Below are 576,716 nucleotides of genomic sequence, written 5' to 3'. Positions count from 1 at the left end.
CAGAGCATGAGACTGAACCCTACAACTGATGCAATTAAAAATCAAAAGCAAAGTTAAAATCTTGGAAATAATTATCAATTAAGAGATAGTAAAAGAGATGGGTTTTTGCTATCTTCCTCAATACTGAGAGTTGGAGCCAAATATATTAGGGAGCACATATCATAACCTGGGATACACCCAGGAGAAAGTTATCTCCTGCATATCCAAGAACCAAGCTTCTAGCCTCAAGAGCATCTTTGGAAGAACTCATACCAATATAAATAACCAGGCAATTTCTTAGAGATGAAATGATAAATGGAGAATAAGCAAACTAATATCTGCAAACAAGACATCTTCCAATCCAGCAAATACTGTAAACTGATCTCTGTTTATCCTTTAGTCACATAAACCATAAATATCAGCCTTTAAGTTGCTTTAGGGCTTTAAAGGTCAACATTAAGACCTCAGGTTTTATCCAAATATTTCAGTAAAGCATCCTATGATCCCTATTTCTTGCATTGGTTGGCAGCATTCCGACTACCATAATTTGCATTAATGGTACTTTCCAAATGATTTTCAAGGACAGCCCTCATAAAGCACATTGCCATAGTTGAGATGAGTTGTTGGTGCACTCACCTTAATTGTGCAACATCTAACCGTAGATCTAAACTAAGGGTCAACTTTACTGAATAATGAACCTGATTTACTCAGGGTGTACAATTCCATCTAGGGCAGATTTCACCTCAATCCCATAGTTTTCTCCACACCAACTATCTTCTCTAGATTTAATTTCAATTTATTCTCCCTCATCCAGACCATCACTAAGATTAGGAAATGTTCAAGGATATTGATTGCTGCTCTGGAGACAGAAGGAACAGCATACTAATGGGATTTCAATCTAAAACTCCAAGTGACCTTCTCAAGCAATTTCATGATGATGATAAACAGCACAAAAGACAACATAAAACAAGTGACACAACAACAGACAATGACCTAACTGTTGAACAGTAGTTCCCCGTAATGTAGATCTGACCCAACAATAATTCCAAAACCACAGCAAATCCTAAGGTTCACCCTTGCTGATGACACAGAAAGGTTATACTGGTGAATATATTGAAAGCCTTTGAGAGATTCAAAACAGTTGGCAATACGCCATACTTCCTCTACCTAGGTCATTCACTAAGGCAACCAAAGCAGTTTCAGATCCAAATGCTGAAGGAAACCTACCTTGAGGTAAATTCAGAAAATACATCTGGAGCTATAACACTACCCAAGAGTGGAATAAATCTTATGTTCTATGATTACAAAGGTCTTTACAGCCCATGTAGGTAGGATATTTTCAATAGAAGCTCCCATTTTCAGTTGAGATCCATTTTCTAGGAAGTATTAAGTACCTCCTTTATAAGCATGGGGCCAATCCTTATCTGGCTGATTCAAAGGTGGAAGGGTTTATCCAAGCAAGCAATAGTTTTTATTTCTTCACATACTTGGTCCATGTCTTTGAGATCAACAAGATTACCATATAAACAAGACAAACATTTGTCTTTGTTATATCACCCAATATTGGAGTCCAAAGCAAGGCACATATAATCAAAGAATAATAAAAAATCTCATAGCAAACCTCCAACTGTTTCAGTCATCACTTCAACATCTTCAAGAAGAAGATGCTACAGAGTACTCAGGGACACATAACACGGACTTTGTAATACCAACAATATGGACTTAGCAAGCATTATACTTGCTAAGTAGCATGATTTTTCTTGTATCTTAATGTGACTTATTTTTCCTTTCTTTTAAATGTAATGTTAACAGTTTATCAAAACCTTGCAGGATGGAATGTGAAAAGCCTTTTACCTCGGCAATTGGATCCTGTTAGGGCCAATTGATTGATATGTTGTAACATTCCCAAGCTGCAAGAGAGAACTCTTCAGTGTCAATTGACATCTGATTTGTCTCTTCATGGACTCTGAGTGGATTCTAAGTAAGCTTATGATGTTTTTTTTTTCTCATGAAGATTTCAAATTCTCTGCTCATGTGTATTTGGAAGTACATTTAAATGTTCATGCTAGGAATATTATGGATTATTATGATACATAGTTACTGAGCATGCTCTCTAGATGTCATATGACTCAAATTATGCTAGCCAATGAAAGAAAACATTCCAAAACCAATATGTTTGAACTTATATAAAGTTATTTCACTGCCTAAGGGTCTTTCCACCTTGTATCTGTTCACTTATGCATAAATAAAAGATATGTATCTACCTTTCTGGCTTGGATGCTATTTTGGCCAGAGGAACACAGAAGTAAAAAAAAACTAGCCATGATTTCTGGCCAACAGAACATGCTTAGTATTATGTGGTGTAAATATGTAACATGTTTAACTTCATACAAGTGACATCCTATGAACAGAGGCAAGGCATTTTTGTCCTACTTAATAAACTTTTCTTTTGTATATGCCTTTGATGTACTAACCATAAAAGAGAATGCAGGTTAATTCCTAGAGTTCCTTCTTTGCATGAGAGCATCTCTTCTTTTTTTTTATTTATCAGAATGTTCTGAATAAACTGTAATTAAATTATCTTTCTATCCCGGTTTGCTTATTTGGAGCCAGATTTTGCTCTCAGTATTATAAAGCATGCCCATTCTGTTCTGTGTAAACTCAAAGGAGGCAAAGAAATAGATCCTATTTACTGTCCCCACTGCCAAAGAGTAAGATTTCAAAGGAGCCTCGAAAAGAGGCCCATTCCACGATCAATCCTTTTGTCCCAAGAGTTGCTCCATTTATATTCCATCCTTCCATCTTTTTGTTTCATTGTTGTCAGCTCTCTGGAGCACCAAATATCTACTGAGTTTTGCTATAGGGAAGGAGAATTATAGCATCAACCACTCAGGCTATTTCCTTGTTCCGTAGATCAATCATGGCTTCCATAGTAACATCGAGAGACAAAGCAGGGACTTCTCCAAGGAAATTAAGGAAAATCATTTGGATCCAGGCAAGTGACTATAAGTGACCAATCCTACTTTCCGTACTTGCTTCCTGACCAAATGTGATTTCCTCCCTCTCCCATCCTCTCCCTCACATATTCCACAGCACCAATGAGCAATGAAGAAAAGGCAGCAAAAAAGAAGTGGTTTTGCTACAAGCCGTTCAAGCAAGCCTGGTATTTTGTTGACCTTGTTCATGCTTTTAATATGCATGAGCCTTAAACAATAGACGTGCGCCTTCCATCTGACAACAAGACGCTCTGGAACAGGAAAAGGCACAGGTGTCTTTTTAGCGGGTACCCAGCAGCAAGTCTAGGCAGCATTTGTAGATCACCTTCATTAATTTTTCCTCTCTGCGTGCTTTTGAATGTTATTGCTGGAAGGGCTCTGGCCTTTTTGAAGTGTATGCTTTGGTTCTGGGAACCAATTTTAAGCACTAAAAATATTAGTAGGCATGGAGCGTAAGTGCATGTAAGAGGAGGGGAAAAGAAGACCAGAGAAAAGCACAATTTACTGGAATTTCCTCTCCTCTGAAAGAAGTAGGTGTGATATTTTCCAGGAACTGCAAGGTGTCTCACTATTGATGGGGAATGGGAGGGAGAGCTGGCTCAAGACATCTTAATACCTATTGTGAAGAATCAAAGGTACTTTTTCTCACTCCATATACAAAAGCTTAATAGGTTGACAGTTGAATGGGGATAATTGTGGAGTGTGGTTTTCCACTGCATCAGAAAATGGATACTTTGAGAACTCCAGGCAGTCCTGGACTTACAATCATTCATTTAGTGACCATCCAAAGTTACAGCAGCCACTGGAAAAAGTCACTTACAACCAGTCTTCATGCTTACAATCAACGCAGCATCTCCATGGTCATGTGATCAAATTTTGGTTGCTTGGCATCCCGCATATATTTAACAATGGCTGCAACATCCTGGGGTCATGTACAGGGGTGGGATTCAAATTCCTTAACAACCGTTCTGTGGGTGTGGCCTAATTTGTGCGTGTGGCTTGGTGGCCATCTGACTGGATGGGTGTAGCTTGCTGACTGGGTGTGGCTTGGTGGTCACATAACTGGCTGGGTGTGGCTTGTATGTAAATATTGTAAATACTTATGTAAGTGTTGATTTTTTTATTTAAAAAAGAGCAACTTTTACCCAAAATCAGGCAAAGCAGGCAGGCAGATTGAGTTGCTCCCAGAATCAAAGATTCACTCAGAGATCTACCATTCTGCAATCTGCTACCTGAATCTCCATTGAAAAGTAGACATTAGGAAGGTTCAGCTCTGCTTTTAGATTAGCTAGAAAGCAAGTAATCAAACGATTTCCTGCTTTCTAGCTAATCTAAATTTCCTAGCACAGCTAATAGTCAGAACAGCTGATGCTCAGAGTAAAAAAGGAAAAATAGCAACTTAGCAGGCAAATTGGATGCTGCACATGCCAGGTAAGGAGTGACTGGTCTGGGAGGGGTGGGGAGAGGCCAGCCAATGGTGCAATTTGCCAGTTCTCTGAACTGTGCATATCGTAACAACCAGTTCTATAGAACAAGTGCAACCATGTAGAATCCCACCCCTGGTCATGTAGTTGTCATTTACAACCTTCCGAGATGGCTTCTGGCAAGCAAAGTCAATGGTTAGCATTAGGGTGGATTCACTGAACAAATTGGAGTGATTCACTTAACAATCATGACAAAATAGGTCATAAAATTGGGTGTGACTCACTTAACAACCACCTTGCTTAACAATGTATATTCTAGTCTCGTTGTGGTCCTAAGTTGAAGACTACCTTTACAATAACACTAGCACTCATCGCCAAACCCTACTGCCCCTTGAGTCGTCTGCTTCAGTGGGACCTAAGAATAGGGCCAGCTCAGAAATTCTAGTGAAGGACAGTAGAAGGAATGAGCAAGAAGGGAAGCAGGGATCCCCAGTCTTATCCACCATTTTAACAACAGCTGTAAAATAGCAATATCTAATTGTTGTGACTCGGAGGTTTGAGCCTGCTCTGTCAGAAGACATAGGCTCGAGTGATGAGGAAGATCTGGCATTGAGGTTTGAGCCTGCTTTGTTGGGAGACACAGACGGGAGTCAGGAGGAAGAGGAGGACTTGGCTCTGAGGTTTGAGCCTGCTTTGCTGGAAGTTTCGGAATCATCTTCCTCCCTGATTGTGCCTCAGGTGTCGGCAGATAATCAGGAGAGCGTGCCGGAGTCATTGGCTGAAGATCAAGCCGAGAAATGCTGGTCTGATGCGAGGCAAAGACGCAAGCAGAAATGTGAAATACAATGTAAAAGGAAATGTCAAATCAGGGACTGAGAAGAGACTGACACGCCCCTCAGGGAATATAAGGGGGCGTGTTAGCTCTGAATCCCTGTTCGGGTCAACTTGTTTATTTGAGTTAGCAGTTTGGACAAATTATCTGAGTGGTGTTCGCCTCTGATTTATGGTTCTGCTCGTTATCGGACTTGGCAGGCAGCTTCTGGAAAACTGCCAAGGAAGGCTTCAGCCAAAGGAAGTTAACTCTGTCGTTCCTGTTCCTGTCTGTTTGTGTATTTTCCTTTGGAAATTTGGACTCTCACCTTGTGGCCACAGGTGAGACAGAACATCTAATGTTTCGGCTAAGCCAAAAAATATGCAACTTCCTCTTATTTCAAGGACTACACCAAACTTTATATAACATTTGTGGACCAAAGTGGGTGAAACCAGGTCCCATTTGAGGAAATTTGAATGATGAAATAGGTGCCTTAACAATCTTCATTGCTCAGACATTGATTTTACCCCTTAAACAAGAGGTCTCAATATTGGACTCCATCAACTTCAGGGGGACAGAGAAAGATGTTACTGGAGTTATGTTTTTTTGCATCCTGGGCTGAAAACAACTAAGCCATAGCACTGGAAAATCCAAGGATAATTAACAAATTTGGAGATGGCACCTGGCAATTGTACACAAAACACAAAACATGGGTCAGCTAATAGAAGTGCACTTTCTTCTTTCATTTAGCCTTTCTGTTTTTCTTTCAGCTTGATTATATAGGTGCAAAATGTATGGCTTTCCACACGGTGCCTGAATTATAACTCTATCAGCATCCCAGCCAACATACCCAAGAGTTCCTCTTCTTCATGTTTGTAAACATGCTGCCACTGATATTGCTGACAATTAATAGCTTATCTTGACTGTGGAGTTTTGATATCAAGTAAGCAATACCCCAATCAAGAAACCATCATTAAACAGTCCAAGTAAAGAATCTCTAAAACTGCCCCACCCACACAGACAGGCAAGACACCAGAATTTAAACTGACAGCAAACAGCACTTCTTATTAACACTGATGATGTTACCTAGTTAGGGTAATGAAACATCTGCAAGAAAACAAACAAGCTCAGAGAGGATCCTTCATTTCAATTCTGAGCTGCAAATATTCTCCTTTATTGACATCCTTATTCTCCACGATCTTGTAGAAGTCCCTTTTAATACTGCCCAAATTGGACTCTATTCCTGCATCCTATGTTAGCAAATTTCCCCAGTTTGACTGTGAGTGCTATGAAGAAGTGATTCACTTTGTCTATCCTGAGTTTCCCACTGTTTGTAAAGCCATCCTGTCAAGGGGAGGCTAATTCACATGGATCAGTTTTTCATTACACCTAGAACAGGGCTGTCAAACTCTTAGCCTACAGGCCGGATGCCTCACAGTTTAGCAAAGGGAGCGGGGGAGTTCCAATACATCATGTGACTCTGCCAGAATGACATGAGTTTGACACCCCTGACCTAGAATGTCTCACAACTTCCTCTCAAGATCTTAGCATGGATATTGATGAGGGCTATTTAGGGGGATTAAAATAGAAACCTAGATGCATGGAAGGATGGCCTTTAGGGAACCTCTAACGTGGAAAGTAGGCAGAATTGCCTGTTAGTCTATCCCAGGGCATTGCTATCATGTTCAAAAATGCTGGAGTATCTGAACAAATAGTTCTGATGTGAGGCAGTTTCTTATGCAGGAAATGTTGATAGGATTTTACTCACAAAGTCAAGGGTCAAATGAAAATATTTGCATCCTTGTTAACACTTGGTATGGCTTTCTGCTGCATGTATGGTCGGTGAATGAAGATGCATTCTAATCTCGAAGGAGTCCTGCCCCTGGTGGCTGATAATTTCATAGCCATAAAGTATTGCACCATATGATCTGCATATCTTATGTAAATGAAGCGATTTTATTTTAAATAGTGGAAGATGAACTACATTCAATTTCTATTGATCATGCAGTGGGGGGAAAAAAGAGTACACAGATCTCTAGGTCAGTTGTCTCAATCCAGCAAGGTTGCAAAACCACATCTATTTATCTGGAGAAAGATGCCAATGGAATCAATAGGACTTATCACCGATCAGACAAGTTGACGGTGGAATGCATAAGAAACCTTGGTTTCTGAGACCTCATTACTGGAGTTGCCCACCCAATAGAAGAGAAATCGATTGGTTTTGCAAAAGATGCTTGGATTTTCAAAATGTGTCCCATCAAAAACTTTTGAATAAACCACCCTTGGGATAAGAGGACTCGTCTGTTCTTTTATGGATTGCTAACAGGTTCAAAAACAGAAAGCAAAGAGTAGGAGTAAATGAGTTTTTTAACTGGAGGAAAAGAAGTGCAATTTTTCAAAGATCTGTGTGGAAACCAATCCCCCTTCACTTATTCAGACATTATTTTGGCTTAGAGAAAGTTTGCAAAGGATACTATTCAGAATGATATAAAAAAAGAAGTTGTGAACATTTCAGAAAGCTCCCTTTTAAATGATGAATGGTCAATCCAGTGGGAAATATGGTTCAGTTGAACAATGATAGAACAACTAGTCAGTCATCATTTCATCACTGAAGCTGAATTGCTCCCCTTCTCAGCAGCTGCCTTACAACCCCACAAACAACCCCCCCCACTTGCTTATTTCCATATAAGAGTGTGTGTGCAGTCCACTGTTGATGTGCATTTGTCATCCTTTTCAGGATATTTTATTGTGTGATGCTGTTGGGTTTTCCTCCTTTGCAAGTGGTGCCGTTTCTCCACTTGTTCTGTACATCCTCTCTCCCATTTCTCAGGCTTCATAAAGCATCTCTGCACCAGCATCAAGGCTTGCAAAGATTTCCTTTCCGGGTATTGTATGTTTGGTGCTATCCTCTTGGGTCACTTTACACCAGAGCAAAAATGCTTCAAATGTGCCTGTGCAAAGCCTCAGCTTGCAGGCAAGAGGTATTTATGACTTGTCCCTCTCCACTATCAGGGAAAACCATTGTATATAAATAGAGAGCAAAGCCCATTTCTTTGTGTCATTGATGATGTTACCTAGTTGGGTAATGAAACATCTGCAAGAAAACATCCAAGCCCAGAAAGCACTAAGGACTCCACCAATCCTCCTCAACTTGGCTTTCGTTATTTGAAGAACAGTCACTGAGGCTCAAAATGGCCCACTAGGTTAGGCTGAATGCTACTGGTGACAGTAGGGTGAGCCAACAGACATTGGCTTTCTCTGAAGGAAAGCATTTCTAAACATAGAACCAAGCAATCCAGATAGTTCTCCTGCCTTAAGTATGGGATATTTTTTTTAAATAGGAAAGAGACAGAAAAGTGGAGCAAAAGGCTTACAAAAAGAAAAGATGCCTTCATTTCAGCATAGTTTTGTTTACATGGACTGTCCGAACAAAGAGTTAGAAACAATCTTTTGGCAGGAACGTAAAAAAACCCCCAAAAGCATAGGAACAAATTTATATTACCATAAACAAGAACTTTGAAAGGCAGCTATATCCCGATAGGGACATTAGCAAGAAGTAGAAAATATGCCACTTCTATTACTCTTTCTTTGCCTTTTTCTCCTTAAGATAATATTCCCCACTTAATGCTGACAACAAGCCCTGAACCATTATCCCCATAGTCTGACTAATATGGAAGTTCTAGCAAACACTTCTGGACGGCACTACACAGCCAATGCTTGTCACCATTTCCACAAGGCTGGAAAGGCTATCATTGCCATGTTTCATTAAGAGTTGGATAGTCCTGGACTGACCTGAGATCACTCCTAATAAGATCATCATTGCCCTCCTCAACAATTTGGAACATGAAGTCCGACATGACACGGGAATTAAACATGGACTCATCAATGAAGCATCAACTTCTTGTCCAGCCTATTGGTCTTCCCAAATGTATCTTGTATATTTCACATGGTTTATTTTATTTTTTTAAAAAGAAAGGTAGCTGTGGAAAAATGATTTAAAAAGTGGTAAGCCACAGGAATAGAAACTTAATTCTCCAAATATAAATGGGGGATAGGATAAAATATATAAAAAAGTTCACCAGGACATGCTTTTGTTTCTCCCATCTATTGGCGCTCAGGTATAAGAAGCCCAGAAGGCATCTATAGGTGACATTGTCTGCCACTTGTTAATTGCTTTCTCATTTTCCCAATGAATTAGCAGCCTCTGAATATTTGGGGTGCTGCGGGCTAAGCAAGATGCGGTGGCTGTGTGACCAGAAGGCTCAGAGATCATCAGCATGCAAGAAGCTGCTTGCTGCTGTTTTCAGCTTTTGAATACAAATCGGGACTTGGCCCTCAGTTTTGTGAGGCATGTTAATAGCCCTTTCTGTTGCGTGTTCGCTCTCTCCACTCACAGATAGTGATGCTGACAAAAGAGAGGATGGGAAGGGATGGTAGAGGATTGTGAATATTCAATATTACTGCAGCGAACATTGTCAGAAGACGATTCCTCTGTGAACTGGCAGAGGGTTGGGGAAAATGTGCAGAGCTGGCAATTTCTTTTCTGATAACACAAAAAACTAGAAGGGTACAGCTGAAAGATTTATGAAGGTTATGGTGGATCTGTTGTCCCCCAGAAGGCAAGCCTCCGTTTCTTGCTGTGGCTAGAAACAGGAGACAAACCTTGATTAGTGCCTTCAGGGAGGTTTCTAAAATGTCTCAGATGATAAGTCAATCACCTTTAGGAAAGCCCAAGATTAAAAAAAAAAAAACCACCACCATCTCAGGGGCAACTTACCAGCTCTAAAGGCAGATCATCCTAGGTACAGACCCCAGTGTCCCCAATTAAAAGATTTGAGGAGCAAGTAAGAAGCCTGAAGCTTTTAAGAATTATGGTTATTAGACAGGAGAGATCACAGTTCCATCTGTTCTACCCATTTAATATGAATGTTTCCTGTGTTCAAAAACAGGTTATTTTTTAAATGCTCCCTTGAGTTGAGTTTCATTCCAACAAATACACCTCTATGCAATTTTTCGGCAACAATATAGAAGTGATTTGTCACTACTTTCCTGTAGGATAGTTTCCATGGCCTGGGATGTCTGGATAAAGTCTTCTTCAAGCACCAAACAGCTCAAACCTTGCCAGGTGATTTTTTAAAAATAATAATAATAAAGGCAACTATGTAATCAAAGCCCAAATCCTTTTTGCAGAACTCCCATCTACAGGTTCTGGTTAGGGTTTTTTTTTTTTTTAATTAGATAGCTAAGTTGTATCACCAATATAAAAACAAATCCTATAGTTATGCTTTATTGCTCAGCACGCAATCTAATCAAATTAGTTAGCATTCCAAACTAATCAAAATCGGTTTGAACGATTGTGATCCCTTGAAGCTGATGCACTCTTTGGATCCATTTATTTAAGAGTTAGGGTAGGTCATGCAGAACTCTTCAGTACATCATCTGCAATCATTTGTCTTTGCTATGTATGGAAATTGTAATCCAAAACATCTATTTATAACTTAATTCATAAAATTCAGTGTCTTTCTCTCAATGTGTGGTTTCCAGAGATGTTAGGTCACAGCTCATATAATGACAGTCACAATTATCTTTGGAGAGCATTCTTATATAAGGAAAGCACAAGATGGTTTGGTGCCCTCCAATGTTTTTAGGTCACATCCTTTAATTTAGAGTGAACCAGAGAATGGCAGGATACACAAGTGTTAAATAAAATCTAAATATATTCAGCAGTTTTATGGGAACCCTAAACCCTAAGTCACAAGGGAAAGTGGCATCGCTGGATAATTTGTTCCTCTTATATGCTGAGTATGATTGGGATCATTGCTACTTCTAAATATATAGACAAGTACTTCCCTAATAGTTTTGTGGTTGTCTAAGTCTGTAATGGGAAGTCAGTTGGATAGGTATTCTGGTGCCAACTGGGTTTGTGTGCCTTTATATATCATAATTGAAAATTGGTAGGTAGGTATTGCTTCAGTCGAAGTGTAATATGTGCAGAGCCAAATGCCCTACTCAGACAACTGATAATCTTTGCAATTTCAGCACCAAGGACAAGGATAATAAGCCACCCAGAATTGCCTTATTGGGAAGATGGGTGGCATAAAAATTGAATAAACAAACAAATAATAAATAAATAAATAAATAAATGATAATTTCAACGTTAAGCTCACTACAGTCTTTTAAATGGGAAGTTCCCAGCATGCCAACAATTTTAATAGATGAGAATCAAAGTCAAACAATAGAGTTCCTGATGCTCTCTGAGCTTCGTCATTTCACTGCAGACACTTTGTTACCCAACAAGTTAACATTCTCATGTCCAATAGCAAAATAACCTGGCTAACTGTAGGCTCCTGAATGAATCCGTGTTGAACTGATAATGCTTCTCTGGCCTATGTGCATTCTATCCTTTTGATGTTTCAGTTAAAATAATGTGGCCAAATAATATATTCCAGCCACGTTACCAGCCTGCTTAATCTGAAGAGTATTCACTTTTCTCCAATCCTGTTTTCTCCTGTTGCTTCATCTGATACTGCTTTGATGCCATAAAGCTGGCTGATGAAATTGTAATTGCACTGTGCTGTCTCCTTTTCAGGGCATACTTGTGACTGGTCATGTTGTTTTTTTAATGCTGTGGGTGTATAAATCTGGTTTGACAGATGTTAGATTCACTGGGACCCAATTTCTGTTTTCTCTAAGCCACATGAGGATGAGGATGGAGTTGCAACATTATAGTTTCTCATCATTGAAACACTACAGTAGTTAGGGTTAGGGTTAGGGTGTTCCACAGCACAGACCCTTCCAAGTGTGAAGTCTCAACCCTATAATATCAGCTACAGTTCAATCAACTGAGAGCATTGGGTTGATGAAGCCTGATTTAGTGTTGGATTCAGATTGGGGAAAGATTTTCTTTGGATTTCTCCTCCATTCTGGGTACTCACTTGAGTAATTTCTTTCTAGCTTAACAATACCTTGTAGAATTGTTATAAGAATGCACTTCCCCGAGTTCCTTCAGATGATGAAGGGAAAAAGGAATCAGGCAAGTTTTAGAGTGGCAGCTCCATATACAAAAAAAACAGCTTTGAGGATTTTTCCTTCTTATTTTATGTCCTTGTTTGCTGTATGTCTAATCACACCAGACACGTGCAATTTAAAATGCCCACACACAGTTTTAGGTCTCTCTTTTTTTTTTCAAACAACATGTACTGCTGCAAGCCAAGCTTTCTAAGGAAAGAAAAAGGCTATTTTTTGAAAAGATCTCTTGAAAAAGCAATCTCGGGCTTCAATCATCTTCAATATGTGTCTGGGGCCATTTTTGTGCCTGTGAATTACCTGAGTGATCCCATGCTTAGAGCAATCAAATGCTTAAAACCATTTAACAGCATCCAACATCATTCTTTCCTATATGGAGAAGCAGATTTAGCACCCCCAGTTTCTGACCACTGAGGCCTTTTTTACCAGCTGCTTTAGGTATGTTGATCAGTGAATTGTTCCTACAGACATAATGAGCAATTGCTCTCTTGAGTTAATCATTGATCTGAACAAGATGGAATTAAGGAGCCACTGCTTAGAGTCATCACAAAACAGGACTTCGATGGAACTTTTTTTTTTTTTAAATACAGAGTTTACTACTGTTCTGCACTTCAACCCCGCAAACCTGATTCAGTTGTCTCAGCTACAATTTTTCGGAGTTTCAGTCACAAATTGACTTCCATGGACTTTACTTCATACTTAAGTGGTCAGTAGAGGGGGGGTGCATGAGTGCGCTAACGTGCTTATCATCCCATCATTGTATTTTTATTCTCTTATTCTTGTTCTCATTTTTGATTGACAAATTCCAATTTTAAAAAATGTAATACGGTCTTCTAAATCTGGGGATGGGGTAACTAAGAATCATTGCGATATAGGGTTAGCTTCGGTCCAGAAAAGTTCCAGTTCAAATCTCTGCTCAGTCACAGGGGGTGTAGATAACATTGAGGGTAGTCACTTTCTGGGGAGAAAACTAAGAGAGATAATGTGAGATTTAGGTATGACTTAAGTATTGACAATATTGCTGCTCGTGTGGGAATCACTGCTAGGAGAAGGAGGCTCAGTTGCATCTTTGTGACAACTTGTACAGTCTGCAGAAACCAATCCAACTTCACATTAGAAAGTTACCCATTTGAAAACTCTCTCAAATGTAATGAAACTGGCCCAATTCCTGTCTTCCAGATGAGGTAAGTTTTGAGATGCATTGTGGCAAGTCACCCACAGACCTCCAGCCGTCATGAGTTAGGATGAACTATTCTTTGAGCTCTGATGTACTATAAATTACATGGCTCTAGAACAGGAATGGGTATGTAGCTGGAAACAATTTACATAATGAGGACCATATTCCATAATCTAGATATGTTCTCCCGATTCTTCCCCTTATTTTTATCACACATACACGAAAGCCACTTTCAACGGCCATTCTGAAGGCAGAGGGAAATTGAGGAGCAGGCAGTTTTCATTACAGTGCCAGAAAAAAGCATTTCTAAGATAACAGAGACTGAAGGAAGCCTTCAGATATGTTTCATCGCCATCCCAGTCCTTACAGCCTCTATAAGGATGATAAGAGATTATAATCTAATGCAAATAGGGGTACCATACTGGGGAGGGCAATTACAAAACAAAAAAGTCTGTTTGCCTATTGAAGGCTCATTTCCAACAAATCTATTTTCCCTTCTAGGGCTGAAGTATCTGGCCTGACACACATATCAAAAACACAAATACTCTGCTTTGACTAGAACTGACAGGGAAGAAGATATGGTAGCTTGCTCAACCCTACCACCTAGTTATCTCTGTTGAAAATTCCTGGGAAATGAAAAGCTTGCTTTATATTTTGTGATTTTGGGGAGGGGGGCTGCTCCTAATAGAATTTTTAAAGGGGTTGCTTTAAGTCTACCCTTTCCATAGCCACACATTAATAGAGCTAAATTGGGAATGAGTAACCTTTATTTTCATTGAAGACATTTGAGAATTAAGGGGGAGGGAGCAATAGTGTTACTGGAGCACTGCCTCCTTCCCATGAGGATTAACTATGAGATCTGTGGGAATATTTGCAGCTGGAAAACTGCTTGGCTATGTTTTAACTTGAATGTTTAAATAAACCTTGTTTAATTGTAGTGGGTATAAATAGATAATGTATATATGTGTGATTGTATATACACATGTACAAATACAGTAAATACTGTATATAGGTTTCATTGATCTCCTTTTCCTTCTGTTTCCTTCTTACTTAACCATTTCTCAAAACACCCCTTAGTGTCATGATTAAATAAGATTACAAGAGCTAATCTGCCTGTGTTGTTTTGAATTGTATTAATTCTGGCTGCCATTTTATAAAGCAGTTTTGACCAAAACTTGGCCAGACACTGTCTATGAATATAAACACTAGCTGTTGTCCTTGCTCTGGAATCAGATAGTGCTTAAAGTCCTTGTAGTCAAAATTACATTTTCTTTGAAGGGTGTGTGTATGAAAATCTTTTTTTGGTATAACTCATCATGCAAATGGGATGTGTTGTTACTTTGAAAAGGACAGGTACTCTGCCGATGATGATGGAACTGTCCTCTTCTTTTCCTCCACCTGGTCCCTTTTAAAATATTACTGTGTAAGGTCAGCCTCTTGTATTAATAAGGAAATGGTCTCTAGCAAATCCCTGATAATTAAGTCCCAAGAATAAATAAAATGAACTGCTCAAAAAACTATGGCACGAGACAGATAATAATTTGAATTTAAGAGTCCATTAGTCCATTAGTAGCAAATGGACTGCTAAAGACAATATCCATCTATAAAAACACATTCTCATTTTGCTGTGAAAGTTACTGTAGGAGAAAGGAACTCTTCCCATTTAGACTTTCCCATACACACATCCTGAACCTTTATTAAAATCAGTATATGTACACAGGCTCTGATGAAAGTATATCACTCTTTCTTGAACTTGACTTTAAAAAAAACTCTGCAATCCTAGCCAATTAGAAAACTTAATATAATATGATGTCACAGTGCCATCTACATAGCCACAGGGTTGTCAAACTCAAGGCTCACAGGCCAGATGCATCATGCACCGGCCACACCCAGTTTAGTGAAAAGGGGAAAAGTCCTGATACATCACATGATGCTGCCGTGACGACACGAGTTTGACACCCCTGACATAGTACCATATGGTTGCGTTGAGATCACAGAGGAATGCTTAAGCTCTCACTGATTGGAGAGGAAAAATAGGATATAATATTTTTATGCCAGGTAGTTTGTAATATCTACTGATTGTCACACCCACAAATATGTACTACTATTTCATGCCAGGACCTTTTAGTTTTAGACAGGAATAAGAGCACAGTTGGTATAAACATCATGAGCTTCTCACATAAACATTGTAAATGGGGAATCTGGGATTCTATGAACCCATGAAAGGACACATTTGTGGGTGTGACAATATTCCTTAAATGTATTATTTCACGTTTCAACTCAGCACTGGTCCCTGAAACACAGTTTTCAATATAGAATTAAATCTCTGTCTGTTGCCAAGAGAGATGCTGTTGGTGAATAGCACACACTGGGAGTGAAAGTCCAAAAGATATTCTCCTCACTGAAGCAAAATAACAAAATATGTCCCTTTCCTGTCAAATACGCAAGGCATTAGTGATAGAAAAATTCATATGTCATTCTCTCCAATCTCAGCTGTGAAAATGCAATAACTATCAAGTTGATGGCTTCCCACAGTTAGGCTTCACTTTGCTTAAGGCTACCTCTGCTTCAGCAGGAAAAAAATACTGGTGTCTAACAATCAGGCAGAATTCTGATTATACTCAAAAGAACAAAGAGGAATCCTATCCTGCACACATGACATCTAGGTATGGGACTCCAAATTCTGAACAGCCAAAACCCAACCCAGCAGTTCTCCTGTTAGACCCTGGCCCTAAAATCCTGGGTTAGGGAGTCTTTCCAATCAAGCTGATACAGAAATGGTGGGCAGTCACGTTTTGTGGTTTAATGAGGGTTGTTAGGTGAATACAGTAACCATCATACATGTGTGGACACATACATACCCAGTTTGTGCCACAGCCTGAGATACATGGAAGCATAAAAATAGGGGCACTTAGCACCAGAGTGTGAAGAAAATTCAGTGATAAATGATGAACATGGCACAGTGCAGAAGGCAAAACACAAGGTACAAGCTTCATCTCTGAATAGGCTGTTGGGCTTCAAGGAATCTGTTAAGTGTCTTGCTAGAATCAAGTTTTACTGTACTCTTTCTTCCATAAAGAGAAAACATGTCAGAATCACCTTACAAAAGTCTTCCCCAACCTAGTGCCCTACAGCTGTATTCAGTCTATAGCTCTCAAAATTTCCAATCAAATTTTCGCTCCCAAAACTAATGGTGGTTGCTAAGTTGGGGAAGAGTGCCTTATAGGAATCTGCTGAGCATGGATAGAATGATAGATAAGAATGATGAGAGGCTAGTGAGTATGGCTTGTGGTTACTCTTTCCAACATGAAAATAATGATGGTGGGCTTATAGGGTTATGGTGAAGTTCTTGTAGTAAATAAATATAAAGAATAGGAGACAGGCTCAGCATTCTAACAGTAAGGCTTTGGATGTCTTGCTACACAAGCACCATTTGATCTTAAGATAGGAAACGAAGATAGTGATTACTTTTCCCAAGAGGATGCAGACTCTAAGTGTAGTATCTGGATAGCTTTTGGTTGTTGTAGAGAAGTATAGGTCAATTAATCTTCATGGTAATTGGAAGGAAGAGATGGAAGAGTCCTATACAGACGATCCCAAATTGCATTACACTGTCATGCCAAAACACTTATCAATTGAGTTGAATTCAATACAATACAGTTTTCAAAAATAAGGATATCTTATGCTTATTCCTTAAATCTTATCTCAGTACAGTATCTTGTTTTTTCGGTGGTTGCCCATTAGTTCCAAAACTATTGCTCTATGTCTCCATCCTTTCCCATTGCTAATGCATCGGAGTACATGGCTGTGCCAATGGATTGGTCCTGAATTTCCAGTTCCCAACGTGCTTCAGGCATAATCTTGACATCTCCTATTCCTTTTGGGGATGAAATTCAACTATGGAGAATGTGGCCTTCATTATCCCCATCGCCAGAGGTGGCCAGATCTGACCAGTCAGTCCAGTGCTTCACTAAGACGGCATAATAGCACCAATAATGGAGCTGCAACAAGAGAGGGCCCTGGCTCAGTCTGAACCCTGTGCAACTCCCTAAGAGTCACACCCTGAGGGACCGTGGCCGCATAAATAGGAGGCTGTCATCAGGTTAAATACAACGGCAGGTCTTTGCAAGGCTGACTCTATTCCTGCATCCCTCCACCCACCCACCCACCCACCAGTGCAGAGAGAAAGGGTTTTTAGTTCTCCCTTTTCTAGAGGTGGTCCAACATGGTCTAGAGGGAGTGTCCATCTTTGGAGGGCTCAGCCACTGAAGCAGACCGGGCCGAGCTCAAAGCCAAACTTTTGATTGGTTTCTCCAAAATCTTGAACAGCCACATCAACCAATGGTAGATGCTCCACATGTTGCGTCACTACTTGTAGAACTGTCCGCTCCTGTCCTTTACGTACCTGAAAGTTAGAGAAAATAACTTCAAAAGCAAAATCTTGAAGATGTGAAATAATGGCTGCATCAGGGTTTGAAAATGTTTCATCAGGGGATTCAGAAAAACAGTAGATCAAACATGATTGAGAAAGCATAACATCCCTTAATTTGGCAAGTATGGACCAAGGAGGCAATGGCTCTAAATTCAGAAAATTATGAGTACTTTTCTCAGAGTGAAACAGAGAGGAATATTTTATCCTGGTCTTTTAACATGTCTCATCTATTATGGCTCATATGAGAGTTGGAAAATGCTGAAAAGAAAGATGAATGAAAGGGAAGAAGTTATTGAACGGGTTTTTGGAGCAGAATTATTTTCCTCCATGATAATTTTGCAATACTCAAAGTTCCATCATGTGATGGTGATCTCACAGGTCAATACCTTCACCTTAAGGTCCAGGTGTAATCACTGACCTGCAATTCACAGAATCACTTCATGTTGTGGGGATGAAGACCAAGCAATACTGAAATGGTCAAGAGATACAAAAGTTAGAAGAATGCTCTCTCACCTGGCAGCCATCATACAAGGCATGGATGGGAGTTTCTGTGCTGTTGTGCATCAACTCCACATCATTGAAAGCCCGAAAATGCAGTGCCTTCATGTGGTTGCTGGTGTCAGCTTCATACCAAGCAGCCATATTTTGGCAGAGGAGGGTGAAGTTCTGCCGGGCAACAGCACTCAGCAGGCGCAGGAATGTGAGTTGAGTGACCAGCACAGGGTTGCCATCTGCATCCACATAGGAGAACTGGGAAGGAGAAGAAGAAGGGGAAGAGAAATAAATGGTGAGTTAACAGAAAGCCACTATGTTCCTTCCAGTCTACACTGCAACCTCCTCACAAATAAAGACACTGAGTGGCTATAATTACACTACACACAAAGCCTTTTATGATCCATTTGGCTTTGAATCCAGCAATTATACTTTGTAAGCAATGATTTGGGTGCATTGGCGGAACCCAGCAGCTGCCAAAAGAACCAACGTGGTCCTAGGTTGCTTTAACAGAGGGATAGAATCAGGTTCACGTGAAGTGTTAATACCACTTTATAATGCCTTGGTAAGGACACACTTGGAATTCTGCATCCACTTTTGGTCGCCACATTATAAAAAAGTTTTTTCAGACAGTAGAAAGAGTGCAGAGAAGAGCAACAAAGATGATCAGGGGATTGAGGGCTAAAACAATTGTTGCAGGAATTGGGGGGAGCAGGGGCCGTGGCCAGGGTGGGTGGGTGTGGCCAGCATGACATCACTTGTGTTAGTGGGGTGCCAGCAGCAGTCCAAGGCTCTGTCAGTAAAAACGGGCTCCTGCGTTCCATTTTCGGCTGCAACAGCCTCCTGTAACCCTCTGCCAGTGAAAACGGAGCTTGGGAGGGCCACATGCAGCCCTTGCAAGTTCCATTTTCCACTGGAAGAGGCACCGTGGGCCAGTCCTTCATTATTTCCAAGGCGGCTCAACAGGGCAGATCTAAGCACCTGTGGGCTGTATCCGGCCCCCGAGCCTTGAGTTTGACACCCCTGGTATAGGGTTTTCTGCTTGAGCAGTGGGGTTGGACTAGAAGACCCCCAAAGTCCTTTCCATCTCTGTTATTCTGTTATTCAATCAGTTATAAATCATATCTGAAGAAAGATGGCTTGGCTTTGCATATGGATTTGATACTGCATTGGGCCATGACTTTGATTAACAGAAAATGGGAAATAGTACTGTGTTCCTTTTCCAGATTTCCTCTAGGTACAAAGCATGGAATGGAATGGAAAACGGTTACCTTTTTGCCTCTTTTGAAAGTGCTGAACCAACTTCCTGGTTGCTCCTTGCTCCAGGCGGCAAGTCGTACCTAAAGGTATAGATTTCATATTGTTCCTCATCTTAGGGTTTTAAATTCACATTCCTAAGCCAAGTGACCTGTTTGAGGTGCTAGGGCAATTTACATAGTTTCTGATCTTTCTCCTGATCACCTCTTTGGTGGTCAAGTGAGCTACTTACAGCCTCAAATTTCTTGTCAGGGAATAAGCAGGTTTCTCCACCAGCTGTGAAATTACAGTAAACTTTGAAGGCATCTCGGCTGCATCCCTGGTTTGGATCAATCCAGTATTCACCTAAAGAATATTACGTGGATCAGTGCAGAAAGGGTTAGGGAAACCATGAGGAAGTAGGCTCCTCACAATCAGAAAGTTATGAGTTTTGCGGACTCTCCCTCTTCCCCGGTTACCAAAGGCAACACGCAGATCCCTTTGGTTCTCAAAATTAGGGTAGATGGCACATTCTGTTCTGAATCCACTGTTTGGTGTTACATCTTCAAACTCACCATCTTTGAGATGAGCATGACAAAACTGAAGCTCCTTGCAGACCCTGGCTGGACTCTCCAGGGTGCCGAGTGGGCATCGCATTTGCTCCACCTCATCGCGTAGAGAGCTCAGGGCTGCCAGGACTTCTGCCAGCCCATCAGCATCAGGATCAATATCCCCTTCCACTGGTGCATCCCCCTGTTCTTCAATCTCCCAGTCTTGGCGGCTTGTGCGCCTACTTCCCATGGGCATTGGATTCTGCAGTTCAGCAGGACGGCCCTAGAAGTAGGAAAATGAAAAACAGAAAAAAGACTCAAAAGTTTGTGTACATACATGACATAAAGGTAGACCTGATTGAGTAACTTGAGTGGGAGATCACCAGAGAATTCCGAGGCTTCAGCCAGGCAGAAAATGTTTAAAACTAAAAAAGGGGAGAAAGGAATCATAAACCACTTTGAACTGTTGTCATGTACACATCCAGAAGATATCAGGAATCGAACGTGAATCAAAGGAGACCTTTTCAATTTATGTTGCCTACACTCAAAGCAAACCCTTCATTTTTAACACTTCTTTGAATTTTGTAATGTGTAAAAAATGTGGACACATGCAGTATTTTACATTGCTAGAAATTTACACAAAGATGTATGCATTTGAATATCCATCTCTCCCAGTATATGAATTTCAGTATGCTTTTATAACCATAACATGTATTATTAAGACAAAAAGCAGTAAACATGCATGCAATGGGAGAAGATGGCTAGAAAAATGCATGCAGATACAGTAGACATACCATATCATAGACAAAGTTATATAGAACATAGATGAATTTTGTGTAGACCTTGTAGTAAACCTTCACTTACTGGTGGTCCTGGTGCCCCTCGTGGTCCTGGATCACCTTTTGGTCCAATAGGTCCCTGCAGGAAGATGGATCAAGAATTTGGTACCATTGCACATATACCTTTTTACCATGGCTCATATCTGGCGGTTCTAGTAATAGCAGTTTAGCAATATCTGCAAAGCCCAACTCTGCTTGAGTGTCACGACCTAAGCATCATAAGCACTATTCAAAGCCTCCCTTAAATGCATGCCATGATTAGAATAATAACAGATTATATATCAACCAAATGTACAATGTGTGGTACATTAGTTGCCTCTAGATTACAGCTATCATTTCATTGACCCAGAATTTAAGTTCCTTTGTTAGAGACTTTCAAAATTAAAGCCCTTAGAATAACAGCTCCTATGTAGACAACTCTGGTTTAATCTCTTCCTCTTCATGAGCCCCGCAGTATTGGTTGGGACTTACCAAAGACCCTTTGTTGCCTTTTTGTCCCAGAGGGCCCTATGGAAAGACAGAAAGGGTCAACAGGCGAAATGAGCTCCTGGATGTAAGAAGAAGATGGCAAAATAGTGTAAGAGATAATATCCTTTTGCAAGGAAACTAAGGAAATAACGACAATGTCAGAAAATATGGATAGGCGACAATGAAATAGTGATAATGATGAAATATGGTCAGAATAAAAGGTTTTAGATAACTGGGGAAGAACAGATGAGAGAGGCACAGCCACATAAAAAGAAAAATAACTTGGGTGTGGATGAGGGAGACAAAAGTTGCAGAGTTCCAGAGAAGTTCTCATGCCAACAAGCCCATATCCTGGGCATTACTGAGTGGGAGCTTTTGAGAAATTATTTTGGAAGCTACTTAGAATCTTGCAGGAAATACTTACTAAGAGGCCAGGAGATCCAGGTGGGCCTGGAGGACCATGAGGTCCAGTATTACCCTTTAGAGGAGGAAAAAGAGTATCAGTATTGTGTGCCTGATTGGGGAGTCCCAACTCAACCAGCCTCCATCTACTCACAGGGTCGCCTTTAGCGCCTGGTGTTCCCTGGTTCCCTGGCAGCCCCTGGTCACCTTTTTCACCCATCTCACCTGGAGGACCAATCAACCCAATGAGTCCTGCATGACCCTAGAAGGAAAAGGGAACTGCTTAGCAAAAAAATAAAAATTAAAATAAAATAACACTCTGACAAAGAGGAGAACTTTGAAACCGGTGTATAATAAAAGGTGTGTGAAATAGGTATATGAGGTACTTCACATCATGGAGGCAAGAGGTTCTGCACTGTCATTTTGACCAGAATTATTATGGAATGCTGATCTATCTTAATTTTCTGCTGCCTCACTTCAGGAAAAGTGGCTTTCCAGCAAAGTAGCCACTCCATTGCTGAGAAGCCACTTCTCTTCACTGGAGTTCTTCAGTCAAACCTTTTGAAAGCAAAAGGCCATTTTAAAGTACTATATGCCCCAACCCCATCCCTATACGTAACATATATACACATATTCCTGGATCTTGCTAGAAAAGAGAATTTCTCCAAAGTGAAATACAGGTTATGTTCATACAATGAATGTGACCATGGTTGCTGCTACTGCTGGATCGTGATGTAAACTGATAAACCAATGGCAGCTGTGCCTTCATCAGAGAGCAAGAAGCCATTTTGGCTGAAGTTATCAAGAAGCTGCTTTATTTGTTTATTTGGGGAAAACGTTGCTTTGGGTAAAGGAAGAATAAGACAGACAAGATAATCCAGAGCAGTCCTGTATTTGCAGGATCTTCTAGGGATTTCCTTTTAAGGCGAGAGGCAAGAAGAGCAGGTTAGCACTCTTAAAATGTTATGCTGTTCAGTGTAGTTAGCTGCAGGATGTTTAGCTTAATCCAAAGCAACTATGTTTCATATTAAAATTGTGGCATAATGCACAATTGTTAATGTCTCAGTTGACCTAGGTGGAAACCTAGTTGGGTTTCTATCAACTATCTTACCTTTTTTGAGCAATACTGCTGAACAAGAGGAATTTAGGTTGTTTGTGTCTAAAACTGACCTCTACAAATCCATCCCTACTGTGTTCATACAATTGTATACACAACACTTTGCTCCAGTTAAGCATGACATGAGAGCAGAACCAACTATTATTCATTAGATAGAAGGAAGCCCATCACTTTTGCTTAATAGCGAGAGCAAGAGCATTTAGACTTACAGTACATACCACTTCACAGTGCTTTACAGCCCTCTCTAAGTAGTTTACAGAGTCAGCCTATTGACCCCAACAATCTGGGTCCTCATTTTACCCACCCTGGAAGGATGGAAGGCTGAGTCAACCTTGAGCCTGGTGAGATTTGAACTGCCAAATTGCAGGCCTCGGCAGTCAGCAAAAATAGCCTGTGATACTGCACTCTAACCACTGCGCCACCATGGCTCTTAATACAGGTAGTTTTCTGGTCACAACCCTAACTGGAATTGGAATTTCCATTGCTAAGCAAAGTAGCAAAACATCATGTTACCATACCACTTAGTGACAGTGGTTCCACTAGTCCTGGCTGCAATGGTTAAGTAAGGACTGCATGGTCATTTAGAAAGGACCTCATACTCATCTACTGCTGCTTGATACTATCTTGTTCTCTTTTCTTATGATCCATTCAACATCCATTCATTTTAAAAAAAACTTCAGCTGAGATTTCCAATAGTGCATTGTTCTGTTGGTCTTATATGAGTTAATAACATTCTAAAGCAATCCCGTTTGATAGTTGGTGAGCTCCCCCTCAAGTACATGTAGCACTGAATACCTCCAGATGTGCTTAACAATCACCTCTTTAACCTAGCTGAATTATAGCAGTTCTGGGCAGGGGGGCAAATATACAATTCTTGTTGAGCTACTATCTAAGGCTCATCAGCTTCCTGGGTCATAAATTATGCAAGACCCCATCTAACAGTTACAACAATTGAAAAGGAAGGCTCAAGATTTAACAGGGTAGCTGCAGAAAGAAGAAGCCTTTCTAGGACAAGAGATGATTCAATTGAAGATTGTAAGGTCTTTCATTTTCTACCCAGGCAGGAATAGTCTATTTATGTTTACCTTCTCTCCCTTGTAGCCAGAATCACCTTTGAGACCAGGGAGCCCCGTAGGACCCTATGAAGAGGAGAACAGCTGCATTAAGAATGGAACTCAAGAAGCACTGCCTGGAAGCTTCATGATAACAGAATAACAGGGTTGGAAGGGACCTTGGGGGTCTTATAGTCCTACCCTCTGCTTAGGCAGGAAACCCTATACCATTTCAGACAAATGGTTGTCCAATCTCTTCTTTAAAACCTCTAATGATGGATCCCCACAACTTCTGGAGTCATTCCATTGATTAATTGTTCTAACTGTCAGGGCATTTCTTCTTAGCTCCAGTTTGGTTCTCTCCTTGATTAGTTTTCATCCACTGCTTCTTATCCTGCCTTCAGGTGCTTTGGAAAATAAGTTGACCCCCCCCCCCCTTCTTTCTGGCACTTCCTTAGATATTGGAACACTGCTATCGTGTCACCTCTAGTTCTTATTTTCATTAAACTAGGCATGCACAATTCCTGCAACCATTCACATTTTAGCCTTCAGTCCCCTAATAATCTTCATTGCTCTTCTCTGCACTCTTTCTAGAGTCCAAATGTCTTTTTTATATCATGATGATCAAGCGCGGTATTACTAGTGTGATGAGCCAGTGAGGCCCTCCAGCGTAGTGTATACACCCAACATTTTCAGCTTTTGGATCTTTTTCTTGGTTTTGAAGTTTGTGAAAGTTTAAAGGGCTACATTATTCTTTGCAGAAACTTAAACCAGGGATGTCAAACTGGCGGCTGTGGGCCAGATGTGTCATGTACAGGCCACGCCCACCACAGTTCCATGAAGGGAAACAATATAGCGATACATCATGTGATGACAACATGACACAGTGAGTTTGACACCCATGGCTTAGACATTCATTTCAGTCTTCCCTGCTCCAGATAAGTAATGGTCTCACCCACTTTGGGTGTATTGCTTACAATATGCTATGCAAGGCTGAATATGGCCTTGGGGCCAACAGGAATCGAGCACTCTTGCAATAAATGGCCATTTACAGCTGGAGTCAATAGCAAACCATAATCCAAGAAGAGTAGGACTGTTACTCATTTGTCCTCCCCTATTCTGACAACTGTTTCCTTCATATAGGTTCATTCACATCTATTCTTTGGTATGGCATCAGTTTATAATTTAATCTTGGGTAATTCATTTAAATCATAACTAGTAATTCCCTCTGGGAATTGAGCCTTAATCAACCATGAACTTTGATGTAATAACTGCTCAATGAATCAGAATAAGCAGCTGCTTCCCTCACTTTTTTTTGAAAAATAATTTGAAAAGCCTACTTCATTTCACTGCTGGATTCTTTTGCTTGTTGTTGTTAGAAGGCCCTCCTAACATTGCCCCCAACAATAAATACCCATGTAAGGCCAACCCTAAGTAGGGGGAAACTCATTGTGGAAGAGTCTCAGCATTGTTCACTGACAGTCTCAGGACAAGACCAGCTGTTGCGCAGAGGCCATTTCTTTTTTGCTTACCATGGGACCTGGGGGCCCTGCCTGTCCTGGAGCTCCCAGTAGACCAGGTTCACCCTAGAGAAGAAAGAACTTGCAACATTAGCAACCAGAATCAAAAGGCTTTTGGCACTAAAAAGTACATCTGGGCGAACTCTCCCATTCTCTACATCATCTCCTTCCTGTGAAAAAGGCTTTGATCTGTACCCATAGAAAGCTTTGAGGAGGTAACCTTGAAGTGGTTTGCCAAAATCTTTTTTGTTGTTGTTTTAGTTGCTAAGTCATGACTCTTTGCAACCCCATGGATCATAGCACACCAGCCATCCCATCCTCCGTTGTCTCCCTGAGTCTGCCCAAACTCAAAGTCATTTTCCCTACCTGTAACAGCCAAACAGCCATATTGTTTCATTCTACCTGCCTCTCCAGCGGTTCCAAGAGGAGAGTAGCATGTGCAAAAGTTTATTAGAATTAATGGAATTGATAAAAAGAAAAAAAGCTTTGAGGCCACACAGCAAATCAGTAAGAGGAGCTGCAGCACCAGTTGTTTTGAAATATCTTATCAAAAGAAAACCTGACTGCCTTGCATATTAAACTTTTGCATTCACTTTCACAATAATGGATTTAAAAAGAAATTATCCTTTAGAGATACTTTTTATGTGTCTTTCTTTTTTTAAAAAAAGTCTCGACAAGGCTATGGATACATGTGGAGTAAAAGCAAGTTTATTTGGTAAGGTATATGTGGAGTAAAAGCAAGTTTTCAATCATCTTGTAATTTTCTTTTGACAAATAATACTCTGCAATGTTATGTGGTCATTTACCATTATGTGTTCAGTTAATCTCTCAAAATATATTATGGAGAGCTATTTTCCTCTGCCCTTATTGTGGAAGAAGGGAGAAAGAAAGAAAGAAAGAAAGAAAGAAGGAAGGAAGGAAGGAAGGAAGGAAGGAAGGAAGGAAGGAAGGAAGGAAGGAAGGAAAGAAAGAATGAATTCTTTGCAAAATAGCTGTTCTTTTCCTTCTCCTGTGAACTCCATCAAGTGACAACACAGTTGAGAACTGTCCAGTAAAAATTTCACTGCGTAGTTCTGATCCAAACTGAGAGTTGGTTTTAGAAAATGGCTTAGGCAAAGCATAACTATCAGGTTCACATAAATTCATTAAATCTAGCATTTTGTCCAATCCTGTTTCTAGTTCTTGTTATTAGAACAGAAATCAACATGTGAATTTTTTTACAGCTGTGAACATTCCCCCGCAATGTTTAGAAACATGCTCTTGAAACAATTTTTTCCCTTAATATACTCCTTTTTAAATATATATATATACCTGATAACAGCATGAGGCATTGAGGAAGCATGGAATTTAAGAGACATATATTTGGTGCAAATGTCATAAAATTCAACTCAGCTGGAAGATGATTGTTATAGAATGAAACATATCCTGCATGCTAACTTTCCTTTTCTACCAATTATTGAGCTGTTTTTTTATACAGTATATTTGTCACAAGGATATTTTATGCCTTTTACTGGAAATCACATTTAATTCCTTTAAAAATGACAGTTTATATTCTGGGAGAATGTGACATAGTCTAAAGTACACTGTATTTGAAAAAAAAAGTCAGATGTTAGTTTCAGTTTAACTTAGAAACTCTTTATGGAGTACAATTCTGTACATGCCCTGCCATTACATCTGAGCTTTGGGTCTCTTAAAATACAGTTTCTAAACTCTTTTCATTATTTTTATAACATAGGTTTCTTGTCTAGTCTAAATTTTGATTTTAATAATAGTTAAATACAAGTTTTGAAAGTACTAGAATAGTAAAATGGTCATGAGACTTCATATTTGTTTTAATCCAAGTTAATAAATCAAGATAAAAGTAAGATGTTTCTTCCAGTTGAATAGTTTGTGTTGTGTTTTAATTTTTATCTTTAAGTTACTCGGCAAACTTTTCCATGTAACACCTGTACTTTATGATTTTTGTCTTTGTCCTCTCTTTTAAAATAAAGAAATAAGTAAACAATTAATAAATTAAAGTTTTCTTAACTAAGAGGTGCAGAGTATGATGTACTGTAAAGCTGGATCAGAATTTGCTAAGAAGAAATTCTTCAATCACTACTCATTAAGCCCTATAAAATAGATGGCCTATAAACTAAAGGAACAGTATGTGTGCATCTAAGGGAACTCCATGCTCAGCTGGAGCTTTCTTTGATGTCTTCACCGCTTCATTTCCCGCAGCTGACAATGTGAACAACTTTAAAATGCTGTGTGCCTCCTTTCTGATGCACCAAAAGCTCTTTTGAACTACAGTCACTCATTTGAAAGGGATCAAATAAATGACCCTGGAGTTAGTCCATTTATTCCTTAAAGCGGAGTTTGTTCCAAAGAATAGAATATTTTTCCACCACCTTTCCAACCTTATTATTCCTTGCCCAAGTCTTCTAGCATTAGAAAGACCTTTTCTAATTTTTCAACTAAATCCACCTGCTAGCAGTTCAAAGTTCATTGATTCTATTTCTCTATTTTTAGACTGAAGAACAGAGACTCACTTTCTCCTCAATCTCTTTTCACATTATTAAAGAAACCTGATTTTCTGCCTTGGAACTTTATTGCTAATGTTTGCATTTTTCTCCATGCAACACGATATTGCATTCATTTGCAGCCTATTCTCCTTCATCCCTCTGTCAACCGTTTGCCAAGAACTGAAGATACTTACTGCTGCGCCAGGAATTCCACGCAGACCTTCTGAACCAGGTTGCCCTGGAGGCCCTTGTGGGCCCACAGGCCCCATTTTCCCCGAGGGACCTTCTACACCAGATTCACCCTATGGACAGAGAGAAAGAGAGAGGGAAAACCCATCCATTTATCATAACAATAGTCTATTATTTCAAGATTGTCCAATTATTATTCACTATTTTCATGGAGCAGAGCATTTTGAAGAATACTAAGTTAATTTGATTCATTTTGCTTTTTGAACTGAAGGATAGAGGTGGCTATTGTAGAATGATTTCTTGTATGATATGTTTTGCTGTCAAGAATTACATGAATAACTTCTCCTATGCATACATATGGACACAAATTAATTAGATTGACAGTTGAATGTTACTTCCTCCAATATACTTTGTGGCAGAGGCTGTAACGTGGTGTTTCCTCAATCTTAGTGATTTTAAGATGTACGGAGTTCCACTTCCAGATTTGGGAGTTGACAAAGTCCACACATCTTAAAGTTGTTAAGATTGAGAAACAAGATATGTGTCTTCCAACACAGAGAAGCCATTGCTACTTTTCAGAAGCTTCTGTCTGAGATATTTGCCTCGCTTCAGTCCAACCCTGCGGGGAAACACTGATAGCAGAATAGGTGGAAGAAAAACAAACAAAACAAAAGAGAAACTAGCATTCCTTTACTGGATACCAGAATAAAATTAGCTTGGTTTCTATCACCTTGGTCCCTTTCTCACCCTGTCGACCTTCACGTCCAGCTGGCCCAAAAGGTCCCTGGAACAGAAAAATGAAGTCCCTGCATAAATCACTTGGATTAAGATCTCGTGGTTTAACATTTCTGTCCTTCTAGAGAATGCTTAGTTCTATTCATACTCTCAATTTTATTAAATAAACGTGCAAAGTTTTGTTTTAACCATAAACTTATGCAAAAATTAAACAACTTGCTATCAGTTTGAAAAAAAATCAGGCAAATCACACATGAAATGGACAGCGTATTAGAGAGGAGCCATCCCTGTAAATAATTCACGATACAGAAATAAAATACCTCTAAATAGTACACATGGATTGTTATGAATATTATTCAGACAATTAAAGATAACTTGAGAATTCATATAGGTTTGCTTAATTTTAAGCAAAACCACTAAAAGAATTATGATTTTCCAAGTCAACCTCGACCTTCTTTGTAAGCAGGATATCTGTATGCCTTTTTTCATAGGATTTTTTTCATTTAAACAGTTCAGAAATGCAATCTTTATTTTATATCAGGACCAGGAAAGGAAAGTTACATTATTTCAATTTCATCTAACATGGCATGTATATAATTGCAAATTAAATGCCATATTCTGAAATCTAAATGAAGCTAACCTAAAATTATAAAACCAGCCTGCACAGAGCCAATGTTTTTTATCAGAAGGACCAGTATCAGAAGAAGTTAAATTGGAGAGCATGTCGCTCATTCTGGAATTTCTGCCAAAGGAGAGAAGATAACATTTATTTCAGGGGAAGGGCCGTGCACTGAAAAAAGCACGCCCTGTTCTATGTGCCAGGCTCGGCAAGTCCCAGCAGTCAGCGCATAGAACAGTCCGGCGCCAGACTGTTGGAGAAGTGGAGCAAAGCCGGAGATCTGTAGCCGCCTCTTTTGCAGTGCAGAAATTCTCCCTGAATTGGCTGGTTGGTTTCCTCTTTCTCTGCCTGTTTGTTTTGTATGGCCGAGGAGGAGACCAGCCGGCCAAAGGGGCTGCTGCTGGAGGCGACTCTTTTTTAGTCTCCATCCACCTCTTTTGGACAGAAATCCTCCCCCAACTGGCCAGCTAGTCTCCTCCTCCTTGGCCATACAGAACAAATAAGCAAAGAAGAGCAGCTGGCCAATTCGGGGAGGATTTCTGTACTGCAAAAGAGGCGGCTACTGATCTCCGGCTTTGCTCCACTTCTCTAACAGTCCATTGCTGCCCTGTTCTATGCACCAGCTGCTTGGACTTGCCGGGCCCGGCACATAGAACAGGGTGTGCTTTTTTTGGTGTGGCTGCTGGACTGCAGGCATCTTGTGACAAGGGGGGCAAGAAGCCCTGGGACATCTGCCCACCCACCTGCTGGCTGGCCGGGCTGGGCCAGGCTAGAAGAGGTGCGTCCGCTGGGAGGAGGAAGAAAACGTGCTCTGGGAGGGCGGGCAGGCAGGCGGATGTCCCGGGGCTGTTGCACATGCGCACTGCATGTGTAGCGACTGCACACACAGTGCACAGGTGCAGCAGCCCTGGGACATACGCCTGAGCTGCGCCACAGTCACCCTGTAGTAGGGAAAGCTAGGAGAGCAACCGCGGCAAGTGAGCGATCAGGTGACCTGGTTGGGGGCGTGGCCAGCTGGGGTTGCCACCGGTTCGGCGACCCATGCCAAATCATCACTACCGGTTTGCCTGAACCAATGCAAACCGGTTGAGTACCAACTCTGATCATAGGGCTATATTTGTGTACATCATTTTATTCTGGCAGATTTTTTAAAAAAATCTTTTAAAAAAACATTGTGCAAATGTTTTCTTTCATGACTTTTTTAATATAAGGAGTCTTTGTATATAGCTTCTCATAAAGTGGGTTTTCAATATAATTTCCCCAAGAACTTCATTTTATTTTAGCAAATTACCCTGATGTTTTTCTTTATTGCATAATTATCCAGATGCAGGCTTTCTTGAAAGGATGTTTCCCCATTTTTTTTAAACAAATCAAATTACTACCTTTGGCTAAGAGGGCTCTTGTTCCAGAAATATCACATCTTTAATCTATGCCCAATTTTCTTTTAGCTGCTTTATAGCCTATCAAGAAAGTAGTTAATAAGACTTTCAAGCAATGTATAAACATAGAATTTCCCTGTGCTTTGTTACTGTGGATTGTTCTTTAGAGTCCTTTGCTTTGAATCATGAGAGGGGTGATTCCATGGGTGTTCCTCTGATATTTTGGTATATTTGTCATCAAACTGAAAGTAGATAGTGAGGCAAAGATAGATGAGGTGCATGATTATGGGTATTTAGTGTATTTGGTTAGGTCGAGTATGTTGTGTAGTATTGCTGCCATCAATTTTTTCACTAGCTTCAGATTTATGGATATAAAGAGTGCTGTGACATTAAATGAAACCATACTTCCTTTTTCTTCTATTTTTAGGCCTTTGGTTTTTTTGGGAGGTACCGTAATGGGACGTTGATAGAATATTCCCTCCCCTCTGTGAGATGTCCAAGCTTTTTTGTTCTTTAGCTTTGCTGCATGTTGGAGTCCCTGATAATGACACAACTAGATGAAAATTTGGCACCCACCACTGTTCTTCTTTTGTGAATTTCCCCCCCCCCCTTTTTTTTTGGTTAGGTCCTTAAGGGTTCTCTTGACTGGGTCATCTAGTTTCTCTATTGGGTTGGTGCTGTCTGGAAGATAGATTTCTTTGTCTTCCAAGTCTTTGGGTTTTTGTATATATTGGATGCTGTCCATGATAACTGTAGTTCAAAGTTTATTTGTCTTCTGGGAATATGGTGATGGTTTGGTCCTTCTTTAGAGTTTTGAGGTCTGCTCAGTCCTCTGCTTTGAATTGCTTCTGATTCTGTGTTCTGGTCTGTGGATATTACTGTCTGTTTTATGTTTTCCTCAAACAGACAGATAATCAGAGTTGGAAGGGACCTTGTAGGTCATCTATTCCAACCCCCACCCAAGCGGGAGACCCTACACCATTTCTGACAAATGGCAGTCCAATCTCTTCTTGAAAGTCTCAAGTGATGGAGCTCTCACAACTTCCGAGAGCAAGCTGTTCTATTAATTGATTGTTCTCACTGTCAGAAAGTTTCTCCTTGTTTCCAGGTTAAATCTCTCCTTGTTCAGTTTCCATCCATTATTCCTTGTCTGGCCTACAGGCGCTTTAGAAAATATTCTTGAGTCTCTGTGGCAGGTCCTGTGTTTTTAAATCCTGTTTCTAAGATTGTAAAGAGTTAACTGATTAGCATTGTTTCTGCTGTGTCTATAACTATCACTGGAGGTGAGAACTGCCTCCTCCCTTTTGGCCTTCTGGAAAGTTATCAAAATCTGGTTTTTCCAGCTGCCTGGAGTATTGAGGGGGGCACTCATTGCTGGATGTGGCTGATGGGGTAAAAAGACCTCATCCATGTCCTTTCTGGCCTTTAACAATCTTAGTTTGGCTTTTGTATATTTAATTCGTAATAATAATTTAACTTTGTATTGTTTTAATCTTTTAACTGTTTTTCACTTGTTTTATAACCTGTAGGATGCCTAGAATCACTTTAAAGGGGAGATGGGTAGCATAAAAAAGTAAATAAATAAACAAACAAACAAAACCAAACAAACAAGTTAGTTAGTTAATTAGTTAGTTAGATTTTTGCAGGATATTGTTCTGCAGTGGATTGGGAGGGGTGGACATATTGATTACGCATTTAAGTTCAGATATCTCTTTGTTTCCAGGGGATTAGCTTGAGCAATTTATTTTTTAGCTTTGTTTTCCTTTTTTTTCAGCTTGTCTTAAGAGATGCAGTCTTGATGGCGGTTGTCAGCATTTTTGTGTGTTCTGGGGTCATAGTATGATTCAGTTATTCTTGAAGTTGTTTGTGGAGTGCTGGTATTTGTTTAGTCTGGGGTGAACATCTATGATCCTTAGTTGCATCACTTTTGGGGCACTTTGTTGAACTACTTTCCATCCAGTTGTGCTGTTTATTGGAGATTTGTATCTGATACTGGTGGGCAGAGCATGCTGTCATAGGCATTCATACAGAAAGAGAAGAAAGAACAGTTGTTCCTTGGAGGTTTGCCAATATAAGTCCCGACTTACCCTCTTCCCTGGTGGCCCAGGAGGACCTCGTTCCCCCAAAGCTCCAGGTGGACCCTAAACAAAAATAAGAAAAATAAAACAAAAAGTATTATTTCTAAGGACATCTTTTGGGAAGGCATGTGTTGTAGTGTACAGAGAAATTTTCCTGATCCCATAACATGGTCTGATGTAGATCAACCACACACCCCCAAAAATGTCCCTAGGTGCAATGAAACTTAATTATCCTTGATTGGATTGATATAAGATTCCTGCTATATATAAATATGCCACTACACATGAATGCAGTGTTTCTACTTGTGACAACTGTTATTTGGATCAGTGGGTGTAGCTTTTAAGTATACATCAATATCAATATTTTAAGAGACAACTGTATAGTATGCAACATTCTGACATCAAAATGCTTTTAACATTTTGATGGATTTCAACTGTTTTCATTTTAGGTTCCCCATATTACAATACAATAATAACAATAAAATACACACACTGGCAATATTGATTTATCATGGTTTCCCCTGGTTTGCCTCCAAATCTTGGAAATTTCAGTTAACATAATATTGAAAATATATTCAGACTTCCTTATTGTCCCCTTTAGAGAACTTCAATTATCAGGCTTCATTAATTTATTTTATTAAATTTAGACATATCCCTGACTCCCAAATCCCACTTTACAAATTTAAAAAACTGAATCCAGGAAACAAATTAGTCAACTCCATTTGCATATACAGTGAACATGTAGATTCACATCCCATACATAAGGCGGGATCTGAGCTGTCTGTAACTAACCAGGAAAAAAAAATTGAGAATTGGTGAAGATTCCACTAATGAGTGCCAACTGTGAAAAAAACAAGTTCATACCAGGCAACCTTTAAAAGGGAATGGAAAATAAAACTGCCAATACTGTAATGTCTTTATGTATTATATCCCAATCTAGAAAAATGTATCATTCTGGTAACCAATTTTGAAACATTGTAATAGAGATGGAAAAACTATAGAAGAAAGCAATCAAAATATGTGTGAGAGAGACCGGGTGAATACTTTTCACATGTGAAAACATTATAATTTGAGATTATTTTGTTTGGCAAAGAAGGATAATGAGGAAAATATGGTCAGGATATATAAAATCTTGCATGCTATGAAGAAAATGGACTTCCATATATATGAGCCTGTGGTGGCATTCAAATTTTTTTACTACCAGTTCTGTGGATATGGTTTGGTGGGCGTGGCAGGGGAAGGATACTGTAAAATCTCCAGTCAGATGTGGTATTTGCTGGTTCTCCAAACTACTCAACATTTCTGCTACTGATTCTCCAGAACTGGTCAGAGCCTGTTGAATACCACTTCTGATATGAACCTAACCCATTATTCATTTTCAAGATGACCAGAAATATATGAAGCACAGAAAAAATATAAGAAATAGAATGGAAAAGAAATTTAAGGATTTATAAAATAAGAACAAAACAAAGAAAATAAAGATAAATTTAATTCACTTCATACACTCTTTACACTCTTCTGTTCTTGGAAACTGTTCTTGTTTTAACCATATCCGCAGTCACTAGATACTTTCATTCTTTAGACCTCATCTCTCTATTTTTGAGGATTTTGTCAACTCCATTCGACAGTATATATTCATTTTGCAATTCAATCCTCACTGATTGTGTGATCAAACTGACTGAGTGAGCTTCTCTCGTATCAATCACCCTCTTTTATATTCAAATCACGTTCATTGAGCACTCATTTCTTCTTGACCCTCTCCCTTTTTGCCTTCTTCCCCTCAGCATTCTACCTAGTTTTGTGTTTTTTCTGACATTCCGAACTCTTTCTTCCATAGATCAAAGTGGATATAGAAGCAGTCTCTTAAAAACATTTCCACTTCTTTTGACAAAGAAATATTCCTCACAACAGATCACACGCTATCCATTACTTTTCTTAATATCGGAACACTTCTCCATCCATTTTGCCATGTTTAATGAATACCTCAACTTACAAGACACACAAATTCATCTCTCTTCACTGTTTTTCCACAATTTATGAAAAACGTGCAATGTTTTGCTTCAGTTTATCTACCAAATACAGCCATCTTGGCTTGAAAATCTTTACAGGCGTAAGTAAATCACATCAATATTTTAACATTTTTCATAGTAACGTTCAAATCATTTTTTGACTTATTACTTTCATTTCTTTACAAACCGTTAACATCCTCTTTCCCATTTTCCCTTACTTCATTTTCATTCCAAATAATTTCAGTTTGAATAAATAGTTTTATTCTTAATTCTACTTACTCCTCTGGAGACTCCTTTTTTAGCTCTTTTCACCACTTTCATTTCTTTCAAAATTGCTTTGTGTTTTTTTCCAATTTTTCCTAACAATCATACCTCTATGAAAAACTCATCACATAGCTTGCTCACTCATGCCCTGGCCATCTCCTGTTTGGGCTATTACAATGCACTCTACACATGGCTACTCTTGAAAAGTATCCAGAAGTTTCAGCCAGTGCAGAATGATGCAGTTACATGAGCAGTTTGGGTGCCCAAAGTTGGGCACATGTAACAACTGGGTGCCAGTTTGCTTCCAGATCTAATTCAAGGTATTGGCTGTGACCTATAAATCCTTACATGGACGGGGCCAGGCTACCTTCAGAACAATCTTCACCCAATTACATGGATTTTTTCCCCCACCCAGACAGGCAGGGAAGGTATGTTGTTGACCCCTTCAGGGAAGAAACTCTGACTAGCAGAGACTAGGAAGAGAGCCTTCTCTGCCATTCCTCCCACCCCCACCTGGTGGAATATACTCCCCACCCTGGAAGTAAGGCAGGCCCTCACTCTCCTGGCCTTCTGTACATGAATTAAAACATTGCTCTGTGGCTTCACATGGAAAGCTCAGAGGAGCACATAGCCAGTGCCCTGAAAGCCTTTCTTCGTCTTCTAATTAATTTTAAAAACCAGAAGTTTTTAACTTTTGTACTGTTTTTATATGTTAACATTTTATTGTACATTGCCCAAAGTCCTCCTTCAAGGGAGATAAGCAGTTGAAAAATATGAAAAACAAGAATACGTATCTATGGAGATTCTCAGTCATCCAGGCCATGGTTGTCCCAAAGGTGCCTTTTCAAGAGGCAACTGGACTTTCTGGTTTTTCTTTGTAGACGTTTCACTTCTCATCCGAGAAGCTTTTTTCGATGAGAAACGAAATGTTTTCAAAGAAAAACCAGAAAGTCCAGTTGCTTCTTGAAAAGGCACCTTTGGGACAAGTAAATATATAAGTAGATAAATAATAAATAAAGCCTCAATATGTATATTGTTGCTATTGAGGTATGATATGGACTTTTTTTTTTTTTTTTTGCAAAAGTGAACAAGAATATTACTACAGAGTAGAATGTATAGTTTCTCCACCAGGAATGTCTTCTATACTTACCGGAAGTCCTGGATCACCCACATCACCTTTCTCACCAGGAATTCCATCTAGGCCCTGCACAGAAGGAGATAGGAGCAAAGCAAATCAGATTCTAAACACAAATGAGGCCTGCAACAAAATGTAACATGGAGGGCTATGATTCAGAGCTTCACCATTTATTTTGTCATACCTTCTTCCTTCAATGCACCACATTGTGTTTTCCCCTTCCAACTTGAAACAAGCTTCTCTAGTCACTGAATATGCTCAGACCTCATCAGAATATTTAGGGAGCTTCACCCATAGAACCTTTTCCTAAACTATTCATTAATTTCAATCCCAACCCAGGTGAAGTTCTAGCTCCAAAACCCTTATACATATATATCAGAAATATAATTAAAACCTCTTTATTATTCACAACAAGAAACCTTTGCAGATTTTGCTGAATTATAATTTCCAGGAAAATTAATCACCAGACCTGCCAGATTCAGATACTGTTAGCATTAGTTTAGTGACACCTGGAAGGCCACAGGTTCTGCATCCCTCTTCTATGAGATTATTTCCCCCAACATAAAAAAGAGCCAAGCTCTTGTCTCTCCTTGCATCCAACGAAAGCTATGATTGATTATAAATCTAAAAACAGCAGCTCCTAGGAGTTGGAAAGTTAAACAAACAATTCCTAGACGCAGAACTGAGTACCCGAACTCTCTTTTTATTAATCTGTTCCATTTAATTTATGTAATTCATGTAAAAAATTGTAAACTTTCATGTAATTAAAATTATGAAGGAGAAGGTTTGAGTAGGATCCCAGTATAAGATTCCCCTTTTCCCTAAAAATAAAACAAAACAAAAGCTGTAGCTTTCAAACTTTTTTCCTACTTCTTACCCCACTAAATTCTTTTCCAAAGCCGGAAATGAAATGTGACAATGTTGTGACTCAGTTCAAAGCTGATACTTACAGGAGGACCAGGATCTCCAGTTGGACCTGGGTCACCAGGGAATCCTATCGGACCCTGTGATGGAGAAATGCAATAAGCCATAAATATCAGAAAATATCAGTTTCTCCAGAGGTGAAAGGAAACTATTCCCTCACAAGCCTAAGTGAAAATAGTATCAATTGCAGATTGTGTCAGTTTATGGATTTTTAGATCTCCTGAATTTAAAATCTGAATTGAGAGAACAACATCTTGAATCATGTCAACTATGTTAGAGGATTGCAACTGACAGCCAAGTGGTCCCTTCCAGTTTTATCAATTAATTGATATTAATTGATTACTATTTTTTTTGAACAAATTTTATTGATTTTCCAAAACAATACACAGACAAACAAAACATAAAATATAATGACATAGGAATTTTTTTTTCTTAAAAAGCCAATACAACAACTTATTTAAAGACAGAATTATTCCAAGTTATCACATTTCCAAACAAGCACAATTTGATATATATATTTACCTTATCTGTTCATCTTCATATCTTATCCCAAACTTCTCTTTATTACTTCTTTTCCTTCTATTTATTCAAATTATATCTCTTTAACTTTAATTAATTAATTGATTACTATTAATTGATATCAATTGATACTAACTGCATTTTGAAAAGATGGAATTAACTTTACTTCACTACAAAATGAGAGTGCTCACTCAGCTATCCATTCAAAGCAGCTGCAAAATCTTTCCTGGAAGTTGCTACAGAAGTGGATAGTCAATTCGGCCATAAAAATAATTTTCGGTGTCATTTTAGATGAATTTGACATATTTTTCCATAAAAGAGGTAGGATCACATAGCTGTTGCCACTTTGACATTCAGAAATCATTAGCTCACCATGTTCCCTTTGGACCCATCTTCTCCCAGGGGGCCTTTTTTTCCAGGTGGCCCTGCTGCTCCAGACTGGCCAGAATCTCCTTTTTCACCAAGATCACCTTTCACTCCCTGTGAATGCACAGATAGATATAACTCTGAGTCCCTCTACCACTGTAGTGGGAGATTCCCACCAGAGTGGATCTTTATTAAATCATCCTTAGCATTAAGCTGCTCACTTAATCGAAGACAGGGAAGGATCAATTAATCAAGTGACCCTACACTTCAGAGAGTAATGTAGTATCGCGAGACATTGAGTTCCAAGTAGCATGCCCTACAAAGAAGAGGGAAGGAGTACCACATGTGAAGTCTTCTCAAAACTTAGAAACTCACTTGTGGGCCTGGCTCCCCTGGTGGTCCAGGATCCCCTGCTTCACCTGGCTCACCCTAGAAGATAGAGAAAAAATAAAGAATGAACCTTTAACCTAACCAATGTTGTATTTCCAGTTCTTATTTGAGACCAGTTTTCAGATATGCACATTGACACATACTAAAATTATGTATCCATCCATTTTTAAAAACTAGACTTCCTCAATGTACCTATGAAGCACTTCATTGGTCTCTGCCATGCTGTCTGCCATTTTAATTTAAAAAAAAATATTTGGAAAAAATAACTTCAGCATGATCTTTATTTCCAATAACACTGTTGGTTCTTATAACACTTGGTTCTTACAAGCACTTTTAGAATAAAGATAGCAGCTGAAAGCAGCCCAGAGTTTTGCTTGCAAGAATATCATCTGTCCAGAAGTAGAGGTGGGGGGATAGTAGCATTTTTTTATTAGCCATACGCACTATTAAATTTTTTATGTAAAAGCTTGTAATATACTCTCAATATACTCCAAATCACAGAATGAGGATGAAAGTTAGAAACTGTCCGCTGAGACAAGATTCAGCTTCTGATATATCCAGAAACTTCAGGACTGTTCAGAAGCCATTGGATCTAGATTTCCTAGGGCAAATGTATATTATGCAGAATTTTGTTATCCTTCCACCTATAGACATGCTCTGCAAGCTAAAATGTTCTTTATAATTCTTCTTCTACCTGTTGATAGCACATGTCAACAATGGACATATACTAATTTCTCAATATTTCCAGCTTCCATATACTCTCTTCCCTTCCTATTTGTTACCACATTGAATTTGTTTCCTCTTGAATAACTGAAAGCTCCATGTATCTGCTGCTAGCTAAAATCTAAACTGCCAGAGAAAAGAGTCTGTATGCAAATTTTACAGGGAAATTACAACCTTCTGTTCCCTTGCAGAGATGTGGATGTACTGAGGAAAATGCTGAGGCCCATGGTGTTGGTTCCAATACCATCACATACTGACAGACCATTAATTCATTGGCTTTGTATTTTTATGCAAACTTATCTCATTTGCATTTTCCAAGCCAGCACAAGAATTAAAACATAAATATCCCTCATGGCACATTCTTTTTCAAATATTGCTATGCCATTTCCAAATAAAAGATAATATATTGAAACAAAATAGGATAGAATGGAAGTAGTATTTCAAAATGCACCGGAATAAATGCTTTACCCGCATGCATCTGTTACGAGAAAGGCTGCACATTTCATGCATATTTTGGAAGGTGGGGGTGAAAAGAGATCAGAAATGAATATAGAAATGGGATAGAAAGAATTAGAAACACAATCTACCTTCACAGATTCCCTCTTTCTGCACTACAATTGCTTCCCCTCAGGAAAAATCCCAATTTCCCCCAATGTTGGCACCAAATACTTCACATCCCTTACACCCTCTTGGGTGAAGTCATCTGCATATCACAGGGGTTATTTCTCCACCTGAAATATCCTCTCAAGCCTCACCTTTTCACCAACAGCTCCAGGCTGGCCTACCCCACCACGCTGACCTGGTGGGCCCTGAAATAAAACGATACACAACAACTAGTTCAGAGAAATCACTCAGTCCTGAGTATTAACTCCTAAACCGATTACTTAATCACATCAGAGCATTCCTTCCAACTAATATTACATTCCTTTAATATCTGAAGCCTTGTTGTTTTTAAACTCATCCCCTTTTGCCTTATGCCTCATCTCCAGACCGAATAACTCACTGACATTTATCATCTGTGGACTCTGTGCAATTTAATACCCAGCGCATTTCCTGACACGAAACTATGTTTCTCTTTTCACATGGAGGGAGCTTCATGCCTATCACGAGGCCCTTCAAATTAATGGATACTGCTGAGCCCAGGCACTTACTTAAATTGATTTTCAAGGGTCCTCATATGATTACTTGACATGCTGCATTACCTAAGCATCTATCTACCTGCTCAATAGCTACAGCTATTGAGGTCTCTTGGGGATGCTTTCCTGGTGGGACTATTTATCCATCAAATCAGCACATCATGGAGACAGCTATAGTTAGCCATTGTTCTATATCCATAGACCTGCTTTTGAGCTTCTATTGATAAAGGGAAGGCTGAATTTGTTTTATGACTATATTAATTTTTTCTGTCTCTATCAGTTTAATCTATATGCTAGGTTTATTTCAATAGCCATTAGCCTGTTTAATTTACTTCTTAATTTTCTATACTGTCTTTCGATCTGCAAGGATCCCCAGGAGCATCCATGCTTTATGGTTCTGATTATATTGCATCTAAAACTATTAGAATGAGTAATGGCATAAAACCCAATCAATAAATGAAAAAAAATATGGTCACCGTAACCCTAATTGTTTTGAAACTGTTGTTACAAAGTCAACAGATACAGATCATTTCCATTTAGAAGATTGCTCAATGTGCACTGTACTGTATATATTATACATCAACTTTTAAATAAAATGAACATGTGAGCTCAGCACTAAGAATAAATGTGCTGCTCTATGGCTATCTGGAATATGGTTCAGTGTGGTAAATCGGAGCTATATAGAAATTTGGAGTTTTCTTTTGTGCGCCATGTTTTCATATTCAACCAGCCACACTTCACAGCATGTCTTCTCAATAGCCCAACTACACTTGCACTCATTCATATAACGTGTCGCAACTCCATGCAACTCATCTTCAAAGATTACCCAAAACTATCAGTCTAATACTTCTACACCAATTGATGTCTCCATCTTCCCCAGGAGGAAGATGGGAATATAGTTTTGAATTATCAGGAATACTTAAATGTCTGAAATCCCTTTGCTTTACATGAGGAAAAAAAATGTTGCTCACATCTCCACCAGGGGGACCTTGGGGGCCTCGGGCCCCTGGAGCTCCAGGTGGGCCCTAGAGAAAATGGAAAGGGAATGATTTATAAGTGGTAATAAAATCAAGCCCAGGGTCAAAGGTGAAGCCAGAGGGGAAACAAATGGCTCTTACCATTAGCCCAGTTACACCACTTTCGCCCTTCTCACCTGGGAGTCCTGGCATTCCCTGTGATGGAAACAAACACGTATATAACAGACTACAGTTGAGCAGTAGAAAGCATTCGATTTATTCTCTGATTCTGGACAATGATCACATTTAAAAGAACATATTTGAAATTTAGGTAAGGGTCCTCCCCCTCTTTTCTTTGTTTTAAATATTTGTGAATGAACTTCAGATTTAGTAGGGAGATCGATGTAGACATAGCCAAGAGAATGACGTGATTGTGTAACTGCACCAAAATCTGGAATAATCAAATGAAACATTTTAATTTTTATTGTGACATGTTTTCAGCTTCAAGACTTCAATAGACTATGATAAATGCCAATTCCCTTTCAATTAATATTCAGAAAAACAAGGTATATTCCCAAAATATCAAATTTTAGCATAGCCATATTCAGCCAAAGATTGGTTTCAACTAGAATCATAAACCAAAGGTTTTTTATATTTGAACTTCCTGTGTTTTGGTTGTTTGGCTTTTAATTCCACAGTTAATTTGTACAATGAACAGCTAAAGATAACTGTGACTGTATAACACTAAACCAAAACAAAGCTACCCAAGTTGTAAATCATTGAAGTTTAATGTTTTGTGTGAATGTAGCTATTATATCTTTAGCAGATTTGCTTAAACATGTTGTGCAAACTTAGTCACTAAATAATGGATTAAGGAATTAGTCTGGGATTGGAGGAACCAGGTCCAAGTCTCTACTCAAATACTGAGTTCACTGTGTGAATCAATAGGCACTATCTCTTAGCCAACCTTACTTCACAATGCTAGTGTTATGGGGATAAAATGGGTGATCCTTATATGAACTGTTTTGAATTCCCAAAGGACAGGATTTAACTGGATAGAGAAATAAAATTAATTGAAACCCATGTTTTTTAAATGCTGCCTTCATTCAAATTAGTGTAGCCTTCTAAAGATTGTTTGTTGGTCTCATACTCACCTGTAACCCAGGTGGGCCATTGACACTTGGAAAACCGCGGGGACCTTCATCTCCTTTTTGGCCAGGCATGCCCTGCTGCCCTCGGCGCCCAGGTTCCCCATCAGCTCCCTAATAGCAAAATATTATGTTAGGGATCAACGATTCTTCACTTGCCTTAAGCAGTCCAAAAGTCTGGGATTTATGTGACACAATGGTAAGTATTTTAACCAAGCAGGATCTTAAACATTACTGTGGGAAGGAACTTCTTAATAGTTAAAGAAAATAGGGATAAGGGAAAGGAGCGGAATTGTGCATCGAGGAGACAAGCAGTTTGAAGGGAAATGATGTAGATATTTACTTGAAAGAAAGACAAACATTTCAGGGGGGGGGGGAAATCTTAGGGCATTTTGGATTTACTGAAAATACAGTAAGAGGAAGGGGTTTTTTTCTCCACTAAACTTCTTAAATTCATATTGTTTCAGCAAAAAGTGTTGGGATAAAGTAAGACTCACAGGAGGTCCTGGAGGCCCAATAGGACCCTGGATCCCGGTTGGTCCTGGGGGACCCTGTTGAAAAAGAAAGTATGTGAAACAGTGACACTTAGTTCTCTGTTCCTGGTGCTGAATTCCTGGTTTTCCAATCTTTTAAAGGAATCTCAATAGTCCAACCTTAAAGAAATGGTAAGCAAATGTGGGAGTAGTCTTAAAGGGCAACTGTTAGAAGTTTCATCAAAGCCTTTGAACAATCTCCTTCTAACTCACCGCATCTCCTTTGTCGCCCTTGCTTCCCTTCTGTCCTGGGCTACCCATTTCTCCCTATGCACACATACATTAAGAGACAGAGGACGGAAAACAATAGAGAAAACATCACTGCAGCAATTATTATCAGGAACATTTCTCCTACTGACTTAAAGTCTTGGCTAAGGAAAACAGCTATAGAATAATTGCTAGGAAAATCTCAATAAAGTTGTTGCCAAGCCATGTGTTGCCAAGGAAACAAAAACAGGTCTATGTAATCGAATGGATCCACTACACCTCCTATTTCCTCCAAAATGCAGTTCCCTTACTTTGTCACCATCTTCTCCAGCAGGTCCTGGAGGCCCAGCTGGGCCTGGAAGCCCCACTGGACCTGGGATTCCATCATGACCAGATGGACCCATTGGTCCTCGATCACCCTGGGAAAAAGAAAACAAAAACATGGTCAAATAAAGATGTCTGTTATGGAAAAAGAATTTTCATTATGCATAGAAAAGTGGATGCTGCAGTTTAATGGATACCTTAATTAGACACACTTTGGAGATAAACTTTCTGTAGAATTCTCAGTTCTAAATTTTCAAACCAACTAGATACTGGCAATCAAAGATCCATTGCAATTCACAGGTTATATACAAAGTATAGACATACAAATTTACATCTGAGTTATGTCACAACAGAGGATGCTGATACAAAACTCTCAAAGTGGCCACAAAGCTACATAAAAATTAGGTTGCTGGCAACCAGTCAATTAATAATCCTAATTTATGTTAGGAATAAAAGGTAAATAATCAGGACAGGACAGTAATGGCAAGTTTTCTTCCTTTCATTTTTACTTGTAGTAAGTTTTACAAATCAGCCTGTGACCTAATGTGCACATCTGAGTCTAACAAATCTTGAGATTTGACTTTGACATTGTTTATACCAGTCAATTACAGGCAAAATCTTGTATAAGTGCCACTGTTTCATGTGTCGTCCTGTTCTGATGGACAGTTTGCTTCTTAAAGTGCTGCAATTGGCAATTTATAAAGCAAATATTAACATAATGGTACTACTCAATAATAGTGAGTGAGCATCTGGAAAACTTTTTAATACTATTATTCATTCTTCCTATTTGGCTTCCCTAAATCCATTTTTATCTGGAACACTTTTTTTCCTATTAGTATTTTAATCTGATAGTGACACTCTTTTAGATTTTAATTAAAACTTGGCTAAGTGAAAATTTTTGCATATTGCATTTAGAAATGCAAAGTCTTGTTCCACATCAAAAAGATTAAAATATAAAGTGATGAAATAAGAGGGGAGGCATGGTTTTATGCACAATGTCCAAAGCAGTTGCTAGGCTGAATTTTTATCCTCTTATAATGGATAGAACTAGACCCAGGATGGAGCAAGTGATGCCACCTATGGATCTGAGCAAAGAACCTCTTTGCATTGAAAGTAAAAGAATCAGACCTTAAGGATTTTTTATTACTCAACTCCTGGATCCAATAGTTTCATCTTAAAATTCTCTCTAAGCCATGATTCTGATGTTCTCCAACAAACTGAGATACATTCCCATCACAGAGAAGGAATTGTAGTCTAACACATCAGGAAGTTGGAATAGGCTATAATAAGCATTCATTAGATGACTTTCCTTTATTTAAGTTCTAGTTAGGGTAAGATCTGTGTTGAACTGTAATGCCTATTTCAAAAATTGATCATTAATGGCAAAACAGTGCCTTCTACATACCGGTGCTCCTTTCTCCCCTGCAGGTCCAGGTGGTCCAGGATTACCCCCTCTTCCTGGAAGTCCAATGCCTCCAGCTGCTCCAGAGGGACCTCGCTCCCCAGGAGGACCCTATCAGGAGGGAATAAATCTATGAATCCCATTTCTCCGATCTGAAGTTATCTGTAATGCAAACCTCTCCTTTGATTAATATTTGCTATTAATTAATTTAGGCTGCAACATCACTACCAAGAATTTGACTCCAAGACTATCTTGCTGCAGTAAGGGTGTCTTCACTTCACTGATGATGAGTATTATTTGCACACCCCCACTCTCCATTGTGCAACGAAAGTCTGATCTTCCTTTTGATGTTAGGGGGAAATACTAGCTTACTTACCATGGAGCCTGCTGGACCAAGTGGCCCTTCTGCTCCTTTCAGCCCAATTGGTCCCTATGATAGAAAGTAAAACAGAAGATGATTTTCCATGGAGATGCGATCATTTCATGTTCCCTTCTTTTCTTTTTCTCGGTTTCTATTGGATCTTTTAGATCGCAAACATGAAGGCAGGAACAGACCAAAGGCTCATTTATCCTAGCATAATATGTCCAATAAAAATAAGGAAATTGATCCATGGAATCTTTTACCCAAGACATAGCAACACAATACCTGTGATGACCCGGGGCATGGCACAAAAATAACAAAGTCACCAAAGTAGATAAATTCCCTTTAATGCCTCCAACTTGGCCCCCAATGTTGAGTTATCCTTGGCTGGAGATCAAACTCTTCTAAAAACAGTCTACGAAGAGAAGAAATGTAGTCCGAACCCAAAGTAAAGATAATTAGAAATTAAAAAAACAACAAACCATGCTGAAGTAATTAACACAACAGGCCAGGATGATAAATTGCAGACTTCCAAAGGATAACACAGCACCCACCGTTGGGAGGACGCCAAAACCCAGGTGAGCCCCAACCAAGATAATGCATGCTTTGCTTCCAGCAACTTTGCCATGCACAGTTTGTCCTTTTAAACAGTCTTCCCAGCTGCAGCCCATGAAGGGTATCAAGGCCCTTTCCTTTCCCATAAGCCATGTTGCTTCCTTCTCCGTTCCTCCCTGCGTGCCCTAGGATGAAGAGGGGATGGCCCTGGGTCTTCCCCTGAATGCCCAGTTGGACTGTGCCCTTCCCCCATTTCTTCCACAACCACCAGATCCACACTCCCACTCCCTATCAGCTGCTCAATCTCCCCCCCAGAATTGGACTCCAACAAAGGCATGACAGTACCCTTGCTACTCATTTCAAGTAAGTTGCAATTAGAGGTCCATGGTGGTTGCAGCCAAATAACCCAGTTAAATTAAATTAGCCTGGTACAGCATAGACCTTTTTTCTATTTTATACCTGTCACGCCCCTGTCAGAGTCTGAATCTGAGGAGGAAGATGAACAGCTGACAGGGAGTGGGAGTGTGGCTCCGTTGGCTGTGGAGGAAACTGGGGAAGGGCAAAGTCGGCTGGGCAGAGCAGGGAAGAGGTAGGACAAGGGAGAGAAAGTTCAGAGAAAGACCCAGGCCCACCCCCTCATCATCCTAGGGCACGCAGGGAGGAATGGAGAAGAGAGCAACATGGGTTGTATGGCTTACGGGGGAGGAAAGGACCCTAATTCCCTTCATTAGCCACACCTACTGGGAGCAAATGTGAGTTTATCTTGTTTGCTTATAACTTTGCTTATAAATAACTTATAAATAACTTTGCTTATTTGTGTTCCTTGGTGTCTTTCCAACCATGTTGAGTTTTGCCGTGTCTTTACATCTGGAATTCTTGCTCTTGCCCTGTCAAACTAATGACCTCATTTTACCTTGATTGGACTTACAGTTACAGTTTTTGTTGATCACATTTTGGACTTGATTCTCTGCAGACAAAGGCTGTTCCTGGGAGAGTTCTTCTCCAGCCAGAAGGTAACCAGGACATTGGGGGCAAAGTTGGAGAGGAACTCTTATTGATTAATTGACTGCGTTGCCTTTGTGTCGTGCCCCAAGTCATCACAACCCATTATAACTATTAAGTTCCACATTATTTCCCATCCATCTTCATGAACACTTACTTTCTCTCCAACAGGACCACGGGCTCCTGTGAAGCCTCTAATTCCAGTAGGCCCTGGAATGCCTGGGATGCCACTAGGTCCAGGATCACCCTAGAAGTAAAGATCTAGTTTTACTGTAGTTACTTCTAATAATTTTGATGTGAGCTGATTTCATTAGACAAATCAGTTGTTTTCTATAGTTACTGGACCCAGATGTATGGATCAGCATGTGCTTTGCTATGGTCCCATTGCAAAGGATTTTGTGGAATGAAGGTTGCATAAACAAGCTCTTAATCCTTGTATTGAACATGACAAAAATACAGAATGGTTATTGCCTTAGGACTGAAATGCAGCTCTTCTGAGATGTATATGTGGCAATCCATTTAAGACAATGCTGATATTGGTTTAGGGACACTTGGCAGCATTTAGAAAAATACTTTCCTTTTCACCTACCCTCAATCCCTGTTTATGACTATGGTACCTGCTAGTGCTCACCTTGGCACCTTCCCTACCAGCAATACCAGGCAGGCCTTGTTCTCCAGAAGGACCAGGGGAACCTGGGTGGCCTCTCTCCCCCATAGGACCAGTTTCCCCCGTGTTTCCCTGTAGAGAAGATACAATGTTTTTGAGAGGAGGTTAAAGACATAACTATAGAAGTATTGCACTGGGTCATCTTTCAGATCATTCATCCTGCATTTGAAGGACTTCAACTGATATTTCCATTGCATCTTCTTATTGATCCAAGAAGACCATAATAAGGATAATCTCTTCTTCTTCTTTGTTCGGGTATTTTCCCACGTCATTATAGTTGTGCTTTTAAAGTTGTAGCAACGTTTCAGCAGAATCTCATCTGCCATCATCAGGCTTCTGCATTGTGCTCGTCTGTGAGTCAAACTTTCACAACCGTTTCTGTTTTAAATTTGGTGCTAGCCTACTGCTGTGCCAGAATGTTTTTTTCTGGTTATTTGGCCCCATGGAAAAGAAAACCTAAACAATTTCCTAACACACCTAAACAGCACACACCCAAAAATCAAATTCACCATGGAAATGGAAACAAACAAACAACTACCATTCCTAGATGTACTAATCCACAAAAACCAGATGGCGCACTAGGACACACCATATACCAGAAGAAAACACACACCAACTGCTACCTCAACACCCAATCCGCCCCCCAGCACAGATAAACTCCGTGGCCAAAACACTAATCGCCAGAACCAAATGCCTGGCAGACAAGACACACATAAAGACTGAACTATGCACCCTGACTAAAGTACTGACAGCCAATGGTTTCCACAAAAGCAAAATCACTGGCCTGATCCACAAAAACACACTGAGACATAATGGAGACCTAGAAGATGAACAGACCTATGGAACAGCTGTCCTGCCCTACATAAGAGGTACTACAGACAAAATCAGTAAGTTACTACACAGGCATCACATCAAGACTGCCTTCAAAACAGACAGAAAAATAGCAGCCATCCTAAGAAATCCCAAAGATAAAATTGACCTGGAAAACCAAGGCTTATATGAAGTCCCCTGTGCATCATGCCCTGCCACATACATTGGACAGACCAATAGAAGAATAAATACCCGCCTGGATGAAGCCAAGCCACACTAAAAGCCTCCAATGCAGGAAACACAATGTTGCCAGCCAATCAAGACCAAAAAAAAAAGCTACAAAACAGACAGAAGATATTAGAACACCAATCAAGCAGAACACAGCAAACTCCAAGAACAATAAACACAGAGCAATCAACAATAAACTCCCAACCAATCAGGATGAAGAAAAAAACATTCTGGCACAGCAGTAGGCTAGCACCAAATTTAAAACAGAAATGGCTGTGAAAGTCTGACTCACAGACGAACACAATACAGAAGCCTGATGATGGCAGATAAGATTCTGCCGAAACGTTGCTACAACTTTAAAAGCACAACTATAATGACGTGGGAAAATACCTGAACAAAGCTGAATACCATACATGTAAGTACCCGCAAAAAGTTAAGAGAATATATATATATATATATATATATATATATATATATATATATATATATTTATATTTATATTTATATATATATATAAAACTTCTTCAACACTACTGAATTGAAGGCTTGACACATGCACACGAAGCTATCTGTTGGTTTTATATATAACACATATCTATTATATCCATTTATTAACTAACTTGTAAGAGTTGAAGGAAAACTTAACATCATTGAAGCTAATAAAAAATCTCAGTGGAGGATGTTTTTTTGCAGTATCCTTGATAGAAAGCCAACCAGATAAACAGATTCAATGAAAAAAAACGTTATCTGCCAAAGCAGCCTATTTCATTGCTGCTATCTCTGTTTGCTATCAAGTACTAACTAATGTTTAGCTAATACTTCTTTATGTTTACTACTTCCCAAATTCTAGTTCAGTACTTATTTTAATTCTCAGAATTGGAAAGGATAGAATGAGCGCATGACTATTGTATCCCCAGTAGTTTTTAATGTGAGAGAAATGGGGATATTAAATAATATTAAATATATAAGAAATGATCATTATACTTAACTTTAATTTTGCAACATCTGTAACAAATGATGTCAACAAGACAACAAGTGTACAATAACATAATCATGCAGTTTTCATAGTGGGTTCCCACTCAGAGATCAAATATGGCCCTTTGATTAAGAAATGTTGCATGTCTAACTGTGGTAGCTAGAAACTCTGGAATATTTTTCATGCATCTACTAAATTCAAACAGATATTATTAATTTTCTACATCAGATTTGCACATGTCATCAGGTCTTACTGCTACTTTAGCAACATGGATGGTATCTCAATGAAGATTGCCTAGTTTTAATTATGAATACATATTTTAATTATGAATACGTAAACTAAAGGACCTCTTTACCTGTGGCCCCACAACTCCTGTTGGCCCTGGTGGGCCAGTTTTGCCATGAAATCCCTATTGAAAAGAGAAAGGAAGACTATTATCTAAAATGAAGACATTTTAGTCCAATGGAGATCTCCCTCATGGTTCACTCATCCAGGAGCCTAACAATTCCCAACAATGATTAAGTTGAGGATTCCAGTGGGACCCTGAACCAAATTCATTGGGGAAGTTCAAGTGTTAGTCCAATGTATCTGAAGAGTTGTATCAGATAAGGCAAGTAAAAATGCAATGCTCAGCATTAGGGATGCTCAAAATGCAATGCTCAACACCTGAAACCCAGTTGACTATTTTAGTTTTTAGGACTGATCACCTTAGAATGTGTAGAGAAAATGATGTGACTGACATTTTTTCCTTCATCTCATTGAGAAACGAAAATCATTCTGGAGAGTCAACAACAGAATGCTGAGCCCATTAAGGAAATATAAGAGAAAACAGCCAGACAAATTACCAAGGCAAGAAATCAGCAAAGGAGAACAAGACAAAAAAGGAAGCAGTTATCCACGGACCACATAGCAACAATCAACCTTGAGAGAAATTTACATTAATACTTACTGGCTCACCACGCTGGCCTGGATGTCCTGGTAGACCATCTTTTCCTACAGGACCCTTCCAAACAGAAATAATCATATTGGGTTTTTTTACAGATTGTGGTAGGTGTTCAAGCACTAAATATGGTGCCTGCTGGGATCCTTCCTTCACTTAACTTAAGTATTTATTTATTTGTAACTCTTCTACTTCTAAACCAATCAATTAATGGGAAAACTGGCATACTATAAAGGATTTTATAAGGAAATTATAAGGAAATATCTAATAGGTCCTGGAACACAGAAAAGGAAGCAGAGCAAACATATTAAAAGGGGGACTTGGGCCATTATAGAAAAGATTTCTTGACCCAAGGAGGGGAGGACAGGAGAAAGAGGCTCAAAGTAACTAACATTTTCCTAGACTTTAGTCAATCTAGAGAACTGTTCTGACAGGCTTTCATGAATTTCTCTTTCCAGAAATACAAGAAATTCTTGTTTTCTGAGTTTGCCTGCTTCCAATATCATCTTTATTTACAAGAATAGAATTGAGTTCCAAGCATAGTTCTAGAAGATGTAAATAGTGGATCATTGCAGCTCAGCAGTACATTTAGAGGTTCACCAGTTGCCTTAAAAAAAGGAGAGACAAAGATAAGCTTGGATGGCAGGAAGTGTTGCAGGAGAATGAGGGTGTGATGGGAAACAGTCCCATCTTATTACCTTGACAATAATTTTTGACAAGAATCCTCCTGTTAGCAATGATTTGTTGGAAGAATCCATGTTGTTAATACTTCAAATGGAACCATGATCCAAAGTGTTTCCTGTCCAATCAATGGGCATATCATTGCCACAGAAATTTCCCTAAAGCAGTTTGTTTGTTTATCAAAATTTGAACACAACCTATCTCTCTCACCTTTCCTATCCTAATTCCCTACTTTCTCCAGCAATGTAAATTATCCATGCTAGTACGGATGATGAGAATTCTCCTTTAATGTATATGGAGAACACAAGGCTTAAGAAGGCTTCCTTTGTGGTCTATGCAAAAATATTTTATACATGTACACATACTGGACCCTTCGAAGAAAAATCTGTATTGGGTTTATGGATGAAGACTTGGTCTGTTTTACAATTGCAACTGCTCTGTATAATCTATTATGCTACTATTTTAAATAAATGTATTTCACAATGCAGTATAGATAAATAGCCATGCTGAGCCAGACCTAATAAAATTGTTTTAAGATTGCAGTATATATATATATATATAATAAAAAAGGTTGGGAAATTTGGGGCTTGTGAAATCTATATCGCATCAAGAAGCAAACAAGGATTACATTTTTTGAAGTGTTCTGATCATGAACATGGGAGAAGAGATTGAAATATGAGGACTGTCCTCCAGAGCTCCCCTACCGGGACTGAGATGGGAATAAGATAGCTCTGAAAAGTAGAGAAGATTAAAGAAGATCTAATAATAAATTCTGCCACCTGGTCCCCTCCAGGCAGCTTTAAAAGAATATGTCAAGCTATTAAACTGTTATGATAGAAATATGCCCCACATTTTTATGCTATTTCATCTTCTTTATGCAATTAACATGTTTTAGGTAAAACTAATTTGATCAAAATGAATGCCTATGGCAAGAAAAAATAAATAAAGGAACAGGATTCAAACATGCTTCCTTAACTCAAATGCCATTCTTTGGATTCTGCAAAATTTGACACTGGTGGTAATCTTTTAGATATCTGAAGTTTTACGTATCCTGTATACCTTACAAAAGGAATTATAGTCCTAGGCAGGCAGACATCCAACTTTATAATCCCAATTGTGTCAACAACCAATTGTCCAAACCACCATTTTGCAGCAAATGGTGGGATTCTACCAGTTCGCACCTATTCATTAGAACCGGTTGTTAACTTTCTAAGCAGTTCAGAGAACTGGTTGTTAGAAGAAATTACTGGTCCTAATCCTGTAAGGAAGGCAGGAAGGAAACATTCTGGTGTTGCTTACAGAAACTGCCTCTCCGTTAACCCTTATTATGTTCTTGGCAGGACTAGACTTCCTGTCTCAGGAATTTCTCTGGAGTTGTTTTCCCTCCTTTGCTGGTACTTTGCTTGTGTGGAGTGACCATTGAAAGTTACAATGGCACTGAAAAAAGTGACTTATAACCATTTTTTCACACTCACGACTGTTGCAGCATCCCCACAGTCATGAGAGGCCAGGCGAGGAGATGCGTGCCTCGATGTGAGTGATATTGAGTTGGACACGCCCAGACAATAACATGACCACCAAGCCACGCCATTAGCCCTAAGCCATGCCCACAGAACACGTTGTTAAAAATTTTGAATCCCACCCCTGAAGTAGACCCAAGCTCCTTCATTTTGCAAGTAAAAATATAATACCACCAAAACTGAAATTCTGCACCTACCAGTTTACTCACTTATAGGTAGCCTGTAATGAACAGTATGTCTATTGATTACTTAAGTCTTTGAATACACAATGTATTTTTAACTTGGGTTTTGCATTCTCCCCATGCATAATTCAAACAGTAAATTTTTATTAGCTAGTTTGTAACAATAAAAAATACAATCCACTCTGTCATACACAACTATTTTATGGGATATTGATCCTTACCTCTTCCTACATCTAGTTAAATAGAAATTTTTGCAAAAGGAACAGTGGGTTACTTACTGGCGGTCCCTTTGATCCTGGGAATCCATTGGATCCCTGTGGCCCATTGGGCCCCTGTGGAAAAAGAAAAAAAATACTTTGATATATTTTAGCTTCCTATTCTGCTTTCCCCACTCTCACATTTATCACATTGTAAATATCTAAATTTCTGCAGTTCTTCTTCCCATACACTATAAAGGAACTGTTTATGTGGAGGTTTTTGCTTTGGCAAAAGTGTATCTCAGGAAGAGAACCAGTGACATCATAAAGGTTAAGCTATTTTTGAGACTGTTGGATTCATGAAGACATTCCCATGGTTTCAACAGCCTCAGAGATATCATGGCCTTTATGATGTCATAACTTCTCTTCCTGAGACACACTTTTACCAGAGGAAGAACAAAGATTGCTGACCAAAGATGACCTTCATTTGCAGGGATTTGATCATTCATCTTATTCTTACCTTTTCTCCTACATTTCCTGGGGAGCCATCATGGCCAGAGTCACCCTGGAGGAAGAAATATTAGTTAAAGAACAAAAAAAAAAACCCATTCCAGATTTTAAATACATTTAACAGCAAGGGTTAACAACAGCAGGAGGAACAAAAAACAGCAAATAGCAAAGATCACTAGAGCCTAGGAGTTTTGCTATTCATCTACAAAGTCAGGTATATCACATAATGCAGAGTTTCTAAAATACCATTTCAGACAGTATCAGGTAAAGTTACACTGCAAATTTTCTATTTGTAAGAAAATTGGCATCTTAGGAAGTAGATGATAGATTTTATAAATAAGACACATATATCAGCCTCTCCCATACATGCTAACATTCCAACAAACAAAGAAATTAGTGTTTTATTCTGTTTCTGGGGGGCTTTTGGATGGTTTTGCCAATAGTGTTAGTCTTAATGTGTGGGACCAGTTAAAAATGAAATCATGCAACTCTGGATAAAAAATGCACGATATGAGCAATCTATACAATGTTTGTATGTAGCGGATTAAAAGATGGCGGTGTATAACTAGCAAGGTGAGGCTCTTGCTACGATGGTTATTTGATCGCGAGTGGGTCCCTACCGTTTCCCTTCCTGATTAAAATAAATAGTTGATCGTGGGAAGATTTGCTGTTCATCCCTGATCAAAAGAGATTCTGTTAAGTCGCCACCTGCATCAGTTATCGGCAAAAATCACCCAATCCTGTGACTGAGGACCGGTTTCGGGAGCGCTTGCCATCCTTGTGGCCACCCTGAAGGATCGCTTGTGTCAGGAATCCCAGAGCACTGGAGCTACCGTTTCCTTCAAAACGCTGTAGCCCAGAGCCCATTGGAGCCTTTCCCACCTATAAAAACCTATAAAACCATCACCTGCACCGGAGATCCTGAGGAGCTGAAGCTCCTAATTTCTAAGGGAGCGCTGTAGCCCTAAATCCGTTGGAGCCTCGATCAACAGCAGAGCTCCAACCACCAAACTTCCAATGGCTGAGGGCCTGATCCTGGAGCACTAACCTTCCAGTAAAACTGCTGCCCAAACTGCCGCCTTCATCATCAATCATCTGCGATCGTCAAATCCCACAGGTCCTGATCTCAGAGCGCAACCCTGCTAATTCACGCAGTAGCCTAATTTCTAAGATCTCTGACCAAAGACAAGGGGATCCGTGAGAAGACAGACCTAATCCCTAAGATTGCTAGCTGATGATCTGAAGTAACGAGTGAAGATTAACCTTCTGCCAAAAGACTTTCATCTTTATCTTCGGCCTAATATATGCCCGAAGACAAGAAGATCCATGTGAAGACAGATCTGGTTCCCAAAAATCACTAACTGAAGATCTGAAGAAACAAGTAAAGAGTAACCTTCTGCCAAAAGACTTTCATCTGTACTTCCAACCTAATATATGCCCTCTTCCTATACTCCCCAGGACCATCCAAATCAAATCTTCTCCTCTTCCTCCCATTATTCTCTTCCTGCCCTAATTTTTCCCAATATATGTTTAATTAACTGATCTTACTAAATGATTAATTAATTTTTACAATTATTTATCATTAATGAGTAATATATTATTATAGATTATCATAGACTAGTGGTTATTGATTAGTTTGGTTAACTATTTTGAATATTAGTATGATTAGTATGTTTAGTGCAAATTAATGATTTGGACAATTAATTGACTAGTGTATTTATTGATTAGTGTAATTAATTATTAGAGTGATTATTGATTATTTAAATTAATTGACTAGTGTGATTAGTATAATAGACCGTTTGGCACGATATTACTTTATTGATTACCATAATACCTTCTTTGATTGAACAACCTAATCAACAAACCATCTCAACAAACCCATCATGCCAGGAAAACAATCCAATGTCAAACTTCAACCTAAAAAGAAAGAAACCCCTACTAAAGAACCACAAGACTCTTGCTATTACCTTATTTGTAAGGAAACTTTAAAGGAGAATGAAGATTACATCAAATGTTCTCATTGTAACAACTACACTCACCATAATTGCTTAGGATTACCCAAGCAAATGGCTCTATTCCGAAAAACATCCGCCAATGCTTTTCCATATTTCTGTCCGCCATGCAGACCCAAACTAGAAAAATACATTACCCTGTTTGAAAGAGTCGATACCATTGAAACACAGATAACATCCCTTGACACCATTGTAGCATCTCTGGACACTATACAAACTAGATTGGCAAACCTTGAAAAAAAAGAGACAGTACTAAAAAACAAACATCAAACATCTACAAACCATATCTCTACTCATCAACTGCAACCAAAACCCAATCCACAAAAAACAACAAATCCTACAAATATTGATATCCCCATCCTCATCAAAGAAGCTGTTGAGCATGAACGGAAGCGACCAAATGCCATCTTATTTGATCTAGAGGTCAATGACAATTATGACATCTCTAATGTTCAAAACATCATCAGAGAAAATCAAGCATCAAGCATCTCCCCTGAAGAAATACTTGATATTTCCTGTGTCAGTCCTGAGCTTAAAAACAAAGATGGCTTGATGATCCCACGCCTCTGCAGGGTTGTTTGCAAAAACAAAACAAGCAAACTCAAATTCATTTTCTCAATAAATTCACTCGCAAAGAGCAACAACCATGAGAACCTTCGTTCTCACCCTGATCTAACTTTACAGCAACATGTACGATCCTGGGAGCTACATTCTGAGCTCAAAAGATTACATGAATTAGGTAATACAAATCTATATATTGACTACCGTGCTGACTGTATCAAAAGCAAGAGTCTCAACCCACGTCACAATATCCATCACCCAAACATCCAACGTTAGGGATGCACGCCCCTTACTTCCTCTAGACCCACTACTTCATATCTTAAATGCAAACTATTTAATGCAAGAAGCCTCACAAATAAAATGCATGAATTCCTCATCCTTCTAAGCTCAGCCACATTTGACATTATATTTGTCTGTGAGATGTGGTTAAATGCATCTTTCCCAGACTCCATTACCACTACAAGAGAATATCAAGTTTTTTGGTCAGATCGCGAAATCCGTAGAGGTGGTGGAGTTGCTATATTCTATAAAAAGTCTCTAAATCTAAAAAAGATCCAAATTATACAAGAGCTTGCTTTTCCCGAGATCATCATCTGTGAACTGTCCTTAAACATCTCAATCCGCTTCTTACTTTGCTATTGTGCCCCTGACTATGATATAATTCATGCAAACAAGCTAACTTCACTACTGACATGGGCTGCCTCCTGCCCACACCCTCTAATTTTTCATGGTGACCTCAACTTACCTCTTATAAATTGGACACTAAATGAATGTACATCTGAACCCATTCATACAATCCTGTACAATGCCGTTACCACACTAGGACTGGAACAACTAGCAACCAACAATACTAGACTTAACAACTGCCTCAATCTCATCTTCTGCAACAGTTTGAATTCAATTTATGGAATACAAATTAATGAACCCTTTTCCAACAGTGACCACAGCATGATTGACTTTTGTCTCAACATATGTCCTCACAAAAATCACCATAATGACAGGATCCCCAATTATAACTTCAAAAAAGGCAACTATGATCTTATAGACAATGATCTCTCATCTCTTGATTGGCAAATTCTATTCACTGGATGCAATACTGTTGAAGACCATTACAACATATTTTTACTTGAAGTCAAAAGAGTTATCAAACTATATGTACCATTAACAACTCCCAAAACCAGAAAAAACAAATTACCCAAAACAATAAGGAAGCTCCAATCCAAAAAGAAATCCCTTTGGCGGAAAAACAAATCTGGTCACGTTGCCAACTTTAAAAGCCAATACAAAAATTTATGCCACCAGATAAAGACTGAATGTACCAATTATCACACTAAACAAGAGGAAATCAGCGCAAAGCAATTGATGCAATTTACATAGACTTCTGTAAAGCCTTTGATTCAGTGGTACATGACAAACTACTCCTTAAAACTAAGGTCTTATGGTATCTCTGGATATCTGCAAAACTGGATAGAAGCATTCTTGTCAAACAGGCAACAAATGGTCAAAATTGGGAGCATCCTATCAAATCCTGTACCTGTCAACAGTGGTGTCCCCCAAGGCAGTCTTCTAGGACCAACTCTCTTCATACTCTACATAAATGACCTCTGTGATCAAATTAAGAGCAATTGCGTTCTTTTCGCTGATGATGTAAAGCTGTTCAACGCCACTGACAATGCTGCTACCCTTCAAAAAGACCTCGACTATGCACCAGAATGGTCAAACAAATGGCAACTTCAAATCTCAACAAATAAATGTTCTGTCTTACATATTGGCAAAAAAAAAATCAAAAAATGAAATACAAGCTGAATAGTCAAGATCTTGTTGATGACACAAACTCTGTCAAGGACCTTGGAGTACTCATCTCAAATGATCTAAGTGCAAGAGCCCACTGTAACTACATAGCCAAAAAAGGCATTAAGAGTTGTGAACCTAATCCTGCATAGCTTTTTCTTCGGAAATATCACTCTACTAACTAGAGCATATAAAACATTTGCTAGACCAATACTTGAATACAGCTCATCAGTCTGGAACCCACATTACATATCTGATATTAATACAATTGAGAAAGTCCAGAAATATTTTACAAGAAGAGTCCTCCATTCCTCTACTCGTAGCAGAATACCTTATGCCACCAGACTTGAAATTTTAGACCTAGACAACCTAGAACTATGCCGCCTTTGGTTCGATCTAAGTATAGTACATAAAATTATATATTGCAATGTCCTACCTATCAATGAATACTTCAGCTTCAACCAAAACAATACAAGAGCACAAAATAGATACAAACTAAAGATAAACTGCACCAAAGTTGATTGCAGGAAATATGACTTCAGCAACAGAGTAGTCAATGTCTGGAATACTCTACCTGACTCTGTGGTTTCTTCCCCAAACCCCAAAATCTTCAACACTAGACTGTCTACTATTGACCTCACCCCTTTCCTAAGAGGTCTGTAGGGGGCATGCATAAGCGCACCAAAACTTGCCTACCATCCCTGTCCTATTGTTTTTATTTTTCTTATATGTATCCATTTCATGTATTTGTAACCATGTTTATACTTATACCTGTTATCTAATAATTGTTTGACAAAATAAATACATAAAATAAAATGTAATTTAGTTACCTATAGCTGCCTATGTAGATTGATTTAATGCATAATGACAATTTCCGTTCTAATGGAGTGATATAATTTTGCAAAATGTGGTAAGTAGGTAAGGATCAAAACAGCCAGGCCCACATCCATTTGACATAATACAAGAAAAATTAATTTTTACAAATCTTTCTTTGAAAGAGCAAATGATGAATAGGGCTGTGCACTGGCCACAACTGATTACACACAAATCCTGCACTATGCATGGAGAAATGTAAAAGGCCATACACATCGTACAGAAAAGACATACCTTTGATCCTGGTTTCCCTGTAGGTCCTGGCAAACCACGTTCACCAGGAATACCCTAAAATGGGAAAGGAGATTAGTTTCAGATTGGTGTTTATAAACTGAAGTCTGGAGCTGAACTAGGCTTCCTAGATCCCAGAACAGAAATGGATTAGCATTAGGATATGGGTAAAGCCAGCACTCAGCAAAGCCCTGAGTGCTTCCCAGAATTCAGCATCCCTCACTCTTATTTCAACAATTGTGTACCAAGTAGAAGTAGAGTAGAGGGACATAACACTATAAGTAACATCTCTGTTTTATGCAATGATTCAGCCTCATGCACATGTCATCTACCTATAGATTGAACCAATAAGGAAAAAGAAGTGAATTCAAGGCAGGAGAAATTATCTATGGACCAAAGACAAATGACCCAGATTAAAGGCAAAATTTCACTTTTTCACAACTGCCATCTGGTTCATTTCATTCCAGTGAAACATGCAATGCAAAAAGGAGTAAAATTAAGGGTTTTAATCCCAAATTTAATTGGGGGAGGGATGTGTGTGATATTTCAATGACTTTTATATCTATGAACTTTTCTGTTGCTGCTTTCTGGCTTGAGCCACCCATTGGAACAGTCCATTTAATCTTAACACATGCCTGTGCTTTCTCCCCTCTCCCTGATTTTTCCATCTATAGAAATATTATTAATATAATTAGAACCCTGAGTGAGGGCATACAAATCAGAATATACATTCAAATCTTTGCAAGCAAATTCAAATTTGGAAGATCTGAATTAAGTTTTCTTTGAATTAATTTGAGTTTTATAATGGATATGCCCCAAATGGCTACTACATTTATTGGTATATTATGGGAGAAAGGGAAGAGATAAGAAATATTAATGAAAATTCAGCTTAATCATGTTTTTGCAAAGGGCAGGGGAATTGCAACGAAAAGCACTCTCCAAATATGTGAAATTCAAAGAGATACTTCTCCTATCCTTCAGACACATAAATATGGGCAATTCAACAAGTATGATTTTTAATTGTGTCGGTCCCATATTACTTTACAAAATTTAGGTGATGCCCCTTCTCCTTGTCCATTCTTAAGCCATTAGTATCTTGCTACTATCAGACGTATTTTTTAAAATAACCAAATTCACAGGGAGCAGTGTCCTTAGAATGGGTTCCCAGAAAATATAAGACCTCTTTTACTCCATTCAGAGCGAAGAACAACATTACAAATACTTGATATGACCTGTGAAAGACAGAAAAGATGCTGCAGTTCCCCAGGGCTACTCACTACATCATATAAGGAATATGATGAGCTGAGAGTGCTGCACTTTCATTATATCCCTTTTTCACTGTCTCAATATTCTCATCAGGATGTTTGCATCCTTGTAATTTGTTCTTCAGTTATGGGAAGTGGAGAGAGATAATGTGAAATGTTAACACAGAGCCACTTCGCGCCAGTATACATATTGGTTGATAAGTATTAAATAAAGTCTCTTTGTAGAAACTTTGGTACTTTATAAACATCTATTCTATGAAAGCTCACCGGAGGCCCACGCTGTCCAGTCTGCCCTGCCTGGCCAGCTTTTCCCTTGAAAAGAAGGAAAACAGAAAAGGAGGGTAAAATGGAGTTCAGTGAGTCCAAACACAGAAAGTTACCAGCTTAAATGGGACATTACAGAGAGATGTTCAGATGTCCCCTTATCTCACATTACCTCTAGTTTGGACTTTAATGACACCATTGTCCATTAACAGAAGAACCAAAATGTATATCTAAAGTTAAAATGTACAATAAAATGCTAAGCACTGTTATAAACGTATCTGCCAAATACTAAACATTTGGACACTTAAACTATAAAGTTCAATTAAATTTGTCTAAAATTAATGCAAGTGTCTATTTTATATCCCTTGGTTATGGTTGCTAACATGTTTCCTAACAAGTGAGATTTAAAAAAAAAAACCATGCAAAACTGGATTATTCTTTTAAATCTAAAGTAGAAAGTCACGTTCGACAGGAATATTTGAAAGCAGACAACCATTTCTCTCTCAGATTCATTTCAGTGAAAACAGCTGGTAATTGGGTAATCCTGCTTCTCAGACTGTGCTTCCTTGCTGTGATCCATGCTGAAGTGCGAGCATTAGCAAATAAAAGCACTGCGGTAGCAAATGAAATGAATCAATAAAATGTGTCAAGGGATAGAGGACAAACAGTCCTCCAAATCCTGATGCAGTTACATTTTGTAAGTGGAAACAAGATCCAGGCTGCAATGCAGTCCCATTTGTTGCTTTCTGGACAAGGAGAGAACCCAAGTTTGCCCACAAGTGCTCCTGACAATTGCTCCTCCAGAAGAGACTGCAAAATCATTTCTGAGAGATGAGGGAATAATCATTTTGCTTACACTGCAGTTGGCACCTTCAAAAAAAAGGTTTGCATACTTCCTTTTCCACTGCAGTCCCTTTCGTTGAATTTTCTCTCTTCCCATATCCTCTCCCATCTTTGTAACGTGCAAGAAACCTCTCATGGTTTCTTTCAAAGGATATTTCCTGTTTCTCTCCCAGTTTCACTCACTCGTTTGCCTTTTTCTCCAACGAGGCCTAGGGGCCCTGGGAATCCAGTCGAACCCTGTGGAAAAATAATCCGATCTGAGGACAGGGCAGGATAGGTTGGAACAAGGTTTCTTCTTTTCCTCCAGCTCTTCCCACCTGCTTACCTTGGGTCCTTGGCGGCCAGGATATCCTGGCAACCCTGGCACACCCAATTTGCCCTGCAGAAAAAAAGGAGATGATGAGAACCTACATGTGCCCAGGGATGAAATTAAACAATCCCTGGTGAGTAGAGAAAGAATTAAACAAATTCCTGCTGCAATTAATCTGTGGGACTGCAACGTAGTATTACAGCAAAGGCCCTAAAGTATCCCAAGTTTGATTTATTTCTTCTTTTATGATCATAATGAGGACAGTCATAATGAGGAAGAACTTCTGCCTGATACCTGGAGAGCTATTTAATGCCAGGGTGATCAATATGGGAACAGACAAATAGCTTCCTATGTTCCAAAGCTCACCTTCTCACCAGGTAGGCCAGAAGGACCTGCTTCCCCAGTAGGTCCCACCTGTCCTTTCAGCCCCTCGGGGCCATCTTCACCCCGTATGCCCAGTGGGCCAGCATCACCCTGTTGAAAGAATGAAAAGAATTGTGCTAATCACAGCTATAAAATTCTCAGTACTTCAGACTGCCGTCATTTCTGAGAATGTTACAATGGAGTGTATACACTAGCTATTGACACTAAAATAAACTATACTCACCATAAATCATAATTTCATTCATCATTTCAGATGGGGGAGAGAGGGAAATGAATCCTAGGCAGCCTGGAATTTTACTGTGTGTGTGTGTGTGTGTGTGTGTGTGTGTGTGTGTGTAGTGCAGTGCAGTGCAGTGCAGTGCAGTATAGCGTTATGTACAGGGGTCTCAGAGAAAAAAAGAGGAAAGTAAGGAAAGTTCTGCCAATTCATGGGAGTGAACATGAAAAGACTATATAGAAAGAATTCAGTCACACAAGGCCATTTGCAAGGAAGCATCAATTAATGGGAATATTGTAGGATGACCTTTCACCCACCCATCTTTTTTCCTTTCTTTGTTATGCAGCAATTTTATTAAGAATTACAATTATAAAGAATAAAGCTAATACAGATTAAGAAAACTAAAAGGACAAAATGGAAAGAAAAAAATAGGAAAGTAAGCAGAAACAGAATATAATAAAGACAAAGACAAATATATAAACAACTGCCACATTCATCCCAACAAGTATGAACAATTTTAGTAACTTAATGCTGTCTCTGTAAATACAAAGAAAGATCTCTTTCCCATATCTCATCTCATTTATAATAACATATCCTTAAGGCCTCATTGTTCAATTCTGATTAGCAAAGGTCCATTCAGGGTTACAGAGACAATGTTAAAGCAAGAAAAAGAACAAGAAAAAGTGACTCTGCAGATGATTATGCAAGGAATTCAAAATATTCAAGCAAGATCAGGGAATATTGAAAAGAGAATAGAGAACATTGAACAAAGAACAGAGAACATTGAACAAAGAACAGGGAAAACTGATGAAAAAGTGGAGAACATCCAACAAATGATGTTGAAGTATGATGAGAGATTCCAAAAAATTGAAGAAGATAAACAAAGAGACAAGAAGATTGGAGATATTGATAATAGATTAACGGTGGTTGAACAAGATAAAAGTGGTATGTTGAGATGGGAGATGGATAGATCAGAATTCTATCTTAGATTCCAAAACGTAGAGGAAGAAAAAGAACAAAACTTAGCTGAGATAATGATAGAAATACTGGCTGAAGCTTTGGAAATAACTCAAGAGAAGATGATGGATGGAATAGATGAGGTTCATCGAGTTTTCACAAGATATGCGATGAGAAATAGCTTACCAAGAGAAGTTCACATTAGATTTACAAAGAAAGCCATTAAAACGCAAATATTGCAAGTGGCAAAAGAGAAAACATTGAAATATAAAGACAAGGAGATTGTGGTCTTGAAACAAATACCCAGAAGAGTTAGAGAGATGAGAAGAGAAGAGAATACCGATTCCTGACTAAAATGCTACTTAAAAAAGAGGTGAATTATAAATGGCTGATTCCAGAAGGTTTAATGTTCACATGGCAAGAACAGAGACATAGAATTGACTCAATTGAGAAAGCGGAATTATTTTATACAGAATTTTTTGGAAGGAAAGAGGAAGAGGCAGAAAAAGAAATCTCACTAACTGAATTCACTAACTGAATGGAAGAGAAAAACTGATTACAATTAATATAAATGGACTTAACTCAGCCGTTAAAAGAAGGAAAACCTTTCATAAATTAGAGAAATTAAAATTTGATATAATTTGTCTACAAGAAGTACATATTAAAAATCAATATGAACAATTGTTGATACAGCCAAAACTAGGGAAAATATTTACTTCCTTGACACAATGTAAGAAAAGAGGAGTGGTTTTATATATTAAAGAGACCATCCCAGCAAAATTGATTTATACCGATGATGATGGAAGAATACTAATGGTGGAAATAATGGACAATAATACGAAAACACTCCTGATTGCAATCTATGCCCTGAATGACAAACAAGAAGAATTCTACAAAAAAAATTACATATGAAAATAATTGAACTGGACTATGCTAACATAGTTATGATGGGAGATTTTAATGGAATTGTAGACAATAAATTGGACTATATAGCACAGAAAACAATAAAGCAAAACAGAAAGACTCTCCCTAAATCTTTTTTTTAAATGGTAGATGAAATAAACTTAAAAGATACATGGAGAGAAAGAAATACTAAAACTAAACAATACACCTTCTATTCAAATAGACACTCATCATGGTCCAGAATAGATATGATATGGATATCAACAGAATTAATAACTAATATTCAAGAAATAAATATTGAAACAAGTACTTGGGCAGATCACAATCCAATGACAATTAAATGGAAAGGACGAAAAAGAAGATCTAGATGGACGTTAAATAATACTATTCTAAAGGAAAAAGACTTCAGTGGATGGAGAAAGAATTGGCTTTTTTCTAGAGAAAACAAAAAAGAAGATACATCAATTCAGAGTGTATGGGATACAGTGAAGGCATATGTTAGAGGCTTGATAATAGACTATACAAGGAAAAGAAATACTATGAAAAGATTAGCCTCTGAGGCCCTAGAGGATGAGTATAAAAGATTTGAAAAAGAGCTACAGAAAATGCCACAGAAAAAGGACATCAAGCTAAAAATGGATATAGTTAAACATAAAATGGGTCAAACAGAAAAAGAAGAATTAGCACAGAAAATTAGAGGTGCTAAACAGAACTACTGTGAAGACGCAAACAAACCAGGTAGAGGGTTAGCATACAAATTGAGAAAGGAGAAAGAATCAAGGAAAATATTGCAATTAACAGATGACTAAGGCCAAGTTTGCTATGATAGTAAAGAGAAGAAGGAAATCATTCGAGACTTCTACAGGAAACTATATATGCAAGAGAATATTGATGAGGAAAGAGTTAAACAGTACTTACAGAATGCTAATTTACCTCAGATACCTAAAGAGATTGAAACAATGTTAGAAAGCAATATAACGATGATGGAGTTAACTGAAGCACTCAAGAAGCAAAATAATGGAAAGGTACCAGGCCCAGATGGACTTCCGGCAGAATTTTACAAAACATTACAAGAATGCTACCTAAATCATGGTCAAAAGCCTATATTACACTTATTCCAAAAGAGGAGGCCAATCTATTACAAATTAAGAACTATAGACCTATTTCTCTACTAAATGCAGATTATAAAATCTTTGCTTCAATATTGGCAGAAAGACTTCAAAAATATCTAAATAATTTTATTCATCCTGATCAAAATGGATTTCTGTCAAAGAGACAAATTAAAGATAATATGAGAGTAATCTTGGACACTTTGGAATACTACGAGGCACATCCTGAAAAACAAATGGCTCTGATATTTCTAGATGCACAGAAGACATTTGATAACGTGAATTGGTGATTCATGTTATTACTGCTGGAACAGATGGGCTTTGCTAGAAAATTTATTCAAGCAATAGAAGCTATATACTATAAGCAAACAGCAAATGTAATGATAGAGGGAGAACTGACAGACTCTATCAATATAAGAAAAGGAACAAGACAAGGGTGCCCACTATCACCTTTGTTGTTTGTGTTAACTTTGGAAGTGCTAAACAGAAATATTAGAGATGAAAAGAATATAAAAGGAATGAAAATCAAAAAGGAAGAATTTAAGCTGCAAGCATTTGCAGATGATCTGGTTTTCATCTTAGAAGACCCTCTAGAAACAGCACCAACATTGATAGAAAAGATAGAGACATATGGAAAGGTGGCTCGTTTGAAAATAAATAAAGATAAGACAAAGATCTTGACAAAGAATATCCTATTAAGACAAAAGGAAGAACTGGCAGACCTATTGAAAATTTCGGTCACAAATAAGATCAAGTACTTGGGGATATATTTGACAGCAAGATGTAGTACAGTAAAAGAGAATAATTATATCAAACTTAAACAGCAGATAGCGCTAGATCTGGTGAAATGGGAAAATTTACAACTGTCACTAATAGGGAGAATTTCAACAATCAAGATGAATATATTACCCAGAATTTTATATTTGTTTCAAACAATTCCAATTAGGCTTGGAAAAGATTACTTTGAAGATTTAAATAAAATTGTGTTGAAATATATATGGCAAGGTAAGAAAGCGAGAATAAAGTTAAAACTTTTGCAAGATGCTAGAATTAGAGGAGGATTTGGTTTGCCCAATTGGGAGTTGTATTATCAAGCTTCAAATCTGATGTGGATTAAGGAATGGATAACACTAAGAAATACTAGATTGTTGATATTAGAAGGACATGATTTGTGGTTGGGGTGGCATGCTTTTTTATGGTATAAAGGAACTAAAACACAGGGGTATTTTAGAAGACATTATATACGGGAGTCTCTGTGGTTAAACTGGGAGAAGATTAAAAGACAATGTTATTTGAAAATTCCAGTCTGGCTATCGACTATTGAAGCATTTTCTTATCCTATAATATACAAAAAGGAACAAACAGATATGGTGAAATATTGAATGAAAAGGGTGAACTTAAATCTATACAAAAACTAGAGGAACAAGGTATAAAGATGAATTGGTTTTCATATGTGCAAATACATTCAAGGTATGATAAAGATTCTAAAATGGAAGGTTTCTATGATAAATTGATTGATTTAGATAAGATTTTGACAGGTACTGATGAAAAGGTGATTAAAAATTGTATGGATATTTATTAGAAATTAAATTAGAAGAACAAGTTAAAGAAACTATGATTGCTTGGGGGAAGAATTTTGGATATGGGATTGATTTAGAGAAATGGCAAAAGCTATGGTCGCAAAATTATAAAATGACAATGTCAACAGCATATAAAGAAAATTTGTATAAGATGTTTTACAGGTGGCATTTTCCCCCGACAAGAATAGCAAGAATGTTCAAGAACAAATCCGAAAAATGTTGGAAATGTCATCAGACACATGGCTCATATTACCATATGTGGTGGACTTGTGCGGATGCTAAAAAATACTGGACTAAAATCCACATGTGGTTGGAAAAAATGACAAAAAAACATATAGACTTGAAACCAGAGTTTATTGGAATTTTACCTGAAATATATAGTAAAAAGATGAAATATCTGATTGTAAATATATTAACACTGGCTAGGATTGTATTTACCAAAAACTGGAAAAATGAGAAAACACCATCACAGGAGGAAATCATTAAGAAAATATTGGAATGTGCTGAAATGAGTAGATTGGCATTTGAAATTAGAGAACAAGAGGATAAACAATTTTATAAAATTTGGGATCTATTTTTTCAATGGTTAGACAATAAAATACAGTAATGAAATATGTAGACTTTTAGAAAATAATAAATATATAAAGATGTACTTCTTTCTTATTATATTTACAAAATGATTTTAGGATAGATTTGGGATGATAATATGAACTGTTATAAAACAAACTAAGTAAATTATGATTATCTTGTAAAACATGAATGAATAAAAGTATAGTCAAATGATTGATTAATAATGATACTAAGGTATTTAATTTTTGATTGAAAATATGAGATTATATGCAATGTAATTGTAACTGAAGACTACGAAATGGAAGCACAAAACTATTTCTATACCAACTGGCACACTGTATGTATATATATGGAAGATGGCTTGATGTTTTTATGTTTTGTTTGTTTATGTTTGTTTTTAAAAACCAATAAAAACTGAAATAAATAAAAAAAGACAAAGACAAATATATAAACAACTGCCACTTTCATCCCAACAAGTATGAACAATTTTAGTAACTTAATGCTGTCTCTGTAAATACAAAGAAAGATCTCTTTTTCTCATTTATAACAACATATCCTTAAAGCCTCATTGTTCAATTCTGATTAGCAAAGGTCCATTCAGGGTTACAGAGATAATGGCATATCGATTTTGATCAAAGAAATAGTTGATATTCCTGCCTTTTACTTTTAACAATCTTAATATTTAATCACTTAATAATATCCTCAAGGTTTGGTTTCTTGTCACTTTTTTCTTTGTCTCTACACACAAAATTTTTCAAAACTTTAACAAACCTCCTTTGTGAATTCAATATGGGAAAGTTATTCAAGTCATTCTTTTGGTTTGTTCTTTGTATATGCCTCTTAATTATTAAGACATCAACCAATTGCATTTGTATGTCCTATGCAGCATCTTTTTCCATATCATTCTTGTAGCCTGTCATTTTAAATCCAGCTTCAGATCAGTCTTGGTCTTGTCCGGTTAAATAGGTTCATCTTCCACATAATCTTTTAAACACAAACTAACTATATTTATAATTGGCAGGGCCTCTTAAAATTATATTTTTGGTCCATTGTTCACAGATATCCTCTAATATTAAAGTATTGCTCCATGCTGCATTAGTAAGTCAAATTTAAATGTTTTTCTGCTTTAATCGTACTATAATCTTCAGTTCCCTTTGGCTCTCTTTGGTGTCTAACCTTCAAAGTCCCATCCTGTGATATTTTAAAAGAATTCAAAACAAAAGCAGTTTCCCATGGGAAGGATTTTTATAATTAATTCCAAAATTTTATTTCAGATCCATCTGGATCCCAATCCATTTCTAACTTTACAGAATCAAAGTTCTAAGCACTATTTTGCTTTTTATTTCAAAAGAAAAAAACTTTAAGATCCTTAAACTTGTATTTAAAGTGAGTGAGGAGTACCATAATGGACAGAGCAACAAGTCTGAGTTGAAGCTAATAAAAATGTATCAGACTTGACATCCTATGATGGCAACATCCCAATGTATCCCAGGCAAAACATTTAAAATATAATCTAGATACACACCATGGATAACCCCTCTCCTAAGAGGTCTGTAGGGGGCGTGTATAAGCGCACCAACGTGCCTACTGTCCCTGTCCTATTGTTTCTTTTATTTTTCTCATATGTACCCATTTCATGTATTCATAACTATGTACAGTATATACTTATACCTATTATCTTGTAAGCGACAAATCAAAATAAATAAAAAATAAAATAAAAAATGGCACCCACAGAGATCATAGTATCTAACTCAGAGATGGAGAATCCCTGTCCTGATTTACAAAAACTTTCTCCAAAGAAAAATCCTTTCTGGATTTCTAAAATTTGAATGAAAGATTCTTCTCTGAATCTTAACCTCCTCACCCCAAAGTACCTATGGCAAGTCTTCTGTGCACTGAAAACCATGACATGAAGTGGCCTAATCCCTTTGTGCCTCTCACTACTTGGAAAGTTGACAGTGGGATTTGTTATTTCATCATTTTATCACATAACATTTATTTTATCACATGACATAATTTGTTATGTTATCACATGATCTCAGAAAGGCAACCCTCCTACTATTTGAATATAGAAACCCTGTCCTTATTCTAAAAATGGCATGGACAACTTTTTAAAATAGGTACAGGCTTCATTTTTTTCCTTTTAGAAAAATGTTTAGCCTCAAGACCAAGAGGGTTATGGACATATGACCCATTGTATTTTGAGGCTGCCAAATAAGCATTAAAAAGTAAAATTGGTACCCTAATGCTTGCATGATTAATGCACTTACTTTTCCACAAAAAAATTATGCTACTGAAAATAGGGGTTTTTACTGCCATTAATACAAAGGGGGGGGGGTTATGCTGGGATTGAAATTAAACTCTGTTCTAATCTGAAAGAGGATTTTTATAAAATAATGGATCAGTATGATACAGTATTTGTCACCCAAGAAGTTGTCTAGAATGTGTAAAGCTACTTTGAATTGTTGTTGGAAATGGGAATATCATGAAGGAACATTTTATGGTAGACATGTAGAGATAGTAAAAAAAGTGTATACATATTACATATATTAATTCAGAAGATTTTAAAAATTAAAGTAACATTTAAACCAGAGGGTTGTCTTTGGGATTAATGGACAGGCAATTAGAAAAAAGTCATGGAAATTTGGTTTTTATACATGACAAATGCAATAACACTATTATATGCTCAAAAGTGGAAAGATCAGACACTACCCACAACATAGGAATGGTTGATAAAGATGGTGGAATCTGCAGAGATACCTAAATTAACTTTTTTGATTAGAGAAAAGAAAACATCTACATTTATGGGTGACTGGAAACCCCTTACAGACATTTTGCATGATACAGAAAAAATGATTTATATTTTTTATGATTAGAAAATAACTAGACGATATTAAAAAGATAACTTTTCTTTTTGTAAATGTAGAGTAAGGGATAATTATGTAATCATACTTGTATTTGCTACAAAGGAACTGGGAGGTTTCTATCTTTTTTTGTACTTTTGTCTTTTTCCTTTTTCTTTATAATGTTTTATCTTCTATTTGAAATTGTTAATAAAATCTACTACCAATGCTAACAGTAAGGAACAAATTTCTAAAGCCTCAGTAGTGGTTCATGCCTTCTTTTCAAAGCTCCCATACATATTTCATGCTGGGAATACTGGGAAGAGTATTGCTCACCCAATCGCCTTTGGGCCCCATATCACCTTTGAAGCCGGGGAATCCATCTTCACCCTAGGAACCCATAAAAGGTCAAAACATGAGAATAATAAAAATGTCAACCTTATTTTAATGCTGAAATACAAAGAAAGAACCATACATGCAAAATTCATTTTACTTCAAATCTACAGTTGTAATTTTTGTTCTTATTCCACCCCTCAAAAAAAGAACATATATATTTCTAAAGACAGAAACACTTGGCTAGTAGATTTGCTTGTTAAAATGTCTCTGCCTGAACCTGAAATTATATTCTCCAACTGACTATCAACCTGTCTGTTATTGCTTACTATCTGAACACAAGGATTTTAAACTATGAAGAAATAATTTGTTAGTCAGAACTTCAAAGATAATACTGAAAAGAAAATTTTCAAAAATCAAATATGAACCTATTGAATTATATTAAGAAATGATATTCTAAAATTTGGATCCATTTCAAATATGGACAATATTTTAACTCTGCTATAAAATACTTTCCAGGTTACCTCTAAATGTCAGCCAAAACATTTTCCTGCTCCTTTGAAAGATTTTTGTTCTTTGGGTGTGTGGGTGAATTGATCCTAACAAAGTTACTACATTCCCAAAGGTATCTTCTAATTTGTTGCAATCTAGAAACTAACATGAAAATACAAAATAACTACTTTTCAAGGGTTTACAACCAGATGGAACCTCAACACTGATATCAAGCATACAGCAAATAATTACTGTATTGGAAGAAGGTCAAAAATGTAATACATATTCCACTTACTCCATTTAAATGTTCATGATCTGTTCTAGAATAGCACATGTTAATGTAATCTTGTGAAGCTTTTTCTTGGTAATATTGTACTACTAACTAGAGCATAGAAAACATTTGCTAGACCAATTCTTGAATACAGCTCATCTGTCTGGGATCTGCACTGCATATTGGACATTAATACAATCGAGGGAGTCCATAAATATTTCATGAGAAGAGTCCTCCACTTGCAACAGAATACCCTAGGCTTCCAGACTTGAAATTTTAGGCTTAGATAACTTAGAACTATGCCACCTTCGGTCTGACCTAAGCGTAGTACATAAAATTATCCATTACAATGTCCTACCTGTCAATGACTACTTCATCTTCAACTTCAACAATACACGAGCAGAATAGATACAAACTCAGGGTAAACCACACAAAACTCAATTGCAGGAAATACGACTTCAGCAACAGAGTGGTCAATGTCTGGGATACTCTACCTGACTCTGTGGTTTCTTCCACTAACCCCAAAAACTTAAACCTTAGACTGTCTACTGTTAACTTCACCTCATTCCTAAGAGGGGCATGCATAAGCGCACCAACGTGCCTACCCTCTCTGTCTTAATGTTCTCTTTTATTCATATCTATTTCATGTATTAATAATCATGTTTATGCTTATATATATATATTATAATGCATGCTTGACAAAATAAATAAATAAAATAAATAAAACATTAGTAACACAGAGAAAGCAGAAGCAGTGAAATGCTCTCTTAAATTTGATGAAATCTGTGGAACTCTTTCTCTGATGTTGCCTTGTACTCTCTTCAGAGACTTACCTTCTCACCTTTGCTGCCTTTTAGGCCCCTTATTCCAAATGCCCCCTATGGAAAAGGAAAACAACGGTAGAATATTTTTTTATATATAAAAACCAACTTTAAACATTCACTTTGATACAGAAGCCATGATTACAGGCAGAAAGCTACAGGCAGTGAATGACATCACACAGAAAGATACCAAGGTAAATCCGAGCAGCGACTACTGAATTCTGAAGGTTGGCGGTCCAGTTCTTTGCCCTGGACAAAAGCATTCAACCTTCAGGGCAGGGCAAGTTTTGATTGCATGGCTTCAGCCATCATCTGACTTTTAGGACACCTCCTGTTGACCTTCCTGCCTCTGCTTAGCCTCTACCTGAGGTTGTTCACTGAAATCATCCATTGGGTTGAATTCTCAACCCTTGGCTGGCCAAGCAATGTCACTGAGATTCTGTCTCAATTTCTGGAGGCTGAAGAGGTCTGGATGGAGGAGAACAGGCTCAAACCAAACCTTAGCCAGCTCAAGTGACTGTGGATTTTACTTTAATCATGAGAGTTTCTATCTTTGGTTCTGGATGGGATTGCATTAACTCAAACAGGGTTCATGCTCAGTTTGGGGGATCCTCCTAGACTCATGGCTGGTATGTTAGGAACATTCCAAAGGTGCTTTTTTTTTCAAAAGACAACTGGACTTTGTTTTTCCTTGAAGACATTTCGTTTCTCATCCAAGAAGCTTCTTCAGTTCAAGATTCTTGGATGAAAGGAAAAACGTATTCGGAACAAAGTACTTTGGGAACAACTACAACCTGGATGGTGAAGAATCTCCCTAGACATTTATGTTAAGAGCAGGAAGCAACTGGGGGGGTCTTTGCATAAATTCATCTTGTGCAGCAATTATCTCCATTTCTGAATCAGGAAGCTCTATTCACAGTGTTTTATGCTTTGATCGTCTCATGTACGAATTATTGCAGTAAATCTACATGCAGCTGCCCTTGAAGATGACTCAAAGAATGCAAATGCAGGGATAGTTGTGGGCACATTTCAGTGCATCCATTAACAGCGCAAGTACAGGTAGTCCTCGACTTACAACAGTTCATTTGGTGACTATTCAAGGTTACAAGGGTACTCAAAAAAAGGGACTTACAACCGTTTTTCAGTTACAACCTTTCTAGCATCCCCTCGGTCATGTGATCAAAATTCAGATGCTTGGCAGCTAGTTCATATTTATGACTGTTGCTTTGTCCCAAGATCATGTGACCCCTTTTACAACCTTCTGATAAGCAAAATCAATGGGGAGGCCAGATTCACTCAACAACCACATTACTAACTTATCAACTGCAAATGATTCATTTAACAACTGAGGCAAGGAAAGTCATAAAATGGGGTAAAATTCACTTAAGAAATGCTTTACTTAACAACAGAACCTTTGGGGTCAATTGTAGTTAAAAGTCAAAGACTATTTGTATAGAATTTGCAAGTTATGTTGCTGACCAGTAGGCTTCCAGGTACAATTTCAAAATGCTAGTTGTTATTTATAAATTCTCAGTGAAACAGAGTGTGATTGTGCAACTGTCTGTCTCCAATTACTTTGTCTTGTCATAATATCTAACAGAATGGAGTATGTGTTGGGGCTCTAGGTCCCATAGAGCTCTAGGTCCCCTTACCTAACTAATTTCTTCTAGCAGGACCCAGGAGACACCATTTCTCTGTCACTATGCCCATGGAACACCATCTCCTTGAGGCCCACGTGGCCCTGACCCTATCCTCCTTTCAGATACATTACAAATACCTGGAATTTTTTCCCCTGGGACAGATTTTGTACCCATCTTGATTGTTTTTGTCTTTGTTTCACATAGTCTCTGGTGCAACATATCTTACTACATTTTAGTTTATTTTATGTATCAGTTGAGTAGCTTTCTATATTGCTTTCATAAATATATAAATAATAAAAAATAGACTGTCAATAAAAGGAAGCTCGAGAGAGAGAGAGAGAGAGAGAGAAGGGGGGTTCGAAGGGGAGGAAAATTCAGTCAAAATGTTCATTCTTGCAAAATGATGAAAGTTGTATCTCTTTACCTTGACTCCTCGTGGACCTGGGTAACCAACTGGTCCTGCTGCACCAGATGGACCCTGAAGGAGAAAAACATTTAAAACAAGTCTGTCAGGAAGACTCCCTCCCTACCATTGCTGCAATCTTGAAAGACCCTAAATGCACCTGTTTCTGAGGTTTGGATTATTATTATTTTTTTGCATTGGGAAGAAGATAGTGGACTGGGGAAAAAGAAAACCCTTTTCTAAATTATGCACTTTAGATGCCTCTATAGCAAGCTTTACTTCTGCCTTTCAGAATCAGGCTTCTTTCTTCTTTTTACCTGAGTTCCTTTCTCTCCAGCTGGCCCTTCTCTTCCAGGATGACCCTGAAAAACAATAGAAGAGACAGTCTTGTGAAGTAACTGTATTATAAATGCTTGCTTAAAGGTATTTCACCACAAGGAAACAGTTGCACTGGGAAAGTGTATTCGGTCAATAGAAAAGGAAGAGAAAGCATAATGGGCATAATGTACACTGCTCAAAAAAATAAAGTGAACACAAAAATAAGACATCCTAGATCTGAATGAATGAAATGTTCTTATTAAATACGTTGTTCATTACATAGTTGAATGTGCTGACAACAAAATCACACAAAAATTATCAATGGAAATCAAATTTAGCAACCCATGGAGGTCTGGATTTGGAGTTACACTCAAAATTAAAGTGGAAAAAAACACTACAGGCTGATCCAACTTTGATGTAATGTCCTTAAAACAAGTCAAAATGAGGCTCAGTAGTGTGTGTGGCCTCCACGTGCCTGTATGACCTCCCTACAATGCCTGGGCATGCTCCTGATGAGGTGGCGGATGGTCTCCTGAGGGATCTCCTCCCACACCTGGACTAAGGCATTCCCAACTCCTGGACAGTCTGTGGTTCAACGTGGCATTGGTGGATGGAGTGAGACATGATGTCCCAGATGTGCTCAATTGGATTCAGGTCTGGGGAATGGGAGGGCCAGTCCATAGCATCAATGCCTTCATCTTGCAGGAACTGCTGACACACTCCAGCCACATGAGGTCTAGCATTGTCTTGCATTAGAAGGAACACAGGGCCAACCGCACCAGCATATGGTCTCACAAGGGGTCTGAGGATCTCATCTTGGTACCTAATGGCAGGCAGGCTACCTCTGGTGAGCACATGGAGGGCTGTGCGGCCCCCTAAAGAAAGGCCACCCCACACCATTACTGGCCCACTGCCAAATCGGTCATGCTGGAGGATGTTGCAGGCAGCAGAACGTTCCCCACAGCATCTCCAGACCCTGTCACATCTGTCACATGTGCTCAGCATGAACCTGCTTTCATCTGTGAAGAGCAAAGGGCGCCAGTGGCGAATTTGCCAATCTTGGTGTTCTCTGGCAAATGCAAAACATCCTGCATGGTGTTGGGCTGTAAGCACAACCCCCACCTGTGGATGTCGGGCCCTCATACCACCCTCATGGAGTCTGTTTCTGACCATTTGAGCAGCCACATGCACATCTGTGGCCCACTGGAGGTCATTTTGCAGGGCTCTGGCAGTGCTCCTCCTGTCCCGCCTTGCACAAAGGCGGAGGTAGCGGTCCTGATGCTGGGTTGTTGCCCTCCTACAGCCTCCTCCATGTCTCCTGATGTACTGGCCTGTCTCCTGGTAGCGCCTCTATGCTCTGGACACTATGCTGACAGACACACAGCAAACCTTCTTTCCACAGCTCGCATTGATGTGCCATCCTGGATGAGCTGCACTACCTAAGCCACTTGTTTGGGTTGTAGACTCTGTCTCGTGCTACCACAAGAGTGAAAGCACTGTCAACATTCAAAAGTGACCAAACCATCAGCCAGAAAGCATAGGAACTGAGAAGTGGTCTGTGGTCACCACCTGCAGAACCATTCCTTTATTGGGGATGTCTTGCTAACTGCCTCTGCTTTCCACCTGTTGTCTATTCCAGTTGCACAATAGCATGTGAAATTGATTGTCAGTCAGTGTTGCTACTTAAGTGGACAGTTTGATTTCACAGAAGTGTGATTGACTTGGAGTTACATTGTGTTGTTTAAGTGTTCCCTTTATTTTTTTGAGCAGTGTAGTATGCCAAATGTAGATCTCTATATATTTACATCATTCACCTCTCCTCAGATATTATTACTATGCAAAAGAAGAAAAGTGTCCTAGTTTTATCTTTGAGTAGCATGTTCATGAAGATTTTAATAATGTTGTCATTTACCGGAGGTCCATCCATCCCAGCCAGTCCTGGTATTCCTGGTTTTCCTGGTGGACCCTTTGAGAAGAAAGTGTGGGGAGATATTCAGAAAGCTGGGTCAAAAAATCTTCACTGTGGCAATGGATTAAGTGACACAGTCCTATCAGTTCTCATATCTCTTCTATCAAATACATGACTGCGTATATGCTGACATAACGGGAACACAGCTGCACATTTTCTTCTAAACTACAGAAACAAAATCAGCAACAAAATGTAATCCTCTCCTACCATACAGCTGAAATAAAGAAATCTTGGAGAATTATTAGGTGGAAATGCTGCAAAATCAGATTGATCTTGGTGCTTAAAACAAAATTCTGTGCACATTAGATCCCAGTGATAGAAATCTGATGCCTGCTGCTACAGCGACCCTGAAAATTGGGATTTTCAGCCTAGTTCTGATTCTACGCCTTAGCTGGACACTCCTTAATTCTAACTCACCTTTTCTCCTGGAAGCCCAATGGGGCCCTGAGGACCAGGCAAGCCCTAGGGGAGAAAAACCAAAGACAGTGGAGAAATGAGTTTTTATTATTATTATTATTATTATTATTATTATTATTATTATTATTATTATTATTATTATTATTATTATTATTATTATTATTATTATTATTATTATTATTATTATTATTATTATTACTATTTTGTAGGGGTAAGGCATACTTAATGTTTTCAGAGCTCTGGGACTATCCAGGAAATGTCATTTCAGTTCAAATATATCTATACCCTGCAAGGACAAATTCTTCATGGAACACCCCCCCACAATATTTGGTACAGAAATTTGCAGAGCATTGATTAATTTCTTTCTCTGATGAAATAGTTTTCACTGCAGAGGCAATGTAGTTCATTTTGCTATAGCAATTTGGGTGTCTTGAATCAGTTTATATGAGAAAAAAGAGAAAGTTACTTTCAGCCATCCCTCCCAGGGTTGCCTGAAGATTTTCGGGGTTGGATGGCTTCTCGACTGTCTTTTTTTAAAAAAAAAAAAATCTGGGCATGGGAAGTGAACTCAATTGCCTACTTCTGGTATGTGATGTAAAACTGGAAGATTTGTACTACGCAAATTTTCACTAAGCATTCTAAGAACCGAAATCAGGGGTGTCACATTGGCAACCCACAACCCGGATGCGTTACGTGCAGGCCATGCCCACCTCAGCTCCGTGAAGGGGAAAAACATCATGAAACATCACATGACGGCAACGTGACACCCGTGACCTAAATGATGCCTGCTACATATCATTTACCAAAAGAGGAGGCAAGTGATGCCTCCCCCCAAATTATTTCTCTCCTCTGATGAGTGCTTCCTGCTTCCTCTAAACCACTAACCAGTTTTTTTGCAAGTGACCCGGAGTAAATGCTTTCGGATTGCCTGAAATTCTCTCAAACCTAGCCAATCCAGAAGTCCTTTTGCATACAAGGAGTCCTCATTCAGTGACTGTTCAAAGTTCTGATGGCACTGAATGAGGAGTCTTACAATGGTTCCTTATAATTGTAACTGACACAGTGTCTCCTTGGTCACATCAGGTACTTGGTACCTGGCTCAGAGTTATGATGTTGCAGTATCCTGTGGTCTAACGATCACCACTGACAAACAAAATCTATGAGGAAGCTGGCAGGAAATGGCAAAAGGTAACAAGTGACACTGTGTCTAATAAACACAGGGTATTTTTTCTAGTGATGGAACTGCTGTTGTTAAGTTGGTGCAGTCATGTAATGTTCATGCTTTACAAACATCTTGCTTAGTGATGGAGTTGCTGGTCCTAATTATTAAATGCCATCATTAAGTGAGGACTATCTGTACACCAAGGACATTCCAAGCTAGTCATCTTCAGTCCTTGGTGCAGGCAATCCTATAACATTTGTTGAAGGTATGTAGCTCAAAAGCACTTAGTCCAGGACAGCAGGAGAAAGCTCCTTAGCTTTTCAGGTTTTTTTTTGAAGAAGACTTATTTTAGTCTTCTCCCATTGGATGAGTTCTGGAGAGATGGCAGAAATGGGTTCTTGAAGGGCAGCAAGAGAAGACAACATGGTTTCCTCATTGGTTCTTAGATGCAAGTGAATGATATTGTTTCTTTTGGCAATTCTGAGGGAGTGTTTCACTTCCATGATCAAAAAAGTGAAGCACTCTTCAAAGAACTGCACAGCACTAGCCTCTCTCTTAATGCTCCATTTTTTTAAAAAGCTTTCCATGCTAAGTTTCATGATCAAACACAGAAATATGGATCTATTTGGATGGCATAATTAAAATTAACTAGGTGCATTTTACCCTGCATTTATATAGATGAAACAAGTAACATGAATATTCAATGTGCTGATCTGCATCCCTCTCACAGTCAGATGAAGTTAGCACTTTGATATTTTCCGAACTGTTTTTATATTATACCTGTCCTCACTTTATGAAACCAGATGCTAATAAACTTCACAGTCAGAATCAAATTAGATACCAGTGGGAACTGTCCTCCTGGGGTTAATAATAGCCCACATGGAGATTGGAGAATATTAACAATATAATACTGATTGAAAAAAAGATTAACCCACACATTTCACAAAAGTAACAAAAATCTTTCTAATGCATGTAATACTCTCCTCCCTTGGGTTTTTTTAACAGACTCACCAGCAAATGACCTGCTCATGTTTATCCCACCCGCTACATCCCAGCCTTCCACATGTACATACAAACAAAATACACACGTGAGATCCTGGGTTTCCTTGTTGCCCAGGTGGGCCTGGTTCACCTGGAATACCCTGAAGATAGAGAACCCTGGAGTCAGTCAACATTCAGTGCATATACATACTTACTTATGTCATAATGGAAGTGACAACAACAGCTGTGACACAATGACTAAAATTACTAAGGTGGAAAGGGCAGAGACTTGAAGAATGAAACAGGATCCAGTTTCTAAAGCTTTTGGGAAACCAGTACTGTGATGCTAAGGTATTGTGTCTTACTCCTTAATTCTTCATTGGGGTATAGGGTTTGTTTGCAGTACATTTCCTAGGATTAAAAGTTTGGCTGTGAATCATTAGAAGTAGGATGGTATAAACAAAAACCAAACTCTATTTTCTATGTGAATATAGACTGCACATATATATTTGTTGTGGAAACTAACGTTCATGATTCATTATGGAAGAGTATAATTGAAAAAGCATTAATATTTATTTTCATTTTATTCCACGGTAATTATTAAACCTTCCCATCAGGCTTAGAATGGGGTTGGCCAAGCTGTCGGCCAACTGCCCCTCCCATAAGGATATATTAGAGATTCCTCCCATCTAATCCATTGTTCAATTCAAATTTTCTTTGATTGGTTCTCCCACACACAAAATTTAGTCCTGTTTGATTTTGTTCTGGGTCTTAATAATGGAGAGATGGACAAACATACTGACAGAATCTTGAAACCCGTTACATAATTTCTTCCCTGTATTTTTTGTTGCACTGAAAAAATAAATATGAGAAAACATAAAGCCAGATGTGCTTATCACAGGTCTAAAGTTTAGAAGTATATTGTTTTTAGGATATTTCAAAAACATGTATGCTTATTACAATCTACTGCATTTTTTATTTTTCTTCACCATATCCTTTTGTTTCTCCTTTGATTAAAATAAAAGGGAAGAAAAATCAGTTTTAACATTTCAAATATTCTGGTCACTTGGCAAATCCAGCAAAAGATTTAAATTGCTGAAGGAACAAACATAACTTCATCTTCAGAACAAATGACAGTACTTAAAATGTCCTTTCAAGGACACCGAAAACAAAAGAGAAACCCATCATTATAAAATTGATTGTCTTGATTTTAAGTAGAATAGCTTTGTACTGGAAAAGAATTGGATGATATGAGCAAAACATGGCTGTAGGAAGATTCTATTTAATTGAAAACTAATTTATGCTAATTGTTATAGCAACCAGTTAATATCTAGTAGTATTTAAAACATATAATTTTCCATTATAACTTGGAATATTTAAATTATATCTTTTTTCTTCGTGAATTAAAGTGCCATGCTTTTTTTTAAAATCCACCCTATATATGCCATAATTGTCACATCACATTTCCACTGTGTTATGAATACAGCCACTTCCCTCATATTTCTACAAGATGCACATATATACAGTAAAAGAAGATAAGATGAGCTACATTCTTCAATTAAAGCAATTTATTAAAAAAATTAACATTGGATTAGGACAGTAACATTCTTGCCAAACTGGAACTCCATCTGTGTTATATCTTGTCACCTTTAAATGAAAATTTAGTCCTTCCCCCTACTTAATCAAACTTTAATGGCTGGTTTGAAGATTGATATCTTCTCAGGTTCTGCTCTAGAAGAAACTTCTCACAAGATTCTTAGATTGAACTAGGCAATCCATGACCTGTCATGTCATCATTTCAGACGTATTTCTTTACATAAACAGAGAAACAGAATGACCAAGGACAAAAAAGTAGTGGGAGTAGGAGCAACTTCTTACTTCTTATAGGATTGACCATGGCTCATTATGCTCCAGTCTACTTGGCCTCTGGAGGACTACAGCAGGATCAGTTTACTTAATATGTGGTGTGGTGATGTGGCAGTGTTGCCACCTCTAATTTGCCAATTTTCATTCTCACAGAAGCCAGGAGTCACGAGTTTTGGATTCATCCTGCATGTTGGCCCATTTGAGGCATCTTGGTTCAAAAATGATTGCCCCTATGATGCATGGCATGCCTCACCCAGTTAAAGGTTACACGCATGAGAGATTTAGTAGTCTATAGATTAGATCAACACATAGTATTACAGCAGGAAATCAAAGTAGATACTATTTTGGTGTTTAACATTCATATATTATAAATGCACTGATGATGTTGCCTAGTTGGGTAATAAAACATCTGCAAGCAAACTATGCTCAGAGAGCACCAAGGACTCTACAATTCAACTCTGAGCAACATATATTCTCTTCTATTGTGAATACATCATCCTCGCTTGCTAGACAGGCTTAATTGCTCACTCCATATTTTTGAAAAAGATATGCTCTTTATTAAATGTTTTAAAAATTTAGGTAGGCCAGATGAAAAAGCTGTGAACCAAGGCAGAGAGTAGAAATTGCTAATATCTTCACCCACCAGTCTCAGATTCAAACTTGGCAGACTACATAAAAGGGATTTGGTTAGAAATGACCAAGAAATTCTACAGAAATGGCCATTTGTTGACCATTTCAGTAGAAATAAATTCATTCAATTGTTTGCTTCATTTTTGTATTAAATTATTCTTTTCTTTTTCTCAGTGTACTATTACATCAAATGTAATGATTTTGCTTCTCTGTACAAGCTATACAATTGTGTGCAATTCAGCCTTCATTCATAGTTTAGCCACTATTTAAATTTGCTTCTTTGAAATTTTTATTTCACAGGAGTTCTGGGATCAATAACTTTCTGACAAAAAATATTTGTAGAAAACCAACACCATCTTATTGCTTGCCTGGAATACTATGTTGTCTTTCATACTCTATTTTCTAACAAAGCAGTATATATTTCCTATAAAATAGAGTGGAGTGAAGTGGAATGGAGTGGAGTGGAATTTTACTTTATGTTTTATTTTAATTCTTTTAAATCCTATGAGATATATAACTCTACTATGAAATGGGTAAAGGGAAGGATAAAACCTCTATTTTTTTGTACTTTTTATCTTTTAGACATTAGAAAGACAGTGTAGGATATGAGGACCCCATATCTCTTATATCAGGGGTGTCAAACTTGATTTCCTTGAGGGCCGCATCAGGGTTGTATTTGACCTCGGGGGTGGGGGTGGGGGGTAGAGGGCATGGCCACCTCAATGTCACTCTTGTCAGGGGCGCCAGTGATGAGCTGAGAGCTCTGCCAACGAAAACAGGCTCTTGAGCTCCGCTTTTTGTTGCGATGATTTCCTGCAATCCCCTGCCAGCGAAAATGGAGCTCAGGAGGGCCGCAGGCAGCCCTCCCCAGCTCCATTTTCGTTGCCAGAGGCACTGCAGGCCAATCCTTTGCTGTTTCCAGGGAAGCCCCATGGGCCAAATCTAAGCACCTCAAGGGCCAGATCTAGCCCCCAGGCCTTGAAATTGACACTCCTGTCTTATACACTAGGTTGAAAGAAAGGATGTCAGATGAGGCACACCTCAGAAGATAGATAGTGACAGCAGACAATACCAAAACTTTGACCCCAAACAGAGGCAAGGTCTGAAGATATAGAAGGTTGCAAAGAATTGAGGTGTGGAGACCTTCAGCCTTCTACCACATGTACTCGGCCATTTCTAGCCTTATAACTTAACAATGTTCCTCACTTCCCTAAATCTCATTTGTTATTCATATCTCTCTACTATACACAAACAACCCTTTTACCATATACTAAGGAAAGTCTCCATTCCTTATGTTTACCTACCATGTTGCCCTTATGTCCAGGAACACCATCAATACCAGTAATACCCTATGAGAGATAAACAACAAGATCAGGAAAAGCAAAGGGAGATATTTTTTTTTGTACAGAACAATATCAAATGGAACTATTTTCTAAGTCCAAATTGGAAAACTAAAATTTTAACCCTAATTATTCTGTCTCTATTTTGGAAAATATGAAGGGATAGATAGAACTGCATGACATCTACTTTGGCAAATTGAGTTCTGACTCTTAGTTCCTTCACAGTTATTAATGTTGTCTATTTCCAAATCTAGCTCTGGCTTTACGAACATTTCTTCATAATTTCCCCCTCTCTTCCATGCTTTACCTTAATGATATATATTATGACAGTACTGAAATTATATATAAAAGTAAAGCTTGAAAACTAAACGAATAGGTAAATTGTGTCTGATACTTATTCAGATACATTTTTTTACATCATGGTTAAAAGTTGTCATATGAAAGAGTGGAAAATAAGGATGAGGAGGTGTCTGCCATATACTCTTAATATACTATTATTAAAAGATCAGACATGTAGGTTCACAATTTACACTAGTCTATATTAGCTAGATTCAGGTCTTGAGTTAAATGAAATGTGTGTCCTTTGGTATTAGCTTTGAATACTATGCAAATTCAGGAATTTGTCATTTATTCAATAAATAAACTAGAATGTTAACACAAAAATGAAATGAAGTATAGTTTAATGTGATGGATAATTCTAAATCATATGATTTGTTTAGGGTTTTTTGTATGCTATGCAAACCCATCTACATGCATTACTACTTTACCAATGTATATGAATCAGACCAACAATGGTTCAATGAAAATATATCTTAGTGTAACATATGGACCCAGACAATATATGTACTCAGAGCTTTCACCATTACATACTGCAATATTATAAACAGAACTCAAAACCTAATTGCAAATTCAAAAACTAAGAGATCAAAAGTTAAACATTATGTTCAGATTAAATCCCAAAACTTTAAGAGAACTTAGACTTATAAACATTTTTCCTGTTAAAATTTGTCCCATTCCTTGAACCTATTGCCTGCTCAATCCCTGCTCAAACCTTCTCATGAACAAAAGGGAACATGGAAGGAAATTCATACCGTCTGTCCGAAAGAACCAGGATTACCTCGCGAGCCTGGCAAACCACGTACACCCTAGGAGAAAAGATGGTTATATTAGAAGACTTTGAGGAACATTATTCAATGAAACACACTTTCCAGAAACTTGGTTCCATTGAAGAAGAAAGCATGAGAGCCGTACACCTGTTACTACCCCATTAAAATGGCTTAGAGTGATGGATCTCAGAAAGCCCAATGTATTTATTCCTAGTAGGTAGACAGATACTCACAGCTTCCCCAGGCTGTCCTCTGGGCCCTTGAACACCTTCAGAGCCCTTTGAAAACAAGGAGGAAATGAGAAACTGAGGTATTAGATTAGAATCTTTCCACCCACCTACCCCTCCAGGTATGGTACATTCATACTGGATACCAAATGAGTAAACACCTAAGGCTGCTTTGAGAAATCCATCAGAGAAAATTCAGTTGTAAGTGGGAAATATAATCACTACTTTTTAATCCAGAATGCCTAGCATTCTTTCTATATTTCTAGGAAGATATTTTGAGTGCTTTATGATTACTGCAATATCTGTACCTAACTCAAAGATAAAGGTTGGCATTACATTTCCAAAGGGCCACTGCTAGTTAAAATATTGTATGGTTGTAGTTCTTGTTTAATTTTTATCCTGCCTTTAATATTTTTTATCAATAACTCAAGGCAGCAAACGTATCTAATACTCTTTCTCCCAGGGGTAGGATTCTACTGGTTCGGACTGGTTTGGGCAAACCAGATGTTAAGATTTCATCTGGTCCACTGAACTGGTATTTCAACTGACCGGCTGTCCCTGTCCACCCTGCCACTCCCCTCCCAGGAGTCTCCACATGGCCGATTTTCAATTAAGTTAAGCGCAGGGTCTGCCTGGAGGCTCTGGGAAGTCAAAAAACAGGCCTTCAGGAAGTCCAGAAATGGGCATATTTCCGTCTTCTGGAGGGCTTCCAAAGCCTATGGGAGGCTCTTTTCGCCCTTCCTGAGGCCTGCGGGAAGCCTCCAAACCCTTGGGAGGGTGAAAAATGGCCCTCCCAGAGGTTCTGGGAGGCCACACCCCCATGGCCATGCCCACCCAGCAACAGGGCAGCGAACTGGTTGCTGGGATTTTTGAATCCCACCCCTGCTTTTTCTTCATATTTTCCCCACAACAGCAACCCTTTCAGGTGCATTATGCTGAGAGAGTGTGTGACTGGCCTAAAGTCACCCAGCTGGATTTCATGCCTAAGGCAGGACTATCAACAATTCTCCAGTTTTAGTGAGGATTGAATATAGCTATCTTAAAATACACTTAAGTGCATTCGTCTGAAACATTTACATCTGTCTGTATGTTTCTTTTTATAAATTGAAGAAATACAAAAAACTATAGAATCAGGAGAAAAAAAGATTTAAAAAGGTAAGCTTATTATAATGATTAAAATAAACTACAGTAACTGTTCCCAAAAACTAACAAAAGATCCATATAACTATAGATAGCAATATTATCATTTTCAGAATACAAAGCAAAAATAGATAGGAAACATGTATCCTTGATCCATTCCTTAAAACCAGAAATTTTAAATATTTTTAAGTTATATAAAGGTATCATCTAGATGGGACCAACATTCTTCATAAGAATTCTTCAGATATATTGTTAATATTTTCAACTTACTATTTAATTACTTATTAAAATGACTTGTTAGTTTCCAAGCTGTGCATCACTTAAGAATCTCATATTTGCAGACACTTCATTAATACATATTTCAATTATATACATTCCAACAAATGTTAGTGGTGAGCCATATACAACATGCTATCCTATCTCTCAAATCTTTAAAAACGTTAGAAGCAATCTGATTTAGTGTTGATTCTTTGTTTGGCCCAAGCATTACAACAGAGTATTTCTCCCTTTATTTTTGAATGTGGTTTATTCCATAACATCAATTTATCAAGTGAGTTGGAATAAGAACTTAACTATTTACTTATTAATGACCAAATGCACCTAATAGCTTTCAATGCTGAACACCAATATACAGTACTTATTAACAATACCTGGACTCCAAAACATGCCAAGATTTCAATAATGTTATATGCTTGTCCTCAAAGTAGGCCCAAAGAGATGAATAATCATAAAAACCCTCATTCCAAAAAAAATATTTAAACTAAAGCTGATTGATACAGTATAGTTGAAAATCTGGAGTTTGAAGCTGCTTTTATGGTAACCTCAGTTTGGCCAAGGATAGTCATGAAGCTTTAGCCATCCATAGAAAAATGTTCTTATTATCTTCTCTGTATAAAATAGTAATTAACATTGGAGTCTTTCTTAAAATATGTATTAATTTCAATGTAATATTCGTTTTAGGACAATCTTGCCTCAAAGACTTAATGCACTGGTTTTAACCATCAACAGAAACTATCTACATATTTAGATATATTCAGCTCAAGATACTAGGATGTACTTCAAAAAAAGATATAAACCTAAGTATTTGGAGTTGGTATGAATTGCAAAATTTTAATCTATTACAATCATCTAGAGGCATAGTAGTTCCCAAATAAGTTATCCTCCAATTAATAGTGTAACCAGTAAAAACATATTGTTTATGAGTTCAATAAACATAACAACATCACATAATTATCAAGAATAGTCATAATAACATCAGCATATATAAACAATTTATATTCTATTTCAAGTGCCATTACATCCTTAATATTTTCAGACTACTTAATAAAAGAAGAATTTAAGTATAAACATTTATTTGTTTTCAACACTTCTTTCATTGTAATGTAGACTATTGTCCCAAGGACCTGTCCGCTAATGACTGTCTACTTTCAAAATCAGAAGTCTGATAGCACTTTTCCAGAATGATAAATTCCTAAGAACAGTCCTTTTCATCACATACATCCTGGTTAAATTGTTTGTAGGATTGAAATTATGATGAGGTGGAAAAGGGGAAAGGAAGGGGAAGAAAGAATGATTATGCAGTCAGATGGGAATACTTCAATTATCAACTATAATTTATTTTAAAACATAGTGTTTGTTGAGACTTTTTCGATGTACAACAAAACAATAGCCATATCTCTAAAAGTTTTACAAGAAAAAGGTTCTACACTATTCTACAAGACAATGTTCCCCTTACCTAAAAGTTCACCCCCACTTTCAATCTATGGTTACTGAGCTTGGCTGTTTTATTGCTGATGTCTCATTAACAAACTACTTAACATCATCAGTGTTAGTAAGACAATCACACTGACGCAATCCTGAATATCAGAAAAGGGAAACAGAGCAGCTATACAATGTCTTGCAACAAAATAGATACCCATGCAAACTTCATCAAAAAGTGACTGACCCCTTAACCCAATACAGCACAGCTAACACAAGCCATGAAAAATACAACACTGCCATACATCAAAAACATCTTAGAAACCACCAACCGACTATTGCAACCACATGCAATAATCATACAGTAGTTCAGAAACCATCCCAAACCCTCCAAAATATCCTAAGTAAATCAAAAGACCCAGAAACCCCAGGCAAACAGAAGTTATCTACAACATAATATTGTAAGGACCAAAGGGACCAAATTAGCAATCAGAAGACATGATGAAAACTCCTTAATTTCGCAACACATCAACAGTCTTAACCATAGTTTTAACTGGGAACCTGTGAGCATTCTAGATCAAGACAAGTTTAAAAGTGCTAGAGAATTCCTGGAAGCCTGGTACTCAAGACAAATAAGCCACCAAGAGGCACACAGAGATCCATATCTACATACTCTTCAAAAGAGACAATCAAAAAGCCAAAAAGGAAACCAAAAGACCTAACTTACCATGTTACAGAGCCCCTGATTATGACATTGAACATGTAAACAAGTTAAATTCACTACTAACATAGGCAACATCCTGCCCACAGGCTTTTATCTTTCTTGGTGACCTCAATCTACCTTATATTAACTGGACCCTAAACGAATGTAAAACTGAACCCATACATGCAACCTTCTACAATGCTGTAAAAAATCTGGGACTAGAACAACTAGTAACCAACAACACTAGACTTAACAACTGCCTCGATCTCATCTTCTGCAATAGTTTGAATTCAATTTACAGAATACAAATTAAAGAACCCTTTTCCAACAGTGACCACAACATGATTGACTTTTGTCTCAACATACGTCCACACAAAAATCATCATAACAATGGGATCCCCAATTATAACTTATAATTTAATTTATAATAATTTTTATAAATTAAAAAGGCAATTATGATCTTATAGACAACAATCTCTCATCCCTTGATTGGCAACCTCTATTCACTGGATGCAATACTGCTGAAGACCATTACAATATATTTTTACTTGAGTCATCAAAATATATATACCAATAAAAACTCCCAAAATCAGAAAAAACAGATTACCCATAACAATAAGGAAACTTCAATCCAAAAAAAGATCACTTTGGTGGAAAAACAAATCTGGTCACGTTGCCAACTTCAAAAGCCGATACAAAAATTTATGCCACCAGATAAAGACTGAATGCACCAATTATCACATTAAACAAGAGGAAAACCTTCTACGCACCAATTCTACCCACGCTTTTTACAATTTTGTAAACAACAAACTAAAAGACTCAAGGTACATCCCACTCCTGATAGGACCTAATGGCAAAGACTGCAACAACGACACCATTAAAGCCAACCTCTTTAACACATTCTTTGGCTCAGTATTTGTAAACAGCAATGGATCATGCCCAATATTTCCTAGTCGAACCACAGACAACTACAATGATCTAATACATAGTGATTTTACAGAAGACAATGTTGAAAAAGCACTACGCAATCTAAAACTATCTCTATCTATTGGACCGGACGGAATATGTGCCTACTTCTTAAAAAAGCTATCCACTGCCACAGCCAAACCTCTAAGCATAATCTTTGAAAAATCTTTCAGGACCAGCTCCTTGCCAAACCTATGGTGACAATTAATGGTCATCTCCATCTTCAAAAAGGGAGACCCCAGCCTAGTTGAAAAATACAGACCAATCTCTTTATGCTGCATCACCTATAAAGTCATGGAATCAATTATTAACCAATCCATTATCCTCCACTTAGAGACAAACAACCTACTCTCTAATAAACAATTTGGTTTCAGAAAAAAACTATCCTGTAATCTGCAACTCTTACACTGCAAAAACATATGGACTACATAATTTGATCAGGGAAAAGCAACAGACACAATCTACATAGACTTCTGTAAAGCCTTTGATTCAGTGGTACATGACAAACTACTCCTGAAACTAAAATCTTATGGTATCTCTGGACACCTGCATAACTGGATAGAAGCATTCCTGTCAAACAGACAACAAATGGTCAAAATTGGGAGCATCCTTATCAAATTCTGTACCTGTCAACAGTGGTGTCCCCCAAGGCAGTGTTCTAGGACCAACTCTCTTCATACTCTACATAAATGACCTCTGTGATCAAATTAAGAGCAACTGCATTCTCTTCGCTGATGATGTAAAGCTATTCAACTCCACAGACAATACTGCTACCCTTCAAAAAGACCTCGACTATGTATCAGAATGGTCAAACAAATGGCAACTTCAAATTTTTTTTTTTATTTTTATTTGTCACTTACAAGATAATAGGTATAAGTAAAAATATAGTTATGAATACATGGATACATATAAGAAAAATTAAAAATATATGAAAGAAACAATAGGACAGGGACGGTGGCACATTGGTGCTCTTATGCATGCCCCCTACAGACCTCTTAGGAAAGGGGTGAGGTCAATAGTAGACAGTCTAAGGTTAAAGTTTTTGGGGTTTGGGGAAAAAAACCACAGTCAGGTAGAGTATTCCAGACATTGACCACTCTGTTGCTGAAGTCGTATTTCCTGTAATCAAGTTTGGTGCAATTAACCTTGAGTTTGTATCTATTGTTTGCTCTTGTGTTGTTATGGTTGAAGCTGAAGTATTCATTGACTGGTAGGACATTGCAATGTATGATTTTATTTACTATACTTAGATCGGACCGAAGGCAGTGTAGTTCTAGGTTTTCTAGGGCTAGAATTTCAAGTCTGGTGGCATAAGGTATTCTGCAATGAGTAGAGGAGTGTACAACTCTTCTTGTGAAATATTTCTGGACTTTCTCAACTGTGTTGATATCAGATACCTAATGTGAGTTCCAGACTGATGAGCTGTATTCGAGTATTGGTCTAGAAAATGTTTTGTATGCTCTAGTTATTAGTGTAATATTACCAGAGAAAAAGCTATGTAAGATTAGGTTAACAACTCTTAACGCCTTTTTGGCTATGTAGTTACAGTGGGCTCTAGCACTCAATCTCAACAAAAAAATCAATCAAACCTCAACAAAAAATGCTCTGTCTTACATATTGGCAAAAAAAAATCAGAAAATAAAATATAATCTGAATAGTCAAGTCCTTGTTGATGATCCAAACTCTGTAAAGGACCTTGGAGTGCTCATCTCTAATGATCTAAGTGCTAGAGTCCATTGTAACTACATAGCCAAAAAGGCATTAAGAGTTGTTAACCTAATCCTACATAGCTTTTTCTCTGGTAATATCACACTACTAATTAGAGCATACAAAACATTTGCTGGACCAATACTTGAATACAGCTCATCAGTCTGGAACCCGCATTATGTATCTGATATTAATACACAGTTGAGAAAGTCCAGAAATATTTTACAAGTAGAGTTCTCCATTCCTCTACTCGTTGCAGACTACCTTATGCCACCAGACTTGAAATTCTAGACCTAGAAAACTTAGAACTACGCTGCTTTTGGTCCGATCTAAGTATAGTATATAAAATTATACATTGAAATGTCCTATCTATCAACGAATACTTCAGCTTCAACCATAACAATACAACAGCACACGATACAAACTCAAGGTAAACCACACCAAACTTGACTGCAGGAAATACGACTTTAGCAACAAAGTGGTCAATGTCTGGAATACTCTACCTGATTCTGTGGTTTCTTCCCCAAACCCCAAAAAGTTTAGCCTTAGACTGTCTACTATTGACCTCACCCCTTTCCTAAGAGGTCTGTAGGGGGCGTGCATAAGTGCACCAACGTGCCTCCTGTCCCTGTCCTATTGTTTCTTTTTATTTTTCTTATATGTATCCATTTCATGTATTCATAACTATGTTTATACTTACACCTATTATCTTATAATCACTTGACAAAATAAATAAATAAAATAAATAAATAAACACCTCTTCACCAGCAGTCAACACTCAGATGAACAGAAATTAACACCAAGATTAACGCTGGATCAAGAATCAAGAAGCAAACAATACCCCAATCAAGAAACTACTAATGCAGCCAAGCTAACAGCAAACAACAGCCCAATCAAGGAACTACTAAGTCCATTCCCACCAACACTGCCAGGGCGAGCAACTAGTATATAAAATGAAAGTAAACTCTACTCCTTTACTACAACTAATAATGTTAACTAGTTTGTTCATGAAACATCTGCAAGAAAACAATAAAGCTCAGATAGTACTAAGATCCACAGTCCAACCTTGCACTATAAATATTCTATCAGAATTAATGTGTACCTTAGAACCATCATTTCCAGGAGGTCCAGGTAGGCCTGGCTTCCCTATATCTCCCTGCAAAGCAATAAAGTGAAGAGTGAATGTTGGTGGTAACTTAAATAGAGGACAGTAGTATAGATATTAGGGTAATCTTACTCTGTTTCCCTTTTCTCCAGGGAGTCCTGGGAGACCATCAAAGCCCCTGTCACCCTATAAGAAAGGGGGAGAAAAAGCAGATAAGTACTGAATTGACAAGAATAGACCAGTTTTTTGGCTAGGAGATAGGTAGTTTGGCATGCCTAATTTTACTGCAACAATGCTCTTTGTCCTTAGTGTAATCCTACAAAATAAACACATTTTTAAAGAACATACATTTTAAATTATACCCCCAAAATAGGTGCACAGAATGATGGGTCACGGGAAGGGGAGGAAAATATTGTCTTGATGATCAATTTGCCATGTTTTGATAGGCAACATTGGCGCTTCAGAATTTAGACGGAAGCAAAACTTGAAAATTCAAAAAGAGGTATAAATTTGTTGGATTGTAAACCAGAGGCGAGGATTTGCTATTTTTGTGACTATGTATGTCTTGGAGGCTAACAGCTGAGACAAATAAGATTCAGGAATTCTGTGGTTTGCCTTTCAATTCAGATGAACTACATTAGCTTCACTCCCATTTCCCTTTTTTACAATATGCAGGAAATTAAATGTAGTATTGATTTACTTTCTCAGCAGTAAGACTCTGCAGATGTTGTTGAACTACAACTTCCACTGACCCCATTCTATAGGGACAATCATAAAGGATGCTCAGTTGTAGCATTTATGGAATACTACAGAGTTCTAATCCCTGTCATTGTAAAGATTATAATCGATCTGTTTTTACAAGATCTGATGGGAGAAGGGAAGAATAGGTCTCTGCATTTTTCCTTTTGAGCAATGAAAATTGAAAGCATTATGGGTATGAAAGGGACAAAAGTTTGAAGTCGTCTTATTCCACATATTAGAGTATTCATGTGTGTGTATCTCTCTCTCTCTTTCCCTCCCTCCCTCTCTGTTTTTCTTTCTGTGTGTGTGTATGTGTGTCACTATATATGGGCGGTACATGTCGCCTTCAGAAATAGGTTATGGTTATGTGCAATTTGGCCTCACGACTTCTATATGAAATTTCAAGTTGATAAATACTAAAAACATTTATATTTTCCAAAGCTTTTGATTCTTTTATCCAGGTGCTTAATAATTGCTCAGAGGAAGTTGTGCACACAAAACTCACACACAATGAATTCTCTACATTGACTACTTTATGTTGAAGGCTACACAGGAGAATTTGATGACTTAATGATAAATCACACACTAATATGCAAAAAGCTCCAGTTTTAGCCTCCTGTATCCTGAGACCAAAGTCCAGGACAGCTGCTGACAAATTGAAAGTTAGGTTGGCAAATTGTGCAATTTTCTATATTCTTAACCTTTGAAGGCTTTGGCAGTGAAGGAGATGTGTTGCCGATGAGCTAGTTCAAACATTATTTGTGTTTGGGGAGGAATTATATATTTGAATACCAGATCCTAGGAACCAACAACGGGGAAAGATTATGGTTTCCTACCCTGTTTGTGCACCTGTGGAATGCCTGGCTGGCCAAATATCGGAAACTAGATGGCTTAGATGGGCCTGCTTCGGATTCAGTGGGACTCCTCTTAATTCCCCGCATGAGTTCCTCTGAGTTCTGAATGGGTTCCAAGACCACAGTCACAAAATATGAGTGGGGAAAAGTTGGATTTTCACGTGGCATGCATGCCACATGGATTAAAATTTCTCCTGAATGTGCCAAATTCAACATGAAAGCGGAAACAACATTTGATTCAGCTCTATTTGCACCCCACTATTGTGTTGCTATTGCAGGGAAGACCAAACCACCGTGGGAGTGAGAATCTCAAAGCTCTCTTCCCCTCCTTTGTGTGAATTCTACCCTACAATTAAGGTTTAGATAACCTTGGGTCCTGTTTCTCCTGGGAGTCCTCTGCCGCCATCAGCTCCTGAACGACCCTTAAAAAAATGAAAAGGAGAAAAAGAGTGAGAAAAGGGGGCATTCCTACAGATTGGTACCCATCCGTGTATCTTATGCTTACCCTCTTGCCAATTTTCCCTGGGGGTCCAATTGGTCCCTGTATCCCAGGGGAACCCTGTAATGAGAATTGAAAAAAATGAGACCAACCGTTGCTCTATGTATTTGTTTTTAGATGAAAATTTACCTCCATTGGGAAAATGGTCTTCCTTGACTTAAATCTCATCTGGAAGTTTTGGCCATTACTGGCAATATATATTTTACATTAACATCAATATAAGATTTATCAGAAAGGACATCTTACATATGTCCTAGCCTACTGATAAGAAGAGAGTTGTAAGGAGCTTTGGTGGTGGAGTGGTTAGAATGCAGCATTGTAGGCTAACCCTGCCCACAGATTGGAGTTCAATCCTGATGGACTTGAGGTTGACTCAGCCTTATATCCTTCCAAAATCAGTAAAAGGAAGACCCAGATTGTTGGGGGAAATATTCTGACACTGTAAGAGATTGCTGTTAAGAGTGATATATATAAAGAGTGGCTGCTATATGGAGTGGTATATAAGTCTAAGTGCTATTGTTACTGCTATGTTAAGATCCAAGAACAGTTACTGATCCAGAATGCAGCATCTTTTTTTAACTATAAATTTTAACTTTATTTCCAAAGTTAAAATACAAATTTCAAAGAAACCAAAAACATACAAAGCAAAAACTAAATAAGACCAAAAATGTTCATAAAAAACATACACATATATTGCCCCCCTAATTTAATATTGATAAATGTATTTCAACAATAGTTTGCAAAACAGGACTACAATCTATAAACTTCTATAGCAATAGTTGCCCAACTAATTTGACCATCTATTTACTTGGGGGAGGGGGTGTTGGAATCAGTCAAAGTCCTCCGTTAACAATCTATTACTGTATTTCTCATGCAGAAAGTCCACTATGGCTTCTAAACTTCCATAGACCACTGCAATCATCATCTCTAATCTCTAACATGCCTCCATCTTTGACTGATTCTTAATAATAAATGTTTTTTTCCCTTAAATTATAACTGGGATATTTACCAACAATTCCATCACATTCCCCAAAGTCATAGTTTTCTGTTGTATTTCCTCAGCACTTGTTGTTCAGAAGTTTTTTTAGGCAGTTGAGCCACAACATCTCTTTAACTGTTGTCTTCTGACTGAATATACTAAGTCTATTCCATGGTCTCCAACAGTTTTCCGAAGAAAGTCCAGTTCATCGCTGATCCATATTGCCATCTCTAACCCTTTTAAATCCATACCCCTTTCAGCCTTCTCCACCAGACCTGCAATTCTCAAACAAAGCTCTTTCTCTTTCAGTTCTGTCAAAACAAATTGACTTCTAATCCATTCAATTGGAAGTCTGATTTAGCTGGTATTAGTTGTATCTGAGTATCATCCTTAGGTTGATTTATGACTGTTGTTAAATCATTAAACATTTTATCTATATTTTCACTCAGAGCTTGTAAATTGAAAAGCATTTTTTTCAAAAGCTTCCAAGAAGGCTTGGAGATTAAGTTGATATGGTTTTATTGTTGCTTCCATTTTTAATATCATCTAAATTTCTTTTATACTGTAGCTGGACTTTCACAACAAAACATAGGCAATTCCTATGGACAAAAGAAGTTGATAACAAAATGTCCACAGGAAAAATTAAGATAATATTTCCCATGATAGAGAATAAGTAGAAACAAAAGAGAAAATTTCCATCTAATCAGAGAGAAAAATAGATAAGACCAGAAATATATGCAAAAGCAAATTTTAAAAAAAGGAAAGTTCTTTTTAAAATTAGTAAAATACAAAAGGCTTGCAATAGTCTTGTGTACATGAAAATCAAATCACATCATTTTCACTACCAAAGAGAAAATCTTTAAGCCATTGGTTTCAATGCGGTAAAAACAAAAGTGTGTCTTATATCCAAAGCAAAGAAACAAAAAAAATGTAAAAAGTTCACAGTACAGCAAAGGCGTATAAAAATAAATCAGCATTCAACCATATACTTTGTTAAAGATGTAAGTCAAAAGCAAATAAATAAATTCAGAACATGATGTTTAAAACCTAGGCCTAAAAAAAAATGCTGACAGGAAAAGATGCAGACCCAACCTTCCAATTACTCTTATCAAGAATCACAATCATCTAGATTCCTCTTCCTATTCAAGTAAATGATCATCAGAGCATCGATGTGAGTCGTCCTGATTGCTCCCATTCAAATCTGGGAAGTGTTCTGCCAAAGAACCAGCTTTGGCAGCAAAGTCAGCTGTTTGTTGACAGGAGAAAAATTCATCCTGCCACTCAGGATGCCATTTTCTGGAGGACTCCAGAATGCAACATCTAAAGTATCAACTTATATCATCAATTACATTACATTTGTTATTACATAATAAAATTATTCCAGAAAAAGAAGATTTTAAAGCCTATTCTTCTAAATACTTATCTCTTTAGACCCATGTCTGAAGACTTCATCAGTCTTTTGATTCTGGAAAGTGGAGCCTTCCTCATTGAGAATTCCTGAGAAAGACTACACTAATTAATCCCCCCTCTGATGTTAGATCAGAAGAAGAAAACTTGGAGAACTTATAGACATTGTCCTCTTCATTAATTCTCAATTTTCATTTATGTCCATGGATTATGAATCCTAAGAACTGTTTGGGAGAGCTACGGATTACTTATCTTGGGACATGATGGTCAAAGGTTTGAAATTACTGTATCTTTAACCTTATTTCTTTTTTCTCTGAATGCATTTTATGATACTTCTTTGAATGTATTGAAGGGGAGGATGGGGCTGAAATAGGGTACAAATATAAATAAATATATCACAAATAAGTTTCTATCAGTCAGTGGTAGGATTAGGGTATAATAGATAAACTACCAGAAAAATCTTGCAAAAGACCTATATTTCTTCAATAATTTTGTACCCTAGGAATGTATTTTTATTCCATGAATGGTAAATGTTAGGAATATAAGTCACCCAACAGGTATTTGGGTTGGAAATAAACATTTTAAAACTGTATCTTTAAGAAATTGTAATTAGGTGTGGTTTCTCAAACGGCCCTAAGATGGAGCCAGAAACCTGGGTTGTTTAGTCTTAGTCTTAGAAGAGAGTGTATCTCAGTGAATCTCTGTTTTTCCTTCTGTTGGAGAGTATTGCCGTTTTTCCTAATTGACTGATATTCATGGATTTGATGTAAGTCTGATACTGAACTGTTTTTGACGCTGGACTTTGTTATTGGATTATTCTTGGATGAAAACTGATTGATTTAACCTGTGGATGACTTTGGACTGCTTATTTTGAACTTTGCTTAAACCTTTATTGAAAGTAAAAAACCTTCATTTACTGTATAGTGTATCTGTGTGCTGTGTGTGTATTATTCAAACACTACTCTCTATACGTCTCCCCGTATGCGCTCATTCTCCTAGCGGGGAATTACCTCAACACTGGTTTTGGGCCCAGGCCATACTAGGCTCAGATAACTGAGAGTTAGTGTGAATACACATTACTGTATACAGACAGCTGTTTACTGTTTAATTATGGTTTACTATCCTGATAAAGATGGCACAAGACACTTCAACAAGTCTATCACTGATAACCCGGTTGGATGGAACAAACTATGTTTCCTGGTCTATGAAGTGCAGTCTACTTCTGTGTAGAAAAGGTTTATGGAATGTAGTTCAAGACCCACCGGATATAAATGCATGGGATCCAAATAATGAGGATGATGCCAAGAAGCCTGCTGACTTTAAACAGAAAAACGAACAAACTCTTTGTATAATTGGACTAACACTGAGTGACCAGCAGCTAGTCCATATTCATGGAGAAGAGTCTGCTGCTAGGTGTTGGGAGAATTTGAAGAGGATTTATGTTCATGACAGTGTAGGTGCACACATACATCTTACACGTAAACTGTTTAGAGCACGTCTTCTGAAAGGTGGAGATATGTTAGCTCATTTGAATTTCATGGAAAGAACTTTTCAAGAGCTACATGAAAAAGAACTGATATTTTCAGAGCTTCATCAAGTTTACATCATTCTTTCCTCATTGGATGAAAGTTATGATGATTATGTATCTTCACTGGAAGTCCTGCCCAGAAATAAACTGACATTGACTGACATAACCGGAAGGTTGTTAGAAGAAGCAAGAAGACGGCTGAATAGGAACCAACTGAGAAAGGAACAACCACAAGAAGAGGATTTGACTTAAATTGCCTATACTGTTAGGAAATGTTTTTCTTGTGGGGCTAGGGGACATATAGCTAGATTCCGTAAGAAGGGAAAAAGACAGAATACTAGTAAACACCAGAAGGCCAAGAAGAATGTTAGTTTAGCTATGTCTAGCAATTTAACTGTAAACCATGATTTGTGGGTTGTTGATAGTGGAGCATTGCAATGCATTACTAAAGATAGAAAAAGGTTTATAAAGATGTCCATGAGTAAGCAACATGTATCATTGGCAAATGGATGGAAGATGAACGCATCAGCTGAAGGTATTGCATATTGTTCTTGTATAAATGAACAATTAACTATGTTATACATACCTAAACTGAAATTTAATTTATTATCAGTAAGGGCTTTAGTTAATATTGGTTATGTAGTAACCTTTAGAGGAGATAACTGTATAATAGAGAAAGGGGGTAAAAGTGTTACTGTTACTTTAGAGAATGATTTATATGTGATAGATGATGATCAGTTGAAGATGGCTAACTCAGTTTGTAACAACGTTAAGCCACATGATGAATGTATACATTTACTACATAGACATCTAGGGCACTTCAATTTCAAAATGCTCAAACAACTGTTGAATTGTCAGAGGGGGTAAAATTGAAACCTTGTAGCAAGTATTTAAACTGTAATGCTTATAGCCAAGAGAAGAGTAAGGTTACTCCAGCAAACAGACTTAATGGGTTTAAGACCAAAGAACCTTTAGAGGTTGTTTTTGCTGACATAATTGGTCCTAAGAAACCAAGTTTAGGAGGTGCCTGCTATATTTTGAGTATAATGGACCATTACTCATGATACTGTTTCTGCTATCTTATGAAAAACAAAACAGAAACATTCCAACATTTCTTTAACTGGCTAAGGTTTGCTGAGAGAAAAATGAAAAGTAAAGTAATTACTTTAGTTACTGATAATGGGACTGAGTTTGTTAACAAAAAATTCCAAACTAGATTGAAATTGGCTGGTGTTGAGCATAAACGTTCTTCACCTTACAGACCACAACATAACTCATTTGTAGGGGAGGGCAAACATTAGAAGAGGGCAAACATTAGAAGCCATGGCTCGTACTATGTTATCTGACTCAGGTTTACCTGAAACACTGTGGGGTGAAGCCATAATGTGTAGTAATCATGTGTTAAACAATGTAGTTAACACAACAACTGGTGAATTGCCATTCACTTGTTGGCATGGCAGAAAGCCAAATTTAAGTTATTTACACACATTTGGAGCTCCAGCATGGGTGCATATTCCCTCACAAGTAAGACTGAAAGGGCAACATAGAGCTAAGAAGTTATTTTTTGTGGGTTATGAAGCCAACCATAGATAGTTTAGATTTTGGGATCAAGGCACAGCTCATGTTTATTGTAGTGCTAGTGCAAAATTTCTTGAGCACGTTGGGTGGAATAAACTGGAACAGGAATCCAGTAATGATATTATTATTGACACCCAAATAGTTCCTAAAGATAAAATCAGTAAACCACGAACAGCCATTAAAAAGGAAGAAGAGGAGGAAGTAGGAGAACAGGCACAGGAGGAGATAGAAGAACAGGAGCAGGTGGCACAGGTGAGTCCACCAGTTAGCCTTGTATTACCAAGATGTTCAACCCGAGTAACATGACCACCTGATAGATATCAGGCTAGTGTTGTATGCCAAGTGAATACAGTTCCAAGTAACTATAGTGAACTAAAACTGTATCCTGCTAAAGATCAGGCTGCTTGGCAGAAAGCAATAGATAAGGAACTGGAATCATTACAAAGACTGGAAGTATACGAAAATGTTAAGTTACCACCAGGTAAACGTGCCATAGGATGTAAATGGATTTATAAACTGAAGACAGGTGTGGATGGGACTGTTACCCATAAAGCCAGGTTAGTAGCACAAGGGTTCAATCAGACAGCAAATGACTATGATGAGGTGATTGCACTAGTCTGAAGGCTACTACATTAAGGGCAGCATTAGTGTGGGCAGCTAAGGAGAAATACATTGTAAATCATTTGGATGTAGAGTCAGCTTATCTGCATGCACCTTTGCAACACACTATATATTTAAAGAAACCTTTAGGTCTAAAAATGATAATACAACTGATTGTTGGAGATTGAAAAAGAGTCTTTATGGTTTGAAGCAAATGCTTATGATGAGGGGAGGGAAGAAAAAAAGAAATCAGTGGAAAAAAGACTCATTAACTTATTTTGCTACCAATTCCAGAATTCTGTCTGCTAAGGATAACCTAAAAGCCTTCTCATTTGAGCATGCCAGGAGAAAAGATCAGCATGCTTAAAATGGCTACAGTGCACCTTCCAAATTTGGGGGAAGGGATGAATTATCTGTATTGCAAAACTGCTTATTTCATATTCAGATTGAATTTTTATGCAGTTCAATAAGGAACAGTACAATATAATAAGGCAAAGTAAATCTATCAGGCTGGAGAAATTATAATGTGAAAGATATATATATGGTACAAAACTGTAAAATGGGCAAGAGATAAACAAGTGCAAGAATAATGAAGGAGAGCCACTTTGATGTAATGCGAGGGTGGGACACTATGGCCCTTTTATGACTTGTGGACTTCAACACCCAAAATTCCTGAGCTCAGGAATTCTGGGAATTGAAGTCCACAAGTCATAAAAGGGCCATAGTTCCCCGCCTCTGGTGTAATGGTTAAATACCAGGCTAGAAACAGGAGATTGAGTTCTTGTCCCACCTTGGGCACAAAGTCAGCTTGTTGACCTTGAATCATTCACTGAAGAAGAAAGCAATGGCGAGCCATTGATAATATTTTGGCAAGAAAACTGCAGGGATTAATCCAGGCAGTCAATAGCAGTCAAAACTGACTCGAAAGCACAAAGAGAGAAAAGAATAAGAAAACCTGAATGGAAAAGAGACTGGACATCAGCCTGGCATTTTTATACTTCACACTTTACCAACCTTGTGTCCTCCAGAGGTGTTAGATTTCCACTCCCAGAATTCCCTACCAGCACAGCCCAAGCCCCTCCTGTCCATCTTCAGCAACCAACCTGGGGTCCGGAATCACCCGAATCCCCTTTTTGTCCTGATTTTCCTGGTAGACCCTAAAGAAATCATATTAAAAACAGATTAATTTCTTCCAGAATATTCCAAAGATGAACAATCCAACCACAGTGAATACATCCAGGATTTGATGGAACAGAAGAACTATTCTATCTGTTAATTCTAAAAATAATATCAGCAAAGTAATACATGTGAGGGAAAATTCGGGCATTCTTCTCCTGAAAATATTAGTTTCTCTTCTAACAGAAACTGATGCATGTTGTGATATTGTTTGCACACTCTTCTACACTTATTCATCAGTAAAATGTGGGGAGTTATGGTTTCACAGCCTAAAGTAAATTTGGGGGAATAGTCTGGAGCAGGAAATAAAAACTAAAGATGAGATCAACTCTTATCAATGGTAGCTTCACATTTGCCCAAGCTAATTTATTTTCTGTATAAATATAGAAAGCAGATAAATGCTATCATCTGATATCAGTAGCAATGTAGTATAGAGGGAAATTATACCCCAGTATGATTTTCTTCCCACTTCTGTGTGTGTGGGAAAAATCCCATACCTCAGGGCAATATAGAAATACACAACATGTAGCAATTTAGGAACGATATGTTTCAGAAAACTCAATAATTTCTCCTTCCAGACATACAAATTCTTCCCTGGGACATGCTATTTTAGGAAGGTATAGCATGATCCAAAGGGGGCCAGAATTTCTGGAAATTGCCAAACTCTCCCCAGAATGTCACGATCCTGAGACTTCAGTCTGGAGAGGAAATAAAATATTTTGGAGTTTTCTGAAACATTCCATTCTTCAGTCCCTGAATTTTTGTACAATCACAGATATGATATTGATAAGATTGTTTGTAGCTTGGCCCACAAATAAGTTTAGACAATTTCAAGAAATTAAAGTTCTTTTAAATGTCTATGAAAGAAAAATGCTCGTGGGTCACATTGTGTTTTTGAACATTTACTCACTAGTGGTCCTGGCCTTCCCGTGAGTCCCATTGGGCCAGGAGGCCCTTTCATGGAAAGCTGAGTAGAAAAAGAAAATGATGAGTTGTAGTATATCAAAAGGAACTGGGAAGAAGTCCATTGAGTAATTGTAAGCAAGAAGGTGAAAGAAGATGCTGTCTGGGTGAGGTATGGGTGAAAATGGGAGAAAAAGTAATGTTTGGGTGGCAGTGATTTCATTCATCATTTTTCTTCTCTTTGTACCACTATATACAGAGAAGTGGACAAACTGGGCTCTGAAATTATTTTGGTTTTGCTTGGCTTTGACTAAGCCAATTTCTATCTATCTGATTCAAATCAATGAGAAAAGGCATGCTATTCCTCTTATTGTAGGGCATGATTACATCATTAACCTAAATTATTGGAAAGATCTTCTGCTCTTCAAATGATCTCTCAACCCAGGTGCAGATTTAATTTAGGACCATTTAGGACCATTAAAAAAAAAAAATCTTAAATCAATCAAATCACTTCTCCATTGGGATGGGTGAATATTTTGTTTCTGTTCTGTACAGTATCTGTTTAAGTCTGACTTACTAAGCTATTCCTTTAAACAGAATGTGAATAATCTATATAATCTATATGGGAAACCTTTAGTTAGAATGGGTTTACATGACACACAGGTAAGATAATTGTTGTATCCTGAGGTAAACATAGACTGTCATGAATGACAACTGGCAACATAGATATCATGATCAAATGGAGAAGGACTATTACCACTTTAAAGTTGGCTGGACTCACTTCCTGAAGTTTTATATCTTCTAAGGGAGGGGAGGACTGTTCAAAAGTGTCAAATGATCAGAAAACAGGAGTTCCTAGAGAGACTCATTTTTTTGTGGGTGCTGTTTTAGGCTCTTGCTTTATATAGAGGATGCTAACCCTCTATGACAGGGGTCACCAACCTTTTGGACCTCAGGGACCAAACTCATAATTTTAAATCCCACAGACCAGAGACCCTGGGAAAATCCCAAAAAGAGTCTGCAGGAAAATTGTCCACCCCGTTTTCCTACCAATCAATCATTCTTTATTTGGATACCATCTCCAGCTCTACTACAGGATACCATCTCCAGCTCTGTTCTCGGGGCGGTGGAGAGAGAGAGACTTTTGGCTTCGTGCAAGGAAAGCAGCAGAAGCAGCAGAAGTCTTTCTTTCTCTCCCCCAAACTCTGCCAGAAATGAGTCTTTGTGAGACTTGTTGTGCCAATGCAGCCTCTTGGAGCAGGATTCCTTGCAAAAAACTAATTTCTGGCGGAGTTTGGGGGTGAGAAAGAAAGTCTTTTTCTGCTTTCCTTGTGTGCAGCCAAAAGCAGAAGAAGAAAGAAATGAAAGAAGCAGCCCGGTGGCCAGGCCAGGCACGTGGGGCGAGTGCAGCAAATTCCCCCCCTTTCCCCACTCCCCTCACTACCTCGTATTGTTCTCAATGAAAGGGATGCAAGCCTTATGTTCCCACAGGCCATGTGGGCAGCACAGCCTTGTGTTCCCATGCAGCCTTGACTAATTGCTTTGGGGGGGGTGCTTTGGGGGTGGCATTTCTCTGCGGACCACCAAAATCTTCTCATGGACCACCAGTGGTCTCTGCCCCACTGGTTGGTGACCACTGCTCTATGATTCCTCTCTTCCAAGTTTGTTTGCTCTCTTCTAAGACTGCTTAAAATGAATAATCAGAATAATTTAAGTGCAAAGAAATGCAGAATCTTTGGGAACTCTGCTAAACCCACAGTTAACTAAGTTTAATTGTTTATTGTTTGTTTGTTTTAAGCCAGTTTGGACATGTTCCTGCTGTTTTCATGGCAAGATTTCAGAAGTGGTTTGTCATTGCCTCCTTCCTGCGAGAGTATCCAAAGTTACTCAGCTGGCTTTGTGCCTAAGCTGGAAGTAAAATTCATAGTCTCCCAGTTTCTAGCCTGGTGTCTCAAGCAGAAAGCCAAGCTGGCACTGTTTTATGACCATGACTTGCTGAAGCAAACATAACCTCACTGAGGGAATTGGGAGACTGTGATTTAATGGTAGATGAATAGTGATTTGAGTAATTTGATTAGCTGACATTCTATGATGAGCGACATGATTTAGAAATCACTTGAAACCTGCAATATTATTATTTCAATTTATTCACCCATAATTCACATTTCCAAGGTCAAATATCTCAATACTCTGGATGGCATTAAGGATTTGAAAAAAAAAATATAGAACATTAACCAGAACAGAAATAAAAAATGAGAGAAAGGGAGAGAGAGGAAGAAGAAGGAGAGAGAGGCAGAAGCGTTAAATGCTGGAGCAAAAACAAGTTAACTACTTAGAGAAATCAAGATTTAAGATAAAGAAGCTTAACATATGCACATATATTCATACATTTACCCACAATGCTTACCTTGGCTTGCTGTAAAATAGCCTGAGCCTGGGCCTCCTGGAAAGATACTGAAGGTCCTTTAAGTAAATCACCACGAAACTGGAACTGGAAATAGATCGGTAACACAAATTCAAGAAAGAGAGCAATGGAATTGAGGTTATTGCTAGATAAACCAGATGGCAATATGCCATCACTATGACACTCCTACCAAAAAAAGCAAATCTTCATATCTAGCATCTTTAAGTGAAAGCATCACCCACGTTTAGTAACTGAAATATCGATGTTTATTTGGTGCCAGGAGGGTAGAAAATGGGTTCAACTGTAGAAAACTCAAAACATTCTGGTTTTAAAGGTTATCAACTTTCCTGTTCTTAGAGAGGGATGAGTTGTATATATGAACTTAACTTCTCAGTCCTTAAACTTTCCATATCAAAATCCTTTCCATGTTAAAAAAAAAAAAGCTTCCCTCCTGGATACTCGTTCACATAAAGGTGAGTTCTTCTTGACCCGTTTCTTACCTAACCTATCATCTGGGATCTTATTTTATAATCAATGTCAACACATTTTTGCAGCTGGAATAGACTCAAAATAATGCCCCTGGAAACTCAGAAAGGATTCTTGTTTTACATCAAAAATTCGCTAAAACTGAAAATCACTCAATCTGCTTCTCAAAGGGACAGGATGACGTTATTTCCTGCCAGTATATCTCGTATTCTTAAACTGATCCATTTCCCTGCATCACCTACTGGCAACATGATCATTGTCCCAGGAGGTCCACGTAGCCCATCAGCTCCTGGAAGGCCTGGGAGGCCTGGTGGTCCCTGTGCAAAAGTGAGTTAAGATGCTTCTGTCAGTCATTTTTGAGAATCGTTGGACTAAAAGAAAGCAATATCAAGCTGAGGCTTGTCAAAGAGATACACAGAAAGGGCGCATGCCGGCAATTCCTTACTCCCCACACCCACCATTTTCAGAGACGATGAAAAATCGCCAGGGGGAAATATCGAAGAGACTATCATTCCTTTGAACCACATAGAGATTTCCTTACCCGCTCGCCAGGATCTCCTGGAAATCCCGGTGGCCCTGGTGATCCTATTGGACCCATCTCTCCCTGGGAAACGATACAGCAGAAAATTAAGATAAATGAAGAAAATCTCACAGATAATTCTTCTTTTAAAATAGAAACATACATGACACGGTAATATCCAAACCAAGCATTGGATCAAATGTATCTACAGCAACAACTTTATGTCTGACTGTTCCAAAAATCAGGCTGCAGACAATGAAGTTTAAAAATTATGCATAGTTTCCTTTTCCTCCCTATGAGTAACAGGAAAAGACCGCATAATACACCTAGATACTAACATCAATCATTAGTCTCCTTCTGCAGATGTACTTGGATTATACTTTTTGTAAAACTCTGTACTTCTTGACTAAACTGTCAGAAACATATGGCATGCTTTATAAGGTTTATCAATAAGCAAAAAAACATTAACAGGTCCTTATTGAAGACATTCTAATTCCTCAATTTCAAGGCTTTTTTTCCTCCATCTTATCAAACAGGTATTCCTGTTTGCTTACTTCCTTATACGGGTAGTCCTTGATTAACAACAGTTCATTGAGTGACCTTTCAAAGTTACAACAGTATGGAAAAAAGGGACATGACTATTTTTCACAGTTATGACCTTTTCAGCATCCCCATGGTCATGTAATCAAAATTCAGATGCTTGGCAACTGGTTCATATTTATGACATTTGCAGTGTCCCAAGGTGATGTGATTCCCTTTTGTGACTTTCTGGCTAGCAAAGTCAATGAAGTAGCCAGATTCACTCAACAGAAAGTAACAAATCAATTGCAGTGGTTCACTTAACTGTAGAGAGAAATGTCATAAAATGGAGCAAAACTCACTTAACAAATGTCTCACTTAGCAACAGAAATTTTGGGCTCAATTGTGGTTGTAAGTCAAGGACTACCTGTAATGAGTTTAAATGGAGGGACAGATAGTCTTTTCATTCCATAGAAGTTGATAATTGGTTCTAGGAAGGCATATTGGGGAACTAAGTTAAAAGATCAATGATCAGAAGAATATTGGATGATCTTTGATAGACTTGATAAAAAAAACAACCAGCTTCTCATAATTTTTCCCTCCATCATGAGGCTGCTGAAACGAAGGTTTCTTAAGTTTCCAGGAATCAACAACTTGAGTGCTGAACTCAGTTCAGTTCAAGAAGTTGGTATCTAATGTTCAGAGATACCCTGTTCTTTAATATTTTTTTTCTTGCAACTGCCTGGCAAAAGAAAACAGAGTACAGTAGAACCTCCAGTCATGACCATAATTTGTTCTGTAACTTCAGTCACAATTTGGTCGTGACTGGAAGCAAGACTGTCTTCACATGCACCTACAAAAAAAATGGCATGGAAGGGGAAATCGGCGCAGAAAGGGAATAGGCTGCAGCTGTGTTTGATCGCCGCCTGATTTTTGAATCATGACCCGATTAAAAATGTTGTGGATTTTTGGGTTAGAACCCAATTTGATAGTGGTCAGAAGTGTTTGTGACCAGAGATTCCACTGTACTGTTACTTTTATGCTAAAATATTGGGGTGGGTGGAATCGCAGAGATATTCACATTCCCATGAAATATACTGGGAGTTTGGGGGCAAATCAATGATCATGCACGAATTGCACACTTCAGTGGGTCATGTTCATGGGAGTAATCATGCTATATGAAGTTTAAATTTATCTTTTTGCCTGCAAGCTCCCTGTTTGTGTTTGGGATTTAAACTACTTATCCCATGCCCTGCAAGCAGGTTTCTCGTATATTAAATGTATTTTCAAACATCTATGATTGAGACAAAATTCTACAGAGAAGGGGCAATCAACCCTCTCAAGACCTTCCTGCGATTTTGCTTCTCCCATCTAAGGACATGCAGGGGAAAGGCAGAAAAAGGAGTAGAAAGACATGGAATAGGTCTATTCCCAATCCTGTTTATAATGGCACCAACCTGGATTGTGCTGTTGCAAATCATCTTTCCCTGCCCAGAAGGGGGGGAAAACCAGGAACCAGGAAGGAGGTGACCACCTCAACAGCTTTAAAGTGATTGGGAAAACTGATTTCACCATACTTATTATGCCTCTCACCTGTGGACCCCGATATCCAGGTGGCCCTTCAAAAACCATACCCTGCAACAGCAAGAAAGGAGAAAGATTTAACAATCTTAAACTGGTTCTGAATGGAAAGGGTGACTTTGTGGCCTGTGAATATTCACAAAGTTATTTGATGTGAATTTAATTGCCTCTAAGCACTGAAATAAGTTCACACGCTTGCAAGAAGGATAAGAGAAATGCTAACGATTCTTTAATACCTGAGGAATAAACTACTTACATGCATATGGTTGAATGCTCTGCACAAGTAACAAGCTTGTTGAATGTATAAAAACGAAATAGCTAATTGTTGCATAATTAGATCTTCTGTACCCATGAGACATTATCATGATATATGCCTGTGATTCTGGGGCCCAATTATGCTAACTATCCTCAGAAGGGAAAACTATATTGTGATCTATACTTATCAGAGGAAAAACCCAGCATATCACAGCCACTAATAAAGCATACAAAACATTCAGCTAAGATCCAGAAACCACTCTGTGAATGCAATAAAGGGATAGATTTTCCCACTCTCATATATTTGTAAGTGTTTGTTTTTGGACTTGTCTGCAAGATTTTTGTCCTCATCCAAGACCCAATTGCTCTATCTCAAATTTCCAGAGTATATTCCTAGTATCTCTCAACTGTATAGAAGCCACTAGAGTTTTGGATATTTATCCTTCCAAGAATCAAGATGGAACTGACCACAAACCCCAAGCCACCACTTTCTGCTGAAATTAAGTCTCCAACCAGGCTGATGGATTTTGGCAAAGCCAGAACAGAAAACATATCTTACTCACAGGTTCGACGACTGCTGCCTCCCCTTTCTGTCCCTTCAGATTTGGTTGCTGCTATAGGCACAAAGAGAATAAATAATCCCCATTAGGACCAGTAATTATGATAATGTGAGAATTATGATAATGTGAGAATCTACAACTGCATTGTAGATGGAGATGACCCCCCTAAAGTAGAGAAGATATTCAAGATGACTGTTTCTTCAATCTGATTTACTGAGCCACAAATCTTAAGCCATCTACTATTCAAACGAAACAAGTTACTGTACCTTAAATGAAAGTGGATTTGATTCTGGACTATGTGAGTTGTTAGAAAGAAGTGTGGGATTTTTCTGAGTTGACTGATTGTGAGAATTGGCATTGAAGGCTAGCTGTTGCTTAGATAGAAAGTGATCTCCAGTGACCTCTCCTGTAAAGTGAGCTACCCCACACTTCTCCAGACTTAATGCATGATGAGTGAAATAGGAGCAAATAAATGACTTAACCTCTCCAGACATTGGAAACAAATTTGAGAAATGTTTGATGTTACTCAAAAAGCAATTTCTTAGCCCAGAAGGTGGAACAGAAATCCTTGCCATGAGAAATAATGCACCATGGGAATATGTAATGCACAGCAGGTTCTGGACTGAGTCAGAAGACTCAGCAAAGGGCAAATCAATCTTGGTTTAAATGCCAAGTTTCCATCCCAGCCTGGTGGCAATTAGCCATTGGGAAAAGAGTGGGTGAGGCATAGGGGCAACAAGGCATTCATAAATATCTATGATTAATGTCATTGGAGTTTCAGTGCTCCTAAGTCCCAAATAAAAATCTTGGCAAATATCTAGGTGGAGATAGACGTATCCTTCTGAGAAACAGCAGAGCCCAGTTTTTAGAATTTCTTCTCTTTAAACACATAACATTCTCTTTTTAAAATTATCTGTAATGTTCCTTGGGAAATAGTTTGACATGTTTGGAGCATTTTGGACATGAGAGACAACTGAAAGTATGACTTGGGCACCAACACACCTCATCTCCATTCTACTCATTAAAATATATTTGTGAGGTTTTTTTTAATATAAAGAGAGATTGTGATTGTGTGTGTGCATATATATATATATATACTATGATGTGGGAAAATACCCGAACAAAGCCGAATGCCATACATGTAAGTACCCTCGAAAACTTAAGAAAATATATGTATGTATGTATGTATGTATGTATGTATGTATGTATGTATGGCATTCAGCTTTGTTCGGGTATTTTCCCATGTCATTGTAGTTGTGCTTTTAAAGTTGTAGCAATGTTTTTCGCGGGTACTTACATGTATGGCATTCAGCTTTGTTCGGGTATTTTCCCACGTCATTATAGTTGTGCTTTTAAAGTTGTAGCAATGTTTCGGCAGAATCTCATACAGAATCTCATACAGAATCTGTATACAGAAGCCTGATGATGGCAGATGAGATTCTGCCGAAATGTTGCTACAGCTTTAAAAGCACAACTATAATGACATGGGAAAATACCCGAACAAAGCTGCATATCATACATACATACATACATACAGTATATGGAATTAACAAACCCAATCTGATGTGCAATGGAAGCATGACTGAAAGTGGATTTAGCTTCTTTAATGGACTCACAATGTTGATGATGAAAATCAGGAGCCTGGGAGCTCCTTTTCAGAATAACACATCTTATTCAATTGCATAAGATTTCATGAGCTGTCCCTCACTTCATCAGATGCATAGACGGACTAGACTGATGTGGAATTTAAACTGGGATGAGGAGGGGGGAAGACAGCGTGATTATGCAGATGGGTTATACAAGAGGCAGATTATAATCACACTGTAGCCCCGCTGATGAACTACCGCCTTTTGTTATTCTATCTTCTCATGGATTTCAGATGAGACTTTGGGTCTTGACCCACAACAATCAATGCAACTGAGGGTCATGACCTAACAATGAAACTACAGAAGGGAGCTTATGAGGGAGTGCAAATCAGGAGCAATTTATGTGCAGGAATGCTAAGATTCTATTTGCTCTAGCAATGGGAAAAGTGTTAAGTTGGCTCAAAGATTTTATTATTATTTTCAAAAGACTAGACAAATCAGTATTTTTAATACAAGAGAGATTAGTCCTTTCCTCTCTTATTCCGAAGCTTAAAGAGTTTAAATGGTATGTCTTGTTTGCAAGATTATCTTTTAATTAGAATTGTAATACTTGCGTTCCAACTGGTTAAGCCTCAGTATGTTTTTGAACTTATACAATCAAAAACAAGCACCACTGAGTAAAACTGAGCTTAGTTCCAAATCAGGAATGCATTATTTGAATGAAATGAGATTATTTCTGCAGTGTTCAGATGGTTACTCATTGCTTAAGAGAAATGTTGGTAGAGTTGCTACCTCGGGAAGTAGGATGGTGGCTTCGATGTGCTCAGCTGGATCATAGTGCTCTGCTTCACTGGCCCCTCGTCGGTCATAGTAGTCCTCATAATCTTTATTGTCAAGTCTCTCATCGAATGCTCTGTAAGTGTCATTGGCATTCAAGTCTCTATTTTCATTGATTAAATACTCTTCTCCAAGAAAGTCCTGTTGGGGATTAGGAAAGGGGATATGAAGTACAGTAGACATATTTAATGATAATTACATTGCACACTCACTATTAGTCTCTTCCTATATGTAACTCTTTCTCCTAGCATTACTTTATGTTTTCCTTTAAAAGAAAAGAAACTTTGTTCATTGAATCCTGTTCAGGCCTGCACAGATATGTATATTCTAGAATCTAGGTATATGGTTTTGTGTGGGATACAGCCTCTAATATACATCTTCCTATCCTGAATACACCAACAGACTTTTGGATGTTTTTATGTGTACATATTTGCTGGATTACCAATAACGACAGGATCTAACAAATTATGAAAATGGTTATGTATAGCTTCTGATTAGATGGGATGAGGAACATGAACCAAAGGTTCAATCCAGTGGATTTTCTTCCCCTGATAAGGCTAGGTATTAAACAGTTGGAGTACAATTGAAAAAGTTATGGATTTGCATGACAGTAATGTTAAATGATAAGGGAAGTAGTATTTTATTCCCATTTTAATTTTTAAGAGATAATAGCAAAATGTAGAGGTTGCAGAACTTTGTTTTTATTTTACATCATTTCATTTATTGTTGCTTTGCTTTGTTTACTAGAACCTCAAGATCCACTAACTGAAACAAGAATATAGACACATAGAATTAAAGAAGCTTTAATTAATTAAAGAAACTTGAGATTTTCCTTGTATCCCAGAAATGAAACCAAGTCATACCAAAAAATCTACTTTTTCTTATTCCTTTCCTGTTTTCATCATATTTCTGTATTTAATGTATATTTATATATATTCATAAATTTATGTATATTCATAAATAATGTATATTTATGAATAATTCCTCAAGTTGTTTAAGCGACAACCCAGATCATACCTAAAATCTTAATCCAATTTTAAAAACCTAGTAAGGTCTCTCTCAGAGATTGCAGGTAAATTTCAAGGATAGATTTCATAATTCTGAAGAATTGTAGATAAATCATTAAAAGTTCAGTATCTTAAATTCAAATCATATAAAGATCTAACCAGTAGATCCCAAACTATTATCTTCCCATTTCTGCTCTGTCCTAAACTAGGTTTACATTTCCAACGGTTAAGAATTAAATTGCTGTTTTAATTCTTTGTTTTGGCCACATGCTGAGAGGGAAAAGGCAGCTTGATGATTTCTATCCCAGACAGTAATACTTACACTGTACCCTAGAAATATCTACATTGTTTCTTACAATTATCCCATGGGAAATTACTATGGCATACAGTTGGATTTTCCCAGCAGTAATTTAATCACCAAATTGCTACTAGTTATGTGCAATCCCTACTGAAATAAAAGTATGTCCAGTTACTCTTTCAACAGCGAGGACCTGAAAAGCACATTCCATTCGGCATTTTCAAGTCCAACAAGGGTTATTATAAACTCGCTTTTGAGGATTTTAATGAAAAGGATAGAACTGAAACTATATGATGGATGGAGAACCTGAGGGTGATTGTCACTGGCTGGAGACAATATAGCGTCCATCTCCAAGATTTTAATAAAAACAATTGTAATGTTAAGTAAAAAAATATGTCATAGTTTTTCTGGGCCTATGGTACCTCTTATTAGGAGTGGATACAACTGAACACACCCAAATCACATTCTCATTTTATATACAAATGAAGCAACCAAACTAAAGTACAAATAGGAAGATTTTGGATGTCTCAGAAACAACTGCAATCTATTGGGTTATCCCAACTGCCTTTTTTATACATTGTGCTAGCTCCATCCTTCACTGACTGCTACTGCCACTCCTCTCATTCTCCCTTTTTGACCATTTCTCCCATTAAAGTCAGCTATGGGTCAAAATGAGTGCCCTGAAGAGCCACATTAATCAGGTTTCAGGATGGGTGCAGCTTTCTGGTAAGGCAGACTGCCATAGATTTTACTCTGGGCATTCCTCAGGGACACCAACTATTTTGAAGAACTTGCAGCTCTCAATCCTTTTCTCCAAATAGCATTCAAAGCAAAATATTGAAGTTGGGGCAGCTCTTTAGAGTGGCTGTCTATCACCACGATGCCTCATATGAAGACTCTGGAAAGGTGCTAGAGAAGGCAACCCTTTTGCAAATGCGAAACTCTTAGCCTAATATTGTATTGTGAAAAGCTGCCAAAACAAACAAAACACTGCACGTACTGCTATAGGCAGTATCTTGGGAAGACAATTGGTAGGGATTCAGTTCAAATCCAAATCCTTCCCTGATCTGAGTGGACTACCTCATTGTATCTAAAGGTAGAATTGGCAACAGAGATTCTTTAGATGTTATTCTGGATTCTGCATTTTGGAGTGATAAAGTCCTAGGAAAGTGAGACCATATGCATGGTCTGAAGACATCTTATGGCTTTAAAGTCTTTATAACATTCATGAATGTTGACATACCACAGACCACAGATGAATTAACTGACATCCCAGAGCTTCATGTGGCCCCCAAAGCAGCCTCTAAAGACCTTCAAAATTTGATGCCAAATTATACTTTTAGTGAAGCACATGAATTAAATTATTAAATACATGACTGGGAAATAAATTCAATCAAATTAACTTCAGCTGTTTCCAGGCCTGTTTACTACATTTTGGAGTGGGGACTTGGCTGGCTCCAAAACCAAAACATAGTTTTCAGTACAAAAAGAAAAGCATTGCACCTAAACTTTCTCATCTTTATATCTATCCCAACTACATCTCACCCTTTCCCTGCTTTCTTTAGACTCTGACAATGAAAGAGCACCCTGGGGGCCTTGGAAACAATGTCTATCTTACCTCATAATTGTGTGTAAGGTTGAAGTTGGCTGTCATAGTGGTAGAAGTGAGGATGCCAAGCTCTGCATCAGGATCCTTTCCCCAGAACTCAGTAGCTGCCTTCATTGGAGTAATATCTGTTGGAATCTCATTCTTGAAGGTGGTGGGGAGACATAAGATGTTAAAGGAATATATACCTTATTTGGCAACATAGATTTAGCAATGTGCTCATAGATTTGTACAAATTCTTTAGGGGTTAGAAATATGCCAGCAGCCAAAAGCCAACTAAAGCGGTCATGACATAAGAGAAATTCAGGCCAATAAAATCTAGTACCTTGAGGTTAGAGCAGAAACAGCCTTTCATACCTCCATGCCTAGGAGATCTGCTTGGAACTTATTATAAAAGATTAATCTTTCAGTGTAAAATCTCCTGGCACCATATCTGCCAAGTTCCTTGAGGGTTTAAACACTGAAATACATTTGGCAGCACCTACTAGTTAAACCATGTTTGCTAGCAGATCTAGGAGTGGAGTTTGGTAAGAAAGGGAAAAAGCTCCAGTAGATCAGAGGCTGTACTATATTGGGAAAGAGGCAGAAATGCAGCTGCACTTTCAAGCACATTAAGTACAGTTTTTCACTCTGAGACTTACAAAACTTAGAACACCTGGTAGGAAAATTCACATTTGGTGCCATTCATTTATCTGGAAATCTGTAAAGAGACAGCAAAATCTATACGAGGAAAAGAGCTTCTTCTGCCAACTTGTCCCAGCCCATCAACAATCTGTGAGTAAACTGTATAGGCTGTTGACATCAATGTGCTGCGTATGTCATTTTCTAGGACAGGTGTGCCTGAAGGTCAGTGAATTGTGTTCCCTGCTGCAGTGTTATCTTCTGATATCTATGTGAGCTCATAGCCATTCTTTTAAAGTCTACTTCTAATTTATGTATTCCAAGTGTTATGTTCCCATGAACATCCAGCAGATCTTGAGGCAAGACAAAACAGCACCTTGGGAAGAGTATTATTTCATTATTGCAGGTGACTTCTACACATATGGAAAGTTCCCCTGAATTGGGACTTAGAAGGAAAAAAAAAAGGGTTGATGAATATATGTAACTGCAGAAGGAACGTCACTCGATGTTCTAAGAAAGAAATAAGGTTTGTGCATTGGCAATTTTGAAACTCAAAGTTACTGGGGAAAGAGATGCTATGTCAGGAAATCATATAATCTTTTTGGTTACAGATAGCCCTTGATTTACAATCGAAGTTAGAACGACACTGAAAAAACGAATGACTGTTTTTCACACAACCGTTGCAGCATCCCCATGGTCATGTGAAAAATTCTTGACACTTGGCAACTGACTCATATTTATGACAGTTGCGGTGTCCTGGGTCATGTGATCATCTTCTGAGACCTTTTGACAAGCAAAATTAATAGAGAAGCCAGATTCACTTAACAACTCCAGTGATTTTCCTGGCAAGAAAAGTTGTAAAATGGGGAAAAATTCACTTAACAACTGTCTCAATTAACAATCAAAATTTTGAGCTCAATTGTGGTTGTTAAGTGAAGGACTATCTGTATTCTGATGATTCCAATAGGTTGCAGGAGCAGGAAAAGTGCAAAGACAACAGATCTTAAGTAGTCATGTAATCTTTGAATACATAATCTCACATGAAATCTTTGGATACGTCCTTGAATGCAACCAAGTTCTTCAGTTTAATCTCAAGTATATCCCAAAGTGGGATCTGAATCTGGATGAACTTGTCAAGCATTGAAAGCTAAGCAAGGCAAGGCTTAGTTAATATTTGAATCAAGCATTAACTTGGATGTAGGAAGAAGGCAATGACAAATCACTTTCAAAACTACTGCCAACCTTGCCTGAAGATGCCCTCAAGTAAAGTTGAAACCCCAATGTTTACATCAAACCTATCAAAGTTTTTCTGGTGACAGTGTGTGTGTGTGTGTGTGTGTGTTGTATCTGTGTACACAAATGTATATTAGTAACTCTATCTTCCATCTATTTACTACTGGGCTAAACCACCCCTGAAATAGCTTCTTTACAGACTCCTAAGACTACAGAGAAAGCCACCTCCTCAACATTGTGCATAAATCTCCATGGACAACTTTTAATCCTGAAGGAGCTCCTTTTGAAAAGGCAAATCAGTCTAGTAAATTCTTCGAGAACTTGTAGTATTGTAAAGATATCTCACGATGCAGTAAGGCATGATTGCAAAAAAGGACTGACTAAACCAAAAACTAACCAAAGAATTAACTTTGGGGGCTGCGATTTCACTAACATACAGTAGGAATCTATATAAAAGGGATGCTACAGCTGCCTACCCGATCAAATGCACAACAAACTTGAACTTTATTGCTAGACAAGTATTTGCAGAATTAGATGAAATGAAGTGTGCCTACATCAGGAGAGAAGAAAGGGATAAGTGGGTGGCAAATTCTTCCTGAGAAGAGATTAGACAAGGAAAAGAGAAATGCTTTGTTATTGCCAATACTAAACAGCCAAACAGCTGTAATTCTGATTCTAGAAAAAGGAACTCTGCCAGCTGCTCCATTTGGCCGGGAAAAGGTTCCCCTTGGCCAAGGCAAGAATGATTCACTGGCAGGATGAGCTCAGCATCCCCCTGTCCTGTATTTCACACATTTGGGGATGCTTCCCTGACATAAAAAGGTCATTAGCGGAAGACAAGAGGAAAACAAAATGCAAATATATTTGTTTGAACATAAGCTAAAACAATCAGAACAAAAGGATCAACAATTGCAAAAAAAATTCTGTTAAAACTCTTAAGATAATGTCCAGATTCTATTATAAAATTACAAATTTCTTAAATTGCTAAACCTAGTTGTGCCAGCAAAATTAAACAAGAGTGTGCACAGTATTCAACTACCATAAACCTATAACTTATGATCAACTTACATACATAACCAAGAATAATGGTTGAATCTAAAGCTGTTATTAGCTGTGAGCTATTTGGTACCATTTTTAACATCGCTTTTCACTGCATAGCTAATCCTAGCAGGAAGTTAGGAGAGTCTCCTAATAACCTTTCGGACTTTTTTTTTTTAAAGCATACAGTTGATCTTCTGCAGATTTAACCAGCAGGTTTAACCAGCTTGTGATTGAGTAAAATCTTTACTCAAATCTTCAGTCTCCTTGCCACATACTGCTCCTTGATATTTTAGGATAAAGGAAGAAAAATAGTGGGTGCTGCCCAAACTGCAAAGTATATAGAACTTTTGCTATTTTCTTTTCAAAATCACCAAAGTAGAGAAAACAGGGGCAGGAACATGAAAAATAGAGAATAAAATGGATAAAAGGAAAGATACCAAACCTATTATCACCAGGAAAGGAAACTGGAGCCAACTATTTTTGTGGGAGTGCTGATTAACAGTTTTTCCTGAATTAACCTCTTCAAGCCACAATACCTTAAAATTCCAATGTCACATTTATAGCTTCCATGGCAGACCCAAACTAGGGCCTATTATTGATAATGCATCATTAATGCAGGAATCGGTTTTCTGAAAATGTAGAAAATTTGCAATTCCAAAAAGTATTTACAAGAATTTTGAATAGGAAAGTTATGTACAAAATGTATACATTAAAAGAAACCATTTGTATGCACATAATTTTTGTGCATGTTATTGTTTCTCTCAATCCTACTGTATGTTGACTATGCAGTGCCTAGAATATTTTTAGCTCTGGGCACCACATTTTGAGAAGGAGATCAAGAAATGGAGTGTATCCAGAAGAGAACAGCCAAAATGATTAAGGATCTGGAAGGAGGGGGAGGATTATGAAGAACACTTGAATTTATTTAGCTTGGAGAACAGAAGACTTCAGGGAGACAGGATAGCTGACTTCATGTATCTTAAGGGTTGTCACATAGAAGGAGGAATAGAACTATTTGCAGCCGTTGCAGAAAACAGGAATAAATCATAGTGGATTTAAATTATTTCATTTGGACAAATGTCCTAAGATGCAAGCTATTCCATAAAGAGATAACTGCCTCAGAAGATGATAGATTCTCCTTTATTGGAAGTGTTTATATAAATGCTACATGGACATCTACCAGATCTAAATGATCTCCAAGATCCCTTTTAACACTTACATTCTATTATATCATGTTTCAACTTGAATTCTCTGAATTCTCAGAGTGGCCATATTCTGTATTTCTTCCATGTGCTAGACCAAAATATGTTTTCGTCTTCAAAATTCAAAACCTGATAAGGTAACGGAAGGGCTTCCATGAGGTTGAGGCATATATTTACATTGTCATTTTTGAAAGGTCACTTAAATCCAGATAAATAGCTGTTACCCCAGCTTCGTTATTCAAAGACGATAAGCTCTGCATATGGTAGCTAAGGAACCCTGTGGTATTTTAATTATAAGCCATTTCCAAAAGATGGACTTCATACAGGTAGTCCTTGTTTAGCTACTGTTTGCAGTTATCACAGTAAGGAAGAAGTAACTGTGACCAATTCTTGCACTATAAGCTTTTCCGATCTATAAAACAAAGGAAAGATGAAGACCATAATTCAATTAATGACTGAGTTGCCAGCCCCAACTGTAGTTGACAAATAAGGACTACCTTTATTGTCATTCTGATAATGCTTCTAAGATATTCCCTCCTGCAACTGTTTAGCACCAGGATCTACATAGCTCCTAAAGCTAATGCATTGTTCATAATTGTCTGAAGAGCAAAGATACATGACTTCACTTCCCAGAGTTCTACACTTATTCGATTTGACCCCAATAGAATAACATCCACTTATCTCATGGTCTGGAGTGACCATGAGTTCTCCTGATTTTGACTGAACATCAGAAGGAAAATTGAAAATGCATTGGCCTGGCATTTGATAGAGAAAAACATGTGTTCAGGTGTTCAAACTCACCTCTGTTTGGAACTTTGCAGCCAATCGGGACTAATGGAAGTAAGAGTCCTTGAGCTCCCTAGCCAGAGGCTATTTGTACATGGTACCATCAGCCCTCATGCAAGGCAGTCAATGGGCAGCCATAAGGGCAGAAAGGTCAGACACTCTGCAAGCAGTTCTGCCTGAAGAACCATAGATGATAAAGCAAGAGGAAGCTGCTAATTAGATGGGTTAGGCATGTTAGGAGGCAATGGGTTAGGCTGTCAGGGACCAGAAGTTATTAGATCAGCAGAGAGCAGTTAGTTGCACTCTCTACCTCGCCTGAGGTTGAACTGAGCGAGGACTTCTCGAGGGACTCTTTGTTTCTCTTCTTCTTGCCTCTACCTTTCTTCCTGCCCTTGCCCCTTCCTTTGCCTTTGCCCTTCTTTCCCTTCCTCTGTGGGATGTTCTGTACAAAGGGGGGAGGGGAGCAGATAGGATACAGAAGGGGAGAAAAAAAGAGAAGGTGGGGGAGAGAAAAAGAGAGAGAACAGGCACTTGAGAAAGAACAAAAAAATACTTCCCCATTTCCTTAGAACACCAAAAGTCACCACCCATACGTCCAGGCTCAGCCACCAGAAAACCATTCACAAGAGACAGACAGGAACATGGCACCAACCCCTTGGAGAACACAGAGGGAAGACCATCACACAACAGATTTATTTGTGGTTCAATATGACCTTCTGGAGAAGACAGATTTGGAAAGTAAGAATATATCTGTTTCTTTTTATCCACATACTCCAAAATTGCTCCAATTCTATCCTCCTCATGGTCCTAGGGAACTATCCTTCTTTCTTTTTCAATTGTGGGTTAATCATCCAAGAGACCTAAAGATCCATTCCCATGAATCACAAGGAGAAGTAATCAGAGCAACTTATGAACCTTATCTTTAGGAGATAAGTCCAGGGGCAGATCACTTTAGGGATCTAAAAGAGGTGTGAAGATTTCAACAAATGGTGGAATGGATACAGATTCCACCACCCACCAGATTGCTACCGCTTACAGTGAAAAAGTTCCAGACACAGCAAACAATTACAACACTAAAATGATGGCACGTTGTGATGGCATCATCATGCAGATGCAGTGATTGTGTATTTCTGAGGAAGCGACATTCAACAGGCCCAAATTTCTTAGAGGCAGGGATAAGATCTAACAAATAGACAAACTTTCTTTTTTTTTCAACAAGTCGCTCTTTTAACCATTCTTCCCCAAGGAAATTGGAAAACACATGGTTAAAATAGCTACAGGACGACTGCAGTTGACAAAACCTTGAGTGATGGGAGAAGATGGGGTATCTATAAAAATGTACAGCCAAAAGTGTATAGAGGGACATTTATATTATTTTATAAGGATTTCCCCAGGTTGCTTAATGCCCCTGAAATTCTCTTACTCTCAGTAGCTGTTTCTTGATTTTATTAAATCAGCAGTCAGTATCAGATTCCGTCCCATTCACCCTAAAAAGGTTGAGTCTTAAAAAAAAAAATCAGGACTAACCAATGAAAAATTCTCAAAAGGCATAAACTCTTATGCACTACAGCTTACTTCATCAAATGCATCTTGTTTGTTTGTCTGTTAAATTTATTTGCCACCCATCTCACCATGGGGCTAGGCTGGGTAGTTTACAACAATAAAACAGTGGGAAAAATGATTAAAATGTAAACATAACAATAGCAAAGGAATAAAACAATTTAAAATAAACAATGGAAGTACAATAATATGAAATTAAGGTGGATGGGAAACAGGAAATGAAGGGGGGAGGTGGGATCAGCTGATTAGTCCAGTAGCCACCTTCAGTGATATATTCCCCCATTGGGTCTCCAGACCAACCAGCAGAGCCAGGTCTTCAGGCCTTTACAGAAGCATAGGAAGAAGGGGGCAAACCTCACTCCAGGGAGCCGGATGTTCCCATGGCTGGCATTACAGCAGAGAAGGCTCTTCTCCTGGATCCTATCAGTCAGAGTTCCTTGACCAAAGGAATCCTCAGCAGGCCTCCTCTGCTGGCATGAGTAGGGCAGACTTGTCTTAGTGGGATGAGACAGTTCATCAGATAATCTGGACCTATGTCATAGAGGGCTTTAAAGGTCATAATCAATAACTACACCCAGAAGCAAACTAGCAGCCAGTGTAGCTTGCAAAGCAGCAGTGTAACATGGGCCATTTTACAGGCCCCAAGGACTGCTTGTGCTGCTGCATTTTGTACCAGTTGAATGCATTTCAAGGATGGCCCCATGTAAAGCACACTGTGGTAATCCAGAGGAGAGATGACTAGGGCTTGAGTGACCGAAAGCAGGGGGTCTTGATCCAAAAAAGGCTGAAGCTGGTACACAAACCAAAGCTGTGCAAAGGCTCTCCAAGTCACGTCCATCCCTGATCTTTGAGTAGGAGCTGCGAGTCCAGGAGAACCTCTAAATTGAGGACTGGGTCTGAATGGGGTAGTGCAACCCCATCTGGAACCAAAGATGTCAAAGACCCTGATCTTGAAGCTCTGTGCACCCAAAACCACTCAGTCTTGCCTGGATTCAGTCGTAGCCCATTGTCCTGCATCCAGGCCCCTATAGTCTCCAGGCACCATGAGAGGGTAGCGATAGCATCACTCAAGTCACCAGATGTAGAGATCTAAATTGAGTATTATCAGCATATTAATGATATCTCAACCCATAGTTTAATATATAGAGTAACATGGAGAAAGAGAGGCTCTTACTATTTAAGTACAGAGAGCAAGGGCTCCATAGAGCTAATCAACCAGGTGCTAGTTTCATTCTCACAAGCAGACATCTTTCTTTGGGTGTCTGCAGGGAACTTTGGCACAGAGGACTTGGCCAGAAACCTGGCTATTAACAGCTCCTACCTTTTGGTTGCCTACCTACCTCTTCTGCATCCTGGGTCTGCAATTTGTAGATGAGCTGTCTGTTGCAATCAGGCATGTAATCCTGGCAATATTGGGCAGCAGCTGCTGGATCTGGCACAAGCAGTAATTGTTGGAGATCACCCTGAAGAGGAAGAAGCATAGCACAACCATTCAGAATCTCTCATGAACATACGATATGCTTATGCATTTTCAATCCAAGACTTTATTGTGTAGAAAATTTTCTGTATAATATATATTTATACTCTTAAGAACAACTCTAACAAAGTAAGATTACAGCATGTCTAACTTTAAAAAATTACATATTTTTGTTGTTGATTCTTACAGAATATTAACTCAGATTGTCATTTTCCAGAGCTTAACTAGTTAGCCTTTCTCTACTAAATTAATGGGCTGTGAGAATAACCCTGGAAGACAGGATGAGGAGCCACAGCCAGGGCAAGAGCCAGACAAGAGATACCTCAACCCACAGAAAGAATGGGGTGGAGAAAGCAACTCAGGAGGGACCTTCCCTATACCTCTGGGAAGAAAAGGCAGATGGGGGGAGGGGAGAAGTGTTTTCAGCCTTACAAGATTATAGTAGCATGCTTCTTGTAAATCTGTTAATCCTTTGAGGTAGGCCAGAAAGGAAATCAAACCATGAGTACTAATAGTCTTGGTTTGGTTTCCTGTCTGGACTACCTGAAAGGACTGACACTAATCTTGCTAGGCTCAAAACACTTTTCCCCTCCTTTGCCTTTAGTTAATACTAAACTAATAAGGGTCCCTTTTCCAACACTTTCTCCAACTGTATTTCTGATGAAGGGTGAGATAGTTCTCATCTGACCATTGCCCTGGCTGTGGTTCTTCCTCCTGTTTCCCAAGGTAATTTCAACCATTTGCTTAAAGCTGGATAAACCTCATTGCTGTGGCTCAGTTTGGCCCTAACTGGTATTTAGTTGCTTAAGTTTTAAATTGTCTCATCAATATCCAAATCAATTTAACCAAGGCCCTGGATGTACCTCTCTCATTCCACTGTGTGCAAATCTCACCTCACTACTTACTTGATTCAATACAAGTGGAACAAACCAGTTGATCTGTCAGTCACTCTAAATTTTGTGGTCTTTTAATCTTGCTCAAGAAAGCCAAGCACAAATACCTCCTGCCAATTATGAAGTTTGCAAATAACTATGTGCAATTCAAAAACTTGGATATTTGTATATTAACCACATTTAGTATGACAAAGAATGTTCACTCACTCGTTTCTGTCCTCTCCCTCTCTTTATGGCTTAGAATCAGAATGCCAACAATAGCTATATTAAATTTTTATGACTGCATGTGTATACGAGCACATTCTCTTATGCAGCTGACATGCCCCAACCCCTCTTGCTCAGCCAGTGTGACCCTAGCAGTCCTGTTGCACAGAGAACATTTGCTCCCAATTAATTATCTCCCAAAATATGGCCAGTGGGCCAACTTCCAGAAGAGCTCACAAAATCGCTGTTCCCACCTGCTCAGTTGGGACCCACAATTAATCTGCTCCCAGCATTCTTGAAGAGATAGAAAAGAAGAGAAATTAAGAAGCAAGATGTGGGGCGGGCTACAGTGAGTCACAGTCCAAGGCATGAGGTCAGGTAGGGACAGAGAGGGCTACATCAAGGCAAAGGAAGCCCTGTGGTTAAAAAAGGAAGTCACAAGGGAAGGAGCTAAAGCAGCCAGAATTAGGGAAATGTCAACATTCCCACAGTTCAAAAATAAACACAGAGAAGCATATATGCACATAAATGAACCCAAACAACTGCAAATTCCAACTATATACACATGCAAGAAAACCAAACACTGAAGAACCCAGTTGATATATAGATGACAACAGGACATGGTAGCCAGGTATACAACACGGTCCAGAGCTTGCCTTTGTTCTTTTAAAGATCACAATATTCTCATGGCTAGATTTATTATGTTGATTCTTGAGGACATTAAAAATTCACACACTCCTTGCATAGAAAAATAGGGCTGCAGAGGTCCCTGGTGGAAGAAGATTATTTGAACCCATTTCAGTCTGGTTTCAAGCCTGAATTCAACATGCATGTGACAATGATGGTTTCTGATAGTGATCTCTTGGAGGACCAGGATAGGGATATGGCATCCTTCCTAATCCTGCTTGATCTCTTAGCTGCTTCAATATTACCATTCATTATTTCTTCTGAATCGCATCCAACATTTGCAAGTGGACAACAGTCTGTGTCCCATTCTTGTTATTATGTTTCTTAATTTTCATTATTAGAACTTTTAAATTGTTTGCATTTTCAGCTGTTAGAGTGGTGCCATCGGGATGGTATGGGTTTTTGGTATTTCTTCCTCCAGTTTTAAAACCACAGTCATCATTTTCCAATCCTTCTTCCATCAACATATTCAGCATACAGGAGTGCTCTACTGTTGCTTTCACCCATTTATTTTGAAATGATGCTTTTGAAATTGTCACTAATGTAATCATCTATACAACATCTTCTTATATTGTTGTTGCCCATTGTAGGGTGGTTGGATTAAAAAAGAATTACTACCAGTTCTGTGGGCATGGCTTGGTGGGTGTGGCTTGGTGGGCATGGCAAGGGAAGGTTACTGTAAAATCCCCATTCCACCCCCACCCCACTAACTTGCTTTCCAGTTCCGTTCTCCTGTGCAGGGCAACCAAAGAAGATCCAGCCAATCAGCTGGGACTCGGGAGGCAGGGAATAGATGGGGGCGGGGCCAGTCAGAGGTGGTATTTGCCGGTTCTCCGAACTACTCAACATTTCCGCTACCAGTTCTCCAGAACTGGTCAGAGCCTGCTGAATGCCACCTCTGGTACTAGGTGCCCACCTGCTTTAGCTGGGAAGCTGGGGTGGACTTTATGCTCTGAGTGGCTCTACTTGGAATATATACCCCTGGCAAGGACTCTGGAGTTCCTTGTTCCTCCTTTCCAGAAATACCCTTCCTTTCACCCATGAAGAGGTAACACACCAGGACCCAAGGGAGGGAAGAGCAGATGCGAATCCATAAATAAGCAATTAACATACTGAAGAGTTTCAAAGGACTGAAGGTATGTGTCTATTGATTATTTAAAATAATGCCCTTCACACATTTAAGTTTACACTTTACCACATGCCACAATGAACACGACTGCAGCATACACAGAGATTTTACAGAACTGGAAGAATGGAAGAGAGCTTCACAAGGCCCTTTCACCTAATCATAGCCATGATAATTTATAAAACTATTCAGTTCTTCCCGCAAGATCTGTTTAGTCTTGAATCCCACATCTATTAATTTTATCTTGAATCCCACCTCCACTGGTTCCCAATTCTTTTGAATGCATGTTTTTTGCTGGAAACAGAAGAGAAAACTACAAGATGGAAAATCTCTATGGAAAAAGGCATCTAGCCCAGCTTGGGAACATTCCTCTGGATTCCACACCACCTGTCCCCAACTCCATTGCGGAGATCCCTGCCACCATCTTTATTACAAAAGGGAGTAGCAACCACCCACTGCTAAGCCGACATTTCTAGGCATTCCCTCAGTCACTGCCCAAATTACCAGAGGCAGATGGCCCTAAGCCAAGGTTTTCCAAGCATTACAACAAGAAATGCTTGTTCTTGGCCACCCCCAAGCCAATAACAGCCTAGATGCCTTCAAAAAATGTTGTGCCCTCTGACATTTTATGCCTGGAGAAAGAATGTATTGTGGGGGGAGAGGCGGGGTAGTAAGGCTTTTCTCTGCTTCTACGGCTACTGAAACTAATGATGTCCTTTGTAGATGAGAAATCCCTAAGTTGTCTTCCTGAAGTCTGATCCCATGCCTATTCTGGAATGCTAGCGGTATACAGAATCCTCTCCGTCTTTTTCTTCTTCTATCCTGTCTTTTGTTTCTGTTTCTTTACTCTCATTCATTAGCAATATTGTCTTTTTGAGTTCTTCGTTCTGTAGGTTTTCTATCTTTTATGGGTTTTTTTTTTCTAATTATCACTCATCCTTTAATCCAAACTGTCAAGATTCCCCTCCTTCACAGATACTTAACTGAAAGCCTTCTCTCTCATTCCTTGGGAGTTGAAAATGATTTCAACTATTATCTATAGTGTTTGCTATCAATGAGTTCATTTTCTCGCCACAAAAGAAAAAGAAAAAAAAGAACAGTTCCCAAATCTCAGCCCTGTCATTTTGGAAGGCCCCTTCCCAAAAATTCCCATGGCTGCTGATCACAGGCTGTTTCAATTAAAAAAAGGGCCTCGGCGGAAATCAGCCAGTATAAGCATGCAAAGCCAGACTCTGCTGAGTATTCTCAACCAGGCAGGCAGCAAGTGCTGAAGAGGGAAGGCAGCAATGGGAAGATGACACAGAACACAAGTCGCTGGCTTTCCATGCTTGCAAATCAATTTGGTTTTCCCCCATGGGAGCAGAGCAGGGATAGAGCAGAAAAGGCCATCTGTATTCTGTGAGGCTTTGTAGCTATATAAAATGTATTCTGGTGCAATTTGTCATCCCAGACCCATCGCAGCCTCCTGTAATCTTGCCAGGCACAGTGAAAGAGATAGCACAACTGGCATGGAGGGAGAAAGATCTAGAATCGGGAGATGCTAAGATGGTTGTGTGAAAAGGGGAAGCAGTGGGAATTGGTACTCTTAACATCATTAGAATCAGCAAGGAGCCATGTATAAGTTATTTTCAGCAGTGTAACTGATGGATACTTTCATTGGAGTGGGAAAAGTGATTTGAGATTTGTGAATAATTTTTCCTACCTCAAAAATGTCTTCATCTGGTCGACGTGCCCCAAGCAAGGTGACCCCATCAATACTGACAACTGGCTGCTTGCTTCGCTTCAAGGGCAACGTTATAGCATCTTCACAGTCGATGTTCAAAGATACGCTTTCACCTTTCACACTCAGAGCAATGCGGTGCCATCTGGTAAAAAACAGTAAAGAAACTTAGTGGGACAAGGCAGCATTAGCTTGAGAACTTCAGAGATAGATCCAGATGAGTTTATTATTATGCAATCATTCTGCCTTATTCACACACAAAAATGGTATATTCCAGTTGTAACCCACCCAAGAACTCTTACTATCTTCATTCATTCATTCATTCATGTATACTATGAAACAGAATAACTGCAGAATGCCTTTCCATTAATAATGCAATAAGCATTCCATTTGGAAGCATCACAGATAAATCTTATTTTCAGTTGGCAGCTCAGTGAGTTTTGCTAACATGCTAAACTGCCAAATATGTTTTACAGATTCCATCCTTTTCCTTTATGTGAACCACTAGATTTCACGAAAAGCCAAAGATTAGCACTGTGGTAGTTTGCAACAATATAGAATACATGAACCCACCTCCAAATTAACAGCTTTTAAAAAGTGTCTGAAATCTCATGACCAAAAGTCACAAGATTTTACTCTTCCCAGTGGAACTTGACAGTTTTAGATAATGTTTGCCTATAATATTTTTCCTATAAACTATGAGGTCAACTACAGATCTGGTCACTAAGAAAAAAAAGGTAATAGCTGTGGAGGAAGAAGCCAGTCATTAAACTTTTCTGCAACTTTTAGTAGGTTTTCATTAATGTATTGTCATAATTACTCCATGTTTGGGCTGAGAGTTGGATAAGGAAAATAACCCTAAGGTTACCCAATATAATTCATGCCTGAGGGGGAGGATTTGAAAACAGCTCTGACATAAATCAAACCCAATATTCTATGCCATCTTTCCCCTACCTCTACTCTCCAGCTGTGCAAGGCTACAATCCTCATGCTGACTGAGGAATAAGGAAATTGTGCTTAACATATCTAGAAGGTGCCAGATCAAGAGAGCTGTTCTGAGCATTATATTACAGGTACCAAAAATGTTTTTTTTTTAAGAAAAAGTACTAGTAGTATTTGATTTTCTTATAGTGCTTTGATCATCAAGAGAATATATTTAATAGTGACATCAGTTCAATAAACATTGATGCATGTAAGAAAAGAGAAATTATGCTTTGGTCACACAATTTTAGTTCTATTAAACCATCTAAGAGAGGGTTGTCAAACTCAAGGCCTGGGGGCCAGATCCAGCCCACAAGGTACTTAGTCTGGCCCGTGGAGGCCACCCTGGAAACAGCAAAGGACCGACTCGTGGTGCCTCTGCCAGCGAAAACAGAGCTCGGGAGGGTCACAGGTGGCTCTCACAAGCTCCATTTTAGCTGACATAGGGTTGCAGGAGGCTGTTGTAGCCAAATATGGAGCTTGCAAGGACTGTGGGCAGCCCTCCTGACCTCCATTTTCACTGAGAGAGGGTTGCAGGAAGCCATCCCAGTCAAAAACAGAGCTTGGGAGCCCATTTTTGCAGGCAGAGTGCTCAGGCCGCCATAGGCATTCCTGACACGAGTGACGTCGAACTGGCCATGCCCACTCTGCCCCCTGAGGTCAAACACAATCCTGATGCGGCCCTCAATGAAATTGAATTTTGAGTTAACGCCCCTGATCTAAGACATTATAGAGTTAACTTTGTTTAGTAGTTGCTCTTTCTTAACTACCGAAGAAGTTGTACTTGACTGCAGTAGCTTTTGCAAACCACAGTTGTTAGATTTTGGCATCTTTAATCCTGGGATTAAAATCAAAACTGTTGATGTCTGTGAGTTTGTGTGTGTGTGTGTGTAAATATTACCTCTCTCAATCTATCACAACAAAGAACCTATAATGTATCCCTTTGAAAACCGCTGCAAAAGTAATCCTATTTAAAAAAAATCACACTCAAACTAAGTAATATTTCAGTCATGTCCACGTGTGTGTGATAAGAGAACCATTTCTAAATAGCTCTCTTCTATTTTTTCCCCTACCCCAATATCCCAACTCACTTGCCATCAGCCAAGTTGACTCTGTGAAAATGAGGATAATCCTCAGGCGCTGGGAAACCCAGCTGGTCTTCATAAAGAAAGACGGGGGAACGTCCAATCTCTACACCAAGCTGCTGTACACCACGTTCATCATGCAGGGAAAACAAAAAAGATTGGCTGCCTTTGAGTGCTCTCATTGTGGCTAATATTGAAAAGTCCACCGGGAAGGGGCCATCTGCAAGAGGAGGAGATAATGCATCCTGAGAAACCAACAGAACCCGGAACCAAACAAGTCTTTTAACCCATCCCCAAATGCTCTCCCCTTTCACCGCTTTGAGGGCTCTACACAATTCCTAGTAGTCCTGAATCTCTGAAGGATTTATTGCAGAATAAGTGCAGAATTTAGACAAGATTCCCACTCAATTTCAAGCCAGTCCTAGTTTCCCACAGGGCCACATACAATGCATGCATTTGTACTCAGCTTTTCGCAATTTTAGGAAGCAAGTTTTGGGACACATCTGTCTTCTGCACATTGAGGCATCATTTTGAACACGTTCAAGGGATGAGGCCCTAAGATACGTATGTAAACCGGCTTTGGGGTTCGGCTAACAATGCAGATCCACATAGATATTATTGCTTTACATTACCAGGGAAGAGCTGCCTGGTGGGGGTGATGAAATGAGTGTGATTCTCCAGGCGGAAGGCCAGGTCAGTTTCCTCCGATCCATTCCTCTGAGTGCAGATGCCAGCAGCGATGGTGACCCCATTCTTGCCCTCCCGCACACCAAACGCCTGGAGCACATCCACAAGGCCATCTGGAAGAGAAGCACAGGACACGGTCCATCCCAGCCTCACAGCGAAGAAAAATAAGTACAGCTCATGCTTTCCAGCTCGCTGCTTTTCCTTTCTTGCGAAGCCTGTTTTACCCGAGGCAACAAGATGTGCTTAGAAAATAATGGGAAACATGTCTCCAATTCCTATCAGCTCTAACAGAACTACTATCGCTCATCACTATTAAGATACAGCTGAACACAAATTGTCCGGGCAAAAAAGAGACACTGAAAGGAAAATCACAAGGGGTGCCTAGAAAGATTGTTTATATAAGGCAAAACTATGTTGCTGTTATATGTAATGTTTTTGTATGCTTTCCCCTGTTTCCCCAAGCAGGTATATTCAGTGCAGTCTTTTCAAGGCAGAAGATAGCAGTGAAGCACATCCTGAAAAAAAATGTATACTTATCTGCTGAATACAAAGTGTTTGAAATATTTTTTTATTTATTTGCTCAGGTGGAGACATTCAAGGGGAGTCCATTCAAGAATAGAGGAAGGTAGGATTTGCAGCAACTCTACATCAAACACCTTGACTAGAATTGGAAATTTCATTCAAAATGGATATTCATTACAATTATAAATCATAAAACTCTTATCAATAGCCAGATCTGCTGGAAAAGATTAATGAGACAGCCATTGGCTTGCTTTGAATAGCAAAGCTATCATAGCCTCACCTGAATTCTTTCAAAATCCTTCCAACCCAAAGATGGGGTTGGTATCTTATATAGGCTCAGCTCAGGGCATATAAGTTTGCCAGATAAGGGGGGGAAATGTTTCTGGTACCTAAACAATGCCACATGCCTTTAGTTTCCAAGAAATGGAAACTGGAATTATGCCCCTTAAAACTCAAGTTGTTACCCTCGCTATGTTTTATTTCAAGACAAATAAACATACTCTGTATGAACACCTTAAAATATACATTCAATGTATGGGGGAAAAGATCAGTGTATCACCTTCCTGTCTTTCCAGCACAAAAGTTTTTAAAGACGTGCTAAGCTCTTGAATGAGTCCATATATAATAATCTGCAAAACCCAGGTATATTTGATACCTGAAAAATGCAAATCCCAGATATTTTTGAAACCCAAACAATTAATTTTCTCATTAGAGTGATAACACTATCCAGCTCTACGTGGTCATTGGCCACTAAATAATTAAAAATATGCAGCCCAACTACAAAGATTGGCCCTTGCCTTGGGAACACATGATTTCCATCCTTGGCAAGACAAGGATGATGTACAGCAGCTTGCATTCTGGGCTGATTCAGTGAATGGTAGCACATCCTCTCATGTCTGGTGAAGTCAAAACTACCCTAGGCATCATTATCTTATGTTGCCAAGTTAATTCTTTCAAGTTTGGCTGTGACCCCAATCTGTAGGCTTCCCCAGCACTGACTGCAGTGTGGAATATAAAGCAACACATTGCTAGTCTAAGCACCTTCCCAACCAGCATTCCTGGCCATGTCCCATCCCCCCTCATGCCACCCCACTCCCTTTTTTACCTGATCCATATGGCTGCCCCACTGCAGACGTGGAATGAAAGGAGTGTTAAATAAAACACAGTTAAATAAGACTTCCTCAATACTATTGGCAAACCGGCCTCAAATCCTCTGGCTGTTTGCCTTCATTTCTAGGTGTCTAGTGAAGCACACTTAACTGAATAGGAAACATCTTCTAGGAGTGCAGATTTCAGCCGCACGTGCTAATAATTAGGAATCTGTCAACGAATAGGTTGGTTACTGAAAACATCCCACTGTATGTATTAAGTATTACTAACAGACTGTGACCAGAAAGTTTCATGCCTATTTCTACACAGCATGGATAGAGAATCTTTAAGAGTTGATGGCAACATTTGTAATTCTGAGATAATATTGTGGGCCCTCTCATTAAAAATTAGCAACTGAGGATTTGATCATTCATAAAGTGGTTGCCAGAGGTATTTGACCAATTAGGGACATCCATTTACTAGGACACAGACCTGTGAGGTTGCTCTTCGTCTTCTCATTTAACATTCCAAAAATCCCTTTCATTGCTGCCAGTGTTCCACCTCCTCCTTCTTCCTGAATCACTAAACTTCAGCCATCCATCATTTTTTTATTTCTAAGAAATCCCAGTAGTGCTGAAGGCTGGCGCTTTGCTTTGATGCTTGATAGCTTCCCACTTTAAAAAAAAATTAAAGAACCTAAAAAAATAAAAGTCAGATAGGCCACAGAGCTTATTGGGCACCAAGAGTGTGATTTTCAGGCACATTCTTGCCATAGGCATCATGTTGTCCACCCTGGTACATTCATATCTCAGACTATTTGTTCATTTGTATGTATATGCATATGTGCGTACATGTGTACAAAACCTCATCTTTCTTATATATTCCACTAATAAATTCCAAGAAAAATTATCTAGCAACAAGTAAAACTCATTGTTTACCTGTTATTTCTTGCTTCTTTCTCTCTCAAAATATAATAAAAGACAAGAATGTTCTTTGTCTCTGTTTGACTGGCTGAAAAACCCTTTCCTTTCTTAGATGATGGATGATATTTTATCAACAAATGAGGACATCAAAAATATTTTCCTTCCCCTATTTATTTTATTTATTTTATTTATTTATGTATTTGTCAAAAGTTTACAATACGATAGAAATAAGAAATAAGAATAAACATAAGTTTAAATATAAGAAATAGGAACTAATAATTGGGGACAATAGGACAGGGACAGTAGGCATGACTGTGCGCTTATGTATGCCCCTTACAGACCTCTTAGGAATGGGGTGAGGTCAACAGAGGTTAGTTTGAGGGTAAAGGAATGGGGGTTTGAGCAGGTGACAACAGAATCAGGTAGTGAGTTCCAGACATTGACCACTCTGTTGCTGAAATCGTACTTCCTGCAATCAAGTTTGGAGTGGTTTGCATTTAGTTTATATCTATTGTGTGCTCTTGTGTGACACAATACTTCAGCAAACTTGGAGCCTTAAATCCATTGCCATCTTCTTCCAGATGCAAAACATTTTGAATGACCAGCTTCACACTGAGTTGCTTGTGCAGAATTTAAAATCAGCTCCATCGCCTAATGAAGAGTGAAGGGACTTTATGCTTGAGGTGGGGAAAAACAATGAAACTTTGATTTTTGGTTTTGCTGATTAGATAGGTTTGTTGTTATAGAAATGGCTAGTATATATTATCAAATAAAAGTAAAACACTGAGGTTTTATGTTACTACCTTATTCCACTGCATCCAAAGAAGTCACAAGTCAATGCTTTTCTTTTCCCCCTTTATCTTACACTTTTCTCTCTTCCCCTTTTCTTCCCTTAATTTCTCATTATCTTAATTTTTATCATATATTTTAATAAACTAATAAAAATATTTGAATCCTGAAATTAGAATGTGAGCTGAGCTCCTTACCTTCACCACAAAACCAACCCAGTCAGTCATTCTTGGCCCTAGGAAGGAGGCAAACCACTTCTTAAATCTTGGCAAGAAAACTACAAAGGCCTCTCCAGGAAGTCACCAGGAATTATACGGTACTGACTCAAAGGCACATGTGCACATACACACACACACAAAAGTGTATATAGCAAAAGGGGTATGTAGCATTTTTCTTCAATCTAGCATCCTTCAACAACAGCAATAGCACTTAGATTTATTTACTGCTCCATCGTGCTTTATAGCACTCTTTGGGTGGTTTATAAAGGCCAGCCTATTGCCCCCAACAATCTGGCTCCTCACTTTCTGAAGAATGGAAGGTTGAGTCAACTTCGAGCCAGTCGGATCGAACTCCAGGCTGTGGGGCATATAATAATGCAATAATGCATTCTAACCATTGTGCCACCAGGGCTCCTCCTCTTATGGCACATCTGCAAAGTATTGGCTAAAAGGCAACACTTTGGGAAACTAAAATTTAAGGAACACTATTTAAAATAGGATGTCTGAAGACATAATACAGCACTTTCTCTCTTTCATGCACATACATGCAGCCACATTTTTAAAGAAATCCATTTGTTTTTAAAAGTTGCCATATTCACTCACTGGGTGATAGAATTTATATACGTTTTATGTACACAAAACTTTTTATATTTTAACTGTATATGTAACAGTTACATAAAGTGTTACCCTATGGAAAGATGGGCAGCAAATAAATAAATAAATAAATACATGTTGGAGCTGTTGGGGGAGGATCAGATTACCCTTCTCCCCTTCAGTCAATAATCTTAAATTTGGATCAGCCTACCATGCACTTTTCTTAAGATAGATACAAACAGAAGCACTTCTACATGCAACACATTTCGTATGTTGGTTACTTGACCCCTTGGTGTTATTAAAAAGAGCAATCCGTGGCAGTTTGTTAGGAAAACATATTTCTCACCTCCCAGAATTAGATCTGGAGAATAACTGTTTGGAGCTGTTTTGTTTTACTTGAAAAAAAATCACTCAAAACCTTTTCTTAAATGATTGACCTCTAGTTGTAGCCTGCACTCAGAACTTAACTGGAACAGTTCAGAAGACATCCCTTATTCATGCCTGGCACTCTTGACAATACTGGGAAAGAAGCTGCAGCAAGTTAATCCCTCTGTTTCTGGCAACAAACTGCAACATGTCCTGACTCATGGTAGAAGGTTGGGAGTGGGAGTGAAGAAAGTGTTTTATTCTTTGCAAGGAATGGAAAAGGAAGTCAAGTCATACTGGCCATCTAGCAGACCACAGTATGTAGCTGTCATCCAATCTTTTCCATTAAATTCTTTCTGGTCCCAACAGAGAGATGGGGATATTGAATTACTGTCCTCAGGAAAGTTCCATCTCCTTCCCATCTCTCATGCTCTTTTGACCTAGTTCTACAATCTATTTCCAGCTGAAGATAGTCCCACTGGACCCATTATCTCATTCCCTAACCTCATGCCTCGGTCCAAGCAGAGCATTCAATGGCGTTTTGTTCATGCTCTTCATTCAAATGTTGAGATGGCAGCTGGGCATGGCACACAGAAGAGGCTCTCTCCTATGTGCCATGTTACTGGTTACCTGTTATCATTGTTGGAATATTTAGAGCAAATACTCTCTTTAGAAAGCAGGAAAAATGAACCAGGAAGGTATCACTGAATGGTTATCATCAACGCACAGCACAATTTAAAATACTGCCAATAACATGCAAAATCAATACAAAATCCCATTCAGCATGATAGGGAGTACTGGATTTGCAGATGAAACAGGATGCGCTAGTATAGCAGACTACATGGGTTGATCTGTTCTTCATATAACTGTACTTCAGATTCCATATGGAGAATATTATTTTGAATTCTTTACCATATGCTTTGTAGTCACTCCTCACAAAGAGAAAGCATCAGGAAAGCTTCTTGTTCAGATTTCTTCCTCCCCAATGGATTTCCTTTTTACATCAGTGGGTGTAGATGCCTACAGTAAGTAGCCTAAGCTTACTGAGAGTTCAATGGCCAGCATTGCAACTCTGAACTCCTAGACGAAGGCAGCTTCCTTGCTTTTAGGAAGAGAATCTTTAATTCCACAGGGAACACTTCTGTATATTGAAAGAATAAATAATTGCAACTCTAACTTGGAGGCCATCTATGCAAAAATAAAGTGGGTGGTTAAATTATTTTATGCAGGCTTTTATTCCAAAACAATTTATTTCCTGCTTCCATCCCATCATTCTTACCAAATATTTACATGCCAGTAAAAGTGATGGCTGCATCTTGCCCTGTTTATGGATGGCCATTCATCTGCTGTAACAGAAAATGTGATACCTGTGAAGTGCTGATTGTTCATAGATTGATGAATGTTTCCTGCATACTGTAGAATAAATCTAAATACCCATTTTTCACATAGCAAATCATAAAGTGGCCTAACAGAAAATTGCTAATGAAAAACAAAAAGAAAATACGATTGCAAAATATACTTTTGTTGAAAAATAAGTCAGGGGCTAAATTGTGACAGACCTAATATTGCATGGGATTAAAGTTCTATTTCTCTCAGCCCTCTAAGTCGAGAAAGAGACAATGGAGGAATTCCAGTAATGTGACTTTATTGTTCTGATCCTTAGTAAGAGAAACTTAAAAGCCTGGCCAGGTTTGTCTCATAGTAAAAAAAATTCAAGGCAGAGTTAAGTTTCTTTCTCCTGCTTGCTTCAATCTCAGCTCTGTGCAATTGCCTCTCTAAATTCCTCTTTTCATCCTTTCTTCAGTAAAGGAGTTCCATTAAGTGGCATAGTATTTTGGGAAATCTTCTGCTCTACTTTAATCCAGAATGTGGAATTAAATCTTCTGTGCTCTAAAATGATGGCTGGAGAGGAGACTTTGTCAGCTAGAAAAGCAGAGGACTGATAAATATGATAAAGCAAACCACAGCTGCTCAGTCCAGCTAGATGTGATGATAATGCAATTGGCTGAGTTCCTGTTGATCTTTGCCATGACTTTATTAATAGGATAATGGACAGAAAGATACTGACTCTTAGAAAAAGGAAGATACTACTGGGAGATTTGAAGTTTAGGTGACCCCTGTTACAAACAATTAAGCCTTGCCTTTGTCCCATGATGCAAACTGATTGACCTTGGGGTTGCTTAAGTGGGAGTTGAAGATTGTCATCCTCAACTGTAATGGTGAGAATAACCTTGGGAAACAGAAAGAAAAGCCACAGCTAAAGCAAAGATCACACAAGAGATAAATCAGCCCACAAAAGTGGAGGGGAGTGAAGGAATGGGAAGGAGAGAAAAGTGTCTCAAGGGACTCTCTTTAGTTCTCGGAAAAGGGAAAAAGGGGAGAAGTGGTTTCAGTCTTGCAAGATTTTGTTACGGTAATCTTACAATAAATGCAATATTTGTACTCATGGTTTTGGTTTCTTGACTCAACTACCTCAAAGCAGAAGTGATATTCAGCAGGTTCTGACCAGTTCTGGAGAACCGGAAGCGGAAATTTTGAGTAGTTTGGAGAACCGGCAAATGCCACCTGATCGGAGACTTTACAGTATCCTTCCCCTGCCACGCCCACCAAGCCACACCCACAGAACTGGTAGTAAAAAAAATGAATCTCACCACTGCCTCAAAGGACTTATTATTTCTATTCATGGAGGGCTTTTCTAATATGGCTTTCCTGAATGAGGATATTGTCACTTCCTGGAAAAGGGATTGCCAGGATGAAGAAAGACATATTAATGCCATTTTTGCAATAGGAATGTGATGCATAAAAATCACTGCCTGGTTATTTATTAGACTGTGATAGAATTGCTCAGTATTACTTGGACTTTTGTCATAGACATCATCTCAGGTTTTTGATGCCTTTCAACTGAAACTCTCATAGCTGGATGAACCCCTTGAGATGCAGGCAGCTCAGAAACAAGTCTTCTGAACATGGTTTCATTTGGGAGGCCACATCTCTGGGGAGATTCTTTCAAATCAACTACCAGGACATAGGTTATTTGATGCAGAAATTAAGCTCTGGCCTTGTGTTGGTTGTTCAGCCTCAGGAAAGTTGAAAGTATGAGAAAGAGATTCTAAAATTCGAAATAGTCCTGCCTTGACCTTGTTGCCTTTAAAGTGAAGATTAAGAACAGACATTCAAGATTCTGTTAATATATCCTACAATGAGGCAGCACATTTCAGAAATCCTTATGGTGACTGTTTCTTGACCCGGTCAAATCTGATGGGTGGACAAGGGTAAATAAAGAGAAAGTTCTGGCTTGTATTTGTACCTGAAAAGTGTCCTGGAGATACCATATCTGCAGCTGTTCCAACAATGCTGATACTTGGAAGAACAAGGCCCTTCAGGTCATAATGCCAAAGACTAAAGCCCTGTAACCTGAGTGCCCTAAATTCTATGGAGTTCTGAAAAAGAGTGGACCATTATCAAAATTAAATTAAATTTATGCTAAAATTGTGGGAGTCACAGACAAATGGAAAGAATTGGTGAGAGCCCTGCCTGGTCATAGAATACATACTGATGGGGAAAGAATTATGCCAAACAATTATGGAAACTCTAGAAAACTCTGAGATTCTAAGCTCAACATCAGGGGTGTCCAACCTTGGCAACTTTAAGACTTGTGGACTTGTGGCTGAGGAATTCTGGGAGTTGAAGTCCACAAGTCTTAAAGTTGCCAAGGTTGGACACCCCTGCTCTACATGATAGCATGTATGATTCACAGAGGCAGCAATAGAGAAGCATGTATTTGCTGAACCATGATAAACTTTACCAAGAAGCTTTATGCTAAGTTCCATCAGCACTGGAGATGCAAACCTTGAACTAAAGACCTTAAATAGTTGTGCACTGTAGACAGAGGTGGATGCTTCTCTAATGGAGTCTATTACTCGCCTTAATGAAAAATCAGGAAGAACATTAGTTCATAAAATTCATGGCCTTCATTGTGAAAACACTAATACTCAGAATATGGGAAATAAATAAGCTGAGCTTAACCTCTTTATTGATCAGAGATAAATCTGAAAACACATTGAAAACAGTAATTACCAGAATTTGTGTGGATTTGTTAAAAACAGGTCTTGCCAGATTAAATTCATTATTTTATTGATAACTACATTACATTCATTATTTTATTGAAAACTCCATTAAGACAAAAGATATCTTTTTTTCAGCAAACATTGGGCAAAGTATCCCATGATTTCTTGATCAGTAATTTACCTAACTGTTGTGCCCTTGAGCCCTTCCTCCTCCTCCTACTACTATTGGTACTAGCATCCTACTATCACTACTATCCTACAAACTTTATTCAGAGTGCTCATCAATTTTCACTTATCTAATTAAAATGAAGTATAATACAAGATAGCAATAGCACTTATTTATATACTGCTTCACAGTGCTTTACAGCCCTCTCTAAGTAATTAACAGAGTCAGTGTCAGGCTCCCATCAGAGTCTGAATCAGTGGGGGAAGATGAGATGGAACAAGAACTGACAGAGAATGAAAGGGCAGCTCCGTTGGCCTTGGAAGAAACTGGGGAAGAGCAGAGTCAGTCCAGGCAAGGCTTTTTGGAATTAGTTAGGCCTGCAGGCAGGGAGGAACAGAGCTCAGATAAGGGGCAAGAACCACCCACTCCTGATGAAAGGCTCGGAGAGTGCAGAGAAGTGGGATCAGCTCAGACAGAGCAAGCCACTCACGAGGAGAGTGCTCTGCCCAGCTTCACCAGGCACATCTGGGGAATGAGACTTAAGGAGATGCTGTGGGGAGGAGCATTTGTCAGGAACAAATGCTGAGTTCTGGAAGTGTTGTGTGCTGATGTTTGAACGTGCCAAGAATCCTTGCATTTCTGTGTGGCATTCTGGACTGATTATCTGGATATTTTGCTCCTTGAAGTCTTGCTTTGCTCTTGTTTTACCAAATACATTTGGGATTTATTGCCATGCAGCCTTGGTGCAGACAGCACTGGACTGGACTAATTGCAACCAGAGGTTGCTTGAAGTTTGGGGGGGGGGGTTATTATCACCCTGCTCAGGGACTTCTCAACAGCATGAGAGTGTTTGGGAGAAATATGGAGCACAAAAGGGCCAGCCTGAACTGCTGTTTGTGTTATGTCTGTGCTGTGCCCTGGGTCATCATATTGCCCCCAACAATCTGGGTCCTCATTTTACTGACTTTGGAAGGATGGAAGACTGAGTCAACCTTGAGCCAGTGAAAATCAAACAGCCAAACTGCTGGCAGCCAGCAGAAGTAGCCCTGCAGTACTGCATTCCAACCACTGCACCACCACGGCAAGATGCTGTAAGATTCAGGCCTGGGCCTCCTGTACTCTTCAAAGCTTTTATTAATTATTAATGATTTGGATGACAAAATAGAAGGACCTTGCAGATACCACAACAACAGATGAGAGACAAGTAATATCCTAAAAAACAGAAATAAAAATCAAAATGACATGCTATATTAACAGTATGTCGATTGATCCTGGCAACCTGGCATGAGCAAAATCAACTGTTTCTTCAGCACTGCGAATAACAGAAGTCATTATTTGAGAGACTGTGTATGAATCACACATACAGAGGGCAATTTAAAAGCAAGAGATGGTTCAAACAAACCCATAAAGATGTTGAAAAAAATGACAGTGTTGATGTTTCTAACCAAAATTTGACTAGGCAGATTGATTTCCCACAAAAATCCACTGCTTAAGCCAACAAAGCGAAATCAAAATGGAATTCTGCTTGAATCTTTCATGCATGCCAAATTAATGTGGTTTGACTCTACTAATGGGAAAATAAATGGAGATAGAGGCATTATGTGACAGCATTCCAAGCAAAGAGAGTGAAAGGAATTTATTTTCCATCTCAACAAGAGTTGCAGAAGCTAAAGAGCAGCAAATTTAAAAGGACAGATAAGCTTTCCAGGATGTATATTCACAAAAGCAACATGTTTTGAAAGAAAAGTGTTTATAGATTCTGGTGGCAAGAACATCTTCAATCTTAAAAGCACATGTTTTTCAGTTTCTCACATTGAGCATGATGACATATTAAAGATGTAGGAGTTCTTTACTTAGATTAAACTGTTACTAATCCAAATCCAAACCAAAATCCTGAGAGAAATGGTCACATATGAGGGCGAAAATCCATATAAGAGAAATAACATAATTAAATAAGGCTATTTGGAGATTACTGATGGGAAACTGAAACCACAAACACAAATTGTTTCATCCTGAATAGATTGAACATGCTTTTTAAGAATGTTGGGAATTCTAAACTTTTTTAAAAAAAATCCAATTCTAGAACACAGAAAAGAAGAAATGGCTGTTGTAATTACTGCATATCAGACAAATGTACAACAATTTATATTTGGTTCAAAATATTTCAGAAATTTGCATTTCTTTGTGTTCTTTAATGGCTGAATCTGGCAAATTATCAACCAGCTGTTCCCAGGGTAGAGAAGATAGCTACATAAATATGTCTGAGCTGCTTAAGACTATCAAGATAATTACTATGAAACCATTAATTTGGAAAGGTGGAGGGAAAAGACTAGATATTAACTATGGAGTATAGACAGCTATAAATGATTGAACATCTTTGCACTGCAGAGGGAAAAAACATTTGTGTGCATATAGCTTCATTTTTTGCTAAAGAGCTTAATTTTACACAGCTGTTTATAAGACCTGTCTATAAAGCTAAGCCAATTGCAGAACAAGGGTGAAAGTGTATGAAGAGCTGAGATTTCCTGCTGTGTCCTGCTGTGAATCCTGACAGATTGAGAGGCTGAGGAAGCAGACTTTTAGAGAACTGGAACAATAGTTAGTATTTGAAGGGCAGAGATTAGGAAGCCTTTGACACTGCATGCTGAAAGAATACTAAATAAACCACACAACTGTGTGGCCTCCCTCCTTGCAACTTTCCATCTCCATCAAGAACTTAGCTTTGTAACATATAGGTCACCCATAAATTACAGATAGCACAATTGGTTCCCTGTGTGTGTTCATGTTTACTTATCTAGTTTACATATCTAAGTGGTTGTCTCTAACTATATGGAAGTCAAGTAGAAAACGAACAGATGCAATCAGCACACACCAGACCAATTCACTGTTATATACATATATACATAAGCAGATCTGCTGTGCACAGTTTGAACATCTCCAAAAGGAAGAAAAGATCCATACAAAGACTAATCCATTCGTGGTACTTGCAGTCCATCATAATCAGGCTTGACTGATCAAATCTGATGTGCACTAAATACTGATTTTCTGCAACTACCCATCCACTGGTTAGTTAGCTAACAGTCTCATATGGAGGGGTGAAGTTAAGATGCAATGTAATGAGCATCTTCCTTTTTTCTGTTCCTACATGTCATTGGCCATTCCACCTACTCTTGATAATAGATGCTTTTTCAGAATGTTAAAATCTTGTCTTGTTTACAGTATTTGGAAGTTGCATAATTACATGTTCTTCTGAATCTCTTGGAGACTCCATCTGGAGTAGTCTAACATAGTAATGGCAATTCACATCTGGTACTTCTTGTCTTGATTACTTCAACATACTTAGATCCACAGGAAATGAATTTTTAACACACACACACACACACACACACACACACACACACACCCTAGCTGCCAGAAGTTCACACATCAAGAATGTAGGATTCTCCTTTATCTATGGAGATTCTCAGTCAACCAGGTCATGGTTGTCCCAAAGGTGCTTTTTCGAGAGGCAGTTGGACTTTCTGGAGCCCAGTTGCCTCTTTGAAATGCACCTTTGGCTCTTTTGTGGCCCCCAATCTATGAATGTAATCAGTCTATGTGTGTCTGGCCCCAGTTTACAAGCATTTAAGAAAATGGTCAAACCTCATTTTTACTAAGCTTTTAATTGTTAATTAAATTTATTCTGATTTAGTCTTGATTTAAATTATATTATTTCATTCATAGTGTTTGGATTGCTCTAGATGATTTGAGTACAGATGCAGTAACTGCTCATACGTTGGTTTGCAGCAAATTGCACTTCTTTTCAATTAATAAGAGCAACCTTATTGCAACCATGAGATATATGTGCTATAGTAATAAGTTCTGAAAATATATATTGGGGAAATACATTGAGCTTTGATGTGACATAATGGCTAACTATCAGGATGATCATGTATGTGAAGCACTTTTAAGCTATGATTGCGTTACAACTACAATAGCAGCAGAAAGTATAAGACAAAGACATACTTCTTTGTGCAGTAAGAACTGACTTGCAGAATTGTTAAAAAAATAAGATATAACAAAAGCCCTTGAGAGAAGGATGCACAGAAATTGAAAAAAAAAGGAATGAAATATTGCCACATAAATAAAAACAGCAACAACTAGGAATATAAAAAGTTGTCTCCAATCTGCTCAGAATCTTTTCATGGAGCCCGCTATTATCTATTGTGACTGCAGCAATTTTCTGCATGTGTGGATTTTTTGCTATCTCACGGCCCTATTAAATTGAGATGCAAGAAGCAAACATTCAGAATATAGTCCTTTGCAGAGGACTGTAAAGGGAATAATGGGAATTGCTAGAGAGCCAGAAATTATACTTGGAATGGATTCAAGAAATCAAACATCACATTCTGGCACTAGGTAAATGATATATTTTCATCAGTGAGGAATTAAGCATGCCAATGCAAATCTGAGATACCTGAAAGAAGGGAAAAGACAATTTCAACAGAGAGTGAATATATTCTCTGAGCATTAAGCCTGAGCTACTCAAATAGCAAAATATACAGTATACACAGTAAGGAAGGATATTCAGATTTGCAGAAGTACAAAATATCTCATCACAAGGAAATTCCTCAGAAGGGGAGAGAACTAAGTAGCTGTTAGATGCAACATGAAATTCTTGGCCATGGAAGATGAAATAGAAAAGAATTCTACCTGCTGCTCAATGAAGATTTCATTTGGAGTTCTGCACCACAAGAGATTAACTCTCCAGACAATTAAATGAGGGGAGAAAAAAGCTGAAAAACAGCCACTGGTCAATGGAAAATTTAGATCAAGACTGTGGCTGAAGAGAAAGGTGATTTAATTGCACACAGAGAGAAACATAACATTGTCATTTCCTTCATCACATTCGTTCCACAAGGCTGCTATCAGACTGACCAGAAAAAGGAAAATAAGATCTCAGTGCCTGTCATATCCCTTCTGTGGGGCAATAGGGGGAACAGAACTCAATCAGGAAAGGGATGTGTATATGGGAGAGAAAACATAGCACTATTTCCTCTCCACTGTACTCAGTGCTATGCTAAGTGTGTGTGCGCATGGGGGCGGGGAGGAGATCTTTATTGTAAGATCTAATCACAGATCTTTTGGTACCATCTGTAGTTTGACCTTGATGTTGGCTAAATGATGGAGAAGGGAGAAGGCGCTGGGCTAAACTAACAGCATATGGGTCCAAACAGAAAGGCTGGAAAAAAGAGCAGGAGAGATTTATACACAAAGCTGTGGCTTGGGAGCAGAGTAAGAAATGCTGAGCCACAAATGACATGGAAAAATGCACCGTAGGTGGTCTCTGGCAGCTTTTAGGTTCCAGGCTTGACCTGTTCTGACCCAGGTTGAGCCAGGCCCAGGTCCCACCCCATAAAGGCAAGGTCTCATTCTTGGGAACTGAATGTGCTGGTTCAGATGAATGGGGAGCAAAACAAAAGCAGTAATGAAAACCATGCTTCAAGATAGAGCCTCCTTCTCATTTGTAAACCTGTCTACTCCTTAGTGGTGCTACTTTATATGGTCAGCATAATTTAAGCTTCCCCTGTGAAAAGCCAAGGAGGAGGATCATTCTCACAGAGCTATCTCTTTAACATATTCACAAATGGTTTGGGGGGAGACTATTAAAATGAAGAGGCATAAAACCATATGAAGTAGTGAAGCCTGAGCATACACTGACAGATCTAAGTTAAAACTAAACTTGAATGAAAGTAAAAATATATATATATCTGAGTTTCAGTTCTCAACATGCCAGCTTTGCAATGGAGTAGATCCCAATCATATAGAGAAATCAGAAGATGGGAGCAGATACCACTCTCGGGGTGTTTGTACATTGTACTTCCTAGATGCAGAAGTTGACTCCTTAATGTACTTGGATAATAAGAGGAAGGAGAGGAACAGAGAGAGGTGGATTTTATGGTAATTTCTTTGCATGTCCCAGTCTGCTTTTGACCATTTTCACAACTGGAGCTATTGGTACTTTGTCTGGCTTTTAAAAAGTAACAAAATAAATATCCAATGTGTAACAGTACAATAGTAGAATCTCTTCTTGTTTCCTTTTTATATAGAATAGCTGGTTTCTGCTTGGAGTCCAAAATGAAAAGAGCCACACCTGGCTGTCAAACCAGGTAGGTAAATGAAAGAAATCTTGCTGTCTCTTTCAAGCTACATTAAGCCTTAAATCACATCTCCTAATTCCTCTTCCAGGAATTTTACTTTTATTCTTCCCTCCCTCCTCACCATCTATACCAAGAAGCAAAACTCAAATATAAAAGAACAGAGCATGCAGGCACTTAAACAAAATTCAGCTGAAAAAATTAAGGTTCAGCATATAGATGATTTTTAGTAGATTCCTGCTCCAAGCAAGGAATGCCAATTGTTTTGCTTCAGGGAGTATTAGGATACTAACTGCCAGTCAGGATAGCAACTGGTTTATTGAAAAAGAAGCAGGAAAAAGCAGCCAGGCAGCCAGGCCTTCCGCCATCGGATGTATGGGCTATAGAGCTCCAGCCAAACCACTTGCCTGCCAGATGTTCACAGCTGGGAATATGTCACCCTTGACTCATCAATGCTACCTGCCAAAATCTGGATTTTCCATTCCCAGCTGTAAATAAGAAATTCCAGGGCAACCCTGAGCCAATGATGTCAAAACTGAAAGCACCACCTATTGTTATAAAGCATTGAATTGTGGTCCTGAAGTACAGGTGACCTCCCAGATGACCTGTCCATGGTGCTGAACCATATACAGAACAGCCCACGGGAATCATTACTAAATCTGGAGCAGGTGGAATACTGACAAGAGAAAGCTGATTTGTTTTTTTGCAGATGCTCGGAAGCACAACGTAGGCGGGTATTTCAGTGTGATAAAGTATGAAAGTCCCATTAGCATTTTTCAAATACAAAATATTTCACAATGTCCTAGAATTACAAAATGTGTTTTCCTTCCACCGGAGCTTTATATTCAGATCACTTCATGACTTAATTTCAAGTGGTAGATAATTGGAAGAAAATATTGCACAGCATAAATCTTACAGGTTAGATATTCCAAATTCAGTCCCCTGAACTACCTGGTATGCCAATTTTTTTAAAAAAAAATCTGCTGTTACAAAGAAGAGCATAATTACATCTTAACTTTGCCTCAATCTAACTTTAGCCTCCACAGCCTAAAAAAAGTTATCAATAAATTGTATTTTTAATGTGATTACAGCAAAAAATGCATTAAATATACAGCAAATAATTATATTTGTTTTGAGCATATTTAAGCTTTATATTAAATTACACTACATTTTGTCTGACCCTACTAATCTTCTGGAGTTCATAACTGGGATGTTTAGGAGAAGGAGTAATAGAACCTGTAGCAGAGTTAAAAGAGGGATCAGCATATAATCCTTACATAGCCACAAGCTAATTAAGTCCAATCTGTCTTGAATTTCATTGACCCTCCAAGCAGGTCTGTTAGTTTAGAAGATTCCTGTGCATATAGGTTTTGGTAATAAATCAGTTTAATTGGACCTTCACATGTGGACCTGGTTTTTCATGCCTGAGAGATGTTATCTAATGCTGAGTCTAGCCCTCAGTCCAAACATTTATGCACAGGTCATCTTGAGCCAGTAATCTGAGCAGTTTAGGCCAGAGATGATATTGCCATGTGAAGTTTACAGTCTGATTTACCAGGATATGTCTGCCTTGTTATCCCATGTGGCACGAAAATGCAGCAAGAACATATGGCTTGATGTCCTAATTACTTCATATTCAGAGAAAGTTGCAGCTGAAGGCATGTTTATTAGTAATAGCTATCCCAGAATTGGGCCAAATAACAGAAGGCAAACAGCTGTGTAAATTTTTGATTCCAAGCTGCTTGCCCAACCCTTGTTCTTGACCACAGCTTTGTATACAATGAACCAAAACAAACATAGAAATATATTCCAAGGAAGAAGAGGAAGGGGGGGCTAAAGGAGGAGAAAAAAAAGTCAATCATGCAATGTACTACCTTACATTTTTCCTAATGTGTGTTTCTTCTCTTTTCCAAATGACTGAAACGTTGGTAACAATAGAAAAAAATATAGAAGAGGAAACAGCTGGGTGATGAAAAGAGCCAGGAAAATAGTGCTAATAGGGGACGGTAAAGGAAATGTTAATGAACTTAGTAGGTAATAATTTGCCCTTTCAAAAGAACCCTACTCAGATTAAATCTCAGCTGATATTTTGGACAAGTCTTCTGCCAACACTAAGGACTGAAACATTTAAAAGATTTTTAGAGAGAAATTCATTTTCTGCAGTTATCAAAATTTGAGGAACGCTCCAGACATAAGAGGCTTGCAAATACATGAAATAAATACATATCCTTCCATGAAAGTCATGCTGAAGGGCCAAAACACTTCTCCTAGCGGAAACAAAGCAAACCAAGACAATAATATTGTGGCATAAACAGTTGCATTAATAGGACTAGGAAAAGCACACTTTAAATTTCCTCACAAAATAATCTTGGCCTTGAACCAGGCATTACTCTTCAGACTGACTTAAAAGAATTATTGTTAGATTAAAGAGAAGCAAGGTTAATCATGCAGCACTTTGAGTTCTTTGGAGGAAAGGTTAGCCATTAATCCTTATTGTTTCATAATACCTTGCATGCATAGAATCCCTGTTACTACCACCATTTATGGAGGTGGCAAGACAGACTGAGAGAAAGTAGCTTGCTTATAGCAAAGAAACTACATCAGAGCTCAGAAATGAACTTTGATTTCCGAGTTCACTTTCCCCATTAGTTCTCAGCAGAGAGGAGATGAAATAAACATAACTATGTAGTCATTAAGAGATTAAAAAAACCTTGAGGGCACAATCAATCAGTCAATCTCACCAGAATCCCTTCATGGTCTCATCTCTCTCTCCCTTCTCCAGTTTTGGAGCCTTTAGGAACTGCTGCCTATGTATTTGCAAACTTTTCTTTGCAATCAGAACAGCTAGAAATTTGCTTTATTTAATTGAAAACACACAATTCTACATCAAATTCCTTTTATACACATACAAAGGCTTCCAGATTTCTTTCCATGAGTCACAATGATCTCAGAAGTGTAATAACATTCCTACTTTAACTTGTGCTGCATATATAAATGAATGAAACTGAGCAATAGCCACCTAGCTGCTTCTTCCCCAACACTATCCAGATCTTTGCTAATGCTTTCCAACACAATTGGTGAGCCTCCAGAATAATACCTATTGGATAACATTACATATCATTACTATCCAATATTATATATCAGAAACTTCCTCTATTATATAATAGGCCTATGAAAAGGTCTCCTCCCCAGTTTCTGAAGACAAAATGTTTGGATGGTTTTATTTTGCCTGATCCGACTACTTCCACCAACAGGTTTGTGAGTCAGAAGAAGATTCTGTGCACATTCAATATGTGAGCAGGAACCTCATCTGATTATTTGTTTGAAACGCAACTGCCAGGTGAAACTCTAAAGCAACAAAAAGTACCTTGGTGAGACAAACTGAATTCACACTGAAGTTGCAGGGAGTAAAATCTGCATAGGTCCTAGAACACAAAGCACTTCACTGAGTAGCCACTTCGCCTCTTCTTTCAACTTTCCACATCTAATATAGGAAAGTGGTTCTATCAATTTTACTGTGCTACAAAGGTGATATCTTCTAAGCAGAAAACCCGTAGAATGAATTTTCTTGGCTTCCAGCCCCTTCTTATAGCTTCTGAGAGCTCTTCAGGATCATGTTGCCAAAATGTTAATGCTTAATAAAATAATCTTTCACACACACTCACAGAGAGAGAAAGATTGCACAATGAAGTATTTCTGTAAAAAAACATTTAAAAAAAAAAACCCTGAAGTCCTTAAAAAATGAATAAGCTGAAAATTTTAACCCCAGGACTCCATTGATAACACTGGGCCACTAACCAGATTTTAAAAATCTTTTAAAGATTTTCTTCTAAAAACAAGAACAGTGCCCCTCCCCTGCTATTTTTTTTTTAAAGCTGTCTCAATTATCACAAACTCTATCATATTGTGCTTGTCTTGGGCAAATTTTTCTGAAGCAAAATTTTAGTGAGTGGGTGTGTTTTTAATTCTCCCAGGCTTTTAAAGAAATTACTTTTTGAAAAGCCTTTCCTTTTCATTGATTTCATTGATAAATGCTAGTTTTTTGTTGTTGTTGTTTTTTATTTGCAATTGCTGACAATGCTATTTTATTGTTTTTAATATGTTGTAAACCAGGGGTGTCCAACCTTGGCAACTTTAAGACTTGTGGACTTCAACTCCCAAAGCTGGCTGAGGAATTCTGGGAGTTGAAGTCCACAAGTCTTAAAGTTGCCAAGGTTGGACACCCCTGTTGTAAACTAACCTTAAAGTCAAAGGCAAGCCTTTTGCTTGCAATCAGAGGCTGCATTTTTTTTAGTTGGCTTCCAAAAACTGGAGTGAGTAGAACATTGATGCTATAAAGTCACAAGAGGAGAAGAAAGGGACTTTGGGGGGAGGGTATTTCAGTCCTCCCCTTCAGAGTTTATGGATGGGATTTTAAAGTTTTACTGTATTAATGCACATACTGTGATAGTGCACTTATTTTCCTTTAATACCCATTTGAAATCAATGGGAAATTATACTGATATTGTCCAATACAATTTGATAGCAAATTTTAGTAATGTAATCTTGGGAGATCCAGAGGTTTGCAAAAATTGAATTAGTGGTACTTCCTATTCCATGTGTTGCCAATTCTTGTGCACATGAAAGAAAATTACATTCTATAAAGTAAATATTAAGGAAACATAGTAACTCCTTTCCCTCTCTCCAAAAATGCTGCTAATCCATGTGGATTAGCAACAGTCATATGAAAGATTAGTTCATTCCCTTCGTAGAGACAACATTTGTGGAAAACAGATTCTTTGGTTAGGAGTCCAGTATTAATAACTCATGAGTTGCAAGAAAAATAAATTTTTTTCTTTCATAAAGATTCAGTTATGAAGGACCAAAAGCCAAATGCACATAGTGAACCAAACAGGAAGTTACCACAATAACATTATCATGCATCTTTTTTAAAAAAGCAGGTTAATCAATCTGCATTTTTATGTTGGAGGGAACAGACACTGCATTCTGTAAACTTAAATGAGAGATCATATCACCTAATTCATTCTGGACTGATGAACTCACCATATTGATAGATTATTTCTCCAGAGATAGATCATAGTAAAAAAAAAGTGTGAGTAAGAGTATGTACCCTATTTGGAACAGATGGCCATACAAAATCTCATTGCAACATTCAGACAAGTAAATGTAAAATAGCATACATACACACAAACATATAAATAGCACTGAAAGGCTTTGATTATTCCCAAATCTCAGTGCTTAATATGCTTCCCCAAAATTGGAATGTGTAATTAAAAAGATATCCCGTGGATGATGGGTGGGTTTTTTTAACTATCTTTGAAGTTGCCTAAGACAATGTATCCTCTGTACTTTCCCATCCAACCCTGTGCCAGAAGTGTTCTAGTTCACTAGAGTAAATCATCCCTGCGCTGCTTTTTTGAAGACATCTGAACATGGGACAGTCATTCCTTTAGAACTCTATACAGTAAACCCTGCATTTAACAGACCATTTGGGGGATGGTCATTTAATCCAAATGTAAATAAATTATGCTTTTGTATTATTTGAATCAATGGACAAAGGACATTAAAACATAAATTAAATAAGGATGCAAATTGCTAAATTGTGTCAATTATCTGTATTATTTGAAACAGTAAATTTTGTTCCCTGCTTTGGGACAGGTAATTTTTTTTCTGTTGCACCTGAGAACTCCAGAATTGAAGTCCAAAAGAACTGGATATTTTTACTGCATAGTGTTGGTATACATCATCTTCATTAAACTGATTCCCTCTGTATTTCTTGGTCTGCAATTCCTAAATGTCATTGAACATATTGGCTAGGAATGAGGGGACTTAAAGGCCAACCAAATATTAAGTTGGTGAAAGTTATGCTTACACAGCATATAAACCCATGAGCATTTCAACCATATTTTACTCAATTAGCTGAATTAATAATGATAGAGACATCCCTCAGCAAGAAAAAAGAGCAGCACACAAATATATAGCACTCTGATTTTGACCATTATTTGATGTTGTGTTTGTGTAAATGTACTTAAAGCACATCTCATGGTAACTGTCATCTCTTTTCCCTGTGGCATTTCAGGTGCAGACACTGAGTTCATCTGCCTGAAAGGCCCCTTGTATTTCTCCCAATCATGCCTGAACAAGTGCCTGGCAACCTGGAACGAAGTTGGAGAACTGCCTTGGGCTTCTGCATTTGGGGCCCCTGTTCTACTGATACTCTTAGCTTTGGGTTAAATATAAAACAAATGGTGTGTGAGGGATTGTCCCATTCTGATTAGGACTAAGCCATCCAAAATTTTAATGACATTATAGTCATTCTTCATTTCCCACTGCCTCTTCCCACACAGACAATTATTACAGGATGAGACCTCCATTTTTAGGAAGCAAAATAGAGAAGTTCATGGATCAAAACAGGGATGGAGAGGCAGAAGAGGCTAATTTGCTATAATGATTTGCAGTGTCAGCTGACCTGAACAACAACCTGTTCCTCCCTTTTAAATCTAATTGCCGAAATAAAAAAGCTCAACATAAAATAGAAGCAGTACATGCCAAGCAAACATGATCTGGTCCACAAGGAAAGTATACAGTATGTACTTTTTGATAAGGAATATATTCCTTTTTTATGTGTAGCTGAAAATCAAACAACATGGCAAAATGTTTGAATAATAAGAAACAACATAAGAGACAGTTCTTGAATAGCATGATGGAAAGAAACTATATAAAAGGGAATTTAAGCTTTAAAGTTTTCCAGTTTTTCATCAGGATATGTATACAGAAAACAGGATATAAATAAATCTATAAGTATTACAATAATGTTTGATTTTCAGCTCCAGAGCTGAAAAACAATTCCTAGGCTGAATATATGCTCAGTTTGTCTCTTAATCCTGCGGGTTTTTTTCCTGGAGCCATTGTTTTGCACCTGATCCAGGATTAGATAATTTTTAAAGAAAGGAACAGCTGGCAAGGTATAATCTTTTTGAATCCTGAGAGAAAGGGAAAGCAATAAATTAGAGAATGACAGAGACCAGGGATCCTGAGTTGGCATCTCTCCCTATTTAATTTGTTTTCAAATCAAACTATTTTTGTTGATGATGTTGTTTTGCTAGCTTCCCTGGAAAGCACTCCTGCCAGGAATGTCCCATTGTGAATGGGTGTGTGCATGGACAGTAGACAATAAAAAAGAACTAAACTTTGGAAGAGCTGAAGCAGCAATGGGAAGAAGAGGTTAACACATTTGTTTGATTTGCACTTTTGTAGTTCCCTGATCACAAGATTTTAAGGAAGAGACTGAATGTCCAAGAGAGTCCAGGCTTGGTCAGGAATCATGGAAGTTATAGATTACCTACACCTCTCCAGTATATGATTGCCAATGCTTCTGAGTTACTAACATAACCATGCAAAATGTTTAAAAAATGATAAATAACACAAGAGAGAATTCTTAAGTAGCATGATGGAAAGAAGCAACCATAACAGGAGGCATTCATTCTTGAAGGCCATTATAACAATACAGCATTTTTTTTCAATCATATTTGATACTTATTTGAAAAAAGATATAGTTGATATAATTACATTAAAAATTATATTGAAACTGAAGAATACACACACATATACATCTATACATTTTTAAATGGTTCTGTTCAGGTAATTCACCGGGATGCTCAATAGAATAATTTACCATAATTTCATGGGTAGCTACAAACACACACACACACACACACACAGCTTTTCTACTTCCTTTCTGTGCAAGACTTCTCATCAGCCACCTGGAAGTTCTAAGAGAATCAGATTTTTATAACTTTGTTCCCTGTTACCAATTTACTGTATTTTGCTGAAATCATGGTTCTCCCCTGCCTCTCCAGACAAAGCAGCTGATGTGAGAATAGAGAAAAATACAACTCAGAAAGAAAAAGAGCAACCACATTTAAGGTGGAGGAAAAAAAACCCAACAATCAATTAAAATACAGAAGGCTAGAAGTACAACAGAATATAAGAAGCGGATTAAAACTAAGAAGGCAGGATAACAATTCCCTTATGACTTTTCTTCAGATGCCATTGTAAACAATTACAGGTATAAGCTGATGCTCTCAGGGAACAGCCAAAGCCTGAGGTATGAGGTGTGTGTGCATTCTATACGATCCACTATCCAGTTTTAGCAGAGCTGCATCAGCATAACTGTCGCATCAAACTGGATTCCCAGTTTGCTGCTGTCATCAGTCATCCCTTTTATCTCCTTGGGGTTTTTTACTCAATGAACAGCAAGACTTCTAGACAGGAACTCAGCCACTATTTGCTTCTGATTCATTGCAAAGATCCCCTTCTCAGATTTCCTTAGTGGGAATTTAATACAGAAGTTTATTAAGGATTAAAGTCTGGCAACTCAATTCCATCCGTAATCATTCCTCATCCAGAAAATATGCCTGAATGGATGGATGAATAACTGGCGGAGAAGCAACACTGGGTCAAAACCCCAGGGATGCTTTGGACTCACTGAGGACTTGAAACTTGAAGAGCCACATCAAGGGGCACAACCCGCTGCCCTTCTTCTTGGTCAAGAAGATTCTGCTGTTAGTAACTACCAGTACCTGCCTTGTAATAGTACAAGTAAGGCAGGTACAAGCAATAGTATCTAGAGGAAGGCCTCATAGATGATAAGGTGGTCCAAAGGTAGAGACAGGAAGAGGAAGAAAATTAAGTGCTAGTAAATAAATTCCAGATGAAGTGGGCTGTAGTCCACTAAATGCCAATTTGTGGAATAGACAAAAACAGTTACTCTGTTAGATTACAGTTCCATATGGATATTCAACCAATTCAGCTGTTTATGTGTAAATCCTTACACAGTAAAAAGCAATGGAATAGAAGGGTTTTTTTGGGGGGAGGGGGTCTATTAACAAACTATTTAAGAACTTAGCAGGTTCAGTAACCATGGAGTACCAGTTCTGGAGAACATAGCATTTAGCCAGACTTGCTGATCTCAAACGCTAAATAGGATCTGCCCTGGTTAGTAATTGGATGGGGGAAGGGAGTTCCCTAGGAATTTCAGGACTAGGAGGTAAAGAGAGAAAAACAGAAGGCAAGTAAGGCAAACTACTTCTACATTTTTGCCAAGTAAGCTACAAAAATGTGTCCATGCAATCCATGGTATTTGAGCTTCATCAGAAGGAAATTTTACTTTTGCTAGAAGTACAGAAAACTAAATGAAGAATCTTGGGAAAAAGGCAAGGTCAATTGACATTTCAACCAACTATGCCATTTTCCCAAGATTCTTGGATGTCTAAGACCAGAACACTCTTAAATTATAGCAGTCAATTGAAAGTTTGTTTGGAGAACTGGAAGTTTTGGAACATTGTTCTCTCCAGTAAAATTCTGCAAGACTCCTATTTAAAGTTCTCCAAGGCATATTTCTGCACAAACAGCAATTTTAAGTACGTCTTTAAAGTGCCACAAATAAGATTGTAAGAGCCAGCAGCTCAGAAACAATATAATGTAAAAGGCAGCCTTTCTATGGCTCACAGCAGTCTTCCTGAAAGATGATTAGAAATATGGTGTGAGGAAGCAGTACTATAAAAGCTCCTTATAAAAGGATTCTTTAAATTTCTGTGGACATATGTGCCTGACATATCTAACATTTTATCCAAGACGTTTCTGCTTCTGGGTAAATAAATATGCATTTTTAATTCAGACACCTTTTTTTTTTTAAATGGTTTTATCTGAAGTTGCCTTCTTCTGAGAAATAGTTTTAGAGAAGTTTTAATCTGGGGCTGCTTTTTAAAACCAGGGTCTACAACATAATATCTTAATTGTTAACTTATTGTGCAATTGTAGATTCTTTTATAATGCCAATAAAAGGGGTGGGGTATCTCTAAAAGAAGTGGGGATTATTTGCCGGAAAACCAAAAGCACCAGGAAGAAAGTTCTTAAATTAAGCTCAATGAGATCAATGGTATCAAAACAATCTATGACAATTGGCTGAGAGAATATAATGAACAGAATATTTTAGAGGATGACATGACAGATAATTTGGTGTCAGGAACAGGATAAAACACAGAGAGACAGGTCTCATTTTAGGCTTCACAACAGGCAAAGAATTACAAGCTACTCCTTTCACAAACACACAGGCATATATGTAAGATGACAACTTTTTATTTATGAGAGACTACTGTCCTTTCTTCTATTCACTGTTAAGAAAAACTAACTTACATCACAGGCTGAGTAACATACACATTGCCAAATTGAGATGCTGCAATATTAAGACTACACATTGTTTACATTATAATTTAAACGTGACAATCAATTAATGTGCCATATAACTTTGTAAATGACTAAAAATATCACTGCAACAAGAAGTACAGTATATTTTGTTTGTCTTTAGATGTTCCTTACTCCCACTTCCCAGGAAACACCACCATAAATTATGTGTGGTGGTGGTGGGGTGTTAAAATTGAAAGTCAGAGATTACTCTGTTCCTAGAGGCACTCCACCTAAGAATATCCTTAAATCACAGTAGCTTTAGTTGTTTAAAAAACGATTAGACTCTTAATAGAGAATATCTCTGACTTTAAAAGGTTTTATTTGTAGTCTCCTATCACCCGTTATCACCAAGCCACAGAGCTTTCTTTGGAGAGGGGACGGAGGTAACAAAAGCCTGCAAAAGGTGCGCATAATCGAGCGAGGGGGATCCTAAAGCAGGTGATGCCTCCTTCCTTGTCCTAAACAAGCCACGGACGACGTGTGAGGAAACATCCCCTGAGAGAAGATGAAGCTACTTCTTGGCTCACAATGAATTTGTGAGAGGAACGCCAAAACCCCTCCAACTCCGTCGCTTCGTGAAGAAAAAAGCTTTCAATTCCTTCTCTCCGACTCCGTTTCTCTTTGCAGATACGTTCGCCTAAACAAGCCGGCGGGCTTAGTTAATGTTAACCTTTGGGGAAGGTTCATATCTGTGGAGATTCTCAGTCACTCAGGTCAGGGTTGTCCCAAAGGTGCTTTTTTTTTTTTCCCCAAGAGACGACAAGACTTCCTGGTTCTTTCTTCGAAGACGTTTCGCTTCTCCTCCAAGAAGCTTCTTCAGTTCTGAAGCGCAACGTCTTAAAAAAAACCCCAGAAAGTCCAGTCGCCTTTTTTTTTTTGGGGGGGAGACACCTTTGGGACTTGGAGGGGTTCGGTTTTATTCCTTCGCTCAACTTCTTGTGGGAACTAAGTTGGGAAGGCTCCCTTGCGCTTCACCTGTGGAACAGGTGCTGGCCGGGCGGGGAGAGGTGAAATACCAAGCGAGGTCACTCAGGAGGTCTGAGAATCGCTTCTAAGCAGCAGCAGCAGCAGCTACTAGTAGTACCCCTCACATCTCCCCCTCCCCCCAAAAACCCCCACAAAACATCTGAGCTGCCCAAGGAACCGTGGCTGTTTGTTTGTTTAGTCCGCTAAGCCTCCGCCCTCTGTGCTAGGCGCTGTCTGGAGGGCGCTTGACGGTCGCCCCCGTCCCAGAGCACACCCTCCCCCGAGCTGCCCCCCACTTCGGACACCAGCCGGCGTTACCTGCCCTCGCCCGGGGAAGTTCTCGCAACAGGAGGGCCAGGAAGCAGACCAGGTGGCCCCTCAGTCCCGCGGGGCTCGCCGCCATCCTCAATCCGCGCCTGGGCTCTGCCTCTCTCGCGCGCGCTCTCTCTTTCCCTCAGAATCTAGCGGAGGGGTGGGGGGGGGTGGAAACAGCAGGGAGCACGAGCCGAGAGAGCCGCCTGGCCCCGCCCTGCTCCTCCCTTCCTTCCCCCCCCCCCGCCCCCGCCCCGCACGCTCAGGCAAGTCGTTCAAGCTGCCCCGGGCAGGCGGCGAAGCGGCTTCCCGGAACTGGAACGGGGCCCCGTTGACCCTTCCGTGGCCTGGACTGGGGCGAGTTTGTGACGAGGGAGAAGCGGGAAGTCCGGGTTTCCGGCCTTCCCCGGATCCGACACCCCCTCGGTAGCATGCAACCCCCTCACGCAGACCAGGCTGAAGGTCCCGCACTCGCGCTGGGTCGGCTTAGTTCTATGGGGCGACTCTGGCAGCGGATGGGATACTCTGCTCAACGGATTACAGGTAGTCCTCGACTTACGTCCACAACTGAGCCCACCGTTTCTGTTATTGAGTGAGACATTCGCTAGGCGAGCTTTGCCCCAGTTGTTAAACGAATCGCTGCCGTCAATAAGTTAGTCACAGGGTTGTTAAGTGAATCTGGCTTCCCAGTTGAGTTTGTTTATCAGAAGAGTCGCCAAAGGGGATCACATACTGTTTGGGAAAACAGTAACAATAATAAATAGGAACCAGCTGCCAAACGCTGATCACGTGATCATTGGGTTGATGCAACAGTTGTAAGTCACTTTCTTCTGTGCGGTTGTAACTCTGAATGGTCACTAAACTCTTGCAAGTCGAGGACTACCTCTGCTGTACGGCTGTGGGAAAATCATTGTGGCCAATTGCAAGCCTCGCTTCTCCCTTTCCGGTATTAAGAGCACCTCTTTGGTGAAAGGAGGCCTTAAAGCTGCTCCAAGACCTTGGGTGTTCTGCTATTCAGCATCCCCAGAATCTAAATTCATGAGTTTGTGTGTGAAGGTTTTTTTTAACTTCTCCTTCATCCTCCTCTCCTCTTCCCTTTCCCATTTCATTTTGTCAAATTCTAAATCACATTTAGCCCTTTCCTAAATTACCTCACGCCTGTATGCCAGGCCTTCAAAAACCAGATTCTGGGATAAATCCCTCAGTCGCTGAAAAGAAACCCTACCCCATGTTTAATCTGTATATGACCTTTCAAATTCCGAATTTCTCTTCCTTCTTTATTCCTTTGCCCCTCTCTCTATCCCTTCCATCCCAAACACAGTCATGCTCAAAACAGTCCCTGACCTCCATCACCACCCTTTCATAGCATTCCTCCTAGTTGAGAGACTGGCTCTGATATTTCAGCGAGATCTGGCAGGCCACAGATTTTTCCTATTTACCATTGAATAACATTTCTCAGAGTGTTGACCTATCCGGAGCCCTCCACAATAAATTCAGAGACTTTGGGTTTTTTTTCTCTGAAGAGGCATGGATGTCCAGAGCAGCACCCTTGCAGACAGACCTCATCGTCTTCCCACAATGGGGAGATTGTATTTTATGTGCAGAAGTCTCCGTCCGGGACATCTATTTCTTCTGTTCAGAAACTTTGCCCAGAGAACCCTGACCTAGATGCTCCAATGGCCCAATTTGACCTAAGGCACTTCCTTTGCTCAGTAAGGCTAATGTGTTGTAAATGCTTCCCAGACACCCCAGCTGGACAGTAATTATTAAGTTCCAGGGCAGAGATAGGACATCAAGTTGTATTCATGAGCCCAGATTTCAGCTCCGGGCTATGTATTAATGGAGATTTCACAGACTGCAGAGGGTGACAACTACAGTTACAAGGCCATCAGAGCAGCAGAACTGATATTCGCAATGTGCCTGCAGTACTCAGTACTCAGTGTATACCGAAGTTTTGAAGAGGGGTAGGGAATAAGCGTGCTTTTCTGAAGGGCTCCCAAATGCTTGGATTCAGCATAAGAAATGGAACGTTAATTAGTATTCAGCCTTGCAGATCAAGAAAGGCCCCTGGGGAAATCTAGGCATGTTGGGACACAGGATTTAAGAAAGCAGGGGAATGAAAGCTATGCAATGCTGCTCCTTACTCAGCCTCTGTGCTTCTGCGTTTCCTCTGGATGGAACATCTGTCAGAAGGCAAGCAAAGGCACCACTCAGCCATGCTGAGCTTCCGAGACTGATCCAGAGATCACCAAGATTATCTCTATCAGCCTCTCAAGTTGGCCAAATCTTTTTACCCCTTAGTGATTTTTAGATGCTTCTGTCAAATCAACATTTCTGATATCACTTTTTGAAAGCACACTCCAGCTTAGTTCCTAAGGTTAAAAGTTCTTTAATTGTTGAGTGTTCATCCAGTTTTGGGGGTTTCCTCAGCACAAGCGTCTTGTTAACCTGTCCCAAGACACAACAAACTCTTACATGCTTTAGAATTAAGAAATATATGGGGCGGAATTTGTGACCATAAACCAGTGATGGGATTCAAAAAATTTTACTACCGGTTCTGTGTGGCATGGCTTGGTGGGTGTGGCATGGTTTGGTGGGCGTGGCAAGGGAAGGATACTGTAAAATCTCCATTCCGACCCCACTCCAGGGGGAAGGTTACTACTGGTTCTCTGAACTACTCAAAATTCCCACTACCGGTTCTCCAGAACTGATCAGAACCTGCCATAAACCACTAAAACCAGAAATTGTGTGATCTTATTCAAAATGTGACTGGATGTGCTTCTGTCCAAATTGTGTGATCTTATTCACACAATTGGACAGAAGCACAAATACATACTGTACATAGAGAAATACCAATTTTGCTATTATTTGGCATACTGTACATAGAGAAATACCAATTTTGCCATTATTTGGCTTATAGTGTCTTCTAGCACCGTCCAGTCATATTTTGAAGAGATCTGAAGCCTATTCTTATTCTAGCTACATTGGCCCAATAGTTGGACAGCTCTGAAAAGTCTTACAAATCACCACCGGAGATCCTGTAATAAGCAGGGAGAGATGATAGATACAGTGACACTATTCCTGTATCCTATAATACCCTATAATATTGACATTGACATTTTTCTCATCCCTTATTCCTAAAGCATTTCAAGTTTTTCCAGCTTATTATTTATAGGTCAGATAGCTGAAGCCCAAGATCAGGGCCACAGGAAAAGAAAGGGAGAGCCCTGAAGGCCAAACATCTGTCCAACATTCCTCTTGCAAAAAAGCAGCACCACGGATTTCTTTCTTCTGATCAGAGAGAACATCTCCAGATAGATAATTCCAATCTATTCTAGTCCCTGTTGTTGCTGGGTACGCTTGCTGAATGTAACAGAGAATGCTTAAAGATTCCCTACAGACTTCACCCTTGCCATTCCAGGTTGGGCAATTTGAGGCAAGATACTCCATTTTTATGATACCTGGTCTGATCCAAAGATCATGGCAGCCTGTTTTCAAATGGAGTCTGCTTGACAGAGCCTTGTTCCCTTCCCAGACAGAGGCCCCACTCAGTTTTTGCACAGAAAAGCAGCCATAAAGTCCAGGCCAGCAGGAAGGCTGGGCTGGTTCCAGCTTGGGGGTTGTGGGATGTTACTTCAGCTACAGCTGTAAATATTTGCTGGGAACCTAAAATCTGGGTCAACAATTTCAGAGTTGAGCCAGTGACTCATACCCTGAAGCAACAGGGTGACTCAAGCTAGAGCCCCAAGGACTTGGGGGTGGGGGTGGAGCAGAGAAGGGGAGAAGAACAGCCACAATGAACCCTAGAGAGTAACCCTCCATCCTTTCTACATTCTGACCAAAGTTATGTGCTTCTCTGAGAACATGGTTCTTTATAGACTCCTACAACTCTATAAGAGATGTGAGTATGGTCACAGTTGGAAAGAAAAACAAAAAAACCAGCATCCTAAAGAAGGGGCCATGGAAACTATACCATATGGCAAAGTTTGCCATTTCAAGCAGTAAGTGGTGGATGCCCTAAGAACGACAGATGGGAACCAACAGAATTGATGATAGTTAAACAAACCCCTAGGACAGGGATGGGTAATCTGGTCCTCTGGTAGCTGCTAAGGTGGCTCTCACCAAAATGAAAGATTGCAAAAGTGAAGGGAATGGTTTCTCAACAGATTGTATCCTGTGTACAAAACGGGTGGGGCTGGTGTAAGGAATCAAGCCCATTACAATAGTTGTGGCAAAATACTTTGTCACTCATTTAAGAAAATGGGAGGGAAGAGGAATAGAAGTCGGAGAGATGCTTGTAGTTTTTTTTTTTTTAAGACATAAGCTAAGTAGGAAGGTGGGTACATATGTGATACTTTAAAATTTAGAAAAAGTATGAAATAGATTAAGTCTCTCTTGGTTTGTCTGATCTTTGAGTAAACATATGTCAGGGGAAAAGGAATGGAATAAAATTTGAAAGAAATAAAAAATGCAGGTTGCTGTGGTTGATTCCATGGTCTTCTCTCTCTCTTAGAGTACTGTAATACAGTCAAGCAAATGAACCATATTCATATGGCATATTAAGGTGATGGCTGGCTTCTCACATCACGTTGATCTACAAGCTATCCAGCTCCATTGAAGCCTAGTCTACCTTGTGGTTGTCAGAGTTGATACAATCTATGTACAGACTGTTCCTTAAGGCACTTGGTCAAAGAGACTGTCCATATTCTTGGCTACAATTGTCCCGGAGAAGCTGAGCCTGCACTTCTGCAACCATATGTTTAGGAATCAGCATCACTCAGTTCAGTGGAATTCCCTTCTGAGAATAGCAGACATGCAAGATAAAGGAAAGCAAACATAACTTGGGTCAGATATTTATTAAGTACGTTATTTTATTTTCCCCTGGACACATCAAAACAGAGATTTTTATTTCAATGAGGCAATCTTCCAAGAAGGCCAAAGAGGACATGAGAGTCAAAGAATGAGAGTTTAGTTTACCCAAGCCAAGACATAAGCTCTTCAGAACTTGGATTTGGGGGTTGGGGAGGAAGACTTAGGAAGATTTTAAATAATTAATGGCATTTAACAAACAGTCCTCCTCCCAACTGGTTGATTTTTCCAGCTCTGACAGACAGAATCTGATCGCAGCCAAGAGGGTCAGTTAAACCTCTGGCAAGGAAGCTAGAATCATTATTGGTATATATTGCCATCTAGTGAGGACAAAAGTGCTTTGAAGAAACACTGTAGGAGACATGCACCTATGCGATCCCAAAAGCTATTCAAGAAGATGATTCTCGGTGCCTCCAATGGGTGTTTCAGTTCAAAGAAAATGCATCCAGGTCAACCCTTTGAATGAAATCCTCAGATCAGATTGGTTTGAGGCCTCTCGTTCAAACAGCTACCTCAGAATCAAGCCCAAAGAAATTTAGAGTTAATTTGGAGATCGGCTGGCTGGTTTCGGGGCTGGTTTGATAAAATTGGGGCAGAGGTGAAGATAATAAGCTGGTATGATGAAACTGACATAAATAGCCACTCTTGGATTGTATTTGTTTGTTTAACGTCTTCCACAATTTCGTGACCACTTATAATAGCTGCAAGCAACACAAGCATGTAAATAAAGTTCATGGTAAGAACAAAAATATATAAACTTCTATAAACAGCATAAAAATAAAATTGGATGTCTCCTCACCACAGACCTTCTAAAACAACTAAGTTTCAAGAATTATTCTTGAATTCTTTTTAAGAATTATTAGGGGCCAATTCAATTCCTAAGCTGTGAGAGAAAAGCGGGGAGGGGGCAGGCTTAGGGACACTTTCCCATAAATAGGTGCTGCAGTTAAGAAGTAGTGCCTGTGAGGTACTTACCACTATCAACTTACCTCATGAAATACATCACCTTAGTGAACCCGATCTGTAGTTTGTGTGATCCCCTAGATTTTTAACTGTTGAGCTTTTAAACAATTTTTGAACGTGAGTAGAACATTTTCCGCATTGGTTCAACCCAATTTGAAATTCTTAAAAGTTACCTGCCTAAAACTTTTCAAGGGTATAATGTCCTCTGATAGAGTCTACAAGTTGAATATGTCTCTTTTATAGTTTATGGCAAGCCAACTTTGGAATATTTTATATGCTGTATTTTAATCTCAAATATGAACTGAACATATTCCCTTTACATCTTTAGGCACTTTAACTCCAGTGGTGGGATTCAAATGTTTTTACTACCGGTTCTGTGGTTGTGGCTTGGTGGGCCTGGCAGGGGAAGGATACCATAAAATCCCAAGTCAGAGGTGGTATTTGCCAATTCTCTGAACTACTCAAAATTTCTGCTACCGGTTCTTCAGAACTGGTCAGAACCTGCTGAATACCACCTCTGCTCTGTAGCAGGCCTCTTCTGTTAGTCCAAGTGGGATGGGCTAGTGCCATTGGAGTGAGATGGTTTCTCAGACACCCTGGATCCATGCCAGGAAAGAAAAATTCAATTTGGAGAAAGGATAAATGGAAATGTTGCTTAGGAATTGGACTCAACTTTTACATCACATAAAGCATGTCCACCAAAGGATTTTTAAATAATGTCAGTTCTTGGTTAATTAAATCAATTTACCTACATATAACAAACTCTCCCAACTTTATTGACCCAATATAAAGCCCACAGCATATTCAATATTTAACTATTATGGAGTTCTTAAAATATGGCTAACATTATGATGGTTTCAGTAAGTATGAGTAACAATCCAATTAAACTGTAGAATTAAGAGTAAGGGCAGATAAAACAAATGCACCACTGACTATAATAAATTTTAAATTAAATATTGCATGGTGGAATTCAATAGGACTTGGTCTCAGATTTTCTTGGACTGGGTAGGCCTATCCGTCCAAATCCAACTCCTTTTAACTGATGGGGGAGTTGGATTTGCTTGCAATACATTAACTTTGAGAAGAACTGAAGAAAGAAAAAAGAGTTAACAATAATGGTAAAAATGATATATAGATCCTAAAAAAGAGAGGGAGATCCGATTGGTTCTGTAGAAGCTTGTTTCCTTCTATGAGAGAGCCTTTTGGCAGAGAAAATAAGAGAATTAAAAACAGAAAATAAAGCAGTGCAAGTACAGAAATGCACATCAAGGGGATTAGGTGATATTTAGGGAGACACCAGTCTAAAAACAAAACTCCTTCACAGAAAAAAGAGGAAGGGTTCAAAAGTTCATTCATAGTAAAGTCTCTCTGGACCAGTCAAAAACGAGCTGAAGCACAACAAGGACTTGGAACAAGGCCACCCAAACAAGCAAGGTCCCTTTTTCTTATTTCTTGCCTGGAACCAGTCTGCTATAATTTGGCTTTTGCACTGAAGCTTCTCTTCATTTCTATCCTAGCAGGCCTTCATAAGACTCTGGAGGGAAGTCCAAAGGCTTGTCCTTCAGGAGCAGGAAGCAGCTCTACATGAGGAAAGGTCAGAGTACTTCTCTTTGCCTTTCTCTCCTTGCCTTGGACTGTAGGGCTTCTCAAGGTGTAGGGTTGCTCCTTTCAGGGTTAGTCTCTCTGTGTTTTCCTGGATGGGCAAGGAAGAGAAAATATGAGCAGAGGTCTCCAAACTTGGCAACTTTAAGACTTATGGACTTCAACTCCCAGAATTCTCCAGCCAGCATAGCTTGGGGACCCCTGATATAAGGGTTCAGGCAGCTCTTTTTATTTGGCTAGGAATGCCAGGTCAGGTAAACACAGGAGGGAGGTGAATCACAAACCACTGACCTGGGGTGACTACAGTTCTGAAAGAGCAAGAAAGGAAGCAAATCTTAATATACACCGGGATTGGTTTTGCCTTATTGAAACAACTAGGCCTTTTTGGAACAACGAGATTCAAACTCGATTGCAGAAAATATAACTTCAGCAACAGAGTTGCTGAATGCTCTACTGACTCCATTGTTATGGCCTCAACCCCTCACAGCTTCAACCTCAATCTGTCTACCATGGACCTCACCCCATTCCTAAGAGGTCCTTAAAGGGGCCATGCATAAGCGCACCAGCGTGTCTACCGTCCCTGTCTTACTGTCCCCATTTATCTGTATTTACTTCCTTTGTTCATGTTTATGTTCATACTTATCTTATACATGTTTGACAAACAAACAACAAACAAATAAATAGAGTGGAAAGAAAGGCAAGAAGATGGTGGTGGTATCAGTTTAGGAAACTGGCCTGAAAAAACCAAGAAGCAACTGGAAGGACTTGTTCTACCCAAAGAAGAAAGCAGCACCCTCCACCCAAATGCTGGGATCTAAGATTTTCTTGTTAAGATTTCAGAAGTTCTTTGCTTTTGTCTCCTTCCCACGGCTGAGCCATTGCCCACTTCCTGGGCTGAAAGAGTATGACTGGCCCAAGTTCACCTTGATGGCTTTTTAACTAAGATGGGACTTGAACTCATTGTCCTGCTTTCTAGCCTGATGCCTTAGCCCCATGATGGCAAACCTGTGGCCCACCCAGAGCCATTTGTGCCAGCATGCGAGCTGCAGGCAAACTTGCCTCACTGAGCATGTGCGCGCCTCACAGCTGATTTTTGGCTGGTTTGAGGCCTATTTCGGCCTCCCAGAGGCTTGAGGAGGGCTTCTGCAGGCTGAAAACTAAGCCAGTTTCATCACTTCCTGTTTTTCTGAAAATACCGGAAGTGAATAAACGGGCCTAGTTTTTGGCCTGCAAAGCCTGCAGAAGCCCTCCTCAAGCCTCTGGGAGGCCGAAAAAGGCCTCAAACCGCCCAAAAATCAGGTGTGAGGCACAGTGCAGGTAAGAGGGCAGCGGTGGGTGGGGATTGTGCGTGCATATGTGGGGGTGGTGGCACGCATTGCCTTCTGGGTGTTGGCACACGAGCATGCAAGTGCGCACATGATTTTTGGCACAGGAGCCCAAAAAGCCACCACTGTCTTAGCCACTATACCCCAATTTGGCAATAAAATAATCAATTTACACTGGTATAATTTCAGGCTGTTTCTCTTGTTTCTGCCCTTAAAAGACACCCCAAAGCAATGTAAACATTTTTCACCATGCCTTTCTGGGAATGTCCTGGTGTCACTATATAGTTACCTGGATCCCTCCAAAAATAAAAATAAATCCCAAGGCTGATTTGTAACCTGATTCCCTCGGAACTTAACCACTTCTGGCAAGATCCCTAATATTTTGCAAATTGCTGCAATATCTCAATTACTTGACTCTCCATTGTTTCAAATACACTTCCATTCCTCCATTGAAAATATTAATGAAGCCACTTCAAACACTTCAGATATGAACACAACTGTTTGAGTCAATTGTATGCTTGGTCTGTTCCTGTTACGAATCTGTTAGATAATACTGATGCTAAGAAGAAAATGTTTATCTTCTGGTTATGTCTACTTACTACTTACTACAAAAATCCAGATGACTGCTATATGTCAACAGAGCAATGAAACAGAAAATCTTTAACTCCTTGCTGTCACTTAGTAGCCATCTAGATTCTTGCAGCACCTTGCTGAAACTCTACAATGTGTGCAAACATACACTTGCAAGGCTTAATCTTGTTTCAAAATAGGGAGAATAATGCCGCCATCCTAGCTTTCCAAAGACTGAGATGCCATCTGAGCCAGATCCAACATTTCCCACAATTTAACATATTGATCTAATGAAGTTGGTACCAAATTTGTACCAAGTTCATTAGTATATGAATTAGGAGATAGCTAAAATGTAGCACTTGATTCAAGGAGTTCCATCTCCTTAGTGCATCCAATTTAATTTCTGGCAATCTTCTAAAGCTTGCATTCAGAACTCTACTACAGAATCCCTATAGAATAATGTCCATGTATGCAAGATTTCCCAGGTGGAGCAAAAAAAGCCTAACAACCCATCATGTAAGGCAAATCCGTATTATTATCCCCAGATGGCACATGGAGGGAATTATAGAGTTAAGAAACTGTTGCCTCCTAGAGCAGGGGTCTCCAACCTTGGCCACTTTAAGACTTGTGGACTTTGCTGGCTGAGGAATTCTGGGAGCTGAAGTCCACAAGTCTTAAAGTGGCCAAGGTTGGAGACCCCGTCCTAGAGGCCACTGAGCTCTAGGCAGGTTACTGGAAATTTGACTCCCCCCACCCCATTTCTGTTGTTATTGTTCAAATGTTGTCTTGACTATCATATTAACCTAAAGCAATTTTTCGATTGATACAATGTGGGAAAGACTTTGGGAAGATAAGGCTGCCTAGAGGGTATGGTTGGATAAGAGAGTGCATAGCAGCAGGTTAGAGTCTTTTGAGCCTGTATCTTGTGGTCTTTCCCATATACACATTACAATCTGAGGATGGTAGTTTGTTTAAAACTTAATGATTAACAGTCCACACTGTGGCAGTTTATAATTCATTTAATATTTTTTCTCTCTCTCTCTCTCTTTAGTTTTTAGAGTTTCGCAGGTATTAGAGAGTAGGCTGCAATCGTGGCCCACCACTGCTCAGCAAACAGCTGAAAGGAATGAAGAAGGAGATACTTTGGGAAAGGCCGATACAGGTTGGGAGGGTTAATCATCTGCCTATAGGAGTTAGGCACTGCCTCCACCTTATCGCCCTCTCAAGGCTTCAGGCTGATCCCTGGATCACATGTTGGATTTTACAGTTGCCTTTCCAGCCTGATCCTTTCAGGCACACTTCAAAGCAGCTCAGCCATGGCCAAGGCAGTTCCACGCACTGTGCTGATCACCGGTTGCTCCTCGGGCATCGGGCTGTGCATGGCAGTGCAACTAGCACGGGATCCAGGAAGGCGATTTCACGGTGAGATCAGGGTATCTGAAAGGGGGTGGGGATGGGATAACTGAGATGCGATACTCAGAGGACTCTGGACACTCTGGTCTTTTTCTAGGCGGGGTAAGTTAATGGGAAAAACTGGACAAAAGACATGAAAGATTTTTTTGAAGGGGATTCTGGAACTAGAGGTTGGGAGTGATAGCTAATTGGGAGAATTAAAAGAATGCAGCCTGGCCCCATCGGTTCCCTTGACTCACTGTGTAAGCTTTCTTACACAGGGTTCTGCATAACATCTGGTCTGTTTCCCCAATGCCCATCATGGCACCTTTGCATCCAGTGAGCTTTCAGCTCTTCCTTGTCAACTCGGCCCAAAACCGTTTTGTCCAAAATTACCCCAAAGTCAGGAGGCCACTTGAACCTCGATATTATATTCCGTCTACTTTCGGTTTTTGCATCCTTCCCTTTTGGACTACTTTGCATGCTGTTGGGTCTCCGGCTGCATGGGCTGCATCCTCTTCCTTCCCCCATTCTTTTCCCTGTCTCCATCGTGTCACATTAACTGCCCTTTGCTCAACTAACTGGCTGGGTGTGGATGCAGACTATCTCCAAAGGCTGCTTGCATAACCAAGCTCAGATGCCAGGGGACTCAGGAATGGTAAGAATGTCAATCAATGCCAACAATTCTCTCTCTCCTACAACCTTCCATTCCGGTTCTGCCTTTCTTTCTCCGTCTGCTATAGGAGGTGGCCTTTTAGCAAAAAAGGGGTGATCACGGACATACTGAGTCCAATGGGCATCAGGGCTATATAAAAGGCTATATGTCTAACACAAGGATTCCTTGGGGAAGTTACATTTGTACCTTAGGTTCCCTTTGCACATATGTGCTAGTCGTTTCCGGCTCTAGGGGGGCAGTGCTCATTTCTGTTACAAAGCCAAAGAGCCAGCACTGTCCGAAGACATCATGTGGCCGGCATGACTAAACACCGAAGGCACATGAAACACGGTTACCTTCCCACCAAAGTGGTTCCTATTTTTCTACTTGCATTTTTACATGCTTTTGAACTGCTAGGTTGGCAGAAGCTGGGACAAATAATGGGAGCTCACTCTGTTCCATGGTGCTAGGGATTCGAACCACCAAACTGCCAACCTTTCTGATCGACAAGCTCAGCGTCTTAGCCACTGAGCCACCGCGTCCCCTACCTTATGTATCCCCAAAGTGTGCAGTGATAGAAAAGTTGAATGAATAACAACAGAGAGCATGCTGGATAGAAGTACATGCCATGTGGACAAATGTCTCAAGGATTTCTTGGAAGGGCTACTTTTTAATAAGAAAATAGCTACTGATGAATTGTTTATTACACTGTCCATGCTCTCTTCACAACAGATTATCTCTCCTCTGCCTACAACACACACACACACACACCCCACATGTACAGAGTTCACCCACAAAGAGGAGATTAGACACAGAGGGATTTGGCATCATGACCCTTAAGAAGCTTACAAAGCATGAATCCTCAATTACCCTGCTGAACCCTGGCCAAGAGCCAGCCTTCCCTCCTTTGAGCAGCCCTTCTGGACGTTGGATGGCTGATACAGTCTGTTGCACAACAGAAGAGCCTGTCTGGGAGGGAGAGCTCTCTGAATAACCAGCATCCCAGGCTGTCAGCTCCTTGTAGCTTCCTGTTCTTTGTTGCCATCTCCCCAAGAAAGTATTGAGGAGGTTTAACTTACAATACTGTGCTCAGATGGATTATTACTGGTAGTCCTCAATTTACAACAATTGAGCCCAACGTTTCTATTGCTAAATGAGACATTTGTTAAGTAAACTTTGCCTCATTTTACGACCTTCCTTGCCAGAGTTGTTAAGTGAATCATCCCAGCTGTTACGTTAGTTAAGGGAATCTGGCTTCCCCATTGACTTTGCTTGTCAGAAGGTCGCAAAAGGTGATCACACATGACCCTGGGATACTGCAACTGGCATAAATATGAACCAGTTGCCAAGCATCTGAATTTTGATCATGTGACCGTAAGTCGTAAGTGTGAAAAATGATCACAAAGTACTTTTTTCAGTGCCGTTTTAACTTTGAATGGTCACTAAACAAACTGCTGAAGTCAAGGATTACCTGCATTTGTAATCATTGCACCAAAACTCTCCTTTGTGCTTTCAAATACCAAGACGGGGTAGTTTGTAAACTGTGCCTCCTGGTAAGTAGGGAATTAGAAAGACAGAAAAGAGACTGGCATACAATCTCAGTCAACATTTTTTTTTAGTTAAGACCAGAGGTGGTATTCAGCAGGTTCTGACCAGTTCTGGAGAACCGGTAGCAGAAATTTTGAGTAGTTCAGAGAACTGGCAAAGACCCCCTGACTGGAGATTTTACAGTATCCCTCCCCTGCCATGCCCACCAAGCCAAACCCACAGAACCGGTAGTAAAAAAATTTTGAATCCCACCTATGGTTAAGACTATATAACTATGGAGACCTAAGAAAATGACTAATGCTGCACTCCATGCATGTTTTCAAGTCAAAGTTAAACCTATTCCAGGTTTCCAGTGCAATGGTTAATATATGCAAGGGTCGTGGGACAATGTTTTCATCCTTGACCTCACTTTATTGTTACTACATTCTTCAAGTTATTTTGGGTATCTTAGCAGATAAATAATTCTGACCTTCCTTGTATAAGTTTCTTGTCTTCCACTGTTCAACGTCTCAGCCTCCTGTCTCTCCATGGAATGAGCAACTTACATTTAAGCTCTTTCTCCCTTCTAGTCATTGCCACAATGCGTGACCTGCGCAAAAAGGACAAGCTGGAGGTGGCAGCCGGGGACACACTCAACCAGACCCTCACCATTCGGCGCCTGGATGTCTGTAGTGATGAATCTGTAGCTGAATGCATTAACAGCCTTCCTGAGAAACAGCTGGATGTGTTAGGTAGGTGTTCTGGAGGAAAGGTTTTCTAAATAGGCTGCGGGTGGCTCACATTTATGATACAAAGCTAAGGGGAATTGTGCTTGATAATAAATTATTCTGATTAGTGGTGGGATTCAAAAAAATTTACTATCGGTTCTGGGGGCATGGCATGGTGGCTGTGGCGTGGTGGGCAAGGCATGGGAAGGTCACTGCAAAATCCCCATTCCCTCCCCACCTCACTAACCTGCTTTCCAGCTCTGTTCTCCTATGCAGAGCAACAAAAGAAGACCCAGCCGATCAGCTGGGACTCAGGAGGCAGAGAATAGATGGGGGAAGGGCCAGTCAGGGGTGATATTTGCTGGTTCTCCAAACTACTCAACATTTCCACTACCGGTTCTCCAGAACGGGTCAGAACCGACTGAATACCACCTCTGATCCTGACGCATGCAAGTTCCATAATTTCAGCGCAACTGCGCTACAGCACTCATATGCTATGTGTGTGAAAGGATGACAATGCGTCACAGCTATACATACTGATGCTCAGAAATACAATCTGTAGGTCACCAGGTTGAAAAGGGTTTCTCAACCTGAGCAACTTTAAGGCATGTGGATTTCAACTCCCAGAATTCCCCACCCAGTATGCATTCCGGGAGTTGAAATCCCCAATCTTTTTTTTTCTTTTTTTCAAATCTTTTTTATTTTTACTATGTACAGAAGGAGCAACCATTTCAATATCTATATAAATGACGTGTTGTCTGGTTATAGTTAGTTTAAGCAATAGTCATCATCATTGCCATCCTGTTCATCTTAAAGTTGCTCAGGTTGAGAACAATTGCTTTGAGTATTGAACTGCATTACACCAGTTCTCACGAGGAAGGAAAGCTGGGGTGGGTTCTTCTGCCCAAATTCCTTCAAACTAAACAACATCCCCAAATGTTTATTTGATGGGTTTTGCATTTCTGCCTTTCATAATTGTAGCTCAAACTCAGATCCTGGAGCTTTCCTTATTAGGCTTGAGTGAAGGGAACGCTGGATTGGAAATTTCATAATTCCCCCTTCCTTCCTCTAAGGCTAAGCCTGATCCCTAATTCTTGTTCTCTCCTTCTGCCCTTGAGAATTGGCCTCTTCCCAGGGTCACTTGAGCCTTTTGGCTCCAAGGTGAGATGGAAGTGGTGTTAGATAACATTGGCTGTTACATATTTCTCACCATTTACTCCAAGTCTTTTACATATAATATTCACTATGCAATATACAGTAGAGGGCCCAGAATCCTGTAATAACTTTAAAACAGATGTTTCAAAAACATCTTTTTTCTTCACCTGCTTTTCGAGATTGTGATGGTTTATGGCCAAGACAATATTAACTTTCCAAATACACAAAACAGATTTTATTGCGTGCATGCACGCAAACAAATTGCCAAATTCCAACTGAGTTCCACGCTGGGAGTGAACTCTTGAGATATAATGTATGCACTAAATTACTAGCATTGCATATTTCCAGTTGACTGTAGGAATAATGTTTTTGGGCGTCAGAATTAAAGCCATATTTTTTTTATCACCAATCAACATAGATTGCACATACATATGATGCAAAGTATGCTCATCCCGACAACCAAATTACTTCACGTAAAGTAGTTCACAGAACGCCCTAAAAAAGAAAGTAAGGAAAAGAGCATGGGTTCTGGAATTCTTTCTTTTTTTTATGTAATACATTTTTATTAATTTATCAAATACAAAGAGACATTTTAAAAGTAGAAAATTGGAGGGGGGAGGGAAAAAAAGAAAATGTGGAGTAAAAAAGGAAAAGGAAAGAAAAAGTCACCATCTTCCAACTCTCTTTAACACAATAGAAGATAATATTACAACCTCAACTTTTTACACCACAGTATAATGCGAGCCATTTCTATAGCAACCAATCTATCTGATGAGCGAAAACAAAATCAAAGTTTCATATATATTTTTCCTATTGCAAGCACAAAATCAATGTCCAAATAGAAACAAAATTAAAATGTATCCTCTTCTTTGGATAAAAGAGTCAATTTAATCTTCTCTGCTTCTCCTCGGTTCTGGAATTCTTTCAAAACCCTGTATCACATGGGGCCACTGAGGGCTATTTCTTTCTCTTTAATATAGTTGCATGTGTTTGTGTGAATATATATATATTTCTGCACTCCCCTTGAGTAGTTCTTTGTGCTTGTATGTACACGTGCACAGGGAAACCCACGGAGAGTAACACATGTTCCACACCAAGGTGAAGAAGGGGGCTTAGAATGGAGCGATCAGCAGAGGTGGGATTCAGCAGGTTCTGACCAGTTCTGGAGAACCGGTAGCAGAAATTCTGAGTAGTTCAGAGAACCGGCAGATACCGCCCCTGACTGGAGATTTTATAGTATCCTTCCCCTGCCACGCCCGCCAAGCTGCACCCACCGGTAGTAAAAAAAATTGAATCCCACCACTGGACTACCAGTAAAAAACAATCATTGGCAGTTGATGTGCACAGATAGGGCAGTGTCAGGCTCCTTTACATAAGGTAATATTTTGTTGGGGTGGAAAGAATAAAACCCCAGAATTAATATCATTCTGAAGAATTGAATAACTTTTTTTGTAATTGGATGCCTTTCGGACATGTGGACCACAAGTCCCAACATTCAACATGGCCAATGCAAATTGTACTCCAAAGCATCTACAAGGCGTTGGAGTGGGAAGGCCTAAAACACTGGATTCTCTACAAACAGCTTTCCCCCCAAGTAGTAGAGGCAGTACAGCCCACCATTAGATTGCAGATTAGAGAGGCACAGGCAGCCATGAATTGCGGGAGGGAAAAAGCATCGGTATGGTCCTTCTTAAACTCCTGGAGAAAAGTCAGGAAATATATCCAACATTTAAAAAAAAACTCATTCAATTACCTACTAAATTAACTGAAATAGATCTTCCCTCTTCTTTGGGGAATGTCCAGGCAATTCTCGTTTTGTTCTTTTAATTAGTTTTTATTCAGTGTTGCATGGTTGACATTTTTCATTATTTTAAAGGAAACATAATTTAAAAGCAGAGTAGAGACTTCTTTCAAATGAGGTAAAAATGTCTCTGGAGGAAAAAAAGAGACGTGGATGGGTGGGTGGGTGGACTTCAATTGAGAGACTGCAAATCTAGGCACTATGAAAATTCACAGTGTGAAGTCAAAACTTATGTTTTCATCTTTCTAGATCAGGGGTCTCCAACCTTGGCAACTTTAAGCCAGCTGGCTAGGGAATTCTGGGAGTTGAAGTCCTCCAGGCTTAAAGTTGCCAAGGTTGGAGACCCCTGTACTAGATGTATAATTTGTAAAAACATTCAGAATTGACCTTGGGGAAGGTATGAGAAAGCCAGGTAGATGGTAGGTGGGTAGGTAGGTAGGTAGGTAGGTAGGTAGGTAGGTAGGAAGGATGGAAGGAAGGAAGAAAGGAAGGAAGGAAGGAAGGAAGCCAGCCAGCCATTAGAGGGACTTAGAGAAGAGATTACATAGCCCACTGATAAAATGACATGTCAGAAAAATAGTCAAAATAATAACCCCATTTTGATTTTTTTAGTATAAAATGCAGCAGAGAGAATTTTCAAGACTTAATGTTAGTATGCCTACAGCAGTAAAGAAGCATTTGTGGAATCCCTGCAATGTAGCTTCTTGACCTACATATCTCAAAGGGCTGACTATTTCAGTCCTAACCCAGTACTTTGGCCATTCTTGTGATAACTAGTCTTCTGTTGCATTGGCTAGGCCCAACCACTGAGTTGCTTCCGCAATATAGTCACTTTGCCTTCCTATTGAGGAAAACCACCCTTTTGATAGGAAGAGCAGATGAATCCCTTTTATCAAAGAAATAGGGGCTGTTCCTAGAGTACTTGAACGAAGGAGCAGGAAAAAAGGAATCTGGATAAAGAGCAACAGAACCCAAAGCAGAAACAAAATGGCGGTCTCCATAGAGGACATTGCTGCAGGAGTGCAAGATACTACAGAGTTAAGAGGATCAGTAGAGAGTAATGTTTTAAATTGGTGGGATTTGTGTTTCTCAGTGAACAATGCCGGTGTGGGGCTCATTGGGCCCCTGGAAACCATCAGCATCGATGCCATGAAACACATCTTTGAGACCAACTTCTTTGGTGCTGTCCGCATGATCAAGGCTGTGCTTCCTGCAATGAAACAGCATCAGAAAGGGCACATTGTGGTCATCAGCAGTGTCATGGGATTGCAAGGTATGAACAGTATACCTGGCTTGTGGGTGGGTAAAGAGAAAGCAGAGCCCTTATTCTAAATCAGTGCCTCTATAAAGCCATGTCCTAGCTCCCTAGATGTTATGGATTTAAAGATTATTATGGATATACAGATTTCATGGTCTCTTGTGAGATCATATTCTGCACCTCACATCCCGACTTTCAACATCAGGGATCAAATACATTCATTAAAAATATTCTGAACAACTCCAATTTTCACATTTGCAGCTCATCTTACATTGGCAAATGAGGCTGTGTGTGTGTCAAAATAATACACAATTCTGGCTTTACTTGACTATAAGTTTCCTTCTGTCCCTCATTACAAAATACCTGATTTATATAGGCTGTAATATATACCTCCCATTTCAGGATCTCAATCCCCAACCATTCAATCAGCCATCCTCACATTTTTATTTGAGTGCAAAATTCTTGTTTTTAACAGCTTCAATTTTCCCCTGTTTTCTCACAGACTTCAGCCTTCTAATTTCCCTCCATATAGACTTACCACATTGAATGGAAGTGGAAGTCTATCACTTCTGGAAGACACTGGACTGATTTTTAAGCAATTCAGTGGAAACCTAATATGCTACTAAACCAAAGTACTTTCAAGGTTCATCTTGATTTCCGAGTATGTGCTTGGATTCTATATTGATTTCAGAGGCACTCTCTGAAAAATTAAGAAAAAACAACCAGAATGGCTGAAAATTAGTCCTTTATCTATATATGTGCCCATTTGCTCTTTAAAAAGTGGCAAATTGAAGTAATCTGGAAATTAGAGGGACCTCCCATTTGCCCTTGGTAAAAAGATGCTTAGTAACCATCTACTCCCATTGTTTTTCTGAGCAGGCCCATGGCGTTTTTCCCAATTCTGTCCACTTTTCTAAAGCGGTGAAGGACTTTTGAAAAATGTAAGAATAGATGGAACAAACCGAAAACTTACATTACCCTCCTGCTTCCTTGCCAGGTATCCCTTTCAACGATGTCTATGCTGCCTCCAAGTTCGCCATTGAGGGTTTCTGTGAAAGCCTTGCTGTGCAGCTTCTCAAATTCAATATCTTGTGAGTGAAACAGAGCCAATCCAGCCACTTTGAGGAGAGAGGTGGCAATCAAAAATAGGAGAAAGTTTGTGGGGGGTGTCAGTAAGATCCTGGAAGGCAGAATTGGAGAGCCCCCCTAGCTTCTGTCCCTCTAGACTAGAGCAAGGGTGTGTCATTGAGGGCCGCATGAGGGTTGTGTTTGATCTTGGAAGGCTGGAGTGGGTGTGGCCAGCTTGACATCACTCGTGTCAGGGGCACCTGTGGCGGCCCGAGCACTCTGCCAGCGAAAATGGGCTCCCAACCTCCATTTTCAGCTGGAATGGCCTCCTGCAACCTTCTGCCAGCGAAAATGGAGATCGGGAGGCCTGGACCTTCGCTGTTTCCAGAGCGGCCCTATGGGCCAGATCTAAGCACCCCATGGGAATGATCCAGCCCGCGGGCCTTGAGTTTGACACCCCTACCCTAAAGTCATTTGGTGCTCCCAGGTGGAGTGATGGAAGCTACTCAGCATCTTCTGAACTGAAGTCAGTTTCTCCATATATAGACAGAATTGAGAAGGGCTTGAATCCAAGGAAGGAGTCCTCTTTGGTTTTATTTTCTACTCGAAGTACCAAGCGGGGAGAACCTGGTACAACAGGCAGACAGCAGATTGGGAGAAGAATAGAATAGAATAGAATAGAATAGAATAGAATAGAATAGAATAGAATAGAATAGAATAGAATAGAATAGAATAGAATAAATTTATTGACCAAGTGTGATTGGACACACCCTTCACTCTGCCTCATCTTACTATTAAAGAACATCAAGACTATTTCGACTTCACATCTTGTGGTTCCCTCTCATTACTTTGTAAGGTTTCAGCAAAGGGGAATATTTGTCAGAATGGGACAACTTGCCATGGCCAACTCACTGCAGCCAATTCACAGCGTCCAACTTGCCATGGCCAACTCACCATGGAACAATTTAACAATTCTATTTAATTATCTACAATAAATGTAAAAATATTTTAATTTTTGCCATTCACATTTCATTCTGTCCCTCCTTTTTCATCCTTTAATGATTCTATTCCACCATTTCTTTGATATTAGTGTAACTCTTGTCCTGCAGCGAGTTGTCCTGTGGCGAGTTGGCCATGGAGAATTGTCATAGACCCTATATTTGTAGCTCAGGGTTGAAATCCTTGGTGCCCTCTGAACCGTGTTAGGTTTCCTGCAATAGCTCACTCATTTCTTCCCAAAGATCAGCTCTAAATTCTATTACACCAAGTATTTTTGAAAGGCAGCTCTAGGAAGCCCGTGATGAAGGCAAATGGAAATTTTAGGCTGCACTTCCCGGGATTCCTTGCTTTGGCCATGTTAGCTAGGAATTCTGGGATTAGTAGTCTGAAGAGAGCAAAGATAGGGGGAAACTGACATGCTAAAGCTAGCAAAATCCCACCGTCTCACAAGATAAGATGCATACATATCCTGCATACAATCGCGTAAGTAAATACTAGGTATGCAGATTGCTCCCTAGGTCATAAAACTCATAAATTATCATCCCCCCAAATCTGGTGGATTTAACATCTGCACTGTAAATCAGGGTAGTATACCCAATGTGCCTTGAAACAAGACCTTGTTGGATGTTTTTAGTATGAAATACAAATTTTGCACTGCCGTTGCAAGCCAACATTTGTTAATAATTTAAAAACAAAAATCTGTGCTTTAATTAAATTCAGAGTCACCATATTTCTTTTTCACATCCAAAGCCAAAGCTGGAAGAATTGGAGACGATGTAGTAAAGTACAAACGTTGGCATGAGTATTGTTATGAGTCTAAAGGAGTCATTTGGGGTTAAGCCTGTTGCAGCCAGCAAGAAAAATAAAGCTGAGAAAACATTAGTCTTAATTACTATTATTATAATGCCATGTTCTAAATTTGAATTTCAAAACATTATCAATGTGTAACGGGGAAAAAAAGAAAAACAACAAAAAGTATTTCTGGCACAAACTAGCTAAAACAAAGCAAGGGAGAGTTAAAACTTATATACCGAGCCAGTGATCAATGGCTGTGCTAGTTGGGGATAATATAGTTGTTTCCAGCACATCTGGAAGTCAGTGAATTGGGGTATGATTGTGCAATCATACAAATGTGTGACTATAGCCACAATAACCTTATTCATGCTAGGGGTTGGCCATAATCAGATATCCCATCAACCTGGAATTATTCAGAATTCTGGCTCAGTATGAATGAGCCGTAGCCTGGTGCATTGCTGTTAAATTAAGCCCATTTGATTCCTCCAGCCAGCCAGAACTGCTAAGAAACTTGGGCTCTTCATTCAGGCTTTAACATGCTATCTAGCCTAGGACAACCCAGAGGCTAGTTTCCATCCTAAGAAGCCAAAATTGAAAGCCAAGAAGAAACCAATAGACCGTAATGGCCAATTTTGAGGGCAAAAAAGCAGCGCACCTGAAGAGTCAACTTCAGAAGCAAGCAGGCTGGGACTGAAAGAATACGGCAATTGAGCAGCCGGCTAGAAGAGTAGGCAAGGTCCTAAGCATCCAAAAATCAGCAGCTCTGCAAACCTGGGGCCAGATTGGCCTTACAGCATTGTCCCCTCAAGCCATGAGTGATCAGGGGTTGTTAAGGTTAACCTGGACTCATCTGTAGTGTTTTCATCCAACACAGCAGAGACAGGACCTCTGGGTTCCCAAGATAAATCTCCCGGATCTTGAAAACACAATGAATTTAACCCAAATCCCTGCAATGCATACTCAGGATTAACAGAGGAGCCTCAGTGGCACAGTGGTTAGAGTGCAAGCTACTCCTACTGCAATTTGGCAGATCGAATCCCACCAGGCTCAAGGTTGACTCAGCCTTCCATCCTTCTGAGGTGGGTAAAATGAGGACCCAAACTGTTGGGAGCAAGAGGCTGACTCCATAAACTGCTTTGAGAGGGCTATAAAGCACTATAAAGCGGTATATAAGTCTAAGTGCTATTGCTATTATCTGGAGACATCTCCTTCCATCCCTTTCTGAGAAAAAAGTCCTTCTAAAAGAACAGATTTAAGAAAATATTTGCAAGTAAGGAAAAAAAAATATTTCATGGGGGAGTGAAAGGGCTCAGAGAAAAACAGGACTTACCCATTTGTCCCCAAAATGTTATTTCATATTCACCAGAAATGCCATGCCTGTTCATGTTTTAGAAGTCCATTATGTGCTTTTGATAAATTAATAATAATTCAAAGACGCATTGGATCCTGTGTGTCTGTTCATAAAAGGTTTTCAGTGGGCCATTGCCCAATTTGCAACACTGGCAATGGACTCACTTTGCAATGAAATGAGACAGAATGATGCAAAATGTCCTGTGAAAAAGATACAACAGTGAAGAGCCTGACTGAAGAGGTTACGTACAACTCAAGGACAACTCAAGAGGAAGAATGGGATAGATGTTCTAGATGTATAACTTTTATACAAGTTAAAAGCTTTGGAAATCCACAAATAGGCCTTTTATAGGAGGGGTTTCCAGGATTGAGGGTGGGGGGTAGAGAACAGGGGAAAAGACTGATCCATCTGTGAAAATAATATATTGACCAATTCTGATATAACGGCCTCTGGGTCCAAATGCTAACTGAGTGTTGTTGTTGTTGTTGTTGTTTTGGATGATTTTCCTGTACAGCATCTCTCTGGTAGAGCCTGGCCCTATAAACACCGAATTTGAGATGAAGCTGATGGAGGAAGTGGCCAAGTCTCAGTTCCCAGGAGTTGATGCTGCCACTGTGCACTCCTTCAAGGACATCTACTTACCAGCCTCACATGAAATATTCACCACCATGGGCCAGTCCCCTGAGTTTGTGGCTAAGGTAGGAGCAGTCCCACAAGTGATGTGAGGGGTCTACAGAAGGAAAGTTCTTCTAGATTAGGGGCCTCCAAACTTGTCAACTTTAAGACTTGTGGACTTCAACTCCCAGAATTCCTCAGCCTGGCTGAGGAATTCTGGGAGTTGAAGCCCACAAGTCTTAAACTTGCCAAGTCTGCAGACTCCCATTCTAGATAGATCTCTTGCTTATCAAATTCTGTTGGCATCATACAAAGCAGAATGCACCCTCTTCCAGTGATTTTTATTGGCAGCAGTTTCTCCCTTCCCATTCTCATCTGCCTACCCTGTTATGCATCTAGTATTCCATGAATAGTTCTAGTAGGTGAGCAAAGAGCAAGCTAGTAGGTGAGCAAAGAGCAAGCTACCTCTAATCAACTTTTTGCCTGATCTTCTTGAATGACCTGTCTCACCCCACTTTCATGTCTGTTTTGATTGGCTCAGGCTCTTCAAGGGCTCAGCCAAAGGATATCTTTCCTAGTCCAATTAACCTAAGACCCTTTTAATTAGAAATTCAAGGGACTATCTTGGATATATCACAATACGCTTTGATCTTTCGGATTCCAGAAGAGAAAATACAAATGTGTAAGTCAATCTCACATTTCGGGGACTATGGTTCTAACAGCAAGGAGGAAGCAGAAGAAAGGATGTCCACGATAGGGAATCTGCTTCACTAGTGGATGGTTTTAATGATAAAGTGGAGGAGAAATGATTTAAATGAATACTTTTTAAAATATACCAACTCATCAATCACTTTCCAACTTGCTTTTTAACAGGCTGTGGTCAATGTCATTGCAAAAGAACGGCCACCATTCCGGACCCAGACAAACCCTCTGTACACACCATTGGTGGCCCTAAAGTATGCCGACACCTCCGGTGAACTGTCCGTCAGTGCCTATTACAACCTACTTTTTCGTTTCACCAGACTTTTCTACATCTGTACAAGCTTCCTCAAATGCATTACATGTCGGTGTTTTCGGCGCCAGATCACACCTACCTGAGATCAAGCAGAGAATGGCTTTGATGGTGGTGTATGCTCACTCCTCAAATGTCTTGCTAAAAACTACTAACCAGATTCATTTATGTGTATAAGAGATTTTACTAGGGACAAAGCCATTTTTATTTTAAGGATAGTAAGTCCTGGTGATTGTGTAGTGTGGTGTCAGAGTGATGGGAGGTGGCAGATTAAGCAAGTTCTTCAGAGCCAGCAGGTTGATTCCACAGCAAAAATCAGAAGTCCAAATATCCTAATCATGGGGACAAACACTGGGAAGAAGAGCTCACAATTCATCATGCAGTGGCAAATCATGTCACCTCCATTAAACGCAACTTATTAACATAAATAGGAAAGTAAAAGCTACGAAATGCCTTGACTGGAAACCCTGGATAGACCAGCATTCACAATTTCCTCTGTGGTCCCTTTGCCAGTTTTGGCATACCTATTTTTTATGACTAAAATGGTCACTGGGATGGGCAATATTTTTTTTCCTGATTAAATCCCCCAATTCAACTTTTCAAACAGCTAAAACGGCTAGTTAGCAAAATCACTGGATGACATAAGACTGACGTTCTTTTTAGCCCAACTTTTTCTTTTTCAACCTTTGGAAGAGTTTGCAAGGGAGTTGCACTTGCCCATCTCTGGACTAGAATCAAGCTGATAGAAAAGTTGCTGATAATGTGCAAAGTTCTTCACTCTATTGGCTGTTCGCTTGATTCTGATCCTCCCTGGTAACCTTTATGGATATAAGGAAAATCATGCTGCTCTTTCCCAGACCTCTGTGTTTTGTTTTAAATAGCTATTATGAGCAGAGAAGGTACCATTCCACAAGTGATGTTGCCAATTTTAATCTGAGCAACTGTCATTCTGAAATTTTATACAGAAACAAAGTTAGAGAGGTAAGGATGACATATGTGTCTGATAAATCTTTTTTGGGGAATAGGGAGGTGGTCATTTGAATTACCTTTACTAGGTCCACCAGGAGGTGTTGTTTTGAGTTCTCTAAAACAGTGGTTGCCAACCAGTGGGCAACTTTTGGTGGTCCACAGAGAAATGTCCCCCCTCAAGCACTTCCCCCAAAGCAATTAATCCAGGCTATACGGGAACACAAAGGCTGCACCACCCACCTGGCTCACCCACCCACTGGCCCCTACCCTTCAGCTGAGCACAAATCTTACCTTGAATAGGTAAGCTGGAACTGGAAGGTAAGATCAACGGCAGGGGAGGGAAATCCGCCCCAGGATGGCTTGCTGACATGGGTGGGAAAGTCAGTCCCATATTCCAGAGCTGCAGTAGTCACAAGACTGGCCCTTTGGTCATCCCGGAGCAGCTCCTCCAGTCCATGGCAGGTCGGTACACCTGGATGGAGGAGCAGTTGTTATGGGATGATGACCAAAGGGCCAGTCCTATGACTACTGCAGCTCTGGAATATGGGACTGACTTTCCTACTAACATCAGCCAAAATTCATATTAGTAGTCCGCAGGATTTAAAATTATGAGTTTGGTGGTCCCTGTGGTCCAAAAGATTGGCAATCCCTGCTCTAGAAGTCTTTCAAAAGAGAGAAGCCATTAGGAAGAAACTGTCCCCTTGCTTTCGGGCCAGGAGTCTCCAAACTTGGCAGGTTTAAGACTAGTGGACTTCAACTCCCAGAACTGCCCAGGCAGCTTGACTAGCTGAGGAATTCTAAGATTGAAGTCCACAAATCTTAGAGTTGCCAAGTTTGGAGACCCTGCTTTAGGTTCTACCTCACATGGAGAAGGGGTCTGGAGTTCTTGAAAGCCTGCACACAGTTTTGTGTCATGGTGATTGGCCCTAATCAAAATATTAACCAAGCAGCATTTTGATCTTTTGAGTGCATGGGTACACAAATCTCTCTCTGCTGGTAAGGTGCCTTCTAAGGTGGAGCTAACTACATTACCATTAAAGGGCTAGTTTCAGGTTTTTCCTTGGATTGTCTCCAGAACAGCAGAACCCCATTCACTGCGAACACTCAAGATTTGCAAAAATATACTAATAATAGAATAAAGGAAGGCAGACCTATTGCTGTCACATTTAAAACCTTCTTCTCTTGGGCCACTAGGTGGCAGCTCCTACATTTGAAGGTCTTCACACTTGGCAAGTTTCAGACTTGTGGATTTCAACTCCCACAATTCCTGAGCTAACATGACTAGAGGAGGAATTCTGGGAGTTGAAGTCCACAAATTTTAAAGTTGCCAAGTTGAAGACCGCAGCTCCAGTCCAAGGAACCAAAAAGGTGCCTTTAGCAGCTACAGCACTATAGTTTCTTTAACTCCCTTGCTCTCTTCATTGCTATATAGTACATTACCTAGTGCTTTTCTTCTTCCTTTTTCTCGTCACCTCCATCGGGTAATTTCAATAGCAGCTCTAAGTCCTTCCTCTTCTTCCTTTTTGGCGCTGTACTGACTCGGGAATCTAGGCAGCCTCTGCTACGGCAGCTGAAGCTGAAATTCAGAGCGAAAACAAGGATGAGAGGGTAGCATCCAGTCACACCTCTTTAAGCCAAGCGCTGGGTTTTTCCCAATGCAACGGCATTATTGGAAATAAATTTTGTAGAGAGTCCCTGGAGTCTGTTCATCTATGTCTTGACAACAAGCTAACTCTCTACAAGTTGAAAAAGAATGGACAAAATGTGGAAGGAGTGGGGGAAGCCAACAAAAGACGGATGAGATTTGAAAATGGGAGCCACATCGAGCCCGTTTGCCTCGAATATTTGGTAAATTTGAAGCCGGAATCTAAGGACACGTGTCATCGCTTCCTTTTTTTCTGCTCCTAAAGCAGCCTTTTAGTAAAGATCCCGTTGCCTTCGCAAAGTACAGAAGCCACCAAGCTCTGTATCTAAGCGACCGAATTCCTCGCCAGCAGCCCTCAAGTTCCTATTGGCTACCTCTGATATTGCATCACAATTGAGCAAACAAAGGATTCATACAAAGACTGCTGAGAAATACGCCTTCGTACTTGCCGGCGGTGGAGAAAGAGCCATTGTTTTAGATAGGAAACACCTTATACGGATCATCTTAGAAACCCTTTTTAAATAGGGATCAAAATCTCATTCCCTCTAACAAACCTGCTAAGTTGATCTGGTAACGATTGCATCCGATTTTGAAGTTACTAAGGAAACCAGATATAGTTTAATGCGATGAAAAAATGAAAATCATGTAAGCCCATTCTTCAAAGGTATGCTTCCCCCCCACACACACACACACACCCTTTAGTACCCGCGTTTAGCTCCCCGCCTCACTAAGCAGCTTGTTTCAGCCAGCTAATGCATTTATTTCGTAATTACAAACCATAGAAACAATACTCATGGAAACTCAGCTTTTTTTATGAAAAAGTGGGTGGCCCTTAAAAGGGCCTTTTGTTTTGTTTTGAAAAGCTCGCAATGCTTAACCACCAAATCCGTACAGGGTACGGCCTTGGCGTTTCAAGGCATACACCACATCCATGGCAGTCACCGTCTTCCTCTTGGCGTGCTCGGTGTAAGTCACAGCATCGCGGATAACATTTTCTAGAAACACCTTCAGCACCCCCCGAGTTTCCTCGTAGATCAAACCAGAAATACGCTTTACTCCACCACGACGAGCCAAACGGCGGATAGCGGGCTTAGTAATGCCTTGGATATTATCTCGCAAGACTTTGCGATGGCGCTTAGCGCCTCCTTTCCCTAATCCCTTTCCGCCTTTTCCTCGTCCGGACATTCTTGAGCCTTCTTCAACCTTTCCGCTCACGAAACCAAGAACAAATGTGCTCTTAGAGGGCGCACAGCGAATTTATATTCTCTAGAGTCCGACCAGAAGGAAACCTTCCCTTGAAGGGCGGTTACTTTACGCCGCTGAGCCTTTCCCGCCATAAGTTTCTGCCCCTCAGGTTTGTCCAATGAGAAAGGAAAGTAGTTCGCACGGACCAATGACAAACCACCGTTTGAAACTAAAATGTTGGCGCCTTTCTGTTGTTTCTGGTTTTACCCATAAGGAAATTCCCGATTGCACAAGCGTTGAGTTAAATAATTATAGTCTTGTCCACGTTCTGAAAGAAAACAAACTTTTAGTGGGATGAGAATATGTTTTTGCATAAGAAGACCGATCAGGTCCAAAATTGCAACAAACTTACAGTAACTCTGTGAAAATTGATATAAAGTTTTATCGGAATCCGTTGCTGTTCCTACGAGTTTTTATCACTTTGTAACATAAAAAAAATTACAAGTCAGCCAAAAAAAAAAAAAAAAACACAAACACGACCTTTTTTTTTAAGGAAATGCTGTTGTTTCTGTAACACCATACAGTAAATAAAAAGAATGGGAATGTATTGACTGAAGTTTGTGTACATTTAATTCAATTTTTTTTTTTGCATATTACTCAAAATAATAGATTATCTATGATGAATCACAAAAACTATCTTAATTATAACTAGGCTACTTTGGAATATTAGCTAGATTTATGTTTCCCATTTTATTCTTTTGATGCATGTTATGCTTACAATTGCAACAACCCTCCAATGTAACCTGGACAGAAAAAATACCTAATTTCTGCCATCTCTGGATCATGCTGGACTAACTAATCAGCTGATTCAGAGCCACTTTACCAGTCAGACCTATTATTTTCTGTTTGAAATGGAAATTCTGCCAACATAAAATAGATTTTCTAAAAGGAGATATCTAGACAGATGACTAGAACAGTTTTTTTTTAATTTTTCATTGCAACGAACTTAAGACTTAATGTGCTTTAGAATAGGTTGGAGATGCTAAGCTTGTACTGTTTAATCCAAGTAGCGTATTGATTATTGAGTCTGGTTCTCTCTAGTTTAAAAGTTGGAGCATGACGGTCTTCCTAAATGCAGTCCATCATCAGCACTCTCACCCTCTGGGGAGAGGTAATAATAACAGTTTTGGACTGAAGAGCCAAGATTAAATTTTGGATTAAAATTAACTCGATACTTCTTAAAGCCAATGCATTTTCCTAAACTGAATAGAGGGAGAACTATGCAGACACATAACACAGAAACGTATTTTTAAAATCCTAATGCCATTCTAGTTGCCATATTATTAATAAGAGCTAGCTTAATTCAGAGCGTCTAAATGCAGAAATCCATATTCAGTGCAGTCCTATTTTTAAGGTTCAGTGTGAACTGTGCTTAAGCATACTATGTGGTAATAACACACAGCAAAAGTGCACTGCTGGTAAAGATGGTGCTACCCTTATTTTTTCTGGGAGGAAGTAATTTCTTGGGTTGGTTACTGTCTATCAAGGAGTCTGGGAGGTTCCAAGAGAAGAATGCAAATGTAGCAATGTAATAATCTGAATACCATTGCTATAGACGTTGAAGCATTTTAAGAAGGTGATTTATGCTACTGGAAGCCTGGGCTTTAATTTCTGAAACAACATATTCTTCACATACATTAGACCAAATGACCCACCTAGGTTTGATTTGCCTACATGTAAAGAATGGCACCAAATGTTATCTATAACTTTATTAACACCATGTTTACATCCTCATCTCAGGACATGGCTTCATCCCAGCCTATCATAAAGTGTAAATCTGAATGCCTGAAACTTATTACATTTTATATGAAGATTAATACTATGGCAAAATAGAGATTCCATGATTTCTATAGCAGTCATCCCATCAACATTTTCTTTTTGCACTTTCCACTAGCCTCTTAGACCAAAATATATAGGAATGAATTATATGCAGTGGGATGAATGGAAAAGAAACATACTTCAAGGAAACATTGGTTTGTTTGTTTTTAACTTGAAAGACCTGGATGTTGATTTGGGCAGGAAAGTCAGGAAGTTGTGAGATATTAATTTAGCCTGTGAGATATTAATTTATTGTTGATTGAGTTTTGTTTCCTGTTGTCATTATAGGGTTTTTATACTGTTCTTTCATATTTCATAAGGTGTTAGCCATCCAAAGTTGCTATGGTGAGATGGGGGAGGCATATAAATCAAATGAAGAAAGCACTTTTTTTCTCCTGTATTGATCATAAACTCATAACCCCATCACTGGATTGCTGCAACATGTTTGCACTATGATTACATTCAAAACTAAACTAAACTAATGACACGTTAGCTATCAGCCTTAGAAATAACAACACTGGAGCAATGGATAGCTCCTTCCTTTTATGGTTGTCTGTCAACAACAATGGAACCAAGAATCGAGAACTATGCCTCAGGGTAGCATTTGATGTGTAGCGATAAAGGCCTTGGGGAAAAAAATCAGTTGCCATGATGTAGTTAAAAAACCAGAATGATGCATGCAGTGGTTTTCCATGTGATACTGTAAGTTGGACAAGAAGGGTAGAAAGACTATCGATGCTTTGAACTTTGGTGTTAGAGATGTTTCCTCAAAATCCCATGGATTGCTATGAAAAAACAAACCAGTCCAAAGTTCTTACCTGAGATGGACGTGTTCAAGCTCATTTTGGACACATTATGCAGACTTATGTTTCTGAAGAAGTCAATAATGCTCTTGAAGGGGAAAAGCAACAGCAAGGTGGAGGAACTCAACATCATGGCTGGAACAGAGTTCATTAATCCACCTTGCTGCTGGTTATCCCCTTGATGGCCTGCCTGTTAAAATAAAGCCAGGTCATGGCACACACTTGAAAGCAAACCAGGAAGCCTGTAACTGTGGAGTCTGTCTGGCAAGAACAAAAACTGCTTATCCACAGGAAATGTGCATGTGTAAAGCTTGTAACGATTCTGGGTAGTTAGAAAGTAAAAATGATGAATGATAAAAGTTACAAAGAGTTAGGCGTCTTGCAGACCTCAGCTAGAAGTTAGGAAGAGAGATGGCCTGGAGCAAAGAGAATGTGTATTAGATACCTCCTGGAGCATTCCTTAGCCAAGGCTAAGGAATAGGGATGGATAGAGACCAATAGAACAAATCGTTAGATCATTACTAAAATGTTTATTAGATGATATTTCTTATTATCTCACCTTGTCCCACCTTCTCCTTTAGTGAAAATGTATAAAGCTTTCTAAATCTTGTTTCTTGGCATTTTGGCCAGGAGCCCTTTTCCTTGGAGTACTCCAATAAAAAGGCAATCAGAAAACCTGCACCTGGTGCCTGGCGTCCTTCATTGGCTTCGGCACCAGGCTCGGACCCGAATTTGGGATAACACCTTTCTTACAGCCATGATGGGGGTTCACATCCACTGACTTGGCAGCTCATAATCAAACCATAGTGAGCTCCCGAACATTAAAACAAATTTAATAACTGAAATACAGAGGAAGGTTCTCTCCCTTTCTTAGTCTTTATATTTATTGAATTCAGGTCACCAATTCAGTACAGCTTACATAGGAGTAGAAAATCCAGTTTGGTTTAAAGGTTAAGGCACCAGATTAGAAACCAGGCACCTGAGTTTTACTGTTTTAAGAGTGTAATCTAGCTGGGTGGACTTTGGATCAGTCACTCAGTTTCAGCCCAACCCTCCTCACAGCAGTGTTGTGTTGAAAATGTGCCAAGGGGGACTTGTTAAGTAAGTTTTGCCCTGTTTTATAACTTTTATTTTCACTGCAATTGTTAAGTTAGTAATATGGTTACTTGGATCTGGCTTCCCCATTGACTTGACTTGTGAGAAGGTCACAAAAGATTATCAAGACCCTCAGGACACTGCAACCACCAAAAATACAGTAAATGAGCTATTTGCAAAGTCTTTGGATTTTGATCACAACCATGACGTCCCAAGTTGAAAAACAGTCATTAAATCTTTTCAGTGCCAGTCACTGAACAATGTTATAGGTCAAGAACTGTACAGTATTAGGCTTATTCGCAGCCTTATTTATGAAATCTCTGAAAGGCAGGATTTAAAAAAAATCTATCAAAAAGCATCTGCAAGACCAGATCTGGAAGTCATGCTGTCAATCCATAAATCCTTTTGTAGTTTTATTTGCATTTAAATTCAGCACAAGATCTTACTTTTTTAAAAAGGGTATCTTGAATGTTAGGAACAATAAACACTGCCATGCTGTACAGCTTCAGTGATTAACAGTTTGACCTATACTATAGGTATGTACATTTCTGCTACGTTATTTTTTAAACAAGAGCCCTATCTTCACATTTTGGTAATAACGAAGAACATCTGAGACAGACCCAAGTTTTTAAGTTAGCGAGGACACACAACAAAGTAGCGACTTAAAACTCTTTTATGGGGAAGTGGATGGCTCTTAAAAGAGCCTTTTGGGTTTCTCAAATCGCCTTACTGCGCAGCACAGCCGCCTCACTTGGAGCTGGTGTATTTGGTGACAGCCTTGGTGCCTTCCGACACGGCGTGCTTGGCCAGTTCGCCGGGCAGCAGCAGCCGCACGGCCGTCTGGATCTCCCGCGAGGTGATGGTGGAGCGCTTGTTGTAGTGGGCCAGGCGGGACGCCTCCCCCGCGATGCGCTCGAAGATGTCATTGACGAAGGAGTTCATGATGCTCATGGCCTTGGAGGAGATGCCGGTGTCGGGGTGGACCTGCTTCAGTACCTTGTAGACGTAAATGGAGTAGCTCTCCTTCCGGCTCTTGCGCCGCTTCTTGTCACCCTTCTTTTGGGTCTTGGTCACCGCTTTCTTCGAGCCCTTCTTGGGCGCGGGAGCAGATTTCGCCGGCTCAGGCATTGCGAAGAAGTCACTTCCTAATAAATTGTAAGAGGAACAGCAACTGTCCGAACTTTCTTGCAATCAGAAAAACTAGACACTCCGTTTATCTCGACGAAACTGAGACAGATCAACCTCCGTCTTCCCACTATTTAAAGGGCTCCTATGCAAATAAGGGTAGCTGCACTCCTCTGTTTTCATTGGCTGGTGTAGCCTCGCTCAGTTTCGCTCTGCGCGCGCAGATGCAAATGAAGAGGGCTGCGATGCTATGGTTGCTATTGGAAGGGGGACGGTTTCAACTCGTTCGATTGGTTAGGTTGACAAACCTGCCTTCGTATTGGCTAAGAAAGCCTGACGCCTGAGCAGCCAATCAAACCGTGCAATCTCAGGCTTTGGAAAAGCATAAAAAGGCCCCCACCGCCCGTTCATCTCTAATCACTGCCAGCTTATTTAGAGCTTTTGGTGTGTTGTGCTTGGCTCAGGAACAGCATGTCTGGTCGTGGCAAACAAGGCGGCAAGGCGAGAGCCAAGGCCAAGTCTCGTTCTTCCCGGGCAGGGCTTCAGTTCCCGGTCGGTCGCGTCCACCGCCTGCTACGTAAGGGGAACTACGCCGAGCGGGTGGGCGCCGGCGCTCCCGTCTACCTGGCGGCGGTGCTGGAATATCTCACGGCGGAAATCCTGGAGTTGGCCGGCAACGCTGCTCGGGATAACAAGAAGACCCGCATTATCCCCCGCCACCTGCAGCTGGCCATTCGCAACGACGAAGAGCTCAACAAACTCCTGGGCAAAGTGACGATCGCTCAAGGGGGCGTGTTACCCAATATCCAAGCGGTCCTCTTGCCCAAGAAGACGGAAAGCCACAAAGCGAAAGGAAAATAGAAGTTGCTGCGAAGAACACTGAATTTCAAACCCAAAGGCTCTTTTCAGAGCCACCTACAATTTCAAGTAAGGAGCTGAGTCTCACGGTATCGAACGAGGTGTTCCTTTTCGGATCCAAAGTATGTCCCCGGAGCTGGCACTTCCTTAGCCCTGGGCTTGCATATGGTCGCGGATCGTGCCTTTTAGCAAGCAGATTTAGAAAAGCCCACCTGTTAACACAGGCTTCAGCTGTTACATTCCAAACACTCAAGCGCTTTTATTATAAAAGCGTGAGGATAGTGGGGGTAATCTCAACAAATCGCCGGCGGGATTATTCAAACTTGGCCGCTTTCCTTCGGGGAGAACTTAATCTAAAATTCTGATCCATAGCTTGCTTAAAAGGGCATTTAACCGTAGAATCCCTTCAGTATTAATTTTTACCAACAAGTTGTTGGTGATCAGAAAGGTGTGTATAAAATCTTTCAAACCTAAAAGAGTGATCTCAATGGCTTCATAATAGTAATTTTACACTTGGAAAAAGCAAAGCTGGAGTGCCCCAATTCTAGGAGAGCCCCGATCGACCTGTGTGGAACTTTCACGGATTTGGGGAACAACGTGGAAATACTTGCTTTCTTTCCAGTCTCTACTTTTGGCCTTTTCTAATAGCCGATCTTGGTTGATTTTAGAGATCAGGCAAAGTATAATATGCCAGTGGATCATAATGATAAACTATATAACAAGATCGTGACTAATCAACTAGCAAACTAATTATTCTATGTAACAAGTGCTTAAAATGAAAAAAATATAATGGAATAAACTCTTGCAATACAAGTTTATATGCTCTCCCATTATTTAGGCAATATAGGAATGCACATTGGCCTTAATGGTGACATACGTTTATTAAATATCTTTGTAAGAAACTCAATACACAAAAAAATAGAATTTGTAAGTGTTCTCCCTTCTCGTTTTTCCCTACAACTACCCTGCGAGGTAGGCTGGACTGAGCCAAATCACTCATAAATTTCTATGGCTGAGGGATTAGTTCCGGGGTCTCATTGGTGCCACACGCTGGTTATTATCCACAACTGCTAAACATTTTCATCAATTCAAAATTAGAGCAACACTTTTGCAAATTATATTCATCCGCGCTAAGTAGATGAATGTACAAAAAATACCTTGGAGCTTTTTAAATCTGGGTTGCAAAAATATGGATAACTGGCTTACAGAGAGACCTAAAAAAGCAAAAATCCTCCAACTCCTTGTTGCCGTCTATAGGCGGTCCGGATTTTTGCAGCGCAGAAAGGGGCCCTTGATCTGTAAGAATTGTGAAGACATTATTACGCAGAGCTTAAAAGAATGCTGACGTATCCATTCGAGTACAAAAGAGGAAAAAGAGTGAAACATTGTAGCCAATCCCTTCCAAGCCCGGGAAATTCGAAACTACTCAGCCAATCAAGAGAGGACCACTCTGCTATAAATACTCCGCCTTCAAAAGCCTAGCCTGTTTTCTGCTTTCTACTTCATCCGGATCGGTTCCTCTATAGGCGAACAATGGCTCGTACTAAACAGACTGCTCGAAAGTCTACTGGAGGAAAAGCTCCTCGTAAGCAGTTGGCTACCAAGGCTGCCCGAAAAAGCGCTCCAGCCACCGGCGGGGTGAAAAAGCCTCATCGTTACCGCCCCGGCACTGTTGCCTTAAGAGAAATTCGTCGTTACCAGAAATCGACCGAGCTGCTCATTCGCAAACTCCCCTTCCAGCGCTTGGTGAGAGAGATCGCCCAAGATTTCAAGACCGACCTCCGTTTCCAGAGCTCCGCCGTTATGGCCCTGCAGGAAGCCAGCGAGGCTTACCTCGTGGGCCTCTTCGAAGATACCAACCTGTGCGCTATCCACGCCAAGAGGGTGACAATTATGCCGAAAGACATCCAGCTGGCGCGCCGCATCCGCGGGGAGAGGGCTTAAGGGGTCCTTTCGCCAGTTGCGCAAGCGCAACAAAGCAATCCAAAAGGCTCTTTTAAGGGCCACCCACGTATATCAAGGAAAGAGCTGCTGTTTCGCTGCCGCTTTTAAAAACGGCTACTCGCCGTGTGTGTGTGTGTGTGTGAGAGAGAGAGAGGGAGGTGGTGGTGGTTATACTATTGCTTAGAGCTTATAGCGTTAGTTACTACTCCCAACACTACTGGTTTCCCAAAAATCTGAATTTGCAAATGTGTATTCAACATGGCAAGGGATTCTTAACGGACCACGGAGTGGTAGTTTGCATTCTTGATACCCACATCACTTAAGTTTTAACTGGGTTATGGAAAGTGACCTGGGAGGAGGCGGCGGCTATGGGTGTTCCTTTTTTTAAAAAAATATATGGGGAGCTGCGTTTTTTATGACTTGAGCCAATGAAACATGTTCAAATGTTTGGCTAACATGTTGCAATGGTTCACACAGTATATTTCGATGCAAGACTTTAAAATGCTACAGTGTCACTGGAGTTGATACCTTTAAAAGAATTAGTGCTTGCTTCAGAAAAAAAAAACTTTCAAACATCTGTTGTTAAAGACTCATAGATAAATTCAGAATTGTTTCAATAGGCTTTGTGTGTGTGTGTGTGTGTGTGTGTGTGTGTGTAAAAGCCACCTTGATGCTATATATAAAGGTTTCCTACTAGCACATTTAAAGATCCAAATTTTCTGGCAGTGAAATGTTTGCACTCTAAATACTTTGGGCATTAACTTGGCTGTAAAATTAAAATGGGAATTTGGCAAACTGGATCAATCACAAATGATTCTCAATTCTTTGTCCAAGGAAATAATACCCAGAGATTTCATTGTTAGGAAGAAAGTTTGGGAGGGGGCTGCATTTAATTTTGTAAGCTTTTCTGATGAAAAATATGCATCTTGGTAAGCATGTATATGACTATTGTAGTTTTGCTTCTTTCGGTCAGCTTTACAAGGTATTCATGTGAATCTCATATTCAATAGCATACACCAGTTGCAATTAAAGTGTTTGCAAGGAGCATGTTTTAAATAATTGGCTTTTGGGGCTAGTGTTAAATAATTGGCTTTTGGGCAATCTATTTCAGACTGGAGACATTTGAATTTTGACATGTACTTTGCCCAGACAGCTACTGTGGGAGATTTTCATTTTCCCCAAATAACTTAATCTGATGGGCAATGCTTGTTGAAAATGTTGAAAATTATATATATATATAAATATATATATATATATATATATGATAAAAATTATACACACACACACACACATATATATAATATAATTATAATATATAATATATATATATATATAATTTTCAACAAGCATTGCCCATCAGATTGCCCATATATATAAAACTTATATTTCTATATGTGATTGCATGACCTCTGCATATACGTCATACACTTAAATAAAATAAAAATAAAAATTCATAGGAATTACTTTTAGATGATCTCTACTATTATCAATAGGAGCTACAGGGATGTGTGATATTTTTCGTTGTAGTGTTTCCATTTTTTATTAAAATAATTTAAAAGAAAAAAATCTGTGACCCTGATTATGGAGCATTATGTAAGTGATTTATACCCACAGACCTCAGAATGTCTATCTCAGACAGAAGCTTTATCACATCAAATGATATGAGCCTCGGTGGCACAGTGGTTAGAGTGCAGTGCTGAAGGCAACTTCTGCTGTCAGCTGCCTGCAATTTAGCAGTTCAAATCTTACCAGGCTCAAGGTTGACTCAGCCTTCCGTCCTTCTGAGGTGGGTAAATGAGGACCCAAAATTGTCGAGGGCAATAGGCTGAGTCTGTAAAACCACTTAGCGAGAGCTGTAAAGCAGTATATAAGTCTAAATACTTTTGCTATTGCTAAATATCCATCTCATCCAGGATTTGCTTTTTATCAGTGACCCAATAAATTGCTGCAAACAATGTGCAGACTGGCATTCTTGTTTCTACAGCGCTATTCTGTCCACGCTGGCTGCACTTAACAGCCACTATGGAAAAAATATCAGCAAATTGGCAGTCAACCACCGATGAATTTTTGTTGGAAAGCTGGCCTGCTTTTAGAAGCACTTGCTTTTATTTAATGGACTTTTGGGGCTCTCATAACAGGATTTGGAACCATCTTTTGGATGCAACTTTGGCACACGGAACAGGCGGCCTTTGAAGCTGCTTTCCCTCCCCCACTTCAGAAAACTAAAGCATTTCAACATGTGTGTAGAGGATCTGCTTGAAAGAATAGGAAAGGTTCTAAACCCCTTCTTCTATCTTCCCTTGAGGGTTTTGCATTTGAACGAACTATAGAAAACTAAAGTTCAAATAAGGAGAAAACTAAAGACCTATAAACCAGATATACTCTACAAAGGACTTTATAATTACAGCCTAGGACATGACAGTTTTGAAAGGAAATGTAAATAGGAAGAGCTGCCAGCCCAGCTTGTTGAGTATAAACAAGCTCCTTTCCATATACAAAGGGAAAGAATTTAATGCATCTCCTGTGGTGTTCCTATTGTCTCATGCATCCCAGAAAATTAGAATTGCTTGTCTTCAGCAGACATCTTTCGGGTACCATTCATGGTTTATCTTTGAGAAAAGGCAGATAACTTCACATTCTGTTCTTGTCCAGGTATGTTGTATTTCTTTAAAACAAAACTGCAGAAAATAGTTGTGGAAAATTCAGAAGTCCAGAGCGAAAGAGGACACCAAAGCATTTTTTTTAAAATAGAACTACAATGCAGGGAATCCTGTTTTGATTTGGTGGCTAGTTTTGAGGAAGCTGCATAGATGTTTGTCCATGTGCTTGTTATTAATTTCTATTGTTAGGCAAAGCAGCCCTTTCAGGAGCAACAACTGAGCTGAGTAAGTCCATTAATAAAGGAGATGGAATGCTGAGATCATCTGCTGATGGCCATCAGCAGACGGAGGAGGGAAGATTTGAGTGTCTCACCTAACTCCTACTATGTTGTAACTCCTTTGTTAGGGATGCCTTTGGACTGTGCTGTGAGTTGGTGAGGAGGCTTCTATTCTTTGGTGCAGATGGGATTACAGGGAGCTTTGGAGGGACAGGAAGAGTCAATCTGGGTCTGATAAGATTAGGTTAAAAAGAGGAACTAGTTTGCACTTACCATTGTGTTTGATAGATATATTCATATCACCAACCATCTCAAATTCATGATTACATTCTCTACCACAATTCTCTACAATCCAGACTCTAATTTATGAACAGAAATGTTTCAAATCTATTGATTTTCCTGGTGTCAGAAATTATTCACTTCCTTTTACTCCACATGTTGCGCGGGCCTGCAGTTTCCCAAGGCTTCACCAGAAGCTGTTTTGGGATGGAAGGATCAACCTTGTTTTGCCAAATCTTGCCCCATTGCATTCCTATTAATAGCTGCCCTGAACTGACTTACCATCCCTCTCCCAAATTCATTTCACCAAAGTGGACAGAAACTTGGCAAACAAAGGAGCAATTCCGAGTGTGGAAGACCTTCATTCAGTTTCAATAATATTTCTTGGCTAGAATTCTTTAATCCTAAAATCATAACAGCTTTCAGAGTGCTGTTATGCTGAAGATCCAGAGCACAAATGTAGGTTCATTTAGAGACTGCTTTTCTTAACAACCAAGTGGCTGGTCCCAAGTGACCCCTAAACAAGGAGTATTTGCATCTGATAAATTTGGGGTTGCAGGAGGGTGCTCAGTAATTAAGACCAGATTTGATTGGATTTATGTCACTTACCAAGACATTCTATCTACCACAGATGGCCTTACAGGCAAGTATAATAATCCCTTAAGATGATTTTTGCAAACTTGCTTTCATACCCATCTTTCAAAGTACTTTTCATCACTTAAAAGCTTATTCAAGAGACCGCATAAAATCATGTATAAATTTTACATTTAGAATATCAAACCCACTGTCCTCAAGAACTGAGACAGTTACAATGACCTGAATTCCAAGAGGGCAGGGCACCAGGAGATATATACTGCACATACTCTTCATCCTCCCAATTCCACCCCCCAATCATCCCCCTTTTCAAAAAGGGGCGCTAAATGGCTTTAGGTCAGGTTACCCTCTAACTTTCTATGGCTGGGTATGGAGACATTTGCTTCTTGTTCATTCTGAAAAACAAATTGCCTGATGGAAGGCAAACCTTTTCTAGTGGATTTGAGGGCTTTTAAAAAAAATTTAATTCCATTAGGCCATCTCAACACAACCCTCTTCAATAATACTTGGTTTTATTTACCAGACGGCTCCAAATATAGGCTTAAGCTTGGAGACAACGTGACTTGTACATATTCCCAGGAGCGCTGTTACAGTGCTCTCCAACCATAACCTAGTCTGCTTGCCTGGGTTAATAGGGAAGAAACATCCCTCTGAAGACCAATTATTATGAGGGAGGTGGGGAAGAAGGTGAAAGAGGACAAACCTTTAATAGCTTTGGAACTTTTCCTTTTCCATTCCAGTGATATCCAAATCTCCAAAACTGTTGGGGTGTTGAAATGTACCATTTCCATGGAAACAGACCAATTCCAGGTAATGGCTTTCTGCCAAGCTACATCCAAAGTCATAGGCTTGAAGGAAACACAGCTGAGGATAGTAACAATCAAGTAACAATCTGATTTGATTCCTGCAGCTAACACAGGGAGAGAGATCAAGATTTCACAAGTGCAGGAGGTGAAGAACACCTTGGGGGACTGTGTAGTGGTTGTTTTTTAGCTCAGGTTTTTTTTAATTTGTTTTTGTGCCTGATGACAAAGTGAAGATGCCCACTTGACTTTTCCCACAGAGAATAACCATTCTTGTTTTTCTGAACTCAGCTGCTTTGGGGAAATACAGAATTAACTGAAGGATAATTTTATGTTTTCCTGTTTGGACTGTGTATGCCTGACCTTGTTGAACGTACATACATATTACTGACATCCAATTTCCAGATCTTTGAGCAAGGGTCTTCACACTTGGTAAGTTTCAGACTTGTGGATTTCAACTCCCAGAATTCCTGAGCTAACATGACTGGAGGAGGAATTCTGGGAGTTGAAGTCCACAAGTCTTAAAACTGTCAAGTTTGAAGAGCCTTGCCTTTGAGCCATAATAGTGGCTGGTAATGTTGCCTCCAGTTACTGAACCTTTTCGGCCAATGCCACCTTCCCTATCCTCAAATAGATCAAACATTAAAAACTGCAGTTAAGAGTTCTGAGAACAATTAAACCCCTGGGTGACCCAGACTCAAGTCGGCCTTCAGTTATGCACCATTTTGCTTTAGGAGTTCCTTCCCTTTGGGGTACAAGGGCCTCCAATGTGGACAGATTATAACTCCCATAGAACAGATACAAAACAAGGAGACATACTTTAATAACATGATTGCCTTATTAAAAGCAGTTTGACAACTTGATTCGAAATACTGGAGCAAGCAAATAAAGGATTATTTCTAGGAGAGGAAGAGACGGCCAGCTCTTTCCTAGAGGATGTAGGTGGCTCTAATAAGAGCCTTTGGGTTGAGTTGGGAAGTCGGGTAGCAGCAATTCACTTGCCTTTGTGGCTTTCCGTCTTCTTGGGCAAGAGGACCGCTTGGATATTGGGTAACACGCCCCCTTGAGCGATCGTCACTTTGCCCAGGAGTTTGTTGAGCTCTTCGTCGTTGCGAATGGCCAGCTGCAGGTGGCGGGGGATAATGCGGGTCTTCTTGTTATCCCGAGCAGCGTTGCCGGCCAACTCCAGGATTTCCGCCGTGAGATATTCCAGCACCGCCGCCAGGTAGACGGGAGCACCGGCGCCCACCCGCTCGGCGTAGTTCCCCTTACGTAGCAGGCGGTGGACGCGACCGACCGGGAACTGAAGCCCTGCCCGGGAAGAACGAGACTTGGCCTTGGCTCTCGCCTTGCCGCCTTGTTTGCCACGACCAGACATTCTTTAAAGGAGTTTATTTCTTTGCCGATCTCAAAGCTTTAGGGCCTGAATGGATGAGAATGGCGGGGGGGCAATTTATGCCTGCCTCACCGTTTGAAAGTGGCACTTCTGATTGGCCGGCTGTGATGTCAATGCGCGTCAGCCAATGCAAAAGTGATTTCTCAGCAGGACCAATTGAACAGAGAAATATTGTTTTTCCTCCAATAGGAAAGAGGAAGCGAGGGCCGCGATTTGCATGCACACTTTCGCCGGAGGTAATCTCGGAACGCTACAGTAACCGGAAAAACTACCGATTAGGAGCATGGCAGTTGCGAATTTTAGAATTGTGCAACTGCTGGAGCCACCTTTTCTGGTATGCGAGGGAAAGCTGCGGGCTCACGTAGAAACCCTATTGTTGCCTTTATAATGTGTAAAGCCAAGCCTGGCCGATTCTTTCCGTTTGGATATTCCTTGTGCTAAAATGGATTCTTAAATGGTCGCTGTCCTTCATTTCGGAAGTAACTGCGTTCCAGATAGACTATATACAAGTTACCGTTTCGTACCCTAGACTCTGCAATGTGTGCGCTTGTATTTCATTCTTTACAACTTATTTATCTATACATTTCAAAATAATCTGAAGAAAAGTACGCTTGATTCTGTCGAGCTATGGCAATAGATACATATTTTGCTTCGCAATTCTTCTGTAACAAACTGCCTCACTCCCGATCAGTAGTTTGTCAGATTGTTACCTTATCAGCGGCTTGTTTGAAATTCTATACTTTTTCTGAAAAGAAACAATACAAGCAAAACTGTTAAGTGATTGAATCAAAAAAAATTTGTTGGGGTTCTTAAAATAGTCCTTATATTTTAAGAACCCCAACAAACGTTTTTTTGATTCAATCACTTAGGTTTTTCTCTATTAAACATTCAAGATATGTTTCAAAACAACAGCCATTTCTGTTGGCGTTTAAGGAGGGAAGCTAAATGCGTGAAATATTGTACTTCCTTAAATGTGAGATACTATCTTACACCCTATGAGATTACTTGGAACACAGAACCTTTGCAATTTGAAACGCATTGAGTTAACTATTAGCCATTCGCTGTTTTAAAATGAAGCCGAGCCTTTATTGGACAAGACTGTGTGGCATCGCCCTATCAAATCGTAGCCTAATTGGACGAGTGGGCTGTCATTGCCCACCTTCTCTTTCTTCGCGGCAGTTTTCCTTTTGGTCGGAAAGCAACCAATATAAACGTGGACTAGAAAGCGAACAGCTCGTAGAGTTCAGGTTTTTATCGTTTGGTAACATGTCTGGGCGCGGAAAAGGTGGAAAGGGTTTGGGAAAAGGGGGTGCTAAGCGCCACCGTAAAGTCTTGCGAGATAACATCCAAGGCATTACTAAGCCCGCTATCCGCCGTTTGGCTCGTCGTGGCGGAGTAAAGCGTATTTCTGGTTTGATCTACGAAGAGACTCGCGGGGTACTGAAGGTGTTTCTTGAAAACGTAATCCGCGATGCCGTGACTTATACCGAGCACGCCAAGAGGAAGACGGTGACTGCCATGGATGTGGTGTATGCCTTGAAACGCCAAGGCCGTACCCTGTACGGGTTTGGTGGTTAAATGCCCCGAATTTCTCAAAAAGTAAATCAAAAGGCCCTTTTAAGGGCCACCCACTTCCTCAGTAGAGAGCTGCAATCACAAAAGTGACATGCATTCTAATGTTTGAGGTTGACATCCAATAACGGAATCTGAACTACGGTTCCCTCCCCCCCTACTTTTTCTACACATTAAACGGGAGTAACAGCTCTTTTTTGATGTTTTGGGTGGCTCTTAAAAGAGCCTTTTGTGTTTTACACTGATGTTAACGGATAGCGTCTTCATTTGCCTTTGGCCTTGTGGCTCTCCGTCTTCTTGGGTAGTAGCACAGCTTGGATATTGGGCAAGACTCCTCCCTGGGCAATAGTAACGCCTCCCAGTAGCTTATTGAGTTCCTCGTCGTTACGGACGGCCAACTGGAGGTGGCGAGGGATTATTCTAGTTTTCTTGTTATCCCGGGCCGCATTGCCAGCCAGCTCCAGAATTTCAGCTGTCAGATATTCCAACACTGCAGCCAAGTAAACGGGGGCTCCAGCACCAACCCGCTCGGCATAGTTTCCTTTGCGAAGGAGACGGTGAACTCGACCTACGGGAAATTGGAGCCCAGCACGAGACGAGCGAGATTTCGCTTTAGCTCTAGCTTTCCCCCCCTGCTTGCCACGGCCAGACATTGCGACGCAGCCTCGGCTCCCAGCTCAAACACAGAAGAAAAAATAAAATAGCAATTAAAGGAAGAGAACCACCGACTCCTTTTATCTCCACCTCGCGTTACGCCAGCGCCATTCCTGATTGGGCCCAGCCTGTTACCAGGATTTGACAACCAATAAGACGGCAAGCTCTCAAGGCGACCAGTAAGGGCGCGCAGGTACAGTATCTACCCAATAGAAATCTGGGCATTTGGCAGGGCTCTCATTTGCATGTGCGCGCGCAGGAGCGATGATATCAAAGCTCCCTCGGCCAATGACATCGTGGTGTTTTGAATCCTCTCATTTGCATAGAGAGACTATAAATAAAGGGACGCGATCAGTTCCCCTACTTCAGATTGACTTCTTGGTGTTTTCTTTTTAAAAAAAAAACTTGCTGTGCGAAGAAACAGTGATCGGTTATTCAGAATGCCTGAACCGGCGAAATCTGCTCCCGCGCCCAAGAAGGGCTCGAAGAAAGCGGTGACCAAGACCCAAAAGAAGGGTGACAAGAAGCGACGCAAGAGCCGGAAGGAGAGCTACTCCATTTATGTCTACAAGGTACTGAAGCAGGTCCACCCCGACACCGGCATCTCCTCCAAGGCCATGAGCATCATGAACTCCTTCGTCAACGACATCTTCGAGCGCATCGCGGGGGAGGCGTCCCGCCTGGCCCACTACAACAAGCGCTCCACCATCACCTCGCGGGAGATCCAGACGGCCGTGCGGCTGCTGCTGCCCGGCGAACTGGCCAAGCACGCCGTGTCGGAAGGCACCAAGGCCGTCACCAAATACACCAGCTCCAAGTGAGGCGGCTGCGCTGCGCAGTAAGGCGATTTGAGAAACCCAAAAGGCTCTTTTAAGAGCCATCCACTTCCCCGTGAAAGAGCTTGGTCTCAAAACTAATGTGTCGTCTTTGTTATGTCTCCCGCCCTGATTATTTTTATAAATAATGCTCCCCTTTCCTCCTGTCAACACATAAATTTATTTCTTCTCCAACATCGGTAAAGGAAGTCCACATATAGTTGTGCTTATATGCTGTTGTGCGTTTAACCCCCGAATGCAGTAATTTTATGGGATGTTTCCTATTATTCCCGTTGTGCCCGTGTTCTTCCCTTCCCAATTAAAATTCCTGACGCGCGATTATTTACGTATTCTTTTAGATTATTTCTGGGTTTGCGACCGAAAGCCAGGGAATTAGCGATTCTAATACGCACCCGCGTCCTTGGACGAGAGAAAACAGCATTCTCAAAAATAGCGCGCGGTTAACTTCTTCCACGTTTATATACAGAATTTCAAAAAAGTTCGCATGACCTCTTCTGGTCAGGGGGTCCCGAAGTGATCCCCAAATGCTGATTTTACGACCGCTTATTAAATCATGCAACGGAAGTTATTTGGATGATATCCTTGAAGTTGAAAGACGGATGGCTGTTACTGAAGAAGAAAGAAGAGCCTGTCTGTATTCTGTATACTCTATATTTCTGGAGGAATGACACCCGGCTGAGCAGAAAGAACAATATAGCAAGTTGTATAAACTGCCTCCAGTCCCCATAAAACACGCTTCTCCGTTGTTGCGCTAACAGCTTCATGTACAGCATGCAGCTCTTTTTATTGCCACCTAGTGGTGGCCGTCAGAACTAGTTTTCTGGCCTGTAGGTAGCATTGTCATTGTTGCCTTTACTCGCTGTTGTTTTTCCTTCCACATCTGTGAGGCAGTCAGATTTCTGACCAAAGCAAGCAGATCTACCCAGCCAGGAGAAGGAAAAACAACCCTTTTTCCAAGTCTCTTTTGTGTGTGTGTGTGTGTGTGTGAGCTGAGTTTTTAGGGGAGTTCGTGTCCCATGATAGATGTCTATGGAGGTTGTCAATCATCCAGGTTGTGGCTGTCCCAAGGGTGCTTTTTCAAGAGGCAATTGGACTTTCTGGTTTTACTCTGAAGACATTTCGCTTCTCATCCAAGAAGCTTCTTCAGCTTTGAATGAGCTTCTTGGATGAGAAGCAAAATGTCTTCAAAGAAAAACCAGAAAGTCTATTTGCCTCTTGGAAAAAAAAAAAAACCTTTGTGACAAACCTTTGTGGATGACTGAGAATCTCCATAGACATGAACCTCCCCCAAGGTTAACATTAACTCAGCCCAGTTAAGTTGAAAAAAAGCACCTTTGGGGCAGGGGTGGGATTCAAATTTCTTAACAACCGGTTCTGTGGGTGTGGCCTAATTTGTGGGTGTGGTTTGGTGGTCATGTGACTGGCTGGGCATGGCTTGTATGTAAATATTATAAATATTTATGGAAATATTGATTTTTTTTTATTAAAAAAAGCAACTTTTACCCAAAATTAGGCAAAGCAGGCAGGCAGATTGAGTTGCTCACAGAATCACAGATCTATCTTTCTGCAATGGGCTACCTGAGTGTCACATAAAATTTGCCAGTAAGCAAACTCATAAAATTAACTCACAACACACCATGTCTGTAAATATTGATTTTTTTTATAAAAAGAGCAATTTTTGCCCAAGAGCAGGCAGGCAGATTGAGTTGCTCAAAGAATCACAGATTCACTTAGAGATCTGTGTTTCTGCTATCTGCTACCTGAGTCTGCACTGAATAATAGAAGCTTCAGGCTCAGCTCTGCTTTTAGATTAGCTAGAAAGCAAGAAATCTAGTTTCCTGCTTTCTAACTAATCTAAATCTCCTGCCACAGCAGAACAGCTGATGGTCAGGAAGAAAAAAAAAAAGGAAAAATAGCAACTTACCAAATGCAGGCAAATTGGATGTCCCGCATGCCAGGTAAGGAGTGAGTGGGCGGGGCCAGCCAGTAGTGCGATTTGCCAGTTCTCCAGCAAGTAGAATCCCACCCCTGGTGAGAGTGCGTTTTGGGTGCATCTGTAGACTATTTCCTAAAAACCTCAGCTGTGCCACCCTGATAGCTGACAAGCGCTGCACGTGGGTGTGCAGAGTTTGAAAATCCTCTTCTTTCCTGCTTTTTCAACCTCAGCTGTGCCGCACAAAGCAGCTGAGTTTGAAAAAGCAGGAAATAAAGGACAGCCAAGACCCCGGGCAGGCGAGTAGGCCAAACAGAGCAGCAGATACCAAACCAGTTTGGTGTCTGCTGCTCTTCAGAGCTATCAGTTCTATAGAACTGGGCAGAACTGGTAGCATCCCACCCCTGCTTTGGGATGTCCTACAGTACGATGAGAGTTTTTGGTTTTTTTCTGTGTTGCAAGGGAGGGGGAAACCACCCAGTACTATTATTCCTTCTCTTGAATGCACACATACATTAATGCTCTTCCAATAGTTAATTGGAGAAGAATTCTTGGAATAAAGGCCAGAGCTCTGCATCTGGGCAGGGAGCGACAAAGGCTAGATCAAACAAGCATACAGATAATTCTCTACTGATGTCCACAATTTCATTTCTAAACATGGTGATTGTTAAATGAGTCAATCCCAACTTTGCAACGTTTTTGCCCTGGTTGTTCACTGCAGTTGTTGAGGGAAACAAGCAATCATTAAGCTAATCTGGGTTCTCCTATCAACTTCGCCTGCCAAAAGATGGCTGGGAAGTTCACACATGGCAATCACATGACCCCAAGATGCTGCAATCATTAGAAATACATGCTGGTTGCCAAGTGCCCACATTTTGATCATGTGACTGTGGTCTATGATGGTTGTAAGCATGAGGACTGGTGGCAAATCCCTTTTTTCAGTGCTACTGTAACTTGGAACAGTCACTAAATGAACATTGAGGTCCACCTTTCATGCTAATTTTAGACTGACTGGAATATCCTAGAGCCCATCAAAGTTCCTGTAACTCAAAGAAGGAGTATAATACAAAAAAAATCATCATTTTTATTCCACAAATTTTCTCCTTTTTCTTTACTTTTTCCTCTCGTTCTCAACAGGGTTGATTTTAACCAATGAAAAAGTGGTGGAAAGGAGAAAAGGAAATACGTTGTTCTATGTGTACAGCTAAGGCAATAATTCCTCATTTTGATTTTCTACCATTCAGTAAATGAAACATGGGATTCTGCTTCTAGGTTTGCAATATAAAATTTGTAAAATTTGGGGTGTTGTCTTCAACAATATATAAGGGAATTCAGAAATGTCTATGAAATAAATAATAAGACTCGGGGAAGATCAAAAAGTGCAAACCCTCTCTTCTGCTGACAATCAGCATTTGCAACCCAATTTCACTTGTGTATTCTGGGGTGCTCTATAGGTAAAAATATGAAAGAATAGCCAATGGGGTGCTCATGATAAATATATTGTACTGCCATGTTGGCATAACTTCCAGTATCCTGCTTAAACTTCAGCAATGCTTCTGACAGCATAGAAACATATTGAGTCAAAAAATTACTTGCTTCAGATTTCTTGAAGATCCTCCTTTCTCCAGGAAGTGCATGGTATCTCATGAACCCATGTATCAGCAATCTCTTGGTAAGGCTAAGGAAGAACTCCGGCACCTTCCCCATTGGCTGATTGGCCAACAGTAACTGTTCCTTGTTTGCTGTAATCAATCAGTCATTGCAAAATTCTAAGAAAAGGGAACTTGTTTTTATCAGCCATTCTTTGTTTGCCAACTATTTTTCTTGGACGACAAAGTAGGTACAAGTCAGTTGATTGGGCTTAGGTGTTCCATGACGGGAGTGACTGAATAAACTTAGTTTACCCATGAGTGGGTCTCTTTAGAGCTAAATATAACCGCCATCGTTAGTTGACTAGGTCAATTCTTTTCAGTGTTCCCACAGCATGTTCTCATTTAAATATGCTAGCCTCTGTCAATCTAGGTTCTATTATCTATGTCACTTAAGCATTGGACTAGATGGCAACAAAGAGATAAAGGAATTCTCTGTTGCCATCCAGTGATATTCCGGATTTTTGCAACAGAGATATAGTATCTTAGCCTCTGCGTATACAAACCGAAAACTTGGAGTTTTCCCTCTCCTTTCCTCCCTAGGCCTAAACTTGTTGATTAGGCTGTCACATTATAGAGCAGGGGGGTCAAACTCGATTTCATTGAGGGCCGCATCAGGGTTGTGTTTGACCTCGGGGAGCTAGGTGGGCGTGGGCATGGTGGGCAAAGCCAGATTGACATCACTCGTGTTAGGAGAGCATGTGGTGGCCCAAGCACTCTGCCAGCTAAAACAGGCTCCCAAGCTCCGTTTTCGGCTGCCACAGCCTCCTGCAACCCTCTGCCAGTGAAAATGGAGCTCAGGAAGGCCACACACGCTCCCACACACGCTCTTCCCAATCTCTGTTTTCACTGGGAGAGGGTTGCAGGAGGCCATGGCAGCCGAAAACAGACCTTGGGATCCTGTTTCTGCTGGCAGAAGCACCTTTGCTGTTTCCAGGGCATCCGGCAGGCCAGATCAAAGTACCCCATGGGGTGAATCTGGCCCCTAGGCCTTGAGTTTGACACCCTTGTTAGAGATGCTTCTTACTAACAATAGTAAAAGTGCTTAGACATATACAGCTTCATAATGCAGATTCAAAATTCCAAAAGCCCCCTCCCCCACTTCCCTGTCACATTTTGTGTCAATGCATTTCATATGCCCATATTTACAAACAGCTGTACATAGCATCAAATGGTTGTGATTTACCTTTTTTTTTTTTTTTTTTGCTGGAAACTGGTGTTTACTTTGAGCTTCCAGAAAAAAAACACCCATTGCAGATAATCGATTTATTTATTGTCTGCTGCAAAAAAAGGTTGTAACCTTAGGGCGGAATCACATGATGACCCTTTAATGACCCTCACAACTTACGACTATATTTCTGGGCTCATTTATTATCCGTTAAGTTGAGGACTACCATACCTATAATCTAGTGCATCTGGAGGGCACCAGGTCAAGGAAGGCTGTGCCTTAGCGAACATTTGTGATCCTGTGGGATCATGTATTACATTTAAGATCAGGTGGGAGTACTCTGAGGGATCAATTTGTTGAGAAAAGTGAGTCAAGGGAAAAGGAATCAACCAAACTGTGTTATGTTCCAAATATTGTTCTGGTTCAATTCAGCAGTTTCCCAGTAGAGGGCAGACTGCCCCTTTTGAAATCCTAAACATTCTCATATCTCTAGACATAGTTATTGCTATCCTGAAGGGAAGCCTCATGGTGGGCAGATTTCACAGATAAATTAATTAGTTTAGCAAATGTCCCATTCTAATTCTTCATTAAAATATTACTTTTGAAAGAATGTCAAAAAAAAAGTGTGTGTGTGTGTGTGTGTGTGTGTAAAATGAGAAGGGCATGCATTGCTTAAATTTTCACACATATGTGAATAGAAATTTTATTGAGTATAAGTTATTTTTGAGGTTTAATATGGTATTGCTAATAGGTTTTCAACTCTGTTCATGTCAGTTATCATACTATGGAGAATTTTTTTTTACAGTTCTTAGCTTTTTCAAAATATGGATACAGAAGCCCTGCATAGAACTGCAATTACAGCAGCAGCACCCATGGCAAAAACAAAATGGAGTGGAATTAAATTCATGAGAAGTGGCATTTATTATGACTTAAATCCTAGTGCCGCCATCTTAAATTATTTCATGTATCTTTTATGGGAATAAATTCCAGGAAAGTGTTCATAGACATGCAATCTAAAAATATATTCTATAACTCCTTGTTGTGACTCTATCTGATCTATCTCAATTCTCTTGCCTTTGAATCATTGTTGACAACAGGTCTCTTGCAGTTTTCTGGGCAAGTTTTTGGAAGTGGTTTGCCATTGCCTCATTCCTAGGGCTCAGAAAGAGTGACTGGCTCAACGTCACTCCGCTGACTCTGTGCCCAGAGTTGGTTTAGAATCCACGATCTTAGCCACTATACCAAACTGCCCTCCCATAAATCAATAGAAGTCTTTTTGTCAATCAATTTTTCCACCTCCTGATCTTAGATGAGTTAAGCTATAATTTCCATAACACAAAGTCGGCCATTTGCAAAAGACTCCTCTGTCTTTGAGAATAAGACCCTTGGTTCTAAAGTTAGGATTTAGCATATTGGCAAATGATCTGAGTCTGGTGCCTGATAGCAGTTGAGTTGCAAAGCTCCTGTATTTTTCCTAGTCAGTCAGAAGAAATGCTGGTCTACCTCGCCACGCAAGCCACACCTGCTCAGCTAGCCTCTTTAGCACAATTGTGAAAAGTGCAGGCATCCCATTCTCTTTTGCACATGTGTACTTGAATTAGAAATTTAGAAAATGGGAAGTGGGAACAGCTAATTTAGAAAATAGGAAGTGGGAGAAGTGATCTTGTTAAAATAGCTTTATGCAGAGCTGCCTTATTTTTAACCAAATATATTTTAAGAACGTTGGGGCTTTTTTTCTGAGAACACCACTGGAATCTCATGCTACTTATTATATCTTATGGTGCAGCGGAGTCAAATCTCTCTTTTTAAAATGTTCTGGATAATTAAACAATTTGTATCAAATCGGATGATATGGAGTTGGAAATGGGGACGGCTTGTGATTTTTGAAGAGCAAACATATAAAATTCTCCCATTCCTGAATCTATTTTCCTTCCCAAGTTCCCTTGCTTAGATAGATTAGAATAATGAAATTGGAAGGGACCTTAAAGATCTTCTAGTCAAACCCCCTGCTTAGGCAGGAAACCCTATACCATTTCAGACAAATGGTTATCCAACCTCTTCTTAAAAACTTCCAGCGTTGGAGCATTTACAACTCTGAAGGCAAGTCATTCCACTGATTAATTGTTGGGTGCAAGAAAGGTGAGAAGGAGACTTCATGACAGCCAGAAGTCCGGATTCCAATTTTAGCCAATTTAAACATCTAAAAGGATTATGCCTCTAATGAGTTTGAGTAGCAAATCAATTGAAAGTTGGATTGAGACACCTGCCACCATCTGTGCAAAGAGGGAGATAGCAATAGCAATAGCACTTAGACTTATATATCGCTTTATAGTGCTTTACAGCCCTCTCTAAGTGATTTACAGAGTCAGCCTATGGCCCCCAACAATCTGGGCCCTCCTTTTACCCACCTTGGAAGGCTGAGTCAACTTTGAGCCTGGTGGGATTTGAACTGCCGAATAGTAGGCAGCTGGCTGCAGAAGTATTTTGCAATACTGCACTCTATTTTTTTTTTGGTGGGGGGGAGTTTTAAAAACAATTTTATTTACAAATTTAAAAATGCACAATTTCAAAAATACAAAAACAATAATAACACATAAATTTTTACATTTGTTGTCGAATTTGGTAAGTCCTAAAAATCATTATTGGCTAATACTAGTCACATCTTCACTCATTATCACATCCTAGGTGCTAAATAATTCACAATATACTCCATTTATTTTCACATTGGCTTATAACTACTCATCTAGTACGAATACATTCATGTTTTTTAACTAATAAACACAAAAATATTATAAATGGCTAATAATAATAATAGTAGTAACAGAAAGAAAGTTTAAAACCTTTAATTGTTTTATATACTTAATATATTATAAACCGCTGGATATAATTTGTATCTTAGGTTCATTTACATGTTTCCCCTTTTATTGTCTGCCCACTTATACCATTTATCCCATATCTAAGCAATACTGCACTCTAACCACTGCGCCACAGAGGCTCCTGGTATGAACCAGAACTTCTTTTCAGCTCCCTGGGAAGTTCTTTTTTCGTGTGCTGTTCCCAAGTTTTTAATCCTTATGATTTCAAGGTATGCTTGAGGGCCCATCTACAAGAGCAGGGGTAAGGGAGGGAGAGAAGTAAAGGTTTAATGAATTAATGGAGCTGCATATTGCATATTGACTTTCTTGCTCTTCTGAATATGAGCAGTTGAATATGGACTCCTGTTTTGCTCTCAAGAGAAGCTAAGGATGTCAGAGCTGGGGAGCAGGATATCCTTGGTTTACAGGAAGTCCTGTTTGGCTCTCTGGCATTTCCAGGAGGGTTGGCTAAAAAAAGACCTCCCAAAACCCTCCATGTCTGTAAGAAAGATTGAAATAGAAAGCAAATGAGACAATCAACAACTTCTTCGAAGGAATACAATTCACAGGGGAAGAAGAAAACAACAACACACTGCTTTCCTGGCTATCCTCACCAGCAAAAGAAACAACAGCAAATTAAAAACCCAAGTCTATTGAAAAACAACTCGCACTAACTAAGTGTTCCACTACCAAAATAGCAACCTGACCTCCCACAAGAGGAGGTGTAAGAACTAGTCAGATGAGTGCAAGTGCACAGTGGCAAGCCAGAACAGCAAAAAAGGGACGAAAACACCCATGTAACATCGTCCAATGAAGCAAATACCCACCCAACTTTATCAAACAAGTGCCTGACCCTTCGACCTGCTACATCACAGCCAGCCCTACAAAGCATTTTAAGCTAACTCAGTAGCCAAAGAAGGGGTGCGGGGAAACTACAACATACCTTGTGGGATAGGCAGGCTGAAAACTGAAGTCAGAAGACAAGACAAAAATGTCTTAATCTCACAACACATGGCCGGACTCAATCATAGATTCAGTTGGGATACTGTTCATATCGTGTGTGTTGTTTGTTGTCTTTGAGGCATTGTTTACTCCTGGTGTGACCACCTTGTTTAGTCCCTGCAGTTTCCTTGGCAAGATTTCAGAAGTGGTTTACCTCTGCCTTCTTCCTAGCACTGAGCGATAGTCATTGGCCTCGGGTCACCAAACCAGCAGAGGTGGTATTCAGCAGGTTCTGACCAGTTCTGGGGAACCAGTAGTGGAAATTTTGAGTAGTTTGGAGAACTGGCAAATCCCACCTCTGACTGGCCCCACCCTCATCTATGCTCTGCCTCCTGAGTCCCAGCTGATTGGCTGGGTCTTCTTTTCTTTTTTGGCCCTGCACAGGAGAACGGAGCTGGAAAGCAGGTTAGTGGGGTGGGGAGGGAATGGGGATTTTGCAGTATCCTTCCCCTGCCACGCCCACCAAGCCATGCCCACAGAACCAGTAGTAAAAAAAATTGAATCCCACCACTGCTAACCAGGCTTTGGGCCTAAGATGGAACTAGAACTCCCAATTTCTTTCTCCCAATTTCTAAATTCTACCACACCAAACTGGCTTTCTGTTAGCATCCAGATCCCAAGCCAAATCCCAAAATGTGAGGGAATTCCTGGAAGTTTGTCATTCAGTCAAATCAGCCAATGGTAGGCACGTAGAAACAATCACATTACAGGCCATTCAAAGGAGACAATTAAAAAAAAACTAAGAAGGAAACAAAAAGACAAGAACATATCTTCACCAGCAGTTAAGGCTCAAATAAACAAGGATTATAACCAGAAAAACAATTAGGCAGAAATCAAGGAACTACCATGCTGGAAACCATCACACCCCACCCAAACTGACAGGGGGAAGCTATTGTGTATAAACAGGGAGCAAACCTCACATCTACTGGCACTGATGATGTTATCTAGTTGAGTAATGAGACCTGCAAACAAATAACCAGAGAACAGCAACAACTCCATTGCAAATGTTCTGGCTGAGGCGAAAGCAGATTTCTATGTACTCCTGGGTCAAGAGATGGGATGCCCGGGGTGTGGGTGTGTGCAGTAATTGCTAGTAGCTTGCAAAGACAAACATGCAATGGAAGTCCAGTGATATTTATTCCAAACTAAGTATCAGTGCTTGAGAGTGCTATTCCTGTTATGTTATGGTTAGCTTAAAGTACAGTTTATCAAACAGACTTTGGCCTAAAATAATGTATGGCCCCAAAGGTGAGGTGATGAGTTATTCTAAACCACGCCTGCTTCATTTAGTTCCTGCTATTAATTCTGCTTTGTGGCACATTGTTTTTTTGCCACTTCTAAATTTGTGGCTCCTGGCACTATTGATTTTTGCAGTGCCACTAACCACCACCTGTTCTTGCAAAACTTTGGACAACCACAAGATGGTAACATAGATATGCACATAGACCGGGGATCCCCAAACTTGGCAACTTTAAGACTTGTGGTCTTCAACTCCCTGCTATGCTGGCTGAGAAATTCTGGGAGCTGAAGTCCACAAGTCTTAAAGTTGCCAAGTTTGAAGACCTCTGACTTAGGCCGATACTGGCTGGGGAATGCTGGAAGATGAAGTCCACACATCTTAAAGTTGCCAAGGTGGACAAACAGACATAGATTATAACTGCTGCCTATAGCTCTGTGCTCCAGAGTTTTTTTTACCCCAGATGTGGTTAGCCCTAAGTCAGTACCAGTACAGGTAGTCCTTGGTATACGACCATGACTGAGCCCAAAATTTCTGTTGCTAAGTGAGGACATTGTTAAATAATACCCCCCCCCCATTATGACTTTTCTTGCCACAGTGGTTAAGTGTATTGCAGCAGTTGTTATGTTAGTACCATGGTTGTTAAGTGAATCTGGCTTCCCCATTGACTTGGCTTGTCAGAAAGTCACAAAAGGTGTTGTGGTTTGCCAGCAGCAGGTGCGGACGGCTGAGGTCTCGGAGAGTGAGGACTCAGATGAAAGGCCTGCATGTGATGCAGGGATGGGGCCAGGACCGTCAGGGAGTGGAGTGCTGCCTTCGGAGATTGTGGAGGCTGGCAGCAGTGATGAAGAGGTCCCCGAGGAGCCTGTGCCCAGTGCGCGTGCATGCAGGGCTGCTTGAAGGAAAGAGCAGCTGCAGCAACACAGGTGACTCAGGAGTAAGGCTGCAAGGTAATGGCCCCTCCCTTAAGAGATAAAAGCCAGCGGAGAAACCGGAATTCTTTGCAGGAAGCAAAGAAATTTTTGCACTCAAGCCTGGTGGATGTTCAGAGTATCTTGGTTGGTTTTTGGAGACTCCTTGTGTTTGAAATATTTCTTAGTAACTTTATCTAGTGTTCTTGGCAGCTTTGCACAACCTTGGCAAGGCTCATTCTTATCAGAGACAATTAGTTTGAAACAGCCTTTTAACCATGAAGGAACGGATTTCGTAAATAATCATTAAAAGGTTTTGCTGTTACCTCTGTTCATATTTGTTTCCTTGGAACAAGGTTTGGGTCAAAACAAAAGGTCACAAAAGGCATGACCCCTAGGCACTACAACCATCATAAATATGAATCAGTTGCCAAGCATCTGAATTTTGATCAAGTTACCATGGGGAAACCACAACGGTCGCGAGTGTGAAAAATGATAAGTCACTTTTTTCAGTGCCGTTTTAATTATAAACGGTCACTAAACGAACTGTTGTAAACCGAGGACTGCTTGTACTGTGACATACGCTTCTCCAGTGCAGTGCTTCCTCTTGCTTGCCATTCCAAGCAATTTCAATTTCATTCCAAGCAAGAATAGGGAAGTAGAAGATCCAGAGCGTGTTCAGCCTTGCCTGGCCCTAGTTTATTTTTGATCTGATCACAGTTGGTGAAAATCGATAGCATTTTTCCTTGGAAATCTGCGATGGGAAACATTTCGAGACAGAAAATGATAACATGAATCCTAAAGCAACCTTATATAATTGCAGAAAAGCAAACTTCCAGCTCCAAATCCCAGAGAAAAATCCCAATGTCACCTACCTTGCATTGTCCTTCTAACTGTGGTGGTTTGAGTGATGGGGAGGACCAACTCCATAATTTGGAACAGCCTTTCACAGAGGCCAGAGGGCACCTCTCCCATACTTTTAGCTTTCCAGAGGGTTATGAAGGCCAAATTTTTACTCCAAGCATGGGCTAGGATGGGGAGTTGAACTGCAAGGAGTTTTGGTCTGGCACCTAAGGGAAATTTATATAATTTTAACTATGTTTTATGGATTGTTGTGAGCCACCTAGAGTCAAAATATAAGAAAGGTGGCCATATAAGCCTTTTGTAATAAATACATATAATAAAATTTAGGGAAAGCCCTCCAGTGTTGCTAGCAAAAGGCCTTGTGTTCCATTCCTCACGTTACTAGCTGCGAAAGGTTAGAGATGACATGAGCAACTAAGCTCTGCTTCATATACTGAGGAAACCTTTCATAGACAAAATGGATAATTTTGAGTTAAATGAAGAAACAGCCTAAACAGGGTACAGTCTTGGAATATTGCTTCTTTCAATCCTGGGCAAAATGTTGCCAAACCGGTCAGCAAGTTGAGAAGCAGCCAAATTTTGATGAATGCTGTGGCAGACGAAGATAACTCTGGATTTCCTCTCAGGATTGTGCAATGTTTCAAGGTAAGTGACTGGCTGGGCACTCAGATGCTTTGAACTACAACTCCCAGAACACTTTGCCACTGGCTTTGTTAGCTGAGACTCATGGGAATTACAGTTCAAACTGTCTGGAAGATGCCAGTTGGCTCTCGGTTTATTTATTTATTTGTTTATTTGATTTGTCAACCGCTTACAAGATAATAGGTATAAGGATAAACTTAGTTATGGATACAAGAAATGAGTACATATAAGAAAAATAAAAGAAACAATAGGACAGGGATGGTAGGCACTTTGGTGCGCTTATGCACGTCCCCTACAGACATCTTAGGAAAGGGGTGAGGTCAATAGTAGACAGTCTAAGGTTAAAGTTTTTGGGGTTTGGGGAAGAAGAGTATTCCAGACATTGAGTATTCTGCAACGAGTAGAAGAGTGGAGAACTCTTCTTGTGAAATATTTCTGGACTTTCTCAACTGTGTTGATATCAGATACGTAATGCGGGTTCCAGACTGATGAGCTGTATTTGAGTATTGGTCTGGCAAATGTTTTAGTAGTAGATATTACCAGAGAAAAAGCTAGGTAGGATTAGGTTAACAACTCTTAATGCCTTTCTGGGTATGTAGTTACAGTGGGCTCTAGCACTTAGGTCATTAGAGATGAGTATTCCAAGGGTCTCCGTGGTCAGGGTTCTGTTCAGTGCTAAAACAGATGTCATAAAGAGACTTCTAACACACCTTTCCCCACATTGTGAAAACAGCTCAGGCTGCCTTGAGGAAAAAGTTCAGAGCTTCCACAGTGAGGGTACTGGATGCAGGAGTGGTAATCACACAGTCCCATACAGCAAGGGTCTTCAAACTTGGCAAATTTAAAACCTGTGGACTTCAATTCCCAGAATTTCTGAGGTAACTTGACTGGAGGAAGAATTCTGGCAGTTGAAGTCCACAAGTCTTAAAGCTGTTGAGTTTGAAGACCCCTACCCCACCCAAGGGTGATTTAATTGTAAACTATGTAATCAAACTGATTCTTAATCAAGTAGATTAACATTGAGGGATGTTCTTCTCCTTGATTGGTAAATTAACATTCTTTCCCCCTTTTGTTTTTTAAAAAATAAGTTGGCCTCATACCAGTGGTGGGATTCAAATTTTTATACTACTGGTTCTGTGGGCGGGGCTTGGTGGGCATGGCAGGGGAAGGATACTGTAAAATCTCCAGTCAGAGGGCGTATTTGCCAGTTCTCCGAACTACTCAAAATTTCCGCTACTGGTTCTCCACAACTGGTCAGAACCTGCTGAATACCACCTCTGCCTCATATGTAGCTGGCTCACTCATGCTTCTCCCACAATAGTCACTAAAATTGTAGAGGAAGATGAGGAACAACTTTGAGTGGTCTTGGAATTTTGTTTTTAGAAACGGTATTATTCCACTGCCTTTTTCAAAATTGTCTGTTTGTTCTAAAGAGCAAAACATGCCTTTACACCAGGCAAAGTTCCCTCCACCCCTTTCTTTTGTGTCTTGCTGTAAGATTGTGCCAGACAATTACTGGAAGTTAAATCAACTGAAGACAGTGAAACTTAACTCTACATAGGACAGTGCTGTAAATTCTGTGTAACACTCAGTTCATTACTTATGGCACCAGAGAAAATTAACCTTGGAGAGAAGGGGAAGTAGAAATTAGGAATGGTTGGCTTTCTGCTAATGCATTTATTCTAATACTGGATTTCACAAGAGTGCCCATTCAGAGTTATGGATAACCATGGATAGACTGTCATACTTGCTATTTAACATCATACATGTCATTTTGTATGATTTAAATGTTCCAGGTTGAGTCTATTCACTCCCCTAAGTAAATGTGAATATTCCAAAATGTCTTGCTTTTAAGGAGACAGACAGAGCAGTTATTATCTATCAAACTTCATAACCTGAATGAGATTGTCAAAAATATGAAGGCAGACTTTGCTTTGCTTCTGTTGCTGTTACTACTATATGGGATTTTGAGACAATGCTAAATACATTTTGGTTCAGATTGGCATTATATTGGATACATCCAGTCAAATTTTCTTGGCCTTGGCAGTGTTCCTTAAACCTGGAAACTCATTTGGCACCTACTTGCATGCCCAAAGTGAGGACAGAACAATGGTTCTTTTCCCTCTGCTGAGTTGTAAAACTATCTATCCATTCTCGAGTTGGCATAAAACTATGCTGGTATGAAATATTCTGACTTTATAGGTCCACTGCTATTTTTTTATCAGTGTGAAGCAAACAGCATTATGGCACAAGCTCTGCCTCTTTTGAACAGACATGCAACATCATGACAAATGCTTGCATCACAATTCCCTGATGCCTCACAATCCCCTGACATTGCTTCCAGCCCTTCCCCAGACAATGCCGTCCATATCCTGCCTCTCTTTTATTTACTTATTTTTATTTATTACATTTGTTTACCACCCATCTCGCTTCCAGGCAACTTCGGGTGGCTTACAACATTAAAAGGCAACAAAACCACACAAAAAGTAATTATTTCTAATGACAATTTAAAAGATGGGGACGAAGGGAGTGGGATGCACAGGATGGGAGATGGCATCGCCTCTTAATCTGTCAACCACCTCCAGAATAATACACCCCCATTGGGGCCTCAGGCCAACTGGCAGAGCCAGAACTTATGGGAGGGTCAGAAAGGTGGGAGCAGATCTCACCTCAGCGGTAAGATGTTCTAAAGCAGGAATCTCCAACCTTGGCAACGTTAAGATTCGTGGGCTTCAACTCCCAGAATGCCTCAGCCAGCATGGTCAGTCTTAACGTTGCCAAGGTTGGAGATCCCTGTTCTAAAGGACTAGTGCCATGGCAGAAAAGGCTCTTTTCCTGGACCCCACCAGCCAAAATTCCTTAACTGATGAGGCCTGCAGCGTGCCCCCTTGTGCCAGCACAGGTTGGGCAGGCCTGTCCCATTGGAGTGAGACGGTTCCTCAAATAGTCCTTCCTCAGTCATTTCCTCTGACTTTCTTCCACAGCATCAGGTGACAAAGCCTAAAAGATGTAACATACTGTGCCTTGAAACTGGCCTCATACAGAATCAGAGAGATGGGAAAAATACAACACACACAACCCAAACCCCACAAAGAAGCCCAGTGAATCTTCTCCTCATGCCTCTTGAAGATTTTTTAAGGCACTGGCGGGAAAAAAAATGGGAAAAAATTACCTTGAAAGATGCAAGGAGCCATACCTGGATGCATCTGTTTTCAATAGTCATCCTGCAAGTTCTTTTAAGTCTGGTTCTTTTTCCTTTCTCAGAAATCAAGAAGAAACCCAGGAGGCCTGATCATATATTCTCAGGCAACCATTTTGTCACTTTTAAGCTTTAACCACAATAAGCTCTTCTCCATCAAAGCCAGTGAGGTAAACACAAAGCTGGTTCAGTTGATGAGCTTCCCCAAAGCAACAGAATGAATCCTGAGGCAGATATGAAAATGCAGAGATGCTCTGCAGCTAACCACAAAAACAGGGCTCCCCACTATCTGGCTAAGTTTGCATCTATCAGGCCCACAGTCTCCCCACATCTTGCACACCCATATGCAAGCTCAGTAGGGATGCCAAAGGGTCCAGGTTCCTTATCTGCCCCAGCAAAGGCTTCCCCACCCTCTGTGATTAGAGAGACATTCAACTGTCTTCCAACTGCAATGATAAAGAACCTGGCCACGAAGCTCTAAGATACTGGGGGTGGCTCGTGTGAACCCGCTCTTCCTTTCCGCTTGTAATGGCAGATATGCTGCTTTGAACTGGCAAAACTTCCCCCTTCTTGAGTTGGCTCACCGATTGCTTGTCTTGTTTTCTCTGCAGTGCCAGGGACATATGGATCCATTCCCATCTGGCTGACGAACAGATTAATTAAATTGTATGGCATTGGGCTTCCTTAGGTCTGCACTTTTAAGATCTGCATGCCTGGCCCCATAGGAAGTTATTTGGGACGAGCCTATTCTCATCCATCAAAAGTGGAGACAAAGCCTCTTCCAAGCTGAGTTTGATGCCTGCTGCAGTGGCGGGTTTCAAATTTTTTTTTATACCACCGGTTCTCTGGACATGGCTTGGTGGGCACGCAGAAGGTTTGCTACTAACCTTCTCCTGCAACCCTGCACTCTCCCTGCGTCTTCAACAGCTGACACGTGTCAATCGGCTGTGCCGCATGAAGCAGTTGAGGTTGAAAAGCAGGAAATAAAGGTCAAATATAAAGCCGGGCGAATGGGAGGGCCCAGCAACTGATCACCGGAGTGAACAGATGATGGTAGGAGCTACCGGTTCAGCCAAACCAGGCCGAATCAATAGAATACCACCACTGGCCTGCTGAGGCTTTTACGCCACAAATGCTAAAAAGAGAGTGTGCATTTTTCACCTGTTACAAATTAAAAGGGAATACTATCCCCTGAGGTGAATTTGACTCTTAAGAACAACAGGGACACATACTTGCAGTTTTCCTGGGAAATTCTAAGGAAGGCTTTCCTCTGGCATGGTATTTTTGGCAGTCTAGCCTACATCCAGGTATTAGTTTCCCATCTAAGTGTCCTTAAATCCTATTCTATTCTGGCTGTAAACTCTCCTTAGGTCAGCCTTATTTCTTATCAAGATGTGTTTGAGAAACACATTTTAATTTTATTTGCCCTTGATTCTGTATCTTTGGCTCCACTTTTGGTGTTTCCAGTCAGATTCAAGGTTATGGAGCACTGAACCGACACCAGGTAAGCATAAAGTAACGTAATTGAGCCACACATAAGATTGCTACAGTTTGCATATAGCCAAGAATGTATTGTGCAGTGGGGTTACCACACAACACACCCCATTTTACTGAGATACAGCAGAAGTGATATTAGAGATGCTTTCATGTAGCTTTCATGTTCAGATTATTTTAGATGTATGTCCTTCCTTTTTCTTGGAATAATGAATCACTTCATTGTACATTAAACAGGTAATATATGAATGATTCATTCAACAAATGTCATGTGATTATCCTACTCAGAACCAGAGCTGATAAACAGTGCCTCAGTGGATGTGTTCCCACAACATCCTTAAATAATTATCTTTTATCTATTTTCATAGTTTGCATAATGTACTGGACCATAAACTAATTCAAGGCAAGATTTGCATGAGCAAGGCCAGACAAAAATGAATCAAAGTTAGCATTAATCAACCTATCATGTTGTCCAAACACAGCCATTGGAATATATTATCACCTGCTTAAATATGGTGATGCAGGCTACTTCTGCTGACTGTTGGCTGCCTGCAATTTGGCAGTTCGAATCTCACCATGCTCAAGATTGACTCAGCCTTCCATCCTTCCAAGATCAGTAAAATGAGGACCCAGATTGTTGGGAGCAATAGGCTGACTCTGTAAACTGCTTACAGAAGGATGTAAAACACTGTGAAACGGTATATAAGTCTAATTGTTATTGCTATTGCTATATGAAGAATGTAGCCAATGAGTGGTCTAATGGTATATGAGCATCCAAATATCATACAATGATTGAATTGTAGTCAGCGCAAAAGATGTAAAATATATTATTGATGTAATTTTGAAATACAAATCTTGTCATTCTTCCCATCCTTTGCACTTTAGCCAGAATACAGAAAGTACAAACAAATTTAGATTCTATTAAATCAGGGAGTCATAGTTGGCTTTTGAACAGAGATTTCATTCCAAAAAAAGTAGATGAGATCAGAATTAAAGCTCCCTTTGGTGTGATTTAATTTAAACCAAAACTTAGTTCATTAATTAAAGTATTTATAGTGAATAGGATTGGTTTCCACCTTATTAAGAATTTCCCCTTAGACTGTATTTTACAATTCAGATATATCCTTTTTTTAAGGAGGGAATGTTTTGGCTTTGTGGCGGGCATAGAAACTTGACAGCTTTAAAACTGGTGGACTTCAACTCCCAGAATTCCTCCTCCAGTCATGTTAGCTCAGGAATTCTGGGAGTTGAAGTCCACAAGTCTTAAACTTGCCAAGTTTGAAGACCCTTGATCTATACAGTAAGTGAGATGGTCAATTACTGCTTGGAAACTGGGCTCAGAAATTACTCACAGTGGGAAGCTGTGCTTAGAAGGCCCAATAGCAATAGTATATAGTTTGTAGACTTATAGACTGCTTCATAGTGCCTTATAGCCTCTCTCTAAGTGGATTACAGAGTCAGCGTATTGCCTCCAACGGTCTGGATCCTCACTTTACTGAGGATGGAAGGCTGAGTCAACCTTGAGCTCCATCAGGATCAAACTCCTGGCAGTTGACAGAATTAGTCTGCAATACTGCATTCTAATCACTGTGCCACCATAGCTCCTGGCCCAATCCATTTGCCCATTGCTATCTTCTTTCTCAAAGAGACCCAACAAGAAAGGGGAACCAACAGAAGAAACAGCGGTTCCTACTCCTTACTACTTGCCATTTGGTCTATTACCCTTTGATCTACCTTGAGAATCGGGACCAGAAGGGGAGAGAGGAGTGATTGCTGAGAAAAGCATGGAGGGCTAAGCTTGCCAATGGTTGACAGACTAATGACTGGCAATGGCTTTTGAGGAAAGCTTAGAGCAGGGATTTTCAAAACTTTCAGGCCTAGTTAAAAATCAAGCCAAGAGGTAAAGCTCAGTGCTAAAAAAAAAATTGTTGTGTTTGAATGATTTTTCACAGAACTCTGAATCAGGTTCTCACAGAATAGCAGGGTTTTGTGAACCACAGTTTGGGGGGAAAAAAAACCTGGCTTAAAGCATCATGAGATATCAGCTCTGTGTCAGGGAGTAATTGCACATAATGTGCCTCTTCTGTCCAATTCTCAGTGTGACGGTACACCGGGTTCCAATTTAGGGAGATCTTTGGAATTCCATTAGCACAGCCCAAATTTTGTCAAGCTGGTGCTACCAAATAAAAAATAAAACTTCCTTTAAAACTGTTTTTGTTGAACTGAACCTTTGTGGAAATTGAAATCCTGCACTTAAGGATATTAGAGTGCAGATGACTATTCTGAACTAGATAAAACTATGGTCAAGTGCTTTTGTAGGTAACGTTTCATGTATTCAGCAACCCACCTGATGAACCAGAAGGCATTTTCACACTATTGCCATTTTCACCCTGGAAATCCAAAGAAATGGTTGAAAGTGATCTCTGATTACGTTCACTTCTGCCATCTGAAACGTTGACAACAAGCAAGGATCATTTCACCAAGGAAGGAAACATTCTCGGAGAAGGAAGGAAGAGAGGAATCTTCTGAGGCTTCTCATGCAAGGAGACCCATGAGGGAGAGAAGGGAAAACTGATAGCATTCTTCTCGTCTACACCCCTGTCTTTTTGTTGGATCACGAAGGAGGAACTTTAAAGCATCAGGTTAGTCTTTCCCTTTCAGAAGCTGAAACTGAGGATCCTGGAGGGAGGGACAAGGCAAGAGTTCAGTGAGGAAATGAACCCATTGTGTCAAAAAAAGAACAAAGAAATAGGTGCAATATATAAGAGTTGAACCTAGAAGCTCTTGACATCCTGAGATCCATTGATCCAGAACTGCACAAATTCCTTGTGTGGAAACCCCCAGATTGTTCTTACTCTAAAGTTACAATCATATTGTATATAACTTCCCTTATTTTGGAACAACCAGATATAGACACATGCTCCTTTTTCCTTCTCTCTTCTCTAGGGGTCTCCTTTTCTTTTGAGTTGTCTGTTTTATTTCTTGGATTTTGGTGTCCCCACTTTCTCCCTTCTGTTTTTTTGATATTGCAATCTGTGGGGTTTTTTCCCCTTTCTTTTTTGGGGTTCCTAAGAAACAGCCCTGCTGCAGACAACAAAGCCAAGCTATAGTATAGTGCTAGTTTCGTGGGAAAGTGCATGAGGATTTGTAAAGGTTGTCACTGTCTTAATCACACTCAACGCAAACCAGATCTTTCCAGGTTTTCTGGGCAATTGGCTATCATCTGCACAATGCAAAGAGAGCTGCAAATTACACATGCTTGTAAGCCAAATATATCCTCATACAATGAGACAGAACACCATGAACTGAGGTATGAGTAAGCAGTTACTGTCTACCAATGTAAGCATGAGTGGGATATCTTGTTAGGCATCTTGTGACTGTGTGTTTTAGCTCTCGTAGTAAGTCAGATAATTATAAAATAATTTTTAGAAGCTAGTGAAGTTTCATTACTTCATAATTGCAGCAGTTAACCTAATTGTAACTAGCTAAAAAAAAAGGAAATGGTTTTCTTAAAAGTGGCAACTTCTAACTGTCTTTGACTCATCTCAAAAGCTAACTGGGTCAGACCTGGTTAATACTTGAGGGGGGATTATCATAAAATCCCAGGGTTCTAGGTTATACCAAGAAGTTTTATTTAAAAAATCATTTTGTATTGCCAAGAAAACAATCAGAAATATGCCAGAATCAGCAGGTGCGTAGCTTGCCTTGAAGGCGATGATGTAAGTGTACTTTTATCAAATGAAAAAGAACTCTGCAATTACTCAATTATGAAAAACATTTTGAAAAGTTAATTATTTCAGTGCAATGCTACACTATAAAAAGAATCCCACGAGGCATTGTACCAAGTTTTCAAGGAAGCCTTTCTCCCCCATTTACTCTTTCCATTGACATATGTGCCATTGTGAGCAAGTAGAGAGTATTTTTCATACACTCACAGTCCGGTGGTGGGATTCAACAATTTTTTACTACCGATTCTGTGTGCGTGGTTTAGTGGGTGTGGCAGGGGAAGGATACTGCAAAATCTACATTTCCACCCCACTCCAGGGGGAAGGTTACTGCAAAATCCCATTCCCTCCCCAACCCACTAACCTGCTTTCCAGCTCCATTCTCCTTTGCAGGGCAACAAAAGAAGACCCAGCCAATCAGCTGGGACTCAGGAGGCAGAGAATAGATGGGGGCAGGGCCAGTCAGAGGTGTTATTTGCTGGTTCTCCAAACTACTCAAAATTTCCACTACCGGTTCTCCATAACTGGTCAGAACCTGCTGAATACTGCCTCTGTCACAATCACTCTGGTCCCAGTCACCTATGGAGTTGCCTTGAAGAGCATTTAGCAGCTACAGCTGGTTTAGAATGCAGTGGGTCAAGAACGGATGAGTATAACCTGTTATAACTGGGTACCCTCTGTTGCTTCAAGAGCCATAATAGTTGGCAATGGGTTTCGGGGTGTGAACGAAGGCACTAGTGGCCACCTTTAAGGCTCTACAGGGCTATGGACCTGGTTATTGAAGAGATACCTTCTCCTGAACCTGTTTGCCCTTTCAATCTGCTCAAATAGGGTTAAATTCCTCCAAGTCTCTGCTATCTGATAGGGTCTTGGAAGGGGATTTTTTTCAATGTCCATCTTCACATCTTGGAACTGCTCCATCACTCCTAGGCTTTAGGAAAACTATCAAGACCTAACTGTTTCATCTAACAGTGAATCATAGAATCCTAGGGTTGGAAGATAAAATTGGAAACCATCTAGCCCAATCCGCTGCTCACTGTAGAAATCCTCACACCATTCTCGACAAATGGATTTTCATGATCGGTATGTTGATCCTAAAGTAGTCTGTGGTCCTCCAGATCAAAGGTGGTATTCAGCAGGTTTTGACCAGTTCTGGAGAACCAGTAGCAGAAATTTTGAGGAATTCAGAGAACCTACAAATACCACCTCTGACTGGCCCCTCCCTCATCTATTCTCTGCCTCCCAAGTCCCAGCTGATGGGCTAGGTCTTCTTTTGTTGCCCTGCACAGGTGAACGGAGCTGGAAACCAGGTTAGTGGGGTGAGGAGGTAATGGGGATTTTACCAAGCCATGCCCACACAATTTTTTGAATCCCACCACTGCTCCAGATGTGTTGGGCATGAGCTGCTTAAATCTCATGATTTTCACCAAGGTGAGATGGCATCTCCAGAATGTTTTCCTATCAGATGTTCTGGAAAGGTTTTGTTCATATGTCAATACTTTCGTGCAACCTTTCTCAATGTGACTCCAGGCACTTCGCAATAAATATAAAAACAACAATTGAAAAACAGTAAATTTGAAATGCAGATAGACATCCAACCTTAAAATACACAGTTCACAATATTTCTTTATGGAAATTAATTTTTGTTGTTTAAAATATATGTATGCATGTATATGTATATGTGTGTCCATTTACATGATACCAGAATTATTATTTTTTTGAGTTCACGAACACATCCGCTACCAGAACTGGGTAAATTGAGAGTTGCCATTGTCCTCTGTCATCTTCAAGCAGCCTAGAAAGCAAACCACTTCCTCTCTCCAGCTGCAAAGATCCGCAATCTTTTGCGCATGCTTGCAATCATCCTTTTTAAAAAATCTTCTTTATTCTTTCAACATAATCCAGGAATATTTGTTTTTCAAAAAATGTATATGTTAGTCTACATGTTCATATGTTATTTCATAATGATACTGATTTGACAACAATCTCAACTAAACTTTGAATGTTCCATGCTGTTCAAACTGACCTTCTCTTTTTACTTAAATGTTGGGTTTCGACCTATTTATTTTTCATTTCAATATATTTCATGCTTTTTGCTGTCATTCCTTCCCTGCCTGCTCCCACCAACCAATAGATTTTGCATAGGTTTTTTACATTCTTTTTAACTAAACTATTCCAGATACTGGAATCTCATGTTACTACAAGTCACTCAATACTGTGCATAGCCAGTTTTATGTACATTATTGGCCTTTCTCCACTTAGCCAGGATGCTCAAAAAAAACAAATTTAGACCGAATACAAAATCCCCTTTCAAGTTGGTTTTGAACTCTGCAGTATTTTCCATTCAATATTTTCTTTTGTGTTAAAGTAATGCTGGATATTAGTATGATTAATGAGATATACAGTATTGTTGAACATTTACAACAGCAATGACCCTTTTGGCATTTTTGGAATCCTTTACCAACTGAAAATGTTTAGTCCAATCCAGCCTTAGAAATATTTAACCATTGTGGTGCACAGGTTTATTTTTTTTAGCATCACAGTCATGTGATCAAGTGTGTTCTGTTTTTATGATATTCTTTTACCCTAGAATGCAAATTTGGAATTCAAAATAGAAAGACCAGAGAGAAGAAGAAGGGAATTCTCTTAGTTGGAGGCCTGCGGCCTGCATGAGATTAAGTCCTACATTTCCCATAACCTGTATTTGGAAGGTACTGCCAGAGAGGCAGATGAATTAGTCTTTTGAAATGAAAATAGGGTTTTGTGGTATCTACATTTAACTAGCACAGACATTTCTGCAGATTACATTAAATCTAATTGGATAAAAAGAGTGTACCCTTGAAAATAAAATTTTGATAGGAAAGAGGGAAATGAAGAAACTAGGCTGGAAATGTCAAACTAAATGGCAGGTAATGAGAATAATTTATAATGATCTTCAACCAAGCAGTTATTAACAATGGCACCAATATTCCAGCACTCAATAGGTGATCCCCATACCTTATGTAATTTAATAGCTTAAATGCCATAAGCAATACAGATAAAACTCACAAGTGGAATAAACAATGATTTTTATTTACTTGTTTGTTTCTTTAAAGAATCAATCCCTTTCATGTTTAAAATGAACAGCAATGGATCATGCCCAGTATTTCCTAGTCGAACCACTGACAACTACAGTGATCTAATACATACCGATTTTACAGAAGACAATGTTGAAAAAGCACTATGCAATCTAAGAACCTCTCTATCTATTGGACCAGAAGGAATATGTGCCTACTTAAAAAAGTTATCCGCTGCCATAGCCGAACCTCTAAGCATAAGCTTTGAAAACTCCTTCAGGACCAGCTCCTTGCCAAACCTATGGTCACTGGCCACGGTCATCCCCATGTTCAAAAAGGGAGACCCCGGTCTAGTTGAAAATTACAGACCAATCTCTTTATGCTGCGTCACCTGTAAAGTCATGGAATCAATTATTAGCCAATCCATTATCCTCCACTTAGAGACAAACAACCTTCACTCTAACAAACTATTTGGTTTCAGAAAAAACTATCCTGTAATCTGAAACTCTTACACTGCAAAAACATGGACTACACAACTTGAGCAGGGCAAAGCAATAGATTCAATTTATATAGACTTCTGTAAAGCTTTTGATTCAGTGGTACACGACAAACTACTCCTAAAACTAAAATCTTATGGTATCTCTGGACACCTGCATAACTGGATAGAGGCACTCCTGTCAAACAGGCAACAAATGGTCAAAATTGGGAGCATCCTATCAAATCCTGTACCTGTCAACAGTGGTGTCCCCCAAGGCAGTGTTGTAGGACCAACTCTCTTCATACTCTACATAAATGACCTCTGTGATCATATTAAGAACAACTGTGTTCTCTTCGCTGATGATGTAAAGCTATTCAACACCACTGACAATACTGCTACCCTTCAAAAAGACCTCAACTATGTATCAGAATGGTCAAACAAATGGCAACTTCAAATCTCAACAAATAAATGCTCTGTCTTACATATTGGCAAAAAATAAATAAATCAGAAAATAAAATACAAGTTGAATAGTCAAGACCTTGTTGATGATCCAAACTCTGTCAAGGATCTTGGAGTACTCATCTCTAATGATCTTAGTGCTAGAGCCGACTGTAACTATATAGTCATAAAGGCATTAAGAGTTGTTAACCTAATCCTGCATAGCTTTTTCTCTGGTAATATCACACTACTAACTAGAGCATACAAAAAATTTGCTAGATCAATACTCAAATACAGTTCATTAGTCTGGAACCCACATTATGTATCTGATATTAACACAGTTGAGAAAATCCAGAAATATTTCACAAGAAGAGTTCTCCACGCCTCTACTCGTTGCAGACTACCTTATGCCACCAGACTTAAAATTCTAGACCTAGAAAATCTAGAACTACGCCGCCTTCGGTCCGATCTAAGTATGGTACATAAAATTATATATTGCAATGTCCTACCTGTCAATGAATACTTCAGCTTCAACCATAACAATACAAGAGCGCACAATAGATACAAACTCAAGGTAAACCGCACCAAACTTGATTGCAGGAAATATGACTTCAGCAACAGAGTGGTCAATGTCTGGAATACTTTACTAGACTCTGTGGTTTCTTCCCCAAACCCCAAAAACTTTAACCTTAGACTGTCTACTATTGATCTCACCCCTTTCCTAAGAGATTTGTAGGGGGCATGCATAAGTGCACCAATGTGCCTACTGTCCCTGTCCTATTGTTTGTTTTTATTTTTCTTATATGTATCCATTTCATGTATTCATAACTATGTTTACACTTATGCCTGTCATCTTATAATCGCTTGACTAAATAAAATAAATAAAATTTCAGATGCTGAATTAATTGGGGGTGTTACACTCCTAGTGGCTTTGGCAGGACAAACAATAACCGAAATCAAACCTATTTAACATTCATCATTTTTCTTAAATCCTCAAGAGGATCCAACAGAAGTTGCGTTTTTTTTATTTTCCCAAAACTTGTATTTATTTATTTTAAAAAAGCTAAAATGCCACTCACATGACCATTAAAAATGAAATTTAAAATGCAGTGTATTTATTTATTTCATTGAATTTGTTGTGGCCACCCATTTCAATAGGTTTACAGCTGTTGACAAAAACCTAATGCAAAATTAAAACAATTGAAACATTGACAAAATAAGACTGCCCTGTTTAAAAAGCAACCACAATAAAGCACAAAAAGGCAGCAGCCTCTTTTCAAACACAGGAACCCCAAATTTGAAGGGCTTTTCAGAACCCAAGGAGAGTGGGTGCCATCTGTATTTGTGGGGGGAATACTGTTCCAGGGGAACGGGGGGCTGCGATGGAAAAGGCACACTTCCTAGCTCCCACAATGTTTAATAGAGAATTAGAAAGCTGGCTCATCCCCAGAGCTCAGGATGGTTTCCATTCAGTATCTTTTCCATCATTTACTACCTAATCTTTCTTAGTGATGATGACAAGGACTGGACCAGAGACTTTCCACACACAAAAGCAATGACTATATATCACTGAGCTATGGAGGTCCATAACCCAATCTGCTTATAAACAGTAGACACTTCTTTTCATTCAAACAGCTGAAACTGTCCTGCCAGCTCAAGGAATTGTTTGCGGAGATAATTCTTCCCAAATGGCATTCCCCCTCTGTAATCTGTCTATACTCGGTCATGACAAAGGCCTTTGAGCAAAACTTGTTTCCTGCTGGGAAAAAAATTGGTTTGGTTTGGCCAGAGCCCAATCCAGAAAAGGGAAATGTTGACAGTTCATCTGATTTTCCCTTATGGCCCAAGAATCAAACAACAGTTCCTGGTTTAGCTCCATCCCATTTCTTTTCTGGATTGACTTCTGTACATGCACATGGAATAATAATTAACATCAGCCTAAAACCGCAGGCTATGTAAAGCATGCATTCATTCTGCTACAAACTTCAGTGTCTTTTTTTTTTCTTTTGCTTTGCCAACTTCAAACCTAAAAGTGGAAATACATTTAACACTGTGTACTCTCTTGAAACAATCATACATGTACCTATTATCTTTATTGCCATCTGATAATAATCCCACATGCTCCATAATCCCACATGCATTAGTTATCACTTTTATAATTGCAAACAACAGCATGGTTGTTTGCCCCAATCCTACCTCCGAAATCACACAATAGAAGAATAAAAGCCTGCTAAAATGAGTCTAGTATCTTTGCTGCCATCCTATTGACTGGTCCAAGCAGTTTTTCACCCTCTTTGCCCATTGCAAGAAATCAATGGTGGGATTCAAAAAATTTTACGACTGGTTCTATGCGCGTGGCTTGGTGGGTGTGGCTTGGTGAGTGCAGCAGGGGAAGCATATTGTAAAATCCCCATTCTCTCCCCACTCCAGGGGAAGGACACTGCAAAATCCCATTCCCTCCCCACCCCATTAACCTGCTTTCCTGCTCCGTTTTCCTGTGCAGGGCAACAAAAGAGGATCTAGCGGAACAGCTAGGACTCGGGAGGCAGAGAATAGATGGGGGCAGAGCCAGTCAGAGGGGGTATTTGCTTGTTCTCGGAACTACTCAAAATTTCCACTACCGGTTCTCCAGAACGGGTCAGCACCTGCCGAATACCACCTCTGCAAGAAATGAAATGGAACAACAGCTGTCCCCCTGCCCCCCCCCACCGCTGCCCCTGTCTCAACTGGTTCCAGTAATATCTCTTATAGCCAGTGCAGAACTGGTCAGTAATTTTAGTTGTGATTTTATATAAACAATTCAGAGTTCATTTAGTAACAAATGATGGCATTTTTAAAAAGTGTTTCATTTCCTAGACACAAGGACTAGGGAACCTGTGGCTTTTTAGATGTGGTTGAACTACAACTGTCAACAGCTCCACATTAGCCAGTATTGAGAAAGGCTGGGAATGATGGCTCAGCAACATCTGGAAGGCTGAAGATTTCCCACCTCTATTTTATGATCCCGAATAGTCTTTCTCAGGTTACTACTTCCAGATGAATTGGCCTTCCCTTACACAACTTGAAGTAAACATAGCAATTGGCCATGGTAGCTTAGTTCAGTTTAATTTAGAGAACACCGAATGGGGGAAAACAGTAAGTTTGGATTAGAATAAGGGAGAACAAGTAAGCTAAGCAAAAATAGTGGGCTTGGACAATGTGAAAATTTTTAGCTGCAATGTTTTTGCATGTTCTGAAAATACCCAGTTTGTTCTTGATTGACTCCTGACGATTCATTATAAGGCATAATTCCTATCAAAGACCGAAGAAAGCTAGCTGGCATGCCCAGGGCTGGGATTCAAATTTTTTAACGGTTCTGTTAAAAAATCATGGCTAGGTGGGCATAGCCATGTTACTGGGTTGTCATGGTTGTTGTTTCTTCTTCTTCTTCTTCTTCTTCTTCTTCTTCTTCTTCTTCTTCTTCTTCTTCTTCTTCTTCTTCTTCTTCTTCTTCTTCTTCTTCTTCTTCTTCTTCTTCTCACCTCCCCCCACTCCCTTGCACTCCATTTTTGGGCCTCCTGGGCCTCAAGGAAGCCTCCTGGGGGTCTGTTTTTGCTTCCAGAAGGCTTCCCTTGAGGCCCAGAAAGGCAAAAAATTGAGGCTCCTTTTTGCCTCCTGGGCCTCAGGGAAGTCTCCTGCGTGAAGCAATAAGACAACGAGGGGGATCCTGGCACAGCTGATTGTCAGAACAGCTGATCGTCAGGAAGAAAAAAAAAGAAATACCTTAAGGAGTGACTGGGTGGGGAGAATGCAATCAGTGATGTCAGGCTTGAGCGTGATGTCGTGCATGCATGATAAGGACTGACTGGGAGGGGAGGAGAGGGCAGAGAGGAGCGGGGCCAGCCAGGGGCACAATTTACCAATTCTCCAAACTGCGCAGAGTCATAACAACCGGTTCTATAGAACTGGTCCAAACCGGTAAAATCCCACCCCTGGCATGCCCCCCCTCTCTCTTCCTTCTCCCTACCTCTCTCGGTTGATCCATTAAGAGATGAGATGTCAAGCACAGGAAATACAGGCAGCTCAAATCAGTGGTGGATTCCAAAAATTTTTTTACTACTGGTTCTGTGGGCATGGCTTGGTAGCATGGCAGGGAAAGGATACTGTAAAATCTCCAGTCAGAGGTGGTATTTGCCGGTTCTCCGAACTGCTCAAAATTTCCGCTACCAATTCTCCAGAACTGGTCAGAACCTGCTGAATACCACCTCTGGTTCAAATGAACGTAAAGGTTTATTGCAAGCTTAAGCTCTCTACAAGAATCTGAGCTACTAACAGTCAAAGCAAATAGGCGGCAAATAAGAATCAGTGGAATTCAAGGTGAGCTGGACATTTCTTGTGGGTGCAAAGGGACCCACAAGACCAATGATAAACCCACCCTTGGGCTCAGCCTGATCATCTCCTACAGGAGAATCAACCATCAATGCAAGATTTGAAAGATGGAGTGTATTTCACAAGGTTGCATAGGTAAGTTACAATATGTTTCTGCCGTTGAGTCAGTGTTAACACCTGGAGACTGCCTGGATAGGAATGCTTTATTTTGCAGGGGGGGGGGGAGAGGGTTGGCCAGGTTTTCAGTGGTTTGTCCTTGCCTCCTTCCTAGGGCTGAGAAAGAAGGACTGGCCCAAGATCACCAAGCAGGCCTTGTACCTAGGGGATGACTAGAATGCACAGTCTCCCCATTTCTAACATGATGTCTTACCACTTATACCAAAATGGCTCCCCCCTCCCCAGTTACAATAGGAATGGGCATCTGGAACACATCAGTTAAACAGGCAATTAGCTAGATCCATCAGCCTCCTAGAAAGCATTGACAGCTGTCTTAAAAAACAAAACTCTCCTAGCTTAGCTAATTGTTTGTTTAGGATGTGGAATTTAGAACAGCATAAAGTGGAAAAGTGTTTCTGCTGTCTTCTTCCTTTTTCTGGGCATGTATGTGTTGGCGAATGGGAGGAGGGAGAGAGTTGTTCGGTTCTCGTTGCAAAACACCTAAATATTTTGTGTGCCCTTCAAGCCTTATCACCAAACTCCGTCTAGATAATGGCATTTCAGCAGGAAAATAATATTGGAACGGTGGACTACAAGCTCCTGCCATGATAAATTGGCTCGTCATTATAGTACTCCAAATGCAGTGGTTCTTGCTGCTTTCCTTTCTGTGCTTTCTGTAAATAGTCTGATTGGAAAACCCCTTCTTCTTCCACCTTATTAAATAAATATCTTGCTGTTCTTCCAAGGAATGCAAGGCAAGGCAGCCTCCTTTTATGAACATCATCTTCTCTTTTTCTCCTACAGACCAGGTGTTTGCAGTTGAGGTAGGCAGAACTGTCTGATGAGTTTCCCAGGGCACGAGGGCCTTTGTACTCATTTGTTCTGCCACCTGGTCAAAACACATGGGTCTCAACTCTACTTCCCCCGCCCCCAAACCATTGAACCCTACTCCAGACCTTGTCCAGTAGATACCAGACTCTTTAGGAAGGATTGTTCCTGCCTAAAAGACAAGAGTCCTGCTTCTGGAACATAACCTCCTCATAGGTCCCCATTTAAGACATATATTGGCTCCTCAACTCATGCTATACAATCCTTCCTCGATTGCCGTCTCCAAAAGGGGAGGTGAAACTGATGTGCCCTTTCTTTCTGCCAGGAGGAAAAGACCGAGGCAGGAAAGAAGTAGGGCCTTTGAGAAAAGCAGCAGGCCCATGCTGCACCTGCAAATGTGGTTTGGCATTGTGGTTTAGCCTTTTTGATCTGATAAGCACCTCAGCTGCAGGTGCTGCGCAGAGAAAGTGACTTACCGGCGTAGGGTTGGAGCACTTTCTCTTCTAGTTTACGGTTTCCTGCTTCAGGTCTTCCATTAGCCTTTAGAGTACTAAGGAGGGGGGGAAAGACATGGCATGTCCTCCATGGTATATCGGCAGCTTCAACTATCTGAAAAGAGCCCTGCTGAATCAGGCTGCATCTGGGTTTGAATATTGGGGAAAGTCATCATGGTGTTTGCTTCCTTTTGGCTTAGTGCAAATCATGGCTTACAACTTAGTATGCAGTGTGAATTGCAGTGTGAACCAGATAGTATGATTTATTTGGCAACACATGAGTAAACAATCCATGATTTACTATTGGTGATAGTACTGCAGTATTGGTAAACCCAGTCTATGAGTTCAACAGCATCCTTTTAGCATAGGCCAACTTGATCCTTGCACAAAGCCTCCACTGATCAACATTGATACTCCTTCCAAATGGGCTGCCTTCATCGTCAAATATCCGATATTATAGAACAGGGGTGTCAAACTTGCATTGTCATGGCATCGTCACGTAACGTATCAGGACTTTTTTTTCTCCCTTTGCTAAACCAGGCATGGGCATGGCCAGCCCGTGATGCATCTGTCCCGTGGGCCAGGAGTTTGACAGCCCTGTTATAGACTGTTACAGGATCTTCCCCCTTTTCAATACCAAATAAAACCCTTTAAAAAAAAAATTCCATAGCAATTTCATCTGAAGAACTTTAACTCACCCGATATTTATTTTATTAGTTGAAATTGAAATGGAGCACTTTCTATCTTACTTTGAGATCTCACTTGTATTAGCAATAGCACTTAGCAACAGTACTTAGACTTACATACTGCTTTATAGTGCTTTACAGCCCTCTCTAAGCAGTTTACAGAGTCAGCATATGGCCCCCAACAATCAGATTCCTCATTTTACCCACCTCAGAAGGATGGAAGACTGAATCAACCTTGAGTCTGGAGAGACTGCAGTCGGCTGGCAGTCAGCAGAAATAGCCTGCAGTACTGCACTCTAACCACTATGCCACCGCAGCGCATTAATATTTATGGGTTTTTTAAAAAAAATCTTTTAAATATATGGCAGATGCCCAGAGTAGAGATAGCTTCCTTGTATCCCAAGCCCACTTGTAGACCTCAGCTGCAGCGGGCAAAGCTTTTCCTCATTGCATTGAGATCCACACCAGGACTCCCATCTGTTTTTAGACAAGGTATAACAGAGGAAGAGTGCCATCTTCTCCTTTGCCTCAACTGACAACATGTCTGGGGCTGGCTCTGCTGCCTTTCCAAAATTCTTGCCAGACTCCTCTTTTATTTGCTATCTCTGGGCCTTCCTTGGAAATATCCCACATGCTGGGACCTTCTTTGGCCTGCAGTGGCTCCTAAGTTGGGGTAAAGGGGGAATGTTAAGGATGCCGGGGAAAGGGGGCGGCATTGCAGTAAACTCTGAAGAATGTTGCATAGTTTACTCTTAAACACCTGGTTTATATAAATCTGACAGGGAGAAGAAAAACATGCTATAAAACTAGCTGATGATTTTTATGATGCTATAATCCTCAGATCATGGGCCACTCATGCAAATATGGACTGAAGGATCAGGGAGGGGAAATGTGGAATTGTTCATACACTGAGTAAATAAAATAAAATAAATCCATCCAGTTGCTGACCACAGTATGGAATCACAATGATGTGAAACAGATTCTGGAGAATTGCAAAGATATCTCTGTGGAAGCATTCACCATGGAAGAAGACAAGACCCTGAATGAAAAAATAAAAAGTTCCATTTCTCACCTTTGCTTTCTCCAATCAGAGCTGGAAAACTCCTTCCTTGAAATCCCACAGAGCTGCTGCCAGCTGAGATGGACAGGGCTGATTTAGATGGTGTGGATCCCATGTAAGACAGCTTCTTATGTTCCTTGCTTTTCCAAACCTATCAACAGGATAATATTGCTAATGAAATTGGACTAGATTGCTCCTGCACCTTCCACAAAAGCTGAATCTGCAGGCATTATACATTTGTACTCCTTGCTAATATCACAATTCTCATTCTGGTGCCATGCAGTTATAGAAATCCCATCATTCCCAGCCAATTTAGTTGTTAGTGGGATCATAGGAGTTATAATCCAAAACATCTGGAGGGCATCCATCTGGAAAAGGCTGGTCCTGATCAGCAGCAGTTAAGGATTTAGTACATCTTATCACTGTCTTTGAACTGTGGTGTTTGAGAAGGTTCTTGAGAGTCCCCTGATCTGCAGGGAGATCAAATCAATCCATCCTAAAGGAATTCAACCCTGAATGTTCTTTGGAAGGACAGACACTGAAGCTGAAGCTCAAATACTTTGGCTATCAAAGGAGAAGAGAGGACTCATTGGAAAAGACATTGTGGGCAAGATTGAAGGCAAAAGAGAAAAAGGTGGGGGCAGAGAATGAGATGGTTAAATAGTGTCTGAACAACAACTTCTTTTTCTTATAGAATGATGCTTTGGCTTATCCCTTCTGGAAGGCAGCTATCAAAAAATCATTTCCACAGGAAGTTTGCATGCAAACAACAGTTAGAAATGTGATTACTCTGTGGGATTCATTAGGGGACCCACATTTATCCATTTTACCAAAGGGTCAGCTAAGCTGGTAGAGCAAAATGTAACTTTTGCATACTTTCAATTCAGGATGAAAATGTTTTACAGAATGTTGCTAGATTCTTTGCTACAGCAATACGCTAAGGATGAGTGCTTCAGATGCTCAAAGAAAACAATTATATTTCTGTGATCTATGATATACTGATAGTATTTTTTTAATAACAATTTTATTTGGGTTTTCACAAAACATAATACAAGTAAAATTTCTTTTTTTGAGAATAGCATGGTCCCGAGTTGTCACTTCTCCACACAGACACAAATTCAATTTCATATTCATCTTTGTGTTGTATTCCATATCTTATTATTATTTTAACATTTTCTCAATAATTTTTCCCTTCCCTTAGTTTTCTCAATCTTACTTTTAATTAATTATCTCATTCATTTCTAAATTCAATTATATATATATATATATATATATATATATATATATATATATATATATATATATATCTTTTTCTAAGTTTCAATATCTTTCTAATCATTATATTTATACTTTTGTCTGTCCTGTTTCAATTTCATATTTTCTTTTCTCATTAGACAAAATTTTCCCCTGTAGTTACTGACTGGAGTATGACACCTTTACATCTTTTAATTTTTATCCCTTCAACTCTTATTTAAATTTCAATTTACAGTTTACAGTTTACAGCCTTTACAGCCTTCAATTTACAGCCTTTACAGTTATAACATCCAATATAACACATAACTTCCAGTCGAATTCTGCTTGGTACATTTTTAAAATATGTACTAAGTTCTTAAAGAAAAAGTATATATATAACAATAATAAACAAAATACTTATTCTATTCCAATTCAGCTCTATCATTAATGTTAGTTATAATCTTTAACATCTTTAACATTTCTTTTCAATAGGATATCATACTTCTAGGAACACTTATAATATTTCCATAATTTTTTCATGTTTCTTTCATATTCCTCTTCACTTAAATTTTTATAACACATTAATGATAATTAAAATGTTCCTCTCATTTCCTCATTCCATTCTCTCATTCTCTTTCATTTATTTATTAAACATTCTATTACATTACAATGAGTATTTTATCTATCATTTTAATCACACTTGTTTCATATTTTCAAAGTTCATTTCTATTTCTAATATAACAATACTATCTTATGTACCCTTGCAGAATCCCCCTTTCAATTAAATTTTCACCCATTATCTCTGTGTCTTCTAAATAGGCTTATACCCTTAATCTTTGTATGTATACCCTGTTTATGTCCTGTTTCTGTCCTTTAGAATTTCTTTTCCTTTCCCTCTTCCCCCTCTTCTTCTCCCTTCCCTTTTTGACCCCTTCTCTTTCTAATTCTGATTCTCTCTTCTGTAATCCTCTCTTCTGTTTCTTCCTAATATTGTAATTACTTTTCAAACTATTCTTTTGGGGGGTTGTTTTTTCAAATCTTAAATTTTTCACTCTATTTCCCCCCTTTCCTTTCTTTTCCCCACATAGAAATACTTGGTCATTGAAGATGGCTTCTTCTTTGTCCCACCCTTCTTGTTCTACAGGCATTTCTTGGTGTTTCTCATAGTTCAGGATCTCCATTTCTAAAAATTGAAATACGAAGCCAAAAGAACCTCTTCCTTCTTGTGCATCTTTCTGTTTTTAAAGTTCCATTCTCAATTCTTCCAAGAGTGATACCATTTTAAAAACTTTTAAACAACCACCCGATTAATTTTGGTCCTTTAGATCCAATAGCCAAAAATCCAAAAATCACCAAGTAATCCAAATAATCCAAAGCTGTTTCTTCTTGATTTTTTTCCCACTTTCTCTTCCTGGGGTTCTCTTATCTTGTTACAAAGTTTCAGTTAAAATGTATCTTTTAGGAATCTTGTTAAAGTTTCACTGTTAATTCCTTTCACTTCCGGGTGGTCTCCTTCATTTTTCCAGATCCCACCCTTTGTTTTTTTCCTTCTTTTATAAGTTTTTGGGAATCCAGAAATCTTTATTGTCCCTTTGACATTTTATTTTCAGCTTAAATATCTGTTAATGTCAAAGTGGATTTTTGCCAGTTTCTTGCTTAAATCTCTTAGTTGTCAATATAGGGAAGAAAAGAAAAGAAAACAAATACTTCCCTCTCTCATATGCCGCTTCAAAGTCTTCTTTGGGAGCAATGTTATTCTTTATAATTCAAATTCCAGGGTACCTTATATTGTTGCTTTTTCAGTTCGACCCAGTCAGCCAAAACTTTCTCTTCTTATCTTCCTCCTGCACATTCTTTTCTGGTCGAGTTCTTCTTTGAGGTGGCCATTTTTGACCACCGCTGCAACCGCCTTCGGGAAAGGGAGTAATGGCCAACTGGGGAGGAAAGATGTGACTCTCCTCGACCCTGCTGGCAGTCTCCCCCATCTTCACCACCTCTATGTGGTGGCTTAGCCCTGAAACCAGCCGGCTTGGGGTGCTCCAGCGGCGAGCACAGATCAAAACTATGTATGATTGCGGATTCCGGTCTGTCGCCGAAGAAGCTCAAACTGGAAGACCGATATATTGATAGTATTGTTTCTTATAGATATTTGTATTGTAATCTTTGACTTGCTGGTATTGATCATAACTGCAAATAATGCTAAATTAAACCAACCAACCTTACTGAACCTTGCTTCACCATGATTAGATTCACATACTACACATCGGAATAAATGAACTACCATTGACACAATACTGATCCAAACCTATGATTTACCAAGATAGTGGAGTTTTTTTATACAAAATACTCTGCTACCAATGAAAGAGGATGGAAACAGATGGAAGATAGATAGGTAGGTAGGTAGGTAGGTAGGTAGGTAGGTAGGTAGATAGGCAGACAGATATAGATTGGTTGGTTGGTTGGTTGGTTGATTGATTCTGGCTTAGTGTAGTGTGTAAACCCAGCAATGTTAAAGTCAATTCTATAACAAATCAATATTTTCCTCTGCCCTCTTGTTAATTCATCACTAATATTTTGAGTTTTTTAAATGAATCTCATTTTATGGAAGCATTGTTTCTTTCTTTCAAAGAAAACTAATGCTTATATATGAATGTAGAATACTGGTTTATTAAAGCCAAGCTGCCTCTTTATGTTGTGTTGCTGTCTATGCTTTGCAGAACAGAAAGAAAGAAAGAGAGAGAGAGAGAGAGAGAGAGAGAGAGAGAGAGAGAGAGAAGCATCTGTGAACTCTTGTCTTTTTCCTGAAGCCCCAAGAGAATGCATTTTATTCCTTCCCATTACCAGCTGTTCTTTATTCATTCTCCTCCCCCAAACCATACCGTTTTCCTGTTTCATTGGAATATTTAAATCTTCTCCACCCTCTAGGGATTGGGAAGGGATAGAGAAGCAAGCAGCTGCACATGGCTCTCCCCCCACTTGCTATTTGGAACAGCTATAAATAGCTCCAGGCAGACCAAAAAATTATGGATTGAGACTGGGGTTAATAGCCAGAAAATGGAGCTCAGCTGTTCTTCCTGCCACTGCAGCTGCTTCAGAGCCAAGCTGTGACTTGGCAGTGGGTGCCAAAGATGCCAAGCAAATGTCTCCCTCATGCACCAGCGCCAAGGAGTGATTGTTGACGATGATGCTTCCCCCTGCTTTTTGATTTTGTTTTGAGCAGAAGAATAACTATGAGTTGATAAAATCAATTGGAAACATCTCAGATATGACCTAAGCGAGAATCATGGAATGCCCTTTTTTGTTCTTTGGCCTTTAACGCTCTGTCTTGCATTCTCACTTCCTTGGGAGTAACCTAATTAAACTCAAAAATAAGATCAGATTTTGCCAGGTGGGCATCTTAGTGGTTAGACAGGAGTCATAGGTATATAGGAAAAGTCCTGGTAGATCTGGTCAACTGTCTATCTCAGGGGGTACCATATTTTCCCCAAAGTAAGACCCTGTCTTATTTTTTATTTTTATTTTTGCCACCAAAAAAGGCACTAGTCTTACTTTGGGGGTTATGTCATCCACTGACTAACCTCATTTGCGTGCTTCGCCCCTGGCCTCCTTTTCGCTGTCAGCAGCCTTCAGGAGCTTCTTCTTCTGTGGTCAGCAAGGCTTTCTTGAAGGCCTCTGCAGCTGATAACAGAACTCCAGATTGACCCAGAGCTTTATTATCAGCTACAGAGGCCTTCAGGAAAGCTTTGCCAGCCTTGCCAGCTGCAGAAGAAATGGGCCAGCAGGGCAGGTGTTGGGGTGTGTGAGGCTTGGCTACAACTGTCCAAAGGTAAGTAGTAGGGCAGCTTCACTCCCCCATCCCCACCCTAGTTTAATTTTTACCTGTGCACTCTGGAGTGGGTGGGATCTTAATTAGGCCTTGTTTGGGGGGTAGGGCTTATATTGGGTGCACATGGAAAAATCAAGCTAGGACTTACTTTCAGGGTAGATTGTATTTTCGGGGAACAGGGTGTTAAATTGATGTTGTCATGGCAGAATCATGTGACATATCAGGACTTTCCCCCCCCCTTCGCTAAACAGGGCAGGGGCTGGGGGTTGGATAGCCCTGATCTATTTGGTCCAGTATTCCAAACAAATACATTTGAGAAGATTGTAAGCATGGACAAGATAACTGCAGCCTACCATTTCTCTCTATAACTTGTATTTAAGGGAAGCTCTGTAGTTCTAGAGAGAGTAGGCAGCCATCAAGAGATTAGACCAATCCTTATTTATGTAATCACTTCCTTATTTATAGAATCCTTTTCAAAATCATCTAAATTGTTTGCTACCACTGCATCTGTAGCAGTATTTCTCAACCTTGGCAAAGGTTTAAGATGTGTGGACTTCAACTTCCAGAATTGCCTGGGCAGCAATTCAAGTTGCCAAGGTTAAGAAACACTGATCTCGAAACTATGATTCCATAATTTAACTGTGCATTGCTTTAAAAAAGTAATTGTATTAGTCCTGTATTTAATTGTATTTCTGCCCATTTTTAGTTTAAATGACCCCAAAGTATTAGATAACTATTCCATGTTTTCCTTCTTAATGGGCTTTGTTTGGAAGGAAAATAAAAAGAGAGGGATACTTCATTTTTGAAATCCACCTGTTAAAACAAAGAATCCCTGTTAAAGAAGACAAACAAAACAAAACTAATAGCACATATGACTGTGAATATGTCATGTCTAGTAGGCCTGCGAAATTACTTACTATATTATAAGCTATTAAAATTTGAATTATTATCTAACCTATGGATGTACCACTTCTTACTATGGTATTAATTATTAAAATACCATGTTTCCACAAAAATAAGACTGGATCTTATATTAATTTTTTTCTCCTAAAGACACATTGGGTCTTATTTTCCAGTCAGGTCTTATTTTGGGGGAAATACGGTACTAAATGCATCCATCTGGCTGATAATCTTAACAGAGTTATTTTGGGGGTGGGGGGTAAGGCTTATATTATGAGCATCCTGAAAAATCAAGCTAGGGCTTATTTTCAGGTTGGGAACTTTTCAGGGAAATTTTTGAGGAAACACGGTAGAAATGGGTATTTTGGGGAAAACATGGAAGAAATGGGTATTGTGACTTGAAAGTCTGTTCATCTTAATTTTACTAAGTAATTGAGAACACTTTGTTTAACTGTAAGCTGGAAATTGAGGAGGAAATTTTTTTTTAACCAAGGATTACAAATTTGTCTCTGATATCATACATCTAACTTACCATAAATTATAACATTTGATGTTGAAGAATAGGGAAATTCTTAAATACACAGAAAATAATCATACTAATGAACATAGTTTATGCTCTATTATTCAGTCCTGGCCACACCTATTTCTTGAGTGACAGATTCCAATGTTTCGCTTAGATAGATGGGAAATGATGCGCTTCTCTCCTTTGAAAGCATTTTAAAGTGGATTAAGCTTTGATTAATGCATGTGACATATCCCTATTTAAAAGTGTTGCTCTTCTGGCTTTAAATGACATTTTACATACTGTGATGAAATGAATCTTCCAATTTTCAGTAACATTTTCTCCACCACGCACAGAAGTCTCTGATAAAATGCAATAAACTGAAGAGTTATTTTGTGTTTTACTACACAAGAGAACAAAAATAATATATACTATTAAAAACAAAAATATCTTGTCATAAATAGCATCACTATATTTATGAATGTGAGTGAATCAGAGTAAATTGCCTGATTTTACTCTGATGTGTCTTCTTTTTCTGTCCTAAAATTTATATCTGGCCAGGATTTTTTAATATATCAAAAAAAAAATCTGGGATTTGCTTCCTTTTGAAATATAAATACTTTCACTTTGAGTTTGTGTAAAATAACTTTCTTGCAGTTTTTTTCATTTTGTTTTTGTTTTTAATTTGTTTTTGGAAAAAATATTGATGCAAATAGAATTCTGTATTTAGAATTCTTTATAGAATTCCTTATTCTTTATAGCATTCTTTATTCTTTAATATTCATTCTACCTGTATAGATTTCAAGCAATTTAAGGACTAGATGTTTCTGTGATTCTCCTGAGTGTGTGACAAACTACTTGTTTGATTTTCATCGTCAGCTCAAACCCAACACCCAAAGGAAAAGTGTAAATTCAGGCCACTCTGAAGACAAAATGCCCGTATTTCTAAAGTTGTTGAAAAGAATAGGAAGCTGATGGTTAATATGTAAATATGGCATATATGTCTTTGTATCAAACAAAAATGCTTTTGATTTGCAATTTCATGTAGACACAGAAGAGCCCAAGAAAGCAGCTTGAGGAAGGAAGTGCTCATGCTCTCTTCATGTGAATATACCGTACATAACACTTAAATCTAATGTTGGTGGAAATAGCCTTCTCTCCCAAGCATCCTCTTGACCTTACACAGTGTCCTTGGACATATATTTACCCAGGAAAAATTGCCAGAAACAGGCCAGCATATTCTTCTAAGTGTAAATGTATATTTATTTGCAGCATGTTTTTCCATCTTTTTTCTTTGCTGTTGGAAAACATGAGCAGCATTCACCCTACAACCTTCTTTGTGGGACCCTCATATCTCCTACACCTTCTCTACTACCACTGTAGAAAGGACAAATGCAGACGATGAAACTTGGAGGATCAGCCACAAAATTTGTACTCTTTCTACAGAAATTCTGCTTTGCCTGTTTGTACTTAGGCCAAGTTGTAGATAGCCCTAGCATCAGTGGTGGTATTCAGCCGGTTCGCATCAGTTCAAGCAAACCGGTAGCAAGGATTTGGCATGGGTTGCCGAACCAGTAGTAACTTCTGGCTGGCCATGCCCCCAACCTGGTCGCCTGGTCACCATTCGCTCGCTTGCCCCACCCACCCAATGTTCACTCACCCCGCCTGCCTGATGCTCACCTGCCCAGACATTCCTAAAGGTATTTCATTTTTTCCCCTCCCGACAATCAGCTGTTCCTATGATCAGCTGTGCCAGGATTCCCCTTGCTTAGTTACTGCTTCACCCAGGAGGCATTCCCAGAGCTCAGGAAGGCAAATCCCTCACCCCCCTCCATTTTTTGCCTTCCTGGGTCCCAGGGAGGCCTCAAAATGAAGTGTGGGGGGGGAGCTGCACCCCTCCCAGGCTCAGTTTTCTGCCTTCCTGAGCCCTAAGGAAGCCTTCTGGGAGCAAAAATGCCCCACCCAGGAGGCTTCCCTGAGGCCCAGAAGGTCCCCAAAAAGGGGCAGTTGCTGCAAAAAACAAAACAAAAAACAAAAAAACCCATGCCCACTCAGTCACATGGCCATGCCCCCAAGCCACACCCCCTAGCCACACCCACAGAACCAGTAGTAAAAAAAAATTTGAATCCCACCACTGCCTAGCATGTATCCTTCTGTTCTTCAATTGAGTGGAAAATTTTGCAGAAAAGTTTGCTTAAGACCTACCTTTGGCCTTCCTGCCAATCATCTGCACCTTGACTTTCAGACATTAATCAATTCTCAACTTTTGTTGGTTTGAATTCTATCTTTATGTCTGGCTGAAGCCCAGCGACAACATAGCAAAGTCAGATTGAGTTCAGTCCTTTATTTGCTTATACTTCATGGAGAGAAACTTGTCAAACTAAGGCTATAACCTTCTAACTTACTGGATACATCCTGAGAAATTCTAGGGTATGATTACCCTGAACCTCTTCCTCATCCATTTTAGGATTGCTCAGTCTCTTAATCTGGCTATTGACAAAACTCTTTCCCACTACTCCTTCATGTGGACAATCCATCATACTTTGCTTGGGAGCCTATATACAACACCACACTATTCGTAAAAAAACATAGAATGTTGATTATCTGCCACCATCTATGGTGAATTGTGGCTAAAATTGTCCCATCCAGCATTCCTATGTTAGCCCAATTGGGGGTTTGGTGATAGTTTAAGCCTAACATTTGATACAAAATGGTTTCTCTAGGACTGCTCCATCTCTGTTCTCTCAGCCTTTTTTCAGGTTCAAATGATATCACTGCCATATTATAGTAATATTCTATCTAGTACATGCAAGTTGGCCGGCCATTTTGTTTTTTTTTCAATGAAGACCTGGCTTGGAATGATTGTCAAGACATTGGCAGACAGAACTTCCCATGTATGGATTAGAAAAGAGGCATTGTTCATTTGCTGGATGCAGCCAGTAATATTGTTAATAACCTTTCATGGATCTAGCCAAAATTAACTTTAAAAAATGTTTATGGTCAGAGTAATTCTTTTATTGTAGAAATATAAACTTACATTATGTCTATGTTCTCTCTTAGGCACATCATTCTTCCAGGGGGAAGACGAGAGAGAGGTTCAAAGCCAAAAGTAAGTACTTTTTATACCTGGTGGGAGGGGAATGTGCAGTGATGCATCATGGAGCTTGTATGCTTAATATGAGGGATGGCAATATCAATGTTTTTTTATGTAATAAAGCAGTTTGACCTTTTACCTTAACAATTCCCCTTCTAAGGTCGAACTGATTATCATTGAGGGAACATTAACATAGATATTATCTTATACCATTTATATAATTATACAGAGTTTTGTTGTCAGGTATGAATGTTGTTTTGAGGGAAGAGGTTTGGTCAAAATATCTGCAGTTTGTTCCTTAGTCTCACAATGTACAGCTTTTATGAATCCAATTTCTGACAACTGTCTCACGTGCTTGTACTTAATGTCGATGTGCCTTGATCTGTGGCCTACAGCATTGGCCTTGGATATATCTACTGCTGCTTTATTATCCTCCTGAATGATTATGGGGTATGAAGGTTCTTTACAAATGTCCATCAATAAATTGTCGAACCAAATTAAGTTATTTGCGGCATTTGATAAACAAACAAATTCAGCTTCTGTAGTGGATAGGACTATCATTCAGAAAAATAACATACCCTGATGTTGTGGCTCTGAGGTTTGAGCCTGCTTTATTAGAGGACGAAGACTCGGACAATGGGGAAGAGAAGGTTTTGGAAATGCCTTCCTCCCCAGGACCTTCCTCTTTGGAAATGCCTTCCTCCCTGACTGTGCCTCAGGTGTCGGCAGATAACCAGGAGGGAAGACCTGAGGCTAATCAGGAAAAGGAGGAGGGCGTATCAGAGTCTCTGACTGAGAATCGGGCAGAGGAATGCTGTCTTGATGCGAGGCAGCATCGCAGGCAAAAGTGCGAACTGCAACACAGAAAGAAGGGACGAATCAGAGACTGAGCTGAGGGACTGACACGCCCCACAGGGAATAAAAGTGGGTGTGTTCACTCTGGGAACTTGTTCGGGACAACGTGTTACTTATTCAGAGGAGCTCCAGATTATTCTGTGTGATTTATATTCCTGCTTTCTTGTCGGACTTGGCAGACAGCGTGTGAGAGACTGCCAAGAACTTTATCGGCTCAAACAGTTAACTCTATAATTACTGGATTTGCTTGCTTGTTTGTATTCAGTTGGAAATTTGGACTTCTCACCTCTTTTGTACAGGTGAGACATAACACCCTGAAGTACTTTTTCGTGTTTTGACATCTCCAGCCCAATTGGCATCTGCATAACATGAAAGTCTAGGTGTGCTTGATGTATTTGGATTAAGCAACAAAACTGCATCAGCGGTGTGTTTCAAATATCTCAATAATCTTTTGATCGCATTCCAGTGGTACATTTTTGAGTTATTTACGTGTCTTGAGAGTAAGTTGACTGATAGTGCTATGTCCGGTCTAGTCCAATTGGCTATATAAAGTAACGAACCAATTGTAGATCGATAAACTGTATTGTTCTTAAATACCTCATCATCATTAAACATGTTCTTTAGGAAGTCAGTCTGCATGGGGGTATATGATGGTTTGACATCAGACATATTGCATTTCTCCAGTAATTCTAATATCTTTTCCTTTTGTGATAGTATGAAACCACTATGTGATTCAGTAATCTGAACTCCTAAATATTTATCAATTTTTCCCAAAGATTTCAATGAAAAATGTTTTTGAAGTTTTTTGGTGAATTGATCACATTTAAATTTACTTTTACATATGTATAATATATCATCGACATAGACAAGTACTTTTTCACATAAACTTTGTCCCCTTTTAATAAATACACATTTGTCAACTGATGTGGTGGTGAAACCTATTAGTCTTGAAATTTTGGAAAAACAATCGTGCCATCTCTTACCCGATTGTCGCAGACCATAGAGACTTTTATTGAGTAGCCAGGTTTTTCCTTCATTACAGTCAATTCCTGGTGGTGCTCTGACATAAAATTCCTTATCTAATTGTGCGTGTAGGTATGAATTGAGGCAATGACTAAGGCTGTCTTAACACTCTCTGCCCTCACTGCAGGTGAATAAGTGTCTATGTAATCGTCTGGAAACTTTTGTGACAAACCTTGTGCCACCAGTCTTGCTTTGTATAGATTTTTGTTATCCTCTAAGGGTTTTATTTTGTACACCCACCTGGTACCGATAATTTTTTTGTTCTCTGGAACCTTTGAGGGGGTATAAACTTCTAGTTTTTTAATACTTTCCATCTCCCTCTGCATGGCCTCTTTCCATTTTAGCTGTCCATTTGGTGGGAGTGCATGTATGTCATTATAATTTTTGGGTGTAGTTATGGTGATATCAATAGACAACACATAGTCCCTTAAGGTATTTGGAATTTCGCCCTTATTAGATCTTAGTGATCTCCTGGGTATGTTTTCAGTTGGGATGTTTTTTTTCGATGAGTCGTCTGAACTGTACTCGTGGTGACCTTCCTTTCACTCCCTAACCTTAATGCTATTTCTGTTGGGTTTAGTTTTTGTAGTGTGTGTGTGAAGTTGTGTTTGTTTTTGATCAGTTTTGAATGTGTCTTTGCCAATTATTATTTCATTTGAATGGATCTTACTCCAGTTTGTGTTTTCATGGAAATTTACCGATCTCGATATGATTATCTTGTGATTGCTATCCATGAATCTATAAGCTTTGGTTTTTGATTCATAAACCACAAATTTGAGTTTTTTTGATACTTTATCTCCTTTTCGTCTGAGTTGCTTGGGTATGTGTATGTCAGCAGTTGCCCCCAAAACATGGAGATGTGCTAGTGTGGGCTTCTGATTATATATTATTTTGTATGGGGTTTTCTTTATCACACTTGACCATATTCTATTAAGGGGTATAGTTTGAATATAAGATGGCCTCTCCCCAATATGAAAAGTTTAATTCGGCATCTTCTAATATGCATCTAACCATCCTCTGCTACCAATTTGTTAATAACCTTTAATGGATCTAGCCAAAATTAACTTTAAAAAATGTTTATGGTCAGAGTAATTCTTTTATTGTAGAAATATAAACTTACATTATGTCTATGTTCTCTCTTAGGTACATCATTCTTCCAGGGGGAAGACGAGAGGGAGGTTCAAAGCCAAAAGTAAGTACTTTTTATACCTGGTGGGAGGGGAATGTGCAGTGATGCATCATGGAACTTGTATGCTTAACATGAGGGATGGCAATATCAATGTGTTCTTATGTAATAAAGCAGTTTGACATTTTACCTTAGCAAATATGTTTCATTCTTTGCTATTCTAGTTTGTTTCTCCTGGGTTTAGGGACTTGTACTCTAATGATCTGACTGAAGTAAAATAGGGGTAGCTGGGTCCCACCCACTGCTTATTTCATCTGTGTCCACAGTTGACATATATTGGCAGGTTCCTTCTGAGGAAATAAGGCCCTTGATAGAAGAAGGAGAGGAAACTGTGTCCATACCATGTTGTTTTAGGCAAGCAGGCTGGCTGTTGTTTATTGCTTTCAACCACAGATTTATTTAGCCACGGTTTATTAAATAATCCACAGTGGTTGGGTTTTGCACAGCATACTATATGGCTAAACCTACTGTATGCTGTGTGAATACATGTGGCTTCCCAGCATCAGTTTTGTGGTCTCTAGAACTGAGCTCTTGAGATTTCTTGGGAAATCTCTCAATATTAGTGGGGTGATTTGAGATGGGTATGTGTATTTCTTAATGTAAAGGTTAAAAAAATAGTTTGTTCAGGACTATAGATAATCTTCGATGTACAATTCGTTTAGTGACTGTTCAAAGTTCAACAGCATTGAAAAAAGTGGCTTATGACCACTTTTCACACTTACGACGGTTGCAGCATCCCCATAGTCACGTGATCAAAATTCAGACACTTGGAAACTGACTCATATTTACGACGGATGCAGTGTCCCAGGATCATATGATCCCCTTTTGTGACTGTTGGACAAACAGTGTCAATGGGAAAGCCAGACTCACTTAACAACCAGGTTACTAATTTAACAGTTGCAATGAATCACTTAACAACGGTGGCAAAAAAAGGTCATAAAATGGGGCAAAACTCAATTAACAACTATCTCGCTTAGCAACAGAAATGGGCTCCATTGTGGTTGTAAGATGAGGAATACTTGTACTGGACTTATATTTCCTCTTCTACGTTTTAGAAAAGCTAAAGCTCCAAAATGCAAAACAAATTCAAATGTTGAGTCCCGCCATCTCTAGAAATATTACCCTGTGATGACTTTTGTTCTCTGTGGCAGAAACAAAGTATATGTAAATTTTGGAGGCTGCAAATGAGTTATCAAACCAATAAACCATGGATTTACTTTTTTTTAATGCTGGCCCCTCCTGGGGGTTGGTGACCGTCAGTGGTACGTGTTCATTTGATGTTATGTTTAAAACAAGGACACTGATTTTTTGCCAAACTATGTACAGAGATTTTTCAGCCAGGATATGTGTTGACTCCCAGTGCTGAATTTCCCTTGAAAGTTTCTTTATATAATTCAGTTTATAATCTCTCGATTTCTTTGGGAGATTTGCAAGCCTTTCTACTTCATATAAAGTTGTACCATTCTAAGTTACAATTTTCAGGAGATTTTTATACCCTCACTGACTATCTAAGTTCTGCCACAGATAGAGAAGCATTATCTTTGACCTATGACCTCTTTCTTAACAAAATATTATACAGTGCTGCCTTCTTCACCATTGTAATCTACAGGTAGCCATGATGATGCAAAATGAGTATTGTGATGTCACAGTACTAACTCATGCCTTTCATTCTTGCATTGCACTATTGTACTAAAATTAAGAGACAAAGCTTGTGTTGGGGCACTTGTCCATCATACCAATACACAAGTACCATTCTTACATTGTGATATGAATGTATTTCATTTCCACCATTGCAAATGGCATTAGAACTATTCCAGGCTCCATGCTTCTACTTTAGCTGCTATTGATAGAATCACAGTTACACTCCACTAGAACCATGGTTATTTGTAGCGTTCAGGCCACAATCATGTCCGTGGAGATTTTTTGGACATTTCCCCATACATTGCTGTCACTACATTCTGGTACCGTTGCTACTAATTGTCCATAACTGCTTCTTTAGCAGAGTTCATATCATAACTATTACAGACTGTCCTCGTTTAGTGGCAACCTCATCCAGTGACTGACAGTTACAACAGTGATGGAGAAGTAAGTTTGTGACCAGTCCTCGCATTTATAACCTTTGCAGGTCTATAAAACAAAGGAAAGCTGAGATAAGATTGCAAGCATAATGGAGGTTTCACTTAGCAGCCACTTCACTTAACAACCATGTTGCCCTCTCAGTTGTGGTTGCTAATTGAAGACTATATATTTAATGCCCATTCCTGATGGCACCCTGGTGGATGCATCTGATAGCCTAAAACTCTTGGTCACAAGTAGAGTTGGATCAGTTAGCACAATGCACAAGGGTGTTATTCCACCACAATATGACTTCCAAAGCTTCATTTTAGCAAAATACTGTTTCTCTCTGCTTGTCCCTTCTGCTCAGCCCCAGCTAAGGTAGTATTCCAGCATCTTCTTCTCACTTTAACATATAAACAGTGGCTTTCATCTTTAAAAGGAAGTTCTATCTCAGCCTTTTACCTGCCCGCGGTTGAAGAGATGAAATAAGGGCGGTCGGGGGCAGGAGGAGTTAAATCCCTTCTCCCAAACACACAATTCCCTTTTTGATGCTATGAGGCACCTGATCTTGGGGAAGGTAAGATAAGTAGGAGTGGGAAAAGACTGGCAATGAAAGGCCGGGGAAAGGTTTCGTCTTCACCCCAAGCAGAAGCAAATGGCAGCTTTGTTCAGCCCTCTTTCTCTCCCACTTTTCTGACAACAACAACAAAAAAAAGGCTCTTGATAAGGGAATCCCCCTGGGGTGAAAAGCAATATACGGCTTCTTCTTCCATGCCGCATTCATACGGATGCTCAAAGCCTCATTCATCTAAGTTAAGGCAGCCCGGGCAGGAGGGCAGAGCGGAGCAAAGGAGGGGGAGGATGGGAGGCTCCATATTTAGCACTGGAGTTTCTGGGCCTGAATAGGCTTTTCTGCACTGCCCTTTTCCCACGAGAAGCTCTGACCTGCTTGGGGAGGGGGGTATATTTAAAAAAAAAAAAAAAACCCTCACCCTTCCAGGCTCTTAGCAAAAGACTCAACAGGAACAATGGCTTTGAGGGTGGCTAAATGGAACCTCCATGGTGGAGCAGGATAGCATTGAGTGCCATTTGATGGGGAACAAGAAAGAGAATCCCACCGCTTTCATCTGAAGCTCTGCTTGTGGTCCTCTTCCTGGAGGCATCCAGTTCCTGGCCAACCTTAAGTAAGAGGAGGTGATCTTGGCAAAATGCTTCCTAGTGGACCCAATGTGAGGTCAGTGGGTTGCCTGACAGTGGAAGGTGACTCTTTTCATTTCCCGCAAAAGTCACCATCATCCCTCATCCGCGTGGCGGAGGGCCCCGTGAGAACCTGGTTTTCATGCTTCTTTCCTTCCTGAATGATCCCTGCGGGAGACAGGAATTCCAGGTTAAGCATCCCATCCTTTGGTCCTGTTAAGTTTAGTGCAGAAAGCTCTGTCCACCTGGTTATGACATACCTAGGTGTCCTGACAATGCTCCTTCTCCCCACAATGTGGGATAAACTTCTCTAATAACTCATGCATTGACTATGAATTGCAGGATCCTTCTTTTATTATCTTTAGCAGTGGACACCCCGCCTGGTTGGGATTGATAAATCTTGTAACCCACCTAGACCAGATAAATACATCCACACGCCGAGAGATTGGAGAACAAATGATGATTTGAATCATAATAGCAAAATAATAAATAGGAATTTAATCCAATCATCTGGTTTAACATCACTCCTCTTCATCTTGTCCTCAGCCCCTTCCTTATCCCTGCTCCCCTGATTCCACTAATTGCTCTTTGTTCTCCGTAAATAACTACCTTTGGCCTCTCATTCCTAACTCGGCAGCTCTCTCTAACTTATCGCTAACTGTCTCAGTCCCACTTCCAACGGACTTTGTCAACAAGTGACATCTGTGGCACCAAGCATCTTTTCATCAACTCCTGCTGCTGAGTCAGCTGCAAAAAACTCTTCCAGAGAAGAGAGAGCCTGCGATTACCCAGACTCTGATAACCTCCAGATTAGATCACTGAAATTTATTGTATGTAGGATTGTCTTTGAAGACTGCTTTGAGGTCAACATTGCCATAAACACTAGACTAAAATGTGGTTGGCTAGTTATGATTATCTAGGCCAAGAAAATACACACACACACACACACACAATGTGTGTTGTAATTGGGTTCATCTGCAAGCCATGGTTTTATTAACTGTGTATTAGAGTTTACACAAAGACGGCTACAATATTGCTGATGTACTATGAACTGGGACTGGTGAGATGAGGCTCATTGTGATACCCCTGAAATGATCTTGCTGGCTATAATTTTGTTTCCAGCACCATTTTAAAACTTTTTTTTACTGTAGTCTTTGGATGGGAGACCACTAGGAAACCCCAGGGACATAAGCTAGGGTCAGAAGTTAAAAGAACATCATTGAAAAGACAATGGCAAAGTCCATCAAGAAAAGAACATGGATAGCATCCAAAAATCATCAGGAATTCAGCTTGATTTGAGTTGTCTTTATTATTACAGCCTAAATTTAGACACATAAAAATGATCTAATCCAGAATTTAAACTTTTTGCTGCTGAAGATTACATTTGCACTAAAAAAAAAAATCTTTGAGGGTTTTTAAAGGGTGGGCCAGTCACATGATGACATCATTGAAATGTATGTAGTATTTGGAGGCCAGTTTGGAGACAAAGAGAATTGATGCAAACAAACTCCCAGCAGTAACTTTATACATTTATATATTTTTTTTGCCTCAAAAATTGTACATAGTCAGTGAAAACCATGCTTCACCACTACATGTCAAAAGTCTGAGGATTGCAAAAATGGGATGAGAGGTACAAGCAACCATCATAGTATTAAGATGAAATGTATATGATGCTCTTGGCAGTAGTCACAATGAACAACAGGCTGCACTGACATGTCCTTCATTTAGTGGGTCTAAAAACTATTCTGGGTTACAAGAAACAGTCACAAATTCTTGAGTAAATCCACTCACAACAATTTTTATTCCAGTATTTCTCTTATTTCCCTTGGGAACCTAATGATGGATTGTGGTTATGCTTTAAAGCTTTATACACAGGGTTCCCCCTTCTTATATGTAGCTGATATTATCTGCAAGAGGTACAATCCTGGAAACTGGAAAATAAAGTCGAAATTTGTTGAATTTGCTGCCACCTTAGAACAATACTGAAAGGTGGAAAGAATCAGTATTACCCACCATAGAAGAATGCTTGATGAAATTGACAGAACTTTTTGAGATGGACAAACTTATTATTTTTTTATTACAGAAAGCACAATATATTTATTGGTGACTAGAATGCCCGTGTAAAAAACAAACAAACAAACTTGTGATTCATGGTTTTGATGATGAGATAGATTATGGAAAGAAGAAAGTCGTGTTGTACCTTAACTTTAAAGGCAGGTTAAAATATATTTGAGCTGCTGCGAAGAATATTGGAAGCCACTTCTTTATAACTTTATGTCTTTCTTTATATTGTTCTCTTTCTTTCTAGTTTCTTCTTCTTTTTCTTATTGCACTTTTAGCTTTTTCTTTTATTTCTCTTGTCATTTTCTGTTTCATTTGTATTAGTTCTTATTATTGTTAAAACTTTATATATTCATTTATTTAGGAACCACTCTGAGAAAATAAGAATCACTCTACAACAGGGAGGAAAAGAACAAGACGGCGAATCTAACAAACCACATAGAATATATAACCCCAATATTCAGTGGTGTTACTTAATATTGAATTACTTTAAGTGTTACAAAAAGTATACCCAAGCTGTTAATCCCTGCCCTAAATTCTAGCTCTATAAAACTTGAATATCCCCAGTTGATAAAAACAAATGAATATGAGAGTCAAACCTTTTTTTAAATTGAATGATAAAGACTGCCAATCTAGCTGCAGTGATTGTATACCTAAACTCTTGCCTTAGGGCTATTTACACTTCCCCAGAGGCTAGTAGGTTTCCCAATTTGTCCAATGTGTCATTCCATGGGACTTTCTTTCCCAGAATATTTTGGGAAGTGAGTAATGATACAAAATACTTTGTAAATATGTCAAAAATGTGAGCTATAATGAATTATAAATAGATTTGTTTACATTTGTAGAAGCAAGAATTCTGGGATAATTCTTCCCCTTCTTCCCTTTTTTTAAAAAAAATCAAAGATACCCATGAGAGTTTTGAGGGAGAGGAGAGAACAGATGCTTCTCCTGAGGTGGAAAGTACAGTGTTCCAACAGGATAATATGTAGACTTGATGGACTCATACGGCAGGACTCAGTAGCATTCCTCCTGTTCCTGTCACTTCACCAGATGGAATATTTATAGGCAAAATATATTGGAACAGACTTTAAACATCTCAATGAGAATCCTGCAATATGGAGGGATGAGTTGTGCAAGTTTTATCCCCTGGACTTTTCAGGTTCATGGTATCCCATTGAATGATATCCTGTTTGAAAAGCTGCAGATCTGACCCCTGGCTGTAGCCCCCCAGCATGCTGTGGCTATTTCACATCCCAGATAATGCCCAAGTAAATCACCCACGATATAGTTTAAGGCATTATATAATTTCTCTCTGATAGATAGATAGATAGATAGATAGATAGATAGATAGATAGATAGATAGATAGATAGATAGATAGGCAGGCAGGCAGGCAGGCAGGCAGGCAGGCAGATATATATATAGATAAAGATATATCTCCTGCTTGAGCATATATAGGTGTATAGGGGTGTGTGTGTGTGTGTATGTGTGTGTGTGTGTGTTGAAATAGCCACTTGCACTTGTGTATAAACCTATAGTTTCACAGGCTAAGGCTTTCAATGGGAATCAGAATAGAGCTGGAAGGGACCTTGTAGGTCATCTATCCAAACCCCTGCTCAAGCAGGAGACCCTAAACCATTTCAGACAAGTGGGTGTCCAGCCTCTTTTTAAAAAAACCTCCAGTGATGAAGCACCCACAATTTCAGAAGGCAATGGCTGGAACACCACCAATATGCTTATTCCACCAAGTATTCCAGACATAAATATCTTTTAGTTTTGCCTAGGGTCTGCTCCTCTCTCCCGTAGATCTTGACTGCCCTTATGGAACATTTCACTCCCCCCACTCTCATACACACACACACACACACACACACACACACACACACACACCAGCATTGACTAAGCGCATGTGTTTCATTAGCTAAACCCTCTCCAGTTCTACATACCAGATTGGTAACATTACGGTAACACATTGCTAATGCTTGACTCACAAGATCTTGGAAGGATGGAATAGGGGGTGGGGGGGAGAGAGAAAGGAGAAGGGCGTCTGGGAGAAAAGCCGCTTAAATTCTGATGCTCTCCCACTGTTCCATCGCCCTAGTTTTAAAAAGAAACGGGCCCAACCGTTTGTTCGTATTTATGTATTTATTTGTTTTAATTGAGCGGGGGGCGGGGGGAGGGCGGTGGTCGAGGGAAGGCAGGGCTGCGTGGAGATTTCTCAACACACAAAAGTTGGCCGGCGGGTGGGTGACATGGGCCTTGCGCGGGAGGGAAGGAGGGAGGGAGAGACGGCCGTCCGCTGCCAAGGGAGGGAACCCCAGCACCTTGGCTCCCTTTCTTGCCTCCTGCAGGACGTCTCCCTCCCTCTCCTCACTGGCTCTTAAGCGGCAGCCCTCCGCCCCCTTGTTCCCAGGGTAGGCTCGGCTAGCTGGCAGGCTGCTCTTTCCAAGTTTGATAAAGCGTTTCCTTCTATTGTCATTCTGCACGGTCTCGGGGGAGGGGGCTTTCTTTCTCGCAGCCCTTCCCCTCCTGCTTTCTCTCTCTCTCTCTCACACACACACAAACACACACACCACCGCCGCCACCGCCACCCCCTCTCTCTCACCCACATTTTCACAACCAGACTTGCGGCTTAAGAAAGTAACTGCCACTCTCTCTCTCTCTCTCTCTCAAACGCAAAACACACACACGCGCGCACGCAACGCACACAACAAACCAAGGCGAAGCGGGGCGGGGGGCCGAAGAAGGAAGCGGCGGAGCAGCTGGCGGGCGAGCGATGCCACGCGATCCTCGAGGGTTCGACTGAAGGGCCCTGGATGAATGGGCGCAACGGCGGTGAGTTAGGATCTCGCGCGGGGGTTACGGGCGGCATGAGACGGATGAGCGAAGCTCAGGTGGCCGCCGCTCCTTTTTTTTTTTTTAAAGGCGCGTGTATGCGAGTGCGTGTCGGTGTCGTTGGGGACGGTCGCTCTTGGGCAGCTATGCTAGCTGGAGAATTATGGGAGTTGAAATCCACAAGGCTTTAAAGTTGCCAAGTTTGGGGATCGCTGCTTTTGGGTTTCTTTGGGGCTTCCTCGTTCTCTCCCCGGCCGCAGACAGACGCACGCCGAAAGGCTCGGCGGTGGAAAGCTGTTCGCTTAGCACTCCCCCCCCCACCCCGCTTAGAGAGGGAAAGCAGCGTGGCCTGTGGGATAGGGCTGGGTGGGGTTCGATCCCCTCGCTGTGCCCACTTCAGGGCCAATTATCCCGGAGGGTTGGTGGCTTTAATCCCGCCCTGCTCTGGGATTGCTTAAACCAGCAGTGCCAATACATTGGCCCCGATCAACGTAAAGTCCCTGCTGTAGTCCATGCCTCCTTCGGCACTGAGGAGCAGCACCCTGAGGGCTGCCACACACAGGAAAGAACGGACCGTTTAGCTCAAGGTTCCGCTTCCGCTTCACCAACGCTTCTTGAAGTGGCCGGTCTGCCTTCACCTGAGATGTGACAGGCAGGCGCACCGGCCGGAGAGTCAGTGTTGAGTGTCCCTTCCTTTTTCTCTTGGGAGCCAGCCGGCTTCGCTCCCGCGCCTCAGTGGAACGGTCTGCGAAATAGGCGCTGCGCCGCCCAGCGTCCTTCCCCGCCGCCGCCGCCGCCGCTCCTTTTCCTTACTTGCCCAATCGCAAGAGGCGCTGGAGAGCCGAGATAAGACGCAATCAGAGGTGGGGTCTCAAGAAGAAACCTTTTAGCAGAGAACCTCGGGCTGAAAAGGCAGGAAGTCCCTAACTTCTGAAGGTAACCAGTAAGTGCCTGGCTCTGATGCATATGCTTACTCAGAAGTAAACCCACTGCACTCAGTGTCGGGGTTTCCCCCCTCCCAGCAGCAGCAATGTCTAAGATTGCGACCGGGGACTGCGCCTTTGATAGCCGCGTACTTGTATCTGGGTTGGGCGGACTGAGACCGCGCTTTGTTTTTGCAGCAAAATCGGCTCTATTTTGGCATTGCTGCTGCTGCTGCTGCTGCTGCTGCTTCCTCCTCCTTCGTGCGACCTCCTTTTCTGAAGAAATTTTTACCCTTAGCAACGGTTAATCCCGACACACACATTCACTTATTGGACATCCCGTCAGCTAATCTCTTTATCTGCTGCTCACGACCAAGTGATGACTTGTATTCTCTTGAGGATGTTGCGGAAGAAAAGCTTTGGGCTTTTTGAAGTTTTTAAAAATTCAGTTGGTAAAAGAGATTCTGAGTTAGATTGAGAGGGTCAGGAGTTTGGGTTCTTTGGAATTATTGAAAAGGGCTGCTCTATATGCAAGTGAAAAAGGAAGGCCTCCTTTGTTTACATTTTGGTGAACATAAGGGGTGTGTGGACTGATTAAAACAATTAAGTTTCCCTTGGATTGGCTGCTGAGTCCAATTTATTCCTGTGTCCTGGAGCTGTAAGGATCATGGCAGAACTGAAATGAATGTGCACATTCAGACATTGGGAGTAAGGGAGGGAAATATATGAATGCTAAGCTCTGAAACTTTTACCCATTTCACTTTTTAAAATTAAGTTTGAGAAGTTTTTAAATCGAATATGAACAAATTGATTGCTGGTTAGTTGACATGGAACATATATCCTTGTATTTGTTATTAATCTAAAAATTCTAAACTACTATTTGAAAATAGAGGAGGGGGGATCTGAATTCGATGAATTCCTTTGGTTTCTTTAAAACAACATTTACTGAGACTTTTCCCTCAATATATTTCCCTCCTAATGGCGCATACACTACATGGGGTAAATACAAATGACCAGATACCAAACTACTACAGTATGCACTTAACAACCACCTAATGATGGATCTTTGATATCTTTCAATATTAGACTTTTAAAAAGTGCCATCCCTGAGTGATGGGACTACAATCCCCAGCATTCCCAGCTAACATACTTTATGAAGATGGATAGTTTGGCAAAATCACCTGGAATAAATAAGTGACACATTCACCCTTAGCAACGGTTAATCCCCCCATACACATTCACATAAATCTTTCATTCATATAAGCCTTTCTGGAGAATAGATGCCCACTTTGTCTTCTGAATGTTCTGTTTCCCCTCTCTGTTCTATTCTAAATTACACTGGTTGAATACAAGGTAGTTGGAAAGGCAGATCAGTTTTCAGAAGAGACAGGGTTTTTTTTTTTGGGGGAGAGAAAGGTTTCATGCCCATGGAATTTAATTAAACCTTCTAGCATACATAGAAGGTAAGCCTATAAATACTTTGTCCCCTAGAATGGTGTGTGTGTGTGTGTGTGTGTGTGTGTGTGCGCAGTCCCTGTTGTCCATATAATGCAGTCTGCCAATTCCACTCTACCTGAACTGATCTTTTTGCACATGGATGCCATCTAGCCCCTGCTATGGGATTGCACCAGGTATGGATAGTTTGCCGCTATTCACATTTCATAAAAGCCTTTTAAAATCCAGAGCTGCATATAAAAGTACTTTGAAGTTTTGCTTAATTCGGTATAGGGCAAACTTTGCATACCTGATCCACAGTAAGTTTCACTGAATTCAGCAGGAGATCCATCCGGGTGTAGATTGCAACTTGCCTCTGTATACCGAGAGGAAAGAATCTCCTATGAACTGGACTGTATTTACGAATGTGTGTGTGTGTAAATGTGAATATACACCTACACACACAAAGCTAAGTAGGATTGAGCTACTATGGAAAGCATTTTGCACATTTTTCATTTTAAGAATGTCGTATGCTGCTCCTCAAATGAAATGTTTTTATAGGGTGGTGTGCATTCATTTTAAGTCTAGCATCTAAAATTCTAAACTAAAACCAGAATATTTAAAGATTAATAATAAAAACTATAATAATATAGTAAAACCATTGATTTTTTTCAAGATGAGCCAGGAAGCCCTTGCCATAAAAATCAAGAAGGAAAGCTGTTGTCTGATAATTTTGCTAGCTTGTTTTTAAGCTAAGAGAAAATGCAGCAAACTTAATGCAACTTGACGGAGGAAGTCAGCTGTGGTTGCCCGTCTTCCAGGCAACTTGCCTTCCTCCAGGCATCAGATGATGAATAAGAATTAAGTTGGATAGATATGGATGAGCTGAATGCAACAGAGAAGTTTGCTTGAGATTCCAGCAATTTAGCAGATTCGGGGTGAGATCAGCTTTGTGGAAAGGAAACGGGACCAAAAGAGAATGGTGTTTACTTCTCTCTTGGCTGTGTGTTTCCTGGTGGGCTCCAGAAAGGCTTGTTCTTGTTGTGTTCCTGAAGTTGTTGGCAGGGTGGGGGAGCAGACAGATCTGCTTACAGGGGAAGCATGCTACAAAGAAGGCAATATTCAGAAAAAAGGGAACTTTAGTTATGGTCACAATCTTCTCTTTCCTCTATCTTATAAATAGATTGAATGGCTAGCTGAGAACAAACAAAACAAATGCTATTTACGGTATATACAATGTACTTTCTTACTGCTGTTTGGTAATGAATGTTTGGTGTTCTTAAAGTGTTCTTAGCACAGGAAAGAAAGTGGGGGCAAAGAGGAAGCTACAGCCCTCTAGATATCCACTAAAGCTGCCTTCCCCAAACTTGTGCCACTTCTCCAGATGTTCTATAATCCTCTTTCCAGATGAAAATCCCTACTACGGTGCCCCATCATTCTAGGTAGGGCTGGGAAAGAGACGTCCCTGAAACCCTGGTGAGCTGCTTTAATGTGCTTTATGTTGATAAAATGGAGCTATAGAAACTGAAGGGAACAGGGCTGCCTCAGTCTAAGTCCATTTCTTGTGCTTTTGCAGAGTGGTTGATAAAATCAAAAACTAGTGAAGAAAGTGAGTGAACTTCTAAAGATTTTTCTAGCATTCCAAATTCTGTTCAGATAAGCTGCTCCTGCTGATTCAAAAATGGGTTTCTTCCAAATATGTGCAGAATATCTTTGAGGCTGGGGCAGAATCCAGAAAAAAAGCTTTCTCTTTGTATAGCTCTTACATGTACATAGTCTGACAAGGTATTCAGCAACATCCTGATTGCTTGGTCTTGTCCAAACATGAAGATACCTTCCTCATCAGTGTCTTTCCTCTCCCCTTTTTGTGTGCAGCCTAAAAGACATTCTGCTTTCCCCAGTGGCTTGTTTTAGATTTAGACGATGGCAAATAAGCATCTTTCTATCCATCCATCCATCCATCTATCTCAAGGGTAGATAGTTTAAGACTTGTGGACTTCAACTCCCAGAGTTCCTGAGCTAACATGACTGGAAGAGGAATTCTGGGAGTTGAAGCCCACAAGTCTTAAAGCTGTCAAGTTTGAAGACCCCTGATCCATCTGATGATTGAATCCAATGAAGGTTTTAACTAGAAAAGGTGAAGATGACCTAGACTGAGCTGGTTGTGTGAAGCATTGATGTAATTCATACACTGAAGCATCTTTGGCCTTCTATAGTTGCTCAGGCTTAGTATAGCTGCCTATGCAGAGCTGGGTTTTGAGTGGTTCCGCCAAACCACAGCTTTTGTGTTAACATTTACAATTTGACCTGGAGGAATCTTGAAACCTGTCACCTGATTGGCTATGCCATGAAGTTGCACCTTCAGTCAGCCTAAGGTCCCACAAGGGGTTATTTTTTGTGGTAACTGGAAAGCTGCTTCTTTAACTCTGGAGGATGGATCCCAAACCTCATAGAAACAATCACTTTAATACTTTCCACGTAAGATTAATCATAATTGAATTCACCCCATAAGGATTTTAATAATTTTTCCTATAACTTGAACGTTCAATTTATCTTGCTGAAAGTTTGTATACACCAATTGTTGTATTTGGAAGGATTCTTTGTTCAGTTTTAAATGTTACCTTATGCTGGTCTTGGCTTGAAATAAAATACAGTTGAATATTGGCAAAACCAGAAACGCCCCCCTGTCTCTCCCTCTTTCTCTCACCCCTTCTCTCTCTCTGCATGTGATAGAGAGAGACAGGGGGAGAGAGAGACATTTTAATTTCTTTTATCAATTTTGAAATTTTATTTTATTACATTTTTAAAACAAGAAAGATACAACTATTTTCTCTAACAGTAGAGGGCACAGTGTTACTAAGGTCAAAATATGAAATAATTTAATTTCAGTTACGTTTCATTTATATTTATGCAGACCATTTAATAGGATTGCTGTCACTAATCATCCCTTTCTGTTATATTTGGGAGAGATTCTGGAGGAAACACCAGAGAATTCAGGAGCCATATACAGCCTTGACTTCAATTAGTGACCGCCTGGTTTTAAAACAAATTCCTTTGTTAGCAAAACACCTTCATAGCCACCCTGTCCATTCAAAATAAGGAAAAGTGTTGTGACACATTAAATACACGTGGATTGGGAGTAGAAGAAATTTCTGTGAACTTCATGTGAAGAAGTGAAGTCTAGGCCATGAAAGATCATGTCTTGGCATACTAATTGGTCTTTAAAATGCTGTATTTTTATCATCTTTTACAGCAGCAGAATAACATGCACACACACACACACCCCGCCGCTCTGGAAGCTGTGCTCCCCCTTCAGTGTCCACTCTTTAATCTCTACTCCTATCTCAGGCCTTCCAGCTGCTTGATTGCTTCTCCTGCTCCTCTCTGAACTTCCGTCAATTTATGTGCCTGTTGATAAGACGGTGCCCAGTGCCAAATATTTATTCCAGCCCTGCTCCATGTTAGGATGGAAACCCAAACTCCAGGAAATGCTGACATTCCGAAACCCTGTTATTGAGTACTGAATGGAGACCTATGAGAATCTCATCAGTGACGTGTCAAAAGGCCTTTGATGGGGGTGGGAGTTGGTCATAATGGAAGAGCATTTCTTGACTCCCCCCCCCTTTTTTTTTAGTATTTAAACAATTGTTTGAAAAATAACAGAGTTTTACCAAAATTGGTCTTGAGTTTTAAAATAGAAAAGCAAGCAGACATATTAGAATCGCCCAGTGCCATTTAAATCTGTAGAATCTGGTGAGTCTTTGTTCAAAGACTATGTGTATATTAGTAATATACTTTTTAAAAATGTCTTCAGGTCAGCTTTCTAAAGTCACAGTGGTTTCATTTGAGGTGAAAGATACAGCTCACCGAAGGTCGCCAGCTGACAGTCTCTGAGCCAACCCCCACTTTCATAGAGAACTATTCTGTTACTGACCCCAGAGGCGAAATGTGAATTGTACCTTCTGGGTTCTGGACTCAGTAGGAAAAATATTCCTCACAGCTTAAATCCGTAGTTTTGATTTTGTAAACATTATTTGATAAGTTTTTAAAAGATCACTGTTGCTTGTAAAGGAGCAAAAGTGTTGGTAATAGGCAGAGGTGGTATTCAGCAGCTTGTGAACAGTCCTGGAGAATCAGCAGCAGAAATTTTGAGTAGTTCGGAGAACCGCCAAAAACCACCTCTGACTGGAGATTTTACAATATCCTTCCCCTGCCACACCCACCAAGCCATGTCCACAGAACCGGTAGTAAAAAAATTGTTTGAATCCCACCACTGGTAATAGGCTTGGTAGATTGCAACTAACCCTGTATTTACTTGGTTCTCAACCTCCTCGTGGCTTATTGGATCTAGGTGCTCAGCTGGATCCAGAAGATTATTCTTTGTAAAAGAAGGATCAGTTTCACCTCGGTTGAAAGATGTATAAATGAGACCACCCCTGAAAAGTAACAATTGGATTCATTTGGTTTGAAATACTGTTCCTGAAATTCTGTCGCTAGCCAATGTGTTTAAATAGATGATAACAGATCCAGGATTGCAGTTTATCATGTCTGGGTTAAGATCTGGTTTTGGTATAGAAGTTTGCGATCCCTCTGTGGGATAATCTCACACAGGAAACAATTTGTAAAGTTAGCTAACTTTTCTGAACTTCTTGTGGTCGCTTTCAATATTTTTCTGTAATTGTGGCATTTTTTTCTGAAATGTATGATTGAGCTAAGTGTAGGTGCAATTCATACATACCTGCTTGGCTGTCTCCAAAAGGTGGCACTAGATGACTTCTACCCAACCCTGGTGTTCACACTGTGAGGATCTTCAGTGTTATTCCTGATTTCCCCATACTTGTCTATATCTACATGAAGCCGTTGACTGAGATTAATTCAGAGATGTAGAAGAAAGTGCTATCAATATGCCGATGACACAGAACTCTTATCTCTCTTTTTGATCAAATATAGGTAAGGGAGTGGAAGTGCTGCTTAATCAGTGCCTGGGTGTGGTAATGGACTGGATTAGGGCCAGTAACCTGAAGCTCAGTCCTGACAAAACAGAGGTGATGGTTAATTTGTGCAGGTAAGCACCTGGCTGAACTTCAAAAGAGCCAGTTTGATCTAGTGATTAAGGCACCAGGCTAGAAAGTGGGAAGCCATGAGTTCAAGTCCAGCCTTAGCCAAGAAAGTCAACAGCTGGTGACTTTGAGTCAGTCCCTCTCCCTCAGCCCAATCTACCTCACTAGGTGGTTGTTGTGAGGAAAATAGGAGGAGGAAAGTGTATGGATATGCTCACTAACTTGGGTTATTGGTAAGCATAATAAAGGTGGGAAACAAAAAAATAAATTCCAGTATAGTGTTTGTGGGGCTGCGCCCAAAGGCAGTCCAGAAATGTCGCTACTGATTAGAACCATTGTTGCAGTCTCCGCTGGCTTCTCAGTTCATAGTCTGTTCTTATGTAGGTTTGTAATATTCCTAAATCCTAACATCATTATTAGAGGCTAACCCTGGTTGCCCTCCTCAGCTGAAATATGGAAAGGGGCTGTCTTTAAATTGCCTTTTTGTGGTAGCTCTTTGGATCTGGAAAACCCTATCCCATGTGGCATTCCCAGAATCTACAGTATCAGATTTCTCATTATTATTCTTCTAGACAAACCCTTAAAAAAACCCAATAATTTAATATGTTATTAAACTGCAGTGGATCTTTTCAAACAAATCAGCTTTTGTGGTCTGCATTTTTATTGTTTGGTGTTGTATGTTGTAACGACTGACACAAAGAAGCAATTTCCCCAAGTCTATCATTCAAGTACTGATAGTAAAGCCTGTTTATTTTACATCACAATCAATGGACTGTTTCAAACAAATACCCTGCATATGCTAAAAGGAAATGACATGTGGTTCAGGTCTCAAATCAGGTAAGTCCCATGGAGGGACCACAGAATCTAATACTACTTACAGCCAGGGATGGGATTCTACAGGTTTGCACCTATTCGCTAGGACCGGTTGTTAACATTCTAAGCAGTTCGGAGAACCGGTTGTTAGAAGAAATTACTGGTCTAATCCTGTAAGGAAGGCAGGAAGGAAACATTCTGGTGTTGCTGCCTCTCCGTTAACCCTTATTACATTCTTGGCAGGACTAGATGCCTCGATGTGTGCCTCGATGTGATTGACATAGAGTTGGCCACGCCCAGCCAGTCACATGACCACCAAGCCATGCCCACCAACTAAGCCACGCCCACAGAACCGGTTGCTAAAAAATTTGAATCCTACCCCTGTCAACTCAACATCACTCACATTGAGGCACACATCTCCTCGCCTGGCCTCTCATGACTGTGGGGATGCTGCAACAGTCGTAAGTGTGAAAAATGGTCATAAGTCACTTTTTTCAGTGCCATTGTAACTTTGAATGGTCACTCCACACAAGCAAAGTACCAGCAAAGGAGGGGGAAAAAACTCCAGAGAAGTTCCTGAGACAGGAAGTCCAGTCCTGCCAAGAATGTAATAAGGGTTAACAGAGAGACACTTTCTGTAAGCAACACCAGAATGTTTCCTTCCTGCCTTCCTTACAGGATTAGGCCAGTAATTTCTTCTAACAATTGGTTCTCCAAACTGCTTAGAATGTTAACAACCAGTTCTAGTGAATAGGAGCGAACTGGTAGAATCCCACCCCTGCTAACAAGCCCATGAGATAGGGAGGGCAAGCCAAATGACAGAGCACCTTGGTCAGCAACTTCTCTATAGCCCATATTGTAATAAAAACTCTGGGCAGCCTATACAAAATAATAAAGCTAACAAACAAAAAATCCAAATAAGAGAACTCATATAAAACTCCATAAAAACTTATGGTGCCCCACAGCAGCACTCTCCCATAAATAGGTACACCAGATTCCAGCTGTCTCGAGGCTTGTGGGAAGAGCCAGCTTTCTTAGGCTTCCAGGAGGGTGGGGTTTGCCAGATCTCTGGGGAAAGGTGTTCCCAAAGGGCAGGGAAAACTATAGAGAAGTTGCTGACCAAGGTGCTGTGTCTTTTGGCTTGCCCTCCCCATCCCATCGGCTCCTTAGTGCATTGTTTGCTGGATAATACAGTTTGCTAATGAGACAAAATAGGGAGAAAGGTTGAGATTTGCAGCTCTAAAACTAGCTTCTCTGTCACCTAGATCAGATGCCTCTGTAACTCCAATAGTTATCTATATCTTGGGGCTGACTCACTAGACTGCTGTTCTTATCACCAAGCACCTCCATTTCTTTTTTCTTTTACATGGACAAAACCAGAAATTCGTTTGAGCTGTGATTTTTATTAGTGACTTCAGGCTGACAACAGTCAGATGTTATTGCATAAATGACAGTTGTAAAATCCTCTTGTGTCAGACATACTGGAAGATATTCCCATATGTAAATCTCTTTTTGCCCTGAGTAAAATGTGTCTGACCACTCAGTGGGGAAAGGCAAAAGAACTTTTATTTATTGTTACTAAGGGTGGGAGTTAATGGAAAAGGTAAGCATTTCTTTTTCTCTCTTTCTTGTGTGGGCTTTTCATAACTGATGGAGTGCACGTGTTTTGTATTTGGATATCGATACCCAAAGTACCGATAATTGGGATAAGAATCAGCAGATACAGGAGGAAAAAGTGTGTGGGGAGAGAACAGCTATATGAGAAATAAATTTTGCAGAATGTTGCGGAAAATCTACTGTAAAGCCATCAGTGACTTTTCATGTATTTTCGAAAACAACCTTGAAAGCAATAATAAAGATAATACTCAATTGGTGAATAGCCTGAACTATTGAAATGCACAATTCCTCTTCTTCCAGCTAATTCATGTCTTTAAAATCTAATTTTTTTAAAGTAGGAAACTTGATAAGGTAAACTATGGATACGACCCTTTTTTTAAAAAAATTTATTGGTTAGGATACAAATGACTCAATTAACTTTTGGCATAACTGGCCAGTACAGTAGCAACACTGGGAGTTAAGATTTCTCAGGGCAGAAATGCTCAAGAAGACAATAGCGAATTGCCAGATTACACTGGGTAAAAAATAAAATAAAACAGAGCATCTGTTAACCATGGAAAAGGTGGGGCGACACATTCAAATGCAGAAGGCATAACATTAGGCTGCCTCCTTGGTTTGGCAGATGGCAGTCAACTGTGGCCTCAATCTAATGTGCATTAACGATTTTTAACATGCTGTGTAGCTTCTGCTATGTTTAACACAGCAACAAGAACTTGACAGCCAGTGGTGAGGAATGCTGGGAGTTGTCGTTCATCAGTAATCAGTAGGAAAGTCAGCACTAGCCCATCATATTCCGCTGCCAGAATCATTGTGCATTGTTCCCCCATGGGTAAATTTGCTCTAGAACCCTGTCCCGTGAATCAGAAAAGAAGACTAACAGCAGTGTTCTAGATCTCCGTTTAAGAGTGCCATCAATAAATCTTTATAATGGGTTTGCAAATCAATCACGAGGAGTGGGATTTACATAAAAATAGGGAAGGGGGGATAAAATTAAGGGTATCCCAAAACAAGAAATGACCCTTTGGCAATATTCCTGCTCTGGTTTTTTGGCATTTTTTTTCTCCCCTAAAATAAAGTACAAGTATAATTTGAAAGAGAAGCAGCAACCTTTCTAAAAACAAGAAGGCTGGGAGGTTAAGTGTCCACATTTGGATTTTTCAGGAGGAAAGCATGTGTTTCAACACATTTTTTTCTTTTTCTTTTTCAAAAATGTAAAGTTAATTGCTCAACTTGGGTGTTGCACAAAATATCAACTTTAGTGTTGCTCTTTATACATTTCATAGTGGGCTTCTGATATACTTATTCTGTTTTACTTATATTTCATACTACTTGAATGCAGAAATTTTCTTATTATTTTCAAAGAAGGGTAGCACTCCTTTTGCACGATCAAATATTAGCAGGGAAGCAGCTAATTCAGAAGCCTGTTGCCCACACTGTGGAGGAAAAAAAAAGACAAGCTGTTTTTTTTTATATGAAATAGGACTGACAATCTGTAGAGGAGATTAATTAGAGAGTAATTACTGTGTCATTGATAGCTATACAAAAGAGACTACTTTGAAACTTACTATGTTGACAATGTCAGAGAAGGGGTAAAACAGACTGCTACTAATGCCAGTGGTAGTTGTGCTGAAGAGGATAGCCTGAAACAAACTAACACGACGTTAGAATTTCTGGGTGTTGAGGAAGTTTGGAAATCAGAGCATACGGCTGTGTTGCACTTTCCCTGTGGTTTTGTAAATATATCTCCAGAAAAGGACTGGATTAGACCAGCAAAGAACCAAGAAGGAGGGGGGAGGTGGGGGGAGGAAAGGAATAGTGATTGCCATCCACTCAAATCCACAAAGAATGTTTAAAAGTGTATACCTAAAATGATGTGAAAAGTGGGTGTGTAGCTGAGAAGAGGCTGGAAGTACACCACTGATAAGAACATTATGAGTACATTTAGCAATAAACCTTAGTTTGCAGTTACTCATTGCATGAAATATCGCTTGTCTCCTCTAACTGACATGGCCAGGGTTTTGATTCATCCTGGTCTGTGTGTGAATGAATTATGAGGATTTCATTGACATTCAGCCCAAGACTCCCCTTCTTTTTACTCTCCTTCCTCAACAATGAGGCAACCAAGCAACCAAATTGCTGAGGGGTTTTCTTTTATTTTTTGGTCAACATTGTTGGTTTCAGTTTCCCAGTAACATTCTTTAATAAATAATAGCAAAGTAATCAAATAAATATTTGCCACAGTCATTTCAGCTCTCCTTCCTTCATCTCTGTCCACAGCTTGATATTTAAACTTGCCTTGCTAAGAGCACTTTTGTTTCTGTATTCAAAACAGAAGCAACTGAAGTCTCACTAAGCATATGGTTGCAGATTATGAAGTGAGCTTAACATGCATGCACTATTCTATTTCTAACTCTGCCTGTTTCCTAATTTAGAGTTGGGAAGAGGCTTACAGAGAACGGTGGCAGTTTCCTTGTTGCTTCAGTCAAAACAGCAGCTGGCTTTTTTTCTGCTTGATGAAATCTTTGATCTTCTCTTTCATCATCTTCTGGCACCCTAACCATGCCCTCTGCATTGGTTAGTTATTGTCCCTTGTTGCTTTTCATCCTCTCTTGGTCTTCATCGTGGTTCTTTGGCTTGCATCCAGCACCTCTCTCGATCAGTATAAATACTGCTTAGTGCATGTTTGTTCACCAGCTCACATGGATCTTTCTTAAAAGCGGTAACCCATCTTTAATAGCCACTTGAAGCCTACGCCGTTTTAGTTGACAATCTGGACATATCTGAAGTCATCAGAAAAAATATGGCAGAGCATAGGCTTGTCCCAAATGACTTTCTGCAAGGCATGGCAAACCTATGCATGTTGCTATGTATGTTGCTTGTTGCTCAGATCTGTTGAGAAATATCACCCAGTGCAATCCCCCAAGAATACAAAGTATCAAAGTGTGTGAAGGTGTTTGATAAACTTAGAAATCTAGCACATTAAACAAGAAATCCACTCATCTAATAGATCCTTGCATCCATAGCTTTGATATAGGAGAACATTCCTCAGTCGACTGCCTCTGCCAGACTAGAAATCCTTCTTCCTGAAGGTCTCAACTGATGGCGCTCCCACAACTTCCGAGGGCAAGCTGTTCCATTGGTTGATTGTTCTCACTGTCAGAAAGTTTCTCCTTGTTTCCAGGTTAAATCTCTCCTTGTTCAGTTTCCATCCATTATTCCTTGTCTGGCCTACAGGAGCTTTAGAAAATAGTTTGACCCCTTCCTCCCTGTGGCAATTCCTCAAATATTGGAAGACTGCTATCATGTCTCCACTGGTCCTTCTCTTTACTAGGCTAGCCAAGCCCAGTTCCTGCAACTGTTCGTTGTATGTTTTAGCCTCCAGTCCCCTAATCACCCTGGTTGCTCTTCTCTGTACTTTTTCTAGAGTCTCAACATCTTTTTTATAATGTGGTGACCAAAACTGGATGCAGTACTCTAGGTGTGGTCTTACTAAGGCTTTATAGAGTAGTATTAGTACTTCCCTTGATCTTGACTGTATCCCTCTGTTAATACAACTTAAGATTGCATTAGCTTTTTTGGCGGCTGCTGCACACTGCTGGCTCATATTTAGCTGGTTGTCCACTAAGACTCCAAGATCCCTCTCAAAGTTACTGCTATTGAGCCTGGTTTCACCCAGTCTATATGTGTACTTTTGGTTTTTCTTGCCTAAGTGTAGGACTTTACTTTTCTCTACACTGAATTTCATTTTGTTAGATATGGCCCAGTGTTCTAGTCCGTCAAGTTCCATCTGGCTTTTGAACCTATCTTCTTGGGTGTGTTAGCTATTCCTGCCAGCTTAGTATCATCTACAAATTTGGTAAGTTCCCCTTCTATTCCCCCATCTAAGTAGTTAATGAAGATATTGAAGAGTACTGGGCTTAAGACGGAACCTTGTGGCACTCCACTGCTTACTTCCCTCCATGTAGACTTAAGGACTACTCATTGAGTACGGTTTGCCAGCCAGTTGCTAGTGGTGGTGCTATCTATTGGTGGTGCTATCTATTCCACTTTTTCTAGCTTACTAAGAAGTAGGTTGTAGTCTACTTTGTCCAATGCCTTGCTGAAATCTAAATATATTATGTCCACAGTATTTTGCTGGTCTACTAATTTAGTCACTGTGTTGAAGAATGAAATAAGATTGGTTTGGCACGATCTGTTTTTAACAAACCCGTGCTGACTGCTAGTTATTACTTTACTTGTTTCTAGATGTTTTTAGAAAATAGATCTGTTTTTTTATTATCTTTTCCAGTATCTTCCCGGGTATTGATGTTAGGCTGATTGGTCTATAGTTTCCTGGGTCTGTTTTTTTTTTTCCTTTTTTGAAGATGGGAACCACATCAGCTCTTTTCCAATCCTCTGGTAGTTCCCAGTGCTCCAGGATTTTTGAAAGATATGGTGCAGCGGTTCTGAGATGACCTCTGCCAGCTCCTTTAAAACTCTGGGATGTAATCCATCAGGCCCTGGTGATTTGTTTTCATCAAGATCAGACAGGTGTTCTCTTACTATTTTTTTGCTTATTTTAACTTTTATTTCTGGTCTGTCTTTTACAGTTATGTTTTTGGTGGGTTGAGCTATAGTTTCTTTTTGCATGAAGACAGAGGCAAAGAATGAGTTAAGCAGTTCTGCTTTCTCTCTGTTGCCTGTTACTTCCTTGCCATCTTTTCTCTTTAGTGGACCGACTGTTTCCTTGATTTTTTTCTTGTTATTTATATGTTGGAAGAAGCTTTTTTAATTATCTTTGACTTTTGTTGCAAGTCTTTGTTCATTCTGAGTCTTTGCTTTCCTGACTTCGTCTTTGCAGATTCTGGCTATCTGCTGATATTCTGCCTTAGTTGTATCCTAGTTTGTCTACTATAATATGAGCATGTTTGGGGGAAAATTGAGCTTTGGTTGTGTTTGTGGCATCCTGCCTAAAAAGTTCCAAAACCGAACAGTGCTGTTCTTACCATTAGCTGGGAATACCGTGTGTGATATGGGTGCAATTAAGGCTGGCAAACTAGCTGGTTCCTTCTCTATTTTTCCAAGAAGACTTGATTGACCACAATTATGGTAGAACTGAGTATCCACCTGGTAATTATCATAACATATGGAGCATTGTAGAATAGAGTAGAATTCTTTTATTGGCCAAGTGTGATTGGACACACAAGGAATTTGTCTTGATGTAAATACTCTCAGTATACATAAAGAAAAGATACATTCGTTAAGAATCAAGAATCATAATGTACAACACTTAATGATAGTCATAGGGTACAATCAACAATCAAATCATATAGGAAACAGTCAATATAAATCATAAGGATACAAGCGACAAAGTTACAGTCCTACAATCACAAATGGGAGTGGGATGGGTGATAAGGAGTGATGAGAAGATTAACAGTAATAGTAGCGCAAACTTTGTGGTTTGGAATGTGAGGAATAAATGATAAACAGTGCAAATTAACAGATGAAATGAAAGAAAAATGAATACATATGGTGATAGTGTGTGAAACTAAGAGAAAAATGTAAGAGATCTGAATGAAATTTTTGTGGAGTAGATGATTACATGTACAATAATAATACAAATATATAGTAATTTATTAAATCTATATGCCACCTGATTCTAAGAGACTCTGAATAAAGGTATTAATAATGGATAAAAAGACTCAATTTATGTCAAATTAAAAAGTGGTGTCAATTAAGTTATTGTAAATGTGGATGAAACTAGGAATTCATAGATTGATGATAGGGTGCCCCAGTGAATGGAGACAGTGTAATAGTACAACCAAAGAAGTCTTTGGGAATATATTTTAAAACTTTCTAAATTATTACAGTTGAAATGAAGAAAGTTATTGTGTTAGATGAAATGCCTAGATGGGTTGAACGTGATGAGAAGATAAGAACAAATGGTATGGCTACCTTAAAGACCTTAGAATGAATGAGGATGGAGACTGTTGAGTAAGCATATACATAAAGTAAGATCTGTGTGAACATATGGTTAAAGTTCTCTTCATTTATATATTTAGAAAAGGAATAAAGTAAAAGCTGATGGAATTGATTAATTAATATGAAAAAGCAAGAAAGTGAGTGCAGAATATGGAATAAGAATGTTAAAATATGGAAGAAACCATATTTTGTCAAGTTAGGAATGGATCTTGGTGAAAATAGACATGGAAGGAAATGAAAGTAGTGAAAAAGACTAGAATGAACATAGAAGGAAAGCAAAGAAAAGTGTGGCCCTTTTATGAAATAGTATTAGGCAATAGATTGCTCTCCCAATATGACACATTGAATAGGGACATAAGGAAAGAGAACATGGAAGCTGCTTGGAACAAAATATGAATAGTATTATAGAAGTGGTTGAAGTTAGGCTAATGGGAAGAATGAAAAAACTTTGAAGCAAAAATATGAAAATGTCCGGAGAATGGTGAAATGAAAAGGGCTGGAGGTGAGAAAAAAAATTCATGTAAGAGAATGATTGCTGCAAAAAGTGAGAATTGGAAAACTGCAAAAAGTGAGAATAAAGTACAGCTTTGAAAAATGTCCTTAGAACAGCAAGGAGGGGTTATAATGAATAGATGCAGCAAACTGCAGAGTGATTTGGATGGAAATTTTTTAAAAAATGTTGGAAAATGGATGAAAGACAATTAAACAAGGATCTTCCTGGATCATGAATGGAATTAGAAGGATGAAATGTTTTGGGATGAAGTGAGAGAATACAGGAAGGAATATTTAATAGATTGCAAAGGAAAATGATATGTTGAAGAGAATGTTAGAGACAAAGAAAACATTCATGAAAAAGAAGTAATAAATACTTCATAAATGTTAAAAATATATGCAACTGAAGGAGTAATTGGGGTAACTGAAGAAATGCTAAAATACAGATATGTGATTTACTTCTAGAATGACTGTAGAAAGGTAGCAAGGGAGAGGACAGGTATTCATTTATTAAATAAGGCTGCAAAAATGTTTGGGACAGTTTTGATAGAAAGAGTATGAAAGATAACAGTAAACAACTTTGAAAAATGTAGGGTGGTTTTATGAGGGAAATAAAGTATGGTATGCTGAATATATAGTTCAGCATTGATTAGGGATGTGTGGTGTTCTCTCACTTGTTGAACGTCTTCATGGATATAACCTGAAATGATTTGCAGCAACAAGGAACATAACCTGAAAATTAGTTTGTTAAAAGACCAACATAGTTGTGTTTGACAGAATAAACAAAGTGAATGATTGCAATAAATTAATCAATCTTTATTATGGTCACAGACCAGCATTACAAATAAAAGTTTTAAAAACAATAACAATAGTAAAAAAAAAACACAGACAAAATAACATATTGTGATTGGTGGTGGATTGGTGGTGTTATTGAGCAGTTAGAGTCTGCCTAATTTTACATACAGCATAAAATAATTTAGCCTCATTCAGAGAAACTATTTTGTACTGATCTGATAACAGTAATTGCATGTAAAAGAGATCAGTATTTCCTGGATGTTTTATTAGGTGAGATGTTATAAATTGAATCCGTGAGTCCTTAGAGAAGATGCAGTGCAGCAGGACATGAGCTGTAATTTTAATGGTTGCAAGTTATGCATCAACAGTGAAAAACTAAAGCAAGCAGATAACTTTGTGTACTTCGGTAGAATGTTTGTTTACTAAAAATGGAAATGTTAAGCCTTAACAAACACTAAAGATGGTAGTAGTAGCATGTAGTAGTATGCCTTTTGCAAGGAATGAGTGTATACTCAAAAGAAGAAGAAGGACCAAAAATGGCGTTGTATAAGAGCATTCTTTTGCCAACCGTGGGACTAAAAGTTGGATATGTTAGAGTAATAAATAATAAATAATAATAATAAAAATAAGTAAAATACAATGCAAATGAACCTGTATGTTTGTGTGATAAAGCAAGAAGAAAGAGAGTCAAGGATGAATGTCAGATAAATGAATGTGACTTGAGTGTCAGTGACCAGTATGACACCAGTAGACTGAGGTGGTCATATAGTGAGACTGAATGAAATCAATCAAATATCAAAATAAATTCACATCAGAAAAAATGAATAGGTCACGAGGAAGGGGAAGGCTAACTAAATTGTGATTGGGTAGAGCTGACAGAATTCTGAAAAAGAAAGAGGTGAGAACAAAGAACAAAACTGAGAACAAATGAAGCAGTGTATGGGTGTGGTTGAAACAAGGATGGTTCACAAAGACAAAATGGTATGGAGAGAGATGTAATGCACGCTGTTGGTGGGAACTAGATCTGGCTATATTTCCTTTTCCTTTTCTGATCTCCTCCTGACTTTCTCTACTTTCCTATTTTTACTCTCTTTCTGAAGTTTGCATAATATTATTAACTTCGAAAAGGGAAAGTGGTGGGGTATGCCCAGGATACAGCAGTTTAGGACTAGCTGGAAGAAACTATCTTGTGTTATTTATTCTTTTTTGTTAAAAGTAAAGTTGTTCACTCAGAACAGAATCGGAAACTACGGTATATTAGACCAAGCTGTTCTTCTACCTAGCCTGGCAGAGAAGAGGTTTCAGCAATTATTAAGCTAGAATAGGTGGACCCTCAGACCTTCTAGTTAAAAAAAAGACAACAAGATGGCTCCTGCTGCTAAAATTTCTTCTCCACTCTTTTAGAGCTTCTTCTGCTTAATTCTGCACAGCCCTGTATTTTCCAATTCCCAGCTTTCTCTTGTCTGTTTGCCATTAACTGTTCACTCCCCCCTCTCCATCATATTTATTCTACCTCCAAACCTTACAGTAGAAGGCAGCCTTCTCAGCCAAGCCTAAATTTCATGGGTGCTGCTTTCTACTACAGCTGGCACCAGGCTGGTGTTAAAAATAAGTTTAAGCTAAGAATAGTTGAAGCAAATTGTGCAAATTATCATATGTAAATGATAGGATAACTGTGGCTGCTGACGCTGCTGCAGCCTTCTGGCAGATGCACCTACAGTCTTAAAAATATATACGGTCAAAATGGCTTCAACCTCTGCCTCTTCCTCCAAGAAGAGAGAAGAAATATCCAAAGCCATTGGTAATTCTCCTGAATGGAGGAGACAGATTTTTGTATCCTACAATGGAATGGAGTGGAGTGGGAAGGGGAAAGGGAAAGGGAAAGGAAAGGAAAGGAAAGATTACAGTGAAGCAAACAAAACTGCAGTTATATAGATAGAAATATGTATGATTGAATCCATCTGGACTTATTTGAGACATCATGTTTAGAATCTATGACCATAGCTTAAAATATGTCAAATGTAATGTCCAAGAAGAACCATGGTGATAGACATGTGAGACATCTAAATCATCCCATCTTTAGGTTGAACTTTGCCTGGACACCAGGGGTGGGATTCTACCAGTTCGCACCTATTCTCTAGAACCAGTTGTTAACATTCTAAGCAGTTTGGAGAACCGGTTGTTAGAAGAAATTACTGGCCTAATCCTGTAAGGAAGGCAGGAAGGAAACATTCTGGTGTTGCTTACAGAAAGTGCCTCTCCATTAACCCTTATTACATTCTTGGCAGGACTAGACGCTAGAACTTCTCTGGTGTTTTTTTCCCCTTTGCTGGTACTTTGCTTGTGTGGAATAACCATTCAAAGTTACAGTGGCCCTGAAAAAAGTGAGTTATGACCATTTTTCACACTTACGTTCCTTCTCCCATGTTCCCAGACATTCCACCACAAACTCCAATAACTTTTAGAAAGCTGCAGTCCAACATTGTTGATAGTATTAAATTAAATGAACAAATAATCTAATTTGGACCATTGTTTCTTTTGCCAGAAATGGACCTTTTAAAATAGAACTTCTTTTAGTGTATCATGAAATTATGTTGGCAAGTATGAGCATGTGGACGTCAATAAGTAAAGAATTTAAAAGATGAGTGTTCCGGAAGGCTTAACCTTAAACTCATAAATTGAAATGTCTTATCATATTAGAAGTTGTCATCAGCCCATCAAGGGGAAAAAAAACAATGTCAGGATGTTTTGTGAATTAGTAGCATCAGCAGGTCATTATCACTTTGTATCTCTGGTACAATTCATTTCTCTCTGACATCACTGCTTACGCTTATTCCCAATTCACCATGTATGTCTACTGTATCTCATCTCAGGATATGCATTGGGGAAAGAAGGGGGCGGTTTTCTAGGGGGGGAAAGCTAAACTGTGGTAAAAATATTAGACTGTCACAACCGATATTCTGGATTTTGCAGCAACAGGCTAACATGATCATCCCTTTGAAATAGGACGGAGACTGGCTATCTTGAATTCATGTGGAATTTTAGTGCCTAAGGCGTGAGAGACAGCAATAAAAGAAAATATTTTTTTTTAAAAAAATAAACTTGTTTTTTTTTCCTTTTCAGTTGGTCTCCCCCTCCTCCTTTTTTTTGGGGGGGTGGGGGGGTAATTTTCCTCATGCTTGGGTTGACCTAGGAGGTGAATTTCTGGCCCTTTTTGTTTGTTTAATCAAAACAATGTTTGTTTTCTGATCAGATAGAGCTAAGCTGTACAGGCAGGAAACAGGGACTTCCTGTCCACTCTTCCCTTTGCAGGAAGCCAGGGCAGTGCTGAGTGTTCACTTTTCAAATAAACCCCACCTCTCCTCTTCAGTAAAAACTCTTTCTGTTTGTATATAAGATGCTTTGTTTTCTCTTTTGTGCACCATGAACTTGATTTTGCATTGTTAGGCTCCCTCAGGGGATGATAAGTAACTAGTGACAGCAACCAAATGGCACTCAAGAGTCTTGAGGGAGTCATAAACACCCCCTCTCAATATTTACTGTCCTTCCCTCTGGAAACCTCCACCTGAGATTTATGTGTCTGGCACTCAGGAAAGGCAAGAGGTCTAGAATTTGTAATGGCCTCTTCCTCTCCAGGTCCCCTTGTCTCCACATCCAATATCTCTGCATTGGGGCCTTGATGGATTGAAATAAAACTAGATTGGCAGAAAATAAGTTATATTTGGACTCGCTGAAGGCAGGTTTTTTTGATACTCAGACCGTGAGTGTCTTACCTGCTAAGTAAATCATGCAATTCCACAAAAGTGCAGGAACCCCACCCGCCATTGCAAGTCTCTGATTCACAACTAATACACTCCTTTGAAAAAAGGAGATTTCTATGGATTTTTTGAGGGGGGGAGGGTGCCATGTTTGCAATCTTGAGGCTCTATCAGAACAGCCATTTTCAGCAAGTGGACACACTGAATGATTTGAGATGCTCATGTCTGAAGCACCTTCCGGCCTAGGATGGGGAATAGAATATCGATAGAACATTGTCTCCATTTATTGTAATACACTACTGTCAAAAGTGATTGTATGCAAATTGGGAAATCCCTACTTAACGGATATGTAGATTTCCAATGGAGGAAAAGTGGACAGATAGTGTTGTGTTTGTCTTTAGGGTTTTGTGAAGTCTGTTACAGATTACAGTCCTGATTTGAATTACCTGGTGTAGCTGGGGTGCTCACTTTTTCTTGGTACGCCACTTAAATGACCCAGGCAATATTTTTTCAGCATCAAATTTCCAATGTACTGACCATCTTATGCAACAGAGCCGGAGCAGCAGGCCTTAAAATAGTTTTTAATGCCAGCAGTACATGAAATTTAAACAAATGCCTTGGAGCAAGTGGATATTACTTTCAATTTACCTTGAAAGAACCACTGCCATATGGGAGGCTAATCAAAATATCAGCTTCTAACTGGAGCCAGTTGTCAATCTAAACTTCCATTTTGGGGTGGGGTGGGGATTTGTATAATAATTGTGTAAGGGGGTCTATCAAGCCCTTTGCTTATACTCTTAGTTTCTTGGTTGCTCAAATTGCTAGCCTTCTGTTTGAATATGTAGATTGCTTCACATAATTAATTCAATGTGGCACTATTTGAGTTACAATTGGTCTTTTGTAGATTCAGCCTGGCAATCCCTGATTTACGACTTCAAGGGAACATGCCTATAATGATTGTCAGTCGTAATGGTCATAAAATAGATTAGTCACATGACCAACCTGATTTTACAGCCTTTTTGCAGTGGTCATCAAGAGAACCAATGGCTTGCTATGGGCATAGTTTGCCAAAACTTGGAAATAAATGCCAGTTTGTTAAGATCATTGCAAAATATAATCACGTAACTGTGGGATATTGCAAATGGCTGTAAATGTGGCAGTTTACAGAGTGCCCAAAGTTCAGTCACATGACCAATGGGGAAAGGTGACCATTGTAACTTCAGATGGCCACTAAGCAACCAGTCAAACTTAAGAACTACCTGAATAAACTTCTTATTTAATGTCTGTGGAGATTCTCAGCCATCCAGGTCATGGTTGTCCCAAAGGCAGGGGTGGGATTCAAATATTTTAACAACCGGTTATGTGGGCGTGGCTTAGTTGGTGGCCGTGGCTTGGTGGTCATGTGACTGGCGGGGCATGGCCAACTCAACATCATTCACATCAAGGCACGCATCTCCTCGCCTGGCTTCTCATGACTGGGGATGCTGCAACAGTCGTAAGTGTGAAAAATGGTCATAAGTCACTTTTTTCAGTGCCATTGTAACTTTGAATGGTCACTCCACACAAGCAAAGCACCAGCAAAGGAGGGGAAAAAAACTCCAGAGAAGTTCCAGAGACAGGAAGTCTAGTCCTGCCAAGAATGTAATAAGGGTTAATGGAGGCAGTTTCTGTAAGCAACACCAGAATGTTTCCTTCCTGCCTTCCTTACAGGATTAGGCCAGTAATTTCTTCTAACAACCGGTTCTCCAAACTGCTTAGAATGTTAACAACCAGTTCTAGAGAATAGGTGCGAACTGGTAGAATCCCACCCCTGTCCAAAGGTGCTATTCCAAGAGGCTACTGGACTTTCTGTTTTTTCTATGAAGATGTTTTGCTTCTTCAGCTCTTATTTAATGTTGAATCATTAGGGTATGTTTGTGTGAATATAGTTTGAGGCTAGCGCTTCTGAAGCATTAATAGGAAATTTGTAGAATTCTGGCTAGTGTTTCTACCCAAGAAAGAGAAGGACAAGACAGAGATTCTCAAACTTTGCAGTCTCTAAAATGCTCAATCGATTTGTGTGATCTCACCGTTAATGAAAGTAGTAATTTTTTTAGTTTTAGGAATGGGCAAGAAATAAATAGCTCATTCTGAGGTATTACAGATTAATTTATATATCACAGTCACCTTCTCTTAGCCCACAACATAATCCATAAAAGCAGAAAATGCTATGAAGAAAGAAAAAAATGGGGGGGTGGGGAAATCTTCTCTAACTTTGCAATTCAGCAGCTGCCTACTGTATGCTTGCACAATTAAAATGAGGAGCAACACCCAGAGCATCCTTTGATGGTGCCTCCACTTTGATTGTGCCAACCTGGTCACGTATAAAAGAAAAATACTTGATTAAGGATAAAAGTGATTTAATTGATCATCACCCCAGAGGGTTCAGTCCCAAAGACTAGAGTAACGTTTCCTTTTGCATTTCACACAGGTGGATTTTTCAATAGTGCGATGCTTAAAAATGACTGCAGAATATCTAGCGCACCAGAACAAATAACTTCCTTGTCTGCCCCTAAAATGTTCACATTAGACATCTGTGGCATGAGAGGAGGTAGGTGAGTGAGAACCATTTTGTACAAATCTTTCTTGCATTTCTAGACTATTCTTCTATCCTTCATGTGACCAAGTAAATGCCCATTTGCATGTCTGAGGTACATTGATGGATACTTTTGGTTGGTGCCAACTCTTCCTGTCCACGTGGATAGATAGATAGATAGATAGATAGATAGATAGATAGATAGATAGATAGATAGATAGATAGATATTAAAATTAAGCCTTCCTAAGCCTTCTCCCCCACTCTACCCCACTCCTTGCAATAGCAAACATTTGTTTATCCTTCTATATTGCCTAGAAGAATGAGATTCTCCCCTCCCATGACTTTCCTCCTACAGAGTTAGACAAGAAGGTTCTCTGCCAAACTCCGGCATGAGTGAAAGCTTAAGATCTAAACCAGGATCTTTACTTTTTAGTAGAAATGGAGGCGTGTCACTCCCCTCCCCCCCCCGCCACCTAAGATGCTTCAGAGCCAAATGTGAGGTTGAGAGCAAATTCTGCTGACTCCTTGTAATCGCCGTGAGTCAAGAGCCTTGAAACCTGAGATGTTTCACATCATCTCTGCTTTGGATTGCTGGAACCTGTCTCACCAAGAGTCCGGATAATTTTATTTATTTTTTGGCCTGAGCAGGAAATGGGACCAAGGCTCCCCTCGAGTTCAAGCTGTCCAAAGGGGGGTGGGGGGAGAGATAACATTGCGTTTTTCATGCTTGTGGCATTTTCAGGGACAGGGTGATTGCTTACTTTCTCTCATCCCTCAGCTGTCGTTTCTGCTGTTGATGGAATGGAGTCCCCAGCGATAGCCGTGCTCTGCGGTTCATTTCAAAAGCACACACACAAAAAAGAAAGTTTCTCTAGAGTGTTTTCTGACGGGGTAAAATTAAAGTTGGAGCATGAAGCTAGGACATGACAGGCCCCACAAGGGACATGTGAGCTAAATATTTGTGGCATGTTTTTGAGTTCCTGAACTTGAGTTTATGGCTCTGGAGATAGGTGACTTTCCCAAGTAGTTTCATCCACGGATCCAATTGTGTCTTCCAAAACAACAAAACACACCTTTTGTTCTGTGCTATTTGGAGCCTGTTATATTCCCAATTACTCTAATCACAGTGAATACCATACTCGGCAGTGCTGTGGTACAGAGGAGACTTGGAAGCATGGAGAACTTGAGTGCCCTGTGAAATGGCATTGACCAAAGTCCCTGCACCGTTCAGAAATGTGTGCAAAGGAAAAGAGTTTAGATTTCAAGCCGAACATGAAGTCTTATGAGAAATGGTGCATGCAGTGAAGCTTTATGAAATGAACAAAATGAAACTCTGAGCCAGGTAGACATGAATGTTAGCCATGTCCCTGCCTGCTATTCATATAACTGGGGGAAAAAAATCTTACAGGTGAGGCGGGGGAAGGGAGGGAGGGAGACAGACAGACAGAAACAAGCAGATATCAGAGCTGGATAGTCAGGAATTGAAAATGTGGATCCAGTGAGCAGTGCTACCTAAAATTAAATTGGATGGCCGGTTTGATGTAGTGGTTAAGGCATCAGGCTAGAAACTGGGAGAATGGATTTTATTCTCACCGTAGGCCATAGTCAGCTTGGTGACTTTAGATCGGTCACTTTCTCTCAGCCCTAGGAAAGAGGCAATGGCTACTTCTGAAAAACCTTGCCAAGAAAACTACAGGGACTTCTCCAAGGAGTCTCTGAGAATCAGATATGATTGAATAGTGGGAAAAAAGCTCTTTATACTTTTTCCTGTCCAAAGGGACCCAATAATCCTTCTGGCTTGGAAATTTCTTGGCTAAGGAACCACCATTTCCAGGTTTTGTAGCAACACTTCTGCAGCTTTCTAATTTATTGATATTTATTTCTGTCTCCTGTTATTTCTGTGGTACCGACTCTTACCCTGAGGTGTATTTTCCTTTGTTGTTAGCAACAAAAAGATAATTTTGGTGGCTCTGGTTAGTCTGCAAGGCACACAGTTTATTTTCTGGCACTTCCTTGCTACTCAGTGAATACTTTACAGAGCACCTGAATGATGCCCTCCAAAGTGAGTAAGACAGTATAATTGTTCCCAAGTAGATCCTGTGAAGACAGAGACATCTGTATCTCTGTACTGGATAGGATCAGTAGCACCATCTGGACAGGATTTGTGGCCATCTTTCCGAAGCCAGGGGCCTCGCAAATCTATTTTTTGTAAATATTATATGTTACTATCTAAAGAGAAAAATTGGTAGGAGAGAAGACTACCTCTTGGCTACTTTGGCCCTTGCAGTTATACATTTTGCCCAAACACATTGTTCACTGCTTATTTATTAGTACAGTATTTATATATTGCTTGTTTTCCTGATTAGCACTTCAAAATGACTCCATAAGGTTCCCAGTTGATCTCCCCTCCAGGCATCATCAAAACCCAGATTCTCTTATAGCTTCATCAAGATACCCTCAGGTATTGTAAGAGGAAGGTCAGAGTTACAAGAAAACCATTGGCAGCCTAGATCTCCCTCATTGGCTCAATTGGATGGGATTGGTTGAACAATCCACTGCCTGAGGTAATCATTGTGCTCAAGGATATATCCAGTTCTATTTGAGCTTCACGGCTGATTAGTTTTCCACATTCACTCCAACATAGCATCATACCAGCTGTGACTAAGAGAGATCAATTGTGTGCTGGACATTCCGATTTCATATGAAAAAGCACATACGTTTCTTCCCTCGTCTGGACAGGGCTCGGGCACATTGCAACATCTGAGAAGCGCGGCCTTGAGTATTTAAGCCAGGAGTCTTGCAAGACATCTGCATGACTCTGCAAACTCCCCTCAATATCCAAGGAGGGAGGCGGTTTTTTCATAACCCCTGGTATTTGAGTAGTAGGTTCTCTGGCAAAACCAGCCTGTAGATGTGAACGTCACTCTGCTGTTCAAAATGGGCTTTGGCTGTATATTGGCTCCCTCATGGGATGGGTGGAAACCTTTTTTCCCTGGCTCACTTAGACCTTTGTTGGATGGAGTTTAGGAAACAAGTTGTCAGGAAAAACCCTTTCCCCCTCGCCCCTCTAAAGCCTGGTGGAACTCTCTTTAAGAGTGCTCACCTCTTGCATAGCACAACTGAAAATGTCCTAAGTTGTGTAGCCTAACTCCTCTCCTGTCCCCAAGTTAGGGACCATCTCCTTTTTTGTTTTATCTTGCTCCTTCCATTTATCAATGCCCTGATTCTTAAGCATTATGAAGCATATTTGCCAGGACAGATAAAGCCATAGAGCTTTCTGAATTCGGGGGCAACAGAATTGCTAAATAGCAGCCCAGCTTGAAAGGCTCAAGGCAGTTCACAATGATCTTGAACCCAAGTTCGGGTTTTATTTGCACACTTGCAAGTAAAAGTGTGAATAGACAATAGTGGTTAAACTCCACTTTTTAATACCTTAGACCAGTGGTTCTCAACCTTTTCTTCACCATGGACAGATCCCTTTTAAATACCTTTTGTGGCTATGGATCATGGCTACAGACTCCCCCCACCCAAGACTTAAGATTTAAATCATAACATTTCTTCAAGCCTTCATGGACCTTCTGTGATGATATTGCAGTCCCCCAGGGGTCCGTAGATCACAGGTTGAGAACCACTGCCATTGGCTATGTCTGTACATCATGGAGATGATGTTCTTTGAAATTAATCAGCCCATAGCGATGGGTCCCTTCTCTTGTATAGCCTTCCCCAGGTAGCAATTCCATAATTCTCAACAGTGGCCATGAAGACTAGGGAATTCTAGAAGTGGGAATGTACACATTTAGAAGGCACTTGGGCCAAGGCACGATGCCATTATGATGTTATTTCTCAGACTAACAAAGTTTCAGGAAATGATTTTGTAAACAATCAGTGACAAGCTTTTCTATTATCAGAGACCTATCACTTCATCAGTTCACAGGAAGAGAGTCGGTTAGAAGATATAGAAGTCATGGGGTTGGTTTTTTTTTTTTTTTTTTAGAAAACAGTTCTGTTGCCTAAATTCTCTAAGAAATCTTGCTGAAGAGATTCAGTGAGAATCATATTTGGAAAAAAGTTGTTCTTGCTTCAGGCAGATGCCAGGAGCTTGGTAACATGTAAACTTAACCATCAGGTTGAACCTTCTGTATGACACAGTAACATGCTGTATGTTCTTGCTGCCTTTGTTGATCAAGGTCAGTCTTTGTTTTACAAATCCAGGCATCAGTAAACAGATGCCATTGTTTTTCCTTTAGCAGATGGCTAGTTAGTGTGAAATCTTTTGGTGAAGATGGGAAATCAAAGCCTTTTCCAAATGTTCCATCAGCTCCAGCCAACAGAGCCAGTAGCCATGGTTAATAACCTAAGAATATCTGGAAGAATATCTTCTCTCATTTGGGTGCAAGCTGGCCTGGACTTTTTCCATAAGGTATTTCTGATCATCCTTCTGCTAATAGTCCCTCCGGCAGCACAACCCAGGAAAGTCCATTCAGACAGTCTTATCTGGGGCCAATCCTCTTGCCTGTAATAAAAAGGCTAGGCTGAGGTAGTCTGAAGGTTTCATCATCAACAAATGATGATTAGACTTTTTTTTGCTTTCATTTCAAAGGGAAGATTTCCTGCCTCCTGCCCCCCTCATTATATCTGGGAAGGATGTTGTTCTGTTCTGTTTAAGCACCTCAGATAGTGAGAAGTTGACCAAGGACATTAGATGAAGTATAGAGATTTCAAGCAGAATGCAGACCTCATTTGAGCTACTTCTCTGAGACCTCCTCGATCTGCCATCTCTCTTTATTGACTTCTTGTGAGACACCCAGTAAAAGGAAGAAAAAAAAAAAACCTCTTGTGCTTCCAGCTGCCAGCACAGATTTAACAGAAAGTAACTCCTTTGAAATGTGGGCTTTCTAGGTAAGAATACCTATGATCAACTTGTCAACTATATGAACTAAATTCATGAATTGTATCCTTCTGTTTCCATGGCCATATACAGAAAGTCTTGTTAGGGTAGAACTGCTGTGGATAATGCAGGTCGGGATTCGGGATCAGAACCACTTCCAATGCATTTCAGTAAGTTATTGATTTGGTTTCGCCATGTTAGAGTTTGGGAAGAGAATGCAGACTTGTATACAATCCCAGTGTGTTCTAAATGGTCATCTGGAAATTCAGAGCATTCCAAGGGGCTGTTGGTTGTCATTAGCTTTATGGCATTTCCCTGCCAGTAAAGTCTTAACATTAACAGAAAGAAAAGGACTTGTGGTTCCAACATATACCACTATTCACAACTCGGTTACCTCTTTAAAACCTTTAAAATCCTGTAAAATTAAGGGTTCACTCATATTTCCATGAGTAACACATGATCTACGCAGATTATAGCATCATAAAAATTATCAGCTCGTTTTATAGCATGCTCTTCTTCTCCCTGTCAGATTAAAATAAACCAGGTATTAAAGCATAAATTAGGCAGCATTCCTTAGAGTTTATTGCAATCCCGCATCCCTAGTATTATTCCTCTTCCCTGACCCAAGTCCCGTTGCCATCCAAAGAAGCTCCTGGCATATGGGATATTTTTCAAGAAAGTTCTGGCAAGGATGTTGGAAAGGCAGCAGAGCCAGCCCCAGTCAAGTTGTCAGTTGAGGCAAAGGAGAAGATGGCACTCTTCCTCTTATTCCTTGACCAAAAACAGATGAGAGTCCAGGAGGAAATTCAGTGCAATGAGCAGCAGCCTTATCCACTGCAGCTGAGGTCCAAAAATGGATTTGGGTTACAAGGAAACTACCTCTACTATAGGCATCTGCCACCTTAGATATTGTCTTCTTCTGCCTAATGGTAGGGCTACCTTGGCTGACTGTCTGCCCTCCAAAGTAGATTAAACTCGGAAACCAAAGCCCCGCAAGGTAATACTATTTTTATTAAAAGGTAATAGAAGCAGAATCATGCAAGTCTGGATGGGCTTGCCTTCTCCCTCCTTTTATCTTCACGAGAACTAGAAGACAGTCATGTCTGAGAGGCTTTTTCAAATTACATTTCTTTCCTGGGCCCAGATTTCTTTTATCGGACATTGCCTTGATTGCAGCTCTTCTTCCTCTCCCCGGAGGTTATCCCTTCTGCCCATTACATTGAGAAGCTGAAACGGTAAATAGACTTAGAAATCCAGTGTTGTTCAGGGCGTCCCTGGTTTCTTGCCTGTCGATAGAAGCAGGTGACTTACAAACCTAGCAGTTGCATTTTTGCAAAGGTATTGAATTCGGTTAATTTACCACTTGGTAAATTTTTGCGTGCTTTAATCCAATAAGTGTAACAAGTGAACACACACACACACACACACACACACACACATAATAGTCAATTCCATAACCAGGTTAAGTGTGTGAACATGACCAAAATTATGGTCATTCGCTCATCCATTTAATACCCTTGAGGAAAATGTGGAAGCTCTTGTGTGAAGCTTCTTGTGAAGGAAGAGTGCTGAGGCTCCAAAGATTGGGATACTCCTATCTTGCTGCAGTTTCACCTTTACCACCCATCCTGTTCCACTTTGCTTGCAAGTTCTCCTGGGAATCAGAAGATAGTGCCAGCTGTAGCTGGGAGACTGGCGGGTTCCCAAGAGAGGGCAGAGAAGGTAACCAGCCTGTATTCTCCACCACAAGGCGCACCATAGCGTGGGTGTTTGAGGGTTAAAAATAGACGCCAGATCTGTTAATTTCTTTTTTTTTTCTTTTCCGCGTTAGCAAACGTGGAGGAGGAAAACAGAGCACTGTTTATCAGCCCCAGCAGTTCCCCTCAGAGACACAGAAATTAGTCAGATTGGTGGAGAGCGTAATTGTGTGCTTGCGTACGTGTTGTGTTTCAGTCCTGGGACACAGCAGTACTATAGTCATTTCATAGTGAGCCAAGCTTATGGGAGCCTAAAAATATTTTTTTTAAGGGTCATACTGCGTCAGAGGCTTCTTGTCCCTCTTCCCCTGGGCAAGGTATAATGATATCTCATGCTGGGGTAGAACTCCTGTGCATTTCAGGGGGCCCGTGAGGGAAGATTATCCCCCATGGATAAGGTGACTAGATGGAGAGGTATGTTGGGGCCCTGGTCCTTTTCACTGGTGGACAGAAGAGAATTTTTTAAGCAGGTCTGCATTTTGAGAAGGCATAGGGAAGTCTCATCTGATTTTGCATCTGGTCACCCATCAGGACCAATTTGATGTCCTGCCATTTTAAATCACCTCAGTGCTATAAATCCCACCGCTGCTTCCCCCCCCCCACCTTCCTCTGAAATTAACAATTAATCCTACACATGTTTTACAGGGTAAGAAGATTATTTTGTGAACATCAATATCCATTGAGGGACTAATTGTAACCAAACTACAACTCCCGGCAGCTTACACCAGCTTAACCAATGGACAGGGCCTTCTTAACAGCATTATGGGCCCCGGGCAAAGCAGTCTACTGAGACTCCTACGACAACTACTTACAGGAATAAAAATGTAAATGGTCAATAAAATTAAACATATATTTGCATGTTAGTATTAATTTAAAAATGCAGTCAAATGTAATAAATACGTTGCTGTATTTATATGATACAAGATGCATTGAAGGGTTAACGTACACTGATTAGTATGGGGCCCCTATGCCTGCGGGGCCCATGGGCCAGTGCCCATCAGGCCCATGCGTTAAGACAGCCCAGCCAATGGAGAGAGATGAAGAGTATTTAGAATTCAGCAACATCTCTAAAATCTCGGGTTCCCCACCTTCATTTAAACCAGTGTTTCCCAATCATGCCAACTTGTAAATGTATGGATTTCAAGCTCCAGAATTCTCAGCAACAATTATTTTGCTGAGGAATTCTGGGAATTGTTTAGAGGATCAGGGCTGGGAAACTCTTGTCTAAATTGGCAAGAGCGAGGGAAAATAGCCCCCGTATGTTCAAAGGCATTGAGTGACTTCACATGTCAATGTATTTCACATGCGTTGTTTTAACCACGATTTCCAGAATAAGCCACAACTGTTACATTTCAATTTGCATGATTTTCTAAACAGAAAACAGGTTCCCCCCTCTGGCATAGAACAAGCATCGATCTGATCTCAATAGGCAGGTTGTGAGATGGATGCATTTCTGGATGTTGTTTGCCTATAGGAAACCCACATGATTTAAAACAGAATTAGGCCAGTATGTCCCATCGAGTTTTAAATCATTTTCTTCCAAGTCTCCAAAGAATCTCCTGACAGATTATTGGACGGTATTTGCCCTCTGGCGTGTGAGAAATCCAGTGCTACAACAGTTGCCTGGGCATGTATGTTCTTTACTTAGCCTCTTTCCCTCTTTGCTGCAGTAACGAGGCTTCCTGTTTGACTCAACAGGCCCACCGAAAAGGCCTCTCTCTGTGTTTGTTTGCAACAACTGAATGAGGCTGTTAGTAATTAAAGTACATGGACTTCCCAGAAAGTGGCTTAGACCGGATATCCTTCATCAAAATACCCTAGGCACCACTGCCTAAAAATAACTCCAGCAGAACAAAAACTAAATAAACATGAATGAGAAGAGACTCCCAGAGCTAAGCTGTACAAACTAGCTTCCTGGGGCAGGGTGTGGCATAGAGGGTGCTGCTGGCCCAGAACAGAAGGCAGGGTTAAAGAAAGGCAGCATAGCTTTGAAAGAGCTGCTCTTGCAAAAAGGCTTCATTTCAAGGTCAGCCTTGCTTTGAGGAACCCCAAAGTTCCCTAGAAAATAGTTTGAAAGCTGCTTTCAAATGCTTCCTTTAATTAGGATAATCAAAAATGACCTTCAGACATCTATATGATCACTAGATGGCAGCAAAGGGATAACATTTTTCAGTGTCCCTTCGTTGCCATCTAATGGTTGTCCAAATTTTTTGCAGTCCAGATAAGGCCTAACCTTAATCATTTCTCTGTAAACAAGTTGTCCTTATTTAGCAACCTTAAATGGTCACTGGCAACATTGTAACTGTGTGAATGGTTGCTAAATGAGGACTTCCTGTACGTGTTATGTGCAAATGAGAACCAAAGCAGAAACTCAGATCTGAATTAGGATCCTAGAGAGCGGGATAGGAGAATATAACCAAAATCCCCACACATAACACTAACCTGCTTCCTAGAGTGTAAAGGGGAAAATCAATTTATTAAAATTAGAACTTTTCTTGCAGTGCTGATACCAGAGGCGAGGACTCATTTAGATCAGGTGTGGAACCATGAACAGAGAGAGTGTTAACGGTTTGCCATCTGGAGTTAGGTCCCTTGTATCTATTATTGCTTACGGATAGGGTTTTCACTTAGATATTACAAAGTTACAGTATTGTATGTCATGACTGTTTTCCTCTTCATCTTTTTTTTAATTTTTGAATTGGATGCTATGATCTTCAAAGAGATATAAGCCGAATCATATTGTTTTATTTTTGAATCAGGTTCCAAACTTGATTTTGTGGTCGGTGCATACTTTGATCCTTGTTTCAGTGTGCCTGACAGTTACTGATAGCCTCTATTGTGAATTATGACTGTGAAAAAAAAATGATTCTATCTTATTACTGAACTAAGGGGGAATGTCTCGTTATCATGGATCAGTCGCCTGATTGCACTGAGATACCAAGGATCCGCCTTGATCCCTTCACCTTGATTAACTTATGAAATTGCCACGATGGAGTCAGAAATACTAATGCTCTCTGGACCTGGCCTTGATGCATTAGCCATACAACAGGTTGGGAATCGTGGGTAAGAGAGAAGTTACCTTGGAGAAATCGCCAGCAAAATGCATGGAGAGAAATGAGTAGCCAGAAGCCGAAAAAGGGGCAGGATGAGAATTTTTATCCAGGAAATTTGCTTTTGTGTACAATTATTAATGCAGGATCTGTGTTCCTCTTTGCATCACTAAAAGGACAGGATTAGGGAAGGAATGTGTATACTTTTGAACCCTTTTTTTTTTCATTTTCTTTATTCAGCATACTTGGGATGAATAACCAATGCACACACTGACCCAGACACCTGAGTACAGTCAAAAGTGGTTCATGCCTTGTTTTTGTACAGTATGTCCCCATGTAGGTTAAACAGTCCTTGTAAATAACAGTGTGTTCTGCATACGTCTACTAAGATGTTCCACCTACTTCGAAAGGGCTTATTTCTAAATTAGCCTGTGATATTGTACTCATCTAACCTAATTGTAGATAAAGTTTTGCAATGTGGGTTGCCTTATGCAAACTGACTCTTTCAATCTTGCAAGGAAAAAGAAAATCATCACTTAAAATATCGTGAAAGTTCCATGTGTGCAAATACAGAAGATCATTGTGTGCTGGCAGGGGTTTTTTTTTTCCATGGGGTTTGTGCATTGCCTCTAATTGTTCCCCACCACATTACTGTATTCAAGTACACTTGAAACCTAACACAAAACCGGTAAGATATGATGGAGGTAATAGCTAAGTGTCAAATAACAAATGCATTGCTTAATTGGAGTATTCTTGGTGACCGGTTAGGTATGTGGCCTGGAATATGTGAACAGGCTGGGCACATTTAGCAATGGGTTGCTTCTACTCCTCTTTTACCTCTCTAGCAGGATAACCTTAATAATCCAAGTCACTTTGGGCTAAAGGCTCAGAAGCCAGACCGTTACTCACTGGTTGTACCCTTAGGAGATCTGTTTAGGATAGAGGAGAAAGTTCTCCCTTAATAACTAAAAGTTGCATTATACATTCATTGATATGAATGCTATCCCATCATGAAACCATGTATAGCATGGAAAGGCAGCAAGATGCTTAGCAACTGGTTGATACGACTGTTGCGGTGTCCCAAGGACCTGTGGTCCCTTTTTGTGACCTTCAGGCCAGCAAAGTCAACGGGGAATCCAGATTCACTTAATAACCAGGTTACTAACTTATCAACTGCGGTGATTCACTGGACAATGGTGGCAAGAAAGGTTGTAAAATGGGGCAAAAGTCACTTAACAAGAGAAATTTTGGGCTCCAATCGTGCTCGTAAGTTGAGGATTACCTGTATTAAAGTAGAAGATTAATCAAACCAGAAAGACAGTGTTTTTTGGGGGGGCGGGGTGTGTGTGTGAGTAAGAGAAGAATAGCTGCCCGCAAACCATGGCTTTCAAAAGAACATTTTCCTCTATGCCTCTACACTCAGAATAAAAAGTATGAAGCACAAGGGCAGTGCTGCAGGCATGTGGGTTTGTGGCCTGCAAACCCAACACATCTTACGGTTTTGCAGTACAACAGGCTACAAAATAAATTGTTAAAATGTAAATAGAATGATTGTGAACAAGGATGACTAATGTTTTCGTAGGATGTACCCCAAAGCAGAAATAGTCTTTCCTGGTTTCTATACGTCCAATGGGTTCAACGACACATCCCTTTGGCATCCATCTTGGGCTGCAATTCCCATCAGCAGCTAGGAATGATGGGAACTGTAGTTGAGTATATTTAAAGGGCATCTGGTAACAGAAGTCTCAGATCTTTTAACAGTGAATAAATCTTGCAGGCTTTTATTTTCCTTCCCCTTTCCAGGCCGAATTTCTGTTACATCCAAAACAGTGAAAAAGGAGCAGGGGTCGGGGTGTATTTTTGACCACCTTTAAAAAGATTATAGTAGATATAATGGCGAAAAGGCAGAAAATCTCGTTCCAGAATTAAAACTGAAGCTTTTCTTTCATGACTTCTGACTTAGCATCTTGGGGAAGGGAGGGGACTCTACCTGGGTGGGAGGGGACCATACTATCTGCTCTCCTCCTTCAGAAGATACAAGTGGTACTTGGGTGCTTTCTCTTTCCTTTACCTCTTGTGAGGAAACTAGGGTTAATGTCTGAATATCATGCAACTTGGTTGGGAAGAGGGCTCTCCTCTGATTTTTGACTGTATGGAATGATCTAAATGCTTAAGTCCAATAATTTTGTTACAGGAACTAATTTATGCTAATTAAATATGGCAAGTGTGTTTTTTGGGGGCATTATAAAACATGTTTAACATTAGTTCTCAGACATTCTGAGAAGGATCTGCTGCCCAGCTGTTCCAGAAGTGATCCGAAAAGCCATTCCTAAATACAGAATGGATGCCTCCCTCTCTCTGCTCAGTCTATAAACCCAGAGGTCAGCTCCACTGTGGCTTCCTGTTCCCATAACTTGAGGCTGGTTTGAATATACTAGTTTCTGTTTATTGAGGAGAACGCTGAAAGCTGAAGGAGGCTGGTTGTTTTCTATTGGTTTGAAGCTATTTTAAGAATGATGAAAGATTGTACAGGCAGTTCTTGACTTACAACCATTCATTCAGAGACTGTTTGAAGTTACAACGGCACTGAAACAATATGATCTATGATTTTTCACACTTACGGCCATTGCAGCATCACGTAATAGAATTCAGATGCTTGGCAACTGGCATGTATTTATGGCGGTTGCTATATCCCCCAAGATCATGTGATCACCTTTTGTACTCTACTGACAAGCAAAGTCAGTGGGGAATCCAGATTCACTTAACAACGGTGTTACTAACTTAACTGCAGTGATTCACTTAAAGGTCGTAAAATGGGGCAAAACTCAACACCTGTCTTGCTTAGCAACAGACATTTTGGGCTCAATTATGGTCATAAGTCGAGGACTATGTACCCTTTCTTGCTTCTCCTGCTTCCTTCAACATAGCCAGTGGTCTATGTTCTGTGGTTTTCTTGATTTCCACTTCCTGGTGGATCAAATTTTGGAGCTGGGATGTTTGAGCTCAAGATTGTTTCTAAAAAACAAAGAGGAGGACCTGAAAGAATAGAATTATAGTTGATTCTGAGAACAATAGAATTACAGGAAGGTCGGGTTATGGTAGATGTAAGATGTTTATCCCCATGACTTATACATGTTATATGGGAACTTGTGTGAAAGGATTTCCTTTCCATAAATAGAAAAAAGGTGCTTGGGTTTCTTCTTTCTGTTGAAGAGGAGCTATAGTTTTCGGTTATAAAGTTTATGCAAGAATGCCGTTCCTGGCAAGTATTGTTTTAGTTTTTGCTAGGTAATTTTAGCCAATCCAGAATTGGAAGAAGAAGGGGTCTATCAGCCAGAAATCAGTCTTTCAAAGGTTATATCTAACCCACAATCTGGAGATCTTCTGTATTTAACATTAGAGAAATCTTGTAAAACACAAGTTTCTCTATAATTTTCCAAAACCCTTGATTAGGACCAATTTAAAACATGGCAAACCGCAAATGCTTTTGAGGCCTCCAGGACTTTTTCTCAGGCTAGATCTGAAACAATGTAGAGTGGGAAAGGGGTGGGGGGAGAAAGGATATTTGAAATGCAAAGCATGTCAAGTCTTCTGCATTGATTTAAACAGCCAGTCCTACCTAGTATCGTCTGAATATATTGAGATTACCACATCTGGCGTTTTCCATTCAAGACCATTCTGGTTTTGCAGAACTAGATGGTGGATGGCTGATACATAAACATTCTTGTTTCTTGTTGGGGGGCAAGAAACAATTATCAGATTGTTCCTAAATTTCTGGTTACTGTCCATATCAATTGTTTGTCAGGAGGCAAGGATTGTTTGTTTGTTTGCTTTTTGCAAGGTGGCATTTTTTTTTCTGTAGATTTGACATAAAATTCCTATTGGCAAGAACTCAAAGTAGTGTGGAAAAAAAATGTTATCAATAGGGGGTTGCATGTTGTCATTCTGAAACCAGCCTTGGAAATTACGCTGGCTTTTGCTTGTCGAATGCAGACCACAGGAGAGGACAATGTGAGATGTATGGAGGCTGGGAAGACGCACATCATGAAAGAGAGAAAGAGGGAGGGAGTGTAGCTAAGATTGAAAACATAACCTTACTAAAAAACACATTCCTCCAGCTTTTTATTTTCTCTATGTCCACATCTACCTATTTTAGATTTGGACCAGATATTCAGATAGTCATCAGTTTGATCTAGTTGTGTTACAGACTTTCATTAAATGATCTTTGAAATATACAAATGAAGAGGACACAATACACAAATGACTCCTTCCACTGTTCCCATATCTGTCATCCATCCAAGCAAGAAGTTTTGTAGATCATTGGAGTTCTTCTTTGAGTAGGTATGCAGTAGGTCATGAATTGGAGGCAGCATGAAACCATCCTTTGCTGATTTATATATGTTCACTGTTATGCCAAGGCATGACTAAATGCATACACATGTATAGATTGCATAGCACCCCCAATTCTCCTTTCCTGTGCCTGACCTTCTTCCATTGATGAAGAAAATTTAAAGTTAGTAAACTGGGATTTCAGATGAGTTTTTCATGCAAATATGGGATCATGCTTTATCAAGCTCCTGAGCAAGCTGGTGTTTTCCAGTATTTGTATTTAAGGATACATGAGTAAAAGCCCTTTCAGGTCTCCTTCCTCAAATTGGTGGTGGTGAAAGATGAAAGAGACAGGATTCTGTCCTGTGCCATTTAGCACATTTTTAAAATGTGAGAACTCTTGTCTCAACTCTTTAGTTGAGAACTCTTGTCTTAAACAGAATATCAAAAGACCTCCAATTTGGAAATATACATTCTTCAATACTGTAGAATTTTTGATTGAGTTTAAATCGGGCTAACAGGAGCCCATTAAATTGGGGAAGTAATATTTAGCGTCTACTAAGAGCCATGGTGGCACTGTGGTTAGAATGCAGTACTGCAGGCTACGTCTGCTCACTGCCAGCTTCCGGCAGTTTGACAGTTCGATTTTCATTGGCTCAAGGTTGATTCTCATTGGCCTTCCATCTTTCTGAGGTTGGTAAAATTAGGACCCAGATTGTTGGGGGCAATAGGCTGACTCTGTAAACCACTTAGAGAGGGCTGTAAAGCACTGTGAAACGGTCTATAAGTCAAAGGGCTATTGCTATTGCTACTTGTTGGCTCAATAGTAGATTGTTTTTCAAACTCTAGCATTTAATGAGAGCTTAATGGGGTTCCCATGGCCAAAAAAAAACAAAACAAGTTTCATTTCCTGGGATGTACATAGCAAACTTTCTAAAATTCGGTGTAGCAGAGAGCTTTTTCTTCCGCAAATATGCCACTTTGCAGATTAGGGGTTCTGGCTTTTGTCTTGTTTTGTTTTAACTAACAGTTTCCATAACTTGGAGGGGAAAGGGGGGGAAACTCCTTACCTTTAATGTAAGAAGAGAGTCACTTGTGTATTCAAATGTATGTGATAAAGAAATCTCAGTTGTCCAGGCAGCTAATCTCTGCCTTTCCCCCTCCTTATAAATAGTCTGGTTGCTCCAAGAACTTTTCTGGATTTACCTTTGGGATATTATTTCTGTATAGTTATTTCTGTTAAAGGAGTGAAGGGAAACGGATGGAAGGCCGCAGTTGCTTGCTATCTGCCTCTTGCCTGGAGCCTTTTTGAGGTCCATGGAGATTCCACTGGCTGCACCACTGGATGTCAGTTCCATGGTGTCCTGAGGGAGGAAACACTCAGTACCTTAAAATAGTTTTTACAGTTTAAAAAAAAGGAGAAGGAAAACCTACCCCCCACCCCTAACCCAAAGAAAGAAAACAGAAAGCTCTGGCTGTACCTAAATATAGGATACTGGCCCATCCATTCTACATCATGACCTCACCCACTATGGACCTCATTAACTGCAACTCCCTCCAAAATGCTCCTTGCTGTTTTAAATAATTGTACAACGTGCAAGAAAGCAGACACACACCCACATCCACACACACACACACACACAGCAGAACCAAATCAAACACATGTAAAACAAGGAATGTGTCACAGCAATAAAAGCAACACTAGTTGAATTGTAAAAGAATAACCAGCAGCTCAGGTGATCTTAAATGCATACATGCCAGTCAGTAGCAGAATTAAAATTACAAATCATAAACCATCCATTAAAAAGTTAGCTGTGATTAAAACAACAGCCATATGGAAATCTTTGCCAACTTCTAAAGGAGGGGAGAGAGGGGGAATCTAGGATGTTTCCAACACTTGTTCAGCATCACTGTTGAGAAACTCTGATCTCTTGAACCCATTAAGCCAACCCTACAAAGGAATATGACAGACATTCATATTCAAAATATGGAGCGCTTCGAAATGAGTCTCAGCCTGGATTGATGGAATGCAGGGAAATCTGGTTGGGGAATGAGAAATATTCAGTCTTCCTCTCCACTCTATTTAAAACCTCTACCTCCTGCTTCGTGGAATTTAATTCAACTATGAATTAAAAACATGGCTGTTTTAAGATATTGCAATTTATCTGCTTGCCCAGCACAAAGAAGCTTGAGCTGTTCTGAAACGGTCTGTTAGCAACATCTTGCAAAGTCAACCATTGAAGCGTTTTAGCATGGCATTCGTGGGGCAATGATGGGAAAAAGTAGAGAGCAGATTACTAACTTTTCATTGGCTGAACCATCTTGGTCTTTGTTGGAATCTTTATTACTCTCCCCCCCCCCATTTTCTTTTTTCTTTTTCTGTTTGCCTGTCAATCTAGTTGCAAGACAGGGCTGGACTCTTTCTACTTTTTTTGCACTTGGCAGGAGAGGGCAGGCAGACAGCGAAATGATCCATATCGGTCAGGAAATTAACTTGCGTCAGTCTCCCTTGTGCCTGAGACAGCTGACCGCATCGCTCTGCTAGTTTTTGACAGCTTTATGCTTGATTAGCTTTTGTCTGTTATAGACAGGAAGATGGAGGGATGTTGGGAAGACCCTTCTGAGCAGCTGGGGTACTAAAAGCTGAGCAAAATGGAATTCTATTTGAAGACTGTGTGGATCCTTGACAGCATCGCATTTGGAAGGATTCCTCTCAGGGGTGGGATGCTAGCGATTCGGTCTGGTTCAGGCGCACCAGTAGCTCTGAAGAGCAGCTGTCATAGAACCGTTTTGGTCTGCCTTACTCCGAGGATCTTCCACCTGCCCGTGCTCCTAGGTCCTTTTTATCCTCTCAGCTATTTGGTGTGGCAGAGCAGATTGCCCTGCTAAACAGCCGAGAGATGCAGGGGCTTTACTTTAGTATTAGGATGCGCACGCACAGCACACAATTACCAAACCGGTTGTTATACCAGTAGCATCCCACCCCTGATTCCTCTGATTGTAAAGTGGAGAATTAAGTCCAAAGCAACAGTGTTTTCGATATCTTTATCCTAGACACATCCTAGAAAAATATATATATATATACTTGGATTTTTTTGCACATGACCCCAGGACACTGCAACCGTCACAAACAAGAGTCAGTTGCCAAGGGGCTGAATTTTGATCATATGACCATGGGGAGACTGCAAGGGTCGAAAGTGCAAACAACTGTCATGTCATGGTTTGAATCACTTTGAACAGCCACTAAATCAACTCTTGTAAGTCAAGAACTACCTGCATTGTTTACTAAAGAGTTCATAGAAATATTTTTTTATTTGGAAAAAGGCTTTAAAAACAGTCCTCTTTGAGAAATCTCCATTTTGTGTCCCCCCCAGCCCAAGAGCCCCTTCAATCACAATCATTGCAAACTGGCACCATCATTTATCATCACAACAAAGTAAGAAATGTGTGAACAGTGGTACAAGCCCTTAAAATAGCTTGTTGCTGTGGTAATCAAGGTTAAAAAAAAGTTCCCTTCAAATTAAATTGGGATATACTGAATTCTGGGAGTAGAAATCTAATATTTTAAAACTGACAATTGTCAACTGCCTTATATTAATCCTTGTTGTGCATCATTTTTACATGAATATCTTTGTCAAAGCAGAAGTAATCGGAAATCATGAAACTGTTGCATCTGGCATTGTTGCTCATTCTTTGATAGGTTTGGGGGGGTTGTTGCTACTCCTATTTTACATGTTGCTTCTTTGGGGAACATTAGGATTTGGAAATTTTTGGATCTGGGGTGGGGGGTACCCCTGTCCCTGCTTGTCCAAGGATGTACCATAAATACACCAATAGAAAATTAAAGCTTTGCTTGGCAGCAACTTAAGAGAGCACCACGCATACGCATGCAAAGGTGTGAGAAAGAAGGGGGTACCCTAGATTTGCAATGTGCAGGATGCTAAAATCAGGTCAAGAAGTTTGCAGTTCAGCTCCTTGTGGGAAGCCAACTGTAATCGGCACGATGTGTTAATGGGGGGTCATCGTGTGCAGATGTTGGAGCACAGGCACACAGGAATTGTGCTTTGTTTTAAGCATGTTGGGTGAATCTATCCGTTTGGCATACCCTTCAGGCTGAGTTGGCCACAAGAGCAAAAGAAATCAATTCCGATTATGTGTTACAGCTTTTAAAAATGTGCAGATGAGGAAGACATTTCCTTCTGGGCCTCGCCCACTTTGGCTAGAAACATTATCCAGACTCTTTCAGGGACCAGACATAGCGTACAAGGCCAGCGTTTGTATGATAAAGTATGGGAGTCTTCAAAACTTTGAGACCTGAGATCTATCTTTATTCCCCCCAAGAGAACTCTCTGTGCCCAATCATGCTCTCTTTCCCTTAAAAAGAAAATGAAAAGATAAGAACGCTTGTAGGCTCACAAATCCCACTATAGATGTGAACCGGTTGGAAGAATGTGTTTCAAGAGCTCAGAGGATGGCCACTTAGGCCTGGGTTGGAATGATCTCTCTGGGATTTACAGTGGATCAACAAGGATTTCTGATCCACAGCAAAAAAAAAAAAAAAAAACCCTGTTCCCACACGTTCCCATAATGCAAGCTACTTCTGCTGACTGCCGGCTGCCTGCAATTTCGCAGATCGATTCTCACCAGGCTCCAGGTTGACTCAGCCTTCCATCCTTCCGAGGTGGGTAAAATGAGGACCCAGATTGTTGGGGGCAATAGGCTGACTCTGTAAAACCGCTTAGAGGGGCTGTAAAGCACTATAAAGCAATATAGAAGTCTAAGTGCTATTGCTATTGCATGCCACTGCTGGAGAACAAGTAGAGAAAGCTGGGGAAAGAATTGGACATAGAAGTGAGTGCTTCTACATATGGAATGATTGTTTATTTCTTACAATAATTAGTATATTGTCTAATCACAGGATTTCATGCAGTTTTTCTCAATAACGTATACACTAGAAATAACTCAAGGAACATCATCCAACAGCCAACATAATATTCCAAATATCATCTAAGCCCATAAACCAAAGGAAAAAAACTAAAACAACAGCAAAAGGTGACCCAACACACCAACCGAGAGACCTTAAATGTCGGATTAAGAAAAAACCTGAAGTCCCATAACTCTATAAAGGTTACCCTTACGAGTACAATTGAGCCCATAATTCCTGTTACTAAGCAAGGCAGTTGTTAAAAGTAAATTTTGCCCCATTTTTTGACCTTTCTTGCCACAGTTGTTAAAAGTGAATTGCTCCAGTTGTTAAATTAGTCACACGGTCGTTAAGTGAACCGAGTTTCCCCATTGACTTTGCTGGTCAGAAGGTTGCAAAAAGTGATCACATGACCCCAGGACACTGCAAATGTCATAAATGCGTGTCAGTTGCTAAGTGTCTGAATTTTGACCAGATGACCCTGGGGGATGCTTGCAAGTGTTGTAAGTGTGGAAAACAATCCTAAGTCGCTTTTTGTAACATGGAACAGCCACTAAATGAACTGTTATAAGTAGAGGACTACTTGTAATTACGTTCTCATAAGCAGGCTTGAAGAGGGCTACAGCGTGCTTTACTCTGACTTTGACCTGCCTCCAAAGATGGTTTCAGATCTGGAAAATGAGAGTATTTATCTTCACTGGGTTGCTGCAAAAATAATTCATCATGGTATAGATCAGTGGTGGCTAACCTTTTCGGCACCGAGTTCCCAAAGCACGGGTGTGTGCATCCCCAAAATGCAATACGTGTGTGTCCCCTGCACATCCCCCGACCCCTGTACAAGCATGCACCCCACCCCGACACATGCACTTGGGGCCCTGCGCATGCGCCCTATGCATACACACACATCCCCCACACATGCGCCCTGTCCGCCACGCATGTGCGGCAGACCCAAAGACCGGCTGACCAGCGGGAGGTGAGCATGCACATGCACGGCGGAGCCGAGCTGGGGTGATGGCTCATGTGCTACAGAGAAGGCTCTGCGTGCCACCTCTGGCACGCGTGCCATAAGTCCACCATCATGGGTATAGATCTTGAGGAATGTTTGAATCTGCTCTATGCCAGCCTAGATGCTAGGCTGGATTCAAAGTCTGCTTCTGTTAATGGAACAAATATGGGTTGTTTATAATAACGTTTCCCTTATAAGGCTTATCTATGTCTTCCTTGACCAGAAGACTAAAGAATCCTGCAGAACAGATTGGACTGGGTGGGCAGGGATGGTGGAATTCCTTCGTCCCCTGTACAGGTGATGAGAAGAAAGGAAAAGAAACTCCTGCAGCATGAACAAAACTCCGCTTGTGTTATGATAGTTTGTTTATCCATCAGCCCCAGGATTTGCTTTGAGAAGCAGTGGGCCTCCAAGATCTCAAGTGCAAGCACATTTCTGCTATCTGCTATTTCAATTTTTTTTTTAACCATGAATTTTGTCCTTGCTTTGTGAAATGCACCACTGGAATGATGTTTTTTATTTTAATCATGCAGAACTTCCATCTGGTAATTTATTTCATTGTATTTTTCCTGGCAACAAAATGTTTTGTCTATTTGTGTGTCCGTGTGTGTGTATGTGTACACATATGCTTTATATTGCACCCAATTGGTTGCTTTTTCGTAGAACAGATTGTGCAATTCCACAAAGTCCTTTAATTCCTTTCCGGAATTTTTTGAATGTTTCTCAATACAATGTTATGTGAAAGACAGGATTAGTTTACATACGGAAAAAACAAATTCCAGCAAGAGGTAATTATTCAGGAGCTAGTACTATTCCTACTTGGTTCTAGAAATAAATGCTCGAGAGGAAATGGAAATGTTGCAAATGAATTAGAATAGATGAAATTATATTTTTATTGCTTCAAGTGGTTGTTTTAAGACTTTTTATGCTTTTCTGAAGCTTTTGCAATTGGCTGGCTCAATTTTGTTTCAGAGTTAATGTAGACAAAAGAAAACAGCTTCTTAAAAATGTTATACTAAATATTATGTATTTTTTGCATTTCTGAACCATCCATTTCCCTCAAAGAGGGACTCTGGGCAGTGTACAATAAAGCATCAAAATATACAAACAGTATATAAAAATTAAAATGTTAGAATTAAAAATTAAAATTAGAGAAGGATATGCTTCTCTTTGCAGTTTTTACATCATAGTCGTCTACAGAAAAGACCTCAGTGAACTATCAAACAAGAGCAAAACATAATTTAAGTTAAGAGCCATGGTGGCACAGTGGTTATAATGCAGTACTGCAAGGCTAACTCACTGCCCACTGCCAGGAGTTTGATCCTGCTCAGTTCAAAGTTGACTCAGCCTTCCATCCTTCCGAGGTGGGTAAAATCAGGACCCAGATTGCTGGGGACAATAGTCTGACTCTGTAAACTGCTTAGAGAGGGCTGTAAAGCACTGTCAAGCGGTATATAAATCAAAGTGTTATACTATTGCTATTAAGCCCTCCACATGAAGACCAGGTCCATCTTTATTGAATATAAGAGGAGAGGGGAAATATTATCAAACTTTCAAGATTCTTTACTAGAATCTTTATAGTGATTTGCAAACTTGGCAATTTTAAGATGTGTGCATTGTAACTTCCAGAATTCCCTAGCCAGTTTCCTGGCTGGGGAATTCTTGGAGTTGAAGTTCACACATCCTAAAGTTGTCAAGTTTGAAAAACAATGGTCTATATTAGTAAAATACAGTTCCAGTGTTAACTGTGAAGTCTGTTTCTTAACCTGGACCACCTCTGACATATTAAATCCATAGTTCCTATGTATGATTGTTTAATGAATGAATAAGCACACAAATAAATGTTTCAGAGACCTGAACTTTGGAATAATGGAGAATATTTCTTGACTTTATATGAAATATTCTCAAGCAGGGGTGGGATTCTACCAGTTTGCACCTATTCTCTAGAACCGGTTGTTAACATTCTAAGCAGTTTGGAGAACTGGTTGTTAGAAGAAATTACTGGCCTAATCCTGTAAGGAAGGCAGGAAGGAAACATTCTGGTGTTGCTTACAGAAACTGCCTCCATTAACCCTTATTACATTCTTGGCAGGACTAGACTTCCTGTCTCAGGAACTTCTTGGAGTTTTTTCCCCCTCCTTTGCTGGTACTTTGCTTGTGTGGAGTGACCATTCAAAGTTACAATGGCACTGAAAAAAGTGACTTATGACCATTTCTCCATAGAGCTGCTACGAGCGTCCAGGATGGGAGGTGCTCCAGTCTCGGCTCTCACAGGCTGAGCTTGAAATTGAGCACCTCCCATCCTGGACGCTCTATGCAGCTCTACGAGAAGAAGCGTATCAGGCAAGAACCAACGCCCCTTTTCACACTTACGACTGTTGCAGCATCCCCACAGTCATGAGAGGTCAGGCGAGGAGATGTGTGCCTCGATGTGAGTGATGTTGAGTTGGCCATGCCCAGCTAGTCACATGACCACCAAGCCATGTCCACCCAGTCACATGACCATCAAGCCACACCCACCACCTAAGCCACGCCCACAGAACGGGTTGTTTAAAAAATTGAATCCCACCCCTGTTCTCAAGTATTTCAAAAGTGCTATCATAGCCCTTCCCCATCCCAGTTGTCTTTTTTCAAGGCTAAATTTTCTCACTTCCTGCAGTCAGTTTTCATAGGGTCTAATTTGTAGTCCCATGTTCACTGTTGTGGCCTTTTTCTGAACTTGATGAGAAACCGGATGTAGGAGTTGATCAGGCTGAGCCTGAGGGAGGGGTCACGTGCATCATAAATCATGAGTCCCTCTGTGCCCACAAGAGAAAGTCCAGCCTACCTTGAATGTCTCTCTTATCTCCCACACATTTCCCTTGACTGGTAGTTGGCCAGATTCTTGTAGAGAGCTTTAGCCTGCAATAAATTTTTATACTCATTTGAACTGCCTGAATCTTCCGATTTCCTGGGCGCTTGACCCCACTGCTGACAATTGTTCAAGAATAGTTTTTTAGCCAATTCTCTATCAATTTCATTTTCATGTTGTCCAGTGCAGATTAAAGTAGATTGCTAATATGAATGTTATAAGACTATAACATTTCCACAGTCTACCAAATAAGTTACTCGCTTAGAGAATGAGATGATGTTAGTGTAGCAAGACTTGCTTTTAGCAAATTCCTGCTGATAGCTTATAATTGCATTTTTAAAAAACCACTTTTTAAATGATGTGCTCTAGACATTTTATATAAATGGATGTCAGATTAACTAGAATCTCCTGGATCCTCTTTTTTTCCTCCTTTACTGAAGATAGGGATATTGTTTTTGCCCAGTCATCAGATACTTCATCCATTCTCCAAGATCTCTCAAGTTAATATGTAAAGGTTGTGTCAGATCTTTCAAAAGTTCCTTCAATAGTCTAAGATACAAACCATCCAGCTTTGGAGATATCATCAACTCCATAAAGTAATAAATCAATCTTCCCTCACCTCATTTTTCAGTCCTATCCCTTCAGTCTGTACTTCACAATTCCCTAAAAGAACGCATAATGTCTTTCTTGCTGGAGGAGGCTGAGCCAAAATAGTTCTGTCTTTTACTTGTTAATATTTTGCCATTTGCACTGAGCAGCTGCTACACTGGGTTTTTTTTTCCCCTGTTCCTTTTCTATTTAACATCCAGACATGCTCTTTTACTATTATTTTCTAGAGATATTCTAGAGATAAATGTTAGAAATACTTAGAATTCAGTTTATTCTGAATACTAATTATTCCTAAGATTTATCCGGAGAATTCTGAGCTACCTGTATATAATATTTTCTTGGGATCTGCTCCAGTTTTCACCTCCTCTATTTTTCTCTTTCTCCCTCTTCTTTCCCTTCTTCACTTTGCTAGTGCCTTTGTATAGCCGCTTCGGCTGTTCTTCATTACTTCCCCCTCTTGGGAATTGTTTGAAGTTGTGCTTTTATTATCTCCTGTTTTTTTTAAAAGAACATCCACTTATCCCGAGCTTCTTTTCTATTAGCTTCTCCCAACAGGGAATAATCCTATTTATCATTGTTCTGCATTTATTAACGTCTCCACTTTTTTTTTTTTTTTTTTACATACAAGATACACATTGGATTGCACTCACTCACTGCTTCTTTGCTTTCAAGAACTCCAAGGCCACTTTCCCCTTAATGTTCCTGTTACTCTCACTTTCCTAATGAAGCCTTCCTTTCAGGAGAACAATGAGTTGAGCCTCCCATGCCTTTCCCAACCCTCTGAAGGAGAAAGTTTTCAGTAAAGCAAATCAAGAATTTCCTGGAAGGATCACCCTTGGCTGAGTTCATTTCTCAACAGATGTCAATATAATTACTATCACAATTACTTCCTCCTCTTTGAAAGATCTGCACTGTACTTTTTGAGAAACATGGTCCACAGCAATAACAGATATCAACAAAATGTTGGTGTTATACGAATTCTTCCAATTATTTTAATTCAAATGCTATCTAAAATGCCATCAATTTCATTGAACCGGACGTAAATAATTCAAATGTAAGCTCAATTCCTCACTCCTTTCTATTATTTGTGCTCCTTTTGTGTAACTTGTTCTTCAGTTGCTAAATCACATTCACTCAGAATATGGGAAATGACCCTGAAATGAACAATAACTCTGAACTCTATAAGCTATTTTCCCCAATATTTCATTGAATGATTTAATAGGATATCAATACAAAAATGCTTCCGTATCTCTTCACAGCCTGATTATCTGAGAACTTTACTTCAGGAATTTTGCCTCTAATCCCACTGGATTCAATTGAAAGCCTTCCTGATCAAGATGATTTTTTTCCCCCTGCTTATTTTGGTTTTTATGGTCATAAGCCTTTCCTTCCCACATCCTGTGTGAAATAAGCTACCATATAACTAGGTGTTGCTAAATTGATATCCTGCAAATGTTGATTATACCGAGGATTGTAATTTAGTTAAGATTTGTCAGAATCACAAGTCAGCACTTAGGGAGAAGACTCGATTTAGGAATGTGGTCTTACCTTATTTTAGGGAGGGAGGGGATTTCCTTGGGGCATCTCACTTCAGTTGCAGATTACTTCACAGTCCGTGAACATCATTTGACAGCCACAGCCTGAAGAGCTGACGTATTGTACAAGAGTAATTGAGGATGGTAACCCACAGGCAAAGTGCTCTGCACCCTCAATGTCACTTCAGAGAGATGGTGCTTTTCAGTTTACTGTATAGTCATCAGTTTTTGAATGAAGACATGTTGTATGAAAAACCCACCGTTTTTTATGCTCTTGTTGAAATTATGCTGGTTACTGTAACCACCATAAATAACGGGGAGAATTCCCAGGATTGCTTCATCAAAAAGTATTTGTAAACTTGTGCAAAAAGCTTAGATTCACTTTGATTACATGATGTGCACCATGGGGACAGCCCTGTTTGTTACTACAAACACATTTGGATGACCTCAAGCTGCTTTGTGCTGCTTTTTTTTTTTTTTAAACAAATTTTATTAATTTTAACAAAAAACAAACAAAACAAAACATCATTAAACATTAAAAACATAAAACCGCTTTCCATCATAGATCTTTACAAAGCAGATAACACATTATTTTATATCGCATTTTTCTGGTTCATCCCATTTCCATGTAAGCACGTAAATTCCCTTTAACAATTTCACATTATTTCTCTTTACTCTTATTCAATAACATTTCTTTTCTAATTTATCTGCTATTCTGACTTGTTTTTTTAAAAAAAAAAAAACAAATTTTATTAGCTTAACAAAACATACAAACAATCAAGGCATATTAACATAAAGAGTCATTCTGGAAGAACCAGTAAAACGTATCCCAATTTCTCCTTTTCATTCTATTATCCAGATTATATTTCTTATTAATCAAAATTTTTGCCTTTTAAAAAAGCAATAGACAAAACATACATAACACAGAACATAAAAAACCTCATTTCTGAAAGCTGCTTAATCCTGGGTTAAAACTCTTCGCACAGACACAAATTCAAAAATCATATTTACTTTATATGTCAATCCATATCTTATTACCATTTTCAATTTTCTATATAACTTCTTCCCTCTTTTATCTTTCTTAATTATATTTTATTTATCTTATCTCAATACAATTCATAGTACTTATCATTTTTTGTCTGTTCTTTTACAGTTATCCATTCATCTTATTTCTTTGACTATACTTCTCCTGTACACTACTTGGAGTAACACCTTTAACTCTTTTCCCTAACTTAACAATACTTAATATAACACTTAAATTATATTGAGATTCTGGTTAGTACATTCTAGCATTACACAAAAAACTTTATAAAAAAAGCAAATACACTACAATTACAAAATGTAAGCCTACAATCCACCAAAAATACCATAAGAAAAACAAATCATACATACTAATACACATTTTACTCTAAATACACATAGAAAAACACACTTTTATGTACCTTCCAGAATCCCTTTTTCAATTAAATTTACCCATTGTCTCTAAATAGATTTTGTTTCTTAAAGTCTTGCTTCCCAGCATTAAGATTTTTCATCTCCTCCTTTCTCACTTGTTTATTTTTCTCCTTGCCTTTTTTACCCCATTGTCTCTCCTCCTGCTTTGTGCTGCTTTTATGGGAGAAGGTGCCTCTTAACTTTTGGGGGCTGAAACACTTAGGGTTGTCTGCTGAGTATGCTGGAGCTGCTAGACATGGAAAACCTTTAGCACATAAAGCTCTTGACTCAATATAGGCAGCTTGAGCCTACACATTGCATGATTGCATTTGGTGAAGCTGCCCAAGTAACAATTGCTTTGTTGTATACCAGTGGTGGGATTCAATTTTTTTTTACTACCAGTTCTATAGGCGTGGATTGGTGGGCGTGGTGTGGCTTGGTGGGCATGGCAGGGGAAGGGTACTGCACAATCTCCATTTCCTCCCCACTCCAGGGGGACGGTTACTGCAAAATCCCCATTCCCTCCCCATTCCACTAACCTGCTTTCCAGCTCCGTTCTCCTGTGCAGGGCAACAAAAGAAGATTGAGCCAATCAGCTGGGACTCGGGAGGCAGAGGATAGATGGGGGCAGGGCGAGTCAGAAGTGGGATTTACCGGTTCTCCAAACTACTCAAAATTTCCGCTACCGGTTCTCCAGAACTGGTCAGAACCTGCTGAATACCACCTGTGACATTCATGTGTACCCCAAGAACTTTTAGCTGTCTGTCATTTGATGCACATTAGCTGCAATCCCGCAATGGCTTCCCAAAGCCCTCGACCACTCTTGAAAGTGAGGGGACCATGTTGCTTTGGGAAGCAGTTTTGAGCAATTTTTCCTTCGAACCTTTGTCCAAGCAAAGCCCCGCCCCTTTCAAAGGTTTTCCAACCTTGACAGTTACAGGGCTAATTGTCCCTTTGCCACCAGCAATTTGAATCCAGGACATCAACGTATCTCCACTTTTAATGCGAGGAAAAAAAGAACAGCCCCTCCCAAGTGGGTGACGAGAAAGAGATCAGTGCTCCCCCAACGACTCCTATACCCTAGCCAAAAAAAAAAAAAAGCTAGTCAGGAATTCTGTGAATTGTTTTTCCCAAACACACCAGTGTGGGGAATGCAAATAACAAATGAGCACTTCCTGTATTTTACACACAATATGAAGAACTTGCTTGAGCATGTTTGCACTTCAAAGCTCTTCCTACCAAGGAACTGCTCATCCATAAAGGTGTGAAAAATTGCCTAATCTTGTTCTTGGAGTCCTTGGCAATTATCAGGTTCTAAGGAAGAAAAATGGCTCCACAAAGGACAATGGTGAAAAATTAGAATGTAACTATTTGTTCCTTAAGTGAAAAGCAGATTCACAGAAGCAAAATTCTACAGGCAAAATATCCCTTCATTGAAGTGTTGCCTTAAGGAGCTGGAATGGAACGCTGGATTCCATTGTTTCATATCCTGATTGGCAGTAAGATTAGGGAGAAGAGAAAGAAGGACTCTATCTGTATATATACCCTAAGGTGTTTGTTGACCATCAATGCTATAAGACAAATATTTCACATTCATCATATTTAGGATTTCACTTGTGGGGTAGAACCATGGGTCGTTAAAAAGACATCATAATGCATATTTCCGAGACAACTGGTTCCAGCTAGCACACTGCTTTCTGATTCTTCATGGCTTTCCTGCTGAGTATTTTTTTTGATACATTACATTTGATACAATGGTTTTGATACAAAATTAATTAACATTATCAGCATTCTCTTGTTTAGACAACTTAAAGTTTTGGAAATAAAGAAAAGAGAAAGAAATATACTATCTATATTAATTACAATTTAGGAACTCAACATTATTTGCATAAATTACTTGATTTTTTCATCCAGTTGAGTATGATGACATGGGGGGGGGGGAAAGGAACTGCTGCAAATTGCATCAAAATATTCATTATACGGCATATTTTGGTTTCGGTCTTGAGGTAATTCCCTTGTGTTAAAATCTCCATTGTGTACAGATAGTCCTCAAGATACAACCATTTGTTTACCAACGACTTTCTAGTTCTCTGTATATATATACACACACTAAGTATACACATATACCTACACACATTTGCATACACACATATGTGTGAACAAAACTCTGCATTGGTGACAGGAAGGGCGTGCGGCCCTTAAAAACACTCTGCTAGCTCCACTCAGTTGCCCAGACTTCACCCCGCAAGGGATTATGGGGTCATTAAAAGATGATGATGATTTGCATGCACACATATTAATAAAAGAAAAATGTTCATTAAAATAAACCTACTTAAAAAGAAAAAGAACTATTGAATTCGTAACTTCTCCTTTTTTGTACATCTCCTCCTGCTGAGAATTTTAACCAGCTAGGTCAAAACTGAGCAAAGTAATCTAAGGAGGTCAGTAAGAGTAAAGGAGTATGGTCTGGCCATCAACTTGATGATGAGTCATTTCCCCACTCCTTCACACCATTTTATAGAGAAAAGAGTATTTTCTGTCTCAGAAACCACAGTAACAAACCATTAAATGGTTGGTTTTAAAAATGCAAATATAATGAGCAAGTTTCCTCAATTGCATTTTTCAATGTATGCCTTTGGATTTTCACTTTGAAAACATTAAAAAAAGGACTTCATGCTTGCCATCCTTTTTTTAAAAAAACTGCATATTATGTTGCCTTTTCATTGCTGTTGCTTAATTATAATAAAAGTAATAATGTTACCAATTCAGGATTGGTTTTGCTATTATATTATTATTAAGATTGCAGTAAAAATTTTATAGTAAGGGGAATATAAATACAAAAAAAGCAATGTTGATTCCAGAAAAGACCAAAATCTATATGAAGCATTGCATTTATTAAGCCAAGACACAATTATTATAAGCTTTTAGTTTTCAATATACTTTGTTCAAAATAATGAAGTATTATTCATGGTGATTGAATAATTATTATTATTGTTACCATTATTAACAGATAAAAGTATAGTATCTGTATTGTGTTAATATTGTATAATAATAACAATATAATCTGCATAATTTAAATGGAATGGATCTTTAATATTTTAAAATATTGTTTCTTTCTGTTGAACCGGTTGCCAGCCTAGATTTTACTCTTTTATTCAACAAAGCTTGAGAATATTCATATATGTGCAGTAAGCATGTATGTGTACACACACACACACACACACACACACACACCAAAGAAGAAATGATTTAGTAATAAACGTAGCTTGTCACTATACTGTTTTTATTATTCAAATAGAAGAAGTGATTCTCATCTAGGCAATGTTTGCTAATGTTGAAACTTGAGGGCAACTTGGTCCCTATTTTCTAAAGCCACCATGGAATCATGCCCGTTGAGGCAAAGTCATCTGCCAGGAAGGGAATCAAACCAGTTTGGTCTGGTGAGAAAAGGATTTTGTTTTTCTTTTGCATTCCAGAATTAACACTAGCATTGCCTGCCTGGGTATTTCCTTCTATACCCCGTGTAACAGCTGCTTAACTGTCAGAGTTGTATAACAGTGGTGCAAGATCATGCATGGATTTGTAAGCTAATTTGAAAGAGCTTTTTATCGCATCAAGAGATTGTAAGCACCTCCAGAGGAATGAATTAATATGATTATTTTACTGGTAAGAGCAAAGGATGATTATATTGGAAAACTTCAAGGTTCATTTCATGTTGATATTATTCTCCTGTAGCATTTTAACTAAACTATTATTAAATGTCTATGAAGACATTATTATTATTATCCAGGTCATGGTTGTCCCAGAAGTGCTTTTTCTGACAAGTCAGAACTGAAGAAGCTTCTTGGATGAGAAGCAAAACATCTTCAAAGAAGAACAAAGTCCAGTTGCTTTTTGAAAAAGCACCTTTGGGTAAACCATTATTACTAAAATAAACTAATATAATTTGAAGTTGCCTATCTCTAGGGTAATGTGAAATCTGGCACTGCATATAATCACTTCAGTTAAGGGGGCATTGGATTGTTTCACTGTAGGTTTAATAACACAGACAGATACACACACGTACAGAAAACTTACAGAACAAATAATGAAATGCATTATTTTTATCTAATCATGTTATTCCATTTTGTTTAGTTAAAAAAGTTATTAGTTTTTTTTCTAAATGAGCTATTTCAAAGTCAATATTATGGAAGACCCAGATTTCTGTCAGCATTCTGACTGTGGTTTAAAAACAGCAGGAGCTGTTCCTCCTCAAATTGAAACTAATTTATTAGATTGGATGCAAACAAAAAAAGAGTCTGAAACTGAAAAAAATATTGGCAAATTTCTGTTCTTGGCTAGTAATGCACACATCCATCCCCCCACCCATTTAATTCCATACTTACAGACTTTACCAAATGACAGAAACTGTGGTCAGTCTTCCACTGGATGTGGGTTCCTTTATAATTGGAGATTTCATAACAATTTATTTTCTTGAAAATACTTAAAAACTGATTATAACAAGCATTTGATGGCTGGAGGTCAAACTAATTGGCTCACACTACAAAGTGGATAATAATTATCCTTTTCATTTGGTGCAAAGTGAAGATTTTTCATTCTTATTTTCAAGTATGTTAAATGTATTGTATTATTTACATGACAGTTGCCATGAAACAGCCCCAAATGTTGTCATAAATTGGTAACTCCCTGTAAGTGACTTCCAGTTTGCAGTCCCCTTCACTAAGGAGAAAAAGTTTGGCTCAATAACACAATGTGTCTTCTATAAAACTATTATTGTGTTATTGAGAGGCACACAGTTAATGACAATCACGTCACTAAGATAAACTCTTAATTTTGGCCAATAAGATGGTAAAGAATAGTTTAATCAGTTGAGATGTTGGATACTTAGGAGATATTGAAAGTATGCAGGAAAGTATTAAAGTACTTTATATAAATGGTTATAAATGTCTCTGTTTTACAGCTTGTGTATTTTCATTATCTGTTTTGGTTATTTTTAAATGTTTGGCACATAAGCAAGACAGCCAATAAAGACTAGTGGGTAATCTGTTACTGGTCCCACGCCAAACAGACTGAAGACTTTCAGCATCAAATTTACAGATTAATCTGCAAGCAAGTTTTAATCTCCAATTAAAATGTTAACTGATTCATATATCAATCAGAGATCCAAGATTTTAACTCTAGGCAAACAGATGGATGTTTTAGCAAAGAACTATTTGCTTATAGTAGGATAATATGAAGCAGATCCTAGTCTTGGCTTCTTCCCAGATTACAAATATTATAAGTAGATAAAAGAAGTCCAGAAGTAGGACATTTATCTGTACAATCTAAGAAAATGTTAACCGAAGCGTGAGCAAACTTCATATTTATGGGATTTTTTAAAAAATTACAACTCCAAAAAATGCCAAACCAGAAAATTATATTTAGAATTAAAGAGTCTAGAGATTTGTTTCAAACTTAATAAGTTTCACATTTTTTCATAGAAAAATCTGATGCTCGTCATGCCAAGATTTTTGGGATATAATTGAATATAATAATTTATTGCTATAAGTTTCACAAATTAGTTGCTTTGATATAAATAACAAGGAGTCAGAAAGCCTCTGGCTTATTGTAGATCCATTACTGATCTTAGCAGGACATTCAGATCTTTGTCTCTCTAATCTAATATGCTGTTCTAGAATTTCAAACAATGCTCTCTTATATGTGATCATATATGATGATGTTTCTGGGTTCTCAAAGGCATCTTCCACTCGTTGTCCTTTTGTTCTGATTGTTTGCTCTTTGGAGACAGGAACCTTCCAGCTTGTTGTACAGTAGAAGAAAATGACTTAGGATGTATAAATCACCAGCTGTATAACTATCATTAATGGGTCACTTAAAACAGCATTTTAGAATTGCTCAATAGAATTTTTGTTTCTGTACCAAAATAAAGCATAAAGTACCACCAAGTGCTTCCTTTTTAGTTTTTTGGGGGGGAGGGATTGTTTGTGTGCTTCTGCTGTTTTGAATTGTTTATCATTTTTAAATGGAAGAATTAAGCAATTCATAATGAATTTGTCATGACATTCTAGTCTTGTGACAAAGGAGTTGGGTAGCAACTTCTTCCAGATATATTCTGCTAATTGGATTAAACTTTTAATGAGACACCTTTTCTTCTGTTAGACCCCTGGGGAGATAGGTTAGGCAAAAAGTTAGAGACTTGATTGAAAGCTGAATTCCTCCTTCATCCAGTCTGTCACTTTCACTGCTACTTCATCATGCTGAGTGTCTCCTGTTACTATATTTGGCCTACTAAGACGGCCAAAAGCTTTTCCATAAACTGGAAGCCTTGGCAGTTCTTATTTTCATATTTCTGTGAAATTATAGCATCTTCACCAGTGTTAATATCAGAGTTTAGACTAAGAGCTTAATTGGTTTCTGCAGCTGTTGATATTTTTGTGTGTGGGTGTGATTGTGGGTGTGGGTGCCCTGTTCCTGCCAATTACAAGCCAATATGTATAATATTTACGTTTTAATTCACCATCTCATTCATATCTCCACAGCTCTGCTAAATGGCTTGTAGTTCATATTTGCAGTTAGCACACGGATAATTGCAGATTTCAGGAATTGAAGGTTACATAGCAGCTGTTATTTTTGTCCTTCCACCCTCCACCCCCAACCCATTTGTCAAATGAAGTACAAAGTTAACCGTACTTTGGAGAAAATGGCTGCTTGCCCAGTCTGCATTCCTGCTCAGCAACCTAGTTTAGCCTTGAAGGGTCCAATAAATTGGTCGGCATGGAAAGTGATGATGTGGCTGGAGCATCCTTGCGTCAGATGACTGCCTCTGGTGACATGCACTCTTCCTGACCAAGACAGAGATACCTCCTCAGTTCGCAGTTCCCACTCTTCCTCAGAGGCTGGTTGAGAAGCAAGTGTTTTTCAGCTCCGTCCTGTTTGTAGTCTGGGGTTGGCTTGCCAGCATTTGTGGTTTTACAATCACATTTTCCTATTTTTAATGAGAGAAAGATGAGATGGGGAAACTGACTCTCATTTTCTGGCCTTTGGTTGTCAAGGAAAAGAACTGTCAGAGCACCAGAGGAAAAGGTGACATTAACAGACGTGGCTGGGTAGGTGTGCCAGAAGTGTAAGCACTGAGTGACAAGTTGTCGTGTTTTCTCCTGGCTTCCTTTTTTTTTTTCCAGTATGGGCAAGTAAGATCTACACCTACACTTTTAAAGGAGATGCTTCCATATGCCCTCCTTCCTTTCCATATCATTTTCCACACCCTTTGTGTTGGGATTAGACAGGTGCCCATGATCAGAACAACACGAGAATATGAGCAGCTCTATCAGGCATTAGATCATGCATATGACCCTGGACAAAATTGGGCTGAGAGGGAATTTGAAAAGTTGGCTTTTCTACATGGGAGAAAACCCCACCAAGATGCAAACAATTGGCAGGCATTTCTGAGCTACCAACAGTCCTGTAAGGTAGGCCACTAAATTACCCTGTTTCCTCCCCCGCCTTCTTTATTCAAATTTGGTATAGCCGTCAACTCCAATGGACTGGGTTGCATACAGAAACCCAGTAAATGCATAAAACAGATAAGACGTAAAACCATACACGCTCCAAATTAAAACAATCCTAAAAGCCACACCAAACTTTAATGAGATTTTTAAGGAAGAAGCTAGGATGGGAAAGGAATTAATGGCTGGCAAAGGCGATGATCTTTGACTTGGTGCTCTTCCTGGTCAGTATATTCTCTCTGCCTTACTCTGGCAACCTGACTGTAGTATAAACGGGAGTCCTTAGTTTGCCTGGCCCTTGGTTTTGGTAAAATTGGCTGGTGAAAATTCACCCGGTGAAGGAGTTAACTTTTAAAAAAGCAGAGGTCTGGGATGGGGCAGTAGATTTTTCAGGTGATATCTAAGAGATTTGCTGCCAAAGGGCCGAGGGTTGCCATAAACACAATGCCGTAGCCACTTTAGAGGAAGCCCTTTCTCTCCCGCAGTGTCTGGAAGGCGCTTCTCCCCGTTCCTTGGCAAGCGAGAGGGGGAGGAACTCCACATGCCTGCTTGCTGCAGCCTCCTTTAAAGGAAGTGAGCGTTTTCTCCCTTTGCTTTGATGTGCCTCTGAAGCATTGCTACAAGGAAGCAGAGAGTTTGCAAAGGGACAAACTTCTCTCCCCCACCCATCACCCCAAGTCATCAGTTGCTCTTATGGAGGAGGATTCAAAGATTCTACTTCGTTCTCTGAAGATGAATGTCCTTTGCCCGGAGGGAATGCAACCTGTCTGGGATTAGGTGCTCCTTCCATTCATGGGTGTGTGTGTGTGACGGGGCCTTCTGAGAGCTGCATGAGTTCCCTAGTATCCACGTGTGGCTCTAGAGCCCTCTAGAGTGGGTGAAGAAGAACACTGGAGTCTGTTTTTGAATTTGAAGGGATTATGGGAAATTGAGAGCTTCAAACCTTGTGGAAGGAAGCTTAAGGCAGATGCAAACTTGCACATTTTTTTCAGGCCCCAGAACTTGCTAGTTCTTTTTTTTTAAAAAAAAAAATCCAGAATCCCCACTCAAGAGGCCAAGTTCTAACAGTAATCGAAAATTGACAGCATTCGAGTGAACAGCTCCTTCTCTCTCTCTCTCTCTCTCTCTCTCTCTCTCTCTCTCTCTCTCTCTCTCCCTCCCTCCCCCTCAGGTTTTGGGCAGTTGACAGTTTGAAAGTCTCTGGCTCAGGCACTCCTTTCAAGCCTTCATATACCCATGCTCCACTCCTCAAATAGCTCCTAGAACCCCTCCCTTTCACAGGTCAAACAAAGCTGGCAGAAGCTGCATATGCCTCATCTATCACTTGAGTTCTGATGTAACAGCATCTGATCACCTCCTTGCCTGCCCAGCATTCTTGCTGGGACTGTTAACTACTAGGAGAACAACTGACTCTTCACCCAGCTAGTTGTCTGTCTGCCGAAGGAGGATGTATTGGCAAGGAAATGGCACAGAACAGTCCCAAGCTTTGTTTTGCAAGTGAATCCCACGGCAGGCACACGCCCTGCCCTACCCTGCGTCCTTGCTCAGCAGAAGGATTTCCGAGCATAGTAGGTGTAAACATTGTGCAATATAGAGGGCATGAAACTCCTCCTCCAAGTTTCTTTTCCAAACTCAGGAGTTGATGACAATGATGATTATGATAAAAAGCACAAGATATTCTAAATAATATATGTACACAAGTCAGTAAGTCTCAGGGCACCCCCTACCTTGCCTGAGTTGGGGAGAGCAACATTTTAATTTTTCTCTCCCACATCTGATTCAGAATTATGAAAAAGAAGAGAGCAGGCATTCATAATCTTTTTCAAAGAGAATGTTGGAGACATATTCAGCGGAAACCTATGATATTCCTGCAATCATTTAATTTCAGAGCTACCATGGATATGGTGGGAATGTCTTGCCTTCAACCCATGGGAGAGGTGTGTTTTTAGTTTGGGAGTGGGGGCATTATAAGGACTCCAAAATGAGCAAAGAGGAGGAGGAGGAAGGCAGGAAGGAAGGAAGGAAGATGACATGAACAGAATCACTATCAGCTATTGAAGCTCACTCAAAGGAAAGCAAGAAAAATTCAAGAGGCACTGAAAACTTCAAGCAGTTTAAAAATAAATCAGAAAATCAGAAACATCCTTTTTGGAGCATGGCATTGTGTATATAATACTCATATACAAAAATTCAAATGTGTATCTATTGTATATATTAGAGTAATGGGGATGAGCAGTTGACGTGATAAATACTGGGCTAATGAGCTAATATTGGGCACTTTTCTGGAATACCTCTAGGTTTTATATTTCAAAACTTTAGGAAACACATCTGCTTTGCAAATAAAAGATCCCAGATTTGAGTCTTAGCATCTTTTAGTAAGAGAAAATCTCCTTTGAGTCATACTCGACTTTTGATGATGTCATGGATACGTCTGTGTATTTTTCAGGGCAAAAATAGAGAAGTGGTTAGTCAGTGCCTTCTTGTAGGATGTTTGTTCAGTTTCTTAGTCTAGTCTGCAGCCCTGGGTTTTCTTGGTGGCCTTTCATCCAAGTGTTAAACCAGATCCTATCCTGGTTGTCTAGATCAGCCAAGATCAGCTGGATGCTCCTACCTGAATCTGTGTTATCTTAGAATCATGTCAGACTTGAGAACTTATTTGGCAGCTTCTTCTATTCCTATGAAGAGATATATATATTTAGTCATCTTCTTTGAACCTAGCTGACCTCTCAGGGTAGTTCTGCATATTGGAGGAAGGGATGCATTCGATAAAAAAGCAAACCATTGCTTAAACCTCAAAAGTTTCTACCAGTGCAGAATGTGTTTGTTTCTTAAAATCAGCATTTCTGTGCTACATTGTGCAAGGTGCCAGATCCATTTGGGAATGGGCGGCATATACATTTGTAAATAAAATAATAAAAATGTATTGGCATCAATGCTCGTTACAGGAATTTATATTCTTTTACATATAGGGAGGGATCCAGCTTTTTGCACTTGGCAAGCCGATCTTAGGTCTGTATAGTTCTACGCATGTTTGTGTTTAGAATTATAGATTTACAGGGTTAGCCATTCAGTTTCTTGGGACCTTCCCTTAGGAATGTTTGCAGAAAGTAATAGAATTGTTTCTCCCCATATAAGGTATTTACCAGTTACAGATTTCCATTAAGTCAAGCCCTAATTGGGATTCCAGTTCTCATGAAATATAAATCAATGTGAAACTCCTTCACATCAGGATAGTATCGTAGTTAAAATGTCAGTCTCAAGCTTGGAAATTCAAGTTAAAATCTCCACCAAGGACCTTGGGCCAATTGTTATTTCTTTGTTCATCTTACCTAACATGATGGTTATGGGGGTAAAATTGTGGAAATGTGTGTATAATTGGACTGGCTTAACTGTGTATAATAAATAATAATAGTTGCCCCCAAATTTATGAAATGCCATTCCTCCCGTTTTGATTTTTAGGGGAGCTTGGAAAATACTAATTTTCCCTTTGGCATCTGGTGGTGATGGAGGTTTCTGAAGCTTTTTCGGAGTTATTTTTTTTAGATTTGGTCATTTGTTTAAAGTTGTGTTAATGTTTATTTTTTGTAAGTTGCCTTGAGCTCCACAAAATTTACTTTTAAAAAGATTACATTCTCATTGTTTTCCTGAATTTCGGCAAAACTTGGTGCAATAATAATTTCTCAGGTTTCTGAGCCAAAATTATCACCCGGGTCACCAATCTGAAGATTGCTTGCTAAAAGCGATAATGATTAAGAAGTAGCCTAAACTATAAAGTAAAACCCAAAGCTTTGGTTTTCATCAAGCATTTTGGAACGGACTGCTAAGACACAGGACCTGTGACTTCATTTTTCATTCCAAGATAAACTGTTCACAGGGAATGAGAAAGAACTGTGTGTTTTCGTCTGGAGATTTCTATATCTACAGATCTGGGTTCACATATCTTATTAAGTCATGGCTTGTGTAACCACAATTTATTGAATAAACCGCATTTGGCTGGACTTCTCATAGCATATGAAGCCAAAACCACCCATCACATGAAAGCTTAGTGTAGTATGCAAACCTTGCCAGAATTTGATAGTTGGCTAGATTTAGAAATTAGAAGGCAGACATTTTCTAGAAAATAAGATGAGAAATAAGCAAATGTCAAATTTCCTGGAGAAACTATTTTAGGTAGTTTTATCAAATTGCTTAGAAATTGATTTGTGTGTGTGCGTGTGAGAGGGAGTGTGTGTGAGAGAGAGAGATGTGGGGGAGAGAGAGAATTGCACATTACTGAGTTGCAGACTCTGGATAATTTATACTTGGATACTTGTTTAGACTGTGGATAATTTATACAATGTAGAATTTGATGAGTTCTTATTTGGATAATAAGACAACTGTAGCTTGAGATTTCTGTTGAATGTTCCTATTTTTCTAGTTGACTCCTCTTGGTGTTGACTTTCCTCACCCCTTACTTTCATCCTCAGGGACTGAAGAAATAAATCAGAAATAAACCATGGTGTATTTCTAGTTCTGTTCCTTGGCTTGACAAGTAGCAGAGATTAAGGGCACAATAAGCGTTAAGCATACAGTTGGTGCTAATTGGAGAGAGGCACAGGCTAGAGAAGAAGGTCCACTTGACATGATTCAGATGTTCATGATTAAGCAGTATTTTCTGGATCATCAGAACATGTGTGAAACTTACCTTGGAGCACTCCTGCAATTCTGGCCAATGGTGGTCCTTTGGTGAGCTTCATGAGAAGTGGCAATTGCCAGCAACAGGACATTCACAGTGATTGGCATTGGTCTTGAAATGGCAAGCCAAACTGGGCAGTCAAAGCCTGCTGTATTTCAAAATATATTGCCCATATTGCACTCACATAAAAAAGCAGTGAAGTTTTGGTTGCCTTGTTACACTAGCACTTTGAAACCACATGAGTAAGTAGTGTGCATGAGTTGATCTTGGCCAGCCCAAGGAATGGCAGAATGAAGCAGCCATCTTAGGTGAAGGATACAACAGTAGTCTCTGTCCCCAGTTTTCCAGACCTTGTCAGCCTTTCTTCTTACAGACTAAGGAGGATTAAATGTGGTCTAGGACAGGTGTTTTAAATGACAGTATCTTAAAGGAGAAATTCCTCTTCTGAAGTCCCAGGGAAGCTTTCAGCACCCATAAGCTCCACTTGTGCTCTTCGAAAACCTTTCCAAAATGTGTCCCCCAATTTGTAACATTTAATCTAACAGAAGGAGAGCTGATTCAGTAGGTGGGGAAAAAATCCCTTTCGCTGTACTCAATTAACTGACTTCCACCTTATTTAGGTTTGAGCGTACTTGACATTGCTTGCACTGAATTTAAGTTTTCCTCTGGCCTCATTTTGCTTATTGATTTTGGAGACTGGTTCCTCAAGGGGATCTGAAATCTGATGAAATGGATCTGTAAAAAAAAAAAAAAGATCAGGGGGAAAAAGGAGCCCCACAGCCACATTCAGGGAAGGATACTCTGCCCCATTGAAACAGAGAATCTTGGCAGATGACATGCAAGGTGCGGCTCCTATTCAGAGTTTTCCAGTATGGATGGGTGGTATTTAAACCCGCTAATTTTGTGACAGGTCTGGGATTTTACATTAAGGTTAGTGTAGCTGCTATGTAAATATTGTTGGGGGATCGGGTGGCTTCCTGGATTTAAACCTTCCAATTGATAGGTATGGCATATCAGAGTGCACCGGCAGTTGTGGGTTACTGACAATATTTTTTGTACACTCTGAGAAGTGCATCTGGTTGTCTTAAGGCTGATGGGGCAACATGGCTCAGCATGCGAAGCCACCAGGTTGGCGTGGCCTTGATGTACCCAATTATGATCTTATAAGTCAATACATTTGTATGTAAATGTAGGTTTATTTGTAAATACTTATATAGAAATATAGATTTGTAGTCACTTTTGTCCCCCATCATTACCTCCTTGGTTTATGAATATTTCTTGTGAAGTTTCTTTTATTACCTTTAGGGAGTTAAGCGATTCACAGCAAAACATTGCAATAATTAGATCAGGATTTACTGAGAAACTACTGGGTAACTAGCAGCAAAGGAGCAGGTGTGGGATTCTACCAGTTCGCACCTATTCACTAGAACAGGTTGCTAACATTCTAAGCAGTTTGGAGAACCGGTTGTCAGAAGAAATTACTGGCCTAATCCTGTAAGGAAGGCAGGAAGGAAACATTCTGGTGTCGCTTACAGAAACTGCCTCTCCGTTAACCCTTATTGCATTCATGGCAGGACTAGACTTCCTGTCTCAGGAACTTCTCTGGAGTTCTTTTCCCCTTCCTTTGCTGGTACTTTGCTTGTGTGGAGTGACCATTGAAAAAAGTGACTTATGACTGTTTTTAACACTTACGACTGTTGCAGCATCCCCACAGTCATGAGAGGCCAAGCGAGGAGATGCATGCCTCGATGTGAGTGAAGTTGAGTTGGCCATGCCCAGCCAGTCACATGACCACCAAGCCATGCCCACCAACTAAGCCACGCCCACAGAACCAGTTGTTAAAATTTTTGAATCCCACCCCTGCAAAGGAGTTATGATTTCCTGGTTTTGCAATGTTTAAAACAACAAATCCTTTAAAAGCAGTCTTAGACAGGCAGGTTTAGTCTCTTACTGTTAGCCCATCAGACGTAGATTGGTACTTGTATGCACAGACCTTCTCAAAACAGGACAACCAAGGAACCAGTCAAAAATAAGCTTCACCCTTAAGCCACCCCTTCTCGCATCTGGCTCCTTCCCCTACCCACCATGATCTTGGCAAATCATCGAATTGAAACAATTGGGTTCCTGCAAAGTTGAAGTCCAAGTACAGCTGGTTCTACCCTATCTCCTCAAAGGCTTTGCCTGGCAACATTGCGAACCAGAGGGGCATTTCACAGCATCCATGATCAATGCACAAGAGGGAGAATCTCTTTAAGCTGAACCTAAATTTAAGCTGAACCTAAATGAGATCAATATTTAAAATGTTGACTCTTTCATTGCCCATGAACCTTGTCTCTGATAAAAAAAAAACCAAAGTGTTTTGCTCTGTCTCTGCCACTTCTTAAGGCAAGACTGAATGTTGATTAGTACACATTTCTCAACTAGGCCTTCTTTATATTTGTGTTGCCGCCCCACACACACACCAGCCCATTGGTTATAGCTGGGAAATTACAGAATGTGTTGTAAAGTGAATCAATTCATATTCCCCAATCAAAATAGCACACTATTTCACAACCATGTAGCTAGCAAAAGAATATTAGATGTTAACTCACCCCTTTTTCCAGCAACAGTATCCCCATCTGGTGTTCTTTAAAAAAAATGGGCCTTGAACCGAGTGGTCTTGCTTTGAAGTACGGGGTAAAAATCTTTAATGCTTCCATCATAAAAAGAGGAACCTGGAACTCTGAAAACCCAAAACAGCATCAGCACTGGCTGCGGGGACAGTAAATTTCATATCAGTATAATTTGCTATCAACTCAAAGATGAATAAATAGTGTGTCTAGTCAGCCTCGGGAAAAACCCCAAAGTTAATAACTGTTCTTTCTTGATTATCATTGCATGATATAGAAATCTTTCTTGAAACAATGAAGGATGGGAGATGGGTGAGTGTTACTCCACTTTCTCAGAAGGCGTAAGGGATCTGTTTCTCCATTAAATAAATGCATGTAGAAATAAGAATAATTGCAAAAATTCCCTGCATTTAATTTCTGCATACTGTACTGTACTGCATACTGTAGTGAAATATTCTCTGCTACACCTTACTCAGGAAAGTAATTTTGTGTGTGTGTGTATGTGTTTGTATGTGTAATTTGTTCTGCTCTCATAATTATGAATGCAGCTTTCACATTCATATTAAACAATCAAGAGTGTGCTGTGGGAAGCAAGGGAGTATTTAGTAGAAAGGAAGATCCCTGCTTTCTCTCAAGCCAAAGGATCTGGCAAAGTTTGCTGAGGTAGGATTATCAATGCTGCATGTAAAACATCCTCAGCCAAAAGATAAATAAATATATTATAACAGGAAAGCAGAATAACTTTCAGTGAGTACACCTTGAGCTGCAAACAAGTTATTGCGTAAAATAGCGAGTACAGATGATAGTGAAGCCAGGAGCAAAATGATGGCTCGGGATATGAATGCATGAACCTGGTTGAATGTAAGGATACTCTGTCTATACCAGGGATGTCGAACTCATGGCCCACGGGCCAGATGCGTCATGTGCTAGCTCTGCCCCCACCCGGTTTAGCAAAGTGGGTGAAAGTCCCGATACATCACTTGACGACACCTTGACGATGCAAGTTTGACACCCCTGGTCTACACAAATACAAATCTTTGTCTGAATTGTGGCAAATGGCAGAAAGATAAATCTAAATTTATATGGCGGGGGGAAAAAAACCTGAGTTGAATATTATTGTATGCACACAGATGGAGAGAACAGCTAGTGAAATTAACAAATCTTACTGAAACCTGTAAACTAGTTTCTTTGATTAGAGAATAGCAGTATTGTGGAAAGTTGGGAATGAGGGATCCACATCTAGTTCTTTCTGTGCATTTATCAAGTTCACAGGTTTGGGCACGGAGAATGAACAGAAGTAACAGAATTTCCATCAGTGATGATGACACTTCGTATCCTCTTTCTGCTTGACTACTGTATTTTCATCTTTTCAGCTAGACTAAATAGACCATATTTTTAAAAAAACAAATTGAAGGTGATATGGTAGAGGCTCCTGGTTCCCTTTTCTTCTTCTTACAATCATTTTATCATTTTTAGCTAAAAACAATGCCTACCTGTTTGCCAGCCTGCAAAACACAGAGCAATGCATGGAGAGTATGTTTAATGTATACTCTGTGTGCATGTATGTGGAGCTTGCCTTTGATATTTCAGGCTTCCCCAATCTCCTGTCTTCCAAGTGTGTTGGAAGACAACTCCCAAGACTCTCCACAAGCAGCAAGGCTTTCGTCCAGTTTCAAAATCTCAGGTCTCTTTTAAGCAGAGGATTTCAGTGGAAAGCCTTTGAAAGCAAGCCTGTCTCCTTGATCACAAAGAGTAGAGGAGGGTTGTTGGGTTTTTTTTTGCAAGAGAGTATTTGTACGTGCCTTGATTCTCTAAAAATAGAATCTGCACCTCCTTGAAATCATCCTGCTAAGCCAAGGAATGCAGGGGCAATCTGCTTGAAGAGTGTCAGAAGGATGCACGCTTGGATCCAGTTTTTCAGCCAACCAGTTGGGCACAGACTCAGCTGAGCCCATGCTCTTGTTTATTAGAATCAAATGTAGGCCACAACTGTGCTGCAGGCGACGTTGCTTCGTTCTGGTTTTGATTTATTTGGGGTTCCAAATCGCTTAAGGGTTGCTTTTCTTCTCCTCTTTATAGAAGCCCCAAACTGAACCCTTGCTTTGTTTGGTTTATTTCTTCTCGGAAACAGCAGGGCCATCCGAGGCCACTCAATGGTCAGCTGCTGATACAGAAACTTCAATGGGTCCTTCTCTGAGGCGCTGTTATGCATGAAGGGTAGTTCCCACTCTAGGGTAGGAACAGCAGGTGAAAATCCTGCTTTTACCCCACTTCCAGTTCTGTCTATCTGGGCCACAATCACCCAGTTAAACTATACCGTAGCTTGAACCCACTCATCTTCCCTCAGCCCAAGGTTTTCAAGTGAAAGGTGATCTCAGTGCTCTGATCTGGGTGATTTACATTAAAATAAGTGATGTAGGTTACTATTTCCACTAATTGCTCCAGAGCCATAAATGCTGACAGGAAAATTAGGGGTAAGGGAGCACTGGAATGGATCTGTGCATTCTGTCTGCATCTGATCCTTGAACCAAATTTCCCAGAGTCTTCTCAGCAGGTGTAGGCCAATTGATTATAGGATTCTATGAACTATCCACAAAGGAGATCCCATGGATTTGAAATCAAGTCTTCACAATCTTAATACATTAGAGCAGGGGTCCCCAACCTCCGGTCCATGGACTGGCAGCAGTCTGCAGCATGCCAAAAACTGGTCCATGCGAACAGGTGAAGCCCCATCCATGGGATGCAGGCGGCACATGAAACTACGCCCTCTCTGGTCCATGGAAAAATCTCTCTCCATGGAACCAGTCCCTGGTGCCCAAAAGGTTGGAGGCTGCTGCATTCGAGTCAGTTTGCTTGAATCCTTCCACCCTTTTTTTTTATTTCTGCAAGGGAGGGACAATTCAGCAAACTTCAATTATGAGGCTATAAAAGATCCTTCTTGCAGATGGAGCAGATCATTTGCTACTTCAGTATCTTTCCTCTTGTAAAGCGTCTTCCTCCATCACTTAATTGTCTCTCTTAGCAACAGAAATTTTGGGCTCAGTTGTGGTCCCAAGTCAAGAACTACCTGTAAAACTTCCCACTCCCATGCTTTTCATCCTAGCCATTAAAACAGTTTTATTTCTAGGCAAGGACAGCAGAGCTATCTGTTGAATCTGGGAGGTTTGTCACAATAATGAAAAATGCACTGTGGTTTTGCAACACAAGCTTTGCCCCTTATAGACATATTTGCAATGCTGCAATGAGTGTACAGGATGTCAGTTTGGCCTAATGGATTAGGTGCTATCTTAGAAATCAGGAGACTTTAAGTTCTAGTCCCACCTTAGGCATGAAAGTCGGCTGGGTGTTTTGTGGCCAATTGCTCTCTTTTCAGTCTAGCTCACCTCCCAAGAGTTCAGTTGCTTTCTAATGTTATCTTTGGATTTTAGGTAAAAATCAGTGGTGGGATTCAAAATTTTTTTTTACTACTGATTCTGTGGGTGTGGCTTGGTGGGCGTGGAAGGGGAAGGTTAGTGCAAAATCCCATTCCCTCCCCACCCCACTAACCTGCTTTCCAGCTCAATTCTCCTGTGCAGGGCAACAAAAGAAGACCCAGCCCATCAGCTGGGACTTGGGAGGCAGAGAATAGATGGGGGTGGGGCCAGTCAGAGGTGGTATTTGCCGGTTCTCCGAACTACTCAACATTTCCGCTACCAGTTCTCCAGAACTGGTCAGAACCTGCTGGATACCACCACTGGCAACAATTTCTGTATATCCCTGTCAAGGACATCTTCCTTACTCTCCATACAAGGCAAGCAATGTTTCCATTGCAACACGTTTCATCATTTGGCCTACTGCCCCCACCCCCATCCATAAAAGATGAGGAATCCCGATGTTCTCAAATTACAGTACCTAACAAATGTGCCCACAATACCTGGTTGATTTGAATAAGGTTTTTGTTGCATGTGTCTTTTTGAAACCTTTTTCCTTTACTTTTGAGGAAACAGAATTGCCATTGTGGTTTATTGTTGAAATGTTGGTTTGTTTTTTAAATTTTAGCAAGGTTTATTTTATTTTAAAATACGGTATGCACTCCCATCACTGTTGATGCTGCATTTGGTTGCTGCTCGTACATAATCATTTGTGGCATTCTATTGTTTTAGTTATTATGGCTTTAATGGCGTGTTATGTTTTAGTTTTAGATTGTGGTTTTTGAAACTGAAGTATTGGGTATTACAGTTTTTGTGTAAGCTGCCTTGAAAGATTTCTATTCTGAAAACTAACAAGTAATCTTCTTGAAATAATTTTAATAATAACAGTACATCTAAAATCTGTTATGAAAAGTGATAATTGCTACATATTTTTAAGGATGTCAATTCTAGACATAGTCACTTGAACTTAAGTTGAATTCAGCACGAGGAACTTTTTTCGTAGGATTTGATTCCATTCAAGAAGCTCATTAAAAACTGATCAATACAAAATGTTCTACTGATGGCACCTTCCTCCCGCTAGATTGGCAAAAATGTTTAATTCAGACCCAAATTGTTAGAAATGTGGAAAAGAAAAAGGCACTTATTTTCATACCTGGTGGACATGCCAGGAAGTGAAAAAATATTGGAATACAATTAGACAATGGATAGAAGAAATCACAAATCAGAAAATTGAATTTAATCCGGAAACTTTTTTATTAGATATAATAACACAAAAATGCACTACAACATTATGTTACATATATTAACAGCTGCAAGGATTTCGTATGCACAACTCTGGAAGGAAAAAAGGGTTCCACCGGAAGGCATGGTTATTAAAAACATAATATTGTATAGAGATGGACAGGCTAATGATGACAATAGAAGACAGAGGAGATTCAATTTATCATAGGGCCTGGGATCCTGGTATGAATGGTTTAGAAATAAAAAGAAAATAAAATGGCAATTAGGAAAAGAATGAGGAAATATGTAAATATACCATGGAGAAGATTGAGATGAAAGGATAAAAGATATTGATTTATAGTAAGAGTAAGATGCAATGGTAAAGGAATAAGTAAATACATATACTGAAAAATGTGAGGAAATGCAAAAGATGTCTTGATGTTGATAACAATGTATAAAGTTTTATGTTTTTTAAAATTTGGAAACTTAATAAAATTTATTTTTAAAAAAACTGACCAGTAATGTGACTGAGACCAAGATCATTAGATTCTGCCACTTCATCACTTCAGGCTACAGGAAAAAGCTGCTATTTTTAAGAATGTTTTCTTTGTATTAAAAACAAACCACATGCCAGCTGGAAACTAACCAATGAAGGAGAAAGAGTCCAATCCAGACATTTTTCAGTAATTCAGAATTTAAAACCCATTCATGGTAAGCCTTAAATCAGAGGTCTCCAAACTTGGCAACTTTAAGACTTGTGGACTTCAACTCCCAGAATTCTCCAGCCAGCTATGAGTTGAAGTCGCAAGTCCTAAAGTTGCCAAGTTTGGAGACCCCTGCCTTAAATACTGTGATTCTTCTTCCACAAATCTGAAAGACTGCACAGTCAATTCCCAGCCCATTCTCATCAATATCAAAAGAAAAAACAACAACAATGGTTTTATGTGTTTTTTGTTCAATCCCAGATGCACATTCTTCACTTGGAGAGAGAAGAGAGTTACCTTAACAAAGCTATTGCAAGATTGCACACTTAGCTGCCCATTTATTTGGGCTCCTTTCTGTTGTTGTTAAAGAGTTCTTATTATTTATTCTAGAGTGACATGGGCTGTGTGTGTGTATGCACGTGCAAGTGTTGTGCATATATATATATTTCTTAAGTTTTCGCGGGTACTTACATGTATGGCATTCAGCTTCGTTCGGGTATTTTCCCACGTCATTGTAGTTGTGGTTTTAAAGTTGTAGCAATGTTGCCAGGCAATCAAGACAAAAAAAGGTACAAACAGACAGAAGATATTAGAACACCAATCAAGCAGAACACAGCAAACTCCAAGAACAATAAACACAGACCAAGACTCCCAACCAATCAGGATGAAGAAAAAAACCATCGCTACAACTTTAAAAGCACAACTATAATGACGTGGGAAAATACCCAAACAAAGCTGAATACCATACATATAAATACCCACAAAAACTTAAGAAAACACACACACACACACACGCATCTGTACATGAATACCTAGACATACCCTCATTCCCAAATTAGGGTTTTTTTTGGGGGGGGGCAACCCAATACATTTCAACATTTCAGTGCAGTATATTTCTAACAGTCATGCTTTCCCCAAATCTCTGCAATCTAAAAAGAAAATGGAGATGTCCCTAAGATTGGGCGGCATGGAGTCCCCTAGATGCCTTGGACATTATTCCAACAATAGCAACTGGCTGAGGAGGGTGAAATCAACGGCCTAACCTACTTGTCAGAAGAACTCTCTTCAGGAATGGGCTGATTAGTACCATGTGGCATGCCTAAAAAGTGTCTATCCTAATCTATTACAATATTTAAATACATATAGATGCCTAATCTGATTGCCAAAATCTCTTTACAGAAATTTTAAGGGGTGGATGTTTTTTTAAAGCATACAGTCAAATGACACCATAGATCCTTCACTAACAAGCCTGGCTTCTGGTTAGGATAGCCATTGCATACTGAGGATTTAAGAATCAAACATTTGCTGGGCATTGCAAGGAAAGACCCATGGGAAGAAGCATTAGGGATGAGGGTCACTTTTTTCCCTCAGTTTCTGTTTATGTGAAACACAGTTTATGTGTTTCTGTTTGCATCCACAGCAGGGATGCCCAGTAAGCTAGTGGATATGTTTGGAATTTGAAGGCCTTTCTTGGACATTTTCACAAAATGGATGAAGGAGATGATATGGTCACTCTTGAAATATCAAAATATTAACAGCCAAATCTATGAGATTGTTCCCAGGCTATGCACACAGACACAGACACACACTCACGCACACACACACAATTTCAGACCCAATTTGTTCTTTTTTCCTGGGCATTAGAGACATTTCTAAAGAAAGCCCTAGTGCAAGGGTCTTCAAACTTTACAAGTTTAAGACTTGTGGACTTCAACTCCCAGAATTCCTGAACTAACACGACTGGAGGAGGAATTCTGGGAATTGAAGTCCACAAGTCTTAAAGCTGTCAAGTTTGAAGACCCCTACACTAGACTATATAGCCACTCATTATTTATTGCAAATGCAATGCTTGAGGCAGGTCCCTTGCTTTGTAGCACGCTAGCTTTCCATGTAGAGTATTTATTTGGATAGTCTAAATAAGAAACCCTGAGGCTATGGATGCCCTGGGCGATAACAGAAGATGGTACCTCTGAATGCCATGCAGAGGACTTAGTTCCTAGGGTGTGTCTGTCTACCAGTAGGAAAAGGGAAGGATAAAGATACTGTTACTCTGCCAAACATGAAAAGCAGTTCTGGTTTCTGTCCTCTCAAAGACCACACCTAGGCTCTAAATTGTGATTTGCTCCAATTTATGGAAAAGGGGGTGTTTCTGGAGTCCATGAAAAGAATGAAGGTATCCACAAAAGTTCTTTGTTGGTGACTGGTATTTCTTTTCCTCATCTCAATTATCTTCTTATAATGGAGCATGTTGCAGAAGAAGCCTAATAAGCAAAGCATATTCTTGCCTAATCAACCCCATGTGCAGGGAAGAGTCATTGTGTTTCTTGATAGCTGTTCCTTTGGAAAAGGGAAGCCTAACTCTGGGAAATCTCCTGTATTTTAAGTTAGCTGGAAGAATAGTTCCCTGAATCATTAGAAAGATGCTGCTCTAAGAACTGATTGAGACATGTTATTTGCCCAGAAGAGGAAGCAGGAAATGGATTTGGCTTGATAGTTGCATTGCTTTCCATTTCAAGATTTAGCTGGGTGGCTCATTGCTGCTTTGGCCTGGTGGGGCAGTTTCATCTCAGACCTTTATCTGGCACCAATAAACAGCATCACTCACAGAAGTGGAAGGATTACAAGCCATAGTGCAGCTTGCCTGGAAATACGGAGAGCTGCTGCCAATCACTGCCCTTGTTATTGATTTTTAAAAGCCTCCATTGCTACAGACATCTTAATTGCTCCTGTTAGGAGCAGAGAGAAATCGTTTCCATCTTTATGTAATTCTTCACAGCCTGGCTGTACTCTGCTGCCCTCTCATTAGTCATTCTAGTTGGGTATGCTGAATGTTGTAGACCAACTCATCAGTTTGGGAACGCTGCTGTTCTGCACAGTAAGGGCAGAGGCAGGCAGGTCCTTTGATAATGATGATGATGATGATCATTATTATTGACACAAAGAACAACAGTATACACAGCAAATGAGATAACTATGCTGGGTTTCGTATCACAAATCACTAGTCGAACCCTTCCCAAGCATTTAGGACTGTGTGATGTATCGGCAAATTATGCGAGCAGATCCCAGTAAGGTGGCCTTCTGCAGCTGACCAATGGTGATTTTGTCAGCACCAATTGTTTTTAAGTGCTTGCCTAGGTCTTTAGGCACAGCACCCAGTGTGCCAAGTATCACTGGAACCACCTGCACTGGTGGTTTATGCCAGGGTCTCTGCAGTTCGATTCTCAAGTCCTGATATCTGGTGATTTTTTTCAAGTTGTTTCTCATCGATTCTGCTGTCACCAGGTATGGCAATGTTGACGATCCACACTTTTTTCTTCTCCACAATCATGATATCTGGGGTATTGTGTTCCAAAACTTTGTCAGCTTGTATTATTATTGTTGTTGTTGTTATTTTGCTATTTATACTGGGACTGTGGATTGGTTTGTTTGCAGAGGAAACCTATGCATTTGTCAAAAGTATATTGCATGTTCAGAAGAGGAAGGGATTTGTTCTCAAATTTGCAAATTTATATGCTCTGAGTAAAGTGTCCACAACCACATCTGTAAAAAGCGGAGGAAGGACACGGCATGGATTAACATAAAATTGGAATAGGCTAATTCATGAATGGATACTTGTAAATGTATAAGTAATTAGCCCAGATTCAACGCCCCGAGGTTGAGCAAATTGGTGGACTTCTTATTCACTCCCCATCCAAACGTTAATTGGTAACTTCAAAGGTTTTAAACCAGGCAGCTTTTCAAATATGTGGTGCTGGCTCTGTTTTGGGACTGGGGATTGATGGCCACCCCATGCAGGAGAACCAACTTGATGTGGTAATGAAGCTGCTGGCTTTAGAAACCAGGAAACTGTGAGTTCTAGGCATCCTTTAGGCTGACCGTGTGACTTTGGACCAATCAGGGTCTCTCAGCTGAACCCACTTTATGGGGTTATTGTTGTGGGGAAAAGAGAAGGCAGGAGTATTCAGTTCCGTATATCCAATGCCCTGAGTTGACCCAAAACCATTTTTGCTTTAAAGAAAACAGAGTGCGTGTATTTCTTGTGGCATAAGCCTGTGCTTTATGACTTGTCACACTATAGTGAAGTGGGATTTACTGCTTGTTCAACCAGCTTTAAAAGTAATTGTAGCTTAATGATCTGTAATTCCACTATTCTGCTTTGTAAATATGGTTATGGCTTAACGTGGCCTAGAACAGGGAAGCCCAATCTTGGCAGCTTTAAGATACATGGACTTCAACTCCCAGAATTCTCCAGTCATGTCCACTCATAAAGTTGCCAAGATTGGGAACCCTTGGTCTAGAACAGGGGTTGGCAACCTTAAACACTCAAAGAGCCACAAAGGTCCTAAGCGGAAGCCCCCAATTCAATTCTGGAGCCAATCAGAAGTCTGGTTCCCCCACCATAGAATCTCCTCCTAGCATGGCTTCCTTTTACCGACTGGTGACAGGGAGTCGCAGCAGTGGGATGAAGGAGCCACATGCACTCCAGAGCTACGGGTTGCCGACCCCTGGTCTAGAATGAGAAACTGTAGCCAATGGTATTTTTCCACTGCTGTTTCTAACCGGAGAGTCTAAGCTGTCAATATGAGATGCCTCTTTGGGAGCAAGTGCTAATAACCTCACTGACTGCCCTGTGTTTTTTTTCTCCCTCCACCACCCCTATTGGCAGCCCACAGCCTCTCCCCATTCCAAAGGCAAGTTCATTTTTCAAGAGATGAACGGGCATCCTTGCAAACTTCAAACTCAAAGATCAAAGACTATTAAACTCATGGACAGCCTTGAGGCGGGCAGGCCAGATAAAAAACGTTTTCTTTCACATTTGTTTCCAAATAGGGGCAAAAGGGCAGACAAGAGAAAAGAGGTCTTGGGAAGCAGGGGTGGGGGGTGGGGGGGGAGGCATGGCTGAATTTACAGTTTGACTGTAATACAAAGGGGATAGCAATATTGAAGGACGAATGGAAGATTTATATTTCGTATTTCACAGAGGGGACAAGTTTCCTTTGCCTCTGTGGTCTGGCTGGGAAAGGAAGGGACCCCGCTCTAGAACAATAGCTCTTCTGCCACAGTTTGCCAAGTATCTGAATAGTCAAGCTTCTGGAAAATATGTGGTGGCAGGGAGAACCAAGATCTGCAAGTTGCCCATCTGGATTATCCATGTTGGAGATCACCCTACCAGGATTAAGCCCTTTTATCTCATTATTTTGGCAGCAGGGAGGGGTGAAACATGTGCTTCTGTTTCCCTTTATTAAAATGTGTGTGGTTTAAAAGTACTTAATGGGATCCAGATTTGAAGAGTTGCATGCTTTATTTATTTATAAGCTGCAAACTTCTGTGTGTTAATGGTGGGATACGTCTCCCTGAAATCAGTGGGATTCACTTTAGGGCTAGAGTCATAAGAAGCCACTGTAATCTTTTGCACTATACTTGTAATTTACTAACCCTTGTGGCCAGGTTTCCATCTGTGGGGCAAGGTTCAATTGATAGGGCCAAAACTACAGAGCCATATTCTTTGGTTTCTCTCCCCTTTTTAAATGTTCTTTGAAGCTATTTTGGATTGTGTGTTTACAAAGACTAGTGTGTGATGGTATACAACTAAAAGTGTCACATGGAAGTTCTCCTAGATCTAAAATAAGTTGATTTTCAAGGAAGCTTTGTCCCTGACCTGTGTAGAAAGTCTTAGTCACACGGTGTCCTTCATATCCGATAGTTCACTTTTTCAGTGTCGATGGGAGTTGTAGTCTAGCATTTTTGGAGACTGGAAAAACGGATGTCTCTGATTGGAGCTTTAGGTTTATATTGGGAAGGTGAAAATTTCAGTCTAACCATCTTTGGAGGTGGTGTAGAAAATGATCACATACAAGAGCTGCATTGGAGAAACAACTGGATAACATTTTTAACAGAAATAGAATGGAGAAAGAAATAGTAAAAATAACATTCTTCCTTTTTAGTAACGCTAAGCTTTATGTTTCTTCAATTTCCCAGATTTTGAGGCAACAAATATTGTATTCAATGGATTAAATGCCATTGCACTTAGTATCACCTCCATGGCAGTATCATTGGACTGCCATTTGTCAGAAACGGTGTAGGGTCTCCCGCTTGGGCGGGGGGTTGGACTAGATGACCTATAAGGTCTCTTCCAATTCTGATTATCTGTTATCAGGATTATTTGCATTTGTGTAATTAGCAAGATAGAAATAAGTTACGTTTACGTACCGTACCGTAGAAATAAGTTACATTTACGTTACGTACGTCAGTAATGTAATTACATCATGAGCAAATGATATAATTTGCACTAATTGCATTGCCCTGTAACATACTCTTTGATTTACTAAATTTCCCCTTCTGTTCTCCCATTAAAACAAGTTTCACTATGGCCCACCCTGACTCTAATGGACTCTGGATAGAGTGCAACATAATAAAAAAGCATTAAAAACATAAATAATAGAACACAAGAATAAAAAAAAAGCTACTGTATCAAAGGCACCATTCACCTAACCTAAGGGCCAAACTTTTGCTGGAACAATGTTTCTTCTTTGAAAACCTTATAAAGTAGGAGCTATTAATACATTACACATAAGACAGGAGACTAATTCACTAAGAATATAATCTGAAGCATGTTTGCTACAAGAAAATGCTACCGAATTTAGAAGGATTTATGTTGGAATAAGCATACAAAGAAAGGGCTATGCAAGTTTCCAACAACACAATAGGTTTAATGGATTCAACAGTATACATTTCCTGGATCCAAACTTGGACTGGCAAAATCTTTTGGCTTCTGGAATACCCTTCTGGTATCCTAAATGGCAGTGTATTAAAGCTTGCCAGTAAAAAAGTTTGTTTTTTTAAAAATGTTGGCACAATTAGGAAACTTGGATATAAAGGTTCCAAACTTTGAAAAGCCCAAATCTAAATAAACAGTGAATCAGGATGAGAATAGTAACTCGATACATTCTGTGTATCTGGATTCCTTTTCATTGTTTATAACTAGAATAATAACTGCAAGATATTTTCTATTGTTTTTAAAATAACGATATATTTTGGCTGTTATTTTCCTGAACATATTTACTGGGAAATGGAAGTATAATTTGTTTCAGAGGGTAACCTGAGACTAGGAGGAACTGTGATTGAACTGTGATCCACCCACTTTTTAACAGGCCACACACATAAAAAGGGTAGGACTTCAATCATGGGTGCCATCTTGTTTTTCTTTTATCCTGCCTCTCCTGTAGACGGATCTGAATTATTCCGAAATCAGCTTGGTGAAAGTTGGTTGAATGAAGGTAAAAAATAGACTGTTTCTAACAAGTGACTTTTCTTTGGGGAAGAATACTATTCTTCATAAGGCCAAAACAACACCTTTTGCATTCTTGCTTACCATTTAATCTGCAAGCATAGATACATTGATGTTTGTTTTTCTCCACCATGAGTCCTTGTTACTACCCTTTGTCAGCTTCACTGCTTCTTTTCCCACTCTTCCTTGTTCTGTGATGAGGGTGGAAAGTCTTGTCAATGTCACAGAGGCCTTACACAGCTTTATGAGAGAAAGGATGACAGTGAAGTAGATACGGTTGTATGAAATTGAAATGACATGGATTTCATTAGAGACCAAGGTAGGGCATCCTTCAACTATGATTAAGAGGCAGCTTGTAAGTAGAATGTAAAGTCTTTGTGCTTTATCCCTATTTCCTGATCATTAAATTCCACAGAAATTTGAAGATACTGCTGTCACCTATTAATTGGTTAAATGTTCATTTAGAAATGGATGCATTTCCCTCCGTTCTTTTTAAAGTAGAAGTTTTGGGGAATCTTAACTCTAATGAAGATTTGTACTTTTTTTTTGCTATTTATATTACTTCTTTAAAAAAAACTTAATTTGGCTGATCTGGACTGATCTAAATAACAAAACAGGGATATTTGTTAGTATTTGCATGGGAAGCTGTGTGGAAAACCCAGGACTGAGGCTGGACTGGAAAGCAGAACCAGTGATGTAGAAAGAAATAACAAACTACTATGCCATGCCATGAAATTTGCATAGAACTGAACCTGTAAATCACCAGGAACTGATCTAGATTAGAAGGCAATACCTTTAAAGTAATCCTAATTAGTAAATTCCATTTCAGATTAGGAATAGAGTAGATTATAGGTTTCATAAATAAATGGAGTGACGGAGGTGGATTCAGGGGGAAGGTTGATGTTTTTTGCTCCACAAAATTCCTTCTCCAGGTTATTATCTGCTCTAAGAAGAATTTTTTTCAGTTTTTTAGAAGACAAAAGCCATTTTAGGAATACTGACTTTTGGGGGGAGAAATGGTGCTCAGTCAGAAGTAACTATTTTTACTCTGCTACCATCCAAATTAAAGTATCATGGAAACCTTTTATGCTTGTATGGTTGGTCCAGTTGCAGATGTCTTCAAGCATTTCTCAATTTGCTTTGCTAATCTAGGAGTTAGAGCCTTGAACAGGGAACTTAACTATGAAAAGCAGACCTTTAACCTTGGTTATGCTATCCTTGCTTTTTATTTTTTTAACATCCTGATTTTTTTTAAAAAATATCCTTTTTTCCTGGAAGGTTTTTTTTTGTTCCTGTTAATCACATCCCTGATGTGTAATTCTACTCTGACTGGGATATTCCAATCAAGCAGTATTTGCACACCATGTTTTTCTCCAGGAGTATAAATAGCAATGTGAGAACCTCCTGTGCTAATTTTATGATTCTTTCGTGTAGCTTTCGTTTTAGTTTTGATGAGTAGGTCATAGCAAATGTCAGTGAGGTGACCACTTGAAAGGAAGTGTTGCTAGTGACTGATTCCTTTGGAGGTTGTGTACAGGAAATGACAGTAATGAAACAAAGCATACTTGGATTCTTTATTTGGGAAGATTAACAGAGACAATGAAATCTTACTGCTTAACATCCTGTATGATTTTAAAAGCTTCCTTCTGATTCCATGGCCTTCCATTTCCTGATCCATATTCTCTTGCAAAATAAGAATGGATTTGTATGCACTATAAGATAATATCATTTGTGTGGTTTTAGCTTGTCATACTCTGAACCCAGCCATTGTGGTTTGTGTATGATGGTTAATGGCTTACTGATATGAATGGGTTGGAACACAATGGCTTTTTCAAGAACGGTTAAAGCTAACAGGAATTTTCAGTGTGAATTCAGCCATTGTTTGCTCAGACACGGTTTAAACCACAATTGGCTGAATTTGTGCAATACATTAGGCCATAAACCATAGTGCTTGAGTTCACAGCATGTGAAGCCAAGCCATATTATATGAATTAAACATTCATATTCAGCTGTAGTTATTCCTGCAGCAAAATCATCCAGTTATTCTATTCAAAGAAAGTAAGGTGGGGGGGACCAACATAAAAATAGTTCAGACAAGCTCACCAAAATTCTTGCTAAATGAAAATGTAGAGATATTTCATGTAACTTAAAGAGTGATGAGGAAATGTGTTTGTTTAAACATGTTTCAGCTGCATTTATAGTCTGGCAATAGAGGTTCAGCAAGTCATTCTCAAGGCAGAATGCTACAGTAGGATCTTTTTCTACCTGGTTGTTTAACCCACCAGCTCTCTCTCTCTTGTCACTCTCACTTTTTCTGAAAGCAACAAAGAAAGACTGTAGCAAATCCTTCCTGAACCTAAAGCATTTCAGATGCATTGCACAAAATGGCTGGAATTTGGGGAAATTGTAATACAGGCTCAGCGGAGATTTGGCTTTTAAATTTACAATGTACCAAGTTAGGGAATGTTACACCGAGAGACTGTAAAATTGGAGGAATTATGATTTCAATACTATCCCCATGTGATTGGTCATTTCCATGAGTGAGAGATCTGAGCCCCTGCAGGCCCACACAATGATCCAATACTGATTACTTCCCTCACAAAAGCAATTGTCCGGTTGACTCCCCAGCACTGAAACAAGGATGGAAAGATTTCACTTTTAGGGATTTCTACTTTTAAACCAGAGGTGGTATTCAGTAGGTTCTGACCAGTTCTAGAGAACTGGTAGCGGAAATTTTGAGTAGTTTGGAGAACCAACAAATACCATTTCTGACTGGCCGCACCCCCATCTATTCTCTGCCTCCCGAGTCCCAGCTGATCGGCTGGGTCTTCTTTTGTTGCCCTGCACAGGAGAACAGCGCTGGAAAGCAGGTTAGTGGGGTGGGGAGGGGTTGGAATGGAGATTTTGCAGTATCCTTCCCCTGCCACACCCACCAAGCCACACCATGCCCACAGAACAGGTAGTAAAAAAATTGAATCCCACCACTGCTTTAAACATAGCTGCTATGCAATTGATTGATGTTAATTTTTATCCTAATGGAATAGAAGGCCAACTCTTTACACCTTCATTATTCTTGCCATGGGTTATTCAGGTAACACAGCTTTTGGAGTTTTCATATGTTATAGTTCAATATAAGCTGGCTAGTATTTGTGATTGAAAAATCTGTATCACATAAATACAATTTTAAGCATAATGAAGCTTTAATTGGTGTTGACCTAAACTGATGGGTAAATCAAACTGCTGCACTTGTAAGAATAGTTTAATATGGTGTAGAAACAAATCATAACTAAGAGAATTATCACTTAGTACCAGGTGTAAGCAAATCATAGACTTGGCATTTAGTGCCAAATCATAGACTTGGCATTTTACCTATCTACCACATTCTTGAGATTCCAGGGAACAGTTCAAGATAAATTCCGTTTTGCAGACTGTTTTATGATGTTTAAATGTAGTTATACTACAAAAAGAAAGAAATGGAAGGAAATGGAAGGGAAACTCTCTTCTGGTTAAACATCTCACATGAGAAAAAAATCAGTAACACATACTAGTTTTCAAAGGTTTGATACATGTATATTTCCTGCAAGGTTTTAAGTTAATGTTAAGTTATTGACTTTATTTAGAACAGGGGTCTCAAACACAATTTACCTGGGGGCCGCTGGAGGCAGAGTCTGGGTGAGGGTGGGCCACATAATATTATACTTTATATTACACTTTATATTTATATTATACACTAATATTATACTTTCATATCACGGTGAGGGCCACAGGATATCATCCTGCGGGCCGCAATTGGCCCGCGGGCCGCGAGAATGAGACCTCTGATTTAGAAGAAAGATTATTTCCCCATACGCTACTTTATGCTTTGCTAAGTATTGTCTGAATTTACACAACCCACTAAACTATGGTTTTCATACATTAATTGGATTCATACAATACTTTTAACTACTGTAAAACCAACATGATCTACATTATACCTTAATGAGATATAAATGCATCCAATTATAATTTATAATTATAATTTATTCCACATATTTTACTGTGAACTCTAATCTCACCATATCTATTGAAATAGTTCTTTTTAACAATCACTGTGTAGAAAAGCATATACTGGTATAAAATTGTATTACTTTAATTGTACAAACTGAATTTAAAATGCCCTTCCCAGTAAACTGCAGGCTCTTTCCCAATATTTAGTAAGAGATGGCAGTTACATTAAAATTTTAGTGTTTCACAGCACTTTCTAAACTAGACTTTGGTTTGATTCCAAAGAATTAAAACTTAAGAATTCATTATTATCCCTGCAGTGCAGGAATATGGAGCATCCATTTTTAAAAATAGTAATACAAGCAGTCCTTGTTTAATAACCAGAGCTGGGTCTGGCAACCTGGTTTTTAAACAAAATAGTTGCTAAGTGATACTTGCTTGCAATCTTACTGCAGCTTTCCTTTGCTCTATAGGACATAAATGTGAGGAAGTTACCCTCTCCTCATCATTGTACCTGCAAACGGTGATTGAACGAAGTCTACCTGTAAGCAACATATTCCAAGTCACATCAATGGGAAAGTTCTGAATAAATTCTGATTGAAAATGTCAGGCTTTATTCACAACCCCTTTGGTCGGCTGACCTCGGCGAGCTTCAATCCAGACCACCGTCCCCATGTTGCACCCTTCAAGCTTTTGTGAGCAAAGCCGCCTGAACTTCCGGGCCTTGCTTCTTTTAGGCCACAGACTATCATACCCGATCTTGCACTTTCAAATCGACCTCCTTGCCCATTACCTCGAAATAACTTTATCCCTTTTTCCGTGTCTGGTGGGGGGAAAAGCTGCCAAGCGCTTCGAGCGCAGTCGTCGCCAATCGCGGGGCGCGTTTCCCCCACAAGTCAAAGTCGGGCTTGTGAAACTCGCACTTTTCCTTCGGCCGAACGAGACCGGCGTCCTGTTTTTGCCTCTCCACGTTTGGGAAGGAGGGCGGGCGCTTCGCTCCCGAGCACCAGGTGGAGCACTCGAACAGCAAACTTTCCGAGTGCCCTCCCATTGGTCGAGGTTGGGCCAATCGCGAGCGCCCTCGGCAAACAATGCAACTTTCTCCCCCTGCCCAGTGCGGGTTCCTTTCTTTCTATTTTTTTTTTTTGCCCCCTCCTCCTCCTCCTTTTTTTTCTTCCCTCCCCTCCTTCCCCTTCTTCTTCTTCGTTTTTTTTCTTCATTTCCTCTTCTGTTGTTCTCTGTTCGCGCGGTCCTCCTCCGGCGCCTCGGTTCCGATCGGCTGCGCGGGTGGGGAAAAGACGACAGGGGGTGGGGGCGGGCGCAGGTGGATCCGCCTGGAGAGGCGTTAGCGGCTGTTGCTCCTCGAGTGATGGAGCTGGCAGGGATTGCCGAGCCTCGCCGCTGATCTGTCGAGCGACCGCACCGAGAATTGCACCCCGCTCCCCATCATGGCTTCGCTGCCCTTCTTGACCCGTGGCGTGTGAACCCAAGCAAAGCAGCTTAACGGGATCTCTCCTTGCGCGCTCCCTGCCCGAAGGGGAGGCAGCAGCCGGGAGGAGGGGTCCACCCATGCCAGGACTGCACCCAGCGTTGGGCACCGCCGCTAAAACGAGCAGCAGCTCCTCCGGCGCTCACGACTCCGATTCTCTTTTCTCCTCCCCAGATGGAATTAAAGGGCGAACGGCAGAGGAGAAGGGCGTGAGCCTGGCCGAGAAGAGCGGCGCCTCCAGCCAAGGTAAGAAGCCGACTCGAGCCGGCGGCGGATCCCTCCTTTTGGGGTGGGGGGTGAGAGTGGGGGTGCGGGGGCAACGATGACAGCAACCGGCTGCGAAGGGCAACGGCGACTGGCGTAGAAAGGAAAGACGAACCCAACCAAAAGGAGGAGAGGGTTCGTGGAGGCGCGGGGGGGCTCCTCTTTCCTGCATGACTCGCCCAGGAGAAAGGAGTTACTCGGGGGTGGAGGGTGGGTGGGATTGAGCTTTTCTTCCTCCGAGGACGGCAACGGGGGCAAGGCCTTGAAACGGCTCAGAAAGCCAAGCAGCCTAGAAAGGCGGAGTGGGGGTGTGTGGTGGTGGACGCCCTGTTGGGCTGGTTGGACACTGAAGGCTGAAGTGCCCCCCCACCCGCTTTGCGCCTTTTCTGGAACCCGCAGGAATCGCGGTGGGACTTCACTTCCCACTAAGAGCCTAGACGATCAGAAAGGCCCGTGTCCGAATCTGCTCCACAGCCATCCATCCCCAGCGGTGAAGGAATGGAATATGCTGGTGGGGGTTGATGGAAGCGGTAGTTCCCCGTCCACTTCTGGAATCTGCCCCAGTTGAGGGAGGCTGTGATGCGCTTCTTTCTTTTCCTCTCACCCCAACCCACCCTCTCCTACCCCCTCTGCCCAGGATGATGAGTTGCTACCACACAAACCACATTAGCCCCTGTAACAGGGTCTGGTGGGTGTCCCTTTTCAGCTAAGTTTAATTGACATGTTTCTGGTCCAGGAAATCCAAGCAATTTCACCCTTTAGTTTGACTTTTGTTGCATAAAACCTGACTCACTGGCCCCAGCCGTCTGAAATGTTGATGCTTATGTTGATTTTATGCATTAGCATTTATATTATACTTTAAGGAGTTCGAAACACTTTGATAGAGCTCCTTTGTTTTGGTTCTCCAGCCTCTCTCCATTTGTTTCTTTTTTATGCTTCTAGCTCTCCATAATTCAGGTTTTGTTTTATTGATTTGGAAGAAGGAAAGGTCCTTCAGCTAATTGTCCCTTATTGTCATTAGTAACAGAGACACAGGCGCTTAAACATTTACTTATCCTTTGGGGGCTATGTAAGAGAGTATGATAATCATCAAGGGATTTATTTGCTTTGGACTTCTTTTGCTTCATCTGGATATAGTGTCCTCCTTACCCCAAAGCCTGACTGGTCTCTTTGTTCTACTCTCCTATCCTGCCTATCCTAAAAAGCTGAATTTCAATTTGGATTCAACCTGCTTCCAAACTAGAAGGGTTGTGATTTTCCCAACAGGTGCAACTCCAATGCCCATTATTGGGACGGGTGACAGTTGATCTGCAGTATGTCTAGAGGTTGCCAAGCAGATAAAAGCTTTGATCAGAAATGCAGTCCATGTCATTTTTTCCTGTGTTTTGCATTTTAGAGGGGGCCCCCGTGCCTTTTCTGAATGAAAAGTTGTAGCTAAATCATAGTGTTGCTTTTTCTAAGAGATTTTCTGGCTATTTCCAGCTTCTGTCAACTGGTAGGTTTTTAAAAACCCTTCTGTTTTTAAAAAGTTCCAATATAATGAATATTGTAGATTTTGATTGTAATAGCATGGAGACATTTGTACCCAGGTGATACACAGTTTAATGGGTGATGATATGTTCAAGTTAAAAAAAAATTAAAAGGTATTAAAAATAATAATAAAAAGTCTTCGGTATGCACATCCAAAGACGTGCTTTACCGAGACTGCCTTCTTGATAAGGAGAAAGTATTCCTACTCTGATGTAGGAATATCAGAGCTATTAGCAGAGGCTCTCCTCTTCTATGGCATGAATTGAGGCTGTTCCAATATATACAGGATGGCTCAGGGTAGATTGTTGCTGTTGGTGCAGGCTTAAGAGGAGTATGTGAGTGTTAGTCTTGCCTAATACTTGGTTTTATAACTTGGTGGTAAAGAAAAAGTCAACATACTTCAGGCTTTGGTAAGTGTTGGATGTGCACTTAGCAAACAGAAATGTGATGCTTTATTGTTAGGGTTGTTATGGATTCTCACACAAGATACATTTACATCGGTCAGGTGGTCAAGAAGAAGGACATTCAGAAATCTGGAGAACCTCTTGCTGGGGACAAGAGTTTTTAAGGACCCATGATTGAGTAACATGCCCGGAGGCATTCAGTGGATGCTCTTGGCCTCATCTTGTGCTACATGCGCCTAGTGGACTATGCAATTAAAAACTAAAGCATGAGAGAGCGGGCAGTCAGAAGCAACCCAGTCATTCAATGGCAAGAATGAAAGCTTATGTTCTCCTGTTATTAATGAAGCATAACAGCCTGATTTCCTCTCGGAACAATCTACATTTAAGAGGATTTTTGATAACTGGGCTGAGAAACATTTCAACAAAGTTTTGGGATCTGCTTGTTGGAATAGATCTGGGACTAGATGAGGGTTTTTTTTAATGCAATCACTGTGGCTAATATAAGGCAGATGTTACCGATGGCTCATACCAATCATTCCTTTTTGGAAATAAAAAAGAAAGGTCATAATAAATTCATGAATGGGAGAGGCTTTTGGTTATCTTCTTATATTCCCAACACATTTTCCCCTCTGTTTGCCTCTCTATCAGATAAATAGTGCATCTAATATTTTGAAATGCCCACCCACAAGATACACTGACATATTTAATTAAAACCTGCTTGTATAATGTGATGATTCTGGGGTGGGGTTTTTGTTTTTTTTTGCATGTGGTGGTGGTGATATTCAACCACGGGCCCCTCAAGGGCAGGGAATCAAAGTAGCATTGGAAATCTTGGGGGCTTCCCCAGCATGTTTCGTATTTTCAGTTACCTGTTTCCATCCTAAGTGCCAGATGCTGATAAGATTTGTTCTCAACTCAAGTAGAATTATATGGGGTGTTAGCGGTTTTTGGAGAGCTGAATTGTTGTTTAACCAAGGGGCCTAAACGAAAGCCTCAAAATCCAGTCCTAAGATTCTAGACTTCAGTCGTGGGCTTCTATTCTCAACCCACATGCCTTCCCCACGGTTCTTCCCCAGCAACTGGAATTCGTAGATCTCTCCTGTTTTTATAAAGCTGTTCTGGCGAGTGCATAGCCTACGAGTGCTTTCATGCTAGGCTTTTATTTTGCACTTTCGTTACTTCTGGTCAAAAATGTTTCCCTCTTCTGCTCTTAACTTTCTGTTTCCTCACTTTTTCTGCCATTTTTTTTTAAAATAATCTACTTTAAAAGGGGTGGAGGGGAAAATCCCCGGATAGCACATGTAACATCTTTGGATTGGCAGTATAAAAAGACCTCTATCCAAAAATTCTGCAGATTCTAAGCCACAGGTGTGACAACCTATTTGAGACCCTTTTGACCATGATGCACAAAAACAAAAAACAACAACAGTGGCATGGTTTCCTTCTATTCTGAAGTGAGAAACAGATGAAACGTATAGTTTAAGCTCTAAAAAAAAGCCTTGTTACCATAAAAAGGATCCTTGGCCTTATAAAGGAGGATTCTCCAAAATCCCAACCTTGCGATGCAAGCTCAACTGTCTGAAGACTCTAATGTCTCCTCCCACTACTAGAATTGTAGACAGGCTGCTCTTAATTTAGGACCACAATTGGAACTAGAACTTCCATAGCAAAGCAATGCAGCTCTTAAGCGAGTTGTGTCCAATTTTATGAATTTTTTTGTTGCAGTCATTTATTTGAATTATACGGTCTTTAAGTGAATCCAGTTCCCCCCATTTATTTTGTCAGAAGCATATTGAGAAGGTTGCAAATGGCAATCACATGACCCTGGGATGCTGCAACCATTTTAATAGATGCCAGTTGCCAAACCTCTGGTTTAGATCATCTGACCATGGGGTGGGTGGAGGGAACCTTGCAATCTGCAGATTGGTTGTAAATTCCAGCTGTTTGGGAGATGGGGAGCCCAAACCAAAGAAAGCTGAAAACCTACTTGATTTTTTTCCCCCCCTCTAAGTTGGTAAACCTATTTTAGCTTTTTGTCTCAATCGCTAGGTTCAGTCTTGATATTGGATATGGCTAATATTCTTTACAGCTCCCATGTTTACACAGTTGACAGCTTTATGGAGCAAATCTAAGTATATCCTCTCAAAAGTGAGCCACATTGAGTTCAGTGAGGTTTACTTTCCACCAGGTCTGCAGCCTTATCCTGTAAGAGCAGAGGTGGGCAACTATGGCCCCTTTATGACTTGTGGACTTCAACTCCCAAAATTCCTGAGCTAGCATGGCTTGCTCAGGAATTCTGGGAGTTGAAGTCCATAATTCATAAAAGGGCCATAGTAGCCCACCATAGTAGCCACCCATAAGAGCGATCTTACAGAAGTAAAAGAGACTTCTGAATAGAAATGCATAGGATGGTGCTGCTAGCTGTGTAATATACTGGGGAAAGGAGACTTCCGCTTCTTTTGTTTCTTCTGTGGAAAGGTTGGAAAAGGCTCTCATAATTTTTTTTTTCTTGATGTTAATTCTGGAGGAATCCTGTCCCTCCTCTTCATGCCTACTTGAAGGAAATTCAAGAAGTGTTGCAGTGTCTTTGGCTCTTGCTTCATTCTAGTCTTTCCCATACATATGTTAGCTGCAATTGCTTCATCAAGTTTACTCCTTCTTCTCCAGCAGTCCCAGAATGGGCCCAAGCAAACAGCTTCCTGTGCTTGCAGCCTGGTTGGGTAAAGAAAGCAAAAGTATATCCAATCCAGGAATGGAAAACTCACGGACCTTCTGAAGTCTCTGAATTCCATCATAAGCTATTAAGTGTAGGAACTCCTCCCCCCTGTATCTCTTCCTTAGATCAGAAAATAATCTCACTACATGCTATCATCTCATCCCATATGTTCAGACAGAAAGTAATCTTCATCTGATGCTAGACCATCAACTCAGAGTTGTCCTTTGGAGCTGAAGCTCAAAACTGAAATAACTGAGACTTTAAAAATTGAATTCCAAAACAAGAAGAAAAAGGATGACAATTGAATAGCATGTCATCTTCACTCCAAATTTCTTGTTTATAATTTATAAGCCAGAAAAGGGGTCCTTAGAATAATGGATGTTGCATGGAGAATTTCACCCATTTCGCCCTTAAGAAAAAGGCCCTGTTTAGGATAGAATATCTGTTTTGAATGCTAGAAGATACAAATTTAGTCAGTAAAAGAATATGTGGAAGAGCTGATGCTAGGCCACACAAACCCATGATCTGACTCAGTGTAGATCTACTTTTTTTCTAGCCAAGCTGGGGGTATGATGACCTCTTTATTTAACAATCTGCCTCATGAATATATCAGATTACTTGCCAGCTCAGCAGTTTTTTTTTCCTTTTTAAAATGTCATTGATATGCTGCATCCCATGTCCTATTTTCTACCATATCCTTTGTTTATGGGTTAGGCCAGCCTTTTTCCAAACAAAGGCTACTTTTAAAAGTTCTCAGATTTCTTATATAGCCACAATCTAAAATAACTTACAATAAACCTGGGGAGATGAGTGATTCTTTCTCTCTTTTTAAACCCTGGCTAGTTCCCTGTCTGTGACTGTCAAACTTGGGAGGTACAGTTTGCAGATAAGCTTTGTGTACAAAAAAGAATCTGCTGAGCTGGCATTATTTTGCATATTCCAGAACTGCATTTCCAGAAACACAGCTCTCGGTTGAGGGCAGCCAGATGCAAAAGAGGCACAGCTTTCACTAATAGGGAATGTCCACAAATGCTATTCATTTGGTCATTTGGACTGTTTGGCTGGAATGCTGTATATTTAAAATGTAGACGTCTGGCGTTGTTGTGACGGTGGGTAACAAGCGAGTGGGGAAAGCTAGTTATCATGCTGCCCCCACTACACACACACACATACCATGTCTGGTTCTGCATTAGCTGTGTTGGCTTCAGGGTCTTTCTCCCCTGGCTCGCTCAGAAATTCTGCCCATGCATGATATGGAAGCTGCTTTGCGTTCATTTGGAGGGTGGCTTGGGAAACTTCTCTGCAGAGAAGCACAAATCATAAGAATGACATCTTAGAGGCTTCATTGTTGTGGATGTTGCTGTATCAGTGATCTTCCATGCTGGAGAGGCTGGGGAATTCCATTGTCATGGCAATTCTGTGAAGAACATGCGTCAGAAGCACTCTCTGTGTTGTGTCTGGTATCTGTGGTTCCCTCCTTAGACTTAGGTTGCTAGAAGCTTGGATCCACTTTGGGGATCAGGGATCAGATGATGTCTCTGGGGTTTGCTAACAACAGAGACGTCACCCGCTTCATTTGGTAAACTCTCGGGGAGAGAGACACCCAAAATGAATGACACAGAGCAGAAAGTTTGATTCTACATTCCTTGAACTTAGCATTTTATTCAGTGCCCATACTACTAACTAGAAATATGTAGGCTGTTTTCCATGAGTTGGAATGGGGTTGTGGAGAGAAAGATAAGAATCTGGCATCGGCTTTGCTTCTCACTTACCTCCACTTTCTCTCTCTCTCTCTCTCTCTCTCTCTCTCTCTCTCTGTGTGTGTGTGTGTGTGTGTGTGTGTGTGAGAGAGAGAGAGAGAGAGATAATCAAACTTAACAAAATCTCTAGTGAGAGCAATTGGTGAGAATACTCACGGTATTTAAGTTTTGTTTCAGTTTTGGGTGGTGGTAGAAAGGGAGTGGTTATGTCTTTTACGTTGATTTTATTTGTGAAAAGAAAATATCTCATGTCTGGTCTTAATTTGTCAGCGAAGCTCCTGTCACCCATCTCCCTTCCTCCCTCCCTCCCCAGGGGAGGTATTAAGAATCAGTGATAGGTCACATGATTTTTTTCAGAGGTTGTGCAGTTGGCATCTCTAGGTACAGCTAATTGCTGGTTGGAAGTCTTGGAAGTCATACACAACCAGAGTTAGACCATGCTGGACAAAATGGATCAGAAGTCTCATGTTGTGGCCTGCCAGCGGCTGATAGAGCTGGCAGCAGAGTCGGACAGTAGTGGGCAGGTTGGGGAAGAAACTGGGCCAGTCTTGGAGGCTGAGGAAGTCTCGGACGAGGGCTCTGCATCGGAGGCAGAGATGGGGCCAGGGCAGGCTGGCAGTCATCAGCTGCTTTCAGACTCAGACAGCAGTTGAAGTGGGGGAGTTTCTAGAACCGGTTCCCAACCTGTGCATGAGCAGGGCTACCAGAAGATAAGAACAATTGAGAAAGCAGGATCGACTCAGGAGTAAGGCCACACCCGGAGATGATTGGGCCCTCCCATAGGATATAAAAGAGGAGTGAACGGGACATGAGCTTTTGCAGGAAGCAATTAGTTTGTCTGGTCGATTAAAGCTTTGAAAAGTTCTGTTTGACTCTGTGTCAAGTTTGGCCTTGCCTACGTTTGGCAATTAGTTCTCTGGCAGCATTCCAAGTGCGATAAGGTGGGTGTTTATAAACATTCCCCTGAAAGCCTGTTTGTGAAGCCTTGCAGGCTGTGAATAAATATAATTCACAGCCGTGGAAATAAAAGAGGTTTTGCCGGGACTAAGTGTTTTGTGCTTTCTAAGAAGCCTAGGTCAGAACATCTCACTATGTAAAAGGTCTACATATTGCCTATTTTCCATCAAGAAATTCAAAATGATACAATGATGGTTTCTGGAGAAGGGAACCACATAGGCCTTGTATTATGCATAGAAGATCCTAGTTCCTAATGATTCTAGAGTGTATTGTGTATTAACATCTATGCATGTCTAGATGTTTATATGCCTAAAGTTCATTCTGCAACACATTCCACAATCTACATAGGGGTATGGTATGAGTTTTAATGCAGCATTTCTGGAAGATGCCAGATAGAGAAGGCTGGACTTCAACACCGAAGTTCAACAATTTTATTCATTCTCAAAAAGCCAAGCAGGGTTGATTTCGTTAATAACCATATCACCATAGAAGAAGGTTATGGCAAACCACTTTCATTCTGCTGCCAAAAACTGCATGGAATTGATGTCCATGAAGTCACCAGGCATTGGACTTATGTTGTAATAGACTTTCTGAAAATAACTTGTAACTGCCAGGCAGACTTTTCATCTGGGCTCCAATCAGACTCAGGCCCACTTATCTTGTGGCTCATATAATCACAGATTTGAGAACTGCTCAGATAACAGGATAAGACTGGTCTTCTGGTGATTGATATGCCTGATTGTACCTTCTGCTGAAGTGCCTGATTTCTGCTCTCTGTGTCATATGAATATAGCATGGAGAACAATTCACAAATTCCTTAATTGGTTTTCATATTGCTAATGGTCACCCTCTTGACCAGAAGTCCTCTACACTGTTCATTTGGGCAACATAATAGACCAGAAGCAGGCTGCAGGAAACTGTTTCCACTCTGCTATGGGGCGGAAGAAAGAATGACTATTTATTTGTTTGTTCGTTTATTCATCAAACAAAAATTACAAATTCAAATGAACAAAATGAAAAATAAATTAAAATGTGACAGGGACGATAGGCACATTAGTGCACTTTTGCAGCTCTCTTAGGAACCTCTTCAATATGGGATGAGGTCCACAGAAGTTAAGTTAGAATTAAAACTCTGAAAGTTAAATTATTTCAATGTGGTATGTATTGTATGATCTTTTACATCAGGGGTCCCCAACCTCCAGGTCGCAGCTCATTAACCTGTACCTTTATTGTCATTTATTTACTGTGAGCACACTGGTACACATAAAACAATGAAATTCTGTTGCCTGCTCTTAAAAGAAAGTATAATCATACAGAACACACAGTATGTATGTGTGTGTGTGTGTTTATATATTCATACACATACATATATACGTACGTACATACATACACACACACACACACACACATTAATCCATTTTGAATACATAGCAGAAAGAGCAAACGCGAGAGTTTGCAAGGTTGATGCTATATGGAACAAAACAGTGACTGAATCTAAATGTTCTGCTTTGGATACCATGAAGCCAGAGTAGCAGGTCATGAAGAGGATGTGTAGCATCCCAGACAATACTGTGGACCCTACTCAAGCATCGCTTATATGCCATGTCCTGGATGGAAGGAAATTAACTACCAATTTGTCGTTGTTTTTTGCCATCCTCACCACTCTGGACCGCCTTCCTGTCTGAAGCAGTAATGCTTCCAAACCAGACTGTAATGCACTATGACAGGATGCTTTCTATACAGGGACAGATCGTCCCTCTATAGAAAGTGGCAAGGACAGGGGAAAGAAGATGTACTTTTCTCATGCGATGCAGAAAATGCAGGCGCTGTCTCGCTGTTGAGCGACCAAGCTAACCTACTTGTTAGTTGCACACCCAGAAACTTGATGCTGCTAACCACCTCCACAGGTGAATCATTAATACATAGAGGTGTGTGGCTGTGCCTGCCTTTTCTGAAAACGATAATGGTTTCTTTAGTTTTTCCTTATGTTTAAAATGAGGCTGTTTTCATTACACCAGTTCACCAAACCCTCGACCTGTACGAGCACACAGCTCCACTTACACAAGCAGCAGGCTCACATGCCCGCCATTTGCACAAATGGAGATTGTGTGTGTGTGTGTGTGTGTGACCGTGTGCACCTGCCACTTGCATGGAACCATTCCCTCTACCCCGGGGCCGTCATGACCGAGAGGTTGGAGACTGCTGTTTTACATAATATCTTGATCAACCTCCATACCTCAACAAAGGAACCTTAAATGCAGTAGCTCAAGAGACACGTTGTGTATCCTATTTTAGATGATATGTGTGCGTGAGTGTGTGTGTGTGTGTGTGTGAGTGTGTGTGTGTGTAGTCCTATAACTGAATGCTCTAACTGAACTAGATGACCTTGATAGAGTGTTTTTTCTTTCTTTCTTTCAAGCCCTGCCCACCATCCCATGGCAGTGATTTCTGACTGCAGCACATTTTCCACTTCACTTGCTCTTTTTAAGTAAACTATGTGGAAAAAGAGTAACTGTCCCCTAATTATCATATCTGATGTTTGCAAATGGCTCAGAATGCTTGAAAGTGTTTCAAATGCCTTATCTCAGGGATTTTGAAACTTGCTCAGGCTGTGTAACCTGTTGGAGTTTTCTTTAAAAAAAAATAATTCCCAGAACTCCTGATTAAGAGGCAAAAATTTAATAATAGAAAATTGGATGTGCTGAAATGAACTCTTTTTCGGCGGGGGGGGCAGGGAGGGGGGCTTTGTTCTTCCACAGAAACTTTAGCGTTCCACAGAACACAGTTTGAAAAACTCTTGTCTTTATTAAGAAGCAAGTCAGTATTATTGTACAGAGTGCAAGGAGGGAAACTAAAGCTGAATGGGAATGATAAAAGTGAGGTTTGATTCAGGCTCTTCTTTCATTATGTAACTGTCATTATATGAGCCTTTTCCAACCTTTTTTACCCTAGAAAACCCTTGAGGCAATTTTTCAGGTCATAGGGGTCCTGCATAAAAATTTTCAAAAAAAATTAGAAAATGTCACAATCTAATTCATTTCTAACCTACTCGGTCCTCTTTCACATCTAAAATAATAGCAAGTGACAGATGTGACATGTAAATTTCCCACCATTGCGATTGCGTGATGCACATCGTAAAATCCCACACACAATATTTATTATTTAAGCTATCTCTCACGAAACCCAAAATGTCCTCTCATGGAACTGTGGGGTTCCATGGAACCCAGTTCAGAAAGGCTACATGGCATGATATTGTCTCGGATTCTTTTCACCTCTGTGAAAAACTCAGTGGTAAAGACAACAAAGCAACTCCACACTTAATTCTGTTAGTTGAAACATTTTTTAGAAGAAAAAATATTCCTTATTTGGTTCTTGCAAACCAATGGATATGCCTGCAAAAGAAATTGGGTTCAGAGTTGTAGTTAAAGATACTGAATAAGCAATGTGCTAAACCACATTTTATAAATCACAAAAGTTGCATTCACATAACATGCTCAGCCAAACAAATTGCATTATGAGTGCTGTGTTTTTGCCCAGCCACAATTGTAGCTCACGTGCATATATAAATAGCTCATATATAAATAATTTGGAACATTCTGTATGTGAATGAATGGCATGGTGACTTAATGGTCACCATTAAGTGACCACCTCTCACTCTGAAGGTAGAAGAGTTCAATCCCAGGTAGCACAGATGCTTCTCTCCTTGGGCGCAAAGCAAAACAAAACAAAACAAATCTGCTGTGAACTCCATGTAGGCATCAGGAAGGACATCTGGCTAGCAAACACTTAGCTCCATCCAGTCACCCTACCCTGAATAGGGACTACAGGGTTGTAAAAAGGGAGTTCTGTATAGATAGAAATGAGGATTCAAAAGAAATTCCTCTCTACCCTTCCCTAAAAGATTACTTAAAACTGCAATGTATTTACCACTGTTAAGTAATTGCTGAAATCTTGGCATTCCCATCTAATATTGCAGCCGAACACGTCTTGTATTTCTAATCACACAAGGCAGCTAAGATGGCAAGTATGATGCAATGGTTACATTATTGCTTCAGAACTGGAGAGATCTGGGTTCAAATGTCAGCTCATACATGATTGATCTTGACTGGAGGTTTGCTGTTCGTTTTAAAAGGAACCCAGGAGGACTAGGAATACAAGGATAAGTCAAATATGTTGACTTCTTTCCCTAGAAGGAAGATGAATTATTTATCATAAAAGTAATGGATCCTTTATCCAAGCCACTTCAGGATTTAGGTTTCCCTGTACAAACTTATGCAAAGTTAACTTATGAATGAGTATCTGTCTTCCATTCCAGTATACTGACAGAGCACCCTTCTAGGTAAGGCAGGAGGAGCAGGGAAAATATGGTTCTCCAAATATTGCTGAATGACACTCCCAAGCTTTCCATGTTGCTGAATTTGCTTGGGAGTTGTAGTTCAGCAATATTAGAGATAAAGTTGAAGCCAGATTCTCCAAATCATCTAATTGACAGTAAGCCTCTATTGGAAAACAGGCAGGTTGTTTCTGAGTGCTAGCAAAAACCAATAATAATAATAATAATAATAATAATAATAATAATAATAATAATAATAATAAGAAGAAGAAGAAGAAGAAGAAGAAGAAGAAGAAGAAGAAGAAGAAGAAGAAGAAGAAGAACAGATAATCATAATAATAATAATAATAATAATAATAATAATAATAATAATAATAATAATAATAATAATAATAATAATAATAGACAACTACCACCCTTAAATATTTCCTACCATCCTTGGAATTGTCTTTCCTTTTCCTTGCCTTCTCAACCCAAGAGTCCCGAAAAGTTGCAGTGCATTATAAAAACTCAATAACGTCATGTCTAGGTTTCAAATTCCAGCAATAATGAATCAAGGAGAGACACATTTTGGGGGGAAAAATTAAATTAAAAGCCCTCAAGCACCCATTAATACATTGTGCCCTGCAGATGTTTTTTTTTTTTTTGTTCGTATGATTGATCGATTTGCATACGTATTAGGTTTGTTTTGCTTCTTCCTTTTCCCACGCTCGCCAATCACAACTTTCAGATGGCAAAGATTAGTTCCTGGGATGACCAGTTTCTCTAGCAAGTGACTGCTTTTAATCCTTGACCCTCAAAAGGGTTAACTGATTGCTGCTGCGCTCCCATCCCTTCAAGGTGTGTTTGAGAATTTTCCAAGGATCATTAATAGCCGGGCATCTGGGTTCCTGCAGCTATTTATAGCCTTGACAATAAATCAGCTGGCCACCTGAGCCTGAGCTGACTCTTGCTAGGCTGGGTTTGAATATACAGTTCTTTGGAAGCATCACACTGCCTGGCAAACCAACCCTTGCTCCAAACCAAAGAACTCCAAAATTGGATTTGGGAAGACAATCGGAGAAGGCTGATTCTCCCCCTCACCCCCAGAAATTTAAGCTGTGGGATTTCAGTTGAAGTGCTTTGTTTCCTTTTGTGGCTTTCCCACCCTGTAATTCAAGTTCTCTGGGCAGATTACAAAGTAAAAATAATAAAGTGAACTAATAGAGTCTCTCAGCTTGCAGTCTTCAGTGCTAAATTTATTTATTTAACAGGTTTGTATAGCTGCCCATTGGCACAAAAAGCGACTTATAAACAGAATCACAATTAAAAACCGTATCACAATATAAAAAACATCAAACTTAAATAACCATAATTTTTTAAAAAAATAATTTAAAAACAATCCCAAGATAGCAGAACAACTATCATATAGGGAAAGATATACATACATACATACATACATACATACATACATACAATGTATATATAAAATATATAAAAACTGGATATCATAAGCATATTTGTGCAAACATCCCCCTTCATTCCATGCATAAAACTAATCCTTGTTTTCGGCCTTACTTCCACATTGCTTTCTTAAGTTTTTCTCCTCAAAGACCCCCAGCTTTTTTTTTCCATTTGGAAAAGCTACAAATTTAAAATCTCGGATTAAAATTCTAAACATTACTAAATAGTTACATTTTTTGCAGATAGCCACAAAGTATGGCTGTACTACTTCAGGATGCCACAAAATCACCAGTCAGTGAGAAACCATCTTAGCAATCACAGACTTACTACCAAGGGGGATGGTTTTGAGAGCTGGCTAAGCCCATAGGCTTAATCAACTCTCAGAACTATTTCCAGTTTACTTCCTGCTTTGCCAGTTTACCCTGACCAGTTTGAGAGGGGGAAAAAAAGTTTACAGTCTCCTGAAATTGGGATTCGTTCTCCCCATCCTTGAAAGTTTCAAACTTTTAAAACCTGTATGTTAATAGCACATGAGAAATATTACAGGAGGTCTATTGGACATCCTTTTTTGAGAGACTAGGCTATGTAAACCAATTTATAAACATAAAGATGGTAAACAATTGAAGTTATAGGCCACTCATGGCTGACGTTTTCTTCATAATTGTGTGCTGTATTATATTTCTATCTGAATTATATGTTTGTTTATATGTAGAAATCACATGAACATAAGGACACATCTTCTCAGAACAAGCTTCATAAAATCATTGTGAGCATCATGGAGATTTTCCGTGTTGAAAAATTGGATAGAAAAGCATTCTATAGCAGCAACATTTTTTAAAATACAGATCAGAAAAGGGTCATACTTTTCAATTGGATGATCATAAAAGTTCTCAGAAGGAGGTGGGAGAAAGAAAGAAAACTCTTCTATCGGCCAGACCATTCATAAGGAGCTGCTTGCTGCCCACATCATATGCTTCCATGGTTCTGCCTTTGTCTGACACTTCAGAGCTGGGGGGGCAGGGGGGCAGGGGAGGGTGCACAGGCAGGTGCAGCCTTTGAGAGAAGCTTTTTAAAACTAAACCAACATCTGGTTTGTTTGGTTTTGGCTTGCAGTGGTGTGTGAACCCAATTGTTACTGTTCCGAGATAACCAGCCTGTAGTTTTAGCTTGTTGTGCAAATCTAACTAAGTGAGAGTCAGTCAATGCATTTTGGTTAAACAGGGTATACAGCTCACAGGTCTGCTCGAAATCCCTTCAGAGTGGCTGAGACAAGATGCCAGCTTGCTCCGGGGTACCCTAGGTACTCCAGGGAAGTTTCTTCAAATAAAGTATATCCTTCCCACTCTACTCTCTTCAGTCCTGGGATGCCTCTGAAGCTTGTAGAGTTCCTCATTGAGAAGGTTGTGTGGACACAGGAAAGTGCTAGGCATATTCAGGCTGAATTTCTGATTCTATGGAGGAAGAAGTAGACCCAATGTAAGCTCAGCTCCAGAAGTTCCTGCAAGGAGCAGGAGGCCACAACTGTCTTTGGAAGACGCCTGTCCACACTCAGGTTGTTGAAATGTGGGATCAAATGAACATCTTGCATCCGTGAGTCTGTGCACAGATGTGCAAACCTTGTGCTTTGGATCAAATGGAAGCTTTGAGATGCTATCACTAGAAGCAAAGAATGGACGGTTGCAAAGTGGAGTTTAAAATGTGAATGGTCTGGTATTCCACAAGAGATGCAAACAACAAAGAAAAAAATGCAGAAACCTAACTACTTCTGCCTTTGTTGAATGGAGCTCTACTGGATGAGTAGAATGGAGCAAACACCTTAGTAGAGCAAACAAATGGGGGCTGGAAAAGTCCCAAAGACTGCTAGATGACAGCAAAGGGTCCAAGTTTTCTGAATGCCTTTGCTGACAGCAAGTGATTGGTCAGATTTTTTTCCAGCCTAGAACTGATAGCCTAAGTGGAGCATTTGATGACATAGCAAGAGCTGTGATAGGTGACCTAAGCACTTGACACTTACAGACATTTGGAACTGCCAAACATGAATGTCATTCCATGCAGCCTAGTACCGTAGTATTTGAAGCAGTTCTACAAGCTGCCAACTCGAGTATTTCACCCAACGAACATACTCTGCTAACTCAATTATGTTCTCTTGATGTGTTTCCTCTACACTTGAAGCCAAGGTTCATTTATGCTGTATCTGAGTAGAAGTAGTTTTCTTCAGTCAAAAGTATTCAGGTATTTCAATACAGGCAGTCCTCATTCAGTGACCATATTTGGGGCTGGCAGCTTGGTCATTAAGCAAAACAGTCATTAACTGAACTTATGATCTTATTTCCACTCTCCTGTGCTTTCTAGATCTGCAAAAAATGGAAATGTGGGCATTGGTCACTCTTTCATCATGGTCATAACTGCAAATGGTCACTGAATGCAGCAGTTGCATTCAGAATTACAGAACTACCTGTAATTGGCAAAGTTCAACCAACTCATTATGTTCTGCACAGGCTTTGTAAACTCCAAAAATGCTCAATAACAGTAGAGTATGGCCTAATGCAATCAAAAACGTCTAATCATGCAATCAAAGAGTAGGCAAGAAAAATATTGTTAGCAGGAAATGTAGACGCTGATTCTCTGGAATTCCCAGTTAACATTGGCCTTGCTGCAGTTTTAAGATTCCAGAGTTAGTAACTTAGAGCAAATTGTAGCAATATTTGCAATTAGTGATGTAAATTTTAAAACAACCAAGGCCAGTTGTGGTTAAAGCAGGGATCCTCAAGCTTGGCAACTTTAAGTCTTGTGGACTTCAACTCCCAGAATTCTTCAGCCAGCATAGCTGGCTGGAGAATTCTGGGAGTTGAAGACCACAAGTCTTAAAGTTGCCAAGTTTGGGGACCTCTGGTTAAAGCAAAGGCCATATTGATATTTACGTGGCCTGGGGATTTTTTTAAAAAAAGGATGATCAGAGGAAAAGGAAGTAAAGATATGGTAATGGGACAATTCAGACGGAAGCAGTACAGTAAAGACCAACTTGAATCCTTTTGAGTTTGGTTTCCATTATTGTGACATTTTTCTCACAACATTTTAACACTTATAATTAGTGAACTCAAGGCGGCTAACATACTTAATAGCCCCACTTCCTATTTCTCCCACCCCCCGCAAACAACCCTGTGAGGTGGGGTAGACTCAGAGAGAGTGAGTCATCCAGACAGCTTCCATGTCTGAGTGAGGCCTACCTAGATCTCACAGTCTCCTGCTTTCTAGACCAGCACCACTACAAGAAACTGGTTCTCTCTTTCAATTCAGGTGAACGCATTTTTTAAAAACTTTCTTCCAGTCTGTGAAGTGCAAAGGCCCCTTTGGGTGGCTTTAACACAAAATAATCTAAATATCATCATGGCGAACTATCAAGAGTCCTAAAAATGACTGCCTGTCTTCGGCCAGCCTTTAATCTGCATTTTAAAAAAACAACAACTATTGGCTATCACAGGGTCCCCTTGGACCTTGGTATGTGGAAACTCCAAACAGTCAAGACCCAGAATTTGAAGTGATGCACGCGCTGATTCATGATACTTTTCGTGCCAGTCTGCACACACACACACACACACAAACACACACACACACACACACACACAGTCGTTATGATTGCAGGTTTTGTTCTCTGAATATATATGGCTCAGACAAAACTTGGGATATGTCACAATATGGCGAGGGGTTTGAAATGAGGGCCCTGTGTGGTTCCAAAAAAGGACACTTTTCTTGGTTGCCTTTTGGCGCTTGAACATTGTGTGTTCAAACCAATGATGCACCAAATGGATTCCAAAGTTTTCTTCCTGCCAGTGGCCTTCTCAAGTCTCTGAGGTGCTATTGCGCATGGTTTCCTCCCCACATCCTGTTACAGCATTCCTCTTTTACTCTCCAAGCATGCCGGTCCCGGATATGTGTGATTTCGTGGACGGTGTCTATTCTTAGCCCACTCTTGAGTTGAGCAAGTCACATTGCCCAACAGCAGTCATGAGGGAGGGGAGGGGAAGCACGATAACAATACTAGCTGTAAACACAGTCAAAGGAGAGATTTAATATGCTTAACTCCAGACCAGATGTTTTAAATTCATGGTGGTGGAGCTCATTCAGCTGGAGAGTCATAAATTATGAGAACGTTGCTGAATCTCGGAGAGAGGAATTTTGTAGTGTGTTTTCTCTCTCTCTCTCTCTCTCTCTCTCTCTCTCCCCCCTCTCTCCCTCTCTGTCCCTCTCTCTCTCTCTTGTCCTTAGAGCTGGACAGAGCCTCTCTGCAAGTGGGTTCAGCTTCCAGGTAGCTATTTTTGAAATGTATAAATCCTACGTTGCTTGCAAGAAGGAAGCTTCCAACTTTTCTTTTTCGCTTGTTTTTACCCACATACCAGGCATGGAAGGCAAGCTGGGCTGAGGAACAGTAACTAAACGGAGACCTTGATAACTAAGTGTGGATTTGAATTCAGTTCCTCATTTCAATTCTAACCATCGCATTGGCTCCGGGACTGTGTGATTATTCTCAGCCCAAGATCATTTTCCTCTCCTTTCTGCAGTGTTGCGTTCAAAAGAAAAGGCTGTAGCTTTTTCCTCCCATTGCTCTGCTAGCCTCTCTGTTGGGGCTGTTTTTAAAGTAATGGATTCCTTCTTGTTGCTTTTACTAGTTACACCGATTCTCAAATTCTGTGTACGAAGAGAAAGTAACTTAATAACAAAAAGTGACTGTGGACATCTAGAGCTCCCAAATGTTAGAGACGGTGTTGGGATTCAAAAAAGTTTTACTACCGGTTCTGGGGGCATGACTTGGTGGGCGTGGCAGGGGAAGGTTACTGCAAAATCCCCATTCCTTCCCCACCCCACTAACCTGCTTTCCAGCTCCGTTCTCCTGTGCAGGGCAACAAAAGGAGACCCAGCCCATCAGCTGGGACTCGGGAGGCAGAGAATAGATGAGGGTGGGGCCAGTCAGTGGTGGCATTTGTCGGTTCTCCGAACTACTCAAAATTTCCACTACTGGTTCTCCAGAACTGGTCAGAACCTGCTGAATCCCACCTCTGGTTAGAGGTGACAGTTGCCCTGATGTGCCTGCAGAAATCTGAACTCTCTGGTCTTACCTAATCATGGGGTGACTGAATCAATACGCTGGTCTCTTGGGTTTGCTGCTCTTAGTCACTGGATGTCTTTCACTGGGTTCAATGAAGCTTGAAGACCCTTTCCATTGAGTCCCTGCAAGAAGAACGATGGAATTAGGTGAGGCTGAGAAGAGGACCCAAAGTCATACAAATGACTTTCTGTGGCTAAAAGTAAATGCCAAAAATGTGAACTGGGTTCTCCTCGGTTCTTACTCAGTGTGCTCAAAGGCTCTTTGTGTGTAATTTTGGTCACTTGATAGATGGTGTTTCTCTCTTAGATTGATGACTATTGTATTTCCTCTGCATGCATCTGTGCTAACATGATCGCTTTCCAAGCAGGAAACATGCCTAGATGAATGAATTATGTTAAAAAATCATAAAGGCTCATTTGAGGGATTATATTTTTGTTCCTTGAGGTCATTCTGTACATTTCAAATGAGTCTTCAGTTAATTTCACAATGTTGGGAAAGATGGGATTTTTCTAAGCTGGCCAAAGCTTTCCCAATAGTGAATATAGCCTCAGAAAGTCTACAGTGGATATGAAATTGTAACCTCTTTTCTTTCCTGCATTTAAACTTGATTTATTATTGTGCCAACTTCATCAACAAAGTGATCATGATTTCCCTGGCATTTGCCACCTTATAAAGTGTGAGGGAAAGCCAATTTAACAGAACCTGAAAGGATCTTCTCTGTTGGGGTCCCCCCATTTTTTCATGACAAGAGAACTTTCATCCCTCCAGAACTGAACAGGATGATTTCCATTCCTTGCCAAAATAGAGAGAAACCCACGCAGATCCAGGTAAAACCATTCAGGCTTCTGATCGCTCTTTTTTTTTTCCCCGGGCCCTTTCAACAGTGCTATTTAAAAGCACATTGAGCCATTGTAGTGTTGTGGTTGGCGCAATGGCTAGGAAAGTTTTCTTAATGTACACAGCTATGCTACCTTGGGTGTCTGCAAACAATGGATTGATTTGGATAACATCAGTGATGATCAGGGCTATTGCCCAAATAAATGGCCCACAGACACATATAATGTAAGCAAACAGTATCATTTATACCAACAGTTCTTCTGCATTGTTTCTTCTTGTGAGAATGGGGTAGGCTGATAATCCAACACATTTAGAAGACAGCAACGTGATGAAAATCGGCTTAACATTTTACTCAATGGTGGAATGGGCTTATATATTATTTTATTTTTATTTTTGACAAAAGGAACATTCAGTTCTACTTGCATGTAAAATTAAAACCACTGTTCCTCATTCCCAAAGGGACAAATGGATGCTTCTCGTGATTCTTTATGGGAAGAAAGTGCCTATTGCCTCATCAATGATTTTGAAAATAGAATGTGAAACAAAGCAGAGCAGGGCTCGGGGGTGAAATCCCAGGTTTACCGTGATACAGTTTATAGTTCCCTGTACAGAATTGGAATACTGAGTTGTGGAGGGACGCTCCATTGGTCAAGAATGCTCGAATTGGAACCAGGAGGCAGAAATTCTGATCCTCTTCAATGGGAAAAAAAAATCCTGAGGTAGTCCTTCAAGACTTTTTTCAGTTTTTGTTGATGATCTTCTGATTAGTCTCAAATAACTCTGAAAAAGTGTGAATATTATATACAATCTAGTATGTAGAGGTGCGGCTGAGCAGTTTTAAATACACCCTAGCCATATGGTAGGGAAGGAAATGGAGACATATATAAGTACTGTAATAAATCTGCTGGGTTTTTTTTTTTTTAAAAAAACAAACCATCTCACAATTGAAGGTGAGCCTTGAATATCTACCCCAAAATTCTCCCCTGAAGCTTCTGTCTGAAAGTGTCATTGATCACGTAGATTTTATAATAGCCATTCTAGATTTTCAGGTTATTGCTTTTGCTCCATGGTTTTTGGGGAAGCAACCATGGTCATCTGTAAAGGACTTCTGAAGAGTTAGAAATGGTTAAGCAATGACTGTCCCATGAGATAGTGCAACAGCATTGTTGTACAAGGGACAGGACTTGTCAATTCAGTCCTGCAAGCTACCCTTCTGAGTGGAAAGTTGCATCTCTGGTCTGCCCCTTGGGTTTTGGGGGTGATGAAGAGATAAGGATGCTACAATGAATATCCTTTGCAAGAGATGAGCCATGACAAGTGGAGGTGCGGAGGAAGACAAGCAGGTTCTTTATAGCAGCTTTCTCCATGCCAGAAGAATTGTCACCTGCAATCTCTTCCTCTCACAACTGCAGCTGGATGCAGTATGGGAACTGTTTTCCCAGGTTACTGTTGCTGCTTTAGATGTGAATGCTTTATGCAAAGCCAGTGGGAGGAAGGCTGCGTAATTCTCACTGTCAACATAAAGGTGGCAAATTCCCAAATATTTTTTCTACATTGAATGTCCAGTATCCTGTGCCCTGAAGTGCAGCACTTCAGGCTGGATTTCCAAAGTCTAGATGCTTATCAAGTTAGTGGTTCAACATGCTATGTGAATCCAGCTAAGGTGATTTGTAAATTTGGATTGATGCCCTATGGCAGTGTTGGCCAACCATTTCAGCATGAATATCCAAAATGGAACATACATGCATGTGCGCATGCCGGAGTGCTGTCCCCCCGCCCCCCCAAAAAACAGCCTGAAAATGGCTCGAAAAATGGTCCATTTTTTGGACCATTTTCTAGCACTCTGGTGCCTGTGAAGACTGGCTGGCTGGCACACATGTGCATGCTGGAAACCAGAAGAGCAGCTGGCAGTGGCTCACGTCCCACAGACAGGACTTTACATGCCACCTCCGGCATGCGTGCCATAGGTTTGCCATCACGGCCCTGTGGTATTGTCTCAACAAGGCCATTGTTGCTTGTTTGGCAAATGTTGGTTTAGCACAAAATATGACCAGAAGATCATTTTTCCCCAAGGCTAAATACATCTCTGATCTCTAAGTCATATGTAGATTTGATTTATTAAGCCATAGTTGGCTTTGTTTGATTTTGGCTTAGAATGCTTGAAAGGTCAGCCCAATTATGGATAATTCCACAAACCATATTTACGATAGCTACATATGTGTGAAGTACAACCCAGTAGTCTCATTCAATCTACCATCTACAGTACATGGTTTTCATTTGGCTTTGGATTCCCTTGGATGGAATGCTCACCATATCAAAGTACAGAGCATCTAGGATCACTACGAAAATCTGGTATGGAACCTGAGTATGGATCAGTTTTGATGATTACCACTGTAGTATAGTGGTTAAATGAATATATAGATCAAGAAGGTCTAAAGTTCTGTTTCCCAATCAACAATAAGAATAACACTTAAACTTATATACCATTTCACAGTGTTTTACATCACTCTCTTGAGTGGTTTACAAATTGCCCCTACCAATCTGGGTCCTCATTTTACTGACTTCAGAAAAATCAAAGGCTGAGATAACCTTGAGCCGGTCAGGATTGAACTGCTGACTGTGAGTAGACTTAACCTGAAATTCAGCATTCTAACCACTGCACCACCATGGCTCCTACAATAGAACTAGCTGGATGAATTATTTGGGAAACCTATTTCATAGTTTTTGTTGTTGTGATATAGTGAGGGAAGACCATCCAGATAAGCCCAGGACAAAGATGGAATATCAGTGACTTCCAAATAGTTATCTGAATTAGATTCAAATGAATTTGTTGGGATTGTCCTTTCATGAGTCCAACAACTATACTTTGTACCAGCTGGTAGTTTCATCTCCAAATCCAGCCCCATATAGATCACATTACAATAATCCAACCAACCCATGTAGATCGCATTACAATAATCCATTGGACTGGATCCTGCATTATTTTTATTGTTTGTTGATGACTAATAACTCTGGCTTAGTGGGATATAATCAGAGATTGTTTTGCTTGAATGAGATTTTCATAATCTTTGGGCTGATTTGAGAACGCTGCTTTCATCAGCACAGTGGACTCTTCCCAACTGATGCCCAGTCTAGTGTGGATATTAGTGACTATCAGACAAGAAATGAACAAGTTTCTTCCTGGTATCTTGGCAGGACTTCACTCATTTCTAACAGCTGCTGTTGATTCTTCTTGTTGTGCAGTGATTGTTTTCAATCTCAAGTACAGGAGGAAGAAAATAATCAGGCACTTGGTTGTCTTCTCTTGTTGTTAACGTGTTATGCCTAGCTATAGTGATGGCAGTTCCCAATGCTGATTGCACGATGTGTATTCCCCAGTGGGAATTCAGTGCAATTTATAACTCTACACCTCTACTGTATAATCTTTGGAGATCTGGCTCCAAAGTTCTTAAGTTCAGTCTGGTGGGCCCTTGAATTCTGCTGGAGCATTTGTGATAGAATGTTCAAGAACTATGATGGTTTTCCAGAGAAGTTTACTCTTTCTTCCATAGCATTGAGTTGTTATACTTGGCCAACTTTGACAGTTCAGAAACAGTAATCTATGTAGCTACTTTTATCTTTGCTCTTGATTCTTTTTTAATGTGTACGTTTTGGAAAATTTAATAAAATGATGAAGAACGGAAATCTATGTTCTGGTCCTTGTGTTTGCAGATGTGTTTGCCGGTGTGCAACCAAAACTAGCTGTGTTGTAATGTGTGGAAGCAAAAAATAAGAATTGGGGGAGTTGAGCTTCAGTGATTCAGGAACAGCATCATTTCTTGCCTTTTCCCATTACTGCAGGGATTAAGATAAATGATGTGGAATAATACAAGGTTAATTAATTGTGTCACAAGAGGGAAATTAAGTCACAGAATGCAGGTTATCTTGGCACAGAATTAAAGCTGGCATAGAAATACTTTATTTTTGCACTTGGCAAACGTTTGCAGATCCAGCTGAGAAATTGCTGGCCATTCTAATAGGCTACTTGCTATAGTAAATGAACTGAAGACTATTACCTGGAGCTTTAAAAAATTAAAATGTTACCTTCTCTTGGATTAATAATTCTGAACATGCAAGTAGAATGAGATTTGTAGTTGTTATAGTTTGCCGATAGTTCTACATCAGATTTAGAGAAAAGGGTCTCTCTTTTTTTTTCCTTTTTGTTTCTAACCAAAGTTAGAAGATGCTTCTGGTTTCTTTATAAACTGATAAAGCTTGGCTTCAAACAAGTGGGCTTTAGCAGAACTAAAATTGGTTAGAAGATACTTGAAAAACCGAATCACCATCTTGTAGAAACTTACAATAAATTTGAATCTAGTTTAATGGTTTTGTGTATCAGGTTATAATCAGAGATCATTATATGTTTTCCCTTTTGATGGAGAAGCAAATATTGAGGTATACTTTTCAAAAAAACCTCCAAAATCTAATTGGACAATGCCTTCATTATAACTACTAAAATGACACAAAAAGCGGGCATGAGCTTCAAGTTCACCAGTTTTCTCAAAGAATTAATTTTAATTTTATTTTATTTTGGTGTTCTTCTTGAAATGAAGGTATTCGTGCTAATTACATCTGTAATGGTCATTTTGCACTTAAGAGAAACCGCGAGGAGTGGGGTTTCCTTTAAATTAAATTGAGTGCTCAAATTGATGCTTGCCTTTAGTGCCAGCAAACACCTGGGTGAATCTATGATACCCACTGATAATAAGTGAAGAAAAATCACAAACCCTTCAGTATTATGATTGTGAGTTTCCTTGCTCTGGGGTTTACCTAAAGTATACCTAATCCTAAAATCTAAGTACATGTTTTCCATTTAAGGAAAGTCAACCAGCGTTATCTCTGTGTCCAGTCTTGGCAAGCTTTGATAGGAATACTTTGTTTGCATTAACAAACAATGTGGACAAGTTTGAAAGGGAATCACAGGAAGAGCACTGAGGATGATCAAGTATCTGGAAGAGGAAAGGGGAAAGCAGCGGATATGCTTGCTCTCAAGAGATAAGGTTAAGAGTGGAGATGGTGACATTTTTGCCTGGTTTCCCCCCACCCCACCCCACCCCGCCCCCTAAGTATCAAATATATTCAGGATAAAACATTTTTGTCCTCTTAGATACATTTGATTGCACCTCCCCATCCAAAAAATAAATGCAAAAGGTATGTAGGCACTGTAAGGCATAGTGGCTATGGATAGAGGTTGAAATGTCTCATTAAAAGTTCAGTTTCCATTGCTGTCCTTTAGATAATTCTAATGAGATGAGACCAGGAGGCAAAAAAAAAAAAATCTGGCTCTCTGGCTTATTCCCACTTGTATTTCCCCACTCTTTTCTCATATCTTTTATATTGATATCACTGTCCCCCGTCCCGTTCCCCCCGCCCCCATGAATGGAATGCTCTCCTCCCACATGCATATTAACCAAACAATACACCAAGATTACAATGTCCCTATCACAGAGCAGGTCATGTTGCCTTTCCCTTAAAGTTAAGACTAATCTTTCCTGTTAAAAGAGATTGAAGCTTTAGTTCAACCTCATAAATCTGACTCGGTATACAGGAATTCAGATCCAAAATATTTTTTTTTTTAAAAAAAAATCAAGCGTGGAATGAATACCTCTGTCTGGATAGCTCCGTTCGATAGGGTCACTTTTCCCCCTCTGTTTATTCTTTCACCAGGTTGCTCATTTCTTTGCTGGGGTGGAGGCTCCCTTGTTTTTGGCAACCTCCTTTACCACTATCTCCCCTGGAGTCCTGAAAGATGCAGCTTTCAGTCCCTGTTCTGCTGTCAGAACAGCCAGTTCATTCTTAACGGAAGAAGTCCAAGAACATATCCCCAAGCTGAGTTCCAAGAAGGGCACTCACAGGGAGACCCCATCTATCATGGGCTGTTCAGGCTGCAGCCTTTTTTGTGGCTTTCCGTATGAGAAGGGAGAGGGACAACCATCTGTGCTCAGTCTTTCCACGCCTTTCTAGAGGGTGCATTAAAGACTAAAGCTTCTGCAAAGACCCTTAGCTTTGTGTACTGCGTAAAGCCCTACGCACAGACTCAGACAGAGGTCTGTGTAGAGAATATGTACATACATTGCAAGTCTTCACTCTTCACTTCACTAGTGAGCTTAAACTTTCTCCAATTTAGTGTCTTCTCAACATCTTTAGGCTGAAACCTGCAGGATTCCCATCCAGCAAGGCCTTGCCGAAGAATTCTAGGAATCCTACCTCTAATAATATGAACAGGAACCAAATTGGTGGAAGGTAGCTTAATCCTGTGCCGCAAAATTAATAGGCTGATGTTTAAAAATAGTGTGAGGGAGAGCAAAGTTAAGATAATGTTCTACAGAGGTAGGTATAAATTCTTTCAACCAATATAGAATAATTTTCTTTGATGAACCACAGGCTTGATGAAGCTGGAGTTCTTTGTAAAAAATTAGTTTCCCATTTTGGAAGCATCATGTCAACACGTTTAATTAATATGTTTCCTTCGCGTCCCATCCCCCCCCTGCTCCTAATTATATAAACACATTTAATAACTTGAAACTCCAAAAGACCCATAAAAGAACATGACCAATTCATGAGAATCAAAAAGCTCCAAAAATTATCCTATGGAGATGGGAAAGAAATTTACTCCCCTGATATTCAAGGATAGATTTAAGATATGTCTTAGCATTGTAAACACGAAAAGATGGGATGATATGTTTCTATGTAGTGTGGCATATATTTAATGTGCAGATGGTTGGGATATACAGTATATTATTAAATGGATCTTTTCATCACAGTTATATGTACTTTTAATAGTACTTTTTTGGGAGGGAGTGCCTTCAAATCAGTTTTTGACTCTTGGTCATTGCCTGGATAAGTCTTTGTAGTACAGATAGTCCTCGATTTAGAACTGTTCATTTATTGACCATTCACAGTTACAACATCATTGAAAACAGTGACTTATGATCATTTTTCACATTTATAATTGTTGCAGTCATCTGATCAAAATTCAGACTCTTGACAGATGATTCATACTGATGACAATTGCAGTATCCCAGGATCATGTGATCCCCTTTTGTGACCTTCTGACAAGCAAAGTCAACGGAGAAGCCAGATTCACTTAACAAACATGTTACCAACCTAACAACGGCCGTGATTCACTCAATAAACGTGGCAAAAAAGATCATAAAATTCACTTAATAAATGTTGCACTTAGCAACAGAAATTTGGGGTTCAATTGAGGTCATATGTTGAGGACTACCTGTATTCTTAGGAAGATTTTTCAGAAGGGGTTTTTCCTTGCCTACTTCCTGGGGCTGAGAGAAAGAAACAATGGCCCAAGGTCATGTCTTTTGTACCTAGAATGCAGTGGTGGGATTCAAAAATTTTTATTATCGGTTTGGTGGACATGGCTTGGTGGGTGTGGCAGGGGAAGGGTAAAATCCCCATTCCCTCCCCACTCCTGGGGGAAGATTACTGCAAAATCCCCATTCCCTCCCCACCCCATTAACCTGCTTTCCAGCTCCGTTCTCCTGTGCAGGGCAACAAAACCCAGCCCATCAGCTGGGACTCGGGAGGCAAAGAATAGATGGGGGCGGGGCCAGTCAGAGGTGGGGGTTTGCCGGTTCTCCAAACTACTCAAAATTTCTGCTATTGGTTCTCCAGAACTGAATCAGAACCTGCTGAATATCACCTCCGCTGGAATGGAACTAGAACTCAGAATCTCCCGATTTCTAGCTTGATGCCTTAACTAATACACCAAACTTACTATAATTGTACTATTGCTGTTTGGTGGAAATGATGGTAGACTTTAGAAGAAACCCTCCCATACTACCACCTCTTACAATACTAGACAACACAGTGTCAACAGTAGAGACCCTCAAATTTCTAGGTTCTACTATATCACATGACCTAAAATGGACACCTAACATCAAAAACGTCATCTAAAAAGCACAACAAAGAATGTTCGTTCTGCACCAACTCAGAAAGCTCAAACTGCCCAAGGAGCTGCTGATACAGTTCTACAGAGGGATTATTGAGTCTGTCATCTGCACCTCTATAACTGTCTGGTTTGGTTCTGCAACCCACCAGGACAGACATAGACTTCAGAGGATAATTAGGACTGCAGAAAAAACAGTTACTACCTACCTGCCTTCAATTGAGGACCTGTATACTGCACAAGTCAAAAAGAGGGCTGTAAAAATATTTACAGACCCCTCACATCCTGGACATAAACTGTTTCAACTCCTTCCCTCAAAACGATGCTATAGAGCACTGCACACCAGAACAACTAGACACAAGAACAGTTTTCTCCAAATGCCATCACTCTGCTAAACAAATAATTCCCTCAACACTGTTCAACTATTACAAAGTCTGCACTACTATTACTGTTAACCTTCTTATCACTCCTTATCACCCATCCCCTCCCACATGTGACTGTATGACTGTAACTTTGTTGCTTGTATCCTTATGATTTATATTGACTATTTCCTAGTATGATTTGATTGCTTATTGTACCCTATGACTATCATTAAGTATTGTACGTTATGATTCTTGATTCTTAACGAAAGTATATTTTCTTTTATGTATACTGAGAGTATTTACACCAAAACAAATTCCTTGTGTTGCCAAACACACTTGGCCAATAAAGTATTCTATTTTATTCTATAGATTGGCTTTATCAATTAGTATTCATTCTAAGAGATAAATGGAACCTCTCTGTCCCAAGACCATCTGTTTCTGAGTCTAGCTTCCACAGCAAAGAACAGAAGAAAACCATCATCTTATGTCCTTTTTTGTGAGCTTCTAAAACCTCAAGTTGTCAACTGATAGAAATTACTGGGTTAAATTGATGGGGTGTTTATTGCTTCTCCCCTTTTTCCCTCCCTGATTTGCTCTATTCCTTTTCATTTCTGCTTTTTTATTTCCAAATGGGCTTGTTGCATTAGAGCAGGGGTGTCAAACTCAAGGCCCAGGGGCCAGATCCAGCCCGTGCGGTGCTTAGATCTGGCCCGCGGGGCCACCCTGGAAACTACAATGGACTGGCCCTTGGTGCCTCTGTCAGAAAAAATGGAACTTGAGAGGGCCATGCCCGGCCCTCCCAAGCTCCATTTTCGCTGGCAGAGGGTTGCAGGAGGCCATCACAGCTGAAAACTGAGGTTGGAAGTCCATTTTCACTGGCAGAGCTCTTGGGCTACGCCAAGTGCCCCTGACACAAGTGATGTCAAGCTGGCCACACCACCCTGGTCCCCTGAGGTCAAACACAACCTTGAAGCAGCCCTCAATGAAATCGAGTTTGACACCCCTGCATTAGAGCATGGCTGTCAAACTCGCCACCTCACATTGCCATCACGTGACGTATTGCAATGTTTTTTTTCTTTTCATGGAGGTGGGGTGAGTGTGGCCTGCATCTGATGCATCCAGCCAGCAGCCTGCCAGTTTGACACCCCTGCTTAGAGTGAGCACCTGCAAGTAACAGTATATCTTTCTTGTACCTGATATAAGAGTAGACCATAGTTGAAATAATAATGGGAGAACCAGTGGAGAAGTTGATCTTACTTACGGAGAAGTAACCTTGCAAAGAAGTAAAATGTTCTTGATACCTATGCCAGAAGATTGTGTTACCAATTTTGTCTTCCCCTTGACGTTCATTACACACCTTTGTTATAGATTAGAATGAGAGATAGCCAAGGATCTAAATATAAACTTTGCTATCAGGCAGGAAATTGATTCCATGTCTCCTGGTTGAAGTTCAACATGCAATGATAGCTTTCTAGACTTTGAACGGTTGAGAGACCATTCTTGATCAGGAGATAAATTCTTTGATTGTGAAGGAATGGTTACATGCTGATTCCTTTCCTAAATTACTTTGCTCCCAACAACCGCTAGACACGCCTTCCACTTTTCAGATTATGCAGTATATCAATAATACAACAGATATTCATCAAAAACCCTTTAGAATCACTATGTAAGTAGAACTCATAGAATCACTATGAGTTTATATCAAAGGGAGAAGGTACCTGAATTATAGGCAGTACACACTTTTTAAAATGGATTTTGGTATTTACGTGTGGAGATCTATTCAGATATGAGCACCTTTGTTTAATGAGCTTGCTTTATACATTAAGGTATAATAGTTTATCCTCAGTTAATTATGAAACCATAGAATTGGAAGGTACCTCAGTTCTTGAAATTATCCATCCTTCAAAGACTTCACAAGCTATTTATGAGCTGTTTGATGGAACAGATCATAAAAGATATAACAGAATGTTTGGCTCTTTGGGGTCCCTGTTATCTATCTGCATGAATTGATATGCTGGAGTTTCTTCTTTATATCATTGGGTACACTCACAAATTTTAAACTTCACATACGGTAGTACATTAACTGTTTTGAGTTGTGGGGGATCATTATTTTGAGTTTTTCATGATATAGCCCTCCATTTTTAATTATTAAAAAGGGCATGCTTTTCTTACTCGTTTTGGAAAAGGTGGGAATATTTAGTGCAATTTCAGTGGAAGAGGATGAATTGGATTCTTGGCAGTGAGGGAGTTCACCATTTGCGTAGTTCCCTGTGAGAATAGAAGCTGAAATCTATGTCATCAGTGTTGATTGAACAAATTGTATGAAGGACAAACGCAGTTTTTTTCTAAGAAGCACTAGCCTTTTGGTTCAAAAGCTACCCAGAATAGCTTGAGTTTTTTATATATGAATGTTAGGGAGGAAGAAGAATGAGAAGAATCAAGAATTCTCAATAGCTACAATAGCTTTTTCCTATGCCTGCAAGTTCTTTCGCTACATCTTCCTTTCTTCAAGCAATGTCCCCTGGATTCCAAATCTTATTATTCCCAGAAACACATTGCCAAACTCTTTGTGTTGTGAGGGAAAGACGTTGTATGATATATTTGCCAGAAATCACAACTTCCATTTGTCATAGGACATACTGTATATATTTGTAGGTCAGATGACCTCCTAAACCTAAGGAGAAGAAATATTTACAACAATTGCACTGCTACAAAATGAACGAGCTGGAGAAAGCCTGAGATAAGTCCTGATGGGTTGGGGTCATTATTAAAGCAATGTCTTAATGCCTTAATGAGGGCAATTCAGGATTTGCAAAATTACTTTAAAATAGTTTTCTTTGATTTTTGGCAAGAAAATCAATATTTGAGGGGTGGGGGGTTGAAGTGAGGCCAAGTCAGGGAGAAAAGAAAAATAGATATAGCCTGCAGGTTCTCAAATAGGAAGTGTGTATGTCCAAAACCTGTACATAAAATAACTCCCCCCCCCACTCCTAGCTGCTCTAATATAAAATAAAAAGACATTGCATGCAAACCTATCAACTAATAGAAACTAATCTCTGTCTCTGTCTTAGAGTAATGGTTGGTCATAAACTCTCTGTAATAAATGATAAAGAGAAGTAGAATCAGATTACAGAGTCCTACCAACACCATTTATTTGTGTTTCAACCATTGATTATTTTTCGTATGATTCATCTACAATCCACCATCACTGCTATTTGATCAAAGGTGCTTGGTAGTTTCTGACTCCACCTTTCCCCAACCTAGCGCTTTTCATGCATTCTCTTAATCCACCTGGCTAGCCTCAAAATAGAAGAGGGCTCGTTTTCCCCACTTATATTGCAGAGTTTCTTTAAAGTTTTTTTCCCAAAACAATCCCGTCTCTTCCCACCCCAATAATTGGACCCAGAGCACAGTCTAGCAAGGAAAGCTGCAGGGGTGGAGTTGAAGTTGAAGGGCAGGGAATCACAAGCAGTACATTCTGTAAGATAGGAGTATAAAAACATGGGGGGAAAAAATGCAATGCTCTGGTCTTGATAAAAACAACCAGTTCTTAACTCGGTATCAAAACAAATGATGTCAATGGGCCGATATACCATATGCAGTCAGTGGCAAAGTCCCATTTGTATGCTTGCGTTGACAACATTGCTAGATGCATTGCGAGCGGTTGGATGGGGTGGAGCTGGAGTAGTGATGCCAGTTACTTAAAAGGAACTCCTTCTTTCGTATCTGAACTTTGAATGATTCCAAGAAGCAATTAAAGATAGCTGCAATTTATTTGTTTGTTTGCTTCTCCCAAATCACACCTCCCTCCATCCTACGTATTTTTTTTTTTTTACAAGGAAGGAGGGAATTCTTTTGAAACGGGTTCAGAAAGAAGGGGAAGAGTTAGCTTGAAAACCCCACGCTTCCTTCCATGGGACCAAATGGATTTTGCAGAAATGATGGGGTGGATTTAATTCGCTTCTCCTTGGAGTAACTTAAACGGCTCTCACCAGGGCCTTCTCTCTAACGGGCGGGCCAGTTCTAGTTACACACATCCTTGGATGGGTCGCTCAGTCTGCGTGTGTTTCAAATATCTAGAAATGCAAAGACCCTGTGCAAATGTTATGGGGGGTGGAGGTGGGGTGGGGAAAGGAGGGAGGGAGAGAAGCACCCAAACCACTTCCTGCCAGACTCCCCAAAGAGACATTCCTTTCCTTGCTTAGTTTAGACAAGTTAAGAAACAAATGTATTAAAAAAATGGGGGGTTGCTGCTTGGGGCGCAAATGGGAATGACTTTGCCAGATGAGCTTAAGGCAGCAGTCTCCTTCAGTAGCTAGTTGTCTTAAGGCTCTAGATCTTCATTGCCTTAGCAGGCAGCTGTGCCTCCAAAGCCACTTTCAGCTCAGGAGAGAGAGGGAGGGAGGGAGGGAGGGAGAGAGAGAGAGAGAGAGAGAGAGAGAGAGAGAGAGAGAGAGAGAGAGAGATGTGTGAGATGTGTGTGGTTTTTTAATCCACTAGTCCAGGGATGTCAAACTCAAGGCCCGCAGGGTGCTTAGATCTAGCCTGTGGGGCCACCCTGGAAACTTTGAAGGACTCAGCGAAAACAGAGTTCAGGAGGGCCGCGTGGACTGCAGGGGGCATGGGTTTGTGTGCTGCCTGCATCCCGTGGATGGAGCTTTGCTTGTTTGCATCGCCCGGTTTCTGGCATGCTGCGGACCGGTGCTGATCCATGATCTAAGGTTGGAGACTCTGCCTTACAGTATTGCTAAATGGCTATTTCTTTCTTATCACCCATCCAGTTGCCTTCTAAATATCTTTTCATGCACATCGATAAACACACGCATATATAATACCCTGTTTCTCCATTCACAAGGGAATTGATTATTCCGATGTCTATAAGGCAAAGGTAAAGGTTCCCCTTGCACATATGTGCTAGTTGTTTCTGGCTCTAGAGGGGCGGTGCCGAAGAGCCAGCACTGTCCGAAGAGGTCTCCATGGTCATGTGGCCAGCGTGACTAAATGCCAAAGGCGCACAGAGCGCTATTACCTTCCCACCAAAGGGGTTCCTATTTTTCTATTTGTGTTTTTTAACATACTTTTGAACTGTTAGGTTGGCAGAAGCTGGGACAAGTAACGGGAGTTCACTCTGTTACGTGGTGCTAGGGATTCGAACCGTCCAACTGCCGACCTTTCTGATCGACAAACTCAACGTCTTAGCCACTGAGCTACCGCGTCCCCTCCAATGTCCCTCCAATGTCTATAAAGATTCTCAATCAGGTCGTGGGAACGATTCAACCAAAGGGAATCATTCCCCACCAGTCAGTTGGAACTGAAGAAGCTTCTTGCATGAGAAATGAAATGTTTTCAAAGAAAAACCAAATCCAGTTGCCTTTTGGAAAAGCATCTTTGGGATGATTATTTCAATCAACATTGGCAATGCTTAGAAACATGGGTAAAAGCAAGGCCTCTAGCTTTTACTATAATATTAACACAATCTGGTGACAGCTTTCTGGTGTTTTCTCAAACCCCGCCTGAAAATCTTGGCAAGCAGTGACTCAATTGGAGAGTTTTCTGTGCACAAATACTGCCCTTCCCTTCTGAGCAACATGGAGTACATAGCTTTGTTGGAATTTTACAAGCTGAAGCAATGCTCCCAATAAACCAGGTTGGGGAAAGTTCAAGAAATATTGTGTACCTTTGCTTAGGAGCTGCCTGCTTGGCTGTGGTGGGTCTACCTTTAGCTAACATGGATGAGATTACAGCCCTAAGTAAGGCCACACAAGTTCCAAGTGATGTCAAAGACCCAATTTCTTGACATCATTATTATTATTATTATTATTATTATTATTATTATTATTATTATTATTATTATTATGTGATTTAGAAAGAAGGTATGTTGCTGTTTGCTCTGTATTGTTGGGAGAGCTTGGCAAGTTTGGAGAAGAGGAATGTCCCTAACTTAAAACATTTATACTAAAATGGGGCTTTGATGGGATAATAGCAATACCACTTAGACTTATATACCCTTAGACTGTATATACTTTACAACCCTCTCTAAGTGGTTTACAGAGCCAGCATATTGCCTCCGACAATTTGGGTCCTCATTTTACTGACCTTAAGAAGATGGAAGGCTGAGTCAACATTGAGCCAGTCAGGATTGAACTGCTGGCAGTGAGCAGAGTCATCCAGCAATACTGCATTCTAACCACTGAACCATCACTGTACTATAGTGTCAATAACATTAAAAGAAGCTGCTTGCTTTTCTTTTAAAATTTAGGATAGCAGCAGCAGTTTTATTCTTTAACTGAGCCAGGGCATGGCAGTGATGTCTCTACAGAGATGGTGAGACTATGGGGAGGATTTTAAAAGGTGAAAAGGTAAAAAGTAAGCATTTTTTTAAAACCTAGCGGGTCTGTTTTGCTCTGTAACAAAAACAACTTGAAACATTGTCCTCCATTGTTGCTGCCAAATATTGACAGTGTGGCCTCGAAGGAATATAAAAATGTTTGGGATCCTGGATCGTGGATGGCCTAACCTTACGCTCTATATGTGTAGTTGGGAGATCACTGATAACTAGATCTGCAGATGATTATTTAATAGTAAAAGCAGTTTGTCGGGGAGCCAGATTAGATTGTGGGTTTAATTATATTCTCCCACTCCCATTTCCTTGATTTAAATGCCTCCAGAGGGGGAAAAAACCTCAACCTCTTATATATCGTGTCTAGTTTGAACCTCAAAGAAAATAAATCATCGGCTAAGTATTCCTGTGCTCTTACTCAGAATGTGGCAGTTACAGGACCATAATAATGCAACACTGATGGCAAACCTCAATTAACTGAAGTCTCACAAAGTTGTGAACCAGTTTTATAAATCATCAAAACTCATCTAGCTGAAAAGCAAAGATATGGAAAGGGAAGGGAAGGGAGAAAAAACATTTTTTTGGCAAACAAGCCCAAGACTACAGTTTGTAGTGAAACGATGGTAGTGTTCTATAATTTGAATCAGGTTATACTGTCACTGCAGCCAAAAGTTCTTGTGTTCTTGCAAGACATACTAGGCCAAAGAGAATAGAAACATCAGCAGGCCTATGCATCTTTATGATTTAAAGGAGGTTCTTTATCAGGGGAATGCACAGACACAGAGATGGTTTCTTCATGTCATGGGCATTTGGGGAGGCAGCAACATGACTGAAAATCAGGCATGTCCAACCTTCTATGATCAGCAATTGCCGTGTAGTCCCAGTCACTATGGCTTATAGTCAAGGATAATGAAAGCTGTAGTCCAGCTCTGGGGAAGCAAGTTTGGGCAAAATAATAGTAGAACCTTCAATTGCATTTTATTTGGGACCAAGGGTACCAAACCTGTGGAAACTTAGACAAAGAAAGAGTTTAATTTCCACAGTGGTACAGCAGAATTCAAACACTGGGAGATAGGACTCCCAATGGGGTCGGAGGCAGGAGTCTTCAGTGGTAACCTTATTGGAGAAGGACAATAGGATTCCATTGGAATCATACTATCATACAATTGGAACATACTATCATGTATCGTGGAAATGTGAAAAAGTCCAAATATATTGGCTGAAAATTAGAAACTGGTAAGAAGAGATGTGTAAAATTAAAACAGAGTTTAGACCTGAAATTTTTTTATTGGGAATAAATCTGGGGAAATGTAATAAAGAAATAATATACCTAATAGTTCATGTCGCCACTGCTGCGAGACTAGCTTTTGCCCAAAGATGGAAAGGAAATGATATGCCAGAAGAGATAGAAATAATTAGAAAAATTTGGTCGTGCACTGAAATGGATAGAGTAACTCAAGAATTAAAAGATAAGACTGAAACTGATTATTACAAAATTTGGGAGAAGTTTTACCACTGGTTTAAAAAAAGAAAGGAGTAATTGTATTAATGATGATTAATATTTATGTACATATGTAAATTTGGATTTTTTGTTATGAATGCACCACCTTCATTGTTTTTAAATGTTTTTCTGTTTGTTGTTCATTAATAGAATTTATTTTTTAAAAAAGGATTCCATTTCTTGACTTGTTGTGTACACACGTGCATACAGACAAAAACAAATACTCTGTAAAACCAGTGCAACCACATTCCACCAGGAATTTGTATAGGCTAAAAAAGACAATCTGCAGCTGGTATCACGCTCACCCACTTACAGCATGTAGAACTGTGAGTAATTGGTAAATGCAATAGATGGCTCCATTTAAAATGACTTGCCATTCAGGTTCCATTGCAGCACTATGAAATGTTAGCTCTTCCTCCTCCTCAGATTTTCTTGCAGGTGCAGGATCTGCTTTTCAGGTCAATGAATGCCATTTTACACAATCACATGCAACCATCGGGTCCAACTGGGTGATCTTCAGTTCTGCATGAGTCTTAGTTCCTGTCTATCTCCCATTAACTTTAGTGTAACTTCGAGGTAATAGACTGAGATTTCATCCATATCCTGCAAATTCTCCTTAAATTTGCAGGATATTGGACAGCTATGCGCCCCAGAAATATTTTTGTATTTATTACGGAAATTAGATGGTCCCATAGAACAGACTTTGCATACTGGGGTGTTTCCAAATTAATTTCCTCAAATTCTCTAAAGTGGCTGTGCTATTTGAGGGATGCTGAACATTGAGGTTTATATCTAGAGGCCACCTTGATTGGACGATGTTGATAGAGACTCTGTAGACAAGGTAATAAGATGAGCAGATCGATCTTACGCAAGTTAACTCTGAAATTGAGTCTTGTCTGGGCATCAGGAAGGCTTCCTTTCTTCTTGGCTGGCAACCGTTTCTTCTTGGCTTGGCTTCCTTTCTTCTTGGCTGGCAAATGTGCTTTCCTTTTTCTCAGGAATGCACAATAACCTATTTCCAAAATGAGTCAGAAAGGGAAGCTGGCTTTTTAGAAGAATAGCTAGCCACAACTCTCTCATCGGTCCCTAGAAGAGATGAGCACCTGGAGTTCATCACTCAGACCCTCAGGGTCTTGCGAGCAGGCAACATGCAGAGAGAACTGGTAGATGGATTATGAAGTTATAGGAATGGATTGGGTGGGGGGGGGGGATGCACAACTTGTAGATCCATGCAGCCACCCCGCAGCCTTGAATACAACCCCAGAGCTCCAACTAAAGACACTACCACTTGCAATGTTTAGTTTGACATAAATGGGAGAGTGTTACATTCTTAAGAGGAATTATCCATATTTAACTCTAAATGGTGATTTTGTTCTGGCCCTATGTGCTCCTTTAGAGTTAGCCCTTTAGTATTCCACCTTCAAAGCCTGCCTATCTATCTATCTATCTATCTATCTATCTATCTATCTATCATTATTTATTTATTTTATTTTTTATTTATTTTATTTTGTCAAGCAATTATAAGATAACAGGTCTAAATATAAACATAGTTATGAATACATGAAATGGATATGAATAAGAAAAAAAGAAACAGTAGAACAGAGACAGGAGGCATGTTGGTGTGCTTATGCACCCCTCCTTACAGACCTCTTAGGAAAGGGGTGAGGTCAATAGTAGACAGTCTAAGGTTAAAGTTTTTGGGGTTTGGGGAAGAAACTACAGAGTCAGGTAGAGTATTCCAGACATTGACCACTCTGTTGCTGAAGTTGTATTTCCTGCAATCAAGTTTGGTGCGGTTTACCTTGAGTTTGTATCTATTGTGTGCTCTTGTATTGTTATGGTTGAAGGTGAAGTATTCATTGACAGGTAGGACATTGCAATGTATAATTTTATGTACTATACTTAGATCGGACCGAAGGTGGCGTAGTTCTAGATTTTCTAGGTCTAGAATTTCAAGTCTGGTGGCATAAGGTATTCTGCAACAAGTAGAGGAGTGGAGAACTCTTCTTGTGAAATATTTCTGGACTTTCTCAACTGTATTAATATCAGATAGGTAATGCGGGTTCCAAAGTGATGAGCTGTATTCAAGTATTGGTCTAACAAATGTTTTGTATGCTCTAGTTAGTAGTGTGATATTACCAGAGAAAAAGCTACGTAGGATTAGGTTAACAATTCTTAATGCCTTTTTGGCTATGTAGTTACAGTGGACTCTAGCACTTAGATCCTTAGAGATGAGTAATCCAAGGTCCTTGAAAGAGTTTGGATCGTCAACAAGGTCATGACTATTCAGCTTGTATTTTATTTTCTGGGTTTTTTTTGCCAATATGTAAGACAGAGCATTTATTTGTTGAGATTTGAAGTTGCCATTTGTTTGACCATTCTGATACATAGTCGAGGTCTTTTTGAAGGTTAGCAGTATTGTCGGTGGTGTTGAATAGCTTTACATCATCAGCGAAGAGAATGCAGTTGTTCTTAATATGATCACAGAGGTCATTTATGTAGAGTATGAAGAGAGTTGGTCCTAGAGCACTGCATTCGGGGACACCACTGTTGACAGGTACAGAATCATCTATATCTATCTATCATCTATCTATCATCTATCCATCTATCATCTATCTATCTTGTCTATCATCTATCTGTCTGTCTATCTATCTATCTATCTATCTATCTATCTATCTATCTATCTATCTATTATCATCAATTTATTTTTATACCATTGCAAACTCAACAGTGCTTGGTGTTATCCATCTAAAACAAATTATAGCATAACCTCATTTTTTTTAAAAAAAGGAAAATAAATAAAAAAAGATGGGCCTTCTCTTGCTGTCCTCAGTACAGTGTCTTCAAAAAGTTTTTCAGAAGCTCTCCCAAAGCTGTACACAAACAGGGCAAGCCACGTTGCATGCTCTGTAAAGTTGAGACCACAATCAAGGTGTCCTGCCTCCAAGACCATTCACTTTTGGATTGGGAGATATGAAATAATGGAAAATTCAGAGTGGTGATGGTAGGCAAGCTAGCTACTCATTAAGAAATGAGATGTGCCTCTTAATACTGACAGTCAAAAAATTTGACTCTGCCTTTTGGGTCACTGTATGAAATTAGGTTCCTTACCCTGGTTTCCTTTAGTTGCATTGGATAGTTGGCAGTGTTCAGAGATGTTGATAGAAGTAATTCAGCAACATCTGGAGACCCCCCAGGTTTTTAACTTTATGCTGGTGCCCATACCTGTTATTGGGGGTCACTCAAAAACTGCTGAGCTCTAGAGATAACATGGTTTCCTTCCCCTCCTCACTGCTTCCCCCTTCACAGTCATGAAAATCTGTTTGCAAAATGCATGATTGCCCAAAAACTCCACACTGCGGGGAGGAGATAGATTTTAAAGGCCATAAATTAAGCAGTTGCTTATTCTTAAACAGTCTGAGGCATCCATGGAACGTGCTCTTACTTTTAAAGGCCGCTCTCCCTCTCTGCAAACAGAGCCATTGCACAACAGTCACTGAGTGTTTGACAGGCTGACTGAACCACACAGATGGGAGCTTAATTTAAAATAACAAACACATAGTGCAAGTAGTGTGAGCATTTGATTTTATAATATTGTAAACCATTTGGGGGTGGGTGGGAATGTTACCTCTGCTAAACTAGCTTTTGCTACAGTTGTTAGAAAAATGTAAATCATCTCCACAATGTTTGCATGTGATCTAAATCCATTCAGGAGATATATGAGACTGATCTTTCTCATTTGTTAAAAAGCAAGCAGTGATGTGGGCATAAATCAACTACGTTGCCTTGTATTGTTACCAATTCTTAAAGATGTTTCCAGGTCTCCATTCAGCTAGGCCATTTGGCCATGTTGGCAGTCGTTGTCTGGTGTGTCCAGAAGCCGTCAGATCCGACAAGACTGCAGTTGACCATCATGGTTTTAATCCACAGATAAAATGATAGGCCCAGTGTTATGCTGAAGAGTCCATTCATACCTTTCGGCCATTATCAAGGATAAAGCAATGAACATCAAGAATGTGTGAAACAAACTTTGGAAATGGGGCTAGGAGGAAGTTTGACCCAACTATACCAATAGTTTAACAACTTATGGATGCCACCAAGATCCTTCTTGTTTCGAGGCTCACTTCTTCTTCATGTCGCTCCATTAGAGAGTCACAAAGCTGACTTGGGATTATTGTATTTCTGCCCCTTTGGAGGTAGAGGCAACTCATGGGTCTTTAGTGGCCCTTAGATGGTGAGAGTAAGGCAGAGAATTGCTGAAATTGCCTCTTCCCACTCCACCCTCTTCAGTTCTTTTTGAGATCTCTGGTTCAGGATTAGCCAAATCATCCCCAGGTAATATTCTCAACTGAGAAGCTAAAGAGAGAAAAAGTGGGAGGGAGGAGTTAAGAAAAAAAAAAATCTCATCAAATAATGTGCGGCAATGACTTAAGAACATTCCATTTGCTGTAAGATTGGCCTTTCTGAAAACGGATTCAGCTTGAGAGACCTGAGAGACCTAAGTGGCTTGTATCACCCATGATATATTCATTGTCAACATGTGTGTTATATTCGTGTGTGAGTATGTTTAAAGTAGAAATATTAGTTTTGAGTACAAGAGAAAGAAATAAGTTCCCTTCTCCCACCGAAACAGATTGTTTGTGTTATTTGTTTGTGGCATTTCAGCAATACAATTTAGAGCTTTGGAGGAAATGTTGCTGTTAAAATAAACATAAATCGGAAATTTGGATAGGTCTACTGCATTATGAAAACTGCTAAGGTACCAATGGTTAATTTTGTGCAAAGTAGTGGGAAAAAAATCTTATTGAAACTTTACATTCTCAAAGTTTTAGATTAGATCTTAGTTCAAGCTTGTGCAAGGCTTGACAGGTTTTTATTTAGAGGAGCCACAGCTCAGAATATGATCGGGCACCTTCTGGGGCCACATTGCCAATCCCATGACTGGTAGATCCTGATCTATCTACCTTAGTCAAAAATGTATGTGTGTGCATGGGCCTGTGTGGTAAACGAACTGCAAGCCCTTACGGCTATGTTATCTTTGATTGAAAAGATCCGAATCTTTTAACAGTTTTACATTTCCATCCAACTGTGGAGCTTTTTAGTTCATCTTGAGCAAATCTTGTACCTATCTCCATCTCATGGACTGGAAACGGCTGTCAACCTTGCAGCTGCCTCCTTTGACACCCTGGTGAGAATGAATATAAAGACGATTCATACAAGGCCAGGTCTAGAATTCTTTTGGTTTACACACCCACATGCAAAAGGCAAGGACTCTTGGCTGGTACTCAGCTTATCACTTTCTCTTCCCAGCACGTGAGACAGATGTAACTTTTGAAGAGAAAACATGGCAGGCCTTTTGCCTGCAGCTTGAGCTTACTATCTTGCAGTTAGTGAACCACTTCAGCTCTTTTAAAGAGACTTGTGGCACTTTAAAAAAAATCAGCACTTGTAGGAGCATTGAAGTTGTCCAGTTGCTTCATCAGTTGTATAGAGTTTCCCTCAGGGGTAAAAATCTATAGTTATTCAGGATTTTGTGAGGAAGATCCTCTGTTTTCCTCCTCCAATTTTTTTATCACACACACACACACACACACACACACACACCTCATTTTCCTGACAACAGCAACCATGTGAGGTGGGATGGGCTGAGAGAGAGTGACTGGCCTAAGCGACTCTGACTGAGATGGGTAAGCAGGGAACCCAATTCATAATCCTCCCACCTGCCTTATTTTTTTTATTTAAGTGCCACTGGTATCAATACAGATATCCGTCACCTTAGGATATTTTTTTTTGAACCTTTTTTTATCCTACCTTTCTAATTTTTTTATAAATAACGCAAGGTGGTGAAAAATACCGAATACTCTTTCTTCCCCCTGTTTTCCTCCTAACAACAGTCCTGCGAAGTGGGTTGGGCTGAGAGAAAGTGACTGGCCCAAACTCACTCAGCCGGTAACAGGATTAGAACTCATGGTCTCCTGCCTTCTAAATCTGGTGTTTTAACCACTAGGATAAAAATGAGGGATGCTCTCTGTGCTGTCTGGAGCTCCCACACTCTCAATTCCCCTCCTACATGGTCCTGCAGTGAATTGCTGCAAAAAACAAAACAAAACCACACAACACAACAACCTGCACAACAGGTTTTGTCAGGTTTTTTTTTTACCCAGTGCAAGAGCAATGGTAGTGTAAATGAAGCACGTGGGGACTGCTTCCAAACCAACTCCCTCAACACTGTTTCTGCTTTAGTTTCATTGTTCATTCAAATGATCATGCTCACCAGTGATGGGCCGTTTTCCTTCCCAAATTGCAAAAAATGGAGGGCAAGAGAGAGCACTGACCGTAAGGCAATCTGTAAATGTTTCGTACCTATTCACCTGGTGGCCAAGGTGATTCACTCTGAGGGCAGGGGGCAGTTTACAAGCTTGCTTGAATGAGAGCTCTGACATTTTCCTGGGCCCAGAGGTGTTCCCTCGGATTAAACCTTCAGCACTACAGCTTATGAGTTAAATCTGAAGTCCTTGAGTCTTTTCCTGCAATCTTGTTTTTCATCTTGGTTTCAGCATAGCCAAGTCAAGAGGAAGAATGTGTTCCAGTCAGCTTAAATTGGAACAGTTTCACAAAGTTATAGATATATTTAACAAAAGTTGGCTGCTGGGCTATAAACATAGGGCAGAGGGTTAATGACAGAACTGGAACTTGCCTGAACTTGGAAGATGACTGATATCATTCATAGGCCAGGAAAAGACAACTGCTGGGAAACAAGCTACCAGTAAGGGACCACATAGATGGAAGGCTCAGCCAGTATTCTTAGGAAGAGTTAAAACAAGGCTTGCAACTCTGGTTCTCTGGATGTGGCTGAAATATAGTTCCCAGAGCACCACCAGGCATGGAGTAATCATGAAGCATGTTGGGAAATGCAATTTCCTCCTTTCTGCAGGGCCACGTTCTCCCCACTACTCCTAGAGAATAAGCCAGTATGTATCCCTCGTGGCAGCCATTCTTCCGGGTTGGACTGCAGCTCCCAGCGTCCTAGCCTTTATCCCTGTTGTGAGAGTGGACTTTTAATAACTCGCAAGAGGCATAAGGTTGAAGAATACTGCCCAAAGGTTACCAGGCATTGGAGAACCCTCTTACGTATGTACCAATCTCCGTGGCATTTCTAGGAGACCTTCTGAGCCTTTCCCATTCAGGCTTGGCCAAGGCAGTTTGAAATAAAAGCACAAGTAGACCACAGCATCTGAATGACTAGAGGGAGATGGTGGATTTTATTTTCTTTTTTTGCGGTTGTTGTGTCCAGATACTGGCTGGTTTATGCAGTATAAGGCATCTAGATGTGTCTCAGTCCCTCTTCCTTGAATCAGGCAGGATTTGGGAGTTAATAGTGACTAGGTTCTTATATTATAATGTGGCAAGGTCTCCCATAAACAAGGCAGCCTCCCTTCTTTCATACCCAGGATGAAGTCCCTTCCCTGTTCCCACCCTGAACGTGTACAATTCAAAACAGCAGAATTCAGCTTCCTGCTCAGAGAAGAAAACTCTTTGCATCTAAATTGGCAAACCAAAAATCCCTCGGATTGATTAACAAAGCAATCCTTTGCCCTCAAAGGCAGACTGATGATTATCAATTTAATTTTGCTCTTCCTTATTGCATTTGCAACTTGGCTCCCATGCAGTGACCTGCGGGCTCCCACGGCAAACAGATACTCCTTCTCTCTTCCAAGAGCTGCTGGCTGTGAACGCCAAAGGAATCTCTGCTGCAGCCGCGAGTCCTTTGTGTGGCCTGCCTTCTGACGCAAGCAGCACGTCTATGGGAGCCCAGCTGCAGCGTCCAGAGCCTGGGCTGTGAGGTCCCGATGGTGCTGTTTGCTGCCTTCGCATTGGGAGGAGGGCGGTGAGCTCATGCGGCAAAAATGTCCCCTTCCATTGGGGGGGACTGCTCCAGGGCTGAGAATGAATACATTTGTTTCTGAAAGCAGAAACCATCTATGCCCAGTTGCAACACCCTGACTGTGTTTCCAATTAATCTACCAAATCTATCCTCTATCATCCTCCTCCTCCTCCTCTTTAAAAAGAAACCATTTTGTTTTATAGCATGGAGAGGTGCTGGCATAGGATCAGCTTTGGAATGCACACAAGCTTGGCAAGAGTGGGTCGAAACGGCCTCGACATGTTGGATCTGCACAGCCTCGTGAGGGTTTTAGCAGGATGTGCGTCATCACAGCACCCTTTGGCAAAGACCATGGCAGGGTGGGCAGCACTGAGGCCCACATGTGCCAACAGCAAAGCTTGGCATCCTCCACCTGCTTGCCCCAGGAAAAGCTGAGGCTGTAGACTTTTGATGTAATATATCCCAGGAAGAACCCAGGGAAGAGAAAAGTGTGCATTTTTTAAAAAAAACAAACACTCCCCTCTTCAATATACTGTATAAAAGCTAAACTTTGACTGAGCTGCTTTTGGGAGTGGGGGTGGAGGTTCCTGCAAACGTTTATTCCACTGTAGGGTTTCTTTTTTTAATTTATTTTGCTGGCGGAGTTTTGGAGTTCTGTGGCCTTAACATCTGTAGATGCTTGGAATCCTATGTTCCCAAAATGAGAGCTTTGGGTTAAGGAGTTCATTCACTCCTTTGCAACACACAGTGTAACTTTGTGGCGTTCGGATTGTCTGAGCTAGCCACACTGCTCTGTCCCCCACTGAGAGCAACCAACTGGGGCAGAGCTAGAGCAGAGAAGGAATGTGTGATGATATGGGGGTAATGCCAGGGCCCTGAGAAGAAGCACCCAGAATTTTGGAAGCTGCATTCTAATTTAGTGCATTGGGAATCCAGAACTGGTTATCCAGAACTGTAGAGGGCTTAGAATACTCAAGCAAGATTGGTGAACTTCACAATGCTGTGAGGATACATTGGGAGAGGGTTATATTGTGTATGCGTATAATGGTTGTCTGTGGGTGTGTACCAAAGAAATTACACTCACGTCGAATCAGTCAGAAAAAGAATGTTCTCTGTGCTGCAGTAGCCCATCTATGGGTATTCAGTGATTTATTATGGTCTGTATTTTGCATAGGCTGTTCTATTTATGTATCTGCTTTTTGTTTCAAGTGTTATCTGTTTAAGGGTAGGTTTAGTTTTCATTTAATCCATTTTAAAATTAAGAATGAAGTAAAGTGCATTTTTTTCAAGCGAATATATTTATAAGTGTATATTAAGAGAAAAGGTAGATTTGAAGAGACATATTTAAATATAATTTGGGAGGCTTGGGGTTTTCTTAACACAAATTATGAATGACATTGGGAACAGATATGATTGGGCATGGAGTGTAGTCCATTAGCCAGGTTGGAGAAGGCTATGACAAAATCTCTAAGCCACCCTGCAGTAGGCAAGGTCTCTTATAAATGACGTATATTGCTACCGTTATTGCTATTTAGCTCCATCTCGTGTTCCTCTCATTATTTATCTTGCTTTATGGAACAACTGGAAAGTCTGAACAAGAGTCACAGAGGGCCTGCGAGGAATGTGTCTGATTCAGTGCTTCTGAGGCGGGATAAGGCCTTTTTTTGTTGCATCGCGAAGTGCCCCTCCAAATGTTATGCACCCATACATGCACAATGCTTGGAGCCCAGTTACCTTTTACAACACTTTCATCTCTAATTTTCTTTTCTTGGGTTTATTTATTTTATGGAGTTGCAGGTCTGCCCAACTCAAACTGTGTGACTCTGGGTGGCATTCAACAAAAATGCAGCTAAGGAATTTCACCTGATGAGATCCAGAAGACATGTCTTTTTGGCTCTGATTCCTGCCCTCTGGAGCATCACCCCCTCACCCCACATGCTCCATCCTAACTAGACTTCCAGAGAGCCCTTAAACACGGTTCTTCCAACAACTTTTCCCCAAAACATGCGGAGCCTGCGAAGCATGGGCGATTCTCCCACAAACTTGGTTTCATTTTTAAAAAATGTATATGTAATTGTTTTAATGGCTGTTAAATTGTTTTAATTGTTATTGGTTATATGCTGCCCAGAATCATGTTCAGTGAGATGAGTGACTATATATATATTTGCTAAATAAATAAAACAAGCCGTAAATGGGGGGGGGGGGGAGAATAGCCATATAACATTAAACCACCATCACCGCCAGAGATTTAAAATATAAAGTGGTGACCGAACATGATAATTAAAGAACCAAATGGGAACTCCACTCAGCTGGATCTAAATGCTTAATTGCATGTTTCACAGTTATTAAAGAAGTAGAATTGAAATTGCTGCTCATTTCCAGTGAAATAGAGGAGTTTACTTTTGGGTTTAGTTCTTAAATTTAAAAGATCCTTTGTTTCTAAATCAAGCTGTGTTGAGAACAATTATCTAAGATACTATAGTATCAGAGACACACACACATGCACACCACAACTTAAATGTACTGCTGGCAACTCATGAACAGGTGGCCATGTTCGACCCAAAGCATTACTCTCTGTGTCAACTCATACATTGTCTCCCACCCTTCCCCTTGTTTCCTGTGTTGCATTGGGCCACGAGGAGAACTCAGAAACACGCCTGTATTTCTGAATCTGAAGCTGCTCAACCAAAGTTCCCATTCAGCTTTCCTTTCCCATCACCCGATATGGCTGTGATTATATTTGAAATGATTTTGCCTGGGTTATAGATAGCTGTGGGTGCAAATCGAATGGCACAGATACTTCCTTTCCCTTGGTCCCTTGATTTTGTCACAGGCACAGCTGCTTCAGAAAGAGAGCAAGAAAGAGAGAGACAGAGAGAGAGAGAGAGAGAGAGAAAAGCCCAAGCTCGCTTTAGTAAAGCTTTAGTTCAGCTGGACCCCTGTCAGCTAAACAAACCAGCAAGCCAAGGACCCGTTCACTGGGGTGGGGACTTCATATCTCAATGCCAAATAAAACCTCCCCCTGCTGCCTCCCTCCTCCTTGCAGCTGCAGGATGCTTGCAGGCCAGCCTTCTCAGAAAGCAACTGCTGGCAGTTGGCTTTCTTTTTTGTGGGGTGGGTGGGTGGGGGGGACTTCCCTAACCCTTGCTCTCCAAGGAACGGATCTCCAACTTAAAGCAAAGTTCATAAAAAGCTCAGGGGAAGAGCAGGCTGTATTTAATTTCAAGAAACCCATGTTGTTTTCTTGTGCGCTCTCATTTATTTATTTATTTGTTTGTTTGTTTGTTTGTTTATTTATAGCCCCCGCCCCCCAATGCTTGTGGAAGCGCTTCTCCTCCAGCGTGAATGGGTTGTGAAAACCAGCTCGAGTCTCTGTGACCTAAATCTGGACATTTTGTCCATCTCTTGGTGTTGTTTTCTGTGCAAACAAGGCTTGAAATTAGATCTGGAATAGTGTTGGGGGGTGGGGGGGAAGCATTCCTTCTGGGTGGAGAGAGCTCTCCCAGCGCCAGAGCAAATTCAAAGGATCTCATGGAAAACGATGTCATCTGGCATCACTCCTCCCAAGCAAGTACTGGGCCTCACCCTTGCTTTGCATCACGGAGAAAATGGAAGAGGATGAGGGGAGGCGGCCTTGATACGGGCAGACGGGGCGTCAGTGGCTTGACAGATGGGTGTCCCTTTGGACTCGCAGGCAGGCCTAGCATCAGGAATCTGCCTTTGCACCCCTGCCCAACAAGGAGGCCCCTCTGTTGGATCTAACGTATTCTGTAATCTCCTTTGCAGCAGAGATGCTGAGCCTTGGTCTGGCTCCAAGAATAGCCCCGAGCCGTTGAATGGCCAAAGCAAAGACTAAACTTAGTGTAACTCAACTGAAATTAAACAATTAGTTTAATAATTAAGCATTTATTAAGCCCACTCCTGCTGCACATTTCAAAATATGAAGGGAAGGGGAGAAGAGCACATGTTGTCCTTTGAAGGCAGGGCTGTATATCACCTTGCAGGCAGCATCATTCTATGATCTCAGGCTACTTTTTCACAAAACACCATTCCAGGGTCTCAGCAGGGGAAGGATGACTGGTCTTATCTGGGCTAGGAAACTTAGTGAGGTTGTGCCTGGTTAATTCTTGGAAGGGAGACTGTTAGGATATGCAGATGAGAAACTGGGCGGGGGGAGTCCAGAAAAAGACAGCGTTTGTATCAGGGGTGTCAAACTAGTGTCCCATGGGCCAGATGTGTCACTCACAGGCCACGCTCACCCCAGCTCCATGAAGGAAAAAACATTGTGATATGTCACGTGATGGCAACGTGACTCCGTGAGTTTGACAGCCATGGTCTATATACAGTCACAAACACTGAATAGCTGTAGCCGTGTGGTCCTCTGCAATCAAGAGCGACTCAAGGACATCACTGTCTTTGTCCTTTTGGTGCAATATGGTAAACTTGGGGAGAAGAGTGATTTGCTCATAACTATCCAGCAGTTTTCTTAATAAGCAGAGAAGGTTGCTGAGATTCCAGGTTTAAGTTGGCAGCTCTAACCACATGCATCAATGACAGGCTCCAAGTGGAAATAATCATTGTGTTTGTGTGCTTGCAGAAAATGATGTTAAACTTTCTGTAGAGCATTGACTCCCTTGAAATGGGAGGATTCACTAACGACTCTCGTGATAATACATTATGAGGGTCACACCCCATTTTTTTTCTGCTATTAAATTATCACTATCCTTTTTCTGCTTGAGAAGAGACAGGATGTCTCCATCAGAACGGAGCATCATGGCAGCCACTTTCATTTTGTCAAACTCTTCCCCAACTACAATCCATTGGGTCCAATCTCTTTTAATTTCTAACTAGAAAGAAAAGGCTGAGTCTTTTTTCTCTGGAAACTGGATTTACTTGGTCAGTTTTGCAATTGGATTGGATCCTTTGGGACTGATATCATACATGTATGAAATACGTGTATGGGTGTGCATGCTTTTCTATTCCTAGTTTATAAATAGTATTTATTTGTTGTTACTGTAGTTGAAAATGAAACCTTCTTCAATTTATTAATCGCTTTGAGGGAGATAAGAGAGTCAGGAGTTGAACCCTCCAAGAAAAAAGAAATTGGTTTTATGGGCAGGTAAAAATGGGATTTGTGTTATGTCTACATAGCATGCCCTGTTATAGACAACCATATACTTCCTCCTCCCTTATATATCAGTGGAGGCAAAGGTGTTGTGAATTACATGAAAATAATAGGTGACAAGGGATGGAGAGCCTCGGGGATGACCCAGTAGTGAGAAACTTGACTCACAAAATGTTTTTGGGAAGAGAAGATGCAATGAAGAGAAGGTGCAACGTTTGCACAAGAAAGCTCAATGGCAACCAACCACCTCTCCTGGTTTGGATTAGAGGCCACATTTATCCAAGTTTAAACAGATAGTAATATATTTGTAGTGAATATGGCAGTAGTAAATAAATACTACAGGTGAAGAATATATCTTACCTTCTGCTTGTCAGTCCACTGAGAGAAACAAACTACTGGACTAAAATTGGCCTTGGCAGGATCCAACCGGGCTATATTTACAGAGGTATCTCTGTTTCGATATTGCTTTGACCAGCTCAGGGAATTTTGCCATTTTGATATTTTGACATCAAGGATCTTTTCGCATTGCTCATTGTGGCTCCTTCTGAACAGAATGTTTTGGCCCAGTTGGCAAGGAACGGTACCCACTGGCCTCAGATGGAAAAGCACAGATGGCGGCGGTCTTCTCAAAATGGGTGGTGGTGGTGAGGTGTCAATTCTGTTGATCGAATGTTGCAATCATTTTACTCTTTGGCAAAGACTTTAGTGAGGTTTTTTTTTTTAAAAAAACAAACATTATTATTAACATTGTCTTCTGCGTGCTGAAGAACTGAATCCAAGAACAAGTTGAAGAGGAGGTGATTGAACTCTCTGTAACATACTTGATTCCAGAGGCTGTCATCTGTGGATTTGCCAAATTCTGGACTCTTGCTGACTCTGGATGCTTATCTGAAAAGGGTTTCACCCATTCCATAAAAGAGAAGCTTGGAATTTCTCCCCCCTACCCTCCCACCCCAATGATTTTTATATCAGGATGATCAGCACCTTCAGCTCTAGGTATAATTTGGCTGGAATGGGGGAGAGGGGGTTGAAATAAGAAAGCTTTGTCATCACCATAAAGAATGGGAAGTCAGAAATCTTTGCTGATTTATTGCAAAGCCCAATTCTACCCCTCCTTGTATTTGCAATCTCTGAAGAGCTGATTTTATTTTACTTGGTCCCAGAGGGAAAGGACAACATGCAGCCTGATGTACGTGAGTTATGTTGCATCATGCTACTGATGCAAGGAGTCAGTCTTAAGGGGCTGTGTAAATCTGTTTTACATCGGAAGCCACGCATTGATCATTTCATTGGCACCCGGTCACACTGGGGAGAGAGTTTAGTAATATATCTTGGTTTACCATGAGAGGTCCCTTCCCCAAGGAAAAAATGGGTTAAGGTCTTATTATTATTTTATATTCACCATTATCTATCCAATAGCTAACGTTTTTAAAGCAAATTACATTTTTTAAAAAAAAAAAGAGTAAAATGATGGAAAGGATAACATGCAGTTAGGAAATAAACACCATTTTTAAAGGGAAAAAAATTCCCATGTGTATCAGGCATTTAAAAACTAAAGTGAGTAGAAAATTATGGCATTGCCCTGAAGAAAAGAGCCCGAAAGACATTAACTGAGGCACCAGGCCTGGGCCATTAGAGAAGATGTTTCATAAATTTCTGCCCATATACAAAAAACCCTCTTCTATGTAACTGCTTACCTTCCTTAACTAGGCAGAGCAAGTCCAATAAAGAAGTGTTTCTTGAGATCCTAGTTTGTACTAAAGCAGAGGTGGTATTCAGCAGGTTCTGACCAGTTCTGGAGAACCGGTAGCAGAAATTTTGAGTAGTTCAGAGAACTGGCAAATATCACCTCTGACAGGAGATTTGACAGTATCCTGCCCCTGCCACGCCCACCAAGCCAGCCCACAGAACCGGTAGTAAAAAAAGTTTGAATCCCACCACTGTACTAAACCATGGGTAGTGGAGATATTTGTTAGATTGCCAACAAGTGAATATATTGATCCCATCGGGGTGCCCGTGCAGATAAAGGGACTACAGGTAATAGGTTCCAAATCTTTGTTACAAAGTAATACAGAGATCCCTGGAACTCATCAGAATTTAGGTAGAGGATTGGGTTTGGATCTCACACATGGAGTATCAGGATTAAAAATCAGCAAAGAAATCCATGCTCCCATAACTAAGGTGTGACCAGGAAGATTTGCAGCTCAGCTGCGTCTCTGCACTAAGATCAAGTTCATCTTGAGTCACTGATCAAGCAACCTTGTATTGCTTCTCCAGATCTTTTCTTCCAAATCCAGTGAAGCTGTAACTTAATCCACCCCACCTCCTCCATCTTCATTTACAGGCCTGACCACAATTATCTAGTGATCTCCAATTCACCATCTGTCCACCCGCTGCTTTAAAAAGTTTGTTTTGGGTTGTTTTGGTGTAATCCTGCCAATTTTTATTATTCCGATGTAATGTTGATCTTACAGGGCTGATTCTTACTCTTTGGAAAGCACAGCCAAGACACATACACCAAGCAGTCCTCCTCCTCCTCCTCCCCCACCCCTCCTCCCCCTCCTCCTCTTGCTTTTCACGAGGCCCCATTGACGTTGGAGAACTGCTGGCGTCACTAGCTCTGCCCCGAAATGGCATCTCCCCAAGGGGGCCTCCAGCCAAGGACTCTGTTGAGGAAACCTCCCAGAGCTTCAAAAGAGGAAACAGTAGAAGCTGAGGAAGGGGGTGGCCTGGTGGGAAAGTTGGTTTGTCGGGGGGAGGGGAAAGAAGGAATCCAGCCTCAGTATTTTCTGATCTGTCCAGAGATCGGTGTTCATTAACGAGAAAAAAATATTTGCCTGTAGAGCTGTTTGTTGCAAAAGGAGGCAACTAAAAATACCTGCTAGACTTGAGATTGCAGAGCTGGCTCTGTTTAGCAAACAACTCCTGTAGATAGACAGAGATAAATACAATAAATAGTAACTCTGGTGGGTTGTTGTTTTTTTGGTGGTGGTTGTCTTTGACAATGCCTGCGTTTTCTACACGAAACCATAATCCTGAATGGGTGGGTGGGATAAAATCTTCCACGTCGCTCAGTTTTCTTTTCCCTCCTCTTCTCCCCACCCCCAATTTACAAAAAAGAAAGGAGGCTAGTTGGAGATGTTGACCCAGAGGTTGTATTCAGCAGGTCCTGACCAGTTCTGGAGAACCGGTAGTGGATATTTTGAGTAGTTCGGAGAACTGGCAAATCCCACTTCTGACTGGAGAGTTTACAGTATCCTTCCCCTGCTACGCCCACCAAGCCACACCCACAGAACCTGTAGTAAAAAAAAAATTTGAATCCCACCACTGTGTTGACCCCACATTCTAAATCTGGGACACAAGTAAGAAAGGCCAACCAGTTTTACAAATCCCTTCAGTCCCTAATTAAACCTCTTGTGGAAAGTTATCTCTTTGAGAAGCCCCAAAAGAAGATAAGAGAAAAGTCTCAAAACACAGTGAAAAAAGTAAGCTGGATGTCAGCATTATAATATTTTTTTCTGGATTGGGTGTAGAACTTGTTTGAGGTGAAGCTCGGAGCTTTTACATTAAGGTTTAAATGCTAATCTAGTTTTTCCTCCCTATCCAGGTTATAATTCCAAGAGTCCAGAGCTGACAGGGCCAGTATAAATTGGGCCAGATTCTGGAAGGTTGTAGCCTCCACAAGACTATAGATTCTCCAGAGACTAAACCGGTTAGAGAATATGATAGGCATGAAACACTTTTTTAAAAAAAAAATTCCAGGGCTGTACAGGTAGTCCTCAACTTATAACAGTTCATTTAGCGGCCGTTCAAAGTTAACAACGGTCCTGAAAAAAGTGACATGCTGTTTTCCACTCGACCGTTGCGGCATCAGACTTCAGATGCTCGGCGGTTGCAGTGTCCCAGGAGGTCACGGGATCGATCTCCTTTTGCGACCTTCTGACGAGCACAGTCAATGGGGAGGCCCGATTCACTTAACAACCATTTTACCACCTTAACAACAGCGGTGATTCCCTTAACAACCGTGACACGAAAGGTCATAAAATGGGGCAAAATCTCCCCTAAGAAATATCTCGCTTAACAACAGAAACTCGGGGCTCAGTTGCAGTCATAAGTCAAGGACTGTCTGTAGTTATCTCTTTTCACCGCTCTTTTAAATTATCTTGATTTTTAACATAACAATTGCCCTTGCCATCGTCCAGGTACATTTCCCCCATCATAATCTGCACACAGCGTGCATTCTTTTGAATCCAGTTTGAAAAGGGAAAGAATGGCCTCTTGAACTTTGCATGCTGCATAGTGGATTTCGTTTGGTTTGCGTGGCTATATTGTGGTTAAATTGTATGCCTGCTTGTGTTTTTTTTTTTTCTGGCAGGACTGGTGAGGTCCCAGGCTCCATGCCTAACCCTAACATGAATTGCCCTGTTACTTTGAAAAGAGAAGGTAGGTGGAAGGAACGGCCTCCAGAATTGTGCAAGAAGCCCTTCCTTGATATTCTACTGAGGAGTAACTATACGCCATCCAAGAGACTAAGCATCTCCACCTCAAGCTGGGAATTCCCTGAGGGCTTTCCTTCTCCACACAGTAGAATGAGAAACTGTAGTATTGCCAAGGCCTGGTACTTAGCGTTAGACATTTTCCTGCTTTCTGCTCTAGGAAGGTGCCTTACCCAAGCCAGGCTGCTTGCTTCTCCTTGCTTACTCCTGTTTTAACATCAGATTTCCGGCATTTCATACAGGAGGGCCTTGCATGGTTGTCTGGAGATTGAGGCAGGATCATCCTAAAAGTCAATGTTTTGTCTGTGAATATAGCGGTAGCATTTAGACTTACCCGTGTTTCCCCGAAAATAAGACTGGGTCTTATATTTTTTGGGCCACCAAAAAAGATACCAGGTCTTATTTTCGAGAGGGGGGGTGTCCACTGACTCAACTCACTTGCGCGCATCATCCCCGGCCTCCTGTTTGTTTTCAGGGGCTTTCAGGAAGCTGGATTGATCTGGAGCTCTGTTATTGGCTTCAGAAAAGCCTTGCCAGCTGCAGAAGAAATGGGCCAGAAAGGCAGATGTTGGGGTGTGCGAGGCCTGGCTGAAGGAAAGTAGTGCGGCAGCTCCATCGCCCACCCCCTCCCTAGCTTAATTTTTAACCATGCACCCTGGAGAGGGTGGGTGGGCGGTCTTAAGTAGGGCTTATTTTGGGGGGTAGGGCTTATATTGGATGCACATGTAAAAATCAAGCTAGGACTTACTTTCGGGGTAGGTTGTATTTTTGGGGAAACGCAGTATATGGTGTCCTATAGCCCTCTATAAATGATTTACAGAGTCAGCCTACTGCCCCCCAAAATCCGGGCCCTTATTTTAGCCACTTCGCAAGGATGGAAAGCTGAGTCAACCTTGAGCCGATCAGGATTGAACTCCAGGCAGTGAGCTGAATTAGCTTGCAATACTGCATTCTAACTACTGCGCCAGCAGGGTTTCTATGTATACGCATGCAGACAGTCTGTGGTCCTTCTCTTACTTCTCCAACTCTGATTGTGTTGTCATACAAGAGTGTTTGTATGATGGTGGTGGGGGTTTCTGTCAAAGTCTGCAGCCAACCGTAGCTAATTGGAAATTTTTAATCGAGTGATTTTGCTGATACACATTCACGCATGCCTATATGTTACACACACAGAAAGAAGCATACACACAGGCACAGGCACACACACACACACACACACACATGAACAGTACATACATACATGCATACGTTCCCTCCTCTTGATTCCCCAGACTTCTTTCCGTCTGGTTTTGATTTGGTGCACGTATGCATTAACTGGTTTTTTCTCTGAAGACATCTGAAACTATTTTCCCAACTGAAAGAACAATAGAATGGTTAAAGCATAAAGTAGCACCCAATCATCATAAAAAGCAAACAATTAAAACCCATGGAGGAGAAAACGAGGCTGTAAGCAGCAAGCTAAATTAAACATTAGGCACGGTGTTATAGCTGGGAAGGAAAAACTTTTTTCCCCCAGTGAGCAACCAAATGCTTTCAAGAAAAGGAGCTTGAAGCGGGGACGGGACGGGACCCTATTCCTTGTATTAAAAGTGGAGTACAGACTGTTTGTGCCTTTGAATAATATGTATTGTGGCCTCCAAAACCTCATTAGAGGAGATTTCCAAATTGGGACCTTTAACATGATAGAGAGCGGAACGATGAATACGCAGGGAGCAACAATTTTAGTTACATGATCTTAGCGAATGCAAAAATGTGGTGTACTCCTACATTTTGATGCAGCTCCTGGCCCACACTGTTGAGCTAATCTGTCTGATGGTTTTATCCTTCAGATAAAACAGAAATGGGAAAGTATTGTAATCTGAAGTAGAAACTAGAACGTTTAAATTGCCCTATGAAATGACGTTAACCAATTCTAAAAATAGTCTTACGTGGCCTTTATTGCAACAAGCTGACATGGTTATCTCGCTGGAGTAAGATTCTATTGACAGCGTGCTTCGTCATATCATGCAATAAATAGAAGTCTTTGCCCTGGAACTTCGCAACCTTTTTCTTGCCCAGATGGAAATCAGTTGTGTATGTTTCGTAAATCTCCTCTTCCTCACTCCCAATGCCAGTCTCTTCACCAGATTCTGAATCGCGTTTACATTATAGTGTTTGGCACATCTTAGCAGTAGGTTTTATGTGAAAACTAACAGTTTAGTGTTTAAGCCAGGGGTGTCACGGCAGTGTCATGTGACGTATCAGGACTTTTTCGCCCTTTGCTAAACCTGGCATGGACGTGGCCAGCAAGTGACACATCCGGCCCATGGGCCGGGAGTTTGACAGCCCTGGCTTAAGCCAAACTCCAGCGTAAATTCATTAACTTAAACGGGTGGGATTCTGGAGTAGGGTAAGCAGAAGGTTGCAGCCCCGGCAAACTAGGAGTGTATGAGAGAGACAGAAGGCAAAAGAGCAAGTGCAAGCTCATTGCTTTGATGATGCATTTGGGAAAAAATAAAATAAAATCCTCAAAGCTTGGCAAGCCAAGAGAAGTCCCTGGCAGAAACCACTGTACTTAGCTATGGTTGTTGGAGATGTAGCAACAGGAGCTGGAGGCAAAAGAGATTGCATTCCCCACCCTACTTAGAGTACTTTCTAGTCATAGCTCCACCATCAAGGTACAGCTTCCACCAGCAAGCTGTCGAAGATGTGGCAATAAGGTGTAGAAATCACCAAGGATGGGCCAGTGAGTACCTGGTGCCAAATAAGAGACCAGATAAGTTCAAAGCTTCCCCCTGTTCACTTTCTTTGATTAAACAAAACTCTTAATCAGAAAGAATGCCTGCAGTTGGCCAAGCTTTCGTGTTTCACAGAAGCGTTCAGCATATGATGAGCTTTTTCAAAGGTATACTTTATTGGATTGACTTTGATCTGGGTGGGAACTTCCTCAGCATTCCAACAACCTCATTGAGTAAGTTTTCTGTGGAGGTTTCTTGATGCAGCTATTAACAGAACTTCAACTTGTGCTCTGTTGTTATTGATTTTCTGTTTGAACATCTGTAAGAAGAAAGGTGTAACGAAAGGTGTGAACTGCTTTGAACCACACGAAGAAACAGAGTTGCTTTAGCGAATGAGGGAAGAGTTGGCAATCATTGGAGTTCTAGATTGCATCCATGAATCACCAAGTGTCCTGCAAACTTCAATTTTATTTGTGCGGGCTTTCAGGGGTACTTACTGCCCTTGGTTACTCCTCAGAAGGCATTCTTTGGGATTGCTCCCATATTTCTTTGGAATTCTCACATAAAGCTCCAAGCAAAAGGAAAGTTTTTATTTCATAAGTGTGTGTGCGTGTGTGTGTTTGTGTATGTGAGAGAGAGGGGGGAGAGGGAGAGGGAGAGAGCATGCTTGTGGTTACAATCTATCTGGATGTTATTTTGGTGGTTAGTTGTTGGTTTTAAGTTATGTTTTGACTATTGATTGAATTAAATGTTGGCCCTTATCCTCAGCCTCCAGTGGCAGGGTGGGCTAAAACACTCAAAATAAATGCAACTGAACTAATCCCCTCCCCCTCCACCAACGGGAAAAATTGCCGTCCGTTTGGTATTTCCTATTCTCTGGGACCAATGGGGCAACAGCTGTCTCTGTAAGCGGTTCCCAGACAGGGCTGTAACTCATGATTTCTTGGAACAAGGCTTATGTTACACTTTGGAGAAGCATGGATAGATACACCCATCACAGCTGTCCCTTGAAGGCTAGTGCCAACGAGCCAAAACGCAGCAGAGTTCTTGGGAGCGCATCTGAAGAAGGACATGCTTGTGTTTTTAAAGCTGAAAATGTTCTGGATGGAAGAGAAGAAGCAGGCCACGGAGAAAGCCCTCCATGAGGTGGCTGCGGGATGGGGAGGGGGCGAAGGGAGGTAGCCTGTAGCTTGGAAAGAATGATAGGGACCTCTGCAGTTGAGAGAAGGGAGAGCCCTTTGCCTCCATCAGAGGATACACCTGCTCTTTCCATCCTTTCTAGCAGTGACTTGCCTGCAAATGTAGACCTCAAATGCACAGGGCCCAGAAAAGGAGGGGCAGATTTGCACTATGCTGTGGGCTGCCACATAGAACCAGAATATCCTTCCGGAGACATTCTGGCTTAGTGAGTGTGTGTCTAATGCACCCCTGCCCAGTGACCTGACATTTGCCCAAATCAAGTTTTAAAAGGTGCACATTTCGAGCTTTGGTGTTGCAGGAGTGTCCCTCGGTGTATGCTGTGGAAGGTTTTCCCCTGTGATCTTGGATTCAGTTACAAAAAAGGGAACGGCTGGTGAACTTCATTAAGCTGCAAATCCTGCTGGGTCTATTTTCCTCTGGTTTTCTTCTCTGTTGTTTATTAGTCATTTATCTGTTTTCTTTAAAATTTATATTTGGATGAATGGCAGAAAAAGTATCCTCAGGGCAGATAGAAACAATGGAGCAGAGAAAAATGTCTCTCTCTCTCTCTCTCTCTCTCACACACACACACACACACACACACACACACACACAAAATAAAACATTGGTATGGTTTTAATTTATTTAATCTGAAAACATTAAGGTTCAGAGCAACAGAACTCAGCAGGAGGCAAGGCTAATTAAAATGTTAACCTTGCCTCGCTACACAAATGCTAGACAAGATAAAAAACGGTTTGCTTTCATCTTAAAGAGGTAGCCCAGCTTATTCCCAACCCGATGTTCTCCAGATGTGACACAATTGTAGTTCCCAGAATTCCCAGGCAGAATGGCTTGGCTATATTGCTAGAGGAATTACGGGGTTGGTTTCTCTATGACATCTTGAGGAGCTAGGCTGTAGAAGTCTAATCTGTCTGGCCAGCCATTTCTATAAAAAGGTCAGTACATGTTGAATTTGTTTCCAGATGTTTTGTATCTACATCTTGTAAGGTAGTGTAAAAGTCACTCCCCCTTTTAGCTCAGGCATGAGTGGAATTCCTGCTTTGTTTTATGATCAGATATTCAAGATCCACTCAGTCATAGTCAAATAATGACATTGACAGATGGCCATTGCTTTGAATCAAGAGAAACTAAACTTGAAAACATACTCAGACCATAAATCTGTGATTAATATCAGAAATAAATCCACATATCCTTTCACATAAAAGTTACACCGAGGAATTTCCTCCCCTGCAAAGTTGTTATTAATACATATTGTAATCATTAAAAGATTAAAAAGGTTGCTAATAGAATCTATTTTCTGCTTGCCTTGTGTGTGTGTTTAAAAAAAAAATTGTGCAAAAGTATATTTTTCCAAAACTATATATTTAAATGTGTATTTTTGGAGGGATTTGAAAAAAGTAGAAAAAACATAAAACCACATGATGGGTAAAAAGATGCAAATAAAAAAAGGTAGATACATTTATTTCTTCATTGTAAAATCACATTAACTATTCCTTATTTCAGTCAAAGTTGGATTTAGAATAGAATCTTTTTCAACAGTCCTAATGAAGTAGATAAGTTTATTTTCTCTGCAGAAATGTGCCTCTGGTATGCAAGGCATTTTTAGAGCTCTTATGGTTAAAATAAACATGGCAGATTTAGAGCTATTTCTGGTATTATTTGCTGTCTGGTATTATTGTCATGTATTATATGTATGCAGTGGTCATTGTTTATCGCTGTTTTACCATTTTGTTTGTATGTGTGTGTTGGGGAGAGACAGCCAGTGGTAGTGTGAAGTGGTGATTAAGGTGCTGCAATAGGAGCGGAGACCCATTCTAGTCCACCCACAGAAGCTGGCTGGATGATTTTGAGACTATCTTTCTCAGCCCTAGTTGGGAAGTCAAGTAATATCTAATATCAACTGCATGGTAGATTACAGGTCATACATTTCTTTTAAAGGTGGATTGATTCAGGCTGTTCAACACACACACACAAACACACAATTAGAATATTAGTCACTCAATGAAGTTTCTAGATATTTTCCTAAGTAAACCCAGCCTTGAACATCATACAGCACAGAGGTGGTATTCAGCAACTTCTGACCAGTTCTGGAGAATCGGTAGTGGAAATTTTGAGTAGTTCGGAGAATCAGCAAATCCCACCTCTGACTGGCCCTGCCCCCGTCTATTCTCTGCCTCCCGAGTCCCAGCTGATCGGCTGGGTCTTCTTTGGTTGCCGTGGAAGCAGGTTAGTGGGGTGGGGAGGGAATGGGATTTTGCAGTAACCTTCCTCTGCCATGCCCACAAAGCCACCCCCACAAAGCCACTCCCAAAGAAGTAGTAAAAAATTTTGAATCCCACCACTAATAGCAATAGTCCAAGACTCATGTAAGATATGAATTGCCAGTTTCTAAATAGTCTCTCTTTTTCTCCCTCTCCTTCTCCCTCTCCCTCTCTCCCTCTGTGTGTGTGTGTGTGTGTGTGTGTGTGTGTGTGTGTGTGAGAGAGAGAGAGAGAGAGAGAGAGAGAGAGAATGTTTCCTCTCCCTAGTTCTCTACACCTACATCCATTAACTCATTTTCCAAAAAAGATTGCCAGTTCCAAAATAGAGCTATTATAATATAATACAGAAGAAGTCAGCTTCAGTTGACATCTCATATAACACCTTGCTAGATTTACCCATGCCTCCCGCTCCCCTCCAAAATCATTTTATAAAACTATCTTGCAAAAGACCTCAGACACTATTATTTTTAATGATTCAGGAAGCTGTTGCTTTGCAGAGAGGCCAGTTGTTCTACTGTAGTGGTTAAGGCGCCATAAGTAGAAAAGAAGGTCTAGAAACCAAGGTCTGGACCTGCCTTAGGCATGAAAGCTGGCTAGGTGACTTTGGGCCCAGTCACTCTCAGCCCTTGACCTCAAGCTCAGACAACAAGCCAGTTGGTCAATTCCATGTATTGACACAACCCAAAGGATCAACTGCATTAGTGGGTGCTCGCTTCAGCAACACATATATTTATTGAACAATATTTAAAATGTATCAGTATAAAGAAGACCGGGTCCGTGCACAAGGATGACATACAAAATTCATATTTTTGTATTGCTTTATGTTTTTTATGATGTACACCGCCTAGAAATGTTGAGATAGCTATAGAAATGAAATAAATAAAATAAAATGCTAGCAAGAAAAAAAAAGGAAGGTATTGCTTTGCTAACTCTTAATGTAAATACTAGATAAGCTACTGTGCTTCACGGAAAAGCTACTAGCACAAAACTACTAGTACTTCGTACTGCCTAAAAGTACAAGCTATTATATTTCTCAAAACTTCTGGATTATTTCTGTGACCTGGCCTCATCCTATGGATATAAAGAAACCAAAAGGGAAGGTCATATGCCCTTAGGGTAATTCCTCACTGGTAGCACTGTAACTCCTTTGGTATCATAGTTGAAAGGCAAAAGATCTGTGCCTGTGTGTGGAAGACTCTAGTCCTCCCAACTGGATAGGTACTATGATCAGTAACACTACAAGTAGCCAGGTCGTCCAGGAAAATCAACTGGGACCCATTCTCCTGCCTCTCTCCCAGTCTCCCCCCATTCTTCAGGATAATCAAGGCACCTGCAGTATCCAAAGAGGATCTGAAGCCAGATCAGTCAGGATCACGTAAGAGATTTCAGGCATGTCTAAAGCTAAGACTGCCCCTGCATTGTTAGATTTGTTGAGTAATTACTCCAGCTGTAAGGGCCATAGTAATAGGGCTTTAAAAGTACTATAGCTCTCCAAGTTACAGACCTGACCACTTAAGGAAAAAGAACTCATTCTTTCTCAACATACCCTCTACAAAGAAAGGAAGGGTGAGGGATGGGCAGGATTATCCATTACAACCTGCTCATTTGGGCAGCTCAGGTGGCATTAAATAACACAGGAACAAAAGATGCAATCCAAAGCAACTTATTTTTTTCTTCTTCTCCTCACCACTCCCTGCCTCCTTCTTCCAGCTGTGTCAAAGCCCACTTGCTCTTCAGTGGCAGATCTTCCATAAACTTCTGGCTTGGGAAGGTTTCTCCTTACTTTGCCTGTTCTGCTGGGATTGTTAGAACAAGCCAACTTTGGGTGTGATGGAAAGCAGTTGGTCTGTCTGCTGGCAGTAGGCTTGATGGTCTTCTTCTGTATGGTACTTCCAGATGTGTGGAGCCAGATGTATTCCCAGAAGGTTGAGGCAATTTAGCCTTTTGTCAGGCATTCTGGGAATTCAGTACCTTCCAGGGGCACCAAGTTGGAAAGAAAATATGTTTTTTCTTCTGAAGACCATTTTTGGAGACTTTACTAATTATTTCAGCCATTGTTTCTCCTTAACTTCTTATTCCACACTCAACCATTTTTTTCCTTCCTATGTTCATAACAGAAACTCGATCTGGAAATATTAGAAGGTAGGGTTGTTTCCCAGGATGGAAATTAGCACGATCATTTTCTGATGTTTCTAGAACAAGCTGGTTTAAAGGTATTGGGGTTGTTGCCAAAAGAAAGAATGATGAGAACATTGCGTACGAGACATTGTGGTTAAGCCTTCAGGGATTAAGAGATGGATTAGGAATCCTGGTAGAATCATACTTGGCACATCACGGTAAACCTTGGTTGGTTCTATGTATAGTCACATTTGGCTGGGTTCGCATATTACATCACATCAAAGCATATATAATGTGTTGTGTGAACACTCTAAGCTATATGTGAAAGTGGTTTATCAAGCCGTATCCCAGATTCATTTCTCTCTTCCCAAAACAAGTCAGTTGCAATCAAGCAGTACCCCTGGGCCCTGACTAATTTTCCTCTTCCTAACTAGTATGTGTCCAGCAATCTTTCTCAAGGAATAACCTTCCATTTCTGAACTTTAAATGGTCTACACGTTCATCATTTCCAGTCTCAGCATTCTGATAGTCTTTAAAAAGTTCACGATGTTTTATATTTGGTTTATATGTCATTGTTATACAGATGAGTAGATAATCTGATGCTGTTTGGGGAAATTAATTTTCAAATGATAGGCTCTTCTGTGGTTCCATGCCTGTACATGTTGATGTTTTTGCTGGCCTTTTATCTGCTTGATCTCCTGTCAGTGGGTTTTTCACGGCACAAGATAGACTTTTAATTTACTGCCCACTATTTTTTAAATCAGTTCTTAATAAGCACTAGGCTCAGTGCCTGGATCTGATTTTACAGTGGGTGGGATTGTGGCCCAATTGCATTCCTGGTTGAGTTTTTTAGCTATTGTGTAACAGCATGATATGATTACATGATGAACCATAGAAAAGATTAATCTGCCTACTCTATGGTGATGCCTTTCACCTCTGGCATGAGCATTAGGGTCATCCAAACCCATAAGGGAATGGCAGAGGTCTCTTTGTTATCTTGCAATAATTACCCAGAGTCAGGAGACAGGTGGCATATACATTTAAATATAAATAAATATACATTTACAGAGGCTGTCTGGAGTAGTGGTTAAGATGCTGGCGTAGAAGCCAGGAGACTGTCAATTCTAGTCTCTCCTTAGGCATAAAAGCCAACTGGGTGACTTTGGGCCAATCCCTCTCACTCAGCCCCAAACACTTGATAGGGTTGGTGTTTTGGGTAAAATAGGAAAAGGAAGGAATATTAAGGTAGGTTTTCTGTTTTGAGTTATTTATAAAGTAATAAAGGCAGTAAATGAATACCAATTCAATGCATATTGATGATGATGACAACAGCATACACTAAGGAAATGTTTGCCGTCGTAGTTCTTGCGATGGTGTTGAGGTGCACTAGAATGGGCCGCCTCGTTCCCTTCAGCTCGATTTGAACGGAATTTCCAGCTCAACCAGTTTGGGAGATCCTTCCCTGCTTATGCAAATGAGTGTTAATTGGACCTAGATATTCGTTTGTGTTTGATCTTTGTTCCTGCTTCCCTTGGCACTGATATTGCATCCTCCCTGCACTGATGAAATCAGCCTGCAGTCGGAACCTGGCACATCCTGTGTGGGAAAGCAATGCTGTCTGCTGCCTTCCCTTCTAAGGCTGTTCCCTGCAGGAGATGGAGTGCATCAAGGCCAGGCCAGACCAGGGGCAACAGGAGCCTCTTTCCTTGCCCTGTTTGCCAGATAGTGGGGCCAGGTATTTAAGTGTCTTGTGCCATTGTGGCAGTGATGGATTAAGGCTCACTGGTGCCCTAAACACTGACAAATCTTGGTGCCCCTCCTCCTTTGTACATACTATACAAATGAAACCCATATTTTCAACTTTATGGTCCCCCTTTGGGCCTGGTGCCCTAAGCATGTGCTTAGTCTGCTTAATGGTTCATACACCGCTGCCCTGTGGGTCTGCAACCAGGCTTCCTTCAAGGATCATGTGGACTAAAAAATACTTTCTGCAATTGTTGCGTCCCATCCAGGCCAAGGTTGCAAATCTTGATGGCAATAAATAGATTGCTTTGGAAAAGAGTCACTAATTTTTCTTAGTCTGCCAAAACTGGTCCTTTGCCCCATCTTTTCAAAAGGAGAAGCAGTGCTTCCCTCCACTTTCCATTGATTGTAGCAAGGAGCAGTATTTATATTTGCTTCTCTGTTTTGCATGATGAGAAACAATTGTCTGGTAAGATTAGGAATCTGAGGAGACACATGGAACCAACAGCCTCTCCTTCCCCCCAGAAGGTTCAGAGTAATTATACAAGAAAAGATTGGTCTGGAATTATATATCCTGCATCTGTCTGCTTGCTATTGAATCAGAATTTTGCTTAGTTTAAAACAAAGTTGACCTTCTCCCAACCTCCCCCTGTCAACCGGTGACTTATAGAACCTCACCAATGTTTACTGCTACCTGAATTGTGATATTTACTGTAACAGAAAGGGAGAATGATAACATATATGTGTGATAAGTGTACATAATAACTATAATTAATTAAATGAAATGAAAAATATCTTTGTTCTGGTCCCAAATACTTTCTGAAGTCCCGCCTCCAATATATATTAAGTCAGGTGAAGCCTTTAGCTCCATAACAGTAATTTATTCCTTTCTAACTTATTAATCACTGCTAAATCTTCATGTTCACAAGCAGTATGTCTCTGAATAGCAGGTCCTAGGGTACACTGATAAACAACAGTGGTTCTAACAAAGAGGATTATTTGTAGCTCAGGGTTGAAATGAATGCAGGAACTTGGTTGTTTTCCTGCAGATGTTTCATTACCCAAGCTAGATAACACCATCCGTGCTAGGTGAGTGCTAGCAGTGCTACCCCTAATTTGAATGTCTGCAAGAAAACAACCAAGCTCAGAGAGCACCAAGGACCCCTCGCAATAGCAATTGCCTTCACATTCAGTATTTGATTTTTGTGAGGCAACTAACAGCAGTTGAAAGCAAAGAGCTATAGTTGAGGGGACGAGGCATCTGTGGTCCTTCAGATTTTGTTGAACTACAACTCCCAGAAACCCCAGTCAGGAAGAAACAATGCTGACATTGGTAGCTCAGTGGCATCTGGAAGGTTGTGATCTCAATTCTCCTAGCATTGACGACAACCTGATGCAGAATAATAGTTCAGTGTTTGTATAACAACAAGACACATATTCTTCATCCTTTTCTTATTCTTAAAATGGATCATACTACATGCTGTATCACACATGTAGTATGATCCATACTACATGATTCCAGAATCACGTTCTGGAATCTTGACCCCTTTCTATTTTCCAACTCTTTACCTGGCCTTGCGTGTCTTTTCCGTGTCTTCAGGGTGGGCAGAATTCAAAATTTACCAGGGCAGAAATCGTGAGTTAAAACAAAGCAAAACAAATTGAGAGCAAAGCTATAGCGACAAAGAAGTTTTAATTTTAAAAATGTGGTTTTTGTAGGCAAATATATGCAATTAAAGTTAGTTTTTCCTTTTATCGCTTATGAAAACCTGTCAAGTTTTAACCTTTGGCTTCTGCAGAACCTAAGTTGAAAAACCTTGTCTTAGGGTATACAAAAGTAATCTTTAAAAATGAAAGTCACTGAAGTAAGAATAAATAGAGATATAGATAGATATAGATATAATTTTTTTATTTATTTAGATCCGTCCTTTTTTATTTTTACAAACAACTCAAGATGGCAAACGTACCCAACACATCCACCTCCTCCTACTTTCCCCACAACAACAGCCCTGTGAGGTTGGGCTGAGAGAGAGTGACTGGGCCAAAGTCACTGAGCTGGCTTTCATGGCTAGGTGGGACTAGAATTCTCAGTCTCCTGGTTTCTAGCCTGGTGCCTTAACCACTAAACCAAACTGGCTCTATTATACCTTTTCTACCCTTTTTAGCCTTTCTTTTGTCAAAGACTGAGAATCTCAATCCATCTCTCCCTCCCTCCCTCTTTGCCACCAATCTGTGTCATGGTGGTCCCCTTTCAGAAAATCCAGCAAATAGAGAGGGAAGCTGCAGAGAAAAACTCATTTCCAGGAATCCACTAGTTGGAAGCCTGCACAGAGCTGACTGCCAGGCCCTGGCCTCAAGGCAGCAGCTGTTCTTGGGAGAATCTGCAGGAGGCGAAATGCCTAATTAAACCACCACTCTTGTATATCCAGCTCCGCAAAACAGAATCGGGGACATGACGAAAGGAGCCCTTTTTCTAACCATCACTGGGAAAGATGAGGAGATGGAGGTACAAAAAACTGCTCCTCCTCCTCCTCCTCCATCTTTTCCATCTTTGCTACAGGATTATTTCATACAATTGGCAGCTGGGAAGGGATTTATGGGGAGGAGAGGCTCCCTGCGTTTAGAAAGCTACCATATCAGGAAGGACAGGCATTGTCATACCTGTCTTACTTTGTTTCTTAAAAATGCATGGTATATGGCAAATCTTAGACAGCATACTAAAAAACAGAGACATCACCCTGCCAACAAAAGTGCACATTGTACAGGCTATGGTTTTCCAAGTTTCAATGTATGGCTGTGAAAGTTGGACCATCAGGAAGGCTGAGCACCAAAGAACTGAGGCCTTTGAACTATGGTGCTGGAGAAGACTCCTGTGAGTCCCTTGGACCGGTCATTCCTAGAGGAGATCAACCCTGACTGCTCTTTAGAAGGCCAGATCCTGAAGATGAAACTCAAAATACTTTGGCCACCTAATGAGAAGAAAGGACTCACTGGAGAAGAGCCTAATGCTGAGGAAGATTGAGGGCAAAAGAAGAAGGGGACGGCAGAGAATGAGGTGGATGGATGGAGTCACTGAAGCAGTCGGTGTGGGCTTAAATGGACTCTGGAGGACAGTAGAGGACAGGAAAGCCTGGAGGGATGTTGTCCATGGGGGTTGCAATGGGTCGGACACGACTTTGCAACTAACAACAACAACAAATCTATCAGCGCTCACCACAACCAACCACTCCTGAAGTGATTTGCAATACAGGTAGTCCTTGACTTACAACCACAATTGAGCCCAAAATGTCTGCTCCTGGGACATTTGTTAAGTGAACGTTGCCTCGTATGGCCTTTTTTTTTTTTGCCATAGTTGTTAAATGAATTACAGCCGTTATTAAGTTAGTCACAAAGTTGTGAATCTGGCTTCCCTGTTGCTTGTCAGAAGGCCGCAAAAGGTGATCACATGATCCCAGGGATATTGTAACCATCATAAATATGAACCGGTTGCCAAGCATCTGAAATTTAATCCTGTGAGACCATGGGGGATACTGCAATGGTCGTAAGTGTGAAACATGATCATAAGTCACTTTTTTTCAGTGCTGTTGTAACTTTGAACGATCACTAAATGAACTGTTATAAATTGAGGATTGGCTGTACCTGCAATCCAGACTAAAAGCAATCTGGTAAAAGTAGACTTCGTAAACAAGTGCTAGTTTTTCTTTCTTCCTTTAAGGGAGGGTGCAGGTGTTGGATTCTTGATGTATGAATTAAAGATCCAGGCTATTGTATAGCACAGGGGTCTCCAATCTTGGCAACTTTAAGTCTCGTGGACTTCAACTCCCAGAATTCCTCAGTCAGCAAGCTGTCTACTTAAACATAGATAGAATGAGAGCAGCACAATCCACAAGAAATTATTATTATTATTGCTAATCATGTAATCTGATTGTGAGAATTAGACAGTTAGACTCCTGAAATGGAAGATAGCACTTCCAATTAAAAGTCAAAGAAAACAAGAAAAGAGTGTTTCCCCGTATTTAAAATTTACTTGCAAGTAGAAAGCTAGCAAATCAAGGAGAGATAGCCTAACTAAGATACTTTCTTCAAGTAGCTTTCTGCTTCTCCTGAGCATCATACGTTCATGCAGAAGAGCATTTAAAAAATGCTCAATCCCCACCTCCTTCCTCTGCATGTAAAAACTGTGATATGCCCAAGTCTTAAAGGCAGAACATTCCTATGATAAATTCATGCAACAAGAAGTCAGAAGCTGTTTTTCCTAGAGAGGGAACCCTTGCACGACTGGGCAATTTTGAGCAAACTAAAAGAGTTGCTGGAGTGTTTTACATGCTTATAGATGGGAATTGCTACGGAGATTCTCTGAGAGTGAAAACAAGCATGATGAATTGTGAGGGGTGTGGGGGAGGAGACAATTTGCTCCTCTCAAGTGAAATCTGAGAAAAGGGTAGGGGGAGTAAAACTGTCCTTCTTACAAATTAACAGAGTTGGAAAGGACCTTGCAGGTCATCTAGTCCAACCCCCCGCCCAAGCGGGAGACCCTACACCATTTCTGACAAATGGCAGTCCAATCTCTTCTTGAAAGTCTCAACTGATGAAGCTCCCACAACTTCCGAGGGCAAGTTATTGGTTGATTGTTGATTGTTCTCACTGTCAGAAAATTTCTCCTTATTTCCAGGTTAAATCTCTCCTTGTTCTGTTTCCATCCATTATTCCTTGTCTGGTCTACAGGAGCTTTAGAAAATAGCTTGACCCTTTCCTCTCTCTGGCAGCCCCTCAAATATTGGAGCAACACTGCTATCATGTCTCCCCTGGTCCTTCTCTTCACTAGACCAGCCAAGCCCAGTTCCTGTAACTGTTCTTCATATGTTTTAGTCTCCAGTCCCCTAATCATCCTGGTTGCTATTTCCATTTTAAAATTCAGAATTGTTCCCTTGGAGAAAAGCAACGGTTGTATGTTGTACTTGTGTAATACCTAGATACACATACCATCTTAAAAGGAGATTTTAAAAAAGAATAACTTTTTGGTTATTTGAGCTCGTATGCTAGATTCCTGTTGGGTGTTACAGATTAATTACCATAGGGTGGAAAGGAAAATAACTCAAGACCTACTGCTAATTTAGAAGTAAGTTATGGCAGTATGCAGCCATCATTTTTTCTGATCTTGAAAATGTTAAACAGTGATAGTCTTAGCGAGTTAGTGGGAGACTGCAGGAAATCCCAGGACTGCAGGCTAGATTTGAAACAGGAAAAAAAAAAATTCCAAAGAAGGCTTCTATATATAAACCACTTCTATATTGTTTCTAACAAAAATGTCTGGAGATCTCCAAGGAGTTGTTTGAAACGGAGTTTCTTTTTTTCTTTTTTTCCCCTCATGAAACAATACGGGCACGCATGTTCTTTCGTTTATAAAAGAGGATCCAAGTTCAAGGACAAACATGGAAACAAAAATCCTGGACTTCACGGGGTTTATACAATCGATTCTGCAGCGGGGAACAAGAGACTCTTACTGCATGGATTCAGGAAGACCAAGAGATGTTGGGATAGACAAGGGCCAAATTAAAAAAAAAAAAAAGTAAAGCCATTCAAAGTAAAAGGTCTGTTTGCAGTTTCTACATGATTTTTCTCTCCCCAACCTCCATATAGTATCACTGGAGCTGCAATCAGACAGATATTCTGAACTACAGGTCTGAATTACCTATCTATATGTGTGCATAATTTTATTTGTACTTTTAAGCAAGAAGATAAAAAAAATGAATACAAACTAATGTAAAGTAGAGAAGAGAAAAGAAAAATAAATCAAAGAACAAGAACAGAACAAAGGTTGAAGAAAAATAGAGAAAAAGATACACAGAAGTGGCTTCCGGTGTTTTTCACAGCAGGTATAAGTAGAAATATATTTTAACCCTTCCCTCTAATGTTACATCGTATTCTTTTGCTTTCTAATAGCGGGCAATCCTTAATAAAATTCATTTCCTAGAACACCTATGTGTTGCCCCTGAATTTAATTTGAAATGGGCAGAAAATAATGTCCCTGCTTTGGGAAAAAGGCTTTCCTGATTTCAGAAGTGATTTCTTTCTTTTTTTAAAAAAAAAAGTTTTTCTACTCGTCCCCTGAGCCTACTTCTACTCTGGGCACAATTCGCCAAGTTGGAATGAGCTTAATAAAGACAGGAACCTCCAGCTGGCAGGCTGGCTGGACAAAGCTGAAGCTGTTCTGTTTTTCCTCTGGTGGTGCCCTCTTCCTCTGCCTATTTCTTTTGGTTTGGCTGATATTTATGTGTGTATATGTGCATGCGGGTACGTGTGAGCTTGTTTTCACTTTGGCTGTTCTCCCAAGGATCTGTGGAGTGCAAAAGTGCCAGATTGTATCAGAAATTATAAAAGCAAGTGTGTTTGCCTGCTGTGGGGTGGTTTGGTGGGCTTGTTACTTAAGTGTCTGGAGGCAAACGGTGTGATTAGTGGTTTTGCTGTATAGGGTGGAATTTTAAGCTGGCTTCCTTGTGAAGAGTTTGAGTTGATGGGAACAAGTAGAGGATAACTGAGTGAATTGGTTTGCCGCTGCCCACAGTTCAGATTCTGTAGACCGTTTTCCGCTTTGCAAAATGCCCGTTGCCCAAGAAAGCAAGAGAATCTGCAAATGCCTTAAAAAGAACACTCTGTCTTTAACACAGGTAGCCCTTGAGTTACAACCACAGCTGAGCCCAAAATTTCTGTTGCTGAATTAAGCGAGTTTTGCTCCATTTTTTACCAACTTCCTTGCCACCATTGTTAAGGGAATCACTGCAGTTGATGAGTTGGCAACACGGTTCTTAAGTGAATCTGGCTTCCCCATTGACTTCGCTCGTCAGAAGGCCTCAAAAAGTGATCTCAAGACCTCTGGGACACTGCAACCGTCATAAATATGAGTCATTTGCCAAGAGTCTGAATTTTGATCGCGTCGCCAGGGGGATGCTGCAACGGTTGTAAGTGTGAAAACTGTAACTTCAAACAGCCACTAAACAAACTGTTGTAAGTTGAAAACTACCTGTACTTTCCTTCTTCTCTCTAGTCACAGTGGCTGGAAGCTTTTTAAATGAAACGTGTGGTTCTCAGGTCATCTCCTAGCTAAGGTATAAATTAATGTGACTTAATTGAAGTGCGCAGAATGAGCTCCAAATCCAGTGTTGCTCAGTATCTAGAGGAGGAGGAGAAGGTGGTTAATTGCCCTTCCCTAGCTTGTCCCACCACAGTAGGTGGCAACACAAGAACAGTTTCCCCCACCCCCCAAACACCATCCCTCTGCTAAACAAATAATTCCCTCAACACTGTCCAACTATTTACAAAGTCTGCACTACCATTACTATTAATCTTCTCATCACTCCTTATCGCCCATCACCTCCCACTTGTGACTGTATGACTGAAACTTTGTCGATTGTATCCTTATGATTTATATTGACTGTTTCCTAGTAGGATTGTATAACTATCATTAAGTGTTGTACCTGATGATTCTTGACACTTGAATCTTTTCTAGAGTATTTACACCAAGACAAATTCCTTGTGTGTCCAATCACACTTGGCCAATAAAGTGTTCTATTCTATTGACCATGGCTGATCTTTTTGGGGGGGGCGGAGAATCCTCAACTAGATCAGATGAGCTTAGTGTTTGATGGGAATACTTTATTGGCCAAGTGTGATTGGATATTCCAGGCTGCTAAACTGATTGGCTGGTTGATTTGAAATATTTCTTATAGCTAGTAGCCAGTGCAGTGTAGAGATGAAAGTGTGGAATGAGGAGCAGGGAATCCCAATTTACCCCCGACCCCCTACTTTCAGCCACGGAAGCTCACATAATGATTTGGAGCCTGTCACACACCCTCAGTCGTAGCTACTTCTATAGGTTTGTTGTTGTGAAGGGAAAGAGAAGAGAGTGCTGCCTTGATCTCCTGAATGAAATATAGGCTATAAATCAAATAAAGAAGGGTGGGTGGATGGAAATTAAATTTAGAAAATGAGGGTCTGCATTTTTTTTTCTCTCACCAATGTTCATTCTGTGGCTAGAAAAAAGGTCCTCCCCTCACTTCTTCCTGGCTTCACGTTCTGTTTCACTCTCCACTTGCAACACCTGTCAATCAGTGATCCGTCTTTTTTTCCCTTCTTCTTCAACATATGTGATGCTGCTCAATCACTAGGATTGCAGCCTTCTCAACTGTTCCCCTAAGTGTCATCATCTTTAGCAAATTAAGTGGGTATCTGTCAGAGAAAGGCCGTTCATTGTACTATTAGCGCAATTGTAAAATTAAATAGCCTTCCCAGAGTTGCTCATCTGCAAGTTTTCCTGCTGTTTTCTAGTTAATAGATAGAATCTATTTTATTTGTTAGAATTTTGGGCAAGTAACAGCATGATTATTTTTTTGGCATTAACTGCCTACATATTTTCCTCCTGGTAATTTGTTTATGTATGATTGTTTATATGTTTGTGCATATGTGGGTGTTTGATTGCATGGTGCTTTGGTTTTATTGGAATATATATATCATAAAGGCCTTTTGGCAGAAAGATAGGCTATCATTATTTTAAACTGCAATGCAAAATAAATTCCATAACAATGCATGAAGGGAGTCCTCATCTTGAGCAAAAGTTACATTGTTTGTTTGTATAAATTAGCTCACATCCAAGACGTGAGACATATTCAGGATGGTTGGTTTACAAGTATCTTGGCAGAATCAGGATCGAGACTGATACATGACTTTTTAGAAAACATGGGTGTTCAAAGAACTTACTTCTGTCTCTTGTCCTACAGATTTCTTTTTTCATGTTAAAAATAAAACACTCAAGTGTTTCTCAATATATATGCACAGTTGTACTGAACCTCATTGGATGCAATAGAGTGGCTAAACTGATAAAAGATTTAAATTGGGATGCGGGCAAGAGAGGAAGAGAGAAGACAGGGTAGTTATATAGAGTAGGCTTTATTTACATATGAGACAATACCTAATCAATTAGCAATTGTAACATGACAGAAATCCCATTGGGTTTTCTGAGACCTTCTAAAATTGCCTGAAAACTTTTGATGTATATGAATTCAGCAGTGTTTGGCTGAATACCACTAAGTCCCACTCTCACATTAACTAATAGGCAATGTTTAATTTGAAAATCACTATTTCCATTTTCAAGATGCAATGTAGATAGAACATAGTATTTAGCCATAATGTCCTTTTGTAATGGCCACAGTGGCACGACCGCCTCGAGCAGTTCGGGCTCCGGCTGAACCTAAAGAAGTCCGAATACCTGACCACTGACAATGAAATGACAGGCTCCATCCACGTGAACGGGCAGGAGCTACCGCGCGCCCCACCTTCAAGTACCTGGGAACTACTCTTGGGGAAGAAGGCCTACTACAAACTGAGGTGGCAGCCAGGATCAATGCAGCGTGGGGCAAATGGAAGTCCGTCACGGGCGTCCTCTGTGACAAGAAGATGCCGATGCGCCTGAAGGCGAAAATCTATAACTCTGTGGTGCGCCCCGTGGCCATATACGGCGCAGAGTGCTGGCCGACGACCAAAGAAGTCGAAAGCAGACTCCAGATAATGGAGATGCGAATGCTCCGATGGTCGGTAGGCCTCACCCTACTCGATCGCGTCAGGAACGAAGAAGTGCGTAGACGGTTCAACGTCGTGCCCATCCCCACGGTCATGAGGCAGTCCCGGCTACGATGGTTCGGCCACGTGAGCCGCGCCAAGGAAGAATCCATCATCAAATCTGTAATGAAGGTGACTGTCGGAGGAGCGAGACCGCGTGGTAGACCTAAACAACGCTGGATGGACACGATCAAGGCCGATCTAGAGATCGCGAAGGCAGACCCGACACGCGTGGCAGACAGAGAGGTGTGGAAGCAGTACTCAAGGACATTAGCGGACCTCGCCCGAGCGCGAGACAAACGCTGAAGAAAAAGAAGAAGAAGAAGAAGAAGTCCTTTTGTAATGGCCAATATAGATACATGTGATGCCAACTTGCCAAGGTTTTTTGTTTTGTTTTTTTTAGTAACTGCTGTCTTTCTTCTCTTCTGGGAAGAACTTCAGCTTCCTAGTCTAGATGCATTACTTTCTATTTCCTGCTTGTCGCTCTCTAAAAAGCCACCAGGCCCAACCTTGCTTGGTGTTGCCACCTGCTTTTTAAATGCAAAAATACATACTTATTCAATTTGGTACATTTTCCTCCCTCGGTTAGTTCTGAAATTCAAATTATTCAAAGCTTCTTTTATCTAGAAGGCAGGAGGACTGCTGAGCATTGCAGATGAAGAGTGGGATTGAAGGGTTGGGCAGCTTTTTGAGGCACTAGCATATTTCTGACTCAGACTTTTGGAGTGGGAAAAGCTCGGGTTCTAGAAAAAGGAACTCCAGCGTGGAACATGGCTTGGTCTAACCTGGAGGGGTTATTAGACTTTCGTGAAGTGGGGCAGGTGTTCACCAATCTTTTCTTGTGTTTCAGGAGGTGCTGTGAAACTCTGCGTCTCCCTGCAGGTTCCCCAGACCATCCCCATGGACCTGCGGATTGGACAGCGTCTTGCCAAACCCAGCCCAGATACCGCCTTACTGGCCCTGAAGCAGACACAGCAGCTCCAGCACCAGTTCTTCCTTGCAAGCTTGCATCAACAGCAAGTGGAACAGCTTACTCGCCCGCAGTTGCGGGTTAGTGTGGCCATTGTGTTGTTCACGGTCAACCTGGGAAATAAGGGAGGGGAGGTGCAGCTATAGTCCAGGGAGAAGACATTCTCGGGTCCAGCATTGTCTTGATAGGTTTTAAAGTTTCCTGGAAAAAGATGGATACAGAAATAAGAAATTGATATGGATTTAACATGAAACCTACGTTAAGCAATATATGGAGATGAAATCATGTTAACCGGCAATTGACAACTGCTTCACAGCAGCTCAGAGTTTCTTGGCAAGGGGTTCAGGCTTCTAAAATCTCTAAACTTACTTGAGCATCTGTTTCCAGGTCAGAGGTCATTGAATTACTCATTGGCCATCCTAAGAACTGGCGTATGGTATAAGGTCTAGAGGCACTTATAGAATCTATAAATTATCAGGTAGAGGTTGCAACCAGACATGATTTCACTTGGATTGATGCCCGGAATGCTCCTTCCAATCTGGTACTCTCTAGATACTTGGACAGCATATCTCATTGGTTTCAGCTTCCACAGCCAATGATGGAGATGATGGATGCAAAATACGCTGGCAGGCATCAGTTTGAGAAAGGAAGTTTAGAATTTTATTTTTATTCATTTATGTTACATATTTCTTTAACACCCCTCTCCTTTGGAGGATGATTACTTTTAGGAATGAAAACATATGCTATCAACCGGCAGCTCTTTCCATCTTAAAGATGGATCAGCCTTGGCGAGAAAAACTGCTGTTGCTTTGATATCTCTCATGTCCCACTGATGTCTCTCACTGCTGGAAGGGAGTACAGGAAAGGGGAAGGCAAATTATGACATGACAGATTTGTAGCTTTTAATGGACACCTATAGAGAATCTCCAGCCTACAAGTGCATTGGATACCAGGACCAAATTAGTTGGCCAAAGTCTATTGATTGCCTCCTTTCTGACCATAAGATCACTGTCACTTTGGGATGTCCCTTAGCAGTGGTGGCATTCAATTTTTTTACTACTGGTTCTCTGGGTGTGGCTTGGTGGGCGTGGTGGGGCTTGGTGGGTTTGGCAGGGGAAGAATACTGTAAAATCTCCATTCCCTCCCCACCCCGCTAACCTGCTTTTCAGCTCCGTTCTCCTGTGCAGGGCAACAAAAGAAGACTCAGCCGATCAGCTGGGACTCGGGAGGCGGGGACAGGGCCAGTCAGAGGTGATATTTACCCGTTCTCTGAACTACTCAAAATTTCCGCTACCGGTTCCCCAGAATTGGTCAAAACCTGCCGAATACCACCTCTGCCCCTTAGGTTCCAACTGCTCTGATCTACTTGCTCCATTTTGCACAGGCATATAGTGTCCTCAACCAAATCTGCTCCTGCAAACCTCCTGACCTTTCTGCTACTTAGATGCAGTTTGTCTCTCGGCATCGCTTGTGATCCCCTTCCCCAACACCTCCCCACTGGGGCATTTTGACAGCGTGGAACGGACTCCAGTGTTGTCTGAGCTGTCCTGGTGGCAGCGGTTATCAGTAACTCCCCTGAGCTAGGAATTGGGGAATCTTATCCTCCTGAGCCAGATTCGTCAGTTGACCTGCCTTATCATGAGTTCTTCCTGGTTGAAGAAACGGCCAGCCCTTGTTTTGATGTGTCCATTCATTTTTTTTTTCATTGTATCTTCTTCTGCAGGTGCCCATGGATCCCCCGCCCCAAGACACCGTCCCTGGAAAACAGGAACAGGAGCTGCGGCTGCTCTTGAATAAAGACAAAAGCAAACGCAGTAAGAGGCTTTCCATTTTCTCTTCCCCTCTTTCTCTCTTTAAGAATGCCTCATGGCTGTGCCAGAAATTTCATTCACCCCAGGAATCTCTTCTGACTTTTGCTTTCCTTCTTGAATTTTTTAAATTGAATTCTTGAATTCTTTCCCACGCCATATCCAAGTATTTTATTCATAATTGTGTTTATGGCACATGACACAAGTCTGTTGAAAAATAGCTGACTTTGGTTAGTAGTTGCATAGGAAAACATTAGAAAAATCCCAGACCTCTATATGGGGAGGGGTGGGATACTCCGAAAGAAGGCAATAGAAAGTTACATTTGTCCTGGTGCAAGGATCAATGTGCATCTGTCATAGTCTTGTAGGCACTAGGAGCTCAGCCCAACTCGAGAAAATATTTGCCTGGTATTGAATCTTGAGGTCCTTTTAAAGTAATTGATGTGCCAGTACCAGGGAAGACAAAGAATTGGAGAAATCACAAAGTATCCAGATCTGAACATTGAAGTTGAAAGTTTATGGCATAAATCAGCTGTGGTAGTCCCAGTCATTATTGCAACATAGAATGTCATACCAAAAAAAAAACTTGGACAGCACTTAGAAAATTTGCACACTGACAGCGTTTTCATCTGTCAATTACTTAAGGCCATGCTGCTTGGATCCACAAACATACTACTGCCAATACATTACGACATTCTAGGTTTTTGGGAAGAATTCAACATGTATGAAGGCCAGTGCCAGCTAAAGAACTGGCAACTATTATTTCACATTGTGTATGTGTATAATAAAAAGAGTAATAGCTGGAGACAACTAAACAGAAGAAAAAGAATCGGAGAAAATCCAAAAAATACAAAGATCTGCAAATAGAAGTAGAACGATGGTAGCAAACAAAAACAAAAAGTAGTACCAGTTCCAAGTCCAAGAAAAAAGACTCGATAGGTGGTTCAACATGCCAAAATTTTAGTCTAAACCTCTTCCTAATTGTGCAATGAATCATTATCATCATTAAAATAATTATAGTTTATTAAACCTGTATGCTGTTCAGTTCTCAATGACTCTGAGTGGCTTACAACAATCAAAAATACAAAACAATCCACAGTATAGAAATATTGGTAAAAAAAAATTTTTTTTCCACACACAGGCTTTTGTAGCTGAACATCCCAAACATAAAAGTATGCCAGAATGTGGGCTGGCAGGAAAAAAAAAAGCAGGTTTTGTTATCTGTAATAATTTGTGAAAGAGATCTGCCCTGATGTTAAGCAGATAAAGAAAAAAAAATTGGCATCTGGTGGCATTATAAAGACTAACTCCTTTATGCTTGCATAACCTTTTGAGGTAGTTTGTATCTGCTGCTACAGTAAAATACAATAGATGTTAGAAGAGGAACCGTGCAAAACTGCAGTCAGCCAAAAGTCTTTCTCCTGTCTTACTCTATACTTTATTAAAGTTCCTGAGCTAAATTCAATCCCAATTCCTTGTGGGGTTTTGACCCTTGGTTTGCAGAACTAGAATCAGATGTTCACATTCCTGGGGCCGATCTTGCTATGCTACCTAAAGGCTAGCCGTGTGTTATCATGTCCTAGGAAGACTGTCCCAGCGATTTTTTGCTGATTATTGCAACCAGCTCTTTTCCCTGCTCCAAGTTGCCAAGAAGCAATCTATAAACAGGTTTTTTTTAAAAAAATTAATCTTCTATTGTAAAGGGAAATTAATTTATAAATGTTTTCTTCCCGACAAATTTTGCTTTTAAAGAAAAACCAATCAGACCTTGAGGGTCATGCAGCCTAATCTGAGGGACAACATTTCCAGTTTCATGAAAATATAAAAAAATTGTTGCTTTTTATCATAAGAGCATATGTCTGCATGGAAGGAATTTTGAAAGCCTCATCGACCTCCCCATTAAGATTTTCTTTTTAAGATTTTGGTAATAATTTAGTTCTTATTGATGCCACCCTTGTGAATGGGACTGTAATTCAGTGTCTGCTTTGTCCCTTGTGTGAGGAAAAAAAGGTGGTTTCAAGCTTTAGAATATCTAGCCAGAATTCGGGAAAAGCTGAACTTGCAAGCTGGGAGGGTCACTGTGAGAAAACAGAGCTAATACTGAGTCAGACTGATCCATGGTTTCACTTGGCTTCAGTTATCTTTCTAAGTTACATCGTTTTTTAAAAAAAGAAAAAACCCAAACATTCATGAATTAACAATACAGAAATGGTACGTGTGTGTGTTTGTGTACATAAATACAGTATATAAAGATATAGGCATAAACTGTACATACCCACATATATATCTACACGTACATACGTGCACATATATAGTTGCATGGATATATACATGCACATATATATTTACATACCCATAGATGCATAAATACATGCATTTTTATACACACACACACACACACACACAGACATTCATACACACATAAGTATGCATACATATACATTGTATGTGTGTGTATATATACATATAGCTGCATATGTATGAGCACTCATACAAACAGCATTGATATAATGAATGCTGTTCAATAAGAGCTGAAGCTATATTGAAGGTCGTTTTAGTCATTTCCCCATCATCATATTTTGATATATAATTTATCATTTTCTCCCCTCCGCCATGTATTTTAAGTTCCCCCATTGCCATTTTTCATAAAACCTTTGTTTTGAAAATACATTTCGAGCACACAGCCCGGTATAGGCACTGGGAGAGGTGGTGAAATGTCAAAACACCATTGTGGCCTGCTTCTGTGTTTGAAGTGTGTATTTGTGAGCAGGATGGACTACATATCTTTTTCATACTCTGTAAGGGCTACTTATGAGTTGAAACACAGCAGGGGCCAAACCAGGAAATGGGAGAAAATGAAAACAAGCCAGCCCCCTTTCTGTTCCCCTGCTGCTGTTTTTCTCTACTCTCTTAATCACTATTTCCATCTCTTCCTGTCTGTCTGGCATGCAGGCATCATGATAAGACTGGCTAAAAGTTATTCTCAGTCTATGTATTTACATATGTGTGTGTTATAAAGTAACTATCATAATAGAAAAAAATCTCACAAACATTGTGAAACTATTGTTTAAGGTCTCCTTAACTGCTACTCAGTGCCCGCAACACTGACATGAGACTGATAGAGAGATAAATACATAGCATAACATTTGATAACCCAAAAGTTTTTGCTGCCCCATTGCCAAATTGGGCAGGGAAATAGAGGTTAGTACATTGGCACTGTTTGGAATGGGCCATTTTGAAAAAGGATGAGTTGGGATATCACGACATCATGGTGTGTGAAAAGATTGGCAGCTTGGGTGCTTAGCGGCAAGCTTTCCTTGCTGACAGTTTTGCAGGGCAAGGGAATGATGAGGTGTGTGATGATGTCATCATGCAAACACACACTTTGTGTACTTGCTTCTCACATCCGACTGCAAGTACATTAAGGGTGACATTTGGGTGATGACGCCATTGTGGGTTTGCTGTGGAGGTCACTACATAGAATCAAGCATGGTATCTGCTCCATTGCTACAACAGGAAGCAAAGAGCGTGGTGGAACATGAAACAAACTTGCAACTATCAGTTGAACCAGTGAAAGGCATACTTGGGAGTGGCAAAGAAGGAACATAAGGGAGCCAGAAAGGGGGTTCCCTCCACTAATTTTGATGGCATCAGTTGCCATCGTGAGTTGAGAAATTGCAGTGTAGTAGCTGGATCTTCCAGAAGCTCCAACCTCTACATGTTCCATTCAGACATGAGAACATCACCATAAAAGGTCATTCCAAGCCTATCAGGAATGGTCTGGCCTGAAAATGGTTTTGTTTCCCCTTAGAAACAGCATATTCTGAGGTCAGAATATTTCAGGTATGCTCAGTGTTGACCTCAAGCATTTTACATACCACTGCTTGCTGGAGCATGCCCTGTTTCATTCTGCATTCTGCCTTTAGCTCCTTTGGACCACAATAGTATCGGATAGTCTTCAGTTCTAATATCAGATCTGAGCATAGCTGATGAGCAACAAGAAGTCAAGGAGTGTATCTTGAGGACATTGTGTCTCTTATTCAATCACAGTGAGGCAAGGGAATCGGTAATCTGCGTAGCTCGCCCTGTTGCCCTTTTGACAGGATATCCTGTGTGTCAAGCGCTCCTGGCAGTTGCCTACCCAAACTTGTGCAGAAACTGCTTCAGGCAGAGAAGCTCCTATTTGTGGTCTCCCGGTTGAAAAAAGAATATCTCAAATATTGATAAGCAACATATCAGTGACCCATTGCTCCAAACTAGAGATCAGTTAGCTGCAGCTGCAGTGCTGCATAAAATACCTTTGGCTGTTTCCTTTGCCCTTGCTTTGCAATCACAAAGATTGGTATCTGGATAGACTCCAAGTAATGGGGATATAATGAGCAGTGATCACTGCAAAAATCATGTCACAAACACCGCCAATTTTACTCAAAGCGATAGGATAGAGCCTGACCTTAAGCAGTTCTTACTGCAAAGTAGATGCTTTCAGGTTGTTGTTTTTTTATTTATTTTTTTACAATTTTCCTTTTTGGGTGTTTTTTTTAAAAAAAATTCAGAATTAGCTCGCAGTTGGTTGCATTTACAAATTCAGTAAATAAATCAATGAGCAATATTTGCATCATGGTATCCATTCTGCGTGCTTCCAAGCTTTCAGAACATTCTGAAACCCAGAGCAGCATTCCACCCCCCACCCCCCAAATATTTTTCAATTATTAGAAAAGTGTTTGCTAGTATTAAAATAAGCATCCTGGGAAATTCCTGGAATTGGAGTCTCGACATTTCTAGCAGGTATCAAGGCAAACTTGGTGGGGACCTAAAGGAATCCTTTAGAATAGATCAGCCTTTCCCAGCCTGGTGCCTGCTAGAGACTGCAACACCGAGAATTTCCCAGGATACTTATTTTAATCAGCTAGGCTGGCGAATTCTAGAAGTTGTGGAAGATCCTACACATCTGAAGATCATCAAGTCTGGGAATAGCGACTTTAGATGTAGGTCATTCCTCCCGTCTCAATTAAGTGGTGTAACTTTATGACGGGAATGAACTGCATGCTTAGGAGTTGTCTTGCCTCGGTATGACTCACCAATGTGATTTCATTGCTAGCAATGCCTGAAGGTAGAATCATACCAAAATAGGATAAGCATCAGTTTGTTGGTCCGTTCTTTGGCTGATTTCAAGGCAGGTATCAACTGATCAGAGATCTCTCCTGATCCTGCAGTCCTGTCAGAATTAGATTCCTCCCTTACCTGCCTCTGCATTAAAGAAGAGGAAATCTCCCACTGATTCCATGAAGAGCTTTCCTTTCAATGCAAGGACTGTGGGTAAAACAGCAAGAAATCATAGCAATTCAACAGATTTTTTTTATCCCAGCTGGGGATAAAAAGAGAGGAGAGATCTCTGATCAGTTTTAAATTAAGCAAAGCCATTTTTCATGTTAAATAACACCTGATTTGGCTTGTGGTCACCTTTCCTAAGATTTAACCTAGATAACACAGAAAAGTTTATTTTTATTTTCTCTTTGCTTGTTCCTGCAGGCTTTTTTCATAGGCAAGATCTTTTTTTTCCAGCCCTTATTTCAGATTTCCTGTAAAGAATAAAACAGGAAAAGCAAAACATGCACAGCTATTCTGTCACTAAATTTGCCATATGATCTTGGGCATCACATGGAGGGTTAGGAACAACACATATCCTGTAGGTTACCCACAACAGATTTAGCACTAGATTTTTTTGAATGTGCTGCATTGGTCATCAGGGAAGGTATAAGTCAAGTAAGTCCTTGGGGGTGGGGAGGAGGAATCAAGTTTGCCCCAAAAACTAATTGTTCAAAGTTGCAGGCCAGTGCATGTATTGGGCACAAGGTTGGAGAAGGACGGATTTTCATCCCAAACATCAGACAGGATTAAAAGTGATTAAAAAAAAAACTCGATATTTTTGATCACACCAAACCTAGATGTGATCCAGTGATGGTATGCTACTGGTTCGGCCCAGCCCGGGTGAACTGGTAGTAAAAAACGCTACCAGTTTGGCTGAACCGGTAGTACCAAAAAAAAAACACGCTACCAGTTCGGTCGAATCGGTTCCTCCAACAATCAGCTGAGAGGATAAAAGAAGCAAAAACCGCATGAGTGGGTGGAAGGGTCACTCCTAGCTTTTCATTTCTTCCTCCTCTCAGCTGATTGATGTGGCACGTGCATGGCGCGTGATATTACTGAAATGGTATTAGCACCGATAGGAACCCACCCTTGATGTGATCCACCAGATTACCTTAACCTGGGCGGTAGTCGTGTTTCTTCCAAGCAAGAGGACCATCCCTACTAGTTAGCGTATTTCACCTTGCTGCAGAAAAATAAGCTCACCTCTTCATAGATCTTTCCCAGTCTCTGTGGTAACCACTCAGGTCAACATATAGGAGGCCCAACTCTTGTATGCTTTCTTATGCCTGCTTTTAGAGGAATCTTCTTTAGGGGGATCTTGGGATTTCTGAGGAGAGGCTGCTGAACTAGAACTCCCAGTATCTTTCATCACTGGCTGTGTTGACTGGAATTCTGGAGAGTTCTGTTGTAAAATCTCTTTCCTTGTGATCCAGAGAAGCAACCCCCTTTCCTGCCTTTCGCCAAGCAGGCAGAGGGAGACAAGTTTCCCACTTGGGACCTCAACAAAATCCAAACTGTGCCTTTAAATTTGAAGGGAACATCTTGAATCCCCAAGGAGATATGAACAGTCTCTGAAAACTTGTGTCTCCTACAGTCCCTTCAAACTCTGCTTGTCCACCTGATGATGACATGCATTTTAATAACTCTTGTTGGGCAGAAAAGGTGCTATCTGATACCTCCTGATTTTCCCACCCCATAAACTAATATCACGTTTATTACAATGCTGAGCAACTGTAATTTCGGATGTGATAAAAATAAAATAACTAGGCCCCATCCAAAGGCTAAGTGTGTACAAACTTTGAAGAGCCACAGCTGGACATACAAGAAGACAGTGGACATTATGGGCAGATCATTGGAGAATTCTCTCCCCGCCATTTATTTATTTTTAGAAACACATTATAATTGTAAAAGATTAAAGAAAAACAGAATGCTAAAAAGCAAATGTTTTTTTTTTAAACTATAAACATTAGCTAGATAATGTTAGAAATATTAAATTAAAAAAACATTTGATTATTAGGACGAAGAAGAAAAAATACAAATAATATATTAATACTGAAAATTACATGTGGATTATATGTCAAATTTAGGATTGTACTCTAAAAGTAGCTTTCAAATATAATTGAATTTTATATGAGATTTACTTTTCAAATAAGGAAATATTCTAGACACTGAAGCCTACAAGACCCATAAATTTGGTTAGCCATTCCCCCGTAGAAAGATCAAATACCGTTTCTATTGTGTAAAATGGGGCTACAAAGTGCCAGTTCAGTGTACCATATTTTGAAGAACTTGGCTTAGTGAAATTTAATAAAAATAATCTCAGGATAAAAGGGATTGTGACTTTCAAAATTTGTTTCATTCTACAATGAAATATTTTCTACTAATGTTGAGCTTTGTAACATTATTTCCACACATGGAAGACAGTTTCAATCTGTCCATTATATTTCCAGTATTTCACAGAAAAGGAATTTCTCATTCTAAGCAATTAAAATTGGAGTAATATACCAGTGATGAAATATCTTGTACAAATTTTTCCTAAGCAGAATATTTCAGGTAATTCAATGTTGTTTTCTGTTGAAGTTCCCAGCATTCTTGGTAACTATATTCAAATTTTGTATCCACTTAATCAGACTTAAGATATTTTATTTTATTTTTAAAAAATTTAAATTCTACCCTTATTATTTTTATAAATAACTCAAGGTGGTGAACACATACAACACTCCTTTCTCCTCCTATTTTCCCCAAAACAACCACCCTGTGAAGTGAGTTGGGCTGACAGAAAGCAACTGGCCCAACGTCACTCAGTTGGCTTTCATGCCAGCGATGAGACTAGAATTCAGTTTCCCTAGTTTTTTTAACCACAAAACCAAACTGTCTGGTTAATAATAGAATCTTGCAATCTGCACAAATTATTCTTAGCACCCTCCTCCTGGTTAAAAAAAAATGATATTAAATAATGAAACAAGGTGGGGATCTTCACTGGAGAATTAATGAATGCCGTGCTAAAGAGAAGGATAACAACATCAGTTATCTATTACATTTTCTGATGCCAAATGTTGCCTGTCCCTGAGAATTTAGCATAAATCTTTATGCTAAATCATCCTGCCATCTAGTGTCCAGTGCTGATTTTGCATCTTCTTGCAACATCACTTTGCATAGAATTGTCCCAGAGGTGCTTTTTCAAGTGGCAACTGGACTTTGTTTTTTCTTGAAGACGTTTCGCTTCTCATCCAAGAAGCTTCTTCAGTTCTGAAGAAAAGAGTGTGAAAAAGCACCTTTGGGACCTGGACGACTGAGAACCTCCATAGACATTTGCATAGAATTGTTTTCCAGCAATGCAGGACTTCCTCTTCCAAATGGACTGTTTTGTTCCTACTCATCCTTTGCAGATTATTTTAGATATTGTTTAGGAATGCTTTTAACATTCATGAAAAAGAAATCTCAGGTTCTTTTAACCCGATGTGTGCCTCTCCTATCTGTATGAAAGAGTGCATACACACATCAGTGCGCATACTTTACAAGTATTGGGGTGCCATTCTCAACAGTAAAAATCCATACATCTTTTAGACAAAGTGCCTTCCAAATTATACCCGGTATTGTTTTGCTTTTTAGTGAGAATTTGCAAAACAAATTCCTGAAGACCTTAAAATCAGTAGCATCTTAAGAAGAAATCCTGAGATAATTCACATGCTTTTTCTTCCTAATGATATACCTTTGGTTTTATTTAAGTGGTAATAGTGTGGGTGTGTGCATGCAAATCCCACTCCTAAATCTCCTAAATCACCCAAATCACTAAACAAGTTCGATTGTGACTCAAGATAAAGTTCAAATATAATTGGATTTGTCATTACATGTGAAAGGAATTTGGCTACATAGCTTAATTGATCACAGTGTAAGCATGAGCCAGAAGTGTGAGGCAACAGCTGTCAAGACTAATGCAGTCTTAGGCTGGAGTTATGTCAGTTCCAGTTCAGGAGAAGTAATTGGTTGGTGCTACACTGCATTATTCAACTTGCAGCAGGAATAGTGAATGTAGTTCTGGATGCTGTATTTTAAAGACCCGGGCATGCCTGAAGGAAGTTAACCAGGATAAGGAAGGTGAGGTCAAATGAAATGGGGATTGGTTGAAAGAGCATGGTGAGTTCTATCCTTCAGAAAAGAAGAATGAATAACAATCCCAGGACTGAATTTCAAATATCCAAAAAGTGTTCATGTAGAAATGGGAGCAGGCCGGCTCGCTATTTCCCCTAAAACACAGGACTAAAACCTGAGGGTTAAACATGAAACAGATTTCAGCTAAATGTTCTTCCTGGTGTGGAATTGAAATCTGCTTTCTTAATAACAAGGATGCTTGATGGTACCTCAGGCTGTTAACCTGTAGCACTGACAAAGAAAATAATAAAATATTCAGATTGTTCTCTCTTCGTTTAGACTAACGTTATTTGCAGTTTCTGTCTTGGCGAGGGCGATGCATGATTTTCTGCTCCTCTTGCATCCTGCCAACTTTTTTTTAAAATGTCATATTGAAATGAGAGATGAAATACAATTTAAGATAGCTCTTACAAGCTGTAGCGAGTTATTGTTGTTAATAAAAACAAGAACTTCAAATAAATACTGGTATTAGTTACATCTTTCCTCCTCACCCGTCTTTGCTTACAAAATTTTGTGTTCACAAAATTCTTATAAAAAAAATCACAAATGGCAAAGTACTTATTGGCTGATAATAATCTCTTTCTTGGAAGAGTGGGTGTCAGGTTTGTATTTGTGCTTGCCTGTGAATTACCGTACTTCCATATCCAACAGAGCTGAAATAATGTGCTTATTAATTTTGTCATCAGAAATAACAGTTTTAAAAAGGAACCTGGCAACCTCTCACCATTACTTAAAGCAAGGGCAATAATATCCCCATTCTTATGGATAGAGGAACTGAAGCAGAGCAATCAGAGTGCGCCTGGCAGTCTGAGCCTCCTTGATCATGAGCCAGGGCTGCCACCTCTAAAGCTCTGCTGGCTGGCTGTGCAGCAATATGGCCCAGCCCTATGGAAATTTCACACATCCACTCACACGGGCATCAGAGGAGGCCACTTCAAAGATCTGCTGAGTGATACATGCCTGGGAATTCCCTGCAGCCACTTCCCACGCCATTCAGCACCTTGTCGATGGTTTTGTAGCAACATAGCCTAGCCCTGATAAGGCAAGTTGCATGATCTTCCTTGGGGAAATCTGGGAAGAGTTACTTCATCGAGACTAAGTCAAAGTAGGGTTTTTAGGGAATATTAACCTCCGTCCTACTTCCTCAACAGGCGGGGAAAGACGGGCTTCCCCGTCTTTCCTTTGATAACTCAAATGTTAGGCCAAAGTAAGAAACAGGTCCCACTCGATTGCTGTTTCTTTGACTAAAATAGATTTGAAATTACCTTGCTTGTTTTTGCTGCTCTGGTTTCGATTTGAAATCAGCGGTACTTCCTACAGGATATTTATTATCCTTGCTGGGGCTCTTTTCCAGATGACTTCCCTTGAATCTGGAAAGTAAGTTGCTGTGGATATTGTTGTAGTACATTTCCTTGTTGATAAATGTACTGCAATATCAACAGCAAGTTACTTTCAGCAGCAAGGTGATTGAATATGGGATTCTTTTTCAAAACCAGTAGGCAAGTTATATTTGATCAGAAAGCGTGCCAGATACTCACTCGAGTATCCATTTCATAGGCGGCCATTTCATAGTTTCATGCAGGAACAAGCTGCGAAAGATGGCGATAAAAGATCAACCTTTTTCAGCCTTGTTCAGTCTTTCATATACTTAGCAATCTTTTCTTCCTCGTGTTGCAATGTTGATATGGCTATGACTGTAGCTGTAGTTTATTACGTTCTCTTCTGCTCCACTTCATAAACCTATTTCAACCCTGTAATCATATGTTAGATATATAGGTAGCTTTGAGGGAAAATGGATGTGTAATTTAATTAAAAGTAAATTAGTTTTGCTACTTTTTCCCTTGCCTTGACAAAGCATGATCCTGGACCAGAAGAAAGAAAGAAAAAAGTGATACATTCCTGACTTAATGACACACATGGTAGAAGACTACTAATTCAGAAAATTGTAAATGACTGGGGTTTGACACAGGTTTTGATGGACAGAATTAGTTGGTAGAATGTCTGCTTTTGTCTTCTTTGACAGATTTTGTCTGTATTATCCCTAGGAAAGGCAAGCTGGGAAAGACCCCACCGCAAAATTGTGGGGGTTCCCTCCTAGTCATTTAGACCAGGGGTTTCCAACCTTGGCACCTTTAAGCCTGGAGGACTTCAACTCCTCCAGGCTTAAAAGTTGCCAAGGTTGGAGGCCTCTGATTTAGACAACATTGAGTTGAAACGAAAGAGAGAGAGGACTTCGGTAAGGCAGCATCCTGCAATTATCAGGAAAACAGAGGAACGTGTCATAAATCTCTGAATGATGCCTTTTGAGGGTACAGAGATAAAATCTTCACATCTTACCACAACCTTAATGGTTTCTCAGCAAGATCTGTCTCTTGTTTCTTGAAATGCTTTCTTCCTTTATTTACCTGTTAAGATTTACAGCCCACCTGTGGGATCTCAGTGGCTTTAATGAAAAGATCTTCCCTATGAGTCCAGTCAGATGTTTCCGGCTGCGTTTGAACAGGGGAATCCATTTTCAGAAGCTACCAGGTTGAAAATTAGAGATGAGTACCATAGCTATCCTGTGGTGCTTCACTGTAGTTACCAGCTGTGCTTTTGTTCAACAGGTGCTGTAGCAAGTATGGTTGTGAAGCAGAAGCTGGCAGAGGTCATCCTGAAAAAACAACAAGCTGCTCTGGAAAGGACTAACGCTCCCATCATGCCCTACAGGTAATCTGGTTCTAGAAATACATTGGCAAACCTCACACGCTGGAACATCAGTAGACTACTTAATGTCATCTTAAAAATTGGTCTTGCTTATAGTTTCCATCGTCCTCAACCAGCATGACCAAGACAGCTTGCAGGAGTGAGGAGGGAATAGGAGGGGAACTCATCAAATTTGCAGATGACACTAAGCTGGCAGGAATAATCCAGCACCCCAGAAGACAAGCTCAGGATTCAAAAAGATCTTGACAGACTTGAAAAATTCAGGGTTTTACACCTAGGCAGGAAAAATCAAAGGTGCAAGTACAAATTAGGCAAAACTTTGCTCAAAATCAGTAACTCTGAGAGGGACCGTAGAACCCTAGTGGACGATCACTTAAATGTAAGCCAGCGGTGTGTGGCAGCAGCCAAAAAAAAATAATACAATCCTTGGTTGTATTAATAAAGGTATAGAGTCAAAATCACATGAAGTCTATCAAGCCTTAGTAAGACCACACCTGTCTCCAGTTTTGGTCCTCGCATTACAAAAAAGATGTTGAGACTTTGAAAAAGTGCAAAAAAAGAGCAACAAGGATGATTAAAGGCCTGGAGACAAAACATATGAAGAATGGTTGCAGGAATTGGATATAGCCAGTCTAGAGAAAAGAAGGACTAGAAGTGACATGATAGTACTCCAGTATTTGAGGGACTGCCACAAATGCACCTGTTCTGACCCACGCCCTTTTCCGACAAACACAATCCAAAAGGAACAAAAACCTTGTAATGATTTTACAAAATAATTAGCTGTGATAAGCACAAACCTTGCCAAACTCTGTGAGCTTGCCAAAAGATAACACACAAGAAATAATTTGCAATACAAAAATGTTCAAATTACAAACTCAGGATACTGGAATGTCCATGAGGCTGTAGTTTCAAAACGTCTTTGCCTTCAGCAAAGTATGTTTGTTTCACAGCTGGCCATTATCATCTTGAAGGAGGGCCCACATTACCTTGCAGCCTTACTCCCGAGTCGCCCGTGCTGTTGTAGCTGCTCTTTCCTACGAGCAATCCTGCGTGCACACGCACTTGGCACAGGCTCCTTGGGAACCTCCTCATCACTGCTGCCAGCCCCCACAATCTCTGAAGGCAGCAGTCTACTCCCTAATCATCCTGGCCCCTCATCTGAGTCCTCACTCTCCTCAGCTATCTGCACCTTCTGCCAGCTAACCACAACAGCACCTGAGGGCAGGATAAGAAACAATGGATGGAAACTAATCAAGGAGAAACTTTCTAACAGTGAGGATAATTAACAAGTGGAACAGTTTGCCTTCAGAAGTTGTGGGTGCTAAATCACTGGAAGTTTTTAAGAAAAGACTTGATAGCCACCTATTTGAAATGGTATTGGGTTTCCTGCTTGTGCAGGGGGGTTGGACAAGAAGACCTCCAAGGTCCCTTTCAATTAAATTCTGATTCTGAGATTCTAATTAGAAAGACTTTTAGGATGTAAAAGAGGGGGTGGTTGACTGATTGTATTGATGCTGCACCTGCATCGTGCCCCAGTTCAATCAAAAGTCGATGTCCTTGATTTATCCATGATACATGTCACCCTACTGAAACTGATGACATTCATCTAGCTGGGGTGGTCCTTTCCAGCCCTGACTACAACATACAGGAGTTGACTTCCTTGCATACTTGTCTCACTCACTTTACCGCCGTACATATTTATAGAGGCACCATAGTCCCCTTTGTTTTACAGCACTGTAATCTGCCTTTACTGTTTTATGGATGTGCCCTCTGTGAAAGAGAACGCTGCGAGTCTGTTAATTAGCCCTGGGATCTTGATCTGCGTGGGTTGAATTACACACCCTGGTAGATCTTTTTTGCAGCTAAGATCATTTCCCTGCTTGCGTTGTTCTGGACTAGTTAGTCGCCCTGCACCCCCCTACCCCCCCCCACCCGCCCCAGTGTCCTGTTTTCTTTTCTATTGTTACACCCTAGCTAAAGTCCTTGACCTAGTTCCAGACACAGCACTTTGGGTGTTGCTTTAAAGGGAGAAGCTACTCAGCTCTGCTGACTTTCACTGGCTTTAGTTTCCTGTCGGGGGGCCCTGAACAGGCATGGAAAAAAGCTTCCTTCTGAGAAACATTTCGGATCAGGATGGGGAAGGCTTCTTTAAATGCATGCAAACACATGTAACCTGTAACAAAAGAGGCAGTTTGGTAATGCCTCTTTCGATCTAAAGCAAACTACATGTGTTGGAGCAGGACCCCAGTCATCCTCAACCAGGCTGTAGGAGGCCAGGATTACTTTATGGTTAAGCTGTGGTTTTGTGCAGACCAAGGCAAGAGTTGGCCTTGCTGAATGAGCCCAGTGGGGCTTGGTCCTTGAAAACACCAGTCATAGAACCAGCTATGGTGCTTGGCCAAATTTCTAATGATTCTGGAAAATGGGTACAATGAATAGATTGGATGTGGGGTTGCTTGGAAAGCATGTCATGAGTGCTTCCTAAAATGGCCACCATGGAGGGGAGGGCAAACACCTTCTCAGGATAGCTGCAGTAGCTAATCACAACATTTTAGAAAGCTGGTTGGTGAATGCTCCCTAAGCCAAGCTTACCTCCTCTTTTTGATTAATAGTCATATGTCTATATAAGATTAAGTTAAGGTCTTTGTAGGCTTTAAGCAGTCCCATAATGCAAGTCTTTGAGCGTACACAATGTATAAGTGCCAGTTTGATGTCGCTCTTAAAGGCATCAAGATCAGAATCAAGAGACCACAAGTCTAGACCTGTCTTAGGTACAAAACCAGCTGGGTGACTTGGGGCTTATCACACACACTCAGGAGAAAGGCAATGGCAGTTTCATAGAGGTGTCAATGGATAATACTTTTTGTCCATTAGGGTAGATTCTGGGCTGGAATCTACCTTAGGGTAGATTCTGGGCTGGCCTTGGGCATCAGGCCTAGAAGATATTCCAGCCTTGCTTCCAGTTTGAAGCAAGGTTGGACTATCTTCTAGGCCTGGGTTGCGGCTAATTTTTTTAAAAGACTATTTCTAGGGCCAATGTGGGATGCAGGTTCAATATGGTCTATATTTACTGATTCCTTATTGCAGTCAAAAGGCTAAGGCTAAGAGGGAGGGAGGGAGAGAGAGAGAGAGAGAGAGAGACGCGATATAAATGATAATTGTAAAAATGATGAAAGAGGTACAGAAGATTAAATGTTTCTTTTGTGCCATATCTTCCCAGAATGGGCAAATTTGTCAGGGTTTCCAAAGAACAAAGGAGAAAAAAAAAAACCACTTTACACAATCCTACGGATACATTCCTCCAAACCAAGATGCAGAACCTTTATTTCAGAAGACAGTGACCTCATAATTGGAAAGAACCCTGAAAATCCATCACAATACAATTGCTCTTTCATCCTGCCCTCTTCCACATTTTGATCCAGAAGTACCAAACTTCAGTTTTTAAGCCATATGTAGTCGTTACTTACATAAGGAGACTTGTGGCTCCTCTCAAAACCTCGACTTTGAATGGCACTGGTTTGCTCAGAAGAACAAAATGGGGCAGGATTTTCAAAGCTACTTGTTCACAATGCTTTTGAAGGAAAAGTGTCATACCTCCTCAGATTATTTCTTCAGACTCAATCCTGCTAGTTGTTACCTCAGCCTTTCATGATCCATCATGGATCTAGAAGCATTTCTGAGATGTTTGCTCGGAAGCCAACCATGGCCTTTGCAGGTGGTAGTGACCAATTGAGTTCTGACATTTACAATTGAACAAGAATATTGCTACTTCTAGAGATTCATCTGTGAAATTACTTTCAGTAGTGAATTATGGGCTGATTCTAGGGCATGGGTCCTCAAACCTGGCAACGTTAAGACTTGTGGACTTCAACTCCCAGAATTCCTCCTCCAGTCATGTTAGCTCAGGAATTCTGGGAGTTGAAGTCCATAAGTCTTAAAGTTGCCAAGTTTGGAGACCCCTGCTCTAGCCTAGGGAATCTTGGCAAAGAGGCTAGATTTGAACTGGAGACTTCCTAACCCACAGGCTCATTCCCTTCCCTTAATCTTTATCATAAACTGATTTAGGGATGTTATCCACAAATCTCTTTCTCGTGCTTTATCCAGGTCCTTGGAGCCAATGGAACACGAAGGCCCACCGAATCCTATGCTCCATACTTTCTTTCCTCCTGTCCCCAACAACTCCAGGGGTTCTCCAGAGCACTTTCCATTAAGGAAAACAGGTAAAAGGTCTTATTTGAGTTACTCTTTGAGGCTATTAAGTTTCCAAATGATAGGGGAAAAAAGGAAGTGGAACAGCCTTGATGCTCCTCTTTGGACAATAGCTGCAATAATAACGTTGGACTTTTGCCAGGGAATCATTTTATAGTGCAGCGTTTAATATGAGGAACTGCCTGTACCTGCATAATAAACCGATGTCAAAGGGTTGTTCAGAAAAAACAAAAGTAAAAGAAAGGAATCAGTGGAAGTTCACATGAACTTACTTGAGATACATGCACATCATTATTTTTCATGCAGTTTACTTTTGCTCCAGCTGAACATTCTAGGAATTAAATTGTGATTTTTAGGAGGTGATACCATGTGTTCGGAGTTTTTTTTCCCTCTCTCTCTCCTCCTTCTTTTTCTTTATGTGTCATTTTGATTGTAAGCTAGCAACAGGGCTTCCTTTGGTTTCATCAATCTTTCTGAAATGGTTTTATTTTATTGCTCCCCACACACCCTGAATGTATATGCTGCTCACAAAACCAGATGTTTTTCCTAGCATCTAGAAGATGTTTTGGTAGCAACGGGGAGGGAACCTGAACCATCAAATAATTAATGAAAGGCCACTGACTTATTTGTTGTCACACTCTCTCTAAAGAAATAAATCCTTGGCAAGGCATATGCTTTGTACAATAAAGACCCAAGGTTCAGTCTCCAACAGTGATAACTAACATAGTAACAGATTTCAGGGCTAAAAGTAGCCCTGTTCATCTCCTGCAAAAAGATGGATCCCTGTCAAATCCATTCATGCAGGATCATATCTTACATTCAGAAATAAACAATAACTTCTCTTGATCATTCATGGCCGTGGCATTTAATTGGAATCTCTCGCTCTCTATTAATGAAGTGCTAATGAAGGAAAGGTGGTGTGAAATGTGCCGTCATTGTAGAAGTGCAACGGTGGGTGATATAAACAAAAATGTGAAACTCTTGCTCAAGCAGTGACTTGCAAAAGACTTCCTTGGAACAGAAATCTTTCTGGGAAGAGGAAGAAGAATGGGGACAAATAGAAAGAAGCCAAAAAAAAAAAAAAAAAGAGCAGCCTTGGGATTGCTGCTCCTCTAATATTGAGATATTAGATAAATTAAACTGAGATGTACTATACATGGGAAATCAATGTCTAGTCTTTCATAGAGAATATATTAATATGATATTAATTCTGTTACTTTTAATTTGTGTATGGTTTGCCAATTGCACAGTGGCAGATAGGAAAGCACTCCAGAGGGTTAATGTCATTGCCCAGAGGATCATTGGTTGCCCTCTCCCCTCTTTGGAAGAGCTTTATAGCTCCCGCTGCCTTAAGAAAGTTCAAAACATTCTCAAAGATCCATCTCATCCTGGGAACCCTTTTTTTGAACTATTACCATCTGGCAGACGGTACAGAATAATAAAAACAAGGACAAATAGGCTGAAAAACAGCTTTTATCCCAGGGCAGCAACTCTATTGAATTCTACTGTATAGTGCAATATTAATATCAGGGGTTTTCAATTCAATGTATAGAATATGAAGGATGTGTGTTTGGGTTTATTTTCATAGTCATAGTGTACACTGAAGAAATTAAATACCATTTCATTGTACAAGGTGCAATGACAATAAAGTAAACTAAACTAATTTCTGTTAAACTTAGTTTTTGTCCTAGGCCCTCAACTTGTTGGGGTTGGATCTTTAGCTTACCCCTTGAAAAGGCTAAAATGGTCTTCATAGTATAAAAATAGCTGCATCCTTCAAGCAGTGAAAAGGGAAGTGGAAGCTGAGATGTGCCTCAGATGTTTCCCATAATTTCATTTAGAGAGCTATTTTGACCATTTTGCTGGCAATATTTCATCAGGCTTTGCTCTCTCCAACCCAGCGTTTTCCCTCAGTTCAGCTGTTCAGTGGGAGATAATTTTTAAACCACTCCCAACAGTCAAAAACTAACTCAAGTGATTTGCAATAAAACCAAAATGAAATGCAAAATAAAACCACTATATATGGCCACAAGGTGCCCATTCAAAAACTAAAGCAACACGAATTGACATTAATTTAAAAACCAGTTGGAAAGCCCGAGAACTAAAAAGTAATACTTTGGGTGCCAAAGTCTCTGGGAAAGACATTTATCTGAAAGACAGAGGAGACTAAATAAACTGGGTGATCTCACTGAGATCATTTGCATTGCTGTGGTCCTGGATAATGCTTATCCTAGTGTGCTGGCAAATGCCTTGGTTGCTTTTGGGGTGCCAAATGCTCTCTCCCCGCAGTGTCTTGCGGAGCACCATAATATGTATCTCTGCTGAGCTAGGTGAACTTTTGCTCCAAGCACTTCTGACCTTCTTCTCTGTATTATTTTACTTTTTTTAGCCTCTGAGCCCAACCTGAAGTTGCGCTGTAAAGCTAAAAAAACTGAACGGCGCAAAAACCCACTGACCCGGAAGGAAAGCGCCCCCCCTTCCTTGAAAAGGCGCCCCGCAGAAGCTATTGGTAAGAAGAAGGGGCTTTTTTTCTGGTGTGCGCCCCCTTGTCATTAGAATGGAGCAGAGATAGGCAATTCGAAATAATTCCTGGGACAATGAATTGGCACCCTTGGGGATGTGATGGGTCTCAGCATAGCAGTCCCTTAGCAGTTCTAAGCAGTTCATTTGAAGACAAGCCTGGAATGATCCCAATTCCAAGGTTAAGCTATCTTCCCCAACCAGTTGTGCTTGTGCTACAGACTCTGGGATGTTGTCCTTGACCTTCGCTTTGCTTGTTCTGCCTGCCCCATAGCCGAAGCCTTGTGTCCTCTCTCCTCACCTGCAGATTCATCCCCCAGCAGCAGCAGCACCCCAGTCTCTGGATGCAGTTCACCCAATGACAGCCTGGTGCCAGAACACGGAGCCATGCCGGGGCTTATCCAAGAGGTACGGAACCCATAGGAGAGTAGCCAAGACAATTGATAACATGGACCTTGAGAGATGAAGAATGAGCGCCACCAAGAGGCTTGGAAATAGCTGCTTACTCATTTGCTTGTAGCTGATCAAAACCTCTAGCCATTGAGTAAAACAGGAAACAAATTAGCTTCTGCTCTTCAGTCAGAAATTACCTGTTAATTTTCAAAGCTGTCTTTATCTTAGAAGGCATTTATTGTCAATTGAGGCAATTTTGCACTTCTTTACTGAATGTATATCCTGCTCTTACATGGGGGTGGATGAGTCACCCATTTAAAGAAGCAATCAGATACAAATCCTGCGTGTGCGGCTTTAATATGGAGGCTGAAAAATTCATCTCTTGGATTGGAAGTATTACAGAAAACTCTGCTGTGTTGCAGAGTCCCTGAGATCAAGGCTCCACCTACCAAAATCCTATCTGTGGAGGCAAGACCCAGTATGTCTGTTTCTTATTACACAATATACCCTGGAACAGTGATAGTTTTTGGTTTCGTATTGATTGCTTTTATTCTATAAGAATTCCACTTTCCATGTTCTCTATATAGTACAGTATCAATAGAAGAGAATATTTATAGCTCACAGTTGAACTGTGAGATCCTTGGTGTTCTCTGGCTTGGTGGTGTTCTTGCAAATGTTTCATTACCAAATTACGTAACATCATCAGTGCTGATCACAGTACCTAATTTGATAATGAAACGCCTGCAAGAATATCATCTAACTCAGAGAACATCAAGAATCCCACCCACTCTGTATAGCATTTTGCCACATTGTTTTTGCACATTTTTAAATAGATTGCAAAGAAGAAGAAATAAATTGTTGCTATAGTTTTGTTTTCTTGGATATTCTTCTAATTTTACTATTTTTACATTTGTTCATTCCTACACTCCCCAATTTCTATTCTGGGGAAATTGTAGCACATCAGTTGAGCCCAGAAAGTCCCAGGTTTATACTCCAAATCTTGTTAAGCAGGATTGAATCCTAAAGGGCCAATGCTTGTTCAGCGTTAACAGAATCTGGCTTGATGGACTCTTGAGTTTCATCTCATATAAGGTTGTGCTTCCATTTGGTTTTCAGCAGTAGCAACGGCCCAATAGTACATTCAGAAGAAAAGTGAAGTAAGAAAGGCTTAAATAAATACAGAGCCTTGCCCTGATGCCACATTGATAGAAAGCAGAACTGGAGGAAAGTGAAACCATATACTCTTCTGTAAGAGAATATGGATTCTTTGGTATCCCTGATGGAGACCTATTTCCAGGCTGAACCTGTTGCTGATGCTTGTTACCTTTCACAACGCATAGCAGGGGGGCTACAGCAATTAATCTTTCTCCTCACTCCACATTCCCAGGCAAGCTCAAAAGGTTTTGATGAATACAGTAGAGTTATTGCACAGAATCGTGCATGCAAGGAGTTTACCTGTTTCACTTGTGCAATTTATCTGCTATCTCAATTCTTATGGGTGGTTCTAACAATTCTGAAGAATGCCCCATTTATGTGGTTATTCCCAGAATTTAAGCCTGGCTCTCTTCCTCCCATTTTTCCATATTAATCTTCCTACATATTTTTATTTTCCACTTTGAAGGTTTCTAGCGTTTATTTCTGACGTTGTTTTCTTTGGCATGAGAATCAGAGAATCCTTCTATCCTTAACCCTTATGTAAAGGGTGGGTGTGGGCCAGTTAAACAAATATTACAGATGAGGAACAGATGGACATTTTTGTGGTATCAAATGAGTGATTTGCATCCTCTGAATTCAACCATGACTCAGAGGATCGAAGTTTCCAAGGCCCTCTAACCTTTTCCCCTTGTGATTACTACAATCATGTCGGAAGTGCTGAAATGCTTCCGGGTTGAAAGGATTGGCTGGTGACATCAAGGAGTTGGGGGCTCCTTTCATGTCCTCGCTAATCTGCCCACCAAAGTGGGTACCCACCATGGTTGCCTGCTTTCGAACTGCTGGGTCAGCAGGAACTGGAGTGAGTGAGGGGAGCTCACCCCATCCCGTAGCAGCAACTGGGTCTCAAACACCAGGCTGCCAATCATCATAATAGTATCCTAACCACATGAGCCACCATGCTTTTTCCCCTTGTGATAAACCTGCTGACTTAATCTCTGAGGTTTTGGGTTATGAGGTTCTGTAATAGAGTTGACATGGAATTGGAAGTTCCCTTCTTTGTTCCCAGGCTTGAGAATTCCTCCATACATATAATAATATTCTCAGGGCAAGTTTCACTGTTATGAAACTTGAACTGGATGGATGACTACTTTCCTTCTTTTTTTTTCTCCTGATAGGCCCCTCTAGCTCAGCGCCTGAGAATGCAGGAAAGTTCACTGGCTCAGTATGCTCTTCAAACCAGCAGCTCTCTCCCAGCTCTCACCCTTGGATTACCAGCCACTTCTGCAGCATCTGCCAGGGTATGTTTTAAGAGGTTGTAGCAAGAGAAAAGGGCACTGAGGCAGTAGGTCAGACAACATTTCAGTCTGACTTCCCTAACCAGGAAGCTGCTAGACACATTGCAATGGACTCCCAAAACAGCAATCCAATCAAGTGTGTAGTCTTGAGATATGTGGTAGGTTGAGAAAGGAAGGCAGCAGAAGACAGTGAGAATCAAGATGGCCAATGGAATCCTAAGTGGAAATACCAGTAGTCCTCCACTTATGACCACAGTTGAGCCCAAAATTTCTGCTGCTAAGTGAGACATTTGTTAAGTGAGTTTTGTTGTTAAGTGAATCACCGCACTTGTTAAATTAGCAGCACGGTTCTTAAGTGAATCTGGCTTCTCCATTGACTCTGCTTGTCCGAAGGTTTCAAAAAGTGATCACATGACCCATCGTCATAAATATGAGTCAGTCAGTTGCCAAGCCATGGGGATGCTATAACAGTTGCAAGCGTGGAAAACAGTTCATAAGTCACTTTTTTCAATGATGTTGTAACTTCAAACGGTCATTAAATGAACCATTGTAAGTTGAGGACTACCTGTAGGTTATTTTTAAAAGAAGGAAACAGCTGGCGGAGAATTGAAATTCACCTGCTAAATTTAACGCGTTGGTGAATATATATAGCCTAGGATTGTTGGGTTTTTGATGTTTACTGACTTTGTTTCTCTTCCTGCAGAGGTTTCATTACCAGGCAAGTAATATCACCAGTAGGTTAGTGCACTGATAATGCACAAAGCCCAGTTGTGAAACATCTGCAGGAAGAAAAGCCAGTTTGGAGAAGATTAAGAAGTCAACTCCCTAAACCACTTGCTCTAACATTGATTGATTTTAAACAAATTTTGCAGAACAGATTTTTTATATCTTTTTAACATGGATTTGCAATTTTCCCTAAAGTCCTCAACTCCATTTTTTTTATTTTTCTGTTTTGTTTTTGTTTTTTGAAAAGTCCCAGCTAATTTCTCTGCATTGCTCCTTTAAGAATGTCAGGGAAGGCTAGCTTGGGATTCAGAGAAACACTGTTCAATCACACTCTCCAATTCTGTCCATACAGAGCGATGGTGACCACAGGGCACACCCAGGCCTTGCGCACAAGGTGCCTGTCCTAACTAGCACTCACGCACCCATGTTCCTACCTGCCAACCTGGAGCAACACGAACCCGGAAGCCCTCTGTCCCCTCGACTTCATCCTGTCATCATTCTGGAGCCCTCTCCTCTGGTTACAGGTGAGTAGGCGGCCTTTCATCTTTTGGGAAGCATAGGAGCTTCATCACTGGAGGTTTTCAAGAAGAGACCAGACTGCCATTTGTTAGAAATGGTGTAGGGTCTCCTGCTTAGGCAGGGGATTGGACTAGATGACCTACAAGGTCCCTTCCAACTCTGTTAATCCGTAAAACACAGAAAACAGGCAACTTTGCCTCCCTTAGATTGCTGAACTATAAGTCCCATGATCCCCAGAAAGCCTGTCCAGGGGTGACAGATGCTGGGAGTTGGAGTTCAGCAATACTTCGAAGGCCTACTCAGCGTTAGCGAGGTGTGCACCCCCAGGTATTAGCATTCGGCATTTCTAGAAAGGCCTTTCAGAAGGAGCATAATTATCGAGAGGTAACAGGGACGTGGCACATGGTTACTATCTTTCAAAGAAGAAAATTCCTGCTTCGCTTCTGTTTTTTGGGGAGGTTGGGGGCTTTCCTGTTGAACATAGGCCTTCACTCTGCTACTTCCATTGATTACCTCAAACACTGCAGCAAAATCTTAGGCGACTTGATGCTGTATTCAAAATCAGCTCAAGGTGTATGTCCTAAAGCCCTGGGGTTAGCCTTTCAGGAACTGCAGGGCATTTTTCTGTGCGTGACAATCCCAGAGGAGTAGGAGGAGGAGTAGCAGAGGGCTTTTCCCAACTTAAGGAAAACACTTAAATGCCACAGTCCGTTAAAAACAACCACCAACAAGCATATTAACAAGAAGAGCTTTAAGGCAGACTTACCTCAAGGGCAGAACTATTGCAAATATATATGTAATGTAAATTAAATTACAGTGAGATCCTATACTTCAGGGTTCAATAATGGGGCCCCTTTGCAGATATTTTACACTCTGGCCTCCTATCCAAAGGGCCAATTTTAATCTCTTGGAAAATGAAACTCACAAAGTCAGTTGTAGGAAATGTAGCCCAAAATTACTGGAAAGGTACCAAATGGCTAGTCCTGGAGATATAAGATCTATTTCGCTATAGTTAATCCATATTGTTGCATTTTCAGTGTTTTATATATATTTATGCTTTGGGTAAGTGTCTGTTAATGTGTTTCTTGGGATGACACTGGATTTTTGTTGGTGATTTCAAACTGGTTTTCATATAATTCTCCATGATTGTCAGCCATTTGAGGTAAGAATGTATAAGTTATTCCCACCTGCTTATCCCGTTTTTAAATTGCAGTCCCTTTATCATTACAGTAAGAATAAGCAGGCTCTGTTTCTGAGAGTGAAAAGGCACAGTATTTTGGGGAGGTCATTTTGGTTAGGTTCATTTGTTTCTTTATTGCAGGGATTTTATTTTACTCTTGTGGACTAGAAACCTGAAGACAGACAAGTTTCATAATGCTTACGGTACATCATTTAGAACAGACTCTTTCCATAGCAATAGCACTAGCAGTAATACTTAAGACTGATATACCTCTTCACAGTGCTTTACAGCCAAGGGTGGGATTCAAATGTTTTAACAACCGGTTCTGTGGCCGTGGCTTAGTTGGTGGGTGTGGCTTGGTGGTCATGTGACTGGCTGGGTGTGGCCAACTCAACATCACTCACATCGAGGCACGCATCTCCTCACCTGGCCTCTCATGACTGTGGGGATGCTGCAACAGTCGTAAGTGTGAAAAATGGTCATGTCACTTTTTTCAGTGCCATTGTAACTTTAAATGGTCACTCCACACAAGCAAAGTACCAGTAAAGGAGGGAAAAATAACTCCAGAGAAGTTCCTGAGACAGGAAATCTAGCCCTGCCAAGAATGTAATAAGGGTTAACGGAGAGGCAGTTTCTGTAAGCAACACCAGAATGTTTCCTTCCTGCCTTCCTTACAGGATTAGACCAGTAATTTCTTCTAACAACCGGTTCTCTGAACTGCTTAGAATGTTAACAACCGGTTCTAGTGAATAGGTGCGAACTGGTAGAAACCCACCCCTGTTTACAGCCCTCTCTAAGCATAGTTTACATAGTCAGCATATTGCCACCAACAATTTTGGGTCCTCATTTTACCAACCTGGAAAGGATGGAAAGCTGAGTCAACCTGGAGCCAGTCAGGATCGAACTCCTGGATTGAGCAATGAATTAACGTGCCGTACTGCATTCTAACCACTGCTCCACCATGGCTCTGTGCCCCTATAGACTAGAAATGCACACTGAATTCACTCAGCATTTGCAGGGGCTGTTTTCTGGATCGGTTTGTTCCCACCACATGTGAATGGGCCTCTAAGCCTTTTGGGGTGGCCCCTGGTACCTTCAACCCCATGTCTCCTCCATTCGCAGTTCCAGGGCTGGGATCGGTCCCCTTTCACTTCAGCCCTTCAGTGCTTCCATCGGAGCGGCTGCCGATGCCGGTGATCCATAAGCCCTTGGGACGGACCCGCTCAGAGCCTCTGCCATCTAACCCCCGAACCGTGCAGCAGCAACTGGCGTACCAGCAGCACCACACTTTCCTCCTGGAGCATCTGAAGCAGCAGACCCAGCTGGGAAAGGTGAGCTCCAAGTTTTGGTCTTCTTCAGCCACTGAGCCGGATGATGTGATCCCAGGGAGTTGGAGGAGAGGACAAATTTCTTGCCCCAAACCGCACAAGAGGTCTGGTTCATTTGGGGACAGATTACTAATGGAGAAAATGTCACCTGGCCGTTCATTTATATTGGATGCTTTTTAAGGGCACGGGACCTTTTTAAAGCACAGAGGCCTGGAATTGGCAATAGAGCATATACCCCCAGTCTTTCAGGGGTGTATCTGAAATTGACTCTTTCAAATAATGCTATTATTAATCATATTTCTTTTTTAAAAAATATAACTAAAATCACACAAGATGGATTGCCAGCAGAGCAAGGAAAGGGCTTATTGTAGCAAGGAAGTGTGACACCTCACGAGATCCAGAAGGCTGTTCAGTCCTCAAAATACCATATATACTTGTAGATAAGTTCAGAATTTTAGGTGCCAAATGAATCCCTCCCAGAGTGGGTTCGATTTATCTGAGAGTTCCTTCCTTCCTTCCTTCCTTCCTTCCTTCCTTCCTTCCTTCCTTCCTTCCTTCCTTCCTTCCTTCTTTCTTTCTTTCTTTCTTTCTTTCTTTCTTTCTTTCTTTCTTTCTTTCTTTCTTTCTTTCTTTTTTTCTTTCTTTCCATGGCTACCTATCTCAACCAATGACCCTGGGAGGCTATATATGGTAATACCTTTTAAAAAGTGCCCATCTTTCCCATGTATACTGATGAATAAGCCCGTCTGTGGATAAATGGGCTTACCCACAGGCGACACATGTTTCGCACTATTTCGTTTTAAAGTGTGAAGGTCTGCGAGTGTATGCGACAGGCTGAAGCTGAGATCACTTGCCAACCATTTGTGTTTCCGTCACCGGGCATCGGGGTGTGAGTTTGGGTTGCTGAGCTTACCTGCCCCTTCAATGATTGTCTCCCTGCTCCCCCGCACAGCGCATGGCCAAATCCAGCGAGAAGCCTCGCCTGCAGCAGATCCCTTCTTCCGAAGACATGGAGGCCATGGCAGGAGAAGATCCGTATGAACATCCCCAAGGCCAGAGGGAGCCTCCGCCGTTGGGAGGCGGCAGCAAGGAAGCAGAGAGGATCTCCCGGTTGGGTCAGCAGCCTCGAGAGGAGCTTGTCCTTCACCAGGTATTGGAAACAGGCTGGGGAAAGGGAACTTAAATCAACATTTCCCTTCTTCTGAAAGAGTGTGTATGTGAACAAAGATGAAGGCTGCTTGGTTCTTGCTCCTGGCATCAAGCGGTTTGTCTTTCCTGCAGGATTGGGAGCCTACAACAATGGTGCGAAAATGTACTTTTTTGTGTGAGTGCACCAATGGTGGTATTCTACCGTGTCGGCCAAGCCGGTAGCAGCGATGAGCAGCGGAGACTGAACAGTTCTCTCCACCGCTCTGCTGTTGGCTCCCATGCTCACCTTTATCCTCTGAATTTGAAGCGCAGCTGCTTTGCGCGGCCCAGCAGAGTGCTGCGTGGCAGCTGCTGAAGCGACCGGGAGAGTGCAGGCTTGCAGGAGGAGGTGAATTAAAACGCCTCTGCGCCTGCGCAAAGGGTGTGTTTGGCACGCGCACGCAATGTGTGTGCACGCACGCAAAGCCCACCCACCAAGCCATGCCCACCGAACTGGTGGCAAAAAATATTTGAATCCCACCGCTGGAGTGCGCACACAGACCCACTGATGCAGCTACTCTTGAAGTATAGTGAACGCGATGGAGTTAAATTTCTCTCTTTCCCAAAGAAAGAGGCTCCTTTCATTTCCATGTTTTTCTCAGAAATACCTGAGGATAAAACAAACAGGAGGCCATTTGATCTCCTGTGTCGTAACTGTTTCCCATTCAACGGACTAGATTTCCACATCAAAACATCTGTGCAGCGGTTATGCCAATGATGTAATAACACCCATGATGTCATTTCTGGCCATGGTATTGTATATACCTTTTGCATAATGACCTCACATAGATTTAACCGTCTCGTTTAACAGCTCTTGGCAAATAACAGACATGCCCTCCCTACAATAGAAAAGTGGTTTATTAATGGCAATCCTAAATGTGTTTCTTAGAGAAGCAGGAACATAAATCAGAAGGAAGGTAGTGGGTCTAATTTCCGAGCAGATATAACAAAGACTGTTCCTCTCTCATCATTATGCTCTCTCTCGGCTCAGAGGGTGATTGCTTTCTCCTTCTCCCTCTCCCTTCCACACAAGCGCACACAACAATAAGACAATTGTATGATTTGGGCTTCTGATATTGGCACCGCTTAAATATGTTCTTCCAGCAGCCTTTGTTAGCCTTAGGCGCCACTCTGTAATTCCCTAGCAAGCCTGACCCATGATCACCCCTGATCCCATTTCCCCAAAGCCAGGGAAGGCTGTCCTAGAGCTTCATAGGCTGGATTAGAAACACCCTTTCATTTTGAGTGTCTGCGCCAGGAAAGGATTCTAAAATCTTCTCTCGATATTCCTAGAAAGCTTCTGAGCTTATTGAGCTGCTTTCTCTGATCCCTGACACAGAGCACCCCTTCTTCCCGTTCTTTTCTCTCTCGTCCCAAAGGCGCTTTTTTTTTTTTTTCAAGAGGCAACTGGTCTTTCTGGGTTTTCTTTGAAGACGTTTCGATTCTCATCCAAGAAGCTTCTTCAGCCCCTTTGGGACTACCCTGACCTGGATGACTGACAATCTCCATAGATATTTTCTCTCCCATCTAGTTCTGTGGCTGTAGTTATGTGTTTGCCACCCAAATGCACTAGAGGGCGCCAGCTGCTAAGCCAAGCCAGTGCAGAAGCCTTCCTTTTAGTTTTAGAATAGAATAGAATAGAATAGAATAGAATAGAATAGAATAGAATAGAATGGAGTGGAGTGGAATGGAATGGCATGGAATGGAATGGAATGGAATGGAATAGAATAGAATAGAATACTTTGTTGGCCAAGTGTAGTTGGACCCACAAGGAATTTGTCTTGGTGTAAATACTCTCAGTATACATACAAGAAAAGATACGTTCTCAAGAGTCGAGAATCATAACGTACAACACTTAATGATAGTCATAGGGTACAATCAGCAATCAAATCATACTAGGAAACAGTCAATATAAATCGTAAGGATACAAGCAACAAAGTTACAGTCATACAGTCACAAGTGGGAGGGGATGAGTGATTAGGAGTGATGACAAGATTAACAGTAATAGTAGTGCAGACTTTGTAAATAGTTGAACAGTGTTGAGGGAATTATTTGTTTAGCAGAGGGATGGCTTTCAGGAAAAAACTGTTCTTGTGTCTAGTTGTTCTGGTGTGCAGTGCTCTATAGGGTCGTTTTGAGGGAAGGAGTTGAAACAGTTTATGTCCGGGATGTGAGGGGTCTGTAAATATTTTCACAGCCCACTTTTTGACTCGTGCAGTATACAGGTCCTCGATTGAAGGCAGGTGGGTAGTAAATGTTTTTTCTTTTAGTGGAAGCGACGGGCACTAAGACTCCTGCAAGTGACCAAACTCTTAATTCCATCCACAGGCACATTATGTCTGGGAACAGCAACAACGTATGCAACAGCAACAGCTCCTCCGAAGGCAGCCTGCTGACTCGTTGCTGACCCCAGCCTCACGGGGAAGCCATCGGCCCCTCTCTCGAGCCCATTCCTCACCCGCTCCAGCCACCGCCTGTCTACCTAGCCAGGACACATCTTCCAAGGTCATCCCACTTCCAGTTCCAGAACAGCCCATCAAACCGCGCTTCACCACAGGTAACACGCCAAATTTTCCCTTGATTTGGTGTAGATAGTTGTTTGTTTATTTGTTCAATTGTATACAACTGCCCAAAACACACAACTCAAGGTGACATCCCCTGAAATATATATATTTATGCTTCTCATCGTCTTTGACAATGGATGTTGTCTTTGACTGAAGCAGTGGGTAGCACTTAACTGAACTTGGGCAAAAGTTCTCCAAAAGGTTAACCTGAATTGGACCTGATGAATATTAAGGTAGAAGGAAATCCAAGGGCGATAGGGTGAACCTGAAATAAAAACCAAGCATCTTGCAAGAAAGGAGTGACAAGCTACTTCTATACTATTGTCAATAAAATTGGAAACGATCACATGACTAGAGGGAAGGTTTTGCCTTTAGTGTTGCACCTTCTGTAACAGTTGACATGCAACTCCAGCCAGCAAGTTATTTTCTCCACCTTTTTTCTTCTTCCATCAGGTATGGAACATCATCATCTGTATGTGACATGTAATTCTCACTATTGGCTTGCAACCCATGATTTGTAGCACAATGTGAACTTGATTGTGGCTTGCTGAACAAACCACAGTTAAAACTAAACGTGGCTTATTATGATACATGATCTGGGGCCATGCTCGGATTCTCTTCCCTCTTCACCTTCCTCTATCCCTAACTAGACTTAGAATAACTTTACTGTCACTTGGAATGTACACTAATTGGCATATATTAAAATGAAGTTGCATACAGTTCTCAAAGTGTCACCACCACCTCCAGTATACACTACATAAACATAACTAAATAGATACATACATACATACATACATACATACATACATACAAAATTATGCATATACCCTTATATAAATATATGAACGGAGAAACAATTACTGTCTGCTCCTGACCAGGAAAGTCCTCAACTTACAAATGTTCATTTAGTGACAGTTCAGAATTATAACAAAAAAAATGTGACTAACCACCAGTCCTCTCACTTACAATCATCATGGCATCCTCACAATCATGTGATCAACATTTGGGCACTTGGCCACAACAGTAGCAGTGTGTGTGTGTGTGTGTGTGTGTGTGTGTGTGTGTGTCATCTGATCACCACAAGCAAAGTCCATGGGGGAAGCCGGATTCACTTAACGACCATATGATTCACTTAACAACTGCTGTGATTTGCTTAACAACTATGGCAAAAAAAGATTATAAAAGTGAGTGCGACTCACTTAGCAGGCACCTTGCTTAGCAATGGAAACTCTGCTCTCGACAGTGGTTGTAAATCGAGGACTGCTTGTGTTGCCAGGACATCTGTCCATTAGACATCCAAGCTTTAATATGGGGCTGCAGTCATGTGATTTTTGCCAAGAGGAAAAGAGCCCCTCCCCTCCCCCAGGCTAAGAAAGCCAACATTACAGAGCTCTTTCTGCCTGCCATTCATCCATTAGCCTCCACCAAATCTATTTCTTCATCTCTTAGAGCAGATTTTGAATAGATGCATCATAGAAGACATTCCCATGTCTATTTTGCATTGGTGTCGTACTTTAGACTATGTCAATATATTCCCATGTTTCTCGACTTTGACAATTTTCAAGTGTGTGGACTTCAACTCCCAGAATTTTCAAGCTAGTTGGCCGGGGAATTCTGGGAGTCGAAATTCATTCACCTTAAAGTGTACAGGTGAGAAACACACATACTACTTGATAAAATGCTGCTTTGGATGCCACTGTTTTATTGAAATGTTGAGTTTGTATTGTACCGATTTTAAAAAAAAACCTGAATTGCGTGGCACCAAGAGAAATACTTCACATGAAACATTTAACTAAAAATATAAAGCTTGACATGTAATATAAAGAAGTACGTTGTCTTAACTAAAACCCCGTTTAAAATTGTGCATAATACAGTTTCACCCTGGATTATATCTCAGTGGATGTCTGATTTTTATGTTGTGAATACTTTTGTAATTTTGTTTTAAAAACAAAACTTCTTCTACATAAAAGACGTATACATTACGGAAAGATACACTAAACCTGACCTCTTGCATAAGCTAGCAGGATTTGCCAACACTCCAGAAGATAGGTCTAAGATACGGAAGGATCTTGACAGACTTGAACATTGGGCACTATCTAACAAAATGAAATTCTATGGTGAAAAAAGTAAGATTCTACATTTAGGCAAGAAAAACCAAATGCACAGTTATAGTACAAGTGATACCTGGCTCAATAGTAGTAACTGTGAGAGGGATCTTGGCGTCCTAGTGGACAATCACTTAAATATGAGTCAGCAGTGTACTGCAGCTGCTAAAAAGGCCAACGCAGTTCTAGGCTGCATTAACAGAGGGATAGAATCAAGATCACGTGAAGTGTTAATACCACTTTATAGTGCCCTGGTAAGGCCACACTTGGAATACTGCATCCAGTTTGGTCACCATATTGTAAAAGAGATGTTGAGACTCTGGAAAGAGTATAGGGAGAAGCAACAAAGGTTATTAGGGGACTGGAGGGTAAAACATATGAAGAACGCTTGCAGGAACTGGGTATGTCTAGTCTAATGAAAAGAAGGACTAGGGGAGACACGACAGCAGTCTTCCAATATCTCAGGGACTGCCACAAAGAAGAGGGAATCAAGATATTCTCCAAAGCACCTCAAGGCAGGACAAGAAGCAACCTAGAACTAAAGAGAAATTTCCTGAATTAATTAATCACTGGGACAACTTGCCTTCAGAAGTTGTGAATGCTCCAACACTGGAAGTTTAGGGCAAAATTGGGCAACCATTTGTCTGAAATGGTAACTTCCTGCCCAAGCAGGGGGTTGGACTAGAAGACCTCCAAGGTCCCTTCCAACTCTGTTGTCCTGTCATTCTCTTATCAATTTTTATTACAGTGATAATCATCCCATTCATATCCTAGAACTTTTAAGAGGCATATTCTCAGGGATTAAGAAAAAAAAAATCTTCATCCCAAAAGCGTCCATCTGCAGAAAATTTATTCCAAAAGAAAAGACTTCAAGTCACAACTTCTCACCTCCAAGCTGTCTTTTGTCCTAGAAAGATGATTCCAAGGGGGTGATTCAATCTCCAGGTGTAAACTAACAGTCGAGACTCACTGAGTCCAAAGAAAACTCCAGCTTTGTGAATGACTTGGGTGCCTCTTTTCCTGCTTTTTTAGGCATCGTCTATGACTCTGTCATGCTGAAACATCAATGCTCGTGTGGAGACAACAGCAACCATCCTGAGCATGCAGGCCGAATCCAGAGCATCTGGTCTCGCCTGCAGGAACGTGGCCTACGCAACCAGTGTGAGGTAGGGGGCAGTGCAAGCCAGACGTGAATACGGAACAATCCTCTACTCTTCCAACCTGATTTAGCTACACAATCTACAAGACAAGTATTCGTTAGCTTTTCAAGAAGTCTATACATTTTTTTTTTTTACTAATGGCTAATTTGGTGGTGGTTGTTTTTCATCTACATTTCTTCTTGGAAAGTGGTGATGGTGGGCTTTTGTTGTTGTTTATAAAAACAAATTTTGGCCAACTTTTTTTTTTTTTTTAAGAAAACTAAATGGCATCTCCTGCCACTGGTAGTTTAGCTTCAGTTAATTTCTACAGCAGTGTGGGCTGGAAACATATTTGAATCTAAATGTACAATTTTTCATGGTTTTGCCCACTCTCAGTACTGTTGCCTTTCTATTACAGGATGAGAGACGACAGATGTTTGCCACTTTGAGTGATTTATAAAAATAGTAAAAGGGGGATATAAATAAATAATGCGGTGGTTCAGTGGCTAAGACACTGAGCTTGTCGATCAGAAAGGTCGGCAGTTTGGCGGTTTTCCTACCCCTAGCACCACGTAACGGAGTGAACTCTCGTTACTTGTCCCAGTTTCTGCCAACCTAGCAGTTCGAAAGGAAGTGGAAAAATAGGGACCACTTTGGAAGATAACAGCGTTCCCTGCGCCTTTGGTGTTTAGTCATGCTGGCCACCTGACCACGGAGATGTCTTTGGACAGTGCTGGCTCTTCGGCTTTATAATGGAGATGAGCACCTCTCCCTAGAGCCAGAAACGATTAGCATGTATGTGCGAGAGGAACCTTTACCTTTACATAAATAAATAAATAAATGAAAGAGGTACTGTGGTTTTCTAAAACATTCAAAGTTCTGAGTAGCTATTCAATAGCAGCACTCTCTCTTGACCTTACAGGTCAAGAGTTGACCTTATCGAGGAAAGATTGCTAAAGAAGCAATCCAGAGAGTCTTTGATTTGCTACCACAATTGGGACTGGAAAAATCTGTCATTAGGTGATGAAGACATTAAGCAAGACATTCCATGATAGCTATTTTGCAAGCTTCCCTGCTGGCTTCCTTATTGTCTTTGCTTGTCAGAAGCCAGTTGGGAAGGTCACAAATGACAACCATGTGACCCCGGTCATAAATATATACTGATTGCCAAGTGTCTGATGACCAGGGGGACACTGCAACAGTGGTAAATCTGAGGACCAATCATAAGTCACTGCTTTCAGCATCGCGGAACTTAGAACAGTCACTCACTAAATGGATGGTCATAAATTGAGGACTAGATACATTTAAATTACTGTGTAGTATTAAACTAAAAGAGGAGTTGATTCAAAGTTGCATACGATTATGAGTGAAATATTATTTGTAAGCATACTTCTTCCCTATGATTTCATGTAGTTTTTTTATTAGATTGTGTAATAATCAGGGCAGATCAATTCACTGTAAGACAAGGACTCTTCACTAATGGTTATGGACCTCAATCTCTCACGTCCTTCATTGCAGATTGGCAGACAGATATTTTTGAACTACACAGTCTAGGGCTAAGAGAGGGAGGTGATTTATTATATGAATATTTGAATGAACTGGTTTTTATTGGGCATTGTATTTTGCAGATAGAGCAATGCTCCATCTGCAGACAAAACAGATGGCAATAGTTAATTCTCTGGTGTGAAAAAACACTTCACTGTTGATTTTTGCACATCAGGCCCCTATAAAATACCCAGGAGGTGGCCTATTTATTATTTCTGGTCAATTGGCTGCTCTCCAGATTAACTCCCTCCCTCATCCCATTCCTCCAAATACCTGCTTACTATATTTTGGTGACGGTGGTAGGTTTTTTGCGCCCCTAATTTCTAAACTCCTGAAGAAAATGGAAAAAAAACATAAACCAGTTTTTTTTTCCTGTTTAAAGGAGAGGAAGTTTTTTTTCTTGATGTTCTATTAAAAAAAAAAAAACAGGTTGGAAAACCATATCTTCTATTTTCCATCTTCCAAGCCATTTAAGAGTGGAGTCAGAGGGGAAAAAGAAAATTGGGGAAGTCAAAAATAGGACAACCTTCTTTGATCTCCCCCATGTGGTTTTTGACCGCAACGCCCTGAAGACCCATTGCTTGGAATTCTGAGTTTTGCAGTCCCGATACATTTGGGGTGGGAAGTGGGGGCTCTAGATTGGAAGAACCAAAGGTGAATAGAACTTTTTCTGGAGGCACCCAAACCCATTCAAAGGGCAATACCTTTGTGTTCCCATACTAAAGCAACACTTACTTAGCCACAATTCTTTGCAAACCCTTCTCCTTACAGCCCTCCCCCATCCCCCCATCATCTTCTTTCCAGCCAATGGTTAAAAGAATGGATATTTCCATAGTTTATTCACTGATGGACACATAAAAACCACTATTAGTTTCTCAGATAATTCAAAAGCATTTGATGGATTGAGCGGCAAGCAGGTTCCATAAATTCTAGGCAGGTTTTATGAAGATGCCTATATTGCAGATGCCCGACAGATGTGCATCTCACCAGAAACATTCACACATCTCAAAACAATTATGGACAGGTCGTTTCTTTTAAAACTCTTCAATCCCCATATAGCTTGAATCAGAGATTTAGCTTTTTCTTTCCTCTGCTTCTTTCTTTTACTTAATACCTGCAAAGTAAGCATAGATTCTCTTTTTATCTCTAGCATTTGTTCCCAAAGATTAACTAGGTGGACTATGCACATTCACTGTGGGTGGATAGAATGCTCCCAGGCAACAGCAGTGTGCTTCTACGCACACATACGCATAATATACATGCAAACGAACACCCCGAAGAACCAGAAGATTGTTCCAAACGTGATAATGTCTTCAGGGATGAAATAGAAGGAAGTGGAGAAAAAACAGAATTATTCCGTCAGCCCATTGGGTGGGGGACCAGTTTGGAGAAATCTTTTAGCATAATGGTTGCGTACAACCTGTTTGTGATGACCCAGGGTGTGGCACAAAGGCAACACAGTCAGATAAGCAATCTCCAACTTTGCCCCCAATGTCCAGATGACCCTCTGAGTGGAGAAAAATTCTCCCCGGACTAGCCTTTGACTGCAGAAAATTAAGTCCAAAACATGAGCAACGCAAATTGTAACTTAAAGTCCAAACAAGCCAAACTGAAGTAATTAGTTTAGCAGGGCAGGAGCAAGAATTTCAGACTTGAAGGCACGGCAAAACTCTCACGGTTGGGAAGACGCCAGGAATAAGCCCAAACAACACTGAATAAAGTCACATTTGCTCCCAGCAGCCTGCTCCACGCAGCCTGTCTTTCTTATCAACTGTCTTCCCAGCTGTGGCTAATGAAGGGAATCAAAGCCCCTTCCTCCGCTGTAAGCCTCGCAAACCATGTTACCCTCTTCTCCGTTCCTCCCTGTGTGTCCTAGGATGAAGAGGCTGTGGGCCTGGTTCTTCCTCTGAACTTCCTCTCCCTTGTTCTATCTCTCCCCTGCTCTGCCCAGCCAGACTTAGCCCTTCCCCAGTCTCCTCCACAGCCAACGGAGCCATACTCCCGCTCCCTGTCAGCTGTCCAGCTTCCTCCTCAGATTCAGACTCAGCATGACAGGGGCATGACACTGTTTCAGTCATGCTGCTTTGGGAAAATTTCTCCATAGGGAGTACAGGTAGTCCTCAACTTACGACCACAACTGAGTCCAAAATTTATCTTGTTAAGTGGAATGTTTGTTAAGTGAGTCTAGCCCAGTTTGCGACCTTTCTTGCCACAGTTGTTAACTGAATCCCTGCAATTGTTAATCTAGTAACATGGCGGTTAAGTGAATCTGGTTTCCCCATGGACTCTGCTTGTCGGAAGGTCGCAAAAGGGGATAACATGATCCAAGGACAATGCAACCATCATAAGTATGAGTCAATTGCCAAGCATATGAATTTTGATCCCGTGAGCATGGGGATGCAATGGTCATAAGTGTGAAAAACAGTCATCGGTCACTTTTTTCAGTGCCGTTGTAACTTTGGGCCGTCACTAAATGAACTGTTGTAAGTAGAGGACTACCTGTATACATGCCATGAGTCAGAGCCATCTGATTAGACTTTGTCCATTCTTAAGAGAGGGGCCCTGCACTCACTACCTTAAATGGTTGCCTCCTTTCAGGATGTGCCTCCCCCTTTAAGCAAGGCAAGGAGAGCCTCCATTTTTGGAAAGACCAGAATGCTGCAGCTGGCTTTGAAGCACCAGCTGATAAGTTAAATCCTACCATAGAAATATTTTCTTTTTCTCAGAGCCTCGCTGTTTTCTCCCCAGCATTTCACCTGGCTTCCTGGAATATCCGCAGAAGCCCGTTGCATTTTTTCTGCTTTTTTTTGTGATGTGAACCAACCCTTGTTTTTCTGCTAGTGCCTTCGAGGACGCAAAGCCACGTTGGAGGAGCTGCAGTCCGTTCACACTGAGCGTCACGTGCTGTTGTACGGCACCAACCCCCTCAGTCGCCTGAAGTTGGACAATGGCAAACTGGCAGGTAAGAGGCAATGTAATGTCTCCCTTCATCCATGGATTGAAGTTGAGGAGAGCCAAAAAGGACTCTCTTCATCTCTGGAGCGAAAATGTGCCCAGGAGCCTCTTGCAATCTCTCTGTGTTTGGTGTCTCTTATAAATATGCTCCATTTGATAAAGACCTTCCTAGGATTAATGACTGAGATCTAGTCACTGTTGTGCTAGGGAGAAGAAATGGGAGATCTAGGGTGTTACAAATGAACAAAGTCTTCAGCTACGCTGCACGCTTCTTGCATCATTTGTTTGCTGTTTTATTTCACTTATATCCAACCTTGCTTCTAGGGAGCTCCAAGAAGACAGCAATCATTTCTCCTTTATATCCTCAGAAATAATATGGTGACCCTGCCATAAGTCAGCCAGGGTCTTCCTGTAATGCTTGAATGACGGCTTCTCCAGTCCAACAACCTTAAATACTGTCCCAAGCCCAAGGTCATTTTTGCAAGAGGGGACTCCACAGAGCATCCCATGAGAAGATTCTGTTTGATGCATGATAGGAAACATATACGTATTTTAAATAAATGATAAATTAAACAAGAGGGACCCCCTCATAGCGCTCTCTCTCTCTCTCTTTCTCTCTCTCTCTTTCTCTCTCTCTCTCTCTCTGATTTTTGTATATGCAAAATATCTCTTCAATTACAAGCAGAGCATTCTGCTTCAGATTTACCATACCTTTTCTATCGCACGTGCATATCTATCCATAAATATGTGTACCAACAGTGTTTTCCTATTTCTACTCTATCCCAAAGTGGGAAGAATGTCCATATGATAATAGCATGCCCAATTCATTTGAAACTGACGTTAACCCTAAGAAGTCTGCCTCAAAGAGCCATGGTGGCATAGTGGTTTAGAGTGCAATATCGCAGGCTAATTCTGCCGACTGCCAACAGTTCAATCCTGACTGACTCAAAGTTGACTCAGCCTCCCGTCCTTCCGAGATCGGTAAAAGGAGGATTGTTGCTGATGTTGTAAGCTGCTTAGAGGGGGGCTTTAAAGCACTGTGAAGCAGTATATAACTCTTAAGTGCTATTGCTGTGAAGATACAAAATGTTGTCCAATTTGCCTCTTCACAGAACTAAAATGACTAAAGTTCCTTTGAACGTATTCTCTCCCTTTTCATATGGTTTGTGTCTAGCGCTGTGATAGGCCAACTATCTGACTCTCACATACTTGATTATAACCCCATTGCCTTCTCTTGCTTTCTCGCAGGGATCCTGTCCCAGCGGATGTTTGTCATGCTGCCCTGTGGTGGAGTTGGGGTAAGCATCTTCTTCAGCAGGCTGAATGGTTTCCGTCAAAGGTTCCTTCCCATACCTTGTTTCCCATCACCGCAGGCCGAAGTTGGTTTGTGCCAAGTGAATTTCCAGGAAACAAAAGAGGCAACCCCCCACTGGAACGCACAGGGGTGGAAGGGAGAGAGTTGGAAAGTTTTAGGTCCAAAAAAAGTTGCAGATGATTGGTCTGCCTATTGCTTACTGGCATAACCTAGCATCTAAAATGAGCTTAGAGAATGTGATCCATTTCATGTCCCATGAGAACAAGGTATGGATCAGAACATGAGGCAAATCTGAGATTCAATAAGAGGGTGGAACGCTATTTCTAGATAGATCTTTGTCACTCAGGCCACAGGGGTCAAGGAATGCCTACCTCTCTCCTTAATGTGTGTGGATTTTTTTTTTAAATCAGCACTCCTTTTCCAGGCTTCCTAATCTGGTTCTGTGGGTGGTCTATTATGCTTTTTTTGTCTTGTGAAGAAGGTTTAAGGATTAAGGGGACAAGGCAAAAGGGAGAGATTCATACCTATCACTTCCACAGCAAGATTGCTGCTTACCCCAACATGCTACTCAACCCTCTCACATCTGGGAGCATCAGTAAAGAGCATTGGTTCTCCAAGAAACTGGAAAAGGGATTCCAGTAAACAGTCCCACCCACTTGCTCAGTTTCAGAATGTTAAAGTCAAAATATTCCTAGATTGGAACAGTAAAATACTGTTCACTGGAATCCCTTTTCCAGAAACTTCCGTTGATGGGCAAGGGACGTTTCACGAAGCCCATTGACCAAAGGTCCATCCATGGATCTCCAAATCTGCTTGGACTAGGATCCCCAATATATTAAAAAAAAAACCAGGTGAATTAGAGGCTCTTTGAAGGCCAACATCATCTAAAAGGCTCCAGTTGTCTCTATTAAACTTCACCATACTGTTCCCCAGGTTATTGTGAAGTCATTGAGTCATATGTGAAATCCACCAGGGTTCTCTGTGTAGGTGTAACAAGATCTGGCTGTCATATCACATACCAAGTGACGGCCAATGAATTCAGCTCAAATGTTTTTTGGGGGGAAATCTTGGTAAAATGTATACACAGCAAACAAATATATTTGGCCCATCCTAGCTAAGATTTTTTTTCACCTTTCTTCAGTGTGTCCTTTTCTCCAGCCCCATACACTGTCCTCTATATCTATATTGTTCATAAGGAAATGATTTGTATTTGACTAAATACAGGTAGTCCTCAATTTACAATGGTTCGTTTAGTGACTGTTCAAAGTTACAACGGCACTGAAGAAAGTGACTTATGGCCATTTTTCACACTTAACGACCCTTGCAGCATTGCCATGGTTCAGGTGATCAAAAGTCAACTAGCCCATATTTATGACGGTTGCGGGGTCACATGGATCCCCTTTTGCGACCTTCTGATGAGTAAAATCAATGGGGAAGCCAGATTCACTTAACAGCCGTGGGACTAACTGAACGATGGCAGTGATTCAGTTCCCAACTGTGGCAAGAAAGGTCATAAAATGGAGCAAAATGGAATGTCTCGTTTAGCAACAGAAATGTTGGGCTCCATTTTGGTCGTAAGTTGAGGACTATCTGTAAAGAGCTTGCATACAGTCGTAGCATTTGAAGGGGACGATGATACCACTGAGGCTATTTCTCGACATAGTAAATTAGATGTTCAAGAGTTCCTGGCTAGAACTCTATGATGATTTGCGGCGTTAGACGCATTTTGTGCGAAGAGCCTTTCACCCAGTGAGCTCTGCCTACAGTCTGATGGTGTAATCCAGACCTTGGCTGTCTCTATTTAGCAAGAATAGTGCTCTGTACTGCTGGAATGATGGCGGTCTATTATTGCACCCCTTCTATTTCTTATCCCACTTCCATTCTGGTGTTCGGACCCAGCCTTGTTCAGAGGTCTTCCTGAGAAGGGTTGGGGGAATAGGGTTAGGTTGGAGGAAATCTCCCTGGCCCCTCCTTCTCTCTGTCTCTCATGTCCCTCCCTCTGGGCTCTCTGCCACGTTCACTTTCGTTCATCACCTTCTTGCGTGCCTTTTTTTTTTTCTCTCACTCTCTTTTTTCCAGGATGCTGCCTCCCCGACCATCCCTCTTCTCCTTCTCTTAACCTTTTGCTCCCTTTCTCTTGCTCTCTGTTCCTTCTTCCTCCCCCCCTCCCTTTCCTTTGTCCTTACTGACGGGGCTTGGATCTTCTCTTCCCCCCTCCTTTGCACCCGGAGAGAAAGAGAGGGAGAGGGAGTGCGCGCCTGGAGCACTAAGGCAGAAGGCAGGCTCTGCTCACACATGGAGTTGATCAGAAGAGAATCTCTGAGGTTTTCCGGCTCTTACTTTGCCGATGACGTGATCCTGATCAAACCAAGATGTTTGTTTTTGAAAAAAAAAAAATCAAATAGAATCAAGAAGGTAAAAACAATGGGTTCTTCCTGCCCCCAACTTTTGCAACTAACACTAGAGGGGGAATGTGTTGGGAAAGCTCTCCTGCATGTTGGTGTCGATGGAACTTGTGGGAGCTCAGCGAAAGCTGAAGAACTGGGGATGGGGTTGTTGTCTAGCCAGGCTGTTGTTGTGGTTCATGAATGGGCATGTGTTGCATGCCAAGAGCTGAACTCTTCTGATTTGCCCTCAAAAGAGAGGATGTCCATTTTACAAAGCTGCATTTGACCCTGGATTTGATCAGAGAGGCCTAAAAAGAGCTCCTCTCTGAAGAAAGGTCTCCTTGGTCCAAAACTAGTGATGGTGTCCAAGCAGCTTTCCTACTGGTTTTCTCCTACTCCATCTCCTGGGAGGTTGTACGTGTGTTTGTGTGCGTATACCATTAGTCCATCCCGTGGGCTTCTTTGTTGCTGAGTGCAGAAATATAACCCCAGGGCCCTTTCTGTCGATTGAACTCTTCTTTGTCTCCTACTGGGTTCCAGGTGGATAGTGACACCATTTGGAACGAGCTGCACTCCAGCAATGCTGCGCGGTGGGCAGCTGGCAGCGTGACTGAGCTAGCCTTCAAAGTGGCCAGTCGACAGCTTAAGGTAAGAGCCCCGGTGGGGACAGCAAGATAGGTGGGGAGTGCCTCTCCACCCACCTTTGGGGTTTCTAAGGCAAAAGAGCATGCGATGATCTCAAAGGGCTTCCCAGAATGTATTTTTGCAGAGATAAAACGCATAGGGGAAAAGAGTTGCACGAACTGCCCATCCACGCCTGTCCATTCTACTTCTCTCTCTTTTTCAAGGATGTTTTTGGTGTTTGAGTACATGCACACCTTCAAGTTAGTATTGAGGTCCCTGCAGTTTTCTTGGCAAGATTTCAGAAGTGGTTTGCCACTGTCTACTTCCCAGGCTTAAAGAGCGTGACTGGCCCAAAATCACCAAGCTAGATTTATGCCTAGGGTGGGACTAGAACTCATAGTCTCTTGATTTCTAGCCTGATGCCTTAAGCATTACATCCAGTTGGCTGTCTCTTACAAAAATTGTTTTCCATCATGCACTTTCTGGTTTCAGAGTTTGGGTGGACTATCCTCAGCACCTGGCCTTATGGGGCAACTGCTGGTATCTCAGCAGGACCTTCCATCGATGATGGTCAAGAAGTTAAAAAGTGCCCAAATCTCCCAACCTCACATACACATTATCCTTAGAGGGTATTGCAAAAGTTGAGGTATTGTATAGAAATAAATATACTTTCCATTAATGATTCTGACAAGGATAATCAGAGTCTTCCCCCTGGCCCTAAACTGACTTCAACTTGTTATAGTACAGAACAGTTGTACATATATCCGAAGAAGGAGCAGGTGTTTCTGGTCCTCTTCTGATTAATGTAAATTTCTGTTAAAAACTTGCTCAAAACTGGATCCTCCAGTGAAGTCACAACTGCAGCTGGTTAAGCAGAAGAACCTTCTGTGGTGACTCCAAGGCTTTGGCAATGGCTTCAAGGAGATGTAGCAATGGTCTTTGTTGTTGGGCTTTCAAGGGAACAAACACTCAATTATATTCACAGGCATTTGGCAGCCGAACCTGGGAATGTGTTTTAATTGAAACTTACCCATTTCGGTTGTGAGGCTGAGCTGAGAGAGAACGAGCTTTCATTCTCATATTCTTCCTTGATATAATTGTTTCTTCCTTCATAGAGGAATTCCGTTCCAATCAGGAAATATAACATGATTGTGTTGATGTCATGGAGTGGTATAGCTAATCAGGTTTGACAAGTAATGACATCTCAGAGTGTAAACAAAGCTGTTTTAATTAGAAGTAATAAAATAAAGGCCCCTACGAAACAGCTCAGTTGTTCTCACCCTGTAGGATGGATCATGATTCTTCAAAGACAAAATATTGCTGAAAAGAGAATACCTTTTATAGTACTTGCAAATATCTGTAGTTTTTAATGTATCAGAACATTGCAACTTTTAATAACACAGATTGTTTTCAATTTCTTTTCTTCAGTTATATACTTTAATGGAATGGGACACAGTGGGGTTTTTATTATTTTTGAAAAGGACCTTATGCTTAAAAAAAGGCAGGCAAAATAATACAACTTTAAATTACATCAGTGATATTTTGCCAAAATATGAAAAATGTAATAATTATTAAACAGAAAATCTTCAATGAGAAAAAAATAGCAGGTGAGAAAACAGTATCTTAGCTAGCCTGTCATTTAATGGTTCAATTCCAAGCAAGTTTGCTGCTCTTATGTTTTAGGGAAATCAGTGGGACTTGAATTCATCTTGGCTAAATTTTCATATTGCATTCATTGGAAAATGTATCTTTCTTGCTCTAGATTTAATCTAAACTTTTTTCCATATCTTAAACATTTAATATGTAACTGTATTAATATTACTAGTCCTTATAATAATTGTAACAATGCATGAAATTTCGCATATAGTTGTAAATTGATGGGAGTGTTTTCTGTCATCTAAACAGGAAGGAGCTATTCTCACACACTTCCCCCCCTCTCCCCCAGTACCTTAAAATCTTGTCTGGATTTTGGGAGTACAAGTAGTCATCTTTTAGTGACTGCTTCATTTAGCAACCATTTGCAATTACAACTCGGGTGAAAAAAATAACTTTATGACCAATCCTTACACTTACAGGTCTGTAAAGCAAAAGGAAAGCCAAAGTAAGATCATAAGCAGTCACGGTTTCACTTAGTGACTGTTGTGCTTAATGACAGAGCCACTAACAAGGACAGTCATTATAGGGGGAAGGTTGCAGGAAAGAGGATAAGTGGTGGTTAACCTTTTTGGGTTCCTGTGCCAAAAATTGTGCACACGCTTGCACGTTCATGCTTGCGTGCCAGTACCCAGAAGGCAATGCGCGCCCCCCGCCCCCTATGCATGTGCATGCAATCCCCTCCCCCCACCACCCCCTTACCTGCACTGTACCTCACAGCTGATTTTGGGGGGTTTGAGGCCTTTTTTGGCCTCCCAAAGGCTTGAGGAAGGCCTCTACAGGCTTTGTAGGCAGAAAACAAGCCCTGTTTTGTCACTTCCAGTATTTTCGGAAAAACAGGAAGTGATGAAATGGGGCTAATTTTCGGCCTACAAAGCCTGCAGAAGCCTTCCTCAAGCCTTTGAGAGGCCAAAAAAGGCCTCAAACCCCCGAAAATCAGTTGTGAGGTGCGCACGTGCACAGTGAGGTAAGTTTTCCTGCAGCTCACATGCCGGCATAAATGGCTCTGCATGCCATTGGTCCTCCATCATGGGGATAGGAGGAGAAAATCACATCAAGTACATACAACATTAGATCTAGCCCAGGGTGTCGAACTCAAGGCCCATGGGCCAGATCCGGCCCATGGGGTACTTAGATCTGGCCCGCAGGGCCACCAGGAAAAAGTGAAGGATCACCCTGCAGTGTCTCTGCCAGTGAAAATGGAACTCAGTGAAAATGGAGTCTCTTGTAACCCTCCCAAGTTCTGTTTTCACTAGAAGAGGGTTGCAGGAGTCAACCCTCACAGCTGAAAACAGAGCTTGAGAGCCCATTTTCTCTGGCAGAGCAGTCGAGCCACCACAGGCGCCCCCGACACAAGTGACAATGAACTGGTCACGCCCCACCCCGAGGTCAAAAAGAACCCTGATGCAGCCCTCAATGAAATCGAGTTTAATACCCTTAATCTAGCTCATTTGAATTATTGCTTGAAAAAGAGATTCAGATTTTGAACAGTCATGACTTACCCTGTAACATTTCAAAATAGAAAGCATTGAATTGCCATGCCTTTCCAACAGATAAAATGTTGGGGATCCAACCACACTTAAGCACTTCCATGTCTCATTGGTTTGTTTACATTTTTTTCCTTACTAACATTTAAAGGATTGAACCAGAGGAGCAATCACATCATATCATATGATTTCTGAACATGGCTGACCATTGGATTGTAATAAATGCTTTTGTAAGCCATTCTGAGCACTTGAGAAACCGATAGTCAAAATCAGTAGATCTTTTTGCCCTTAACAGAACAAACACATGCTCTGATTACGTTAGGCCCATAACATGCAGTCTTGTAACAGGAAGTAACATAACCACATCTTAATAAGAAAATCCAATTAAAAGATGAAAAAGCCCAAACAGAAGAACAAACCACTAAGGGGAACAGCCTATTACTCACCTTTCAGCCAAAGAAACTGAGATATGATTCAAATAAATGCAGCTTTACCCAACGCTCCACCCCACCTTACCGTAACTGATCCAGTTACAGAAACATCTCCAACCTTTCCTTTCAGAGGATTGGCGAGGCCGGGGGAGGGGGGGAGATGGGAAAGGTCTGCGTAAGCATGGTCACCCACCACTCACACAAATGGAGTTGTGTGTGCGCTTATCCGTCATTTGCACAGCCCAGTTCTGAAAGCACCACAGCTGGGTGGTTAGGGACTCCTGAATTACAGTAAGGCCTGCTCTGGCTGCTTTTTTTTCCCGTTTCTACAAAACCTTTATTTTCAAGCACCGTGCATACATGTTGTCCTCGACTTACGACCACCATTGAGCCCATCACATTTATCTTGTTAAGCAAGAAACTCGTTAAGTGAGTTTTGACCCGTGTTAGCGATTTTTCTTTCCCCTGCCAGTTTTGTTCCGCGAATCACTGCCCTTATTAAACATGATTAACCCAGTTGTTAAGGGAATCCGGTTTCCTCCGTCGACTTTGCATGTCAGAAGACTGCAAAGGGGGGGAATCGTGACCTTGGGGCACTGCAACCGCCATAAATACGAGCCAGATGCCAAGCATCCCGTATTTTATTCATGTGACCGTGAGGATGTTGCAACGGGCATAAGGGTGGTGGTGGGGGAATGGTCATCAGTTACTTTTTTCCACTGCTGCAATTTCAAACAGTCACTCAACAAACTGTTGTAAGTCGAGGATTATCTGTACCGATCAGGACGACAGTATTAACTGTGCTTTTTTTTCTTTCTTTTCTTTCTTTTTTTTTAAAAAAATATCTTACAGAACGGCTTCGCCGTTGTACGACCTCCAGGACACCACGCTGATCCCTCCACGGCAATGTAAGGAGAATCACCTCTGTGTCTTCTCTCTTCTGAGCCACAGCTTATCTTGCTGGTAGACACAAGACCCTTCGAGCAGGGCTCTCCAACTTTAGCAACTTTAAGACTTGTGGACGTCAAGTCCCAACATTCGTCAGCCAGTTGCTAAGTTGCTATGGTTGGAGACCCCTGCCTTAGAGTCCTTCAAAGCCTCTGCTGTCAGTATTCCACTCTCTCTGTGACATCAGAGGCACAGTTGGAACCCCTGGGGCATTGGGTGTGGTCTTGCCCATGGTCAAGGTGGCGCGAAAGTTGTGGAATGGAGTCCTATAAACAGTAATGGGTACATCGGATGCAGCCCTGGATTTATGCTGGGTATACCTTAGATCTGATTAAGCAAGGTGATAAGAGGCAGCTGAGTTCCATCCATCAGAGTCAGGTACCGATAAAGAGCAAAAAAAAAAAAGAGAAGAAGATGCAGAAAGCGGGAGAGCGGGAGTTCTAGCCCCGCTTTAAGGCACTTATTCATCTGGGTGAGCTTGGGCTAGTGACCCTTTTTAAGCAGCAGGCAAGGGCAAGCCACTTGCAAACAGTCTTGCTAAGAAAACTGCAGGGAGTTGCCAAGAGTCAACACTGGCTCAAAGGCACGCGCACACACACATATCCATACAAAATGGGAGGGCAGGACTCCAGTCGCACAGCTATGACAGCTGTCTTGATGCTTTTTATCCCCTCTCATAAGATGCCACTGGTTAATACTTAGCTTTTATGGGGGTGGGGTGGGGAGTTTCTGATTTGATCTGGAAGCAGCTGCTTTTACCTACAAAGGAAGAGCAATTGCTTCCAGAATAAGAAGCATATCCAGATTTTTTTTTCCCTCTTTTTTTTTGTTGAAATGACTAGATTTAAAACTTTCTGTCCAAGCTAGAACAACCAAGGATAATTTCTTATTTCTATTCCTCTGAGCAGGAAAAACAAAAACAAGTAATAAAGCTAGCATGCCTTTTTTAATTTTCTGGATCACAATAGAAGTCAAGACAAAGAGAAGCAGCCCGCCATCCTCCAGATGTTTTGTCCTAAACTTCACATAATCCCTCTGCCATTGTCCAAATAGTTGGAAGTGAGGCTTGTATCAAAACATTGAGATTTCAAAGTCTTATAGGCCAGCTTGCCTGGCCCACTTCCAGGTTATTCCATCCTATCTTTCCTTATTTCCCTTATTTGTTCTTTCTTTTTTTCTCTCCATTCTTTAGCTAGCCAGTATTGTGTTTGTTCGCTTTGAGCGGTTGAGTACGGATTCCTATTTTCTCCCCAAAAATGCAATGGAGCCTGCTGATACTTCCTTATTCATAATTGGGGCAACTTTGACTTCCCACTAATTTATACTGTAAAAACGAGTTCACTACAGTATTAGCATGCAGGATGACGAGTTGCTTGTTTTGTTTTATTTCATTTGTTTATGTTTGGGGTTTTGGGGGGGGGGGTTGGTTTGGACCCATCTCACTATCGATCTAACTCTGGGCAGCTGATTTTCTTTATATAAGAAGTAATTAAGGTGTGTGTGGCTGGGTTTCAATACATTTGTGAAAGTATTCCAACCAAAGCAACGGACCTAAAAGCTTCATCTGCCATATCTGAGCAGAGCTGACCCCTTCCACACGCAACATTGGACCCTTTCCGATGTTACCATTTCAAAGTAGTGAATGTGATATTGAAGAAAGAGGCCGTTTGCAGAATATTTCCAACTGAGTCTTGACCTCAAGTTTTTGGCAGGTCTCCTCCAGCCAAAATGTGTGTCCTTGTAATTCTAAGCCCTAATGCAGCACACGAGTGGAAGAATGCCGCAAACGGCCCCTTCATTGTGTTTAACACCTGGCCCCCTGTGATCTCTGCAGGACTTAGGTAATGAACCCCTCTTGCCCACGCTGTAAGATAGGTCTTTGCACGAGGAAAGGTTGGATTACTTCGGGGAGGCTGGCATGTACCAGTTGGACAAGATGAGACCCATAAATACATTTACTGTCCATTTTGGTAGTTCACTAGCTTCTTGTTCTCCTTGTTTCTTGGCAGGGGTTTCTGTTTCTTCAATTCGGTGGCAATTGCAGCCAGGCAGCTCCAGCAAAAAGGAAAAATTGGCAAGATATTGATAGTCGACTGGGTGAGTTCCTCTTCTCACTTGTCAGACAAAATATTTCTTGTTATTCCTTTGGAAATGGTGGGGGGGACTATCACCAACCTGGTGTTTCTTTTGATTCACTATCCTACAAGCCTCATAATCCCCTTCACCAAGCTGGTTGACTGAAAGTGACAGGGGTCATATTCCTGCATTAGCTGAGTTTGTCAGTACACTAGACCTGGCAAAAAGGGAATTGGGGAGTCGCCACGTTGTGGCAGGAATTACGTTACTATTATAGGTCGTGTGCTTGCATACAAGACATTACATGAACCCAGCAATTGTGTTTTGCCAACTTGGGTTTAATGTGTGTGAATTTGACCAATTGGAGGGCACAACATTGGAGTAAAGCTATAGTAGGATGTAAAAGAGAAGACCACCGGCAGCTAATGACCATATGTGTACCAACTTACAGGCTTAATGTCTATGGAGATTCTCAGTCATCTAGGTCATGCTTGTCCCAAAGTTATTTTTTTCCAAAAGGCAATGGACTTTTTTGTTTTTCTTTGAAGACATTTTGCTTCTCATCCAAGAAGCTTCTTCGGTCCCTGATTTCTCTTTGAAGATGTTTTGCTTCTCATCCAAGAAGCTTCTTCAGCTCTGTTTTTCTTTGAAGACGTGTTGCTTCTCATTCGCTTTGAAGACGTTTCACCTCAGCTCAGCACCAGGAGTTGAAGAAGCTTCTTGGATGAGAAGCAAAACGTCTTCAAAGAAAAACAAGGAAGTCCAGTTGCCTCTTGAAAAAGCACCTTAGGGACAACTTACAGGCTTCTTACCTTCTCTCTTCCTCCCCTTCAGGATGTTCACCATGGTAATGGGACACAGCAAGTTTTCTACAGAGATCCAAATGTCCTCTACCTGTCCTTGCATCGCTATGATGATGGCAACTTCTTCCCTGGTAGCGGAGCAGCTGATGAGGTGATCTCAGGATTTACATATATCTTGGTTTCCCTAAATCAAAATATTATTGATACGGTACAAGAAAAGGGAAACGCCAAATTTCAGCCCAATCTAATTGTTGGTAAATTTTGACCTTGCAAACTTAGTAGCATATCTCAAACCACTTGAACCAACTGCTAGATCAGGAACTGTTGTGTGTCAGGAATGTGTCTCCACTCCCACACCTCACATCTCTGTAGGATAATGCAACTCTTTGCGAAATGCTCCTATTTAAAGGTGATTTTTTTTTTCCATGCACAGTTTTTAAAAATTGTTTATTTTACCGCATGTCTTATCTTGCCTTTTCCGTCTTGCAACGGATGTGGGAATTTCAATCATTCTGTCCCCGTCAGAGTTCTGTGAGTGAGATACTTTGGGCTGAGAGAGAGAGTATGACTGGCCCACAGTCCCCTACAGAGCTCCATGATGGGGAAAGGGAATTGAACTTAATCTCCCCATTTATAATTCAACCCCTTCATCGCTACCCATAGTACAAACAAAACTAGGTAGTAGGTTAACTCAAATTAGTGCATGGTTGTAGCATCCTCACTTGTGGCTTTTTCTAAGCTTGAAGGATCACAATGCTTCCATAAAAGCAGAAGCCCCTGGGCTTCTTAAAGGCACAGGAGCCCTCCTAAGAAACAAGATCGGACCACTTAATGCTTTATTTCCCTTATTACCTACAATCTGTACACTGCTGTATGTCCTATCTGTTAAGTTGCTCTGTCTCTGGTTGGTATCTGCTTTTCTTGGGGGCATTTTCTAGGTTCCTAGTGGGACTTTTAGGGCTCTGCCCACTTAGCTTTTTTTTTAATTGTACCCACACGCAGCCTTTCTAGGCTTTTAAGTCTAACTCAGCTGACCAACATCCCTGTCTCAGAGACTCGGCCATCAGCCTTGTTCTCCAATGCGCTGGTGAACCGTCTACTCCGTCCATCCATATGCAGCCTTTCTTGGCTCCAGGTTAGAAAACATAGATGTCCCCTTGGAAACTCATCGAAATTTAAATAGCATTGGTTTCTCACTTCTTTTTTTAAAAAAAGGGATGTTAGAAACTAAATGCGTTTGAGGAGCAAGAAAGTCCTCTGGAGAACTTTGTTAAGCTAGCGCTGAACATCTCCAGCTCTAAGAAGGCGACAGAGAACTCTGCCCGAGCTGAGGGTGGGAGGAGGGTGAAATACCAGAAAAGGCTGGGCTTTTCTGGTATTTCAAATCCATCATGCTTTACAACCTGCTTTCAAAGGGGCTTAGTGCTGAAAGTGGCCAGGGCTGGAGTTGGCCCCCATCTGGTTCTCATCTCTTCCTCCAAGCAGGAGATATCAAAGGGGCTGAAGCATTGTTTATGATGCCGCACAAATCCCTGGGAGACTGCGGCATATCACTCAAGGCTTCCCCTCCCCGCCACCCCTTTATGAGCTGTTTCCCCCCCCCCTTCCTTCATCAGACACACTGTCAGTTTTGACAGTGAGCCTTGCCCTGACCGAGAGCTGCCACGGATTTTTTTCAACCCTTTCTCTTTTCTTGTCTTCCTCTCGCCCAGCTAACAGACATGGCGTGATTTGGAAGGGTTGTGGTTGCTTGTCCTTCAGAGTGGGATTTCCATCCACCCTTATCCATTTTTTGCAGTTCCCCTCTCCTCCTCATGAAAAATGCTACTGTTCCCTCTTTCCTTTCAAACACAAAGCAAACCAGGGTCTGGGTTGTAACCCCAAAATGAGGGGGAAGACAGAGAGTTTTCTCTTGGAGTGAACCTCTGTCTAGGTCAGAAGCTTACTACCCCAAAAAGCTAACGGGACTATATTTCACATGGAGAAGTTTGCATGTTCTTTGCTGCATTCATGCCTTGTCTTAAAACATTGGGGCATTCGCGCTGCGGCATTCATTGGCCACGGGCTCAACTTTGGAATGACCAGGTGTGCCAGAAGAGATTAATAAACACTTACAAGCGGTCTCCCAACATTTATGGGATTCCACATTACGTGTAATGGAAACCTAGCCTCCACTAACCACCCCTGAATTTTAGAAACCACCTTCTTTGCAGGGGAGAAAGAGAAGAAGATCAGTGTACTTCCACACATGAAAATAACTGAACATTTTTTCCTTTGCAAGAACATTTAAGCATAACACTGCACATGAATATTTTTGGAAAGGGGCCCTGTTGACTTATGTTGGCAAAAGCTGCTCTGAATAACTTTTTAGTTGCCTAAACTGTACATTAGAGTAGTACTTCGGATTTGATTCCCAAAAGATTCTGCATGTTTGATGTACAGTAAGGCTATGCAGCACTCCAGAAATAGCGTAGAAAAGTTGTTCTATTAATCATTCTTCTAAGGATCACCAATTTAGCATGAAAGGTCTTCTGTATATAACCTTTACTCCCTCATTATCTGGAAATGTGTTTTTTTTTGGGAGGGGGGGAGGGCCAAAAATCAATATTAACATTACCTAGGAATTATTTCCTGAAATGATTTGGGAAAGAATTTTGGAATTGATTCTGGTGTTTCATCCAGAACAGCAAGTAGCCCGGTTAAATTTATAACAGAAAAATGCTTATTCTTGTGATTGGAAAAACCTATGAGTATCCTTTCTGGGGCAAATAGAGAATGTTTGCCTTGAATTGTGTGTGTGTGGTTTTTTTTTTAGGAATGCAGTAAATAAATGCTGTATTTCAGAGAATTCCCAAAGAAGGGGTCATTTAATTCTAAGAGATTTGTGGTTCTGTTGTGAAAAAAGTATCTGAATAGCTAAAGATGTGAACTCTGATTTCTTATCAAAGGAAAATGTAGCACTCGGGCTTCCTTCCCAGTTTATGGTGGATATGCTTTGTGTTCCAAAGAATGCCTCCAACCCACACACCCAAAAATAAATGTTTAATGCACATGATCATTCACTACGATAAGATCACCAGAAGCGAAACCGTAACAGTGGAGTTAAGGAAGCATCCACAAATTGCTGTTTCCTGTTATTGAATGCAGGTTATCTATCCACTACTATCAGTATAATAAATTTAGGATTGGGATATTTTTTAGTTTAATTGCCTTGGACCTTAGGATCCTCTACATGGCTGCAGTGAGGCTGTTCAGTTGATCTTGAGGTGCAGAGATCTCAACAATGGACCTGACTTGCTCCCTATTTTTCTTTTTCAGGTGGGCTCTGGGGCTGGAGAAGGTTTCACCGTCAATGTCGCTTGGGCAGGAGGCCTTGAACCCCCCATGGGGGATCCAGAATATTTGGCAGCTTTCCGGTAGGCTGTCCCGCTTCAAGCTTTGATACAATGCCTATTCTTCCAATAGGACCTTGTTGACTTATGTTGGCAAAAACTGCTCTGAATAACGTTTTAGTTGCAATGGAACAGTTTACTTTTAGCCTGGCCCAGGATGGCGGGGGGGAGTAGGAGGGAAGAAATGAAGGAAGAGAAGAACAGGCAAGCTGAGTTAGGGTAGATTTCTCCAAGCTGGTGCTCCCCAGATGTCTGAGATGACAACTTGTTTCATCTGGCATCTTGTTGAGGATGATTCAAGGAAAGCATCTGGCAGGTTTGCTCCCACTTTAGGCCAGATTTAAGGACGCTTTGTTCCTCCTTGCAATAGCTCCTGTGCTAATTCTGGAGCTGAGCTTATCTTTTGATGTAAGAGGCGAACCCTTTGCTGCCCCAGCACCAAAGATCAGAACCCGAGGAACAAAGTAGGCAGTCTGATTTATTTGAAGAAGTTTACTTTTAGTAGCCCATAGGAACGTTGTCCAAAGAGCTGCGAGCATGCCTGTTTTTCTTGGCTGGTTGTTTTCATCATATGGGACAGGAAGGCAGGGAACGAGGCGGGCAGAACTTCAGAGTCAGGGAAGGAAGCCTAAGAGTGTTTATACTTGGAAGTCAGGCTCATGAAGTCCAGTGGGATTTTTTCCAAATAAACATGATTAAACATAGGATCAGGCTGTAAATCTTTCTTCCCTGGGTTGTCAGAAGTTGCACGCACACCTCCGCTGGTAGCTCTGACACACTTTCTCCATCTCCTCTCCCCATTCCATTGGCCCAGGGTCCTGGCTGCTCCTGTCCAACTTCTGAAAACATAGAAGACCAAACCCGTTCAGTCCCTTCTTTTGTGACCCAGAGCTGTTATAATATAGTTTCTCCCCAGGATGTGAAGTCAATGACAAAGAGGCGCTATATTAAGAGTTCTCCCTCGTGCCATTAACATCCCAATTGCTAAGACCCGCGTGCTAAGCTTCCCATATACTCATACAGCATTTTTGGGAGCATGCAAGTCACCTTTCTGTTACAGACATTATTTTGCTAATTTTTTTCTGCAACCATCCAGTAAGGTAGGTCAGTGTTATGATCCCCATGTTGCTGAGAAGACTGGAATTAGAGACAGGGGCTCTGAAGGGTCAAAAAACAAAGTTACTTATCCTTAGTTGAGTTTCCAAAGGCCAAATTAGAGGGCATGCATGGAGTATGAAATGCCAGTAGCAATTCTGTGGTGTAACCATTGATGTAGGAAAGCAATGCGGATCTACCTCCCATTCAAAAGAACTACTATTTCCTCGCCTTTTTTAGGGCTTCCGTCTCAAATTTAGTTTTGCAAACTGCCTTAAGGTTGTAGCTATGATAGACAAAGCCACTAAGAGGCTACAGAAAGACAACCTGGGGCTGCCTGGGACCTTGGGGCTTACCTTGGGTCCACCTTTGCTTTAAAAGAATCATTCCCGCAGATACTGATGCATCTCTTTTTGCATGTTGAATTGCTCTGCTGCATCACCACTCGGTGAAGCATGCAGAGGAGCTGTGTTTCTGATGAGCCTCTTCCACACACCCCCAAAACCACCCAACCAAGAGTTGGTAGAGCTTGGGAATGCCATATGGTCAGAGCTAGCCTCTCTGGCCTGATGAACGGGACCCAGAGCACTTGGCAGAGTCTCCCTTTTGAATTGCAAGGCCTATCTGTGCCAAGCCTAGGCTCTGGCAGAAGGCCACCCTCCCACAGCTGCCCAGCACATGTGCTTTGATTGCACTTAAAAGGGCTCTATAAATAGTCTCTTTCCCCCCTACCCCACATATCCCCACTTTTGCTCCGCACAGAAAGGCAGCTCCCAGGCCCCATGCTTCTTTGAGCCGCTTGCCAAATGCGATCTAGCTGACGGATGAGATTCTCTTTATGTCCCAGTGGGCAAGATGGAAGGCCTGCCGGGGCTCTTCGTCTATGAGGTCTGGGAATGAGGCGGCGCATCGAGGGAGGAGTTCCAACCCAAGGCAGCTTCCTCCCTGACATGCTTGAGATCTGCTCCAAGCCTCCTTAAACTTCGTTGTCTCACAAAGAGGGCTAGAAGATGGCTTTCTGTGGGAAGAGCCCAGGGGCTGCTTTCAAACTCAGGCCAGTTACAGAGCCTGAGAAGTAGCTCAGTGGAAGTGAGATATTGGTCGACAGTCTGCTCTTTAAATATATATATTTCTTGGAGGTGGGGAGGAGGTACGGGAGGAAGTAGCAGTTTTGTAGATTGTGAATTGATGAGCCTGAAATTATACACACAGGGCTTGCTTGATACTAGAGGATCCAAGAGGTTGGGGCTGGTGGCCATTGATCAGGCACCTCTCATGCTGAGTTGCGTTAAGTTTATCTTCTCACCAAAGTTATTTTCATTTGTTTAGCTTTGTTTCATATTTTTGTTTGGATTTTTAAAAATGAAATGTGGGCAAGGGGAGGTTTTATTCCTTTCATCTGCCAGAGTGGTTTTTTTTTCTGTGGGAGTGGGGGGAGGGAGTTTGCTGCTAAAATTGCTATCTTCCACTTGAGCAAAATTGTTTATATGTTTATTAATGGAAAAAATGCTGAAGAGGAAAATGGAAAAATGCTGGAGGGAGGGGGTTCACACACACACAAACATACAGAGAGAGAGAGAAACATACAGAGAAAGAGAAAGAGCCACACACACAAACATACAGACAGAGAGAGAGAGACAAACATACAGAGAGAGACAGAGAGAGACACACACACACACACAAACATAGAGAGAGAGAGACAAACATACAGAGAAAGACACACACACACACAAACACAGAGAGAGAGAGAAACAGAGAGAGAGAGAGAGAGCACAGTTTCTCCAAGACAGATTCAGCCCTCAAGAATGTATCTGGTATGAACGATTTTTAAAAAATAATTTCCTGAGGGAAAACTGTATGTGGCTCAACATCACATGTGGTTGGAGAGTCATACTTTGGTGTCCCATTTAAAAAAAATTAAACTGCATGTATGTCCCATTGAAAGAAGTGGGATCATTGGGGTGGGGGATACAACAGGGCAGGAATTCTCTCAAGGTGGCCTCCGTTCCATTCAGGCGGGGGCCAAATCCAGATTTGTTCAACCTCAGTGTCAATGTAGGCCTCAGGAGATGTGGTGATTTTCATGATTTCCTAAATTATTTAGTATAACACTGTGCCTAGTTGAATAACTTCTTGTCTTTCCCCATTTATACTTCTGTGTATCCTGGAAATGAATTATTCAATTTTTTTAAAAAAGAATAAATAAAAGAGATCTAACAACTGATAGAAATGGAAAAATACATGTGTAAGATGGTTGCTTTTTTTTTTTTAATCATACCCCATCCTGGCCTATCACTATTCCTTAAGCAAGGCAATGCTTTGTGTTGTGAATAAAAGCCTGAATTATCCAAGGAGTCTAGAGAGTCGCTGATGCTAACCATCCTGATTTAATTTAATTTCTGAATTTCATTTCATTTCCTCCTCCTTTGCAGGACAGTGGTGATGCCAATTGCCCAAGAGTTCTCCCCGGATGTGGTGCTAGTATCTGCAGGCTTTGATGCAGCTGATGGCCACCCTCCTCCACTGGGGGGTTACAAAGTCTCAGCCAAATGTAAGGGTCCCTCAAGGTGGCACTTAATCAGGAAGAGCGTTGGACACTCTTGATGTGAGAACGAGCAGTTTGCTCTTTGCCCAGAGAGAACATTCTGTTCAGCTGTTGTCTTAAGGACTCTGAAGGCATCTCTTGGGCAATACTTTTGAGAGCTTGAATGATCATCAAGAGGGAATGCGCCAGTGAGGACCTCTTACCCTATAATGGTTTCCTCTTCAAGTTTTCTTCCATGATTCTTTAGAAGCACATGAAAGGAAACCAATTATGACGAAGATGAGTTGCGCGTGCAGGCGTTTCTTTTGTAATGCCCAGTTTATAGGTTTTGCTTAAAGACCAGGTCTTTGTGGATGTGGAATGATAGAATCCTCCTTGAGCATTCAGGACATCTTCTCTAGCAGGAGAAGGACATGAAGAGGGTTTCAGGAAGCTAGAGCAGAGTTAAATGACTAGATAGCCACAATAGGTTTTTATTCTGTCCATTTTGGGGGGAAAGGGTGTCCTGGGTCTCAGCCAGGAAAGGTATCAACTTATAAAATATTTCTATGGTCTTTTTAGAAATGCCGACAGAAAGGGAGGGGGAAGCACTGCAGCAGCTTGCAAAACCGAAATGGCATTTCATAAATGTTTTCAAAGATAGTAACTCGGTGACCGAAGTGTCTGCCACGCAAAATTCTAACTGGAGAGCATGATTGATGACTCTTGGCTATGGATGCGTCCCATTGGAGAATATGAATTATGATACACCCAGGGGGTGGGGGAAAAACCAGGGTCAAGGGTAACAATGAACGATGTGTCTCAGAGTTGGCTACACCGAGGCAGTGCCGGCATGTTAACTCCCAATAAATCCTTTTTAAGTTTTGGAAGTTTGGTTTGAGACTCATGATTTAAATGAGGGTAACTGCCAGAATCCTGACAGCTAGCCGACTCTGAGACACATTTCTGACGAAGGGCTTGTTGTACTCTTGTCTTTTCTCAGAGAGGCCCTACCAGAGAGATCTGATTCCCCTGTTTCTTTTGGTTTCCTCTGCAGGTTTTGGTTATATGACCAGGCAGCTGATGAATGTGGCTGGTGGAGCTCTCGTTCTAGCCCTGGAAGGAGGCCATGACTTGACCGCCATTTGTGATGCCTCGGAGGCCTGTGTGTCTGTTCTGCTGGGTAACGAGGTGAGTGGATTTGGAGCACTCCCCAGTCTTATCTCACTTGGCAGGACAGGTAGACACTTTCAGAAAAAAAAAGTAGTTTCACAGATTATCTGATCCTGTGCCATTTTGGACTTTAAAGGTGACAACCTGCTCTTTGAATTGCACTCAGGGGAAAAACATGGAAGCCAGTGCTGGTTACACAGTAGTGGTGTAACCTGGCCAAACCCTGGACTGAAAAGAATTTCCTGCACCACCAGACTCTGGACCTGTTATAATTTCTGGGTGATCTTCAAGAGCCCATATAAAGTACATTCCAATAATCCTACCAGGAAGTGACCAGGGCATGAATGGCCAAGAAGATCTTCTGGTCCAGAAATGGGCACACAAGATGGATATGTGCAAAAAAACACCCCACCAGACTGTGCCACTTGCCTTTAATAATATGGCAACGTTCACTTTATAGATGCACCATGTTTCAACACGCTGAGTGATCATTTCTAACAACTATGGCCAAACAAAACTCTACCCAAGTATTTGAGCTGGCTTAACTAAAAGTCCAGTACAAAGGGGCTCTTTTGGCTTTTAAAAAGCATATAAGACCACTCCAGCCCCAAATAAGAACTTGATGAGTCGTTTGGAAGCCTCAAGATACCACCAGTTCCTGGTTCAGAAGTTGGATGCACACGGATGGGATTCTACCGGTTCGGACTGGTTCTATAGAACCGGTTGTTATGATTCTGCGCAGTTCGGAGAACTGGCAAATCGTGCCCCTGGCTGGCCCCACCGCTCTCCACTTGCCCCTCCCCTCCCCACCCAGTCAGTCCTTATCGGGCATGCACAACATTGTGTGCTTGCCTGATATTGCTGACTGTATTCTCCCCTGCCCAGTCACTCCTTAAGGTATTTCTTTTTTTCCCCCCACCCGACGATCAGCTGTTCTGCTTTGCCCAGGAGGCTTCCCTGAGGCCCAGGAGGCAAAAAGAGGCATGCGGGGGGGTGGGGGGTGCTGCCCCTCCCCTGTGCTCCGTTTTTTGCTTTCCTAGGCCCCAGGGAAGCTTCCTGGGAACAAAAACACACCCCCAGGAGGCTTTCCTGAGGCCCAGGAGGCCAAAATAACAGGGGCTGGAGTAGTGGTGCCAAAAAAGCCACGCCCACCCAGTCAAATGGCCATACCCACCGAGCCACACCCACAAAACTGGTTGTTTAAAAGATTTGAATCCCACCCCTGGATGCACATGTATATAGGAAGCCCCTTTCTATAACACCACCCATGCACAAATACATCCCCATTTTCCCTAGTGCTATTGAAAGAGAGTCATTCTCCTCTTACAGATGTCTGCAGGTGTCAGAAACAGTGATATATATTTTTTAGAAGTTTCCTTGGGGGAGAAAAAGAAAATTTAGTCCCTCTCAGTTCTACAAATGTTAGGCCAGGTGCTTAGAAGGGCTCCCCACTTCAGCAATACCGATCATGATTCACTGGGTTTCTGTTCTCATGAGCCGTGGCAACCAGTGGTTTGTTCTGCAAGTCAATATCAGGTGGCTACTGGATAAGCTGAAAGGACTCCTCCCAGCTGGGCAAGCCAAGTAGTACGGCTCAGGGAGGATGTAGGCTCTCTGCCCCCAATTCAGAGAGTGGATATTCCTTTTTGGAACATATTGAATATTTGGTCTAGATTGAGATTTGGTCGGTTCATCCTCATCCCAACCATTACCTCACCCGGGCATTGATGCAGGACCTCCACAGCTGCTTCAGATGTCCAAGAGAATGATCAAACTCCCCATTCTTCTTTTGGCAAGGGTCACGCCTCGGGAATGCTCAACAGCCTTTCCAACATCAGGTTTGAATGAAGATCAAAATGGATTGAGAACAACCATTTTTCATTCCGAAGTGACTGGAATTGAATGAGCACCATTTTCTTGCACACCTTTTCCTAGGATGTGAACGTTGGCCACCGGCCAATATTAATAACTTCTCCATCCAAATTAGTCTCAATGAGGGCTGTTTTTAAATTGGCGGGATTCTCTTCTCCTCTCTGTTTTACAACCTCCTTACCCAGCCAACTGTCCCTTCATTGATAAATTTATTCAACCATGACAGCCAAAGATATAGCCCAGGGTGCCTGGCTGCACATCTCACTTACATCTCCTGGCCCATTTATTACTCTGTCCTTGTTTTTGCCAACTTCATACTGCTGCAGGTCATGCTTTTCGCTGAATGAAGAGCCTCCCTTTTCCTCTCCTCTTTTCCCTATTGATTATATTTTATATGTGTCCGTGCGGGTGAGTTTATAAATAAATATGTGGGCGTGGGCTGAATTGCAGTCCAGGCAATCCTTCCCAGAGGTTTTGTATAACAGCTCATTCTAAACATGCCTCTTTATTTAAAAGAAAATAAATCCAGGTTAGTTACTCACAGAGAGCTACAACAGGGAAATCCCATTAGAGCCGTGTTGGCGCAGTGCTTAGAATGCAGTACTGCAGGCTATTTCTGGTGACTGCTGGCTGCCTGCAATTTGGCAATTCAAATCTCACCAGGCTCAAGGTTGACTCAGCCTTCCATCCTTCGGGAAAATGAGGACCCGGATTGTTGGGGGCAATATGCTGACTCTGTAAACCGCCTGGAGAGGGCTGTAAAGCGCTGTGAAGTGGTATATAAGTCTAAATGCTACTGCTATTTTGTTTATTCGTGGAATAAAATGATCCCACCTGACGTAGCGACATGATCCTCTGGTACCAAGCTGTGATCCTTCTTCAATTTTATTTTTTTGTAGCCTATTGGCAGTTACCTTTCATCACGCACACCTTAGCGAGCATATCTTAGCAAACAGTTCAGTTGCTGATCCTTTGTGGCATGTTTTCTTGCCTCCTTGTTCCAGACTTACAGATAAACCTTCTTTTATTCCACAGCTTGAGCCTCTTCCAGAAGAGATCTTGCAGCAGAAACCTAGCACTAATGCCGTGCACTCCTTGGAGGCAGTAATCAAGGTGCAAAGTAAGTGGAGGGATCCCCCTTATTGTGAAGTATAGACAGAGCGGGCACACGTAAGAGAGCGACTGCTGCTTGCAACTGTTTGGCACTGCAGTGGTGTGTGGGAATGAATGCCTTTGAGAGATAGGAAGAAGAGGAAGAGGCAGAGTGGACTAGGCAGTGGTTAAATAAGAGGCAGCTTAGCCTGCAGAAATAAGGGTACCATGCAGTGGTGGGATTAAAAAAAAAATGACTAGACTCCTGAGAAAAGGTTACTGCAAAATCCCCATCCCCTCCCCACCCCACTAACCTGCTTTCCAGCTCCGTTCTCCTGTGCAGGGCTACAAAAGAAGACCCAGCCGATCAGCTGGGACTCGGGAGGCGGAGAATAGATGGGGGCAGGGCCAACCAGAGGTGGTATTTGCCGGTTCTCCAAGCTACTCAAACTTTCCGCTACTGGTTCTCCAAACTAGTCAGAACCTGCTGAATTCTGGGACCATGGTTAATGCCTCAGAGGGGCTCGTGTCGTGGGCCTTGTAATGGCAAGGGGTGAGTGTTGTATTTTCAGACTCACAAGATTCTGTTACTGTAACTTTAGCATAATGTTAGTACTCATAGATAGAACTTCTTGTCTGGATTGCCTCTGAGGGTTGATATGAATCTTACAAGTCTGAAAATACATCTCTCCCTCAGCACCTTTACAGCCCAGAAAGTTAAGGGTGGCCACGTCTGAGACAGTTGCTACGCATCAGTTTTCTTATGTGGGCATATCTGCCTTTTGTCTGCCTAGCCTGCTGCTCCTGTTCCTCCTCCTCCTGTCTCCTGTCTCCCAAAGACATTCTCACAGACCATTACAAGCATTGCCTACCGTTCGTAGGGAAATATAGACCTTGCTCAAAAGTAATTAGCAATTTTTTTTTTTTGAAAAATGTCAAGTGGGGTATACAGGTGGTCCTTGACATACGACCACAATTGAGCCCAAAATTCCTGTTGTTAAGTGAGACATTTGTTAAGTGAGTTTTGCCCCATTTTACGACCTTCCTTGCCACAGTTGCTAAGGGAAACATTGCATTTGTCAAGTTAGTAACGTGGTTGTTAAGTGAATCTGACTTCCCCACTGACATTGCTTGTCAGAAGGTCTCAAAAGGGGATCACGTGACCCCCGGGACACTGCAACCGTCATAAATATGAATCTGTTGTCAAGAGTCCGAATTTTGATCATGTAACCATGGGGATGCTGCAAAGGTCATAAGGATGAAAAACGATCATAAGTCACTTTTTTCATTGCCGTTGTAACTTCTAACAGTCACTAAATGAGCTGTTGTGGAGGTCTACCTGTATTTGACAATTTATCCGGTCAAACCGTGTAATCAGTTGTTAGTTTGTATCAATTCTTACCTGAATTTTCACAGTGAGGAGAACCTGGCAAAGAGCAGGAAAGTGGAGAAATATTGTAGCAACTTCCTTAAAATAAGAAGCGGTCTACCATACGATAGCTTTTCTTGCCTGAAATTTTCCAACAAGAGTGCATTTTCCAGATTATATATTTTTTGCATTTCTCATTTCCATTTCTCTTCTGTTTTGGGAAGTAGCCTTGTGAGCTGAGATGTTGTAGACCCTGGACTTTTCAAACAACCACCCAAGTGTTTTTAGTCATTCAAATATAATTTCCAAAAGTCCCAAAGTCACCAAGCAATCCAAATACACACAAGCTGTTTTTCTTTTTTGACACTTTCTTCTTTTTTCACTTTCTCTTCCTGGGGTTACTGTTTAGTTACAAAATTCCAGTTAAAATGTATCTTTTAGAAGTCTTGTTAGGATTTAATCAGATTCTTTTAAATTCTAGGCAGTCTCCTCCTTCCGAACCCTGCTCTTATTCTTTTCTTCTCCCTTCCCACTTACAGCAAGAAAAAAAGTTTTTTTTTAAGTGTTCAGAAATCCTTATTATTCCCTTGACATTTAATTATCCAGTTTAATTACCTACCGATGCCAAAGCGGGTTTTTCTGATTTCTCATTCATTTCTGTTCACTGTCAACGTTAGGAAGGAAAGTGAAAAAAAAAACTTTCCCTTTTCACTTTCATTCGCTGCTTCCGAATCTTCCTTGGGAACGATGTATCTTTTTTAAAAATTTAAATTCCAGGATACCTTAGTTGTTGCTTCTTATCCTGGTCAGCCAAAACTTTCACTTCTTAACTTCCTCCTGCACTTTCTTTTCCGGCTGAGTGCTTCTTTGAGGTGGCCATTTCTGACCGCCGCTCTTACCGCCTTCGGGAAAGGGAGTTTTGCCAGCTGGGGAGGAAAGATGCGGCTTTGGCTTAGCCCCGAAGCCAAACTGGCTCGGGACGCTCCAGCGGTGAGCCCAGGCAGAAACCGCGCACGATCGCGGATTCCTGCCTGCCGCTGAAGCGCTGCAAACTGGAACTCTGGACTTTTGAGCAAGGGCCCTCTCTTTCCTTTCCCTATATCAGTGGTTCTCAACCTGTGGTCTGCAGTCCCGAGGAGGAGGGGGGGCAGCAATGTCATCATAGAGGAATCTGCAAAGGCTTGAAGAAGTGTTGTGTTAAGGATTTAAATCTTGAGATAAGTCTTGGCAGTCCATGGCCACAACCCATGGCCACAAAAGGTATTTAAAGGTGGTCCGTGATGAAGAAAAGGTTGAGAATCCCTGGCCTATCTTATGTATTTAAGACATCCTTGAATGCAACGATACTATTGTTAGTATAGCAGTAATAAAGAAATGGAGTAGTACAGTGGCAGATTAAAACCTGGGAGTCTCAGATGTGAGTCAAAAAGAAAGAAAGAAAACTCAGTCCAAGCTGCCTCACAAGGTTACGTTTAAAATTGAAGAATTCCAGGAGACAAGACAAAAATTACCCATGCAATTTTAGGCTCTATGGAAAAAAAAGGTAGATTCTTCCAATTGTGTCTCAGACCGCAACATTTTTAAAAAATTTGACTTGTTCCCAGATAGCCCAGATCTGGAATAGCCAGAATACAGCTGGTATTGGGGTTAAAAAGCACAGGGTATGTGCCAAGCTTGCTATAGTAAACCTTTAACCATCACCCAGTGGCATTACAGCACATCTGATTTTTGAATGCTGGGTATGGAGTTTCAAAACAATTCCCCTCAGTTTAGATCCTTGGATACAACTGTGTGACACAACGAAGGTGGGCTCCTCTGCGCATCATGTGCCAGAGCGGACACTGATCCTGCCTTTTCTCTTCCAGGCCAGTACTGGAGCTCTGTACGTCGTTTTGCCCCCACTGTGGGGTATTCAGTTTTGGAAGCCCAGCGTCACGATGTGGAAGAGGTGGAGACAGTGACAGCGCTGGCCTCACTTTCTGTAATGGCCGAAAAAAAGTGAGTGTGTCCCTTAATTATTAAAACCACCAGTCTGCAATGTAGCTATCGGAAAATGCAGGTGTATCAAATGTGAAAGCCAGGTTGCCAAGATGAACTTAGCCGGGCGAGAGGTGCTTCTGAAGTCAACAATCTTGGGCAACAGCACTAATCAAAGGCCGACCCCATCACATCCCAATTTCTATTCTGAAGAACGGTTTGCCTGTTGGAGCATTTTAATTCAACACTTTCCTGCCATAAGAGCAGAAGGAACATTCCCCATTTTGTCAACTGTATGCAGCTCCACTTTCAAGGTTTGGAGTCATCTCGCAAATTGGTCTTGAAAAATAGCTGCGGTGCATCTGCCTACAAGATGAGCCAGGTCCAAGCTGCAGCTCAGGGAGGTGTGCAGAGTTGATCAAGTCTGACCCAAGGGGAGAGCCACCATTTTTTGGGGGGGGGGAACAGCATCACGAATAACAGTGTTTGATTTGGATCCAGGAAACATGAATTTAAGTCCGTGCTCCCCAGTGACCCTCAGAGGCTGAGTCTGGTCTACCTTTTAAGACCATTGGGAGGATGGTCTTTAGCAGCTGGGCAGTCATGTGGAAGAATTATGGCTAGGGAAGACAAGGGTTTGCTCAAACTAATTAATTGCTACTTATTTTACTTCATCCCTCTAATTAAAATAAAGAGCATGCTCTCCAGAGCCATATCTAAGAGGGAGAAATGAATTTACCCTAAGATCAGACTGACCTTTATTCTGGGAACCACCCCCCAAACAATTTAATACAAGCATGTAAATACTGTTCCATACTGTTGTATTTGGGGCAATTTCTGCTACATTCTGCACTTTGGGGAAATCCTTCAAGAACCAACCCTATGCGAGGCACATTTCAGACCTGCATTATGATGCAGTTGGTGTTAGGTAGGGCCCTTAGGGCAACTCAGCTTTCTGACAGATAGGTCTCTCTGCTTCCTTCGACTCCCTTCCACTTCCCAGAACTATGATTCCCAAGCAGGACATGAAAGTTTGATGAATTTATCTCCAAGCAAGTGACATAGCTGGGATCTGATCAGTGTCTTTTCCTAATCCTTAATGTCTTGGCTTCTTCTGTTTTAGGCGGCAAGAAGAACCAATGGAAGAAGAGCCCATGAACCAATGAAGAGCTGTTCTGTCCTCCACCAAGAACACATCATTCGTTGTGGCTTGTTCCTTGTATCACAGTCCTGGCTCCCATCTGCTGCACAGCCCACATTACCCTCGGCCACAAAGCTGGAAAACTGACTCCCAAGTGCAGGCAGAGAGGCTCTGTCGAAGGAGGCATGTGGCAGACCTTCCAGGATTAATAGCTACCCCTGGGGGGTACCACGTGCACAATTCTGCCAAGGCAAGCAGCAGAAACCGAGGACACAGGAGAGCAGCCATATGGACTGCCAAATTGGACATTTTACTCTGATGTCGGGGTGGTGCCTTTCCCCTCCAGAACCAAAGATGTCCATAGAGTGATCCTGCTGTACAGGAGCCCAAGTCATTCTCCTTTTTTAAAACAAAAAACAAAAACTGGTCCCTCGGTTGAGGATGTCCCATCATCAAGGGAGCTGGACTGTGCACGGAGAGAACGTCCAGAAGACAAACGTTGGATGTTCAGACAATAGTCAACCTCTTTATAGGACTGACCCAGACCAGTCCCTACTAACCACTGTCCTAATTACACCTTTTTGGTCTTGGACCTTCTTAATTTGCACTATTACACAGATCACACACAGGCACAAACTTTGTTCTACCTTCCATAGGATTTTGTGGGAACAAATTGTACCTCCTTGTGGACTTGAGTCCTTGACTTGACCATTCCTCCAGCATCAAGGCACTATGAAAATGCATAGGCAGTGGTGCTTGTGGCTGGTTGATTTGTCCAGATCCATAAAAGTAGGCAGCCTTATTCCAAAGAGTAAAACTTCAGGGGTGGGGAATGAGGGATGGACACAGTGAGCAAGATCGATTGCTCCTCTGTTATCCCAACCAGTATGTGGCATTTGAATTCCCTGTAACTTTCATTTCTTGGGGATTTCTTTTTCTGTACCTGTTAAAACAACAACGCAAGTGCCTATGCAAGAGCCTTATTATTCAAATGAGTTAATGCCTTCCACAGCTATCCAGTCTTTGTGGGATAATGGAAGATAGCTCATTCTGTTTTGAGCAGAGAGGCTGCTGCTGGCACAACCACTTTTCTACGGACGAAAGGCACTTCGTGTGACATGTGCATATCTGTTTTGCTTTCGTATCCATTGCTGTCTGCATGTGCTGGAAAGTTGCGTTCAGTCGCAGCCTCCCAGCGTGTGAGTGAGAGGCACCCATGACAATGATCCACACATTCCTAAATTGAAGCATCTTCCACGCGGGACATTTGTCGTTGTTCAAAGGGGTCTTTCTTACTGTTCGTAGTGAGATTGTGTGTTTGAGGGGAGGCCGGGCAAGGTATGGAAGAAGGATGTAAAATATATACCATGTGCTGGATCTAAGCCACCCAGTAAATTGAGCCTTTGCTATAGTCCTAAGTATGTTGCTTTTTTTCCCGCACCCTTGCAGCCAAAAGTAGAATTACTTTTCTGACGTTCGACGACATTCACATACACGTTCCTCCAGCATCAGTAACACAACGCAGATCTGTCCTGCCATGCAGCAGCGCGAATCTTCCCACTGTAGCTCCCTCCTGTCACATGGATGTGGAGAATAGATGAAGCAGGAACTGAGTTGAAATAGCAAGATTTTTTAAAAAGCACCCGCCCAGTAAATGACAGCCGTTAGTTTCATACATGCAAGAAATGGATTTCTTTTTGCTCGGTGTCCTATTTTTTTTTTTTTTTTTTGAATCTGGCACATTCTGGTGCTGTCCCCTCCCAAATGAAATCTGTGAGTAGAGAAATTACGCTGCTTCCGGACTGACAGGATCGGATGATCTGGAAACAGATTGTGTTGTATCAGATCAAAAATGGACAGTGCAATTTCTTGGCATTTTAAGAAAGTAAACATACAGCATTGAACATGACCCTAAGCTAGACTTCATGTGGCTGGGGGGAGAAGGGGAGGAAAACTTTGGCTTCACCAGGAAACCCCTGATCGTACTTCGGTTCCATCAAATGGTGAGTCTGGAGTTGAAATGTTTGGGGAGAAAAGACAAACTTCAAGGGGTCACTTACAACAGCGGTCCCCAAGATTTCCAGCTTTGTGGACGGGGGGGGAGGGGCAGGGGGAGAGGGGATGGTTCCATGCGAGCAGTAGGCTCACCCATTATTTCCACAGTCCAGTTTCAAATGGGCTGCAGCTTGGTACTGGGCCATGGTCCGGTGGTTTGGGAACCCCTAACTTACAAGACTTGGCAAGCTTTGGAACAGACAATTTATAGAAACACAGAGAGAGCTATCATCTTATCAGGTGAGAAAAATCTGCCCTTTAACCTCTTTTTTTAATCAATGAGAGTGCAGGACAAAAGAATAGTGGTATTTGATTGATTGATTGATTGAATTTACTTCCGTGAATGCAAAGCGTCAATCCACCATGATCCTCTTGACTATTCAACCATCCTTTGGGCAGGAGGCCCAGAACGATTACCCCCAGGGTTGTGTGCTCTGTCTTTGTGCGCAATATATGACGGGTCACACATGTAATAGTCATATGACAATCTACTATTCACGGTGGTGGTGGTGGTGGGAATCGAGAGTCCAGTTCCAGGCAGAGCACATGTGCTGCCACAGGAAGAGAAGCAAAGAAGTATGAAAACCTTTAATTGCTTCCAAACAAATGGTGTGTGCAAACAAGCAGGATCTGCTTAGTCAAAGAAGTGTGCAATTTTTTTCCACGTGAACTAGAAAAATGGAAGTTATTTGTATAAATCAGTCTGCCTATAATGGAAAATATTCTATGAGTGTGTGGGGGGAAAACATACCTTAATGTAGTATGAATATTGATTGCTGGAAGTTCCAGTGTCCCTTTATACATTCCCAATTCACATCGCCTTTAAAGAAAAGGATATCAAAATTGTGAGGCGGCAAATGAGGGAAGTCTCAATATATGGTTTCCTGGGAAATGATTATTTGATTGTCCTTGAACCGTGTCAGTAATAAGGTAAGGGTTCCCCTTGCACATACGTGCTAGTCATTTCCGGCTCTAGGGGGCCGTGCTCATCTCCGTTTCAAATCCGAAGAGCCAGCGCTGTTCAAAGCTGTCTCTGTGGTCAGGTGACCGGCATGACTAAATACCAAAGGTGCACAAAACACTGTTACCTTCCCACCAAAGTGGTCCCTATTTTTCTACTTGCATTTTTTACATGCTTTCAAACTGCTAGGTTGGCAGAAGTTGGGACAAGTAACAGGAGCTCACCCTGTTACCCAGCACTAGGGATTCGAACCGCTGAACTGCCGAGCTTTCGATCAACAAGCTCAGCGTCTTAGCCACTGAGCCACGGCATCCCTTGCATCAGTAATACAAGCAAATAAAAGGCAGCCATAGATATTCTGAAGTTGGGCTAGTGATTCCCACCCATTTGTTAAATCATCCTCATTAAAATCTATTAGCTACACTCAATCCAATGCAGCCCTGCCCATTTGGAAGGACATAACTTTAGATCATATTTCAATTGTATTAAATGATTTAATAGATCCCATACACATAACTAGAGGGGAAATAGGTATCATAGCTTGGCCAAACCACAGAGAAAATGATGCCCTAATGTCTCAGTTAACCAATGTCCTGTTCTGTAATTCTTTTAATTGGCATCTTTCATCTTTGTCCCATGGTACTAGCTTTGCATGGGGAAATGCCATTCTTTTCCAGCAATTATTTGAAGCCTTATTAGTCAGAAAATCACATATAAGAAACAGCAGGGTGAAACGTTTGGAAGAGAGGACTTACAGCCTGGATCTACAATAAAGCACGTGTAAGAACTAAGAGGCCTAACAATACCTTCTGGTGCTCTTTGTGTTTTCTGCCCAACTTGGCTTGATTAGTGGTTAAGCTGTAGCCTATGTCATTATTTGGAAATACCCGTAGAACTCACCTGCTCGGGAAAAAGATGAAGATGACATGGTAGAAAGCTTCATGGGAAGTGTGTGTCTGTAGGTCTCTGTGTACTAATATGTCTCCTGAAAAACTGATGTTTTGTGATACAGTAATAGGCATTTTATGAGAATACCAATAACATGTTTTTAAAACATCAAATGTTAATTAAACCAGAAACACTGAGAAGAAATCACAGTGTTGATGCCGAGATTAAGCACAGAGGGAAAGGCTATAAGAGAATTACATCTGTCATTTCATTATTCAGTCTGAATGATTGGTTAAGTTTCATGCGATATCACAATGTGTTTAGCTTCCCTCTTAAGTTCACAAAGAGTGTTAGTTTTCTGTGATGTCATGATAGTGTCTAAAAACAGTGCTAGAAAAAAATAACAAGGAGACTACTTATCCATTCTATCATATATATGAAGCAGGTCTTTGACTGGGGTCTGTAGGAAATGACCAGGCTGAACCCAAGGAAGGGGTCAAACATGGCATCAGTCATGAATTCCTTGGTGCCCACAAGAGCCCAGCCCACCTTCAATTCCTTATTTACCACCAAATTGCTTTTGACCATTAGTAGTTCAGATTCTCATGCAGAGCTAAGCTTACAATAAATATTTATACCCATTTGGAGTGTCTAGATCTCCTGATTTCCCTGTCGCTTGACAGGGTCCTGTTAATCAGAGAGACTACAGTAAAATACATTATTCATTATTGTTGACACTTAAACCACTTCTCATACATTGCAAGGGTATGTTGGGATGGCCTTGGGAGACTGGCCCAGAGATTGCCTAGGGAACAGTCAAGTAAAGGACAGCATAATCTGCATCTGGCTAGTGGGTGGGCAGGAGGCTCAAAAGAGACCCTTTCTATTTTTTTTGTGGGGAAGGGTTAAGGAAACAGGGAAATTGTACTTCCAGACCTGCAAGGTTTTGATAGTATAGCTTTATAGTAAAGTAAAACTAGTTGATCTGATACTACTAGTTTCCTGTAGGTCTACCTGGTACGGCTGAAATCACAATCTTTCTAGCCTAAAAGTACAACTCTTCCCCCATCTCCACATAGCTGTGGATTATGCTGTCTCTTTATCTGACCATCCACGATGCAGAGTGTCTGGAGTAGCCTCCAGAACATTCTCACATTACATTGTACACATAAATGAATTCAAATGTATTGACATATACCAGGATGGACATGGGAATTGGTTCTAAAGAAATGGTGTACATATCACTGATTTATGCATTGCATTTCATCGTTATGTGAAGTCGCTTTAAAAACTGGCAAGATAATTTCCATAACCAAAGGTAATTTCTATACTACAGTTGAATGGTAGAAAACTGGACAATCACTATACGACAGCAAAAGGTTAGCATTTCCTGTTGCTATCTCATGGCCATCCAGATCATTCATCAGATATATGATCACACTAATGCAACTCAAAGGGTACAAAATTTATTCTTCATGGAAAAGCACAGTGTATAGACCAGCAGATCATGTTTAATAATATTTTTATTGGGATCATGAGAAATGGTCTATAATATACACAAAAAAATTAAAGAGTGAGATGGAAGAAAGTTGTATTTGTATTTGCTCCCCCCACCCCCAACCCCCCAAAATAGGATGACGATACTGTGAAAATAGCAAATCAAAGTTTGGGAACACCATATGCCAAGACAACAGGGGGCACAGGTTGGGGGTAGTGGAAATGGAAGATTATGCAAGAAAGTGAAAAGTGTTAGGGGGTGGAGGGAAAGAATTATTCTCAGAATTGGAGAATACAAAGGGCCTCATTTTCCTCATTTATCATGGAGTGATGGAAAAATCCTGTGGGTGCAAGCTGCCTTGTTTGCATTGTTCTGTTCCAATTCACAACGAAGCCAAAGCCGTAAGCACTCTTGAGGCCTATGTCATCCAAAAACAGCTACTGGATGATTCAGACACAATTGGCATTCGTTACTGGAGGCCCTCTGTTGTTAGAGATCTCAGAGCCACCACAATTTGGTGCTCAGATGTAAAACTGAACATTGAGAGCTTTGAAAAGTGGTTCGGTGTGACACCCAAGTCACTACGCTCAAGAAAATGGGATAAAGAAGGGACTTAAAAGACAGCAGGGGGAGACCGTGTGAATAGTTGGCCCTCGATGCCAGATTCTCATAACAGCACCTGCCATGGTGTAAGCTTCTCTGTTAAACTATCATCTCTGAACTTTGAATCAACAGCTGTATGGCATCAAAAGAAAGGTGGAAACCCACAGATGCATAATTCAGTACCACCAGTGGACTTCCCATAGGAGGTCTTCCCTGGGATCCTTCCCAATTAATAGCTGTAAAGAAAAGTGAGTTCAAACTATAGTAGGGATCAATAGAAAGATGAGTCCTTTTGTTGCTTATTCAAAAAGTACAGCATTGTAGGGAACAGTCTCAACTTCTTCCTTTCCAACCAGTTTCCAATCAGGAAATCGTTATACTAACACTCCCCTCAACTGCTATCTTCTATACTCATCTTTACTGCAGCTAGCATAGGCACTATCCCACGCACCTCCATCTCGGGCAGGAGGTAGCCACATCTGCCAGTCATGGAGGATCTTACCAACATAGCTTCCTTTTTTTCAGGTGTATTGTGCACCAGGTTTTCACATTTCTAATACAGAAGAAACAGTACTTGAATTTCTGCCTATGCAAATCATATTGATCCAGAACTTAAGCCTTTAGTGAGGAGTATTGGTGTCCCTGTGCCAAGGAAACAGAGTTGGTATCACCACGCCCAGTATGGAACATCTAGTTCACTATTGCAATGGCACCTCTATGCCAAGATGCTGCATTCAAGGTGGCCATCTCAGGAAAGGGACATTGAAGTGACTCTGAAGAAGCAGGACAGATTGAAGAAGACTTATAGTCAAATATAAGTAAAGAAGTTTGGGAGAATGTGAACATAGGAAAGGGAACTCTCTGGCCCACATGCCAAGCTCTGTCCTTGTTTTATATTATATCATTTTCTGCAGTATACTATATGTGTTTTCACCTTGGGTATACCAGATGGTCCCCTGCTAGTTTTCACATGCTGGCAGTTGAAGCCTTCTCCAACATGGACCAACAAAATTTACCTTGCAACAAAACCAAGAGAGTGCTGGATGGGCAGATAGATTTATCTTCTAAATCTTATTGTCACCTTCCTATATCTATTGCCTTATGAGAGCATCAAGTGTTGCATGTTGTACAGTCTCAAGGGAGGCAGTGAACCCAAAGCAGATATCATGGAATAAAAATGCCAAAAAATTGAGAATTTGTGGGTTTTTTTTTTTAATCAAATGGTATCTAATTGGATTGCATAAACTGGAGTTTTAAAAGGCTTGTCTCATCAGGTATCTGCAGCTAGTGAAACCAAAGCATCTTGTCCACTATTTGTGACTTTGCTATCAGCCCCACAGCAACAGGTTCCTCACTTGCCCTGAGGTTATCGTGCAGGTGCAAAGCAAACTAGAAAGGAGATGTAACACCTCAAGGTGTCTGCAAGGCGTGGTCAGAAAGGACAAGATGGCAGCCACAATTGTGCTATTGAAGCTCCAGCATGTATCTAAAAGACGGATAGAGTGCACTCTTGTGAGGCACTGTCCTCCAGATATTGTTAGATCACAACTCTCCACTTGCATTTATTCTAAGATCTTTGTGGATTTGTACAGCAAGAGGTTGCATCACTCCCATACGCAAGTCTTTCCTCTTCAGATCTGTTTTCAATTTATGGGGAAGGTACACATTGCAATTTATTAGCACATTTACCTCTTTTATTATTTTTGTTGTCTTTGAGTATATCTTGACTCCTAATTACTATAATGGACAAATCAAAGCAGTTTCCTTAAGGAAAAGTGTCCATTTTGCTTTTCCTCATACACATTAGATTAAATTAACAGAGTTGAAAGGGATCTTGTAGGTTATCTAGTCCAACTCCCCACCCAAGCAAGAGACCCTACCCCATTTCTGACAAATGGCAGTTCAGTCTCTTCTTGAAAGCTTCCAGGGATGAAGCTCCCACAACTTCAGAAGGCAAACTATTCCATTGGTTGTTCTGTCAGAAAATTTCTCCTTATTTCTAGGTTGAATCTTTCCTTGATCAGTTTCCATCCATTATTCCTTGTCTGGCCTTTGGATGCCTTGGAAAATAGCCTGACCCCCCTCCTCTCTGTGGCAGCTTCTCAAATATTGGAACACTGCTATCATGTCTCCCCTGGTCCTTCTGTTCACTAGACTAGTCATTCCCAGTTCCTGTAACCGTTTTTCATAAGTTTTAGTCTCCAGTCCCCTAATCATCCTGGTTGCTCTTCTCTTCACTTTTTCTAGAGTCTCAACATCTTTTTTATAGTGTGGTGACCAAAACTGGGTGCAGTATTCTAGGTGTGGTCTTACTCAGGCTTTACAGAGTGGTATTAGTATCTCACTTGATCTTGATTGTATCCTTCTGTTAATGCAGCTTAGAGAAAGAGTGTTTGGGTCAAAGTTATCAGGATGAGAACTCGGATTTCCTTCCTCCTTGTCTTCCATCTTAATCGTTGGACCAAATTGGCTCTCACTGCGTCATGTAGTCCCGTGGAAAATTGTAGAGCATCTGTGGGACCCTTAATCAGGCAGCACCAGCTCAGTTTCTCAGCCTCCCACCATAAGGGGGATTTTCTTGTTGCAGGATATTGCTATAACCTGATTGCTATTGGGATTGGTTGGGTGTAGGGTTAAATGTGAAAGCTGTCCCTGATTGCAGTGCAGTTTACTCTGATGTCACAATGGCTCAAGTGCAACAATGGGAGGGGAAAAAAAGTTTTTGACCTTGGTGCCTGTCCTAAAGGTACATCTGGAGTGAAGAAAGAATCAAAAAAGTCTTCAGCTTTGTTGTTTCCTGGCATAAACATTTCAAAGGAAATTAAGCAACAGGACTGCATTTTGAGGCACTGCTTTAGATTCTTAAGGCTATTGAGGTCTCGAGAGGCTGACTTAATTCTCAGGTGAGTTAACCCAGAATGGAGTTATAGCTCTGCATAATTCAGAGGACATTGTCCATATGAAGTTGGCAGGGCCTTCAAATTGTGTGCAGTCCTTCATCCCTTTACTGTCAAGACTTTTCCAAGAATCCCCTGTGTATTTTCTGTGCCAGACTGCTGCTATTGGCAGAGGAGCAAAATTTTTTTTTTTTAAAGTGGCAGCCCATTTGATAAAGCATTTGCAAGGTTAGTAGTACACCAGTTTCATTTATTGAGATAGGTCTATTGCAGCAATGTCGAACTCACGTCATCATGGCGGCGTCACGTGACATATCAGGACTTTCCCCCCCACTTCACTTAACCAGGTGTGGTCAGCGTATGATGCACCCTGACAGCCCTGGTCTATTGTTTCAAATCTGGGCAAAACACTCTGAGGCAGACATCTCCAAACTCGGCAACTTTAAGACTTGTGAACTTGTAGAATTCTGGGAGTTGAAGTCCACAAGTCTTAAAGTTGCCAAGTTTGGAGACCCCTGCTCTAAGGACAGTAGGTCCTTAGGCCATCCTTCTCCCTGTCTTAGGAAATCAGCAGGAGGAAACATGAACAGAATAGAAATAAGCATTCTGATCACTTGTTAATGCCTGCAGGTGAAACTAGTTTGAAAGGCACAAAAGAAGCTGCTTGAAAAAGAATTAAGATTTCTTTCCTTCTCGATTCATGTTTAGCTGTATTAGTATGCAGGCATCTGAAACACAACTTCCGCTTCTCCAGTCTTGTTCATTCCCAATGGAAGGTGGGAATTGTAGTACAAAACAGATGGAGCAAGCCGGAAAAATGTGCTCTCTCCTTTTTGGCTGTGTGCCCATCCCAATCCTTGTTTTTAACAGGTTCTTGCATGTGCTATAATTCTGTATGTAGATCACAAAATAATTCTGTGTATAGCCTATAAATAAAGCCCAAACAACGAGGACTTGGTTGAAAGAATTTTAACAACTCAAAAATAACATGCAGGTTACAATGTACTAGAAAAGTGTCCTTTTTCAGATCACAGTCATCCCTTGATGATGATCAAACTTATTAATTCTTCATAGTAAGAAGCAATGCAAAGCTGAATCAGACTGTTCATCAAACCTGGGAGAGCATCCCCTGTGATCGGAGGCCATCAGGGACTGAAACGGATCTGTTCTGGATCCCCCACTGTTTGATTATTGAACTTGAGGGGTGGGTAAACCAATAGGTGTGACTGAACTGCAACACCCCCCCCCCCCGTTGAACCTGCTATTGAGGCTAATGGCAATGGGTGCTGGGAATTGTAGTTCAGCACGCAGCTAGTGATGCAAAGATTGACCCTGTATTTGCAGAGTATGCTCCCTGCATTCATAAATGGCATGACTAAAGTAGAAGCATGGATTTATTCTCACCTGGGCTGTCCCACAAACAACCCTTAGAACTGAGCTTTGGGTGAAGCTGAAGATCTTTTAAATTCTTTACCTTGTTTTACATTTGTTGATTTAACCAAACAAAAAGTATTCAGTTCTTTCTGTGCTGCTATGTTCATCCTATTGCCATAAAGAGTAGCTATATCCAGTGGTGGGATTCAAACATTTTACTACCAGTTCTGTGGGCGTGGCTTGGTGGGCGTGGTGTGGCTTGGTGGGCATGGCAGGGGAAGGATACTGCAAAATTCCCATTCCTTCCCCACCCCACTGACCTGCTTTCCAGCTCCGTTCTCCTATGTAGGGCAACCAAAGAAGAGCCAGCCAATCAGCTGGGACTCGGGAGGCAAAGAATAGATGGGGGCGGGGAGAGTCAGAGGTGGGATTTGCTGGTTCTCCAAAGTACTCAAAATTTCCGCTACCGGTTCTCCAGAACTGGTCAAAACCGTCTGAATATACCTCTGGCTATATCTTATACCATGCCTACTTAGGGCTTGTTCCTGCGGGACCTAAAATGGCCATTTCAGTTGTTTGTGGGATTGCTAGGACTTGCAAACTGAGTTTAGGCTGAGGAAGCTGGAGCCAAAACTTAACACAAACCAGGTTTCTATCAGGATGCTTGCAGGCAAAGCTCTTCTTCTCTTATGCAATCATTCCATCTTGTACAAGAATGTGAAAGCAGTTGGCATGGGATCCAGACACGGTCTTCTTCACGCAGCCTTCCCTTCCCATCACTCCCTACCGCCACCGGTCCCTGCCCACTTCTTACACAAACCAAAAGGCACCAGAAGGAAAAGAAGGCAAACTGCCCAATGGTAATTTGCAGCACTACAAGCCATTCTCAGCTGGAATAATACGGTGCCAAAAGAGCCATTTCTGAAAAAGTTCTTACTCTTGTGGGGGGAAAAAAAAAAGGCTCCTGTGGTTTTTTTTTGCCCCTACTTCATTCACAGCAGACCTTCGGATCCTTCCTTGTGCTCTGCCCTTCTGGTGGTGAAGGGGCAAAGGGAGTCCTTTTATTTCCCATTATGTCATTCTCTGCTGTTCTGCGGCTTCCTGGTTTTGGGAAAAGCTCATGGGAGAAGCGCTCCCTTGATGCCTCCCCATGGGATGGAATCAAAGCATGGGAAGCCAAGGAGATTGCACATCACTGGGAGAGGATGCCATTATGGAAGACTGAAGACTTGCAGATGTCCCTCGGATATCTCCCTACAACTCTAGGTAGCCGCCCCCTCTATATATCCTTCACCCTTGCTCTTCTTTGCCATCACATTGAATGGGAATGATAAAGTGCAGAAGACTTTTTCAGCACAATACTGGGTAGTCCTCAACCTACAACCACAACTAAGCTCCAAATTTAAGTTGTTAAGAGAGGCATGGGTTAAGTGAGTTTTGCCCCATTTTAAGATTTTTTTTTTCCCCTTCTTGCCACGGTTGTTTAATGAACCACTGCCATCGATCAGTCAGTAACCCGGTTGTTAAGTGAATCTGGCTTCCCCATTGACTTAGCTTGTCAGGAGGTCTCCAAAGGGGATCACATGACCTTGAGACACTGCAACCGTCATAAATAGGAACCAGTTGCCAAAGGGATGCTGATCATGGGGATGCTGCAAAGGTCATAACGATGAAAAACGGTCATAAGCCACACTTTTCAGTGCCGTTGTAACTTTGAACGGTTACTAAACCATTAGTAAGTTGAGGACTAGTTGCACTAGTACCAAAGCACCCTGTCCTGAGAACTTTATCTAGGACCAAGATTTTATCTGAAGCTATGAAATGACACCATAGAAAGCCTGCTTCTGCATATACACAAACATTTCTTTTGTTGCTGGAAGGGAAGGAGGCAGGGAGAGGGGGGAGGGAGAGAGAGGGGAGAGAGAGGAGGGAGAGAGAGAGGAAGGAGGGAGAGAGGAGGGAGGCAGAGAGAGGAGGGAGAGAGAGGGAGGGAGCGAGGGAGAGAGAGGGGAGAGGAGGGAGGCAGAGAGAGGAGGGGAGAGAGAGGGAGAGGGAGGGGGAGAGAGGGGAGAGAGAGAGGAGGGGAGAGAGAGGAGGGAGAGAGAGGAGAGAGGGGGGAAGGAGGAAGAGAGAGAGGAGAGGGGAGAGAGGGAGGGAGCGAGGGAGAGAGGGGAGGGAGAGAGAGAGGAGGGGAGAGAGGAGGGAGAGAGGAAGGAGAGAGAGGGGAGAGAGAGGAGGAAGAGAGAGAGAGGAGGGAGAGGGAGGGGGAAAAGAGAGAGAGAGAGAGACACAAGGTTTTAAAGCAGTTCTCTGATCAGAAATTAAGCCTTGGCTGAAGTTAGAAGGAAAGTTGCACGAGAGCATTTATGTCCTTCGGGGTTCAGAGTATTACTATGGTTTCGGCAAAGCAGCTGTCTCTGTACAGTCTGATAAGAAAAGAAAAAAAGCCGTCGAGGGGAGCAGATCTATCTCTGAGGAAATGGGAGGTTACTGCCAAATATACAAGAATTGTGAGTGTCAGGCAGGAGGGTCTAATAAAAAGAAAAGGAATTCTTAAACCTGCAACTTCAAAAATAAATTAGCTCTTCAAAGAGTTCTGCGTAGACCTGTTGAGATCAGCTTGCTATGAGCCAAGCTTCAGGCCGCTGCCTCATCTGGTGCCCAGCTCATTCCAAGGCAAATACGGAAAACCTGCCCTCTCAATCCTGGATTGGCCTTAGTCTTTCCTTCCCCAGTCTCCCCACCCCACCCCAAGATGGCAGGGCTGATGGTATCTTGAGTGCGATGAAGCAGCATGAATGGTCCAGGCCCTGACTTTCTGAATAAATGTGTCTCGCTGCTCTTGGGAAAGGCAAAAAGCGTGGGGGTCTCCAGCTTTCTTCCTGAGGATGCCTAGGGAAAAAAAAAGAGACAGAGAGAGACATCAGTAACAACCTTGAATCTTTAGGTTGGTTTTCTTAGTGAGTGTGAAAATAATCTGATGTACAAGTAGGGATTCCACAGGGTTGTTCTGTCCTAGGCTTCCCCAAAAAGCACTAAGCAAACTCTGTGTCCCGGCAAAACCTCTTTTATTAAATGAATGTGAATTTATTGCATTCACATTCAGCCAACAGTCTGGCAAACAGTCTTGCAAAGGTATACTTATTAGCTCAGACCTTATCTCTCTTGGAAAGCTGCCTGGTAAATATTTCCACACGCAGTGCTGACAAGGAAGGGCTGGGCACAGAGTGTCTAGGTTACACAGACAAATCTTCACGAGGCTGGAATGAACAAATGAATGGTTTCCTGCAAAAGCCCCCTCCCCTTTTGCTCCTGTTTAATCCTGAGGGGAGGGGCCATTCATCATCCACCTGTGGCCTTACTCCCACGTTGACCCTGATTTCTTAATTGTTCCTTCCTTTTGGCAGCTCTGCGCATGCGCAGGCTGGGAACCGGTTCCCAAAGCTCCCCCACCTCACTGCTGTCCGAGCCCGAAGGCAGCTGATGTCTGCCAGCCTGCCCTGGCCCCATCTCTGCCTCTGATGCAGAGCCCTCTTCTGAGCCTTCCTCACCCTCCAGGACTGGCCCAGGTTCCTCCCCAACCTCCTCGCTGTCTGACTCTGCTGCTACCTCCGTCAGCTGCCAGTGGGCCACAACAAGAGTATGGTAAAAACAGTCAAGATAGCAGCCACAATAGTACAATCAAAACTCAGCTTGTCCTTAATGTGCACTGGATATTTAAAAAAGGTTGAGCCTCATGTCATTGTGGCCACTCTCTTAACTGTTTTGGCCACACCCTGTAGCTAGCCCAGGTTATAGGACATGGTGACAGCAAGAAAGGACCTTCCTGATTCAGTCCTCTCTCCTCCTAAGTTGAGCATAACAGCTGTGGCTCTTTGGCATAAGGCCAGGTCCATGTGCAAAACATGTGAGGGTTTTTTTTTTTGTGCAGGGGAGAAAGTTGGTGTGAGGTGTTAGGAAAAATATAATCATAGAAACAGCCTGCATGCAGAAAACTAGCATGCAAAGAAGAAATAATTTTCTCCTGGCAAATGTAATTCTTTCAATGCAGGATATTTTGATTTTGTTCAAAAAAATGCACGCTTACTCATTCTCATAAATTAATCTGTCATGCACTCCTGTGAACAACTTTTGTGTAGAGAGCTGGGCTAAAAAGGCAATAATAACCATTTTCGCGCCTGCAATTTCTACTGGAACAATATTACCAAACCATTATTGGATTAGAGAACTTCAGAGAGCAAAACCTGAATCCTTTGGAGAAAAGAGGAATGTGGATTTCCTAAGAATTCCACAACGAGAGACAGTGTACATTGCTTAAGGCAGAGGTCTCCAAACTTGGCAACTTTAAGACCTGTGGACGTCAACTCCCATAACTCCAGCCAGTTATGCCAAGTTTGGGTTAACCCGGCTTAAGGTTTATGAAGGCGCCTCAATTGCACATTGTATCACTAAGGTGCATAAAAGATCTGTATTTTTGTTGAAAATACCTCAGGTTCCACCTTCTGTTTACCAGTCCACCAACATATTTAATACCTCACCTTCCCTCTTGCCACTCGATCTCATTGTGGGCCATTTATCCTTTTTCCCCAAGGAAATTAAACATATAAAAAAATTTTTTTTTCCAAATGAGAGAGGAGATCTTTTTGAACTGCACTTCCTTTTTGATTTAAATGAAAGCAGCTGAAATGGGTGTGCTTCTCAGAGATCACAGACCAGATGTTAGATATATAATGATTTGATCACTTAGGCATGTACAGTATATGTAACTCTAGCCTACTTTTAACATTTAAATTCTCTTAACAAGTGCAAAGTACCCACAATCCAATCCTACTCCCCATACCCTGTCTGGCTTACATGTCGCTCTAATGCATTATATAAAGCTATCAAAGTACCATTAATGAGATCATTAGTCGAAAGGTTTAGACAATGAAACAAAGCCCACAATTCACCCTTTCTTCTTAGAGGGTCAACCTCTTAATGATTTTGGATGCATCAGATCAAAGATTAAAATTCAGCTTCATCTAGATGAGAAAGAAGCAACATGGGACCCATCAGGTATCTTGCATTCCAACTGTATGATTATAGTATGTTGTTAGAAGCTGATGCACTGGAAGACCAAAACACCTGAAAGTTGCAAGTAAGGATAAACTGTTCTAATAGACTTTAAACAGTGGCCAAGCTAAGCCTGTGTTGCTAGAAAAACCCCACCCTTTTTTCTTTCTTTCCTTCCTTCCTTCCTTCCTTCCTTCCTTCCTTCCTTCCTTCCTTCCTTCCTTCCTTCCTTCCTTCCTTCCTTCCTTCCTTCCTTCCTTCCTTTTTCTTTCATTTCTTTCTTTTTTCCCTATCCTTAGCAAATTTGAATTGTTACTCCCTATGATTGTCAGAATATCTGATACTTTTTAGGGTTTTTTTCCATTTTGGTAGCTGATTCTTTTTCTGCCCCCCCAAATATTGTACTTAGATATATTCCAGGAAATTGGAATATATTCCACCTCATGTAAAAGACGTCAACAAGATAATGAACTGCTTAACATGCCACCCTTTGGTTCCTTCTAAAGGCAAATAAGAGATTTTCCTAAAGGCCATTACAAGAAAGAAAAGGTTAATTCCCCTACCCTCTTTCAAGACTGAAAGCTAGGACAGATCCTTCTGATTATAATACAGGACTTTGGGGTGGGGGGTGGGGGGTGGGGGAAGAATAATTTGTTTTATTCTACTTTGGCCCTTGGGGTCCAGCTACGCCTGATAACTCTGACCAGATCTCCCAGAATGTTATGCTTGACTTCGGGACATCCATAGAATTACTAATTCTGATCAGGGAAGGGCTGCTGGGAGCGGCTGGGGTTAACCCTTTTCTGTGGTATCCAACCCAGGACCTCCACCCAGTTTCTATCTACCCTTGGTGTTTCCAATCAGGGAAACAGCAAGGTAGGAAAAGGGTTAACCCTCTCCTTCTCATCCACCCCTCCCTTGTTTCTCTGATCAAATTAACAGTGCCTCATAGCTGCTTTGAAGTCAAGAAAAAGACATCTGGAGAACCGGTCATGGATCTTCCATGTCGACATGTTAACACGTGGACTTAAAAGTGGCTTCTGAGCTAGTCTCCTGCTGTGGGAGCTATCGGCAAGAGAAAGCAGCGTTGACCACTTCGGATAAAATGCAAATGGGCATCCTGAAAAGACTTCCCCTTTTTTTCCTGCATTTAGGGGATGTTTGGGATCAACTCCCAACTAGGCATTGTGCCTGAAATGTCTCCCTAGGCCCACTAGGTTTTTTCAGCGCTATATGTGCTTGACAATAGTCTTCTTTCTTAGCTTTCACCTGATTCTGTTTCAGAAGCATCTGAAATAGGAAACAGGAATATTATGGAAAACTACAAAGATCCAACAGAGGAGCTGGTCTGATGAAAGCTGGGAAGTATGGAAATCGTTGAATAGACTGCACACGGGTACAGCAAGATCCAGAGACAAATAGGGGTCTGGGTTTTTTTTGCTGTTGTGGTGACACGCAGATAACAACACACATGTATACTTCCCCATTGTGTTCTGATCACTTGAGGACTCAATGACGCAATTATTGTTGTTAGTTTCTGGGCAAGATCTGTTTAATTTGTAGATATTTTAATCTTGTATTTTATATTTTAAATTTTATGTCCTATAGTATACCTTATTTTAATTGTGATGGTTCTGAGACAAATAGACAAAAGAACTGATTCTGTTCTGTGACTTAGATGGGAGAACCTTTCCAGTTTCACCAGTACAGGATTTGTTGACCATTGGTGAACTTGACAAGGTTGAGGGGAAAGAAAAAAAACCAAACTCAAATATTTCAGTCAGGTTGATTTTCTTCCTTCGTCTCCTCCGAACTCGGCTACCTCATCAAAGATTTTGGGGGGGAAAGCAAAGCAGAGAAAACATTCTCCCACCTTTCTTGGCCTAGAAAGCAGAAGCGAAAAAGATGAAAGCGATGGTGGGGCAAATTAGAAAGACATGTTGAGTTTCCATCCAGATTTGTCTGGAGGACGGTGTATACCGTGGGTAGGAAGAATTTGCTGTGCTTCTAGTGTGATGGTCTTTAAAATCAGGAGCACCACTTGTATGCGGATGGCAAACGTCCCTCATTATTTTTAAATGGAGGGATTTGTTCACTATAATTAGGGCATTTTAAAATAATACACAGAGCTTCGGCTTGTTTCATAATTGCAAGCAATACCCTCTCTTTCCCTCCAAGAACAAGGCCACACATACTGTAATTTTTTGTTATTATAATTTTTCCTAAAGGGACATTTCACGTGATGTGCCAGAAACCACTTTTTAAATTCCCCTTCTTTTGATACAATTATTCAAATGTAGCTTTGCCAAGAGAAACCCAAGATGGTTGGTGGGGCACACATAAGTTGTGTGCATGAATCTGTGCTATGCAACTCATCGCCTGGATCACCGTCTTAGCTAATATTTTTTCCCCTTAATAGTTATCTGCCAAAATGCACTTTTATACTACTGAAGGTGCATAATATACATTTTCATTGATTGTCTGTGAATTCTTCCGTATGGCTGTTTCTTACCTTTGGCCCTCAGGGCCTAAGTCTCCCCTCTCAATTTTCCTCTCTACCAGCAGGTTGGCATTGATTGTTAGGTGCAGGGGTTTTAAGAAATAAAGCCTTTTGTAAGGCTTCCCAGTGGTCTAGAATTTCAGATAATTAAAAATATGTTTTGCCTACTTCATAGAGAAAACTGAAGAAATCTTATCTATTGCATATGCTGTTGGCTCTGCTTCATCATTCATTTCAGATGAAAAAATAAATAAAATCCAAATTCAAACAAATGCATTGGGCCCACTCAGGGGTGGATTCCAATTTTTTTAAACAACCGGTTCTATGGTCATGGCTAAGTTGGTGGGTGTGGCTTGGTGGTCATGTGACTGGGTGGATGTGGCTTGGTGGTCATGTTATTGCTTGGCCGTGGCCAACTCAATATCACTCACATCGAGGCGCGCATCTCTTTGCCCTGCCGCTCATGTCTGTGGGGCTGCTGCAATAGTCATAAGTGTGAAAAATGGTCATAAGTCACCTTTTTCAGTGCCATTGTAACTTTGAATAGTCACTCCACACAAGCAAAGTTCCAGCAAAGGAGGGGAAAAAAACTCCAGAGAAGTTCCTGAGACAGGAAATCTAGCCCTGCCAAGAATGTAATAAGGGTTAACGGAGAGGCAGTTTCTGTAAGCAACACCAGAATGTTTCCTTCCTGCCTTCCTTACAGGATTAGACCAGTAATTTCTTCTAACAACCGGTTCTCTGAACTTCTCAGAATGTTAACAACCGGTTCTAGCGAATAGGTGCAAACTGGTAGAATCCCACCCCTGGGCCCACTCAACCCTTGTTTGCATTTCTGTAACAAGAGTGTTCCACCTGCATTCCTTCCAAGTGTTCCTTTTTTTTAAAAAATGCAGTGTCCTTCTGTATTTTATTGGTTGAAATATCTGCAACTTGTTCCAGCATTTTTCAGTGTATGCAATTTTATAAGCGTGTATTAAACAAAATTCTCTGAAAAGTCTTAAAGGACTGCTTAATGAAATTTGGATAAATATGTATTTCAAAAGCCGGCTGTGTTTTGATTTCCGTCCTGAAGTGACAAAAGTAAGTTCATTTTGAAATGTTTGTGACTTTTATGCAAACAATATTCCCGGCTGTTTTGGAGTGAGAAGCTGCCTTTAAATGGAAATGCCTTGTTCATGGGAATGATGGGCATAGATTGAGATTCCCCGCATTCACAAACTTTTGGTGACTGTGTCATTAGAAGGATCATCTCAGGGCACAAATTTGTGTATGAACTCAGCCTTGTTCATCTCCAGTAAAAAATGTGTTCGTTTGCACTGTAATTGTAAAGAGGAGAGGTTCTGTTCTCTTGTTGCTGGCATGAAAATCTGCCCTGAATTTTGTAATCTATTAAAATGTTGGCATATTAGAGGTTTTGTGAAATTCTTTGCATGGTCTGCTGGACATTTTCTAGCATAAAGAAATGATGAAAGTACACCTCAAAGAAGGCATGGTCAAAACTTTGCCTTGGGGAGAGAAGAAGGAAAGGAGAACATAATTACTTGCTTTTCTGCATACAGCCTTCCTAATTTCCTTTTATTCTTCTATTATCCTCAAGTCAGCCTTGACTCCTGGCAATTGCACGATCAAATCTAGGCAGTTTTCTAGGTAGCATTTTCAGAAATAGTTTCCCATTGCCATCTCCTTACGGTCAAGAGAGAGTGACTCGCCCACTCAGTTGATTTCTCCGTCTAAGACAGGAGTAAAACTCAGGTTCCCTTGCTCCTAGTTCAATACTTTAAGCCCTGGACCAAACGGACTCTCTTCTGTTCTGGCACTTACAGCTTAATTTCCTTGGAAGACTGAGCACTTCCATTTCACTCCCCTAAAACTTGGGTGAAGTTTATTTTTGATTAGCTCCTGCCCTGCTTGTAAACACTTATGCCAATTGGGTTTTTAAAGACATGTTTATCAATGAGACCTAAAATGTGAAACCTCAAAACTCCAGAACTTGCACATGAATAGAACAGCAATAAACTAAGATAAGCTAGGCCAGTCATAATATAACCTAACTTCCTTCCTTCCTTCCTTCCTTCCTTCCTTCCTTCCTTCCTTCCTTCCTTCCTTCCTTCCTTCCTTCCTTCCCAGATTCCTGAAGGCTTTTTCAAAGAATTAAAAAAAAAACTTCTAGTACGTTGAGTGAATGTACAGTCCCACAAGGTAGGAACATGTCTCCCAGTAATGCTTCTTTTACCTCCTCCCCAGACATGCTCCCTTTCTCCCTCTCCCCCCCCCCTCCCTCCCTCCCCCCCTCTCAATTTTCTGATTATTCTTCATTTCATTTCTCCCCCAACAGTGCAGCAATCAATCAGTTGGCTGCAGTCCAGGATATGAACTGGAATGGATCTGTCTGCACTTTCTCAACCAACTTACGGGAAATTGGTTCTGAAGAGGTTTCAGCAGTGAGGGCTTAGGAACAAATAGCTGAGATACCCCAACAATTGCTAATTTTAGGGGCAGTCTTATACAGAAATTATGTCTAGTAATGAGAACCACATATGCCCAGAATTTATAGCTCTTTTTGGTGGGACAGGGGCGGCCATTGCCTTTGAGGTGAAAACTGGACAAGCTCAATACAAAATTTCAATTTCATTCCATTGAAATTAAATTGATTCAAAGTCATTAACATAGAGGCTCTCCATATACTTAATAATCACTATTTTTTGTCCCTAAAAACATTGAAAATCTTCTGTGGACAGTCCTGAATTTGTACTTTTAAAGTACATCTTTGGGGTTTTCTTGTCAATTTCTCACTTAATATCTCCCAATGCCAAAATACCAATTGGCTTTTAGAATTCTTGCTTGAATTCATGCTAGACAGTATACATGGCAATGAGCTCATCACAGTCCCTGCATTAGATATTTCAAAAGACTGACATCAAATTGAATTCCCTTTAACCTAGAAAGAATAGTGATCCTTACCTTACCTGGGCCTCAAATACTAATGCTTAATTCAGTAACTCCGACTCCTGATCTCTATTTTGCCACCCTGTAAAACAGGCAACCTGGTGTCTTCCAGATGTTTTGGATTAAAGTCCCACATTCTTTTGCCATTGGCCACGCTAGCTGGAGCTTGTGGAAGTTGAAGTTCAAAACATCTGGAGGGCATCACATAGCTTGCTCTTGCTATGCAGAGTAAATGCAAATCTTGCTGGATTACAATGTCTAGGAGCCCAAGCCAATACAGTAAAAACTGAATGAACGAATGAATAGATAAACGAATAGCTAACAAGAGGGATGGTGGGAGTTGTAGTTCTCTGAAGTCTACTAGATTGCAGGTTGGTTCTTCGCTGTTCAGATTAAAGAGAATTGCCAATAGCTTTTTCAAAGAGTTGAAGGTAGGTGTATTTAAACGAGAGTCAATCCACAAACCCAATCCATCCTGTTACAATTTGATACAGCATGTTAAAATGTCACATTTCAGCTAATTGGTCATCTAAATGGTATATGTAGATAAATAGAAACATATTATCAACTTTTTATTATGGGCATTTTTTAAAATCTAAACATGGTTCTTGAATTCACCTTTTTTAATGGTTGAGAAAGGGGATTGTTTCCCAGGAGTTTCACCCATAGTAATGCTAACTTCTGTTGAACGGATGTAAAGCACAAATTCTCTTCAATCATCATGTTTGAACTGATGATACCAACTACCTTCCTGGCAATATAAGGGCCAGCTTTTCCCAATCTCTATTAGGAATTGTAGTCTCATACATCTCGAGAGTACCGGATTGGGGAAAAGTTATTACGAAACATTCACATTGTCCAGTGTTTAATGGAAGGAATTCATGTTCCAATATTACGGTTCCGATCCAGGACAGACCTATGCATGAAAACTTGGTTTCTCCTATAACTTCTGCTTGCTGAAAAAAAACATTAGTTGTTTTAGCTCAATCTAGTGGTAGATTTCTGGGTAAACAGCGATAAATCATCTCCTAATTACTTAGTAAAAGCAACAACAAAATAAGCCCAACTGACTCCTAAAGGAAAGAGTTAAAATGAAGAGGGCTTTGGAAAACTCGGAGCAAAATTTAGCAGGGTTCTCATGAGGAACATTTAGGTCAGAAATATTCAGTGCTAAGCATTTGTCTTCTGCATCAGGTTCCAACTGCTACAACTCAAGGTCCTAGTGAGTAGATCTCACAATCCTGAAGTAGGTTTGTTGCTGTTCATTTTTCTGACCTGCCTTGTTTTTGCCCTTAGTCACTGAAGTCAGCTAATTTCCCTCTGCTACAGAGAGTGACAAAGCCCAACAGATATTACACAGGCTGCTGAGACTGCTTTTAGATTCTGTTGGAATAAGGGAGAAAACACTGGTTTAATATGGGAGGCTTTGAGCCCCTGTCATGGGCTGATGCCATGGTAACATAGCAAAAAAAAAAAAAAAGGATATTGCAAAATCTATGGAGATTCTCAGTCATCCAGGTCATGGATGTCCCAAAGGTGCTTTTTTCAAAAGGCAACTGGACTTTCTGGTTTTTCTTTGAAGATGTTTCGCTTCTCACCCGAAAAGTTTCTTCAGCTCTGAGCCGAAACTTATCTTGGATAAGAAGCAAAACATCTTAAAAAAAAACAAAAACCAGAAAGTCCAGTTGCCTCTTGAAAAAGCACCTTTGGGACATATTGCCAAGTCATGTCCATGCTGTGATTGGGTGCAAGTGAGGAGAAGCCATTAGACAAACAGGCATCACAAAAAAAGAAAAGGAACATGCTTCAATAGAGCCTAGCTAAAAGAAAGAGCATCCCATTAGGATGTATTCCCAAAATTGCAATCACTGAGTAAGTCCAATTTTATGAAGAGCCAGTTTGGTTTGATTAAGGCACCAGCCTACAAACCAAAACACCGTGAGTTCTTGTCCCACCTTGGGCACAAAACCAGCTAGGTCAGTCACTTCCTCTTGACCTTAGAAAGTGGCAATGAAGAACCACTTCTGAAAGTTGTACCAAGACAACTACAGATATTTACCCAGGCAGTCACCAAAACTCAAGACAAACTTGAAGGCACCCCCCCAGCTCCCCCAAAAAGAATGTATGTTAACAAATAAAATAAATATCTGGAAGAAAAGGCAAGTTACGAGAGTGTTATATGACAGGACCCAGAAGGAGAGCCCACCCTTTGCAACATTATCCGATTGGAGGTTAGATTGGCACCAATCTTGCTTGCCTATCCAAAGGCTCTAATGCATAGTCTACAAACATAGTTCAGTCAACTTGCTTAGGAATCCAGTTATGGTTTAGGACCTATCAGTTATTTTTGATGGATCCATGACTTGGACTTGCCTGCTTTTTATGTTTCTCAATTTTAATTTTGGTTCTCTCATTGGGTTTTTAATTTGGTTTTAAAGAGAGTAACTGATATCTGTATTTTGTTTATTGGTTGTATTATTTGGTTGTTTTTAATTATGCGAACTGCCCAGAGGCACAAATGTGAGATGGTTAGTTATGCAAATTGAATGAATGGATAAATAAAAATAACTAGTATAGCTTAAAGTAACTGTGGCAAAACAATTCCATCTATAGAAAAATGAAGTTAATGAGGATATACGTTATCAAGGATTTTGCTGCGTTATTCTGAATTACCTCTCACTCCACCACTCTACTTCCTTTTCTTTGGCAGCACATCTCAAAGTGGTTCACCACATAACTTTTTACATTTACATGATGGTAAAATAAACTTTAGAGTTGCCCGACTTCAATTTTGGAAAAAATAATTGGAAGCCTTGTGGTGCACGAGCATAACTTTAACTAGAGCGAGAGTAAATCGAGAGGTTTTTTTTCAATTTTTCTTTTTTTGAAAAAAATAATCCATTGCACTCCAAATATCCATGATCCATAACCCAAAATTGATCCAAAAGTGGAGAATGCTGAATGTTGTAGTTCATGAACATCTGGAGATCACAGATTCTCTATCTCTGTCTTAAAGATTGTAAAACCTAGCTCTGACCTTGAGAAGAAGCTGGGAAAGGTAAAATTATTACCTAGTCTGGGAAAGTAAAAAGCATGCAAAAAAGACAGCTTTGCCTTGACTTTGCTACATTTAAAATGAGCAGATAAGGTTTCAGAGACATTTTCAAAATTTATTATCTATCTATCTTTCTATCTATCTCTATCTATCTATCTATCTATCTATCTATATCTATCTATCTATCTATCTATCTATCTATCTATCTATCTATCTATCATCTATCTATTATATTTCCTATTTCTAAACCACCCATCTCCCTTAGAGGGTTTTGTTAATAGTCCCTACAGCAGTAAAGCAGATTTCCTGGAACCCTTCTATGTCTTTCTTTGACCTGGCCTATCTTGAAGGGTGTGTGTTCTGGGCATTGTAATTTTAACATGTTAATTGAGAAAGACCGAAGACTAAAACTTAGCTAATTCAGATTAAGTGATCTTGAGTTTGCATTCTTGTTTAGGAACAGTCTTCCCAAGTTGGCAAAATTTATTAGTTGTGCTGCCTTGAGATGACGATGGGAGAAATAAGCCTAGGTTCATCTAGAAGATGTTAAGTCAGGAATGGCTGTTTGAGAATATCAGAAATGCATGTTGGGTCAGCTCAAGATTCCTCTAGTTTCTCATTTTGACAATAAATCCCAACAAACATGATTTTCCAGAGTGCTGAAATTTCGAGCATTGTTTGTGACAGTGAATTGTACCTAGGGTAGTAATTAGAAAAGGTACTAAAATTTTGAAAATAAAAAACAGCATGCTCAAAGAAAAAAGAAAACTACATAAGAGTATTTTTTTTTTAAAGCATAGATTTGGCATACAAAATGCATTTGTAGTCTTTGAGAGAATAAAAAAAAGTGCAAAACATCCATAATTGAAGCACCTGGTTGCAGATCCATTGGTTCCAGTGTACTTCCAGTTCTCTCTTCCCATCACCATTTCCTTCACTATTTCCCTGAAGGAATTGTTGGGCAGGCAATTTGGACCTAGATGTTTTGGACTTTGCATCCCATAACCATTAAGCTGGATTATCCAGGGAATCATGGGAGCTGTTACTTCTCAAAAGGGGTTGGGGAGCATGAAGGTGTTTATCTGTGATCTCGGGATTTGAGGGGTGCCCTCTCAATTTGCCTATGAATTTAGTAGAGTTCCTAATAATTGAAGAACCAAAGAATGATGATGATGATGATGGTGACAACTACGACGACAGAAAAAAAAATATAAGTGCTAAATACAGTATATTGGCTAAAACGTATCCAAACCTAAAATCAGAGTGTTGGAAATGCAAAAAGAAACCCAGTACATTCTTTCACATGTGGTGGACCTGCCCAAAAGCGAAATAATTCTGGAATAAGATACAGATCTGGTTACAGGAAATAACAAATCTAAATATAGTGTCTAAACCTGAAATGTTTTTATTAGGGATAACCAAAGGAGAATATACAAAAGAGAATGAATGTCTAATGATACACATCTTAACAGCGGCTAGGATAAAAGAATTCTATTCTATACTATACTATATGCTCAAACTTGGAAATTAGATTGTACACCCACAGATGACATGAGTATAAAAAAATTAATTTCATTGTGCAGAAATGAACAAATTCACAATGGAATTGCAGGAGAGGGAAGATAAACAATTCTATATGGCTTGGGAAAAATGGTATGTCTGATTAGAAAATAGAAAGAAAATGTAATGCAAAAGTAGAAGTTTTAAAATGTAATTGTTAGTAGTGTAAATATATATGTATGCTTAGGAGAATAGTATAACTGATGTCACAAATAACTGCAAAAATGTATGCAGAGTTTGTTTGTTTTTTCAGGTGAAAATTTAAGTGCGTGTGCTTATTTGCCCATATAGCACTTCTCTCTCTTTTTTTAATTGGTGGATCCAAGAATCAATACTGTTATGAGAAGTGCTAAGGAGCTTTCAGCTGACTACTATTTCAGAAGAGTATTATTATTTCACTTCTAATTAGTTAATACTAAGGGCCAGTATACTTTGCGAACAGGTCCAATTTGAACTTCATTTTTAAAAAGCATACTATTAGGAAATCACAGCAAAATAAAGACCAATCTGACGGAACATCCTTGCATCAAATCAAGCAAAACCAAAACGCTTACAAGAGTCTGATGAGGAAGGAATGACGTTCTTGTCCACCATATATCTAGAGGCCAAGCAATTTTTTTGTGATGGGAAAAGATAGCAGGACCTCTGAGGAATGCCTCACAGGAATACCCAATCTAAGGAATGTCCTATATGGCATGGGGCTAAAGCCCTATGTGGCACAGGGCCAGGCTACCTACAGAACCGGTTTCGTGCCATCTCATCTGCCTGTCCCAGCCAATCAAGGCAGGAAAGGTGTGTTGCAGACCCCATCAGTCAAAGAATTCTGACTGGTGGGGTCTAGGAAGAGAGCCTTTTCTGCCCCTTCCTCTGCATTACGGATTATCCTTTCCCTGGAGGTGAGGTGGGCTCCTCCTCTCCTGGCCTTTTGAAAAGAGGTCAAAAATATGGCTTCTCAGCCTTGAATGGGGAGCCCAAAGGACTATGCAATTGTGGGATTGATTGGTGCTGCATGATGCTTCCTTTGGCTTTCATCACCCAATTTTTAACAGGGTTAAATTGAACCAGTCATGCCCCCTTCCCCAAATTCAGAGATTACAGGCTAGTAAAAAGAGAGGGTGTTATTTTTAAAATTGGCTCCTTGAATATTTTCTTGCCCCTTCAAAATGTTTTTTAATTTTATAATCAATTACATTTTTAATTTTAAATTTAAACTGAAAACATTTAAATTCTCAAATACTGGTTTGTATTTTGATACTGTCCTGTACAGCACCCATAGTCCCACTTTGAAGGAGATGAGTGGTCCAGAACTTATATGTATGTATGTATGTAGTTGCATGAGGGAGAAAGCAATCTTTTAGAGATAGCTTGCCTCTAAGCAGTTGTCAAGCTAAATTCAAAGATCTCCAAACTTTTAGCAGCTGTATGCAGATAGGTGAAAATATTTTTGAATGTTAAGGAAGTGTGGGAAAATCTGTGATAGAATGCAGCTTTTGTGGATAGTTGGGCTAACTTCCATATGGTTTCCGATGGTTCCAGTATCCATGCCAATTGCTAGAAGAAGCAAAACAAAAAACAAAAAAAAAAACCCATGATCTTAAATTGCTGTTGAATGTTGTATGGGAAATGGGATTTTATTTTGAAAGGAAGTTTTCCAAATAATAATGGAGAGAGAAAAGAGGAAAAAGAAAGGAGAAATGTTGTGTTGAAAAAGTTTGGCCGTGAAAATCATGGAAGCATTGGGATTCATATCTGTGTGCATTTGCGTCCACGCCTGCACATGTACACACACACATATACGTAAAAGAGAAAGTCATCGTAAGATCTTGGTTTTCTTACAATCAGTCGAGGTGCAGGAATGGGCAAGTCAATTTTTTCACAGCTTCGAGGATAAAGAAGATAATCAACGGATGTGTGCCCTTCATGAGGTTAGAAACTTAAATATAATTCAGTTCGTTCTCTCTCTCACTGCACTGAAGTAAATTAAAGGAAAAGTGAAGGAGGGACACGCTTCCAAGATACTGTGAGATGGTTTCATGAATGTGGACTCCCTTTTGCATAAAATTGGCATGGGATAATCTATATGCCTAGGTACACTAGAAATTATTCTTCTAACTTCAAGAGAAGTACTGTACTGCACACCTTGTCCCAACAGAAAACTCTGTCACCAAGTGATCTTTAATGCTTAATTATCCAGCTTTTAATGGGCCAATGCCAGCCTATTCTCCTTATCTATGGTTCTCTTTAAAACAGTCTTTAAAATGAACTTGCATTGGGGACTTCTAGCCTTTCTAAGGGAGATCTGTTTATCAAGACAGCTGTGCGAGTCTAAGCATCACTTAGACAGCACCATCCTTAACTTCTAAGTATTTTCTTTCTACTTAGGATATTTTACCAGCACTAAGTTGGTCCAGACATTTCTTTTCAGCATGCATAAGTATATTTTTTCTTAACATGAACATTCAAAATTGGGATTTGTTTTTTGGGGGAGAAGGAGAGGTGTTGGTTAAACGTGAATAAACCAAATTTGGAAAAATGTCAATTTGAGCATATTATAGCATTTTGCTACAGGAAGTTGAATTTGGATAGGTTTCCACTTTAATTTGGATAAGTTTCCACTCAGATTTATATTTATCTAGTTATGGCATTTATTCACTGCCTCAATCCAATCAGACTGTCTGAATCAATAATAATAGTGTGGGATTTCCAAATACAAACTGATAACGGGTGTATAACTGTGGTTGAAAAGACAAAAAAGTGTGGATAATTGATGTGTGGTATTACCAGGAGGACAGAGAATAAAAAAGAATGGGAGAAAATCACAAAGTATTCAAGGTCTGAAAACTGAAGTTGAAAGATTGTAGCATAAAATGGCCATGGTGGTGATCAGCACATTGGATGCCTTACCAAACAAAAAACAAAAAAAACACAACCTTTGGCCAGCACTCAGAAAAACTGTGCATTGACAAAATTTCCGTCTGCCAATTACAAAAGGCCACATTACTTGGACCAGCACACCTATTACGCCAATACATTACGACAGCCTACATTCTTGGGAAGAACTTGATGCGTATGAAGGCAAACACCAGCTAAAGAATTGGCAGCTGTAATTATTGTGCATAAAAATAAGAATAGCACAGAGAAAAATACAGTAAAAAAAAAAAGTGCATTATAAAGCTAATTCAGCATCAATGACTCTACCATGAATCCCCAAGGAGACTCCAATTTCGGGAGGGGGGGAGTTTCTAAAAGTTGGGAGTTTCAATTAGTGCATAGGATGGGGAACCCTGTTCTACCTTAAGTGGAGAGCCTTACCAGCAGCATTTGGCTGGCTGAATTATCTCCCGGTGCCTCTTCCAGTTGGTGCTATTTGAGAGTCAGACAGGATATGAGAGCAACTATGACTTCCTTCTTCTGTGACTGGTTATCAGAGGCACAGTTCCTCCAGGAATGGAGCCATCAGAAGGAATATTATGATTAAAAAGTCCCCTTGGAATGATTGTCTCATCTGCTTTTGGTACCCGGGTACCAAGTGTATCAAACAGACTCGGCCTATAGCCAACATTATCAAGAAGCAAAGGGATCTCTGCGTGTGTTTATGCTTGCTACGGCAACTTGATTCCCATGCCATATTCAGCCCTGACTATAGTAACATCTTGATAGCTTACTTGCCTAAAAGTAAAAGCCATGATGTAAGTAAAGACAGGTCCTATTCCATTACTTGCAATTTAATTTCAGTTAAATATTCAATTATTTTTTTTACTATCTATAACTCATAATCTATCTGAGAACAGCTCTGGGGGGTTAAAAAAAAAAAACCCTATACAACGGCAACAGAGGTGGTATTCAACAGATTCTGACCAGTTCTGGAGAACCGGTAGGGAAAATTTTGAGTAGTTCAGAGAACCGGTAGCGGAAATTTTGAGTAGTTTGGAGAACTGGCAAATACCATCTCTGACTTCTATTCTCTGCCTCCCGAGTCCCAGCTGATCGGCTGGGTCTTCTTTTGTTGCCCTGCACAGGAGAACGGAACTGGAAAGCAGGTTAGTGGGGTGGGGAGGGAATGGAGATTTTGAAGTATCCTTCCCCTGCCATGCCCACCAAGCCACACCGACAGAACCGGTAATAAAAATTTTTTGAATCCCACCACTGAATGGCAAGATTTTTAATATTAAGCACAGAATCCTCTTTTCTACTGTAGCAACAGACTGTCCTCAGACATTTGGGGTTGCCTTTTAGAGAAAGAGCCAAAAGGGCTGCTTTCAATTGCCAGTGGCATTTGAGAGGCATCACAATAAAATAAATAAAATAAATTGTTGTATTAAAGTTAGGTGTGATCTGTACTGCGCAGTTCATTGTGAGATTATCTTTAAATTTTAAACTTTAAAAAAAAGCAACGACCAAGAATTTAACGCATCAAAGAGACTGATTTGATTGCGCAAGGACAAATTTGTGTTTTTCTATGCTGTGCATTATATTCCTCAATAAAATTCTACACAATTCAATCCTAATAAGACGGAGTTACTGTTCGACTGTCAGTTCCCTGCCTGCCCCAGTAATACCTGTTGATGGGGTGGCACTACTATGAAGGAGGGAGCCTTATTATTTGGGGACTCCAGAACTCGTGGCTCCTGCTGGAAGAGCAGATGGAAGGTTTGAATCAAGGAAGCCTTCACCCAGCTTCAGTTGATATGCTACCACATTCTTATTTAAGCAGAAGGTCCTTGCTACTGTGACTTACGCCCTTGTCACTACCCATTTAGACTAATGCAATGCTCTCTACAACTTTATGTGATGATGACCCTGTGGAAGCTGCAGTTGTTCAAAGCATAATGGCCTAGGTGCTTACTATCATTTGAGAGGATAGCATTTATACAGTATGATCCGTACACTGGTGGCCAACAGTTTTCCAGGTGTAATTTAAAGTGCCGGTACTAACCTACCAAGCTCTACCTAGTTCGGCGCTTATGTATCTACAGGACCTCACTCTCCAAGCTCAACTAGTTCAATGTAGCCAGGAAAATCGGTGAACAGTCTCCTACTTTAGGGAAGTGAGAGAGACTGAACTTTGGTAGTGGCCCTCATCCTCGGGGGAACCTCCCAGTTGGTTCCTCCCTTTGAGTGCTTTTCTAAAGCAGCTGAACATAGAGCTCTTCTGGAAGATGTTTGGGCTGTGTAATATCATTTTATGGGGTTATAAATTGGCTTTCTTATCGCATTAGTATTCTGTGCTGATTAATTGGCTCGTGCATCTTTGAATTGCTTACTTTTTTATTGTGTTTTGGTTATTTTATCTTGTGAACCACTGAGAGTCCTCCAGGGATTTTTGGTGGTCTATCAATGTCATAAACAAATAAATAATATATATTCTTTCAGCTACATGCTAGTTACGCCTAGAATATAAATAAATCTTGAACTGGTTTTTCTTTACAGGGACTATTTCTTTCCGTTGAAGATTCATTACAAACTGAATTTATCCAGGAAACCGAACAGTTTGCACAGCGGACTTTTCTCCACTCCTAGGGAATTCAAACAAGGAGGTGGACTTAATTCGAAGGGGAGTTTGCACTTCTGACAGTGGGAAATGCCACATCTAAAATGATGCTCTCTTCCATTATCTGTCCCTGCAGAATGCATCTCTTTGCGTTGTGTCTCAGGTGCAGCATTTCCCCAGATCAATGTAAGGCTGAGTATAAAGCTGACAGGGTAATCAAACCAACTATGATTTTTTTTTTAAGCAAGAGTTCAGTTCAACCCAGAAGACATGTAATCAGAGGAGCTGCTCCAAATTTGTTTTTGTTTTTAAATTTATTTGTGGCTAAGAGATGAGAGGAAGGACAGAGATAATTTTGTTTCTTGGGTGCTATGGTGATAAGGTATGGAAGATAAATGCTCAAATGCTCAAAGAGGGGCTTATGATAGCCACCCAGCCTTCCCTTCTGTTTCTTAAGAAAGTCTGCAGTCTCTCCAAAACGACATCAGTGGCAGACTAAGGAAAACACTTAAATCTATCTTCGATCAAGGTTGCAGTTCAGGTGGTGAAACCCTTGGAGATCATTACTAAAAATGGTCAGGGTCAAAATCATAAAGAGATAAAATTGGATGTTTGCTGATCATGAGGAAGCGTGCAATAAAGGCAATTATGAATTGAATTATGAAATGTTTTGCACAGATCCCGAATGGAAGGTGGGCTGCTGAATGCCTTAAGAGTGTGATGAGAATGTGAAAATAAAGCCTGCATGAAAATATACAGATGATGCTTGGCAAATGGTTCAATATGGGTAACCACTGAGCGGGAGTAAAAACAAGGCTGTAGGATTTCCCATTGGTTGTTTACGATATTTCTGCATAGTTTAAACATGCTTGGGGTGGCACTGAAGGTGTGATCATTCCAGATATGAATGTGCACATATTTGTGTATGTAGAAGATGCCACGTTGGCCACTGCAGATTTCAATGCTTCTCGGCAAATTGTATGATGCGGTGAGGTATACAGCGCTGAAAACGAATGCATCAGAGAATCAAAGTAGATGCATTGGATAAAGCAAATGGCAAGTTCCATAAACAGGGAAAATTTAAGTAGGTGAAATGTGTCTAACTTGATGAAAAGATTTACTAGAACATGGGGAATAGGTGGAGAAATTTTAAGATAAGCTCATGGTGATAAGGTTGTGGACAGTATGTGGACAGTTGTGAGGAACGGATGTTTTTTCTGAAAGGGCCAAAAGTAGCTGTGTAAAAGAAAGTTAGAAAAAAAAGAAAGAGGTGTCTATGAGGGGGTGAGGTGGGGGAGGCATAATATCAGGAATTAACAGTGATGAATGAATTGACCGGAACAGCGAATGACTGTAAATGTCATGAGGTACAAAAAGAAAGGAAACAGAAAGAAAAAATAAAAAAGAATGACTTTCAACTTTCTTTCTTTCAACTCCCTTTATTCTAAGGTTAACATTTGCCTGCATTACTTCTATAATCCTATCAAATCCAAAAATCAACATTTCATTTCTTTTACTTTCTCACACAAAAATCCAAAAGTGGCTTCCAAGTAGAAATAAAGTTGATCTTTTCTTTAATCAAAGCTGTCAATTTTGTCAATCTCTGCCAATTCCATCAGCTTCACCGTGCATTCTTCCCTTATAGATGTTTGTAAGTTTTTTTTTCACCTTTGTGCATATAAAAATCTTGCTGTTGATACCGTATATCAAAAACAAAGTTCCATAAGATCTTTCATTCTGTTTGTCAATTAAAAAAACAATCTTTGGTTGCACTTTACATTCATTTTTTTAAAACAACTTCTTTTTGCTTGTTTATCTTTTTATCTTGGGGGAGGGAGGTTAAAAATCAATAAAGAATATAAAAAAAGAATTTTAAAAAGAAAAAAAATCATAGTTAGTTGCAGTTGACAAGTTCTTCAAAAAAAAGTGAGGATTAAAGAAAAGGCAACACATGATTCAGTGTACGTTATAGATGTAATGAGAGAAGGGATGTTTTCTCAAAGGACAGAAAGATAAGAGGAAGTAAAGTAAACGGTGTTTGTGCGAACTTGATTTAACTATCCTTCTTTCTCTTATTTCATAGCATAAATTTACTTTGCTTATTATTTTTATCACTTTTCTGAGGTTTGCATAGCATGGGGAAAAGGAATAATATGATGAGTATGCAGATGTATATATTTTATTACAAACTGCTTTCTGCATTAACTTGTTTTAATAACCTGTGACCCACTTATTTCAGTGTAAAGTGGAGAAGAACATAGGGGTTTTTTTAAATCTCTAAACCTAAGGAATATGGGCTGCTACCTTTATAATGCAGAGAATGAGCAGGGCTAGAAGTTACTTCTTTAAATAATCTATCATTTATATAGTGTAGCAGCTATACCTGAGCTTGAGGAGGCATGATCTTAAATGTGAATCTACTAAGGAGTTTCCGGTCTCTTTCAGCAGAATTGTCAATTTTTAACCTACCTCCTAAGCACACTAAGGAGTAAGCCTAAGCTTCTGGGTCTGCAAAAATCCAAAGCACCACTAGTTGACATCAAAGGGATGTTGAAAAGCATTGACTTTTTGCTGCCATCTAATGGTTGCCAGATTTTTTTGCAGCTTAGCTTTAGTGGCCGTGGAATAGCCTATGGGTTTTTCAGCAGATATACATAGAACTGTACTAATAGTACTGTACTATTTTTTTTAACAAATCACACAGTGGGGAGCACTACTGTTTATGTAAATACCAGTACTCCCCAACAGTTTAGCATGCATCTTAGGATTTCTCTTTTCGGACTCTCTTCGTACTTGTAAGCGCTTTTTCAATCTAGTTTATTAAGACAGGAAGAGACTACAAAAATGTTAATCAGTTAATTAAAATTGAATGCAGAAGCCCACTTTATTGTCACAGTGACTTATCATGCCAAAAGTCATTGTTACAGTCCATGCCAAAAGTTTCTGATCCAGCCCCTGGCACTGAAGAAAACACTGGAGAATCCTGGAAAGGTTTCTTTCCAGAGAGAACATGGAAAAATCAGAAGGTAGACTTGAGATTAAGAGTAATTTACTGCAGATCAGGAAGGATTGCTTACTTCCAGTAGTCTAATAGTCATAATAATTGGGAAAAAATATTCATGAAATTACACTATTAAAATAATGAAATCTTGCAGTGGGGGAGGCTATGCGTGAAAGGCATTAATTCTTATACTATTATTCATTCCTAGCCTAAGCTAGGATTTTTCTCTCTTTTCATTATGATTTGCCCTTGCTCTTTTGAAAAGATTAGGGCCTCTTTGTTGTCCTTAAAAAACCAAATATATTCGTCAACCATACTACAGACAAAGCGGACAAGATGAAATTAAGGGTCTGAGTCAATTATCAATCATCTTCCTGTGTTTCTCAATAATAGAACTTGAGCAACTATATCCTGGAACTTCATGTGTTTGGTCACTCATTGGAATGTGAGACTTACTATATAATGGAGACATATTTTATTTATCCCTGTGCTCTGTTATAGCCTAGCAAGTAGGGTTGACTTGATGTTCAAATTTAGCTTTGCTTTCATATTCATTGTTTTATGTTCTTTGTAAAGTCTTGCTTCTTGCATACAGATTTAACTTATCTAATTAACAGTTATACAAATTTAATATGAAAACACAATCTAGTTGTGTAGCTAAAGAGAGATGGAAATCAGTCCCTTGCTGGCTGCATTCAAAGAAAGAGTAGAAAGCTGTCTGCCTGAGATGTTTTAATTTGGATCCCCATGCTGAACATGGGTTTGACCTGATGTCCTCAATAGTCACCTTCAATTCCAAATTTATCTGAACAGGAATTAATTCTTGGACTGACACAGGATAGCCATACATGTATATTAGGTACAGTGGACTCTAAAATGCAAATGCCGTGCAGTAAAATTGAAATGAAGGCATGTAACTATGAGGGTGCTATGGGTGAAGGTTGGAAGTATGCCGGACAACCAGAAATCCGCTAAGGTAGCCAAGAAGACCCAAGACAACATATGTTGAGAAGGTATCTCATGCGAGCTCCAAAACCCTGAATTAAAGCTAAATATAAGAGATGAGAACGTGGCTTCCTCCAACAGATTAGAGTGTGGTCTCCCTTGATCAGAAGTGACTTTCTAAGGGCTTCCCAATTTGTGCATTTATTTGTTAGAATTATATCCTATCTTTCCTCTAGGATCTCAAGGTGACAGATGTAGTGCTTCCTTTTTGAGAATAATTGGCCCAAATTCACCCTGTGAGTTTCCATGATTAAAACTGGATTTGAACTTGGGTCTCCGCAGTCTAGCAGCTTAACACATACTGGCACAAGATAGGAGGGTTTTTTTTCCTACCTGACTGCAAGAACGTAAGACTTCCTATATACAATTTGTGTGTTTTCCCAATGAGTGCATATCTTCCCCGAGGACAAATGACATGTTTTAGATGTATTTATTTATTTGGTTTTACTCTATTACTTTATAAGGAACTCAGGGCAGTGAACATAATACTCCCGACTATTTTCCCCACAACAACCCTATGAGGTGGGTTGGGATGAAAGCGTGTGATTGGCCCAAAGTCACCCAGGTAGCTTTCATGCCTAAGGTAGTAGGACTAGAACTCACGCTCTCCTGGTTTCTTAGGTCAACACCCAAACCACTAAACCAAACAGATGCTGATGGACAAATGAAGACTCACTGCGTGCTAAACAGGGATCTGTGTGGCAATGTAGATTAGAGAGCAATCTGCTGAAAACGCTGCCTTTGAAACAATGGAAAACTGTGAGCAGGCAATGTCTATTCGTGCAATCGAATTTCCACGCGAAAATTTTCTTGATGTCGCCTTTTGTATCAACAAAGATATAATAACAAAAATAAACACTGGCAGTTCCAGAATCCAAAAAAGTCTGGACTTTCCCTTGCCTTGAGTCTGATTAGGACATTTTCTCTTCTCGGAGTAGGAAGGTGGAGAAAACAACAAATGCCCTGAATAGTAATGATCAGATTTCCCCTACAGTTTATTTTCCCATACTGTTTATTAAGAAATTAGGTTTAATACATGAATTGGAGTGGGACTGAAGGCTGGGGTTCATATGCCAAATTAAATTCCTTTGAAAGCCCTGCTCTGTGTAGATGGGAATGTTAAACCCAGGCAAAGTGGAAGATCTTGCTTGGGTACAATTATATTTGCGTGGTATATGTAACTAGATTAGGTTGCAGGAAGACCCTTATATTATGTGAGGGGCAAAATACAAGCAGCTCACATCTCTTACCTGCCTGTTGGAGGGATGTCGAACAGCAGATATTGAACAGAAGGCCACCAATTTCTACACCAGCAACATGGGGGGCAACATTCCAGCTTGAGCTGCATGCAAATGCCAATTTATTACTTAATTCTAAGCCTAAAGAACTCACTTTTCTCCATTCCTTTTCCTCTTTAGCTTCCTGTGACTTTTTCATGGACGTCGTAACTTTTTTGTTTAGAAGCCTGGGAGTAGGCCTGTATTCCATTCTCTCTTTTTTTTTTTTTTTTTGTCTGTCTCTCTGTCTATCATCTATATCCATCCATCCATCTGCTTTTGATGTGCACTTCTTAAGGAGTTAAAAATGCAGCATGCATAGTAAATGAAAACTGTAAAATCGAGGGGAAAGAGTGGTTCTAGAGCAAATTGTTGGTCACTGATCTATTTTTGTTTGGGTTCGGGGGATTATTTTTATGGGAAGAGAGTATGATTCAACTTTAACCAACTTGTGGGTTGATACTGTCTTGACCCATCTACTTGCAATAGGACCTAACCACATCCTGAAGGGTCAGGAAAGTGCTCCCTTGGCTCGACAGTTATCTGCACCTTTTTCCTGGAGTAGCAGATTGCCCAACATACTGTATGGGAATGAGCAAAATCTGATATCACTATTGTTCTAGAGAGCACAGAAGCGGCATCAAGAGGCATTTTGAATCAAAGGTTCATGGGAGAGACTAGCCATAGAATTCTCTCCTTTCCCAGGTTCTTTTCTACCCAAATCAATCTTGGAAAGTAGCTTTTCCCTCGGCTCTAATTATTTTCTTTTATTCCCACCCTGTCCCTAATTTTGAGCAATGCATGGGTCATACACATCAAGAAGAATGTTCCAGAACATGCCAATGTGACCTGGTGGTTTAGAAAGTGCCCTCTTGTGTGAGTGGCCATTATCAAAGGTAATGCTTTGATACAAATGATACAAATGTCAACTGCCCCTTTAGGAAAGGCAAGGAAAAAAACTGGGAGGCAGGAGAGGAGTCATTTCAATCTTTCAGATTCCTAGTTTTGGCAAACCTGCGAAGTTTGAATTTGAAGTAAACATTTTCCCTATGCATCTTTCCGGGGGCAGACTTTTTCCACTATGAACTTATCTTTCTATCGATCTGCTGCGGCAAGAATTTAGCACAGCTTTGGAGTAGCATAATCAAAAATTCATATTTGTTCCTATTGTATATTAAAAATTCTGCAATTGCTTTTTTTTTAAAAAAACTGTATGGTTTCTGATTTTGACTGTGGGGCAGAAGCAGAACTTTCTTTTTGAAGGTGTTGGAAGCTGCTATAGGAAATCGAAGATTTTTTTAAAAAGTTACAGAATGGGAACAATATATAATATTGTATAGTTTTTCTAGAGTTCTTCACACACACACACACACACACACACACACACCAAAATTAGTCAGCCTGCAAAGATGCCTGATTTGACTATAGAATTTATAGTATCATTTTATGCAATTACTGTAGCTTCTGGATGTGGTAAATTCAGCTTACGTGTAAGTATGTATCAAACTACAGACTTCATTCTTTAATGTGGAATCCTATGTCATTTATTTGTTATTAAATAGTTGGGTTGCACATTGTATATGCCTTTTACCATGCTGTGCATCATTTTGCCATTTATCGGAGCTCGTGCATGGATAACATGCATAATTTTCACTCTACTGGCTGTGGAACTTTATTTATAACAATGCAGATTTCAGAATGGGATTACCTTTCAAGATAGTAATCTCCTAGGCAGTGACAAGTTTAAAGGCCTGGTAACACTTCCTCCAAAAAGGCAACTGAAAGCTAAGGTAGGTTTTAAATCCTTGATCCTGCAAGGAAACAGAGCAGGAATTTGTATGTTGCTTTAGGCAACAAAATACCCTAGACTAGCGCTTCATCAAAAGCAGAAAAATGATGAGTATTTAGGTAGTCCTGATTTAAAGTCATTGACACTTCTAAATTGTGTTGAATTTAATCTACATTAAATGCTTGGGCAAGCAAAACAAAAGAGTTCTAAAGATCCCTTAAATCTGTCTGTCTTTCTGTGTCTATATCTATGCGTAGGTCTGTGGCTATGTCTTAATATTTGAAATGAATAACAGAACCTTCTTTGTTTACATCAAACCAACAAGCCCCGCCATTTCTAATGCACAGTGTTTCTGGATCACAAGAAAGACTCCACTGAACCAATAGTTGCAGAAAGCTGTAGTTTGATCAACCTCTACTCCTTATCAATATAATGAGACAACAGTGGATTTTCTCCCAGAAAAAACAACAACAAATGTGTAAAAAAGACCTTTATATAAACGACATGTGAAAGATAGGGCGATAGTCAATAATTTGAAGATTTGGATGAAGTGAGCATTGCAGCGTTTTGTGCAATAAAATGCTTTCTAGAAAGACTATATAAATGATAAAGCATTCAAAGAGGGATATATTTTGTGCCTGCTCCTTTCCACTAAAAGTAAATCTAAGCAGATCAAATAAAAATGCAGGTTATTTGGCAGAGACCTTGGAGCAAAGCTTTTTTCTTTTCTTTTTTCCCCTCTCTTAGGCTTTGATCAGTTTTGATGCTGCGATTCAAGAACAGTTTGACTAAAGGACATGTTTAGATCACTTCCAACAAAACCGGGCCTTCTTAAAGAAACGAAAAAGAAATCCGTGGATACGTTCACGCTATGCAATTGTGTCATGTTCTTTCTGAAGTCATTCCCACTGAATTCAATAGGGCTTGCTTTCAAAAACATTTGCTTAGGACTGCAAGGCTTGGAGCTTTGCCCAAAGGCTTAGAAATAGATAGTTTCAGAGTGGAAACTCACGATCATAGGTTCTTTTGTTTGGGGGGATGTCAGGGAGGGAGCCTTTGGTATGGGGTCTCTATTATCCAACCTGTTGCCTTCACCTGCTAAGAAGGTTTACGCTGACAGGAGATGGTGGAACAAAAGTGAAAGCAGAATTTCCAGAGATAATACTTTCGGTTCTCTCTTCAAAAAAACCCAATTGCCTGTCTGTTTCAGCCTAACATTGCCAGGATCTCAAGTCAATCTGGAGATCAGGTCTTCAGACCTGGAAACACTTATCCCTAATTCCAGCTGCGAAGAAGTAGGCTGAGTTGTTCCCTGGTGGTAGAAAGATACTCTGCACATGGTCAAAGTTGCTCTCTTTGGGGGAGTGTTAATGGTCAAGTGCTACATCCCGATTCTGAAGTCAGAAAGAGGAGCCTTGTCCTCTCCCACTGGAGTTGTAATGCTGGCAAAGGACAAGAGGCAGCTGGGGAGAAAAAGGAGTGAGATGCAAGAGGAAACATACCTGCTTGTTGGACCTCAGTGGGATGCCGACATGGACCAGGCCCCTTCCATCCTCCAGACCGAGAAGGCATAGCTGAGCCTCTCGTGGGCCAAGTAGTTGCAGCTGGAGATCTTGTGGTCGAGTTCGTCGCTCTGCAGGACCTGGTAGAGGAAGTCAATGTAGCGGGCAGCCAGCTTGAGGGTCTGGATCTTGCTGAGTTTGTCCGAAGGCAGGGTGGGGATGATCTTGCGCAGCTCAGCAAAGGCGTCGTTGAGCGACTGGGTGCGCTGACGCTCCCGCACGTTGGCGATCACCCGCTGCGTGTGCATGTCCTCAAAAGTCTGGGACACAGGGCTGCGCTTGCTGCGCTTGCCCTGTGGCAACGGGCTGCTGCTGTACTCTGGAGGGGCTGAAGTCAAGGGTTTACCCAGCTGGCTCCTCTTCCGAAGGCTCTTCTTGGGCACCTTCTCACTCTCCTCCTCGCTGGTCCCCAGGCTGCCCTCCGGTGAGTCTGGGCACATGCTCTCCTCTTTCATCCTCTCCAAGTCGGCCTCCCTTTCCCTTCTGCGCACAGGATGAGGAGCTGGACCTCGTAGGCCACGGTGCATGTAAGCCAACCAGGTTGAGCAAACTCCAGGACGAGGATTCCCCAAGAGCTGAGATTTGGAAGGCTTCAAACATGGGTTTTTTGGGGGTTTTTTTGTTGCTCCAACCTTCACTGATCTGCTTATTCACCTTCCTTTCCCCCCTCCTTTAGGGCTTAAAGAGAGGAGGGACATTGTTAAAAGTCTCTTAAAGCCCTTTACGGATAGGGTAGGGAGTTTGAGGGGAGGGACTGTGTGCAGACCAATACAACCGTGCACAATAATGCAAACATCAAGGGAGCTTATGGGTTCCAGATTGCCTTCCCTTCCTTTTTCCTCGGCATTCTCTCTTCTCTCCCCCCCCTCCTCCCCGCCCGGCACCCCTCCTTCAGCTCTGAGACGCAGATGCTCCAACCGGCCGCCTGGATGCCAGAGGTCATTCCCTTCATCAGTTGTAATTGACAGGGAATTGCCGGCCTGACCTCCACCCACAACTCTGGCCTGTAGATTGCAGCGCGGCTCTTCCTGCAAGGCTGATCGGTGGTCTACGGTGCCACCTCCACTTCTGGGCAGGCTGCTTGTTGCTTCGAAGTTCTCACTTCGGGCTTGGAGCCTTCAGAGCTCTCTCAAGCGAGCTGGCCTCAGTTTGAGAAGCTGCATCTCAGCAGTTAAATAGAAGGCTTTCCAAAACGGTCTCTGCTCATACAGAAGAAATGCAGGGGTGGGTGGGGGTTGGCTCTGAAGTGCCCGTTTGCTACTATTGTTTAGTGCTTGCTTGCTCCCTACTCTAGACTGAAGAGACACATGATAATCATATGCAGGTAGTCCTTGACTTAAAACCACTCAATTAGTGACCATTCAATGGCACTAAAAAGCGACTTATAGCTACTCCTCACACTTGCAGCCACCGCAGCATTCCCCACAGCCACCTGAATCGAAATTTGGGTTCTTGGCAACCGGCATTACAATGGTTGCAGAGTCAAGGGGTCATGTGATCACCGTTTGCAACCTTCCCAGCTGGCCTTCGACAGGCAAAGTCAATGGGGGAAGCCGGATTCACTAAACCAGCAGCCTCTGCCCCCCCGCCCTGCCCAACCTTTCAGGCACCAGGGACCGATTCCGCGGAGAGAGGTTTTTCCATGGACCGGGGTGTATGTGGTTTCGTGTGCCGCCTGCATCTCGCAGAGGGGGCTTTGCTTGTTTGTGCAGCCCAGTTTGTGGCATGCCGTGGCCCAGAACCGGTCCACAGGCGTTGGACCAGGGGTTGGGGACCTCTTGCACTAAACAACTGCATGATTCACTTAGCAACTTTTTATTATGGTAAGCCCCATAGTGAGATAAGGGGCAAATAAAGAGAAGCAGCAAACAAATAAATAAAAATAAGCAAAGGCAGTGATTTAACAACCATGGCAAAAAAAGCCTGTAAAATTGGGTATCACTCCCTTATCAAATGCCTTGTTTAAGAACAGAAATTCTGGTCTTCAGTGTAGTTGTAAGACTATCTGTAGCACAGCCCCCCGTGGTTACTTTAAAGTAAGCTCACTGAATTTAATAGGACTTACAAGTAATAATATATAGCCTAATAGAATTAACCAGTTAATATTTTAGGCTGTGTGAGCTTTACTTTTGGGGAGTCTTCCTCAGGCTCCCCTTATCTTCTAATCCATAGACAGTATGGCCAAAAGCCCAGTTAATTATGGGATGTGCAGTTCAAAATATTGGGAAGGTATACAGTTGGGGATGGATGGTGACTGTAGCTATGTTTTGTATGGTTATTAGAATCATCTGTTTTAAAAACTAACTTTTAAAATAAGTTTTTTTTTTTGCAAAAAAAAAAAAAAAGAAGAGGAAAAGAATGATAGGTTCTCACAATCTACAATATGCAAGGCAGCTAGGCTGAAATTTGGGCATATATGCAAATATTTTGTGCTTCCAAGAAGAAGAAAATGAAGAAGCTTTCCCAATAAATCCAACGAAAGCCAAATAACCACAATATCTTCCTTTGCAGCTTTTCTTCCCAAGACTAGGAGATGGGCTCAGAGGTGGGATTCAATTTTTTTGTACTACTCAAAAATTACTCAACTACTCAAAATTTCTGCTACTGGTTCTCCAGAACTGGTCAGAACTTGCTGAATACCGTGGGCTGCAAAATTAATTTGCTGCTCAAGAAAAGAATTTCTATACACCCAGCCAGGCAATTTTATATAACCCAGGAGGGGATCTTGCCTGGCCAGGAGATATCAAAACTGTCTTGCCCCTTTGGCTGGCAATTTACCTGCCTTTTCTTTCTCACCCAATGGGGCAAGGCAAGAAAAGACAAGGCGGAAAAAGGCTGGTAGGGGTTTCTCACTGCCTGCCAGCTTCACAAAAGCAGGTGACTTGCCAATTCAAGGGAAGAGCAGCAACAGGTGATCTAAAAGAGAGGGGAAAGAGGATTTTTATGGTTAAGGTTATTGGCAACCTTGAATGGCATCTCTAATGCCCTTTCCTTCCAATCACACTGTACAGGGATTCTTATTTTTTATAAAGCCCAACAGAGACAGTTTTAAGGAAGGTGATGTTTTCAAAGCCTTCCTTCCTCCTCCTCCTCCTCCTCCTCCTCCTCCTCCTCCTCCTCCTCCTCCTCCTCCTCCTCCTCCTCCTCCTGCTCTTCTTCTTCTTCTTCTTCTTCTTCTTCTTCTTCTTCTTCTTCTTCTTCTTCTTCTTCTTCTTCTTCTTCTTCTTCTTCTTCTTCTTCTTCTTCTTCTTCTTCTTCTTCTTCTTCTTCTTCTTCTTCTTCTTCTTCTTCCATATCTGTCATCGTGCATGGGCGATCATGTTGACAATCCTGTTTTTATCCAGAGATGCACAAAAAAGTGCTGTTGAGTTTAGTCCAAACCAGTCCCTTTGATTTTGGCACCACGATGTGCTTTTCCTGCCTGGACCACGTTTGCTTTCAATCTTTCCTTGGAGGATTAAGTGAAGTATGCTGTAGTTTTCTGGGTGTCGCATCGCATGTCCAAAATATTCTAACTTTCGCTATTCGTATGGTTTTGATGATTTCCCTTGGCTTTCCCAAGCAGCTTTCAAAGCCTACGCTGAGAAAATAATCACAAAGAACGCTGCATGTATTTGAGGTTTTTTTTTTTAAAAAAAAAGTAGTCTGTGAAAGAGACATTTCTGCCGAAAGTCACAGATTGTAGATGATGCTGAATTGGGAGATAGGGAAAGTAGCAAAAAGCAAACAGATGAAGATTTTCATGACTTCTTATCTCCCCCACTTCTCAAGATAAGACTGCATTAAAAAGACAGCCAATAAAATGAACTAGATTTATACAGGGTTTATAGCACTCTTTACAGCACTCAGCGCCTTACTGTCAGCCATCAACCCTTAATGCCAGTCCTGCATACTTCACCAAAACCATTAAGGTAAAACTGTCACCTCTCCCCTTCTACCTTCACCCCCCACCACCATTGTTTTCACCCCTGTAAATATATTTATTATACTTTACTATAAGGACAAGTTCTTCATGGAGCTGAGGATTGTGGGTCTTGTACTGTTACAGATGTAACTGCAATTGTGTAGTCTTTAAGGTGCCACAAGGAAATAAGAGCCAATGTCCCATCCATACACCATCCTCCTGCTGAGAGAGAGACTGCTCACATGATGCTGTGAAGTTTGGAAGGCTGACCCCCAGCAGGAGAAAAGGTTATGCCGGTGGAGAAGCAAAGCAAAGCAAAATTCTTTACAGGTTTCTGCAGCCACAGTTGAGTTTCCCCTGTTCAAATCCACTCAGAATTGAACTGGCCTATTTACACTCTGGGTCTCTAGTCACGGATAGCAACAATGACACTTGACAAGCAACTTGCCCTAGTTTGCATCTTGCATTTGCATTGATGCCTGTATTCATCTCATAGTCATTTTTCAAATACAAAATGGTGGGCTCTGCCTCTTGGTTTGCAATAGTGACAAATATCAGAGGCTCAGGTGTAGGATGAGGGTGGAAGTTCATTCTCCGAATTTGTGGGTTGGTTTCAGAACATTTTGTTACCAGGCTAGGTAACATCTTCAACAGAATTTAGGAAATGCCAGTGTTGGTGTTCTAAATTCCACTGAAGATGTTACCTACCTGGTAAAAAAAAATGTTCAGAAACCAACCCACAAACATGGAGAACAAACCTCCACTCTTTGCCAGTTGATATATGAGCAGCCCCCACATCCAATTCCAAATGTGTTCATTGGCTCAAAAAGATTGTGGATCCTCTATTCAAAGTATCCCACCGTTCCTCTTGATTTGCTGCAGCAAATCTTCAAAAGATGAAGGATGATTGGCCTGCGAACAGAGCCAGAATATATCCCTTCAAAAGGATATTCTGGCTCTGTTTACAGGCCAGCCATATTTGCATTCAGCAGATATGTTGCTTCCTGAAACGATCAGCCTTAGCTTTGAAAGTACTGATGAAAAACAGACACCCAATCCTCGTGGTTTCCGCATAGCCATATTGCTTGGTTGCATGGGTATGCATGAGTGTGTCAAGGAGAGGCAAATGACAAACTAGAATTATGATGCCAGCTCTGCTCCTTTTTATACATGATAAAATGGTTGCATTTGTGTACGTTGTTTAAAGCCAAGAAAGTACCATTTTCAACCCAGCAGCATGACTCTCATTTTGTTGCTTTCTCTATTTCCCCTCTTTTCCTTTGTTTATTAATATACTAGCTCTATACCCGTGCTTTGTTCAAAACTGTGTAGTCAGGCTTAGTTTGGGGGGAGGAAAATAAGGGGGTGGGATTCTACCTACCAGCATCCATCGGTGTTCATCTGGCTAGTGTCCTAGCAGTGTGTGAGAGAGTTGAGAGCTGTTTGGAAACTGAAACAGTATTTGCTGTGTGAGCAAGGAGACAGCAGGGAGTCTGGGCATGGCTTAGCTCAACTGTTCTATACTAAAGCTGGTTGCTGCTGTGAAAGTAAAACTGAAACTGAAACTCCACTCCTCTGCTTGTGTTTGGCATTTGAAACAGATTCCTTTTCAGATGGGGAGGGGGAGTACAACTCCTTAGGATCAGAGCATGTTAATAATAAAATATGAAATATTAATGCTCTGATGGTCATTTCGAAAAACCCTTTCTTAGTGAGCACCTAGAAGCCAAGAGGAACATATGTGCCAAATTTTAAGTTTGTAGGCTTTATGGTTCTGGAGATTTTGTGATGATGTGCGAGTGGTATTTCATAGATAGATAGATAGATAGATAGATAGATAGATAGATAGATAGATAGATAGATAGATAGATAGATAGATAATTAGCGGGGAGGAAAATCCATTAATATATAATGGTGATAGAAGAGATTGATACTCTTGTATTCCCAAAATCTGACTGGTCTCTAATACAGTTTATATCTATTCTTCCCATATTAGTTGAGATGCATGAGCTGAAGATTGTTAGATTGTTAGGCACAGGAAGACAAGATGGAAGAAAATCAGATAATTGCAGGACCCTAGTGTGTACAAATATACCTCACTAGCAAGGCAGGAAGAAGAAAGATTTGTGATTTCTGATGCCTGTAACTGTGTAACTGTTCTTTGTTAGTTCACCCCTGTGCTTTCTGCTTGTGTATGGGGAGTGTGTGTGTGTGTATATGAGAGAGAGAGAGAGAGAGAGAGAGAGAGAGAGAGAGAGAGAGATTTTGAACGATGCCCTGAAATGTAAATTTATTACAGCTAATGTCCATTTATCCAGAAAAAAAAAATTCATCTTAGTAGATGACATGGTTTCATTTGCTATACCTGCATTTCAGAGTAGGTAAGGCTGAGGTATGGAAAATACCATAAAGGTTTCTTGCTCTGGCTTAATTTCAACATTTTAAGAGTTGCATATAAAAGGAAGATATTCTGCAAGTAAAATAGGTTGATTTGATCACTCCTTGGATCGAACAACAGCATGAAAATTTTTAGTACGGGATTTGCTTGGCTCACCTTCTCTCAATCGGATCTTATAAAATCATTTTAAGTCATCATTACCACTTCCTCCACAATGTGGAGGGGACCAATGGTGCTTAATGCTTAATCTTATATTTATATTATTAAATAGGGGATCAACCTATTCTTCAAAGCACCTGAAGGCAGGACAAGAAGCAACGGATGGAAACTAATCAAGGAGAGAAGCAACTTAGAACTAAGGAGGAATTTCCTGACAGGTAGAACAATTAAATCAGTGGAACAACTTGCCTCCAGAAGTTGTGAATGCTCCAATACTGGTAGTTTTTAAGAAGAGATTGGAGAGCCATTTTTCTGTAATGGTATAGGATTTTGGACTAGAAGACCTCCAAGGCACCTTCCAACTCTGTTATCCTGTTATCCTACTTCTGATTTGCAAGTAACCCAGAGGGTCTGGACCCAAAAAAGTTTTTGGCATGACCATTGTTCTATCTGACACGAGTAGAAAGGAGAGCAGATTTAGCCTTTCCATCATATCCAATGGATTCAAGAGCAACTTTCATCAACTGTTAGATGTTTTAAATTAGAGATCTGAGTACTGAGTACATGTTAATATTTAGTGGATGCAGATTGGGAAGATTGGATTAAATTCAGATTGGGAAGGCTGTCCTAGAGTGCCATAGGCTGCACAGTACAGGTGAGTCCAAGTACAGTATTCCAACCTGTTTGCTCTCTAGATGAGTGGATTTCAGTTCTCAGCATTCCTCTGCCGGCATCATTGTCGTTTGGCATTCAGAAGTCCACACACTTGGGTTGAAACCCTTCCTTGAATTGAAGGCTTACATCTTAATTTAATATTCTAAATACCAATAAGCAGGTGTTGGAACAATCATATTTTTGACAATATTCCCCCTCTCTAATACTGTTTCAGTTTTGGGGAAATTTCAGGCCCACAGGATTATAATTTGGCCAAGACTTGCAGGGGAAGAATTGGAAGTTAGGAAAAATGGGTTTCATTTAAGATCCCACCAAAATCAGTTTGAGGCAATTCACCTCATGAACTTGATCTTGATAGGATATTTGTTTCCCCAAATTTCCTCTTATTCAGATATTTGCCACACAGACATGCTTTGAACCAGCGTATTTCCCAAGCATTCGGTGCAGCCATCAAAGTCCCTCCCTCCACACACACCATTTCCTGCTGACTTTTAATATTTCATGTGACAAATGGAGAGAATTATTAAACATGTGGGAAACAGCCTTGATAAAAGTTTTAAATTCTATCTATTTAACTGCTAATTATATTAAATTAACCATTTTGATTGGTTTAATATTAAAATAAAATCAAGCTGCATTTTTCTTTTTGTTCTGGCCACATTGCTAAGGTTTTCCCTACTTTTAAAATACAACCCTTGATCTGAAAAAAATTGTGCACCCTTCTTTAAAAAGCCAATCTCTTCCAAATGCAGAGTTGGATTCAATATGAATGTGATTTTTTTTTTACCTTTAGCCTTTAGATTCTTGCTTTCAGCGAGTCTTTAATATTAAGACCTGAGTCCCTCTAATTTTATAGCTGTATAAATCTAATACTTTGTTAACTATTTATTATTTTATAATGATCAGTTAATAATTCTAATTTGCAAAGAACAAAACCATTCTTATTACAGACACCTTTGTGCTATATTTTTTATATTTTTAATTTGAGGGAGAGGCCATCAATTAACTTTAGATTCAACAGAATGCAAAGCTAAGTATCTTCTTTTTAATACAAAAACTTTATTAAAGATTAAAAAGAAAAATATAAACAATATGTAGAATACAACATTTCCTTGCAAATGAAATTAATATACGAATACATAGCGAATAAACATATATATTTCTAATCAGCAAAGCTAAGTATCTTGAATGTAAGAGAGCCCGATTCTGAGTTAAGGACAGCATTAGAAAGAACGGTGTGCAAACTTATTTATTTTCACAAGGACTTCCTGCCTAATATAGGGATGTGCAGATTTGTTTTCTGCACCAATGTTGTCTTATCTTGAGTTGGCAAATTACAGCAACCCAAGCCTACAGGAGAAATTTGTATCTCCTAGAATATTTTCAATATAGAGAAGAAAAAGAAAGATGTCCATAAATTGTAAACATTTAGGGAAAACACATTAAGCATTTTGTTGCATTGAGAGATAATTTGCCCCATCCCTTTCTGTATAGATGCCAACATTTAAAAGGTTTTAGTAGCCCTTAACTTTGCTGAGACATTTTAATAAATTTATAAAAGACACAAACTTGAAACAGTTGAACATTCTTTTTAAGAACATTTTCCATTGATCCAAAACCATTTTTATACAGTGAATGAAGAAAATTCACTTTTTTTTCTTCTCCTCTCATGTCATAAGGAAATGATTCATTCACTTCCTCTGGAATTTTTTTGTTGTTTGTGGCTATAATTTATGCATTTATTTATTGGAATTATATATATATATAAAGTTCTAAAATGCCATTGTAAAATATCTGTCCACGTTGGGAATTTTCTGAGCATTCACAGAAATCTAGCAGGAATCTTCATCTGTAAAATATATCTGTTTCAACAGATCTCCGCGGGCGGGATGGATTAGAATTATAAAACATTTCAGACAGCTGGATGAGCAATAGTTGGGTAATATCAGGAATTTTTGAGTTGGGCTCCTCTTCCTTAAATTGCTTGGTTACAACAGCAGAGCTGGCAATCAGGTTAATTAACTAATTCCCCAAGAAATGAGCAGTGACTTGAATAATGGAAAGGAAGAAAGAGAGAGGCAGAGCAAAACCAGGACTTTCCGTGAGTTCCTGCTTTGATGAGAATCCATTTTTCACCCTCCCCAGTTTGTTAACGTCCCCAAAGGACCATGTAATGCATTGTTTTTTTCTTGCTTCAAAGCTCCAAAATATATTTCCCATCATTCTCTCTTCTGGGTTGGCTCTTCTTCTGTTCCTTTTACCTCTCCTGATGGAATATTACCAGGTTACACCCAAACCTGGCAGCTGGTTTGTTTCAGCCAAATTCTTTGAGAGTTGAGAGGATTCATAAGTATCTCAATATATCACTTGCGACCAAAGCTCTTTCTGCCAATGAGAGACAGGGTAGAAAGCAGTCAGGGCAGTTCAGCGATATGCATCTTTCCTCCTGCCAATTAAGTGTTTTACACCTTAGCCAGAATATCCCACAAATGCTTTTCCATTTTCTGCCAGTAAAAATGCAAAATAATAAGTGGAACTGCTTACAGTTGGATGCATAAAGTGCTTGTCTTGCTCTGAACTGCTCTGAGAATAATGTCAGGATGAATTCTGGCCATTGTGGTCAATAAAGTTCCATATGCTGTGACAGGGTTTTCACAACCCTATCACAACACAAAGCCAGTAAAAACTTGACGTTTTTTCTTTAAGCTTAAGGAGATGATCACGGTGACTATTATTCAGTTCAATTGTTCACTTCTAATGCAAACATTTTAACTTCCCGGTTTGTTTATTGTAATGCACGGCTTTTAACTCTGATTTGATTTGTAGCTAACAACATTATATTGATTTTGTCTGTCTACCTGTTTTCAATCAAGTTATGGATTTGGGGAAAGTCAGTTGATCAGAACCGGTAAGCCCAATCCATCGTTTAGTCAGGATTAGAATATTTATTGGGGTTTTTTTCCCATATAATAACAAAACGGGGAAATTCCTAGATTTGTTAGTGGGGTACAAGAAGCATGTGTTTGTACCTTATAAAACTCTGCAGTTTTGAAATGCTTTCAGTTCTCTTTCTTTCTTTTTTTTTATTTTTTTCAAAACAGTTAAGAAGGATCTGAGAGAGGCAAACTTGTCATATATGTCTGACCTGTAGTAATTTCAAAAGCCACAGAATTTGATTCACCATTCAGGTCATTCAGTTCATCGGCATCTTTTTTTTTCTTCCCTCTCCAATATTACTGACTATTGAGAGAACATTAAAAAAAAAATGTTTTTGTGTGTTTCTAAAACATATGCAACTGCTCCTGAATGACTGCTAAAATCCCACATGCTTAAAAACTGCTGTGCTTAGCAATGTTTCTTTGGTATAATTAAGACAAATATAATTCCCAACAATTTCAGCTGGCCATCTTATGGATGAAGGAATGTAGCTTTTTACAATGTTCACCCTTTTTTTGTAGCTGCTTGTTTTCATATCACCTGGAAGTTTTTGTCATGTCTTCCTTTTTATTATACATATATTTTTCTCAAGGATTTTCAAGGATTTTCTTTAGAAAGTTTACCAACTTCCTAAATTCCTAAAAAAAAAAATTGCTGCATTTCTGAACATTTTTTTTAAAAAAATCTAACAACTGCATTGTTAAATTTGGAGAATATGAAAGCTGCATGTTAATTGCGTTCTAAGTTTGTCTATTAGTCCAGGAAGTACAAATTAAAGGCAGTTTATATTAAAATTCAAACCAAATGAGTTTTTCCCCCACTCCTACTTTTAAAGCTGTGTCTGGATTCAGACCAAAGAATTTTGATCCAGCTATATATACAATTGTGTCAAGTTTAGTTTAAAACTCCCCCCCCCCCGCAAGCACTTTGGGCGTTGGTTAGAATTTCCACGCAATCAAGCAAGGAGTAGAACAGTCCTGATGTAACACTGCAAAAAGACAGCGCATACAAGAAAGAAAGGACACACTGCAAACTCACTGCCCAGGAACAAAACATTGATACAAGGCAACTGCACATAGATATTTTTCGACTTCAAATATTAAAGACCAAACAGAAAATCATTTTGGTGTGGGAGCTCCAATTTAGAAAAGGATTGGGGGGAAGCAAAAGTATATCAGATAGTAAGCTTTTCAGCAGCAGAACGTGTGTGTGTGTGTGTGCGTGTGTGTTGAGGCTTAGATTCAGCCAGGCAACAGGGAAAGCCCAGCTGACTATTTATGCATTGCTATACCGAATAGCCTTCTTCAGCTCAGCACTCATACTGTAGATCTCTAGTGCTATAGCTCCCAGTGCCTTGGGAACCATGGCAGCGATGCAGAAAATTGCTCAAAATTGCTTATTTCTTGCAGGCATACCTATCAATGAAGAACAGTTGAGAAAACCTGGAGCAAGGAAAAACAACGGGAGGGTATTCAAAGATCCAAAGTCAACGCAGCTTTCACTCCAAGATGGGATTTGATATGAGAGAAGCTGTAGTTCGATAGTAGAGTGAAGAAGACTTAACACCATGCATCCTAAAAAAAAAACACCCTATTTTTTAAAAATAAATACTAATTTCTAAAGCAGCAAAAGGCAAGACAAGAAACAGTGGGTAGACATTAATCAAGGAGAGAAGCAACCTAGAACTAAGGAGAAATTTCCTAACGGGGAGAGCAATCAACCAGTGGAAGAGCTTGCCTTCAGAAGTTGTGAATGCTCCATCACTGGAGGCTTTCAAAAAGAGACTGGACAGCCATTTGTCTGAAATGGGTGTAGGGTCTCCTGCTCAAAACTAGAAGATGCCTGAGGTCCCTTTCAACTCTACTATTCTATGTTCCTGCAGTTCCTCTGTTCTTGGAGGCTTGATGATGACCACCATAATGTTGAAGCCTTCAGCTTTTCCTTCCCACGCAAACCCACCAAGGTGATCACTCTGTCTTTCCTGAAAGTTGCTTCGAACATATTATTCATTTTAGCAGCAAAAGAACCGTATTTACAAAGACTCTCCAAATAATCAAGCTGGTTAATTGCTTTTTTTAATTTATTTTTTTGCTGGATTGTCGAGGAATACAAATAATGATTGATTGATGGGATGGAGAGGGTGTAGATTTCTGCCACCACCACCACCCCCATATATCAGTGAGCGAGAGAGACAGAATTGGGAGAGGGAGTTGAGCCAAGGAGATTTGGGTTCACAGACTTTTCATATTATTTTTGTCCTAGAGTGGAAACATATGTGGTGTGAATAAAAATGCAAAGCATCCTCCGGAGTGTGCTGTTGCTCCGGTAACATGGGCATGCAGGATCTCAGGGAGGTGAGCTGTAAATGGGAACTTGTAGGCTCAGCGACTCTTTGATCCCGCAGCTTTGATAGATGATGGCTCCGCAATTCATTTCCTTGTCATTGTGACATCACCTCTTTGGAACCTTCCCTCCCCCTATGGATGGGAAGAAAACATGCTGATTTAAGCTTGGTCTCTTCCCAACCAACCCCATCCCAAAAGTGAATGGAAGTAAACTTGGCCTAGGAGGGACTCTGGACTGACTGGATAGGAAGAGACAGATGATCCTTCTCTGCATCAGAAAAACGTACTTCTGCCTTCCATGCATTGAGAGCTGCCTTGGCAAGTGTAGAATCACTCCTATGTGTTTTAAGAAAAGTGCATCCGTTAGGGATGGAGAAGCATCTACTGATATCCAGCTTTTCAAGAATCCTGAGGTTTGTTGCTCTTCTCCAGAGCTAGCAGATGTTGCAAAACAGAAACGTTTATTTTAGTTGCTCCATTCTTTAGTTATTTCAAAATTGTGTTTGGGCGTGCACACATGCATGTACACTGATAAGGGTATCCCAACAATTTGTACGCATAGATGCACAGATTACATCAGCCAACATTTCTTATATTTTTAAAATTAGCATAAAATGGGCGCAACTCTACATTCAGTTATCCAATCTTCTCCCTTGCCTTCCTAAGCAAAGAGCGCTACTGGTATTAAATGTTTATTCGTGTGACCCTGAGGTTCTTGTGTCACTAAGAAACTAAAGTGTAAAGGCATATCTCCTATTGCTTCAATGTCTACCTGATACGAACATTGAAAAGAGGGTTAAAAATGGCAGTTTTATTTTGGGTTCTCCTGCTAGCTGCAAGTAGTGAATAACAGAATAAGAGAGTTGGAAGAGGCCTTGGAGGTCTTCTAGTCCAACCACTTGTTCAAGCAGGAGACCCCCAGACCAGGGGTGTCAAACTCAAGGCAAACTTAGATCTGACCTGCAGGGCTGCCCTGGAAACAGTGAAGGACTGGCCTGTGGTGTCTCTGCCAGTGAAAACGGAGCTCACACATGGCCCTCCTGAGCTTTGTTTTCACTGGCAGAAGGTTGCAAGAGGCTGTTGCAGCTGAAAATCTTGCAGAATATCTTATGCCACCAGACTTGAAATTCTAGACCTAGAAAACCTTGAATTATGCCGTCTTTGCTCTGATCTAAGTATAGTATATAAAATCATACATTGCAATGTCCTACCTGTCAATGAATACTTCAGTTTCAACCATAACAATACAAGAGCACACAATAGATGCAAACTCAAGGTAAACCACAACCAAACTCGATTGCAGGAAATACGACTTCAGCAGCAGAGTGGTCAATGTCTGGAATACTCTACCCGATTCTGTGGTTTCTTCCCCAAACCCCAAAAAGTTTAACCTTAGACTGTCTCCTATTGACCTCACCCCTTTCCTAAGAGGCCTGTAGGGGGCGTGCATAAGCGCACCAACCATCCCTGTCCTATTGTTTCTTTTTATGTTTCTTATATGAATCCATTTCATGTATTCATAACTATGTTATACTTATACCTGTTATCTTATAATCGCTTGACAAAATAAATAAAATAAAAATAAAACGGAGCTTGAGAGCTCATTTTCTCTGGCAGAACACTTAGGCCACCATAGGCACCCATGACATGACTGACGTTGATCTGGCCATGCCCACCCTGGTCACACCCACTCAGGTCCCCTGAGGTCAAACACAACCCTGATGCGGCCCTCAACAAAATCAAGTTTGACACCCCTGCCACAGAGGTGCCATTCATCAGGTTCTGATCAGTTCTGGAGAAGCGGTAGTGGAAATTTTGAGTAGTTCAGAAAACTAGCAAATCCCACCTCTGACTGGAGATTTTACAGTATCCTTCCCCTGCCACGCCCACCAAGCCACGCCCACAGAACCAGTAGGAAAAAAAATTGAATCCCACCACTGCCCTGACCTATACCATTTCAGACAAATGGCTCTCCAGTCTCTTCTGAAAAAAGCCTCCAGTGTTGGGGGGCACCCACAACTTCTGAAGGCAAACCATTCCAGTGGCTGATTGTTCTCATGGTTAGGTTCTAATGTATTGTTCTACTGCAGAAGGCATAGCTTGGAGCTTAGATATCCCTACACTGAGATGACGTACATAGCAGTAATTGGATCCTACCTTCATTGCTACCAGTTTGGTGGGTGACTGTGCAAGTGTGTGCGCACCCCTAACACACACACCCCTAACAAGCCAATCAGCTGAGAGGATAAAGAAACAAAAAGCTAGGAGTGACCCTCCTTCCCACCCACCTTTGCGCTTTTCGGTCTTTTATCTTCTCAGCTGATTGCTTTTTTTCCTCCTCTCAGCTGATCAGAGCCTCTTTTTTTTTTTTTTTACTACCGGTTTGGCTGAACTAGTCCGAACCGATAGCATGCTACCACTGGTACATAGGCTATGTGGGCAGAACTCTGTGCACAGGTAGGGTTTTGCCTTGGTGAGATCTAGGTCCTGCCAAGCAAGACCACCAGAAGTGACCCCATTTCTTTCTGATTCTCCCCAGATATGCCAGTAGAAAATACAATAGTATGCCGAGGCTATGCCTGATTCTCTTTCTCCCAAAACAAGTTCTCGGTCTTCTTCAGATGTGACCTATCTATTCCAGGGGCATTTGAAAGTCTACAAACTTTGGCTCAGGGGTTTGACCTTCCTCTTCCCTAAAGCTGGTTCCATCCTTGCCCTAACAGGCATCCAAAAATCTTCAGGTTGCCACATCAGAAGTGCTGTTGCTGCAGTTGACTTGCTGTACGAGCAACAGACTTTACTGATTTTTGCCAGAGGAAATTCACAACCAATTACATTCTGTTTGATGTGGAAGGAGGAGAAGGAGGGGGGAAAGGGGAATGATGTGTGTGAGAAATTGTGTTTGTATGTGCGTGCATGCAAGGCTGGATTTTTCTCCAGAGACTGCATGAAGGGAAAAGGAAGAAAATTAAGCAGTGTATCTGGAAGTTTGCTCTGAAGAAAATTCCAGTGCCTTTCTTTAAAATGGGGGCGGGGGCGGGGGGCAACAGAAGATCAGCTTTATCTGCTCGGGAGTAAGAAGAGTGCATTTGCAGTTTCTCTATCCAAAGAGGTAAGTTTAGGACCGTGTTACACACTGATTGATTTCCTGCTTCGTTTTAAGGTATATTTACTTACATCACAGGTTGTCAATTAATTTCCTAATATGTGCATCGGCACAGAGTGAACCTATAAATCTAGGATTACAAATCACAAGAGCTGCATTCACATAATCACAGCTGGTTAGGCAAATCTTGGCTGCAGAAATGACTATGAGAGTTTTCTGTACCTCTCATGCTACCGTTTTTGGGGGTTGGTTTAGCTCTGATCTGATAGCTTTACAGATAGTCCTCAACTTATGATCATGGGTTTAATGACCAAAGTTATAGTCATAATGGAAAAAAAATGACTCATTTCTGTGACTCTTTGCCTTTATGATCGCAGCATTGCACCCCACCCCATGGCCATGTGATCCAAATGTGGGCGCTTGGCAACCGGCATGTATGGAAACCCAGGAGGTTTCCAATCAACTAAGTCAACGGGGAAAACGGAGCTCGGGAGGGCCATGGCCTTCCCAAGTTCCATTTTCACTGGTGGAGGCACTGCGGGCTGGTCCTTTGCTCTTTGCAGGGTGGCCCCATAGACCAGATCTAAGCATCCCATGGGCCACCCTGGAAACAACTGGGACTGGAATAAGCTGCTCTTTTCCCCAAAGTGCACATAGTAGGAGCAACTAAACTCAAGGACGCCAACATTTAAAGAGACTTGAAGACCTTCCCTAAGGATGTATTTTAGTCGTCCTCACATACCTTAAACCAAATCACACTTCCTAGACTAAAGCAGCCTAACATGGTTTAATGCACTCCTATTGTTCAGTTGTAGAGGGGAGCCTCTTGTTGTTGTTTCACCACACCACTCTCCTTCTAGTTGTTTCCTTGCAAGACTCCCTCATCTTGAAACACAGCCAAAGATTTTGGGAAGGCAGGTCCATGCTGAGACTTACGAGACAGGCCACATCTCCTTTACAAAGTCCTACAAAATGTGGACTTGGGTAGGTTCAGATGCAAAGACCCAGTGCATTCTAAAGAATGGTTGTCCTGCCCTTAGAGCTTTTAGACTTCTCTTGGGGAAAGCAATGGTTCCGATTATCCTTGATGTTGTCAGAAGAATAATTTGAGCTGGGGTTGTGCAAAAATGAATAAAAATGAAATCCAGACAGCTGCAAAGAATGGAGAAATATTTATTCCCCTTTTGGGGCTGCTGCAGAGAAATGGGGTACAGGGAACACTGTTTTATAGGGGAGCTTGTTCTGGGTGTTGGAAATATATACGTGCTGATTTTAGAGTGACACGTGAGGGGTTTGGGTGTATGATGTTTATTCTTGTGACCATGCAGTTCTGCTGGAAGAACAGTTTAATTAACTCTATTTGTGTTTACATACATTCTCCTTTGACATGTGGATTAGGTCTGAGTGACTTATTTGGGGGTTTAAGGAAGACCGAGCAAAAGATTTTCCCCCTTGTGCTATTTTTACTTGATTAGCTTAGTTTCAGCTTGACTGCCAATGATCTAGCAGAGAGCTGATTCTTAGTCTATTGTGGGTTCTGTTAATGTTTAAGAGATAGTATAACAAATAAAATATATTTTGATATAAAACTTCCCACAATATCTTGTCTATTACTATAGACACAGGCTTTGGTACCTCATTTCTGGCCACTTATGAACAGAGAACACAGCAAGTCCTAAATTTCACTTTGACTAAAAAGAGGAGATAAGATGGCAGCAGCTGCCTATGGATTAACTATTATTTTAGCTTTTGCACACCTGGTAAAAATAGTCCCTGGACTGCAAAGCAGAAATTAAGGATTTCGGTACTGTAAGACCTGGTCTTGGGCCAGAAGATCCTTATTGTGCTGTCCTTTATCTTCAGTCTGTTCCCCTGGTCAGAATTTTCCCTGGCTGACTTCCTCATCCATCTCATACTGCTATTTCACCATTGTTCCAACAGTCCAGTGAAAGCCACCCTATCCTTTTCTGCTCCCCTGCTTCAGGAAAGCCATTTGCAATGTATAATTGCAATATTTATTTTAGCTCCCTGGCTAGGGTTTTGTAGATTGCATTGTTGTCATAATCATCTACGCATCTTCATTTTTGTCTGGGAAGAGCAGAAATATTGCAGGATATTAGCAGGGATGATGGAAGGGTAGATTGTGAAAGCATGCTAGGGCAAACACAGGAGGCCAATGAATCTGGCCTCTTCCCTTTTACCTCCCCAATAAGATATGTGGTAAGCTACTGTGGGTCACTAGCCTTGCCGGACTAGCAGTGGCCCATGGTAAAACCAACAGCTGTTCTGTTTGTGCAGCTGAATAGGGGACAAGGGTTTTGTTCAGAGCAAGCCAAGCCAAACCGCATTGGGACACCTCTGGAGCATGGGCTCCCTTTAACCTCTTTCTCTGCTTGGGAGTAGATAAAGATGTCTGAAAATTGGAATGGGGAAAGTAGAAATGTGTGTGCACAGTTGCAGGAAAGTGGGGAGGGGGGGAAGAGAAGACAAAATGGAAAGTTTGGGAGAAATTTTCTTAGTCTGAAAGTCACTCTAGGAGGTTTTGTTCAGCAGCACCTAGGAAAGATTCTATAAGCTGACCTATACATTTGGACGAAAAGGCTCAGTCTGTTCACTTCTGAGATTTGAGAAATTCTTTTGTTTCTCGAAGCGTGCAAGCTCATCTATTACTTCAGAATTTTGGAAACGGTGGGAGGAAGCAGCGGGAAGGCTCATTTGGTATTACTAAAGTGTCCCACCGTGCCTTTTATGTGACACATTAATTTTCTATGATCAGGTTGTTTCAAAAAAACCAATCTAGGTCGCTCAAAAGTCCCAAGCTCTCTGAATGTTTTATTTATTCATTTATTGATTACAAGATAATAGGTATAAGTAAAAACATAGTTATGAATACAATAAAAAATAAAAGAAACAATAGGACAGGGACGGTAGGTAGGCACGTTGGTGCGCTTATGCAGTTTGTTATGCAATTTGTTCATCAAATTGGAAAAGGTAACCTAAAAGGAAACTGCTTTCTCCTGCTGATCCCACTTATTTCAGCTTTGTCTAGGCTCCCACGTGGCTAATCAAAGGATGAAATTCCCAAAGTTCGGTTGAAGTAGTAGCAATTAATTTATCATGGGCCTGTAACTAAACACAGTACAGACATATAATTTTTAATGGACCAGGAAGAGGAAACTGTGGAAGATATGATTGAAGAGTATCTATCTAAAACATATTTAATTTCAATTAAATTCAACTGTAAATGATTTTTGTTTTCCTGGCTCCACTCCACTCCTTTTTTTGGGGGAGGGGGAGGATAGCATCTGGAACGCTGCTTAAAAGCCACACATAGTCCTTGTCTGAGAAAAAATAGCCCACCCCTGATCTCCCCAACTTGGTCTCTCAGCTTGTCCCAACCACACTTAAGACAGACAGACAGATGAACTGGGTTAAGCCAATTATCTTCGGAGGCAAAGCAATTACTCTGGCTAGGGTCCTTCCCTCTTATTCTTCCATTCCTCTAAGGCAGGGATGTGAAGCACAAGGCCCGGGGGCTGGATTCGGCCCGTAGGGTGCTTAGATCTGGCCTGCGGGGCTGCTCCAAAACAGTGAAGGACTGGCCCGTGGTGCCTCTGCCAGTGAAAATGGACCTCAGGCTCCCGGGCTCCAATTTCACTGGCAGAGACATGCAGGAGGATCCCCCAGGCCCGTCCGGACCACCAAGATGCCCACGACATGAATGATGCTGAGCTTGCTACGCCCACCCTGGCCACGCCCACCCAGTCCCCTGAGGTCAAATAAAACACTGCTGCGGCCCTCAATGCAATCGAGTTTGACATGCTTGTTCTAAGGAATTTCTGGGCGCCAGTTTAGTGTAGTGATTAAGATATCAGGCCACAAACCTGGAGACCGTGAGTTGAGTTCAAGTCTTGCCCTGGGCACAAAACCCTCTGGATAACCTTGGGCCAATCCATTCCCTCAGATCTAGGAATCATGGCAAACACTTCAGAGAAACCTTGCTAAGGAAATAGTGGTGATTTGCCAGGCAGTCTCCGAGAGTTAAACATAATTGAATGGAAGGGGGGAAATGAAATTTTTTTTTACCAGCTTTTCACCTTAAATCCATACAAGGAATAGCTCTGTAGCCCAGATGTATGCACACTTGTACACTGAAAAACAAAACAAAACCCACTCTGAGCATCTCATAAAAAATCTTAAATGTGACACTGTTCAAACCGTGAACAAAATCTCAGAAGTGTAGTCCTGGGTTTAAAATATATTTAAAGGAGAAAAAAAGGCCAAAGAGAACAAGCATTGGACATTTTGTTGATACTTCGTTTTACGGAATAATTTGATGTAGCTAGAAGAAGCCAACAACTAGGTAACATATTTATGTTTTTCTCATTGCAAGGAATAATTGTTGACCTATTTGCTGGACTGAAAGTCTGAACTCCAAACCCGGCTTCTCTGCTGGATTCTATACCAATTCCATTATGTTTGAAATGTATACATTCCAAATGCCATTAGAAGTTGTTGATAAGCTGCATTTTTCTAGAAACAAAGAGTATTTCACAGAATTTGAGAATCGCCTGAGAATATCAATATTCTCAATATTAGCCTCCAGTTCAAAAATTGTTCAGAATGTGAACAATATCAAACATGACGCACTGAAATAAAGATGTAAAGAAAAATGGCATATGCAAATAAATGTGATTTTCTTCCCATTATACTTTAATTTCAGACTGAAATGAGTCAGGACATACTTTTTCACTGATTGAACGGCTGGCTAGATACAAGCAAAACAAAGATGGATCAGAAACAGACTGATTTGTCATACTGCATTTGTAACCATTTTGTAAGAGCAAACATCAAATCACAAATTTCAGCATTTTATTTCATACCGGGTACTAATTGGTGTAGTAGATCAAGTTAAGGTTACATAATTTGGCAAAAAAAAGATATGCAATGAAGCAGAATCTGAAAGGATAATCTGAATCACTTTCAAACAAAATGGGCCTATTTTGGGGCAGCAGAGTGGTACTGAAGGCTAGGGAGGCCAAAACCGGGCCCGTTTTTGCCCCCCCAGCTGAGAGAGAAAGAGAGAAACACACACACCCAAACAGAAGTCTCTCACACACACAAGAAGGCAGTCGCATCCCTCACTGATTTGGTTTCCGCCCTCAGGAGCATAACAAATTAAAGTTTGTGTGTACTGTTTAATGGACTTTTAAATTGGTCATGCCCATCCAGTCACATGACAACCTAGCCACACCCATCCTGCTAGTGCAGCCCCCCAACAATCAGAGGGACCGTGAACTGGCTTCCTGTTTAAAAAGTTTGAGGACCACTGTACTGAACTGTATGCTGCCCAATTCTGGGAAACTCATATCAATAAAATAATAATAATAAAGTCAATAAAAGTTAAAGACAAAATAATAGCAGGTGTGATGAAGCAACCCTTTTTGTCAACAAAGTGCAAAGTAAAGAGCCAGAGGTTTATAACTTTTAGCATCTGAAAGACAGCAGAAAATAAATTGCACTGAATTGTGGCTTGTCCACCAATCTGAAACATCTAAATATGGTTTAGCTTTCAAACAACATTTGTTTGGTATGATATACATACTGAGATAATGGAGGGGTTCGTATAATATCCTTATATCATAAACCACGATTTACAAGTTACTGTGGTATGTAACTAGAATTACCATTTAATACACTGCAGAAACGTAGGTTAAAATTAAAATTTCTCCACCTGGCCATCACATATTGTAGTCAGCCAAAATGAGGGTTGTCTGTTTGGGGTTAACTTGATCATTGAAACTGGTTATTGTGGTTTATTAATTGTAATGCATGGTTTAGCATTATATCAATACCTGGCTGCTAATATGTTGTTTCACAAATCAAACTACAGCTAAGTATGATGTCACAATATAGCCAGTGAAATAATGATGGTTGCGTGACAATTATAATAAAGCCTCTTTTGAGTCAGCCTCAGCTCTTGATGACTCACAGCCATATTTATGTACATATACTAGTTTTCTTGGTATTTATTTAGAAATTGCATTGCTTTATTTCTGGATTTTTATTTTTTTTATGCCTTAGGCTAGACTACCAAATATTTCTTGATGTTCTCTGAAGGAAACACTAACCTGGTCTGCCTCTGCCTAACTTTCTGAGATTATCAAGATCTGCTAGTTGCTGTCACTTAAGCAGACAGGTAGCCTCAGCTAAGCAGCAAGAAACCAAAACCAACCAAGATCAACATCTGAATATACTGGCCTAGGCTGATCTTAGGATTTTATGTAAACTCCAGAGCTGCCCAAACAATGAAGAGCATAAGAAGTGGTCACATTCCTATGATAGGGTTGCTTTTCGTGGATTTTTATGGGTGCCAATCCAGAAGGCAACCCATATTACTACTGAGGACACCAGCTTTCTGGTCAGTGGCACCAACTGTATGCAAACCACTGGGAAATTTCAGATTATCCCTCATCCCTCCTAGTTTTCTGAACTGCATTATAAAAAGAGGATATTTATTTTTACACTCAACCCTTCCTGTTCTTGGGGGTCATTTTCGATTTCATATTGTGCCTTGGCCTTCAAGGACTGTGTGAGTTTATCAACAATGCTTTATTTTATTCAGATCATGAACCACTGCAGGCTGGTACGCTGGGAACCTGCAGGTTATAAATTATGATAGACATCTAAATAAATAGAGATCCCCCTTTTTTCCTTTTTGCACTGGTCTGGAGTGAAAACTTGGGTTCAGGGGCACACTAGAGAGATGTAGCAATGTTGCTCCAAGGCGGTGGCCTACCAGGGAAGAGGATCGCTAGAAAGAACTTGCAAAACTAGCCTTAGAGGAGAAAAGAAAAATATCATCGTCATCATTATCATGTCATCGAGTCAAGGTTGTCTCGGCCTTCCATCCTCCCGAAGTCAGTAAAATGAGGACTTGGCTTGTTGGGGGCCATATGCTGACTGTTAAACCGCTTAGAAAGGGCTGTAAGGTACTGTGGTCTAAGTGCTATTGCTATCATCATCATCCCAATAAAAACCGCGATTATCCTTAACTTGGCTTTTCTAAGCAGATTCCTTGTTGGGACGTGGCAGAGTCCCGTATTTCCCGCTGTGGGTAGCGGTGTGGGGGTGGAGGGAATAATACTCCTGCTGAATCGTGTTCATAGGCCGGTCATTGCCCGGCTCGCCAGATAATGCGCGTTATCTTCTGCTCCAAGCAGCCTCATTTTGGGCGCCAACCAAGGACGCATCAGCTATCGGTATCACTGGAAACGGTCCTTCCTCTGTAGCCGATCGTTCCCCACCCCCACCCCCTCCAATTCCCCGATCCGGGAAGCCGCTCCTGCGCCCTCCACCCGGTAGGCCCTGCTGCCATGTGGCGGGCTGGCCGCGGGAGGCGGGGGTCGGGGGGAAGCGAAGATCAGCAGCAGGAACCTCGGGCCCCGAGACTGCAGGGGGGCGATTCCCTTTAGTCTGACGGGGAAAATAAGGTTCCATTTATGGCGGGCGAGAGCGGGGAGGAGGAGATCAAAGAGAGACATCAAAGGCAGCGTCTCCTTCTCTATTAACGTCTTCCACATTGTGCTGCCTGCTGCGCTCAGCCAGCCTAACCTCCCCGCCTCCCGACGGCGCAATCTCCCGCAGGATCCCCATCGGGATCCCCAGGCCTGCGCGGGAGAGAGAGAGAGGCAACGGCTCAGGATACGGCGAAAAGGGCCCAGCGGACGCGCACCAGCACGGACGGCCACGTCTTGTCGTCGTTTGTTCTTCGTTTTCCGGCTAGGCTATTTAAGAGCCGGTTGTGGTGCCTTTCCTCAAATAATTAATGTTTAAAGTTTTCAATTAGAAGATTGTCCGGTAAGGAGGCCAATGAAGGTCATTGGCTTATCCTACCCTTTTCTAGAGACACTGTTTTAAGTTCTGGATCATTATTCTTAAAAAGCAACTCACTGAGCAGTTTTTAAGAGTCCGATACGTGGTGCCCCCCCACCCCCACCCCAAAGTCAATATAAAGAAGAGGACTGCATGTTAAGTATGGATCAGGAGCAATGGATAACTCGAAGGAGACAAGGTTTGGGTTTCTTAAAGGCTACAAAAGTTTATGGGACCCTGAGTTGGTGGCCTGCAGGCCATGTCATCTGATACAGGGAGCATTAAGTCTGCGATCCTCTGAATGCACTCTCAGATTTACAAGTCACTCTCTACAGCTCTTGATTTTCGTGCAGGCATGCCCCCTTCTGGGCTGTCCTATTCTCCCTCCACGCCTCCTTCTGCCCCGTCCCATCCAAAAGCATTCCGTGCGCCTCCAGCTATCTATATAATATTATAAAGTTTCCTGGGGTTGGGAGAGAGGGCTTCTAAATCTGTGACCAAATGGACAATAATTTGCCAGGATTGTCAGTCAGAAACTCTGGTTCTGAATTCTTGTAAACTAATAGCTGTAGCTGTTCTGTCTTTCTGCCAGACATTTTTTATTGCCTTCATTTTTTCCCCCAAGTATCAGGTTCTTCTCCAGAGCCTTCTATCCTCCCTGCTCCCCACCCCCTTTATATTTTTGAAAACCTGCTGACGTTGGTCCTCTCGTGCATTTGTTTGGCTACAAAAAAAAAAGAAGACACTTTTGGATGTTTATGTTGGATAAGATGAATGAAAGTGCTCGATCTGTATTTGTCTCTGTCTGATTTACACTGCTGGGAATTCTTTGCCTGTACAAAGAGCCCAGATCTTAAGACAGCAAAATCATAACATAATCCTCATATTCGTAATTAGAAAATAGATTTAGTCCATGCTATCGTGTGTTCCTGTAAGGCCTACTCCTATTGAGACACACACAAACTCAAGTCATTCAGAAGAGTAAAAAATTGTAGTTTTTTTTCTATTTTGTGACAATCTTTTCCACACTGGAATGAACCATTCCCTCCCCAAAAAGTTATCTGAATGATAGAGCCATCGTTTTTACATATTCTTTGATGTGGTTTGCTTTTATTCTTTTATACACTTACTCTGTAAGTAACGAACACTTTTTAATCTACAACTGATTGGTTTAGTGTCATGTTAAGAGTCATTTAGAATATTTTCCCAATCCTATCTGTTATCTTACTATAAAATAAAGAAAGATAATGATGCACCAAATATGTAGCATTCTTAAGATGTATGCACAGACTCACTAGCCAAAGTCTAATTTCCTTGAAACCCATGAGAGATTCTTTAACTTTCATTCAACTGGGCTTGTAAATCACAGTGACATCTCTATGGAATCAATCATCCTGTAATAAATAAAACTACTTTTCTTGAGCTATTAAGAAAAGAAAACACAATAAGTATAATTGAAGAGTTTAGTGGCTTGTATTTTAAATCAAATGTTTGGGTGTAAGCAAAGAGTGCTGCTTAAATTCCACATGGTGACTCATATTGCAATTTATTTTCCTCCCTTTTGTAGACATCCTGAATTTACCCTGTAAGGTTCCTTCGATCCCAGGCACCTCTCCCACTTTTGTTCGTGGGGAAAAAAAAGTTATTCCCAGATTTGGTGGAAAGTTATGGTGGCCAGGAGAATGAACAGCAAGCTGGGTTGGGGGTGGAGGAAAGCTTTTACCCCAGTTTTCTGATGCTGGTGTTAATGTTTTGGTACCTTCCTGATCCATTAAAATCCATAGAATTTACTTTCCAAGATTTGGCTTTGGCTTTACTTGTTATGTCCTGCTGTGTTGATATTTCTCTAGCAGCTTCTCTGGTTTACGGTGGGACTAAAAACCTACAATTCCCAATGTAGATAGTATGGTTTTATATACAGTATTTAGCCCAGAAGTAGCCCTTTCATTAGGGATGCCTAAGGCAGTGGCAAATTACTTGTATACCCTTGCCCAGTGTATATTTGTTGTATTTGTTACATAGGCATGTTCTTGAAGCCATCAAGAATCAAATGTAAGTCCTAAAACAGTTGATATTCTTTTTTTAGGTCTAGTCTGTACAATTAAGGTAAGGTACAATGAGCTAGTTTAGTTTTGGCTTGACATAATTTTAGGCATGATAGCTTATGAGGCATGGTGCGTTTTATGAATCTAGGCAATTAGAGTTTATGCAGTGAAGTTTAATAAATACAATTGTGCAGCCTGTACACCCAAGCACAATAATTGGGGTCTGTAACAATGCTGAGATCCAGATAAGAAAGCTAAGATGAATTGTTCATTTCAGAGATATGAGTGTGTGTAAGAATTAGTTTGATCTAGAGGTTATGACATCAGGCTAGAAACCAGGAAATTGGGAGTTCTAGCCCAGCCTTAGGCATGAAATTCAGCTGGATGACTTCAAACCAATAATTCTCTCTCGGCCTAGGAAAAACTAAGAGAAGGACTTTGAGGTATTTATAAAAAAATAATAAAGGTGGATTAATAAACAAAGAAACCAACAAATAAATAAATAAATCCAGATTGGGTAGTTTGTTGAACCATTTATAATAGGAGCTGGTAACATGAGGCCAGGGGGCCATGAAGGATGCCTAAATCTCCTGATCTCCCACAGATCACCATTGCTTATAATCAGTGGCACGGACTCCACTGTTTTAATGCTGGAAGCTCACCCTATAAAGTAGGCTTTAGAGTATTTAGAAAATGGGGAACTGATTATCATCAGGCTATCAATTGTTTAACTAATGAACTATTATTTAAAGTAGAATTTATTAAATTCATATGTTACATGTTTGAGGGTGAGCAGTGAATAATCTGAAAATTCATGATGGGTTCAATGAGCTGAAGAGTTTGGTGAGCCCCAATTTAGAGCAAAAACCCAGAGCCCTCCTTCCACACTTTTAAGAAGAAACACTAAAAACCATACTCTTGTCTAAATGACAGCCTTGCCTGCTTTTTATAACTTTTTATAACTTACAAAATTCATGAAGTCCACTGGCTACCAAAAAGTTGTGCTTGACAAAGATTGATTTTAGCATGATGTGTAAAGCCAGAAATACATTATGCTTACTTAAAAAACATCATTATACATAGGTTATGGTGAGAGGCAAATTCTTCTGAGTTAGGGATTAATCCTTAGGCTCCTTAATTGAACCCAATTTTAGTTTGATTTGGATATGGGGAGAGGAGGAGGTTAAAGGTGAGAAAAGAAATATTGTATCTCATAGAGGAAGACGTGTATCTTGCTCCAAATTCCCAATTCAAGCCCAAATTGGTCCGCAGAAAATTGACAATTTTGTGATGAATTTCAGTAGTGCAATTTTGAGTGCTGCCTCCATGGAATGTGTAAATTTGTTCTGTACTTTTTCCTAAAATTTGCTTGTGAGTTCATAGTTTTGTAGAGATTTGAGTTAATCCTGTGCTAAAATTTGTTCTCCACTTTCTCCAAAGTTTTTGTCCCTGCAAGAGAAGTCGCCGCTGTTCACTTTATCCTCAGGTATTGACATATTATTGAAAATAAATCTTCATATTTAATGTGATAGAAAAAATACCAAAATATTTTTTTCCTGTGGCATAGATGATTCTGGTTATAGTTATAGGTCTAACACTACAATGGCGTATTGATTCATAAAGTAGGTGATAGGTCCAGACTTCACTATAGACCTATTGAACGTAGGGCTTAATTTAATCTTAATTGACTTCAAAGTGTTCTGATCTAAGCACAGTCAAATCTGAATCCATCCCATTGTAAATTTTCCTTTCTTTCAAATTGTGAATTAAAGATGTTCGCCGTTTCCAGTTAGAGATTTTCGGTTTTGTCAAATGGTTATTTGCACATGTCTCACGCTTGAAATATCACTGTCAGATAAATTAAACATCCTCAAGTGGACTGCCTTTGACAGATTTTGCAGTTTTCCTGTTGAATAAAGTGTTTTTCTGCCTTGCACACAAATACGTTGTAGGGCAGTCTAAGGTTGAGTTGAGGGTGAGGGTCAGTGGTGGGATTCAATTTTTTTTACTACCAGTTCTGTGGGAGTGGCTTGGTGGGCATGCCAGGGGAAGGACACTGTAAAATCTCCAGTCAAAGAGGGTATTTGCTGGTTCTCTGAACTACTCAAAATTTCCGCTACTGGTTCTCCAGAACTGGTCAGAACCTGCTGAATCCCACCTCTGGTGAGGGTCTTGCCAGCCTATGAGAAAAGTGCAATCAGTTGATGGGATATAGAATTAACAGGAGAGCCCTTGGGTAGATTCTGAGCCCCAGCCAAATTTGGGGCTAGATCCTCCCATCCACAAGCGAAATCTTTGAAAAGTACACTCTTTAACACCTTAGTAATGTCAGCGGTGAAGTGTTTTACACTGGAAACACCATCACGCTTTATTTTATGCACCTAAACACTTCCATGTAATCCCTTCTCATCGATGTGTTGAGAGCTGTGAGTCAATCACACGATACAATTAGGGGAAGGCATCTTCTCAACATTTCCCAGCGTGATGTTAAAGAAAGAATCCAGCGCATTGTTCCCAAACACTGGCTTTTATTTCAATCAAGAGGACAGTGTGCAAAGGTGATGATACAGAGTATATCATAGCTCCAATTGGTGTTCAGTTATATTGCATAAGGTAGGATAATGAGAAAATTATAATCATGATAAGAGGAAAATTCTCTTTCGGTGAGAGCGATTCTATAAGGGCAGTGGAATCTTAAGGTTAAAATTGTAGGAGTATTTTTTTTCCTCTCTGCAAAATCTGTAAATTTGGAAATACAGAGGCAGTTACTCTTTTTAAATCTCTCTTGACTAGGTCTGCAATTTTCCTCTTTTGAGGAACATTCTTAGGCAGAACAAATAAAATTGAATCAATGTTTATTAGTAAGGTATTTCTTTGGTGGTCTTTAATAATTAATCTAAGTTTCATAAATTTTGACCTAGAACTGACAGTGGAAAGAATTCTACGTTGCAGGTGAGAATGCCTTTATTACATATTGATTTCAGGGTTTTTTTTGGTGGGGGGATGAAATATCATAGATGAGAGAGGGAGAGAGCGATGTGAATTCCTTTTCTGAGGCTATCATGATTTCCTTATTTATTTAGAATGATTTATGTAGAGAACCTTACAATCCAAATAGATACAGGAAGTGGCAGGTGAAGTAGAAAAATGAAGGTATTGAACACACAGGGGGAAAGTAAATGATAACTTTAATTGTATTTTTTGTGATTTAGATACTAATGTACTATAAGATACAAGATCTGTAGGGATAGTCCAGAGATTTCTTGAGAAACAAAAAATGTAAGGATTTAAAGGAAGTAATGCAGTTAATTGCATAATGATGTTTAAGGAGCTAACGGGAAATGGAAAGATTTCAGAAAGCAGCTCTTTTTAAAGCTACATACAGCAAGAAGTGAAGTTTGAGTATAAGAAAAGACTTAAAGCAGGTGGACAACATTAGCTAATCTTAAAAGTTAACTACAGTTTGTCCTGATTAGTAACTGAATGGAAAATCCAAGGAAATTCCAGGGCTAGAGAGTAGTTGAGAAAGGAAGAAAGATGTGTACATACACCTACGCTTACACCCACACCCACACACTAGAAGAAGACGGGAAACACAATGTGTCCCTGTAAACTCCAGGAATTGAAGTCAACAGGAAGAAAAGTTGGTTGTTTTTTAAAAATGAAGAGTTTAAAATGGATGAGGTCATGCAGGGTGGAAAGGAAGGAGGTAAAGCTTGTATGAAATCCAAAGCACAAGCAGCTAAAATGGGCATTTCAGGAGAGCAGTCATGTGAGGACAAAAGTTGGATCATTCAGCTGGATGGAAGTGAGACAATGAAGATGAAACACTGAAAAAGAAAAAAAGGAAAGAAAGAAAGAAAGAAAAAGAAAGAAAGAAAGAAAGAAAGAAAGAAAGAAAGAAAGAAAGAAAGAAAGAAAGAAAGAAAGAAAGTGAGTGTCGGGTATGAAGACTTTCATTGAAAGGAAAAAGAATATATTTGTAATGCTTTAAACTGGATGCACATCCTCTCCGTCCTCCCCTCTGTGAACTCCTAAAATCTTGGAGCTAAGTCCCAAGAGTTCCCTCCAACAGTTGGTTTCAGATTGTAATTTTAAATATGATGGAAGGAGGAAATAATTAAATGCAGAAGGAGTAATCGTACTGAGTGCATTTGATCAATTTAATTTTATTCATATTTAAACCGAAACAAGTGCAGGTTTTGAGCTTGGTCCCACCTACTTTGGGAATGCAGCTGGCATGGTGCTCAAAGATCTACTCCTGGTGGAATAGAAGAAACATCAGGCTTTGTTCATGGGCTTAACTGAAAGGCAAAAAGACAAAAAAAAGGAAAACTTCAACCTTGTGCCTGATCAAAAAGGCAGAGGATGATAAGAATGAATGCGGAAAGGGAGCATCGTGATGAAGAACCTTGGAAATATGGGGTGTGAGATGATGAAGCACTGAAGCAAAGCACATACTGTACAATATTGAGGTTGTAAGATAGGGTGGAAAGTGAAATATCTTCTTTGATAAGAGTCGTATGCCTTCCGCTGATACTGGATAACTTTAGAAAGACTTCTCCAGGGACAACTTTCTAAGGAAAACAATAAAGGATGAAAGTTCTCAATAAACTGAAGTCAAGAAGTGCAAGAATGTCCTCCTATTGGATGACTGAAAAAGCAACTATAGTAGAAAGGTGGAAAGAAATAAATGATAGACCAAGATTAGTAGTTATTCTATGGTACTGTGTAGTAGGAGAAGGAGATGATGGGATGGAGTAGTAGAATGTTGATGCGTCTTTGTGCAGCCCTTTTGTCTTCTCCACTCTTAATTACTGCCTGACATCATCTGTTAAAATAAATATGTGTTGGCAGAAGTGAGCGTGTATATTCCCTCAATGCTATACTTATATTCGTAGAAGTGTTATCAGACACAAGTTAATACGTTGTTCTTAAAAAAAGAACGACCTTGCATAATCTTGAATTGAGTAGGAATCTAAGCCCAACAGCTTTAATATTGTCTAGTCTGCCTTGCCACAACTTGATTCCCTTAAGGTCTCATTGCTGCCTGCCATTAGCCATTCGACGTTTGATTAAAAGCCTCTTGATGTAGGAGCATTCATCACTTTATAAGATTGAACTCAGGGATACATGAGAATGGAGAGAGATCCTTAAATACCTTACAAAGCAGTTATGAAGTAAGCCTTGGTGGGGAGGAATAATAGTACATTTGCCAAATATTTGCAGCAACCTTTTGGAGGGCCCAGAAATCCTGTGCTTCTTTCTATGCTTGTTTGAAGATTGGCACACAAGAATTGCATACTGTTGTAACGACTGACCTCTGCTGGTCAATGTATCCTCCTGCAAATGTGCAAAGGGTTACTGTACCGTTTCTTGTCTCCAAGGTGCTTTTTCAAAGGGCAACTGGGATGGAAGGATTATATTCCTTTGCACAGTCAACTGAAGAACATAATCCATTCCTCCCCCCTCCCTCCCACCCCGAATCCAGTCAGAACTGAAGAAGCTTCTTGGATGAGAAGTGAAACATCTTCCTCAAGGAAAAAAACAAAGCCCAATCGCCTTTTGAAAAAGCACCTTGGAAGCAACCATGACCCGAATGACTGAGAATGTCCAAAGACATGTACCGTTTCTTGTCAGTACAGCTGCTTCAGAATCATTAGAGTAAGGAATTATATCATGATTTATGATCACTGCTGAAGCTAACTCAGCCAAATCTCCATACAATTTTATAGGCTCACCTTGGAAGAGCAACTTTCCCTCCATTTAATAACTGGTTGCTTTTATTTATAACTGAGGACGAATATAATTTAAAGCCTTGTTCATATTGTTTCACTGTGTTACATTGGAAATAGATTTATACTGTACGTGAGTTGAATCAAATTGGTGATGTACAATTTCACATCGATGCTTCAGTTCAAATACTGCCCCAGATGAGTCAGTCAGTTAACAGCCAGTGTTCTTTTGGGTCACTCTGTGAATTCAAACGTAAGTGTAAAGTCTGTTTTCTTTCATTTTTTTTCTTTTATTTTTTTTGTTCAGTGCTGACTCTGGCCACTGCCTGCACTTACTCCCTGCAGTATTTTGCCCAGGTTTTTTGGAAGTGATTTACCTTTGCCTGCTTCCTAGGACCGAGACAAAGCAACTGGCTCAAGATCACCCTTTTGGTTTTATTTCTAGCCTGATACCTTCATTACTACACCGAAGTGGCTCTCCCTCCCCACCCCCCCATAAAGATTACATAATAAACCTACAAGCATCATGATGAATGTCAGTATTTGTCAGGTCTGACCAATTGACTTTATAGATAATTCAGGTTGGAGTGCCATGCATATGGGCTTGAGTGTAAGCCCTATATACCCTTACAATTCCTATTGACAAATGTCTTGAATACTGCAAATATTGCAAACACAGTACAGTTGATGCTGCCATAAGTCATGTTTTCAATGTTATTTTCCAAACCAAGTATGAAAGCAAAGATGTAGATTGTGATGACCCGGGGCATGGCACAAAGGCAACACAGTCATATAATCAGTAGGAGTCTCTTTATTAGCTCCAACTTTGTCCCCAATGTCCTGCTTACCTTCTGGCTGGAGAAAAACTCTCCCAAGAATAGCTTTTGGCTGCAGAGAATCAAGTCCAATCAAGGCAAAATGAGGTAATTAGTCCCGCAGGGCAGGAGCAAGAATTCCAGACATGAAGACACGGCAATAACTTAACACGGTTGGCCAGGAACACATAAGCAAAGTCAACACCAGATAAGCCCATGTTGCTCTCTTCTCCGTTCCTCCCTGCGTGCCCTAGGATGAAGAGGGGCTGGGCCTGGGTCTTCCTCTGAACTCCTTCTCCCTTGCTCTACCTGTTCCCTGCTCTGCCCAGCCGAACTTTGCCCTTCCCCAGTTTCCTCCACAGCCAACAGAACCATACTCCCACTCCCTGTCAGCTGTTTGTCTTCCTCCTCAGATTCAGACTCTGACAGGAACATGACAGATATTTAGAGAAAATGTACTAAAATGATATATACATGGATAAAACAACATGTTTGGAAGGCAAACTTTTGCAAAATAAGTGCAGAATTTAAAAAAATTAATAACTCAAGAAAATGCGCTTAACATTATCACTGAAATTTCATACAGCCTTTGGGTGAAATAACAGGCTGCTTCACAGGCCTGGGAAGAAATAGTCCAGATTGGTTAAATGAAAAACTCAGAAATGAAACTTGACAGAGTTGCCCATTTCTCACTGCAGGTATTAAATTACAATTAAGTATACAATTTAATTGTGAGATTAAACCATTCAAAATTGTCAAAATGATTTTGAGAGGAGTAATTAATGGAGCATGGATAGAAAAAAAAAACCCAAGTGAAATTTAGGGTAAATCTAGTGTAATATAGAAAAGAAGAATGAAAATATTTTGTTTTGATATTTTATTTTATTTTCAGACTTACGTACTACTACTATGGAATTCTAGCAATCTTTCATAACCTCTTTTTTTTTTGCAAATAAGGTTAAAAACATACAATATTCATAATAAGAACATAATATGCAAAAGCCAGTTTAGTGCCAGAGATTAGTATCCATAATTCAATTAACCACTCCAATTCCAAGAGGGAACAGTTCACAAGATTTCTCCTCCCGTTACCTCCTTAAAAAAACTAGACTTTGTGACCTGTTATTCAAAGGATAGATTTTTAAGCTATTTTGATTATTTATCTTTCAAATACTTCCCAGGGAGTGTCAAGAATTGAGCTTAATCTGCTGGAGGCAAGATCTGTACTTAATCCTTATACGTTTTTTAAACAAGATTGATTATGTGCCATGCTTTATTTCCCATGACAAAATGTGGCCTTTGTGGGAAGAATGGAGGAGATACGGTTCTGAGGCAAATGGAAGGATGGATGCTTCCCTTAATTGATTCATTAGATTGATATTCCAGCTTTCCTTTAGGAGCTCAAGGTGATGTGCGTGCTTTATTTTCTTCCATTACTCCCTACCCCAATTGTAGGTTGGTCTGAACTGAAAAAAGAATGGCCAAGTCATTTCTGTGGTCGAGAGAGCAGATTTGAATCCAGATTGCTCCATGTAGAGAGTAAGATGATCTTAATGGAGATATGCAGGAACTGTTACCTAAGCATAAGGCGCTGAAAATTACATTGATTCACATTCAGAAGCAGTCCAAGAAGACCCCTCCATAATTCACAGATGGAGGAGGAAGAGGAGGAAGCACAGCTCAATCAGGCCTGCAGAATTCTTTTTATTGTAGCCAATCTCAATAAAAGCACTTTTAGCCTTCCCGAGGAGCTGATTTCATGGACTGGCCTACCTAATGGAGCTGAGTCCTTTGCCTCGGTCACCATGTCACGCTGATTGGCTTGGCTTTCTAATTTAAAGGGAGAATGTTGGTTTATTCCCAACTGGGTGTTCTCCAGATATCTTCAAGCTTTCCAAAACCCAGGCAGTAGGCCAATGATCATGAGGAAAGAGGGGAATTATGGGAGTAGAAGTCCGGCCCATCTGGAAGGCACCAGGTTAGGGAACTGCACGCCCCCATCATCAATGTCAACGCTCAGCCCATCAATTCCTGTTCTATAAATACTGGGGCTTCTTTGGAGATGATAGGCAGTCAGACTGATCGCTCAATGTCCCCCCCTTCCCCGAAAGCCCAGGTGTTCATGGGGAAGTGGGGGGGTGGAGAAAACGTTACAGCGAGCTGTTTCAAACTCTGGTTGTAATTGGTTCCAGACTCCAGCTGGCTGTTGCAGCATTGCACGGCTGGGGTGTTTAACCGCAAGGCTACAGAGCCTTGGCATGTGTCCTGCTCCAGGAACTCCATCAAAGCCGAGAGACCGTCCTGGCCCTTTGGATCCAAATTCATTCCAAATGTTCCAATTATCAAGGCCTCCCACCAGCATCTTTTGACTTCTTGGCTCCAGGACAAAAATCCGCAGATGAGGAGAAACAAACAGCCACGCCCTTGGCCCTGTCATCGTGCCAGCACAGAGGCTGAGGCCCTGCGAGCCTGTCTGGGAAGAGGCCTTTGGCCTGGCAGCATATGCTACCCTCCCCCCCCGAGCCTTCCTCTCCTGTTTCCATCACAGGTTTGGTGGAAATAAATGCAAAAGTTCCCAGGCCAAGATGTGTGGGGAAGAATTTGGGCGAGGGGTGGGGGGAATATGCCAAAATTTCTTTCTCCTTTCTTCCAGATCATGGCCACAGTGTGGGAAAATGGGAAGACCTCCCCCACTTGTATTTATCCATTTTGTTTATAAAATCAATTTATATTACAGGCCTCTCTGTAAGTTTTCAGTATATGTCCATGTGATTTATTTATCACTGGTATAATGATTTTTTATCATTTAGAATGAATGAACTGGAAGGGACCTTGGAGGTCATCTGGTCCAGCCCCCTGCTTACGCAGCAGATCCTATACTATTTCAGATAAGTGACTGTCTAGTCTCTTAAAAACCTCCAGTGATGGAGTGCTCACAATTTCTCAAGGCAAGCTGTTCCACTGGTTAATTCTCCTATTAGGAAATTCCTCCTTAGTTCTAAGTTGCTTCTCTCTTTGATTAGTTTCCAACCATTGTTTCTTGTCCCTTCCCTCAGGTGCTTTGGAGAATAATTTGGCCCCTCTTCTTTGTGGCAGCCCCTCAAATACTGGAATACTGCTATTATGAACCCCCCCCACCAATTTCTTCTTTTCTTTAGACTAGCCAAACCCAACAATTTCACAATACAGGTAGTCCTCAATTTATAACAGTTTCTTTAGTGACCAAAGTTACAACATTGGAAAAAAGTGACTTATGACCATTTTTCACAATTAAGGTTGTAAGTTGAGGACTGCCTGTACAAGATCCGATATGTTTGGACAGTTAAACAAGAGATTATTTGGGCGTTCATGTAATCCTGCCATGGTTCCAATCAATATTTTCTCCTTGTCACAAAACCAGATCCAGTCAAAAGGACAGGAGAAAGAAGCATAGCACCCTCAAAACCCATGTAGCATCTCTTTGGATGGAAGGATCCAAGGAAAATATGTGGATATGGACTTTCTGGCTGCTGAAGCATCCTATTTTCTAGCACTTCCTCCTCTCTTTGTCTTTTTTGGGAAGCTTTTTTTGAATCTTCCAGGGGCTGTAAAGAATGGTACAAATAAGTCACCCAAGAACCAGCACAATTTTTCCTGTTTCAGTACGATGTCTGGAATATCTAGGGTCCGTGGTTCCATTCCCCCCATTTTCTTGGTGAAGTAATGGATGACATACATTCCATTATGGAAACAGAGACAGAGGAACTGAGGTAAAATAATACATTGATAGGGCAGAACGTGACAAGAAAGGCTCCTGCCCCACTAGTTTGGCTGTTTTATTGTCCAAATGGAAGGGTACCATCTACACCAGTTCAGAATTAGAATAACAGAGTTGGAAGGACCTTGGAGGTCTTCTAGTCCACCCCCCTGCTTAGGCAGGAAATCCTACACCACTTCAGACAAATGGTTATCCAATCTTTAAAACTTCCGGTGTTGGAGCATTTACAACTTCTGGAGGCAAGTTGTTCCACTGACTAATTCCTCTAACTGTCAGGAAATTTTTCCTGAGTTCTAGGTTGCTTCTTTCCTTAATTGGTCTCCACCCACTGTTTCTTATCCTGCCCTCAGGTCAGAGGGGGTATTCAGCAGGTTCTCACCAGTTCTGGAGAACTGGTAGCAAAATTTTGAGTAGTTCGGAGAACCAGTAGCAGAAATTTTGAGTAGTTCGGAGAACCGGTAGCAGAAATTTTGAATAGTTCAGACTACCCCCTCTGACTGGCCCCATCCCCATCTATTTTCTGCCTCCCGAGTCCCAGCTGATTGGCTGGGTCTTCTTTGGTTGCACTGCACAGGAGAACGGAGCTGGAAAGCAGGTTAGTGGGGTGGGGATTTTGCAGTATCCTTCCGCTGCCACGCCCACCAAGTGACGTCCACCAAGCCATGCCACACCCACCAAGCCACACCCACAGAACCAGTAGTAAAAAAATTTGAATCCCACCACTGCCTCAGGTATTTGGAAAATAGCTTGACTCCCTCTTCCTTATGGCAGCCCCTTAGATATTGGAAGACTGCTATCATGTCACCCCTAATCCTTCTTTCTGTAAGACTCAACATAACCAGTTCCAGCAACCATTCTTTATATGTTTTAGCCTCCAGTCCCCTAGTCATCTTTGTTGCTCTTCTCTGCATTCTTTCTAGAGTCTCCACATCTTTCTTACATCGTGATTCAGAAGCTGGCTTGGTTTTTTTCCCTTTATTTCAAGGACAGGATTTGAAGATCTGCAGCCCCTCTCAATACATTTTTGGAATAAGCTCCTTTATTGAAATCTATTTCAAATTTTTGAGAGGCATCAGCTGGAGAACACCGCTGAACGGAGAGCCGAATGGGAGGATCCTGTCACGTGGACCATTGGTGACCATAGAATGGAACTGAAATACATTTAAAAGACCTTGACTTTTCAGCAGTTTGACTGATCTGCCTTGCTTCCTGCACTATTTCAGGCATTTTGTGCCTGTGCATCCTAAATTCTCTGGCTCCAGACTTGTCCTTCGTGAATTCCAAAGTTTCACAGAATGGCTCCAGTTTTGTGCTGTTGTCACCACAAATCCTTTCTTGAGGTGTAGCTGGATTAGACCAAAACCTCCAGTTGGTCAGAAACATGAGAACTATTCCATGTACGTAGGAATGCCTTTCTAAACTGGTAAATGTGTCCTTCATTACTCTTGCATCAGTCAAGACATGAGCTCATGGGCTATAGTTGATTTAATTTGTGGATAAAAAGTCATTTGAGTCATGGTACTTAATAAATCATTTGTATTTCAAGGGACAACTTAAACAATAGATTGGGACTTTGGCTATAAAACTCTCACTGTTCTCTCTCTCACTTTTATATAATTTGTTTCCTGCCTCTGGAAATCATTTCAGAATCTTTACATTCATCTTCATTACATTTCTTTCCAAGCATCGAGAGCTTCTTCCATTTGACTGTCTGCACTACCGTACCAAAAAATAAAAAAAATTGAAAATCCATTATTCTAGAAAGAATAGTATGGAAATGGATGGCCAAGAAACAATTACTCTAGTCTCATTTTGATATCCCTCAGTTAACGTCTTAATCCTGATGACTCCTGCACTGTTATTTTTGTAGCACAAGCAAAGAGAAACTAACTCTTCAAACTAGAAATACAAGACAAGTAGTGGGTCATTATTCCATAGATTAATATTTCTTAAATTGTAGTCCTAAGATCACTGGGAATTTCCCCAAGATCCACTCAGACACCCACAAAATCAAAAATTGATAATCTATGTTGAAAAATAATACAATCTTAAGAACCCATCCAATAATTGTGAGATGCAGTAGTAGCAGTGAATGGATTAATTTTAATTATTATGGTAAATATCGAGAAATATAATACATACAAACAAAAGCTGCTTTGGGGTCCCCTGTAATTTTTAAAAGTGGGGAAGAGTCCCGAGAGAAAAAAAGAAATGGCATAGATCATTGCTGACTGGTTTAAGAGAAAGAAACTGCTGAAAAACCATCCCCTCTATTCCTCTCCTAATGTAAAGTGGCTTTTGATGCTGGAAAAAGATATATACGTATGTATTTTATTCATATGCCAGCCCATCTCATATAATAATTCTGGATAGCTACACTTGGTAAACCAATGCAAAGCATAGTAAGAGACACAGCATCTCATAACAAAACTAGGCACTGAAGTTCACCAGGTTCTGGAGGTTATTCCTGAACCACCTGTTGACCCCTGTGCTGTATTGAAAACCAGTATATTATCTACTCATTCCCGTTTAATAAAGCCCCAGATTTTGGCCATCCCAACTCCGATCCAAGCAATGAGACTAAAAACATAAGGCTAAACAACATTTCTGAAGTTGGCCACAGTGAGCGGCTGTGTATATATGTATAGGCAGGAATGGACTTTCTACATTTTTTTAACCCAGTTTCAGTAACTTTTTTTTTCTTCAAAAACTGTTCTTTGTGTATATTTTGCCTCCAAAAAGCAGAAGAAGATCTGGGGCCCGTACAACGATAACAGGAGCTATATAAAGGTTAGGGTCTCAAGTTACTCATACCTGGTCTAGTGGAAACTTACATCACAGACCTATAAGAGAACAGTGTAGAAATCTGTCAGATTACATCTGACCTGAGACCTGATAGGCAACATACTCAAGAATTTTGAAATTGTAAAAAATGGGAGCACAGCATTTAGGAAGAATCACCTTTCCTTCTTGAGTATCCCACCCTTCCCCATTACTCCGCTCCCTAATTGAAGCTAGTTTAGATTTAGAGTTATATCTGTATAAATCTACTTACCATTCGCCTCATTAGTGGTAGGTATAGAATCACCTTGGAAATGAAGGGCAATCTGGTGGCTTCCAAGAGTATCAGTTGGCTTGGCCAACAAGAAATAATGATGGGTATCAAAGGCACAAAGATTGAGGGAACACCAAGAACAGACACTGTCAGAGGGGTGAGGGCAGAAGGAGACTGTATTATAAGGGATGACTTCTTAGATCAGAGGCTCTCTTGTCAACATCTTTGCGCACTCCCTTCCCTCCATACTTTTGGGGTCGGGGGATGTCAGGATTCCAGTTAACAAACCCAACAGAATCAACTCCAAGGCAGGCATATTCCTCAAATCATTGATTTATTAGGCATGTCATATTGACACATCTGAGGAAAACCTGACTCTGAAGGACCCGAGGTTTTCCCCACCCAAATCAAACCCCAAAGTTCTTTCCCCCACAAGTCATATGTCCATCACATGGTCCAACCAGGTTGCATCCACCATGCTGGCTGGCTTTGATCCAAGCCTCTCCAGCACCTGGTAGACCATCCTTGACTCCCACTGGAAAGAATGTTGCTTTGGCTACCCATCCCCAACTACCTCTATGTTCTCACAGCTCCAACTGGCCTTGCTGCGGCAGCCCTGAAAATGCTCCCAAAATGGTTTCAGCTCAAAATGGCTTCAGGGCTGACAGGGGAAATGTAATAAGTACAAAACATTACAAAATCTAGTGTTTTTCTGGATCTATACAAACTGGTTAAAAGTAGGTTTTCTCTTCTGGCAGAAGGTAAAGAATTCACATGTTCACATTCTCACACTTAATCTGTTTTTGTAGCCCATGTTCCCACTTCATTTAAATGGCAATGTTTTACTTGGGCTCATCAAGAGTGCTCTCTTGTGCTCATCAAGACTGACCTGAGCGTTGATTTCTCTCTCTCAGTTGCAGCAAAACATTCTACCCTTTCCTGATGTAGGATAAGAAGATAAACGATGGACTTTTCCCCACACAAGGGTTTCCTCCTCTATCCAAAACCAATTATCAGGCAAGACATACGGGAAGAAAAAGATGCATTTCCTCTCTTGTTGGTTGTAGTTCCAACTTTGTACCATAAAGAATTGATGTATTTTCCCCATGAAGAATAGGAGACGGCAAAACTTACTTACCTCTTGGTAGATGACAACACCACTTTACTGCAACCTGGGAGGGAACATCATTACACTCTGATTCTACACACCACAGCGGGCCAGCATGCAGTGCTCCATTTGCGTGAGCAGTGGGCACACACTCATCCACTGCTCGCACGAGTGAGGCTGTGCATGTGTGCATTTGCCCACCACTTCTGCAGCCCAGTTCTGAAAGGCTCAAGGCCCAGTATTAGGCCATGCCCCAGGCGTTTGGGGATGCCTGCTATAGGGATCCTTAGTTTTTCAAGGCCAGGGGCAAGAAATTGTGGGAACTGTAATCAGAACACAATGCTTAGCCCTGCTCAAATTCTAAGCTTTGCAGCAGTGCTTGGAAAGACTAACTAAAAATTGCCTGGGGGGAAAATATTTTGGCATATTTCCTCCTTAGACCAAAATACACCCCGTCATATTCTTTGTACCAACACAAACAGCACAGGGCTTGTTAACAGAGTTGGAGAACTTACAGGATCAATTGGCATAAGGAGGAGGAGAAAAAGAAACAGGGAGAACTTCTGTTCCCGCTATTGATTTCCGAAAACAGAAAGAATGAAGTACTTTGTCTTGGATGGCTTTGGAAAGAACTTCCCCAAAATGGACATGGATGAGGGGAGGTGTGCTGTTTTAAAAATCTAGCAGTACTGTTTTTGCAACTAGAACCAGTGGTGAAATGTTACCGGTTCAGCCGAACCAGTAGTAAAAAAAAGCTCAGACGATCAGCTGAGAGGAGAAAGAAGAGAAAAGCGCAGCATCAGCCCTCCCACCGGCCCCTGTGTTTTTCTGTTCTTTATCCCCTCAGCTGATTGGTGTGGCAGAACCTCAGCTGGTGTTTGGAAAGTTGCACGCACACATGCGTTAGATGTGCGTGCGTGAAGTGCACAATTACTGAACCTGTAGGGAAACTGATAGAATCCCACCACTGACCGAATATAACTGCAGGAGACACAAATGATGCTCTTCTCAGGCTATGGAATCAGTTTATTTCTTTACTCGCAGATGGAACGAAACCTGATAGCTTTGTGCGTATTCTTGGATCCTCTTCATATTTAGTGCAGGAAAAACATATATATCACAATTATTATTTCAAGATTCACCGGCTATTCCATGGATAATAGCAAAGCGCATGCCTGCCAAAATGTAACATCCAGAAACATCTATCATTTAAAATTGCTGCAAGAATGCAAATCTATTGTGATAGTCTTTAAAAACAAAAGCACCTCTTTCTATTGAAATACATAAATTAAATAATAGAGAAATGTGCTCCTTTTAAAAATGATGTCCAAAGATTAGGACATCAGCATTTTCCAAAAACGGCCTACATTTGTATAGGTAGTCCTGGATTTACAACTATTTGTTTAATGACCATTCAAAGTTACAATGGCGCTCATAAAAGAAACAACTGATCCCCCTCATAACTCTTGCAGCATCCCCAAGATTATATGAACAAAATTTGGGCATTTGGCATGTATTTATGACACATGCAGCATTCCAGGGTCATTTGATTGCCACCTGTGATCTTCCCAGCCAGTTTCTGACAAGTCAAAGTCAATGGGGAAAGTCAGGTCTGCTTAATGGCCTTTAGCGATTTGCTTAACTGCAGCAGAGAAGATCATAAAATTGGGTGTGCCTCACTTAACAACTGCCATAGCAACAGAAATTCTGATTCCCAAGCATGGTTGTTGAGGCCTATCTATTCCACTTTACTCAGCACTTCTCCCATTCATATCTGGATACTTTCCGCATCTGCTTTGTACTTAAGAGATGCACCTACATGCTCTTTTGACTTTTCTTTGCAAATAGAAAGAGACTTTTAAATGTTTTTGTTTTCATTTTATTTTATTAATAAGAAAAATGGCATGCGAACATCCTTCACCTAAGTGAACCATTTTCCTGTCACATACCTATTGCACATGGAGAGGAGAAAGCAAAACACAAAACATAATCTGCCGTTTGAGTTTCAGCAGGCATGAAACAGCAAGATTAAAAAGTGTGTGTGAAGGTTTGCATCACCATTGGGTCTTCTGCATCCATAAAAGCACAGGATGGACACGAAGGCCCACCTTCTCCACTGTCTGGCATCAGACTGGCTACCTTTTTCTTCACCGTAACCTCCCTTGTAAATGATCTTTTACTATATTAATATCTTCGTTCTATGGAGGACGTTTTGAGTCAACTGGTCTGTTCTAATGCTCTTAAATTGCCCATGAGGATTTGGTGTCCCTGAATTTATCAAATCCCTTTTGTGCCATTGGAAGTCTGATTTTCAAAAGAGCCTGAAGAAACCTGATTCCTACAGTGAGGATCACCAATCCTGATGAAAGTACCATGTCGTGTATTTGACAAACAGGATGGCATTTGAAGCCTGAGGAGTTTGTCAATAAACTTGAAGCATGTCTACCTCTGCCTTATAGCCCATTAACCCAAAGGGAACAGTGAGCCATTTGATTTGTATCCCAGTGCTTCCTGACAGATTAGGAACAATTGGGCTGCCCAATTAGAGATCATCCACCTAAAAGTTTATGCCAGTGTTTCTCATCATTGGCAGCTTCAACATCTGTGAGCTTCAACTCCCAGAATTCCCCAGTGAACATGCTGGCTGGTGAATTCTGGGAGTTGAAATCCTCACATCCTCAAGCTGCCAAGGCTGAGAAAAATTGATCTGCACATTTAACAAGTAGAGATCCAGAAGTTTAAAAGACAGGTCATCCTCTATAATTCTGCATTCAGATTAAGGTTACTCCAAATTCAATCGTCTATCCTTTGGATGGATGACAAGTGCTAGCCTCAAGGAAATGCCAAGGGCTTAGAGTAGGCCAGAAAGACAGAAACTTCAAGGAGGATTGCACATCCTGTTGTAAGCAAAAAGGAGAGAAATAAGTGAAGGAGGAATAGTGCAACACATCCCCATTCAAACACACCCACTGTATAACAACTGAAACATTTTAAGTGAGATTACAATGGCAAAAATGTGTCCGGGTGAGGCAGAGAATTCCCAAGTCACCATTTCTTCTCATGGGTGGCACCCACCCCACTTCTTCAACTCTTTATCTCACACAAACTTGATCCAGCTCAATGAAGCGTTTGGTTAAAACAAAAATGCATTTTTCCTTTTGTGAATTAGTTTATGCCAGATATGCTACAAAAAGTGAGTCCACTGAAGGGATGACCATCCCATTGGCTAACAGTCCAACTTATTCAACCCTGAATTCCTATGCAACCAGAAGTAAAAATCAGAGAATAAGATAATTGTGGCAATTATCTATTTTTGTCCCAGTCTTCAAGAATTAGACAACACAGTTGACTCCAAAGAATGAATTGGCTTCCCCATTCCTAAAATATTTCAGTTGCTCACGTTATAAAATACCAGTTTGACACACACAAAAAAGCAAAGTGCTGTGTATATAATGGCATTATGGAGAAGGAACTTAGGCCTTCCAGATACTTCTGAAGTCCAGATCGTGGTATTCATTCACCACTGGCTGAGGCTGTTGGCAGCTGTAATTAACAACATCTGGAAATCTCCAGGTCCCTGCCTATGTTGACCAGATAGCTACAGAGAAAGGGGAACTGTTTCCATAGGAATGTCATTTTCCTTCTTAACCCACATGGTCATTCTTCAAAATTGCAGGTGCCTTTGCAACAGTGTTTAGCTTTGCCTAACTCAAATTAAAGAAACATCCATCATAAACATTTAAGACAGTCAAGAGAAAAACAAGAGGTGCAGAATTTTGTTCACAACGTACAGCTCTTGTCCCTAAACTGTGATAACCAACACCAGCAGCACACATGCAAGCTTCCTCACCGAAGCACCAGGGAAGGGGGAAAAGCTTGCTTTAAAAAAGTTGTTTTAAAATGGATTCACACCTTGAGCTATAAAAATACATCTGTATGAAAGGAGTACAAATCAATCTTTGCTTTATAGGAGTGGACCATAGACTTTGCCCCTGCTCCCGCCCCCAAAAGAGGCAGTTGCTTCTCATTAAAGGGGGAAAAAGCTACGAAAAATGCCACAGGTCATAGACATTAGAGACTTGGGACAAAAACTCAGGTCCTGCTAGATATCCTGAGTCATCCAAACAACAAAGTCTTCGTGAATGATAAGCACATACAGACAAACAGAACTAGTCAAATGGGCAAATGACTGGACAAAAGCAGTTAGGAGGCGTTCCTAATGGAACCAGCAAAGAAAATGCAGAGAAGCAGGTCAGGCTCCTGCTGTCTGTTTCTTTCAGCCGCCTTCTGGCCAACCCCTTGCCTGCAACTGTCAGTCAGAGGAACAACAGCCTTCCTTGAACCTCCAAGGTCTTTCTTTGACGGAACGGACCTCCAGGATCTCAGAAGTCACTCAGAATGCTGATGTCTGCAAACTCCTTCTTGTACCGGTGAGAGTATAAGCCCAGAAGAAAAGCCCATTTGAGGGAAAGGATGCTCCAGATGCAGGACAGGTAGTAGCTCTGTGGATCCGTAAAAGCTGCGGGGGGAAACAAGCATATTGTAGCATCTGATTAAGAGGAAAAAGTAGTACAGCTCCAGTGTTGATTTCCTTGTTAACCAGGTTCATTACTTCCAACATCCACTCAAGAGTATTCAGTCTTCCATTGTTGTTGAACAATGTTCAGAGTGACTGAGGATTATGAGAACCATCACTCAACAACATCTAGAGTCCCAAACAGCCTTCACTTGTCCTAGACCAGGGGTGTCAAGCTAGATTTCTTCAAGGGCTAGAGCAGCATTCTAGTTCCCCTCTGCAGGCTGGCCATGGCGGGGGTTGGGGGGGAGGGAGGCAGGACGGACGCCTCCTGCAGTAGTACCCTGCCAGCCAAAATGGGGCATGGGACCCCTGTGCACTTCCCCCCCGTCCCACTTTCAGCATGGACATCCTCTTGCAACACTTTGCCGGCCAAAGTGGCCTCCCTCATGCGCCTCACCCCACTTTTGACCTGGCCACCTTCCTGCAACATTCTGCCAGGTGAAAATGGCCAGATCTAAGCAACTTGTGGGCCGGATGCAGCCTGCAGGCCTTGAGTTTAATACTCTTATCCTAGACTCTGTCATTAGACATTAACTCCAGCAATCGCAGGCAAGATGCCCAACCGTCAGAGACCAGGAATTGACCAACACTTGAAATACTGCTGTTCCTATGGCAAGTTTATATCTTTACCAGCTTGATGCTTCAGGAATAATTCCTAGAATTTTCACCTAGCCTGCTGTGGAGAAATGCATGTAGAAGCCCCCAGATTAGAAAAGGATGGCTTAAAGTGATTCCAATAAACTTACAATGTTGTTGTTTTTTAAGGCAAATCTTAAAGAATTATAAGACAGCAAGGAGAGTGGTGGTTCATGTGATTAGGGTGCAAGGCTGATGATCAGCAGGCTTGCAATCAAGACCTGGCTGCTGTCATACAATGGGGTGAGCTCTCATCACTCACTCCAGCTTCTGTCGACCCAACAGTTTGAAAGCGGGTGACCGTGAGTAGATAAATAGGTACTAGTTTGGTGGGTAACTCAACAGGGACATGATCCTTTCAACCCGAAAGCACCTGGGTGCTTCCGACACAACAGTGAGCAATAATAATAAGCAATAAGCCTTTTTGAGGATCTACCGATCTACTACCACTGGACTCCCCCCTCAAGGGAATCATATTCAAGCATTATATTGTACAACCAAGCAAAATTAAGGCAGTACTGGTGCATCCAGCCTTGAACTTGAGAAAGTGGATCTACAAGTACACAATGGCTCAAGCAAACAAATGAAAGGCTGTAGGATTGAGATTCCAGCTCATATGAGTCTTTGCACCTACACCTATTTTAGCAAAGGAACCTTCCATTCTGAAATATAGGTTTCTAACTCGGGACTGGGATGTTAGATGCTGCTGAATTACAATTCTGATAATCTCTGAACGCTGACTATATCAACTGGGATTGATCTGAGTCCAATATTGTCCGGAGGATCCCATTTTTTTGCAGACAGAGTATGATGAGACCATACAATTGATCCTCTAAATGAGGAGGAGAAGGAACAGGAGTTGATTTCATGGCTGTCACAAAATTGGCTCTCCCTCCTTTTTTTTGGCTGAGCAGATCTGATAGCATTAGGCTTCTAAACAGAACCAAATTATGGACTTACATTGCTTCTTTATGATGGCCAGGGCCAGGAATGTGCAGAATCCCACCACGGAGAGTATGCCAAAGAAAATGCCAACACACATGAAGAACCTCAGGCCTTTCAACCAAGTCCTCCAATAGTCCTGCATATACATCACATGTGTGATTAGGGCCCAAAGTGCCAAGACACCTATATGAAACAAGAGAGAAGAAGAATCAATAAAAAGTGAGCATGTAAACTCCAAGGTGGATCAGCAACTATAACCAGCGGGTTTCTGCAGTTTCCTTTAGGTCAGGGTGGCTTCTGACCCTTAAGTGGCACCCCAAAAAAGGGACAAGAGAAACACTGGGTTTGATTGATTTCAATTCAGAATGATTTAATACAATTCCACACACAGGTTACAACCTAGAATCTTCAAAATTGCCTACTTCATAAACAACCTGCCTACCTAAGATGTGTTGGGAAAAAGTGAAAGTCCCTGCCCCACAATGGTAGTATCTTTTCCAGTATCTTCCCAAGTATTGAGTAAATGTAAAGTGTCTGTATGGGAAGGGGAGTAGTAGTTCATGTTTTATTATTGTTATAACATTTTTGAATATGTGGACGTGTTGAGATTTTTGTTGCAGATAAACTCTATTGTGAGTTTAGAAGTCACTTCAATGTAGCTGTGTGTTTTTTAATCAATCATAAAAGCATAATAAACCACATCCAAAGCTTTTTATAATCATCTGCTCTCCTAGCACCTTTGCGCCATGTTCTCAGCATTTTCAAATGTCCTGCTTTGTGCCACATCGAAGTGAAAATGAGTCCTTCTTTAAGGATATAATCTCCCATCCAATATACTCGTCACCTATAAAAAGTCAGCACACCAGGAACAAAAGTTGGCTAGATAATGTTTCGGCACTATAATTAGGACCATTTTCTATGTTCAGGGGAGTTTGGGGACAATGGGGGAGCAGCCCCATCTAATCAGACATCAGAGCTGTGCAGTGCTTCATTTTCGATACCAAATAAGTGCCAATGAGCATAGGTATGCTGGGGGTGGGAATGGGGCCCTGCAGCTCTTTAAAGCAGCTGTCTCTTTTTCCAGGATTATGGGACAGCTGCCTTGGTTGCCAACTTCAGCAACTGGCTCAAACTGGAGAAGATTTAGCATCTTTCAAATATGCCAAGTCCCAACCCCTTCCATTCAACCTACTTATTGGCCATTGTTGCTGAGTAAAAAGAGCAGAGATCTATATATCTGGAGATGTCTATCCTGGGAGGCCAGGTTAGCATTTGGATGGGGGATTAAATACAGAATTCCAAGGCTAGAAGTGAGAAGTTGGTGGGGGGAAAAATTCTGCAAGAACACACTGGCAAGATACTTCTTTTATTCTGCTGCCAAGAAAACTGCTTGAATGTATGAAGTCATCACAAACTGACCTTGACTTATCTTTAAAAAAAAAAAAAATCTGAAGAACAAAACATCCAGGAAAGGCTGTGCTAAGTCTGAGATGGAGAGTTGCAAATCAGAGGGCCGAAGCCACATGCTAACGGAGGATACTTTGCAAAATCAGAGGCACCAAAACTTCCAAAGCAAAGGGAAGCAGGTATGTTTGTAACAAAAGCAGGGCTGGATCACACCGGAGGCCAGATGCCAAGAGAATGCAGCTTAGTGACAGCCATGCATTTATGATGAGCCATGGTGGCATAGTGGTTAGAGTGCAGTACTGCAAGCTACTTTTGCTGACTGCCGGCTGCCTGCAATTTGGCAGTTCGAATCTCACCAGGCTACCTTTCCGAGGTGGGTAAAATGAGGACCCAGATTATTGAGGGCAATAGGCTGACTCTGTAAACCGCTTAGAGAGGGCTGTAAAGCACTGTAAAGCGGTATATAGGTCTAAGAGCTATTGCTATGCACTCCAAGGACTGACACTAGAGGCACTGGGAACCACTGAGAGAGATCTGGAAAAGGGAATGTTCTTCTCCTCCCAAAAATCATGTTTGGGATCAACCAGGGTTCTTTTGTACGTATATGAAGCTCATTCCTGAATGTGTGGAGCTGGTGGGGAAAAATTGCCTCAATCTGTCCGTATCCGTTATCAGAGATGAGCTCAATTTGGGGGCATCCTTTACTTTTATCACCCTTTTAAGAAATCAGCTGTTATACGTCGGCACTAGTGGGAATGCATCAAGACCTCTGAAAAGCTGTCAGAGCACAGAAAGAAAATGTAACAACTAGAGTTACACCTAAGCTTAGCGCAAGCCTATTTGCAAACCTTCAAGCGAGTGAGTGTTTATGTATGTGTATCTCTCTATAGTGAGCACATGTAAACATTTCACTCCAGATATAGAAGCTGAGCAGAGGGAGAATCTACAAGGGCTGATAGGCTGCATTCTGGAGGTTCTGCAATACCATCCACAGCTCCATTATTAGCAAGTGTTGGCAAATGCATTTAGGGGCCATCTTCTTTTAATTTTGGTGTATATTTAAAGCACACAATCAAGAGAAAAAGAACTGGTGGGGAAAAAAAACAGAAAAAAAAGATTGTCAAGTCATATAAAACTGAACCAAAAGGAGAAAGTAATATTAGATTATTACAGGTAGTCCTCAACTTACAACAGTTCCTTTAGTGACTGAAGTTATGATGTCACTGAAAAAAGGGGACTTATGACCGTTTTTCATACCACTGCAGCATCCCATGTTCACATGATCAAAATTTGGATGCTTGGCAATTGGTTCATATTTAGGACGGTTAAAGTGTCCCTGGGATCATGTGATCACCTTTTGCGATCTTCTGACAAGCCAAGTCAGTGGTGAAGCTGGGTTCACTTAGCAACTGTGTTATTAACTTAACTGTAGTGATTCATTTAACAACTCTGGGAAGAAAGGTCATAAAATGGGGCAAAAATCCCTTAAAGTCTCACTTAGCAACAGAAATTTTGGGCTCAACTGTGGTCGTAAATCGAGGACGACCAGTGCAGCATACTAAAGCACCATGTCTCATTTTGAAGATTTCAAAACCTTTAAATCAAATCAATGTTCAATAATTAACAAGAGTGCCCAGGATACAGCAGATGAATCATAAGCAAGAGTGAACGATTAACACAACTGCTGCCAAAAACAAAAAATCCAAAAGGCATCTTTTTTTTTTCAACCTGTGAATTATAGGAAAAAAAATATGGAGGGTTTTAAATTTAACTACTATTTTAAGTAGGGAAAAAGTTGACTTGGGTATCAATAGAAGCTTCCTCTTCATTTTTTTAAAAAAACCCACAGTTTATTGCAGGTTTTTTTTTTAAATTAGTTAAATAAAACGTTCTCTCCATGGTCCTGCTCTAATGGAGGGGAATCCCAGTGAACTCCCATAATATGCATGGCTCTTGGAAATCCCCCTTTTTTCCCCCAATTTTATTGCCTCTATTTTTCCCAACTAAAAGCTCTTCAGATACCACTGACAATTCTGAGAATCAGAAGAGCACAGGTTGGGAGAAGAAAACCCACCAGAAAGCAGGGGAGCTGGTCTAGAACAATGGTCTCCAACCTTGGCCACTTTAAGCCTGGAGGACTTCAACTCCCAGAATTCCCCAGCCAATTGGCTGGGGAATTCTGGGAGTTGAAGTCCTCCAGGCTTAAAGTGGCCAAGGTTGGAGACCCTGGTCTAAAAAACTCCTTAAGATGAATATGCACTAAAAAAAAAACCCAACATACTATGTAACGGGCTTCTATGAGTTTCGTTAGGAGGAAACAGTAAACCACAAAGTGTTTTTGAAAGCTCACTCAAGGAGGAAACTTCCTCTTTTTAAAAAAGTTGACATAAAAAGACAAACAAGCTTCTGATCGACCTAAGCAATTAAATATGCCAAGTCACATTTTCGCTCCTTCCCTGTTTTTCTGAGCAAGAAGGCATCAGACTCAGTTGTTTTCCTCACATGTTCAAAAACTGAGTCAGTTTTTAAGGAAGCTAAACTGTCTTGTGATGAGGGACTCCCGAGACTCCTGACAGCGCATTGAAAAACACCCCTGTGACTCAGCAAAATACTTCTTTGGATAGGAATGAGTTGGCAAAAATGTTCAACAAATGAAGAACTTCTCAAAACCTTAGTAACAGTTTCTACATTTGCTTCTGCAGCCTCTGCATTCAAAAGCACTCTCTGGTCAAGTAAGCAAAAAACCTTGATTTATTTTTTAAATGTAGACTGTGCAATCTACAATATATCTATCCTCAAGTATATTTCATCTTAAAGTATATTTATCTCCAAAATTTTCTTACCAATAGCAAAAAGTAATGATACTGAAATAGTGGATTGCAAAACATTCATACATTCTTCCCTCTCCCTCTCTATATGTATATGTATATGTATATGTATATGTATATGTATATGTATATGTATACGTATACGTATACGTATACATATCTGAGGTGGTATTCATCAGGTTCTGACCAGTTCTGGAGAACCAGTAGTGAAAATTTTGAGTAGTTCAGAGAACTGCCAAATACCACCTCTGACTGGCCCCGCCCCCATCTATTCTTTGCCTCCCAAGTCCCAGCTGATTGGCTGGGTCTTCTTTTGTTGCCCTGCACAGGAGAACGGAGCTGGAAAGCAGGTTAGTAGGGTAGGGAGGGAATGGGATTTTGCAGTATCCTTCCCCTGACTTGCCCACCAAGCCATGTCCACAGAACAAGTAGTAAATTGTTTTGAATCCTACCACTGATACATATATATTGTATACACACAGACACAGGCACATACATACAGTATACATAGCAAAATGGTTTAAAATGTATATTAAAAATTACAGCATTACTTGTAAAATATTTTACTGGATTACTACTTAGTATTAAAATTTTGATTATCTATTAGCGCATAGCTCCTTCGAGCTAGTTAGTTAGCAAAGAAAAGAAAAAAGAAAGTTCTCTAAAGGCACATCAGGATAATTTTTAGCATGAAGAGCTATCAATTAAATATGTATGCATCCTCTAGGAATATTTACATGAAAACAGCTAATTAGAAGTTATAAAGAGACTTAGCTTGGCTCATGTTGCATTTTACTCATGCACTTATAATTTGTTATTTATCAGTTCTAGAAACCAAAACAAACTAAAATACAGGTACACCTCAACTTGCAACCATTCATTGGGTGACCGAAATTACAAGGACACTGGAAAAATTGACTTATCATTTTTCGCACTTATGAGTTCTGCAGCAACCCACGTGATCAAAATTTGGACACTTGACAACTGGTTTATATTTATGACAGTTGCAGTGTCCAGGGAACATATGGTCACCTTTTGTGACCCTCTAACTAGCAAAGCCAAATTCTCTATCACTATTAATCCTCCCATTCTTCCTTTTATCCATCTCCTCCCACTTATGACTTGTATGACTGTAACCTTATTGCTTGTATCCTAACAATTTATATTGATTGTTTCCTAGTATGATTTGATTGCTTATTGTATCCTATGACTGTTATTAAGTGTTGTACCTGATGATTCTTGACTCTTGACAAATGTATCTTTCCTTTTATGTATACTGAGAGGATATGCAGCAAGGCAAATTCCTTGTGTGTCCAATCACACTTGGCCAATAAGGAATTCCATTCTATTCTATTCTATTCTATTCTATTCTATTCTATTCTATTCTATTCTATTCTATTCTATTCTTGTAACATGTTAGTAATTTACTGAGGGGATTCACTCAACAACTGTGGCAAGAAAGGCTGTAAAACAGAGCAAAAACTCTGTAACAACTGTCCTCTTTAGAAAATGGAAATTTGGGGTTCAATTGTGATCGTAAGTTGAGGATACCTGTATAACAGAAAAGGTTTTGACTTGCAGCAAAAGTGATATCTCATGGCGTCAGTTAATTACAAAGAGCATCCCATTTGCTTAAACCAGGTGCTCGTCAAAACTAAGTAAGACGAATACGAAATGGTCCTCAGCTTAAACCACATTTGGACCAGAATTTTTCTTGTTAATCAAGATAGTTGATAAGTGAATTGCAACCAGTTCTACAACCTTTTTGCCATGGCTGTTAAGCGAATCATTGCAATTGGCTTTCACCAATGACTTTGCTTGTCAGAAACCGCCTGGGACACTGCAGCCATTCCGGTTGCCAAGAGTCCAAATTTCCATCATGCACCTATGAGGATTCTATGATGCACAAATGTGAGGCCCCGTTGTTAAATCAGGTTTTTCACTGTTCATTAAAAAAAGTTGCAAGTTGAGGACTATCTGTAGACCTCTGTCTTCAACATTTCTAAGAAAAAAAAGGAAGGCAGTACACCGATTAACTACATAGGATAAATTATCAGAGATTGCTTATGTATAGAGCCTGGTTATTTGAGGGAGCGCCTGTCACCCAGGATACCTGCTCAGAAGATTTGATCCAGCAAGATTGGTGCACTCCTTTAGCACCTGCTGTCTTGAAAGGGATGCCCCTCAGATGTTAGCCCTTCCAGGAAGACCAGAGTAGACACCAAAGATATGAATACTAACTTTGTGGGAACTCAAGGTAGAATTCCCTTTACAAACAGGGCTGAGACAGAGGACCCAAAGTCACAAAGTATCTATGGCTGAGAGAGGACCGAAACCTGGGTTCCCCTACTACAGGTCCAATATCTTAACCAAAATTCCACACTAGGTAAAGGTAAAGGTTCCCCTCGCACATACATGCTAGTCGTTTCCCGCTCATCTCTGTTTCAAAGCCGAAGTGCCTGCACTGTCTGAAGACGTCTCCGTGGTCATGTGGCCAGCATGACTTAACGCTGAAGGCGCACAGAAGGCCTTCCCACCAAAGTGGTCCCTATTTTTCTATTTGCATTTTTACATGCTTTCGAACTGCTAGGTTGGCAGAAGCTGGGACAAGTAACGAGAGCTCATTTCGTTATGCAGCGCTAGGGATTTGAACCGCCAAACTGCCGACCTTTCTGATCAACAAGCTCAGGTCTCTTAGCCACGGAGTCACCACGTCCCTTCTATAATTCCACACTACAACATCCCAAATTCCCAGACAACGTGGTCCTGGCATATCTGGAGAGTATTTCGCTGGCGAGTGCTGGGTGCCACCCCCTGGGTGAGACTCTTGGCAAAAGCAGAGGACAATCATGATCCGAATGCACTTATAATTTGTTATTTCCACTTGTGGGCAGGGATCTTCTGTCCAAGCTGCAGCAGATCCTGAAAGATCTTCTCCCCTAAGCATAAAAGCTCTTCTGAAAAGGCCAAATATTCAAGTATGACCTCTTTGCTACACATCCAATGCAACCAAATTCTTGGCTTGCTCATGCCAGGCTGCTCCAGAAAAACAATTGGGTTGATTTGTTTCCCCTCCCCCTCCCATGGGTGTGAGAGAAATGACATCAGCAATTGTCCAGCAGGAGGTTTAAGGGAGGTACCATTTGCAGCTTGTTGTTGTCTTCCCTAGCCCTGAATGCAGTCATTCTTTTGGCCCAACACAACCCTCTTGCTAAAGTCCTAGCTTGCATTCCAAATGTGAGTCAACATCTGACTGATGAAAACCACCCAAGGTGACTTGTTCAAAAGAGCAGCACACATCCAGGAAACAACATGCACTCAATTCCACAACTTCCCAAAAATTCATTTGGTGGAATCCCAGACACGTTCCTAAACTAATAAGTATTAAATTCGCCCATAATTAGAACATCACAAAGAACCAGTGTCCATCCATACACACTGATGTATTGCACCAGTGTGCAACCACTGATGTTCAACCATACCTCTTGTGATTCTTTGCAGTAAGAATCTTTGGGGAGGTGGAAGGTTGGGGGGAGGAAATGGAACCTCCCTTCTGGGAGAAAACAAGTCAGGTTAACAAGTACAGCCCTACTAAAGCTGACAATCAGCTTTGACAGGAAAGGGCTCAGTAACCTGCAAATTCTTCTTCTCAAGAAAGCCTTTCTTCACACAGAGCGCATCCTGAACCCAGCTTGATCAGCTGGTCTGAAATACCCAGCTATTGATTGATTGATTGATTGATTTGTCAATCGTTAACAAGGTAATAGATCAATTACATGGTAATAGATATAAACATGAGTAAGAATACAGGAAATAGGTACAAATAAATGGGGACAATAGGACAGGGAAGGTAGGCACAATGGTGCACTTATGCACGCCCCTTACAGACCTCTTAGGAATGGGGTGAGGTCAATAGTGGTTAGTTTGACATTAAAGGAGTGGGGGTTAGAGGATGTAACAACAGAGTCAGGTAGTGCATTCCAGGCATTGACCACTCTGTTGCTGAAGTCGTACTTTCTGCAATCAAATTTGAAGCGGTTTACATTGAGTTTGTATCTGTTGTGTGCTCTTGTATTATTGTGGTTGAAGCTGACGTAGTCATTGACTGGTAGGACATTGTAGCAGATAATTTTGTGTACTATGCTTAAGTCTAACCATAGGTGGCGTAGTTCAAGGTTGTCCAAGCCCAGAATCTCAAGCCTGGTGATATAGGGTATTCTGTTGCAAGCAGTACTCTTCTCGTGAAATACTCGTGAAATACTCGTGAAATACTTCTGGATTCGCTCGGTTGTATTAATGTCTGATATGCAGTGTGGATTCCAGACTGATGAGCTGTATTTGAGTATTGGTCTGGCAAAAGTTTTGTATGCTCTTATTTTTAAAAGCTGCTTTGCAAATCACATCCTCATGCATTAATCTTGTGATTCTTTTTTAAACAGTTTTTCTGACATCCAGGAAGGAAGCAGATTTTTAACTGATAATGGTGTAGCCTGCAACAGTCTGGAAACCAATATTCCACTGGAGTTGGGTGGTTAATCAATTTAAATAAATAATAAACAAATATTCCATATTCTTGGGAGGGAGGAAGTTAATGCTTGAGACTGATGCTTTCCTTAGTTTACAGCATGCTAAATACTCATTTTAATTTAAAAATAAAAAATGCAGGTAGGTAATATAAGATACTGAAACAATGTAAGAGAAATGGCTTTTTTCTCCTCTTTTAACTGGTTTTTTTCTCTCTAAGTCATTCAAGTAATTCAGTCTATTGGATAAAGTAGCCTTTGGATTAAATTCTTCAGAATGTCTTGCCAATTATCTAATTTTAAAATGTGTTGGGGGAATGGGGACTGGAACACTGCAGAATTGAGACATCATCTATATCTCAGCCTATTTGAGAATTAATTTTCCCCTGGAGAGCCTCACATTAGGGGAAAATCTGATCTATGAGGAAAATGTTCTAAATTGTATTCTATTTCTGAACAAATCTGGATGATTGTATTCTATAAAACAAAGTAGCACTAGCTCAAGCTCCAGGACTGCTGCCCTCACCCATATCCCTTAAAAGCACTGTGTATGGCTAAAACCTCTCCTAAACACCAATTTTATCAGTTATAATCTACAATTTTACACACACCTATTTCAAGGGACTTTGGATGTGACAAAAAAAATGTAACTTGACCCACAAATTCGGAGAATGAACCTCCACCCTCATCCTATACCCAAGCTACAGATATTCACCACTATCACAAAATCAATCAATCAATCAAAATTCATACTGTTTTATCAAACAACAGACTTGTCAATAATTTAGAAAATCAATCTAGTCAAACCCATCACCTGGTTTGAAAAAAAAGATTTCATTGAATCACATTGCTCAACTGCTCAGCTAATTTAATTAACTATGGCTCAATTAAATAAATATTTTTAAAAGTAATAAGTCTTTGTTTGGAGTCTTTGTTTGGAGCAAATATCTCGACCCTCTGCGTGAAGTGTAAGTGTGTGTGTGTGTGTGTGTGTGTGTGTGTGTGTGTGTATCTGTGTGCGTATTTATCTCTGCTGCAAAATGAAATTCGTGGTTCTTAGATATCTGGGTTATACACATGCAACTAGATAGAAAAAAATAGACATGCACACATAGACAAAAAATATTAGCTCAGTGGGAGAAAATATATTTTGCATATGTAAATATGCCAGGTTTAAATTAATACAATGTTTGTTTAAAGAGTCTTGGACACTTAAGAAGGCAAAGATTTTTTGCAAAGACATTGGTTGCAGAAAATGTGTTATTGGATCCTAAGGACTACTAACCTTAAAAAATAAAGGAAAAAATCAATTATTGTCTATCTCCCCCAGTTTAGCTGGGACAAAACTTTTAAAGAATTCCCCAGAGCAACTCAGGATACATGCAGACGTAACTACTATCAAATTAGAAAACCCAACCCAAATTTACACATCCAATCCTGAATCTTTCTTGCCCCAGCATAAAGTCTCAACCAATCACCTTTTGGGAATCCTTGTGTTCCACCTGTCTTGGAAGCATGGTTTTAGTAAAGTAATATTAAAGTTTAGTAATATTTAATTCAATCAACTCACTAGGAATCTCCCTGAGCTTGCCTTTTCATATAGAAAAAACTTAGCAATGTCCTTAAAGGACGTAATACACCTGTCATTCTCCATTATTTCTTCAAGCTTTTCTCAGGCTATGTTACAACACTATTGAGTAATCAGCAATGCTATTACCAAATATTCATATGTTTCCTTCAAAGTACAGGTAGTCATCCCCTAGTGATCATTTGAAGTTACCACAGACATCTCCAGAGCTATTTACATACTAATTCTGGAGTTCCAATGGCCACATACACATCGCAAAGTCACATTATTGCATTTGGGATGCTTGACAATTGGCTAGCATTTATGGCTGTTTGCAGCACACCTCAGTCACATGACCATGTTTTCCAGCAATTTTTTGCTGGATACAAATTCAATAAATAAAATACGTGAAGAGTCAGATCAGGGGTCTGATACAAGATAAAGCAGTCATGTGAATTTACATTGCAAGTGTATTTCTTCAAATCAATGGGAGGCAGGGAGCGGTGATTGTAGGAGAGACATTAGTCTATGGTTACTAAACAAAAAACAAAAAAACTTAAAAATTAAACTGGTACTCTCTATTCAGACCAACATTTTATACAAAGGTATATGCTTTTGTGAACTCCTACATCAATCTAGCCACCCTATGCTCTGATGAAGTGAGCTGTACCTCATGAAAATCTAATAAAATTTGTTAGTTGGAAAAAACTAACTCATTTCCTTCTGATCTGGGGGAGTTAATTCTATCAGCGCAATTTGCTTAACAAGGTCTCTCAATTGACTCTATAACTTTCCCAACACGGCGAGAAACAAGGACCAAGAAACAATCTACACTCTTGGTGAATCTCTAGCTTTCTTCTTCTATGGGATGCAGTCATTCTCATTTGACAGATTAAAACCAAACACACCCAATCTATAGATAAAATCATCAAGGAGCTAAAATCTTCCATTAATCTCAGGTGCTTTCATGTTGGAACCTATGATCCAAGGCCAAACTTGTAATCATTAGTTCTGATTTGAATCAATTCTCTATCACCTTCAGCATCGATGTCACCAAAACCATGTTTACGAATTCCTTAGGAATGACTTTGGCGCTTTGCCTGTATGACCAACAGTTGCCTGGACAATTATTTTCTTTTCCACCCCTCGTCCCTTTGGATCAATCTTAACTTCTGTCTGTACAAATCCTTGCGGTTTTCTTTATAAGATTTTCAGAAGTGGTTTGCCCTCACCTGTTTCCTAGGGTTGAGAGAGGGAAACTGGCCCAAGGTGGCTTTGTGGTGAAGGTGAGACTAGAATATGTGGTCTCCTGATTTCTAGCTTGGTGCCTTAACAATTTTTGGCAGACAATTCCTAATGAAGTACAAAAGAAAGTAAACAGATGTCCACTGTGCATGATCCTGCCTTGATGCAAATTGCCACTTGCTGATGAAAGTAAGGCTGACAGAAGAAATACAGACCCATTTGCATCCTAACACAAGCAGACTTAAAATGGATAAGCTGGGAACAGCTCACTTATTCTTTCTGGGTGGAAAATATATGCAACTAACAAAACAGGACGCCCACTGTTTTGGTTTTGTGGTGGCTTAGAGCTCAACAGGTCTGTTGGCTTAAATTTTCTATACTCCCACTGCAAGCTTTGAAATGACAGCAATAGAGAAAGTACTTTGGCAAGGCACAATATCTATCAGACAACTGTGGTCAGGTAGCACCCACAACAGTTTATTGCTTGGAAGACCATACTCAGCCCATTGTGTACTAGGGAGAGCCAGTTCGATTTCAATATCAAGATCAGTGTTTCCCATCTTACTGGTGGCAATGGAATCCAAACTACCTGGATCATTCATCAGGTGAAGGCTGCAATGCCCAGTGTGATGACCCGGGGCATGACACAAAGGCAACACAGTCAGTTAATCAATAAGAGTCCCTTTATTAGCTCCAGCTTTGCCCCCAATGTCCTGGTTACCTTCTGGCTGGAGAAAAACTCTCCCATGAACAGTCTTTGACTGCAGAGAATCACGTCCAAACTGTGGTCAACAAAAACTGTAACTATAAGTCCAATCAAGGCAAAATGAGGTAATTAGTTTGGCAGGGCAGGAGCAAGAATTCCAGGCCTGAAGGCACGGCAAAACTCACACAGTTGGAAAGACCCCAGGAACACAGATAAGCAAAGTCAACACAAGATAAACTCAGCCGCTTGCTTCCAGCAGCTGCCGCACGCAGCCTGCGTTCTCTTAACCTTTCTTCCCAGGTGTGGCTAATGAAGGGAATCAGGACTCTTTCCTCCCCCATAAGCCATGCAACCCACGTTGTTCTTTTCTCCATTCCTCCCTGCGCACCCTAGGATGAAGAGGGGGTGGGCCTGTGTCTTCCTCTGAATTCCCTCTCCCTTGTTCTACCTCTTCCCTGCTCTGCCCAGCCGGACTTTGCCCTTCCCCAGTTTCCTCCACAGCCAATGGAGCCACACTCCCACTCCCTATCAGCTGTTTGTCTTCAGACTCCAACAGGGGCATGTCCTTAAAGTTAATGGGACTGACTTAAAGAACACTTTGCATTTTGCATCCCAAGAGTTTCCTAAATCTTTTTCTTTGTCAATTGATTTTTTCCTACATAATGAAGGTGATTGTTGAAAAGCCTACTGACTTTGACCAGATTTAGGAAAAAGCCAGAAAGCACATGAAGGCCCTTTCCATGACATAGGCATCCCAATTATGATACAGACTCCCTAGAGAGGCTCATGAGGATGAAAGCACAGTTTTTTTTAAGCACCAGGCAAAGACTCTTCCCTTCACCAATCCCTTGAAGGAAGTTGCACATTTAGGAGGTCATTTAGAAGCTGCATGTTTAAATCGTGTGGTTTTGCCTTTGCTGTTTGCTTGGTTTCTACCCTACGCTGCTCTTCTAATTATACACAGAGAACTTCTGCTGCATATAAAGCAAGTGCCATAAATAAATGCAGTGCAAGAAATAATGGAAATAAAGTCCTTAATCAGTCCAGGCTACTAATTACATAATACAAATGCAGAGTCACATTTAAATTGGTAAAACCATCTTCTTCATGGAAGTCTGGCTCCTAGGTGCTGTGTTACATCGACGGCACATTAAAATGCTGACTTCAGGGTTACTAGTGGGCCTCCACTGGAACCTCAGATGTTTATTTTAGGGTCTACCAGGCCCTCTGCCTCATCTTTTACATTTAAAAAAAATATGTTAAATTAATGAGACTGTATTGAGGCCGTCCAGAAAAAGCAAAACAGGATAAGACCTGGTTAGTTGCTGCATGAGAGAGAATCAATAAATATTTGGGTTCAGATATGAGAAGTCCCCAGAATGCAACCCAGAAGTCAATGACAAACTACTTACAGAGAATTACACAGATGGGTCTCTGGAATCATTAGAAGTTGAACTCAACTCAGGGAAGACTTTAAACTAAGAGAAACTGTAAAACTTACAAAGCTAGTTTCTTGGATCATTTTTATTTCCAGGAATGCCTCTGGACCTTTTGAAGCTTTCTTAGGAAATAAATTGAAGAAGGCAAGTTTTTGTTTGCTATCCAAAGGTGTCAACCAGCCTAAAAGGTTGGAGAACATTGGTATCATGAACTGAAAGGAGGTATTCCCCCAGTTACATCCACCTGGTCCATCAGAATCAGGATATTACTGATCCCATCTATAAAAAAACATTTTCTGGCAGGAACCAGAGAGAGAGGCTTTTCTGCTGTGGTGCCCACTCTACGGAACATCATCCTTCCAAAACTTAGCTTGCCCCCCCACAACCTCCTGCCTTTAAGAAGGCCCTGAAGATAAGGCTGTGCCGCCATGTTAGGAGTCTGGGTATGGTGAGGAACAACAATGGCTTTGTTGAGCTGATGTAGGATAAATTCTGCTGTGATCACGATTCTGTTTTTTTAATTGGTTATGGATTGTTTTTATGTGCTTGTACGTTGCTTTTTAACCTTGTTTTTGATTGGATTGTTTTTACCTGTTGTGAACTGCCCAGAGTCACTTAGATGAAGTGGGTGGCCATATAAATTGAATAAATAAAACGTTAGGATCAGAGGTTAATTAAAATGTTAAGATCCCATTCAAATTCTCAGTCACCCATATGATTTGTGGGTGACCTTCAGCCCATCACTATTTCTCTGGCTATCCTACCTCACAGGACTGTTGTAAACATCTGACAAACTGAAAAGATCAGGTGACATCTGAAACTCCCTGAAGAGGCAGGATACCAATGTAACAAGTGAAACATAAGATGAATGAAAATAGCTTAGCATGATGGCCCTGAGTGGTATATCATTAACCACTACACAAATACAATTACAAGAAAAAAATTGTGATTGATACAACCACCCAACCAAACTGCAACAAAAACTAAAAACAAACCAATTAATTGACTTTTCATAGACATTTATTTTTAACGTCTCTGTATTTTCAATGGATTTTATTTTGGAAAAGGCCCAAAGCAACAGGCAGGAAAAAAAAAACATGTTAAGACAGATGGTAAATCAAGGCTACTAGCTGTCATACAGAAACAGCCTCAGCCACAGAAGCTCACAGGATGACTTTGGGCCCCTCATTCTGTCATGGCCCAACCAAGCTCACAATGTTGTTGTGGAGGAAAATTGATAAGGGAGCATCATATTGCATCCTGATTGGAAGGTGGGGTATACACCTAATAAATAACAACTAATAATGTGAGTTGACACAAGAATCGGTGTTTGTTTTTGTTTCTATGCCTTTAAGTCAGTTTTTGATTTTGATGGCCACCTGGACAGGTCCTTGGTTATTTACTAAGCTTTAACGACTAGAAAACTCTGATTGTATGATTGGCTGTTTGACAGATGCCATCTCTTCTGGGTTTTTCTTCGCAGGGCTGCCTTGGGCACCTGACAGCATACAGAAATGCAGAGCAAGCCGCTTGTGGGAAAAATAAATATGACACCTACAACCCTGTTCGCCTTTAAAGCCCTACCGAACTCGGTAGTAACTTACTTCGGAGTAGTAAAACCACCCCGCCGCCCTTCTAAAACAGCCCTTTTCTCCCCCACCCGCAAACAAATCCAAGGCGACCGTTCTTCCCACCGTGCATGCCGGCGTTCAGGAACGAGACAGGCGGGTTGGCAGGGTTGAAGCGGCACGGGGTGTGGGGGAGCTTCCCTCCAGGGCTTGGAGGGAGCTGGGGACGGACCCAAAATGCAGAGGGAAAGGAGAGCGGGGAGGCCAGTCCACCAGACCCGCAAGCCGCGTTTCCCGCTGCCGATCAGAGAGGCTCACCCGAGAGTCCGCCGGCGGAGGCGGTGTAAGGCTGTCGCAGCCTCGGCGCCAGGTTCCAAGCGAGGAAGGACGACAGCCCCGAGATTATCCCGACCACCGAATACGCCAGGCGAATCGCGACCTTCCTCGTCACCGCCATCGCCCAGATGAGCCGGCCGCCGCGGCAGGGGAGATTAAAAGGCAGCAGCGGATCCACACCCGGCAGCCTCCAAGCCTCGGCCTGTCTCCGCCGACGCGGCTTTGCAGCGACTCCTTGCGAGCAGGGGGACTCAGCACTCGGGCCGGCTTTGAATTTGCACCCTTTTTACGTAAAAAGAACACGGCCCATGTTATAAATATGCATGAGGTGAGGAAAGTGTTTATTCCGTTCTTGAATCTCGCCCGTTGGCGAGGGAGAGGTTGAAATTTCCCCTCCTCGCCTTGTTTGTGTTGTAGAGTACTCTGAGAAGCAAGTAATATTTCAGATTACCCGTTGCAATGAACATGCGTGGCGTTGGGGTTTTTGTTTTTGTTGTTCCTTTCTACGATGCGACGCTTTGAAACGTTATTTATTTATAAAGTTTTATTAATTTTGTACTATTACATTTAATTAGCGCTTAATAAACATCGTGTTGCCTGGTTTGTTTTGTTTGCTTAACAATTCAGATTATATTCCTAATCTTTACCCCTTTTTTCCA

At 40.6% G+C, this 576,716-nt stretch overlaps 13 protein-coding genes across 31 annotated transcripts; 6 read left to right on the top strand and 7 right to left on the bottom strand.

The window, feature by feature from the left end:
* Window positions 1–16,191: 16,191 nt before the first annotated feature.
* COL5A3 (collagen type V alpha 3 chain) lies at window positions 16,192–155,473 on the bottom strand. 5 transcript variants are annotated; one of them, XM_026713776.2, is made up of 67 exons: window positions 155,330–155,473; window positions 128,872–129,039; window positions 128,246–128,459; window positions 126,156–126,318; window positions 121,407–121,529; window positions 118,817–118,948; window positions 113,636–113,767; window positions 110,668–110,853; window positions 108,293–108,343; window positions 107,487–107,528; window positions 105,396–105,458; window positions 105,097–105,171; window positions 104,372–104,455; window positions 101,972–102,028; window positions 100,989–101,042; window positions 93,800–93,853; window positions 93,663–93,716; window positions 91,832–91,885; window positions 91,697–91,750; window positions 84,387–84,431; window positions 84,139–84,192; window positions 83,012–83,056; window positions 79,319–79,372; window positions 77,069–77,113; window positions 76,595–76,648; window positions 74,682–74,726; window positions 74,386–74,439; window positions 72,334–72,378; window positions 70,741–70,794; window positions 62,208–62,315; window positions 61,857–61,910; window positions 61,715–61,768; window positions 60,692–60,736; window positions 59,163–59,216; window positions 53,702–53,746; window positions 53,263–53,316; window positions 50,611–50,664; window positions 50,017–50,070; window positions 47,612–47,719; window positions 47,138–47,227; window positions 45,439–45,492; window positions 45,066–45,173; window positions 43,648–43,755; window positions 43,343–43,396; window positions 43,094–43,147; window positions 42,603–42,710; window positions 41,611–41,664; window positions 41,464–41,517; window positions 40,112–40,165; window positions 38,619–38,672; window positions 38,250–38,357; window positions 37,385–37,438; window positions 36,450–36,503; window positions 33,036–33,089; window positions 28,946–28,999; window positions 28,221–28,328; window positions 25,535–25,588; window positions 24,036–24,089; window positions 21,988–22,095; window positions 21,856–21,909; window positions 21,435–21,470; window positions 20,989–21,042; window positions 20,149–20,407; window positions 19,827–19,939; window positions 19,609–19,677; window positions 18,359–18,595; window positions 16,192–17,818 (listed from the first exon to the last, which is right to left on the bottom strand). In XM_026713776.2, the coding sequence occupies exons 1-67, from the start codon at window positions 155,412–155,414 to the stop codon at window positions 17,672–17,674; spliced, it is 5,379 nt and encodes a 1,792-aa protein (XP_026569561.1). In that variant the 5' UTR covers window positions 155,415–155,473; the 3' UTR covers window positions 16,192–17,671. The 5 variants fall into 5 exon arrangements, with proteins under 5 accessions (XP_026569561.1, XP_087781631.1, XP_087781632.1 ...); XM_087925505.1 differs by having other exon boundaries at window positions 118,817–118,936; window positions 155,330–155,458; XM_087925506.1 differs by lacking the exon at window positions 19,609–19,677.
* Window positions 155,474–165,691: 10,218 nt separating this feature from the next.
* Window positions 165,692–180,494, top strand: RDH8 (retinol dehydrogenase 8). Its single transcript, XM_026713851.2, has 6 exons — window positions 165,692–166,074; window positions 168,817–168,978; window positions 173,004–173,183; window positions 174,166–174,259; window positions 177,896–178,079; window positions 178,870–180,494. Exons 1-6 carry the CDS (start codon window positions 165,969–165,971, stop codon window positions 179,092–179,094), a joined length of 951 nt encoding a protein of 316 aa, XP_026569636.1. The 5' UTR covers window positions 165,692–165,968; the 3' UTR covers window positions 179,095–180,494.
* Window positions 180,495–181,505: 1,011 nt separating this feature from the next.
* On the bottom strand, window positions 181,506–183,356 carry LOC113444914 (histone H4). Its single transcript, XM_087925503.1, has one exon. The coding sequence runs from the start codon at window positions 182,805–182,807 to the stop codon at window positions 182,496–182,498; it is 312 nt and encodes a 103-aa protein (XP_087781629.1). The 5' UTR covers window positions 182,808–183,356; the 3' UTR covers window positions 181,506–182,495.
* A 3,628-nt stretch (window positions 183,357–186,984) lies between these two features.
* On the bottom strand, window positions 186,985–187,811 carry LOC113444911 (histone H2B 5). Its single transcript, XM_026713855.2, has one exon. The coding sequence runs from the start codon at window positions 187,709–187,711 to the stop codon at window positions 187,331–187,333; it is 381 nt and encodes a 126-aa protein (XP_026569640.1). The 5' UTR covers window positions 187,712–187,811; the 3' UTR covers window positions 186,985–187,330.
* Window positions 187,812–188,179: 368 nt separating this feature from the next.
* Window positions 188,180–191,226, top strand: LOC113444909 (histone H2A type 2-C). The gene is made up of 2 exons (XM_087925502.1): window positions 188,180–188,635; window positions 189,824–191,226. The coding sequence occupies exon 1, from the start codon at window positions 188,180–188,182 to the stop codon at window positions 188,567–188,569; it is 390 nt and encodes a 129-aa protein (XP_087781628.1). The 3' UTR covers window positions 188,570–188,635; window positions 189,824–191,226.
* On the top strand, window positions 190,100–191,226 carry LOC113444908 (histone H3). The gene has a single exon (XM_026713852.2). It carries the CDS (start codon window positions 190,100–190,102, stop codon window positions 190,508–190,510), a length of 411 nt encoding a protein of 136 aa, XP_026569637.1. The 3' UTR covers window positions 190,511–191,226.
* Window positions 191,227–195,285: 4,059 nt separating this feature from the next.
* LOC113444910 (histone H2A type 2-C-like) lies at window positions 195,286–196,517 on the bottom strand. Its single transcript, XM_026713854.2, has one exon. The coding sequence runs from the start codon at window positions 196,440–196,442 to the stop codon at window positions 196,059–196,061; it is 384 nt and encodes a 127-aa protein (XP_026569639.1). The 5' UTR covers window positions 196,443–196,517; the 3' UTR covers window positions 195,286–196,058.
* Window positions 196,518–197,712: 1,195 nt separating this feature from the next.
* On the top strand, window positions 197,713–199,843 carry LOC113444840 (histone H2B 5). The gene has a single exon (XM_087925500.1). The coding sequence runs from the start codon at window positions 199,127–199,129 to the stop codon at window positions 199,505–199,507; it is 381 nt and encodes a 126-aa protein (XP_087781626.1). The 5' UTR covers window positions 197,713–199,126; the 3' UTR covers window positions 199,508–199,843.
* Window positions 197,727–199,843, top strand: LOC113444912 (histone H4). Its single transcript, XM_087925501.1, has one exon. The coding sequence runs from the start codon at window positions 197,727–197,729 to the stop codon at window positions 198,036–198,038; it is 312 nt and encodes a 103-aa protein (XP_087781627.1). The 3' UTR covers window positions 198,039–199,843.
* Window positions 198,296–198,685, bottom strand: LOC113444888 (histone H2A type 2-C-like). The gene has a single exon (XM_026713817.2). The coding sequence runs from the start codon at window positions 198,683–198,685 to the stop codon at window positions 198,296–198,298; it is 390 nt and encodes a 129-aa protein (XP_026569602.1).
* Window positions 199,844–252,103: 52,260 nt separating the features above from the next.
* Window positions 252,104–476,258, top strand: HDAC7 (histone deacetylase 7). 14 transcript variants are annotated; one of them, XM_087925510.1, is made up of 27 exons: window positions 252,105–252,533; window positions 335,405–335,476; window positions 408,734–408,933; window positions 410,577–410,667; window positions 422,568–422,670; window positions 426,772–426,887; window positions 429,266–429,385; window positions 429,704–429,804; window positions 432,120–432,242; window positions 433,318–433,489; window positions 435,787–435,995; window positions 436,945–437,142; window positions 439,509–439,737; window positions 442,882–443,015; window positions 447,375–447,495; window positions 448,737–448,786; window positions 450,883–451,218; window positions 451,731–451,838; window positions 456,238–456,293; window positions 458,343–458,430; window positions 459,244–459,363; window positions 462,531–462,628; window positions 466,132–466,250; window positions 467,281–467,414; window positions 470,304–470,388; window positions 473,595–473,727; window positions 474,830–476,258. In XM_087925510.1, the coding sequence occupies exons 1-27, from the start codon at window positions 252,515–252,517 to the stop codon at window positions 474,870–474,872; spliced, it is 3,378 nt and encodes a 1,125-aa protein (XP_087781636.1). In that variant the 5' UTR covers window positions 252,105–252,514; the 3' UTR covers window positions 474,873–476,258. The 14 variants fall into 14 exon arrangements, with proteins under 14 accessions (XP_087781638.1, XP_087781636.1, XP_087781642.1 ...); XM_087925516.1 differs by lacking the exon at window positions 450,883–451,218 and adding an exon at window positions 388,112–388,179 and having other exon boundaries at window positions 252,109–252,533; XM_087925513.1 differs by lacking the exon at window positions 252,105–252,533 and adding an exon at window positions 253,016–253,205.
* An 8,445-nt stretch (window positions 476,259–484,703) lies between these two features.
* On the bottom strand, window positions 484,704–515,022 carry TWIST2 (twist family bHLH transcription factor 2). Its single transcript, XM_026713756.2, has 2 exons — window positions 514,305–515,022; window positions 484,704–488,015 (listed from the first exon to the last, which is right to left on the bottom strand). Exon 1 carries the CDS (start codon window positions 514,889–514,891, stop codon window positions 514,319–514,321), a length of 573 nt encoding a protein of 190 aa, XP_026569541.1. The 5' UTR covers window positions 514,892–515,022; the 3' UTR covers window positions 484,704–488,015; window positions 514,305–514,318.
* A 41,121-nt stretch (window positions 515,023–556,143) lies between these two features.
* On the bottom strand, window positions 556,144–576,477 carry SLC48A1 (solute carrier family 48 member 1). Of its 2 annotated transcripts, XR_015741948.1 has the most exons (4): window positions 576,040–576,297; window positions 560,454–560,621; window positions 557,156–558,797; window positions 556,144–557,109 (listed from the first exon to the last, which is right to left on the bottom strand). XR_015741948.1 is itself a non-coding variant. In XM_026713755.2 (3 exons), exons 1-3 carry the CDS (start codon window positions 576,176–576,178, stop codon window positions 558,661–558,663), a joined length of 444 nt encoding a protein of 147 aa, XP_026569540.1. In that variant the 5' UTR covers window positions 576,179–576,477; the 3' UTR covers window positions 556,144–558,660. The 2 variants fall into 2 exon arrangements, 1 of the variants encoding a protein (XP_026569540.1); XM_026713755.2 differs by having other exon boundaries at window positions 556,144–558,797; window positions 576,040–576,477.
* Between the last annotated feature and the right edge of the window lie 239 nt (window positions 576,478–576,716).

Source organism: Pseudonaja textilis, chromosome 2, assembly GCF_049901715.1.
Source record: "Pseudonaja textilis isolate UNSWEBS1 chromosome 2, rPseTex1.2, whole genome shotgun sequence".
Classification (NCBI taxonomy): domain Eukaryota; kingdom Metazoa; phylum Chordata; class Lepidosauria; order Squamata; family Elapidae; genus Pseudonaja; species Pseudonaja textilis.
Note: the sequence above shows the minus strand (reverse complement) of the source record. Positions and strands in the feature narration are given on the sequence as shown.

Excerpts from the sequence above, each read along its gene's own strand:
- COL5A3 (XM_026713776.2), bottom strand. The coding sequence starts at position 155,414 with ATGGCGGCGAGCCCCGCGGGACTGAGGGGCCACCTGGTCTGCTTCCTG. Across the intron at positions 70,795-72,333 it reads AAGGCAGCAAAGGTGAGAAG|GGTGAAGATGGATTCCCCGG; the intron begins GTAAGTCTCTGA and ends ATGGGTTCCTAG. Across the intron at positions 53,317-53,701 it reads CAGGAAATGTAGGAGAAAAG|GGGCCCAATGGGCCACAGGG; the intron begins GTAAGAATAAGA and ends CTTTTTCCACAG.
- RDH8 (XM_026713851.2), top strand. The coding sequence starts at position 165,969 with ATGGCCAAGGCAGTTCCACGCACTGTGCTGATCACCGGTTGCTCCTCG. Across the intron at positions 174,260-177,895 it reads CTTCTCAAATTCAATATCTT|CATCTCTCTGGTAGAGCCTG; the intron begins GTGAGTGAAACA and ends TTTCCTGTACAG. Across the intron at positions 178,080-178,869 it reads CCCCTGAGTTTGTGGCTAAG|GCTGTGGTCAATGTCATTGC; the intron begins GTAGGAGCAGTC and ends GCTTTTTAACAG.
- LOC113444914 (XM_087925503.1), bottom strand. The coding sequence starts at position 182,807 with ATGTCCGGACGAGGAAAAGGCGGAAAGGGATTAGGGAAAGGAGGCGCT.
- LOC113444911 (XM_026713855.2), bottom strand. The coding sequence starts at position 187,711 with ATGCCTGAGCCGGCGAAATCTGCTCCCGCGCCCAAGAAGGGCTCGAAG.
- LOC113444909 (XM_087925502.1), top strand. The coding sequence starts at position 188,180 with ATGTCTGGTCGTGGCAAACAAGGCGGCAAGGCGAGAGCCAAGGCCAAG.
- LOC113444908 (XM_026713852.2), top strand. The coding sequence starts at position 190,100 with ATGGCTCGTACTAAACAGACTGCTCGAAAGTCTACTGGAGGAAAAGCT.
- LOC113444910 (XM_026713854.2), bottom strand. The coding sequence starts at position 196,442 with ATGTCTGGTCGTGGCAAACAAGGCGGCAAGGCGAGAGCCAAGGCCAAG.
- LOC113444912 (XM_087925501.1), top strand. The coding sequence starts at position 197,727 with ATGTCTGGGCGCGGAAAAGGTGGAAAGGGTTTGGGAAAAGGGGGTGCT.
- LOC113444888 (XM_026713817.2), bottom strand. The coding sequence starts at position 198,685 with ATGTCTGGCCGTGGCAAGCAGGGGGGGAAAGCTAGAGCTAAAGCGAAA.
- LOC113444840 (XM_087925500.1), top strand. The coding sequence starts at position 199,127 with ATGCCTGAACCGGCGAAATCTGCTCCCGCGCCCAAGAAGGGCTCGAAG.
- HDAC7 (XM_087925509.1), top strand. The coding sequence starts at position 335,311 with ATGCCAGGACTGCACCCAGCGTTGGGCACCGCCGCTAAAACGAGCAGC. Across the intron at positions 429,386-429,703 it reads GCGCCCCGCAGAAGCTATTG|ATTCATCCCCCAGCAGCAGC; the intron begins GTAAGAAGAAGG and ends CCTCACCTGCAG. Across the intron at positions 458,431-459,243 it reads AGATATTGATAGTCGACTGG|GATGTTCACCATGGTAATGG; the intron begins GTGAGTTCCTCT and ends CCTCCCCTTCAG.
- TWIST2 (XM_026713756.2), bottom strand. The coding sequence starts at position 514,891 with ATGCACCGTGGCCTACGAGGTCCAGCTCCTCATCCTGTGCGCAGAAGG.
- SLC48A1 (XM_026713755.2), bottom strand. The coding sequence starts at position 576,178 with ATGGCGGTGACGAGGAAGGTCGCGATTCGCCTGGCGTATTCGGTGGTC. Across the intron at positions 560,622-576,039 it reads CTCCGCCGGCGGACTCTCGG|GTGTCTTGGCACTTTGGGCC; the intron begins GTGAGCCTCTCT and ends TGTTTCATATAG. Across the intron at positions 558,798-560,453 it reads GGCCATCATAAAGAAGCAAT|CTTTTACGGATCCACAGAGC; the intron begins GTAAGTCCATAA and ends TTCCCCCCGCAG.